The sequence below is a fragment of the Cyrtonyx montezumae genome, unplaced genomic scaffold (assembly GCF_038088225.1).
Source record: "Cyrtonyx montezumae isolate F1298 unplaced genomic scaffold, pur_monq_1.0 scaffold_17, whole genome shotgun sequence".
NCBI classification, from domain to species: domain Eukaryota; kingdom Metazoa; phylum Chordata; class Aves; order Galliformes; family Odontophoridae; genus Cyrtonyx; species Cyrtonyx montezumae.
This window is the reverse complement of record NW_027071903.1, coordinates 30,184,731-30,733,457: the sequence shown is the minus strand read 5'-3', so window position 1 is coordinate 30,733,457 and position 548,727 is coordinate 30,184,731. Positions and strand designations below refer to the sequence as shown.

The 548,727-nt window shown below is 45.6% G+C and overlaps 6 protein-coding genes across 14 annotated transcripts; 2 read left to right on the top strand and 4 right to left on the bottom strand.

Moving 5' to 3' along the window:
* The first annotated feature begins 42,402 nt into the window (after positions 1-42,402).
* RGMA (repulsive guidance molecule BMP co-receptor a) lies at positions 42,403-63,321 on the top strand. Its single transcript, XM_065734018.1, has 4 exons — positions 42,403-42,463; positions 48,462-48,577; positions 58,642-59,153; positions 60,993-63,321. The coding sequence occupies exons 1-4, from the start codon at positions 42,450-42,452 to the stop codon at positions 61,701-61,703; spliced, it is 1,353 nt and encodes a 450-aa protein (XP_065590090.1). The 5' UTR covers positions 42,403-42,449; the 3' UTR covers positions 61,704-63,321.
* A 1,770-nt stretch (positions 63,322-65,091) lies between these two features.
* Positions 65,092-349,280, bottom strand: CHD2 (chromodomain helicase DNA binding protein 2). 7 transcript variants are annotated; one of them, XM_065734009.1, is made up of 40 exons: positions 126,527-127,051; positions 122,638-122,694; positions 113,639-113,772; positions 103,147-103,366; positions 100,608-100,694; positions 95,697-95,758; positions 94,345-94,467; positions 94,093-94,242; positions 93,793-93,926; positions 92,912-93,137; positions 91,972-92,072; positions 91,443-91,487; positions 91,111-91,286; positions 90,420-90,544; positions 90,009-90,225; positions 89,497-89,586; positions 89,204-89,394; positions 88,036-88,224; positions 87,449-87,611; positions 86,941-87,093; positions 85,739-85,810; positions 84,578-84,727; positions 83,832-83,980; positions 83,242-83,338; positions 82,462-82,554; positions 81,823-81,996; positions 80,734-80,909; positions 79,267-79,308; positions 77,111-77,250; positions 76,574-76,715; positions 76,282-76,432; positions 74,861-74,983; positions 73,913-74,041; positions 73,028-73,168; positions 71,752-71,883; positions 70,040-70,218; positions 69,532-69,631; positions 69,099-69,324; positions 68,483-68,732; positions 65,092-68,285 (listed from the first exon to the last, which is right to left on the bottom strand). In XM_065734009.1, the coding sequence occupies exons 3-40, from the start codon at positions 113,698-113,700 to the stop codon at positions 67,952-67,954; spliced, it is 5,514 nt and encodes a 1,837-aa protein (XP_065590081.1). In that variant the 5' UTR covers positions 113,701-113,772; positions 122,638-122,694; positions 126,527-127,051; the 3' UTR covers positions 65,092-67,951. The 7 variants fall into 7 exon arrangements, with proteins under 7 accessions (XP_065590081.1, XP_065590085.1, XP_065590083.1 ...); XM_065734013.1 differs by having other exon boundaries at positions 76,574-76,712; XM_065734011.1 differs by lacking the exons at positions 122,638-122,694; positions 126,527-127,051 and adding an exon at positions 114,110-114,913.
* Positions 169,722-185,542, top strand: FAM174B (family with sequence similarity 174 member B). The gene is made up of 3 exons (XM_065734024.1): positions 169,722-170,033; positions 178,182-178,313; positions 184,956-185,542. The coding sequence occupies exons 1-3, from the start codon at positions 169,750-169,752 to the stop codon at positions 184,957-184,959; spliced, it is 420 nt and encodes a 139-aa protein (XP_065590096.1). The 5' UTR covers positions 169,722-169,749; the 3' UTR covers positions 184,960-185,542.
* On the bottom strand, positions 203,925-229,032 carry ST8SIA2 (ST8 alpha-N-acetyl-neuraminide alpha-2,8-sialyltransferase 2). Its single transcript, XM_065734008.1, has 6 exons — positions 228,880-229,032; positions 217,724-217,786; positions 215,813-215,941; positions 214,908-215,165; positions 212,931-213,224; positions 203,925-206,260 (listed from the first exon to the last, which is right to left on the bottom strand). The coding sequence occupies exons 1-6, from the start codon at positions 228,975-228,977 to the stop codon at positions 205,975-205,977; spliced, it is 1,128 nt and encodes a 375-aa protein (XP_065590080.1). The 5' UTR covers positions 228,978-229,032; the 3' UTR covers positions 203,925-205,974.
* SLCO3A1 (solute carrier organic anion transporter family member 3A1) lies at positions 274,482-386,326 on the bottom strand. Its single transcript, XM_065734017.1, has 10 exons — positions 386,021-386,326; positions 365,068-365,533; positions 301,709-301,807; positions 298,593-298,856; positions 291,424-291,588; positions 289,295-289,493; positions 288,226-288,364; positions 283,979-284,154; positions 281,237-281,301; positions 274,482-276,460 (listed from the first exon to the last, which is right to left on the bottom strand). The coding sequence occupies exons 1-10, from the start codon at positions 386,183-386,185 to the stop codon at positions 276,081-276,083; spliced, it is 2,118 nt and encodes a 705-aa protein (XP_065590089.1). The 5' UTR covers positions 386,186-386,326; the 3' UTR covers positions 274,482-276,080.
* A 114,142-nt stretch (positions 386,327-500,468) lies between these two features.
* Positions 500,469-522,363, bottom strand: SV2B (synaptic vesicle glycoprotein 2B). Of its 3 annotated transcripts, XM_065734324.1 has the most exons (12): positions 521,615-522,363; positions 513,465-513,645; positions 513,111-513,262; positions 511,410-511,543; positions 510,724-510,813; positions 508,856-508,966; positions 507,744-507,832; positions 507,170-507,334; positions 504,743-504,876; positions 504,112-504,312; positions 501,672-501,831; positions 500,469-500,765 (listed from the first exon to the last, which is right to left on the bottom strand). In XM_065734324.1, the coding sequence occupies exons 1-12, from the start codon at positions 522,129-522,131 to the stop codon at positions 500,582-500,584; spliced, it is 2,118 nt and encodes a 705-aa protein (XP_065590396.1). In that variant the 5' UTR covers positions 522,132-522,363; the 3' UTR covers positions 500,469-500,581. The 3 variants fall into 3 exon arrangements, with proteins under 3 accessions (XP_065590396.1, XP_065590397.1, XP_065590398.1); XM_065734325.1 differs by lacking the exon at positions 504,112-504,312; XM_065734326.1 differs by lacking the exons at positions 513,111-513,262; positions 513,465-513,645.
* Between the last annotated feature and the right edge of the window lie 26,364 nt (positions 522,364-548,727).

Below are 548,727 nucleotides of genomic sequence, written 5' to 3'. Positions count from 1 at the left end.
TGTTAATTCCTTGCGGATTATTTTCTGCTTCTAAGCACCACTGTAAAAATAAACTTAAGATTTTTAAAAAACCACACACACACACAACAAGAAACAACTAGAGTTAAAGTATGTATAAATACTCAGAGAAATAACATCCCTACAGTATTTTTTTGAATGGCTCATTATTTACTCATTAAATCAGTAAATGACAAGTCCATTTCTCAGGCTCAGCACATGCATCAGGGCGAGATGAGATCAAATGATTCCTGATCCCAGGTATGTCATTTGCTTCTGAATATTCACCAAGCCTCAATGTAATGAATGGGCTCTGAGCAGAGACCTGGCTAAACATGGGCTGGATGAAGGCATCAGCACTGGGAGAAGAGCATCTCTCCCTGGTACCTCTCTACTGCTCTTCAGTTGACCAAGCCTAAATTCATAACAAAGGGAGAAAGAGCAGAGGGCATCCAGCAACATCGGGAAGGCAAAAATGGGAGAAAGATGGAAGAAAGCAGGAAAATTACCCCAACCTCTATTTCTTTAAGTTTGCTTCTGCTATCTCAACTAGTAGAGTGACAAAAAAAAAAAAAAGACAACAACAACACAAAGATAGAGTTTGAGCGTTTTCGTACCAAGCTGTCACCTACTTTCAGGCACAACTCCTTTGGAGGTAAATATTTTTCTTGCAGAAAGCACATGAAATGTCAGACACTTGCTAACTTTCAACTGCTGAGAGGGTCGAAAACTTCAGCCTGGGACTAAAGCACAGGCAGTGCTCCTGGCTGAACCACCATCCTGCTGTACAATTCTCATGTCAACTGCTTGGGAAAAGCGGGGCTAAGACAAAGGGGAGCTGAAAGCCCGCGGCTTGAATCCCAGCTATAAAAGAAACAAAAGTAGGAGAAACAAAACTCTAAGAGCTCCTTTGGCACCCAAGGAGGAAGCATAAAAAATGCAGCCAGTTTCTCTCTCTGCCTTTTTTTCTTCCCTATCTCCTTCTAAAAAAAAAAAAAAAAAAAAAAAAAAAAGGAAGGAAAAAGGGAAAAAAGAATAAAAAAGACAGCTCTTAGAAACAATCTCTTTCTGTGTAAGCTGTTGCCAGAGCCCGAGAGAATGAGTGTGTTTCTGTGCCAGCCCATTCACATGGCCAGGTGAAAAGAAACTCATTCCTTTACAGCCACACAACATCTGCTGAGAAAGTGGGATGGGAAACACCAAAAAGAGAGAAGAGAAGAGCCGAGGCCTCCAGGTTAGAAGGGCAGCCCGTTCCCACCAGGGAACCCCTCTTTCACTCACAGACAACTGCTGCATTTGACATTTCAATGGGAACTGAGGCAGAGCGGGAGGGAGGGATGCGGAGGGGGTGGGAGAGAGCACATAAAGGGAATAAGGCGAGAAAAGCGAGGGGACAAGTCCACACCTCTTTCATTTCTGCTTGCACATTTTCCCCCATAATGTGACAGTCAGGAGAAAGAGGAGAATTCCTTTTAAAGATCAGGCAGAGGGTTGGCACCATTAAAGCCTTGGTCGGGATGAATCGATTTTATGGGGCTTACAGAACAAAATTCTTTATTTTTTGTCTTCCCAGCCCCCTCCCTCACCCTCCCTTCTTTTTTTCTTTTTTTTTTGTTTGTGTTTTGAATGAGAAGGAAAAAAAGGATTTACATAAAATAAACAAAAAAGAATGAATAGCAGCCAGCCCTGCCACGGGCACCAACAGTGGGTGCTTTTAGAAGGGTTACACGAATATTGTGTCAGCGCTCAGCACCGTGCTCCACACAAACACATTCATCCCGGGCAAGAATTCTGCAGTCCTGGGCGCTTCATATAAGCTCCTGAATGGAAGTTGCACTTTTTTGTTTTAAAACTGCTTTACAAAAATAAAAGAAAAAAAGAGACAAAAAGAAAAACAAAAAAAAAAAAAAACTTTCATCCAAACACAGAGTAGTTTGTAAAGGCTTCAAAGCAGCCCTGGGCCATAAACGGGTATTATCTCCATTCTACAGAACAGGAAACTGAGGCCCAGAGGGAATAAGTCAAGCAGCGTCCAGAAATGAATCACTGGCAGAGCCCGGACTACAACTGGCTCCCTGGAGCATCGTGCTCATCTGCAGTGAATGCTGAAATGGCCTTGACTAAATGAGAGTCTCTCTGCTGGGTTTTATGCCAAGCCCAAACACGAAAACCAAAAATAATGCAAACAAGGCCAAAAGGGAAATAGTGCATCCGTATGTGTCACCGCTACCGATACACAGTCATTGAGGTCTGCACACGGGGAAGGGTGGAGGAGCATTCCAGCATTTGATGGGGAGGGCTCCTCAGAAGGAGGAAATGAAAATTGGGTTCAGCTTCCTCAAATCAAAGTGGGAAATGAGATTTTACAACTGCAGCCACTTCGGGTTTGCTTCTTTCCCCACAATGATTCCCATGAATTCCCCTTGGGGTCAGACAGGGAGGCAAATACACCAGGAGATCATGGGATGAGCTCTGCTGCTCAGCACTCAATGTGCACCAAGCAATGGTCAGAGGTGCCTTGCTATCTGCCTGGGACCAGGGTCACACGTAGGGGAGAAGCTCCAAAAAGCCACAAAGCCCTGAATGTCTGAGCTATAAATTCAGAAGTGAGAATTAAGAGGTTAAAATACTTTGTGTTCAACTGGAATCAGTCTAAGGAGAGTTCAGCATCACTCACCATTTTGTGAGACAAAAATTGTCAATCTTCGATCCTTCCTGACAGCTGTGCGTGAACACAGCTTGCTTTCTGTCCCCATTCCCCTCTACATATGTACACACAAACTGGGAGATCCCCATTAAGGGTCCAGTTTGCACTGGGACAGACCTAAGGGTGATCATAGGAGGCACTGTACCAAGCACCACATTGAGCAAGTGCAAACTTCTGCCTCCACTCCTACCAAACCTAACTGCTGGCTCTACTAATAGCTCTTTAAGCTTTCTCATCTCCATGTCTTTGCACAAACCCTACTTTAAAAAACAATAATTCAAGAGCTTCTGTGCAGGATGTGCTTTTGCATTTATCACATCCCCAGCAAGCCAACAACATGGCATAGAAGAGCCCTGTGCAGTCCTAACACCTCTCTATTGTGACTAGAGGAAATGATAGGTGCTTTCTCACCCCACCTTCTCCCACCACCCCCAGTGAAGCTTAACTTTGCTAAAAGTTCTGCACATTCTACGGGACTGCAAAGAAAGCTCCTAATCTATCTTCTGAAGCTTTCTTTTTTTCCCCTGAAACAACAAGGTAAGAGCAAAATCTTAGGTCCCATCCATCACCAAAAGAGCAAGAGCTTCCAGGAACAGGAACACTGACTGCTTATTCAGACTCACACCCAAAGTTTGAACGCACAGTGAAGCAAACCCAGATGAGTGCAAGGCAAGCTGGTCTGCACCCCACACTGCATCATAGACGTACAGCAATAATTAGTTGGCTTCTCTGTACTGAATAGCTCCTTTTTACATCTGCAGAACAGCACTAAGAATTCCCTCTGCAGCCACTGAAATCCTACATGGAAGACAAAGCTGCAAAATGCCAGTAAGATGTTAAATACCTCCATGGTGCCTCAGAGCCAACTGACAGAAAGAAGGAAGCAACAGGTTGAGAGGAGTTTTTTTTTTTTTTTTCTAACTATGAAGAAGTTCCCTCATTACTGAAGTTTTGACAAGTTAGTAAACTTATCTGCAGCACAGCTTATAGTCTCCCCACTCATAAATCCCCCAGGAGAAGTGGCTAATTGAGTGCCAACAGAGCAGAATCACCAAGGCTCACAGCCTCCGGGGCAGGTGACGAGGACAAGAGCATCACAGCCCACAGGAGGTGAATTCAACCAGTGCTGAAGTGGCTTCACAGCTTTGCCTGCCACTTCTTGTAACACACACTCGGAAAATAGATAGCTATGGGGTAATGGTGAGTAATGCACTGGCTGCTATCTGCCTTGCTGAAAGGCTGATAACAGCAAGACAGTGATAGCCCCACTTCCCAAGTTGGGCAGAGCTAAAAAATCAGCCCTTATGGAAAATAACACCACAGCTCCTCCCCACCAGAACCTTTCCACTCGAGGATAAGCAGCAAATATTGATGTGACTCACACAAGACCACGAGGTTGATATAAGTGTGATTTTTTCCATTAGCAAGCTTGAATGAGCTACAAATTTCTTCCTCATTGCTGGACTACAAGCAGCCAAGAGACAAACTGGTGTTCCTGCAGCAGGATTTCAGTGAAATCTTTCCATTCACTAGAGAGGTACAACTTTTTTTCCCCAGCCAAGCCATGTGGCAACAGTGTGTCTGTCAAAAGCATTCCTCAGGATAAATGAGGCATCTTCTACCTCTGCCCTTGGTTCAAGCCAAGATTCTGAGCTCTGGTTCATTCATATTCCACCAAAAATAACTGCCTCTGAGTCACACAAGTGTTTCAGCTCAAGAGCACTGCCTGAAGATGGGTTTCCAGCTGTTGCACTGTGTATTCATTTCACCCACGGATATGGGCCAGTAACTTCTGGCAGAGCATGCACCTCGATGGGTGACAGCCACACCTGGATCCATCTCCAAGATGGACCAAAGCCAAAGCCTGGAGATATCTGTCCCCTGCACTGGAATCCTTCCCAGTGCTGTGGTGGGGATTCACCCAGCTTTACCAGCCAGGAAAGGAACCTTGGCAGCTCAGGTTGGAAGGCACAGGTAAGGTCACAGTCCCAGTTAATGTTCACAATATTTTCTGCAGGGCCAACTTCATCCACACTGATTTATCTTTTGGTTTTTAAATCTGTGGTTTACGCTGAACATTCTCTGTTTGGTCTCTGCCTCTTGATGTTCAGCTGCATCAGGCTTAAAAATGCCTGAATTGAGTATTGGTACAGAGCGGATTTGTTTGTGCCTGAACAATGACACTGGAAATGCCTCTATGAGAAAACAATACATTGTTAAGAATGTGACACAAATAGCTCAGGAATTGACATTTCACCATATTCTTTCTTTCCTTCATTGGCTTTATCTGCCCTGAAGGAGAAGTAGTGTAGATTTGCATCTCCGAAAACCAGTGAAGGTGAAAGGTCTGGAGCTCAGAGCTAGCTGAAGACCAGGGTGACCACTAGGCTGACATTAAATATCAGTCAAACCTTCCTGAAAATCTTAATCATTAAGGTTGGAAAAGACTTCTGAGACCACCAAGCCCAAGCCCATCCCTACAGAGTACATTCCTCAGTGCCACATCCCCACTGTTCTTGAGCACCTCCAGGGAACTGTGACTCCACCATCTCCCTGGGCAACTTGTGCCAGTGCATCACCACTCTATTGGAGCAGGAATTTTTCCTAATATCCAACCTGAAATGCAGGAGTGTTTTACTCCGCAGTTCTGGCGTTTGCAAGCTCCTGAATGAAGGACAGCTTTTGCACAGCTGCTGGCAGCAACTCGGCACAATTTAATCTTCATTCCATAAACGCAGTGATGGGTTGACAGTTGGACTGAGTGATCTTAGAGATCCTTTCCAACCTTAATGATTCTATGAAAAGAAAGCTCCCACTTGCTGAGTTAACTCTGGACAGAACTACGCCATCCCTTGTACAGCACTGTATCTCAGCTGACCTAAATTAACCTAAGATCCATGAGCAAAATGCATTGAGTTTGGAGCCTCCACCAGCTTAACTCTCCAGTCACATTCTGAAAAACCAGGAAAAAATAATAATAGCCAGAGAACAGGTTTTGAATACAAATGTAATGAAGTCATTCCTAAGACATATGTGGTAACCTACCTGCTCACTCTCACAAATAGCCTTTAAAAAAATAATAATAAATCTGAATTTAAAGCAGATGAAAGCCCCGAAGGCTAAAGTCTGCTACCTTCACCCCCCACCTCTCTCTCCACCAGTTTCACAAATAAATCTTGCGGGTTTGGAAATAGCTGCTTCCCCACCTCTATCCACAGCCTTGACAGTCCCCACCGAGCCTCTCCATCTCATTACTTTCTGGATATTTCATATGCATACAAATACACGTACATATGCGCACACACACCAAAAGCTGCCCACTTACAAAGCTGACAGGTAAAATTATTCCCTCCTTCTGCAGCCCTCCTAATTGCCTCCCATGGGCTCTTGTGAAGTGCAGACGTCACTGGCTAAACATTAAGTTCACACAGTGTCGCTGCTATGCCTTTCATTAAGGCAATATACGCTGAGCTATGAGACAGATATGTTACTTCTAATTTCACTATTTGGACCCACAAGGGCTGTGCAGCTTTCCAAGCTGACTTTACATCATTATGCCAATTTCCCATAGTTAAAGAAAATTTTCTCAAGATCCTTTTGAAAGATGTTGATTCTTTCTTTCCTAAACAGTAAGCTGTAATTTTTCTAGCACATTTTGTCCCACATACATGGATGCTCTTCCGCTTCATGGCTTGCTTCATTCATCCAACATCATTACAAATGGGCTGTAAGAGTTAGTACATGGTTTACATTATTTACCATCATAAATCACCACCACTGGAAGCCTCTCTGCTTCTTTTCATTTCTTTGAATAGAAGTAGGCTTCCAAGTTGACTTTATTTTCTTGCCCATCACAAACGTGCAACCTCCTACACAAGGCACCTTTGCTTACCTCTCTTGCTTCCTCATTTAGGTTTCCAACTCAAAGTAACTGCAACGATTTTAATAGGCTCATAGCAACCATCAAGAGATAAATAAGCAACAAAAATAATTAGCCTTGTGGTTCCTTGTTTGCAAATTGGGGCCTGTAGCACTTGCTCCCAAGTTCAGGATGCGAACTTGTTCTCCCCAAAGACCTTTTGAACTCTGTCCCTAGAGTCAATAGGACCTTCTTAATAACTCAATAGCCAGAGAAAAGAAGCTGTTCAAGAATTGGACTAAAAAGTCCTTCTAAATTATATATATATATATAATGAATCTGACTGTTGCTAGCCGTGGGGTGTTCAGAAAATACCAGTGCCAAAGAAAGTTCTGCTCCATTAATATATAATAAAATCTTATATCCTGATAATTTATAACAGTAAGCTACACAGAATTAACTTAATGACTGGTTTACAACAAAAGAAACTACTCCAAAGAGCTTGGATTAACGAATAGTAACACTCAACATGATAGTGGTGTTCTACTTCTTGCAGGAGAAAGTAGTAAACACCAAATACATAAACCCAGGTCCTGAGTGCAGCTCTGCACATTTGAAGTCCTAAGTCCTAATCTTCAAGACGTTATTAACAGCTCTGAAATTTGGAACACCAGACCGCATCATTGGTATGGAATTTTCTGAAGCACGAGACCTGAAAGGGCACGGCTAGAAATACTGGAAGCTTAGGGCTAAAATATCATGAAGCACCCACTGACTTCCTGATTGATTTCTTTCAGCTGTTGAACCTGCTGGTTACAGATTGAACAGGGAGTCAATAATCTCTATTTCTATTTCTACCTCTGCCAATAAGAATATCTGGAAGCATTTATTTCAGGAAAGATCTTCATATCCTTCCACACAGGATATCAGTTTGTCAGTGCTGGCCAATGGCAGAGGTGCCAGGGCAGGCACCCCCCAGCACCTCCACATGTAGGCAACACACAGCTCCTGTGCTCCAGTTTCCATAGCCCAGGTCTCAACATCCTCTTTCAGGCTGAAAAACGCTTTGATTGCAACAGATCATCCAGGATAAGAGCAAGTTTAACAAGACAGCTGCTATAACTCTAACAGGTAGCTAGGAAGCTAAGTTCCTCCTCTGCATAAAGTGCAAGGCCCTCATCCAGGAGCACAGAAGCATTTTTGCCCCCCCCCCCCCCCCCCCAACAAATACCTAAACCCAATCAAAGGTGCAGGTATGCATATATTTATTCCATCTTTGCAGCCTACCTGCAAATTAAATACCATTTTCTGGGCTTGACAGGAAAAAATGCATGAAAAACAACCAGGCAATGGCTAGCAACTGAACACCGCAGGTGTCTTATTTCCCCCGAGGGCAACTTCTTGCTGCTTGCCCCCCATGCCCCAGATGTTATAAACCGAAAGCAGCGGGATGGCTAACACACTGATTAAAGAAAGCATGCACTGATGAAGCAGAGCACACTGTGGTCAGGTAGGGTTGGCCTCAGCTCCCAGGTAACAAAGATATGATTCACAGATACGTTAGGTTGGAAAGGACCTACAAGGTCATCTAGTCCAACCATCCTCCTATCACCATCCCTACCCACTGAACTACTACATCAAATCCCTTAGCACCTCATCTAAATGCTTCTTGAACAGCACTAGGGATGGTGCCTCAACCACCTCCCTAGGCAGGCCAAGGCCTCAAGTTGCGCCAGGGGAGGCTGAGATTTGATATTCTGAAAGATTCCTGCTCCAAAAGAGCAGTGCTGCACTGGCTCAGGCTGCCCAGAGAGCTGGTGGAGTCACTGTCCTTGGAGGCGTTCAAGGACCATGGGGATGTGGCACTGAGGGATGCGGTCAGTGGGCACAGTGGGGGTGGGTTGATGGTTGGACTGGGTGACCTTAGTGGTCTTTTCCAACTTCAGTGATGCTACAATTCTAACTCCCCAGGGACAATGAATGAAGGCAATATTCAGCATGGTGTCTCTGTAGCAGTCCTAACCTTGTTTCTAGGGACCAATAAATGCCCCATGGAAGAGTCTGCCACAGGCCTCAAATGGTGGCAGGACCCAGTGCAGCATCTCCATCAGCCCATGGACCTGCCAGGACATCCAGCCCCTTTCTGCTCCCAGGCATCCAGAGACATTTGCAAGCACAGCACTACAGGAACAGTGGGAGGCAGATGCAAGAACAGGATTTTCAGCCTCAGGTGTTCAGGCACTTCAGGGGAAAAGAAAACAAACTCCTTGCTGCAAGCACCAGGAGGGTTGGAGAAGCTGAGATCTATACAAAGACAAAGGCAGAGACAGAGCTAGACCCAACGTGTCCCTGCTTGCTCCTATCTTGTAAGTACAAGGAGCATTTTAGTGAGTTGGTCCCATCCCCCAGCACAGGTTATTTTTCCTTACCACCATGGTCACATTGTCCATGCCATCGCACCATACCCAGCCCACTGATCTCCAGCAAGAGGCTCCTTGTGAAAACACATCTGGTTTGTGTCCTCCCAGCTCCTGCAGCCCATATAAAGGACAAGACAAAGCTGTACACTGATTGGGAAAAGCAGAGCCCCCCCAAAAAAACAAGGCAGCTAAACACTTTGGGTTACTAATGTGAAAACAGGAGCCCGGCCAGCTCTTACAAAACACACTTTTGACACTGATCTCCCAAACAGGAACAGACTTGTTTGGACTATACAAGCGTGTACATACACCCACACGTGCAGATGTGAGAGGGAAGCTCAGATCTGCCGGGCTCCAGCCACCAGCCCTAATCCCAGCCTCCATCCTATCACTGTGTGGGGACAAGCTGATCATGCCAATGACTTCAGTGGGACCCATCCTGTAGGCTGCAAATGCTGATAAGGCCTGGAAGAGGAGAGAGGAACAGATCAGAGCATGCATCCATCAAAGGAGGCAGCTAAATGATTTGCCCTTTTCAAGAGCTGCGAGCGCTCTGATTGCAAATCTTTCCCAGTTTGTGACAATAAATCCCACCTCCCATCCTATTAATAAAATATAATAGCAATTCTGAGAATAATGGCCTATTATCTAAAGTCTCAAAATGACAGCGCAATCAAAAGGAAGGTGAAATATAGGGCTGGGAGAAGCAGTTCTGGGGAGTTTGCAACCTCCCTGCGTGTCACGCGAGCAGAGTGGCTTATTCTAAAAACACAAGAATAAAAAAGTACATTTCAGATGCACGTTTTCAAACCGTTCTCACTGCACATATGTCGATTGTTTGCACAGCTCAGAAGCACTGCCCGGATCTGCTGCCTGAGCTGCAGAAGATGCCGGGTTAGAAGGAGCAAACCTCCCACGCTGCAGCTGTCACAGGGCTCACAGCTCCGCCACCAGAGCAACCAGGCAGCAAATGGGACAACAAGGATGGCCGTGTCACTCATAGAGCAGGTGGGGAGAACCATTTTTGTTTTGACATGCTAGAAATGCGTAGAAAAATGCAACTCTGAAAAAGCCTTCATAAGCATTTTGAGACTGGAAGTTGTGCCTGAATTACTTCCCCCACCCTCCAGGCAAAATACGGCCAAACCTACATTTCATTTTGAATTCCCACAGCGGTAGCAAGGAACTGGATGTTTCTGACAATTTTCTTCAGTTTCAACATTTTTACTTTCCCTACTTTTTCTAATTGTACCATCATTCTTCCTTCTTCCCTTATCTCATCTCTCCTTGTCTGTACCCTCATTATCCATGGCTCTAATTCTCCAGAGCACCATCCTATTACATCATACAACCACGAACACTAAAAACACCCTTGATCCCCCCCTTGCATCCAGTCACTAATGTAAAAAGAAGAAAACTGCTTATGACTTAACAGTGTTCCTCCATGCTTCATTAGCTTTTATCAGGATGGAAATCAAGATTCGTTCTGAGTCCTGCAGACCCATCATTAGAGATGGGCAGGGGGCAAATGGGATAACTTTCTGGCTTTCTCAGCATCCCTGGGCTTGTTGCCATCAATTTTGGAGGTGTCAGAAATGTCACCCACGAAGACACCCAGTGATAGGCCGCTGATTCAGATCCAGCCCCAATTAGCAGCTGCCTGATGATTGTTAACATTGGAGAGCTATGAAGTAAATAGAGGCCTTGATCCAATGAACCATAAAAATAAATAATAACCATAAAACTACGTCTGCACTATAAAATCTCACGCAATGATTGCCAGTAATGATTCCTGCTATTTATATATGCTACCTGGCTGGGAGGGCTCTGTGCTTAGACACAACAGAATCTGCCCTAGCCATCTTTATGGGAAGGTGAAGGGTTGAGCAGGCAGCGAGCCTACACCATTATCCTGCCTTGCCCCAAGTAAAAGCTAAATTGAGGCTGCAGTGTTGAGGGTTGATCAATCATTGTACCTCTTCCTGTGGGGTCTTTCAAAAAGGCAGGTTTCAAGCACTTGTACAAAGTCACAGGTCTCAGATTCAACCCCTTCTCAAGCCCCGAGCAACCCATTAAATGTGGTGGCAAGTCCAGGGAACATTCTCAAAGCAAGCTCGAAGACATCTCAAATAAAACATGACTCCACTCAAACATCATCTCAGATTAACCTTTCCCGACACCCCACCTCCAGTATTGCTTCAGCATATATAGGTATATTAAAAAGAACATATCTGGCAAAAGCCATCTTCAAATCAAAACCTATTGATTTGAAATTAACTTTCTCCAGAAAGCATTGTGTGACAACTCACTTGTGAATCAGCCTGGGCTTGCAAAAGCAATCTTTATCTTTGCCAACCCCCAGCTGTGGCCAGTTCCTAATAAGCCACCAGCAAGGACACAGCTTGGTTCTCATTTAAAGACTCCATTACTAAAAAACACAGAAACTGGATCTTCTCTTACCAGCCCTTCTGCCAGTCTGGTACAACTTAATAGGACAAGGCAGCAGAAAGGCCTTTATTTGTTTCAAGGAACATGGTTAGTGGGCATGGTAGGGTTGGTTGATGGCTAGACTAGACGATCTTAGTGGTCTTTTTCAACCTTAATGATTCTGTGATTTAGAGACCAATCCTACATATGGAGTCCTTTGCCTCTGAACTGCAGAAGAAAAGCCCTAAAGCCTTCTTAGTGCTATTCTGTCACATACAAAAGGGAGATTTTAATACTTTGCTACCTATACCAAGCTCAGTATATCAATGTTTGCAAAAAGCTGCAAGATCCCTTCAAGGAAGATGACAGTATGAAGTTATCACTTGCAAACAGCCTATTGATGTGCTCTCCAGAGCAGCCAAATTAATATAATACCAACTCCTTGCCCATGTTCTACGTAATTAATTCAACACTCAGACGACATTTCATTTAATCAAGACATATCATATCTTCTCTTCCAGTTGAAAGAAACACTGAAGTTATAATGAAAACAGGTCAATACACCAACTACTAGCAGTTTTTCCTCTGTATTCCTGCTGGACTCCAAAAGCCAAAGGAAAAGAACTGACTCCTGCCATCCTTGATTTGCTCTCTCCTTGCTCACTAGTCCCAGAGATACCAGAGTCACTCGTAGGCAGCAAACTTCTCAGAATAAGGACTATATTTTCATTACATTTGTTCTCAGTAGAATTGGTAACAATTGTTTTCTTTCCTCCAAACAAAAGCATGTTTTCATTTAAATAAAAAAATATATAATTGTCAAACCAGACTTGACCATCTGGCCCCGCATCCTGACTGCGATGGGGATTGGCTCCAGCTGTTCCAAGGGAGTTTTTTCTCCCCCCCCCCTCCTCTGTAACAAGCCAATTTCATTGTGATACAACAAGGCTTCCATCCCCTCCAAGCTTTTCCATGAGAATTTGCAGCCTCCCAACTTCCACCCCCAAACTGTGCTTTCAGAAAGGTAGGGCAGCAAAGAAGTCAGCCAGTAAAAGATTACAACTTTCTGCAACAAGTCAAACAAGGAAGAGGAGCTCCTCACCACACTGTTTGCCATATTTTGGCCAAGATTTCATGAGATAAGTTCAGCTGCCTTCGTGTTGTGCTCAGAGCACTGCAGCCCCTTTCCCAAGGGACTGCTGGAATTGCCGTTCCAGGTTCCTAATGAGGGAAGGAACAGGAATGCTGTAAACTTACAACTTCGTCTGCTTTGTGTAAATCAAAGCACAGCTGCAAAATTTGGGAACAGAAAAAAGTGAAGAAAAAAAAAACACTCTCCCACCACACACATCCAAAATATAAATACTCCTGGCTAGTAAATGTCACTTGACACTCTCACATCAAACCTGTCATCAGCTCCAGCATTTAAAGGAAAAGCATTGCTGGGGTTGAGTTCACAAATCTGTCCCTCGTTCTAATTTACAAGGAGCCCTTCCATATTAATTACTCCTAAGTATGCTGTAACGACACATTAAATTTGCATGCAAAAGTCTAGTTAAAACCCAAACAAGTGGAGACCTCTGAGAAGGCACCGCACAGAAGAGAGATGTATTGTTTTAAATAACCACCTACTGCTGTGCTGAGGCACAGAACAGATTTGGTAGCAGTAAAACTACTGGAGAGAAGCAAGAATATTTTGACAACAATACATTTGGGTCCTACTAACACAGCAACAAGTGAGCAAACATATTAGGGTCAGCACAGGGCTCCGGGCCCTGTTGTGATTCGCATGGACCTTCCCCACAGTGCACCAGGATGTTTTCAACTCACAAATGATACCATCAATGCTAAGCAAATGGCTTGCATAATTATGCATATTTACACAGTGCTGTCAGTTGCAGCTGATGTCACTTGCTGATTATCTCTCTCCTAATTTTCCAGCCAATGGAAGCTTGTTTTATTTATCTGCAACTCACTTTGTAACACTTCTTGCACACTGTGCCAGCTGTGCTTCTAATACTTGCTTTATTGCCACAGATGTGTTGTTTCAGATGGGGAAGGAGAGGTATCCGGCTGAATTCACCCTTCCCACCCCATGGAAGGCAATTATTAGTTATAGTTCCATTTTAATCACACAATCTTTACAAGGCAGTCAGTCATCCACATACCACAGTCAAAAAGGGATCATGGCATATCATGTCCTGATCAATCAGTGCTCAATGTATTTTAGCTTTCCCATAATCAGCTGGTAACGGTTTTCTCTCAAGCAAGATGCATTTTACTTTAGATTATTAATGATCATCAGGACCCCATAAGAGAACAAATGGAGAGCTACTTACCCCTAGGAAGTGGGATGATCCCAAGGTAGGATGCCTGTCCCTAAATGAGGACAGTCACCATAAGAAGCAGCACTCACAAGATCACAAACACCCATCCAGAAGTAGGGCACAACATACAAGTTCGGCCCCGTGGACACATTATCACAGAGATACTTTCTCAGAGCACAAAATCCCAGGCTGATGTATAGGAGCTAAGCATCAAATAGGTGGGAAAGGTGGGTGTTGTACATTTAGCAAGACACTGTACGAGAGGGGCTGCAGGAGACAGTGAGCTGAGAAGATCCACTATTGGGTAGAGCTTATCCAAGGCATGCAACACTCCAATAGCAATTTGCTAGCAAGTTGAAGGATGAAGGAGCTGGCCTACTGCAAGGTGAATCACTTGTCAGTTCCTGCTTTCTCAACTTTAAGGAAGGAGAATAAGGTGTAAAACGCCAAAATGTGACAGTAGGGTGACACTGAGCTGCATACTTGGCTCCAACAGCAAACAGTATGAAGCCAGGCATCATAGCAGCTGTACCTGAGGTCTGTGCAACAGGCTTTGTTCCCTGGGGATGAAGCAGGGCAGGAAGCCTTTGACCTGCAGGTCATGGGTTCAAAACCCAGACAGATTTTGTGAACACTCGAAAGGAGACCCCACCTGAGGGTTGTTTGCTTAAGTGAAATACCCAGGAAAGCCCCACTGCAGCCCCCAGCCTGACAGCTGCCTGTCAGCACTCAGGAGCAAGAGGGTCAGAGCCCTGTGCCATACAGAGGAGAAGAACCTGCAGTCAGAGGAGACTCAGGGTTACCAAACCCATTATATTGCAACCACAGTCACAAAATCTCCTCAAAGCAGCTTTAGTATCGACAGCAAAAGACCAAAGGAAAGTGTTATAATCCTAAGCACAGAAAAACCCAGGGAAAGATGCCATTCTGGGACCAAGGAAGGAACTATCCCCACACCTTCATCCTTCAGCATTATGGGGCTGGCTCTCATCACCCACTGAAACAGGAAACACAAGGTGTTGTCTACATCTTGAGAACCAGGCCACACCATCACCATCATCAATTTGGAGCTTTTTGCAGTAACCAGCTCAGTCATACTGATACCCAAAGAAAGAAAGGAAAACCCTTCCTGCTGTCCCAGCTTGGCCATCGCTCATCCTTCAAACAAAGGCATAGAGGAGCACCTCTCAGTAAAGCCAGGAAGAAATGGCTCTTTGCTTTGGCAATGCCAGAGTGGGGAGATACTGTTCCACTGCTGGCTCCCCTCTGCTTGTTTACCTAGCAAGCATGCTTAATAAGAAGCCTGCTCAAAAGGCCCTGGTTGTAGTGCACTCTTGCTCTGCTGAACAATTGGGCTGAATCATTCGTTATTAGAGGGAAAAGAAAATAAGGTTTAAATTAAAAGCAAACCCAGATTTCATTAGGTATGTAGAAAAGCAGGCATAAGGACAGACAGCTCTACTCAATAACCATATCTGAGAGAAGGGACCAGGGCTCATTCATGGTACTGCTCTCAGTGGGCAGCTGCCCCTTCCTGCTCCTTGCATGCATCTGAACACCCACTGCACTCAAAAACTAGAGCCAGGGAGGACATGGCACTGCTGTGCAGGTGTAAAGCAGCTGCAGAAGCAAAGGGACACGAGGGCGATGACAAAACAGAAAGCAAAAAGAGGAGCTGGGAAAAGGAGATGTGAAAGAGGCAAGAGGAGTATCTCACTATCCTCCCAGATACAGCCATGCAACCATCTCATGCCCTGGCTAGAAGCGAGTAGCAGTAGAGACAAATTTGAACTGGAATTTAATGAATCCAGCTAATTCATTATTTGAAAGACTCTTATAATGGTTTTCAGTTTTATTTCATCTCGATTTTTTTTTTCTTCCAAGCCAGGAGTACCAGATGGCCAATACCAGTCTCATTGCTAGGTACTAATCAGCCACTTCCATATGATATTTGCCATGAAGAATTAATACAATTAGGTCAGGATGTAAAGACATCATATTATTCATGGCAATAAGCCCAGATTTACTATTTATTCCTCCTGCAACTGCCTGCAGTCTGAATGAGGTCAGCATCCAGGTCCCTCTTCATCGCAGAGAGCTGAGCTGCTCCATCTCTCATAGCACAATAATTCTCTTTGCAGCCCTGATTATTCTTGTTCCCTTTCCAGAAAGAGCACAGTCAAACTGTGCTTCAAAATGAAACACCAAATGCATGCTTAATTATCTAATCATTAATTATTATTAAATCACTGGGGTTTTGTCTTGCTACCTGCAGAGCTCATGTCCAAGGCAGACTCTGCTGTCCCACACCACAGCCAGCATCCCAGCAGGGCTTGCCCACAAGGCAAACCCTCTCCTGCATCCCACATGATGGCTCTGCTCTGCTTCCTCTGTCCACTTGCAATTCAAGACATCTGTGTTTACCCCATGACCCATAACAGAGAGTTGTTTTCCCTGGAAAGGCTCCATAACTGCCTCTCTCCTGGTGCCTACCATGTGTCCACTTATTTAATTTTTTTTTCCCCCAGGAAGATCTGCATGCTGCTATTTTCAGCACCCTCCATGTGCTAGAGGCAATTCATACTTTGGGACACATGGCAAGGACTGCGGAAATATTTCCTGTTATTCCAAGGAAAGGTTTCACTCCCTAACAAAAAAAAAGTCATCAGTGTTTCAAAGACTTGGCTGGATGTCCTCTTGCATGGAAGAAGAAAGTATCCTTTCCTCTGAAACCTTACCAACTAATATAAATTCTCCCTATTTTAATCCCATTATTATCCTGCTGGAGTAAAGTTTGTGTAGAGAATTAAGTACGGTGCAGAACCCACTTGAAATCCAACAGGGGGTGTGGGAACATACAATGCAGTGTACTAGGCAGACAGTGGTCTTCTTGCACCATCCCTGGGTACAGCAGATTACCCAACATACAGTGGACATAGGCCTACCCACCTCAATCCCATTTCCAGACAGCTTTCATAGACATTTCCATCTGCAACTTTAGAACCATAAAGATTGGAAAAGGCCACTAAGATCACCTAGTCCAGCTGCAACCCATGCCCACTGACCACGTCCCTCAGGGCCACATAGCCACATCCCTTGAACATCTCCAGGGATGTTGACTCCACCACCTCTCTGAGCAGCCTATGTCAACGCTTCACCACTTCTGAGAAGAATTTTTTCTTAATATCCAACCCGAATCTCCTCTCACACAACTTGAGGCCATTACCTCTTGTCATACTGTTGTCACGTGGGAAAAGAGGTCAACCCCCCAACCAGTGTAGGAAAGACATAGCCCCTTGTAGGGCTGCCACCCTCACTCCTGAGGCTGAATACCTTCATTGTATTTTTCCCGCATGACAGAAGATTGAGTTGACATCTTGTCACTTCCTCACGGCAAGACACCAAGGGACACTAACTTGTGGACCAGGACCAATATCACCAACAAACATCCTTCACACATGTAAATCCTTCCTCACTCTTCCATTTCACTGTGACCCCTGGGTGTGGATAAAAAAAAGCACAAAGGTTTCATTATCAATAATACTATTATTGTATGGTAGGGTTGATTAAAAGGCACAGGAATGGGTGCTAATGGAGCAACCCAGCTCCATTGCCATCCACACAGCTGGATCCTGACAGCCTGGAGGGGACTGTGTCCTAGCAGGACCCAGTGCCCTTCCCCTCCCTCCATTCCATGCTGACATTCCCTCACCTTCTGAAAGCTGGGAGGTGCTTGGCCAGTGCTCCACTCAGGGCCTGGTCCCAAAAGCAGCACGTGCAGGGAGGAAGGGCTCTGAAGGCAGACAGCCTCAGGTGTGAGTGCTGACTGCAGACATTCCTGCAAAGCAGGGCCAGGAGATTTCTTACCTGGTGAGGGCTGATGCCGAGTGATGTCTTCATCAAGCTGTCCAAGTGGGGGTTATCCCACCCTCAGGCAGCTTCTACCTCACCAGGGCCAGGAGCCCACATGCTCTGTAAGGTTCTCATGATTTCTGCGAGAGAGAAAGGGAAGATCTGGCTGGCTGGGGAAGGGCTGCCTCTCTTGCTCAGTGTTAGATGGGGGGAAAACATGCAAGGCTGTAGCACTCCCCCCAGCACAGAGTCTGCTGCAAGACATCCCCCTCCTACCACATCTGTGTCACTGATCTGGCAGCCAGCTCGACACAGGCAAAGTAGGACACGTGGGGTTTTCAGCATGTCTCTCATTCCCAGACCTGTTTGCAGCAGAGTTGAGAAATAGTGTTTGTGTATGCTGAAGTATGGTTCAAAAGCTCAAAGAAAGACCCATCACACAGGGCAGCCAAGCTCCCAAGTCATGTTCCATCCACTTTCTTGACTGGTTATGCCCATGACCTCTGAGAAGTGAGCAAGCCACTCTGCATGCACTTCAACTCAGCATACCTTTGTTATCTTCGTTACTACTGCATGTCAGAACCAGAGCATGAGGTTTCATGTATTAGCATCCACAAAATCCTTAGCATTTCATGGTGGGAGCTTTCTGCAGCACAAACCTCACTGCCACCTTGTGCTGCCCAAGCACACTGTCAATTCTTGGTGTCCACAAGACCACACCAAGAGACAACACACTTCAGTGCTACCAAGTCAATTTCCCCCAGAATTTAGTTTATTTATCCTTCTCCTTACACGATTCCCACTTCATAAACACCTCAGAGAAGAGGAGGATCACATGGAATGTAGTGTTTTAGCCTGAGACCTCCCTACCATGTAACCACAGCTAAAAAGAAAAATCTGGAACTTCCCAGCTCTCATAGCCAAGGATTCAGCCAAAGACATCCACCTTCACAGCCAGTAGAAGAAAGCCCATACACCAGTGCTGAGAGGTTGCCTCCAATCCCAGAGCAGGTCTGTATACTGGTAGGAGAACAGCCATGCCACCTCACCAAGGTATTGCCACGACCACCTGATGTGGACTCCAGGTGCATAGCTCAGCAGAAATAAGGCAGGAAGACTGATGACCTCTCTTCTTCTCTAGAAGATGTAAGATCAGAAGGGCTTCCTGCATGACACAATCCCTTCTCAGAGCCATGACCAGAGACTCAAGTAATCCAGAGGACCCTCGGCGATCACACAACTTGGCCACTGCCAGACTCACCACAGGCCATACAGAGGGGTTAAGAGGCCCCACATATGGCTCTCATTGCTCCTCCTTTTATCCTGGTCACGGCCAGCAGGCAAAGAAGAGCTGGAGGAGGTGGGAAGAAAGGGAGTGGATGAGGGTTAAACTGGGGGGAGGCAGGGAAATAGTCTGGCTGTGGCTTTTCAAGGAGGCTGCCTTGCCTGCCTGGGGGGACTATTAAGGGGCTATGGTGACTTTCATCTCCAGGTCACCAGTTCAAATCTGGTCCAAGGTAGGGACAACAAAGATATTATGTGAAATTAATTGCTAGTCTCAAGTCCAATTCCTAGTACATGTGTGTCTGTTTTGGACAAACTTGTGCCAGCCCAAACCCACTCAGACACAGGAGCAGCAGTGAGCGATGAAGCTCTCCTGCTTCATCCCCAGATGGAAACCTGCCTTCAGCAAAGGTCAGCGTGATCAAACAGTGCTCGTCCTGTTCTCCCAATTTCCAGAGGTACTGTTCTCACACCACACATGCTTCTGTAGAAATAATTTCAAGATGTATCTCAGATTCACATATCCTGAGACAATAATTCAGAGCAACAAGTAACCTCTGAAGCAAAGCTGGAATCCTTCTTTCCCAAAGAAAAATGAGATAACAGGATGGAGTTAGTCTGGGAGAAGCACAGGGCAGAGGTCATCTTTTTGTTCTGGTTTTGCACAGCCATGAGCACAGCAGCTCTTAGTCCATCAGTGCAGGCAGAAGTGCAGATGGAGGACCCCATTCACTGCTTTAAGGCATAGCAGGGTAGCACTGCTTCAGGTCTTTTGGCTGGAATTAAAACTGGAATGAGAGTGCTAAAGTGAATACAGACATGAGAGAAAATTAAGGGGTTTAAAAACAGCTAAATAAAATAGTTTTAAAGTTGCACTCCTGAAAATTGACTGAGCTGCTCTAACAGAGCAGAGGACACAAAAGAGAGAGTCCACAGCAAATTGACCGCATGCCAGACCAGCAGCCCATACTCCTTGGGCACCTCCATGCCGCATGGGACTAGGGAGAAGCACCAAGAACCCACCTTTTGTTCATGGGGTGCCTTTGAGGCTGTCAGAACAGGGAAGGTGAATTTGGAGCCTTTCCAGGCAGCACAGTGGAACAAGAGCCAAGTAATGACTTCAAGAACTCACAGTAGTTATATTTCACCTTGAAACCAGGCCACTCATGGCTCCACCCCACACCAGGGGCTGCTCTCCAGCCACAAGGATGGACTCATCCTTACCACTCACCTGTGACAAACACCAGCTGCCTCATGCTAACCAGAAGCATTATCCTGCTTAACTCTCTAGTTGAAAATAGCAGATGCTCTCAGCTGGGAAGCATTTCTTGCCTGTGGAATTGCAGTTGCATCTCTCTTCTCCCAATTAGAAGAAAATCTGCCTCCTGTCAGGCAGTGGTTCATCCTGCTCATACAGCCCACCTCATACTGGCCTTCATTTAAAAAAATAAAAGATTGTCTTTCCTGAGCTGCTTATTGCTGCTTGCACTGACAATAATTCCATGGAAATTGGTCGTTGCCACTGATGATGACCATTAGCACACTGACCTGCTCTGACTTCACCATCAGCTTTGAATATCAAATCAGTGATTAATGACCTTCAGTTACAACCCTGCCAGAAGGATCCCAGTGTTTCTCCAAGTAGGGACCCCCTGAACTGGATCGTTACAGGAACTTGTCATTTGTCAGCAACTTAAAAGCTGGTAAGTCAGCAGTGCACACAGCAATGGGACTCCACAGGTCTTGATGTGCCTGCTGCAGTTCTCTTCCTTCATTGGCAGAGACGCACTGAATTCATACAGTTATGGCAGTCTTGTTTGGTTAGCTGCATCTGAGAGAATAGCACAAGGATCGTCCCTTGCTTGCTCCCTCACCTCTTACCCCAAGAGCATCTGCTGTTGTCCATCTAAGGTTGTGATTAAAAGAAGGAAAACAACATTTGTTACCAGTTATAGCTCAAAGTCATGACCGAAAAATGCATCAGAGGCAAGATATCCACCCTAACAAAATACCCACCCATCTCTTGGATGCTTTTACAAGGGCTTTCTAAGGAGCTCTTTTGGAGTTGCATCAAGCAGGTGAGCCGTGCTCAGAAGCTGCCTTCATAGCAGCAAGTGCTTTATGGTTCTGGCAGGAAAATGAGAGAGGAAGAGGGATCCCCAGTAACAAGGCTATTGCCAGTGTCTGGCATTGCAGCAAGGCTATATAATGCCTGCTGCATTCCCTCCTCCTGCAGGTAAGGCAACTATGGGTGGGAAAGACTTAAAGGCCTCCAACTGAGGCACTGAAGGTACAATAGAATTAGGGGCCATGGGTCAATTTGGCCAAAAAAGGAAAACACACAGGATTTCCAGCAACACAGAAGCAAAATAAACAGCAGACTCCACCAGCATATGCATTTGCATCATTCCAGTCTTGAATTTCTGTCAGAGGAAAAGATAAATTTAGGCTTGCTGGACCTCATTTGAGGCATGACCTCTCTGTAACTCAGCTTCCTTTTCACTTGTGCAGGGTTAACTCTGGCAGACTCAAGGACAAACAGAAGATCCCATTTCCCTCAAGCTCATCTATCCCTGATGTGAGCAAGGGCTACAACACACATGCCCCAGGAGGATGGAAGCCATCTCATCTATAAGAGAAAGATTGTCATTCACATCAGCTCTACCAGCATGCTCAGAGCTGTGCTGAAGAAAGCTGCTCTCCTGCTGACCCCATTTCTCTATGCAGCACTGACATAGTGCTCTACACTATTGTTCACGTAGCAGCAACTCAACCTCCCCAAGCTCAAGTAGGCATCCCCATCTTGAAATATTGATGAGGCACACCTCACTGGGAGGCTCCAGAGACTCTTCCTTAAAACACACAGCATTCCTGCAAGCAAGGAGGGGAACGGGGCCACAACAGCACCATCCCCACCTCCCGCAGGCTCCCCAGTTCATTGGTTGCCCAAGCAACACAACAGGAACAGAGCTGCAGCTCTGACTGTGCCTTACCAGTAGCTCCCAGCAAACCCCACCAAGGCTCCTTCTCCTACCTGCACTGGACAACTTCCTCTCATAAGTAAAATGTCTTCTCAAAGCAACTTGGTTTGATCCACTATATTTCCACGCCCAGCTCCATCATATATATTTCCCATAGTCCTTTTACTTGTATTGCAGCAGAAAATCCATCCTTCCTTTTCCAGCCTTCCTTTAGTAAGTTCAGTGAGGAACCAGCACCCTCCCAGGACCCAGCCAGGGCTTCTTATCATTTAGAGCAGATGGCACCCAGCTGAGCTTGCCTCCCAGTTGGGACCCATTAGTACTCAATTAAGACAACCTCATGCATTGCCATCCTCCTTGTTAGAGCTCTGTCTCTCTATTGGTGCATACAGAACCCACTGGAGACAGCATGGAGTTGTCATGTAGTTTTCTATCCCCTGTATGGCTGCAAAGGCATGGATAACTTTATTAAAGAGTGTTATGGGCAGGCTGTGTTCTCAGGGACCTCTGTACGTGGCTGTTTGATGGTGTTCAGGTCATGCCATCAGCCTTGTGGCATGTTCCCTCCTGCTTTCTAAGATTTGGGAAACGTGGGGTGCTGCTGTGCTGATCTCATTTGCTCTTGCTGGCATCAGGCTGGGGGTCAGTCCGTGGCCTTCTGCTACCTGCCAAGTCCCACATCTCACTGACTGGTTAGACCTGAATCTCCTTTTCAAGGGCATTTTTTTGTTAGATGTAGTCATATAGGTCAGAAAGCAAATAACAGTGACCCTACACATGGAAAACAAAAGAGCTTGAAACAGTCATACTCAGGCTATGGGGAGGGAGCTGTGCCTTGCTCTGCTTTGCTTCCTTGCTTTCCTCTGCTATTTATGCTACACATCCCCAAAGAGCATGCCAACTTTTGGTCTAGTTTTAATATATGTGTTAAAATATCCATGTCTGCATTTCCATGTGCATATAAAAGAAAGGGGACAAGGAAAGGGAAATTATTCAGATGACCTAGCAACTCAAAGCCATTACTTTCTCCCATGTTTCTGAAAATAGCCAGTGCACATTTGACTTCAAAGTAATAAACAGTGCAGACGTTTTTCAGCCATATTTGTATCCCAGTAGGAGGACATAGCAGATGATTGGGTTAGTGAACGAGGTTTTCTCTTTGCTGCTTGTGCTCCAGTTGAAGCTGAAGTGATACTTCCAGAAAAATCATTCGTTCTTAGGCACAGTTCACTTTCTCCTTTCTTTTCCAGGTGCTTTAGGGAATTCAGTCTACAGATGTCCGAAGTGCTGGGCTTTCTGGCTCTGCCTGGTGTACAGATGCCATCTGTCTCCAGTGTCTGGCATAATTTATTTCCAATTTTCAAGGTGTTTGAACTGATGATACTAATTTACGTCCAGTGCCTTAAACACCTAGGGATTCTAGCAGAGACTGATGTGATCACTCTGCTCTGCTATTTAAGCCTGAATGTATTCTGTTCATATTTTGAGATCAACCACATTATGCTTGAAGCTTCTAATGAGGCCTTGTACCACTGCCTTTGTGAGCAATCTCCTAATTAACCACTTACTCCGTAGTTCCACGTGCCAGACAATCCACCAGCATGGGCACTGCAACTGCTGAAGCAGAATCTTTGAAAAGCTGTGTCCTAGGAGTCAAGAAGATTGCGATCCAGCCTGGCTGTAGGAAAACACGAACCATCTGTAAGCATTCCTTCCATCTATATAGGTGGAAGAAGGAATAATTCTGCCCTTCTTGGGTGGAAAGTAGAAAATCATTGATGCTCTTTTCATTAAAGATTTCAAAAAGGAAACCTTCACCTGTTACTGAACAGCAACTATTTCTAGGAAGAATCTGCCCAAAGAGACGGATGAAAATGCACTGCACCGCTCCTCCAAAAGGAAGAAACAGGTGAAGGGGCCATCGGTCGGTCACCACGTCAAAGCAGCACTGGACCCTTTGTTGTGTCCATGAATAAGGCCCATTTTGTCCTCCTAAAAGCAGATCCTGGGCGGAGGATGGCTGCATCGATTCCCCACCACTACTTTCAAGGGCTGCAGCAAAACCAATCAACTTGATGTCATCGACGGCTTTTGAGACATTGACTCAAGATCTCTGGAAGGCAAAGAGGACAATGCAACCTGGAAAGCCCTCCTTCCTTTCAGCCTGCCCTCACTTCCCCTCTCCTTGTTCTCCCTCTGCTCTTTATTAAGCTGCTTTTGTGGGCTTTCACCCATTCTCTCCAATAGTGAAAAGTAGGAGCAAGTGAATCTCCTCCTCCTTTTTTTGTCATCCTTTTTCAAAGTGCTGCGTGCAACGGAGCTCAGGGCTTTCAGGGTCCCCAACACACCGCTTTGTTGCTGCCCCAGCATTGTGCTTCTCAGGGCAGTGCAGGTGCAGTGGGGCTTTGTCTGGGTGTTAAACATGGGCTAATTAGCAGGAGGGAGGGGATCGCGCTCTGTGGCTGCTGCATTCCTTGCATAGAGGCACTCAGGTTGCAAACCCATAGTCCAGGGACCTGGGCACAAACCCCCACGGGTTGCTGGCAACAGTGAGAAGACGATGGGAGCTGAGCATCGGGCAGCCCTCACGTTTCCAGAGCCAAAGAGTTTCTCCTTGTTCGCATCTCCTGTTTGTGAGCCCAGCCAGCTCGGAGCAAATCTGTGCTGACTTTGCAGCATTTCACGTTTTCTTTGGACTCACTTTGCACTGGTGTGAATAGCTGCATAAGGAGCAGGGCAGTGAAGATGTGCAAGTGAAGCAAAATCGGCTGTACAAAATCTGCAAAGGAGGAGATCCAGAGAATCAGTCAGGTATTTTTGCATCTACTCTAAGTGTCAGTTTAGGCAAAACATGCTAGATAACGGCAGTTCAGACAATAAATCCCATATTGTGTTTCCAGCATCAAACGAAGGACAATTTTGCAGAGACCATGTTTGTGGGAGTTTTCCTCAAAGGGTTTCAGGCAACATAAAACGTTCCTGGCAGCACCTTCAGCTGTGTGTCCCAGAGACACTTAACTCTGTACTTAATTCAGGTTTAATAGGCTGTGATTATATTAAACAAATACCAGCTGAACTGATTATTTAATACACCCTTGCACCTCTTTAACAGCCACGCAATTGACTGTTACACCTCAATAAATGTATGTTTCTCCTCTATCACCTGGCACTTTATTTCGCATCCCATAATTTGCTTTCACAAATCTCAGACCCCCAAAGGCCTGCTGGGAGGTCAGCCCAGCCACAGTCTGCGATGGCAGTGGGTTGGCACAGAACAACTGCTGGTGGCTCGTGGCAGATAACTGTGTTTCCCTTCCCATCTCTTGTGTGGTTTTAGGGACGCAGGAGGGATTGGTTTTAGGGATGCAGGAGGGATTCCTCACATCCCATTGAAGCACTCTGTGCCGGCAGAGCAGCTGCATCCTTCCACCCCAGCGCTGGCCTCCCCTCAGGAAGTCAGAGATCATTCTGCTCTCAACAGGCTGTAAAGAGTTTAAAGCTTTGAGAGGTTCTAGAAATGGATAATCTGGATTTGATGCTTGAAAATTCAGAGCCCTGCGCCCATCGGTGCTTTTGGTTCACCCAGAGATACTTTTGTTTTCCCCTCTTACAACCCTGCAGCTCCTCTGGAGCATCTTTACGGCAGCGCTATGAGGCAGTGATGATCAGAAAACGTATAAAGAAGTTGCTTCCAAATCCTGCATCCCTGAGTAACAAGCTGTGATTAAAAGCACATTTGTTGCCATCTGACAACTGCACAACAGATCCATGCAGATTGTGCTCTGAGTTGTTTAAGCTAACGAGTCGCTTAACGTCTCGGGAGGCAGCGTCAAAATAAAAATGATACATACCAGCGTTTAATTACTTTCTGGTGTTACTGCAAACAAAGTGGGCTTTTAGGAGATGCATTTCACAGAGGCTTTTTATCCTCAGAAACTGTGAGCAGTGCCATGCCTGTGTGCTAGGGACACCCAAATTCCGGGGTGCACAGTAACTAAGGGGTCTGATTTGCATGTCACTGTAAGGCCAGAGAGCCTGAAAATATAGATGTCATTGAGAAAAATAAGAAGAAAGGAGCAGAAAGGAAGAAAAGGAGCACAAACGGTGCTTTTCTCCCTCTTTAGTGCTACCTACCCTTTCAGAATGAAAGACACACCCCTTCACATTGCTGGCTGTGGGAGCTGCACTTTCCCACTCACTGCAGCCTGCTGAAGCTGGTAGTTATAAATGCTCAAGAGCTAATAAACACTTCTCAGGGTTTAGCACTGTAGAGCCACACAGTAAGGAAGAGATGATTCTATGTTATCCTCGTACATAGCCCCTTCCCTGAAATGCTCTTACACCGTTTCTCAGGCAATAAATCAGCCTTCTTTTGCCAACATGCTAAAGCCCATCTATGTGCAATAAAAGCTATTTTTTCCCACATTCCATATACTCACGATGGCTTTATTTGCAACACGTGCATGCAAAAGGAAAATGCAAATCTTGCATTTCTGAGAAATAGCTATTTCTGTGAGCAAATACTCCTCAGAGCAAGCACAGAAGTCTCACCCTCATCCAGCCAGCACAGTCTTTATTTGCTCTATATTTCCCTGACACTGTCACAGCTCTGCACCATTCCATCATATGGTAGAGGTATTAATTCACTATTTCCTGCATTATACAATCCCCACTTCCTTTCCAGTTTTCTCACTCTAATGATGCTGTAATAAAAAACAGAGGTAATAATGAAATTGGAAAATAGCGTAATTTCTAGCTGGCAAAGGGAATTGCTGGAATGGAGTGCAGCTCTGGAAGCTGCTGTGCTTCTAGCTTATTAGATGAGGGTTTTGAACAGTGTTTGAATGACTACTTGAGAACTGCCTCAACAACCTGCCAAAGCTGCACTACCAGATCCCAAAAATAACAGACGCGGGGCTGATGGTCAAAGCCAGGTAGAGAAAAGGATCCACGAGCCAAAGCTGATTACATTTGATATTTACAGAGAAATCCCCTCAAATAGGGCCTTTACTGAGGTTAAGTGGAAATGGTTTTGTGCTCCAAACCAAAGAGGGCTTCAAGATGCAGGGTGCTGCTTTTCTTCAGAAGAACCACTGCTGATTGCACGTGAATAAACAGGATCTGAATCTGGACACTAAAATGAAGTTTTAACGAACAATCTGTAGATAACATTTCAGCACACCCAGAGACACACCTTCCCCATATGTTCTGCCCCCTCAGCTGGTTTTCAATACTTCATTCATGCACCCAGGACAATTCATTATACAGATGCATTTTCCCAAAAGTAGCCCTCACAATGTGGTTAAAGACACTGATCATCTGGCTGGCTTCAGCTTCCAGAACTCTTAATACCAGGGGAAACAGCATTTCAAAAGCTGTTTGCTCTTGGGAAACATAGCAATATCCTTCTAACTTTTTTTATGGACTGAGTTTGCCAATGGAGAAGTTCTTTTGGCAATCTGAAACGCAGTGGGTTGGTCTGAGCTCTGGGCAAGGGGTATCTGAAAGCTGCAGAGATTGGCACAGCTATCAGAATATCACTGAGAGCACAGACACTACCATTTGAAAGAAAACCTGGGCATTTCTCACCCAACAGAACATGAAGGAGGTGGTAATTTGGATGCTCTTCCCAATCGAGCTGAAGAAATATCCTCCTGCTCCTACCACACGATGTGAATGTAAAAAAGGGAAACCACACACGATGGCTATGGTATGAGTATTCTGACCCTCCCAGCCACCTCACCTTGGCTTTTCCACAGTCTGCAGTGAGGTATGGAGGTGGTTTCCTTTGCTCAGGGTATGTGGGCAGAGATAGGTGCCTGTCAACAGATAGTATCAAGTTGCATAATTAGCTTTCAATTTGTATGTCCTCCCAAAGAGTGTCTAGTAGGGAAATAAAATAGATCTGAAGATAGATCTTTGGCCGTAGGGACACACAGGACATATAGTCCTCTCCTTCATCTCTAGCTCCTTCTACTCTGCAAGAACAGTGGCAGTCTGTATTCATTCTGGCAGGACTGGCCTCTGGAAGCATCATGTGCTGTTTCCTTCCTCTGCACTTACCCTTCACCCTCCCTCTGCACGGGGAAAAGGTTCTGCAGCCTTGTGTGTGTGGCCACCACTTTGCACGGATCCGTGAGCAATATTAAATTCAATCACAGCAGTAAATTATCTCTCTGCCATTGTCCTTTCAGCATCCCCGCCTGCTCACCAGAGCACTGGCTGCAAACAGGAGAAGGATCTGAATCCTTTCCATCCTGACATCCATTTGTTCCATTGCAGGAATGATCAGCTGGGTCTTCATTGGCTCTATAGATGCTTTTTTTTTTTTAACAGCAGTGACCAACACAGAATTTATTATTGAGATTTAAGTAGACTTTGTGCACAAAGCCCACCTGGATTTCCCGCTTTGCCACACCAGGATTTCCTGAATTTGAGATTCAACTTATAACTGGTGAGAACCTTGTGCTGTTTTGGGTGGCAGGAATGCACCCGATCCCCATTTACACACTGGTTTAACTGGTCTAAAGCCCAGTAAAGACAGGGGAGCCATCACAGAGAAAGCCCCATACAGGGCCAATGTTCATCCAGACTGATTTCAATGCAATGCCTGTTCATATTGAGCCTTATTGGGAAAGAAGACACAAAATGGAGATGAGTTCCACAGGAGGACAAACAGCCCTAGGACAACACTTGGATGCAAAGACCAAAACTGGGAATTAACAGGGATAGGCTAGATCATATAACCACAGCCAACTGAAATCCAGAAACTGTGGGAAACCCTTAGAAACTTCTCCCCAGGGTATCTCCACTAGTTACCTAGAAACCCAGACTGGATTTTACGAGCACAAAGTATGTTGTCTGCCTCATCTGCTTTCAAAAAAAAGGAGCTATTCTCTTTTCTGCACACCCAGCCATTTCATTAGCTGAGAACTATTTATGGGCTTTAACCCTCCCTCCTCTCTTCTTTGCAGCCTGGATTTCCAAGCCTCCAGAATATCCCAGCCCCTTTCACTTCCAGCTTTATGGCTTCACACAGAAGTAATCTGCACAAGCTCCTGGTATCTACTGTGCATAAGAAGCCACTTAGGAGCCTAATATCTCTGCAGGCTGTCTTGAGCCCTCTGTGAAGCCTACCTGTGAGCTGGCCTTTCCCTGGGGCTGATTGGCTGTGGGGGTAGGGAAACCCCACCAAACTCCCCGGAATTAAATGGAGACTGTAACTGAAGGCAGGGGGTCTTCCAGTTGATCGTCCTCGCCTCTTGTCTGCGACCCTGCTGGGCTTTCTTTGCAGTGTGTCTGTGAGCAGGGCTTTCACACTGTGTTCATCATTTATGGGTTGCAGGAGTGATTTCTACAAACTCAGCATCTCTTTCCCAGAGTGGAGGAGTTCAGTGGCAACTCCTGGCTCAGAGTGAATCCGATGGGCTCTGAGCAGCACACACAGGGCCTGCTTCCCCATCACACCCAGTCCCAGCAAACCCCAAAGGTACCTGCACAGGGGTCCCACTTCCAGGGGACAGGGACAGGACTCATGGTTTCACATCACCACATCACTTGTGACTCTGCCCAGGCAAGTGGCAATCGAGACAGCTAGGTAGAAGATGAAGGCAGGGTAGATAATGATTCCCCATTTATCTACTTCCACTTGGGTTGAATGGTCTTTCCTCTCCAGCTTAAAATATACTGATTTTTTTTCTCTTTGTCATGTTGCTCCTCTTGGTGACAGATGATGCAGCTAGAACTGCAGGGAAATTAAAAAAGAAGGAAAAAAAAGAAGATAGTTTAACAACACTGCAGAATAGACAGGATCATCACTTTTGTTCAGCAGGGACTCTGCTCTGCATGGAGCTGAGCTGCTGGGGGATTTATTTCTTTAATTACTGGAAGGAAGCACAAAGAATTGATTCTGGAGAGAACCCAGGACCCAAAAATCATCTCAAGCTCTTCAGACTGTTCCTGGAGATAAGGCAGAGCTTGGCACTCAGATATATATATTTTAAAGAGAAGTTTTGACTGTTCTTCCTTATGTTTAACTGTAACTACCAGCTGTGAGTTTCTGTGACAGCCTTTGAGGAAGAGCATCACGGACAAAAACACAGCCTCAAAGTAAAGGCATAGCAGTTTGTGAAAGTTTAGGATGTGCCTGCCAACAGGAGAGCAGAGTTTTTAAATTTATCTGAAAAGTGGTCTACTTAGGGATCTGAAAGAAATGTAAATGGTTTGTGTGTATAAAGCAGAAATGTTCTGGTTTGGTTAGAAGTAGAGATGAGACCCCTAGGAGCTCTCAAAGATGATGTCTCCTTCTAGGGACAGCAGACCCACCAACGCTTCTGAAATTCCATAGACTGGGTTGGGTTGGAAGGGACCTTAAAGCCCACCCAGCTCCAACCCGCTGCCATGGGCTGCTTGCTCCCCAGCAGCTCAGGCTGCCCAGGGCCCCATCCAACCTGGCTTTGAGCACCTCCAGGGATGGGGTACATACAGACAACCCTGAGTCAACCAGCATCACCAGGAGGTCTGTGGTTTGGAGGCTCTCGAACTCACCTACCCTGGCCACGAAGGCTGAACAAGGAGTGAGTTGTCCCTGCAGTGCTCATTGCTGCTGTTTTCTGAGGAGGCAGAGACCACCGTGGCTGTCAAGCAGACAGAATCTACTATTTTCCCTTTAGGTATTTTTTTTCCCCTTCATGGAGTTAAAAAACAAATAGAAGGCCCTTTGCACCTGGTGAGGAACGGCTGTTTGTTTAGACAGCCAAATGAAGTCATCGCTGAGAAACGATGCCCTCACACACCCTTTAATACTCACTTGCCAGAAACCATAATGGAGTGAAATGACCCATTGCCATCCACAGCTGTCTGATACGAGCAGGAATGCTTCTGCCACAGCTCCATCCCTTCTAACCCTACAAAAGAAAACTGTCCTTATCGCTGTCATTTCACACACACATACACACACAAAAAAGAGAAGGTGGAAATTTCTGCCTAATTTCCCTTGCAGTCTGCTCTGAAAACACTGTAGTGAAGGCCATAGTGCCAGGGTGGCACTCATGCCCAATGGAGCTGCCCTAAAGGAGCTCCACGCCGCGATACCATTCTGCCCAAGACAAAGGGAAAACAAAGTGTTTTTAATTTGTGCTTTAAAACAATGGCTTCTAATATCCAGACCATTAACTTGGCTACAAGGCTCTCACAGCAAAACTTGTTACACACTACGTGCTTTGAGTCATTAAAACAAACTAAACACGATTAATTGTGCTGCCTTGCTATTATACCACTTGGAGACTCGCCACAAGCCCACTTCCACCCAACCTGTAATACACTGCAAACCTTAGAGGCATTTGAAACATCTTGTACAAAATTCATGAAGGTGACAAGGAACCTGCCTACATTTCCAACATCTGGAGGGGCCGAGAAACCTGCCCCAAACCCAGCTCGGCCCCACCAGCCAAGCCCCCACTTGAGCTCAGATGATTACCATGCTCTATATGCGCCTTCCTCCTAATGAATATAGGCTTACGGACACCTCATGCATTATTTACCAAGGTGTGCTTATTATGATTGCAATGATTTAAGGCAGTTTGTTACAGGCACAGCTCTGAGTGATTGCGATCGATGGAAGAAACAAGAACAAGCCAATCTGCATGGAACAACAGTGCTGGCCCCTGGGGGCTGTGCTTCCCTGGTTAACCCTTCCCAAACTAGCAGCAAATGAGGAGAGCACTTCTTAGACAGATGCAGATTACAAAACGGAGGTGTCCTCCCCAATTCTCCCTGGAGGTGAGGGATTATGCAGCTTCTGCAGAGGTTTTTGGGGCTAGGATCCTTCCAGCATTCCTTGTGGCATTTAATCTGTACATTGGATGTGCCTAGAGTCTGCTTGTTAGCATGTGTTATACTTCCAGGCACCACAAAGAGAGCTTCTCTCTCTTCTCCCTGAATAGCCTTAGCTGCTCACTATAGAGATCTCAGGTTCAGTAGAAAGACTATGAAGGAAGAATCATAGGATATCCCAAGTTGGAAGGGATCCATAAGGTAGCAGATACGAGGCAGCTGCTGCAGACAAGTAGCAGGACACCGATCCCTGCTCCATTGGAACAAGGAGGAAGGAAGAGGGATGCAGAGCAGCTTGTCACCTCCACCTGCTGCCTCCTAACATACAGAATTACAGCTCAGCATTTGCTCCGCATGCCCTGAGTGCCAGGTCAGATCTCAGAACTACTCAGCACGACATGCTGATGTTGCTGTAATGCCCAACCAGAATAACGTGAGATCTCAAAAGCCAGGAAGTGACAACTCTGACCCTTTGTCCTCGCAGCCCAAGGGGGGGGGGCACTTTGAGAGCAACAGGTGAGCACTGCTCTAGATTGACACCAGAACTCCCCACACAAGGAAGCTGTGGTCCAGAGTGAGTCCAGAGATGCACTGAGGACACAGGTGACCTCAGCTCAGTACCTTTGCATGGGAGCTTTGGACGGGACCCGTTGCACAGGAAACATATTCATTACTTCAAAGGGGAAGCAAACAGGATGTCTGGACAAAGCGCCAAATAAAAGGCTAATGACACAAATGGATATTTAATACAATGACTTCCTCTGATTATCCTATAAGGAAACACTTCAAATGCTGTCCATTTTGTACATCCTGCATCACTGCAATATGCTTCGGAGGCTTGGAGGGACTTTTCTACGCTGTGCACTGGTATGGTGGGCTCTGCCTTTACCTGCAGAGAGGAGAAGGCATGCGGAGCAGCATGCTCTACTAGGCAGCAGGACCCTTCCTCCCAGTCATGGCTTTTTTTGCCTCTTGCCTTGTCTCCAAAGCAGCAGGAGCTGGGAATGGGATCCCAGCATGTGGGTGAAACCCTTAGGCTCGATCTCTCCAGGACTGCCCCACAGGCCGAGCCATCCCCAGGGTGTTCTGTGCTGGGGGGGAGGTCACTGTGCAAAGAGAGATTAGCCAAAATCCCTGTTTAGATTAAGCCAAGACAGAATTTCATTAGCACAGTGCTTGTTCCACATGCTGCTGTTGATCTCTCTGGAGAAAAGACAACTGAAGCCTTTTGCTTTACAGCAAGAAGGGAGGGACGAAAGGAGACAAAAACAAAACGGTTATCAAAACACTAAAAAATTGTTTCCACAGTCACAGTGACCAGATGATTGCTTTGGGTTAAACTAAATCCAATCCAAAATAATTGGCACAGAGGCCGAAGAGAGCAATACGTACAAGAACTAAAGTTTGGTTCTTTACTGCTGGAGAGAGAAGCCTGAAAGCTCTCAGAAAACAACTTATTTCTTTTTAATGCTATAAAAATCAAGTGACAATTGAGAACTACATGGTTACTGAACTGCAAAATCACAATACCATTAGGAACACAAAGCTGAATGATTGAGGAAAGTTCCTTTCTAGTTTAAACTCAGAGGTTTTGCTCACAGATATTTCACTCCAGAGCCTAGCCAGTATTTTGTTTAAAGAAGGTCTTTGTTAATATTTTGATTACGTTAATAAACATTATTAGGCAAACCTGCCTCCACCCTGAAAAGGAAGACCTCCTTGCAAAAATCACAAGGGAAAGTTTGACAGTCCTAGAAATTCTCAGGCAAAGGAACAAGCAGGAGAAAACCAACGCGAATTCTCTCAACCTACGTGGCCTTTAACTATTTCAATGAAATTAAATGCATAAATAAAATGAAGGCGAATTCACAAATTCAATTATAAACTATTTTTAAGACACTATCCTTCCCTTAAAGGAAAGCTAGGGTCTGGGGATGAAGAGAAATATTTTCTAGTGCCTTCAGAATCTGACTTGCAGCAGTGTAAGCACTGCTTGTTGGGATTATTCCAATAAAATTAATATATAAATTAAATCCGCTTCTTCATTTCTTAGCACCATCCCTGGGGCAAAACTTGTTTTCCTAATGAGATAAAGAGAGCTTCGATCAGTAAAGCCATCACTGATATCTATGAAATTTGGGTATCTTCGGACACAGTGTGAATTCTCATTGTTACTGTATCAGAGATGCAGCAGCAGTTTTCTACCCTTCATGAGTTGTGCCTAAGCTCAGGGGAAAGGACTCATTCAATCCCATCATTGCTGTACAGCTGCTTTAGGAAAGAAGCCAGTTAATGTTCCATTCCAGGCCAAGAAAAATCATTTTTAGGGATGAGATAAGACAGAATTAAATCTTATGTTTACAGCTCCCTTTGCAACCAAGGCCAAGCTAACAGACCTGCAGGATAGCCTTGTTGTCTCACAGAGCACAGGTGTCACCAAGAAGACAGCCTGCCCTGGAGTGCTGACGTTCTTCCCCAACACCTTCCCTAGGGCAACGCAAGGGATTAACTGGCCTCATTATTTGATAGCTCAGAGCTCCCTACTGATTCCCACATACTAAGAAATTACAGTTAGTTAGTTGCAATCGGTTTTACAGCGGGACAAAACTGCTGACAGCAAATTTAGCAGCCAGAGGGGAGGTCCGTAGTCCTGTTACCTTTCCAAGCAGATCAACAGTGATAGAAAAACCGAGCAGCAAAACCAAAGACCGCATTCATTAAGATTCAGGGTCATCTTCTCCCACAAAATCTCCAGCTTCTATTGCCTCTTCCAGCCAGAGAAATCAACTCCCCTTCCTTTCCTGACGAGCCATTTCAGTAGGCTGATGCTCATTAGAATCCACCTCCAGCTGCAAACAGCTCAGCAGCAGAGGAGGTTAAGTGTCACTGGAGCTGAACAGCAAGATTGGACCTGCCCTTCTCCAGCTGCATCCGTTGTGCTCTTGGGGCTGGGCCAGGCTCAAGACAGAGGATCTGACGGGGTGGAAAAGGAAATTCTGTGCATTCCTCATCCGTAGCCTACATGCCAAGTGAAATGCAGTGATGAGCAGCCAGACCAGAGCGCTTGCCTGAGCCTTCATTCAAGCCATACAAATTGCACTGGGCTTGAAGCAAAATTATTGAGTTGGGACCACAGAAGCCAGGCCACCAGGGATGCGAAATCCTTTGCCTTCCAGTCCTAGTGCAACAGGTGAAACGTTAGGAGGGGCATAAATCCTGGGTATGCCCTCCCAAGCCTGAAATCTGGCTTAGGAAAAACACCTGCTCCAAAATGTTCTGAGCATGTGAATTTAATTTTCTTTGACCTTTTCATCTCTCCTTAGCCAGGCACAAAAATATTCTCCTCAGAAGAATTCCTGCCTGGAAATGATGGCCCTATTTTTTTTTCCCCAAGGCCTTTGAAAAAGAACAAGTGGCTTGCCTTTCAGCAGTCTGCTGCTGCAAACAAGCAGTGCATTTGCTGGCTGTTCAGGGCTTGTTCCACAGTGGGGAATTCTCCACACTTGCACCAGCTGTATCCTAGCATGACCATAATGAAATCAAAACACAACAGTAGGACAACCCATCAGGAACACAACATGTCTTGGATAAGAAAAATTCAGCTTTAGGTTCCTTGCTCGCTCCTACCACTGCATTATGTACATGGAAGTTTCCCAAAAGCAAAGTCATGGCTGCTAACCTCAGTGTGAGCAGCTTCCTGTCACAGCTGCACCAGTCATCATCATTCCATCCATGGTCGGTGATTTGCATGGGACTTCAGCGCTGGTCCAACACAGCCAGGTTTGGCTACGGGCATCTTCTGACAAATTTACTTCTGATTCAGCAACAACACAGGGAAGAGAGGCCCAGTGTTGGAAAACTCACCAGCCTAGCTCAAATCCTTCAGGAACTGGGAGACCGAAGCATCCCATCTGCTTCAGTATCCATGTGCTTCATATATTCGTGCAGCCCAAGTGGCTTTTGGTGCTTAAAATCACCTGCCCTGATACTTTATTTCAGCTGGGTGCAATTCCCTCAGCATCCTTCAGTGTTAGTGCAGCCTCCTACAATGTTGGCCTCCACTCAGTGCTGATTTCTGCTGTAACATCAAACTCAAAGCCATGTTCTCCAAACATAACTAGCCAACATACACCAACATTTCTGTGTTCCACAGATAGAGTGGAAACTTCCCCAGAGAGAATGCCCACGGGTATGGGACACAGTGCTCCTGGTGCAAGGGCTGGCCTTTTGCTACGGGACAAGGGATCACAAGAGCCACAGCTTTCCTTCCACGTTTCTTCCCAGAAAACACTGGTGATTCAGGAGGAGCCTTTGTAGCACATGTGCTGAGGGTCAACAAACGCACCTAAAACAGTTTTGCAAACAGGACTGCAATAGCGTGGAGCAAACCAAGTGTCCTAAAAAGGTTTATCCAGCCCCGTGTCCTGTGCTCCTGCTCCTCTGGCCTTGCGTTTCTGACACGAGCACATACCACACATTTTTCAAAAAGCAACCAGCAAAATGGGATATTTCACTGCATTTGATCCTCCCTGGGAGAGATGAGAAGAGAAACTCTTAATGCACACTAATCCCATCACCAGGCCACTGATGAAAGATATTAGGGATCACAGCACCTGCAAGGGACAGGGAAACCTATGGAGCCCTCAAGGTTCTCACCCCAGCAGCAGCTGCCTGTCAGAGGCTGGGGAAGCAATTCCCAAATATAATTTTTCCACCATAAATAAGTCCATAGCAAGGCTCACTTGCTGTGACAAAGCAAGAAGCACAGTGGTTCTGCACCACTGCATATCTGTGTCGTGCAGGTCACATCATGCAGGGCAGCAGCCCGGTGCTCTGGGTGATGGTCAGTAGGAGCACACTGCTCTGCACGTGTCAGGTCAGATCCCCTCCTCAGCAGAATCCCTTGTGCCTCAGAAAACAGCCCACAGAAACACAGAAGGAGATGACTTGCTTCCATGAGAGCTTCATCAGCCACTTGTTTGCAGGAGAGTAAACCATAAAATAAATAAATAAACAGAATTAATCTTTTTTTTTTTAGCCCAAATAGGTACAGTCTAGATGAAGGGTGATACTTTAATGGGAGGAAAAGAGTCAGGCAGCAATTTCCATCCCGGGGCTGGGGCAGGTGGCAGCCACAAGGCTATGTGCAGACTTGTCCTCATTTTTGTCCTTTGACCTGCTCCCCTGTTCAGCCCAGCCCTGTTTGCTGGCATCTCCTGTTTCCATTAACCCTCAGAGGAGGTGAAGGGAGATCAGTGTTGGGATTTTTTGCATGGGATATGGGACAAACTGCATGGGGAGAGTGCGGACAGTGTTTATCAATTGGGAAGAACCAAGAAAGCCAGCAAATGTGGGCTTGATACCAAAGCACCTACCACTGCTGAAAGCTTCGTTGCCCATGGACAACTGCATCCCAGAGCTTAAATCGAAGAGTTTAACTCAAATGCAAAGGGAAACTATCCTCCTGCTGTCGATCACTCCATGTGACCTGTGCCATTCCTGCCCAATCAGATCTTGACTGCCCAGCCATGGGCCAAGCCACCACTGAACTAGTAATGTCCAAATAAATCATATAATCATAATATCATAGGATCACAGAATGGCAGCCAACTGTGAGGCATCAGGCCTTGGCTTGGAGAAATCCCACTGCCCATTTTACAAGATAAACGCTGACACTGAACCTCATTACAAGTTGCCACACGGTTGTTTGGGATGGATGGACAGACAGACAGACTGTACCTCCCTCTGGTCCACGTGTGCTTCAGCCCAGCTGCAGTCCATCAGCCTTAGTAGAAGGTATATTTGTCATCAAAGGCACCTTAGCAATAGTGAAGCACACAGATTTATTGTTATTCCCACAAGCCCTGCTCCTGGGAATTACCAAGAGCCACAGAGAACAAATTGAGGATTAAAAGGACCCCACAGCCCCCACAATGTCCTGCTTTGCTGCTGGCCCTGGGGACAGGGCTGTCCCCTTCTCTTTGTCTCTGATCTGGGTTTGGCAGGTGGTGAGCCCCTCCCTGCCTCCCCGCCTGCACCAGGCTGCTTGATGAATATCCATCTAATTGGAATTAGGGATTCTCCAGACCAGCCCTCCAACTGGAGAAATTAGCTAGTTTATTCCAATAAAGATGCTAATATGGGAGGCTTTGTGAAGGGCGAGAAATTCTCATTGTCATTCAGAGGCAATTTGTAGCGGATTTGAAACCTTTGAAAAGGTGATGTGCTGGTGGCTGGGTTTGTATAATACCCGTCCCGAAATTCACAGCTGAGCATTCTTCCCCCTCCATATGCTTCAGCACTGCCCAATTTGTATTCCCACCACACGGAGGCACCGGAGTGGAGCAGTGAGCAGAAGTGGGGGTCCTGGGAAGGGGCACCCCTTGGGCACCCCCAGCTTTCTGGAGCTCCTTTCTCTTTTCCAAAGGTTGGCCTATGGCTTGGCCATTGCAGTATTCAAATTAAACATTATCTCTGCAATTTCTCTTCATCTGAAGCCTTCTGAAATGAATGATGCTTGAGGGACCTCCTGGTCAGACCTGCCTCCAACACACCGGTCTCTTTGGGAAGCCTCATCAGTGTGGTTAGAATGAAACACTTCAGCAAAGTGCAACCTAAATTCACATAAAACCCAAATACCTCCCCAGGCTGCCCTTCACAGATTGCTTTAGGGAACATCATGATAACAAATGTTTCTCTAATCTCACAGCTGCCTGGAAATGGGCGTAGAGCTCTGTGTCACAGTGAGGGACCACTTTTGCTGAGGGAGCATCCTCTTGCCATCGTCCTTACGTCCTTTGCTCTTCCATCTTGAGATGTAATGTTGAGGGATGAGAGCAGAAGCTGTCAGCAGCTGGGGCTGCTCCCAGAAGCCCACCTGGCTCCTGTCCACCTCTTTATCTCCATAGCTTAAGTTCAGTGGGCATGGTGGTTACGAGTTGACGGTTGGATTTGATGATCCTGGTGATCATTTCCAACCTTAATGATTCTATGACTTAACTGTGCACAGCCTGGTACTGAAATTAACAATCCCTTCATTAAGACCGTATAACCAACAAGGGTTGCTCAACCTCTGTCACTCTCAGACAGATATTTCACCATGTGGCTAAATTTGAGTGTGGAGTGGCCACTCTGAACCCACGGGACAATTCCTATGCCTTCCACAAGTACCTTGAGGTCAGATGGTTTGTAGCACAGGCATGGGAGGAGGAACGCTTCTGCTCAGGGTCGTATCCTTGGGTCAAAGCCCCATTGAGGTCAGAGCCCACAGATTGCTGGCAGGGACACAGGCAGACAAACTACGTGCCCACATGCAGCTTTCAGCAGCAGAGGTGGGGCAGAATTACAAATTTTGAGCTGGACCATGGCCTAAATATTTCCCCTAGGAATACCTGGCAACAGCAATGACTCCAGGTGTTTCTCAGTCACCATGCCGTGCGCTCGCTGCTAGGGCTGTCGTTGAACCACTATCATTTTCTTCTGATACTTAAAGCAAATGTCAGATTCAACATAAGAGAAGAGTCTTAATACATGGCTACGAGGGAAAAAAACAAGGATTGGTCCCCAGCCAGGGCAGCTGATGCACCAGGGAGGCTTTGCTTGGCTGTGCACGGTCTCTCGTGTGACCAGGGTGCAGATGAGGATTGTATGGGAGAGCAGCAACAGATGAGCTCAGTGCTATGCTCTGAAACAAGCTAAATTGAACACTTAAAACCCTGAGTAGGGATTGCAGAATCTGGTTGTGGTCACAAAGCGCAACAGAATTGTAACTGTACACTTCTTTTCTTATCTTACTTGTAATGTTGATCTGAATTTTAATGAAAACGGGGAAAAAAATATTTCTCAGATGTTTTGGCCAGCACTGAAGCCATGCTTTGCATTGTCTACACAGAAAGAATAGCTCTATTAGCACAAAGTTGGTTATTTTTTTTAACCTCTCAAAAATTGGAGTAAAAATGCTGTTTTATTTTCCTGTTTCCAGCGGGCTTCATTTCCCACACAGGGCTCAGAACCAGGGAGTTTTCCCTTTCCCCTGGTCCTTCACTAGGCTGGAGCCACAGTACCTTCCTCCCTAATGCTACAGAGCTAAGAGACACCCATTTCCCCCAAATGCCTCAAATAGGCAATCACACGGTGTCATTGTCCCTGCCTCCAGAACCAAACAGGCCTGCAGGTGCTTCCACCCAAGGGACACCAGTTTGCACCAGTTACTTCTCTCCCCTTCTCCTCTCTCCCTCCCTTCCAGGGCCCCCATAGCTTTCCTTTGTGCCTTCTCTACGATGAAAGGAGGCAGTCATTGATTGGATTAATAATTCAGAGCCTAATCTCACGGGCCGGTGTACACAGCCCGTCAGGTGGCAATCTTTCATCTTGAGATCAGGATCAGCCAGATCCTGGAGAGGTCAGGGAGAGAGCTGCAGCACGGAAATAACAGGTTCAGGTGATGTTTGTGGAAATTGGAAAGAAAATGGAATATTTCTGTGTCCTATACTCTCCATTGCCCCCCCAGCTCCATCCGATGGTACCTACAACCCTGTGAAGATGCCTTCCAGAAGCCTCATGCTCCAACATGTCACCATTCCCGGTGTCACCCACACCCCACGGCTCCCAGGACACCACCTGCCTGCTGATCTCGCACTGCCACTCGGTTTCTCCCGGGGCCAGGCTCCTCCTTTAACTGCCGACTCGGTCACGTTGCTTTAATGGTTTGTGGAAGGACAAAGTTTACCGGCACTATTCGCTTGGTTTGGTTTGCAGCCAAGCAGGTCCTTGTGCAGGTAGAAGGATCCATTCACGAGCAGTACAGCACTAAACTGGGGATCCCTGGGACAGGCAGAGGAGGGAAGCCTGAACATCCTGACTTTAATTCTCACCTGGCTGGAATTTACACACCAGGAGCCAATTCATACCAGTGCTGTTGGAGCCTATCAGTGAGCCTGCTTTGGCAGGGGGGTTGGACTAGATGATCTCTAGAGGTCCCTTCCAACCCCCACAATTCTGTGATTCTCCACTGAGTCCTTCTCCCACAGCATCTCCCCACCACACTTAGGGTAGAGCTGCACCCCAGGAACCAGCACCTTTACACCTCCACCTGCTCTCTGCAGCACGCATGTATGGGGCACAGAAAGCAAGGTCAAAGACACGCACCTTGCACTTGGAACTGGAGGTGCCAACTACTGTTGCGATGCCAAAGATTAACGGCACACTGATAAGAGCTGGGGGAAGTGGCTGCGGGGACTTCTGAGAGACCTCTGAGGTTTTGTGCCCGTTCCCAGCCCTGGCAGCAGCAGCTCTGCCTGTGCTACAGCATCCAGACCCCACAGCATTCAGAGCTGCAAAGTAATTTGCAAATAAGTATGACAGAAGGAAACGGTTCTTTCTATAGCTGATAACGTATCTGGTATACATCAGCCTTTCCCCCAGCCTTTTCTCTGTTCTTGCTTTAACAATTCATCCTCAAACACATTGTTCCTTTGTCAGGACCGTACACCCATCATATCCACATTTAAGAAAAAGACCTCCTGGATGGCAGGGTTTCTGCAGCAGGGCTGTTTAGATTTGTTGTGATTAAATCACATCCATTTTCTAATTTGTACCTAACACACATTCAGATCCCTCTTTAAGCTGTGCAGGCACATTTTGTCTTCGTTGCTGACTTAATCAAGCGGCGGAGAGCTGCTGTGTGCTCTCTGCAATTGTTGTCTCTTGCACAGGGTAAAAAAAAAAAAAAGAGAGAGAGAGAGAGAGAAAAGGAAGAAAGAAACGCTTTGCAAAGGGTTGCTATTATCCACGCGCTACGGCGACAGCATATTTAGCACATTTGTGGCTCTGGGGCTGCAGCAATTAATTGTGTGTGTGACACTCCGGCTGGCACAGCCTTACATCCACAGCTTTCCCATCAGAAATGCGGGCACCTGGTGCCCATGTGTGCCACAATTGGCGTCCCCAGGCTGCCGTGGGAGCTGGGGACCCACCCTGCGCTCACCCCAGTGGGTGAGGGGGCAGAAGGGAGAGGCTGAGATAGGAGTTGCACAGAGGTGCTGCCCAGGGTCTTCATCCCTTCCCCTTGCCTGAAAGATCCCTCTAGAGCATCCCCTTCTCCAACAACACCCCCCCCACCCCCCCCGAAACCAGCTCTCCCCGCAGTACCCCACCAACAGGACGAAGCGTCGAGTCACTTCACAGGGCTGCCCCCCAAACCCCCATACCCTCCACAGCTCTTGCTGCAGGTGGACTATCCCCACCCCTCTCGTGCCGGGGTGACCCCGCAGCCCCCACCCTCGTCCTGCTGCCTAAGGAGGGGTGCAGCGCGGACCCCCCGGCTCCCACAGCGGGGACTGCTCCTGCCCCACCTCCTCCGCTGCATGCTAACGGCACTGCTCAGCGTGCGCGGAGCGAAGGAGGGACGAGGGAGGGAGGGAGGAGACCTCCCTATCTGGCTCCATCTCCTCCTCTGCCTCTCACATGCTCCGGGAGGGCGATGCGGCGGATCCCTGCGTCCCGCTGAGCGAGGCCGCGCTGCTCCCCGCCGGGGCTGCCCTGCGCAGGGCAGGGGGGGCCGGCTTCATTCCCCCCCCCTCCCCCTTCCCCCCCTTCCCCGCCACCGCTACTTCTGTTCTTTTTTTTTTTTTAATTTTCCTTTTTAAAAAAAATTCTTTATTCTTCTTATTATTTTCTTATTGAAAAAGAAAAAAAAAAAAAAGGCATTAAAAACAACAAAAGCTCCCATCACCCACCCCCCGCGGAGGGCTGGAGAGGCTGATGCGGCCGCTAAGGTAAGCGGGAGCTGCGCGGGCCCCCCCCGGCCGCATGCTGCCCCCGGCACCCGCATGGCCCCGGGTCCGCCTGCCTGCTCTTCCCCCCCCCACCTCAAACCCCCCCACCCGACCCCTGCCGCTTCCATACTGAACCCCGGCTCTTCCCCTTCCCCTGCGGCCGGCTTGCTGCTAGCGTGCGGTTATTCATTTATCCTCCTCCTGATGGTCGCCGCTAAAGCTGTACCTTCCTGGGCTAAGTCAGCCGAATAATTCCTCGCGGACCACCGATGAGAAAGGAAAATATTCCCTTTTCTCCGAGCAATATTTTCCCCTCCCCGTTGGATAGCTCAGAGCGGGGCCAGTCGGCGTGACCGAGATGGTCCGCAGATGCGCTGCTGGGGTCTCAGGGCGGGGGTTGCAAGTCGGAGGGTGACAGCTGGCCAGATGTGGGACGTGGGCAGGGGTGGGCGATGCCCAACAGCTGGCCAGATGTGCGAGGTGGGCAGAGGAAGCCACTTCTGCTTGCGGGGAGAGGACACGCAGCTGGAGCGTGGCTGGCCTTGCTGCTGGGGAACTGGCTCCCCAAACAGCCCCCAAATCCCAGCCGGGATGCAGAGGTGTAAAGCAGCAGAAGATAGCCCCGAGTCAGGACACCGCAGAGGCACCAGCCCTACAGCCCCTGTCCAGGCTTGCTTCCAGCCTGGGACCTGCACGTTGCTCTTAAATATTATATACGTTGAAGGAAACCGGGCTGTGTTTGCAAGACAGGTGCTTTTTGTTGTGGTGGTGGTTGTGAGGCTGGAGATGAAAGTTTGGTGTTGTTTTGATGTGATTCTTGATTGCTGCCTGTTGGAGTAATTGCATCGCAATTGCTCAGAGGTAGAATCAATTTCCCCAAATTGAGATTTTAATGGGAGCTCGCAAGCTGCTGTTATGTCATGTGGTTTAAGGCGGCGTTGGATTGCATTTATTTTATAAACTGGATCCTTGTGCAGGCGGTGCAGGGCTAACAGCACCACCCAGTGGGGCCCCGGACACCCCCAGCTGCTCCCCCCATGAAAGCTGCCACCCAGCCCAGTTTCATCTCCTGAAATACCCAGAGAAGTGCTGGATGCACAGTCCTTACTTTTTCCCCCATAAAAAAATGACCGTGTCTTCCGCAGATATTCAGGGAAAACTTTTAGATCAGCTATCATCTGGCATCTTGGAACCTCAATAATCACACAGCATCTGTGCTATGGGATTGCTGGATTTCTGGCTCATCACTGTCAGGCATTGACACAAAGGGACCCGAGCTGCGTTTCACAGAGCATTTTCCATAAGGCCCTTCAATGACAGCTTTCTCAACAAGCTGAAGATGCAGATTTGCAAACGCACGGTGTCACGCCCCACCTTTAAACGCACAGACCCAGGAGATGTCCTCAGCTGACCTGCCAGTTTGGGGTGGGATTAGGGAGCTGTGTTTGCACTTTCTCAAGACATCAGTAGTTATTAAAGGCGGCAGAGAACGCCAAGGTTGCCCCCTTGTCCCGTTGCACAGCCTGGTTTCTGTCTCTGCTGATAAACACCCAGCTCTGGGTGTGAATTCTTCTGTGCTGTTTATTTTTTGGCAGTTCAGGTTTACCCATCTTTTCTGCTGAGCTGACATGTGGCCATTTGAACTTCGTCTTGGGTACGTCCCAGCCCACATTTGTTGTTTTTTTTTTATTGAGACGTGCAGAAGATACACCACAGAGGTAGCACTTGGTTCTTACCCCCAAAGAGGAGACCAGAATTAAATACACAGAGAGTGAATGCCAGGTAGCCCTCCAAGCCCTATAGATAGGGCTGCAGTCTGCCCTGTTCAGGACCCTGACCCCACAAGGCTTTGCAATCAAGGGGAAGGGAGAGAAAGGAATGAATGCTGCCAGTAAAAAAAAAAAAATAATCATAGAATCACAGACTGGTTTGGGTTGGAAGGGACCTTGGAGATCACCTAGCTCCAACCCTTCAGCTGTAGGCAGGGATGCGATGAACTGAAATTGATTGGAACTACCCCCACATTTGACTTTCTGTGATGAGTGAGACCAAGTTTTCCAGCAGCCCACCCTCAGCTTGCCTTGTGGAGCACTTGGAGGTGACTTGTGGCTGCAAGTCTGGAGCAGGCGCTTGGAACAGAGAGCCCGAAGCAGAGTAACCCACAGCAACTTCAATTAGGGCTGCTGCTAATGAGCCACGCTCGGCAGATGCAAAGTTGCAGTCGACAGCGCACTATTCCACTTCTACTGACTGGCGCTACGAAGCTATGTGCATTCCACCTTCGCCCCACTGGCCTCTCTTTGCATAGCCGGGTCGGTGAGTCTAACGTTCACAGAGGCAGGTGGATGATCCCAGGCACCAATGCTCTCCTGCACTTTGCCACGCAGCAGCCTTCAGTCCCAGCAAGCCTGCCCCAGCAGGTCCCAGCAGACACTCGGTGCATGTCCCTGGAGGGACATTCTGCTATCAGGGGTGCAAGGTGACAGGTTGGAAGGGAAGAGGCTTCAAGGACTTGAGGCACACAGCTCAGGGAGAGCAGAGGTTTTTTGTGCTGTCAGCTGGGGAAACTGCAAAAGTATTTAATAATAATAATTGGAAAAAGAAATAGTAAAGGAAAGGAAATGAACTGCAGTATTTCCCAGTGTACCACAAACACAAGAGGTGTGACTTGCTGTGGACAGATGAAAAATGTTGGTTTCTTTTTTCTCATTATTTCTCTTCTTGTTCAGAGCTTTTTTCTCTATTAAGAGAATCTTTCAGAGCACAGGTGTTTGCTTTTACTTCCATAAGCATTTTGGAATCGGTTCGCAAACCTCCCCAGATAATAATTTGGGGGTTTCCACTACAAACTTCCCTTCCTCCTTTAGGGGAATGATTAGCGTTTTTCTGCTTAACCCAAGCACGTCTCCTTGCTGAACAGTGTGAGATGAACTTCCTGATCACAGCTCACCCCAGCCAGGACACGAACAGGACGCCTTGTCCCGAGGCACAGAAGGCAAAGGCATGTTGCAGTTGTGCAGGGATCACTGCATGAAAGGAAGTTCACAGCAGAATCAGGAGCAGACCAGGAGTCCTCTAACCACCAGTTACAGCCCTCAGAAATACCCATATTTACTATTTTAGCGATATAATTACAGCTGTTGAATAATTCCATTAGGAAGGCTGTAAGGGGAGGCATCACCTTTAAACCTTAGGGCTCAAATTAGGCACATTCCTTCAGCCCCGTCGAAGCCCACAGATATGCATAGTGTGGCACAGGGCAGAGCGCACTGGGAAATGCTCTGAAAAATAAATTCAGATGAGCAACACTGGCAGAGCATAGGCAGCAGCTGACGGCAGATGGGATTTCTCCCTGCATGTCACCTGGGAGCTGCACTGTGCCTCGGAGGTGTTTGCACATAGCGGTGGGTGGTTTCCCACATATTGTCTGCAAAAAGCACTGGGCTGCCTGAACAGGGAGCCTCGTCCCAGCTTCACGATGGAAGGAGCAGGGGGAACTGCAGGCAGTGCTCTCCAACGCACGTTGCAGAGCCCCATCGGGCAAGGCAGGGATCCCAGCTTCACACTGCCTCGGTCTTGGTGGGTGATTTTAAGTCCAGGTCTTTGATTCAGCTAATTGGAAAGGTGAAGGTGACCTGAAAAGCACAGAGCAGGGAGCAGGGAGCTGAGGCACACCTTATTTGGGGTTTTTTTGTGCTCTGCCGTTTCGGTTTGGACACATCTGTTGTTTTCTCCAGTGAAATCCGCTGCTTTGATCAGTGCCAAGAACAGCAATCCCATTTGCAATGCAACTGATGCAACTGTGTAAAATCAAGGAGAATTTTTTTTCACAAACCAGAGCCAGGGGCACCAGCTCATTGCTTTACAGCTTTCCCTGTACCAAAGGCAGAAGCTCCAACGAGGATCTCATTTTTAAAACATCGCCTCAAACTGGATTTTTAGTGTATCACTTCCATGTGTCAGCTTGCCACAAAACAGCAGCACCAAACGGGGGAGGTTTATAGGTCAAACAATCCAACCAGCCTCACAGCCAGCTATTTGGCAGCTGGATTTTAAATGGTGGTCAATCGGCTGTTTTGCGAGTTGAAAACAAATAGATCACGCTGTCTGTCATCAGTGATAGCAGGAGGGACGTTTTTTATACGGAAGGAAAAGCAAAGGGTAGGGTGAAAGGAAGAGGGCCTGAGAGGAAGAGGAGGGTATTTGCAGCCTATGCACCTGGCCCTGTCTCTCCAGAACGAGGCTCCCCCAGCTCACGGCCTCCAGCTCTGTGTCCCATCAGCACTTCACTCTGGGTGGCAGCAGCAGCTGGAAGGGCCCTATTGCCCCCACCCGACATCCCCCCCAGAGAGGTGCCTGCTCTAAGCCTTCCTCCCCCAGCACCTCAGGCCTGGATGCAGCCTACCAGCTCCCACCTCTGCCCTCAGCAGGCATCACCCAGGGCTTGGAACCGGATGATCTTGGAGGTTCCCTCCAACCCAACCAACAACCCACGCTGCGGGACCCAGACACATCTCCTGCCAAGCAGGCAAGACCCAAGGATCTTCGGATCTCATCTGGGTCCCATCTGGAAAAGCTTTGGCATTTTAATTCTGGCTGCAGCCTGGACAAAGCCCTCCTTCATCTGGAGGCCAAGGGGCTCAAGCCCCCGAGGAGAGCCAGACGGGCACCGTTAGATCCCTCTGCTCTGTGGGTATCTTCTCCATGGATATCTTCTCCATGGATATCTTCTTGTCTCCTCTCCCTTTCGCCTTCTGTGGGGATATTTGTAGGGAGGAAAACATGGACTCTTCATGGAGACTTGGAGGCCAAAAAGCATTTTTGAGGGTGTTGTGAGGCAGAAGAGAAGGGGATTTCCAAGGACAACTGGAAGCAAAGTCAGCGAGCATCCGTGGCTTGTGCTGGGCCATGGCAGGAAGGGCCTGGTGCTGGAGGGCACTCAGAGCTGGAAGGAGGGCAGGAGAACAGCCAGCGTCCCTCTCTTTGTAGAAGATCCCACAGGAGAAAGGAGATGAAGCCTCAGGACGGCGAGGGGGCACTCCATCAAAGGAGGGCTAAAGATCTGAAAAGGAAAAGCTACCACACACTAATTAGAGCATAGTACACCCGTGGGCACCCTCATTCAGGAGTTGTCTTCAGTTCGCTGCAGCTAGAACATCCTCCGAGGGAAATTTCAAGCAGACACAAGTGTGGGCTGCTAAGGGGATGCTTCCCTCCTGGCTTTGCCTTTCCCTGGGTGGAGCGCATCCCTGGGACCTGCAGGTCCGACCTGCTCTCCTCGTCCCGCTGCGCACCCAGGGGTGGGAGGAAGAAGGGTTTTGGAGCCCGGCGGGCAAACCAACGTCTGCTGTGCTCCGAGCTGCTGCTGAGGAGCGGGGAGGAAGGCTGCAGGACTCACTGCGAGACCTCCGGGGCCGCTGTACGGCACAAAGAGTGGGGTTTTCCCCCTGGAAAAAGAGGGGTACGTTGCACATCCAGAGCTCATCCAGCGGAGGCCTTGAGGAAGCACAAGCTACACAACGCGCTGCGCTCGGGGGGGAGGGGGGGAAACCCCAAAAGCCCACGAGGTGGCCCTCCCCGAGGACCACGGGTGCAGCCATCACCCCGCACCCCGCACCCCGCTCCCCCCGCCTCCCATGGCCGCCCGCCCCGCCTCTTTCCCGCCGGCGCGGAGTGGAGGAGGCGCGGGGCGGGTGGCGGCCATTGGCGGGCGGCGGGTGACGGCCGGGGCTGGGCGGGGGGAGAGGAGGAGGAGGAGGAGGAGGAGGAGGAAAGCCGAGTAATCCTCCAGTGCAGAGGGCACCGGAGGAGCTGGGGCCGCCCGTCCCTGCATCGCTCCTCGGAGCCATGTGGGGCTTTTAGATTTTATTTTTTTCTTATTCTTCCTTTCGATTGATTTATTTTTTTTTCTCTCTCTCTTTCCCTCCCTTCCCTATTTTTTTTTCTTCCTTTTTTTTTTTCCACCTCTTTTTTTTTTTTTTTTAAACTCTTCTTCCAGGGAGAGGATAGTGGTTAAAGCTCGAGCTGGATGGATGGGTATGGGGAGAGGGGCAGGATCCACAGCCCTGGGACTTTTCCAAATCCTCCCTGTCTTTCTCTGCATCTTCCCTCCAGGTAAGGACCAACCTCTTGTTTTGAAGACCATCCCCTTCGTGTCTCCGTTCCCCTGCCCGTGAGCCTCCTCTCTTCTCTCCGCATGTTGAAGAAGAGTGGGGGGCTGAGATTTGCTGACCCCCCCCCATCCGTCCCAGCCATCCATCCGAGCGCTGCGGGGTTTGATTTTGCCGTGCGCTCACCTCTTTGTCTCCCCGCTGCCTTATCTCAAAAAAAAAAAAAAAAAAAAGAGACGATCGGAGTTGGGGGGCAGAGGAAAAAAGGAAGAAAATTTATAATAATTAAAAAAGAAAAAAAACAATAGGACAATGCGGGGCGGGGGGGTCGGTTCGCTGTGACAGCGGCCGTCAGACCCCATCCCTTGGGGTGCCCTGCGATAGCGGTGGGGATACCTGAGCGCGCATGATGCCCATTGATGTGGATGGGTGCGAGTGCCGGGGGGGGGTCCTCTCCGATCGCCGCTGCTGTGCTGGCATATGAACAAGCAGGAGGGGCTGCGGTTGGGAATGGGGAACGCGAGGGGGGCTCAACCCTAAGGTACTCACCTGGGGTGCGATGCCCGATCCAGGTGCCCCCCCCCTCCCTTCCTGCCCACCGCGGGGTGCTGCAGCCTTTGCATCGTTGTTTGGGTCGCAAATAGTTTGGGGGGGGGGGGGGGGGGCTCAGCAAATGGCTGCACGGCGACCAAATGGCCCGGCCCCGCACCGGCGCTGCCCCGTAACGCCGCGGCCCCCCCTGCCCCTACCCCCGGTTTGTTTGTATTGTGTCAGAAAAGGAGAGAATTTCAGAATTACAGCTGAAAACGCCATCTGTTTCCAATGAATCCCCCATAGTTTTTCACAGTGTTTTTGGCAGATCTCTGCCTGCAAATTCCTTCAAGCCCTGAGTGCTTGTTTTTGTTGGGGGAGGGGAAACCGAGTCCACAGAGGCGGATTTGTTCCTTCCAAAACTCTCCAGTTTCTTTACCTCCTTTTTTTTTTTTTTCTTCGCTTGCAGAAAGTGGGGGGGGTGGGCAGGAGTTGGGGGGGGGAAGGAGAGAAAGCGGGAGGGAGAGCGAACAGCCCCTGCGCTGCGCTCTCCCAGGTTTGTTTATCTTGTATTTGAGCAGAAGTTTCCCCCTTTTTAAAATGTGATGCCTTTCTTTTGCATAACCGTAGGTGCAGCCGTCTTGCACACACATGCAGCAAATAAATAAAGCGCTGCTCTTCGCCCTCCCTCCCTCCTGTCTTAAATGCACCGAGCCCGTCCGTGCCATGCTCACACCGTGCTGTCCCCCCCCTCCAGCACTGCACGAACCCCTTTTATTTTTGTGGGGGGGGGTTAAGCCATCGCAGCACCCACAATACCCTGTGCCGAGCGGGTTGGGGCTGTGAGATTTACGGTGCAAGAAAGAACTTGATACGCGATCTGCCCGCCTGCTTTGTTTGATTCTCCCTTCAGCAGTCAAATAAGGCGCAAAGAACTGGCAAAACGGGGCGATCCGGAGCCGGCGGGAGCAGGGCGCAGACGGATGGTGCTGCCCGTGCGTGGTGCTGGGGGGGCCCACTGCCAGCTCTGGGGGTGGGAATGGGGTATGTGTGGGGGGAGGATTTCTTCTTCCTTCCTCCCCCCCCTTTTTTTTTTCCCAGTGAAGGATGTTGGCAGCACCCCGAAAGAGGTGGCCCCAGGAAGCCACGTAGCAGCTCAAAACCTGGGGGGATGTGGGGCTTGGTGCCTTGCTGAGTCCTGCCTGACTTTATCTGCTTGCTTAACCCCCCCTTCCACCACCCCCCACACACACACATGCAGCGTGTGCTGGATTTCCACGTGTACTGCTTGCACACCACTGGCTTCAGCCTGGCCTCGACTCCATGGAGGTCCCGGGGAGGATATTGGTGTGCCCAAAGCCGCCACTGGCAGAACCCCTCCTTGGGGGAGCAGGGTGGTGCTCATGCCAAGCCCTCACTGTTGGATATTCATGGATACTGACCCATCACATGTGGGACCGTTGTGTTTGGGGTGCCTCAGCCTCCCAGCTGGGGCTGCAAAGCAAATCCTTTTGAAAATAAGTCTGGATTTTGCTCTCCTACATATCCTCTAGTTCACTTTGTCTTTCCCAGATGGTGGCTGGCTTCAACTGTTGTGCCTGAAATATGCTTCTGCCTCCAAAACATTAAGATTTTCTGCCCTTGATCCACCTGGGCAAGGAGGTGGATTCCCAGGAAGGATCCAGCCTGATGGAAGGCTTGCAGGGTCGGCTGATCAGCAGCATTTGTCACGCTGACAGAGGGGGATGTGATCACAGCATTAAGCCAAAATTCAGTAGGGGGGCTGAACCAACACCACCTGAGCTCCTCGAGCGGTGTGTGAGGCTGAGAAGACACTGTCAGGGCTGGGAAGTGGGGGGTGTTCAGATGTCAAGCTGGATATACTTGGGCTTCCCTGCAGTGCTGCTCATTGGGCTGGCCTTGTACCTGGAGGTGGGGTGGACACTTTTCTTGTTTTTTCCCCCAGGATTTGCCTTCCCAAGACTCTAGGCCCTATCTGACTGGAAATGGGGGGATATCAGGGGTGACTTTGGGTTTATATTGGCAGCAGTTGAGGTTTCCTTTCTTGTGGCCTAGGCGGGTGTGCATGTGAAAGCACTCAGTGCAGCCCAAAGAACTTCCTGACCCCGGGTTCTGGGGCTAAGCACCAACCTGCTGGCCCAAGAGAGCTAGGGCATGGTGACAGTGAGTTCTGCTCTCTCCCTCCAACTCACGCCCTGGGGTGAGCATAGTGGAACAGCAAGAAAAAAAAGCAATGGTGAGGGGGTTTAGTGTGGCTACCTCAGTAAATGTGGAATAAGGGGATCTAAAGAGCAATTGGGGTCCCCAGTGGTTTGAATGGGGCTGGAGTGAGCTTAGGGCTGCTGGAAGCTGAGAGTTTGGGGTGGGGACGTAGGGGTCTGGGTTAGGATGGAGGATGCTCAGAGACGAAGCTATGATGGGGCAAGTGAGGAGCCTTATCCTAGGGCATGGAGCACATTTCTAACAGGAGAGCCCCTAAGTGCCTTTAAAAAGCTCTGCAGCCTGCACTTGGCAACAGCCGGGATTAAAAAGAAGAGCTCCCCATCACTGGGATATTTATTCCCTCTTCATGTCCGTCAGCTCTCAAAATAACAGCGTTCGATTGTAGCTTCGAGATTGCTTTGCACTCAAGTGCAGCCTGGCTGAGTAAATCACTGCTTCACCAGCTGAAATTCCTGCAGCGAGGGGGAGAATTGAATTATGTCCAACTGCAAAACCAGATGCCATCCCCTTGATGAAGTCATAGGGCTCTGACTGCAGAGAACAAGCTGGCTCCTACAACTGAGCAGCTCTGTGCAACGTCCCGGCCGTGGTGTGCGGGGCTGCAGTCCTTGCAGATATGAGGACAGTGCTGAGTCCTGCTGTGCACTGCATGGGCATCCTGGGGAGTTTTCACACTCAGGGATTCTGGCTCTGGGCTTTGCAGCCGTGGGCACAGCAGAGCACGAGGATGGGAGGGCAAAGCTGAGTGGTTTTCTTCACCACGTGGGCACTTTGGTCCCTGTGCATCCCCAGGTGTGACCTCAGCACTGCTTGGGTGCCCACCTAGGTTTTGGGTTGGGTGCCATGCCACCACCCCATGCTCAAATCGACGCCTCTGATGGAGATGCCACAATTCTTTTTTTTTTTTTTTGGCAGGCGTTTAATTGTATAAATTTGCCTCGTCCAGATTTATGTGCTCCGGGCTTTTCTCCATCTCCTCATTTTGTGTCTCATTTACCTCTGCGTTTGAAGGGTTGAAATTTCACAAGAGCACAGCGGGGATGATTATTCCTAGAGGGAATCCACACCTGTAAGCATTGAGTGCTTCCGTGCCAGCCCTGCTATGGCCCGGGTGAGGAGGAGGAGGGCGAAGGACCCACTGCCACACCTGGGGGGCCCGCAGGCACTGGTGGGTGGCAGCTGTGCCTTCAAAGGCACCCTGGGAAAACAGTTCGGGTGCACGGAGCACAGTGGAAATCCACAGCAGCCATCTGTGGGGCTGCCAGGCCTGGAGTGGCTGGAGGAGGTGGCTGAGGGCACCTGTGTCACTGCTTTGGGGGCAAGGTGGTGATGGAGAAGCTGAGGGTGACGTTTTGGGTGGGGGTTGAGGGAGGAAGATCGCCCTGTTCACGACCTGTTCACCTTGGGTGAATCCCTTCCTGTCCCCGTATTCTTATCTGTAAAACGGAGCGCTCGTCCAAGCTGGTTCACACGGATGTTGTTGGTGTTGGGAGAGCAGCCAGGAAAAGCTGTGGTGTGACGTGGCGGGGAGCTGCTTCGTTAGTGCCCTTCTGCAGATGAAGAACCAAAGGAGGTTGCTTCCCTCGCTTGTCATCCTCCATCCACCAACTCTCAATCCTCATCTGTGGAGCAAAACTCAACAACCCTCCAGCAGCACCGCAGCTCCAGGCTGCTGCTTTCACCACTGTAGCAAAGCCACTGCTGAAGTTTGAGTCCCACAGTGAAGCCCAAAAGCAAAACGGGCCAACCTGCGACCCACTGCTCCAGCTGCAATTCCTCATTCCTCCTTCCAGTCTATCTTGAACGTCTCAAGATTTGCCGGGCCTTCTCAAAGCAGCATCTTCAGCAGTGAGCTCCGGAGCACGGGGCTGCTGCCTGTGTGCTGATGCCAGCTCTCCCATTTGGGCACTGGGAGGAGATGCGTTTATCCCTGCTAAGTAAGGTGACCCGGAGCCAGGACGGCTGACTGCGATGGGCTCCTTCCACAGCACCCGATGGTTCGTGGCCGGGTTAGGCACCAACGCTGCTGTTTTCCTGCCTGTGTTTGCCCCGTGTCTGTGATGCTGGGAGAGGAGGGATGGGGGCCGTGAACTCAGTGCTGAGGACAGCGGGAGTTGGCTGTGGCAGGTCCTCCAGATGCTTTAGTGCTTGAGAAGGAAAAACTCCTTCTGTGTTCCTTTTAGCACAGAGAAACCGGATGAAGCTCTTCCAGCATCCTTTTAAGCAACGCAACGGCTGGGCTCGAAAATGCTGCGCTCGCAATTCAATTCTTCACCTGGATTTAATGCATTTGTGCATTTAATGCTTTTAATGCACTTGGCTGCCTTGGCCGCTGGAAGAGAGCACAGAATGCGGGCTCCAGCGCAGAAGGTGCCTCAGCTGAGCCAACCTCCCCATGCACGCCCTTGCAAAATATGAGCTGCAGCGTTTTAAGAGCCAGGTTTATTTTTCTCCTGCAGTTCCCTCCTCCCGGTCCTCCTCCCCCCACTTCAGCGCAACTGAAACCTGATCTAATCCCTTTGCACATGGGTAATTTATTGGTCTATTGGGCTTTTCTTGATGGCAAATTGCATTGTCTTTCTTCCTGGGTTGAGGCTTTGGAGCAGTTTGCTGCATTCCTGCAGCTCTTTTCTCAGGGCTGATCTTTCACACCCCCTCTGAGCACAGTCAAATCAATTTTATTGGGCCTCTTTGTTATGCAAACGAGGCAATAATAAGCAGGCTATTATTCGGCTAGATTGGCTCTGATTAGCAGTTCAAAGGAGGTCGCTGGCGGAGCTCCGGGTCGGAGCTGGGCCGAGGGGGATGCTGCCCATCCGCGTGGGTCCCACTCCGGACCCCAAAACCTTGCAGGTGGAGGTCCCCTCCGTGGGTTTTGGGGGAGCACTCTGCTTGCTGCAGCTCTTTTCCTTCCCATCGTTGTTCTGCGAGTGATGTCCAGGCAGGAGCTGCGTGCTGCCCGAGCTGAGCCGAGTGCAGTGCCTTTCCTATGGAGGTGTCAGCATAAATATGTTTATTTAGATTACTTAAATAAATATGTGTTTAGGAGCCCGAGTCTACGTGCTCAGATGTGAGGCCAAAGGTAATTACGTTTTACTGTGTTCTCCGAAAAGGCCTTTTACTGCGTGTGTGAGGCTTGCACATCTCCACTTCAATCTGTGTGTTTGGAAAGAAGCGGGGTGATGTATTTGCATCACATGTGGGTGATGAAATACTTTCCAGCCCGTTAGTAACCAAGAGGATATTAAACAACATCTCTTAGCAGTGAACGCTTTAAAATTAACAGGTCTGGTTAACATGCACCCAAGAGTCTTAAAACAACTGGCTTTTGCTTACTGAAACTAATTTCCAGTAATTCTCATTGCTGGAGAAATTACAGGAGAAGGGATGAATTGTTGGGTTAGTGCTGGTTTTCTGCAAGAGTGTGATTTGGGTAAATGAATTTCAGGTCACCTGACACCCTCCGAAGGAAAAATAGGGGCTCTGATAATTAGAAGGCTGTTAAAGTTGGGCTGTTAAAGTTGGATGTGTGCGTGGAGGAAGCCCGAACACTTCCATTAGCAGCACTGTGGGACACGGGGCTGTGATGGATGGGGGCACGGTGTGGCTCTGCCTTAGTGGTCTTCTCCAACCTTAATGACCCTCCGTGGGCACTGCAGGGATAGGTTGATGGTTGGACTGGATGACCTTAGTGGTCTTTTCCAATCTTAAGGTTTCTGTGATTCTCTGATGGCAACTCCAGGCTGATTTTGCAGCAGAGAAGTGAGGTTGATGGAGTATGGTGAATTTGTCACGGACAGATACACAGCTGGGTCTGGTGGATGGTTGTGGCTCGTGGATGGCCGTGGCTGGTGGATAAACCGATCATGGTGTGCACAGGTAGAGGCGAGGTGAGCCTTGCAGAAAGCCTCCTGCTGTGGGGAAGGGAGGCAGCAGGCTGATTGCAGGGCTGGGCAAACACCTTCCACTGGGAACTTAAAAGTGCAAACCGTTTAGCTTATCTGGAGGATTGACGAGTGACTTGATTGCCGTGTGTAAATAGCTTTGTGGGAAACACATGCTGGTTACTAACGGACTTTTCTTACTGCTTTGGAAAAACTCGCAGGTTCTTTTTGTGTCCTTACAATGAAAGCAGATAAAATCCACTTAGAAGCAGGACTCACATTTGTAAAGGTGATAAACTCTCACAGCCAGGGCATTGCTTTTGTGGCCTGTGGTCACCTTGGGCTGCAGAAGTCCTTCTGGGAAGTAGACCTGAACAACCACAGGCACAAGGTGGCTGTCGTTGAATGTTGTTTTATAGCTTAAAACTTTCCCAAACTGCCAGCCTTGACACCAAAGCCAATGTTGTCCCTTGTTTGAATGGCACCAAGCTCCTGAAAAGAGGAGTGAGGAGGCCAGGCCACCAGGGACTGAGGCTGGATGTCACTGGCACTGCGTAGTCCTTGGGATGAAGGTCCCTTTGCTGTGGAACACAGTGACAGTGTCACCCAGAGGTGAGGGTGTCACGCAGGTCCTGGAGAGCCTCCTTGGTTTCCTGCTCAGGAGGAGTTTGTCCCTGCGCTCGGTCATCTGCGGTTCGAAAACGGATCCATTGTGTGAGGAGATGGAAAACAGATGATGTGAAATTGAATAGGTTGCATCGCTCCCTGGTCCAGGTACAAATGAGCCTGCACGCCTGTGCCAAAGCTGCTGCCAGGGGACGGGGCATGCTGCAGAGCAGGATGCATTCGCTGCACTCTGTGGTGGCTCTGTGCTGTGTCCCCAGCATGGTGCTGGTGGCAGCCACGTGTCTTGCCCAGGGCTGAGTCACGCAGAGGTGCCTGCGCAATCGCGGCTTTGAGCAGGAGGCGATGCCCGCTGAGCCATGCCTGCAAACCCACGGCCCCCATGGACAGACCTCACCATAGCACACAGAGGAGGTGATGCTCCCCAAGGCTTTGCTGAGCCACCATCCTGCTGGGAGACACGTCCGTGGTTGTGTGCAGCTCTACACTGCACCGCCCCACGCGCTGCCGCTGCGGCACCTGGCTTGGAAATGTGGCCTTATATGGGGCCGTGCACTAAACAGTGAGAAGGGGATGGGTGCCAAACCCAAGCGATAACATCTTAAAGAAGAATGCTCCCCCTTCAGGCCCAGGGAGGGAAGAGATGGGCTTCCTTGCCATTGCGGCTGTTATTACTATTTCATTTTTTTACAACCCAGAACTTTATAAAGTCATGAGTGATCCTCGGTGGCGTGGCAGGGTGGGATGCTGGGACACTGGGATTCCTTTGGCAAGTTGTGGTGGGGCAGTTTTGCTGCAGCAGCTGTCCAGGTGCTGGACTCGATCCTTGAGCAGTGGATTTTAACTTTACTTTCTGTACACACAGCACATCCCGGTGCCTGGAACCAGGGCTGGGGGTCCTGAATGCCCAAGGATGTGTCCTTTTGGCAGCAGCATCTGTCTGTGCGCAGCCTCAGGGCACCCTTGAGCAGAGCATTAGGGATAAGTGCTGGGAGAGCAAACATCCTATTGCCTGGTGCCACAGGCATCTGGGACAGCCAGCAGCAGTGGCACCAGTCACATTTCTGTGCATTTTAATTCATACCTTCCACTGGGAATGCCATCTCCAGCACCGACCTGCCTTTCTCCCTCTGCATTCAGTCACTGTGCAGCTATAGTATGAGCTGTAACAACCACAGCAGAAGTGTCAGCCTGTGTCTCAGGTCCAGGGCTTGTTTTCAGGTCACTTCCAGCCGAGGGCAAGCTACAGCTGGACACGAGGGTTTCCACGGTGCTTATTGCAGGTTTAAATTGGACACTGCCAAGCTGAAACAGCTCCTGGGTTCTTGGAGCTGTTGCTAGCATCTGTGCTTATTAAACATGAATTTTAAAGCTGTGAGGAACCTGTCACCGTTTCCTATTTGCACTTCACTCTTCTTGGAAGGAGCACGCAGCCTGAGAGCCGGACTGCTGAGTGTTTTATAGCTTTGCTCTTTCTTTCTGATTTTCCAGCACTGACTGTGTTTAGGTTTCCAACACTGCCGTGTTTAAAACTAAAACATACTGTTTGCCCTGCAACAATGCTGGGTTTTGTAACTTTCTTTTTAAACAAACGTGAAATGATTTTGGCACAGATGTGTTGCCAGTCTCCTCCTAAACAAGCACCGTGGCACGAATACATGCGCGTGCAAAAGCATCTGGAAATAGTGAGGCTTTTTCTCGTGTTGCTCTGCTGCCTTCTGGGCCTGATCCCATCTCCGAGCACTCTGAAGGGGTTTGATGAAGAGGAGAGGAAGGAAAACACCATGGACGTTGAGTGGTGTGGGCCTGGGCTCACCCAGCAGGGCTCTGGATTGGCACAGGCAGTGTCTGCACGCTGTTCAGCAAAGGCCGCGTGCTTCTGCACAGCTGCATTCAGCTCTGCTCCAGGGAAGCCACACAGCCCTGGGGAATAAGCACTGGGAAGGGGAATTAAAAAAAGAAAAACCAACAACAGAAAGGGCAGGATCCAAATTTCCTTTGCCTTCCTCCAGCTTGCCAAGCCCGGCAGAGGCTCTGCTGCCTTCAGCTTCTCCGCGTGGGCAACAGCAAGCGGGGCTGCTGGCAGCCTGCACCCTGCCACGCCGGTTTTTCTCCTCTGCGTCAGCCTCCTGTTCTCTCTGCATGGGTCATGGTGGGGAACGGGCTCCTCGAGCACCCAGGGGTGCAGCTGCAGCACCAAACCCATCAGCATGGTGCCTGAGCACAGATCCTGCTCTGCCCGGTGCTGGCACCGCTGCACATTTGCATTGTGTGGGGCACAGCGGCTGTGTTGGGGATGGGTGTTCCCATAGGAAGGGAAGTGGTTTTTTGCCATGGTGAGGATGAGGCAGGACATGTAGTACTTTGCACCACACTGTTTTCAATATCAAGCACTGAAGAGGCACAAAAAACTCATTGCATCTCTCCCACTGCATTCATAACCCCGCTGCTTCTCCCACCACGTTAGTGATCCTGCCTTATCCTGCTAATGAATGAGTCCCATTCTTCACCCCGCCTTCCCCCAGGAACATTCATCTGAAGGCTGGGTGCTCTTTCTTGGCTTAAACCAGGGCACATTCTGTTGGCTTCCTTGGCTTTGATGCGTGAGAGCTAGGTCATGTGAGAGGGTCACGTCCGGTGAGCAAGGTCCCATCACGCGGCACAACCAATGTGATGGGGTTGGGCTGTGGGAACCCAGCTGGCGGTTAGAGCCGGGACCCCACAACATGCAAGGTGGGGAACCACGCAAGCACTGACCCATCTGTGTTTTCTCCTTGCCTTGCAGCGACATCTCCATGCAAGATCCTCAAGTGCAACTCTGAGTTCTGGGCGGCCACGTCGGGTTCGCACCACCTGGGAGCAGAGGAAACCCCGGAGTTCTGCACGGCCCTGCGCGCCTACGCGCACTGCACGCGCCGCACCGCCCGCACCTGCAGGGGAGACCTGGCATACCACTCGGCCGTGCATGGCATAGACGATCTCATGGTGCAGCACAACTGCTCCAAGGATGGCCCCACATCCCAGCCCCGCCTCCGGACATTGCCCCCCGGGGACAGCCAGGAGCGCTCCGACAGCCCCGAAATCTGTCACTACGAGAAGAGCTTTCACAAACACTCGGCAGCTCCCAACTATACCCACTGCGGGCTCTTCGGGGACCCCCACCTCAGGACTTTCACAGACACCTTCCAGACCTGCAAGGTGCAAGGGGCTTGGCCGCTCATAGACAATAACTACCTGAACGTCCAGGTCACCAACACGCCGGTGCTGCCTGGCTCCTCTGCCACCGCCACCAGCAAGGTGAGCCTTGGGCACAGCTCATGAGCAGGGTGCTGGTGCTTCCGAATGCCATTTCTTCTCACTAGCTGTCTCTACAACAAGTTGCTCATCTCCTTGGGGAGGGTAAGAGTGGGAGTTCCTCTGACAAGCGGGTGTTTGGCCATAAACATCAGCCACCTATCCAGGCTTTCCTCTTCTGTCTCCGCTGTCAGCAGGCTGGGATAGAATCACTGAGGTTGGAAAAGACCACTGAGATCATGTAGTCAACCACTGACCCATGCTCACTGACCTCATCCCTCAGTGCCACATCCCCATGGCTCCTGAACACCTCCAGGGTCGGTGGCTCCACCACCTCCCTGGGCAGCTGTGCCAATGGCCAATGCTCTTTCTGAGATTGAATTTTTCCTAGTATCCAACCTGTACCTCCCCTGGTGCAATGTAGGGCCATTGCTGCTGTAGCTCAGAGGGCAATACTGATAAAAGAATGGGGATGATAAATTTCAGTCCTCACCTGAGGAGCTCCAGATGTCTGCTCACAGGCAGACTAGGAGAGATGGCAGCACTTCTTAGGGGGACACCTGAAGTCCAGACAAACTTGGGGCTGGCCCCAAAGGGCCACCACTTCTGGATGTGGCTGTTTCAGCCTGAGCTGAAGCTGACATTTAGGTTTTGACACATCCCTAATAAACATCCTTAGAGATAATTACCGATACCTGCAACTCCTTTTTTACCAGAGCATGTTAAAAACTTGCTGAAGCAGTGCAGTTAAGAGTGGCTGGAGGGAGGTGGTCCCTGAGGACACAGGGACCTCGATTCTAGGCTGGATCCCAAGGTCACCATTTTAATCGAGCCTTTTCACCCGTTATCTGCCTCGCGGGCTTGTGGTGGCAAGAGATTAGTCATGAGATCTGCAGCACGAGCTACGGGAAGCATGCCTGGGCCACTGATAGAGGAGCATGTGCTGCTGGAAAGGAAAGCCTCTTCCTCCAAGGGGCTCTTTGTATTTCAGCTTGACAGTCTCTGATTTACCCTTATGCCTTCCAGCCAGAGACAGGGTAGGACCCAGAGGAGGTGGCAGCAGGTCTGTGGGAGGGGAAGTGCTGCAAGGCGGTGCCTCAGGACGTGGCCAAGGTGTGGACAGCAGAGCTGCCACTGTGTTGGGAGCATCTGGGTGCTCAGTGGAAGAGTGGTGGGAGAGAGGGGCAGGGACAGCTGTGGGGTCATGCTGGGAGCAGAGGTGCTGGGAGCCACTCACGTGCACCCTTAGAGTGCCTCCGTTTTCTTCTTTATATCATGCCTGCTTGAAGATACTGAACACACATGGTTGAGATGAAGCACAGCATGTGCCAGGGTCCAAAGGAAAAGCCTCTGCTGGTGTACAAAGCCAGGGAAGGGAGGAGGCTGGGACTGTGGGATGTGAATACCATGGGAGCCAGAGAAGCTCCACCACCTATGGGAGCCAGGCCCTGGGGGCGAGACGGCGCTGCATGCATGGGCATGCCACCACAGGCCTGTGCCTGGTGATCCTACAACCAGCCCCAGCTGCATGGTAGCTCTGTGTGGGGCCTGGAGATAACAGCACAGCTCCAGGTGGTGCGTTCAGTTCAGACTCTGGGTCTTGGCCTTTATTCATGGTGTCTTCACCCCCATGCTGAAGCAGGATGACTGTGCTTGAGGCACCTGCCTTGTCTGGGTGTCTTAAAGTTGGGGCAGCTTTTTAGGAGGAAGTGTCTGTTCTTGAAGTGAAGGCCGTAGTCCCAGCTGGGTTGCACAGGAAGCTCTCCCACCTTGATCCCGGCGGTGGCTGTGTGCTCTTAGGTGGTCAGCTTGTAACCTCGTTCCTTTTCACCCTTCTCACAGCTCACCATCATCTTCAAGAGCTTCCAGGAATGCGTGGAGCAGAAAGTATACCAGGCAGAGATGGACGAGCTCCCCGCTGCCTTTGCCGACGGCTCCAAGAACGGCGGCGACAAGCACGGAGCCAACAGCCTGAAGATCACCGAGAAGGTGTCGGGCCAGCACATCGAGATCCAGGCCAAGTACATCGGCACCACCATCGTGGTGAGGCAGGTGGGCCGCTACCTCACCTTCGCCGTGCGTATGCCGGAGGAGGTGGTCAACGCCGTGGAGGACCGGGACAGTCAGGGCCTCTACCTGTGCCTCCGGGGTTGTCCGCTCAACCAACAGATTGACTTCCAGACCTTCCGCTTGGCTCAGGCCTCCGAGGGCCGGGCTCGCAGGAAGGGGCCCAGCTTGCCGGCCCCCCCTGAGGCCTTCACTTACGAATCAGCCACGGCCAAGTGCAGGGAAAAGCTGCCCGTGGAGGACCTCTACTTCCAGTCCTGTGTCTTTGACCTCCTGACGACGGGGGATGTCAACTTCATGTTGGCTGCTTATTACGCTTTTGAGGACGTGAAGATGCTTCACTCCAACAAAGACAAACTGCACCTCTATGAAAGGACACGGGCCCTAGCCCCGGGCAACGCGGCTCCTTCAGAGCATCCCTGGGCCCTCCCTGCCCTCTGGGTAGCACTGCTGAGTTTGAGTCAGTGTTGGTTGGGTTTGTTATAAAGTTTAGCTCCTTCACACAGTGGGGGAAAGGGGAGCAGGAGGGGACAAGGGACAAGATGACAGCGCTGGACAAGGAGAGATTGGATAAAGAATCCAGTGGGGAGCACGTGGATCATCCTTAGGTCTCAGCCCCTCTTTCCAGCACCCAGTCCTTCCTTTCCCCAGCTGTTGCCCAGAAGGAATGAGATATGTTCCCAGGACAGTTGGGAGCTTTTGTTGGACTGCACCTCAAGTGGTCCTTCCTCACTTTCCCTCGCCCTCATCCTCCTCCTCTCTGTAGTGTGGGTGCTGGGGAGCTCCCACCTCCTTGCACCGCTGCTCCATGGTCCCCAGAATGCTCGTGGTGACTGTAATGTTGGCGTGCGTGAACGTGGCTTCGTGTTAGGGAGCCACAAGCGTGACGTGGCTGGGCTCCACTTTTTGGGGTGTGCTTCTTTCTGCAGCCCCATGGCTGCAGGAGGCGATGCAAAGCAACAGGCAGGGGCCGGAATGGTGGGGCTGACCACAGAGAGGAACAAGGTGTCACGGTGGAAGGAAGCCACAATCCTCAAGCTTTGGCTTGTGTTTTTTGTGGTTCAAAGGGCATCTACTATTTTAGCTGCATCACCTGGCTGATTCACTCCACAGTTTTATTCCTGGCTCCCTTGTCTCTGCCCAGACCCACTGAGGACTCTTGATTGCAACAGGAGAAACCTGGCCAGTATTCAAGCATTTTCTTTAACTTCTGCCCAGTGTAGGATGAGCACCTGGTGCCATGTGCTCCCCTAAAACTGACAGCGGGGAGGCTGCTCAGTGGGAGAACCCAACTACACCCCTTTTGGGCCCCTGCACCCCCTTACCTGCCCGGGGTTCAGCCAGGTCCTGAAGCAGGAGCATCCCTCTCTGTTTGCTGCTAGGTCTCTGCTGCACTCCTTTCCCTCGGTCACGACTCGCAACCCCATTGCAGGCCCGTTGCACCTTAAGCCCATCTGGGCTTGTCTCTGGAATGGGGTGATAGAAATTCAGCCAGGAGACAGGATGCAGCAGAAGACCCCCCCCCCCCCAACCACCCCCAGACGTCTGTTCCCTCCGTCAAAACCATTGGTAGTCTCCTTGCCCCACCACGTAGCGCTTCCCTTCTCCCCGTATTCCTCTGTGGTTCACCTCATTGCTCACTGAACAAACAAGCGAGACCACCTTTGGTCTGTGCCTTGGAGACCTCCTCGTGGATTTTCTCCTTTCCTCAGGGGGAATTTCCCATAAATCAGCCCCGAAACACATGTCACTCTTGGGGGAAGGCCCTGCTCAAGGGAGGTCTCTGGGCATGACAAGCTAGCACCAAAAGAGGTGGGAATGGGCGACCTTTGGCAGCGTGAACTGGTGCCAAGAGGCGGCCTGGTGTAAATACTCAGCGTGACTTTGCATTGTGTCCTAACAGCTTTAGAGCTCCATTTGTAAAGCAGCAGAGAAATGCAAAATTGTGTCAATGGATGTAATTTATATTGTCTCCTTAATATATAGAGCCCTGGCATTGATCTTGTGTGACTGTACAGATGAAGAGATGTAATTGGTTTCTAAATGTTTTAAGGAAAGAAACAAAACGGGGGGAGGGGGAAGGGTGGGGGAAGAAAAAAACAAAGAGATGTGTTTACTACTTTGCTCCTTGCTTTGTTTGCTGGTGCCCCAGGTATCATGTTCAGGCAGATCTTAAAATAAGGATATCGCAGTTTGACGGCACTGAGGAGACCACTGCTGGGCTGTGGTAGAGGGAGAGCCAAACTTCTGTCTCCTGGAAACTCAAAGCCCAACTTGTGAAAGCCAGCATTTCTCACTGAGTAACGAGGAAAGCCCTTCCTCTTGCTGCTGCACGGCAGGTTGTTACCTGTTGCAGTGTGGTCCCACAGCCCGAGCCGTCGTGTGCCAGCAGCTACATCCTTCCCATAAGACTTCTAATTACCCATAGAGGGTAATTTCCAGCCAGGGAAATCCTAAAGGAGCGCATGGCTCTGCCCTGCTGTTGAGGTGAGCAGCCCGGCTGGTGCTCAGCAGTTGCACGCTGATTGGGGTATCCCTATTTTAGAAGCAAACAGTGAAGCACTTTATTTTGGTTATGTTTAACCCAGTTCTGGTTATAGAGGTGAAGTGTGGCCAAGAAAGACCCGATAGTTGGAAACAAAAGCGTGGCGGGAAGGATGGGGGCTGTGAGATGTCCCTGTGCTCACACCCGTGTGTACATACTGTAAATTATTTATTGAGAGAAAACGCAAGTAACGTTCAAGAGGTTTTTTGGTTTTTTTTTTCAACAATAAATTAGTGGGTCTGGTTTTGTTCCCGGTGTGCTTTATGGTGCCACTCGCCGCTAACGCTGCCCCACTTCTGCGTCTCCTGAACAGCCCCATAACCCGAGAAACCCCACAGCCTCTGCAGCTCAGCTCAGCCCTCACAGACAGCGCTTCTCTGTGGTGCGGCGTCCCCTGCAGGGATGGCAGGGCGGGAAGCGCGGTCTGTGTGGTGTGGCGTCCCCTGCAGGGTTGGCAGGGCGGGAGGCGGCGGGAAGCGCGGTCTGTGTGGTGTGGCGTCCCCTGCAGGGATGGCAGGGCGGGAGGCGGCGGGAAGCGTGGTCTGTGGGGGGTGAAGTGCGTGTCCCTTTGGACTCGGGGTGTTGCTCCACTTTGAGGGCACATTTCCACACCCGCTTGCACAGAGGTTTGGGGTTTTGACGTTTGGGAGCCGACATCCCCCAGCCATGCTACTGTGCCCAGCCCTTAGCTGCACTGCTGCCTGCCTGCACCCAGGGCACGACCCCAGTGCAGATCCCACAGCCTCCAGTGCAGATCCCACAGCCCCCAGTGCAGGGTCTTTGCCCCACTGTGCGCAACAGCCCATCATTCTTTCCTTTAGGAAACCCATTTTTCAGGGGCTCATAACTGATGACATTGCGTTCCTGGCTGAAACTTGGCTCTGTGCAGTGGGAGGGAGGCTGGGAAGGGGCTGCAGGTGTGAGAGGCAAAAGCCCTTTTTACAATGGGGAAAGGGGAATTCTAAAGAAGGAACCAAGAAAGAGGATTAAACACTCACAGAGATTCCAAAGAGACGAAGGTTGGATGAACATCACTGGATGGAAACGGGCAAGGAAATGGCGCAGCTTCTCCTGATCAGGTGGAAATTCCCATCCAAAGGGGTTTCCAAGGTCTGGATCACTGCTCTGTCACCGCAGAGAACAAAATAACGTGAAGCAGCTGAGAAGAACACCTTGGACAGTGCTCGTTCCTGCACAGAGAGAACCCCCATCCCAGCACGCAGGGAAGGGCCCCACCATCGCGTGATGGCCCCAATTCCCAGCGCCCATCACCTCGCACCTCGCATGTGGCCTGGCACAGTTCTGAAAACCTCAGCGACACTTTTTAATATACAAGAATCAAAAGTACAGCAGTTTTACAATGTAGGAAAATTTAATACATACTATATAAACAACATATTTACATCAGAAATCACTAGGACAGTGGCATTTTTTCTCTTTTTTTCTCTCACAAATATAAATTAATATTAATTACTGTTCTTTTAGTCAACAGGTTTAAAAGACTTTTACAGTAAAGAGTCCTTCTCTCCCTGGAGGGAGGTGGAGGTCAGGAGGAAATGAGTGAAAGCAGAGGAGCATTCGTGTGTGGGTCACTTAAAACTGTTTACGTTGGGGACCTCAGAGAGCCACCTCGGTTGGGCAGTGCCCGTCTGCTCTGCAGGGCTTCCTTCGGCTGAACTCATGACGTCTCCAAGGGCCCGGGCTGAAAAAAACCTTCTTAATAAGACAGACAAACAGATAGACAAACAAATGAAACAGACAAATGGATGCACAGACCCAGCGCGTTGCTACTTTTTCCCGCACAGAGGATAGAGGAAACCCCACAGCTGGCTCAGAAGAGCTGCACCAGATGCTGACACAGACACCGCAGTGACGTTTATGGCCGTGGATGTGTCCCCTCCTCCAGTCCCATTCACACCCAGTGACTACGTCTGGTCCCTATTTTGAGGGGACAAAATGTGTGCATGCAAACCCGGCGAAGACTTTCCCTACAGCTGCATGAAGTCCAGTGAAGAGCCATCCATTGTGAGCGAGCAGAAACAGGACTGCTCAGAGGCAAAGCCAACGTGACAGTGGGGACCACTCTATGCTGGCTACAGGCAACGCTTCCACTGTTGCACTGGTTTTAAGAAACCACAAACTGCCTCATGCTTGGAGCCTGGGATGAGCAGAACCCCTCTTGCACGGGCTCAGAAGTGCCTCTTGTTGGAGTTCAGTTATCCTGCACCACTAACACTGGTCTAGCCGGCACTGCCTCTGCTACGACTTGTATGGCACAAACTTCCCGTCGTGATAGCACCACCGTGTGAATGTGAATGAAAAGAGCAATTTCTCTTCACCTCTGTGAGGTTTCTTCCATTTTTTAACTTTAAAAGCTAATACCTCTGAAAAGAAAGGACCTCTTTGTTGAATACCACAGCAAGTGCAATCACAGCTTAGTGAGAAAGGCAGCGGTAATGTGTGGCCTCAACACCTCCGGCACCGCGTGGAGGGGAGACAGTGGGGGTTAGTGTCTATTCATATGCGCTTTCCAAAGCACCTGAAGCAGGGAGGCCAGCCCTCAACACCCCTCAGATATCAGGGAAAGGACATCACAGCTTATTAAGGACATATACTGGCATCTTAACAGAGCCCCAACTTCTGCCCCCCACCAAGAAGAGCAGCCTGAACAGCCTGATCTTTAATACTGAACTCTGGGAGACAAAGCAACCCCACACCCCAGGCTCTGGGTAGCCTAGCTGCTGGGAGAGCTTTGTTCTTTGCAGGGATGCAGTAGTACTGACAAAGACCTAAAACCTCAAAAGAAACGGCCACACTGACTTCTGGCCAGCAACCTGTGAGGAACCACTCCCCACACTGCTGGCTGGACACTTGTGTGTCATTTGCCATGACTCTTCACACTTGGAGGAATGTTTGCTTTGAAGCCCGCTGAGCTGGGCTGCAAACCCCTCTTCTCCCTCTGCCACGCTGGGCCTCTAAGACATTTGCACCAGGAACTTTTAAGTACCAAGTCCTGAATTCTTCGTTTTCTCCCACCTCATTTAAGTGCTAAGCCCGCAGGCACATCTCCAACTCAGACTGCTGAACAGTGGCAGAAAGGTGCCAGGTGGGACCACTCCTCACACAGAGATAGCCCACAGCACTGCCATCCAACTCTGTGCTGCCACCCCTTGTGTTTTGGTTGTAGTAAAGCTTTGTGATCACCATTTTGTGAAGCACAGAGAGAAATCACCTGCCCAGCATTAGGTGCTTCGGGGTCCCCGGATGCCAAGAGCCATCTCTTGTCCTGGTAACTCACAGCTCCCAGCCAGCACCTGTGTTAATTCCTGGATATCCAAGCTGCCCGTGTCAGGAGAGAAGAGGGGTCTTGTTATGAATTCCTGCACACTAGGAAATACTGCTGTTACACAAGTTTCTTTCCTACTTGCTCAAAGTAAGCCTTTGCTACAGAAATCTGCCTTTTTTCACATATCCCAGAACCTCCCAGAGTCAAGATCTGCTAGTTCCAGCCCTGGATCCCCCTCTTTCTGCTCTTCTGTGGCAGGGGATGCAATGGCAATCAGAGCAGAGCCAGTTTCTTGAAATGGATAACGACACGAGAAATGATAATGAGTCCTGAAAAGTGATGGATTGTCACCAGCATGGATCCAACTCCTTTGGAGTCACTGTAGGGACACAGAGTCCCTCTTTCAACCAAGCCCTTGTGACAAGAACAGCTTGGATGCGGAGGGACTCTCCCATCCCTCTTGGAATATACCATCCACGGACCTATGCTGGTTACACACAAAGCCCAGCCCAACCAGTTCATCCCCAATCCCAGAGCAGCATCTGTCACGTAACATCAAGGCCGAGCAGGCACACAGCCTTCTGGCACAATCCTAAGCAGCACTGATCCATCTTCTCGGCTTTGGGGAAACACTGCGGCTGAGGAAAATTCTCAAAGTGTCCGTTGGACTGGGGAAAACAAACCAAAGGAAAAGAATGAGGCAAGTCTGCTTCCAACATTCAATGAGAGAAAGGGGAAAGGGGAAGGGAGGGAGCGAAATGGGAACCCAAATCAGAACTGAGTCTTCCTCCACCTGCTCCTCCGAAATCCTCCTTGACCCAGCAAGATGATAGCAGCATGTTCAGAGTTTCTGGTTGTTGCATCCAAGTCTTTCAAGATGTGTTTCCCCCCTCCTCAGTCACTTTACGTTTTCCTAATGTTCCAGTTATAATCTGGATTATTTTTCTGTTCTAGCGACCTATCCAGAGGTGACCTGTGATCGAGAGGTGACTTGGAATCATGAGGAGATTTCTGAGAGGGGGGTGAGCGAGGGTCCGACATTGAGGGGTGAGGTGGAGGAAGAGGCTGTTTGTAGTCTCCTGGTTTGTCTGTGTGGAAGGACCGGTAGTGGTCCGAAGGTCCCTGGCCATGGTATCCCATGGGCGGCCTGTGATCAGACATCCGTCGGAAATCCTGCTGGTGGTAATTCTGAGGCCTGAACTCATCGGACCGTCGGCGCTTGGAGTCGTGGTGGTGCCTGCAGAGAGAAAACGGAGGGGTGGAGGTCAGTTCCCCAAGGGACATGATTTAGCGGGCACCGTGGGTGGGTTGACAGCTCGACTAGATGCTCTCAGAGGTCTTTTCCAACCTTAACGACTCTATGAAAGCTTGTCCACTGTGGCTGGGTGCACTGCTGCAAACCCTGCCAGCCCTCTCGAGTGGAACTGCAATTACCTGTCATAGTAATCCCGGTGGCCTCTGTGGTCTCGGTCACTGCTGTACTGCTCGTACGGCCTCTTGCGGGAGAGGTTATTTGGTCTGTAGTTCCCAGAGCTTCGGTGGGGGTCTCCACGAGATCGCCGGTCCCCGTAGTGGTGGTCCTTGTACCAGTGCTGCTCATACTGGTGATGCCGCTCCCCCCCCCACATCTGGTTGCTGTTGCTACTGTAGCTGAATTTTCGATCTCGCTGCCACTCTCCTCGGTCTGCAACGAGGAAAGCGTTGATAAGTGCACTCCATGCTTTAATTTAAACCTACTACTTATTTGCTCAATTCTCTAAAAGGTTATCAGGTCTTTCTGTTGCTCCCGAAGACGATTTCTTCCCTAAGTTATACGGATCCTATTTTATCCCTTGTACTTCCTATTATCCTAGTAAATCTCATTCTCTCCTGTTTTTATACTTTCCTCACTCCTCTTTCCTGACTCCTCCATCACGTTTTCTAGTCCAGCAGTAAGTACAGCAATGAAGTACATTCTATCCCATCACCATTAAACCCTCGCAGCCATGATCTGTGTCCAAGAGCAAACAACCACTAGGGTTAGCAATGCTTTTGGTTCCCCAGCACTCACCTGTGTTGCTGAAGTGTCTCTTGGGGGGATGGCCGTAGCTTTCACGTGGGTGCCCGTGCATCTGCTGCTGGGCATGGGATGGGGGCATGTGGAGCTTCTGGGAATGAGGATTGTGAGGCACATGAGACTGGGACATGGCAGGATCACGGCTGGAGCCCGAAGGCTCCGGGCGGAACGGCTTCTTCATGCTGGGCATGCTGGCCATGTCTTCTTTCTTTTTCTGCTCCTGCGAGGGGCAAGAGAGAGGGGCTCAGCTGCTCTTCAACCACAAGACTCAGACTATGTGAGCAGTGGCCCAATCTGTCAGGCCCTGGACTGGAGATCCCCCGTTCTGTGGGCCACCTACCTCCTTGAGAAGCATCTGTGCCCGAGCATGGGCAAGTGCAACAAGTGTTAAAGAACACACCCAGAGGAAAGGTGCTTCACATCTCACCTCCTCTTCCTGCGACCTTTTCTTATGAGCCATCTTGTAGAGCTTGTGCAGTTTTCTGGCATCAAATTCTGTGAACTTCGACACAAATATCCATAGGTTCCTGGAAGGACATGAACTTCTGCTGTTAACTGCTACGTGAGCTGTTCAACTGTCATCTGCTTTCAAACAGACACCAAATCAGTTCTGCCCTCTAAGGAAAGCAGTCACATTCCAGCTCAGAACAGGATGTTTCAGGAGAGCTGGAACCAAGCCCTTCAAAGTAAAATAAGGGTTCTGCACTAGTTTCTCTAAGCACTCTCTGAAATCAATTTAAATGAAACCAGCACAACCTGTAGACAGAACCCTCACCAGAGGCTGGTCAAGGACTGAATGGGCTACAGAACATGAGGTTTCTCTTACACTCAGTAAGAAGCAAAGAGTACACTCTTCCACATCTCACACCCAGCAGCCGACGAGTGCCATTTTGAAATAGCACAGATTAGCAACAGAAAACGAAATTATCCCTCACCTTCTCCACAGCTTGATGAGATCCTGGTCAGAGTAGGCTTTAAGGCACTCAGAGATGCGGTCCCCAATTTTTAGGAGGCAGTTGCGTGTGTGCTCCAGCTGCTCTTGAACCGTCAGTCCCTTATCAGGCTTATCAAGTTGTTTCAGTGCTTTTTTCACTGGTCTCATCCTTTCCTTGCACTTGAGAAGGAAACAGAGTAGAAAGCGATTCATTTGGCAAAGGGCTCTGCACTGTTCCCTTGTTAATCAGACAGAGCTGAAAGATGTTCATTAGCATGAGATGTTAGCTTTATCTAACCGTCAGGCAAGGAGAAATCAGCTCTGAAAGCAGCAATTTGTTAGACATGCTGCAGAAGATAACGAGGAGAAGATGAGAATCTCCATCTCCGCCATCCCCTCAGCCTTTTAGAGGTGAACAATTTGCTTTGTGAACAGTAAACACACATGGGCTGATCCCAGGGCAGGCAGGGAAGTAGAACTGAGCATCAACACGCTGAACGAGCAGCCCCAGCTGAATTAGTGCTCTCAATAGCCTCCCTGTCCATCCCAGCCTGTGTTTGCTTTAATCTATTGCTTTTATTAAGACCAGGAGACATGAGATGAAAGCACCACCTTTTTCTACTGGAGGCGTCAGCTCTTTGCACAGACAGTACATCAGACAGGTTTCAACTGCCTGACTGGACCTTTCATGCACCACAGAGGGAAAATAAAAGGGAAAAAAAAAAGCCACAAAGATAACACAGGGCCTATAGGGAATACACAGATTTAAAAATACACAGATTTCAAAGCACAGAACTGTTTTTAAAAACTGATATTTCGGCATTTCATTATGTAAGTCAGGCAACAGAGCATCTGTCACAACAACTTTTAATACAAGGCTATTTTTTATAAGCCTTGCAGGCATGTTTGCTCCCAGAGCATTTACACAGCTAGGGATGTGCTTACACAACTCTGTACCAACTACAGCCATACAAGGTCACTCTTAGAGTCCCCGTGTATTCTGCCACCTAGAACAGCCCCAATGGCTCCTTGGCTCCTGCAGCAGACAAGACTGCCACATCAGGCTGCAGCATGGCCTGTGACCCAGGCTGCCAAGGGAGCAGTGGGAGTTTATCCTTCCAGTTCTTGAAGGAGCATATAAACGGGAGGGGGAGTGACTGCTTACATGGGTTGATCATGATAGGACAAGGGGGAGTGGCTTTAAACTAAGATGGGGGAGGTTTAGGTTAGATATTAGGAGGAAGTTGTTCACTCAGAGGGTGGTGATGTGCTGGAACAGGTTGCCCAGAGAGGTTGCGGATGCCCCACCCCTGGAAGCGTTCAAGGCAAGGCTGGATGTGGCTCTGGGCAGCCTGCTCTAGTGCTTGGTGACCCTGCCCACAGCAGGGGGGTTGAAACTGGATGATCTCTGAGGTCCTTTTCAACCCAGGCCATTCTACGATTCTATGATATGATCAACTGAAAGAGAGAACTCCTCTGAGCTTTGACATTTCATCCTGTTGAGGTGCCATGTACAGCAGGGCTGTTATGCCATGCTTCAGACCAGCTAGAAGAAATTGCTGTGGGACTCTATGAGGAGGATCTCTCCTTGCTGAAGTAGATATATGGATCACCGCTGATACCTAAAACATACCCTCAGATAAAGTACAAGCAAACTCTGGCTTACTAGGGAGCTCTGCCACTACCAACCCATCTCCTGTGGAAAATACTCACTATGCTGAATGTTTCTTGGTCCAGATCATCATCCTCATCTTCTCCAATGGGGACTGGTTCACTCCCTGCTGTAATGTGGACAGGACCTTGCGATCTCTTCCCTTTACTTCCAGATTTGGCTTCACCTTTAGGCTTTACAAGGACAAATTATATCACACAATGAACCAGTCTGCAGAATCCCAAGTGATCCAAGTAATAGCCTGCACACTATTGTTACTGGCAGTTGTTAAACCCTGGGCACAGCTCCTACAACCTTCCTCCCAAGATTTCAAACTGTTTTGCTGTAATGCCTCTGTTTAGCTTTATGTCATCCCTGAGGGAGCAGAGGGAACTCAGAGCCAATGTTGTAGACCTGAATATTATGGTTATACTCATGGAGAGAGAAAACAGTGTTGGAAGAGAGAGGTTAAGCTGAAGAATATATGCCCCTTGCAAAGAGCCTGGAGTAGTCTATGAAGACTTGCAACTTCACACAGCATTCTCAAACTAGTCGCTCTGGAAAGCGACCTCAGATTTAAATTAAGTGTAAATTTTGACTTATATGGCTTATCTGCAGTCAAAACCACACGCAAAATCACAGAAAGCAAACTTTCCCCTACACACACAATAAAGCTCCTTGGTTTGTACTCATGACCTCAGTGTCAAAACACAGTGGGCACACAGTACATACCTGCTCACTGGACAGGTATGTCAGGTAATCATACCAGAACATTTTACCTCTCTTCCAATCTGAATCCAGCCTAAAGGCAGTTGTACACAAAATCTGAGGGACACTGTAGCCTACGACAATACCACTGGTGTTGAAACACTCATTCTGATGAGTCCTGAACAGTCACAAGGTTAATCCACAGTCTTGGCAGAATGGTCTGCTAGGTTATTTGGGGTGAATTTAAATATTAGGAATGTGGACAAGTAGCTGCCAATCCTGGCATAAATCACAGCTGAACTTCGAACTGAATGCTCCACGCTCTACACCCTTTCTTCCTTAACATCAACTACTGAGCCACACTGCTGTCTCAGGGACAGCTGTACTTCACAGGCAGTCCAACAAAATCTTCTCTTCCTTTTAGCTCCTTTTTCACAAGGCGTAGGACATACTGCTTTTTCCACTCTACTGCAGTTCTACACACTAAGAAGTTCGGGAGGGCTGGAAAATGGATAAGGTCTCACTCCAGTGTTTCATTAATGACTCTTCACATAGGGCCTTTAATAGGACTCACAGCTTACCCTTCTGCTCAGACTTCCCTATCCAACTGCTCACAAGAATATTGCATACCTTCTCTTTCTTTTCTTTTGTCTTCTTTTTCTCTTTATCGCTTTCCTTTTCTTTCTTAGTGCTTGTCTGTTTTTCCTTGTTCTCTTTGTTCTCTTTCTTCTTCTGTTTCTTTTTCACTGGGCTCTTGTCCAAGCCATCATCCTAGGAAATCAGTCACGGCACAGTCAAAGCTGGAGTCCTTCACCTCACATACACATTCTTCCATAAAACATGCATCTTTGAAAAGCAAGCATTTGTTGAGATCCATCCAAATTTGCCCTCACACCTCTTTAACCCGACAGCAAGGCTAGTGCTGCAATCCACCCAAACAGCCTTGAACAAGAGGGCATAAAAATTATACAAGCCCCTGGCAGACTTCAGATAAGCACCACTTCCCTATGCCAGCTGTGCTGGAGAACGCTCAGTCTGTAAGGTAGATACTGATCAGAACACGAACAAAAAGCCTTAGACTACAAGCCAAACCACTCAATGACAGAAGGTTTCCTAAGCAACAGTATGACCTTGGTAAACTCCAGCTTCACCACTGGCTGATATACTGAAAAGGAGAGGGAAACAATCCTTCATTCTCTCCTTTATAAGGGCAAAAGACTTTGTCCTGAGAACACCTCTCCTCCAGGTCAGCATGTGGATGTGCGTGGCCCTTCCAGCACTGTCCCCAAAACACCTCAAGTACTGACCTAAAAGGGCAGGTGGGAAAGGTCAGTCTTTCACCTTTCAGTTGTATGTGGGTTTTTTTTCTAAGTTTGCTAGTGTCCTGTGGGAATGCACTCTGCAGCTCCCCTTGACCCCACAGGGCACTTGCCAGGGCTGCTTCTCAAGCTGAGATCCTGTAGTAACAATGCAGTCTGAGGAAACCTGGAAAAGCTGCTACCCGAGCAGACTCACCTTGACTTCACCTTCTTCTGACTGGTTGTCTGAGTGCCGAGGAGGGGAGAGCTCGTTCCCATGCTCATCTTTGACTTTGGGAGCCTTGTTCTCTTTCTTTACTCGTGGTTTCCTCTTCTTTAGCTTGCCCTGGAGAGAAGACAGAACAAGTGAGAGCAAGCAAATACCTACAGCTGCTTCCTCGAGGCATCTCCTGAATGCCTCGCTAACAGCTGCAGGTCCTGCAGGGTGCCAGGATGCCTGAGGAACCACAAGAAAGCTTGGTGGGCCACAGACAAAATCAGACAAACAAACATCAGCCAGAAAGAGGAATTGTTTGAGATATTCCCTTAACCTCTTAAATTTCACCAGCCCCTACAGAGTGGTGCATACGGACCAATGACAGTAAGGTGACTGATTCCCACTGACACTAGGCAATTCATGGATATTTACCAGAGCAAATCATGGTGCAACTTCCAGTAGGAGAAAAGGAAAACAAAATATATTTATAAATGTACATACATTCCAGGACAATTTATGTCCTGTTTGAATAGCCTGAAGTGCCCCTTGCTGAGAATTGAGGGAGTTTTCAGCACCCAGACTTGCTTAATCTTTATTTTTTATTTTTTGTAAGTTGCAGCAGGATCCAGTTCTCAGAAATAGCTTACTAAACAGGGCATGAGGCATCCTGCTCCGCATCAGTGGTGTGCACACTCAACTTGCAGAGTTTTTTCTCTAAGTGAGAGAGGCTGCAAATTTGTCATGGAATTAGAGTCCTTCAGTAAGTGCAGTAATTAATTACTTGTCCCCCACCAATTATCATTTCAGCATCACAATGCAATCAGCAGACACATCAATATTCTTTCATGTAGGAGAAACTCAGGGACACAGCCACAAGGGCTGTCTTGCCTCCTATTACCAACCAACCCCTCGTCCCAAAAAACCTTGAGCCGAGCAGCTGTGTCTCACCTCTTCCCCATCTTTCATGTTCTCTTTCTTCTCCAGATCCTTCTTCAGCAGTTTCAACAGATAATCAACTCGGGTCTGGAGCTGTTTGCCCTGAGGTTTCTTATCTGTCTCAACAGGTAGGATCTTTGATAAAGAAGTAAAAAAAAAAACAAAAAACATTCAAATGTACATATCAAACCTTGGCAAAAGAATTACACACCAGCAGCACACCTTTCAGGTCCAGCAAATGGCTGGAGATGCTGCACCTTTTAGGGGGAACTACAAGGCTCAAGCATTTCCTTCCCCCTGAGGATCTTGGCACAGACTCTCCCTATCTAGCCATAAAAGCAAAGCTCCAAGCAAGAATCTCTCCCTGGGGTATTTTGCAGGTGAAAGGACCCCAGGGCAGCTCTCCAGATTCTCTGCAATCTTCTAAGTGCAAAGAGGAAAAAAACAAAAAAGCCCTGCAAAGTATATTTGGGACCTTGCACTGCAATCCTGAGTCCGTTCCCTTTGATTCACCAGATTTGCTTGTCACAGCCTTGTCACAGCAGCCCTCTGGTGGCCTCAGACATTGGTACAGCAACGTACAAATGCAGAACTTTTATTGGAAAACAAGGCTGCAAGGAACTGCTTTGCGGAAGACGTATTTCAGCTCGCCAGCTAAGGTTACTTCTTTATTTCATTGGAAATTGGATGGTGTGTCTCAGGCAATTGTAAAACTCCCTCCCTGAAGCTTCACGTAGGAAGGCCCTCGGCCACAGTCTGACCTTTGCTGAAGGCTCTAGAGGGGATGTCATGGGAATGAAGCACATTGGCAGCCAAGCTGATGCAGTGCCCCAGCCCAGTGCTGCAGTTCACGGTGCTGACATAAAGGATGGCAGCTTATTTTTAGCCAGGATCATTTCAGTGTGGCCCTTATAAAGAGCTCTTATGGGAATGACTGAGGAGCAGAGGAACTAGGTAGATGCTTTCCAGCTGGCTTCGCTGTCACAGCCAGTCACGGAACTGTACCCTCAAAGCTAACGCAGACCACTCCTGACATAAGCAGTGTAAAATCTGTGAAAAATAACTTCCATACAGCACAGAAATTCAACCTCAGCTCCTTGTGAGACGCTCAAGGAAATATCAAGTCACAATTATGCAGTGCACCCTCTATTTTGTGCATGGAACCACATATGTCAGCGTTACCATTTTCTTCCTGCATCATTTCAGTGTGGTGCATATGGTACTGTTCAGAGAAGATTTACTGCCAATCAAATCAGACAACTCTGCTTTCCATCAAGCAAGCTGCATTCCACAGAGGTTGCTGTTTTCCTTGTTATTATTTATTATTACTTTTGGAGTGCCTACAAACAAACATCTGTTTCTGGGCTAAATCAAGCGTGCTCCTCTATGAAGACTGTAATGGACCCAATATAAGCAACATGCAAAGCACCTACCTTATCAGATAACTTCAATTCCGGATCTGTTTTAATTAGTTCCCAGTTTCCATAACCATGCTCGTAAATCCCCACTAACAAGCGAGAATCCTCCTCCACTCCCCAGTCTACATCGAAATGGGCAGCTTTGACTCGGCACGTCAGGCGGTACCTGAAGGCATTGCAAACATGAGCTACTTTCAATGCTGCAGGGGTAAAGCAAATCCACGTATCTAGGCTAGTCTCTCTTCACTATAAAATCCAAATTCCCCGAGCCTGTTTCTGTGTTGCCCACTCGGCCGTTCAAACTCACTTCTTTCTTTCCTCTGGGTCTGCAGGGATGGATTTATGCAGCATTTCAAACTCCTCTTCGTGCTGGATGATGGATTTCACATTGACTTGGACACCAGAGATCTTGATGGTAGGACCTCTTCTTTTCCCAGGCCCTTTCCCTGCTTAATAACAAAACACAACAACTAGGAATGGATGTTTTTGTGTGGAAAGAAAACCAACAATGCCTAGATGGACACACAGAGATCAACACCTTACTCACCATTTCTTTAAAAAGAAAGCCCCTATATAAATTATCATCATCAATTCACTTTGCAACTCAAGCACCCCTCACCTTAAAAATACACCTAAGTATGCCAGAGTACTGCCTCAGTCAGAAGCAGGCAGAGACCCAGTGGGAAATCCAGCCCTGTGTCTCCACACCCCAGTTTATCTCTGCTGGCAACAGCTGCCTGATGGAGATGGGATGATGGAAGAAGTTGCAGCGTGGCACGGCCGCCCCGTTCAGCAGGAAGGGAATGGCTTCTCATTATTTTATCACCAAAAACATCCTGCTTACCTTCACCTGGGTTTTCTTTCAGCTGCTCCTCGTATTCCTGCATTGCTGACACACAGCTGTTGTGGATGAGTTCCCCTAAACGTTTCAGATCAGCCACAGATTTATCCACCAGCTCAGCATCCCGGGCAATGCACTCCAGCCTGGAGAAGGGGAAAAACAAACGGCAAGTTTTGTATTTGATGCAGCATTTCTTATCCCAGTTGCTCCCTGAGCAAGCATGTCACAGCTTCTGAATGAATGCTGTGTGTGTATGAAGGCATGAAACCTTCATGAGTGGAGCTGGCACAAGAAACAGTTTTAGTCTTCTTTTTTTTAGTTCTGACAACTGCAACGTAGTGTGGATGTAGTAGAGCTGACCCAGTCCTTTGGCTTTTATAGTGTTAAAGCAAAGGTGAGAACTGTCTAGCTCTGGCACAGCCAGAAAACCAACCTGTCCAGTGTGCTTTATGCTTTCCTCCCCGGTGCTGCCTTAGCTCCATTTGGTGGTCAAAAGCTGCCATCTGCTGTCTGTCTTGCCTGGCTGAATTTCATAAATCAAGGCCCATACACAAACCTTGCATTTCACAACCCAAGAGCACAACCAGCTGAAATAACAGTCATTTCTCAGACAACACACGCAGGGATTCCTGCCCTAGCTCCAAGACCTCAGTAAGGGTTTCAGCTCAGCAGACCCACCACATGCACCCGTCTCCTTACTCGTACTGGGGCACAGCACTGGGGCTGCGCAGACCCAGAGTTGAGGGCAATGTCTTTCCCCACTTTCCTTCAAGTGGGAGAAAAGTAAGAGAAAGATGCTCCAAATTCAATCTTGAAGCTACATGGGTTGCTCTGAAAGTAATGCCTCCTATTTATTTCCATGGAAACTACAACAGATACAAAGAGCACAACAACAAATATCCATTTGATAGAGTGAATTCTCAGCTACAACACTGTTCTTCACCATGGTCACTACTGTTAGCTATGCACTTTTGCCAGCAATGAGAAAGAGCTTGCGTGTTATGCTTGTAAAAATCTGCACCAGTGAAGGTGACCCACTGTTTCACAGCTGCTATGAGTGTAACTGTTAGGAGAACGTTACCCACGCAGCCCATCCTTCATCGGCTCAAACAGATGGAAGACAGAAGGCACCAAATCCAGGCTACGCTGTGGGTGTGGAAGGACAGTCTAGCCAAGACTGGCGATGTGCTCCAGTGTCAACAAACTGGACAGGACCTGGGGCTATCACTGTCCTTTTCTCCGGCCTGACTCGGGAATTTTGAGCCTTCAGCTTAGCTAGCACTGCAAAGTAGCGGTGAGAGGTGATGGTTTGTTCGGGTTCCAGGAAATCCAGAAGGATCAGCCCTTTCCTGTCCCAAAAGACAGTGCACATCCCTTCGCCCACTGAGGGCTGTGCCTCTGAAATTTTCCTTTGATGGAGAATTCACATGTCACCAAGCCATGGACTGCCATTTTGGCTTCAGCTGGTAGTGGTGACACCACACCTCGTCACTGGTAACAATGTGATCCAGTAAACCCTCACCTTCAGCCTTGCACTGATTCAATAGATCCTGGCAAACCTGCATGCAGAGTTCTTTCCGTTCCTGTGTGGGCATTCACGGGACCCACCTCGCACAAACTCTGTGATATTCCAACACTGCCACCATCATTTCCAATGCACTGAAGCTGGTACTTAGCTCTGGACACAGTTCCCTCATCATAATCTCCCAATCCATGGGAAGGTTCAACCTCATCTGCCCTTCCACCAAGACCTGCCTCTGACATCACTGGCCAACATCATAAAATAGGAGCATTGCTTCTTCTGCAGCCCTTGTAATATGCGTGGAGAAGCTTGTCAAGTGTTTCGGGTCACATTTGCCATTCAAGCAGCTGCTCCCTCTCCTTTCAAGGCAGGATGGAAATGCCCCAAGGGCCAGATCCTGCCAGCAGCACTAGTGCTCCAGCTGCTCTCTGGGCAGCATTCATCAGTGCCCACCAACTGAGACATGAGAGACCATATGGCAGTGTTTGGGCTACCGAGCACGTGACAGCAGACTTGTTGGGCTCTGAGCTGTCAGGTGAGGCTGTCAGACACCTATAGCAGTGCATGCATGGCAGAGCTCAGAAACACAACGTTTCCCCCATGATAACCTCTGGAGAAAGGCCAGGCTGAGACTTACCGCTCAAGAGGCAGTCCAAACTTCTTGTAAGCCTTGATAAACCTAAGAAAAGAACAACAGCAAAAAAAGGGACTAAAGCAACTGCCATAAAACATGTGTCAAATATCACAAATATGTTTGGATATATTAATTACAGCCTGTCATATTATCAACCTCACATTCCACGCTGATTAGCTAAGCATCACTCAGGACTGGGGAGCTTAATCCATTAAACCCCAAAAAGAGTTCTGCGACCTCTGCTGGAAAAGAACAGAACGCTGTTGTGAATGTCAGATGTTTGACAGATGACAAAAAGAGGAGAGACAACTGTAGTGTAAAAAATATATATATATAAGAAAGCATTAGCTCTCATTAACTTCAACTTCCAAGGAGAAAAGAGGCATTAAATCAAAGTCATTAGTAATTTTAAAGCTCAGGCTGTTAAGTGTAACAACCTCTTGCAGAACAGCCAAATGCGGTGCAATCCATCACAAAAACTGCTGTTTGTGTTTACTTCTTACTTTTTATTATGAAAATTGCCACCACTGCTGATACACACCTTCAAGGCAAGACTCAGACACCGCTGCTGAGATTGAACAGTGCCTTGTGCTGGCAGTAGACTCAATGGCTTCAACTAACAGATTACTTTTAAATGAGCTATTTTTTCCCTTCTTTTTTTCCACCTTTTCCTCTTTCAGCTACAGCTCTTTAACCAAAATAGCTGTTATGGTTCACAATGCAACACCTCTTTCCTCCTTGATGGTTTCAGGGCCATATACGGGGCATCTACCACAGTGCAGAAAGTTCTAACATCTCCTATTTTCAATATACAGTTACCAGAGACAGAAGTGAGGAAAACACACAAACTCTATTCTGTTTTTGGCTGAACCTCTGGGCAGAGCCCTAAGACAAAGGCCTGAGGAAAAGGCTCAAGGAGAGGAAAATGTGAGAAGAAAATAATACTCTGGAATTCAGCCCTCAGCTGATTCCTGTGACACGGTGAAGGAGAGGATACACCATTGCTCTGATTGATTGGACCACTGCTTCTCATGGGGTAATTTTGCCAGACAGAGCCTGTCTTTCACTTGGGCTTAACTCATCAGGGCTACTGCCAGAAAAACGTCAGGAAGGCCAGAGCCCTTGTCTTCTCCAGCACCACCTCATGGCACTTTGAGTCCTGTGTAATACAGAATCCACGTAGCTCAGGTTGGACAGGTGCATCAAGGATTGTTTTTTTGAAGGTACCAGTTTGACTGCAGCCTACTTGAAGATAATCCAGCCCATTTTTCTCAGCTTTGAATATTAAGGCCATCAGTCAGTAGCAAATAGAACTGTACAAACAGGCAGAAGCAGTTCCAAAGAACTAACTTCATATAAACCACCGACGTGCTCACAGCTGAACATCTCCTGGCTCATCTTGGTGTTTTCAACACCCCCATGGGGTTTCTACACTTGTTCACTGAACCAACGCTATCGCTCAGCACTGACCTCCGGATTTCAGCGTCAGTAAATCCTTCCACAGTGTCTTTTCTAACACTCCGAGGACGTCCACGGCGCTTTGGTCTCTTCTCATCATCGGTATCATCAGTCTCACTTTCTGACCCCGATGATCTCTGAAGCCTTCTCTTAGTTTCTGCATCTGATTCACTGTCATTCGTTTGAGCCTGTACACAGCAGAAGGATAGAGGGATGATTTCACTGCTGATCTGTCGATCTTTTCCATCCCTCCCAGGCACTGGCACTATTTTATGTTGAATGAACTCGGCACCAATTCCTGAAGATGCAGAAGGCTGTGTAATCAAACCAGAAATGGCACACACTTGCCATTTCTGGCTAGCTAAGACTCCTGTGGTCACCCTTCCTTTACAGCCTTTAGTTTCCCAATTGCATTTTGATTTACTAAGGTTCAAGACGTTAAAACACATTCATTTTCCATGGTTCTGTGCCACAGTACCCTAGGCTCCTTGGAACCTGGAGCATTTTGAAAACTAGGACACCTGAGAAGTGAGGTACAACTGCCTTAGTGCAATCATCAGATACAAATGATCCTTCTCAGGCTTCCACTTTAAATCTTTTCCTCATCTTGTCCCAGAGAACACTTCACAATCCCTCCAAGTCCCATATCCCAGCAGTTTCCTTGCACAGACTACTTCCTGTTGGATTTGGGTAGATCACATCACCTAGAAACAAACTTAGGAAGATGGTATCTCTTTTGCCCTCAAGAGACAGATTCAGGCAAGAACAGCTATAGAGCCCAAGGGAAAGCAACAGCCTGAAAATGACAAACGTCAGTAAGATGTGCCTTATACATTTAGTTATTCTGCCCTGTGCTCACAACAGGATTTCTTTGTTTTGTCTAAGCCAGCATGAGTTGGACCAAACCCAGTGTGAGCTCCTCCACTGTATGACAAACCATGAGTCTGATGCATGATGCCAACTAGACACCAATGTGCCACCTCTGTGGGTTACCCCTAACCAGCTTTGGAGAAGGGACAGAAGCACAGGAAAGCTTCCCCGTAACCGCAGCCTTCGCCAGCTCTGGCCTCCAGCCCCTCAGCTCTTGGAGATGTGCTGTACCTTTTTAGTTGAGCTCCGGATGCGAGGCAGCATGTAGATTTCCTCCAGTTCTTTCTGCCTTTCCTCCTCCTCCACTTTTTTCCTCTGCTCCTCTGGAATGATATCGTCCCAGTCCTTCTGGGGCCGCTCGTCCAGCTCTGTCTCTTCCTCCTCCATGGTTGCAAAGTTAGCCACCTTTTATAAGCAAAGAAACACTTTCAGAAATCCCCTCCCCTGGCAGGAATACCCCAGAGCTGTCTGCTAAGCCTCAACTTCTTCTCCATCGGAGTTTTGCCAGCGTTTCCATAATTACTGTATAACGGATCCTTATGTCACTACATTCCTGGTTCTCTGCCATGTCTTTGGGCTAACAACTCTCGAGAAAGTACGTGCAGTTTAAAAAGTACTGCTGAGCCTAAGTTATCGTTTTTGTTTCCAAATTTGGTAAATTCAGCATTTTATTCACAGCCTTCAAGACCACTTAAAAGGAAATGAATACCTACACATCTGCCCAGCTACTAAGACCAGGCAGCCCCTCGGAAAGCTGCTTTGTACAGGGCACCTCTCACTGGGCCCGAATTGCTCTGTCTGTTCCTGACCTCACTGCTACGGGAAGACATGGGGAGCCACGTTCCTGTGCCCCACTGCAAGGGTCTGTACCTTGAACTGTGAGAGCAGCTCATCAGTGGCACTGGTGGACACTTCATTCTCCCGTGTTTCAGCCAAACGCAGAATTTCATCAATGTCCATCTCCTATCAGTCAGAAAGAAAAGCATGTTAAGGAGAAGGAAGAAACAGAAGGCTTTGAGAACAGACTTATGGGGTGCAATAGCTAAATGTGCTGATATGAACTACATAAAGTGCTAACATCTGTGGGGTGTCATCAGTGAGGAGCAGGAATGAACTACCTCAAGTGTACAAAAGTCTAAATATGGTAACAGAAGAAAAAGAACATCAAGGATGAGCAGCAGGGAGAATTTTCCAACAGTGAGGTGTATAAACTCTTTCCCTCAGGGGTAGCTCTGCAATTTGAGCCTTTAAGAGAATTGGTCAAAGCACTCAATAATAAACTGCCTAGCACTGCTGTGATGAGAGAGTGACCTACTTGACTTCACGGTGCTGGTTCCAGCACTGCCATGAGAACAACCCAAAAAAGACAAAGCTGGAGGTGCCCAGAGGAGGCAGGGAGCAGAGCTTTCCTCAAGCTGTGCTATAACTAGCTCACAAACCCTAGGGAGTCCAGGGTCTCTCCTGGTCACCATTGTTATTTAACCCTCAACAACAGCACCAGAGCCCTCTTCCTTCAGCTTCTTGGGACTCCCATGCACCCTATTCACCAACTTGCTCTCGTGCACAGAGCAAGTACAAAGGCATAAATATATCCCCAGTGCAGACCTGCAGAGGACTACCAACAGCGATATTATTTCAACTTCAAACTACCTGAGGCTCTGACTCTTCCCCTTCAAGCTCCTTGAAGAGATCCTCAGCTCCGAACTTCAGAATAGCTGTCAGCTCCTCTTTGTTGAAAGGATTTGAACTGCAAACAGAAAAGAGAATGAAGAAGGGTTTAGAGCTGTAAAGTCGGTTTTGTCACAGCACAAAACCACACCAAAGTTTTTCCCAACTAAAACAAGTAGTAAGCTTTCTCCTCAGCACTCATCTCTTTCCTGCTCTGGCTTGGACAGCTACTGTAAGGGGTACAGCCCCCACAGATTGAGAAGAAACGGGGAGAGTCTGAGGTCACTGACAAAATGCTGTTCCATGTTACCACCACCAGCTTCCCTCAGACCAGGATGATCTCTGGTGGGAAGAGGTAAGGAAAAACATGTAATACGATCAGAAATTGAAATGCCTTTATCCTCTGTGTCCAAATTAATGATTGCACAAGGCAAATTAATGGAAGCTGCCATTACTTATTGGTGAAAGCTCTCTTCTGCCTCACACCCTACCAAACTGGAGGTAGCAGAAGGTGAAGCTGGTTATGCCACATGCTCCATCAGATGTGTCTGCTTCCTGACACAACCACCTACTTGGATCGCCCGGAGTTGTTGTCCAGAACAGTCCGTCCAGTGGTGTCCATACGCTGGATCACCAAATGATCCAGCACCATTTTCTTCTTGGCCCTCTCAATGATCTCCTCCTCAACCGTACCCTTTGTGACCAGGCGGTAAATATTCACCTGAAGGGCAAGAGAGGAACAGAGCTGTTTTCCAGGACCTGAACACACTGTGCTGACACAGCGATGCATCCCTGAGCTGTTTCAGAGGAGACTCATCTGCTGGCATGCTCCTTTCATGCACAGCTGTCTTTTCAGAATGAAGACAAGCTTTTCTGTCTCAGGGAGATTGCTTAAAATCAGGCTGTTTGGCACCGATCTTGTAGTGTGCAAAAGGCCAAGTATAAATCCACTGAAAAGAAGATCACTAAATCCAAATGAGCATCAAACTTTTCACATCTGTAATAAGAGTCTAGGAAAAGATGGATGTTCATCTATCAGTTTTTATACGACAAGAAAAAACAGGAGTACGTGAGGCTAAGAAATGTGACATCACTGATGGGGTTCTTCACCTTGAACTATTCCAGGACTAAACATCAACAGAAACACCTAGCAAACTTGTGCTGACCTTTAAATGAGTTTCCCTGGGATGGTGTTATTCACTACAATCAGGACTGGGGGCAAAAAGGCTGTGTTTTCAGAAGTTCTGGTGCTGGGGGTGCCCCCTTAGATGTGCACAATGAAGCCACTGAGAAAATGACACGAGGAAACTCTGCTGACCTGCTTCTTTTGTCCAATGCGGTGAGCCCGAGCCTGAGCCTGGAGATCATTCTGGGGGTTCCAGTCCGAATCAAAGATAACAACAGTATCAGCAGAGGCCAAATTAATTCCCAGCCCTCCAGCTCGCGTTGACAGCAAGAAACAGAAGTCCTGGGGGAAAAATAACAACAACAACAAAAATGAAGTTAGCCAGCCTATCATCACAGATATAAAATAGTAGTGGTGACTAGAAAGACACAAAAGGAAACCAATGGAGGCTGTGGTGCACTCGTACTTCATTTCAAGAGGAGGAAAAGGCTGAAAGCCAAGGCACAAAGTGAGAAAGGTCGGGGAAGGGCACCTTGGAATCACTTCTGGAGTTGGACCGCACTGCACATCAGATCCCCATGAAGGCAGCAGACAGACACGTGCTTTTGTTGTCTGCAGTCTGCTGGGGGTGAGATCACTTCCAAACATGGAGCGTTCGAGTCACTGCCCAAAGGTACAGGGTGCCAGGACAGAATCAGGACATCTGAGATCCCCCAGGAGAAGGGAAAGAGCAGCTTCTACAGGCAGTCCTGTCTCCTTCTCCCCCACCCCAGCACTGCTGCCTTCTCACTTTTATTTATTACCTTCCCCACCACCACGAAGCACCTTCTTTATCTCCTGTGCCAGTCAAGAGCGGCCCCCAGTGCAGGCTCCTGGAGTGAGGACAGACATTTCCCATGACTGGGGACTGGCATGCAATGAGTGCCTGTGAGTCAGCAAGCCCAGATGAGAGGCTCAGCATGCCCTCTCCTATTACACCGGAGACTTTCACCCCCAACACCAGACTTCACTGTCTACCTACGCTTCAAATCTCCCTTTTGCCTCTGTCATTTCACATCCCAAACCAATTTCAGACTGGAGGATTTATTTAGCAAGTGGCTCACTCCTCAGCCCATCAGGAGAGAACTGCTGAATTCTGGCTCTTCTCAGCCTCTTTGGCACTATCTGGAAACGTGCCTTGCAGCCCCACTCCTTGGATGTGGGGGATTAGAAACAAGCGATATGGATGATTGCAAAACGTGTTGTGTCTGTATTAAAGAGGGCCAGGTGTCCTGTAAGAAGGAATGAACTGAACTAATTCCCTCCTGCCACCCACCAGACCCCTCTGGGGGCAGGAAGACCCGTGTGCCATACCTCAGAGCCGTCGGCGTTGAAGTGGTCCAGCGCCTGCTTTCGGATCTCCCCTTTTATTGAGCCATCCAAGCGCTGGGAAAAAAAAACATCAGCAACCACAATTACAAATAAAGAAGGAAAAGAGCCCTGTAGAACTGTTGCAACCAAGTTCTGGGAGCCTGATAGCCCCCTCCCCTGCCTGTAGTGTTTAATCATTAAAAATAGCCACCAATTAAAAATAGCTACACTGTGCTGCGAGGGCAGGAGGTGGTATGCTCAGGCAGCAGTTACACAGCAGTGACGCTCCAGCTCCTGTTACAGGCTCCCAGCCAGGATCCCTACATTCGCTATCCTTTCCTTGGGGTTTATCACAGGATGAAGGCCAGAGCAGGAGCCCGGCAGAGGAGGTGTTTTGCAGAGATGGGGCTTTATTTACTGAGATCTTGCATGCTGGAAACATGCCCCTTGCAGCAACCTTCAAGCAGTGACAGAAGTCCAGAAAAACAACAAGAAAGATGGCAAGCCAGCATCAATTGGAAGGAAACAAGCTGCACAGGATGTGTTAGCCACCTCAGGTAGAAGAAATGCAGATTTCAGCATCTCTAAATAGCTTCAGAGAGACAGAATCAAGCTTCAGTGCTGAGCCCTCTGCACAAAACAGCGTGCTGGTAGATGCAGAGAGATCTGCCCCCAAGGGCTTTTAGCATGAGCACATCAGTTAATCTTGGCTACAGAGATGGATCATGGAGTACAAGTGTCTCTATCAGCCAAGGTCCAAACCACAAGATGGTTTAGTGATCAACACCCACCAGTAAATGCTCAAATCCCTTGTACAGGTTTATGCTCATCATTTTGTCTCTCACTTAATATATCATTACTGAGCTGTTCTAAGAGCAGTCTTCAACTACAGCTCTCAAAGGACGTCAGTATCCTCACTTAGAGACAGCAAAACATCTACAAAGAGAGATGTGCCGTGCCCAGGAGGCAGCATCAGACACAGAGCGAGGCATCCCATGCTCTCAGGTGGCTTCTGCCTCTCCATGCCTTCCTTCCTTTGAGTGCCACACTGAAATGAAGGGACTTTCCAGTTCCATCCAGTCCATTTCAGTAAGAACAATCTGTAATCCAGCCACTGTCCCCTGAGAAACTGAGTGCCTCTCATTACCCAGGCTCCCTCCTTGATTTCTTGAATTTTCAAGTGAAGCCCACGTGCTGTTTCTCACCTGGAACGGATAGTGTTTGATAGTCAGGTACTCTGCCAAGATGTCCAGCATCCTCACCATCTGGGAGAAAATCAGGACTCTGTTGCCTCTGTCCCGCAGCCTGGTCAGCAGCTTGTCCAAGAGAATTAGCTTTCCACTGCTCCTGATCAGAGACTGAAAAAGTAACCGTCATTCCAGCTGATGCTTTCCAACCATGCCCCTGTGTACACTAGAGAACTGTTTTTTCTGCTGCCGTACTTCTCCTGTACTTCTCTCATCAAATCCTCTGGGCTAAGACAGCAGAAGGCACACACACCATAAAAGGTTCCCACGCTGCATTCACCTCCTGCTCAAAATGGCCACAACGTTCTGCCCACAGTGCAAGGCAAGGGCAGAAAATTCAGTGGCTCAGTTGCAATGAGTTTCCCAAGGACATTGGGAAAAAGCCTCAGCAGATTTTATCTCGGTGGGACAATGTCAGGAAGGAGAAAATTAAGGAAAAATAAAGATAACCAATGTCTCTGCCCACCTGCAGGGTCTCAATGCCATTCTCTCTCTCATTTTCCTCGGGAGGCTTGATAAGGTAGCAGTGGTTGCAGCACTTCTTCAACTCCATCACGATGTTCAGGAAACCAGATGTGCTTCCTCTTGTCCCCTTTGAAAGAGCCTTGTAGTTCCTTGTCAAAATCCACCTGCAGACAGGAAAATCAACAGACCAGATCACTTCACAGTGCAGAGCAGGCCTGCTGGAGCCCGAGATACAAAACCTTCAGAGACATCTTAATTCAGCATCAGTCTACATTCTTCCCTAACACCACAATTCTGTGGTGAGCTTTTCTCCCCCAAAATATAGCCCGGGCCCTATAAAGCTGGCCAGCTGAATTAGTATGATGCACACCCTGTAGTTTGGAGCTGGGTAATGTGAGGGGAAAATACCACCCAGCCTTACTTTGCATCACTGGGAAGCCCTTCCTACTACAGTTGCTGGCTGCCACACCGAGGCCTTCTGAAGGACATGGTATGCTCTGTCCTATATATACTGTGCATATTCCCAAGTCACTAAGGAAGATGTGCCCATTTCTGCTGGTGCTCCCAGTAACCTAGTAAATAACTCACTTGTAATACTGCTTCTGCAAAGCAGACATTTCCACCCGGAGGATCTGCTCCACTTTGGCCGGCAAAGATTTCTCCACATCCTTCTTCACTCTGCGCAGGAGAAATGGCTCCAGGACTTTGTGAAGGCTCTGGTAGCCATTCTCTCTGCCTTTCCCATGATCTTCTTCAAAATCCTCCCAGAACTCAAACCTAGCAACAGAGATGAGTAACAGAAAGAGTTAGAATACCTTGTCTTGTGTTACCAAACAGCATCTCTCAAACACACTCACACTACGCAATGAGATAGGAGACAATCCAGTTGATATATGTACAGTGGAGGATAGAAAGTTCACTTTTCTCTGGCTAGTTGAGCAGATGGGCAGCAAAGCTAGAAGCTCTCTGGGTCTAAGTTTATTTTTGAGCTTCACAGTTCCACATCAACTTCCAGGACCCAAAATCCCAGGTTTTCCAACATTTACTCTGATGTCAGCTGCTAGCATTTACCTAGCAGCAGTTTCTGAACTTTCCACAGTGCCCATCCTTAGGCAGGGTTCTGCCAACTAGATTCTGTTTTACACTGCTCAGGTTGGTTTTTTCTGGACTGCTGATTGCTCTAGCAGCTCTTTTGAAATGTGGGTATCTGCTCTGATAGACCTCAGATCTTTCCTTCACTACTTCTATGATCCAACAAGGAATCTGGAGGGCAGCTTTCTGTAGTCAAACATTTTGATGAGTTCAGGGACGTGTTTGACTTAGCAATGCTACCTGCTTTATTTAAAACATCTGTTGTAACGTGATGTGCTAACAATCAGCTAGACAGCCCTGTCATTGAGAAATACTCCCAGGACTGCCATAAAACACGTAGTGAGAACAGCTGAAACACCACATACTAGAAAACTCAGAAATGGCTGAGATGATTACTTAAAACAAGTTCAGCTTTTTTGAGATGGCACTTAAAACAGCAGACAGATTTCAAAGACACGTTTTCGGTTTCCTCGTTCAACTTGCTGCCAGAAATACTCCTCACTTAACCTCTGCTTTTCCTCACAAATGTTTGCTGCCCTTACACAGGTCTAACTCCACTGAGCTTAATTCCAGGGTTTCTGCCATTCTGCTCTCCCTGAAGTTTAAGCGGTGGATAAGAACAAACATGCAGAGGTATTTTATGAAGCACCAAAAGGAGACTTACTTCTCAGGCATGATGAAATGCAGCAGAGACCAGAGCTCTTTGAGTGAGTTCTGAAGCGGGGTGCCAGTGATCAGCAGCCTGTGGTTGGACTTGAAGTCGATCAATGTTTTGTATAGCAGAGAGTCATCATTTTTCAAACGATGAGCTTCATCCACACCTAGGAAGGCCCAGCTAATACTTCCCAAAACAGCCTGGAGGAAAAGAAGGAGAGGTGAAAACCACCAGTCAGAGGCTGGCTTCCCCATGTGCAAGAGGGGATCTAAATAAAACAACGTCTTCAGACCTTTACTCACCTTGTCCTTGAGGAGGATCTCATATGTGGTGATAAGTGCATTGAATTTCAGTCTTTTAGACTGAGAGTGGATCCACTCATATTCACGTATCTACAAAAGATAACAAATGTTAACACGAAGCAGCATTAAGTTAACAACTGTTATTTTACTGTAGCTACAGCTAGGGCCTCCCAACAAGTCCAGGCTCTGTCGTTCAGTGTATCATTTGGTGAGCAAAGGGTCTCCAAGGAGCAGCCTTACTGCACACATGGTTCTTATACAAGTTTACACAAGCAACAAAATTAAGTCAAACAACTTGCTGTTGTGACATTACCCCATCATCTCACTACTGACACCACTAGGCTCACAACAAGTGTTTGCTGCCTTGTCTAAATAATTCAGAGGACTATTAGCAGTCTCCACCAGCTCCCTGGGGAGACAGTACATCACACACATGACATGCTGCACAGAAGCACTACATCGTGCCCAGAGCTCCCATCCAACCCCACAGGCTTTGCTGTCAGATTACACACCATGTTCCTGCTCATGAGGTCACCGATGTAAACCACCACGTTGATCTCAGGTGCCCACACTTCAAACTCTCTCTGCCACGAGGTGAGAGTCGACAGAGGAACCACCACCAGGAAAGGGCCGTACAGCTGGTGCTGGTGGAAGAGGTACGACAGGAATGATATTGTCTGAATGGTCTTCCCCAGGCCCATTTCATCAGCCAGGATCACACTGTTGTTCCTGAGAAGGAAGAGAACAATCCTAAGTCGTGATTTAATGCGTTTGTATCACTTAAAGCTGCAGAAACAGGCCAGGTAAAAATCTCACTTGAGAACAAGAGGGTCAGATCCCATTGGGACAAAGCTAAGGAGATCCAAAATGAACAAAGCTCATTCGCAGTGCTGATCAGAGCATCACTTAGTGTATGTACTTACTTGCACCATGAGTGAGCGAGCCAGTTCAGGCCCTCCAGCTGGTAATCTCGCAGCTCCAAGTTCTCACTGCCTATATAAGAAGGCTGTTTCTTCAAGGCAACAAATCTTGGTCTCTGCTTCAATACCTGAGGAAAAGAATACACCATAAGCTTCCCGAAGAAACAGGCAAGATAAGGTTGAAAATTCAGCAATGAAAACTGCAGATTCAGCAATGAGTGCAGATGGGTTTGTCAGTTACTGCCAGTCCATGTTTCCTTATCTGTTTGTGGCATCTGCAGTTTTGATGCCACTCAGCACTGTTACGTTCTGCCTGCTGACCTCCAGTCCTAACAGTCAGGGCTGAGCCCCCAGGAGTGCAGTAAGCTGCACCTGACACCCATTGGAGGGAACAAACTCTGTTTTCTGTTTTGGCCCCTTCTGATTTTTCTCCTAACAACTCCGCCTCTCCCTCACTGTATCAGCGTCTTGCAGACTTCCTCTTCTCCCTGGTGCACTGTTTTTCTGTCCAAGTGATATTAAAAATCTGCACTGCCACACAGCAGCACCTCTTGAAGAACTTTGCAAGGATTAATTAAACTTCCCAGTCCCCAGGGGGACATAACATGCTCACCACGCCTCGAGTAAATGAAACCAAAAGGGGTTCACATCTCTGCAACATCACAGCAACAGGAGAGAAGAGAAACAAGCAAACCTTGCAGTCCCGGGTAGGAATCGTCTTGGAGTTGTTCCGGTTGTTGAAGCTGTCGATGCAGTGCTGGAATTTCTTGCTTATCAGAGCTTCATCTTCCCAGCTGCACTCTGCATAGGGCAGCCCCATCCACTTGCACAGGTATTCGGGGTCATTCGAGGACGTTTTACGACTGTTTGCTGCAAAATATGCAAGGAAGCCCAAACCTCAGCAGCCACGGTTCTGTGGCTGAACCACAAGTGTGGTTCACACGGGCAGCCTGCCCCACCTCTAAAGCCACAATACAAGTCTTGGCTAAGAGGAAAAGCTTACAGAGGCCAAAAATGCTCCTTTACCTGGGAAGTCAGCATGCCCCGTTGCAGATTTGCTGGTCTTCACAGCTGTGGTTGAAAACACAAAGGAAATAAGGCGTAATGAGAGCCAGCAGGGGGAGCAGCACGAACAGAGCTTCACGTGCTTTGGTGAGAACTGGATGGAAACAGGTTTTACTACCTCTCTCCAGGCCAATTCCCAAAGCAACTGGATGCCAGCGTCTCTGACCGATGTTGCTGTAATATTAGTGAAGTGCAAAGTCCCATTTTTTATTTTGAACAAGTCGTGAAAATGTAACCCCTGAGCTGCCCTGCAGCCTAACCACATCCGTAAGCACAATGTCACAGAAAGCAGTCCGGGCAGCAGCCAGGCCTGTGCTTCTGCAAACACTTTGTGACTGAGGTCAAAGAACTTCAGCAGCAGCAACTTCAACAACCTCTGCGAAGTGAAATACGTTCAGTGCCATTCGACAGAGACACTGAAGGGCAAGGAGGAAGAGGAAGCTCATTCTTTCTTTCTTCATCCCTTTACAGAAGCATTGGATGCACTCACCAATTACTCTCTCCACAATTTGATACTGTTTGTTCAGCTCTGAAGCCAGCTCCTGTTGGCAGTTGAAATACTCCACATCTTCAGGCGATACTTTGGCCAGCCTGGATGCAAAAAACAAAAAAGAATAGACATTATAATGCTTCTGTAGTGTCCAAGTGCTCACTGAGGCCACAAACAGAAATTCTGCTTTCTCTTATGGTTCTGTAGTTAAGTCACTGAAGCAGACTACTGCTTATATGACACATTTCTTAGTATTTCCTATCAAAAAGCATTTCCTATTATAAAGCTTTACTGGGAAGTAAATGCCAGAGATGCTCATTGCTTCCCTGTTAAATGACTCCTTATTCTGCTGCAAGAATTAGTCACAAAAATGAAAATCAAGCAGTCAGAGGAGGCTGCTGCTCCAGCTTTATCGCTGTGCAAACACACAGTAGCTCTCTGTAGAGTCCTTGGGGAGGTCAGACAAAAACTCACACGTAGACAGGCTCGTCATTAACAAGGGTTAACAAGGCTGCCTTGACAAAGTCTGCAAAGCAAATTTCAGCAGCCTGCCCTGCATCGAGCACTCTTTCTCAGCACAGCTGCATGGCTTAGCATGCTGTGTTTCTCTGCTAACTAGGAGCCCCTATATCACCTCCTAGGCCAGGTGCATTTGTGCACCATTTATTTGTTCTCAGCTATCCAACTCCTGAGCCTGAGAACTGGCAGCATTGTGAAGCTCTGCCTCTCCTCTCTCTTTAAATACCATAGACATCACTTCTGTAAGGGGGGCGTTCATCAGCTGGTAGAGAGAGAAAAGTGGTGCAAACTGAAAACATTTTCTTTGGATGGAATATGCTTTGCAAGAAGAAAACTGAATGTTTTCAGTCCTGACTGTGCATACCCATGGCTAAAAAAGATACATCCAAAGCCATAAATCGCTGGTTGAAGCAGAGCATACCATTGCTTGATCTCCTCCTCCTTTTTCTTGAAGTTTTCTAGTTTTTTCAGGCCCTTCACTTTCTGCTGCTGGAGGGACTCCTCACTCTCCCACGTGCTGTGGATGTATGACCAGCCTTTCCATTTGATCAGGTAATGAACTTCTCCCTCATCCTTTTCAGGGTCAAAGTCAGCACTGGGGTTGCCGTTGGCCTCAGTTGCATACACTGTGGTGGAAGCACCAGTGGCTGCAAAAGAAACCAGGCTGCAGTTGGCACCTCTGTTAAAACCCACCAGACAAGAACTGCATTAAAGCAGGAAGTTGTTTTTCTAATGCACCCTCTGTGACAGCACAAAGAATATCCTACAGATCCTTGAGCCCAATGAGAGCACATAAAAGTTTTCCACACAACAGGATCTTTTAAAATCTCTCCACTATAAATGCCTTTTTTTTAATACAATTCATAGGTCTCTTGAAAACATTCAGGACCATTCAGGTTTGTTTTTTTCTGTGTGTGGCTATGAGAATGTAGCATCAGCTTTATTTCTCATGATGGCTTTCTCAATGGAGCTACAAAAACTCACCACTTCTGGAAGAGCTATTTTAGCTTTTAAAGGGGAGAAAAGCGTGGACCCAAAGAACAATGAGTGCACCTTTAAAATATGTACACTCTAAAAGACAGCAGCCAAGCAGATCAATGTGACATTTTAGGCTTTTCAATAATAGATTGTTTAAAAACAAAAACAATTTTAAAAAACCTCCTAGAAGGGAGAAGTAAGAGGTGGGGAGGAGAGGGTGAAGAGCACTGAAATAACCCTGAAGGGCTTCAAAACTGCAAACGCATTGGAGCAGCAGAAGAGAAACTGAGAGTGCATGACTGAAATCAGAAGTAGTCTACACACCTCCTTTTTTTCCAAGCCTGATGTCCAACACTTTTTCAATAGTTTCACTGTTGTCTTCATGCTCGTCAGCTCCTTCCCCAGTCATCTCTATCAGGTCATCAGAATCCGTCTCAAAATCGTCGTCTTCCTTGTAACTGAACGAGATCAAAACCAAAGTGAAAAAGGGCCCTCGACTCTGCCCAGGAACACAAGAATGTCACACTGTGTGCAACACAGCGAGACCTCCAGTATTTATCCTGGGGCTCAGTGCTTGTTTGGCACACGCACTACTTAAGCAAGCCACCTCATGCTTTTTGATACCTGACATTTTTGGCTGCTCTTCGTCGAGTTTGTCTCTTGGGAGTCTCACCGTCTTCATCGTCGTCGTCATCCTCAGATGACACCTGTCTCTTTCTCTTCTTCCCGCGCTGGAGTTTGGGAGGTTTTTTAACGTTGGTTTTGGCCATTGTTCTAAAATAAGCATTAGTAGAAAGTGTTTTACCTGCCTCTCCACCCCAATAAAGGCAGGAAAGACATGCAGAAGAGCTACACACTGAAGCAACCACTCCGTACCTCCTTTGGACCGGTCTTTTTGCTTTAATGCTCTTCGGTTCCGGCTCGCTCTCCGCACTGGTGCCTTGATCTCCTCCATCTTCATCCTCCTCTTCACCAGAAATCTCTCTTTTCCACTTTTTTCTATGGTCAGAAATGCAGCTGATCAAGGGCCATCATCTAACAACATCCAAGCCAGCAGGCCACCATCGTGAGAAAAATCAGCGCTGCACTCTAGCTGCCAAGCTGCTGGCTGAGATGCGTTGGGGGTTTCATACTGCAATTCTCTGCTTCTAGAACCAGGTCTCAGTCTCCTGATTTGAGTTAACACAGCAGCACGAGCAGCTCTCAGCATGTGCTGCAGCAGTGCCCGTGGCAGGGCTGCACCCCATGCAGCTGGGCTTCAGGTTAGTTAGCCTTCCTTTCCACTTACGCACTTCTGAAATGAGGTGGAAAAATCTTTGGGGTGATTTTGCATAAACAGACATTTCTGAGAAGTGCTCGCTTTGGCTTTACGGTTTATGACATGCACTGATACACTTTCTCCTCACAGCTCACGACCCAGAGCAGTGAGCTGCATGCCACCTAACTTCAGGCCATTAAAGTTTCCAGGGTTGAAGCCAAATCCCACTGTGCTGTCAGTGGAAGGAAGCAGGTTCTCCGTGGGTAGTTCAGAGCAAGACTTCAGCCCCGAAATACCCCCTTCTCCCCAAGGGGTACACTGGGACTCCTTGCCCAAAAATCCATGCTACTGCAGCCCTCCCTGGCTTTTATTACCTCCCCTGTTGTACTGCACCACTGCATTCAACTGAAAGGGAAATTAAAAGATAAGAAAGGGGAGAGGGAGCTGAAGCACGTGGCATCCTGCTGCGTTCGAGTTCTCTCCAGCAGGAAGCTCATTGGTGTCATCAGCACACTTCAGTGTTCAGGAAAACTAAAAGGTATGGATGAGCTGGAAGAGGCAATAAAAAACAAACTAAGGGAACTTGGCCAGCCTCGCCCTGAATGCCTCCAGGAGGAGTGTTATTCTCCATTTCCTAAAGATGGGAAAGGAGTCAGGATTAAACTGTTTTAAGTGTCACTGAAGAATAAGCAATATCATGAAGTGAAGGACTGACAACAAAAAGTGCACCTGGCTCGTTCAGACTTCCTGGGACTGGCAAAATGGGAAAACAAACAACGGAGAAGCTGGAAAAACTCATCCATCCCAGACTCACATTTGTACTTGAATTCTAATCACCCGAAGTATTACTGCTGAAAATAGTAAATAATTCATTTCACAAGCTTTTCACAACGCCTGTCGAACAAATATTACTCTGAAAATGAATAAACAAAAAATTCCACTATTCAAAAATCTTTCCCTAGAAACTTACTTTCTTTTCACTTGCTTCTGGCCTCTTCTTTTTGGGCTCTCGTTTTCAGATTCGCTACTTGCCTTTAATTGAAAAGAAAGAAAATAAGGTTGGAGGCTTCACCCCAGATCGTCTCCCCCAGGACACAACTGAGCACATGCGGGTGGGGTGGGCTCAGACGCAGCTGCACGGCTCTCCCTGCAGCCAGGAGGATGCTCTGGTGCCCCAGGGCTGCAGGAGAGCTGCCCACTGCCCCGCACTGCTCCTGCTGCAGCAGCTCAGCTCTTTTACAAGGCTCCAAGTGCAGCAGCACAATGCAGAGCACCCATGCTTGCTACGTCAGTTTGAACCCTGTAATATTTGGGGAAGGATCAGGCTGCATTCCCGTGATTGCAGACCTGCCTTTCACAATCACACAAATGCAAGACAAGCTCTGCTTTCATCACAGAAGCTTCCTAATACAGAAGGAAATTCTCCTAAAAGGACAACGTTCTTGTCACAAGGGTGCTCCCTGCTTTCCTGGATTTTTCTCCCACAGCCAAAGCAGCTGAGGAAGCAGCTGGGCCTGACCTTGCCCTGCTGCCTTCCTTCCCATGAGCATGCCAGCCTCCGCCAGCAGTCCCTCTAGCTAAATATACTGAGAGAGATGCTACGTCCTTGCTGAACTATTTTAAACGTGGGTGTCATCAACTCCCACAGGTTGAGGAAGCTAGAAAAGCTCTGCTGTGCACAACCCTATTTTTGTAAAAGCCACTCAACCACAGAAACAAATCCCCCCACACACACAGCACTCTGAAACAAACAGATGACTTTGCCTTAGACAGTTGCCACAGAAAGCACAGATCAGCAGGGAGAAAGCTGCAGAGGACAACAGAAGATTTTAGAGTATTTAAGTGCTCTGAAAAGCCTCAGGGCTGCTAGCTGTATGTACCCTGCTCCTCTGAAACCCTCTTTTCAGTGCTTCGCTGCAATATCCAAGCACTGTCACAGAGGCCCTGCAGATGAAGCCTGTCCCTTTCTGCACGTCCTGTACCACCACGTTCAGCAAGACCCACACCAAGAGTTGCTCAGAGAACAGCATGAAATGTCACGAGCTGCAATGACAGAAGCCAAGGTGGGGTACAAAGCCACACCCCACGCTTCTGCTGTCTTTCTGCAGCCCTTACTTCCATTTTCCAGCCTCCTTTTCCTCATCAGAAACTTCTGTTTTCCCCAAAACTCTGTGGAGTACAGGATGCCACATCAGTCCGTGGGCACTGATGAACCTCTCTGGGGTTTCGTGTTGGATTTACACATGGCACAGCAGCATCCCCTGCACTGCAGCTCAGTGTGAACGTGCTCCCTGCCTGCCTCACACACCACACACCCAGGAAGCAAGGGGCTGGCTGACAGCACTGCCTCCAGCACAGCTGACTCCAGCTGTGTGGGTGGGATGTATTTCAATAAGCTCTTTTTTTTTGCTGTCTTTAGGCAAACCACGAGCGGAGAGTGGTGAATTTTCCTCCTGCTCTGTGTCAGAGAAGACAAGATCTGAATCACAGAATCATTGAGGTTGGATGAGATCTCTAAGTCCAACCCAGAGCTGCCAAATCTAGTTTGGAGAAGTCTGTGGAAAACCAAACCTGAACCTAATTCTACTTGCTTGCCAAAAAACTACTTTTCAAGATCCTTCTGCCCACTCCCCAGTGCCTCTGCTCTTCTCCTGCTCTGTTGCTGTTTCTCTATAGCTGTTGCTCATCTCAACAACTCGCCTTCTCCTCTTTTCTTCCTGCCTTGAAAAACAAAAAATGTCTAACTTGTGACTCCAGCTCAGCTGCCCCCAGCTGCATTGCTCAAAGCACCATTGACTCTTTTGGGCAGCAAGCCCATCTCTTTCTGCTCTGACACAGCCTGTCCCAGCCTGAGTCACCACTGCCTGTGCTGCCACAGCCACCCCACGCAGCCAGTGACTCAGCCTCTGCTCCACAGTGCCCTCATCCACCCCCCTGCATCCTCACCCACTCCTGGCATCCTGGCCCTGGGCTGCCTGGCTCCAGCTGTGGCTGAAAGCTGCTTAATACTGTTCTACACTTAATAATTACAAAATAATTAAAACCGTTTTTAAAAGACTATGGCAATCTCTTGAATTTCAGGACCCAGCTGCAAAGCTTAGCGCTGACTTGCTCCCAGTGGCCCAAGGGTGCCCACCACCACCTTCAGCAGGAAGGGAAAACTGCATTAAAACTGTGTTTTAATAACGTCACCTCCGCAAGTGGCATGGGCAAAAGGTGACAAAGGGCTTTCTGAGTCCAGCAAGAGATGCCAGGTGTATGCAAACTCAGAGACAGAAACGCACCAGTTCCTATGCCACTCTTCCAACTGGGCTTGCCTCTTACTGTTTGTGCTCCCCACCTCCAGAGGAAAGGTCAGTCCTCCCTTCCCGTGACTCACCCGATCCTCCCATCTAATTTTATAGAATCATCTGAGCTGGAAGGGACCTTTAAAGGCAACTCCCCTGCAGCTAGTGCTCAGAGCCCCATCCATCCTGACCCTGAATGGCTCCAGAGATGGGGGCATCCACCATTCTTTCTTCTCCTCTAGCACTGGCATGGTCCAGGTGCTCCGGAGCTCGTGCTGCCAGCTGGGACGTGGGAAGGCCCAAAACCTCACACTCCACTCAGGGATTTGTTCATTTCAGGCTCAGCGGAGGCCAAGGTCTGCAGAGAAGCTGGAGACTGCCAGCTTGCCAGCTTAGCCTTCTTGTACATGCTGAACTTCTCTCTCATGTTTAAAAACTGAATGTCCAGCAAAGATGTGAGAAAGAGCATTAATCAAAATGCAAATGAGCAGAATTATTATTTTTTTTTTACAATGGTAAAACCAGATGTATTTTGTGAACAGCTGTGGTGCACGACTTGTGGCCTTTCTCACACCAAGAGGCACCATGACATTTATTACTAACGCTAATTACAAACCTTCCTTCTGAGAGCCAATGGATTGTGTGTTTTGGGCATGCTGCCTCCTGACTGCCCTGCTCTGCGTGTTTCAGTTCCCCTTGCTGAAACCCCAAGCTGCTTCATTAGCTGCACCCAAAGCACACAGGTAAATACCTGAGAGCACTGAAAGCTTGGGTATGCTCTCATTCCTCCTGGAGTCAGCCCCACTGCTCTGAGCAGCTCCGATGCAAAACAGCACTTCTGTTTCCTGCCCTGCACAGCCCACAGCTCTGCCTCAACCAGAAGCTGCCGGCCTCTCAGCCTCCACTTCAGAGAGCTCCACTGTGCGTCCAGTGCCCCTCAGGGCACTTCCCAGAAGCGTTTCAGGCACTCACGGGGAAGGAGCTCTGCCCTAACGTGAATCTCAGCAGAAACTGCAGCACTCCAAACCCAAAACACCGCCTCTAACCCCTGAGCAGGGACAGCTGGGAGGTTTGGAACTGCTGAGCCCGGGGGTGTGACACGCTGCCTAGGGAACGCTGAGAGGGGGAGGAAACAACACAACGCTCCGGGTATCCCCGCAGGACTTGCCACGTGCTGCTGTCTGCCAGGCCCCAGCGCTGTGCCTGCCACCGTCACACCCGCCACGGGAGGTGCCCTATGGGAAGCAGTCAGCTCTGCTTCAGGAGGAGGGGTGGGGGAGAGGGGAGGAACGGAGCGGTCCGACGTCGTTAATTTGGGTTTTGTTTCATGAAGGGCTCATTTGGAGGATTTTTGTTTGTTTGTTTTTTTACAATATTTTGTGGTATAGCAAAGTTTGTACGTCTCAGTTTGTTTAAATAAATAAATAAATAAAACTTCATCGTACCTTAAATAGTAGGAAATAAAGCTATCGAGAAAGAAAACAACATTTGCAAAACCACGTAATATTGTAAAACAAAACAAGATGGGACTTACCTGAACCCCTACAGGGCACTGGGGCCGCAGGCGAGGTCTGTGGCGGGTGTGACAGTGCCAGCACAGCGCATAGTGCATGCTGGAGCATCACAGAGAGGCGGCCGGCGAGCCCGGGCTTTGCTGAACTTGAAAAGGAAAACAAAAGTGGAGTCAATGACGTGCCACAGGGCCTTCCCAGCTGCTGCCACGGGGACTTCCAGCACAGCAGGCGGCAGAGACCTGCGCTGCGCCCGCACCTCTTATCCATTTTGGCACCAGAGAGCACGGTCTGACCTCCTGAGAGCACCGCCTGGCTCCTGCCTGCCCAAGACCTGCCTGCTCCTCTTCAGATTCCCAGCTGCTCTCCTACTGAAGCACCTGTGCTGTCACTTCAGCCTAAGCCTCACTGCTTTTTCCCTCCTCTCCTAACTACTCCACCTTCCTGAAGATCCGCAGATGTGCACGAAGTCTGATTGATGCAAATGGAGGCAGCAGCTAATTCCTGCACCTTCAGGGAAAAAGCAAGCCCTGGGATAGGAACGGCAAGTTGTGCTGCCACGCTCTAACTGCTGCCACCTTCAGTCCAAGCACCAAGGACTCCCAGCATCCAACCAAAGCGATGGTTCATAAAGCTGAACACACACACACACAAATGCATTCACGAGCACGATCCATTCCAGGATGGGCAACAACGGCTGCTCTATCGTTGCAAGGTGTTTCTGGGCACTTTCTCTTATTCCTGCTTGGATTTGCCTCGTGGTTTTGTGTTTTGCTTTTAAAACACACACCCGCCCTCTCCAGCAGGTTCCCAGGGCAGGGCAGGGCCCGTGCCACGCTGCTCCAGCAGCCAGAGGAGTGCACGCAGACCTCAGCCCACGCAGCATCCCACTCAGGTCACAGCTTTCGGGCCACGTGGACTCAAGCACAGCATCAGGACCTCAGTTTTGAACTCCACCATCCACAAACCAGGCCAGGACTCGGTGTTTACAAGGCGATGCAGATGAGACCTGCCTTTATTGTTGGGGTTTAGTTGGTTTTTTTTATATGCTCAATAATCCCTCGTCCATTTTTTTTTCCTTACCTCATCTTTTATATTAAATCGCGACGGCTCTTGTCTGCTTCGGTTTGACCTCCTAACCCCATAAACATCAGGATATTCTTCCCACATCTGCAAAATAAACAGACCATCAGCAGGCCTGCTTTGCTCCATGGTTTCTCACGTTCTAGAGAGGTTTGATGGTGAATGTTAAAAAAATAAAATAAAAGAATCAACACAGTACCATCAGGGAATTTTGATCGCAACCACTAGCAGACAGATGCTGAAAAATCTGAAACAGATGACCGCTATTTGGTAATGCTTTAAAGCATACGATTTAGCGTAGCATTATCTTTATACTGGCCATCTTTCCCATAGGGCATAAAGCACCTTCTGACTTAGGCAGCACTGCACAGAGGGACTGAACAGACCTACCAACACACAGTCTCGCACACAGCCCTCGCTACTCCTTCCCATAGAGAAAACCCCATCAGCTGCCTGCTGAGCCCAGTGGCAAGAGGTCACCAGCAGCAACTCCACGTGCAAGGCCCGTGACCCATCCTGGATGGCAAATAAGCCAAACCACCTTATTCTTCTCCTGAGTGCGTTGCTGGAACGTGGTTGGGCCGTGCAGGAGTTGTGGGAGTGCAGAGCTGGCTATTGGAAGTGGCTGTGCTCCACGTGCGGGAAGCAGGCCCCACAGCTATTTCATAACGTGTGCAAAAGCAAGCATTTGTTCTCTCCCTCTGGATGGACACGAGGAGAAGAGGGATTCAAGAACTGATGTACACAGATGTGCCTGTGTTGGTGACACAGAACAGCAAAAGCTCCACAGGGCAGATGCAAACCCCTGACACGCCTCTCCAACGCCTAAAACAATCCCTCTGCCTTGGCCCTCAGCAGTTAGTCACTGTACAGCTTTCTAAACCCATTCAGTATTTATCTGCTTCTCCCTCCCTTCAGTTCTCAAGTATCTCAGCAAGCAGCTGGCAGGAAAAAGAAATCAGAACGCACTGCCAGTCACTGCAGTGACTTGGGACTTCAGGCACGATGAGCACAAGGCTGCAGCCTGGCAGGTTTTTATTTGCTTCTGACAGCGGCCTAACTGCTGAGTGTCTATCTGTCAGGTATAAAAGCAGAGAGAAATTCAGAGGCCGTTTATTATCCCACATGAAAGAACAATTCAAAACACCCTCCCAACTATCTGAAGAATCTGCCTTTTTATCTTTTAAGTGGCACAGCTTTTGGAGGAAGGATTGCCTCCCATTACACATCAGAATAGAACCTCACACAAATGAGCCTCACCTTCATGGGTGTGTCTAGACAGGGATAAAATATAAACAATAATATAATTAATTGACTTAGTTATTCAAGGGAACAGGTATCAGCATGTCTAGGTTAGACCCAGCTAAGGAAAACACCCATTAGCAGCAGAATTAAGGGAGGGAGAAGCTTTCTTATTAGAGGGTGTCTTGACCCTTCCACGTTTTATCCACGCTAATTACCCTCTTGCATATGGATGCGTTCCGTCATGGTGTAATTTTCATGTTTATTGTTGGGAAGGTGCTTCTGGAAGGCCACAGAAGAGACAACTTCCTTCAGTCTCCACTTATCAACAATAAAACAGAAAATTGAATGCTGTTACCACAACTGCCTCACAGATGCATCCTTCCCTGGCAGCCTGAATAAGGGAGATTCACTGCAACCTGAGCAGGCAGCCCAGAGACTGCTGGGAGGAAAAAACCACGGATGCTGTATCTAACACCTCGCTCCTCCCTTGCAGGTACGTGGGGAACACAGGCTGCAAGCACTGTTCTCCTCGTGCTTCACATACGTAGCAATTTTCTTCACAAAACTCCATCTTGTGAACGAGCTGTGCAAAGTACAAGCACACTTATGCAGAAGAGGCGACTCACACACCACGAGGCAGAAACTCACTGACCTAAGCTGACCTTCCTCCCTCTGAAACCCTCACTTCACCAAGTTCCTATCTCCAAATGGGTACTTGGGCTTTTTTCCCCTCACCTCGCACCCAGTGCCACTCAGGTGCCTCCATCTCTTGGATGAAGCAGGGAGCCAGGACACAAAAGCTGCACTAGGGAGGTGCAGCACCACACCACCGGCAGGCCCTCCTCTACCTGCACAGCTACGAGGTGAGGGCAAGCCTGCCTGTGTAGGAAGGACAGGGACTGCTAAGGGAGCTGTGGAAAAAGAACCACAAGCACTCTTTTCTACAAGGGTTTCAACCTTCTAAATAGATATGAGGGAGGAGCTGAGGGATGGAAAGGACGAGCTGACAGTGTCACTTACTGACAGCAGGCTCCCGCTCCTCCTTGGCTACCTGCCTGCGGTCACACCAAACGCACCAGCTCCCGCTCACACAGGTGATGCAGGGCCATGCGTACACAAACCAAATGGCCAGAAAGGGGCTTGGAGACACCAGATGAGGGAGCTTGCTTGGTTGATGTGCAATTCAGGCTGGCCAAGTGGCAGGGAAGTGAAAGACTTGGCTCACGTCCTGTGTTCTGCCCGTTCGTGGTGGGTACAAGTCAACACGGCCCTGCACAGCAGCAGGGGGCAATACCTTTTTAACATCTGCTATCCTTTCCTTCTTAGAGGCTGGTTTCTCTTTGGTTTCAGGAGGGGTCTGCTGGGATTTTGAACCCGTTGATTCACTTTCGGATTCAGACTGACTTTCAGAGGACTCGGAGCTGCTGTTAGACTCGCTGCCCTGCTCGCTGCCCTGCTCGCTCTCAGACTGGCTTGCAGTGTCAGAGCCAGAGGCTTCTTCGGATGCCGAGTGACTAATGGTAGAGAGAGAAGAGATTACATTTTAACTGTACTGTCAACAAGTAAAACTGAGCCGCGTTCAAGCTGCAAAGCTTGGAACAGCCTAAATGCAAACACAGGCACACGGCTCCTGACATACGCTCTGCACTGCTGCATGAAGTGGACGCAGTCCCCTCCCAGGGGACTCTGCATTCACCTCCGTTGAACGCAGAGCTGACAGCACCAGCTCTTATCAATGCTCCTTCACCAGAGCAGCGAGCGGTGGCACACGAGGAGCAGCACCAGCACTGATCCTGCTGCTCTGCTCTCCACTACGCCCTGGTACAACCCAATTTCTGAAAGCAGCAAGCGCTGTACACATTGTATCGTGTATTGGTAAACATCACATTCCTTTCAAAGAGTAAATTCAGCAACAGAGCAGCAGAGGGGAGCTTAATCCAGGAAAAGGAGAGCAGAGCATCACAGAGGTACTTGTTCCCTTCTGCTTTACGTATATATACCAACCATTCACTTGAACGCAGGCTCCCCGACAAAACAAATCCCTTTTTGTCCCATCTCTCCCCACAGCACATATTCTATTTTTCTTTTCAAATCCAATTAAAGAAAACAGAAGCTTTGTTACAACATACAACGCATCTGCTAGTAAGGCAGCATCAGAAATCCCACCGTCACAAGCTAAAAGGCAGTGCTGCAGCCATGAGGGCACAGATTCTTCCAACAAGGAGCATCTCCTTCCAAGTCAGCTCTCATGTGCAGCGAAACGCTCCCGCTGTATTTAAGAGTATGTTGCAAACACAGCGCCGTGAATAAAGAGCCAGAAAAACTTCAGAGAAAGCAGATTTTTTAATTTTTCCTCCTTTCACACGAGATACATACTTCTACAAGAAAGCTCTGCTCAGATCTCACGATTCAAAATATAAACTCGACCCAAGCAAAAGAAACAAAAGCACGTACGTCATTACACAAAGCCACACAGCACTCAGCGCACGCTCCAGGGGCAGCGCAGGCCGCCGCCGCGGGCACGCACATCCTCGTGCGGATGGGACCGCTCACACCGGGGCTCTCTGCTCCGCTCCCGGCCCCACACGCTCAGCAGTGCCGCGGGTCCGGCGCGGCCTCCCACGCTGCGGCTGCCGTCCCTCAGGGAGCGGGCAGAGGGCAGCAGCAGCAGCCGAGGCCCAAATCCCTCCGGCGCGGGGCGTGCGGCCAAGCTCCCGGCCGCCATTTCACACTCATCCCTCCTCCACCATCTTAGGATGTCATTGCTGGGGTGCCCGGTGTTCTGGGTTTGTTTGCAAGGCCTGGAATGGAAGGACTTAGCATTTGTGGGTGAGGGGGTGGGGGGACAGGAACAGAAAACGTCTGTGAGCTAAAACAAAGGTAAGAGACACGGAGGCTTTCCAGCAGAGGGACGAGGATGAATCGCGGCTGCTGATTGCTGGTTTCATCGTCCCGGTTGGTTTGGACAGGGATGAGGATATTGCGGTGCTCCCTCCCACAAGGACAGGAAAATCCAGCTGAACCACCACCGTGTCCTGCACACCAGCACAGCTCCTGCCCACTGCACACTCCCAGCTCCCACACCTGGCCCTGCCCTGCTGGGCCATCAGACACCCCCCCCCCCATGGTCCTCATTGAATTCATCCACAAATCCACTGACATCTGAGTTTTGCAACTCAGCCTGCTTTGAAGAAGCACTGAAACTTCTCTGCTGGAGGTTTTTGGAAGATTCAACGTTTTTTCAAGAAAACCGAGGGGTTTTTATTAGAAACCATTGCCAAAACATCCAATAAAATGATACACCAGCTGTTCTTGGGGACAGCAGGACACGTCCCACAGAGCCAGCCCTGGGGACACGACCTCAGATGGCATCTGGGGGCACCCAAAGCCCCGCTGTCACCGCACCACTGGCAACATCAGGCTGGCACTGCACTAAGTTGGCAGTATTCCATGGGGACACAAAAAAAGCCACTTTTCCTCAGTTGGATTTATTAACAAGAGCTGGAAGAAATCAGAACAACACTGGGGCCAGACAGCATTACAGGACTGTGTGAAGACAGAACAGCAATGGCTGGCCTCCTCCCACACCAGATCCCACTGTTTCTCAAGGCCCTAGGCTTTATTACAAGGACAGAGGACCACAGCCTTCCTAAACACCAAGAGCCATCACTCATACATTACCTACGTTACACGCTCTGTTGTTTTCCTTCTTGATCTGAGTGCTTTCCGAAGACGGGGTGCTCTCTCTAGTGACAGGCACAAATGCTGCACACACCTGAACGTACAGGTCCGCACACACCTGTCCCACTACGGGAAGATTCCTTGTAATAATTTATTTCAACAATTAAACACAGAAAGTTCCAGAGTTGTGTTACTCTGATATCTGTTATACTCAAACTCTTTCAGGTCCTGTAGATTAGACATGGTTATGTCCTTCTGTAGTCCTACTTTCTATTACAGTATAATTGAGGATAAGCTATGAACATCCAACCAGTCCCACATGCTTCCAATTCAGCAGAGAAAATCACCCACAGACATCAAAACCACAGCTGGACCTTTGGTAACTGCATTCAAATCAGAAATGTTCTACAGAAATGGCAATCTGCGATGCTCAGCAAACCACGTTCCTTTGTTTTCTAAGGACAACTTTAGGTTGAATTCTGTTTTAATTAAGAATCTGGCAGATGGAAGGAAAAAATACAAAAATAGAAAAACAACTAAATCATCGCTTACCAAGAATGGAAAAGTTCTCTATAGGATCTATCCTTTGCCTAAAGGAAACAAAAAAGTCCACAAGCAAATGCTGTAGTAAGTGCAATCGTGAGAAGGAGTTGGTGCACAGAGCTCACAGGAGAGCTGAGCGAAGCACCCAACCCGTGACACTGAAGATAAATCCTTTCACAGCTCTTTGGGCTCCACTCTTAAAATGTGCCACGAAGAGTGATAGGTACCTGCCCGCCTCCTGAGGCAAAGGCTTCTTCAGAGACAACAGCTGAGAAAGTTTAGTCAACAAAGACCTCTTCCTAACTTGGGTTAGTCAATATTTCCTGCAGGCAAAAATGCAAATGAGGGAAAGGAGAGGAAGAAACACGCTGCCATTGCTCTGCTATCAGCACTCAAGCACTGCACGCGTTTCCAGCCCCAAACTGGTACACAGCGAATGCACAGAGGCTCTTCAAGCACTTCAGAAACAAAGCCTCAAGCACCTTAGAAGCTGACAATATACGCTGGGCAAATCTGGGTATGCTGTCATGGGGCACAAGAGCCCGAGGGTTAGAGGAGTGTCCCTGCCAGATAACCATCGTGTCCCTCACAACACAGATGAAATTGAGGCAGCTGGAGGTAGAAAAACATTTCCCCAATTTTCTTCCTAAAAAGGCACTTGTGTATTTTCCATGGTAACTCTTTTTCCACACGTGACTGCAAACCTGGCTTGCAGAAAGTGGGTGTTGATTGCATTTACACAGCAGCAGGCACAACAAAACCCGGGGATTATGCACCCAGCAGGCATCCTATCCGAATAACCATCTGAATTGGCTTGTGCCACTTGCCAGCCTGGCTCAAAGGACAGGAAGGGGAGGAGGCAGAGGGAAATCTTCAGACACCATTACTTGCTCCAGCACAGGACTCCCAAATGCCAAAGGCAAAACGATCCTGAGCACACAGTGAGTTAAATATATCCCTCACTGCTCTGCTGCAGCTCAAAGCACACGGGGCTATCTTGAATGACAAGTATTTTCCAGATTTTTTTTTCCCCCCACTACAAAGGCACCACATTATGCTTGCATAATGAAGCAAAACTAGCAGCTCATTCATGAGTGGGAGAGGGGGCTCTCCTGCTCTCTGATCTTTGAGCCAGAGGCCCAAAATGCCTGGGATGTTTAGCAGAGAGAAAAAAGAAGAAAAAAAAAGAACACAGTGACAAAAGGAGTCACAACCTGTCTGCTTGATTTAGGAGTGCCATTGAGAATGTCCAGAGGCAGCATAGCATCCTTCCCTGCCCCAAAAGCAAAGTACAATTAGGGATTTGAAAAGGACAGCTCTCCCAGCCCGTGGGAAGGCAGCAAAGCATCGCAGTGCTCTTCCTCCATCACGGGGTGACTCCAGCCACGCAGTGCCAATGGGCACCTATGGATGCTGATGGCTGAGACCAGGGTGGGGCAACTCACCGTGCTCCTGCTTCGGGGAGCACAACGGGAACACACCACACATATGTAAAGAACACTAACCTGCAGGGCAGGAAGGCTGAGAGCACACTACACACAAGTTAGCCCTAAATTACTGCAGCAAGGAGGTTGTGGGTTTTTTTTTCTCCCTTTAACATTTGCAAGCTTCCATTGAGAAGTTATATACATACATACATACATATATATATATATTTGAGAATTTGTGACTTAGAACCAGCAACAAAAAGTCAGAGGCATGAATTCCTCCCTGGTGCCAGATGCCCGCAGTTCAGAAGAATGTAACTTGACCTAGCCTGAGAATTTCATTCCAAGTGCCTGTTAAAAGCTGTTTCTAACCAACAGATTTCAGGCTCGCATTAAGCCTCCATTGTACAGACAGCACATGGCATGCAAAGCCCGCCAATCGCCAGCCCTGCTGTGCTCAGAGCAGAGGCTCCTCCCCATGAAAGAGACTGAAATGACTCTTGGAGGAAATGTGTGAACAATTACACCAAACCTTCTGCACCCAGCAAGAAAACTCACAAGAAACAGTCTCGAGTTATTTCTTTTTTTACCTAAGGATCTAAGTGTTCTGGAGACAGGGAATCCGTGCCATTGCAACACGACTGTTTGGAGCTGGGGCAGAGGTTTGCAGCAGCACAGCAAGCTGTGGGGCTCTCAGTGCTTCCCAAAAGCACAGCCAAAGGGTGAGGCCGTGCAAGCAGTTACCAGCACCACTCCAGGAGAAGGTCCCAGACAGACTGCAACAGGGCAGAAACAAGAGCATAGGTGATTGCAGAATGCAAGCATAAGTAAATCATATATTGAAAACTTCTAGTTTTGTAGCAGTGCTGCACAAGCAGCAGTGTCACAAATGTTGAGAAGTCTTTCCAAATGTGCAGCAGCATCTTGCTTGTTATAACTAGAAGTTGTTCCCAGCTCCAAAAAGGCACGAGCAGTGTGACGACTTCAAAAAGCTTCATCACAAGCCACTAGACACAACGTTTTCATCTCATCAGTTTTGCTTTCATTCCAGGGATCCCTTGCAGGACAGCTACTGGAGGCAGCTCGTTTGGTGGCTCTTCAGCACACACCTTGTCACAGAATGACACCAGAAATATTTATGTCAGACACTGTGTCAGTAGGACAGTCCATCCTTTGCTAGAAGGCCGCTCAACTAATCACGATAATCCGGGATATCCCATCCTTCAGCACTGTGCTGTTCATATTCATTTTTCTTGAAGGAGAGGGGAAAAAGGTTCTGCTCTGTGTCTTCTCCACCCATTAAGGCCACTCTGAGCCACAGATCAGCCACAGACAACGGGAGACACAGATACCTTTCTCATCTTCAGAACTAAACCAAACAATAAAGCGCAATTCCTACTGGGACCCATGTCTGCAGCACAACAGGTGCTCATACACACCTCCACATCAGAAGCAATTTCAACCCAAGCCCACCCAAAGCAGCATGTCTGCAGTCCAAAAGCAGCAAGGCCATGGCATCAGAAGCCTCCGTTCAGACACTGCTCGCAGAGCCACGTGTGTACTTGAAGCTCACTTCAACTCTGAAAGAAACAGTTGCACTCGATGTTATTTCTCCCTCAGCGTGGGAGTGCTGGGCAGCAGCACTTGGAAATGGGGAAGGTTCAGAGGAGGGTAACTGCTGCCCTCACAGTGCAGCGGGTGAAACATCAACCCAGCAAAGCACAACAGGCACTGTAGTTCCTGTCTCAGCACAGCAGCTTCTCGTGGCAGAAGCACCGAGAAGCACAGGCAGGAGATGTTTGTGGCAGGGTCCGTGTGCCCCAGCTCAGCAGAGCTCTGCCAGGAACACATGCCACGTGCTACAGGAGTGCCTGTGAAGGGTGACTGGGTTACCCAGGTGAGCTCTGGTTTTCCGTTTTTTTCTTCGGCAAAAGTCATGTATTTAAAGAATATATAAAATTTAATTAGCTAGCTTAGGAAGTTTAACTGAAGGACACAATCCAGAAGAGATGAAATCTAGCTAAACGCAGCTCCTTGCAGTCGGTGAGCCTTTATATAGCATCCATTCCTGGCAGCAGTCACAAAACAGGAAACTGAGAAGTTTTAGGGCTCGGAATTGTGCATCTGTAATTTGACATTTCCTTTGAGAGGATAATGTGAAACAGAAGTCACAAAAGAACAATCTCCCTCGTGCCCCACACAGCTTGCATCGTCATCTGTACAAATTCCTCACACATTACTCCTTTGGAGTCCTGCTCCGAGGAAGCATTTTCCTTTCTCCTAAAAAGCCAGCTTCATAAAGGGTTAAAGAAGGAAAGAAAAGAAGAAAAAAAAATCCCATTCAAGAATGCAGCAATGCAAGTGAAACCGAAAGAGCGGCTACGTGGTAACACACCAGCGTGGAGGGAAAGCTAGAGCTCCGGGTTAGCGAGCATGGTTACTGCATCCACTCGGCTAGGATAAAACCAGTCGAAAAGGGTGAGCTGGGAGTAAAAGGAGTTTTAATCATCAGTGACTCAGGGCTCCTGAAAGCTGCAACGCTACGGAAGCCACCCAGATGTTTCAGGAACACTACGTCCCGCAATCACTTCCAAAGTACAAAAAATAAAAATAAAAAAAGCCGCCCCGCTCACTTCCAAACCACCCCCACTCCTTCGCTTCTGGAAACAGCCTTTCGTGTGAGCACAAAGGACCCCCAGGAAGAAGCCCATGGGACGAGAGGGGCTGAGGACGGCGGCGGGCACGCAGCGCCCATGGCGCGGGCTGCGCACGCAGCCAGGCAGGCCCGGCCTCCCCGCAGCAGCGCCGCGCAGCCGGCTGTTACCAGGCGAGCGCGCAGCCAATCCCCGGCCCCGGCGAGCACAAGATGGCCTTTGAACTCCCCAGCAGCAACTTCCTGCTGTTTTTAGAGTACACACAGTGCAATGCAGTATGTCTGTCAGCTATGCGGCACAAAGGAACAGCCATTTTGTGACTCGGACTGGACCCGCGCTGAAATGCCAGGCGGTGCGGCCGTCCCCGAGCTCTCTGCAGGGCACTGCGGCCTTCCCCGCGCTACCCAAGGACACGGAGGTGCCCGGTGCTCCCCTCGCCACACGGGCACGGCCATTTCTGCTCGGCGGTTTCGTCCCCCAACCCCCCCGCACAAAGTCCTCGCTGTCTGGAACTACATCTTCATAAAATGGCTGCCACGGAGCAGCGAGCCGTGCCGGGCCGAGCTCCTGCCCCACAGAGCCGGCTGCCGGTGTTCCCAACGCGCACAGCCTCGGGCCCACCCTGCTTAACTCCTTTTCTTTTTTTCTACTTTTTCCTTTTTCCTTCCGAAATGGTGAGAAGCAGACACCTCAACACAACGGGCTGTTCAGCCCTGCAGCTTTCGTAACCAATTCCCTGCGTGCAGGGATGTAAGAGCCACTGCAACAAAGGCAGGGAGAGAGCCAAGGGAAGCAGAGCACCAAGGTGGCTGCGTGCTACCACTACCCCTGCACCGCTCCAGGGGTCACGGCACCCCCACTTGCTGCAGCTCCCAGCTGGGCTGCACTAGGAACGTGCCCCGTTCAAGCACCCACCTCCCAAAGAAGGCAACACAGAGGATGCTAGGAAGCACCAGGACTGTGTCTGGGTACATGCAGAACGTGCCCTGAACACACAGGTGGTGGTTACTGGAAGCTGGAGCACCCCACCTCACCCACACAGAGGAGGTGGCCCAGAATCAGCAGCAGGGCAGGCCCAGCACCGTGGGCAGAGGGGACACGAGGGCAGGCATGGCTGCTCCCCCAGAGCACTCCCTCAGCTCGCAGACTTTGGGGTCGGCGTCAGTTTGTCCCCAGCAACGATCACCTGTTCCAGGACAATCCTCTGAGCGATTCTGGCTTGTTCACACAGCTTTTCACTTCCTTAGGACTCACTGTGCAGGTATCAACTCCAAATACTCCCCAGGCAGTGCACTAAAGAAGCACAGAGGTACTTTATTTTCTTCTCCTTGAACACCTTTATGCTAGTCCCGTATTTTGGCAGCTGCAGCTCAGGTGGCACTGGTCATAACCACCTCGTCCACCCACTGCCACCATCCACGCCTCTGATCCAGGACTTCACAAATGTACACACTGTCACAACTCGGGGGGGGACACAACAGGCCAGCAGCATGTGAGGTGCAGACATGAGTGCAGTAAAGCAAAGTGGTGGCTTGATTTCCTAGAAATCATTTCCCCTGCAACATCAAGTCAACCTCAGGAAGTAAAGCCCATTTTACGACATTCAGCTGACTCACAGCTCAGCAGCCAGCTCGACAGGGCCTGCTCACACGCAGCCCGTGTTCGGTGGTTGTTCCCACACCTCAGGTGAGGGGACGTTACCCACAGCAAGTTTATTTTGGGAACAACAGTGGAAGGGGCAGGGTAACCTCACAACAGGTGTTGTGTGCAAATCAATCAAGACAAAGCACCTTTCAAAGAAAGCAGCAAAATCACGCATGCGAGACTATGCAAATATAATCACCCTGAGGACAAAAGCACAGAGGTCTTCTTTCTGTGCTAGATGTCTCTGTTTCCACCTCATACCCAGCACAGTATTTCTAGCATCCATACACTACCTTAACTTTGACTTCCTGAGCAACTTACACCTACAGCTGCTTTTGCTGACAATCCACATTTGAAACAAGCAGAAAAACAAAGTGAATACTCAAAGAAAAAAAAAAAAAGGACTTACAGAGCGATATTAGCAGTACTTGTAACAACTTGAACGCTGAGGTTTGAAAATGGGACTTATTTTTCAAAGTGGTATTAATATAAAATCACTGCATAGGTGCTGTATACAGTGTTTCAACATCCCTGAAGGTAGCGTTATTAATCATCATTTTCAACTTACCCACATCCATTTTAGGATTTAAAATCTGACCGCAGTCCCAATACATCCCAAATGCCATTAAATATATTTATATGTATTTCAGAACGTCACAGTGCTTCGATAACATACATATCCCCACAGTATTTCAAAGTGTGCGTGTAAGTAAGGCTCAATAATGGGCATCAAAAATAGCAGTCGAGCACCTGCAAACATCACATACAAGTACGTGTGATACAACAAACTGTTGAGAATTTTTTTTATTAATGTGACTTAAAAATTCCTTAACACCAAAGGAAAAATAACAAACAGGCCAGAATTCAATCAAAACCAACAAAATGCAAAAACTCAACGTATTTACAAACTAGAAGACAAAATGCATATAAATTAATTTCCGATTATTTTTTTTTTAGTCGACCCCTTAAATATAAAAATGAGCAATTGGGTAATTGGTATTTGTGCATTCGGAGCCAAGTGGCATTTTCACTATTCCACACTTTTCCTACGTCAAGGTTCAGTTTATAAAATCCTGTCAAGAATCCGAATTACTTAACAAAATAAATAAAAATACTCCGAGCGATGATACATTAAATAAACACACGATGCGTTTGCAGCCTCTTGTTTGCAGTCCCAGTTTGTATTTTATAACACAAAACGCTATGACCACCGGAGAAAAGTTCAGTATAAATTGCATGAAAATATTCTAAAATACCCAAACAGTATCAAAGTTCCACAAGCTCAAATAAAATTTGAAGTGAGGGGTATCGGACAGAAAGGCACTTTCCACTTTATATTTTAAAATGAGCTTTTTTTCATTCATGCAACTTTTTCTTGTGTCTATTTACTATAATTTACTACTACACCAGGCTTCTGTATGGCCCTCAGTTAAAGTTTAGACTTCTGAGATTCTTCAAAGAAAAATCTGCCTTGTATGTAAAATGGTGCAATGCAGCAATGGCTAAACCGACAAGGTCATTTTTCACAGCACAAAAAACCTAAAAACTGAAATTCAAAAGCAGGAAAAACATCGTCCAGAGAAAAGGGCTCCCCTGAATCAAGGTACAGTACCTTTTGACTATGACATGGGCCCTTAAGTCACAACACAACTTTCAGAAATTGCTACCAAAAAAAATTAGGGTGTGGCATGCTAACAATCTCAAGGTCATTCCTTAAAAAGGAAACAAAATCAGTAAAATGTTTTGTATTAAGCACTGACAGTAACCCAAGGCTGTCAAAGTAAACAGGGTATTCACAGGTTTTACAAAAAAAAAAAAGAAAGTTGATAGATCGTACCTCGATGCATTGCTGTGGACTGAACCCTCCTCTCCTTGGCTTTTGTCCTTATTTCTCATCATCTTTTTATTCTTAAATAATAAGAGGGGGTCAGGGATGTCTGCTTGCTTTGAAGTCCTGTGCCCAGGTATTTACTGTCAAAAGTTGAAAGAAAGGTAAGGTCCCAGCTCGTTTCCCTGGCTTTCATTATCAGGAACAAAGTCCTGAGGCTGCAATGATATTGTTACAACAATACACAAAACCGATCGACACAGCAAAACGGAGATTCAAAACAAATAATCCTTTTTAGAGTAAAAATAAAATACAGGGGAATAAACACAGTAGAGGAGCATCCTGCAAACTTTCCCAAAGTAACACTGGATGCAAATAATCTCTATCTTATTGCGTCATCCGAATACAGCCCAAATCGGTCCAAAATCAAAGTACTCAAAACGGCAGAAATCTAAAAAATGATTGTTATTAATTGCTCACCTACCTGATCCACGCACCGCCGCCAGGACCAAGTCGATATTAGTTTCGGGTCGTGGAAAAACATTAGATCCAAAATATTCTGAGTTCAAATGATAAAATACGAAATTCAGAAAAAGGGAAAAAAAAATATATAGATTCTAATCCCAAAAATATGCTGTCGGTAAAGCAAAAGAAACGATAATTAGTACAAAAATGTCCGGGGGAAAAAGCTCATTAGGAGAGCGCACAAAAATGGAGGTACGCCATGGCTTCTAAGCTGGAAAAACAACGACCTGGGCTCTCTCCACGGCTTCTTCTTTCCAGCAAGGCACGAAAAAGGAGCCCTCAAAAGCTGCTTTTCTGCCCGAAAAAGGTCCGCTCGGCCCCCTGTTAGTGCCTAGGAGAGGCAAGGGGCTGTGGGGGCCCCCTGAGGCTGCCCGAAAGTTAGGGAAAGTTGCGTAAAGTGTTGGGGAAGGCACGGAGCTGAGCGCGCTCTCTCTAAGGCACAGCCGCCATCTAGAGCTCCTTCCCAGCTCTGAGCTCTGCCTTTGATTGACACTCTCTACATTTACCCCACAACTCAGGTGATGTACCATAGACCCACCCCTTCATTTCTACCAAAAAAAGAGATAGCCTCCACCTAAAGGGTGCCTGCTACCCCCCACAGCCCTGGCTTCTTCCAACTACCCCAGCAGAAGGGGCACCTTAACCCCCTGTGGCTCAGCCACCCTTTTGAAACCAGAAAGAAACGTAATTTGTTCCTTTTGTTTTAAAGATTTGCTAAATATTTCAGTGCATGGGCTAAAATTACTTCCTCCCTGGACAGGAAGTGGTGCTGCTACAAGCCATTTTGAAGGAATGGAAGTGGAGCTCACAGCCATGCAGCCAGCAGCTGCCCACCTCGGGGGTCACCCCACCCGAGGGGGGCTTATTTTTAAATCAAGCTGCAGTACCCCCAGACAACAGCTCTTCCTTCTGACATCCAACACTTGCACGCAGTGCCTGGGACAGAAGTGCCACGAGCTCCTGAAAAAGCCCCACAGCGCATCCGACCCCTTCAGCTCAACAGCGCCTCCCTAGTGGTCTGCCCCAGCAACAGAAATCCAACAGCTACCTCATCTCCATCAGCAATGGGAAGGCACTGCTGTGCAATAAGTCTCACGCCATTAGACGAATTATATCTCATCTCCATTAATTCATTAATACTTGTCAAGAGATTTTAAAGAGAGGAATTTAAATCCGCGAAATAGCCAAGATGCATATTCAGAAATCAGGCCACATCTGCAGTCCAACATCGTGGGTAATGAGGAGATGGAGAAGCAAGCATCCCCCAGCCTCTCGCATCCTGACCGCCATTTGTTTCCCCACAAGCAACAGACGACTTCAAGCACGAGGACTTCTTCCATATTTGCAGCCATCGCAACCAGAGATGGAAATCAACCACTGGGAAGCTGGAGGAGGGCAACAGGCAGGCTCCAGCGCCCACAAGGACCACGGGCAGCACAGCACCCCACAGCTGAACCACAACACTTCCTTTCAGCTCTACACACCTGCCATCCATTTCTGCCAACAACCTATCGTATCTCCATACCAAGAGGTATGAGAAGGTATGCTCTGCTGCCAGCATCCCTTTCAATGAATGTCAGTTCACCAACAACATATAGAAGACCCCTTAACACCTGAACCAGGAGAACCAAGGAGTACAACAAAACCACAGACGCTTCTGCTCAACGCTAAGGGAAATCCACTCATCTCCATGTGGAGCTCTCAGTTGGCCCCAATATCCAACGCCACATTACACACGCCAAAAGCAAACCAACAGGCAAGAGTGCATCATCAAAACAGCTGGATCGAACAAGCACGAGCCATTCCTTGTGGTAAAAGCAGATATTTCCAAACAGGCCTACAGGAGCACAGTCACTAAACGCAGCATTTGGGGTTTTTTTTGTTCTTTTAAGAAAAGTCCATTGCTCAAGTTCTCCAAATGAGATCTGTTCTCACACACGAAGACCAAATTGATCCAGAGAACTATGAATTCCAGGTAAAACGAAATATACTTCAACTATTTCATTCACAAAACAAAAATCTGGAAAGAATATTTTTTCTTAATGTAAGAACCACCTTGAAATTCATTTGAAAAAAGTCAACCATCATCTGCAGCAGTAAGAAAAGTAACTCAGTTTTCCTCATCAAATACATGGTACAGAACCAGGAAGCTGTGCCTACATCCAATAGCAGTGAAACACATTAGGTACATGTGCAGAACAATTTTAGGAAAACAGACCATTTAGGAAGTATGTTGTCCAGGAAATCTGCTCACAGTTTCAGTACACACATACACGACTGCATAAGCACATCTAAAAACCTTGCAGAAAGCACTGAAGCACATTTATTAGAACACATTTGCCCAGCCTTCAATACGATACTGACTGCACCTTAAAATTACTTCAGAAAGTTTAGAAGTACCCCGATAACACACCACATTGAGAAAAATGCCCACCATTAAGCACCTGAACGAGCAAACCAGAATAAATATTCATTACAAGTCACAGCAAAGGGAAGATCATCTGTAAATGAAAACTGCATTTTAAATATCAAGAACACAAAAATTTTACCTTGCCTTTAGTGCTTGGCAGCTAAAATATTTCTCACTTTCATAGCAACCAAAAATATAACACACTTAAATATCAACATGACCAAGAAAAGATTCAGCCAGAAAGGACAAACACAAAGCATGAAAGAAACCAAAACCTTTTATTAATTAAGACACTTGAAAAAAATACATTTTGTCCAATGGGATAGTAACAGATTTCTTACCAAATTTATTTCTCTCTTAAGGATATATAACCTGAGAATTAAATTTTACCACCCAATCCTCAAACAGATCCATCACTGGATAACCACTGACAGTCCCCTGATCAATTCAAGTGCAAAGTCCATTTTGATTGGATGATCACAACCCAGATCTTCTCTGGTTTAAAAAACACAGGAGTCCATGTTTTAACGTCCTTCTCTTGGACAGATATATCACTCATGCATTAGTCCACTTCCTCAACCTCCCAATCAAGAGTGGAACTGCCATCTTGGTCTCATTCGTAGACTCCTTTTGACATTCTTCATCTTACTGGATTCTTTATGGAAAATTAAAAGAAAAATGCTGTTGGAATACAGATCATCTTATCTTTAAACTAAGACATTCAACTACTGTACCTTAGAATATGCTTCATCCCATATCATGCACCCAAAAATATCTATTTTTATCATGAACTAAGACGGTCAATTTATCAGTTCAAAAGTAAAAAATAGGAACTTTAACCCAAACTGTAAAGAAACAGAGCAGGAATGATTACAACTTCAAGAACCTTTTCAGGCTCCATAAGCTCCATTCAATTATTTTTTTTCCCCGTAGTGTTAAAACACCAGATAAATCAATAGTGGGAAATATGAGATATTTGCCCTGGGAACCATCTGTATTGGTCTGACCCATCAACAAAAGCTGACACTGCTTAACAAAACAATTACAATTAACCCAAAAATTTTAACTGCTGTCCACTCTCTTCAAACACAGTGGTCCATCAAAACCAACATGAAATTATGAAAACTGGTTTCCTATATGGAGACAGTGACTGGAAACAAGACATTCTTCAAGTTACACCAACATAACCCAGTTTTCCAGCTGATGGAAGACACACGGCTCAACAACAACAACAAAACACGCTTAAAAACAAACAGGATGGCTGATCTAGTGAGCAGTGGGGAGAAACATGTCAGAAGGCAGGTGAATATGGGCACAAGTTAGATTAATTGCTTTAGTAAGGCCACCATACCACTCCTGACCCAAATTCCAACTTCCATTTTCATGTAACAACAATCTAGCTCGCAGGTAAATTACAAAACCCAAACTCCTCAAACAAATTCAAGGGGGATAAGCAAAAACCAAATGTCTCCATCTTTACATTTTCCTCCAAGAAAAAAACAGCTTTGGTACTTCAAGGCAACTACTCCAGCTCCTAACATACAAAAGTTACTTTATGGTAAAAATATCATTTTGAAATGAACAACGACCACAGGGGATGAGACTGAAACAATGAAAAGATTTTACAATGGCTTCATGATTTTGAATATCTGCACTCTTAACGATTTCTTTTTTTGTTTTGAATGTGCAAAGCTTTAACCTCATTTTCGTCTGAGAGCTAACTCCACCTCTATGCTGTTCCTGTCAGAGTCCTGGGCATATCCTCATAAGGGATACAGAAATTACCCACAGTACAGCAAGAATCAGTGGAGCCATCTAGTGGCCCCTCTGTTACCCAAGTCTCTTCATTCTCATCTCAAAATTACCAGTAAAAGCAAAATAAATAGCAATGGAACCAGTGCAGCAAGCCTCCATTTGACTTTCACAACTGCCTATGGGTCTTACGCTCTATATTCCTCTACAGACAAGTTTCCTCCTTGTTGAAACACAATGGAAAAGCAGCACAACGCACAGAAGTGGAATGCAGGATCTGGTCATTCACTTTGCTTGATAAACATCGTGCATCATTTGTGCTACTAATGGTATTTAGTCATGACATCTTTGGCTTCTGCTTTTGAAAATGCAGACATTCGCCTGAGTTCTTTGTTTCAAGCATTCAATTCATCCTCAGTTAGGACAAATTAAATATTTGGAAAGGTTTCTTTTCATTGCTAGACTAAAGAAACCATTTGGGGCTTGGTTGGTTGGTTGGAATTTTTGTTTCAAACTCGTTTAGTCATTTGAAGATTAAGCAATACTTTGGGTATTTTTAACAATAATGTTAAAACATACCAAAACATGAGGATAAAAAGAAAAAAAATCACCAAAGTACATCACTGTTACGGTCAAATATTCAGAAGCACTATCAGGAATGCATTGGAAATCCTACAAATAATATCTTTAAAATGTTTTATTTATTTTAAGAAATAAGTGGATTTGATTGCTGATAATAGCTTTCCTCACCTCTCAAAAATTGTAATTCAGCTGCATATCACTCAACCTTGAATGGCCCTTTTCAGTTGACTTAGCTTTCTGCCTTAGACACTAATGAGATCAGCCAAGAACAATTTGAGGGCAAACTTTTTGACTAGGTTCACCTACATTTGGTTGCACAAAAAGCTTTGCAAGTAACCCTGTCACATTTACTTCACTCTCTTCTTCTGACCTTGCAAAATAATTAGCAGTAAACAGAACTGTGAGCATAATTAAAAAAAATGCTGCTACAGCCATTGGTCTAGAAGTCATTCATACATCAAGAAGATGCCACAGTAATGGCTGAAGTCTTAAGAGCAATTGGTATTCTTCACGTGAAATTTACCTCTTCATTAAAAGATTTCACAATACCTGTTTACTCCTAAGTTTTCTTTGTGAAAAAATTTGCTAAGAGACTTCAGTAGCATTGCTAAAATACACTCCTCCACTAAGACAGTGATCCTATGTTTGCTGTAACCATAGAACAGCTAAATTCCTGCCAGATAACGAGAGCACTTAATTCCTTCTGTAACATCAGTTAAGCAATACCTCCATTTTTCAAATTTCTATCACCTACTCCTTGACGCATTTGTCCCCAGGCCCAGTCCTTTGGGCAAGGTAAAGGCCATAGGCAGTCAATGCGGTACTGTTTCCCTCAGACCGATGGTAACATACTGACAAGTCTGCCAACACTGGAAACATTTTTGAAAAGCTTTGTTTACAAAGCTTTTGCTTCACATCATTACTTACTAGATACTGTTTCTACTCAGAGCCCAAAGCACCAACATACATCCCTTACGGCCAAAACCTCGGTCTCCAGATCTTTTGTCAGCTGAAAGCCTACATTTCTCAAGTACTGAGATTGAAGACCAGGGACAACATCCGAAATAACCATGTCTCAGTGCAGGTGTGTAGGACACCAACACAGTCACAACTTCTTCAGGCTGAAGTCTCTCATATTCCAAAGCTTGTATACAAAGATCACAAATTGCAAGCTGAAGAAATGGACTCCAAAGAGGGAGCTGAACAGACAGAACGAGGTTCTGGCAGACGAAACCTCACGTTCTATTACTTCAAAGTTCACTAAAAATTTTACTTCGAAGATTCATTAAAGATTTTGAAGATACCTCTGGTAGCTTTCATGCTAAAAGGAAAAGCAGATTTGCCCTCTGTTGACATCTGGAGCCTCTAAAGTAAGTAAGCAGGTGCTGCGTGCAGTCCTAAGTTCCCTTTCACATCCCTACATGTTCAGTAAGCACAGCTGGGAAAGCACAACTCCTGGAGGTCAGGTATGTTTCAGCTGAGAAAAACAGTTTTCCAAGTTTTTGAGACTTAAGAGAATAATCTGTGAGCAAGGACTTCATGAACATTTCTGAAGTACTGTTTTTGAAGCCGACAGTAAGTCGCATTAAAAAGTATCCTGAATGAACACGAGCCACACAGATTTTACTGCACATTGCAAAGTACATCAACTTCATTAAAGCTCCTCGTGTTTTCAGGCATTTTCCTCTCCCCTCTAACTAAGGAATTAAAAATTACAAGTATTTTAGAAGTATTTTAAAAACATTTATTTATGTTGGTAACCAGGTAAGGTGCTAAAACACCCTTTCACAACTCATACATTTCTAAGTTCTTTTGCAAATTCATTTTGAATCAACTGATCTTGAAGACAACTATCTCCAATTGTGAGTTTCACATTTACCCCCTCCTGGAGGTAAAGACTACAGAACAAGGATGGAAAAATTACTCTGTGTGTAATTTTAAGCCTAATTCCTCCTCAAGAAACCAAATCTGACACAACTCATTTACATTTCAATGCCAGAAAATGGGAAAATGTACAGAAAAAATGCAAGAAAACAGGTTAAGATTTCATACTGACGTGCAACACATTAATAAATCATGCTTAAAGATTATAGGAGATGATCAGGGAAGAAAGCTAACAGTGGACAGTAGCTCAGCAAGAGTTTCAAGGAACAGCTAGAAAGAATCACATCTGCTTGTAGCATCTGAAGAAAGAAGCTGTTATACACATACTTGCACAATGAAAGATAGCTTAGTACTTGTAAAAGGACATCATAAAATTTCCAGAACACTGGAAGTGGTGAAACACTAAGCAAGGATTATCAGAAACATGCCTGCTCACTGAAATGAATCCCTCGAAGTTAGACATTTCTACTCTTGCTTCATGACCCAACACAGTGATAAAATGCTTCAGAATGAAGCGTAACAAAAAAGCAGCACAAGGCCAAAACGTGTCCTGGAGTGACTCCACCCCCACTCCTTTTTCTTTTCAAAAGAGCTCTACATCAGTCTTCACATCATATGAAGAGAACAGAAGGAAGCAGGTGACTCGGGAGCAGTTGCTTTTCCAGCACGTGAGGCAGCCCTGATGGCATTTCATCCCAGTTAATCTGGTTGCTGGAGGTCGCTGCTAACGTGCCAGTTAAATGTTAACAGATATCATGTATCACTGAAATAGGAATATTTGCATCTTGGAACACTTTTCAAGCTACCTGCAGACCAAGGCAGGCACTACTCAATCAGACACCCTTCCAAATAGAAAGAACTGTCCCCAAGAATGTCTCTTTTGAAGAAACATTCTGAAGCACAGCTTCACATGAATACAAAGCCTCCTACTAAAGTCATGTGATGTACACAAATCCAACGGACGTCCTAACAGAAAATGTAGAACCAAGGGGTCTGAATGTTAAGCAGATAGGAAAACAGAAGGACTTGAGATTCCAGAGACAGCTCCTAAAAGAGTCACAGAAAGTGCCAGAGACAGCAAACGGTTACAAAGACCAAACTGCTTTTAGTAAAGGGAGATGGAGATTAACCCATCCTCCTGTTCAGTGCAGAACTGAATGAATTCTTCCACTCAAGCCTGCCATCCCTACATTTTGACTATACGGGGAATGATTCTTAAATGAAAATGTATCAGCTAGCAATTTAATGCAGCAAGCTGTATCAACATTACAAACAACTTTCTGCAAAGCTCAAACACTCAAAGATGAACAGAAGCAGAATAATCATAGAAGAAAAAAGTCTATGGAGACAACTGCTATCTGCTCAAGCCCCTCACTTGAGGCTGACAGAAGCATAAAGGGACAACATTAAATGCTTGCAAGGCAGATTTATCCTGCTGTGACACTTTCCACTCCATTTGTTACCTAAACTTTAAGTGCATAGTATTCCCTTGTAGTGACAGGCAAGCCCTTCTATACTAGCATATTTATGATTCAATAGTTCTCATAAATATGGAGTTCAGTGACAGAAGCAGCAGACCGAAATACCACAATTACATATGAAAGCTCTTCTTCAGCAAAGTAGCTTTCATTTCTTATAGCTCAGCAAGAATGCTGCTGTGGTCCTCCAACGTAGAAACATACACATGCACAGCAAAACTTGCAAAAACTTCAGGATGTATTCAGCCAAAAACTTCAGCAAGTTCAACATTACAGACATGTGATGGTTCTTGGTTTTTTTTTTTTTGTCCCCACTCCCTCCTTTTTTGGTTATTTTTACAGCTAAATCATAAAGATTATTAGGAATAACAACTTACCAGTGCTTCAACCAAGAGCAGTTATTTTGCTTACAGTAAATCATTTCATCAACACATCTGTAGAGAAAACAGTATGTTAAATGCTTAAATTAATAATAATAAAAAAATAAAAACATACAAGACAAAGACCTAGAAGACCAGAACACTAGCCTGAGCCTACAAGAGAAGTCCTAAAACCATTCCCAAGGAGATCACAGCATGAAGTATGGAAGACACTTCTATGCAGAATTTGAACCTGAGGTATGGCTGGGCAACGTGCTGCCAACAAATGTGTACAACAATCCCCAGAAAACTGCATACAAATCTCCTCAGAAGAAAATAAACAGGCATCAAGTGGAAACACGTTGAAACTGATCTGCCTTCCACATAAAAGTAATTAAAATGCTAATTTCACAAATAGGGGATATCAGTTAGATGCAACAGGATAGTTTAACAGACTCGCATGGAACAAGTTATCTGATCTCTATCTTAAAGAGCTGTTCATTGTGGTCTCGTGGTCAAGTCCCACATATAAAAACACCACTTGGAAAATGCTTATTGCCAATTCCCATCAATAAACATCTATTAAGAATCATTTTATGCAGAGGTAGCAAGATTAAAATAAAACCTGAAACTCCAGAACTCACCAATCCCTCTCCTCACTGAATTTCATCCATGCTAATTAACCTACAATCACGAGACACACAAGTTAGCCTTCTAACATATAGAAGGAAACTGCTTCTCTCATGATCTCTCGAAGTATATTTATACTAGAATACAGCCTCCAACAACCTAAAAATTAATGAATCTGTATGGTGACAGCATAGCATGGCTGATTTTCTACAGTATTGTAAGTTCATCTTCAAAGTGTTAGCCACTCAAATGGCTATAAAGAAAACATGAACAGAACTCATTTATTTGCTGCTACAATTTACTTAAAGCAATTAATATGGTAAAAAAAAACCCTTTAGGAAGGAGAAATAATAAAGATCATGAGTTCTCAAGTGGCATAAGCACAAAGGATATCAAGATGAATACAGAATTTACATGTTTAAAACATGTATTTAAAACGTGATCCAACAGCTGTTAGTAAATGGAAGCACAAAATGAAGGTACTCCTAAAATGGTGGATGAGTGCTCCGTACAACACAACATGGTTGCCAGTTTTGGATCGTTGAAGAGGCATCTATCAGTCATTTACTCAGAACACAAATAAAAAGCTTAAGATATGAACTAGATAAACAGGCTTAATTACTCCCTTAAATTTCCCTCCCTCCTATATATAACACTGCACTCAATTGAACACTTAGAACGTATGATTTAGTATTGTGAAAACCAAGTAAAACTAACTGTATAAACATTTTCAACTTCCAGCACTCAGTCATGTCTAACAACGTCTAACACGGCTGGAAATAAATTATCTACCTTCAGGCTGCTTCCTGTATTCTTTATATCTACAGTCAGCATCCATTTAAGGTAATTTCTCAGAAGCATCAATAAGAATATAAAATACAGCTTCATATCAGTACACAGTAAAAGCTTCCCCTAAGTGAAGTTCAGACTTGACTGGACAGCACTCTTCCTAACTCAGACAAGATTTGGAAAACGTTATCTAGTATTTGTTGTGGTAGCATTGCTAAGAAGCAGTGGAACTTCTCTATGTTGAACACATGGATCAAGCAGTGAGTTTCATAAAACAACACTAAAATAGACTAACGTAGCCAAGCAAGTGATCCTTTTTTTCCACTATTTTCAAACACGCCATAGCAATTTAATTTACAATTGTTAACAACCATTACATGTTCACTCCATAACTATTAAATGCACCACAAAAGCAGAAGGCTTATGCCAAGAGTAACAGACAGGGAAGACAGTAAATACAAGGTTAAGATGATTAACATATCTATTTCCTATTTTGTGTTCTTTCATACATGACAAATTGAACATCTTTTAATCAAACTAGTCACAGTAATTACTGTGGACATCATGGGATTCCATTTTAAAATAAATGTGGACTTATTTGGTAGTCTTACAGCCATGCAAGTTTTGCATCATATGTTCTACTCCTTCAGCAAGAGCACCAGTAGCTCCATGAAGCAAAAAAACACGTCTCCTTTCGTAACACAAGGTGAGACTAGCTGCTCTTAAACCACTGACTTGACATTACATTCTTTATCGTGAGAAACTGAGAAAGTATTTTAGTGAAGATGACCTACGGCCATACCAACAGCTTTCCACAAAGCTGTCCATCCTACAAATGTTATGCCTCATTAATATGCTGCAGTGTGGGCATGAACTTAAATCTTTCCTTCAGTCCCCAGTAACACGCACCCAGCCTGCGAAGTTCTACCTAACCTAAGGAGCAAGCTGACACTATTAGATGAAAAACACATTCATACAGAAAAAAAAAAAGGCTCCATAGAGGTCACAGAATCAGCAAGGAACTTTTAAAACTGTTTGTATTGTAAGTATCTATTCAGCACAAACAGCATCATGACGATACACGAAGTACATAAGAACGGCTCCATTCCATATGCATTCTAAAGCACTCAGGTCAGTCAAGATGACTCAGCTCATAAGCATGTTTTAAAGGCAAGTCAGTTAAAAGTGATATAACTTGGGAAGTTTAAGGATATAGCATTAGGACACAAATCTTGAGTTTGACACGCTCCATTATTTACCACCAGGCTCTGAGCATGCTTGTCTGTGAATCCCAGCCTCGTTGATATCACAGACTGCGTAATACTCCTGGCAATTGTGGCCCCTCAAAAGTGAAGGTTCATGTTGGATTTCAAGTATATCCTGCTGCTCTTCTCAAGGCATCGGATCATTCCTAATACACATTTCTAGTTCTCAAACTTCTCAGGTATTTGCACAGTAGAGGTCCAGAATGCACATAACAACCCTGCTCATTTCCAATCAGTTGTGTTTTGCTGCAGCACACCCACAGTTCATGGTCTGTGCCTATTACCTGAAAACACTAACTGATTTCCTTCTTGCCTTTTGTCTGCAGTGTGTTTCTGCTAAAAGTTTATTACAATACAAACAGTTTTAAAATGCCTAATGAAAATTGGTATGTAACTCCTCTTATATGAGCAGGCTGAAGGTTCATCCAAGCCAAGGAGAACAGCTGCACTCAGGTAAGTTGGTAAGATCAGTATTAAGTTATCAGGACAAAATGTGTATTTGTTTAAAAGCAGGACTTTTTTGAGACTTCTGCTACGTATCTCCAAGCAGATGCCTGTAAGCTCTGAAGTCCAAATTTGCACTGAAGAGCATTAGCATCGGAAGCTGTGAAAAGGAACCAGTTAAGACAGACAAACAAGATTTCCCAACCTTTAATTACACAGTGGTGAGAGCGTGGCACAAACGTAACACGTTACTCTGCCTCTAAATGCAGAGCACCGAAATGTAAAAATTAAAATTCAGACATTAGAAAGCTGATTAACAATTACTGCAAGGACAGCAAGATTTCTTCATTCAGACCAAACGTGGGTTGTTTAAGATTTTAAGAGTAAAATTATGTTGAAAGGAGAATTTTGTTTATTCTGAAAAATTGTACATAAAACCTTGTGAACAGCACTTGTTAACAAATTGATACCTTGAATTTAAATATTTAAGGTTTGACTGAAGTGATTAACAGGGACAGCAGCTCTCACAAGCACTGCCTTACTCTACAGTTATGCTCGTTTCAGATTCTTGAAGAACATCTGAAGAATGACAAAAATCTTACAAAATTTGTGAAGAGATTTTAACGTTATTTAGCACAGAACAGTTCTCAAATGCACTGAGACTCGAAAGAAAATTCAACAAGTTCTTAGCTTAAATACGTAATGTTTATTTGGCTAAAAAAATTGTGCCTAGAATTAAAAAAAAAAGAAAGCAACAAAACAAAAGTGGCGTAACGTACCTGGCACACACAGCACTGAGTTGTGATCAAGGTCTCTCACTTGACCAGCCACATGAATCCTCTGAAGGAGAGTATCCGTTAATAGCCTTTAAAGAAAAAAACAGCAAAAGAAGTTCGTCTGAGAAGAAGGATATGCAGATTTTATCTATGGTCTTAATGCTCTTGAGCAATATAAACTTCTTGGTAACACATAAGGTGTCTTATGATTGATAAAATTGTACCTGCAATACAAAAAGGCAGTATCTGTATTCGCCAAGCATTAACAATCAGGTCTCCCGAAAATGAAGATGACCCCACAGAACGGACTTCTGCACAAGTACTTGAAGTCTGGAGTTATTACTGTCACTTACAGGCGTTACCATGTGCCCAAGCATTAATGCTACGAACTCAGTAAGTAGCAAAAACACACAATTTTTGAAGCTGGATGCATGTTTTCACAGGTGGAATGAGACAAATGCAGTCTTTGGATTTATATGGATGCACTGCCATTTCCCCTCAAATACAAGACATGCGTCTGTTTACACATACACAGTATTTATTTTCATAAATAACCTCAGCACAGCTGAAGTGAAACAGGAGAGGTGGCGTGTACTTCATTAATTTTTGTAAGCCTACCCATGTCTGTAGAAAGATCGCATCTAAAAGTTCCAGACCGTTAATAAAACGCGTCCCTTCCAATTCAAATTTATTTTCTTTTCCTTTTTTTCCACAGAAATAAAAAAGCAAAACTCACAATCATATGATTAGCAGTACGTGTACATACTAACACAAGTTGTAACCACTCTTACCTAAGAAGAGAAGGTACCAACGATTCTTCTGGAAGCCATTCAGGAAATAAAGGTATTGTTCACGGAGCTGTACCTAAAAGAAAAAAAAGAAACAACTATTCAGCATTTTGCCTTGGAAAATTTGGACACAACGCTTGAAAATTAGTGCCATTTAGATAACCATTAAGTTAGGAAAAACTTACAAAAGCAGTAACCGTGTCTTTGTAACTCAGCTCTAAAATACAATTACGGGTGACTGCATATACCTGGCTGAAAAACACTGGAGATGGAAAGTGACTGACACACAACACGCATGATCCGTGTTTCTGCATGAATAGCTGTGATCTGCTCCTCTATCTCCTCTGACTAAAAGATCAAATGCTTAAGCAGTTTAGTTTTTCAGAACGCCTCTCAGCCTCTGCACTTCTCTCACACTGAAGTCCTTACAAGTGTGCAATGCAATTGTTTGCTATCGCTGCAAGTTTTCAAATGGTTTCTGTCATCAGTCTCTCCGAATTGTAAGTCAGGAGTTACTCCATTGCCCCAAATAAGGTTTCTTTTTTGCCCCTTCCAATACAGTCTTAATGCCTTCACAGCTCTGTGACCTTTAATCAGATGCCCAGCTCTGCTCCTCAACACAACCAACACCATATCTGCATTACCTTCAGCCAACTTTCCTCGCTTTTTGGGAAAGGGCTCCATATCTAATTCTGCAGCGCTTACATTTACCACCACTGTTTTACACTAGAACAAGTTTGAAATAATTCTGCTCATACGTAATTGAACATTTGTTTTCATGTTACATTAAGGTTCTAAATTTAAACACTAACATCCTATACATACAAAAATGCGCAATTATTCAACAAAATATGTTAAAAACTGCAAGCAATTTACTGTGAGAGACAGTTGCTATTTTGGCTTCAGCAGCTGAAAGAAACAAATCAAAGCTATTTAAAAATACGTCCCCTCATAGACTAAAAAGGAGGGAAAAAAAAAATCAACAAAAATACAGACAACCACCTAAAGCTGGAACTTTCTTTTCAACAAAGTCTGCATGTCAGAGCCTATTCTACACTGCAGAACTGCTGCTGGAATTATAAAGCCATAATCCAAACCTAAAATAAAGATACGAAGCACTCTGCACGAAGATGATAGAACTCTAATGGCTGCTCAAACTTATACCTCCATCTCTAAAAAAAGCCAACTTTCACTGTTGCAGGGAAGGATTCACATTTGCAGCAGAAAAAAAATGGAAATATGGGTTTACCTCCAACTGCAGCATTTAAAACCTGCTCGGAGTTTTATAATCTTGTACAGTAAATGAATCCAATAAATATGGCTACACACAATATCCAATTAAAACTCAAGTCCTTAATATTTACCTCCTGTTTTACTGCAGTGACTTCTTATACATTTGGAATTGCAGATTTAGCCCTAAACTGGTGACTGCTGAACAGAAGCCAACACAAAACAAACACCAGGCATTCCATTTAAACTTGCATTTTTCAGAAGTCTTGCAATAGGTGTCGGACAACTTCTACATTATTAACAAGCAAAACAACGACAGAAATTCTACATACACAGAAATGTCTGTAAGCTCCCTGAAAAACGCACAAACTGAACACTAGGAATAAATCTGTCACCCAACAAATGCTTTTTAAAAGCTTCTACTGTCACAGAGGAACCCATTCGTCTCCATATCGCATAATTCCTATTTTAAGTAAGCACCTTTTCTTCTCCTACCATCACCCAAATCACAACTGTAGTATTCTGCCAACTTTAAACTACAGACTTGGCACTACCGATCTTTGTTTTCCTCACGCTTGGAAGTTTTCGTATTGCCATTTAAATCGCAAAATCCTATCGTCCGTAATTGTTAAGAGTTTTCTTTAAAGTTCAGCACCCGAACAACTGTTTTCCAAGTGCGGTATATTTCTATATCCACTGTCTCAATAAAGTACCGAGTCGTCTCATCCGCAGCCTGTTTTGGTTTTTTTTTTTTTTTCTTGCTGGTTTAGAAAGAGTTAAAAGCCAACACCCCACCAAAAAAAAAAAACACGAAGAAAAAAAACATTAAGTTTTATTTTTAAGAGAAAAAGACATGGCGTCTTTGTTCTTATCAACAACGAAAACATACCCCCCATCCGAGCAGCAGCGGACAACAAACGCTCTTGGAACAGACAGGAGCTTTGGGGCTGAACACCTAACTGCTGCCGTACCACGGTCCGCTCCCCGCGGGTTCTCGCCGCTGCAGTGGAGTCGGAGGGCGGCTCGGCTCCGCACGGAGGGGCTGAGCCCCGCAGCCCCCGGCTCGCTGCCGCACCGGAGCTGCCGTCCGCCGTCTCCCCCATCCGCGGTTCCCCGGCCCCGGGGCCGCCCCGCACGCGGGGGGCGGGGAGCGCTCCGCAGCCCGAGAGGCGGCGGGGACGGAGCGGAGCGGGGCTCCCTCTGCGGCACCACGGTCCCCTCTCGGCCCGGAGGGGCTCGTGGAGAAGAGCCGGGGTCCCCCGGGCTGTCCTCGGGGAGAAGGGGGGGGAGAGGGGGGAAGGGGAAGGGGGGGGGTCGGCAGGAGCGGCGGCGGCCCCCTCCCCCTCCCGGCTCCAAGGACATTTTGTTTTTCCTCCCAAGGACAAAGGACAATGAGGAACGGGGCGGCTCGGGCACTTACCGGCAACTGCAGCCCGCCGCCAGCCGACGAGGGCCCCGAGGAACGGGGCACCGCTGCCCTCCTCGCGGTGCCAGCGCCCGGGGGACAGCTCCGCGCCCGCTCGCGGAGGGCGAGGCTCGGGCAGGGCTCGGCATCCCGGCGCCATTGCCCTTCGCCCGTCGCAGCCCTTCGCCGGCTCTCCCGGCCGCGCTCCGGAGCCCCCGGAGCCACCGCAGCGCCGGGCCCGACGTGGCCGCTGAGCCCGGCGCCCGGAGCGCCCGTCGGACCGCCCCGTTCCGAGCGGCGGAGAAAGCGCTCGGGAGCCGGGCGGCGGCGGCGGCTGCTTCCCCGGCCATCTTGTGCCGTGTGTGTGAGGGAGTCTCTCCCGTCTCCTCTCAACTCCTTCCTCCCCTCCCCCCCGCACAACATGGCCGCCCGCTCGCTACTCACTGCGGCGAGGAAGGGGCGGGGCCGCGCCCCTGCCCCCTACCTACGGCGCGCAGCGGCCCCCCCCTCCCTCGCCCGGCCGCCTTCGACTGCGCGTGCGCATCGCGCCACTCTCCATTGGCCGCACCGCGCCCTCCCCGCCGGGACCGAGGGCGCGCACCGCTCCTATTGGCCGCGCCGCGCCCTCCTTCGACCTCCCCACTCCGGGCCCGCGCGCACCCGCGCCGCCGCTTCCCATTGGCCGCGCGGTGCGCCACTCCCCGCCTCAAAGGCCGCCGGCCGCTGCCCATTGGCTGCTGCCCGCCTCCGCGTGCCCGCCTCGGGCTCGCGCCCCGTCCGCCCAGGCCTCCCCTAAGGGGGAAGGAGGCGGCGGGAGCCGGCTGTCAGCGCCCACCCCGGCGGCGGCCCCAGCCCCACCTGGCCGGGGCATCCCCGGCTCCACCCAACCCCAGACCCGCTTGAGCTGAGCACCGCCTCTCCCTCAGACAGGGCTTCAGCAAACCTCTCAGGCGCTCTCAAAGCACCTCGGCTCTCTCCGTCCTTGACACAGGGCAGCCTGCACTCGGGCCCACCTCACCACGAGGCACGAAGACGTTTCTCCCTTAACCTGAATGCCACCCATCCACGCAGAGAGCTGCAGGAACCGTGTCAGCTGCAGGCCTGCAGCATCACCCTGTCCACATCATCGCCTTAAAACCCTCCACAGCACCCAAACAGAATGCAGTACCCTGCTTTTTTTAGCCAACACCATAGAAACCAGCTCATATGCCAACCTCGCCAGGACGCTGTCTCCTATTTTGACTACTGCCATGGAAACCAGATACCAAGAGGATGGGGGCATCCCCGTCCAAGCTGTCAGCGAGGATATACACCCAGCTAACGTGACAATGACATAATTAATATTTACACCCTTCAGCAAACACTGTGAGTGATTAGCGTGCCTTTCTCCTTTTGTTTGCACAACTTACTCCACTAAAAGCAGAAAAATGGCCCATTCCTTTTTTTTATGTATTAACGTGAGTAGGTATTGCAACAATTAAGTCAGCAATACCTGAAATGCTTGGGGAAGGTCTGGGGAGCTAGTCTGGCACTGGAAATTGTGCAATGGGACTGCAGCAGCAGTGTCCTGAATTGCAGCCCTGGAAAAGCCAGTATCTGGTCAACTGGAAAGAATCATTCACTAACGTCCCCAAGGATAATGATTTTGAGCTGAGAGATGTATTTCTTTGCAAAGTACAGAGAAATGCAGAGCTCTCTGCTAGGACAGCTGGAGGCAGTTTGTATGGCAGGACTGCACAGATCTGCTGCCTTACACACTACGCTGATGCAGCATAGGCCGACCCCAAAAAGCAGTGCTGGTGGCCCACATGGTGATAAAGGGAGCCTCCAGCCAGGAAGTACTGGAGGGGCAAACACGAAACACTGGATCCTCTCGGGAAGAGTGCAGAAAGGCCTTTTGATTTTTCTCCACCAAAAGAACTGCCATTCTGGTTTGTGGAAAATACAGGGTGCAGGGATCCTGTTCTGCAACTCCACTTCCATTCAGATTCTTGCAAACCAAAAGCTAATGGTCTTGCTCTGCAAAGGCACTGGCATGCACAGAACCCAGGTGCTGCCTGTGTTCCTTGGAAAAACACCAACAAGGAGGAGAAGGGCATGGCAACCACGGCAAGGCACACTCTGGATAAAAGCACGGTACAGCAAAAGCACTGCTACTTACGCAGGCGTTTTCACTCGCAGTGGAAGGTCTGTCTTCACAGCGAGGATCAAGACATGAAGTTCAACATACAACTCGCAACCTTGTTTCTTCCCAGAATACATTTCTAGGAAAGCATATGAAGAATGATCACTCAAAACAGCCACATGAAATAGGAAAAAAAAAAGAGATCAAGTACTCAAGACATAACTGCACCTTGGTAAGAATAGCGTGGTTCTAGCCAGAATGGTTTAAGGTTATAACTGAACAGGATCTGACCTGCACGCTTATCTGATTTTCTCCAACAGCCCAGACTGTCAATAATAGATTACCTGTCTTTAAAAATGTATTTATTCCTGTACCTTTACAGGTAGATATGTTTTTAACAGTGAATTACTGTACTGCTTTTAAGCGTAAACAAAGTTACTGGAAGTCTAAAACCCTCATTAAATTTAGTCAGTGCTGCTCTTTTGCTTCTGGGCCACCAAGGCCAAAAAAGCAGCTCCAAAAAGACTTACACAAGGATCCATTTCTTCTCCTCTTCCTTGGCCCCTAGTGGGCTGTATGTAGGGGAATGTCAGTACAGTCGCTCTCACCAGAGTCACTACACTCATCAGACCAATCTGATGTTCCTGTAGCAGTGACAGCCCATCTGCACTCTGTTTTCCTACCAAAACAGAAGAACAGCACCAGTTTCCTTTCTCTCACTTTCATCTCCCATGGTCAGCTCTGCATAAACACTAAATTCTTGTTCCTACCACCTCCGTGGTTACACCAGTTCTCCCCTCTAAATTTGCAACTGCGATTTCCTCTATATGCTGTCATCTATTTTAGACAGCACTTTCTTTTTCTGACTTTGTGTATCATTAAACCAAATACTTCAGCCATGTTTTATGAACCACTTGTCAGACAATAATGAGGCAACCTAGTGTTTCCATTACTAATTTGGGAAATGTTTTCTGAGACTGCATCTGTGGCTGGAACTCCCAATTTAGGCACGCAACTTCGCCTCTCATACTCACCTAAACGACTTCATTCTACAAGCTTTTAACCTTCCCCCCAGCTCCTGTGAAGGTCATTAACACGATAACTGAAGTCCTTTGATACACAAGCTGCGTTGTGGTTGGCATTTAAATTCCTCCAGTGCGTCCACAGAAATTGCCACTTTGTCCTGAATTATGTCTATTCCTATATTCTGTTACTGTACAGAACACGTTAGTAAATCACACAGTGTTTTCTCTAGGGTTTCTTTCTCAGTTATTTACTACTAAAAACACAGGAATGTCAGGCAGATAAAAATTACCTTCAATCACACTTCTGAAAACCTTCCCTTTTGGAGCAGCGTGCACAAAGTGTGAACAAAGTTGTACCTGCACTGCTCTCATTTGTGGACTTCTCATAGTGACAGATATTGATCTGACTGAACTGTGACACAGCATAATGCCAATAAACAGAAAGGTAAACAGGGACAAAGTTCTTCTAAGCACAAACCAACTCCCCTCTGTACTGCAAAGATTGTGCTATACTGATCCTAGCTAAAGATTTCTGCTACTTTCCCAAGGCAGTGACAGCAGCACCAACAATTCCAGCAGTCAGCTCATGCTGTTCATTCTGCTCTGGGCCTGGAACTGAAATTCAAGCTCAGACCTTCACTCCACCATGTAATGAGTAACTGCAAACACATCTACACACACCAGTTTTGCACGTGCCCTTTTTGCTGCTATGACTTAACACCAAAAACTACGATTACGTTAACATGGCAGTTCAGCTAGCACTTCATGGTGTCCCCATCTAGAACAATGAACCTTTTCAGCAGCAAGAGGAATATTTGTTATCAAGAATAACTTGAAACAAATTTCTATTGCTGTCACAAGCATGTGGTAAATAAGTCTTTCAGTCTGCTATGCCATACTGCAGTGCTTTTTGCAGCTTATTCAAAATGAAGCTGTTTTAACCAGCTCTTTGTATGTTTTCAAAGATAAATAAGTTATTAATATGAAAATAATGTCATAAGGAAAGTAAGAAATTGAACAAGTATCTTTTGTGGCACTCAGTCCCCTATCCTAAGCAAATTTTTAACTTGTTGACCATAAGGCATCAAAGAATTGACATTGTTTCTGTACACAAAACCTTGTGGCCTGAGCTTAGATCTGAGAGCTGCCCAGCTCCTTTCATTCTGCATGAATTCCTGTAGACTGTAAGGCAAGCAAGCAGAAAAAAAAAAAGGTTACTACTGCCTAGTGCTTACTGTGCTTTATACTAACTTCACTACGGAACGCACTCCTATTCTTGAGAAACCTGGATCTCTTGCTCTCCAAGAAGCTTTGAAATTTGAAGTTTGATGTTTCTTATATATTAGGAGCTTATTACCTCAGCTACTTGTAATTTAGGTAACTATTACACTATTCTTCCTGGCTTGGCAAACTTTTATAAGAGGAGTGGGACATGGTAGGAAAAAAAAAACACTCATTAACCCCTTGCAAGCACCTACACTGACACCAGAATTGCTGCAGGTGCTAACAAGACTCCTTACTTGAAGAGGAATGATGCAACTTTGTTTGTAAGTGACATCACCCTTGAATGCAAACACAAAACTAATGTGGACATTCCCAGGAACTTTAACAGCAATAGCTACAGGATGCAAAGTCAGGCTGCACCACTTGAGTTATGTGCTTTAAATTCTCTGTACTGATGCCATTCATGGCTTTGGAAACCTGTAAGACTTGATAAGGGGAAGTCATGCAAAGGTTAGATGTGTTGGTAGGGTTTAAAAGGCACAAGTGCAACCAGTATTCTTTATCTTTCCATTCTGGTTGTAAAGACTGTCTGCAAAGTCATGAAGTGCTGTACTGCACTGGGGAATGGCCATTATTTTATCTTATGTCTGGAAAAAAAAAAGAAAGCATTGGCAAAATTAAGAGCTGTGTCCAACTTCACATTTCCAAGTGAAGATATACTCCTGTGTTCATATACTCCTGTATCCTCCTGTATCCAAGGTAACACACAGTTGATGTGTAAAAGGCTAAAAGAAAGCATTGTATAGTTTTTAAGCAAAATCTTCAGAATATTTGGATTTCAAATACCACTGAAAAAAAAAATAATTTTAGAAGTTCTAGAAAGTTAACATAATAATGTAATTCGTAAACTCAAATTATTTGACATTCTACCACGATTCATTGCCTGTACAGAGTTAAATGTTACTTTCTGAAACATTTATCTATCCTTCCTTCCAATTTGTTTTCTTCAAATGAGAATCAGCATCTCTCTATTGCTGAAGTGTCTGAGAAGTACGATGAGAACAGAGAAACAGTACAAATTTGTGTTTACAGATTGAAAACCAGTGGGAAACACAACCTATAAGCTATATATTTTTATTTTTTACTAAATCTCAGTTTTTATTCTAGTTGAGGGAGACTTAAAGTTTAGATGACAAACATCACAAAAGGTTTTTTTTCCTGATAAATCTCTGGAGTTACAGAGCCATGAGGGCTTCATGCTACCCTTGCAAACGCGATGAATTTCACTCAGATGCAACAAGATCTGCAGCTGCTCTAGAACAAAAACCAACCCGGGCCTCTAAAAATACAACACAGAACTGAGCTTCTCATTTCAAGCAAGTCCAACAACTTAGTAACAGCCTGTTTCCATAACAATCTTTGTTCCTTTCTCTTCTGCACAGGTAGCACCACAGGGCATTTTATTGATTGCTGTACAATAGTTGACAAAACAATGCATTATTCAGCAAATTGCCACATGCTTTTCTCTGAAATTGTACAAGCATATAACTCTTAAGTTTTACTGACAACCAGCGTGACAATGTGGTGTGTATTTAAAAGGGAAGACTTCTTACATTCATAGCTCAAAACAAACTTCTTTGTCAACACTAGTTAGACGAGGAGTAAAATCAATGTCTGATGCAGTGATACTATATAAGGGACGTGCTTGGATTAAAATGTCACCTTCCCACAAATAGCTTCTGTGTCAGACTGATGTTACCCATGAGGTTCTGTATTTTCCTCCTACAGTCCACTTGCTGTACACTGGCTGCTGGCAGGGCCTTACCCAGCCAGGAACTCAAGCAGTTCTGCACATATCCAGCAATGAGAATAAGCAGGTTTCACACTTGAAGGCGATAAACTTGCACGCTCAAACAAACGCTCTCCCTTTCCAACCAAGCCATCAATGGTGATAATCTTGTTTCGGCTTAAAATCATTCACAGTTATTCTTTTTAATATTAGTCAAAGATTGATTCAGAACATCAACACGTAAAAAACTCGAACACGTATAGCCCAAGAAAATACTGTCAGAACAGCACTGCCACAGAATAAGGCCAACAGCTTTTAGCAGTTAGGGCAGCAGAGTGAACACAAGATAGCTCAGGTCAGACATCCAATCACTATCAGACTCCAAGTTTCACTGCAGCTTTGCCCAGTGGAAGATCTACTTCAGGCTCTCAGCTCCAAAACCATCACTTATTTTCTTCAAGTCTGAATACTAGGTTCAACTAAAAGTTGTTAACTTGCTCTACAAATTGTCCCTTAATTGTAAAGCTTAGAAACATTTAATGCATTAACAAAAGCTGTGATTTTGATCTCTTCTTGCTACGCTACCAGATGTATAGGCCTTAACTTACACATCTGTGCCTTTAATTCAGCTCTGAGTGATTACCTTCAGGTCAGTGGAATCACTCCAACTTCTTGGTGTGTCTAAATGGAATGTTGTCCTAGGGATCTGGAATGAACTGCGAGAGTTTTTGAGTAACAGTGAACATGTACGTAAGATAAACAAGATTCCCGAACACTCTGTGGAGGCAAATGTACCGGGAATACAAGTGCGTGTGTGCAGGAAATAAAGTGAAATGCTTGAATAATTCAGAATCATAACGAGCAAAATTGAAACACTGGGATTTTAATAACTGACTTTTTTTTCTTGAATTCCAATTATTAAAATATTGTGCTGCTGGCTAACAAATCAAGGACTGATAATGAAAATTTGGAGACTTCTGCTGCATGAACAAAAACTCTTGTGTTTAAAAGATTAATAAAGGATTACCATTATATACATACACACACACGAAGATGATGAAAACCGGGACAAAAAAAATGAAGTCGAAGATCAATTATTTAAAGGCAGAAAGTCTATTCAAGTGATGCTAAAATGGAATTAAGCTTAGGAGAAAATAAAACCTAATTGAGAGGTTCTGAAAAATTGGTATATGCTGCAAAAGTAAGTTTTATAAATCAGAATTACTATATTCTTTATCCTAATAATCCTCCCCCTGACAATCTCAGCTCACCACCCCGTCCTGGGCACGGCTGGGTGCCACGCATCGCCGAGCAGATGCTGATGGTTTGGGCTGCAAGGAAAGCTGAGAAATGAGCCCTTGCACACATTCTGCTTCTTCAGTGGAAGCACTGATTGGCCTTTATAAGCCACAGCTTGCCCCAAACTTCACTGAGATTTGCTGGAAACACAGCATCGGATCAAAAGCTGGAGGCCTCCAACAGCACGGTTTCACAGGCACGCTTTCACAGGCTCTGCCTCGCTAGGAAGCCAGGATAAAAATACAGCGGCATGAAAAATAAATGAGCAGCTCAGGAAGAGTCTGAAACCAGAAAACAATGACACAAAACCGAAATTCACACGCAGCGATCTCTCTTGTATCCCCAAACGCCAGCATTAACGCACCCTCCGCCAGAGCCTCATTAAACAAACGAGCTGTATAATGTACTTTGAGAAGACTTTTTTTTTCCGCTGCTCGCTTATTTTACACATATATCTTTTATCTTAACTCTTTCTGGCTCGCACTGAACGAGGGCGAGAGAAGCCCGCACCACAACATGGCTCCTCCCGCCGCCCCACGAAATGGCGGCCGCTCGGCCCCGCCACAAAAGATTGCGTTCGCTGTGGGTTTTCTGCCCCTGCCCTCAGCCCCATAGGGCCGGTGCGGGCAGGACCTCCTGCTCAGACCTACGCCGCCGCTCCACCCCCCCCAGCGCTGCGGGGCACTGCGGGCAGCGGTTGTCCCCGCGATGGGGGGAAGGGAGCGGCTCCCTCCGTCCGCAGTCCTCCGCTGGGAAGGGCTGGAGCTCTCGCAGCCAATTAATCGGGGAGTTAACCGCTTCGCTGCGGGGAAAGCCGAGCTTCAGGCACGGGCTCGGGGAGGAGAAGGGCCTTTCAGAGCCGCCCCTGCTCGTTCTCGGCCGCCATTGTCAGTGTTTCCGAGGTGTGAATGACCGCTGATGCTCCCCGAGACAAAACGACCGCATCCTGAGCGAAAGACAGCTCTAATAAAGCTGGATGCATTTCCAGATCTGTGCAGCCTCCCCGGGCAGAACAACACCTCTGTGCTTGTGATGGAGAGCAGTGATGCAACCCATCTCCCTCTAAACATAAGTCTTCATAACCCCCTGTGTGCACCCATCTCGATTTGTTGTTTTTTTACCCACAACTGCATTATAACAAGGCAAACACACACAAAGTTCTATATATCCCAGCCCTTTCCTCTGGGGACATGCCAGGGCACCCAACAGCAGCAGGCTCCCACCTGACCCCGCAGGTCAGCAGACCTATTTTTGTGCTCTCTTTGTATTCCATGACGTACAAGAAAATATCGGATCAGACTGTCAGAGAAGCCAGGAAGACCTGCACAGGGTTTATATGGCACCATGAAATGCCCTAAGCTCCCACCCCCTGCTGGGGTGAGGCCATCCTTGCGCTGCAGGGTTGCTTCCACAACATATCTGACAGACCTATTCCTACAACGCTGGCCTCTCTAATGGAGAAAACAAAGTCATATCTCCCTCCTTGCCCAGGAAAAAGCATAGTGCCTGCAGAAGGAGCTAATAGGGTTGGCACTGTGACATCTCATTTCTAAGCTCCAGGAAGAGCTCTGGCTACCCTGAAGTGCAAATCTACATTCAAATAAAACACTGTGGAAGGGAAGAAATGTATCGCAAAGCAAATAGCAGATTTAGGCTTGCAAGCTCTGAGCCCTGGCAGTACAAGAACTCTCTTGTTCCTGTTGCCTCCCGCAGCTGCATTCACTAAATATATCCTGCACAGAGAACTGCATTTCTCCACCCCTTCTGCAGCCCAATCGCATTTGCACAAACACCACCAGGCTCCCTCGGGATGTGCAGCCAGGCAGCAGCGTGCCCTAGTTACAGGCATCATGAAGAAAGGGAGAGACTAATAACAGCTCCAGCACAATGAGACTGTTACAGCCACAGGTTATTTCAAGGGGGATACGTGTGCAGCTGACTGATACTGAACCATTAAAGACACGGTGCTTTTCTCTCTGTAAAGATACACCTCATTTGCTTGGTGAAATGAGTTACTCTAAGTCGTTCCCATAGGGCTGGCCCATGGAGAGTAATCCCAGTTTTAACTTCCAACTTTGTGGTGTATTGCTTCAAGGTGTAACAGGAGGTATGCAAGCACGAAGGCACACGGTGCAATGCAAACTGACTCCAAGCAAATATCTACAAGCTAGAGGGATTATTCAGTCTGGCACCTTTCAAAGGTATTTATGTGCAACAAATAAAAAATACTTTCAGTTGATGAGCTCAGTGCTACTTTGCTGCATGGATCACAGGGAAACGTGTTGACCAAATGTAAAGAACAGCAAATTGAGGTAGAAAAGTATATTCTGCTGTTGCCTTTCCCCATACAGCTGTGGACTGATACATATCTGCCTCTATGGGAGAAGTCTGTGACTGAATTTTCCATAGGATCAAGCTGCTTTCCCTATCACCCCATTCTGTTCTCCACATTTCCTCAGCTCTCACATCTTAGTTGGAAGGATGTGGATTCTGGCACCATGGAGCCTCAGTCCCAGCCCCAAAAACACTGCTGTGAGCACCATAATTCTACAGTGGATCAAGTTTTGATAGGGAAAAAAAAGAAAAAAAAGAATATTCTTCATGATTTCCTTTACTCTCAAGCTGGTAGCCAGCAGGGATTTTGCCCCTCTCTTTGTCCCTGCTTCTTTCTTTCCCTCACAGTTTCTCATTTCTTCAACACCTCCAGCTTTCTAACAGCAAAGCAAACTTGACAGGATCTGGTCAATTTTTCAAGCCATCTCATTTTAAGAAGTCAGTGGGAGCTGACTGTATCTTGCAATCAAACCTCACAGGAGGGAGAATTAGTAACTCATGCATGACCTTAATCTGTAGGATTTCATAGATAGCTTTTCTTGTAATCTCAATGCTCAGAGCTTATCTTACATTCAGTGTGTATCTGCAGCCCTCAAACATTTTGTAACAAAAGGAACCCAAATTCATTTTGATATAATTATGCAGTCACAGCAAACCATGCTTGCTGTTGAATAAATGTAAATATGGAGTACTTGGGAATAACTGGTAGAATTAAGTCATGAATTGTAAAAAGCAGAACAACAATAAAATTATCTATTACATGAATAAAACACAATCGGGCTTAGATATAAAATACTCATGAAATAAGATGGTGAAAGATATGTTTGAGGAATTTTTTAGTATCATCTTTTTTCATTTTGCAAACATAACAGGAAGAGCCCAAACTCATGCTGAAGCATCCACATAAAAAGCCTTATTTTCAAAGGTAGCAATATCTCCTGAGGTATCCAAACCCTTTGAAATCAGATAAACCATTCACAAAATGGCCACAGGTCCCTAAGCTTCATTAAACTGTTGGAAGCTACAGAAGACCACGCAGCGTTCTGTTGTGTGTTTTTCCTCCAGATTCTAGCCTCTGCTTTTCTCATCTTCCTCAAACAAATAACTGTCAAAGATCATTCTAGTGTCATCTGTGGAAACTGATACGGTTTTAATTAGTCACACTGCTGTGGAAGAACCTTCAGCAGTTCCTGCTGCAGTGGCTGTACAGAGCACGAGCCCTGACTGCTGGGGATAGGAGCTGGCAGGACCAGGCTATCAAGGCTGTGCTTCAGAGAAGGACGGGCAATGCAGGTAGCTGTGCATACTCTGACCTAGATAGTCTGTAGGATCCTACAACTTCTGAGCACGTGCAAAAATGGGTATTCCCTCCTGCACATCTCCACAGATAGAGAAATGAAAAACATAAAAGCTGATGTTAGGACTGAGAGGCAGAGGAGCCCCAGGAGCGCGAGCTGCCTTCAGAACCACCACACTTCTGAAAGCAAACAAAGTTTTAAGAAAACAGGGTCTAAGGTTTCATTCCTCAGACAAGGCAGTGACTCACCCACATTCTTGACTGCTCCAAGAGGCGAGCCCTGCTCCTGGCAGACCTCATCCTCCTCATTCACTGTGCCAAGCAAAGTCCAGCAGCAGCAGCACATGGGAGCCGATGCAAAACGGGGCCAAGGCGGTGTTAGTAAGGGGCCCCCTTTGCAGGCCTGCTGGGTTAGCTAGGAAATTCCTAAGCCCAGACCTCCTGCTTTTCATTCCTGAAAATAAAATGAAAAGGAAAACAGACACTACTAATGATTACTTTTCAAAGGCCAAACTCATACCAAGGCTGGCTAAGATTGCTCAGATACAGCAACTGAAATTTTCACAATCCAAGGAGCGAGACAAGTCAGAAAGCTAAATGAGCAGAGTGGGAGCCAGGCAGCACACAGGTAGGGGGTAAGCTGCTGTTTTTAACCTCCATGTTACTCATGAAGGAAAGTGAGACCTCAGGATGCTCGATCCTGAGCATCTGGGTGCTTGGTCATTCCTAGCACAGGAGGCAGACCTCAATGGTGTAGGAGTCCTTGACAACCAAGCAGCAGGCAGCTAACAGAAACACACAGAGTTGTGCTTTTAATGGAAGGATCCAGCCTTGCACAAATAAACGATCCCTGAGCCACCACGACAATGCCTGTTGCACTTGCTTGGCATCAGCAGGCAGATAAAGCACATAAAGCTAGTCCTCTGTGCTGCTACACATTCTGCCAGCAGCACTGCAAATATTTCAGGCATTTCCCACAGCCCTCCACGGACTGCAGCAGGGACTCACCCAGCAGCACCCCAGGGGCTGCCCAGCAAATCTGTTTAGCAGGCTGCAGAGCAGCTAACATCCATCTCGTTTATGAAATGAGAACAACAGAAGCGGGGGGGATTTAAGAGATTTTGCTAGTATGATTTCTGTGATCTGACACACTGCCTTGCAGAAGCAACCGTTACAATAGCAAACAGACTACAGAGCCTCATTTTATTAGGGCAACTCCTTGCGCAAAGGCAGAGAAATCGTCACAGGCAATAACTCCCGATCTATTATTAACACAATTTGGGTAAGCTCTTGGTGTTTCCAACCCCAGGCTGCTTTGGAAGGGCAGCATTTGTCACCCACCCGCTGCACGAGGACAGAATCCCAATCCCACCCGGGGAGGCGGGTGCCCAGGCAACACAGCAGGATCAGTGCTCGCTGTGCTCCGGCCTCCGCAAACAATTCTTGCCACGTAGGCAAGAGCAAGCAGGGCAATGGAAAATTACTGCGGGCTTTTTCTTAAAGGGCGAGAATCCCCTTTCCCAGGGAAGGTTGGTCTGCAGTGCGTCAGCGGCACGCTGGGCTTTTAATAAAGGCAGAGAGCACTTGCATGGTATTTCAGCAGACTGCGGTGGTAGAAACGGAAAGCAGAGAGCTGAGCAGAGGAGACGTGGTAGAACTCCTTTCAGCACAGCCTCAGAGATGGCAACCCGTGTTTGGTGCAGTTAACAGTGTCTTGAAGCCACGCTGATCCTCTGCCTGCGCAGCTGCAGGGAGCCCTTAAGGAAAGAACAGGCTCACCTCCCAGTCACAAGGCTTTTAGCAGCTGCTCTGAAAAATCACCGCCATCTTTACCTCCAGTTTCAAGTGAAAAAGAGGGCAGTTTCTTAAGGCAGACCTGTGCCTGCCTACCTTAAAGCCAAACTAAAGAGCCACAGAAATAACACTACGTGCCCCATTTAAACTGCATGCTACTGCTAGTTGAAAAATCAAACATTAGAGACTGCAGACTTACCACTGGGACGGGGCTGTATTCCCCTACCAGGGAGGCAGCACTGCCACACAGCCAGGGCTATTTCACATCTCAAAATTAGCTCCTGCATGCAAGTTTCATTTCACCAGCACAAGAAACAGAGCACACTCTCTGCTTGCCGGGGGGGTGGGGGAGGGTGTGTATCTATGGGAAACCAGGTGCAGGGAATTCCCAGTTATCTACAGGGAAATGAGGCAAACCTGCTGTTCTTGCTATGCTCTCACTGCATGCAGCTGTGGTTCATGATGACCGTGGGTTGGTTCAAGGATGCAGCTCTCAATCCTCTCTGTAGTTTAAGGTTTTGTTTGCCAAGCCCGCAGCAACCTGTCTTTTGTCTTCTCATGTTCCTGATTTGCACGTTCAGATTTCTCTCCTATCTGTTTTTCTTGTTTTTTAGTGATTAAAATCTCAACCCCAGTCTCTGCATTTTGTTATAACCGCACGTGAAAAATGAAGCCACTGCACTGGGTTAGGGGACTTCTCGAAACAGAAGCTTTCCCCTACATGGAAACCTTTGCTGTGAAGCTGCTTTCATCACAAACTCCGCAGGCAAAGTCATTACATTTAATAGAGGTTGACCTCATTTTGTAGTTCTTGATATTAATGATTATAAGGAGGGAACATAATTAGAAGCAGTGACTTCTAAACAAGGATAAAGAGCACTTGTTGCTGCCTCCTCACCTCGGGATTCGTTTAATATGCTGCAAAAAGGAACTTGAAACAGCCTCTGGCAGATAAGCAAACTCAAGTCAAATGCAGTGATCTCTGGTTTCTGAGAAACCTTTTACAGCTGTATAGAGAAATGAAATGAAACCTTCCAGCACTGTGTAATGCTGCTACAGAGACCTCCTGGAAGAATCACAAATGTGCACTGTGGGTAAAAGCTCATTTTGGGCTCAGAAGAGACCTTTGTGTCAGCACCTGAGGCAGGAATGAGCTGTGGCCCTGTGCTTCTGTCCCCGTGGAGCTGCTGTGTTAGCTGCTGAGGCTGTGCTGTGAGAGAAAGAAAAAGCAAAAGGGTTTAAGTTCAGTAACCATGCACAAGGAAGCTGAATGCAGACGTGTCACAGCTTTGTTGGCTTTTTTAACTAACTTATAAACTTTTTTTTTTATCTAATGCTATCTGGATTTCCACTCAGTGGATGTTGTTGTCGTAAGTGAAAGACCAAATGCAGACAGTGACTGGATAACCACATTTCCTGCAGCCAGGCTGGGCATTGCCACAGGGGAACGTGCCATAAGGCCTGGGTGAACAGGCATGGTGACCTGTGGACTTCCACCTTAATGCATTCTGAGTTTAAAGCATCCCATGCTCACTCTTCCAACCAGTATAGGAATCCACCTGAATAGTCATTCCCAATTCATTTTCCCAGAGCCCACAGTGCTATGCTTTTTGGCTCTGTTTTGCCCACAGAGACCCCGTAGCAGCCCTTGTGTTTCCGCTCACAACGTCCTGCTTGCTTGGAGGACCTCACACTGTGTGAAAAGAGCAAATTCTTGTAAAAAGCCCCTGGCTCTCTTAAATTCCCCTTTAGTTGTTGTGGTTTGAGCAAACATTTCTGCTTGAGCACGCAAGCCTCAGCGCTTCCCGATTTCTGCAGTTCCCCACACTGCAAACAACCAGTTTTGGCCTGGGTTTCTTTCAAAATCGAGATAACGTTGTTTCCCCCAGCTGAAGACACCCTGTGTTGCTCAGTGTGAGGCCGTTTCCTGCAGTGCCAGCCCTGCTGCATCCCGGCACCGAGCAGAACTGTCGCAGCCTGCACCTGCAGCCGGCTTGCTCGGGGGAGGGCTCACCATGTGGTTTGTGGCACAACGAGCATCTCAGCAAGAGGTGAGGAAAGGGCAGTGCCTTTAGGGAGCACAGCTCCCAGGGACTGATGCAGGAACGGCACAGATTGGCTGTGTTTGGTCTCTGCACTCGGATCTACCCCACCCTTGGCCAAGCAGAGCTGTTCCAGTTCAGCTGGTTTTTCCTCTCCCTTTCATGCACCTGGTATATCAGATAAAGGCATTCCTAAATCAGGCCAGCGATTCCCAGCACACCCTAAGCCATTAACCCCATCCTGTGGCAGCAATGCTTGAGAAGCCCTGGGCAGTGTCCTGGGACTGCAGTGCAGCCAGCAGCAATGCACACCCGCTCGGTGCCAGCAGCTTGCTCTCCTTGGACTTATTTTTAGAGCTGCCAGTTATTTCCCAAGAGCCCTGGGTAGGCTGCCAAAGACAGCTCCATGTATGTCTTCAGCAGCAGTGCCATGGGGGTGAAGCCATGTCAGCACCTCTGCTCTCCCCCCACCATTGTAAATCGGACATAAAAATTCAGTCCTGGCAGAAATACAAAAAACAGCGTGGAAAGTCATCTTGTCTGAACCTGATCCTTGCTCAAATTCGACTGGCTAGGGAGAGAACGTGGGGATTTAAAACATGTTTTGTTCTTCTCAGGCCTAAATCTTGAATTTTAAAATCTAGCTGTGCTGCACTCAAATTACTCACAGGGAATTTCTGCAGTTGCTTTTTTAAGAGCGTATCTGCGGTAAATGGAGAAGTGAACCGTTCCCTCCTCCACCTCTTCCGCAAGCCAAGCGCGTGATTAAAAGTTGTCGTTGTCAATCTTACTAATGAGAGCTGTAGTTAATAGTCATTTTAATTGGGTACAGACCCATGAGAGAGAGCTGGCAGCAGTGCTTGTGTGGCCATGCAGGTTGCCGGGCTGGGGAGCAGCTCTGGGTGACAGTGACACCGAGGGCTTTCGGTCAGGTCAGCTGCCAGCCCCCAGCATGGGGGGAGATGTTTGTCAAGCTGCAGCTTCAGGCCCCTCATAATGAGGTGCAGAGCAGCCCCAGGTGCCTTGGCTCCTGTTGCAGCTTGGGGCCTCTGCTGAGCCTGCAAAAGCAGCAGTGGGGGGAGAAGGAGTGTGGCCACCACAGTGTGCTCGTGTGCTCTGCTTTTCTTTCACGCTGGGGTAAGCTTTGACCACCCAGGGGGGTTGGAAGACACAGAGCAAATACAGGAAGAGGAAATTCAGGAGAGGTGCTTCCAGCTCTTTCACTCACACAACCGCATTTCTGGTTTCTGTATTTATAAATTTCTCAGTTTCTGTGTTAGCCTGGAAAAGGCCAAAATGCAGCAACAGCTGCAGCCTGCAGCCAACAGGAGCACGCTTGCTGTGCTGACGGCTGCAGATGCAGGGAGGATGTTTGGGAGATGCAGAAAGTGGGCATTTTGCAAAATCACATGAGACAGTAACTGGCTCAGCTTGGCTCCGTCCTGCTGTCTTGCTTCCCCATGGAAACGCCGTGCTGCACCATCTGCCAGTGCCTCTCTCAAACACTCTGAGCTCCGACCCCAGCCCCGTTTGAAAGATGCATGAACCCACCAAAAGTATTTGCCTTTCTCCCCCAAATCCCATCCCCTTGAGCTGGGGGTAAGGAGGCTGTGAGTGCACCCATCTGCCATCCTGCTGCTCCCCCCCCCCCCCCGGCCTGCATGCGTGCTTTAGCTGACAATTAGCATGAGCTTAATCACAACACATGCTGCCTGCTTAGTGTGGGTGGGCAGGGAGCTGGGAAGGCTGTGATGGAACCCAGTTATATAGGACACAGATCTGCAGTGAACTGGGCTTTGCTTCCTGCTCGTGGAGAAACACGTCCCAATTGTCTGCTCTGGGGGAGTATGTTAGAATATGCATATTGCTCTCCAACACACACACAATGCCCATCTAGCATCCCTGAGAGCACCTGGGGGGTGATAACTGGTATGTTGCCTGGCCTATGTCCTGTTGGCACAGCTGTGCTAGTAAATGCCAGCAGTGGTGGCATCAGGGCTGCTCACAGCTCAGCACAGCCCTACCACACTGACAAATTACACTGGGTAAACGCAGAACCTTTAAGAAAGAAATGAATGTAAATGTCAAGTGTAGGCTAGAGACTAAAGCAGTGATGTGAGGACAGGGTTCCTGGGGGGCCCTATATCTCCTTGCCATCCCACCATTGTGCGTGAAGACAGATTTTTCACACCCACACCTGCAAACTGGGACTGAAGAGTTTGTACCAACCTCTCCTGGGAGGGGGCTGCCAGAAATCTGTGAATGTGCAGCACTGGTCCCATTTCCTTCTCCATGGTGATGTGGGGCTGCTTTGTTCCATCTCAGCCCAGGGAGGTGTGTGCAGATGGGTTTGCATCTCAGTCCCATGTGAAATGCTGAGGTCCTCTGCATCCTCTTAGAAGTAACTGAAATACACAGAGATGAAATTGGCCCTGAAATGCTATTTCTCTGCTAGGAATTTTGTAGCCAAAGCTTCATCGTGGCTTTTTAGTGACAGGATGTCTTGTTTAAACACGGAAACGTTCTATCATCAATGAGTAGAACTGTTCCAGCAGGCAGTCATACCATGGTTGCTGCAAGAATGAACTGTTTTGATGAGGTGTTAAAACAGTCATTGGGACTGCACGATTTCTTAATGCCTGCAAGCATCTCAACAGGGAAGAAACAAAACAGAAATCATGAAAATAAAAAATGTTCTGGGCGCTTGAGCAGATTACAGCAGACCTAAATCCATCCTGTTTCGAGACAAAGATGAGAAGAGAAAAAATGGTTTGCTTATCTGTCCGTGCTTCTTCTTGTAATTCCTACCACAACTCGTGGAAGACCTCAGTTACATACCTGTGTATACAGAGGCTGAGCTCACAGCTGTAACCCAACCAAAACCAACACAGCGTGCCAAAAGGAAACGCATCTTCACCGTGCACTTTGTCCACTGCAGTAAACTGGAAAGTAATTCTGCCTTACGAGTTAGGACAAAAAGAAAAAAGAAGAAGAAAAAAGAAGTAATCGGGAATTCAAGCGCAAGGGATGCTAATCTGCCAGACTCGCTCAGCGTGTTAACAGCCAGGGGAATTAAACTACATCTGATATTCCAATGGACGGAATGAAATGAAGCGCAAAATTAGCGAGCGAATAAAACTCGACCCCACCGCGTCCGCTCCCGCTGGAAACGAGCGGCTGCCACCTGGCGGCAGCACGGCCCTGAGCCCTGCTGCCAGCCCGAGCAGCCGAGGAAACAACCAGCGCACCGACGAACAAAAGCTGGGACCGCAGTAAAAAATCGCCGAGAAAGAAACGATGCCTTCAGCTTCTGGATTGGTTCACATCGCTGGGGCGTTCGGATGAGCGTGCGCGTGGTTGGATGTATGGTGTTTTGTTGTTGGACAAAAGGGAGTGATGCAAAGCGAAAAGTGAGCAGCAAGAGCGCTGCAAGTGAGAAATAAGGGTGTTCTGGAACAGCCCGAACAAGTTAGGGTGCACAGTGCTGAACAGCTGAGCAAGGGAACTGCCCCAAAGGAGTCCTCGTGAGCAGAAAACAGATTTTGTTTATCTGTAAACACGCAAATCTCAGCAAATGAATCCTACTGCAACTCTTTTTCCCTTTCCCTTCCCTCCCAGTGTTTAAGCCCTTGATATTTTCTTTATTTGAGTTAAAAGTGCAACAGTGCTCCTATCAGATGTGAAACCTTCTGCTGATGGTTTCTAATAAGAAATTCAGATACCATGTGTTAGTGCCTTGCACAGCTTTTAGCAACTCCTGGCGTTACAGGGGAGACGTTCTCCCCTAGGATCCCGAGGGATGTGAGCAGTGCACTGTGCCCTTCCTGTACCAACCTTTTCCTCTCAAGCTGTTGATTTAAGTGGGTACGATGCTTCTTGACCCACACTTTGCACAGACGCTTGTATTACTGCTAGGCTGATCTAGCATTGCTGTATATGTACAAAACAAACCTAAATCACTGCGGTTAGAACTGCCTGTGAAATTCCTGCAAACACAGGAGAAAACACACAAAGGAACAAAATGGTGAGCGTGGCTTTTCCCCCTTCTTCCGCCTGAAGCAAGCGGTGTTTCCCCAGCACTTGGTGCAGAGAGAGCTCCCCCTCCTGTTAAAACTCCCCCTGAGCCCCTCTCCTCCCCTGGGAGACTTCCAGCACTTAAAGGGATTGGTAACGTCAGCTGCCAGACATTTCAAATTAGCAATGGATATAGAAACAGAGCACTGAGTGTTTTTTTAAATCTCCCTTATTATTTGCAGTCGCTTAACCAACCATTCCTGTCAATGGGAACCAGCCAGGATGCAAACGTTCATCTCAGCATCTTGTTGCTCCACTAAAAGAGCCCCCGGAAGCCCCAGGATTACTGTGTTGTCTGTTGCAAGGCATTCTGACAGCCTTCACCTTGTGGAGTCTTGCCCAGCATCTGCACAGTGTGGAAGAGTCTCCTATAAATACAGCAAATGCCCATTGTGGGTAAAGCTGGCCAACTCAGAACGGTCTGAGGAGTTGAGACCGTACTTAACAGATCCATTCTAACACACATCAAGCACAATTGGCTGCACCTGACATTTCCACTGCTCTTTATAGCTTCTGAGGACCTTGCTATTTTCCACTATTTTTTTTGTTTAACCCCATTTGTAAGGACTATTAGGGGTTTTATAAAATGGAAGGTTTTATGGTAAGGAATATTTTTAAAACCTCTACTTCCCAAGCATGAATAATCTCTGTGGCTTGCAGAAATGCAGCAATGTGTGGAAACACTGTGCTTCAATAGAGAGGAGCTGACAGCAACAACTGGGGTCTGTAACTCAAGGCAGGGACTTCAAAAGGAGACGGTGGCTGTATAATGCTGAAAGCAGGAATTCCTGGTGTTTTGTGTGAGCTAGAAACTCAAGAAGAGGATGCGCCAAGGCAGGACTCTGTAGATGCCCTCTGGCTGCAGGCTGGAGCTCAATGGTGTGGCGTGCAACGTACAACAAAAGACAGACTGGGAGCCAGCCTTGGGCACTCACTGGCAGGCCTGGATGCTCGGGGTTTGTAAGCTCTCAGTGTTGCTTTGCTGCATTGCAGACAGAGATGTAATCCTCCAGCTCCCACCAGGGCTTCTGCCCCTGCTCATCAGAACCCCATCCAAAAAGCACAGTGCTCCCAGCTCACACAAAGCCTTTGCATCACACTCCATGACCGTGACCGGTTTCTCTCTGGGTTAATCCATGCCATAGCAAGTATTTTCTAGACATTTTACCCTTGGGTGAACTGAGATGGGGGATGAAGGCAACTGTTTGGGGTGGAGGTAGAAAGGGAGGTTTGTCCTCTCACTCCTCCACCACGACCGTCAGCTCCATCTGTCTGCCCATCGCAGTGCCAGGCTCCAGCATGACTCCTATCAGTCTGCAAAGTGACGCATGTTGATGTTTTGGTTTGATCCTTGGAGAGCTCTACAGAGACATTTAATTAGACAAAATGAATTCCTTTGAGAGCGACCTTCTGGCAGCGCTTTGGAAAGTGCTAGGAAGCTTCGGTTATTCAGATGCTTAAAAAATTGGCATGAGCCACTTTCCAATTTAGTTTTAAAAGGACAACCAAATTGCAGCACCCCCCAAGTCAAAAGATAGCTGTGGCTCACCTGCCAGGCACACTATAGAAGACAGAGTGCCAGACCTCCTCCTTTGAAGCCACTTCCCACAGCTGCAGAGCTGTTCACTCTTTTGCTGACATTGTCCTTTGGCTGCTTCACTCTCTGTCCCTTTTTGCTGCGATGGTGCCACAGTGCTGATTGGACATGACAAGCAAACGTGCAGAACAGCATCAGCTGGTTTGTGGCATATCCAAATGTCAGCAGTCCCTCTGTGTCTCACTCAAACGTGGACGGAAAGGAAGGAGATACACGAGTGGAAGCAGCCAGGCACGGGGAATTGTGAGCGCAGACACTCTGGAGGCCACGGATCACTGCCAGCTTTGCCACCTTCCTAATGATGGAGGACTCTGGTGACAACCAGTGAGGAATGGCAGGGTGGGGAGAATTAATGACCACCTAAGTGCTCAGGCTGCTTGGGTTCAGTTACACCTGGGCTAAGATCACTGGGGCCATGTGAAACCGTGCATCCTCCAGCCGTAATCACTTCTCAGAACAGGATCTAGTCCTATCAGAATCACAGAATGGCTTGGGTTGGAAGGGACCTTAAAGATCACTGAGCTCCAGCCCCCTGCCATGGGCTCGTTGCCACCCACCAGCTCAGGGCCCCATTCAGTGTGACCTCGAGCACCTCCAGGAAAGGGGCATCTTCTTCCTCTTTTTCTCCCCCAGAGTTTTCCATACAAGTTGCATGCAGAGCTCTGCGTTTCCTTCTCAGCACTGGCTTTTTGATGCCTGAGTTGTCACCAGTCCCTGTGCCAAATGAAACGCTCCCTTTGGAGGCAATGGCCAACACTGCTGTCCTTGTCACCGCTCACAGTAGGATGGAGTACTTTCTGTGGGAAGCGAAGGGTGGGACAACACCAAAAGCTGCAGTGCTCAGCCCCCTTCTGGCACAGCCAGAGAATGCAGCAGTGACAAAGGGATGCACGGTGCATGTCTGTTTTATTCAGCCTCCTCAGTTCCTTTAAATTCTCTCTAAAGTAAATGAGGATTTACATGGATCTTAAAAAATTCCGTTCATATCAAGCCGTAAAGGAAGAAGGAATCCATACTTAAGCACTTAGGGAACATCTGCAGAGCTCTCTGCAAATGGGATGGTGCTGGAGCATGCAACGGGGTTAGTGTTAAATATAGCTGGATACACTCCCTCGGCCTCCCAAACTGCTGAAAACCTCCTAGCAGGTGATCACAAGGCTTTCTATAATTGAAATAAACTTAATCCTGACAGAAATGTAGCAGCAGCTGCTATGAGAGCTGTGGCTGCTGTCCAAGTATTTCCCACATTGTTCTGTTCTGGATATTGAAAAGGGGCTGATGGCTGCGTTGCAGGCTCCTGCCACTGCGTGTCTCTGACAAGAAAGCTGCTGTGGTTTAGATTTAAGGCCTTTGTTGTATTTTTTATAGGAACACTTTTCTCTTGTGTGGGGATTGCCATGCAAGGATCTGAGTCGCTCATGTATTAATTACTTATGGTCTGCAACAACACTCTAAAGGAGAAGTAAAATATGGAAATTATATCTCATATATATATATATATATATATATATATATATATATATATATATATATATATATATATATATATATATATATACATATATATACACTGTAGTAACACATGTAGGCAGTGGTGTACATATATATTAATATGGTGAGATATCAAGCTTGATACTGCAAAGATAAAGGCAACAGAGCTTGTAAGTGCTGGGAATGCATCAGTGAGACCTACCAGCTTCCCTGGAGCCTTCAGACTGAGTCTGGGTCTGCACACGGTCTCTTTCACTATCTCCACTGTGCTGCCAGCACTGTGCTCACAGCAGCTCAGAGGAGCTCCTGCTGTGTACCACAGCCCTGCTGCCCTCCTGCTCTGCAGACCTGCACCCGCACCTCCCGTGTCAGCTCTATGGCTCAGGCTCCCAGAGTGGAAAACATTAATTGCATCCTTTTCAAACTCTCTTTTGCCCTGAGCTAGCCAAGACAACACTCACTTTTTGTGTGACATCCAAGGCTGTTCAAAGGGCAGAACAGAAGATGGTGCTGCCGAGCCAACATGTTTTCACAAGAAAACTTCCTTGGAGTCATTTCTTGACAGCTCCTGTTCCAAAATAGCCTTTGTTTAAAGTTGTCAAGGAGATAAGTTTGAGAAGCACAAGAGCTAGAGAGAAACATCCCACAGCCACTTCTGTCGCAGAGTGGAGATGCAGTGAAATATTGATGGACCAGCCTCCCTAATCATTATCTCGTACCGAGGGGCGAGCTTGAAATCCAGAACACTCCTGCTCCCTATATAGCACTGCTGGGATAAAGCTACATGGGCAATTGGTTCGGGGTGTATATGGCTAATGAACAGGTGTCAGCTAGGTAGCGTTGTAGGAGCTAATGAGATGTTCAATACAAAACACATCACTTCCAGGTATCATTGGTGCCTCGCTCCTGGATTTCATCCTCCTCTCTGCAGCTGCCTGTGCAGCCCCTCTTCTCTGTGTAAAACAAGAGGAGCAGAACAAAGAACAAAGGAACTTCTGATCATCGAACCGGGCAAAATGATGTCAAGCTCTCAGACTGTATTTTTCTCTTATTAAGACTTCTGTTATTCAAAACACAGGCATGCAAAAGTAAGGCGAATAATTTCCACCCACAGTGCTGGCAGCTACAAACTCTACAGAGAAATTTTAGCTCAAACTGAGAGCAGTAATAGGAAGCTGCTTTGGTTTTCAAATCCAGGGTGCTCTCCTGCCTCCATAGTTCACCTTCCTTCTGACCAGATTTCAGATTAGGACAAGCAGAACTGCCCAGAGTATCAGTGGGAAGGCTGCTTATTAGGCTCCCCAGTTCCAGGAGGTTTGGTGGTTTGATGGAAAGAAACATCCTAAATTCAGATGCCTCTTCAAAATCCAATTTACTTGGCAGCTGTAAATGAAGTGGCTGTAAAAGAAGAGGCTGTCTCACAGTATTTCATTTTCTAAATCTTGTGGCACCTGTAAATGCAGCTGAGCATAGATGGCTGAGCATCTAAAACAAAGTGGTGCTGGGAGCAGGAATCGCACTCCGCTTGGTCCCTCCTGGCAGCTCCAGACTTGGTGAAGTCCATGTGGATTGCACAGCTAGAAATTAGAATTCATGCTACATCTTGGCATATGAGCACGATGACAAATGAGGTCTCTACTGTTAATTCCTCTAGAAAAGGATGCCACACGTTCATCTGCCTGTGGCAGCACAGACGATGACTGCCATCAAAACTCAGAATTCTTCACTACTTCTGGCCTTAACACAACTTTCCAGGTTAGTTTGATGGAGCAGCTCTATCTCCTTGTTTTCATTTCTCTAGCTACAGAACAAGAATAATATTTATCTATTTTACAGGCCACATTAGAAAGATTAATTTGCTAATGCTTGCTGAGTACTCTGAAGACATAAAGCAACAGATGCATTTTAGGGACTGTGTTTAGTGTGCCTGCAATCAATAGATACTTGGCAAAGATACTAATGAAAGGACCCAAAGCATGTGGGAGCATAGAGCAACCTGGATACCCACTATCTATTCCAGTCCCAACCCAGGGACCATAGCACATGTGTCCACCCTGTGCCAATGTGCTCACTGCTTCCTATGGCAGGGTGAAAAGCTCCTATACTCTTCAGCTACACAGATGATGAATTCAAAAACAGCAGCAGTTCTTGCAGAGGAGGGAAGAGGCTCATCAGCTTGGTTGTGCCCAGAAGCTCTTTGGCCATGAGTATGGCCTTCCATCAGGCTAAGGCTGAGGGATCCAAGCACAGTTCTATTGGTAAGACATCAGCATACTGCTGACTTTCTGAGGACACTGTCGTGGGGAGCAAGGGAGCAGTAGAGTCCTGCAGTTGCTCTGCAGCTTTGGAAGCTCAAAACAAGCTAGCAGACTCAGCCTGAAGCAGCTGCTTTTCAGGAGTGTTGTTCCACACTGGTGAAGTATCACAGATCAAAATTCGGTTCCTGTCTCACATCTCCTCAAGCAGAAATAATAAAGCAAAGACTCAAAGCAGATTCAAAAGGTTACCAGGTTAGAGGTGTAAGGACCAGAAGCAATGAAGTCCTCAATGTCTTCCTTCAAGAAGTGCTTATCTGGGCTTAAATGCTGCATCTTTTAGCAACGAAGAAAGTCTGTCAGTCTGAATACAGAACTGTGTGAAATGCCAGCTCATTGCCTCCACTGCCCAGTCTGTATAGTGAACTCATCACTCATCATACTCACAGGCTTTCATCTTTTATTCTTGTCCCAATATTTATGAAAGGAATGGGAACAGTGAATGTGGATCAAACACAGATGAACCAGCCTGAGAGGAAGGCCCTTGTGCCTGTAATACAAACCCACTTACTCAGAGCCTAAATTTCCTAAATGAGACCATGAGTTATTCCTAGAAAAGCTGCAAGGACAGGAAGAAGCATGCGTGTTCCAAGACCATTACAGCTTTGAAAGGCCCCTCTTCCTAAAGCTCTGTCAGGTCTCTCACCATTTTCTGGCAGCACGTCACTATTAATTACTAATTATCAAAGCAGGCAAGTCAGGTCCATTGCTGACCTACTGTGTGAGAAGGGCAAAAAACCACATCTGTTCCCACTGCACTGACTCAGGATGTAAAGTGATGTAAATGTAAAATATGTGCACTGAAGAGGTTTGATGCTTAATATAGATCTTGTTAAATGTTCATAAAGAATACTGAAGCCCTTAGATTAAGAGGTACACCAGAGGAGAGTGATAGGGTTATAAAATCCGTTTTTGCAAATAACTCATATTTATATAGTACCTTTCAGCCTACGGATCCCAAAGCTTTTTTCCAGCATAACACCTTAATATACAGTGCTCGCTTCACCTACCAGTTCAAGGCAACCTCCCCCAAAGTGAAATGTGGCAGCTATGTAATAGCCCCGAGTAGTAGTAACTTTAATAATAGCAAGGCATTTATATGGTCTTACAAACTTCAGAGAGTTAATTCCCTGCCCCTTCAGGAAGCAGACAAGGTTTATTATTCCCATTTCACAAAGGCAATATAACCAGAGTGGACAAGAGTGGAGAAAATCTGCACTCCCAGAGATTTATAAAGTGAAATTCCATGCATGAGCCTAAAGTGCTTTTAATCCCACATAGAGAAAAACATATCAACATGTCTTATTAAAAAAGAAGTCCTTTACTAAAAATAATGATGTGGAGAGAGCTCTGATCTGGATTCTAACACCTGCCACTTCAGCTGAATAAACTGCCTTCTCAAGCACGTGTTGACATAGAAACATCGTGGTCCACAAACACTTCTGTGCCATGAAACAAATTGGGCGCTCAAAATATACTGCCAAGAATCAGACAATCTGCTTTAAGAGGACCCAAGAGTTAGTAAAAACCTCTTGAAATACAGCAGGAGAGAAAGCTGCAGCAACACCAATCTCCGAGGCAGACTGGCATTGTTCTTGCAGCTCTACAGTTCTTTCCTGCCCACCTGCACTGCATTGCAAGGATGCTTTCAATGAGGAAGAAAACTTAATTTTGTTACCTCAAAGGTTCTGCAAAATGTTCCTGAACTTGGAGTCCCTCTTTTTATCTATAGGAAAAGGAAGGTACCAAATCATCAGGATTTAACTTATTTACTGAGAGATGGAGTTCTGTCCCCGGGTCATACTACTGTTCCTGTATTTTTAACTCAGCAGTGGTGGAGAGGAAAAAAGCAGTGTAAAAGGACTACCCTGCCCCTGGAGGCTCAAACCTTTTTAATGATAGCACTGAAAATCCCCCCAGCTTTCATTCTCCCACTCTTACCTACTAAGGACTTGTCTTTCTTCATTGAGTGATTATTTACAGCTTGAACAGGAAACATTCTCATCCACACATCCCTTTACTCCTTAGGACTTTGCTTATCTAGCCCAGATTGCATGAGGTCGCTGCCATCTCCCTCCAGCCAAAGCAGCTTTTCAGTGGGGCTTTAACCACGGTTTCAGTCAGGGTGTTACAGCTCCCAGTGATCTGTACCACTGCTCGTCCTTCCAGCAGAGCCACCCCCTGCAGATGCCCTGAGTCACTCCCACAGCCTGGGCCATGCCCAGGGCAGGTGGAGGCTGAGCTGTGACATCTGCACCCTGCAGCACCTGGGGATGAGGTTTGGGGAGGCAAGAGAAACGAACTCACCCATGCCAAGCATCATCAACTCTCTGGCAAAGTGATTTCCATCACAGTAGCATATTTGCTGCAGGAATCATTTCCTATTCATCACTGCAGCTATAGGAATGTAACTTTGCCAGCCAGGGCTTGGCCTCTCTTTCCAGCATACCCTCAATGTGCTATATAGCATCTTCACGATGTGCCACATGGATCAGTGCTCCTGCCTGACTCACTGACCTTCTTCACTTCACAGAAGCTGCTTCCTTTCATCTCTAGACTCCATTTCCCCCAGATAAATCTGCACTTCCACAGTCCCACTGCAGCCTCCAGAGGGAAAGGGTGTCTGGGGAAGAAAGGACACCTTTACTGCTCTCCTCTCTACCCTTTAGGCAGGTCTGGTGCACTGCAGCAGAAGAATGCCAATAAAGCAGTGTCATGCATGGGAAGCCACGCAATCAGGGAAGTTTTATGAAGAGCTATTGCAGAGCTACATGGGCCCTGGCAAACACACCGTGGTCTGAACTCATAGCCTGACCTTCATTTAGGCACGTGGACAAGGATACAGGGCCTAGCTTTGGTACTCAGAAATAAAACATGAGGCTTTCTGACATTGTCAAGGCCAAAACCAAGTGCAAAATCATTTCTGGCACTGAGCTCCCAGCAAAGAGCTTTTAACCTTTTCTGCTTCTGGAATAATTTGTTTAACTCTGTAGCATTTCACTACCACACAACTCAAACAAGTCCTGAAGATCAAGGCCCAGGGGAAAATCCTCCCTAGTGTACTTCATGCACTACAAACCAACAGAGATGGTGGTGGAGGAGAGCCTGACTTCACTTCCTTAGCAACCTGGATGCCAGGAAACCAAACACACGGCATTGCAGGCAGCTCCTGGGCACAGGCATGGCTGCTGCAGTCCAGGAGAGGAGCAATCTCAGCTGCACTAGCTGACCCAGCAGCAGCACAGGGCTGTGGGCTCTGTGGATGCCACTTCCTCCGTGCTCTGTGTCTGCCTGCAAAGGGCCCAGCTCTGTGGGTTGCACTGGAGTTAAGTTTTGATCCTGAGTAATCAGTGCAATGAAGTGTATCCTCATAGGTCGGAGCTACCACGTCAGTTGCTTTCTCAGAATGACGAGGAGATTTACAAGCTTAAGAGAGCTTACAGGTCCATATTTATAGCTCTCAGGTTTAAGCCCAGACCTGGACATCCACACATTTGGGCGTAGAGGTATGATGAGCAAGTAAAGAAAGTGTTTATCTATCTCCACCTCCTTTCGATTCCTACCTGTGAGATTACCATCCATCACAGGCACAAGAGTAAGGAGAGAGCTGCCTGACTGTCCTCCACAATGCTCAGCTACCCTGAACAATGCTGAATTACACCACCTGCAAAGCACACTTTTCCATGAAATAAATCTTGCAGCTCTTTCTTTCCCTTCTTTTCCCCCTCCCTCTTTAACTCTGAAAGAATTTCATTTAATACCCAGCGAGCAGAAACCCACCAGGTTTCACCCTGACCTTTGCAAATGGAAATATGATGTAGTGAGAATTGAGACCCTGAGAGTCAACTAGCTTCTTTGGTTTCACTGCTGAAATACCCCAGGTCATTCCATATTTCTATTATGAGCCTCAGATAATAGGGAAGAAAATTAGGTAGTTCCATTTTTGGATTAGTTGGGTTTCTTTTCAGCTGGGAGATGGGATCTGAGGTATGTGGAGAATGACTGGAGGCACGGGATGAACAGCTGATTATAGATGTTGTTTAGGATGCTATTTCTGCATGGCTTGCTCCAGAGAGATTGAAGGAGATTGTGTCTGTTTCCCCTGATATTTATACTTGTTTTCCATCACTGACTTCAAAGTCATTACTCTGCATTTGTCCATATTTGAAAAAGTAGAAAATCCAGGACCACTGTTTACATGTATCACCATACTAAACCTTACCTAAGCTTTTAAATTATCAAAAATGGGTTGTGTATGCAGAGAAGAATATTAAAAAGCAGCAGGGAACCCACAAGCAACAGTAAGATTTGTAGGAAGAGGAGTATCGCCAAAGTTGATGCATCTGTTTATGGGTAGAATTATAAGCTCTAGTTCAGAGCCTGCAAATTGCCATATGAAAGCAGATCTTCCTCTTCACAGAGACTGATTGATTTCTCCAGGTGCGTATGAAAAGAAGAGTTTGCAGAATCAAGAGCAATGTTAGTGAGGAAAAGAAAAAAACAAAACTAAAAGATCACTGCATGAAACATTCGATAAACGTAGCTTGGAACGGTTGGATACTACACAATCTTTAATCTTGAGAAAAAAAGGCACAGAACAACGGCTGGAAGGTAAAGCCTGATTAAATTTAACAGTAAGTTTTTAAAACAAAAAAAGCAATATGCGTGATTAATGAAGCGAAGTATTTGATTTTCTAACTCATGAGGTCTTCAACTCAAGTCATTCAAGACGAGAAGCTTTAGTGATACACATTAGCATGCTCGACCAAGGGTTGGAAAGAGTAGGTTTGATGCTCTCATGTTTTTATTCTGTCTTAAAATTTATCTATGGGCATGTTTGGATTTGGAAAAGCATCTGATACCACATCATAAAATTTAGCTCTTTGGATGATCTGAAAGCAACTTTCCATGGATTGAATCCTAATCCATGCTTTGCCTGCAGACAACGAATGCTAAACAGGCAGTTATTGTGTCACAAAATTATGTTTATTAGGGCATCAGAGAGATCAGGTCCTCGGTCTTTTTTGACATTTTTATTGATGACTCTAAAAAAGGACTGAACAAAAGGATGACAGGCATTCACAAAAGTGATGTGAAGTTGAAAGGGATCACAAATGCTCGGAAAACCATAAAGATAACGCAAAGGAACCTGGATAGTCTGGAAACTCAGAGTGAAAATAGCGCAGTGAATTTCAGAGCAGACAGGTTGGAAGTCTTGGATCGCTTGATGCTTAAAGGTTTTAAAGGTGATGCTCATTAAGATTGTGCCATGGGAAAAAAATACGAAAAGATGAAGTGTGTGGGGACACACTCCAGCTGAAGCTCTACAGATACGTGTTACAGCAAGCCAGGAAGAGAATAACAGAGAAATCTTTTAGTGCCTTTGGCAGGTAAGGCATTTAATAAACATCTCTACCAAGAATCTTCTATAATAAAACTCAAGGTATCATTTCCGTTCACTGAGCTAGTGTCATGTCTGCAAACTACATGAGGCTTTGTCTCCTCAGTGCATTAATTTCCATGCAAATGCCCAGGCAGAGCCTCTATTAGCAACCTCTGTTGACACGAGTAGATTATTCACAGAGGCATAACTAAATCTCTCTTATTTCAGAATCTACACTTGCTCCTCTGGTGGCAGGTGAAAATTCACAAACAAAAATGTCTACTGCCTTCCTTTTAAGTATTTGGGGCTGGATTTAAACCTACAACCTCTATTTAAAGATGGATTCTAGACCACCATCGTGCCGTGGTAGGCTTTAAGACTCAGCATGTGCTGTGGCCTAGACACAGTTTGCACCAGACCCAGCAACCTGGCTGGAAAAGAAGTGGACTAAGACCAGGAGACTCTTAGGGACACTGTCAACAGCAAGTGGATCATGTATCTTTATGCCGTAGGGATACAGGGAACATTTAGCCAGTTTAGAGCCAACTCTTCTGGCTTCCCTGCTGGGCTGTGGCATCCCTTTGAGGGTCCTTGCCAGTAATGAGGGAAGGGTATTCTGCAGGAACAGTAGGACATAGCATTGCAGCTGTGGAGCTGAGACAAGACAGCACAGTGCTACATTGCTCTACAGAACACCCAAAGCTAGAGAATTTGTATATGAGGGAGGAATGATCTTCTCCCATAGCTCCACCCCACCCTGTCTGGCACTAGCTGATGCCCTCCAGCCTGCTTGTCCCAGAAGCAGGGAGCAACTGTCTGCGTGACTTCAGTTCTCTGTGACCTAGAAGTTCTTTCCAATTTACCACTCACATCATTCAACCAAAGCGATACATACGGACCCGCACGCAGAGCGTACAGTGCTGCTGTGCCTTACTCCATCGGCCTCTGCTGCTCCCTAGCATGGCTTTATCTCTCTACAAAATAAAGGTCATTATGGTGTTATTCAGGCAGTGGAAGCTTTGAAGAAACGCTTTCAAGTACACTATAGAAGTAGACGTTATTACCCACTGCCCAGGGGTTTGGAGAAGGTTTGCTCCAATAAAAGGCTTTGCATTGTGCTGGCAGGAAGCGCTACACATTAAGTGGAAAATTTTCCAAGCTGAATTCAGATGAGTTGATTTTTTATCAGATCTCCTTCTAGAGAACGGGCACACCACTTCCTGGACTGTGTGAGGGCTTAATGCTCTAATAATATTCACCCTACCAATACAGATTCACGGGGTAGAGCAACATGAGAAGCTGAAGACTGAAATTTTAAGGGGCTGATGTGAGATAAAATCCAATGTTCACAGGCGTAATGTCAGGCTCAGGACGTGTGCACGCAGGAGTCTTGGTGCTCAGGGTTTAGAGGCACAGCAGATTTAGCAAGGGGCAGGAGGTAGAGCAGAGGCTAGATAGGCAGTCCTCATAGCTAGGACCATGGTGAATTAGCCCCTTTAGGGAAGACTGTAGGTTACGCTTGGCTCCAAACAATGCTCAGCCTCCTGCTTCATAAACACTCCGTCCCTTCTCAGGTATTTGAACTGGCGGAAGAAAATGGAGAGAAACAGGAAAGGCTTATGAGCAGACATCTTTCATCTCGACCGCAGTAAACCTATTAGCACCGCACAGGTGAGGAAGGGTTTGTGGCACTGCGCTGATAACAGCGCTGACAGCAGATGTTCAGCGCCAGGCAAATGCCTTAGAAACAACTTTATTTGAAGTGCTTACTCCCAAAAACTGTCAGCTGTATTTGGGCTGATGCAGAAAATATTTTAAATGGTGTTTCAGACAGCAAAAACAAGAGATGGGTAGAAATTACTGCTCACAAAAGCTAGGCTTAAGTGACAATTTCCGTGGTGAAAAGCTGCATTTATTTAGTTGATGTAAAGCTGCTTCGTAAAGGAAACATTTTACATCGACTCTTCAGGTGTAAAGAAGGCTTAAAAATTAGCTGAAAAAAAAATGTGTTTGTTACTTGAGGTTTATCTAGGCCCTTTCCCTTTCTTCTTTGCTCTTCACATTTTTAAAGGGGAAAAGTAGGTATTAGGGTTGTTTTTTTTTAAGATAAAAGAGTCTTTCAAACATCTAGATTCTCACCCCAAGTATCTTCCCAATATTTTAATTAAAAAGATGATAAGAAGCAACAGCGAGTTTCTAGCAATTTATGAAATAATCTTTCCCTTCCCAACTGCTTATCTTTTATCTTTTGATCTAGCAAGGCCATAATCCTACTGTCTCCACTCATCCTTAGAGACCCCCCAGCCAAACAAAGATAAGACTTCCAGTTTCTTAAGTAAAAACAGAGTAATCCCTTGCTGTCATCTACAGCAATACCTAACAGAAACGGCACCAACGAGTCACAGCACCGAGGTCTTTTTCCTACAAGCAGATGTTGTGGCAGATCCATTTTTTTTTTTAGATCAATAGCTCTTCCACAGCACTCGTATATAGCATGGAAACATACAAAAGAGCATCTAGGTGGTCACTCTGTTTCACAAACAGGGTAAGATTATGAATAGAAGTACATAACATGTCCAAAGGCACCAGTCACAGTGAGATGTGTGTCGTGGGGTTGGCAGGTCACAGAGCAGCTCCATGAGCATCAGGCTCACTGAAGATCAGCCACACACACCACAGGATGTCTCTATGACAGAGTGCAGATGTCCCTGAGTTGTCTTCACAGTGATAATGATCAAGATGACTTATTGCCAAGTCCTACACGGGCTCAGATGGATTCTCTGCTTCTTATACCCATGCAGGGCTTTTGGGATGTCTGTAAGCAGGTACTGAAGCAAAGAAATTCTATTACAGCATACACATGTCCCCCCACAGAAATACCATTTCGACCTCATCTGACTTATCTCCTGCAATGACAAGACAAATGCCATATCAGATGGTGGCAGCAGTTCAGCCAGAACACAAGACAATGAAACCAGGGTTCTTTTTGTCCTTTTTGTTTCACATCTGGGTCACCTGTAGCTCTGTATGGAATCCTGCAGTCACTGTAACACCATCCATAAAACCTCCAACGTTATCTGAGGCTACAAGATTATTAGCTATCACCCCAATGAGTTTATTTAATGCAGCTGAGATAAAGAAGAACACTCTAAGAATGCAGTCTGCAAATTATTTTAAAAAACAGACTTGAATTATGAGTCACTTTCCTTCAGGTTGCACTTCAGCAGGCCATCGGGGACTTACTGCATGAATAGCCAGCCAGCCGGTGGGAGGCAAAGTCATCATCAGCTTTTGTGTTCTTTGATTACTGTTATTCAAACGAAACAAAGATTTGTGGTTTATTGGTGTTCTTCCTTTCCCTTTTCTTTTTTCTTCCCCCCTCCCCCCAGATTAACTGCTACACTCTGACATTGTGTATATTATGGTTATTGTAGAAACTTGTTGAAGAGATAATCTGTGCGCACCAGTTTAATGACTGCACCAGGCTTTATTTAAAAGAAATCTGTTGCTTATCCTAGACTTAAATTGCAAGCCTTTTACAGCAGTAACACTGGCTTTTAAGTGTCTGTAAAAAGCCATAAACCCTTTACAAGGTTACAGAAATAACAGTCTAATATAATGTGCAAACTAGGAGGATGCACAGGAGTCAGACTTGTCCGAGCATAGGTGAAGATACTGCCTGCTCTAGATCACTGTCTTTAATTAGCAACAGGACCTGCAGTAGCCCTCAGATCACTCTTGACAGATGAGGCACTGTGCTTTTACTGCACTGCTGGTTCAGGTTATCTGTCAATAGTCACCCGAAAAAGGATTTAACCTTTAATGTTACATAAACTCTGGTGGCACGTGCCCTCTTTTCTGTCATACAAGCTCAAAGGCTCCTCTGACGATACCTGACCTGGTCACTCCTTGCATTTATACCTCTGCTAGTGGCCTGAGTTTTCAGTTTTGAGGCATGGGAAGAGGCAGGCTCATACAGCATCGCTCCTTTGCACACCACGCTTTATTTCTTCCCTGGTCTTTGCTCAGAAGATGCATCACTTCTGCAGAAAATCCTTGAGAAGAAAGTTTGCTTCATTTTGTATACACTTCATTACTTATACAGAAAGTGCATTCATTCCCACAGATCCCAACTTCCCTAAATCCAACAATTTAGCCAGATTTGTCTCTGCTTATTTATTCTCTGAACCATTTACTGCAATTTCTCACTTATTCTGAGTGCTGAAAATACATCTGGGTGCTGCCTGAAAGTCATCAGAAAGCCCAAAGGAATGGGCGACCTGAGTTTCATGTGCATTTCTAAGCAATGCATAAAGAGCACTCCCCACAAATGGGGATGTTCTTGTACTAGGCATCCATAAATACAGAAATCTGCCATTCCCAGAAGCAGTTACAGACAGAAACACTCTTACTAGCGCTTTTTTAGCCAGAACCAGGCTCTTCTGCCAAAAGTGCTATTGCTAGTGAGAGCTCAAGTCTGTAATGACACTGAACAGGTGTAAACTGGAAGAACAGCTCAGCAGGGGGAAAAGCTAAACCAACTCCCACCCCTGCTGTAAAGCCTTCTCCTCGAGGTTCATGTTTTAACAGTTTAGAAAAGCAAGCTCTCACCGGGAAGGAAACCAAACACCTTCCTGCATTTTCCACTGACTGAATTTCCTCTCTACTCCTCAAAGTCTTGCTCCTCTACCAAAGCCCTTGGGAGCACATGCCTGTGCACTAACCACTGCTAAGGGGGACATGAAAGACAGATAGAGTTTCCTCGTTATCCAGGTGGGACCCTCTGTCCGAATTACATGGAAGATGTGACGTATTATGCAAAATCTAAACCCCACAAATGAGTTCAAATCTCAGCCAGACGACTGTTCCAACAGAATGCCTATTGCAGAAGGGTTGGCAAATTCCCCTTTCCTGTATTTATTACTGCTCTGTTCAGAACAAGCCACATGATGTCATCGAAGAACAGAGTTGCAAAATTCCACATTCCAGACTGGGAATCAGGAATGATTCCCAGTTCAGGCAAATGAGATGAAAAAAATATCAGTAAAGCATCCACAAGGGAAAAAAAATAAAGGCTGAAACAGAAAAAAACCCAACCCTGAAGCCATGTGAAACAAATGATGTTCTCCAAAGCTGACACATAAATGATGCCCTTTACTGAAGTCCTCAGTATCTTCAGAATACAGAGCTAGGATTGCAAAATGAATTTAAAATTCAAGAGGAACATTTACAGATTATTTATGTAGCAACAAGCTGCAAATCTTGCCTGTGGATACTGCCATTTGAAAGAGATTTTGGATGTCCTGTTTCACACTTCACTGGCATTTTAGGGATGGGACTATAAAGAAGCTTGCAAGCTCCCTTTGTTCTAACACCCTATTTGTTTCAAGAATAATCTGAAGAACAAGTATACTGTTATTACAAAAGCTGTGTCTTTTATTAACCTTGCAATAAATTGCTGCCATAAAAACTTGAAGATCCTACTACATTACCTTTGCTAAGATGAGGGCCCTTTTCCTTCTGCATTACAGCTTTGTGATTCCTTTCCAAAATCCATGCCACTGGTTTAGTATTTTCAGTTTGGGGGTAAACTTTCCCTCTTCTGGCTCCAAAGAGAAATAAATCACCAGAGACGTTAAGACACCAGTGACAGCTGGGTCAGTTTAGGCTGTCTAAAATTAGCTGAGTTGCTGCGAAGTCCTCAGAAGATACAATTCCTCCTGGGGCTGTATGCTTTGTTCTCAAGAAAGTCAAGCCATTTTCCATTGGATCAGTAACATCTGAAGAGGAAGTGACTACACTAAATACCTTGTACAGTTCATAAAAAACTGGATCAGGGCTGAGATATTACTTTCCTAAGAATCAGCCACTTGGGATTTCCACTGAACAGATGGGAACAAATCCCAGTCTGTCCTAATTAAAGAACAAAATGAAATTAAAACATAATTGAACAGAACCTCAGCATCACACACAACGTGGTGGAATATAACATTCTATTGCTTTGCAGAATGAAGATTCCAGGGAATAAATGCAGGGCTCATCCAAGTCAGTAGGTCTCATTTAGAGAAAGTCAGATGTGGCCCAAACACTGCTCAAGTATCATCTCAGCACCAGGTTTGTGAAACTTTCTATGTTTGGTCACAGCTGCATCTCTCTGATGCTCCTCGACCTCCTCCAGCAGAAAAGACAAGTGAGACAGGCAAAATTAGTGCAGGAGATACACAAAGTAACTCAGCATTGGACCCCCACTCAGCAGGTCTCATTTCTAAACATGGACACACCTCTCTAGACATTGTTGAGCTGAAATTACCAGGATGCAAGGAGTGCAATAAAATGGACCCAAATCATTAATCACCATCACAGAGTGGCTGGTTAAACCCAATCATGTTCAGAACCAGAATACTAAGGGTAGACACAGCCATAAAGAGGAATCTCAGAAGGCAGGAAACAGAGCAGAGGTACAAATGGAAGTAATTGCACTTCGTATGTGGATAATACCTTTTCTTCCTTCTGCTGCACTGCTTCTCATCTGAGCACCAAAAAAAAATCCAACAACACAAGCTTACCTCTTAGAGGGATCAAAACAAGCCAGAAAAATCCTGAGCTTTATCATTCCTAAACTGTTTGGAATATCTTTGACACTGCACATACTGGTACAATTGCACCTTGTCAAATAGAAGAACTCTGTAGTGACAATAAATATTAATTCTCTGTGCTGGCTTTCAGCATTAATCTTAGTAGACTGAAATATCTGCTGCAGGAGCATCAAGAAATAAATGAAAAAAAAAGCAAAAGTAGCAATAAAAGTCAAACAAAAGTGCCAGATCTAGCATCCACCACTGCCTGGTTTATGCTAGTCAAGTAACAGATGTTTCAGGCTAAGCATTTTAGGGAAAATCAGACTGATGCGCTCATACAACACAGCAAATTCTGTTGCAAACTTGCAGAATCTTTTGGGAAGAAATTTGATTCTGTTAAAAAATGGATGTGAAACAAACTGACACAGGCGACAAAGCTTGCAGCGCCCCTCAGCCAGTCCTACACAAGAGCAGCAATTAAGCAGATTAAAGATGATCACAGGAAAAACGTAGGTCCAGAAATGTTAACTTTTCACACTCAGAAAGGATTTTGTGCTGCCCACCACCCTGAATCACTGCAAAGACAGCAGTACTCAGTTCTGAGCAAGCTCAGAAGGAGTCTTTGTGGTTCATCTGTCCTTGCACAAAGAATGCAAAAGGAAAAAACATGGGACAGCATCTGGTTTTTACCCCTCATTTCTGCATAACAGTTGGGCACTGGAGACAGCAGTTACAGATATTAGTTTTTGAGGGTAAAGAGTGCCTTTGTCTACATACATGACCAGTACATGTCAGTACAAAGCCCACATTACACTTCTATGAGCAATAGCAAATGATAGATGCCTTTTTGGACCCTAAGCTCTGTGACAAGCCAGAATCACTTCTCACTTTGGAAGCCCCTACACCTTTTGATCCACTAGCACTGAGCTACAAGAGCATAGGACAGTGAAATGTAATAGAGGCAAAGCAGCAGCTGGCAAACATCTCACAACAGGCAACATCAGGGTCAGTGTTTACAAATAATAAATCATGTGAGCAGTGCTCACACCAACGTTTGGGAAAGAGTCTGCATCACCAATCTGACCTCCTCCCCAGCTGGATTCTTCTCTTTTGCTGAACAGAAATAAACTGGGGCCCCATGTCGGAAACTGGGAAACTACACAAAACTAAGCAATGAAATAAAGCTGGAACAATGACCAATTCAGACAGTTTAGGTGCCCTTCTGCACACGGTGCATGTCCTAATTTCCTCATACCAAAGAACTTCCTGCAAAACACACAGGATGCCTTTATTATAGAGTGGGTGGCGTTTGATACAGCATCCCAATTGGCCCTGAAAGCCTACGAACCACACATTACTTACTGCTGCCTTTCCAACTGGACACTGCCAGCTGAACTACTTTTTACTTTGTAATCTTTTTCAAAGTTGGTTGACACACGCACACAGATCATACCCTGCCTTGATAAGCTTGAAGTGTAGGCGGAGTTTAATAGGAAGGAAATGAACTCCTTCCCCTACTTTCTCTCCCTTCAGTGGCAACATGCCCCTTCCCCCAGAGACAAGCAATTACTTTGCAGCAGTGAAACTTGTCCTAATCCGCTACAGCACACGGCAAGCAAAACTAAATGTCCTAGCAGTGCCCTAGCATAGGCTGCCCTATTTATTCTCACTGTCTGCCTTAATGGCACTGCTCAAATACTCATCATACCTGGATTAATTTCACAGCCACGACTGTGATTTTCCATGAATCTTAAGAAAAGGACTACTGTCATTTGATAGATGTCAAGTATTGCCACATAAATTAAACTAGACCCGAAGTGGGCAATTAGAGTATTTTGTTGCTGAAGGCAAAAGAAGTAAATCTGTTTTACTAACTCTTGCAGTTTAACAGATACAGAATGCTGAATCAGCAACACAACGAGGTTTACTTCATGTGACTGCCCATGCAAATGCATCGCAGCTTGAACTCTGTGATCACTTCATTTTATATTTGGACAGATGTTGCATGCTGTAATTAAAAACAGTTGTTATTGGCAAGGAAATGTTACTGGAATAAGGAGCAGATGAGTTCTTAAGGAACCCACTGGGCCACGTTCATCCCTGGTGTTACCCCATTGACTTAATAGGCATACAAAAATAAAATTAGTCCAATCTGTTTCTTAGATAGATGTCTCTAGGGGAACACGAGAGCGAGACAAGATAATTGAACCCCTTCCCTAAGAGTCCAGTGCCATGTATAGAAAGCAGGCAAAGTTTCAAACTAAATGCTTCTCAAGTTTACTCTCATTTTTGGGAAGGTTTCCTAAGTGGTGTGAATTATTACACACTTGCAAGAATAAAATCAGTCGTAGGGACAAATCCCACTTGCAACCTTTCTAGACAGCAGTCCCATGCAGAAAGGGGTTTGTGCAATGCCACAGGTTTGAGTCACAGGGAGAAGGCAGGGATGGACTCCTGAAACACCTCAGTGTGCACCAAGGGATGGTGAACATTTAACACCGTATCTGTTTGCTTAAGCCAGCAACGACAGCGTCTGCTAAGGAAACACGAGCACTGTGAGCTCACCAGACAAGTAATGAGATCCAACTCTGTATTTATAGAGCAGTCACAATGGATTAACACACCCTTTAACTGTATAGATCCTCACCAGCTGGCAAGTGCCTCTGGCACCCTTTAAACACAGGAATGGTTGACTTACATAAAGCAGGCCAGCCTGGGCACAACATCTGTCAGTCGCTGCAGTGCTGCTCATGAAACTCAGCCTGTCTGCTAGGCTCCCAGCTGGCAGTGATAGCTTTATCTTTCTCAGTCCTGCCTCACCCTTTCCTCTGTTGCTAGTGGGAACAGGCCGTCAGCCTTTCTTCTCAGCGTCTTTCCTCCTTGCTTCCCACTGCTAAGAGAGAAAGGCCTATATGAGTCACTGAATCAGCAAGGTTGGAAAAGACCACCGAGATCATCTAGTACAACCACCCACTCACCACCAATACTGCCCACTGACCACACCTACACCTTTCCTGAACACCTCCAGGGACGGTGACCGCACCACATCCCTGCGCATCCCCACTTTTGGAGAAGGCATTTTTCCTAATACCCAACCCGAACCTCCCCTGGCACAACTCGACGCCGTTATCTCCCCCTTCCTATCGCCGTTCCCTGGGAAAAGAGGCCAACCCCCACCCTTCCACAGCCTCCCTTCAGGGAGCGCGGAGAACAACGAGCCTCCTCCTCTCCACACTGAACCACGCCGGCTCCCTCAGCTACCACACCTCGGGCCTCACACCGCACCTCGGCCGCGGGCAGAGGGCGGTGCGGGGAGCGGGGCCGGGCTCCTCCGCTCGGGAGGCGGTGCCGCTCGGGAGGCGGACCGGGCAGGGCCGGGCCGGGCCGGGCCGGGGCCGCCGCCGCCTTCCGGGGCTCGGCGCGTTGGCCGGGCAGGATGCGCTGCCCGGACGCGCTGCTGCTGCCGCTGCTCGCGGCCTGCCTGCTGCTCTCGCTGCCGGAAGGCCGCGGCAGCCGTGAGCCGCCTGCGGTGACGCTCAGCCCGGTGAACAACAGCCGCCTGCCCGCCGAGCCGCACGGAGCGGCCGGCAACCACAGCCGGGCCCAGCTGAGCCCCGTGCCCGCGCTGCTGCGAGATCTGTCGGCGTTGAAGGCCGCCGTCATCGGGGCCTGCGCTCTCACGGCCGCGCTCATCGCCTGCCTGCTGCTCCGCGTCTTCAGGTAGGGAGCGGCAGGTGCGGGGAAGGGGCGGTGGGATGGGGTCCGATCAGCTGCTGTCTGCTTTCTCGAGCCCGAGCTTAGGTGAAAGGTGAGGGTTCACAGCGTCTCGTGGATCTTTCAGGTGGCCCCGCAGTCCTCGGAATGAGGTTTTCTTTTCTTCTCTCTTGGCTTTGGAAGAAAAAAACAATCACGGGGTTTCAGGGCGCTTTTTGGTGTTGGTAGGTCCTTGCTCTGTTTCAAGTCCCCGTGGTGGGTGAGATGGATGAGCATCATTACAGGTTACCTGCAGTGAAGGAGATGGATCCAGGCTCTTAGCAGTGCCCACGGGACGAGGTCAGCACGCTCCACCCGAACGTAAGAACCGTTTGCTGTGTTACTGTGAAGGACGTGGCCCAGCGAGGCTATGGCCATGAAGATGTTCACAGCACACGGTGAGCCTGTTTAGGATGGGGGAACCTGATGAGGTGCCTTCTGGCCTCAGTGCTGCATGATGTGAGGCCGTGCAGATGTCCCTGGTGTAGAACTCACACCAGGTACAGAAGACTTCTTTTTTAAGTTAAGTTTAAGCAGGTAAACTTGGTTTGAGAAGGTCCAACTGAAAGTCAGTGGCAGTACATCGTTGGGGATGATGCTCATTGCTCTCTCACCAAACCCGTTGGTTTTCAGTTGCGTAGGTACTGATGGATGCATGCTCCCACACCCATTGCAAAAGGAGAAAAAGCTCCTGATGGCTCACAGAGCTGTGAGAAGGGCTGGTGGAAGCAGGAAGTTTGCATCTGCTCAGTGCTCATCGCTGGTTTGTGTAGTGCTGAAGCAGGCCCACTCACTCATGCTGCTGAAGCAGGTTGGTGCTGGCACATGCTTGAGTTAGGCTGACAGTCCTTCAACCTTATCTAACATCTCCTGCTTGGAGGAACAAGAACAAATTAAACTTTAAAAAGTCGTCCTGTTGGCTTGTTGCTGAAGCAGGAATGAAAAGGAATATTAATCTCCATTTGGCACTGCTAGTGTTAATTATTATTTATCGCACGGTAGTGGTGAGAGTCTCCACGCTGTGCTAAAAGCTGTTCCTGTTTTGCTGATGAGGAAGTTATTGCCTGTTCACTCCTAACTTTGCCATAGAAGATTACAAACCTTCAGTAGTTATCAGTGATCTGACTTCTAGGTAAAGGCTGCAGGAAGGCACCTAGAAAGCAGAGCAGCTCACTTCCACAGGAAGCAGAGATGGGAGGAGGTGTGCACTGCCGCGAAGGTGACAGAAGTGATTGAACAAGCAGAGTTTGCAGATTCTTCCTTGTTTTGTTTTCAGGCAGCTCCTCTGTATTTACATGGTGACCGTGGCTGAATTTGCCCCTTCTTCGGTTTCTGAATTAATTCTGTGTTAGGAACAGCAGTGCTCACAACTGCAGTAGTATTAAATGTGGACTTGGAGACTGAGAGGATCAGAACTGATGTTTTTCTAAAGAAATTGACATTTAACTAAATTCCATTTACGTGTTGCAGTAGCTAGCAAAGACAGTGCAAGGAAATCTGCTCATTAAAGTGAACCAGGTCAGCAGAAGCAAGTAAAATATCAAAAATAATGATTTTAATCAACGTCAATGACTTTTCAGCCTCATACAGTTCTAATGGACAAACATTACAATTAGCAATTAAGCGCAGAATGAAAAACGTAAGTTTCCAGCCCTCATTCTTTCTGACTTTGGAGGGCTTATACTCTCTGCCTCAGTTTCTTCTGGATGTAAAGCAAGACCTTGCATCAAGGAGATCTGGTGTGAGTCTGAACGTTTCCAGCCAAGGTATGCAAACTGATAGCCTATAAAGACCTTTCTCTATACCATAATCAGCAGAAATAGGTCCACATTAAAGTCACACTGGAATGGTAGATGAATTATCCCATGCCAAAGTCATTGTTATGCAACTTGTCAGAGTTAATGTTGCATTTAAAGATGTGTTAAGAAAGAAAAATCCCTCTGAGATCTCTCCTGTGTTTTTAATCGACCCTGCAAGAAAAATGAGAAATGAAGCTTTTGGCTTCAAAAAATGTTTATCAGACAGAGCACTTGTTTATAAATAATTATCCCAGCTGGGAAATGAGACAAAAATACCAACAGGTATGTTTGTACCGTGTCACACTTGTAGCTGACAAAACAGATTGGAGGAGATGCTGTTGCAAAAGAGATAAGGGATTTACCCTCAATAAATGTAAAGCTTCCCTCCACCAGAATAAGAGCTTAAGTCAGAAACACTGCTTTTTGTTTTTTTTTTTCCTGAAGTGTCATGGATTCCTATTAAAGCGATTTTGCTGGAATCCAATCTTTGATTAAACCTTCACTGTGAAATTGCTCTGGATTGCTGGAAGTAAATTATCCTTTTAGATATAAATTGTAGAGATGAAATGAACTATCAAGTGGCCAGATATTTTTGTCACCAGCATTGGATTTTTTTTTTTTTTTTTACAATTTTTAATGCATTCCTCTATATATTTTTTACTCTTTTGTTGTTGTTAAACTAGAGCATGGGTGGATGGATTTGCCCAGCTTTCCAGCCCTGTTGTTAGGACGACATCTCAGGGATTCCTGTTCATTCCTTTGAGGAGTGTTATGCTCTGAATCCATTTGATGGTTGTGTGATTCAGAATGTGAATTACCCAGAGCGATCTGAATTTTCTTTCTGTGGCTGCTAGAGACCAGAAAGGCCAGTGAAGACTTTGCTGTTTGTCTGCATAAACCAAGGCCTAATTGGCTACAGTAATTGCATATTATTATTACTACTTAATTTTGCAAGTCCACTTCTGAACTTTCTTATATCCCTGGGCACTGCATGCCCTCAAACCAAGATCCTTTCCCTAACAGACCAAATTTCATGTCATTTCCAGTCAAATGAGTGAGTTGCATTCCCAAAAAGCAGTTTATTGAAGCAGCTTATATGTAGTCTCTGCAGTTCAGTCAGACTGCTTGATCTTTATTTTGGATTTTGCTTTTCTGCCTTTGTTTATTTGTCTCCTGGCGCAGCTCAGTTCATTTCACTGTAATACAATCCCTGGGATCAGCTCCCAGGAAACCTAATGTTTCAGGTATGGCTGTATGTGCTGGTAGACCCTGTGCCTTGTGGGAAAACTGGATGGAAGTTGCATCTGCTCAGATGTGCCAGCTGAAAGTAACCCAAAGCTGTAGGTGCAGAGCACCATCTGTAATAGTGTTAGCTATGTGTCTTGACATGCCCTTGAATGAACAAAGCCCAGCTTAGAAATGGCTGTTGCTTGCCTATATTTTTAGAGAAAGCTACTTGCAGACATTTGTTACTTGTTGCTTTGTTTCATTACCATTCCTTCCTCAAATACCATCTTAAAAAAACAGTAATTGCCAAACCAATATAAATCACTTAGATTTAGGAGAAAGGTTCAGGCATATGATCATAGGATACAAGACCCATTGTTCTAAAAGCTGGCAGTGGCTCTGGGCTATCTAAGCTTTAACCTCAGAGAGCTGCACTGGTTTAGAACTAATTATATTCTATCCAGTTAGGTCTTTTCTTTGCTGGAGTACCCTCTGTCAGGAACAGGAAAGAAACCCTCACCATTAGAAAGACTTTAAATGGAGGAAGAAAGAACACGCTAAGCATAGACTTGTGACCCCAGATGGAAAGCTTCATTTAAGCTGTGTGCAGTTTAGCATGGGCCACAGAGAGAAGAATGACAAATGGGACACTTGTCCTGGGTCTCAGAGGTCCTGTATCTAGTAAGACTTGATCTGAGCATGACAGCAAATTGGCAGAAGGGAGACTGGGTCCCATATAATGCTGTCTTGGGCTCTTTTCAGCTCCGTGAGCAGTCACAACAGAGAATAAATAGATTGTTTCTTGTTCTGGGATTCAGTGACTTAAAGCGTTTGAGCAGATCACGAACATTTCTATAGCTGTGTCCCATAAAAGAAGGATAGTTCCTGAGCACATCTCAGTCAAACTGTACTGTGATGTTTGAGAGTACACACTAACATCAGGACTGATGTATTTTAATTACTTGCGGGTTTCATGCAACCACAGCAATGCCTCATCTTGATGTTCCTGAAGTTATTTCCATTAGTTATCAGATCCCTCTTACTAGCCATGTAATTAAGCAAGCAGGCACTTCTGCTTTTGTGGCCACATATATTCTGTCTCAAGGACTTCGCTATAATAACATCTTTGGTTTGCGATAGAGCGTATATCCTTAGAGCACATGAGGACTTAACTTCATGGTTTAACTTGAGTATGCACAGCTCCACCCGGAGAGCAGAGATGCTCAGACTGATCAACAGTAATGAAATACCACTGATCTAATTCATCAGCCACTAATAAGCCTGGAGTTTCCCCAGCTTAGCATTTCCATATTTTTTAACTGCTAAGGAAATGTACATACTGGAAATAAACTGGCCCTAATTCTCCCAGTCCAGCATAGCTGCAGTCCTAGGGGAAGGTTGTAGCTGCATTAGTCAGACTCCAAAAACCATTCTGTTAAGGGAAGATAGCTGTGGCTTTTTTTTTCTTTTCCTTTTTTCCCCAGGGCATGGCCTTCTACCTCTGCAGCTGTTGGCAGGAAGTGTAAACGGTAGATTAGAAATACAAAGACCTCTCTCTGTGGGTCAAGAAAAGCATTATCGTTGAGTATCAGGGTTGTTGTCTAAAATAGATGAGAGGCGTAAATAATGTAATGAACCAGTGAGTTGGCTCGGGCATTTACTCCACCACATGATGCCTCAGAACGAAGGATGAAGTTCTGCATGTGACTGGTGCTTGATCTAAATAGCCCCGGGTCAAAATACAGAGGCACAAAGTCAGCATTCTGCTGCAGCCCATCTTTGCGTGTCCTCCCTCCCCTCGCTGTGCGGTGAAGGGTATACATCTGATTTCTTACAGGCCAGACACCAGCGTGGTATGCAGTGCCTCTGGCATTGCAGCCCAAGGGAAATGCAAATGAGCAAGAATGAGGAGGCTGAATAGCTCAGGAACACTTGGAAGCAGGCTTCCACGTCAGGTCTGATCAGTTCTTCTTCATTCTGTCTCAGTTAAGCCTTGCACTCGCTGAATCTGCCTTCTGTTAACACTAGTCGGTTAGGGTGGGAGCAATACCAGGTCTCAAGTGGAAAGCTAATACTTCTGGCTACAGCTAGCTTCCTTTTCCTACCTCGTGCTGGTTGTGTGGTGGTTGCAGAGTTGGGTGTAAAGCCATCAGGAGCCGTTACCATCAGCTGCTGGGATTTGCACTATGCTGACATTCTGCAGTACCTCCCTCCACCACCCCAGGCTCCAGAGATCATAGAATGATAGGGGTTGGAAGGGACCTCAAGAGATAAAGCATCGTGCTGCTCTGCTCCCTTACTCCTAGTTACAGGAGGTGGCTGCAGCCAGACCACGGAAGCCAAACATTTGGCTACGACAGCTTTCAGCATTGAAACGTACACTACCACCACTCCTACCCAAATGAAATCACTGTGAGCATTTCAGTTTGTCACTATGCCTGGGACATACTCTGACCACAGCTTCCAGGGCTCTTCTTGTTTGCTTAAAATAAACAACAAAAAAACCCAACCACCACAAAACAAAAGTGGCTGGAAAACAGTCCTGCGAGGCCTAACATAGCCTCATCCCACCTGAGAGGTCTCAAAAGTTCATGAAACATTCGCACTCTGTAGTTCCTTCCCTGTGCTGCTCTACTGTCTGGTCCCACCCCTGGATCGAGTGCTCTTCCTTTCGCATTGCCGACACCGATTATTAAAGGGATCCTACCGAGGCTGAGCAGTTTTCACGTGCAGCAGTTTCCCAGCAGGCAGGCTTGTGCTGCATGTGCATGCACGGAGAGTCCTGAGGCTTTCCTTCAAAGTAAGCCTGGGTAATTATTCTAGTGTTGATGAAACCTCGGGGAGTTGTCCAAATGAGCCAGCGTGAGAAAACTGACCACCGTCAAACACAGGCTCACGATAATTAGCTAGGTAAAATGGGGTTGAATTCATGGAGAAAGTTGTTTGCCTTTTGGGCAAACAATTGTAGCAGCTCAGCCAAAACCCAGCAAAACCAACTTCTTCCCTTTTCTAAATGAATGCTACGGTTAAGTGAGGGTTACAGAGGATTAAGAGATAACTGTGCAGCGAGTTCTGCTTCAGGTCCCCTTTAAAATGGAGCCCAAATAGACTAATTAATTGCTGGAGGCTAAAGGGTTCTAGCTTGCCATTTCTAAAGATAGCTATATTCTGCAGTAATTGCTTCAGTCGCTCCAGTGTTACTGTGCTAAGATGAACTCTGCAGAATAAGAAGGGAATGAGGGAGGCTGCCTCTCATTAAAGTGGGCCTGATCTGCAGGTAGGCTCCTCAGTGTGGGAACCTATGGAAAGCTGTTGCAATCTGTAGACATAAGGCAAAGTGCTGAGACTGCACTTCGTTGGTTCTGGCAGGTAGACACAGGTTAGCTTTCATGTGTGTTTATGCTTCACAGCGTGAGGAAATGATTCCTGTAAAAGCAACACATTACTTGTAAGTTGAGACCTCCCTGCATCACTTAGCTGTTGGGTCTTGGCTGAGAAACAGAATCATACAGACAAGTGCTTTCAAAAAAAATTTTCAAGTGTTTAGGTTAAGAGCCCTACTGAATTGGATATGAAATGGCTTGTTTCACTAACAGCAGTAATGGCACAACACACCCTGAGCTCTGTGAGGTACAGCAGCACAAATTGCTGTCAGCATTTGGTGACAGAAGTCTGTCTTCATGCCTCTGTTGCAACCAGAGGAAATGCAAACTGTTCCACCCCAAGGGCTGGGACCTCTGTTCAGCCTCTGCCTAACAGCCAAAAGCCACGCTAGGCAGAGGCACTGAGGATGGAGCTCTCACAAATTTAAACTTCCTTTACTTTAAGCTCAGAAGGGACCACTGCAGTCAGCTCCAGTAGAGGCACAGCCAGCTGCAAGCACAGCTCTCGAGTCCCAGGCTCTTGGTAATGACAACGCCTTGGATCTCCCTGCTGTGTAACTCTTTACAAGACATTTGTTCTTGATGCAAAAATGGCAGTGTGGAATCCAGCACACCTCACACAACATGCCAGGGCAAGGCTTCTTGACAATGAAAGCACACTCCTGAAGAGCTCTGAGCAGTAGCTGTGATTACCAGAAATTAGGGGTTTCTTTGCTTCTGCCTGCACCAGCTCATGCTTGATAGTTGCCAGTTCTGTTTTATTAAAGGTTAAAGGGAAAATACTGCAAAAACATTTTCTTTCCTCCCTGAAAGCAAGCTGTACACATCAACACCTTCTTTAATGTATGACTATGAAACTGGATTTGTGGCATAAGCAGTGTGACCTTCCTATAGACGCCGGAGAAGGTGGTAAAGTAAAAAGGACCCACCCAATTCAAACTAGAGGCAGGGAACTAGTTGAAAAGGTGCGTGCCATTAACTGAAACTAAGAATTTGAAAACAGATCTTAGAAAATCCTGAGATGTGCAGGCACTTGAGTATCTCTGTTTCCAAAGAATGATAAGGCTGTTGTGGGAGGAGAGGTGACAGGTACAGTTAGCTACAAATCGCAGCTGATTATTTTTCATAGCACTTGCACAGCACTGAGCACAGAACTTCTCAGACAAGGCTAAGGGCTTTTGCTGGAGGAGCCTTGAGCTAGGCTCAGTAGCAAGAAAGGAAGAGAGCAGTCTGTTTGCACCCAAATATCACCAACCCCTTCGCTCCTTAGAATCCTACCCAGAGTTCCCTCATCTCAGCAGAGTTAACCTGAGCTTTCCCATTTAAACAAACCACTGGTTGCTTCTGCTGATAAAGCCTGTGCCTCACTTACTGAGCATGGCAGCAGCAGGACACAGTGGGCTGCTGCTCACTGCTAGCCCTGGATGCCAAATGATCTCTGGATTGTCAGCAGCTAAAAAAAACTTGACGTTGATCTGTATTGCAGTTGACAAGAAACGGTTCTGTAAACTGACAGACACAAATGGGAGCCCTGGAAAGACAGCAGGAGGACAGGATGCAGACTGGCTCCACGGCCTTTGTGTCTGGGGAGGTCTTAAACAAATCAGTGATTCAGTGTTGGTGGGTTTGTGTCTATAGGAAACAGCTTTATCCTCTAAGGAATACTGTATAAGTGTGAACCTTACCTCCCAAACTCTGTGTTTCAGGTCAGGCAAGAGGATTAAGAAGACCAGAAAGTATGACATAATCACCACTCCAGCTGAGCGGGTAGAAATGGCTCCTCTGAATGAAGAAGACGATGAGGACGAAGACTCAACAGTGTTTGATGTGAAATACAGGTACGGCTTTGAGCCCATCCAGTCAGAATTGCTACTGAGCTCTTATTAGGAAAGGCGGATCTTTCCTCTCTGCTGGGCCTCCTTGACAGAGATGAGGCAATCACCATCTGCCTTTCACTTTGTCTGAGCCTTATCACTCTCCTTTACAGCTCCTGTGCCTAGTTTCTCAGCACACATCTGCTCCGTACTCGCCTCTTATAATAACCACTTCACTACCCCGAGGCTCTCTCTGCCCTCCTCTTTCTTTTGCAGAGCAGCTCAGTAGGATACACGTGCCCCAGATAGCTAACAAGGTTTAACAGACTGAACTTCCCCTCTCCAGCAGTTGTCAGCAATCATTCCTGCACGCATTCTAGTTGGAGGACTGTGTGTCAAGGGCTACTTTTCCAGGCACTGCCGTTGCAGTATATCAGGGAGAGAAACAGTGGCAAATCTGCACTGACCTCTGGATTCAGATGTGCTGTGGTGGTGTTCCGTGACAGAGAAAGGACTGTGGTCACTCCCTGATGTAGCAGTTATCCCTCAGCAACAAACTTTCACTAAATGTGTTTGTCTCTTTTGAGATAGAAGCAATGTGACAACCCCAAACCTTTTGATGCCTATTCTGGGCCTGAGATTTATCGCAGACACTCAGCGTGCAATGATGTTGCACACTGATTTATGGCATGAGGGTATCTGCACCTCTTATTTTTATTTGCATCGAGCAGTATGCAGCACTGGAGTTGCATTCTTAACCAAATATGGCCTACTCTAAAATCTGTCTCTCTTTGGCTGAAATAAGCTTTTCTAATTATAAAAATGCAGATCTTGACAAATACTAACTGGAAAGTTATCAGACTTCACTCACGTTTGCCCATCACTTAACTTTAGAAAGGAGAACAACATATTTGCTCTAAGCATTTGTATGGCAGCATCTGAAACACACATCACCACATGTTCTGCTGATCCTTATCAAAATAACGGCATTATTTCTCTGTAAAAGTCATTCTATAGTGGGAACTTAGAAAACAGTGAACTTGTGCCACTAAACATAAGTAATTAGTTCCTGAATTAGAAGGCTCCTTTAACTCCTTGAGCCTGTTGCCATTCCTTATAGCTGTTCTATGTTTACAGTAAAGATTTCACGTTGTGCTGTTCCTCGGGCAGCTTGTTTGACCCAGGCTTTGTTAAACTTCAAGAAATCTGTCTCACCGTGGCCTCCTTCAACAGCCCTCCTTCTCCTGCCCTGCTTCCTCTTCACTAAGCAGAAATAACTGAGTACTTTCTCTGTGAACTTATGGTAGCAACATCAGAGGGATTTTCCAAAGACAGAGAACAGGTTTTCCATCATGGCAGTGCTTCAGGATAAGATGTCCAATAGTCAGATGTTAGATGAACAAAGAGGGGAGCTTGCTCGGTAGTCTCTGACTCATGAGACTCATGTAATCTGACATTGCTCCCCTGGAGCACATGCTGTACTCATGCTTTCCCAAAAGCTATTTAGTGTTCATGGGTTCCTTTGCAGTACAAATGGCTCTTCACCTCGTGTGATGCTCTGTTCAGAGACAATGGGGGGTTTTGATTTTTAGCCAACCTGTCCTCTCTTCATCTGTGGGAATTCCTCCTTTCCACCACATTACAGCAGCTATTAAAGTCCACATTTTCTGAAGCCTTTGCTGTTTTAGGCATACAGTTTGAGCTCAAACAGAGCTACCTCAGTCTAGAGGTGAATATCATCTTACAGACATCCCCTTAGCAGGACTGAGCATCAGAAAGGTTCTTTGAAGATACATTTGCTTCCTGATCCCTTTGTGCCTCTCAAAGACTGCATCCCCGAGCAGTTCCTGTCTCCTGTCCCCAGTAAAGGCTCTTTGCAACCTTGCATTACCAGTTTTTTTCCACTGACATCCCCACAAAACTAGACAAGTTCTTCAGAGTGCTTGTGTAAAGAAGTGAGCATCTCAGATGTGCCTGATTTGGTGATTTACCAGAAGACCTGGTAGAAGTTAGAATTCCCCACCCCATAAAAGCATAATGGTTACCTTTTGCCACCTGAGGCTTTTAATTTGGTTTTTGTTTTTTCTTTTTTGCAGCTGGAGGCAGATTCCAGCAAGGTCATGTAAGGAGAGGTATCCAATGCCTCTCAGTTGTTAAAAGGAGTTGTAAATATATATGGGCACTCGCATAACTGGAGCAATAGGATTGTTTTAGGCGTTCAGCAAGTGCCTGCAGATTTAAGGGAAAATTTGTTCATTACTGCAGCAGGAAAACTGTCTCCCCTCTCCTTTATGTCAAAAGAAAAAAAAAAGTACAAGCACACTGGGTGAACCTGCAGGGTTATCACCAGGGCTGGTGCATAAGGCATGGCATGATGTTGCTGTCTCAGCTTGTTAGCTAAACTAAAGCAGTGTGTAATGAGCTGCAGCAACCTGGAAGCTGTTGTGAAGGGGACAGAGGAGTAACAGGTGCCTCCTGACAAGTACCCACAGGCCAGGATGTACTATGGTCTCTCTTTTATGTGTTTATTTTTATATTCAAATGAAGGTGCCTCCTTGCCAGCAGTCACTATCAGTTGTTTGGATGTATTCAATCAACCTTCTAGCAGCAGCACTCGCTTGGCCTACAGTACGACAGGCTTCTGGCCCCTGTCTATGCTACCAGTTCTTGGCATGGGGATTTTGGCAAGGTACTGCTTCCCATAAAGCACTTCTGTGAATTTACCATCCCAAGGATTGCTTTCAGAGAACCTGAACCTCATTCAGCCCTGTGCTTTGGGAGGATATGCTGGTGCAGTGCTATGGCTGACCAAGAGGTGTCATTCTGATTTTTTTTTTAGTTCTTTATTTCCTCATGACATGCTGGTAGTGAAAGATAAGCCCATTGGCTGGGCACATCACTCAGTATTGTAGCATATGCACTGCCACATCTGCTGCAGAAACCAACTTTCTGTCACTGAAACCTAGAATTTTCAAAGTCTCCCTGGCTCCAGAACGTCATATGAAATTAGCTGTATTCTTTGGAGCTGTTTATTAGTGATTTAAAGGCTGTAAAAGCACAGGGAAAAGAGTCCATTCTCCAGAAAGTTGTGACTTGTGATAGCCTTTACCCAATGCTTTCCAGCAGGAAAGCACCATAAACATATTAAAAACATAGTGGAGATGGAACGAGTTTTCCAGAAAGCAATACAGGAGGGCCATGATAAACTATGAGCAGCATTCAGCTTAAATGTCACTCATGGGCTCTAGCACAATTATGTGCTTTCAGATTCATAGTGCTGCTACCTGCATAGCAGTAATGGGATGCATGAAGAGCTGACCTTGGAGTCCAGGACTTTAGGTGCCTCCTCTATGTAACACTATAACACTGTGTTACCTCAATATTGACATATTTCTTAAGCTGATAAACAGCTCACAGAGAGTCTCATTCTGAGTTTGTAGCACAAGTCTTTGCTGAGGGTGATGTGGGTAAACTCTGGGCTGGTTTGTTTGGGGTCCCCTCCACATTGTTGAGAAGTGTGCATTGACATGTCTGCATTTGGGGGAGTAATTAAGATTCTGAACCATGTCCCCACACAATGCAAACAGCACTAATTAAAAGGCAGTTGGTATCTAGCAGCAACAGGGGAGAAGCCACATACACCTCTCCAGTTGTTCTTGTGCAGTTAATTTTCTTTCCTTTCATGCTTTGTCCTTGCAAGTATTTGTTTGCAGCCTTACATGAGGCATCAAAGAACAGCAGGCAGTGTAAATTGGGCTGCTGGATGAAGGTTGATTTTTTTTTTGTTTTTGTTTTTGTTTTTGTTTTTTTGAGGAGGGTTTAAGATCTGGGCCACCCAATAGATCCTACCCTCTGCTTCCATCAGGCCAAGGAATAGCTGCCTCCTTCCATAAAGCAGGCTAACGAGACACTCAACCAAATAGTCCTTTCCATGGAGGCAAAAGCCACCCACTGCCTGTCTGACAGACACAGAAGCTCAGGGGTGCTGGATTAGATGCCCCTTTTGCAATCTCATTGCAGTCACAGGAAACTGTTCTGTCAATGGAATGGCTTCTCTAATCCTGAGAGCACAATTTCTGTGTGACAAGAGGCTGAAAGTGTAAATCAGAGATTGTCACAGAGCAAAGATGCCTAATCACTTGGATAGTAGCACCTCTTTGAAAAGCTTCATGGGAATGTTTCTTTAATATGGAGAATGGCTTTTGGTGTATTTGCTCTGGTTTCGAATGAGATAGAAAGTTGAAGAATTATTCTGAAATAATTACAGAGCTACACAAAGAAAGCAAAGTGAACATAGAGAATGCTTATTTCTTGATCACTGATTCAATCTGTGCTGCAGAAAGCCAGAAGTTATCCATGTCCAATTGGTTTTGGACAATATAAACAGTATTGGTCACCATTTTCTATCTGTCAGGTATTTTTTCCACTATGATGGGATTATACTTGCTGCGTATCTTGGAAAATGAGTTAGATGGAAAGCTAAATCCCATCTTCTGAGCGTGCTCACTCATCCTATTACTAGGTCTTGATTTTAAAAAGTTCCTTTCTCATTTCCTATATTAGCTCTTTCCTTCACCTTCTTGAGGAAAGTTACACAGATGTCCTGGTCTTCTACAGTGTAGCACTACATGATACTCGAGAAGAATGAAGTAAGGGAATAGGTGACAAGCAAACAAATAAACTTAATTCATTCCTCATCACAATACAAGCAGAATGCTTTAAGTAATAAGAGAAAGAGAGATTAGAGCAGTTGCAAAAAGAACCAGTTTCTGAAAAGGTAATTAAAATTGTTAGGTTATTAAGCTTATTAACTCTAGCGTCATTCATTGGGGGATTTCTTGTCAGCTTCAATAGAAGAAAGAAAACAAGCACTGAATAAATTCTGTGGTGCCTTTACACAAACGCTTTGAAAGCACTTCAGTAATCTGGGAGATCAGCATCTCCTCTCCCTGCTGAAATGCAGCTGCTTGAGGCAGTGCATTCTGCTCCTGCTGTGCTTGCTGGGCCCAGCTGGGTGAATTTCACAACTGTTCCTTGCAGAGCCTTTGGAGTCCAGGCTGAGATGTGCCACGTGGGAGCCCGCAGTCAAGAAAGAGCTCAGAACTTAAATACCAGAGCTGGAATTTTCCCAACCCAGATGTCAGGCTCCTAAATAAGAACTGAAAGAAAGCCACAAGTTTTTCTCAGGGCAGATTGAAGCCTCTGTCCCTCCTGTCAGCTGAGTGAAATTTCTCAGTTTGTTTTCCACGTGGATTGCCATCCCTCCCTCTAACAGCAGCAGTGCCAGCAAAGAGCAGAAGCATTTTAGGAATGCATCTTCCAAAGCACTTTCGAGAGCAGAAAGATTTATGTGTGAGGAACAGTGGCAGGCAGAGAAGAGGTCAGTAACATTTATGCACTCATCATTGGACTGAAGGGGCTTGGAGAGCTTGTGGGATGTTTCAGAGGAAAGATGCACTGCATCAAAGCGCCGGTGGAGCACATTATTCTGGATTCACCCCTTTTCAGCTGCTGATAGCATTGATCTGTGTGAATACATCTTCATCATGGTTGCAGGGCTCAGCTTTTGATGTGCTCGAGTCTTTTGGGAGTCGCTCTGTAAAATATACGATTGCAATATTGGTGTCTTCTCTTTGAATACTTCTCCAGATCCTAACTGCATGTGCAGCCCTGAACAGAGCGGGGCATTGTCTGCTTGTTAAAGCAACGTGTTCCCTCTCAAGGGAGCAGCTGTAATGGGTTTTTGGCAAGTGAAAGCCTCAGGCCTTTATGGATGATGCTAGGTGAATTGCACTGGGGTTTGTAGCAGCTTAAATTTTTTTTTCTGGCAGCAGTGACAGGTTGTGTATAAATGGAGGTGTATCATTTACCCTCATCTGAAGGGGGTGCAAATCACCAACCCAGTCAGCTGCTTGCCATAAACACAACAAGCTGCCAAAGCTTTGATGCTGCTGTTTATGATTTCCTGTGGATCTGCAGCAGGGGAGGAAATACATAGTCAGAAAGCACTTTTTGTTTGGCTTTTGAAGGGCAGTTTCTCTGCCCTAACACTTGTTACAAAGCATACCACATTCTGCTGGCTAGCTCAGCTGATGGTATGCAGGCAGTGCGGTCCTATGGGAAGGTGTTCACCTCATGCACAACAGTATAACAAGTTCCTATTAAGACTTTTTTTCTCTCTATTTTGTATAATAATCGTTAAACCCTGAAGCAGTTAAAGCAATAGGATATCAACAGGAGAATCCATTACAAGGAGGATAATCCACATGTGCTGGTTAGCAAGGGGCTGCACTGGTATGAAAAAAGCTGTTAGGCCCAAGATGTTATTTCATGTGCAGTGATATAGGAACCTCCTCCTGTGTGCATGCTCCCTGCTCTGGTCTGCACAGTGGCTGACCACAGGATCTGTCAGGATCTAGGGCTTGTCTGATGTGACTGCTCTTCCTCTTGGCTTGGTCTGCCTTCTCCTGGCATAACAGTAACCTCATATCAGTGTCCAGTGTCACCATGGAAATCAGCTGCTGGAGGGGACTGATAGCAATCAGTGAATAACACTGCTTTTGAGGCTTTTTTCCCCCTGTACCTTGCACATAAGCTTTCGTCTCTGTCTGTGAGCTATTTAATTGCAAACCTACAAAAGCACTAATTCCTTCTGCTTCTTTCCAGGTAGAGCAGTTCTGTGGAGCATTGGTGCCCTGCCAGGTGGCATTCTGCTGAGAGACCTGCTGAAGCCATAACTGTGAAATGGGAGGCTTTCATCTCTGCAGCATTACAACCAAACCAAGCCTCATCTCCTCGAGGTGCTGTTTGTCTGGCAGGCTACAGATCTTCTGACCAAAATGTCACCATTCAGTTCCCAGGTTTCCAAACTACTATGTTGGAATGACTGGAGCTCCTCCCTCCTTGCAAACTCAGCTCTCTCTTGCTTTAAGAGGACTACTGTGTCACTAAAGCATGACAAGATTCAGCCCTGTGTACTGACTTGCAGCTCATTACGGTCTAAAGTTTTGCAGAAGAAGGAAGAAGATTCAGTCCAGCTGCCTCAAGGACTTATTTTCCCAGTTCACTACTTCAGTCACTGTTAAACCCTGCTCAGTGTAGAACAATTCATACCTTTAAATATTAAGAAGGGTATTTTCTTTCTGGCCTTACAGAAGTGACTTCTGACTTCAGGTGGTAAAAATGTAAGCCATGCTGAAATGCCGTACTATGTTTAGTATGAGATTTTAAGGGGAAAAAGGTGAGATATTGACCCATGCTTGCTACTGATCTTTTTTTATTTAACCATAACAGTTGCACTAAGCTTTCATAGTGGCGTTTTCATTGTCCCTTGGAGCTCTGATCAGACCAACAATAGATGAGACTACAGGGAAATATGAGGAATCAAACATGCCCTGAACTACACAATCTTGGATTAAAAAAAGATATATTTTTGTAATTTTCTGCCCTTCCACAGGGTGTTAAGGTGTTTTGTACTGCTGTGTGTCCTGTGCTTACTGTAACTTGTCAACCAGTCATCTGCATTACCTTTTTTTTTTCTAAGCAAAGTAAGTCCTCACATGGAACAATTTGATTGCAGAAAGACCACCACTTATATTTCATGGAAGGGATCTTAATCTGTAAAAAACTGGAAGTTTTCCCTTACCACCTGCTCAGCAAATCCCATTACACTCAAGGATGCATTTTGAACTGTTACTCCCTGCTATGCTTCATGCTGCAGAGGTCAGAGCTGTGGGAGGACACTAATAGAATGAGATAGCTGCATCAGGATGAATCAGGCTAAGGAAACCACAAGCCTGTGTACTTTACAGGCAGTCATTAGACAAGGCAAACCTAACTGGTTTTGTTTCTTCACGTGGTTTTCCTTTAGAGTAACCACAGATGCAGCACAGACTTCTCTTTATGTTTACTCTTCATTTGCTGCACGCCCTTGAATACCTTTGTACTTCAGGTTTTGAAGCTGTTTGGAGAACCTTGCTTTTCTTGGGAACCACACATTTTCTGTTTGTCTTAGGGTTGTCCCAGTGTTTGCTTGACTTACTCCTACAGTGACAACCCTTCAAGGAGACCGCAGAGTACCTGGCAAAGAACCATCACCTTGCAGTGAGTTGCCTTTTTTTTTGTGGAATTGAGGATTGCTGAGAACACTAAACTGCTTTATCATGATACCATAACCTAATCTGGTTCTGCACGGTTCCCATGGGCCCTGCAGCCCATAAGAGGAGGAGAAGAGGAATTTCTTCTCCCCCAGCAGCCTTGTGCTTTCATCAGAGTAGGTCCCATAACGTAGCTTGCTTTCCTTAACTGTGACTTAGCAAAGGCTTCGCAAACATCCCACTCAACTGGCATGGAAAAATCCCATGGGAGACTGTTGTGTTACCATTAGTCATCAAGGCAATATAAAAATGCTTTGCTATTTTCATTCATGGAATGAATTTGAGTCGTTCCACAGTACTGTTACTAAGCAATATTTAATGTCAGCTACTAGGTGAGAGCAGAGGACCTGATGGTGGGGCCAAGCAAGTTGTCTCCAGGATGGTATAAAACATAAGTACCCATAGGTTGAAGGGTGCTGCAGGTTGAGATGAAAGCAGGGGAATCTTTCCCCACTTCGGTAAAACAGATTTCAGATTTAGGCTGGATGATTCTGAAGGAAATAGCATGTCTCTTCAGCACTAAAGTACTTTGAAAAGCTGGAACTAAATTTAGATAGAGACCTTCTGAAGTCAAAGAAGTGGCGATGCTGAGAGGAAAGCTAGGTTAAAAGCTCCTTTTGCATTTGCTGGAGGAGGTGATGAAGGGCAGTAGCTGTGCTGCCTGAACAAACACCATGGCAACATGCTCATGTCCACACTTCTGCCAAATTCATTAAGCTGAGCATCAGGCATTCTGGAAGTGGTGGGGACAGAGGGAATAAAGCCTCTTTGCATAAAAGAGGGGCAAGACCAAGTGACAAAGGAGAAAGATGAGAGGTGCATGAAAGCTACTTCTTTCCAAGGGTGAGTCAGTTCTTGAATTATTTCCACCAACTTCAGGTTACTTGCAGAGGCCATCTGCTCCACTTTCTTGTGGCTAAAAACCCCACTGTTTTATAATGTGGACAAATCTCAATGGTGGATGGGGACCAAGCATTTCAGATGTTGAAGATGGAGGTGCTCAGCTTGCTCCCTGGGGAGATCCCAAACCATGGGCCATGAGCTGAGGAGTGCTTGGAGGGAGCAGCAGCTATTTGGTGGAAATAAAAGGCCAGCCTCACCCATTGCTTGTGGTCATGAAAATAACCTGAATTCTTTGTTTGATGTTGCTCAGTTGCTGTTGCAAATGTGAGGCGATGTTTACCTCTATAAATGTTGCTGTATGTGATTTAAATTGTCTAGTTAAATATTCTATAGCTATATTTAGTTAAGATTTTAAGAGCACTCGATGTGACTCATCTAATAGTATATATGAGAATATTTTTTTAATTGTAGGAATCAGTTTAAAACATAGTTTTAATAATTTGGACTGTTTAGTTCAGGTAGATGTAGGAGTTCATCGGAGAAGGAATAAACATTAACCACTACATGAATGTTTTACCTTAGCATTCCTGTTCATCTTACACTGCAGATTTAATCTGATTGTGGTTGTAATGTGTCTTAGTATTTGCTGCTATTTTGTGTTGCGTAGTCAAGCTTGCTTTGTTCAAGAGCATTTTAAAGGCATCTTTCTGTTGCAGAAAATGAAAAGAAACATTATTTCAGATGTCTGCCTGCAGCTTGCTCACTGCTTACAGAATCCACTGACTAGTAGCAGAGTCAAACAGAGCAAGCAAATTAGAGGCTTTCCTCTTTGTGCATGCTGTGCTGCGGAGGAAAACCCTGCACAGAATCACAGCTTCTTTACTCCAACTGCAAAAGTCAGCGTGCCGTGTTTGCCTGCAGAATTAAGGCAGAAATGCACAGGCAGTATTTTTCCATCCCTGGAAGACAGGGAGATGACTGCAAACACTCATTCAGCACAATAACTTGTACACAGGTCAGTGCTTATCCTGAGCTCACAACGACTTGTAGGAGTCTAATGAACACAATTGTTAATGCATTTGAACATTTTGTTCATTACTGTTCCCTCTGAAGCGCTGGACGTGGCATAATCTCTGCAGGGTGGCACACTATGGTTTTCATTAAAGGTTTTTCCTCTTGTTAGATGAGGTTCTGCTGCTGCAGTCCTTGCATGAGGGGTTACCAGGACCATGCATTTTGTTTTGTGCAATCGCTTGAACTTTGTTTAAAAGTGCTTTGAGAGAATTCGTTGTTGTGACCAAATGTTTCTGGTTTTTTTTTATAAGAAAAATTGGTAAGACAAGTTTGAATGGACATCTCTTGTTTCAGTAGAAACTGCCATCATTAAACATGTTCTTGAAACCTCTCCTCGTGCTGTCGTGTTTAGGGTCTGTTGAAGCTCACTGATGTTCAGAGTGCCTTGTTACACAGAGCTGCACAAGTGCCTTTGTCCAGCAAGCCTGAAGCAGAGCGTGACAAGGAGGGAAACTGGTTGTGGCAGCACAGAAGAAAAATACATGTAGCTGCACAGAGTCTCTATCAATAAGCCAGATTGACATCTGGATTCAAAAAGGAAACATCTGCAATAGTGAAGATATGAGTACTGCTGCTTACTACCAAGTTGAGTAGCATCAAGCCCTCAGTCTGCAGCCCTGCTGTCCCAGGCTTTGGGCCAAGTGGAGTGAACCGAGCCGTGTCCCCTCCCTGGGGTGGCCAGAGCACAGGGCAGCAGTGACAGCCACAGGGCAGTCCTCCAGCCAGGCCACGTGCTCCAGTTCCCAGACTCTGAAGCAATTTTGCCTTGTGGCTTTTAGAGCACGTGAGATGCTGAAGAGCTAGAGACAAGCATGAGGACAGTGAGCCATGTGGGGATTTAATGCTCGTTTTGGGACTATGAGCAAGTCCCCTGAAGACTTCTCTTGCTCTATGTTTATATAGAGTGAGGATGGGCTGCTAGTTGTGGGACAGCCTGATCCAGTGCCCCTTGCATGAGTCAGTCCTGCCTCTTTCCCCACATTCCAGAGTTGCTCCTGCCTTGATGTCTTCATACTTCGTTTTAATAGTCAGACTAATTCAGTGTCATATACAGCGTCCAGCCAGTGCCTTTTGAATGACATCCTGCCAAAGGGAAGTTAAATCCAATTCAGTGTACTTAGCAAAATGTAATCAGGCCTCAGCCACGTAGCAGCTGTTGTGCAGCAGAGCTGCTCTCTGTAGGAAGTTTGACCCACCGAGAGGAGCACCAGCCTAACCCAGCCGTGCTGAAATAGGACTAGCTCCCTTATTTAGGGCACACTGCAGAAGGAAAGATGTAATGAAAAACAGCAGCTGCAATCTGCACACACTTGCTTTTCTGATGAGAACTGAAGTGGGAGATAAATGACCAAAAATCTGGTGTAATTTCTTAGCTAAGGGCTGAAAAGCTGGAGTTGGATAAAGACGATTGCAGCTGGGGCTCTGGGCAGAAAGGGGATGCTCATTTTAGCCTCTCTGAATTTTGACATGGGAGAAACTTGAAGCTACAAGACAAGTCCTCATATATGTGCATATTTTAACTGGATCCTCTTAACAGGTTATTTTGATTTCTGGTAGAGTTCTGCACAGACCAATGTATAACACGACCTTCCCTCTGCTGGACATGGTGCTGCCACCTTCACACATGGTACTGCTCTTACTGGCAGCCACTGTCTGTACCCAAACACGAGGTTAACTCAACAGATCTGTCAAATACATATTTATAATGCTGGAAAAGGGAGGGGGTGCCCCTTGCGTGTCTGTCAGTGATCTTTGGATGCCTTGATACTGATAAGTACAAAATTGTCAGCGATGTTTGGCAAGTGCTATCAAAGAGACATTAGCTTAGCACTGAGATAATTTGAATTATGCCTGACAATGAGCTCTGTTAGAGTATGAAGCAGGAACGGCTCTAATTGCTTAAGACCAAGTAGTCTGTAACTAGGCTGCACAAAAACATCATTGAAGACAGTTCATCTCCCTATCAGCTGGCAATTACCAATTTCTAAGAGACCAGAAACTCTCCGAGCCCTGGTTTCCAGCAGACATTTACTCCTCTGAGCTCAGCCAACCAGCTTCCCACTTGGTTTGCTTTCCTAATGACCGTTTGCTCAGGGCATGTTCAATGAGCTGAGTTTAATTCAAAGCAGCACTTCCATCGGATGGAAAAACAACAGTATGAAACAAGTGACCGTTGCTGTTAAAAAGCAAATGGTCTTAAGATTCCAGATGCAGTTCTCCATGTCTTAAGAGGCATCGAGTTCAGAGCAGGGGAGGATGGAAAAGCCTCAAAACTTTCCCCTAAGCCAACAACCTGGTGGGAAGATGGTGGCACGTAGGTGCCCATGGACTTTGATTTAGGATTCCTCCATCCAACCTTGGGGGAGAACCATTGACATCAAGGGACTGCAGCACAAAAGATTGAACAGGGCTGTATTTCTTGCCAGGTAACACGTGTATTTTTGCTGCCCTGAGTCTGTTTGAGGAGATACGAAGCACTCTGGGCTGATGTGGCTGTTCCTCATCAGCTCTGATGCCAGCCCAGAATAAGCACAGTGCTGCTGATAAGCGAAGATGAATAAAATCCTTCAAATCATTTTCAGCTCCTCAAGACATCACTTGTAAAGCCCTCACCCCCAAGCTGTTCCCTCCTGCTGCCATCAGTTTCCAGGCTGCCTCTGCCCTGGTACAAATATATTTAGCTGGAAAGCAGCTCTTCTTTACTGACATTTCTCTTGTCTCCTGCCCTCAATTCGTAAAGGTTTAGCTCGGGTCAAGAACATTTGACATTTCCCCACTTCATTTCTGCCCAGCTGTCAGCAGTGTTGTCTCAGCAGTGCCTTCTGGGCAGTGTCTGCCGTCACCTGGCTCCATCCCATTCCTTGCTTAAGGACTCCTAAAGGCACAGAGCCCAGCAGTGTTACAATATTTCTCAGGTAAACAGGAAGAGGCTTTCAAAGTAATTTTTCTTACTTCCTAAGGAGGTCAGACCAGTTCAACGTGTTGATGGTGAGCAAATGCTGTCAGTGCTGGGAAGTGGATGAGGGGGTCCCTGCCCTTATGCCCTGCTGACCACCAACACCTGCCCACAAAAACCCTGAATTCCTCACTGCCATCCCCAACAGTTGTGGGTTAGCAATGCCCTTGTAGAATAAGTCATAGCAAAGGAGAGATACAGCATGTTCTTTTGGAGCAATGGTCAAACAATTGCTGCAAGCACCAGCTGCCAAGGTCGGGCCTCCACGGAACAGCAGACATGGCCGTTCTTTGCCTTGAGAGCAACCAAATTAAATAGGACTTAACTCAAGCCTCCTGTCTGAGATGTTGCTGAAGTCAGGTCTATTTAAGCAGGATTACCATTTCCAAAACATGCTAAGCTTAAATAAAGCAGTGGTCCCTCTCAGGGTTCCCATGGACTGGGGGAGCCCTGCACTGAAGAGCTCCTATTTAATGAGCTGTTCAAATGAACAGCTTCCTTTGCCCCTCTGTGCACGCGTAACATTTTTAAAATCACATATTTACAGCACATTGTTTGCAGCTGTTCAAGGAAACAAATGATTTGCTTTTAACATAATCACTATCAGAAGTAAATTATTCAGCACTTGCTGCTCGGAAGTTAGAAAGGGAGCCTGGATTTCTTTATAGTTTCTTCCTCTTTTTTATAATAGATATACAAGCTGCAGGGCACACTTTTATGCTCCCGTAGCCAAGATTTTATAGAATTGACTAATAATCTGTTTTGCATATTTATAAACACTTTATCATTTATTAATGGGACATTTCAGGAGTAAATTTATAATCCTGCCATATGATCTCAGCCTCTCACAGAAAAATGGTTGCTCGTGTCAAAGAACTCAAAATGAGAGCTGGCGTAACAAAGAAATGAGTGAAGATATCTCATTAGCAAGAAAGCAAACAGGCAGGAGCATTTTGAGTGAATACCCACACGCACACGAGACGGCTCACAGCACCGTGTTAGATGTCAAATACAGAATGCAGCACTCGAGATATATCAATTCCCTGCTCTGCCTACAATAAAGCCTACAGCAACACAGCACAGGCCTATAGCCACACAAAAGCACTGCTCTAACACACCCTGCACTCACTCCATGAGTTACTATTGCCACACCCAGGCTCACAGCCTCTGGACATTTCATGCTCCAGATACCATTAGCAGCAGACTCAAACCCAAGCCCAAGCACAGATCTCCTGCCTACCCTCACATCCCACAATGCTGATAAGGGAAATCACTGACCACTCAACCACTGCCTGCATCAAATTCGGGTTTCAAGACATCTCACCCCCTAAATAAATGAGAAAAAAAAATCAAAAGTCCTTTCTTACCTGTCTCCGGGGAAATCCTGGAGATCCATGGGCAAGTCCTTCCATCCATCCTCCACTCCCCACAAACTCCCAACAAACAAGCCACCACTGACCCTACACCACTTGCAGTGAGTCCTCTACTCGTGACCTTTATAACTTTCAGGTCCTGAGCAGCATCCCATCAACAACCCAACGCCTTCCAGCTGCCCTCCTTGCTCAGGAGCCCCTCCCACCCAGACCCAGGTGGAGGAAGAAAGCTGTAAATCAAAAACAGAACTGGCAGCCTGCACAGAGGTGTGGGCTGAAAGGTTCTGAGTTGTGCGTGTTGGCTGAGTCTTAGCCCTTTAACTCCAAGGCTGACACTGAGCTCTCCCCATCACGGAGAGCTGCTGTGCAATTTGCCCCTCACTGGAGGCACTGAAGGGCTGCTGCTGTTAGGGGGCGATTTCCCCCAGAAGGTGATAATTTCAGCACATGTTTTATTTTATATTTCTGAGATCTCTGAACATTTGAAGTTTTCTTTGAGTTTCACTGGGAGTGGAGCAGAGCTGCTGTGCTCTGCCTGGTGACAAGGAGCAGGTGGGGAAGAGCAGGAGTAGAGAGGAGGTGAATCACGCTGCAGCCTGGTGGTGTACCCAAGCGTAGCAGCACGTCACTGATGCCATTTAATTGTTCTCTGCAACTCGGATAATGGGGAAGACATTAGTAATAATAGCAGCTTCATTATGTTCCTTTTTGATGCGCCATCTAAAAAGCTGAAATCTGAGCAAGGATATTAGGAACCCAGAGTGTGAGGCTTCCTTTGGCATTTTGTTTTTCTGCAGAACCTGAAAACACTTCAATGAAGCTTATTAAACTTTAATGTAAATGTGGGCAAACAGAAGAAACTTGCATGTGGAATACAAATAACAAGGTGTTAGCTGTGGGGGCTTCACAGCCCTGAGCTTTTGCACTCCAATTCTTTGACCACCTCCAAAAAAAAAGTGCTGTGTGTGCAGCCAGAGAGCCCTCATGTGTGGCTGCCTCTATTCAGCACAGGGCAAAGCAGGTCGCATTGGAAGCCCTGTAGGGATGGAGATTGGAAAGTGCAGAGGGCAGATTTGTTCAACCAGGAGTTGGACTCCGTGATCCTTACGGGTCCCTTCCAGCTCGGGTTATTCTGTGATTTCTGCAGCCTTGGTCAGTGTGAAGGTCAGCTCAAACCCTGCCCCCTGCCATAGAACATGAGCAGTGCTTTAAATCACCTCGCCCTGTGGACCCACCCAGCTCTTTGGCATGTTCTGCTGGCCACCTCTCATCAGTCAGTGTCGGTAAATGTAGTGCTGAGTGCCCAGAGGGGTTCCAGCCTGATATAGTACAGCCTGCATCAGGCTGAGCAATAGTGAAGGGTTCCTGCCCAGAATCCAGCTGCTTTAGCTGAGGTGCTGCTGAAAGATAGAGGGAGGTAGATTTAGCATGCAGCCAGTGCCTGGCTGGCTGATGAGCTCTTGTATTCTCACTGTGTGGACACTTCATTTTGCTTCTTCTCTTTTGCCCCCCCCCCTGCAGCAATACAGGGATTGCACCACCACCACTGTAAACATACACACACTCCACCCACAGCCACAGTGTGGGCTGCAGCCACTGCTGCTATGAGTTTCCCCAGTGCTGCTGGGAGCGCTCCTTGCAAGGAAAGAACTCAAAGCAACAGCAGCACCTCGCAGCCACGGGAGCTGAGGAAACTCTCTGCACATCAGCTGAGATTTCACAGTCTATGCACTGTCCTACATCCATTTGGGACCTCAAAAGGGTGCTCAGTGCAGCCGTGCCGTGTCCCTGATGCCCGTCCTCTGTTTGGCTTGTTGAATTGACTTGCAGTGTTTTAAATGTCCTCCCTATCGTGCAGGCTTGTGAGGGCTTTTCCTTTTTCCCTACAGACAAAATCCAGCTGCTATTATTCATATTCCTCCCGACTAAAGATATTCCATGTACTAAAGTGAGATGATGGATGCAGCAAAGATGAAGTGTGAAGGGATCAGTGGAACTGGCACTTTGGTTAAAAAAGATGGATAAGGCATATGAAACACTCTGCACACTCCTTTCTTCACAAAAAGAACCTGCCAGGGTTTGGGTTTATTTTTGCTGACCCTGTTCTACATATTAGAAAGATAGCTGGGATGATAAAATTCCTTTTGTTATCTTCCTGTAAGGCAAAAATAGACAGTGCTGTGTCCATAGATACCTTTACACTGAGACATGACTCTGGCTAGATCACACTGAAGATCGGTGGCCTACATTTCCCAGGCTTAAAACTGCACAACTGGATATTAGGGTATTATTCAGGTTGGATATTAGGAACAATTTCTTCTCAGAGAGAGGGATGCTGCACTGACATAGGCTGCCCAGGGAGGTGGGGAAGTCAGTGTCCCTGGGGGTGTACAGGAACTGTGGGGATGTGCTCAGTGGGCATGGTGGGGGTGGGTCAGCACTTGGACTGAGTGGATATAATAGGCTTTTCCAAGCTTAATCGTTCTATGATTGGTGAGATCCAGATGTTAGATGCTAGGTTTCGGGCTTTGTGCAGGTTATGAGCCAGGGCACCAGCAGTTCTGTGCCAGCTGTGTGCAGCTAGCAGCCCTCTCCATTTAGAAACACAGGGAGTGCAGTCTTCCTTCTGCACAACCTGTGCCTTCTCAGCATTTAGCACCATCGAAGCTTTAACAAGGGATCAAGTGTGAGAAACCCTCTTCACCTGCCTTGACATTAACTAAAGAAGTTATTAGTACTGTAAACATTTTACCTTGTTGTTTCAAGCCTCGCTGCAGGGCATTTTGTAGAACTTGAGTGCAAATGCAGACCCTGTGGCTTTTGTCAAAGTACTGAATGCTGAGTCCTCTGTTTGCTTGCTTCCTGATGTTGTTAATGATTGCAATCATCCCCCACTGCTCCTAATCCTCTTTGCTGGGCCCAGTCTCCTCTGCTGTGGTGTATCCATCCCTCATGGGAACCACCTAGAGGGACTTTAATTCCATTTGGCCACACTGGGAGGAGGCAATGGGAGATCCCATGGAAAGGGAGCTGTCACAAGCAGGATGCAATCCCCAGAGCAGGGATATCTCAGCACATCATACATTCCTTTTTAACATGTGCACAATCCCTGCCTGCTTGCTGTGTTTTTACCCACCCAAACAAACAGACCCTGCAGGGATCACCCTTCCCTGCTGCCCGGGACAACAGTTCAGTTTGTAAACCTATCCGCTACTGACATGCAACTGTTAAGTCTCAGCTCATTTCACATCTCTCTTTAAAACCACCTCTGAAGTGATGGGTCCCCTCGGACTAATCCTGAAGGAATGATTGCAGCATCTCTGGGACAGCCTCCACGATGGGCACCAATTAATCACGCCTCAGTTACAGAGCAAACCCAACCTCGCAGGGAATGGCGAGGCCCCAAACACTTCTTGCTGTAGCCGTGAGGCTTTAGTTAAAGTTCTCCAGCAATTTCTCTTCAAGAGCTGTAACGAGGTGGGCTGCTGTTGTTCTCCTCCCTTGGAAAATGCAGAACTGCAGCAGAGATGTGAAATTATCCTCAAGTTCACACTAGTTTTACGTCCTATCCGGGAGAACCAGGAAAATTTTCTCGTTAAATCTACTTGGGATGAAATGTTCAGTTCCCATAGCAAAGCCTTCTGCTTCATGGAGGGGTACGAAGGCACAGTACATCCAAACTGCAATTCCAGGGGAGTGTTTCAGCAATGCAGCAAACGTCGGCCAGGCTGAGAGCTTTTCATCTTTCTAAATCCCAGTGTGTGTGCTTCTGTGCAGTTTCTCCTCTGTGAAAACTGTGGCTTTCATCTTCATTCCCGAGGAAAGCAAAGTCTGAGACAACGCTGTTCTCTGAAGGGAGGAGATGTTCTTTCCCTGTCTGGTGAGTAGGATGGGACTGGAACTGCAGAGGCGTGGAACAGCACTTCTTGTCCTGCTCACTGCTCCTCTCCATCCTGCAGCAACGTGGCACTGGGGTACATGCTGAGTGGGCACGGTGGCCATGGGTTCATGGTAGGACTGGGTGGGCTGATGGCTGATTCTCAGTCTGTGCCCTTGGAAGAGAGCGAATTTGTGTCCCACCACCAAGTTTCGATCGGTTTTATGACATCTGTTGAGGTTTCCCAAAGGAATAACTTCTCCCTGTGATCTCCTTGCTGGTCAGGGTGCCTTGGTACTGCCTTTCCCCATCCCTCCTTCCTGCTCTGTTACAGCGAGCCCACGGCAAGGCTTCATTCCTTTTTTATGAAACGTCTTGCAGTCCATTTACCAGCACGCTGTAAAATCAACGCGTTAATAATTAAAGCTACAGCTGTCAAAATAAATGGCCGAGGTCCATTTTGGCAACGCTATGAAATATTATCCCACCGTGCTGAGGAGGGGCTGTTTGCCATCCTGTTGCCATCACGTGCTCGCAGCCAGGAGGCAGGCAGTGCCCTGTCATCAGCAGCGGTGGCATTAGTTCAAATTAGAGCAGCCACGGTGACAAATGGAACGGCGACTGCAGGCTGACCCAGAACGGTTCATTTTGTCCCTGTTTCTGAAAAGAGAGGCACAAAATGATCCCATCACACTGAATGTGGTGTCAGTATGGGAAGGGCTCTGCGGGCGGTTCGTGCCAAACTGCTCACCATCAGCTCCACTCTCTCCTCCCAGCAATAAATCAGCAAAACCACGCTCCTCAAACCTCCCAGCTTTCTCTCTCATTCAGGCTGACCCCAAAAAGGTTTTTCCTCTCCATTCCTGAGCGTGAAGGTCCTGAGCCAGAGGTGCAGCCACAGTGCAGATGACAGTTAAGTTCTGGCTGCTGGGAGCTGTGGGTAAGCACTGAGTGCTGCAGGGATGGGGAGAGCTGCTCTGGAAGTTCACACCACATTTTTGTGCCCAGTCATATGACGTGTTGGGGTTTTGAAGCCACAGCTCTTGGGCTCAAGATGATTTGAGATGCTCCGCTTTTGTGCATACAACAGAGGCTGTGAGCTTCTGGTCCTTGTGGTTACAGGCAAAAGGCTTGGCAAAAATAAAAAGACCCTGAGAAGCGGTGAAAAAATAACAAAATGAAAAAGAGATGGCATACGGGAGGATTCCCACAGGTATTACTTTGAGATAACTTTGTGCTTTGGGGGGAAGGCTGAGCTGCAGGGCTAGCAGCTCAAAGCCTGCCCCTCCTTTGCAGCACAGACACATCCCCACCAGCCCCATCCTCATGGCCTGAGCTGCCCCTGTTGGGCCATGGATTTTCCCCACAGCCCACTGGGCACACAGCAGGCACGTGCCACAGCTGGGAGAGGCAGGAGGTCCCTCTGCCACCACTAATTACCGAGCCCAGATGCTAAGGTCCCACTTAGCAGCCTGACATTGGTGACATTTCCCACATCACCCACTCTGTGCTCACCATTGCTGCTAAACCTCATTGCAGTGAGGCTTTCAGCCCTGTTTAGACTCTGGACCTGCCACTAAATTGTTCCCTGGTCTGTGCAGTGCCATTTACACCATTCTGACCCAGCAATGCCCCAATCGTGGCATTCGAGGGGTTGGCCATGTGGTTTGCAGACACACATGGTACCTGCCGTTGCTGAGCACCAAGCTGTGTTTTCAGGTAGCTGTGGAAATGATGGTAAAACTCACCCACATCTTTTCTTTGTCTGTGGTGTGAGGATAACAGCAGTGGGGTGTTGTCATATATCACACCGAGTCCTTCATATGAGGATGTTCCTTGGAGAACTTTGGGGCACTTGAAAGCGCAAATCCCAGTGAAAATCAGTTTGTAATTGGCCTTAGATGATACTTCAAATGGTTTTCTTCCCACCCCTACTGCTTTCCCTTGGATATAGGCACATTTGCAAAGGATTTCCCAGCTCCTCTCCAAGCAGCACAGGATGCCCAGTGATGGATCCCCGTGGTCTCACGGCTCCCTGTGTCCTTGCAGGAGTGACACCACTGGCCCTGCCTCCTCGGAGCATGGGAGCATGCCACATGAGTGCTGCACTCTGAATTCTCCACCTTCCAGGATGTGTCCAAGCCCTTCGGGTGGCTTTGAGATGCCACCTTGTCCGGAACTTGTTAAAGCACTTCATCAGTGCCCATCTTCCTCTGCGGGGCTGACCTTTAGCTCATCTCTGCTGTTGCTACCTGACTGGGATCACCTCTGAAGAAAGGTTGCCATGGCAATTCCATATTCAGCTCAGCCAAAAAATCCGGCTTCTGTATCTTATTAAATGCTCCTTTTCCAAGACCCTATGTGCAGAGAGCCACGGCCGGGGGCTGCCTGTGCTCATCACCACAAGGAGTTGGTCACCTTACCCCATTGCCGTGCCCAGAAGGGGTTTTGTTGTGGTGGGTAAGAGCTTGGGGTTTGTAAACTATTAGTGTTCCTATGAAAACACTTCTCTGCTAAACGTCAATCAGCCTTTTCAAGGGGATTTTTCACAGCTCTCATCTAAACTCCTCTGTCAAATGTCAGGAGCGGATGTTTAATGAGGATCGGTTGGAAGCCCTAATTGGATGGGTATTCAACAGGCTTTTTTTTTTCTTTCTCTTTCTTTCTTTCTTTTTTCTTTTTAGCAATTGTTTTATCCTTGGGCCTCTGTTTTCACAGAGATTCTCGTTAAGTTTTAGAAGCTAATCTCCTTTTTAAGCCCAGTGCACATGGGTCCTTGGGGGCTACTTGTTGTGGGCTTTCATTGAGTTCACCTGGAGGGCACAGAGAACATTCACCCAGGGTGTGAGTGCCCCAACAACAAGGAGCATTTGGGGGGTATTATCGGTCCATCTCCTGCAAAAGGATGGCTGAGTGTGCAGGAAGATGTCAGGTCTGAAGGCAGCGGACTGGTGGGGTGCTCCCACCCACCACCAATGCTCCCTTCTCTGCGCATACACAACAGCATGAAGGAGGGGTGTTCAGTGTTTGTCTCTAGGTGGATTTTGGTATCATATGGTCTTGGTTTTTGGGTGTTCCTCTGTGGAGCCAGGAGTTGGATGTGATGATCCCTATGGGTCCCTTCTAACTGGCAATATTGTGGTTCTATGAGCTGCAGCGATAGGTGGCAAACTTTTCCATAGACATGTCCTGCCCCAAATTCATCCAAAGCAACCAGAGGTAACGCCTGCATGCCCCACAGCATCCACTCTGGGCCTCATTACCTCCCATCCATCACACAACAGCATTCATTTCCCACCCGTGGTCACAGTGCCTTTGCAACAGGTGCTGCAGAAAGCATTTCGAGCCATCTGTCACCAAACACTCCGTGCTGCATCACTGCAGATATTCCTGCTGAAACCCTGTGAGTGGTGCTGGGACCATCCCATCCCAAACCCAACACTCTGTGCTCCCATCCCTGACATCCCCGTGCCAGATGTGTCCGGTGCCGAGCAGCCGCTCGGCTCAGAGCCCTCTGCACTTATTGCTGCTTCCCAACAGGAAAACCTTTCCAAAACAGTTTGTTTTTCCATCTAAACTCAGAGCTCTGGAACCATTGTTCTTTGATTTTGCTTCCCCCCCTATGAAAAAAAACCCACGAGATTTATAGCAGATGATTATAAAAACATCCCGGTTTCCTATAGCTGTGCTTTTATTGCTTTTTTAATTAAAACCTTGAGAGGACCATAAAAGACCCATCACAGATCTAAGTGTTTCCATCCCCTGTTCCACACTGAACACAAATAACAGAGCACGGCCGCAGCTCTGCCCCATCTCTCCCCGTTTCCATCCCTTTGGCTGGGAAGTGCCCATCATGCACATAACACCTTCTCTCCATCCCTAATTGCATGCCATTTCACACGTGCAGTTACCAGAAAGACTTCTTCCAAAAATAAACCATGGGATGTTCAGAACCGCCTGGATTTCTCCAGCCAAGGAATTGCTGCCTTTCTGCTCTCTCCTGGACACTCTGAGAGCAGGCTGGCGTGCCTGTAAACCTGCCCTTCCCATAAAAGCACCAGAAAAATGCTCTGAAGCCTGTGCTCGAGGCAGGTGAGCCCCACAGGTCACGCACTGTAATGCCTGCCCCATCATTTCAAGGCATTTGTGATGGTGTCTTAAGTCAGCAACCTCAACAACTCCCCTGATCTCCAGCCAGGAATAAAAGCACTGAAGGAAATCAGGCCACAGTAATTTCCCCAAACCACAGAGCTAACATGCATGGTAATTAATTCCTTTAGTGGAGTGAGGTTTTTCTAGCCGCTATGAACTCTCCCAGGGGCTGACACAATAGCATGTCTCCTCAGTGGTCAGACTGCCTGCCCACGGCTTTCATTGTGCGTCCCACAGCATTCCTCAGCAACGTTCAGAAATCCTCCAGCACAGTGCCTGCAGTGGAGCTGCCAATGTCCGGCCTAGGGCACGGGGACGTGCCCTTGGAGGCAGTGGGTGAAGCAGCATTGATGGGCTCTGGGCTTCAGATTCAGCTCCCCAGCACACACTGCCTTCCCAATGCAAGGAACAGCACGGCACGCCAGCACCCGGTGTCTCTGGGGGCACGTAATCCATTTTAATGAAAAAAAAAATCCAAGTCCAGAGTTTGTGGTTAGTATGGACAAGGTACGTCTTCCGACAATTGTCTTAGTTATGGAGGAACTTCAAAGATCCTTTCTCCAGCTTCCTTATGTCTGCCATTGAAAGTTTCCTAAATTGTGCATGCAGATCTCTAAATCTGATCACAGATGGAGCATAAATACCATGTTATGAAGTTGAAGGACACAGCTTCCCTTCTGGAGAATAATATATTGCAGTAATTTGATGATTTTTGTTTTGTTTTCTTTTAACCATGCTTCCTTCAAAGCTTCCATCCACAACACAACATTCTCCCACCCCCGTAACTAACTTGTTATTTTACAGCAAGCAAAACGAAACTGGAGACAAATGGCTGTTGTTTAGTGCCATTAGTTTCAATGGCTTTACACAATATTTGAATCGTTGGCTCGCCTCTTGCTTTGGAGGAAGCCCAAATCTGGATGAATCTACGCGCATTATAAACCATCCATGGGGCCAGGCCAGGCCTGCCTAACAGATGCAGGTCCATATGCTTTGGCTCTGCACCCATATGGAACACTAACGCGCAGTCCAGGAGCAGAGCGTGCCACTGCTCCTCTTTTCTAGCAACCTCTCATCCAAAGTCATTTGCAGTCACGAGCCCAGCTAAGCAAGCTCATCTGGAACCTGTTCAGAAGACACCGCAAGACTGATGATCCAAGCACAATATTTTCCTCGCTCCGTGGTCCCTGCCGAAACCCAAACTGCAACACTGTCTAGAATGCCATTCGTTAGGCTTTCCCAAGCACTCGTTACAAAGCCCATTACAGTCCCATAATGTGCTTTAACCTTTGCTGCACGGGTTGTGTGAGAACATGGAGTGCTTCGTTGGTGCCCGCTGGAAGGATCTCTCCAGGCAACCAAAGCAGCAAACAGCCAGGGCTATGCCACAGCGCCTGGAAGGGCTGGTTCACAAGAGGCACGGGGTTGGTGTCAGATGGCCTGCCACCATTTCAGCATAGCAGGGCTTAATTTGTGCTGCTGGCTGCTCCTCCAGCAGCATTAGGTGGCTTCTTCTGGCCACGTGCGTTGGGGAAGATCTGGATGGTTTTAGGTGTTTGGCAGTGCTGTTTTTTCCCAGTGCCTAATCCTTGCTCAAACTCTATAATTTTTGTCATTGATGCCACGTAACAGGAACTGCTCAGTCCTGCTTGGAGCACAAGAGCAGCGAACTCAGCACCTGTGCAATCTTAGAAGAGCCGGGTTCCCATCCCAAGCTATATAGCAGGTACGTTGTTTATTTTTAGATTTCATTTTATTATTAGTCCCTCCTCTTCTGCCTTGTGCCCCCTTTTAAAGAGCTGTTTAAAGAGAGCTAGGAATGCCTGTGTTGAATGGGAGGAATTTCCGTCCACGGAGCTCAGCTCATGCACCAGGTTGTGAGAGCATCACTGTGGGAAGGGTTTAGTGGGAGCTGACTGTGATTCTCACAGAACTGCTCTTAGATTTGCTTGGAAATGCTGTTAAGCAACTAAATGCCTTTGCCTTCAGCTGGATTATGAGTGCAATTGGCATGTGACAGCTTTGCTCATGCACTGAATGGAGCTGAGCAGGAGTGATTCCCAGCTGGAAAAGGAGCTTACTGCCCAATGCCTTGATGTTGCTAATACTGGGGGAGAAGTTCATCCTTTTGAGAGGATGATGATTTCTTGGTTATCATTCAGAGCCTTTCTCAGTCATTTCTTTACAAAAATAGGCAATGAGTATTTATCTGGGTGGTGAGTCCATTGCTCAGCTGTGGTGGGCTCTCCAGTCTGGAGCTGAAGCTGGGAGTGCCATAATATCCATGGTGAGATGACCCGATGTGTAACTGGGATCTGAGTCATCCCAGGATGTCACACGTGAGATTTGCCTGCTCATGGTATCTGCTCCTCATGCTGGTCTTCACAAACCACTCATGAATGTGAGTAATTCAACAGGGAAAGGAACTGGAACACCAAATGGGCAGAACAGTGTGTGGTTTAACAGCACCACACTGGAGACCACACACCTGGTTTTACCTCTTGATGCTGAAGGGCACTCTGGTGCAAACCACATCCCCAGTGGGAGTTTCAAAGCTTTAAGCTTTAATTTCCATAGTTTCAAGCTTTCCTAGCGTGAAATTGAGTTAATTTTTTTTTTAAAGAAGTGATGCTCAAAAAGACAGCATCTCCCTATCAAGATCTGTACAGATGGTGTAAAGGACCACCAGAACCATACCCCATGCCAGTGCAAGGTAATGAGCAAGACATCCCCCAAGAGAGCCATGTTCAGATCAATGTATGTGAATACATACCTTTGTAGCAGGAATAAAGCACTGTGCTATTGCATCACAGCACGATGAGCCAAGTTAAATCTTCAGGAGGGTCCTTATTCAGCCTGGCCAAGCCCTCCTTCGGGGCCTGTAATGACAGGTTAATTCCTCAAGCTTTGGAAGAACCTTAATGGGGTGTGAAGTTATCGAGCAAGCAGCAGCCCAGACGCCAGACTCTCCTCGCACAAAAGAAGCAGGCTCTAAAGCTGTCCAGGGGCAGTGGCTGGGGTTGGGTCCCAGCTATCTGCTGGAGACAGAAGGCAAAGCACAATCCCAACAGGGATTTGGGTTGGCCACAAGTCCAGCACACGGACAGCCTTGTAACTGCCTTGGGTCCCTTCTCTTTTCTTCCTATTTAACTGAGATGGTTTTATTCTCTTACCCCATCAATACATCACAACTGCACATCCGTTTCATTTCTTGTATTTTTATTCAAAAAGAAGGTTTGCTAACAGCGATCAGTACCACGGCCCCTCGATACAGCAGCTGACTTCAGCAGCCCTGGGCCTTCATCTCCATCCATCCCTCCTCCCTCCATACCAAACCAGGGATTTCACAACCACTCCTGAATCATGGGATGCTCCTCGACACTGCAGATGGCTCCCACCTTGCAATTTCACTCTTTGCCTCCTCCTGTCTCAGGAAACCTCAGCAGCTTAAGCAGAGGTCCACAGCCAGATTTAGCTTTATCCTGTCACTAAACTCAATAAAAAGAAAGTTAAAAAAAAAAACCAACAAAAAAACAACCAAAACAGGTTTAAAAAGCATACATAAAATCAATCATTTTCTGGAGTTGGAAAGAAACGTTCCCAGGTGGCACATTAGCCCACATTTATCCACTATAAAGTTGCTTACACCTTAATCTTCAGCATCTTCATCTGACACTAATTAGCAGGCTGGAGGTTCCTATGGGCATCATACTGTCTACATCCCAAAACATGAAAGAGAGCTCTTCCTTTTACCACTCGAAGCGCTTTGCTTTTAAAGAAACAATATCAAGTATACCATACCCAGGAGGTACACTTCTTAAACTTGAAAACCACAGTGGTATTAGGAGGCACAAAGGTGCAGAAAACTTGCCAGGAAAGTGTTGCAACACACGCCCAGGGATCGGCTGTGCAGCATTATTTGCTCACACACAAATTAAACCCAAACTGCACTCAGTGAACCCTGGGCCTACCTGCACTCTGGCACCCGTTGCTAATTAGGAGGTGAATCGAGGAGGCTACAGAAGCAGAAAATTAAATGGGCTAATCACACCAATGTAGTTGCTTCCCACAAAAAACGAACCCCCAAATTTACAGAAAAGCCAATATGTGATTGTGAGAACTTTTTCATATTTAGGGACTCTCAGAAAAGCACGGGAAAAGATTAATTACTTCTTTGACGTTCATTACTGTGCAAGCATCCCATTGAGATCCATCTGACATCCTATTTAACTGTTCGCAGCAACAACTAATTGGAGCTTGAAAGAAAGGCGAGAGCAGGACTCCAGGAACACGGCACAGTGTGCTAGCTCCTTGCAGGGAAGTGAAAATAAATTATTTAGACTTGACAAAGTCCCTTGAAGTCCTGTGGTCTTTCTGCTTGGCTGGGTCTCAGGCCCATCGCCGATATATCAGCAGTTATTTTTGGAGGGGGAGAGAAGGCAGGCTGCTTAGCAGGTAGCTTTTGGGAATTAAGAGCTCGTCGAACTTTTGGTTTCCACGAGCCCTGGCAGATGTTGAGTGTCTTGGACTAGAGCACAGTAAGACACTTCATACTAATGGTGTTGGTTTGCAGCATCAAACCTCCTTCCTGCCACAGTCCAGCATCTCTGCTCCTTCCTACGTTGTTCTTTTGGAAAGGAAAACCCATTCTAACCATCCACTCAGCTCATCCAGAGAAGGCTGCATCCCCCCAGGGCCATTCGTGTGCCTTCACCACTTGGGATGGGTCTGTGTGCCACCCCACTGGGCACCGGGTCCTGCAGGGCAGGAGATGGGTCCTGCTTGGTGCTTCTGAGCCGCCAACAAACCTTCCCTGCCCACCCCACTCCCTGCCCCTTCCCTCCCCCAGCACGGAGCCAAGAACGTGCCGGCAGTGGCGCTCTTGGCCGAACAAACTAACTACCAACCTCGGACCAGTCACAACAAATGGCTGAACGTCTACCCATCACCTAACATACCCTCAAAAACCAAGGTCACCATCACACGTCATGGACGTACGCCTGGCCCAGCCCAGCAAACCCAAGGTTTCACCCAGGCTGGCCCCTCCAGATGCTCACGCATCTCTCCTACCTGTTCCTTGGTGAAACACCAAACAGTTATAATACTCAGGTCAATATATATAGGTACCACGTATATATATTTGTGCCGCTGCTCTGCGCGTTAACAAAGACACCCAACCCCACTGGGCTTCTTTCTGCCCCCTCCCCATCCTGCCCGGGTTGTGCAGCCTGCAGGATCATGGCCGGGGACCGCCCTACGTGTCCCCATCGCATTCCCCTACAGTCAGCTTCAAGGCTCCCTGCTGGTGCAGAGTCTTTAAGGCTTTGAACTCCAAGGGCATGGTGTGCGGGCTGGCCTGCGAGGTGTAGCCATACTTCAGGCTGTCGTAGTAGTGGTACTTGACTGGCTGCTGGTTCTGGTCCAGGGGGAATGGCCAGAAGCCATAGAGATGAATGCGGTTGCAGAATCGGGTGGCCAAGGTGTACATGAGGAGGCCAGTGGTGGGTCGCTTGATGTGCACCTTGTTGGTCAGCCAGTACCTGCAAGGGAAGAGCGGAGAGACTGTCATCCCCCTGCAGCCAAAGCTTGTGTCTTGCACTTCTTTTCTGTGACTGAGATATATTGGTGATTCAAAGTGAGAGGTTTCTGACTAGCAGAAGAGTTCTCCATGCCAAGAAAGCCTCTCTAGGGGTTGCTTCATGAATAAGCATCTCCTGCTCTCTGTCTGGCGGTTACATCACGCGTGTTGCTATGGCATTGAAGCATCTCACGTCTTGGCAATCCTTTATGAAAAACAAATTGCTTGCAACACTGGCCTTCAGTACTTCAGCCTACAATTATCTTCCAATCAACCCAGGAGATCAATACCACAGAGCAAACCATCCCCACGTCAAGTAGACTCCAGCAGCCCCTTCCTTGAAGCAGACACACACACACACACACACAGCCGACAATTTTCATTGATGAATGAAGATTTACTGACAGTAAACAAAACAGGGCTGCAAAAATGTTTGCCTTTGAATAAAGGGTCAGCGGGCTGAGAGAGCTCAAGCACACTACTGTGCTCCTGTCATAGCCCACCACTGCTCTGTGATCCTGTGTCAAAATACATCACTACACTGCATAATGTCAGTCCATGAAATATGCAATAGGGCATACCACAATATACCACACCTACTGCAATATGCCACGCCTTCCACAATAAACCACACCTACTGTGATATATCACGTGCCATGGAGACCAGATGCAGTCACTGTTGCAAATTGTGCTTGTTTTTATGAGGGATGACCAAAAGACAGGGAGAAGGAGGCATCCTGTAGTGATGCATGAGCAGAAACAGGACCAGCAGTTGTATTTTGGGCTGCAGACAAAAGATACTGCAGTATTGACACCCCTGTAACACAAAGTTTCCAGCACCGGTGTTATATTGCATGGATATTTTGTCCGGTTTGCTCAGCAGGAAAGCACTGTCAGATGAGGAAAAATAGAAAGGAGAAGGTTTGAGGTGTTGGAAGAGGTCCCCAGGCATGCTCCTTCCTCCCAAAATATGTTTGATGCCACCACTGCCTGTCTGAGCCTTCACCACAGGACCTGTCAGCAGATTATTTGTGATGGGTATTTCAAAAGGACCGGGTGCAGGAGATTGAGCACAGAATGCATCTCGCTGCTCATTTGCGCTTCCTGCTGGGCTCCCCAGGGTCTGGGGCTCAGACAGCAGGAACCCACGGGAGAGCAGAGCCATAATCCTGCAAATTAGCTTTTCACAAAAGCCATTAAAATTTAGCAACCAAGGCACAAAATGTACTCGTTTGTTCTCAGCTAGATAAGAGGAAAAATGACTTTTCTGGTGAATCAAATTCCAGAAGCGTGCAAGGGTAGGGGACAGCAGGGTTCATGGGGGTGTAACACCCCAGGGCTGGCCAAGGATGGGTACAGTGTTTTGGGGTGGAGATCCTCCTCACCTGATCTCTCCTCAGTATCCAGCATGAAAGAGAAGAAAGATGCTGGCGAAAACAAATGTAATCCCTTGCTTTTCTGAACTTGCCCAGCCCTAAGGATTGAGCTCTGGGGCAGCAGAGGTTGTCTTAACACACAGGTGGCTGTGAGACAGATTCCTTGATTGCTTTAAGGCCCCTTGATGTGTGCAGAGAAAGGGCCAGTTAGCACTGAATTAGGGTACACCAGGCAGCAGGAAAGCCACCTCGGAAGAGCTGCCCCACCAGTGGGCCTGCTTTGGGGGAAGACACAAACGACCACCCTCACTTCACCATCACCACCTTAAGCATATTAACAATGAAAAAAAACAATGATTGGGATCAACCTCAGAAGAGCCACACTAACAAGCATGCATAACTGGCACCAAAAGCAGTTCTAACACAACAACCCAATCCACACGCAGCAGCTGAGCACTTAAACCTTCCAATAATGTCAGGGTAGAGAACAACTCAGATGCTTAGAATGAACAGAATGGATGTCATACGTAACACATAATGGCCAAACCATACCACAGACCACATCACAGCACTAGCAATTTGTTAAACACTGAAGGTGGGAAACCCTCCAGGGAAGGCTGGGGAATACTTCTTAAAGACCTATTTGTGATGGGGTGTAGGAGTTATGCAAGAAGATCTCCTCTCCCCACCAATGGCCAACGGAGACAGCAGCCACATTCCCAGTACAGGGGAGAACAGCTGGGGATGGAAATAAAACCTAATTAATTTTGTAAATCCAAATGAGGTTGTCTGGGTGCACATGGGATGCTGTGTCAACAGCGCACCTTTAATATGTGAGGTCCAGGATTTTAATTAGGAGGAAAGATAATCTTGAAGCAGGCAGTAATTATTTTTCAAATTGGCTACACCAATCACCATAACTATTAACTGCAACATTTTATGGAAAGAGACAGCAATTAAAAGGGAAGAGCAAAGAGCAATCCTGAAACTCAATACCTCCTTCCTCAGAGTTGTTGCCCAAGTGCTGACCTCCTTCAGAAGCAGTGTAAATAAAGCCCAGGGGTGTGAGCAGCTCTGGAGGTGGTCGGGCACCCGAGTGGGATGCAGCCATGAGCACGAAGCGCAGTGCTGCCAGTCAGAAATTGCCTGAGACAGCTCTTGTTTGGAGGATCATGATAATGACAGATGGGAAATGCCACCACGATCATCGAGGCCATCTTTCGAAAGGAAACAGGCCAGACATGGGCCTGAGCACCTGAACTAATGCCTGATGGCAGCCAAGGATGGAGGCTTCAGAGTCAACAATGTGCCAGTCAGTGAGTGCGTCCCAATGCATCAGAGAAAACCCTCAGGTAATGTGCTCTCTTCAGAAAAGGGTTAAACTGCAGGATAAAAGAACTGAAAATCCATAGCACTGATAAAATGAGTAAAAGAAACCCAGGTCAATGAAGAAATCAAGTTTCAGCAGCCTCAGCTGCATTATTTCTTGATACAAATCAGAATAGCTGAAATAATGCAATTTCAGACTTTTTAAAAACAGCTTATTCGTAGAAGTGTGATACAAACACAAGCTGTTGTGGAGGTGCTAGCCCCTGCCTGTCTGAAGCACATTATCAGTCTGCCACACACATCCTGCTCCCATTAATGCTCGTGAAAAGCTGTCTGAAGGCAACTGGAGTCAGCACCCTGAGGGCACCCTATGCTCCCACTGCTGTATGCTGGGACCCATTGGTACCAGTAGGGAACAGCACAGGATGGAAATGATGCACGAAGCCCTAAGTGGGAGACCGATATCCTCCTGCTGGTCTGTCTGTGTGCTTAGTTTCTGCCATTAATTCCACCAAAATAACCAAGAGCTGCATACAGCTCTGTGCTGGATGGATAGAATGGTGGCTGACCCACCTCAGGTCTTCACCAGGAGTTCAAGTGCTGGATGGAGTAGAGGTGGGCTTCATCTCCAGGTCCTTGCATTTATGATACTCATTTGAGCACACAGGGTGCTCAACACCCACAAGTTAAACCATTTCCACGCAGACAGAACATAAGGAATGCAGCTGAAAAATAATCATTCTGTTTCTTTCCCCCTTCTCTCTTGTGCCCTTCTGCTGCTTTTTAGAAAGAAAAGCCTAAATCTTCTTCCTGATCAACTGGAACAAATCAAGTGTCATGGGGACTACGTGCAAACACACCACAGCTTGGATACAGCGTGCCTTATGTGCTTGTGCAGAAGCAAGAGTAATTGCTCACACAAGTGGTGGTAGCCCTCCATCCTGTGCCAGTGACACACTTATGAGTGGTTATTTCCCCTCCCTGTGCACACTGTGGCTGTCTCTATCCCTCGCTTGAGCACCTCTGCCTAGGCTACCATCGGGATGTGGGCAAGGAGGAACCAGGGGAGAGCTTCCACCATGGCCAACAGATGGGAAAGGCAACCTCAGAGCAGCACCATGCTAAAAAATCAAAGATGTAGATGCTGTCTGGGTGTGGGACCCAGGGAGATACCTGAAGCAAAGATGAATCCACCTTACATCTCACCAAGCTGGGTTTCTGAGGACATGTGGCAGAGCTGTGCTATGGGAGCTATGGACTCCAAGCAGGGCGGTCGCTGCCACGGAGCGCACACGCAAGCTGTCAGGGCTGTTTGGATGGCAAACCTAACGGGATAGCTAGAAGACTTATCGATTTTCTTCTTTCAAGAAGCTCTTAATAAAATCTTATGGGATTAGAACTGGTTACTGCCAAGAGACCCCTGTGATGGACACAGTGAGAAATGCTAGACTACATAATACAAGGCAAACAGAAACGCGTCCACAAATTCTCTGCGAGATGCAATAATCAGAGCTCCAGATACAATTCTTCCCTCTGCCTCCTGCATTTCATGTTATTTCTGTAACAAAAGCTGCCTGACAATAGGGATTACAAGGCTTTTTGGAGACACTAGCAGATGACTCCTAAGGGGCTCACCTGCTTCCTTGCCAGAAGATGAGCACCACATTTGCTGGGTACACTGCTCAGGAGACATTTTAGTGAACTCTTAGAATCGAGTCACGCACCCCAAAATGTGTGGCAGTGACACTAGAAACAGGCTCCTTAGCTAGCAACTCTGCTTCAATGCTTTCATGGCTTGCTTCTGAGCTCCTCCACCAACATGCCGATGGCTTTCCCCATTCCTGGCAGGGAGGGAGCAGAGCTGGTGAGTTTAATGGTGTGAAAAGAGCCCCGCTCCTACAGCACAGTTATCCGGAACCATCAGCACAAGAGCTATCTGCAAACATTTAAGGCACCAGCACAGCTAGCAAGGTGATGTCTCTAATGGTGCTGTTAAAGAAAACGGGAAACAAATGCTTCTTATTTATCTCAGCAATGCACACTCTACAAGTGCCCCAAATGCACTGCAAATTATAGGAAGAAGCGTTCAGCTGCCACTGGAATGCATTCTGGTTTGGAGGAAAGCAGAGCAGGACAGTAAACGCAGTGGTTCAAGGAGGAGTCAAGAACTCACAAATGTATTTCTCTGAAAGTGAAGGAAGAAGAGTAAAGGCAAAGCTTTTGTGGCTGAATTGAAGTTGGCTGAGATAACACTAGTCTTTGTACAAAGTGCTATTTCTATGAGAAATAATAAAATATCTAGCTGAAAGACTTTCCCCATTTCTTTGTGATTTCCAAATCAACTTAGGGTAGATTAAAAATCAAGGGTAGCTTTATCCAGCAAAGGAAAAGGGACAGCTCTGGCACTGCAGCACAGGAGGATCTTCTGGAAGGCGTTACTAACTCTCAGCTGCATGCTATGTGCCACAGAACACAGTTATTTCACCAATCTCAGCTCTGTCAAAGAAAAAGCTTAATGCCATGAACAGGTTATGTTCCTCGGAAAGAACTGGAATAGCATACCCTGTAACAGCCAGGAGTTCATCAAACAAAACATGCAATGATTGTGGAACTGGGCAGTAGCACGAAGGACAAATAAGTGAACTCCTAGTGATGCTAGTCTTACTCCTTCCTCAGCCCAAACTACATCATAGGAATGAGGCCAAATGATCAGGACAACCCTGTGGGTACCTGAGAAACTTCCCACGAGTATCAGCACTCATCCTCAGCTCACCCAGTAATGCCTGAATCACTCTTAAATCCATCCCAGAGCCCAAACCTGAGGACTCTGCACCACAGATAGCATCAGTACTGATACTAGACTTGACAGAGCCCTTCACACCCCAGCCTCGAAGGGGTCCTTCTGCGTGGCCCCTTAGCCAAGCTACAGCTTTGAAGTGCTCCCATCCCTTCTGGCTCGTGAGGGGGCTACAGTATTAATTATAATCATTAACAGAAACATCCTTGCTTTCCTGCTCCTGGACTGAGAGGCAGGAGGGCAGGTCAGGCAGCAGTTCCCTTGGCTTTGAGGACATGATGAGGATTACCACTTCAGAGGCTTCTGTGCCTCTGGTTGAGTTAGCACTGCCCAGCACCAGCTGCACGCTCTGCCCTTGGCTGCTTCCCCCAGTGCAGCACGAGCCACCTTTCCCATTGCCCTACCACAGTCAGGAGCTTTCAGGACCCCAAGCAAGACATCCCTTCCTTCTACATGACCCCAAGGCTTACAAAGTTCCATCCAGTCACCAGCAGAGGTCCAGCTGCCCTGTGGGCACTACATGGGGACAACGTGGTGCCAGCCAGGAGCACAACAGGACAGTGCCAAGAGATGAGCAGCTTTGGGGGTTCCCCTGCCTCCACAGGAAAGCAGCCCCTGCCAGCCCTGCAGGGCTTCCTGCAGGACATTCCTGGCACCAGGAGGGGTTGCCAGCACAGGATTAGCAGCCTGTTGATTTAATGGACTTATTACAGCAGCTTAATTCTATTTTGACAGATGAAATTAAGTCAATTACAGCTAGAAATAGCTCAGAATTTGGGTTGTTTTCCCCCTTTTTCTGTGAAAGCGGTGTTGTTCTCCCTCCCTTTCTTTACCTCAAGGCCAGAATCTTCTGTAAAAGCCTCTGAGGCCCTGAGAAAGCTCAAAGAGAGGCACCTGGGGACAGACCCCACTTTTCTCACCCTTGTGGGATTGAACAGAGCCCTTTGGGTGGCTTGTGCTGGAGACAACCCCAAGAGCACAGTGCAAGGAGCTGCGTGAGATTTCCACACACGCCTCAGGTACGTGGTGACAAACCTTGTCACCAGCTCAGACCAGACACCACTCAGGGAGCACAAGCACACCGAATGCTCTCCTGCTGGGGAGACTGAGCACATCGACCACATTCTCACCCTCGGACGGCGTGCAGCAGGCGCAGCGAGGGGTAGGCAGTCCGGACATTGATGCGGTGTTTCAGGATGAGCTCGTTGACCCACTCCACACGCTCCTTGCCCCCCTTGGCCATGAAGGCAGGGATCCAGAGGATGCTGCCATTGAGGCTGTGCAGGCGCTGCAGCAGCTTCTCCCGCCACGTCTCATTCACCAGGTCCTCGAAGGCTCGCTGGATGACCGACGGGTTCATGGTCACCAGGTCCGTCTTCGTGCCCACATCCTGCGAGTACTCCTGCACGGGGGCCAGGTTGCACCTGCGAGGGGAAACACCCAACAGCCCTTAGTGATGGGTTGTGATGGAGGGCACTGACAAGCGCTGCAATGGGTTGCTGCCAAAAGCCAGAGCAGCCACACACGTGCCTGTTTGCTTTCGGAAGGTGGAGGAGGGAGGATAAGGATTTGTAATGAATCAGGGAAGCTCTTACCCGGTAACACTGAGCCATCCTACCATCGGGTTATTGTTCCTCAATGCACCAGCATGTGCCTCCAGGCAGTGCTAATAACACATGTAGCTGGTAGGTGGGTTACAGGGGTCTGTATCTCTGCTGGTGCCGTTTGAAAATAAAACATAACAACAGACCTCCCTGGTTCACTGCTGCAGCAGGTTGGAGTTGAAATGGCTTTTCCCATGTGGCAGCAGCTTGGGGCCAGGTGGGACACAGAGTGCAGAGCTGACAGTGCCCCAGACATCAGCCAGAGATCAAACCTGCCTGCACACAGGAGTTGGGCTTAGTGCCCGCAGCCTCCTTTCTCTTCAGGAATGGCAACGTGAAACCCATAGCCCTTAACTTGAGCCCTTCTAGGGTAACATTATCCCGTGCCCCTTCTTCCTCTCTCCCAGTGAGCCTCGGCTCAGAGCAGCCTCAGTGGCACCAGCAGTGACAATGACACCGGTGAGAGATGGTGCCAGGACACGGGCTGATGAAGGCTTTGACCTTCAAAACTCAATCACACTCTGTTGTTTTAATTGGTGTCCCTCTGGGGCTATGCAGGCTGGGATGAGGATGGAAGAGCTGTGAGCAACCCTCCTCCCATTATACGGGGGTTTTGTGCAGCATACTGTGCTCTCCAGTGGTGTTTTGCAGTGAAGTTACAGTAGTTAACAAGCAGGAATTGCATCCTAACCATCTGTCTCCATAATCAGCCATTGCTGCTCTTTTCCCCACTTTACAGTTGGGGATACAGTAGAAAGAAAATTGAGCAAGTGGCATGCTGGGCCCAGAGCCCATCCAACCCACTCAGTGCAGGAGTCAAATGGCTGAACATAAACATTGGGTCTGCAGAGCTGTGTGCTGGACAGAGCCCACTGCTGGGCATAGCCCACCAGGCTGTATGGTGAGGGAGGCATCACTCAACATCCCAATCCTACCCTTATACCCAGCACTACTTTTCTCATGCAGTTTTGCTGCCTGACATGAAACCCCCTCCCTGCACTTCACCAAAGCTACAATAAGTGATTTGCTCCTTTGCTCAGGTTATATTTAAGGGTGCAACTGACAAAGCCCCATCCCCTGTGGCCAAAAGGCAGCAGCTGGCTGTGAGTGGGGGCAGAGGGGACATTATCCTCACCCCTACGTCACACGGGGACTGCCTCTGTGAGCCAGTGATGGATTGGGCTGTCCTCATAATAGACTTCCCAGAAAGCAAATGTCTGCACGCCCATAAATCAACCGTGGGCTCTCACAGCTGAGGGATGCGCATGGGTGCTGCGGATGGGAGAGTAGGTGTGCTCCTCCTCGCTGCTTTGGGCATCTTCTGGAGGAGATGGGTGGAGATGGGGACCCACAACCGCGGGCCCGTGGGGCACTGTGTCTGCAAGGACACCAGCACAGGGGCAGAGGTATTGAAGCAGAGTGTTGACATCGGTGAACTTTAAACCTGCTCCCTTCCAAAACCCCAAACCCCCACGCTTAGCAGGCAGCACAATTTGCCCCTACCTGATGACGAAGCTGTGTGTGTCGATCTCAGGGCCACAGCCACTGCCCAGAAGTACCCCCGAGTTGCCTACGATGGCACAGGAGGGGAACTGCTTGCCCTTGAGGGGCGAAATGCGGGGCAGCAGCTCATACAGGTTCTGCGACACGTTCATGGTGCTATCCCGGTCAAAGACGTAGTGGATGACATCCCCAGGCTTCAGTGTCCCCTTTAGCACTGAAATGTCCTTCTCAGCATCCAGGAACTTCAAGATCTGTTTCCTGAGGACAGGGAAGAAATGGCCCCATCAGGTGATGCACAGAGATCATGGAATCACTAAGGCTGGAAAAGATCTCTAAGGTCACCCAGTCCAACCATCAACCCACCCCCACCATTCCCACTGACCATGTCCCTCAGTACCATGTCTCCACAGTTCTTGAACACCTCCAGGGACAGGGACTCCACCAGCTCCCTGGGCAGCCTGTGCCAGTGCCTCTCCACTCTTTCTAAGAATTTTTTCCTAATATCCAGTCTGATAATTTGGGTAATACGAACTCCTCTTGCCTACCACGTGTCCTCCAGGAATAGCATGCAAACAGCTAGCTCCAGCTGGATGCCCTCTTCCACCCCACCCAGCCCCTCCAGTGGGTGTTCCTCCATTGCTGGGGTCTCTGCATCCACCCTCTGTACCCCAGTAGCACCTGGTTGGGAGCTGGGGCTCGAGCTCCATGTTTCATGGCTGCAAGGCCAGCTGGTTTAGCCAGAAACTCATTTCCAAACGATCGCTTACAGATACGAAGTCTAGCTCAGCAGGAGATAAGCTTTTTATTTCTTCCTTGACTTCTTTAGATGATATACAGAGGCAATTTGCCAGCTTGCACTGGAGAGGACCAGATCTGTCTCTTGTCCTATAGGTAATTACCAGTACCTGATCTTCAAAGAGAGTGTCTGGTTGTGTCTCCATTTGGATGAGGCTGGTTTAATGTTGTGCTTAATGCTTTCATTACTTCTGTCAACAACAGCTGGAGACGAAGAGTCATTTATTACTACTTCAGCTCTAGAGAAAAGAGAGACAGGGAGGGAGAGAGACAGGATCTGTTAGCATCCCAATGGCATTTCTAATCACTGTCATAGGCTGTGGCTGCTGGAATTCAAACTTCATCAGAAAAACAAAAATGTAGTTATTACCCAAACAAGAACTGAAAGCCTGTTTGTATTCTGCTACACTCAAGCAGACACAAATCCTTAAATACCTGCTCGCTCACATGAACACAGACTTACAGGTTGACACAAAACACAATCGCAGACATCAAGCTGGAGAAACAGGTGCACATGGCAGCAGGAGCTCTGCTGAGCTCAGGCTGAGACACAGAACCCCAAACTTCACTGAGAGATCGGCTGCACCCCAAAGCAGAGCACACTCAGCTCCAGGTTAAAAACCTAGTGAGAGCAGTGCAGCCTGAAGTTCACCCAAGAGGGAAATGAGTTCAACTGTGAGATTGGGTATGAGGATCACAAAGAGGGGTTGAAAATGAGCAAAAAGATTTCAGCATGCCTGCTCCGTGCCCAGAAACGAGCACAGGGCTGAGAAACAGCCAGATACACTTATGCTGTGGTTTTGAGATGATCACTGGGAGACCCCAGCTTTTAATCCCTGCTCTAAGAGGCAAACGAGCCCCGGCACTTCAGTGCAATTTACATCAAATGGCATAAATTAAGGGAGCCTCTGCATATTTGATTTCAGCCAGCCCTCCAAAGAGAATTCCCAAGCATTTCATCAAGAAGCTGTGCATGTGTCCGCAGCCCCGAAAAAGCCTTCACACTTCAGAGCACTCTGAAAAACACACAGCCAAAAGCACTCGCTACCAGCTGAAGGGAATCTCCCTCTGTAGTGCAAAGGGCTTCTTCCAGCTGGGGAATGGTCTCTAACCACACTGATAAAAGACAGGTGAAGGCCAAGGAGGGAAAAGAAAGGGAGATATGACAGAGTTGGTGACCTGGGCTCGTGGCAGTGTGTAGCTCCTGGGAGCACATCTCCAGCTCTCAGAAGGTGCTCCTGGGGGCACGCTGTGGCTCCAAGTATGCCACACTGCAGAAAGGAAAGGAAATGTGTTCATAAAGGCTGTTTACAAAGGCTGGCTGCCAGAGACAGGACCTTCTCCAGAGGTTGTTCCCCAGTCTTGCATTTTGCCATATCAGCTTGTGCCTTGCAAAAATTACCACAAGGTGTCAAAAATCTTCAAGGAAACAAATAAAGAAATCTTGGGAGTAACAATTAATTTTTTGGGGTCTATTTTCTGTGTTTAGATCATGTCTTGTGACATCATCACAGAACAGCATTGCCCTCTCTTGAGTGGTGGTGTTGAGCTCTGCAACCGCATCACTCGGTAATGCTGGGATGACACAACATCATCGTAACGATAACACAGACACAGAATGAAGCTGTGATGCCACAGAATGACTCTGCAATGGAGCAATGTTACCCAACTGCATTACGATAAAACCGAATGGAGTTCTGATGTCAAAGCAAGCTCTCTCTCCCCTAATAGCACATAGTAAAACTACAAAAATGGCAACTCTATCACTGACTTATTTTCACAATAAGTAACTCTCTCATTCTCTCAATCACCACAACTTGCAGATCCTTGGTTATTTGCAAATGATTATTGCACTGAGCTGGGGGAAGAAGGGGGAGAAACGATTAAGAAAATGCAAAGCAGAAGTGAAAAGAAACAGATACATTTGCTAAATAAGACCAGCACTATCCAGCAAAGAGGAGAAGCAGATTAATAGCTGCCTTACAGCAAAAACAAATGAACACAAAATCTAATTTACAAACCTATTAGATTTGCTATGTAAGCTGTTCACAGCTGATCTGATTGTACCTCTGCCTCCAGAACTCCTGCAAGACAAAGGAAATGCATTATTTATAAATCCAGCTCCTCTTTGCCAAGCATTGTTCAACAGTCAAGAGAACCTGCTCCAAAGGGCTCTGAGCTGAGACAGGACTCACACCCCACCCTGTCGGAGCAGAGACGCCTGATGCCTTCGAAGGGATTTTCACACCCATTGCCACCACAGCCCTGATGTAACTGTAGAAATGCTGTAGCAGAAGAGCTCCTAACCAACCCAATGAATAATACCTGCGCTCTCTAACTAGCCATCAAAGACATCTGCTCTCTGCCATCAAAGCAGCGTGCGGCCTACAGGTTGCATTAGATACAGTTCTTGGTTTTGTTTTCGCAGATGAGGTGGGAATAGTTCCCAGAGCTCTCCTCCACCTTTGGTTTGCCAAGGGATGTCCCCGATCCTCTGGTGAGGACCAACTGACCAACCTGGATGGGATTCCAGGTCTTCCTCCTGGAGAAGGGAAGCCGTTCTCCTTCACTGGAGACCGCCCCACATCTCCGCTGTAACCAAACTGAGCCGATAGTGTTTTGGGAGACCTGCAGAGACCTCATCCTCACTGCACGCCTTCTCCTGGCTTCCAGTGACTCCAGGCAGACCCAGGGCCCCACTCCAGCCCATTCCGATCGCACTGGTGCCTTGAAGCCCCCAGTCCCAAGCAGGCTGGAACTACAAGGCCAGCTCAGCGCAGTCACTCACAAGCTAGGCTTGATACCTCGAGTGCCACTGCCATGGAATGGCACAAGGAGGACACCAAACCTCCCTGAGCAAAAATCTGCCAGTGAAGAGCCCAAATTTCCAACACCAGGCACTGGGCTGATGCTGTAACAAAGGCTGGATGGCACCAAGCCTCTTCCGAAACGCATGTCACTCATCTGACCTGTCAGTCCTCAGTTCAATGAATACAATCTCGTTCTGTGTTCAGCTGGCTGCAGAGCTCCTTCATGCTTCAGCTTGCTGTTTTCTAACAGGTCACAAAGAGCTCTTACCCCGCTTTCAGGTGATGCTCAGTGGCAGACACATCTGAACTGCCACGTACTCACTGCTCTGTTTTATTGTTTCCATTGTACAGATATCCACATGAACATGCTCATAAAGAGAACCAAATTGTTTTCCTGCAGAAATATTATTACCTGGAAATATATATCTTAATGAAAACGTATCTCAGGAGTATGTATTTCTAGTAGAACTGAAAAGATCCCAAATGCATTAGACACAAATGAAATAGTGAGCATGACCATTTGGTAGCATTAAAAAGATTTTCAGGCTTGTGGGATGCGATGTAAACCCTTTAGTTAAGCTGAGTGCAGCCCTCAGCACCGCATAATGTGAAACCTTTGGAAATGCCACAAAGGTTGTCCCTTCCCTCCCTCCTGCAGGGACAATCTGTGGCCAAAGCTATTGAGATTCTCCCTCTGACACTCTCCTTTTCCCTTTGACAAACCTGAGAGCCAGTGAGCTATTTCATTTTTTTGGTGTATCAAGGGAACAGCAGGACTAGCTTATTCCTAGAGCCCACTGGCATTTAACAAGCCTCCGCCTTAATGGGGTTCACCGCAGGGTGTGGGAGCAGGCAGGATTAGCGTGCAAACCACGCAGCCTTTCAGAGACATCTCCTCTGAAGGAGCCTTCCAAATGGGATTCACACTCCTTCACACTTGCTGTAAGAGAGATAGGGACTGGATTAAGGGCTTAGAAAAAGAAATGCTGCTCCCTGAATAAGTTCTGGTTCACCATTTCTGTGAAAGGGGGTGGGGGGGAATAACAGAAATCAGGAAGGGGGGAAGACTTCTTAGCTCCATCCCAGCCCTCCTTTGTCATCATCAGGATCTGAAGCATCACAACACATTATTCAAATGAATTTATCCAATCTAAGCTTCATGTGCCCCAAATGACAGCTCCATGCACATTTTCCTCCCAAAATTCCAGCAGGTTCTGGGGCTGCTGGATGCAAACAGATGAGCTAGGAGCCATGGGATGAGGCATTGCTGTGGGTGTCCTGATACCTGAGAGGGCAGGGAAATTCTGCCTTCCTCCCTGGGTGAGTGTTTATAGGATCTATATCCTATTATGGCATGAAACTGCTGCCCTACATAAAGATGGAGGGGACAGCTCATCGGTACTGGAGTGAGCAGGGCTATGCTAGCCAATACCTGGTCCGGCAGCAGTGGGGATGCCGCTGGCAGATATTTGAATGCTGGCAGCAACACTGCTCTCTGCACCAGGCTTGGCTCCTCTTTCCAAGCCACAGAGAATGCCTAAGGTTGGGATGTGATACTTAGCTGAAGGTCTCCACTTGTCCAGCCAATCCCAAGACTCTCCCATCCAAAACCAACTGCTTTTCTGCCTTTTGTCCCTTTCTGTCCTACACTGCAACTTTGGGACACCTCTACAATCTCCCTTTGCACTGAGCCATGACTGTGACACTATAGGGCAGAGACACACCCAGTTGTCCACGTTGGTCCTCCAATTGCTCAAAATGCCTGCAGTTCAGCCAAACACAATATTTTCCAAGGTCTGCCATAGCCTCCAACAAAGGCAAACAACTTGTACCACCTCACCATCTCACATGGGAAGAGGCAAACAGAAAGAAATGGAAGGCAGTAATTAAAGAGGCACGTGTTCAACCAACCAACAAACAAACCCAAAGCCCATTTTATTACATCTCACTGACCTGGAGTTTCAAATCTCTTGGCATCAAAGGCAAAGACCAACCTTGATTAAAATTGCACAGATAGGCATCGATTTTGAAAAGCTTTCTAAGGCTACACCGTGTTTAGATTGAATTACTTTATTAATCTAGTTGTTATCAGTTTGACTGTATAGCCAGTCCCACAAAATACCAACCTGTTCTCTAATCCTATTATTTACAAAACGCTCTTCTTTTGATTTCTGCTTGGATGCTTTCCAGCGATAAGTCACATCTATATGTGCTAATGCCATATTACTGGCTTATGCCAGCCTGTCTCATTTTTGCCTTGAGATTCTTCAAGCTGAATTTTGACTATCTAAGATATTATATAGGTCAAAAAATTCTGTGCTCAGTTGCAAAGTGACACTGATTCATATATCAAAGGATAAGAAAGAAAAATTATCTTATGATTCAGGTCCAAATCTTCTTGGATGAAGAATTCTCTACAAACCAGGTACGCAAAGACTTTCCTATTTCCTGCCTATGAATGGGCTGTGTAGGGTTTTTGTTGCCTTACTCATCACTGTCCTCTTCTTAAAAGATTCTCTTAATTGTTGCTCAGCACAATTTGGTCATGCTTTGAGCCTTTTTGATACATGAAACTAGAGCTCCTCTGACTGATCAAGTAGGTCACACAGCCTCTTTGGGTGAGTGGGTCTCCAACAGCAGGCTTCACACAACCCTATATGCAGGCATACTAATTTAAAAATGTGTTTTCCATGGATATTTTATAAAGTCCACCTCTGGTTCCTCCTTTTTTCCAGAACAGAATACACGTGGGAAGAGAGCACAACACGCATGAATGGTCCAGTGACACCAGCTGCAAATTCTGAGCACATCATTTGAACTTCTTGTAGAGCTAATGTTCTGCTCTACCATGTTGGGTTGCCTTCCCAACCTTGGGCTCTTGCCACAGAAAACAGAACTAGCTGCAGCTACGTAACGCATTGGGGGACCATCAAACAAAATGCATTCATCCGAATTCCTCAGAAAGAAAGCTCAGAGTGCCCATTTTATCTGAAAAGTGACCACACGGGTCACATCACATGCATGCAAAAAAGGCAGAGCCTACAGCGTGAGAACTGGCTGGCACCTGCGTGTCTCTCACCCTGGAGATCAGCTCTGTACAGGCAACATCACCTGCCCACCCCCACATTCCCCTCACTCCAGCAACACAGTTCTCAGTTCACTTCTCACCCACCTCCCTGCATCACACATCCTAACACCAGGATGTTTGGTATTTGCACATCATTCCTGGTGACATTTCACCAGTTGCTGTTGAGACTTTCCAGCCAAGGTGTGAAGGGGACTGGGACCTGCCAATGTGCACTCTCCTGGTGAGCAAGGTTCCTCTTTAGGGATTAATTTGGAGAACATTTCTAAAGCATTTGTCTGCTAGGATGAAAGATCCCGCAATACATCTTGATGAGACATTTAAAATCTCACTTGGATGTGTTTAAAATCTCACTTGTTCATATTGTCACAGCTTGGCAGAGCGAGTGTCAAAAACTTCCTAAATATCAGGCGCTATTTTTGCAGCTCCAAGTTCCACTCTTTCTATGGAGTCATATGAAGGCATTTCAGAGAGCGTGTCCACGTTGGGGGATTTGGGAAAATCACAGAACCATAGAATGTCTTGGGCTGGAAGGGACCTCCAAGATCACTGAGCTCCAACCCCCTGCCATGGGCTGGTTGCCCCCGACCTGCTCAGGTTGCCCATTCAATGTGACCTTAAGCACCTCCAGGGATGGGGCACCCACAACTTCTCTGGGCAGCTGTGCCAGGGTCTCACCATCCTCTCAGTGAAAAATTTCCTTCTAACACCTAATCTAAATCTCCCCTCTTTTAGTTAAAGCCATTTTCCCTATCACTATCTACCCATGTGGATATCAGCCTCACATGAACCAGCCTCACTAATTTGACTGCTCCCTCCTGTGCCCCAGCCCCACCTGCCCATCCCAGGGCCAGAAGGGATCAGGGTTTGGAGGAGCATGGAAGCAGCCCCGCCTGCCAGCTCCACACCAGCTCCCGCGTAAATCAGAGCAGGGTTTGGCTCTCAGCTCTCTGCCTGGCTGCAAATCACTGTGTGCAATCACTGCCAGCATACGCCGAGGGCACAGGAATTGAGATGCATGAGTTTGCAAAACAGAGACACCTATTGCTTATTAGGGAATAAACCAATTAGGCTGAAATGCTTACGTGACAAAACCAGAGAAGAGGCAGCAGGAAAGGCACAGCTCCAAAGGTGAAAGGACACAAGACAGAGAAAGGGGATCCCTTTGGGGTAACCAGAGCATCAGCAGTAAACCCTGGTCTTGCAGGTCCTTTCCTCAGCAGGCAGGGCAGCCAGGGCCAGCTCTCCTGTCTGCACATGTCCATCATCACACAATGCTCTTGTTTTGTTGCTACTCACCTGCTCATAGGGATGACATGTCACCTACTCTACCTCTCCCCATCTTGCACACTGGCAGTCCTTACTCTTTCATTGAATCACAGAAGCATTAAGGTTGGAAAAGGCCACTAAGATCCTCTAGTCCAACCAACAACTCATCTCACCATGCCCACTATGTCTACCTGTACCACATCCACCTTTTTCTTGAACAGTTTCTCTGGCCATGTTAACGAAATATCCAGCACAGGAAAAGCCACTGAAGCAAACAAAAAGGATTCAAAGAGGCCCTGGGATGTGGGCGTTGTCTGCACATTTTGCTTTTCCCCTCCTGGAGAGGAGAAGAAAAATACCAAGAGTCCTAGAAAAGAGCTGAGAAAGACAAAAGTGTCACTGCTTAAATACCCATGTCTACACTGTGCACTCTTCTTGAGATCATTTTTTAAGCCAGCGGAGCTATTGGAAGGCACAAGCAGTAGAGCATCAGTCTTGCAGCAGATCCTGTCACCCTGAGCATTCATGCCCTAAAAGGCAGAAATCCCAGTGGCATCTTTGAGACAAAGTAAAAGGGAATGGTGCAGTGTGAAAAGAGCACATCAGAAGGGCAGTAGTCCCCAGGCTTGTTGGAATACTCAGGCTCTTGTGTGGTTTCTTCCACTGTCAGCATCAGTGCTGCGGACTTCTCCTGGGCAGCAACATCCTCTTGGTGCTGTTCTGTCCAGGCATCCTCGGTGTGATGTCGGGTACCAGGAGTGCAACTTGGGAGACCAGGATGCACTGCAATGCTCATTGAGTGAGAGAGCACTCCAAAACCACACTGCGACAGTGACAATGCTGTGCTTTTAAAAGCAGCCCAGCCTGTGCTGTGCTGGATGGGCAGGACAGTGTGCTGAGCATGCAGATGGCCAGATTTCTGCTTGGTTTTTTGGGTTTTTTTTTTTGTGCTGCTGGTGATCCTCCCAGTGGATTTCTATATGCAATAACATGGACTCTGTTTGCAGCAGCAACAGGAAAGATGCTGGTCCCTCATTTTGGAAAGAACCACTGACCCAACAGCCAGCTCAATGAAGTGAATGCCATGCAAACAGGAAACCTGTGAGCAGTCGGGAGGAGGATCAGCAAAGTTACTGTGCCCACAGTGCCATGAGCACTGCTGAACATGCTTCTCCCAAGGCCACTGCCATCACCGAGGCTGTTCAGATTTACAGTGGGACACAAAGGAAAAAGACATTATAAGGATGTTCTGCTTCTTTTTTTCCCCCCACTATTAAAATGCAAGGGGCAGAGTTGTTGATACCAGTCTGCTCTGCTGAAGGTCACCTCAAATTCCACTTCCACAGTGAATTTGCTGGCCTAAGGATCTCCCTCCTTGCAAAAAGAAGCCAGGGAAAAAGCAGCCTAGTACTGTGGTTTGAGCTTATTTCTTGCTGCTGAGGGTGACCCAGGCCCAGGGAAAGCAAACTACAGAGGCAATTAGAGGAAGTCTGTTTTCGAAACAACTTGTTTTTATAGCCTGTAGATGTGTTTTAGTAGTTCTGGGCTCAGGGATGAGAAACCAAAACACTTGCAACCAGGAAGCCCAGGGAAAGGTGTGGGAGCTCCTGCTACATGCTTCTCTAGAAGATCAAAAGCACATTTGGCATTCAGGTAGGCAAAGATGAACAGATGTCCGAGCAGAATAACCATGGTTGCTGGAGGCATGTGAGCACAGAGTATAAGAAAAAAAAAAAAAAAAGAGTCTTTTATCAGTGTCCATTTCCTTCCAGATTTTACTCATGAATTTGCAGGGGTAGTGAAAGGAAACAGAAAGCCCACCTGGGCAAGAGGGGAAACTTGCAGCACCTGTTGGAGTGTGTTCTCTCTTCATTACTGTGGTCAGTGTGGTGGTACTGGGCGTGACTTGGAAGCTCCATTGGGATGGGACAAAGGAGCACTGATGGAGCAAGGGGAGCTCTGCAGCCAACCTGGGACTGGCTGCTGCAGTTACCATCAGGAGGGCTGCATCCAAAGCCTGCAATGATATTTTCTTACTCAAATCAGTACTCTGCCACGGGTTTCATTTTCCAGCCTGACACAGTGTGGAGCTTTTGTGAGAGTTCTGTCCTACTCAACACACACAAAGGCCACTCTGCTGACTCCATTTACATCAGCAGTCACTCAGTGTCTGCCCCACAGAGGCACTGCTCCATCAGGCTCACTCCGATCATTGGTGGTTCACACGTGAGCGCTGTGTGAGCGTGCAAAAATCCAGGTTGGCAGAATAGGGAGCTTTTAATCACCAAAACTTTCTGGTGTAGAGGAAGTCTTAGAGTGACAGGTGATCTTAGTGCTCTTTCCCAACCTGTGGCTTGTTACCAGGCGCGGTATATCACAGCCTGCAGGACCTAAGCAGGACGGTTTTTCCTGCCATTCCACTGCCAAGAAGCACTGTATGACTGCAGCGTGCTACAGACACCTGGAGCCAATGCACCAGCGAGGGAGGAAAGCCTCCTCGTGACACTCCCGGACAGACAGGCGTTGGAACATGGCACATGATGAAAAAGCAGCCCTTCGGTGACAAGCTTTGGGGCACGGCAGCAATATGTGATTCTCCAGCTCATCGCTGAGAAGAGCGGAACGCAATTCCTTCTGTAATCAGGACGGGAAGGCATGCGGCTTGGGCTGGCCAAGAAACCGTTGGCTCATTAAGTCCAACCCATTACCAAGTGTCAAGTGCTCCCTAAGATGGCTCACTGCTAATCTGAGAAGTCACCTGGTGGCAGCGGGTCACCAGCTCCCTCTACAGACAATCAGAACACAGCCGGACCCCTGCAGGACCGCGACGGCACACGCATAACAAAGAGTGTCACTAAACTGCCATCAAGGAGCAGAATTTTGCGATAATTATCCCCCTCGACGCCGAGCCCTTTGTCTCTGTGTGCCCCTCTCCCCCATCCCGGCTGGAGGAGGGAGAACCGGCAGCGATCGCTTCGCGTTGCCCAAGAGCATCTCTTTTGTTTCCTTGGGAGAAACAAAGAGGCGGAGAAGAGCAAGGAAACGCAACAGCGGGCTGCAGGGAAAGTTCGGCAGCCGAACCGGACGGTTTTCGAGGACCGAAACGCCAATGCCGCTGGCAACGTCCCGGCTTCACCGCATCCCAGCCAGCATCCCCTGCTCGGCACCGTGATGGGACACGCAGGGCTGGAGAGCAGCCCGACCAAGTGGCCATCCTTTGCCCCGACGCTGTCACCTCACCTCGTTGTCTCAGCATCTCCCGCCGTGCTTGATGGAGGAGCGAGGCGGACTCCAACCCCGCTCCTCAAACAGCTCTGCCCGGCAGAGCCTCGGCTCCCAGCCCCCTTCACCTGAGATGCCGGGAACTTGTCGTCTGGGCAAACAGCACCGTCCTTTTGCCAGTAAGATCACACACTTACTTTGAACCTAATGAACATTTTGTTCTTTCTCTCTGAGATTCCTCAGTATTTGTAGGTGAGAGAAATACATTCCCTCTGCTTCTCCCCGTCCGAGGCATATCCTTCCAAAGACAATCCAACTCGCAGGCAGGGGGCAGGGCATGTGTAAAAGTGGGCAAGCTGTTCGCTCCACTCAGTAATTAGAGAGTGCTTCCATGCCAAAGAAAAGGAAGGTAAGAGTTGCACCTGCCTGCAGCCCCCTGCCCTGCGTGCCAGGGCCAGCTGCCTGCAATGGGGAGTGTGGAGCAGGACAATGAGCCATCACCAAAATAATCTCCACCTGAGGAAGGGCTGAGCAAAACGCCAGTAGCTTGCAAACCTCTCTTGCACACTGAGAGCTCCAAGAAAACTTTGCAGCTCCCTTATGCTGTCATGCACATCTTGTCACACACAGTTGCTGTCACACAGTTCCCTTTGCCTACAAGCCCTGCCTGCAAGCAATGCTGCTATCATGTGACCCCAGAAGCAGGCTTTCCTACATCTAGAACTGCAGAATCATTAAAGTTGTTGGAAAAGACCTCTAAGATCACCTAGTCCAAACACCAACCCACCCTCGCCATGCTCACTGCTCATGTCCTTCAGTGCCACATCTCCACAGCCCTTCAGCACCTCCAGGGACGGTCACTCCACCACATCCCTGCCCAGCTTGCTCTGAAAAACCACTGCTGAAGCCCAAGAATGAACCAGAGACATTAAGATCTCCCCAGCGATGCACCCCAGCACCATGCTGACCACCACGGCACACAGGGATGAGCTGCTTTTGGCACCAGGCTCCTGTGCTTAAAGCTTTGGGGTGTGCAGTGATCAGTGAGCAGCCCCTTGCAGTGCTTGGGGTGAAGGAGCTCAGACATGGAGCACATCCGGGATTTTTGATGTGCAGGGGGGATAGAGATAGGGTGGGAAAAGATAAACAAGGAGAAAGCATCAGTTTGTCTTGCTTTATGATTATTTCTTACTACGGATGGATCTCACCTTTGCTCTGTGTCCCAGCCCATGCTGTAGCTTGTCTACAAAAAAATCACCATGGGACTGATGCCCACATATCAGAGGGCAGCAGATGTGGGGCAGTGTGGGGCTGAGCCAGGGCCATGGGGCTCTGCTCCCCTGCACGTTACCTCCTGCACTGGCAGCAGCACGGTACTGAATGGGCTGCTCTCTATTCCTCTGCAACAACTCTGACCCTGTTGCTGTCACTGCCGCTGAACTGTTTGGCAGCACTTCCTCAGAGAAGTACAGCAACAAACTCAGATGCCAGGGCTGAGAGATAAGCAGCCAGCAAACATCCAATTTCCATACAATGTAGAGAAAAGAGAGGAGGGAAAAAAAATAAAAATAAAAAGCCCACTCACTGGGAATCCCTAATGAACCAGGGGGAAAAGCAGGACAAGCAACTAACAAAACAGAATGGATTTTCAATAAGGGCACGGCAAGTTGTAGCGGACAGATCTAGAAGATAGGAGAGGAGGGAGAAGAAAGAGCTGAAACAGGAAAAGGTGATGGGAGGAAAGCAATGGGATCGGAGCAGCCTATCCGATGGGGAGGATGCTTCATAAGCATTTCATTTCCTTTATTATGATACAGATAGTGCCAGCTGATTGCAGAGCAATAATCCATCCCACCTGGTAACCCACGGGCTGGCACTGGATGTTTCTGGGCACTTCTTGCCCGTGGCACTCACAGCAACAATGAAACAACGAGAAACATCCCTGCCTTTCCTTTCTAATTCCAGCCAAGTGCCAGGTATTTGTTTTGATAGAGAACAACGGAAATGCCACCCACTCCTACGCAGAAAGAAGAACCCTGTGCCATTCCAAGTGCCCCCCACGTTACCACGATTATTCGACTTGTTTTCCCACACCGCTCCAATGAGTTCCTCAGGTTAATGCAAATCCTCCTCTCTGCTCTTGCTCCTCTCGCTCCCTAATTTCCTAACCAGCCTTCAGAGGTGGTACGGGGTGGGCAGGGCACTGCTCTTCTCCTTAGATTCCGGGGTTTCATTCATCTCCACCACGCAGAACACCCACCCGCCGGGCACCGGGAACGGTGATCACCCCCATCCCACATCGTGTCCCTTCATCCCGGGCGGGTCCCGGCATCGCGGTCCTTCCCCCATCGCCCAGGGGCCGGTGCCCGCTCCACCACGCCCATCCGCCCGAGCCCCCGGGCTGCCACTCGCCCCTCCATCAGCCAGTCCACACCTGTGCGCTGCCCGCAAACACAGCCCTCTCTCCTAGCCGCTATCCGCTCCAGCACCTCCGAGCAGGCTGCTACCTGCCCGGCATCCCTACCCGGACCGCTATTCAACGCCTCTAAGAGGAGCGGTGCGGCTCCAGCCGGACCGGCGCCCCATTGTCCCCAGCGGGACCCGGACCGCGCTGCCCCACGCTGCCCGGGCCAACCCCGCTCCCCGCCCGCCGTCTCCGCGCTCCTTCCCACTTCTGCAAGCGAGAAACCGGGAGAGCCGGAGACAAAGAAACTGTCCGGGCGCACCCCCACCGCTCCTCCTCCGCCGCCTCCTCCTCCTCCTCCGGCACCCCTTCCCTCCGCCGATTTACCCGTTCTCCTCCTCGATCTCCGAGATGTCGGCGAAGATGAGGAAGCCGACGAGCAGCGTGAGCAAAGCCAGCGTCCAGCCCCGGCACGGCAGCGGCATGGCTCCCGGGCTGGGCCGCTCCGCGGGGTGCGGAGCGCGGCTCCGCGTCCCGGTTCGGCCCCACCGCCGCCGCCGCCGCCGCCGCCCGGCGGGGCCGCTCCGCCCCTCGGCGCCCGCCGAGCTCCCGTCCCGCCCCGCCCGGCTCGGGGAGGGGAGGGCACGGCGCGGGGATGCGCTGCTTTCCCCCAGCGGACAAAGTTTGCGGCCGCCCCGTTCAGAGGGGACTCCCCCCCCGACCCCGTTTCCCAGCCCCAGCCGTGGGGTTTCGCCGCCCTTCCCCGAGGGGTCGGGGAGGAACAACGCGGGGTCGCGTTTTGGCGTTTTTCTGCCGCTAACGCGCACCTTCTGGGGCGAGAACCGAGCTGTGAATGAAGGTGGTTAAGAACTAATCGCACGTCTCTATCGCTACTGATGCGCGTTTCGGTAACAATTCCTCGCGCTCCATCAGTATTTAGCGCGCCCGGCCTTGCCTTGACTCTGGAAATCCCGGGAGACTTCGGGCAGACAGAAATCACAGCGCTGAAACCGCTGTGAGGCACCAGGGTGCGTCCCTGGCAGCCCCCGCGAGCATCCTCCTGCGGGTGTAACACTGGGTTCTTGGCACTGAGTTCTCCCTCTGGTGCCTTTCCCTTTCTGCTCAGAAAACGTATGGAAGTGGCCACTGGGAGGAAGGAGAGCAGGTCTGGGCTGGGCCGAAGAACGGCCCAAACTGCACCCAAAGGTCCTTTCCCTGCAGCCCTGATGTCTGTTGGTGCAGAGCAGAGGGTCGTGTAAGGGCAGCCTGGCACAGCATCCCCAGAGCCCAGCGCGATGCTTCAGACCAGAAAGTTGCTGAGGACCACGAGTTGTGGTGGTCCACACAGGGCTGAGCTGGAGAGGGGCGCGGCGGTTTTATAATGCAGCAGATAGGAGAAGCACAGATGTGGTTCGAGAGAGAGAGAGAGAGAGAGAGATACTAATTGCTTACATATTTAAAACAGCATCTTTCAGCTGAATGGGAGGCTCCATTAAGCAAAGCAGAGCTATTAACTGGGGCCACTTGGAAAGCTGCCATCGTTCGTGTTGTGCACGGCTTCTTGCATCAACACAAAAGTACACTGCTGAGGGCAGGATGGGCTGCTGCTCCCAACCTGGGATTCCTAGCAGGGATGCCAAGGTGCTCAGCGGTGTCTGATGGGGTCTGTGCACGCAGTCCACGGAGCACTTGTCCCTTTATGTGGATTACATGGTGGATGGAGCCCATTAGAGCCAACGTCCTGTCCTGGGGATTTCTGCAGCTCCTCATGTAGAAAGAGGAGACAACCAAATCGCTGTTATGGTTATAGGTTAAAAAACACAACGCAGGTGAGCGTGGTACAATTACACTGTAGTATATATGGCAAATTTACAGTCTAATATACAGCTTTTGTAATAGAACATATTCAGGCCCCTGGAGAGAAAGTGATTTTAGACAATGTAAGTAGCCCCATAATTTACCTTCTGCATACGTCTGAAGAAACACTTATTTTTCTTCTGCTTTATTCTTTCCAGCCTCCTTTTGCTCACCATATTTGGAGCCTCACACTGTGCTGAGGAGGGGTGACCTTGCAGGTGCCACTGGGGCCTCCTGAGGTACAGTGGGGCAGAGCTGTCCTCTGCAATTCAGGTGCACTGCAGCTGGCTCCCGCTGCTCACAAATCCCCGAGAATGCAGATGGAGATATCTGCTCCTGCATCTCTTTCAGCTCCGTCCCAGGTGGTGGCTTAGCCTCTTTTGTCTGATCTTTCTGTTTCGGTTGCCAATCATGGTGGCGACGTGCAAGAGCAGAAAGCTCGAAGGATGCTGAGCAAAAAGCAGGGATTGTTCACAATGCAATGGGACGGAAACACTCTCAGGGGAAGGGATGCCCAGTTTGCTGAGACGCTGAGGAGTAACTGGTGTTAAAAGACATGCTGGGATTTGACTCTGCTCCTGCATAAGGCAATGGCAGTGCTGCTATCAGCAGCAATGAAAAAGCTCTTTGCAGGGAGAGCCGGGAGCTAAGCTTGATGCCTTTCACTGGGGAGCTCCATTGCTAGGGGCTTGCACAAAGAGCTGGGAAGCCTCTGCTTGGAGTCATCTGTTGCTTTATTCCTATGAAAGATGTAGGTCAGAGAGAAAGGTCATCCTTCAGCTGGTTGGGCTTTAAAGGCAGGGACCGGACCCTGGGCGCACAGCTGGGCTTTGAGCGAGCAGGCTGCCAGCTCCACAGGCGATGCAGGAACAGTAGGGTGTGCTGAATTGTTTTGTAATCAATTAATGAGCCTCTGTAACATCCCCAAGTGCAACTCTGTGGTGAAAACCTGGGGATTCTGTTGCATTGCTGAGGGCTAAATACTGCACCATCAGGACTTGTATGGTAGCAATAACAAGGAATGAGCATAAAGGCAGTGACCACAGGAGCATATTTTACTCTGCGTTTGCTTCAAGTCTGTCTTTTAGAGCCTTCTGTTGAGAGCTGTCACAAGAGCAGACAGTGCGTCCTGGTTTTATGCACTGCTCTTTAAGAACTACAAACTGCTTTGGAGCAATTGCCATAGTTCTTCAAGTATTCACCATTCCACACATTCAATCCACTATGAAAATTCAGATGATTCAACTTAAACAGGTGCATAAATGCTGCAGGGTTGGGTCCATAAGCATCCAGAGCCACAATTTTACGTCTCATTTGTAAGATGGGTTGCAGGAAGATGAGAGCAAAGTGTAGAAAATAGACAGTTGTGGTAGAGTGGTATGTTCTGAAACAGAGTGAAAGGCCATTACATCTTCTCATTTCTAATAATTTGAGGAAATAATTTTGCATCCTGAACACGTGCAGTAAATACAATATAAGGTGTACTGAAAAAGAGTCTTTGCATAACAGCGAAGGTAACTGTGCAAGCACGCTATTGCATTTTGCTGCTTTGAAGGGAGAATAGAAAAGAAATGGCACTTTTACATTTTCTTTTGACCTTTCAGAAATACCAGGAATATGTAACAGCCATATTCGCCAGCAATAGCTGGGAGGATTGAGGGAATAAGAGTTAAACACCTGGGGACATTTACAAACAACTGACAGAGAGGGGATGAATTTAAGATGTGGACATGAAAGGCACAGATATGCAGAGAGCGCAAAAATAATACATATTTAAAATGTTTTTAATCCATGCGAGAAGCGTCACCGAGAAAGGCAGTGGCACCTGAGTGAGCAGAGGAGGACCATGAAGGTCACCCGATGGGTCGGTCCCATGCTGTGACGAATGGTGGGACCTGGAACAGAAAGAGGTGTCTCAAGGGACCATTCTCCTTCAAGTCCGTGAGGCTGTAAAACACACATAACCTTCATCATAGCTGTCAGACAAAGTGAACTAAGTTTACAGCCCATTTTATACGGCTAAACAGTGCTTGGGTGTGATAAACAGACGTGATGGATGGGAGCTGGTGCTAAGCAGGGTCGCAACATTTCATTGCCTCATTATTGGCAACAAGCTGGCCTCTGGGTGTGCTACCCAATGAAACCTCCGTCCCTAAAGGCAGGCAGCACCCAGGAGCATGGTGTGTCTTCTCCTCCCCTGTAGGGCCATTAGCAGGAAGGGGGAGGCTCAACATCCTCCACCTCCCCCTGCTAGTAGAGCACTCTGGTGAAGGATTGGAGGTTGCCATTCTAGCAGAAAGAGCACACAGTCTCTTTTCGTTATTATGGAAAAAAAACACAGCTTCCAGGCTCTGTTTACCCTTCGATGCATGGGAATGTGCATATGGTTCATTTTTAACGCACAGCCCTTGCTGAGAGGTGGCCTGATGTTGGTGGGCAGAAGGATCTAGGACTTATCACAGAACCATAGAATTGTTTGAGTTGGGACATGTCAAGAACATCTAGCCCAACTCCCCTGCAATAAACAGAGACACCTACAGCTCTCAGGTGCTCAGAGCCCTTACAGCCTGACCTGGAGTGTCTCCAGGAATGGGGCACCTACCACATCTCTGGGCAACCTTGCGTTACCAAACCTTGGTGAACTGCATCAAGAAGTATCCCCGCTTCTCATCCTTTACGATGGAAGCAGGAGCCCCGATAATCCTTAGGTGGACATCCAAAACCCTCAGTGATTTTCTCTTCTCAGGGATTTTTGCCATTGGAAGAAGGAATCCAAGCCTGTCACGGTCTTTATAACCAAAGTGGTGCAGCAGCAACAAGAAAGCTTTGGTGGTTTGCAAGAAAGGGTGAGGAAAATTAAACTGTATTAATTTCAAGCTCTATTAGGATTTTAAGAAAGTAAAATCAATAGAAAAGGATGGACTCAATAGGGAACATGACCTTATTTTCCCACTGTCTGAAGGAGAAGTGCACACAATGAAGAGACAAAAATACGCATATCTATAAAATCAGATCAGTTTCTTCAGTGTAAAAGGAGAGAAGTTAAAATGCTTTTGTAAGCTGTCATTTTTGACTGACACTTAGGAGACGTGTCCACAAGAAGAAAAAAAAAAGGCAAATGCAAAAAAAACCCACTCACTCAAACCGAACACCACCAACAAAGAAACCCAACCCCATCCATTAGTCTGTTCTATTTCTTTCTCTTCTGCAGTAAATGGCAAAATGGTGTGATCCATGCAATATTTCATCAAATATGACTTCCCATTGTCAGAGCAAAATGTTTGATATAAAACAAGAACGATCTTTCTTTCTTTTTGGTCAGATAAGCTGGTTTGGATTAATAAAAATGCCACCTCACAATGATATTGATAATTTGCATGTGAAAAGCCTTCCACCTGGTAATGAAAACAATTTTTCAGTTTTACCACCACTAGTCGCAGGAGATAAGGTCTGTCGTCCTCCCCCTCACAATTAACCACACGCACACACAAAAAGATGGGAAAGGTAGAAAATGTGTGACAACTGCAGATCGCCCATTATCTGAACCTGATGCTAAAGGCAGTGAGAGCTCCAAATGGAAGGAGCTGGCATGCTCCTCCTCTCTTGCGACCCATGTGCCAGCCTGAGAGGGAGGATGTGCTCGTGAGAAGTTTCTGTGCCATATCCCACACTTCACCCATGGTCTTCCCACCCCACTGAGAAAAAAGTGATTTCTGCAAGGACATATTTTCAGTGACTCAGAATATGTGACATGCTCAAGTAGATATGAAGCATTCCCATTTCTTGCATACAACTAGCAATTATTTGAATTTAACAATACGTTCTGCTGAGATAATTCCAAATTGATAAGTATTTCTCACTTGTAATGGTAGATGCAACATGCCTGATAAACAGATAGAAGTTTCAGATGCCAAATTCAGACTCCATCTGTTTTTGAGTTTTGTCTTTTATCTCAGTTCAAAGCTGCTAAAATGTGGCTTTTCTTTCTGCAGAGCACCTTCATCGGTGCACTTCTCTCCGAATTCTCTGACCCTTAAAGCATAGGTCAAATCTGAATCTCATTGTGGCCTGCTTTGAGCTGGCAGGTTTGATTAATCTTGTCCTGTATGTGACAGAAGCCCAATTATTCTCCACAACAGCAACATGTGGGTAAACCTACCTGGTTTGGATAAAAAAATCTGAATGGGAGACGAAGAAATAAACTGCATGTAGGCACTGAGCAGCTTTCCCAGGAGGTCTTGTAGGATTAATTTGGGATAACAGGCTCATGTCCAAGTGAAGATGAAGAGTGGAGAAGATGACTCAAAAGCGGGTGAAGAAGGAAGAGGAATTTCTTTTGGGGCCATCCAAACTAAGACAGTCCTGCTGGCCTCTCAGGAGTGCATAATCATGGTGAAGAGCACAGCTGGGAAGAACTACACATGGTTTTCTTGCTCTTCCCCGACCTTCTTGCGGTCCTTGGGAAAATTCCCTTCTTGAGTCTTTGTGAAACAGAAAGGTTTCAACAGCAATTAAAACATGCAGGAAAAGAAAAAAAAAAAAAGAAATCCTATGTGCACACATGGCCCTTTGCAAATGAGAACTTTTCTGCAAGGAACGCATGAGATTCAGCAATATGTTCCACTTAGCAAAATGACAAAATCTTTAGGGGTATGTAAAAAACGTAACCTTTTCTTCTCTTCACTTCTCTTTACCAAGTAAAAATTGCTGTGCAAAAGGCCTTTAATGTGAAACCTCATTTCAGCTCCAGAAAGGCACCTGATTTCTGTCTATAGAGATTGTCATTTAGCTCCCCCCATCAATAATACATGCATTTTTCTCCTCTTTTATACTAATATTTCTTATCCTTCATGTCCTTTGTAGTGTGCGGAGCTGCTGAGTGAATTGCCCAGGCTCCAGAATCAGGAAATTGCTCAAAGAGTGAAGTGGGACAGTGGGGTTTTCCCAAAGATCTCTGTGAGTGAGCACAGCCTTGGGTCAGCCCCACCTGTGGCAGCAAGAACTGAAGTTCTCCACCCAGGACCCACTGGTGACCACAAGCAGGTAAAAATCACCTACATTTGATCCAAAAAAAAAGCTCTCCATGCATTGCAGTCACGCTCCCCTCCTGAATCCTACCTAATGGTTTTTGCATCCCGTGACCTTGGCTGTGCAGCACCACGCGCGTGGAAAGCCACCTCTTTGCAAACCCAACGCACGTTCCTCAGGAAGGGAAAACTTCAGTGCAGCTTGTGTCTAAATGGGATTTTTGCTTTGATCTTAGATGGTTAGTGTCCTCCGTGTGAGGCATATGAGGGATTGATCCACTGCTGGGTTCCACCTAGCGCAGGGAGACACAGTCGGAAGGGAGACTGCACACAACGCTCCTGGCAGGTTTAAGTGCTCTGTACAAATGTAGAAGGAGAGAGAATGAGTGAGAGAGACCAGAGGCATGTAGCAGACTTCCTGACCTAGTGATTTATTTATGGCATTCCTAGAGGGGAGGAAGCCATGCAAAGATCACGAGCCTGCACGCTGCAGTAAGTGGCATGCTGGCATATATTTAGCAGGCAACACAAGGCACTAAATCCACAGAGGATGGGAAAATGCTTCTGTTCCTCTTGAACGACTGAAGCCAGGGAATGAGAGAGCTCTATTTGGAGGAGCAAGAAGGATTTCCCTTGCTTCTTTCAGTAAATAAATTAATGCTTCTGCCAAGATTTGCCTTTCGTGCTTCCTTTAAAGCCAGAGTGTTTCCTCTCCCAGCACTCACCTCCCCATGCTGTCTGTCTGTCCAACCAGGTTGTTTGCAGGGCTCAGCAGGGAGGTTTGGGGAGGGCTGGGAGACAAAAGCCTCTTCTCACACCAAGATCTCTGGGAGATACGTTTTCCTGCGGGCTGCTGTCTCCATAGCAGGTGAACAATGAAAGAAGTGTTACAGAGAACAGGCCTCTGGTACAGCTCAGAAAGATGCAGAATCTGTGTCAGCTGAAACAGCAGCAACGTTCGTCGGCCTGATGAATTCCTGCACTGGCAGATGGGAGCATTTATAAAGAACAGCACTGCATGTAAGGGAACTGCACAGAGGTGAACCAGACTCACCTAAAAGCCTTATACTGTGAGGTGCTGCGTACCTACAGCCCCTGATAAAGAGCCCAATCCTCAGCCATGGCAGAAGTACTGAAGTCACCATAGGCAGATGTCCCCCAGGTGGCTCACTTTTCCTTCAGCACAGGACAGCACGATCAGCAGTGGGACCTGCACCGTGCCATGGGGACAGCGAGGGGGGCACGAGGTTGCAAGTACTTGCTCACATTGTGAGTCATTAAGCACCAAATGAGGACAAAACTCTCATTTTAGAGCTGCATAATTGGACCACATCAGAAACAAGATGCTAAGCAATAGCCTGGTACAACCCATTTTGTTTCCAAATTTAGCTCCAGCTTTTGGGATTTCAGAAGTGGCAGAACCCACATGCCATGTGGGTGACATGGGGCACCAAGTCTCTCAGCTGCCTCTCCAGCTGCTCAAAGCTGAGGGTCTAATGATTTAAAGAAGGCTGAAGTACATTAGCAGTGATCTGACCTGAGGAGCTGGATTTAACAGGATTAATGTTTGGACTTGCATCCTGATCAAACTTGTCTGTTGTTCATAGTGGCGGAAAAAAAATGCCATTTATAGATGGGAATATAATGATCAATCAAGCTTTATCGCTCCTGTTTCCATTCTAGCAGCTTATAACCACATAATAAAAGCACATAATGAAAACATCATAAAAAACCACAGTAAAAATATATTCACCATGCAAGTACTGCCATCTTAACATATCCCAGATTGAAATGCTGAAGAGTTCTTGAGGCTCCTGGTGTGTCCTATTAACCTCTGTAACACTACATCACACCCACCCTTTCCACTCGAGGAGCACAGCAGACTGCAATGACAGTGGTTATGGAAGGTGCATGTAATAGTTCAGATTCGACAAATTTAAAACACAAAAGGCCTCCAGACAAGTTTTGCCTTTGCAAAGCTGGGTGACAACAGCCTCTCCAGCCTCTTTTGTTGTAGTAAAGCTCTTATTGGAAGAGCAGCATGAGATGGGTGCTGTGTCAACACTCTTCTCTGTGGCTTAAGTAAAGGGTCCATCTTCACAGGCATTACTTTGGTTTACCATGAAGGACACAAGCAGCTAGCTCTGCCTTCCTGCCCTGGCTTTATTTCCCCTTTCCCAGCACTTTGTCTTATGCCTCTCTCTGATGGAGCATGGTTTGCTCTCACAGGAGATGAATTAACGCCTGAACCTGCTCTAGCACATGGGCTGAGGGATTCCACACAGTGACAAAAATACTGGTCCATCCTAGCTCTGCTTTCTGCTGTTTTTATTCACTTCAGGTGGCTTTCGTGGTGTTGCACTGAGATATCTTGGAAATGGTAGCCACACTCTTGGATTTACTTTTTCTCCTGCTTCACAATGCCTCCTTCATGTGGGGAAATTGTTTGGATCAAAACCTTGTGTAGCTGGCCACCAAATGTGCCCTCTTGCCTCTTCACACGTTCCTTAAGCTCACACAATCACTAAAGTGAGCAGATAAAACAGAAATCAATCCCTGCACTGACTTTGTCCCTCGCTTCAATAGTGACAAAATAGGCATCTCTCGCTTTAACAAGCTCCTCTTGAATTCTTCTTACTTTCAAAGGTGTTGTGTATTTCTGTTTGTTTTTAAAGCCATCATTGCAGTGACACTCTGAACTTAATGACTCAGCTACAGGTTGACTTTTTTTTTTTAAGCCACAGATGTTAGTAGTAACATCGAGGATGACTGCACCTGGTTATCTTCGAGATTAAAGGCAATATTGTTCCCAATTTTTTTTTTTCCAACTGCTTATTTTGTATCTTTGGAAGCACTTTGTACTCACATGGCTTGCTTTTTTTTTCTTCCATTACTTGTCTCTCCTTTGTTTGCTTGACACTTTCACGCAGAGAAAGGGGAGAAACATAAACTACGCAAATGTGATTTGATCACAGAGCTGGTGGGGGGCAGGCGCAGTCAATCACACTGCCTTGAACTCTTGTGTGCAATCAGCTGGAGCTTGGCTGCACAGAGTCCCCTGAAATTACATAACACAACGATGCTGATCCAAATCCTGCTATCAAGTGATGCCTTCACACGGACATGGGAGCAGGCACAGTGCATAAATAGCCCACCCCAGACATGTGGGGAAAGCTGGAGGTTGTTTACCAAAACCTGTAGGCTGATTCAGCTGCAAAGCAGAACTTTCTGGCTGTTTATCTCCTAAAACATCAAACTTGAACTCCTTTGATTTCCCTTTGTCTTATGAAAATGCAGGTTGCAAAGCATTGTCAGCAAACACATTACAGACCGAGGCAACAAAGCTGACCCCCTTACACCAGCTCTGAATGAGGTCCCTGGGATTTTTAGTGTTCCTTTATCTACTGAAAAGGAATGTTAAAAAGTTTAATTGGCATGTAATGAGATAACTGTAACAAGTTAATTAGTTCTCAATTAAATTGCGTTTACCATACGTTCTGAATGTGTTGTTAGCAATTAACGACACCTAATGAACTTGCAGCAGTGACTGAGTTTACAATGATAAGGAAAATAATAATAGTAAAGCTTGCACGTGGCTTCATAGCACATTAGAAGCAACAAATGATTTAATAACTGCGTGGTTAAATCACCTCGTCTCCTGCAACCGCTAGAAGGAAAACAACCAATAAATTCATTCTGGCATTTCAAACAGAGTCTGGTAGGAAACAATTGGCTTTCACAATAGGCCTTGCTGGGAAAAAGAAATCCCAAAGAGCTGCAGACTTCCTAAGGTAGAGGGGAAGCAAAGTTACACGATAAGGTCAATAATGCAGTTTAGATTTAGGAAAGCAGAGTTCATCTTATGACAAATGCTTGAACCTTATGGGATCAGATGGAGATCCTGAGGTGGAAACCCTGGTAGATGAGAGAAAAGGGTTAAATTCTTTCTCAAGATCCCTTAAGCAATGAGTATATGGAGAGCAATTTGTCTCTGTGCTGTGAGTTAACCTCCTCTTAATGCTTTGCACCATTAGAGTGCCACACTGAATAGGCATTAGACAGGAAAAAAACCCTACAAACTAATTTACATTTTAATGAATTTTTAATTGAACCAAAATCTGTTGTTTCTGTTTAAAGATGCAGTGTTGACTTTGTGGTCTGTGCTGCTGAGAGCCAAGTGGGATCTTAATGTGATAAAAACAATGATAACGCTAAGCTTAATTAGGTCTGAAAGCGTGCCTGGTAAAGTGGCATGGAACGTGGGAATAAAAACATCCTCATCCCACCTCGAACCCAAGCAGCTGGACTGGCTGCAGCAAGACCAAAGCCAAAACCATTACTACTCCCTTGTGACAAAATGTGTCCATATGCCAAAGAAATAACTGGTCCTATGGGCAATAGGATCACCCACAGTCAGCCCTGCAAGTTTAGTTCCATCGTCTCCTGCTATTAGATCCAGCTGTAACGATAGGCAGGGCCTGCTGGGCTTTCTCTAATCACTTTTCTTGTCATAACAGGCTGTATAGAAATGCCAAAGCCTGGGAACTGCTGTTTCCAAGGGACATTGGCTCTCAATCCTTTCTCTACTTACTGTTCAGCAAAACAAATGGATCCTCAGTGTATCTGAGCCTCCCTGGAGCTGGGAGACCAGAGAAAAGCCCTTACTTTGGGATTTCTGACCATCTGCACTTGGATTTAATCAAAAATGCTCCACAGTACCTAGGTGCACTCATTTGCTCTCTCTGCCTCTGGGGTACCTGTAAATCCTGTTCTTATGGCATTTTGTTGTGTTTTTAATGTCTTGTACCAAGTGACTCACCAAGCTGACATGTATATATAACACCTCAATGAAGTAACAACAGAACAGCTATTTTAACACCAGTTTCTTGCAGGTCCTCCATGGTTCCTCTGGCTGCATCTGTCCCTGGGAGGGTTGCTCTGTTCAAAACATGCTAAGGTTTCCATGTAATTAAATGGTATTGTTATTAGCTCTTATTATTTATAGTATTATTTACAGTATTCTGTAGCTATTAGTTTATTAGGTTAGTATTATGAGTATAAGCTGAATACACTCCTCACCTCCACAGAAGGCCTGACATTCTTATGAACCCAAATAAAACCACCATGTTCAAAAACAAGCTATGGCAGCAGGTTTCAAAACCTGTTAAAATCACCACGCGAGCTTCATCTCCAGTGCCCTGCTGCTACCTACCAGGCCCTACATTTTGAAGCAATTTGATTCACTATTGCTCTGTTAGAACACTTGAATTTATATTGTGTATGAGTCACTGGCCCTCAGTGCTCAACTTTGTCCTTTACATTACACATGGCGTTATTTCTGACTTTTAAAAGCAAGGGTGCCCCTGACCAGTTTATTGTATTCACCCAGTGTGGGTGGGCAGTGATTTAGTTCCCTGTTAACATGGACTGGAAACCTCCTCCCTAAAGAGAGCAAGTTTGATCTTAAAAACATCGCTTGGTGTGGAACAGCTGAGGCACAGACCTTCCTGCTCTCTGCAGCTGGACACAGAGAGCCATAGCTCTCCTCACCTCGCTTTGGCTTTGAGTTGTTCCTGCCTGCCCCTGCTTGCTTTGCATGTATACAGTGATCCCCACTGCTGTGCACAGCATCACAGAATTGTAGGGGTTGGAAGGGATCTCTAGAGAGCATCGAGTCCAGACCCCTGCCAAAGCAGCTCCCTAGCCCAGGTTGCACTGTAGGCATCCAGGTGGGTCTTGAATGTCTCCAGAGAAGGAGAGTCCACCACCTCTCTGTGCAGCTCCAGTGCTCCGTCACTGCACTGTGAAGAAGTTCCCATGTGCATTTGTGCAGAACTTCCTATGTTTCCATTTGTGGCCATTTCCCCTCGCCCTATCACCACACACTGCTGAGAAGAGTCCGGCCTCATCCCTTTGCATATATATTTATAGATGTGGATCAGATCCCCTCCGAGTCTTCTCTTCTCAAGGCTGACTAGGCCCAGGTCTCAGCCTTTCCTTGTAAGAGAAATGCTCGAGGCCTTTATCATCTTTGTAGCCCTTCCTGTTTTTTTTTGTACTGGGAAGGCCAGAACTGGACACAGTACTCTAGATGAGGCCTCACCAGGGCAGAGTAGAGGGGGAGGATCACCTCCCTCGACCTGCTGGCCACGGTCTTTTTAATGCACCCCTGCATGCCGCAGACCTCCCCGGCCACCAGAGCACACTTCTAGCTCATGGCCAACCTGTCATCCACCAGGACACTCAGGTCCCTCTCCTCAGAGCTCCTCTTCAGCAGCTCATCCCCCAGCCCATACTGGTACATTCGGTTGTTCCTCCCTAAGCGCAAGACTCTACACTTGCTCTTGTTAAACCTCAACTGGTTCCTTTCTGCCCAACTCTCCAGCCTGCCCAGGTCTCACTGAATGGCAGCACAGCCTTCCGGCATGTCAGCCTTTCCTCCCAGCTTTGTATCATCAGCAAACCTGCTGAGGGTGGACTCTATCTCCTCATCAAGGCCACTGATGAAGATTTTGAACAGGACCAGACCCAGCACCAACCTCTGAAGACTCCCGCTAAGTACAGGCCTCCAACAGGACTCTGCACCGCCAATCACAACCCTGAGCTCAGACATTTAGCCAGATCTAAACCCACCTCACCGTGCAAACTCAGGCCACTGCAGACAAGCACAAAACATGGATAAATGCCACCTCATTATGCCTTTTGCATTCTTCTTCAAAAAGGCCCTTTCAACAAACTGTGCCCTTCTTCACCTGCCCTTCTCTTCTTTCCCCTCTCTCCCCACTGATGGGAGCATTTGAATGTCACATCAGTTGACTGATCTATTTTGCTCTGGCAGTTGCTGAGATCTGTGGGAATCTGGAGGTCCCACGGCCCCAAGGGGTGGACTAGGCTGAAACAGCCCCATCTCCCTGCAAACCAGGTACCACTGCAGAGCCAAGGGAGAAGTGCTGGGTGTGCAGCCACATCTGAGTATTTCTGAGCAGACTTGGGGGCTTATGACCATCAGACACATCTGGAAATGGGAGAAGATGGGATGAGGTGAGTGGGCCTTCCCTCAGCTTTCACGTGGAGTGAGCCCAAGCAGCACTTCCAGCACAGCAAAATCTGGATTTCCATTCCTAAGTTCTGCCATTCACAATTTATTTGCAAAATGCCTATTAGAAAGTCTATCTTTCTGTGATGGGCTAAAGAATTTGGCTAATTGGCATTTTACTTATTTGAATACACAATGCACTACAGAAAAGGCATTTCTGAAGGGAAAGGTCTCTTAAGATTTATTTCCATAGTTCCATGTAAAATCTCTCTAAATCTGCACCAGAGTTGATTCAAACTCACTGATGTTGCACTGCAAGCTTTGCCTCTGCTTTTTCACCTGCTCCTGCCTCTGTTCTGCCCAGTCTGATAATGACTTCAAGCTATGAAAGCTCCATGCCTCCTCATAATGAGTCCTTTTGTATCATGAGAAGTAGGTTTGAATACCTGGATGAAAAACATTGATCAGATCCCATTTGTGAAAACATCTTTAATTCTGAGACAGAGATGGTTCTGTGCTACTATTTGGGATAACAAGAACAGTTTGGGGAATCTAGAGCACCGCTTGCAAGCCAGATCTGTGCAGAAGAGGCTGTGGTGCTAAGCTGAGGGAGGGCAGCTTTGGCTGATAACTAAACAGCTGTAGGATATCCTTTCTTAAAAAATTGAAGCAGGAGTTCATCTGCCAGCATTCTATAACCCAAAGGTCCTATTGAGTACGTGGCTACACACCCATTTCGAAGTCTTGGATCAATCAAGATAATTTTGTTTCCCTGCCCTGCAATGAGGGTAGTCATAGAAAAGCAGTCTAAGTGAATTGATATAAATTGATTCAAACAGAGATCAAAAACTCTTTGGAGATTAGGTCTATGGTCTTCTTTGAATATAGATAGTTCCTACTACAACAGAGCCCTGTCTTTGGTTAGACGTACTGCAAATTAATAAGTGTAATAAATTATATAATGGATGGAAGATCTTAAGCAAAACACTTACTTCTGTCCAAAAAGGCAGAAGTGATTTTTCAACAGCATACTTTTCAGGTTTTCACCAGGTTTCAGCTGCTTTTTGAATAATAAAGTAGATGAACAAATGAAATACATATGCTTAAACCATGATCCTAATTGAAACACATTATGGTCAAACAGGGCATGTTCTACCCCGGCAGAGATTAGTGCGATAAAGGAAGGAACAAGATGGAATAGTGCTTCAGAAGCATTTAAAAGCTCTTTCCATTTGGCAGGAGTGGCTCACATTTGCAAAACATTTATTCAAGTCTTAGTTGAAAATAAATCCTTGAATGTAGCTATGCTATTGAGAGGTTGCAAAGTGGCAGTGGCCTCTTTAATCATTGTCCCATTCAAGCCCTAATCAGCACAACGTATGCAAGGATGAGTGGTAGGAGATGAGAATTCACCTCCTCAGCAGGGTAAGGTTGCATGTGTCTCTTCTATCTAATTAGAAGCTCTATTCAAATGTTAATCAGCAACACCATGATTAAGGAAGATTAAAGAGAACACTTGGACATTACTTCACTGATGTGGCTAAAGAGATTTTTCCTTTTTTCGTGTCAAATAAGAATGTTCTGATGGAAGTAAGTTTGCTTTCTAAGTCTGGTTGAACTTCACCCCTCCTTAGTGACGCTGCAGCGATGGAGGGCAGTTGTTTACTTCCAAGACTTTCTGGCTATTGTAAGCATTCAGAGCCACTGGCCCATCATTACACTGCTGGTCTGCCGAGATAGTGTTGAGCAACTCAGCCACAGCAGTCAAGATGAGCTTGGGAAATACTGAAGGGTGACATTATTTCAGTACTTCAGCTATTCCCTTTTTATCACATCTCTTCTCTACCTATGGGCTCGTGGACTGCCCTGCTCAGAGAAAGGAAGAAAGTTACTGGATGAACGAGAAGAAATTAAAAGAGTCAAAGCTGAAGTCAAGGAAGAAATATTCTTATAACTCGTGGGTACATAGCCTGGCAATCTGAAGGGGTGAAACCACTTTGGGATGACTTCAGGATTGCACTGGGATTGCATTGGGATGACTTCAGGAGAGACAGAACAAAGAAGATCTAGTGGGCACTTTTACATCCATAATTTCTCTTCTCTCTTTTCTCAAAGGGAAAAGTTGCAACTTAACCAGAGACATCCTTCTCCAGTTTTCTCTCCAAGGTGCCTACATCACATGCTAGGTCTTGCTCAGCAATGCCACCTCATTCCCAGTGCCTTCCCATGCCCCACAATTAGAGGGAACAAAAAGCTCTCTTGTCCTTCTCCCGAGAAATGAGCTCAGCTGGCATAAAATGAAACTATTTGTCTAATGGCCTAATATTTGGAAAAAATCCCTTCAAAGAGACTGTACTGGAACTGGCTAGTCCTCCAAATACATGAAATGATTTAATTAAAGGTGACAATTTAAACAAAAATTTTAATGAATTGTGACCTCATTGAGAATTTGTATTTTACCATTACAAAAAGTTAGCAGCAGGTGAGACCATTATACTCCAAATCTCAAATCAAATGCAACTGTATGCTCCACTCCCAAATCAAACACAACCATAACTGAAATCCTAACATACAAATATTCCTCTGTGAACTCTGGTTCCAGGGTGTACTCCCTTCATTTGCACTTTCAAAAAACAAGAATCAAAGCAATCAGTTCATTTCTGATGGAGAATTTGGATGCTACCTCCTGCATCAATACATAATCCTCAGCACAGCATTCATTAAGCTGTAATGATTCATGACTGACTTCTCCAGCTGGGACACAGGATGGGTTCAGCCCTGAGTTGCCCTCGTTATCTAGAGGCATTTAGCTCAGGGGAGGGCACAACACACAGATTGCTGTAGAAAATTTTGAGGCTGACTGTACCCTGTGAAGTTAAGTGTTGACTTCAGCTGAGCTTCTGATGACACAAAATGAGTCCAGACAAGCAGGGATTTGACCCTGCACTGTATTTTATATATTATTGCTCAGTGTAAAAAACTACCAATGTCTTTAATTCTTCTTGGTATTGTACAGACAAAAAAAGTTGTGGCAATAATAGACTGTGTGCTTCCAGAGTGGATTCACTCTTAGAGTCAGCTAAAGGTTAGTGCAGAGTCATCAGGGACTTCTGAAAATTAGGGGTTTTCAAAGTGTACAATTCTCATCTTGAGATGCTGTTAGCAGTCAATAGCCAGGCTGAATCTTCAAATATCAGTTGGGCCTTCAACATACCTTTATGTCACACTAATAGACATTCTCAGCCACCATCACTCAAAACAGTGACTTTTTGAACTGGTGTCCTGTTCTATCTAATGGAGAGAGAATGCAATCTTGGGAGATATATCTGTGCTGGATTTGATGTACCCAGCGTGGATAATAATGATAGCGGAAGTGTGATGGAGTACACAGTTGTATGAGATATAGAAATTCATGGTCTGCCAACCCATGGCAATCATTCCACTGGCATTGCTGCTGGGACCCACACAAAGTAAATTGAGTGTGGCTAGATCAACCTACTTGTGCAGATATACCAGTGTGTATAAGTGTCACACATGAAGCCAGAGGAGAACAGGAGCTGTAACCAAGTCAGAGGAAAGAGACTAGAAACAATTTAATTGCTGTTCTCACATCAGAAGAATAAGAGATCATTGAGTGAAAAATAAAGAATAAAGCACACAAAGATAAACTCTTTAACATATATTTAGCCTGCGGAACATACTGCCACAGGATGACATTCATGGTCAGGAAAAAAACCCATCTCAAAACAACAACAAAAAACAACCTTCAAAAGCTGATCAGAAGAAAGGTGTAAGCACTGGCCCCAAAGTGCACGCGCTGCTAGTGCCTGAAGATGGAAGGACACATCAGGGGAAACATCTCTATATGTTTCCCTGCTCATTTCCCATGTTCCTACACTAAAAGCTTCTGCTACTGGTCACTATTGGAAACAGAATTGGAGCAAAGAGCGTGCTTGGTCTGATCGAGTACAGCAACCCCTACATCCCTATTGGAAGTATTCTGTTCAAGGGGTGTCCTTTCTAAGGAGTTTCAGGATCTCTGATTATCATTTTGACAAATTCTGGAAACTAATCAGATACCCTAGTGTTTTAACTGAAGCTAAACAAAGACTGTCCTGTTAGCTGATTGTCATTAACCCCAAGAGTCCATCTGTAGCCTAACGAATTACCGTGACTCCTGACAGCCATCTCCTACCACCTGAGCAGTCCCTAGGGTGGGCAGTCCCCACATGAGCAATGCTACCTGCTGCAAACATTAAAGATAATGCTTCTCCTTATACTCTTGGTTCCCTCAGAGCACATCAGCAGACTGAGAGGAGCCACTCTGCCTCGCAGCTGCCCAGGTCACCAGCATTTTATTGCTGTCACCACAGCTATGGCCATGTGGTGCAATTCAGGGCTCTGCAGAGCTGCATGAGCAGCTCAGGGCTGGCAGCATTAGAAACCCATACAAAGAGACACTTTGTCTGCAGCATAGATGAGTCACGTCTTGGGGCAGCCTTGATCTCTCCTTCCCACTTACTGGGACACTGGCATTTCAATAACAGCCTCCTGAGGTAAGGGTGAAACACTGTCACTAACAAGCTGGCTCCTCTCCACTGGGCTGAGACCAACAGGTGCCATTCCAGCAGGGACCACTACCCCAGCACTGTCCTCAATGGCTTAGCAGAAAGAGTGAGGAATTCCCTGCCACCCAGACCCCTTCCACATAACTGTGAGCACTGAGCACATTTCTCTGGCAATGAAACTCCCTTGAAGCCTTCAAAATAAAAAAATAAATAAATCAGACAAAAACAAAACACTGAGGTTTTGATCAGAATGCATTACACTTCCCACATACTTAGAAATATACTCAAATCCTACTACTTACCAGTTCCTTTCTGTTAACAGGAGCTCCAGAAGAGTCCTTCCAAGCTCACTTACTTCCTAGCCTGCAAAGAAATAAAGACCTTGATTGATGATCAAAAGCAGATGTGGTGAAAGCATCCCAATCAGAGACACAACACTGAGTAATGGCTTTCCGACCCTGTGGGAGGCAATGCTGAGCTTGCTGTTCTGATGGGCAAAATCCTGCACCATCAGATGCGTGCAAACAGCTGAAAGCACACATTACAAGGCAAGAAGAAAGCAAACCGATAAACTAAAAATCCCCCTCTAGCCTTGTCTGTACTCCTGTTAACATCCTGGAGTGAGCGTTAGCCTGTTGCAGTCATTTGTTTCAAGATTGTGCTTGGCTTGACAAGGAGTCTAGACAGAAGAGTGCTCCATTCATCTGACAAATTCCTATTGCTCTTCTCTGCATTGAGTGAATCTTGGAGGAGTCGGTGCCTCGAAGGCAAAGCTTAGCCCTGCAGGAAGGCCAGACAAGGACTGTAGGGCAACCAAGGAAAGGTCCTGGTTGACTGTGACAGATCTCTGGAATCAGGGAGGAAGGTGCACGTCCCTGCAGAGCAGAGACCTTTCAGTGAGCCATGACCACAAATCCTGTTTCCTAATTGAGAGTAGAAGGACCGGTGGATAAACTGCCAAGGCCAGCGTAAATGAAGAAGGACTGCTTTTTCAGGCAATAGATCAGAAGTTAGGACATTGTTTTATGCAGATCTTTGCCCTTACATGTATCTCAGTGTAAAAGGAGTTGTGCCTGAGTCTGGGCCCCAGTTGGATCCACGCTGGGTCTCTGAGGCTTGTACAAATCAGCAGCAACTGGTAGGAGCTAAATTTTATGAGCATATATTTCAAGATGCTGTAATTCTCACCTCCAGGCTGTTTGTGTGCCATCTAAAGGCACCCTCCTAGCACATCCTCCTTGGCACATGTAGCCCTATAACAGTCACTCTGTGCCTCCTTCCTTGTAATGCCATCAGCTTCAGTAGCACCAGGTAGTTTCTGAGCCAGCACAGACTCTTGTGGGGGTCACCAAGGACTGTGGACCCACATTTGTCATGCACGGTTGAGAAACAGGAGCTACCCACCATGTAGAATGGTCCCACTTTGCTCCCAAGCTCCTAACACTGGCTTAAAGCAGCAGTTATCAGCTATGGAGTCACAGAAGGACAGGCAGGCCAAGCTCATTTTAGATAAGGCAGCTGCGAAGAAATGACAGCGTGATGGACAGCTGCATGAGAATAACTCCCTGTGCTGTAAAGGTCTGACTTACAAAATGAGGCGACTTCCCACCCAGTGCAACTTGGTGGATTGGAGAGCTTCAGCTGTGAGCTTTTCTCAGATGACATCTTCCAGGTGGGCTCCTCCCAGGGAGCTGAGACAGCAGAAGGGGAGTGAAAGTAATGGGTGTGGCTATTTTGGGACAGAGAGAGTTCTAGAAGTAAGGGCAAATGTGCCAGTGGTTTGGGGTTTGCGTTTTGATAAAGCACCCATTCTCTGTCTACCCACCCCAGTTCTTGATGTTAAGCATGCTTGTGCATGCAATTGTCCTCAAAATGCCAAAAATCTGCTTCCAAGAGCCAACATTGCTAGTCCAAGGACTCCTGTTGCAGTCCTGCACCAGGCAGGATGGCTCCTGTTGCTGCAGAAGAGGGGCTGTTCACCCATCCCTTCTCTGTGCGGGGAGATCAAGATTTTTGGCTGCAGCTCTGAATGCTCTCTGCCGATTAAATATTTATTATGACATGTTGCCTAGCAATGACCAGATTGCCCTGAACATGCAGGAGATAAAATATACTACAGGGTGCGAGAAGCAGGGAGAGACAGTGGAAGATGACCAAAAAAAAAAAAATCAGAGGAAAAATAACTCTAAACAGCCACTGATTCCATTGGGTTTTGGAACTTAATCTCTTACTAGCAAGAGATGAAAAACAGATTTCGTTCAGTAAAGTGTTGGATTGGTCCGACTAATTTCACCAGTTAGGTAGAAGGCTTCCAGGGATAAAAGCAGACAGTCGGGAAGCAGTTGGCTGTTATGTAGCAAAAAGGGTTATTTTTGTCACTGCTTGGTGATGTGTGTCCGGACAGCACGGTGCTGTGGTGTTGTCTTCCCGCTTGTTGTCAATGTGCCAGAGCTAATTAAAGCGAGCTGGGCCTATCTGTGGAGTGGGATTTACTGAAACAAACTAATCAGGGAGGCAAAAATAGCCGTGAATTTCTGCCGTTCTGAGGGAATCTGTCGGCTTGGAAAGAGGATGGCGGGGAGAGCCGACATCAGATGTCTGCCCTGGCATCTGATGCTCCTCATTCGCCCTGCTGCATATTCTGAGCACTTTCAGGATTAATTCCTTTTTCTTTGCTGTTTGTCACCCCCCAGGTTTAATCCCGTTCCCAATGAGCTGAACCAACAAGCGAGAGAAGTAGTGTTTGTGAAGAGCACCCGCTTTAGGAAAGCTCTCGGTGCAATTGCCTTCTGATGGAAGTCCGTAAAAAAGTGAGGGAAAAAGGGGAAAGAGAGAATTTCTTTTTTTTCTGTGAAAAGAGATCATCTTGTGACTTCATTTGTGGTGTTTGTTTGCTGGAGCCTTTGCAGAGGCCAGCTGTTAATAGATGGGCTGCATGAGCCTTCTCATTCAATTTATCACCAGGCTTGCACAAAGCGTTTCTGCCGCTTTCGCGGGGGCACAGTCAATCTAACTACCTCGCATGTCTGGAGAAGCCCTGATTGCTTTAGCATCCATTGCCTCTGTCTTATTCTAAGAATAACCCTGTGGGGAAGGGATTGTTGCTTGTTCCGTTTTACAGCTTCGTAGAGCAGTGCTTAAGGCCAGAAGGAACTTTGCATTGTCCAGGTTGGAACATCTCATTGCTACCACTGAAAGCAGCCTTGTTCTTTTTAAGTGGCCACTGTGTCCATGATGTCCCCGTGGTGTCACCAGGACCTGGTCCTGTTGCCATGAGTTGGAGACTTACATGAGCTTACTGCTTATGTTAACCTCTTGGGAAACTGCAAATTAATGCATACCTAATTTCAACTCTGAGCTGGGTGGCTGAGGCATAGAGATCCAAGTTCTCAAAAGTAACAAGGTGCTTCCTTTCACTTCAGGATTCAGTAGGCACCTATCATTTCTGAGGACCCAGATGCTTTGTTCAGGGATCTTAAAGGAATCAAACCAGGGATCCTGAGTCAGAGACTCAGTACTGAGCTTCTCTTTCTCCTTTCAAAGAGGAGTTCCTCAAGGATTTTGTCTCAAAGTTTCTACCTGAGAGGTTCAGTCCATGTAGGGGCCACCACAGCCTCAAGTTTTATTTTTTTGTGCCACTGGAAGTATAAATTCAAAAAGCAGTCCCCAGAGGCTACTACACTAGGCCTTAGGGTATGGCTAAAACCCAGTCCCAGGAAGACATTGGTAAACATGGGAGAGCTCACAGAAGGGCAGTGAAAAATATCCCAGTCTGGAGCTTGTGATTTATGGTGACAGAAGCGGTAGAGCTACCTATGTTGGCTAAGTGATGGCTGAACGGGAAGGTGTCAATGGCAAGTCTGTTTGAAAAAAAGAAATGTATAATACCAAGGACAAAGAGTGGGTGCTTCAAAGAGGGACATGGCAATGAGCTGAGGAATGGTCTGCAGATGAATCAACTGTGTGAGTTAAGTGGAGTTTAAAACAAGAATTTAACTATCAGACTGGGAAAAGCAAATAGACTAAATACGCAAAAAAACCACTAAAATCAAATGGAAAAAAAAATCAGAAGAAAATAACCCCCTCAAGCCCTTAGGTGTATGGAAGGGACGGTCATGGGCAGCTCAGGAGCAGTGCCATGTGATGGGGCCAGTGGTTCCCCCCCCCCTAGGTCTTAGCACACTCCAGCAGGCTGCTTCAAGCGTTTTGTCGACAGCTTGAATTTCTGCACCGCTCTTGCTTTTTCAGCTTCGTCATTTTGACAGGCCAATTCTCTGACATTTTCTCCTCTGCTGGCTTTGCGAGGCAGAGGCAACATGCATTAGCTGAGCTCCCAGCACTGTCCTTTCCTGGGCACCAGCCGTGGCTGTGGCAGTGTTTGCCAACATTGCAGCTTTTTCCACTACATTTTTTTTTTTTTTCAGAGCAGGCGTTTGGAGGGCTCCAGGGGATGTTCAGTCAGCTTCTCGTGTCCTGGAAAGAAATCCATGTTTCTCCAAGGTGGGTGGCTGATGTGGATCTGTGTGAAGCTGTCGTGCTGTCCTCTTGCAGGAGTTTCATGCACAAGGTTACCACATCCCCTCCCAGTTCTCACTGAGAACTGAGAGAGGTCTGCCTTTAATAGATAAACCAAGGGCTGCTTAAACTTTGGTGACTGTGTGGATCTGGGAAATGAATTGACCGATCTTTAACACAAGGAATTGGATGGTCAGAAGAGTCAGGATGCGGTGGAAGATCCGTTCAGCTACTAAAATTGAAGCTAAAGGGTCCAGGATGTGACTCTCAAGAGAGTCCATATAAAGGGCTGCCCATCAGCACACAAGTTCAGGGATGGGGTGATGACATACTTGTGTTGGGAGCTGGACACATCAATTGCCATGAGGAGACCATGGCAGTGGGATGCCTCCCTCCGCACGGAACCAGATGATGCTGAGTCCACGCCCTGGAGCCAACTCCAGCCCATAATGCTGCTGTTATCAGCAGTTGGAAGCGGGAGACGCAGAGAGTGAAGGAAGCACCGCTCCCCTGGGCTCAGTGCCTGGTGTTCCCAGTGATTTGCTGGATGCCCTTGGAAAAGCCAATTAAGGTTTTGTTGCCTCAGATTTCTCAGCTGTACAATCCAGAGCTGTTTGCAGGCGTAATTAACCCATGGTCTGACCACAGTTTCAGGCGTGTAGTTTGTAAGAGGATGGCATGATTATTTCAAAAATCAGGTACTGAAAGTATTAATAGAATTTTAAGGCTCGAAGCAATGACCGTGCTAATTTATTTATACAGCATTTGTTAACAAGATTGCAGAACCTTTTCCAGCAATATCTACACTGCAGGCATGCCTGTAAGTCCTCTCTGTGCCGTAGCATACCATCTAGAAGATGTTAAGTCTTGATTTAAAGATCCCCGGCGACAGAGACTTCATCACATCTGTAGGTCAGCTGCTGAAAGCTTATTTTCCTGCGTTGCTGAAGTATACCATATTGCTAGTCTGGGTGTATCCACGATCAGTTCCCACTGCACAAAGATTAAAGAGCCATAAAAGTGAGCAATCTCTAAGCCAAGTAGGGAGCTGCAGACTGTGACTGAGTGAGCTTTTTGCATACGTGGGGATAAACGGAATAGATTAGAGCTTAAGCCTCTCAGAATAAAGCAGGTTTTCACGATCTTAGATAATTCTTAGAACTCTCATTTGAAGCCTTCCACATTTTTCCAACGTCTTTCATAGATGCCAAAAGCGAAGGAAGTATCAAAAACAATCTCAATGACCTTGTATTTAGGTGTAGCATCTCCATACTCCTTCCTTGCTCATTCATGGCTCACACTTGTGCTCGTAGCAACAATCTGTGTTTGGCAATGCCCTATTTCTACTCCAACACAGTTTCTGTGCCCTCTCAGAGTATCTGTTTACCATCTGATCAATGTTTAGACACAAGTGTAGAGTCAGTAACTGATCTTTTGATTTAAAATAAACCATCAGGTGCCCAGTAGTCTTCTGGTGTCTGAGAGGTGGAGGCAAATTCATAGCTGGAGTTTTTCAGACGAGACATTCAAGCATGCCCTGGATGGAGCCTGCTGGATCATGCCAAACCTGGCAGAAGCTGACAGTGCAAACCTCCAAGGAGCATCCCTCTGCAAATGAGATGTCCATGGGGAGGGAGACAGAAATTAGGTTGAGAAATGCAAGGTAGATGCAGAACAAACAAAACAAAGAATGCTTCCAGGAAAAAGGACTGTGGGACTTGACAGGCAGGAAAAGGACATTTCTCTAAACAGAAGGAGAGCTGTGCCAAGAAGCAAAAAAGCCAGGACCTGTTTTACTAAAAATAGAGAAATAAGATATAAGAGAGCAGTAAGGAAGCAAGGAAACCTAAAAATTGAAAATTCTGTTTGAAATAGTACTAACATTGGCTAATTTCAATTAATTAATTCAAGTTAACTCTATTTCTCTCAACACAGTAATACTGTGCTAAATGAAATGGACAGGAGATGAAAAAAGAGAAGCAATATAGCACACAGTGAGCAGGAGGTGTCAGAGGGATAGATCAGAGGTTATACCAAAGAAATGACAGATTTGTGTGTTCACTGTTGAGAAGAATAAAGGGAAGGTTTAGGGAACGGGGAAGTATACATGAGATGTATGTATCTGTAAGGTGAGAAAACCAGCACTCCTGCATCGTCACAGTCACTGCAGCAACAGCAGCAGGGCTCTTGCAAAATCCATCCTGCACAGCAAAACTCTTGATTCGAGTGGAGACAAACCTCTGTGAGACTCTTAGTGGCAGCAGTTCTCCACTGGGATATGGAGGGGCCACTGAGCATCACTTCTCATTGCCACGGACAAGGGTCTGATGTTCAATTTTACCTCTCCTGTCATCTGCTACTGAATAGGAAGAGAAAGCCTCCCTCCTTCCCTTCTGCATCAATGTAGTGATGGAGAACAAAGCTTCCCCTAAGTGAAAGTGTAAGCTTAGCTGTATGATTGGTTACAGGGCATGTTTGCAGCCTGCAGGGACGCTCGGGAGCACAGCGATTGGCTGTGCTTAATAGCGGCGACAAAAATCCTTACCCTGCCAAAGCTGCATTAAAACCTCCCCAGCACAAAGGGCCGACGGCGAGCGGGGCTGGCAGCTTCTCCCAGGGGCATCCAGATTGTCCTGGGCTGTGTTTACAAGGCAAGCAGGTTTCATGATGTTTTGGGCTCTGTAGGATCTCGCTGATATAATGAAACCTCCTTTTTCCTGGGAAGGGCAAAACGCTGAAGTCAAAAGATTAACACTGATGCGGCACTGAGGCTGCTCATCAGGGCAGAACAACCTTCCTGGAGAACCCGGCTCTGAGTGGGACTGCTGTGGCTTTTATTTACTTATTTCTGTTTTAGAAAACATCTCTATTTTGATATTCCCATACATCAATCAGTGCTGTGGATAGCAAGCAGACTCGGAGAAGGGCTTATTGTGACACCACGCCCATGAGTTATTCATCCCTGCTCAGTCCTCAGCACTACAGAACATCACCCTGAGCTGTTCTTCCCGCGCAAAGGCACCCAATTAGATTTCAGGATGAAAATCTATCCATTAAAGAACTTTCCTATGGGGAAAATTGCTGTCTACATGACATGTCTTTTCAGGGGGAGATGTCCATTAGTGCTAATTGTGCTGATGGCTTTGGTAATGCAGACAGTGGTTGGTTGGGTGTTGGACAGACAGACTAATCCTGTTTCCACTCATTCTACTGAACAGACAGTGGATGTTAAATACTTTAGTTACTAATTTTCCAGACCACGTCGTAACCTATTATCCAGGGGTGAAAAGATTTGTATCCCATTATCACGTTCCTCACATCAACTAATGACTTCAAAAATAAACCGCATGTTTGAAGGCACTGAAATTAACAGTGATTTCTGTATGTTTTTGTGACAACTCTATTTTTGGTATATGCTCTCAAAAGCCTCAGTATTTTACCGCAGAATATGTATGTGGGAAAGCTATTTATTAGACAGATTTGGGATATGAAGAGTGCTTTTTTGGCATTGGTCCATTTTATGTCCACTTGGATTTTAAGGAGAGACTGAGCAACTCTGATGTGAGTAGAAGAGGGCAAGTAAATTGAAGAAAATGTAATCGGAGCAAAGGAACTTTCTGAGACTCAATGTGGGATGTAAGGAGAACTCTGGAAAACCTACTCGTTTCCTCAGTATGACTTATTCCAAAAAGAAGCCCACAGTCACACAGCTGGGGGTGGGCAATCTACCCAAAACTTCAATATCTCAGTGGAAAGCTAAAGATTTAACTACAGAAACCAATTTCTTCTCATAATTTGTGATTTGGGAAATGTTGATATCAAAAAAAAATCAAAGAATGGCTTGGATTGGAAAGGACCTCAACCACTCTCTAGTTCCAACTCTGTGATGTGGGCAGGGTCACCAATGACTAAATGAGGCACAAGATCATGCTCACCATTCCATTCCAATTTCTGTTCCTTCGTGCCCATCTGTCTTAAGTGTAATAGGAAGGTTTTTTGTTTGTTTGTTTTTAATTAAATCTGAATTGATGTACTGAACCTTTGGAATATTTTTGATGATAAGCAGACAGGTGAGAAGGAGAAATCACAGCCATTTGAATAAATGCCTTGTAAAAGACAAGAACTAACCTGAAAGTTCACAGGATTCTGAAGCAGATGGTTTCCTGAGAGGTAATCTGTTTTCTGAATTTGGCATTGCGGCATGTACATAAACATTTCCTAAGGAGAACACTCCTTGTCTTTGGATAAAAGGCACCTGCCTTCCATGCAGCCAGTACCTGAACAAGAGAGAAAAGAGAGGAAAACAACAACAAAAAAATCAGGTTGCATTTTTCAAGTCTTTGTTGGAAAAAGGATGTGGAGAGGGTGAATACTCCTAATTATTATCTGAGAAGCATTCACAGCTACTAGCTTTGGGGAAGCCTGTGGCAGGTTAAGAGAACACATCAGCAAGTGCACACAAATGAAGAGGTACCTGCTCAAAGAAAAACAATGCATAAAACATCGTGCTTATGCAAATGTATGATGATGACATTGCCAGGCGCTGATTAGGAAGTAAATCTGATTTTCACAGGGCTCTTTTTACCAACAATATAATGGTTTTTAAGGCATCCGGTAGCTGTAGCAGTGGCTCATTGCTCCTTATTTAGCTGTCCTCTGGGGCTAGGTCAGAGCTCAGAGATAGGCAGGGCAGCAAGGGCTCCTACTTCAGGCTGTCCTACAGAGGCAGAAGCATTAGAGAATGGCAGGAATGCTCCACTGTTGGCAGTGGATGTGGTTGCTGATCCCAAGGAGCATCACAGTCCTCCTTCGATGGCTTTCATCGCTAGGAAGATTTTTCTGATAAACAGCAACCATTAGCACATGCAAGTGCCTATTGAAAGCCCATCTCATCTTGGCATTCATGACCTGCGGAGATGGGTTCCTAGCTCCACAAACTGGCAACAGATCACATTAGCAGATGGCCTTAAGTACATGCATGCCAGCCCTCATTATGTGCCTCTCTCTCCTTTTTTTCTTCCTTTAAGAGCCATGTGTGGACTCCATCCAAATACGTGGCAGCATCTCCCACGCCTGGGATGGCAGCAGTACACCTTTGTTACTCAAGAAAAGGGCCGTCCCCATTTGCAATGCATTCTGAAGTCCTCACCCTCAGAAGGCACAGGGCATCTGTCTGCTTTGAGGGAGCAGCTGTGCGTTCATTTTGGATAGCTTGGGGTGGGCTACAGGCGGCCTGTACAAAACAAAGCTACCAGGATCTGTCAGTTTCTCAGCAGACTCTCAGTCTTGGAAGGTATTTCCTCAAACACTGCTTGGGATGTGTTGCTCCTGCTGCCTCCTGGGCCAGCTGGGGAAGCTCTTCCAGGTCTTACCTATGGGATGCTGGATTCCTGAGGATCACCGTGGCTCTGCCATCTCCCCACTTGCACCAGCCTCAGTATTCTTCCTAAGATAAATGTAAGTCATGTACCTGTCTGTCAGTCACTTCTTCAGGGATACTGAATCTATGAAAAAGAAAAACTCGATTTTAAATGACATGTCACACTAAACTGTCTCATTACTTCCAAAGTGAGATGAAATGCATTCTCTCTATGTATTATTTTTTACCCCATATCTTGGTAATACTCTCCATTCGTGGGAATGGTTTTCAGACTAGAAGATTATAGACCGGTCAGAACCAAAGAAAGGGAGAGAAAGATTTACTCCAATCATGTCAAAGGGACCTCAGCGAATATTAACCGATAAAGTACACACTGATCACAGCACACCCTCGTCGCTCGCCTGTGCATTCATCCTGCTTGATGAATGGGAGCGGTTTATAGAACAGGCAGAAATTGATACGGAAGAGGGTTCTATCTGGAATGCACTGTATAAATTACTGGATGCTTATCTGTGAGTAATTCTCCTGCATATGCTAACTGTCCAGACACTTACAGCCTATGGCAAAGACATTAGATAACCTTCGATTCGAAAGTACTGCGGGCGATCTTCGTATTAAATAAATAGTTCATCTCTTTTGGACGCAAATTATATATCTGTTTGAAAGCATCACAAGTACTGGTCTAGAAATGGATACTTAACACTACCCTTTTTTTTTTTTTTTTAAGCTGTCTTTCCTTCCTTTGTTCCTGCAATTGGTGGCTGCACTTGATGTGATTTAACAGCCCGCTACTCATGCCTTGCCTGTTTTATCCACTGGCTTTCTGATGTGCCTGTCTGGTAGATGGACACTTAAAGACATGGTTTTTTTTTAATCTTACTTCTTGCTGTATGTGTCCTGCTGAGGGGACAAACTACCCTTGTTCGTGTATTTGCCTGCAGTTAGGCAACTTTGCCCATGGCTCTTTGCTGCTGCACGACTATATGTTGCTCTGTAAAGGAAATATTTTTTCTACTGAGCTCTGCAGGCTCGAGACTGGAATTCACCTGAGACAGAAAAAAGGCCAGGATGAAAATTAAGCGCTCAGGGTGTAAAGAAAAGACCATTTCCCATTGCTCAGACAGGTGAATGACAAATATCACTCTCTTTCTGAAATAACTCCCACTCCCCAGCTTAACGCAGACACTGCATAGTGTTTGTTTGGCACAAGCTGGGTTTATAGCTCTATTTTCTAGAAATAAAATCACTGTCTGCCTGAAAGCCAAAGCAGCTTTTGCTTTCCAAAGGAATTACATTGGCGCTCACAACCCATCTCAGTCTGGTGCCAACTGAGTGCAAATGAAGCAGGACAAAATTGGGCGCACGGAGAGAAAACTTGGGGCTGCCTAAAGGCTCCAGGCAACTTGCAGATCAAAACCAGATGGTCTGGTGGTGCTGCTCCTCCAGCCATCAAGCCCCCAGCCAGAGATGCCTGTCCCGTGGTCACCCAGCTCCTGAGCCAGGGAAATTTCAGGATAACTTGGAGCAAGCCTCCCCACCTTGGAATAAACTGGAAAGTGGTATTCAAACACAGGTGTAAGACAGTGGTCAGCCAACAGTATTTTTGCTGCCTAGCAAGTGGTGCTGGTAAGTGCAAATTCCCTTGGAAGTTATCAGAGAGGCCGGCTCTGTTTGTTCACTGGATACGTATTTCTCAGCTGAAAGAGGTGCTGATCACATGTCTCATTCTTGGCACTGCCAGCATCCCTGGCAGAAAGCTGTGCACAAAGCTGCCCGCTGGGAAATACTCCATTAATCAAGTGCTGACAGACCTCCTTGCTATCTCTTCCCATGATGGTCACACATGTCATTTTTGCTCTGAAAGTCAGTCCTTGCAATGCTGTGTGGCACAGGAGCATCATCACACAGCATCCCCACCATGCCCTCTGCACCATGGGGCATGGGACATCCTCAGTGCCACATCTCCACAGTTCTTGGACACCTCCAGGGACAGTGACTCCACCACCTCCCTGGGCAGCTGTGCCAATGCATCATCATTCTTTTTGAGAAGAAATTTTTCCCAATATCCAGTCCGAATTCATCTGTCAGCAGCCAGCTACTCTGCACTGACTGGGTCTATGCAGTGACATCCCTTTGCACTGCTGCATGACGGATTTGGGTTGGATAAACCCTTGTCTGTGTGCATCCATCACGATTTGCACAGATTTCTTTAGATGCATGGGTCCAGCCAACAAACAGTGAAGAAAGAAACCGGGAGCAAGTTTCCATCTCTGTCTCAGCAACACTTCTGTCTCAAAGGAGAGATCATCCAGATGCTACTTCTGCCTCCTCACAGCTTGTTGAAGCAAGGACTCCCCCACTACCTTTCCCAGAGGACAGCAAAGTTGCCTTCAGCTTTCTAAATTTAGCTTTAATGAGTGCAAAATGAATAAGGTAGCAGGGGAACTTAATCTGGTTAACAGAGCAGCAGCAGAAAGCGCAAGCTGTTTGTGTACTGTGATGGATTCTGATTTCCTGCAAGGAACCCATGGGCGCATCACAAGGCCTCAAACAGAAATCTCAGTGGTTTGGTGTGGATGTGGCAGGGTGTGAACCAGGCAGGTAGTCCTCAGCAATGACAGCAGAGCTGTGTTTGCCCAAGGCAAACACACATGCCTGCTGAGTCTGCTGCTCAGATGCTGTTTATGAAGAGAGAAATAGCACAGCCTAGAATACATAAAGGTCTGTACAAAATCACCCACTTGCCAGGGCTTGCAGATGCACTTCAGTCCTAACACGTACCCTCTGGCTATTCCTGCTATCATCCTGCCCATGGATCTCAGTTTTCCTACAGTCCTGGAGCACCACGGGGCTCTGCTCAATTCATCTGAGTTTGAAGCACTATTATGCACTACACCATCAAAACTCCCCAACCTTGGTCCAGACCTGATTCCCTGAGTCTCAGAGAATGTGAGCCCCAAGTAGCAGTGCTGCCAGGTACTCAGCAAGCCTTGCAAGCCCAAATTCCTTGTCCCACTGCTATGAAGTAGCTTCATAGTCAAAATAAATAAATAAATAAAGAGAAGGATAAGCGCCATGTTACCCAAAGCAGAGTAACACCACGTAAAAGCACAAAGAAGACAATGCAGGATCATAGAATCATTACGTCTGGAAAAGACCTCTAGGACCATCTAGTCCAACTGTCCACCTACCACCTATAGTGCCCACTAAACCACGTCCTTAAGTACCACATCTCCACAGTTCTTTAACACCTCCGGGGGATTTCTTGTTCTCTGGATGAGGCACTCACAAAGGAAGGGCAAACCAAATTTCCAAGCTTCCACTGAAGGTGGTTGAGGAGGCTGCAGTGCTCCAAATCCTTTCTTAATTAGACCAGAAGTCTTACCATCTCCTGGGAGGGTTTGGTATATCCTCTACCTTTTAAAGGAGTTCTGGTTTTAAAAATATATTGAGGAGCTTCTCTGAATACAGAAATAAATGGAAGGACAATAAACTCCTTTTCCTTGCACTTTTGAACAATGTGAGCTAGAGAAATAACGCTTGTAAACAACCTGTGACCCTTTTTGTCCAAAAGGATCTTCCCAGCAAATTAATTCTTTTTTTTTTTTTTTTTTTTTTAAGACATGGAGGGCACGAACAACATGCTCAGCCAGTTTTCTTGCTTGGATTTCAACATTTTCAGGTCTGTGACCACGCATTCATGGAAGAAGAAATAAATAAAATCATCTCTAATTTCTCACTAATTTCTATCAGCTTATTTTTAGGGAATGAAGCAGAAAAAATTATTTTTATAACCACTCATATTACAGAGGATGAATGAAAACAGTGAGTGCTATCAGATTTCAGTGGCAGCTGCTGGGGCAGGAAATCAGCTGTGTATGAGCAAATTGGGTGAGATGCAGGATGAACTGCTCCCCTAGACACAATATTTCAGTAGGGGCATAGAATCACCAAGGTTGGAAAAGACCTCCAAGATCATCCAGTCCAAGCACCCACCTAAAGTTCTCACTAAACCACGTCCCTCAACACAATGTCTAAACATCCCTTGAACGTACTGAAGGCTGGGCTCATGTTTCAACATCCTCATGGCTGTCTCATCAATGCTGTGTGTTAATTTGTCAGAAAGGGGCTGGAAAACTGCAGCTTTCTCCTCTGCATCAGTACCAAAATGCATGGGGATTTGAGCTGCTTGGAGCAACCAGGCAGCCCAGAGGGCACCGAGGAGCTGAACCCCTGCATACCCAGAGCCTGCTGCAGAACTCAGAAAGAGCAAACAGCCGTGAAGTGTTTGTGAAGCTTAAGATGAATGATGCTTGAATGTTTTGCTCAGTGATATTTCTGACCTTTGCCACGAATGCTCATCTATTTGTTTGCAAGAACAATTGTGCAAAGGGAAATTCTCAGAAATGCGCATTAGAGCGAAGCTTCATCACAAAAGGGCTTATGTAGCCATGGAGGGATCTCTCTGCTGCATATAGAAGTTTTTGTCCCTCGGGAAGAGAGCAGGAGTAATATGATCGAGGTAATATGTTTTGCAGAACAGAAAACAGCAACGAAAGGATGGCAGTCAGCCAGGTGAGACTGAAAAGAACTGGAGGACTGAGAAGCATCACGGACTGCACTGAGCAGGGAACATCATCATAACAAACAAGCTTGCTCATTCATGAATAATACAGGACCAACAGACAGGTCTGACTTTGTCATTTAAATTATTTATGGCTAGTACGAAGTGGCCACCTGTCAGGGCTTGTGGCAGTATTTGAACCCAGGGCACTGATGCTGAAAAGCAAAAGACAGCACTGCTTGAGCTGAAGTATACCATCTTTGTTGCGAGCATCTTCAGGGTGTGCTTTCACTTTGTTCCATTGCTGAAATCAGTACTAATTTATCCCATAGGCCACCAAAGGGTGGTGCCAGGGTATCCCAGGCAGTTGCTTTTCCAAAAGATCCCAGTAGCTCTTTAAGAAACACGAGCCACTTCTGAAAGCCACCTGGCATTCCTGCCTAAGTAACCCCTCTTGCTCAGCAAAGGACTTGTTTTTCTCAGGGTTGTCATAGAGAGGAGGATATCGATGAGTCAGTTGTGTGCCAGGGAGTACAGATGAGAAAGAGGCATCGCAGTGAAGTCCTTTGCTCTCTTCCTGAAAGCACACTTTTTTAGCCCGTTTCTTCTATGTGCATCTCTTTGCTCCCTCGTGTCAATTTGGATGCTGGGAAGAGCGTCCTGCAGGAGGACCATCCATCACGTTCAGAAGATGCTGCAAAAACAGACTGTAGCAGGGAAGTCAATAGGTTCTTTACTTATGCCCAGCTTCCAGAAAGACAAAACTCACTTCTACTACCTCCAAAAGAAGGAAAGGTCTCAGGTATCAGTATATTAGATCTTGAGAATGCCCCATCAAAACACAGAATGAACCTTTTAAGAGAAATGCCTAACTGAAATCAGCAAGGTCTTTGCTTTTTCCCTCGTAAGAGAACAGTGAAGAATGGAAGCTGCCAGTCAGTTCTGAGGCTGTTTTCACCAGACCTTACCCAGAGCTTTTCTTCCTGATGTATTCTAGCTTTGTTTGCACTTAACCGGAAAGCCAAAACAGAAGATGAATGATACCAGGCCTGACCAGTTCTGAGTTTAAGGCTCCTTGGAACAAAGTAGCACCAAGAGAAGCCCAAGTCAGTGCCTATCATGTGGCTCAAGAGCTGCCTACACACTCCAGCCCTTCCAGAAGGCACAAACAATGCCAGGGACTTCTCTGGCACTGCTGAAGAACATATCTTTAATCCCAATCCACAGAACAACTTTATCCTTTTAGGCATCTCTAACAATTTCTCCATTCACATAGAAACAGTTTTGACTGTAGCAATATATTAACTAAATTTATTCACTCGATGCACCTTTACCATCTCAAGTTCCCACTGTCCTGCAGCCTGCTGTACTCCAACCATACATCAAACTTCTGTTTTATTCTTCCCCAGCTGCCTAACACCTTTGTGTTCCCATTTGCAGTTTTGCATAAGGATGCCAGTGCAAAAACAAATAAGCATGCATTTTGGAGCCACCTTTTGCTGAACATAATCCCCACAAGGCTGCTGGTTGACTCACTCCTAAAGCGATGATGGTGTGTAAATACCACTATGGAAACACAGGACCAGTAGCTAATCCTAGTGATGTTCAAGTGTCATTTCAGGCTGGAATGTACTCTGACTCTGGCTTCATCCAGAAGCCAAGGTGTTTTTCAAACAGCTCTGCTCCTTTTCAGAGGCATGTAGGAGCTGTGTGGGTGTTACACTGGTTGAGCACTGATTTCAGTGGGGAATTAGTACATGTTCTGAATGGAGAAAACATGCTTTGTAGACCCAAAGTCTTCAAGAAAGAGGCCTCCAGGATTCCAGGCGAATACATTCCTCAGAATAAAATGAAGAGGAAGGGCAACAAAGGGGCTGCCACCACCCCCACACCCATCACTGCATCATCTGCTCAGCAGTCTCTTCTCAGGTGTCCAGAGAGAGAAAGAGAGAAGCTCAACCCCAGGGACCACCTCCATGAGGCCCCACCCACTCTGAGCAGTCCCTGGCCTTTCTGGTGCTGAATTTGCCGAATTCCTGCACTGCGGTCATTTGGTAAATCTCAGAAGGAGACAAAGTCTGCATCCTTTCCTCCTCCACCTCCCAGGATAAGTTTTCCCATGTTGCTGTATAATGAGTCCATTTTTATTCTTTCTGGCCATCCCTCAAATGCAAAGCTGATACCTCTGCTGAGCATCATCACAAAGGCTCAAGGCTTTTAATAAAATCCCTGAATTTCCTTCTATTTGAGGCCAGAAGGTGACTAATGAAATAAGGAGCCCGTGAGGCAGAGGGATGCTCTGCAGCAACCAACGTGCTGAGCTCATGCTGGTGGCAGCCAGCAAGTCCCCACTGCTTACAGAGGGGCCTCCACACAGCAGAGGGTGCAGCAGCAGAGCCCTTTGCAGCCAGGCTGCATTGCTCTGACCCATGCAACATGGCAGCAGGACACGAGCCCAGCTCAAGAACTGCACTGAAGGCTCGTTTCCAGTCCCTGCCTGGAGACTGATGTCTGCAAAAAGACACAAAGCCAATTTCAGATGAATGCTGAATTCAGACTAACGGGAAAATGAACCATTTGCTTTGATTTTTAAGTATATTGGTTCTCTCAGAGCTTAGATCGATGGAGAAGGGCAGCTGAGCCTTTACCTGTTCAAGGATGGGATTCCTTAAAATAAGCAAAAGCTGTGTGCCTTTGCATTTCCCTCACAGGAGATGTGTCCGCTCCCATTCCCCAGGGAGCAGTGGGCTGGGGGTGTGCTAGGGGTGGGTACCAGTGGGTCAGAGCAATGAGAATCCATCTGTGGGACATTCCAGAGATCTGCTTGCAAGGGAATTTTGAAATTCTATGTTTTGTTCCATTTCCAAAATCCCAGTGCAATGTAAAGCAGAAAAGATTGTTTAAAGGCAATCAAAGCATTTCCTTCCGATAGAAAATAGTTAAAGTCTTTGGTCTTCTATCTTGATAGAATCCAAACTGCTGTTTGACAAAGAAAACTCAAAACAATCCAACAACAGACCCCTTGAGCTCATCAAAAGATTATTTGTATGAAATACTCCTCAAGTGGAGACGCTCCAGAGAAGAGTCCTCATCTGGAAGGCAGGGAATATTGCAACCAGCTCTATTTAGCAGGTTGCCTTCACGTGTCACCTGCACAACTGCCAGGTGCTGGTGCAGAAGGACAAGTGGGACACCATTAGTGGGCATGGTGGTGACGTGCCAATGGTTGGACTAGATGATCTCAGCATTAATGATTCTATGACTCTAAGTTTCATGTGGAAACACTCACTGGGGACTTCAACCCTGTTGAAGACTGCATGCCAGATCAACCTGGGTTTCATGAGTCAGTGTCTCTACCAAAATGGGCTGAGATCAGGTGCTTCTCCCTCTCTCCTCATTAGCAGCCTCCATCTGGCTGTCTTTGTGTAGATCACAGGTGCTGCTGTTGCCCATGTTTGCAAAGCCCTTGCCTCAGCTCTGACTCAGGCAGTGCAGGAGCAAGGTATAGCTGCAACACAGCTCATGTAACAGCATCACTGGGAACACATCCAGTGCCCACCTTCTGCCCCGTGCAAAAGCAGCCACGTGCCAGGTGCATCACTGAGATCAAAGTGCACCTGGAAGGTGCGTGGCAAAAGCTGTCCTCTGCCATACAGAGAGCAGCCAGCCCATTTGGGAGCAGTGAACAGAGAGGAATTTGGCTCAATTATGGGAGCAGTGATGGCCAATGATGCAGTAATAACAAAGAGGTAGGTAACACAGTGGCATTCTAGAGGTCTCTAGGTGCTTGCAAAGCACACGTGCCTAAGCCTAAATCTCAGGAACATGATTCAGTGTACAGCTGTTGAGAATGTTGCTTAAATGCAAGATTTCAAAGAGAAACCTTCACGCTCCCACCCTTCTGATTACATTGCCTCATAGCAACCACACGAACCACCCATCCCCTTTGGAATTCATTCCCTTTTGGGAATGCAGACCAGGAGATCCAAAGTAAAAAGCCTGAGACCAGAGACCAGCAGGGACTTGCAGAGAAGCCCCTCACCTCATCAAAAAGACCTCTGTGGACATGTCTAGGACAACATGGCCTAGGAGAGACCCATGCTCCCGCCTGGCATGAGCTTGTGGAAGGGAACCAGAGAGTAGAGGGAAAGACTGGATTTTACACTGCTACAAACATACAGGGAACGCCTGTCCTCCCCGACTGGCTGAGCAGAGCTCTGCAAACAGAGTTGTTGGTACAAATGCTCACAATACCAATTATCTTTTTTTTTTTTTTTTTTTTCCTGCCAGTAATCTCCACTCCCGACCTCCAGATCACTCTTTTCACAGTCCCCGCTCCAATCAGCACACACCCAGGGCATCCCCTCGTAGCAAGAAGAGAGATGTCACAATCCAACCCAAACCAAGCTCTTTCCAGCCCTGACACGACCACTTCTAACAACCACCCCATGTTCTGGAAGCTGAGCCAACGCACCTCAGAACCAGGACTGCACCTTCTAACCCCACATCACCAGACTTGCCCAGGGGCAGCAGGAGAAGCACCACAGAGGGCTGAAGGAGGTGGCAGGACTGCTTTTGCACTGCTGATGTGACCCATGTGTGAGACCTTTCTAATTAAAGCAGGGCTCAGCCACACACAGGGTGCTGCTGCTAATTAGGGAGGGCTGAGTGCTGACACATTAACCTCTCGGTCTGGAAACATTAACTTCACCAGGTGTAATATCTTCTCGGTGACATAAAGGTTAATAATCTGCATCCAAAAGAGAGCCCAGCTCAGTAAATACCCAATTAATCAGGTTGTGGTGGAGGTGGCAGCAGAATGCCAGGTGGAGGGCTTCTGAGGACAGGGCCACATCACAAGGACAGCCACTGGGGCATGAGGGGTGATGCCCTCAGAGGGGACACCACCAGCAGAAGCCAGGCAACAAAATAAAATAAGCGAAAGATTTTCTGCTGTAAACAAAACCTGTTTTCCAACCATCTTCCCTCACCCTCTCCTTCAGAAACTGTTCTGCAAAGTTGTTTGAAAGGGAATTCAGAGCAGCAGCAGTTGCTCTCAGGTCACATGCAGTAATACTGGAGGGTTTTCTAATTTTTAATCTTTGCTTTTTTCACTGTGCCTTCCAGAGGAGCAGTGAGGATCAGACAAGGACAAAGATTGAAACAAACACACAATAAGTGAATATTCAACTCGGATTGAATGTAGATGCCTCATTTAGCATCATTTGGTAGAGACTGAGGAGAAAGTTATTTCCTTTTCCTACAGTTAAAAATAACGGCTTGCATAAATGTCTGCTTTTATTCTGACCACAGCAGCAGACCAAACAAGTGGAAATGGGTATCATCACACTCCCAACAATGTGCCACTCTGCTGGCCTGACCCTGCAGCCCAGGCACTTTGATAGAGATGAAGGCAGGAACCTCTTCAGCTCTTGAAGCAAAAACAGCTGCAGGGGCTCTGGATGCTTCGCAGGGCTCAGCCACCTCACTGAGCTGTTGTTATTTTAACTAAGAGATTTTGTTTTTCCAGCACAGCTGCACTAGTACAGAAAGCATCAGACAACCAGAAGACTTCCAGCACATTTCCAGGCTGCTCAGCTCAGAGCTCCTCCTCACCTTGCTGTCTTCCAGATGTGCAATTCTCCTCTCCAGTTTCTCCCTCTTCTTTTCTAGAGCCACTCATTAAACTTCAGCTGAGAACTGCCCTTCCCAAGAACCTGCCTTGTGCTCTCCATCACAACCACTTCTTATCAGGACTTCTCCCACAGATGGGAAATCATTCCCAGCTATTCCCATCAAACCACACCTCAGTATCAAACCTCCAACCCCAAACCTCAGCTCTGCCTTCACTGAAACAAACCTTCCTGGGAGAAAAAGAGTGCCAGCCCAGCCAGGCAGAGCACCAAGAGATCATCCAGTGAGACAGGAGAAGAATGAAAATAGTGTTTTTAATACAATTTACAGCAAACTTACAGTATGTTATTTCACATCACATTTTTAAACTGCTCATCTGGAAAATATAAGCTGCAAAAATACAGAATGCAGTACTGAAAATATATCGAGCATGTGGTTTCTTTTTCTGTTTAAAAATCAATTGTACACTGAAATATTTCCTTTTTTCCCCAACCAGGTTCTGGTTTATTTTGGAAAGGCTACTAAACACCAGCAGTAAGACCAGCACACTGCAAAGGCTCTCTCTTTGGCACTGCAAAGAGGACTGACCACCATGTGTGGATGAGCTCTAAGCTCCAGGTGTGATATGTGGTGCACATTGGCCGTGGTGCCCCATGATGATGGTGGATGGCACCTGTGCACCAGCCACAAACACACGCCAGAGAAGTCCCCAGCTGCTGAGGAATGGAGGAAACCACCAGCCCAGTGATGGAAAGCATGAGGACTTGGTGGGCATTGAGGAGATGTGCCTCACTGAGGTGTTCTCCATTGTTACACTATGGAGAAACATGAGGATGGAGGGGGAAGTGGGCTAACAGACAAAATAAGTTCCCAATATTCTTATTGGTCAGAAGAAAAAATAGCTTCTTGACATTTGCCAGAGCCCCAGAAGGGCCAGCTGGTTCAGTTAACAGGAGAACTTATTTCACAGTCTGCTTTGGATTTTAAGCCCTCTGGTTTGCTCAGCTGTAGTTGCTGCTGAGGGATCTCATGGGTGAGTAACAGGGCTTCATATGCAAGGCATATATACTCCTGATCGAGCTCTGCATCAGGAAAATGAGCAAAGAGAAATCAGAAACATGGCAAAGAGGCAGCTGGGCAGCACTGCTCCTGCTCACAAAGCACTCCAAGACAAGAGCTGCTCTCCTCACTGCATTTAACCTGGCCCTCTCCCTCCACTCTGGCTTGCTTTCACATGGTGCTTGTGCCTTACCTGTACAGGGCCAAAGGAAATTGAAAATGTCCTTATTGTAAACATATCCCCTCTAATGCCATTTATATGCTGCTGGCTCACGTTATCCCAACCATCCCAATGCCTGGAATGCAATATAAGTACACACAGCAGGGAAAAAAAAAAAAAGAAAAAACCAAAATCTTGCAGACTGCATTTGACTTGTATCAAAATCCTAACGGACACCACATTTATTGTATTTTATTTACACGGTAGTCATGTATAATATAATACAATACAGCGTTCCATTCGCGGTGGTAGGCACTATGGGTTTTAAAGGTCACAGCTCTTCCCCTGCTCCCATCCCACCCCCCTCCCCACTGAAGAGCACCCAGAGCTGCCTTCTGCTTGCAATGCTGCCCTGTCCCAGCACCCGTTCTTTTTGCTTTGAACCCTGCTCTGAGAAGGCTCCTTCCCAAAAATGGATGGCGGGACCTGCTGTTATGTGCTGACATGGGAGACTCCCATACTTTGGGGCTCATAGACCATTAGCAAACCTTAATATCTGTCAATGGCATTAATGCATATCCCTCACAACCATGCTTATAGCTGAAGGTGTCAAGAAGGCAATAGGGGCTGCAGGACAAGCTGCAGACCTCCGAGCACAGCTTGTAGGCCACCTGTGACCAACAGAGCACAGTTCTGGTCCTGCTGTGTGAAAGACTTGAGGAAAATGGCTGTGATGCTTCAGGAGGGACCACCACCTCCCGTCTCACAGGCAAAGAACAGGGGTCACTCACAGAGTCATAATCATTAAGGTTGGGAAAGATCATCTAATCCAACCCATTCCTTCCTTTCAAGATCACACTGCTGTGAGGCACCAAAAACATAGCACTGAGACCCAGTTTACACTGAAGGGTATTTGTGCGATATTAAACTGCAAAAGGAAAGGGTTTTGAAGGGCAAACATATATAGGTGTCAGGGAAAGACACACTTTGTTGTCCTTCCAACTGGCAATTCCGCTGGGAGGATCCAGGATATGCTGGGCCATACACAACTCGTTGATACCTAAGGGACTTCTGCTTCAGATCTGTGATAACATCGCAAATAAAATTTCCACCACCTGCTTCACCTTAACAGCAATTTGTTTTTGTCTGGGTTCATACCCTTCTCGTGTTTGCTTTCAGTAATTACTCAAATGCATTAACCAGTAGGAACACCAGGAGAGGCAGAGAATTTCAAGCATCTGGGAGAGAATATTCCTGGAAAGTAAATGGTGAGCTGAAAGCCAGCACTTTGGCTGCCCTAAAGCTGCGTGTATCCAGCAGCACTCTGCCCACTGGCACCAAACAAGAATCCTCTTACTCAATTCTTAATCACATGCTTATGAACAAAACATTTGTACTGAGGAGAAAATCCCATCCTAGGTAACCAGGGATTAGAAATGCCCCTCCATGACTTCGGTGTCCAGACAGAACAAATTTGTATGAATTATAAGAAAGCTTTTCCAACCCCCAACCCAACCACATTATATGCAGAAATGACCCTGCAAACACACCAGAGGCATTTTCTTGTTTTTCCTCAGCAACTCACAAGGAGGAAATAAAAGGAAAAAATCATTTATGAAGTTGCTATAAATTATTTGCCGAGTTGGACTTGACAAGTTCCTTATTGCTTTTTGCCATGTGCGGACACTGACTTCGTGTAAAGCAAGTCCAGCACTGGAAATTGTCAGGGTACTGCTAATCTTTTCCTTTCTAGGGTGTGAGACTCTGCTCTCCTGCAGTTAATCTTACAACTGGAGAAAACACCACAAACTCATAACACGCCGAAGACCGTATCCCTAGGGCCACTCCATCCATCAAATAAATAGAGATGGAAGCAAGGTTTCGACAACCAAAATGGTATGTGAGCACTACATACATCCCACACCCTGCTCTTGCAGCCATCTAAATGGACTCCATTTTGGCTTTCCCTGAATTCCCTATATCTTCTCAGGACTAAGGGATACCACAGCTCAGCCTGCGTCAGTGGTAACACTGAAAGTAAAGTGGTCCAGGCTCATACTCTGTCAAATAAAAGCCTAGTATTGCTTCTGACTAGAGAGAGGCCCATCTGCTTCACTGGATTCAAGGGATAGACAACAGCCAAAGATAATACTTGGCATCACTAATTAATAAAGAAATGCCTGAAGTCTAAGAACTGCTGAAATACCTTTTTTTTTCAGCAAGGTAATTTCATTAAGACCTGGATTGGCTAGGAATTTAAATGGAATGATGGAAAACATCTCGCAGCCATGAAGTGACAGAAAGTGCATAAAAGCAGAACAAACTATCATACTTGGAGTGTATCTGAGGCCTGCCCATATCCTAGGCAAATTTAAATGCCAGTAGTGACTTGGTAGAACTGAGGTGCTGCCACTGGAGGAATCATGAAATCATGAAGGTTGGGAAAGATCTCTAAGATCATCTAGTTCAATTTCTGACCCATACGCAACCACGTCTCTCAGTGCCACATCTCTGTGACTCTTGGACACCTCCAGGGATGGTGACTCCACCACGTCCCTGGGCAGCCTGTGCCAATGCACCATCACTCATTTGGAGAAATTGTTTTTCATGATATTCAATCTGAAAGGGAGGAAGCACTGTGGCTGGAAGCTGACAGCTGGTTTGGAAGAAACGTCCACAGAGCTTAGGTTTTGAGGAGATAGGGCAGGCAGGTCCACCCAGCAGCACTGGAGGCTGGATCATCATTCCTCTGACTTCTGGAGTCTCTCATCACAGTCCACCTCAATTAACTGCTGCTTATGTTCACAGCAACTAATTATCTCCTGGCTGCCCAGTGGGGTGTGCGGCTAGGTGGTCAGGAGAGCATAGGTTGAAAGGAAAGGAGAGTTTTTGTAGCCTCATGAAGTCACTGCCACAAAAAAGGTGAATCACAGCAGTAGCACATGAGGGTGGGAAAAGGATAAGCGCAGGCTTCAGTTAGAAAAGAAAAAGCTCCTAATGGAAGTGGGATCAGGTGAGTATTATTGCTTATATTCAGGAGTGCTTTACTCAGCACACAAAGTCTGAGAACTTCACAAGAGTTGATCAGATCTAGAGGAAGAACAACAACACAGCTGCTTGTTCCTGCAAAGATTCCTCATGTGAAATTAGGGGAATAGATGAGCATGTCTATGTCCAAAGGCAGAGTGGAAGCAAGTACAGAAACACTTGTGAACAAAGGACCAAAGCTGTTGTCACATCACTCTGGTAAAGTACCTGCATACGTCTTCAATGCTGACAATTCCCCATGTCCCTTGCCAAGAATAAAACAAACATCACAACACCATTTGTCTTGCTCAAATCTTCAGAAAACATGGTGCCCACAGGACATGCAAAGGTAAATCCCAACTACCTTACTTCCAACAGTTCTGACGATCAAAGACCAGCTAAGGATGCTACACTGAACGCTGATGGGGATTGAAAAGACCACACAAAAAAATAAATAAAAACCTCATTCAGACCCTTCATCATTATTATTTTTTAATTTAAGAAAAAAAAAATGACAGTGTATCTCAACTTAATGTTGTAATGTGATGAAAAGTAGAGCAACAATAGAGCAGCAAATGAGGACAAGCCAAATTCAGCAGCCACGGATGAAGAAACAAAGAAAAACTCCTTACCTTTAGGAGACTTTCACCAAGCAGAGCTCTTTAGAGAGATACCCTCACCTCCACTGCCAGCACTTCAATGAGGACTGGGAAGGGATAGATCCTGGCTCCACACCTTCCGGTCACTCAAGTACATTGCATGCACCTGAGCCTCCCTGGGTTGGCCCTGCCTTCCCACCAGGTGCTCAATCACTGGTTCAGGCTGTGACTTAGCATTTCTAATACACTCAGCCTTTTGGAAATAATCCAATCACTTTCCAAATGTCCGCAGCCCATCAGCTCAATTCTGAATCATTTCTGCTGCAGCTAATTGACACTAATTCCCTTCTGCACCTTTCCCTTCTCATCTTTGCAGCAAGGTGAGACCCAGCTGGGATGGATGACAGAAGCACTCAGTAGCTCAGAACATCTCACAGAGGTATGGCAGCGTGAGGCCCTTCTGACTTCTTCTGAAACAAGTCCCTAAGGAAGGTCCCTAAGGTTTGTGTACATAATTCAAGTGCTGATCTTTTTGGTCCCATTATACATCCAAGATGTTCTGGGCAAAGACAGAAGACTGAATGGTTTCAATATGTATTTAGAAAAAGGTTCTGAAAATGCATCCCACTGTTGGATGTGGATGTAAAATCAAAAAGCCTCAACGGGACCAATTCTAGCATCATCTGCACTGATTTTTGACTGGGGTTCCCATCTGATTCCGCTGGGGCAATGCCAAGGTGGCATCCATTCAAGAGAAAGGAAACCCCAACCTGAAGTCATGCAAGGCAACTGGACAACCCCTCACAGACTGCTGACTCTCAAGTGGGTTACAACTCCAGCATCAGCTTCCTTAGAGAACACAGTGCTTGGAGAAGAATATTTCTCCTGGGACCGATGGCTCAACAAAACTCTTAATTTTAATGCCCCCCTGAATATGGGAAAAAAAATTCATGGATGAATCAGGAGTGCACTGCTCAGACCATGGCACCATTGCTGCTCCCAGGAATGGACACTCTTCTAACTCCATCTTTGTTCTCAAGTTTGCCACACAGTTAAGGCAGTTGTGGTATGGAAGCAAAGCGCCCACAGGCAAATGCCCATGCTGCACACTGGGAAGCAGGAGGATGGCTGAGACTCTTCACTCGTCGCCCTAAAACAATGATTGTATTGCAGATGAACCTGGTTTGTGGTTTTGGAATCAGAAAAGCAAAGAGCCTGCTGGGATGGATGAAGATTTTGATCTAAATCTTTAAAATAAAACCTTTGTTTTGAACCTGTACCAAAGCACTGACAGAAAAGCCCTTAATGATGCAGGCATCTCAGAGATCTCTTTAAAAAACAATAAAATAATAAAGAGTGGGATGGGAAGAGAGCTTTGCAAAAATCACATTAACAAAAGACATAAAACAACAATCATGCAGATATTTTACGTTAAGCTTAAAAATAACAGAAGTTACTCCATTCAGTTGTACCTCCCACACAGGCCAAGAGAAGAGATAAAATAAAAAAAAAATAATAATAAATTAAAAAAGGAAAAAAATAAAATTGAAAGCGTTAAGTGCGCTGGAATCCTGTTTCTATAACTCCAGTCAAGGGGGACTTCTGACTACACTGACAAACCACAGCTCTTGAGTGTTGGGAGCTTGCTTTCCATCATGCCAGTGCACCACTTTCCTTCACCTTGGGTCTTCAGAGGAAAAAAATTGGAATCACGAAAGGAGTTACCGAGTTTCAAGCAGTCAGGCTTTGAGAAAGGTTCCATTCTCCAACATTTGTGTTCAAGTCTGAACGTGTGTGTACAGTGAGCTAACATTTGAAAAGACAGCAGTCTAAGTAATAAATTTTCAGAATGAAGAGAACTGTACAGAATGATTTCAAAGGCTTATACTTGACAATTATACATATTTTATGAGACAGTTATGCACCCTGTGCCTTTTATAAATTCACTGTTTTATGGATGCAGTAGCTCTTATTCTAGCAGACAGGATACACTAAACAAATCTAATGGTCTAAAAGCATCATTTACCTCCCCACCTAACAATGGCACTGCATAGATTTGTAGCTTTTTTTTCCTTAAACCCTTTCATTATCCCAGTGATTCTTAGCACGGCTGCAAACCAAGAATGAAAGATCTGCAGATACAACATTTGTTTAGCATTTGGCACAGTGGAGTTTGGTAGACCTATTTCGTTCTTTTTTGCCTTTACTGATGCTGAACTTGTAATGCTGTGCATAAATTACAAACACACTGGTGAAGTAAATCATGTGGAAGCTGTCTGATGCCCCACACACATGTGTAAATGCTTAGATAAGAGCAAGGTCTGCTAAAAGTGAGTAGCAGGTTATCAGCCCCTATAACTGTACCAGCAGCGGGTGAGGGGTGGAAGCAGATCAGCTCAGCATGGAAATGATGTTCAGCATTCAGATCAGCATGTCAGCTTACTTCTCTAAACACCTGCAAGTTCACAACAGCTTCAAAATACAAACAAAACGAAAACAAAAAAAAGAAGGTTTCTGATTATGACACTGACCCCTAAAACCCTTCCGACATTTACTTGGTGGAAATGGGTCTGGTTTCCATGTCTGGACAGGGAAAACTCATCAAACACAATCACTTAGTATTGCTTCCCAACAGGAATGTTTTGTAAAATAAAAATATACATGCAAAATAAGCCTGACCTGATGGCTTCCTGAAATCAGGTGAAAAGCTTTCCCTTGATTTCCATGGCATTGCAAAGGCAAAGCCAAATCTGTTCTGAATGGGTACCTCCTGAGGATGTGAACAAACATTTCAGAGGTACTCAGTGCTTGACCAGCCTCTGCTCCCATAACCCGGTGCACTTTGAACCCTAAGGGCAAAATGCAGCCTCTGGGAGAGGAGATTATTCTAATTTCCTCACATGGCTTCCATGGAAATGAGTGGAGTTTCTCAAGTGAGAAAAATATCTGTTGTGAAGATTAAGGTCAGTATTCCTTTCATCTGCTACATACACACATACGCACACACGTGTACTTTAAAGAAAACATCCACCACACAATTTCTAGATTGCAAATTATATATATATATATATATATCTTTAAAAACAGGAGAGAACATAAACAGTTTCTCCCTTCATATATATGTATTCACTGAGTCACGTAGAATATGAAAAAACTATATTATGTAAATCATCATATTATCTATAATTCTCCAACTGTTTTTATAGAGACACAGTGCGTTCATTCTCTTTTTTAAAAACACATTATGTGTCTTCATTGGCTTGGTAGCATATTAGAATGAAGGCGTATGGATAAAAAATGCAGAGGATTAAACAAACCCCTTGAGTCACGTTATTAAACAGGATCCTCCCCCAAACCAGCGTTAAGTCCTCCCTATGGAAAAGTGTCAGCGACTTAAGGGTTAACACAGATTCGAAAATAACTTCAAAAATTAGAGGATTACACAGACAAACATTTGGAATTCATCCCTCTTTAAAAATGACAGCACATTTGGCAAGTGTGAGCAAACATCTCCAACTTTACTGGGTTTGAAAGATCGGAGCACAGCTATTCACTGACAACCCAAAAGCTGCGAGCTGCAAACACGCCTCGGCTGGAAGGACTCGGATACTGGGACAGCACTGCTCGCTGCCTGGAAGGTTTCCAGCCACTTGCAAGGCCACTTGCAACACCCACTTTTCCAGCCACTTGTTTATCGTGGACTCATGGCTGGTGTCAGCCACCACAGAGCACGTCGGGTTTGAGCAGCACCCCGGTTTGAAAGGCGGACTCTTCAGCCCACGCTGTGGGAACAGATGGCCCCTGGGGCTGCAAATGCCTCTTCCAGCATGGCCATGGTCATCTTGCTTCCTCTGTACCTCACGCCTCAAGGCTCTCTATCGGCCGAGCTCTCCAATGAACCTCTGCAGATGCCCTTCATTTTGGAAGCCCGTACTGTCACCAGAGGGGCTGGCAGCTCCCTGCTTTCTCCATCACCCCGAACGATATCACAAGTGATCCCATTATACGATGTTCTCAAGAATCCCGACTGGGTTTGACTTTGAGAAAAAGACAAAAGTTTCCTGTGTTGCCATTGTTGTTTTGTAATTTTGTATCTTCATTTTCTCGTTATTATGAAAAAGGACCCTTAGATTTATTAATACAGTCCATCCCTCCACAGTCACTATAAAACAGACTCCATATTTTCACACCACTCATGATCTTCAAGGTTATAGATAAATTTTGTCCTATGTGGTTGATTTTGGGGCACTGAGTCCCGCCCCAGATTGTCTAAGGTGAGAGTAGAGGCAAAAAACTCACTAGTGCTGAGACCACCTTCGTGGTTCTTGATGTATCTTTTATAGTTTTTCCTCAAGCACTGCCAGGTGGTTGTATATAGGATGAATGCAAAAGACTTGAGGGCTATAGCAATGCTAACGTACAGGTATCTGTAGACCACGTTGTCGTACAGCGCGCAGGCTCCTTGCTCACCACAGAACGTGCTCCAGAACAGACACGTGGAGTCAATTCCAGCCCCGAAGATCAACGGAGGTGGAATAAAACCTGTCAAAATAAGAGAGACAAATCATGCTTTTATTTTCTTAATGATGAAGAGAGAGGACGTGGTTGTGCTGAATGGAAAGAGGGCACTTAGCGAGGTTAATGGTCCCAGATGGAGCCTGGGATTTGCTAATTTTTTTTTTTTTAGCTCTAAATCAACCTAAACAAAGTGTGCATGAGTTTTTAGCTTGGAGTCAATGTCTATGGAAGAGATTCCTGCTGATATCCCAAATGCAGGTAGGATTTTACTCAAGTTTAAGTGCCTCTCATTAAGCTTCTGGTTAGCCTAATGAGACTACGTGGAGGGGTAAATGAAAAAAGAGGAGATTGCTCTCTGTTTAGATGCTGGTAATGCTGCACTCCGGGGTGTTCACTTGAAGGATGTCACAGGACTCCAGTTCAGTCTGAAATCAGCTGGAACACCGAGATCTGGTTTTGGACCTCTCCCTGACACAGGAGTAGGCTTTCTCCTGATCTAAGGAGAAGCAGAAATGGCTTCTTATGAATTCCAATAATTAAATATGAAAAGAAGGGAAAATTTCAGCGTGACTTTAAGTGAAATATCACAGTAGCATTCTCCTACAGCCACTGCAGCTAAGTGCTGATGAGCATGTCTCGTTCTGCAACAGAGCTGCAATCTAAAAGCAGAGCAATCACTCCAACACCTTTTAACCAATAAATGGGACATTTTTCCTCTCTACTTCTTCCCATCCTATAGGGTTGCTGTAGAGGCTCCCCCATTTCAAAGTGCTTCAACAGTGGTTAGGGCACCCACACCCAGCTGTGCACTCCCCAGTCAGCACCAGGCACTGAGCACAGAATCACAGGTATAAGGGTATATAAGGGTAGGCTGGAAGCAGACAAGCCCTAGGGAAAAAGAAAGAAAACCCAAAAAGCCCTCTGCTGTGTGCTAAGACAGCAAGCAAAGGAGAACACCCCGTCTATATGAACTGAACAGCAGGTGGGCAGTGAGCTCTCCCAGATTGGGCACTGACAGCATCACTCCATCTGTAGGTGCTGTGACTATAAATACACGTGTAGGCACACGGACACGAGGACTGCAGATTTTAGATAGAAAGCGTTTAATCTTGGATTCAATTTCATTACTAACCTGCATTTCATGGCTTAAATATGATGCCTTCCTTCAGCTCGTTGCGAACAAAGTAATGACATTCATGACATATATCCTAAGACTACAAATAAATTGGTTGCATTCACTGTTCCCTGTGGTAACTGAGATCTTTTTATTTTATTTTGTTGATGAATAGAGCTCTGCAGGTTTTGTTTGATCTTCCTTACAAGTTAATAAGAGCAGGAGTAAAGAAAGGCTACACGGGCTTCTGGTACACATCTGAACCATGAATGTAGTAAATAAAAATAGATGATATGAAAACAAGACAATCTGTTTGTTAGAAGCAATAGTTCCAGTCATCACATCTAAAACCCAGTTATGTTCTGGAAACAATGTCAGTGCCAGCTCCCTGTTTGTCACTGCAATGATGGGAAAGTCTAGGCAGAGCTGGATTTGCTTCTAAGTTAAAAGATGCCTGTTTCTGAAACTTGCAGGCAACTGCACACTGAATCCAGCATTCAAAAATGCAGCCAGGCTCATGCCACAAACAGGCAAAGAGACTGTGTTGCTGAGTGCAGTTTGTGTGCCTGGGGCAGTGCTGCCTCTGGATGCCACCTTACCTAAGGGCTAACATCCAGATGTGGCACTGAGCAAGGAAAGCTGCATCTGGACCATAATTTTGAGGTGTGAGTCCATACTTAGTATGCTGAGAGATGCTGATGAAAAGCTTTGGAGATGCACAGACTGAATTTCAGAAATAGCCACCGTTCCCATTTCAGCTTCAGCTGGTTTTGCATGTTTTCAATATCTTAGAATCATAAAGGTTGGAAAAGTCCATTAAGATCACCCAGTCCAACCACTGACCCGACCCCACCATGCCCACATGCCCACTGGCCAGTGCCACATCCCCACGGTTCCTGTTCACCTCCACGGGTGGAGACTCCAACACCTCCCTGGGCAGCCTGTGCCAGTGCCCAACACTCTTTCTGAGAAGAAATTTTTCCCAATATCCAACCCAAAATATATGTATATGTATAATTTGGCCTCAAAACTGCTTCTTATAACACCTGAGGAACAACGTTTTTCATTGAACTCCAGAGGTACATCTACTTGGATGCAAGCAGAGGTGTGGAAACCTTAAAGAACAAAAGAAGAAAGACTTCTTTTTAGCTACCAGTGTTACAGGTCATTCTAATCAGGGAAGAGGAAGAAAGTCCCAGGACTGAGCCAGTACCTCTGAGGCATGGGAGGTGAGGGGCTGCACTGCAGACTGGAAAGCTCTTTCAAGAGCAGTACTGCATTTTTGTCAGGTTGGGAAAGACAAGCAAACCCACTGGGCTTGGAGGAGAAAGAAAAGGCAACTTCTGTTAAATGGGAGTTATGTCACAATGCATTGTGAGCGCCATTCAGAAAGGATGTATCCAGGAACCCTTCTTTTCCATTCTAGGTAGACCTGATCACTGCTGACAATCCTTGGCACAAACAGATGAAATTATCACGGGAGTTTGTCTCGTGCTCTTTGCAAAATTCATTTTTTCATTGCAATGGATTCGAACTGCACATTTCTGATCTAGCCCAGCACTTCCCCAGCTACCAGAAGCACTGAGAGATTTCAGGTTTCTGGTCCTATTTGCTTTATCTTTCTACACACGATATGTAATAGGAAGTTAACTTCCATAGCAGAGCCCCCTGTATAGCAGCTGCTGTTTGAAAACCTTTGGCTCCAACCACACTCTGAGAAACTGCTATTGCACATTTATATGAAGACAGTGTTATGGTGTTCTCTCACAGCAGAATTCCTGTGGAATGAGATAATATGTCCAGGAGGATACTGGGAGAGTTCAGTTGTGTTTCATGTTATTACAGTGAATATTAAAGAGATTCAATCATGCTTTACCTCTTATTGCAAAGTGTTGCAAAAAATTCCTGCTATATATATATTTCATTGCAGAAACTGCAGGGCTGTAGAAAAAAGCTGTCTCTGCCTTACTGAAATCTATTAGCTCCGATTGCACCTCTGGGTCTCATACCACCTATATTTAATATACTCCTTTGGTTCAAGAAGCAGCTATTATCACTCTCTTCTTAAGTCAAAGCTTAAAGGTGAACTGAAAAGCTTTTAAAATATATCAGTAAAGCTAGTCAGATTGTTAAGGGCGAGATTTGGATACCCTGGCTTATCTTGAAAAGCACCTTTCTCTTCATTTTCTATGGGCTCTAGCTACATTGCTGATATTCTACGGGATGTATTCTCTTATTTCAAGGGAATTCCTTGGTGACAGAGCAACACATAAAGATTTGAGTTTGAATTTTTACTATGGCTTCTTTACTGGAAGAAAAAGAAGATCTATTCATCTTCAGTATATGTCTGAGCCCAGTTTTAGTGGAATTGAAGGTGCCGCTATCTCTGAAGATTTCTCTCTTTCAAAAGGAATAAGAAAGAGAGAAAATCTTTCCCCTTAAATATCTTTTCCTTGAGAAACAACAGTCTGCAGATGCCCTCCCTGCAGACTTGCCTGATGACACTCCACATTCAGCCAGCAAGAGCTGCAGACAGGCCAAAACCCAAGAGCAGTGCTGACAGCACAGGAAAATGCTGCCTTTGCCAGGCTTGATCCAGAGCCAATCCAGCCCAGACTCTTCCCTTTGACTTCCCTGAGCTCTTGGTGCATTTGTTTGATGGAGCTTTCTGTATGACTGCAGCTACTTTACCAAGAGCAATGAAAATCTAATTGACTTTAACACAAACTGGTCTGGGACCATCATTTCCCTTTGAGCTTGTGGAGAGTGAGCTGTTACCAAAAATAATAAAATACTTATTCAAGGCAATGAGTGGTACTATGGGATTTTTGGTCCCCTACTTCCTAGTGCTTTACTGCAGCCTAGAAGATGGCATTTAACTCACCCCTTTGTGACTGGGGTCAAGTAGAGAAGGCACTGCCTGTGCTCTGCTGCAGGAGCCCTAGAAACAAGTAAATCCCACTTCCAAGACGTGCAGAAACCATGCACACTCACACAACGATGGGTCATTGAGATAATGAGCTGAAATATAGGGGTTGTAAAACAGGAGCCATCTCTTTAAAAGGGAAAAAAATCCACCTAGAAATAAGGAGCAGGCAAACAAAAGCCCAGTGTGCTCCTTTTAATTCACACATGAGAAACACATACTGGTCCAGAGGAAGGAACAGCCATATGCATTTTAATGGGATATTAACCCACAGGAGAGTACAATGACTTTGCCCGTCTAGTTTTACTGTTTTTCTTTCTGAGACACAAGAAAGAAGGGACAAACACACCATATGTAACATAGGTCCTGTCCCTGAAATGAGGATAAAAATACGTATTCCTCTACTTCAGCCACATGCAATACAAGCAGTAATTGTGCAAGCTGCTGACACGTTAATAGCTATAGGAGAGAACTGGCTGCGTGAGAGCATGGCAGAAATGGTCATTTCTCATGCAAGACCACATTTTTTTCCATTAGCACAATTCAAATGGCAGGAAAAGTGCCTTTGGAAATCTGGATGCCATATCCTTCATAGGGAGGTCTTGGACCCCACTGCATCAGATCCCACCCGTGACAACTGCAATTTCTGATGTCAAGTAAGTACGCATGAAGTAGAATTCAACTCTCATATATTAAAAACAGTGTTTTCTGTGAGAGAGGAAAGGGCTGGGGGAGAAAGACAAGTCATCTTTGTACCTACCTAGCAAACGGAGAAGCAGGAAAAGCACCCCCAAAGCATAAGACTTGAGTTCGGGGCTCACGGTTCTGTAGGGAGAGAGGGAAAGAGTGAAATCGATTCTTATTGTTCTGCTTTCATTAACACACCCCATGGCAATTCTGTGCTGTCAGACAGGATGCCACCACCACCTCTTCAAAAAGTCATTAATGTGGCTTTTCTTCTCCCTTTGCCTGAACCGCCTACAGCCTCAAAAGTAATTGCAGTGGTGGCCATGTGATAGGTGCAGGAATTTAGCAAAGTCATTAGCAACAGCAGCTCGTCTTGCTGTTGGATGGGAAAAAATGAAATTCTCATCCCAGCAAATTGTCTTTTACCCCATCGTGTTTTTAAGGCTCCAAATGTTGAGAATTAGTATCATCTAGAATCACAGAACCATGAAGGTTGGAAAAGATCACTAAGACCACCTAGTCCAATCACCAACCCGCCATGCCCACTGACTACACTCCTCAGATGTTTCTTGAACACCTTCAGGAAGCTCCACTACCTCCATGGGCAGCCTCTGCCAATGACCAACCACTCCTTCCGACAATAAATTTTTCTTCACATCCAACCTGAGGAGAGAAAACTTCTTGCCCTGAGGCTTCTCAGACTATTGAGAATAGGGGAGGAAAGGAAGATGGAGGACCAAAACGTTCAGTAAAACTGTTGGATCAAAACTCCCAGTGGGGATATGCTCAAATAGAATAGCGTTCATGGAATTTGTTTTATACTGGGAAAACAACTAGTGCCCCACCTCTTTCTACGGACAGAACCCAGTTTATTTCATTAGTATCAGCCTTCAAAGGTGCTTTAAAAAGTAATTCATGGCTTTATAATTCGCTTAGCTCAAGGATGCTACCGGCTAAAGTTATCCTCTTGAGGAAGGCTCAGAGAAGCCTTTGGCATTTCTGAAACCATTAATTTGGTTTTAAGTCTTATAATAGCATTTTATGTCCCACAGGATACAAAGGCTTGGAAAGCAGATAATGATCCCCATGTGACTGCATATACATTGGAGGGGAATCCCAAAAATACAGATAAAATAGCCAGAAAGAGCAATTGGTTTTAAATTAAGAAAAGACCAAGTTCTCACGCATTACACAGGTCATGTAACACGATATCACGAGTCTTGCATGAAGCCCAAACCTCTGGCTGTGTTTCAGCAGTTACCCAGGCTCAATATAAAGACTTAATGCCATGCCATGAAGTATTTAATCCTGGAAAAATGTTCAAGTAGTTTATGGCTTGGCTCAAATAGGATCCTACAGTAGATTGGGAAATGAAGGAAAGGGAAAGAGCATCAGAGTTTATTTTATGGAAAAAAAATGATAATCCTTTGAAAAAATCACAGTGGGTTTTTAATCAATAATGGTGTTCATCTGTCCACCCTTCTGCATTAAAGACCAAAGTCCATCTCACCCTTTAGGGTGAAGTAACATTTGCCACCTGGAGACACCGTCCTATCTTTATTGCCTACAACAGTGAACATATGACTTTCCTAGACAAGACATCTAATTAGTAGACACTGAAGCAAATAAATCTCACACCAAATGCTCAGATTCTTCAGGGTATGGACTTGCACTTATTTCTGCCCACGTGGTACCTGCTTCCCCTGCTGGACAAGCAGTAGCAGACACTTCCTTTCTGCAAAGCTTTATCCGAAACTGCAGAGAACGTGAGGTCGTATATGGTGAACAGCTCTTTCTCGTGTATTTTAGTGGCTAAAACACTAAAACTCCGATAGGTGTGTAGTTACTAATTTGCATGGATGAAAATTAATTTCCCAGAAGTGAGAGATGAGTATTTTTCATGTTCCCTTCCCTTCTTTCTTGGCTTGTATTCTCCTTCCTGGCTGCTGACTGGCTTATCTCATTTGAAGTCGACACGAAGACAACTCCATTCAGGATCCTACAGGTGCTGGCAGCTCCCTTGAACAAAGAACCCTTCAAACTTCAAATTGCTTTTGCCACAATATTTATCACAAGAAATTTGATTTCCCTTTAGCTACTGCAGATGCAAAGAGAGAAAAAGAAAAGAACTAGTATGTGGAATATCTCATTTTGTATCCTGCAGGGAGACATGCCCTCACAGAGCTGTTCTGTCCAAGATCCACTGAAGAGTGTGCTTCTAATACAAACCTTATTGATTGGGTTTTATTGGAATTTTCCAGGCTGCAGAATGGATCTTCTATTTATGCCTCTGGTTATTATTCGTAGTAAGTGACAGCCCGGACAGATAAGTAATTCTGGATAAACGTGGGCTTAGGTATAATGCTTATATCATAGGGTGAAGTGTTCCATGTGTCTGGAAATAACACAAGGTCAGATATTTGAATAAGCTACTTCAGCTATTCATATTGGCTCTACTCACAGATGTCCTTCACAATTTCAAGTTCCTTCTGTTCTTGGACTTGGTTCAGGATGAGAGAAGTTAAACACAAGGGGGTACTGACCAACGCTCACCTTTGCAATAGCCTTTCATTTTTCCGTGGTTTCTAGGATCCCCAGGCCATTTCTACAGGTATCTTATTAAGCTCTTACCTGCTGAGAACACAGGGCTGCACTACCACCACTTTGCTGATGCAACTACAAAGCCCACGTTCTGCTGCACATCCGCATTTCTGTGAATATATCCATATTCCCAGTACTGAACACACTGGTGGGGCAACAGCACCCATGGCCCCGTTCCCCCTGGGAGCAGCCCCCAGGTAAGCCGTGGGGTTACCTGATGAGGATGATGACCGACGGCGTCTGCGCCATGGCCCCGATCATGCTGCAGACACACATCACACAGAGGAATGTCAAGAAGGCCTCTTCGCAGCCGGGACTGGGGCATTTTCCAGGAACGACGGTGGCATTTTCAGCAGGGACAGAGCTGAGGCAGGAACAGCCACTGAGGTTCTGTGGAGGAGCATGGGGATTCAGAGTAAGCATGAGCCACGGCCCCACCGCTCGCACTCTGTAATGCCACAGCCACTCTGAGCCCTCCTACAGTTAATAAAATCACTCCTAAGTGCTTATTTGAGGGGAGCTTGGGAAGGATTTCAGGAGCGTGCCAGCTCTGATGCATGCAACCAGCAACCAGCAAGGAAACACCGTCCCTTGGCTTGTTTCTTTCTTCTGCTCCTTTCAAGTCTCTCCCATAAATGTCACTGCGACAAAATTATTACCAAGTAATACTCCTTCGGAGAAGAATAAAGAAACGATTTGTGTCCCCGAGACACAAAAGAACCCCAAATTATGGTTCTAATTACTTTCCACTTTACCTCTGTCTTCTTGGCTCCTGCAATTAAACTGAAGTACATTAACACCGGGTAAGCCTGCTGCCCTGTTCCTGGCTGTGGGTTCAGTGCCTGATTCCAGCATCCTCAATGCTGGGAAGGGGACAGCCACAGGAGGTGCAGCAGACCACCACGAGCTCACTATTTCAGCCTGGGGCCACAGACACCGCTGAACCAGGAGCCCTACGGGGCTGACGAATGACATCTGGTTCAGAGGCATTTTTTGTAGAGCTAAAAGCTGCAGTGGGGCAAGATAAACTATCGATATGTGATCAGGAGGAGGGGCGGAACAACTGCATTTTTCTTTGATGTCTTCAGCAAGTGCAGGATGTGAAAAGAAGCTTTGTTTGCTAGTCGCACATTTAGGTTTTTTTCTTATTTTCCAGCTCACCCTCCTGAATTTCTGAGCGGGGGATGTCAATGCAATTAAGGAGCACAATACTACCAAGAAATCCCTTAATGAATACAGAATGAAACGATCATAAATGATTCATGGCTTGTCTTCCTTGGGCTGCTGGGTTTGCGGGTCACATGTTTGTAAGAGAAGTAATGCCATAAAGTAAAACATGCGGAAAAACAGCTAAATCCCCTCCCCTTCCCCTCCACCACATCAAAGCAGAAGTACCTTTGCTTTTCTGCTGGGGTGCCCTTAGGACTGTACAAAAGTATGCTTTCTGGTTCACTGGCTCTATAGTAAAGGAACCATGGGGACAGTGCTCTAGCCTTCCTGACACCGATCTCTTTCTTCTGTGTAGGAGTCAAATGATTTTCTTCCAAACAAGTGCGTAGCGGTCAAGAGAGACTGCAGTGCAGAACTCCAGGAAAGCAGGAGGAGACATGCAGGTGCCTTTCTGGCTGGCAAACACTCATTAAAATAACAAACCCCTGTGCTGTGAGTTAGAAGCTGCTACCTGAAGGCTTTGAGCTGGTGGCAATTAGGACCACTGCAACGGTGTTCGGGCAGTGGCAGCAGTGCAGCACTGTACCTCCTGGTTCTTACTGCAGTAACCAACCAGCCATGACACAGCCCAGCAGATTAAAACCCATCTAAATGCTCAGCTCTACTGAAATACCCTGGGACTAGATTTCCATCAGAGCAAAGACGAAGAATTGGCTGCTTATTTCCAATAAGCTCTCATGGAGAGAGCAAAAGTACCTTTTTCTGGCAACAGCGGGGCACATTCTCCTCCCACTGATGTGACTTTCTACCTGCTATAACAATCCATGTCACCGGACCCTACCTTTGTACCCTGACTCTTTGTCCCTCCATCCATTTTTTCAATCACTTTGCACCCAAGTGGTGTCCCAAAGCAATGCAAGTAGTTTGTACCAACTACATCCGCTTGCTTTGTGCTGTGCCTCATCCTTACTTGGGAGATCTTTGATCTTTTATTACTGACGTGCTACACAACTCACAGAGATCAAACAAGGCAACATCAAAGATGGGCTTTTACCTTCGCCCTGTGGAGAAGCAACTTTTTTGTTACCCGTGCCAAATTATTACAGATTCTCTTCTCTGCAACCCCCCCCGCCCCCAACCACCATTCAACCATTCAACCACACCACACATTTATCAGACTTCCACGGCCCAGCAGATTTTCTGTGGATATGTGAAGCTGCACAAATGCAGAGTCTGCATCCTACGTCTGGATTAATTACCTACACAAATTTCCCATGTTTTCAATCATCTCATATTTTAAACCCTGGCTCTGATGATAGGAAATAGACAAGCTGCTACTTCACTGTAAAGCCTTGAGATGCCAGTATTGCAAGGCCAGGCTGGAAAGCAAGCACCTCCAGCCTAAAGGGAAGTTAAGAAAAGCACTATCAATACTGTCAAAGGCTTTGCATGCGTGGGTCACTCGTGGGAATGGCCCAGAAGAGATTCTCCTGTGGGCATCAGAGCTCTGGCTGTCAGCACCGACACTCATAAAGCTTTTCGGATAGGTGTGCAACCAGCTCAATAAGAGAGCACAAATGAAAAAGAAACAACTAACTGAGCTACAAACCGCTTTCAGAAATTGTTCACAGAGGAAAATTGGAGAGAAGCAGTCAGAAACGTCCAAGGCAGTAAAGTTAAATAAAGCATTCAGAGAATTTTATGTCTCAGTAAAAAGCAACCCTTGGCTCATCACAAGCATATAACATTCACAAGACCCTCTAGACAGGTCATTACCTGGATTATGGGTTTAAAACCTGGTTTGGAAATTTGGCTTTGCCTCAGGGCCACTGCATAGCCAAACTGGTCCATAACTCTTGGTAATACCCTTTTCAGATGATGCTATTGCTTCACTAATTTGTGTTCAAAACGTTGCTGCAAAGAAATACACAAAGCAAAGCAACAAAAAGAACTCCGAGATGGAGATGAAAGGGCAAAATAAGAAAGAATGAGTGAATAAGAGAGGAGGAAGGGAGAGTGAGGTTCTTGCTCGGAGGTTTGCTCTTAAGAAGCACGAGGTCAGGCAGCTGCATGCTGAACAGGCAGAGCTGAATTTTCATTACCGTGCTCCTTCCAGAGGAGCAGGAGTTTTGCCCTGAGTCACACAGCGAGGTGGTTGTTCCTGCACTCCAGACATGAGTGACACTGGTTGTATTCTTGCTAAGGGCTCAGGGAACTGGTGAGACACTGTTCTGCGTGCCCTGGACAAGCTGGCTTCTTGTTAAAATCATCACGTTACTGCTCCAAGGGTCATGTCTCTTGCTGAGAGGAAGGCAGAAGGTAACGCCTTTACGTGTACCATGGCCGGGGTCACACTCTCACAGAGTCCATGCTGGGGCTGCTGAAAGCACCCTGACTCCACAGTGCTTCCCTGTTGTCAAAGGGATGCCTGCATCTTCAAGACTGGAGTGGGAATTCAGGAGAGAAGAGGTGTGAGCTCCTGGGTCATCCGTACCTAGAGACTGCTCTTGTTAGCAGTGACCTTGTGTCTCTGCTGCCTCCTCGAAAGGAAGGATGCAGCCATGGAGAGACAACTACACGTGGTGTGCACTGCAGCTGCAAGTGGTCACTGTGACCAGGCTCACCTCCCACTCACTCATGGTGTAACTTGGGAGACGTCAGCATTTCAGCAGCACTAAATGGAAAACCAGACTTTTGAGATACTGCTAAAAATTCCACGTCTTCGCACAGAGATGGATTGGTCTGCAGGAGTTTTCTAAAGGAATAAACTCCTGAGAACTGAGAAATGGAGAAGTAGAGGGAAATCTTCAACACGAGTGAATGAAATCAGGATCTGGTCGTGTCTATCTAGGGAATCAGACTTGGGAAAATAGCAAGTGGAAAAAAAGAGTAAAAGAGATGGAGCAAACTTAGTCAGGTGGACGGGAGCAGCAGGAGGAGACAGATGCTTTTCCCACAGCTCGGGCCAGCAGGCTCATGCAGAAGATGTGAGTTCTGCCAAAGGACAAACATGCACATTTCCCCTTGTGTTCCTCTGCTTCAATACTGAGGAGAAAAACTGAAGGAGGAGCAGAAGGATGAAAAGCCATCCTACTTTGAGAGTGACCCTGGCACACTGCTGACAGAGCAGGAGGGCATTTTTTTGCAACAGAGCAAAAAACAGCTAAGGATAATCTGAGTTTTAGGGGATTTAACCACTACTGACTGCAAATGAGCTGCTCTACCAGGTATCTGCTAACTTCTCACAGATTCATTCCTACAAACAAGAGCTACCAAGGAAGGGCTGCTTACTGTGCTGCTGCAGCCAGCAAAGCAGGCAGACAGGTAGGTGACCCCATCTGCCCCACAGACTGGAGTGAAGGAATCTGTTTGGCATTCACAGTTGTTATTGCAGGGGGAATATGGGTCCAGAGATGAGGTTGGAGTTGAGCTGTAAGAGAAAAAGAAAAAGAAATTAAGAGGCAGTGTAATGATGTCAGCTGTCTTTTCTGATCAGTGCCATATAAACAGGGCTTTGAAGGGGGTCAGATAAGGCAAATAAATTACAAAAAGCAGAGTGCAGGCTATATGGGTCCCAGTTGAAGAAATCCAGGCTACAGTCTCTCCTGGGGACAGAAATGCCTTGGCCACCATCTTTCCACAACAGGACATCTCATGTGAGACTTGGGCTACTTTGCCTTTCCAATGAGCAGCCCCAAAGACTTGCCCAGGGAAGTGCTCTGTTTTTCTAGAGCAGTGAGCAGCCGAGAGCCTGAAGGTTTCATCTCCAAAATAGTCATAACTATATGCTGAGGAGCACCAGAAGCACCAGAAAATAAAGTATAGATTAACTCTCTCCACATCCTGTGAGTGCTACAGTGAACTGGGTACATCATTTCACCCATGTAAATGGGTTTGGAGCTATTAATGCTCTCTCCACCATCTCTGAATTTCCCCATCTCTAAATCACGGTTTTGCAAATCCCCCTCAGGCACTTCAAAAAGCAAATGAAGCACTGTGTGCCCCTTGATGTCAGGAGAAACCAGATGGTGCACTGGACCCAACGCTATATAAGTGGCCACAGGTTCACCATCGGGTCTGGCACCTTTAGATTCAGTTTGGCTGATTTCAATAAAACTCATTTGTCAGCTGTGGGCACTCAGCTCTCACAGAGATGTGTGGTATGAAAGCCCTCAGAGTGAGAGCACTGTTTGACATGGCCCTCATTAAGCTGCTTGCTTCATGTGGTTGCTTGTGGGCCAGCACTGCCTGAAGGCTGCTCATGGATGACAATAACACAGCATTTCTGCTGGCAAGGCTGAATGAGATTTGCCTTTTGCTGACTGGTTGGAGGGGAGACCCTGAATCTCTGGGTACTTACTTGTTTCCATAGGGAACAGTAACCCCTGCCACAGGTCCTGTGTCACATCCCAGGAACAGGAACGAAACATAGCAAGCTGTGGACACCAGGTTCACCAGCATGGCCATCCTGATGGCTCCCAGAGCAGAGAGGCTGAGCTTCTTCACCAAAAGGCCGCCCAGGAATATGCCCAGACATGCACACGGGATTGCTGTCATCCCTGCAAGAGGAAAAAATCAGCTAGCAACAAGAGCAGGTAAGGCTCAGTGAACAACACTATTACATGGTGAAATCTTCTAATAATCAACTACTGGAGTAGCACCAAGCTGGAATTTATTCATTATTTGAGTTTCTTCTTGGAAGTAAACAAATCCCAAACCACAGAGGCTGTGATACCTGGCAGTGTTAGAGCCTGTCTGGACTGGCAGACCAACTCACCGACCACTTCTCTCCTGTCCACATCTCAGGCACTGCACAATTAAATCTGTGCTGCTCTCTCCAGTCTCATTTTAGGGTACAAGTGGGGCTGCCTAACAGAGAAGAATGTATGCAAACAGATATTCTGCTTTGTGCAGATAAACCAGGATCTTCTTTCAGTTTTCTCCCATACTGTAGGGGGATAGCAAAATTGCTGAGGTTGGCCCACCCTAACCTGAACAGCAGCATCTCTAACGCTTCCTGTGACAACTGGCAGCCAGAAAAGTCAAGAATATTCTGAGGTGTTGACAGACTTTGGATGAACTCTGCTTGGTATACTTCAAAGTACTGTGATTTTCAGAGATTAGGCAGCAGTTGCACAAGAAAATATTAAACCTCCCTTATAGAATCTTCTTCAACGGTAAGATGCAAAATCACTGCCAGAAGTGACTCACTTTTCGGGCACAGAAAAGCATTATCACACTAAACTTGTCTGGGTTCAATTTAATCCCTTTGCTGCCAGTTACGCTCCAAACCTTACCTACCCAAGCTAAGCACAGAAGTGCATCCAAATCCTGGCATTTATGGACTCCTACAAACACCACCTGGGAAATCTGGCAGCAATGCTGCTTAAATTAAACAAGTTGTTGTGAAGACAGTGGAAGTATCAACGTCTCCCTTCCTCCTGCTGGGTCAGAGGCAGGATGTGCTCTGGCTTGGGGCAATTCCCACCCTGCAGACTGGCCAGCTGTACACATGCTAGTTGGCCAGGCATTCTCCATCAAACACTGCAGTGGTTTTCCTTCTACCAGTGGGTCAATAGAGAAGTTGCCTTCCTTTGCCAAGCCTTTAATTTTCAGGACGGACAGAAATACCCAATGTGTTTGAGACCTCTGTGTCACTGGTGAAGGCAACAGTGACAGCAGGGGACTGTTTCTTTTGGAAAACTGGGCCAAAATGGAAAAATATCAGTGTTCAATGTGAAAATAAGTAACTGTCAGGAGAGCAGCTTGTGAGTTTTTTATTCTGATACTAAGATCCATCCTTTTCATGATGTCCCGGTTTTCAGGAGGTCACTGCCAGATGCCCATCTGGTGAGCTGTGCTTACAGATAACCCAAAACCAACTTGCAGATATTTTAAATGAGTGCTGCTGCGAGAACGGATGTCATAAGCAAATCACCAGACTGCTTGGAAATGAGCAGCAGGAAAAAATAAATGAAGATCCTGCATATGCATCAGTATCCTGACAGAGAACAAATGAATGTAGAGAAACACAGAGAATATGGGAAACAGCAGCAGTACAGCAGACTCAGAGAGAAGGGGAATTTGAAAGACAACCAAGCTGCACAAGCAGCTGATCGCAGCCCTGCCATTTCCAGTACAAGGGGAAAGGAGGGACAAGCAGGAGGCTTTGGCTGCCTTAACCAAATGGACATGGGCTGGAGAAATCTGGGATATGTGGACCAGGAGACAAGTAGTTGGATGGGCGGCCCTGTAGCTTGACAAGCAGTTGTGGTTTTATGTAACCAAATGGCTCAAGAGGGTTGGGATTTCTGCTGTACATCAGAGCCACTGTGTTTCTGGATACTCCAGGGCCATCACCGTTCTGAGTGTTGGGCAAGTTACTTTTTTGGCAGCCTTATCAGACAGCTTGGCTGCAGCCAGCAGCCATGCTGAGCACTTTCCAATGCCACTGGATGCTGGAGCCTCGGCAGTGCCGTGGTTACTCACCCAGCAGTTGGTTGGCAGACGAGGTGGTGAGGTTGAACTGCTGCTCCAGGTACTTCCCCAGGAAGGCAGCAAAGCCTGCCACCACTGCGATCTCCATGCAGGCTGCCAGGATGATGCAGGTGAAGACAGGATTGGAGAGCAAGTGCTTTGTTACTTTGGGGATCACTAGAAGAGACGGAAAAGGGAGACGTGCTATTGTGTAGGCTCTGCTCAAAGCGCTCTCCTGTAGAACAAACACATGGTACTAAAACTAGATTGGCATAATGCAAGCTGACTGAAAAGTGGCAACACCAGAATGAAGTACCATCTAAAGAGCCAGATAATGGAGGTGCAAAAAGAAGTCACCTGTCATTTTCTTAAGTGTTACAGCTTATGTAGAAATTTTGAAGGATCAATGCTTTCCAGCTTGTTTCCTCCACAGGGAGGTCCACCAAAACCCAGTATTGTTTTTATTGAGCAAGCTGATGAGCACCACACATTATTTCAAGCCTTCAGACACAAGTTAATCCGAGCTCACATCCGCCTTGCTTGCCAATAGACATCTTGCAGCACATTTGGGTGCAAGCTGAAACTCTCCTTTTTAGCCTGGAGATGTGGCTGCTCACGGGCATAAGGGACATCAGGCACATTGGCCTGCATGCTCCCATAAGCCTGACCTTGAGCAGATGAACACCTTTGGTGTGGACCCCACCAGCCTCGGTAGCTGGGGACACACTGAGCTCTTTGCTGTGCAATGCACACCTGCTTTAGTTTCATGATCCCTTGCTCCTCCCTCCCGAATCATTAGTGTCCAGAGTCCTCTTCTCCAAGCCCATCTCTATTTCTGATAAGCAAACACAAGTTACCTTACAAAGGGAAATCTGGCTAATGAATCAGATAGCACATTTTCTACTTCAGCGAACATTTTAATTATTGCAGAGATAACACAGCTTGAAGAGGAAAACATCCCAGTACAGGAGAAAGCCTTGCTTTGTCTCAATACCTGATGACTAATTTCTTCCTGAATTAAATGTGAAAATCATTAAGTTTGAAAATTACCCTGCTGAAGTGGAGTGAAGCCTCAATGGGCCCCTATTTGCATTCTGAAAATCCATTTCCCACCCCCCTCTGGCGTACCAGGGTCTAGCAGATGACAGATTTCTCTGGTGTGGCTTCTGTTTTCCCTTAGGGCTTTTTTTTTTTTGGTGCAAAATCTAATTGCGTTGGCCTCAGCAAGCAAATGCATGGCTCTTTGTCAAGACTCCGCTTGGGTCCCCACAGTTCTTTCTTTGGGGGAAAAAAAAGGGTTATAATTAGGTTTGATCTAACCTTTTTGGAAGGGGCTACTCCACAGTTTTTAGTCTCTTTATAGCACAAATGTTTTTTTCGTGCTGTACAAAATTCTTGCTTCCAGAGGATTTGCTGAACATAATGGAGGTGCAGGAGGCATAGGATTTTTTAGTAGAATGGGACTATAAAAATAAAAATAAAAAGAGACAGGGAGGGAGAAGCCACAGTGATTCAGACGTGGATAAATCTCAGAAACCACCTGCTGCCTCCTTCAGTTCTTTGGTGGCCACCTACAGACCTTCCCATTTTGCCAGGAAAATAAGGGGAAAAAACAGCGAAGGTGGACTTGGCAGAGCTGAGATTGGAAAGCCATATTTAAGGCATTACTGCTTTTTGTGCCTCTGGAGCTCAATTTGTACAAGATTAATGGATTCCTTGAGATGCAGCTCTGTGCCAATTCAAATGTAAAGACACAGAGGTCTATTTGTAACTTTATCCACCAAATAATGATGACAGCCTGACTTTTGCAGGAGGGAGTTCAAGATGGTGGATATTTACTGCTGAAGATGGCAATGCTGGTACCAAATCATCACGCGTTACAAAGCCCAAATCCATCCATGTCACTCGTCTGGTCAATATGCACTGCAACAGGGCTCTGTTCCTACTGGAGGGTCTGATACAAAACCCACTGCAAAGAGTGCAAAGGCAAAGTAGGCAATGCCAGGCAGCTTCCACCATCCCTCAGCATGGGCCAGCTCATCCCCTTTTATTTTCTAAGGAAAATGACAAGAGGCTCCCCAAAGAAATGAATATCCTTTCATCTTGCTACTGCCACCCGTTACGATGATTCATTTGACACCTGCTGCTGCCTTATCTGTCTCAGTTCTTGGGGTGAAATACCTCTGGGAACGAGATTAAAAGTCAGCAGTGAAGTTTAAAATTCTCTCAATAGACTGAAGTGACGTGCTTTCAGCTGCCTGGCATATGGTGCCTGGTGTGAAGGGGGAATGGAAAACATCTGAAGGGGGTCAGGAAAGCCCCAGCACAACAGCTTCTTCCCTGGAGCTGATCCCAGCTGAAGTGATGATAAACGTTACCCTGAGCCTTGCTGACTCAATCAGAACTTGGACGTGTGCTCTAGCCCAAAAAGTTAGCTGCCTGCTTTGCAGCTTCAAAACGTTGTTATAAATCTGACGTTGAAGTCCACGCACCAAATGGGAAAAGAAAGGAGGTAAGGGTTTAAAATAATCCCAAGAGGCCTCTAGGAGAATGCACTAGCTGTATCAGACATGGCTCAGAAAGACTCACCCTCCACCACTGGATGTTTGGAAAAGATTATTCTCAGAAAGAGTGGCTGGGCACTGGCACAGCTTCCCAGGGAGGTGGTGGAGTCACTGTCCCTGGAGGTGTTCAAGAGCTGTAGGGATGTGGCACTGAGGGATGTGGTCAGTGGGCATGGGGGGGTGGGGGGGGAGTTGATAGTTGGATCAGATGACCCTGGAGATCTTTTGTAGATTCTGTAGTCAAAAAGACCAGCTCATTTAACATAAGATCCTCATCCCAATGTACTCAACATGCTACAGAAAAGTGATTCCCATTGCCAATGCAAGATACACCGAGAATAAGTAGAATCTCATCATCTTTTCTCCACTGAAGCATTTATGCCCAACACTTCAGACTTTCTGCTTGCAGTGTTTGGCCATAGGATCATTCAGGTTGGAAGGGATCGAGGAAGATGTCCCACAGCTCTCATCCACCCCCGCTAATCTCTCCAGTTCCCATCTTGTAACACCCTAAGCAACACCCAGGCCAAACATTGGCTGCAGAGGCGTCAAGCATCCTCTCCTGCTGAGGGTGACAGACCACGGGCTCCACAAGCAAATGCGCTTATGTACACCAAGTAGCTTTGATTTGTCACTAAACATCGGGGAGTACAGGGAATAATTGGCAACCTCATTACATGAGGTTTAACTACTCTCCAGAAACGACAAACTATAATCATCATGTTGGTGCTTGAAATGAATTGTTTGGAGCATTACAATCACCAAGGCCCCTTTTTCCAGTTGGAGCACCCTACAGAGACATGTTTTCAATTTGCAGTAAAGATGAAGAACGCAGAAAGCGAAGTAATAAATTAGAAGGAAGTTTAGAGCCCAGTCCACCTAGGACAGTATGATGAGGGGAAGGCAAAATTTAGCACTGATCTGAAATACTCCTCTCCAACAGCAATGAAGGCAGCAAGCATCAGATTTGAATAGGAAACAAAAGGCAAGATCTGCACCTCGCTTGAGGAATATGGGATAAAGAAAACAGTGCAGGCAGCAAGAAGAAAATACCTCCTGGAAAAAGGCAGCTCCTATAAAAGGGAAGATGGAACAAGGCAAGAGGCACTAGAGATAACTCAGGTGAGTTTAATCTATCAAAGTCCATGAGGTCTGGGCAAAATTAATATCGCAGATGGCACGAAGGAGAAGGATGACACCCGTGTCAAACAGGCTTCTTCAGAGACAGGACCTGAAACACGTGTGATGTTCTCAGATTCGTTAAAGCTGTGAATTTAGAACTAATTGTGTTAGCTGCTAATCTCATGCAATCCTACGAGCTCACCCTGAGGAATACAGGCATTTCATGACTTGGGACTTCCTGCACAGCTGGGAGCTCCTGGCCCAGCAAAACCAGAGGGCGCTTTTGGGGAAAGAAACCCAGGATGCAGAGCAGCTCTCCCCCTGGGTAGTCAGCAGATTGGTGCACAGAGCAGGAAGGAAGCGAACAGAAGACAAGACAGCTGTCAGCTGTACAACTCAGCCCTCCTACACTCTTGGAAATGAAGCTGGGTGGAAACCAAAATGTTTCCAAATCAAGGGAATTTGTAGTTTCGGAATTCATTTAATTTCACTGTAGGTTTTCTTTTAATTTCTTGTGAATGAAATTCTCCCTCCAAAGCTGAAGGATTCCATACCAATTTCAATCCTTTTACATTTTTTTATTTCTCTAGACAGATGCAATGAATTTCTAACTTAACTAATTTGAAAACAAAAAGCATTCAGAGCGGGATGTTTCAGAAGGGTTAAAGAAAAAGCCAAGGAAGCAGCCTGAAAGCAAATATCAGCAGAATTGACCATTCAAATTCAAAGAGATGGATACTTTCCTGTGAAAAACTGATTCTGACAGTGTATTTTTTCCAAGCACGTCCTGGAGCAGGTGGTGTGTTAGTGCGAGGTGAAGGGCAGATGCTGGGCAGACAGGAGCAGAGGGCACAGGTGCCCTGCCAGAGCTGAGCGTCATCTCCAGACCCAACAGCACAGAGGTCCCCAGGGCAGGACAGAGGAATGAATGGAAAGCTGTGCCCTCAGGGCAGCAGGGCTGCTTGCACAGATGACACTTCAGAGCTCTGGGCTGGAACAACCCTGCCAGGCTGGCATATGAGTAAAGATCAATGGCAGCATTTATCCATCCTCTTCCTGTTATTAATCCTTCACTTCCCTGCGCTCCCAAATGGACTGGTGTTGCTTAACTGGAATAGTAATCACCTAAAATGGTGCAGCACGCATTCTCTCGTTTGGAGGTGGTAAGCTCTTCTCAGTGCTATTTCCAGGCTTTCTGGAAGACAACGTGCTCCTTTCTCGTGGAGAAGGGGAAGATGGTTGCTTTAATATTAGTCACAGCTTTTCTCCATACTAAAGCCAAGAAATCTCAACCAGCCTTGCATCTCACTATCTCTCAAAAGTGGTGTCTCAAGCATCCTCCCTCCAGACATGCCCTGATGTCTGCTGGCAGTCACGACCCAGCTGGGAGCACATCTCCAGGTGACACAACCCTACTTCCCTCCTGCCATGGCCACTCACTTGCAACAGTTACTGTAAGGCTTGAAAAAAACAAACAAAAAAAAATCAGAACCATTTAATAGCCAAAAAGGAGTTCAGCCTTCAAAGATGCACTACTGATACAACACTGTTCACACAAAGCCCAGAGAATAAACTCTCCTTTTCACACAATGCCCAAGAGATGGATGACCACACAAATCCCAGTGAATGCTTCCAGCCACAGCCCCATGTACATCTTCTATTGTTCAGCTTCTCAAACATACAAATTCCAAGCCCATGACAGGCCAAGAGACATATATATGTATATAAACATATATGTATATATATATATTTATTTATCAGCTGCTGGCAAAACAATATACGTTTATACATAGCAAGATTGAAACCTCCACCTTCAGCACTATGCATCAGGGATGGGTGATCCAGAGGTTGGTCCTCCCTTGCCATCCATGTCTGCTCACCTCCAAGAGGGCACGTGGACAAATGTGACTCTTGGCCATGTTCTGACTCTGACAACAGTGCCAAGGGACTTGAAAGAAGATGCCAGCTACCAACACCACATTGGCTGTGACAGCATCAAAGGCGTAACTAAAAAGGTCATTCCCTCTCTTATTTGATGTGATGTAAATTGTACTTCAAAGTCCATCTACATAGAGACTTCTGGAACTCACTGATCCGAATGGGGTTTACCTGCAGTGACAAGACTAACATGGAGGACTGTGGTGCCTCCTGATGTAACCAATACTTTGAAGCATATGGATATGGAATTTTAATTTCAGTACTTCAATGAGCAGTAGCTGCTGTGGCACCTCTCTCTGCGGCCTGTCTGCGTGCAAGTCAGCTTGCTCTGCATCATCCCCAGGCAGAACTGCTGCCCCTCCATGCAGCACCGACACACCACACTCGTTTATTCCACTGTATGAAAACCTGCAAAAATGTCCAGCCCGTGCCAAAATGTAGCAGCCAGAACCAGATGCTCCAATGGGTCCACAAAAAGCCACAGAATCACCCAGATGGATGTACCACGTAAAAAGCCTGTTTCCCAACCCTGAGAAAATCCTTGCCACAAGGACAGGAAGATAAAATCATTCCACTGACACATTTTCAAACAATCTATCTTTTTACCTTTCCTTCCATTTGAATTTTCTCATCAAGCCAACATTTCACATCTCTGACCTTCCCTTAATGAACAACCGCATCAACTATTCAAGGCATTTTTTATATTTGAGAAAATATTTTTTCCCAAAGCCTCTTTTTCTTCCCCACACACACCTCATTCAACTCCCAATTACAGCAGCTGCACAGGGAATAAGTGATTTCGTCCTCAGTCATCAGAATGTGACAGACAATAACAAAACCTGCTCTGCCACAGTGACAGAGAGTGGGACGGAGCCACCAGTACTACAGAGCTGGTAGTGCTTCACCCTCTCAGATGAAGGATTTTCTGTTGCAGTGTATTGAACAAGGATATGTGCCCACACTCCTGCACTATGCGGGATCTTTAGCTGACCTTAATTAGAACCAGCTTCATCGATGTCACCGAAGGATGTGATATAGGGTTTTCTACCCTCACCTGCTACAAGCCATTTTCTGCCCTGCTGCTTTGTTGCTGTTCTGGGCTGATATCTCTCTCTTTCCCATCCCAGTGTAAGGGCTGTGTTGTGTCTGAGGCTGCACTGGCCCTGCTGCCACCCCAGCACTGGGAGTTCCCCATCCCCTCTGTCTGCCTTTGCTAGTTTGCTCTGTTTCAGGAGGCAGAGGAAAGCAGGACTGCTCACAAATGGCTTCGGTGACCGCGTTCCCCTTCATTTTTATCAACTCTACAGGAGTATCATGGATTTCTGAAGATTTGTATTTTAAGAAAAATCTTTCAAGTGGAACAAAGTCTGTCTTTAAAATGAGGACAATACCAGAGATAATTAGAAGCTAGGGACTGACATCTCAGGATACGAGGCTTGTATTTTTTTTCTCGGCAAAGGTAGATAGCCCAAATCAGAGCCCAATTATAAATCCAACCAGCTGTTAGCCTGCTGCTGCTGCCTCTCACAGAAAACGTGAGCAGAGCCAGTGCCTCACCTCGCAGCTGCTGGAAGCAGGTCGTGCTGCTCTCCGCATCCAGCGCGTGCCGCAGGACCCCGTTGCTCGGCTTCGTTCTCTCGTAGTCCCTGTCAGGAAGCATGGCCTGCTCACTCTCCCCAGCGTGCTCCGGCCGTGGGGGTAAGGACTGTGGGAAGCCAAACATGGGCAGGGACGAGAAGAAGAGTAAGGCACCACAGAGCAGGAAGCCTCCCCACCACGCGCCAATCCAGCGAGGGTCATCTGGGGTGATGTCCAGCTTACCTACAAAGGAAAATGTATGTCAGTGGTTTGGTTGGCTGAAGGGAACACAAGGGAGTTAGGAGTCCTACATCCATCCCATGCGAGCTATCAGCACATGCAGATCTCCACCAGCAAGAGGTCTTTAGGACAAGCAGCCCATCCCTTTGTCTGTCTTGGTGGCATCTCCAGTTTCTGCAAGACCCCACAGTCAGAGCTCCTCTGCGGTGTCTTTGGCTCTGCCAGCTCTAGGGTGCTGCTGTGTATCAAGTGCCCCATTTGCTGGCACCGAGGTTTTGGGTCTCACCGGCCCAGTGGGTTAAACAGCTGAAAAACCCTCAGGGGCCTCCCTGAAAGCTGCTGGATGGTTCTGGAGATGGCTGATGGAGGAGTGATGTGCTCTGCAACACAGTGCATATGGGCTCCATGGTGTGAAACCTGTGCTCAACTAAGACCTGTGGCCGCACGAAGACTGGAAAATACCCGAAAGAATAGTAAACACATGCAGCTGGTGTGCAAAGACAGCATGGAATAGAAGCAGCACAGTCAAGGGTGCTCCTTGGAGACATCCTGCTCCTCCAGATCAGCACTTTGCTTTGAATTCACAGGCCTTAGTCCTTTAGGACATTCGAGCAATATGAGCAGCTGTGATGATGTGGAGGGTCCTAAATATTGGGAAATATTTACAAGATGTAAAAAAAAAAACTGGAAGAGACCCATTCACTGTAGCAAATGGGCCTGGATATGTAGAGATAGTATCAGAAAAGAGAAAAAAAAAAGCAGAGTAAAAGGCAAGGGTATCATGTTAGCTGCCACTCAGCAGAGATAAGGAAAAAAGAGAGCACTGGTGTCAATTTATGGGAATAAAAATAAGCAACAGGAGAGCAGATGCTGTATTCCCAACAGCAACCCCACAGCCATGGCCACTAGGCACTGGTGGAAGGTGCCCAGTGCTGGGAGCTGGCTCCCCAGGAGACTGGGCTCCATGTGGCTGCAATAACAAGCTGTTCTGCTCACCATGTCTGTCTGGGCACGGCTACTGACATATCTGTCTCAAGTGAGGCAATCAAGTTGTCTCTCGAGCAGAGACAGAAGGAAACTCTTTTTTCCTTAGGGAAAATAACGTGCAGCACTCAAATATATATAAAGTTTGAAAAATAGTCTTTTGGAGGGATTGAATTTTTTCTGCTGTTATTTCCTTCTGCCTGAAAGCACATCTTTTCAGGCTCCTGGGAACACAGCCACGAAAACAAAGGTCTTCCTCGCATCCCCTTCCTGCAGAGGTGCTGTATGGAGGGCTGTGCCCCAGGTGCCCTGGCACCCCACAACTTTGGTGTGAAATGGGGAGCAGGACAGCCTCACCCTCTGCAGTTCAGTCTTCAGCTGTAATGTGGAATCTCTTTCCCATTCAAAAATAGGCTGAGGCCACACGTGCCCCAAACTCTGCATGACAGCCATGGACCAAAGCCAGTTGGACCTGCAGTTGGAAAGTGCTATCCCCGCTCTACAACTTGCTGAGCACGGCCCCTCCAGGCTTCTTGGCATTAATGCCACAGCACCCTCCTCCAATTCTCTTTCTTTATCTGGGGCTCTTTGAGCTCTAAACATGGAGCAAAGATCTTATATAAAACAGTCAGATTTCATTCTTTTTTCACCTATGTCAGCATCCTGCCTGGGAGGAACCGACTGCAGGTGCCCAGAAAGTGCACAAGGATAAATCCAAAGCGTTCCTGATGTTATTCTTTATACTTCTTGCAATTTGTGTTTTGGGGACTTTATAAACCAGACACAGTGTCTTTTTCATTTCTTCTCCTATAACCTCATCCAGATGTTTCTGAACTGATTTGTAAAGCTTTCATGCCATGCAGTGAGGAGTTACACAGCTTAATCTAATGGAAGAAGGAGCTTCTTCCTCTGCACGTTCATATTTTGAAGTGAATCGTGCTTCATAGTCAAACATGGAGCAAGGTTCAAGCAAGCTCCTCTGTCCTCAGGACCACGCAAGTGTTTTATATATCTTTACAAGGAATGAAAACAGGCCACGAGGTGCTTGATCAACCCACAACTAACAGTACTGGCTACTGAAAAAGAGACTTCTTTCCTGCACGTGTGATATTGCTTAGATTTCTCCAGCTGACACATACAAGCAATACTAAGAAAAGGCCAGCAGCATTTGTTAGATTGGTGCAGCTCTGTTCTGACCCCTGTAAGGATGAACTCCATCCAGCTGCATCCTGAGAAGATGTATTAGCGACATCACAAAACTGGAGCACACCCTCAAAGGTGACAACGTGAAGCATTAGGTTTGCAGTCCGCAGGGCTTGGGGAGCAGCGGAGAAAAGCCTGTTACACATTGCCCTCTAATGGCAAGGAGGCATAGTGCAGGAAGCTGTAACAATTTGTAAACCATTCAATTTAACCGAATACGGAGCCAAGGTGAGCAGTAATTAGCACAAATGTAGGCAGAAAACCTACAATGTTGTGGGATGAACCTGTCCACAGGGTCATGTGCAGGAAGCACTGGGCATGGTACAGGTCAGAGAGCCTGGCTGCTATCCCCAGGTCCTCAGATGGCAGCTCTACAGATTTCATCCCATGCCCTGGACACAGCTGCCCTAGCATTAATACATCTGTACTACCCAATGCTTACAGACAGTGATGTTTCCAGGTGTCCTCTAAGAGGTAAAAACTTATCTCACAGTAGGAAGGAAGAAAGCCACTATGAACCTGTTGTTTATGGGGACAGGGCTGAAAAGTTTGGAATCTTGGTCACAAAAAAAGCAACAAGGAGCTCTCCAGGAGGAATGAGAAGCAGCTCAAACTTGCAAGCATCAATGTTTTTGATATGATTTTCAACAAAATGCAGTTTTCCTTACTTGTGTCGATGAAGACAGCATCCACATAGATTTTGGTACAGAAGGAGCCCAAGATAAATCCGCAGGCTGGTCCAAATACCAGCATCGTAAACAGGATCCCTACAAGGAAAGAGAAAAACAGAAATTAGTACTTGGCTCACTTGTCTTCTGCAAGATGGCATGTTCTTATTGGTACCAAACAGATATGTCTTTGTGTCAAATGCTTCAGACAAAAGGGCACCCAAAATGCTTTTTGCTTTTCCACAGACTTTCAGGATGAAGAATAGATGAAGCTGTGATAATGCTGACGGATTTCTATTGAGCTGGAAAGATCACATGGATTCATACTGCACATTGGTTGGATGTCTTATTGGAAAGCACGAGGTACCTATAGGTAAATCTTTAGCTTTGCCACCTCCAGCTAAATTGTTGTAGATACAGATATTCACAGAATTTAGGACCAGCAAAGCTATGAAATGCTGAGTTGTCAAGACTGCCAGACAAAGTCCCTTTGGAGAGGTAGGAGCATTCATTCAAACTTGAGAAACCCTTCTCCCCATCAGATATCAATATCTGCCACATAGCACATATTCCCCAAGACTCACAGCTCTTCAGAGCTCTCCTGAAGGCCCATTCCTCACACAGAACATGAAACAGCCAGTGTAATGCCAGGCAAAGACCCATTGCAGCCGATTACTTACTAGCTTTGATACGATATTTAGAAGCATTTATTCTCATTCTCATTTTGGCCCTGGAACAGGAAGGCTGCAGGCACACTGCCAGCTCCCAATTATCCAGGGCAGAAAGGCAGGGGGGATGTAAGGATAATCCAGAGAAAGAAGCAGTAGAGATAACACACAACATTTGTAAATTAGACAACAGAAACATATTTAGCACCTTCGCATGAGATAGAAAAACAACACAAAGTCCCTAAGGGGACTTGTAAATGGCTTTCTGAAGAAATCACAGGGAATTCTGAATAGTGTGGAGTGGAGTGAAGCTTGCTCGTTTGCTTTGGGTTGAGCAGTGAGGAGGAGAGTGGTTTCTCAGGGTTCTCAGCCAGGGATGTTCTGTGAAAAAGCCTGTTCACATCATCCTGCTTTAATTCTCCTGCAAGGATATAACTCACATCTCCCCCCAAACCTCCCTGTGAATGCTGCCCAGCATCTTGGTGCATGCATAAGGCACATAACACTGCTAACTCAGCCCTCAAGTTCCTTAACAGGAAACCTTTAATTTAACTGTGTGCAGTTCTCAGAAGCCAAAGAAATGATCAGAGCTACAAAATATTCCCAGGGGATCATCAATCCACCGCAATGAAACCCACATCTGCTGCTGACGGCTCAGCCAAGAAGAATAAACCGGTATGGTCAAGAAATATCTTCATTTTTACAATGCAGAGTGATGCTCCATCCCTGGAGATGTTCAAGGCCAAGTCGAATGAGGCTCTGGACAGCCAGACCTACTGGATGGCAACCCATTTTTTTGGTCACTAGATGGCATTAGTGTCTGTCATTGAACCAAGGGCTGGGTGATGGTACAACTCACCCCAGCTCCCTAGGCCACCCACCCTGTTAGTGGGGCCAAAGAATTTCATTTTAACAGACATTATCTGGCAGAGAAATGGCTGTATCTATTAGTCTGGCAAGCAAAGATTAGGAGTTTCTTTGATAACTGCACATTAATTATGAATTTATGTGTAATTACTGTCAAGCATGCGTGGGCACTTTGGATGAAGTGTGCACTATCCCCCAGAGCTGTGCGTGGGGCAGTGACAAACACACCTCCTGTTTCAGATGAAGAGCTCTTAGATTTCAGCAAGAGTGTGATATTCCTATGCTCTTACTTCCCTGCCCTGAAAAGAAAAAGGAAAAGGAAAAGGAAAGAGAGCTGCTTTTAGGGCACCCAAACCTAGAGAGGGGAGCTCTAGGGCGCTGCAGGGCTGGCCTAAGATGGCAGAGATGGGATCAAGCACACATGACTGGTTCCCCAAAAGCAGCAGATACACGTTTCCTCTTTTTAAAACTTACTGATTGTTGCTAGATGGCTTTCTGTAAGTGTTTAACAGCTCTGGAGACCTGGGAGCACAGTGACATTGCAGTTTGGGGCCGACGCAGGCTCACGGGACTAAGCAGGCAGAAGGAGAGGGACCAGTTCTAATACTTGAGAGAACACCTCTGGAGGTGGTGGTGATAAAAAGAGACAGAAGCATGAGCTGCACTGTATATAAGCAAAAACACAGAAGCAAAGTGTGTTTTATGGAACCAGATAAGATAAAGAACAGAAAAAAAGATATTCCTTCACACCAGTGCTTCATTCGCTATGATTCGTCCTCACTAGAGGGCAATGTGGGATAGAGTATACACTGAACAGGGACATCACTAAGATCTTCCAGTAAGATGATTGTTTCACTTTTTTTTTTTGTCTTAAAATCAGGAAAAAAAGATTTTCCTCACTGTCTTTTTGTTATCCTCTTTCAAGACTTCAACAAAATCCTTTGGTTACAGTAAAATTGTTTTACAATTCATGTCACAAACTGAATAGGTCTTGAAAGAAACCAAGGCATGGACTGTCGTGATAGATAAGGCCTGGAGAGAGCTGGACCGTGCTTCAGGGTCAGCAGAGCACAGCACTGGCATGAGTTGGGCTGCCAGGCAATCTGTGTAAAATCTCTGTACTTAAACATGAAAGTGGAGTTGAGGGCTCAAAAGGAAATCACACAAATTAAAATTTGCTGAAGATATCCTTCCACTTCTGAGAAATGCTGCGTGACCGCTCATCACCACCAGTATTAGGACAGTACTTCCCACACTGCCCACCCAGGCATACAACCACAAAGATGCTGCTTAGTAGAGAAGACCTAGGGAAGTACCTTCTCCCAGTCCAGGATAAAGATGTGCTAAGATTCTGGATGGCTCAGCACCCCTTGCTAGGTTGTTTCCCATTCATTCCAAATGACGGCAGTAATCATTTTCAGTTTTCCTGCTCTATCCCTCTCTCCCCGCTCTGTGCAGGCTGGACTGAGAACTCTGAATTATTTTCCTTCCATCTTCTCAAATGGAACAATTTGCCAAATCCTACTTTGTACTGTCAACTAACAGACATTTTCCAGAGGCTGGGGAAAGAATAGGAACAGAGGGGACTATTTGATCTGACATTTTGTGATAGCATTTTATCACCAATAAGGCCCAGGACTACTAATGCAGTTTTCCATTAAAGTAAAGAGAGAGAACAGCGTGCTAAAGGAAGATTTCACTCCCTGTCCTTCAGACCGGTCCAAACATTAAAGTGCCCAGCCAGGAGACAGTGTCACTTCCAGGTTAAACAGCAGCACAGTCTCCTCTGGCTGATCCATAATATCACCAGTGCCCGGATGTGCACTGTGCTATGGAGCAGCCCACTCCCAGGAAAGCTTTGCCTGCTCCCCCAGGACCAGCTGCTCTGTTATGGAACGGGGTTTTAAGGGAAGCATGTAAATAAAAACTTCAAAGTGTGATATTTGACACTACTCAGCACTTCTTCCCAAACTTTTGCTTCCTTGAAAGAAAAAAACCAAACACTTCCCTCCAAAGGTGGTGTCACCATCGTATCACAGTAACCACATCCCTGTGGGGGAATAGGCAGCGAAATGTGATCTCTGTTGAGGGTGACAGTGACCAGATGGTTCTGTGACAGCCACAAAGTGCACATACGTGGTGCACAGAGGAGGGCAGAACACGCACGTGAGCTGTCATGACCCCACGGGGAATCGCTGGGGACAAGGGAGATGTCATGCTGTGGGTGGTGGCCCCAGCCAGCTGCTGCTGCCTCCTGCCTGCTGCAGGAGCAAGCTCTTTATAAAGCACCAAGGGAATAGTTTTGCAGAGCAGAAGATAATCTCAAAACCCTGCTTGTCCCACATTTCCCACTGCGGGGCAGGCCCCTGAGAAGGGATTACTGGAACACAGCTCGTGTGCTGTGCTTAAAGGGACACCGCAGCCCCTTGTCCAGCTTCCAACACCGTATCCTCCTGAACCCTCGAGGGCTCTGCAGAAAGGCTTTTGCACTGTGGGCAGTGCTTACCGATTCCAGAGGGCGTCCTGTGATTTTTATCAGCTGACGTAACCTCTGAGACACACAGTGTGAGGATGAGAACGGCCACGTCCTACTCATGGTGTCTTCCTGCAGCAAAACTACTGGAGTCAGCACGGCGTGTGGATGCCTGCAGTCCTGCAGAGCCCAGCAACACCATTAGCCCCCAGCCCACCCCTCCCAGGAGACACTTCTCCTCGTTTACCCTGAAAATACATAATTTTCTCACCCACTGTCACCTCTCTCTTCCTTATCTTGCCTGCCCATTTGCATCATTGTGGCTCCAATAGGAAACGTGGCCAGGTGGTGCTGCCCCGTTGTTCTCATTTGTTCTGCTGCCTCCGTGCAGCCACTGAAGCGAAGGGAACGTTGAAACAATCCTGGCAGATGTTTCAGAGTCCCTGCAGCTGTCGATTAATGAGGAGCAACTTCGGATAATTCACTTTAATGTTTAGTCTCTGTTCTGACGGGGATCAAAGCGGTTCCAGATTTGTATTAGTATTAGATAAGAATGGGAGGTGGAGGTTGGGTCACTCTGCAATCTGTACCACAGCTGTTTATTAGTTCTGCCCTCAGCTCAACACCGGCAGCCCCCTCAGATGTGGGCACTACTTCAGAGCTGCCCAGTGAGGCCTGCAATGGGGATGGATGTTTCAGGCATTGCTCAGCCAGTGACGACTGCTGGTGCATCCCAGTGTTTTTCCACCTCTTATCCAAGGCCTTGTTAAGTGTACTGCAAGATGCCCTCGTGTTATGAGGTGCTTTAGTGATCAGAGACACAAAATGTGTCAGAACAAACATTCTGAGCCCTCCTGAAAGCCTTCCTCATGGCCCTCACCCTCACAGCTGCTGTCTGTGAGGTACAACACCTGGAGAAAGAACAGACAGCACTGCTGGGAGATGAGGCATTTCTCACAGTCAGATCTGCAGATGCTTTTTGCCATGAAACAGCTCCAGCGAGCAGCAAGTTGTAGATGCCTGATCTCTGGAGATGCTCAAGGTCAGGTTGGGTGGGCTCTGGGCAGCCTGAGCTGGTGGGGGCAACCAGCCCATGGCAGGGGGGGTTGGAGGTGGGTGGGCTTTAAGGTCCCTTCCAACCCAAGCCATAATCTGATTCTATTAAGCTTCCAATGCAGGAGCGTTGGACTGAAGCTGGCTTCTCCCATCTACATGGGACTGCTAGTGATAGAACCCCAATAGAGGGGTTCAGTTCTGGTTGCCCTGCTTTTACCCATGGAAATGAGTTACTACCTGGTATGAAAATAAGGCAACTTCGATCACCTCTTGTCAAATTCTTCTCCTCCTTTCCTATCAAACCTTTCTTGTTTCCAGCAATTTACCAAATCACTTTCTGGTAAGAAGGCAGCCTGTCAAATCAGCTCCTTCTTTGTGAGGATTTATTTTTCATACAAGTTACACACCCCTTTGTGGAAGTGCTGCAGAGTGACTTCTTTGCCCCTGTATTTAATAAGCATTAATCACAAGCTGGTTGGGAGTTCCCTTTACTTGTCAAGAGGCAAGAACAAATGCACTTGAGTACAAATAAACTTCTGATGTGACGTCCCAGGGCTGCAGAGCTCCTGATGGTGGCCTCCCACACCTGCTCAGCTTCTCAGCACAGCTCTTCGTTCTGGACTGTGTTTAGCATTCAGGTGTTAATCACTAAAGAGGTTGTTAGGTAGGAAGGTACACTAGATGGAAGGTACATCACACAGCAGTTTCTCCCCAGACTACCAGTGTCCCCTTCAAGATTGATTTCCACCAGAAGTCAGGATTTCTCCAAGGAGATGCCTGCTGACTTTGAGATGAAATCCCATTCCTATAAACAGGCCTTTTGCTCTGTGAACTCGCATTTTCAATTATTGCCAAGTGTTAACGTTTGTTTTATCAGGAAATCCCTGTCCCCAGCACTATCAAGGCTATGTTTGAGAGGATCAATGCTCTACCAACTGCTGATGGCCCTGGGGGATCCCGATGCACACACACAACATTTGCAGAGTGGCACAAAGACTGCCTGCACTTTTGCTTTAGGAGCACTAGCTCAGCACCCAGCCCTGAATGCTCCATAATGACTTGCAGCACTTCTGGCAGCTCCAAACACACCCGTTTGCTGGCTTCTGCCCTTCATTCTGATAAGCACAGAAATAACAAAAAGCCAAGCAAGCAAGCAAAAATCCAGCCTAGATCCCTATTTGTCCTGGCCTTTGGGTCACCGGTTTGCCCAGCTGCCAAAATAGGATCACCAACGAGATTGCAGAGGAGCAAATTGCACAGTGACAAAAGCTCCCCAAACCTCAAATTTGCATTTGCTAACACAGTAGAAAGCAAAATAGTCAGTCTGTGAGCTCTGAAAAGAAAACTACGGGGACACTCCCACTACAAAGCCTTAGCATTGCTATGGTCCCTACCAGCTGGCACTGGGAGCTCACCATTCCCCACTTCTGAGCATCCCAGCACCCTCCCAGGCAGTGGAGGGACTGCTTGCTGCATTTCCTTCCTTGCTAATGGGAAGCTAGAGAAGAAATTTGCTTATGCTAATCAATCCCTGGCACGGTGCACAGCAGACACTAATCCACTAGCCATCTCCATCAGTCTCTGCATATTTAACTTAAGCAACGAACACTCATGGAGGATTATGTACACAGTGTTATTGTTGTAGCAGTGTTTTCCGACCTAAGCTGCAATCACTCTGACGCCCTGTCTCCTAATATTGACATACAGAATACATACAAGCAACCTGCAGAATTGCCTGAGTCATGCAAGCATCCTGGACAGAACTGCCTACAAAACTACACGCACCGCATGGGACTGCATAGACATCCCTGCTCCATACAGTGCTGTCTCCATTACCCTCTGTCAAAACGCTTAAGATCACCAAGGTTATTTAGAAATCACCATTTTTGAAGGTATAAACGCTATGCTCATAGGTACGTGCAACACCTGAGGGCTTGAACAAGAGATTTCCACATTTCAAGTGAATTTCTCTGTGCTAATTACTTTGGGAAGCAGCCACTAAATACATCTCCAAAAGAGAAGTCTGCCTAGGTGCCAAGTACACTTCGAAGGGTTTCAGTCACATGCCTTCGAGCTGTGTTCATCTCCTTCCAGCCGTTAAGCACTAACACCTGTTTCACCAAAGCTGCAGTGATACCTCAGCTAAAGAAGAGCAGACTTCCTCGTGTCAGATCACAGGAACCCTGCCAGCAGCAGGTCAGAATGGAAATGCACTTTCAGGGCACACTTCCCCCTCTACAAGGCTGTAATCCTCTGACTTTGACTGTCAATTTCTCATTAACACCAAGTGGGTATGGAGAAGAACAGGAGTACACCAGACAAAACAACAATGGGAGGTGGTGGGGTCACTGTCCCCGGAGGTATTCAGGAGCCGCTGGGATGTGGCACTGAGGGATGTGGTCAGTGGAAATGGTGGGGGTGAGTTGGAGTTAGACTGGGTGATCTCAGTGGCCTTTTGCAACCTAAGTGATTCCCATTGCAAGCTGCCTAACCCATCTCTGAGTATGATGCATTAAATGGGGACATATGCCCCTCCTGTGGCTCTTGGATGTTTTATCTCCATCACTTGAATTCCATGAAAGCCTCTTTACCTCTTTCCACACTGGAAAAAAAACAACAGTAGATCATACAACTGAGAATACAATGAGCTATTCACACACAGAGGGCAAAACCCTGAGCCTGGGAAGTCTGAACTGTGGCATTTGTCATTTTGGAGGTTGGCACAACACCTCCTTACTTCTTTATTTTTTAAATCTGCACACAGAGCTCCACTCAGATATAACACATTGGTTTGAGGAGGAGGCTGCCAGCCCTGCCTCCCTCCCATTTTAACCCTAGCCTTTGGGGTATCCCTTCCCATCCCACATACCTTAAATGAGGAAACAGCACATCGTATCACTACTGACTGTGTCAGTCAAGACAGCTTGCTGCTTTCACAAACAGCCAAGCAGTCAGGAAGAGACATTCAGCTCTGTTCCTTCCCTGTCGGACCCTCTCTGTGCAAACCTCACTGATGAAAAGGCTTTTCCTTGCAACATCCCCCACTACTCCTGCTCAGATATGCTGCATAACCCATAGGCAACTGAGTATGCACAAGCAAGCCCTAAATTCCTGCAGCAAGGAATGGCCTGGGAATCACCTGCAATGCAAAGCAAGTTGCTGGGAATGCAGGGCCGATAACACTTATCAGTACCAACCATTTAAGAAAGGGCCACGCTTTTCAATGCAAAATAGATTTAATCTATTCTAGCAATGGCTGAGCCACCAGGAAGGGAAGGAAATTAAAAACAAAACTTCTGTTGTTTTGCTTCCTTGTATTGCAAACAACAGCAGAAAAAGTATTTGCTCTTGACAATAGTCATTCTTTGCACTGACCCAAACCTAGCTGAAGTTTGTGGGAACACTTCCACTGACCTCAGCAGGCTTTGGGTCACCCATCTCCTCCCCTTGAGGTGACCCATCTGCAGTGTGCAGCGTGTAGTCCTGAGGTGCTTGCTGCACAGCAGGCTTCATGCACCATTCTCAGCAAGAAGGGTTTGCAAAGTCTGAAAGATGTACTATTTACTACCATCAGGTGCATCACTTGGAAGTATAATTTACTATGTCTGAAGCACAAGAAATGCAGCCCAAAGCCCTAAGCCAGGCATGGGCTCATAAGGGCATCTTACAGAAACATAGCAGGAGGAGGAGGCTGGGACAGCAGCGTTCCCACAGAGCACTGCAGAGGGATGCTGTGGTCTGACAAACCCTTTCAGACACTCCCATTCCCCACACAGTGAAGAACAGGGGATGCCAGATGCCAGTCTGTAATGGGGGATGGGGAGCTGGCTGCATGCAGGATAATCCCCCAGTCTAAGATTACTTTCAATATAATTTCTGGCAGTCCCTCTCAGCGTGGTTCCACCACGAGCACAAACCCCAGCACTTGGAGCCAGAGGACTGTGTTGCTGATGGAGTACACCACTCTGCACCTCATCCCCAGAGCTCCACCAGCCACTGCATGTCCATTGCTCTGGTTCTCAAAACTACCAGGCACACAGAAATTTTGCTGAGGTTTCTTACAAAATCAGAAGCCATGAGGAACTGTAAAGCTCTCCTGTGCCTATTTCATAAAAATATTTTCCTTTGTGACACAGAGGACCCGGTCCCTGATGACTGTTTTTCTCCCCAGGGCTCAGAACAGCTGCTGCTATCACTGTGGGCTTGTCTCCTTTAATTAAGCAACCACAACCACAGCACAAAGATGAAAACAAAGCCCTTTTCCAGCTCTCCAGGAGCACTAAGATGAAGGTCCCACACAAGAGGAACAATTCTCTCCTACAGTCAACCTTTTTAACTGGGAGGTGAATTAAAAGCACCTGAAATATCCCATTTAATGCACCAAAATGACTCAGATCAAGGTGTTCAGTGGGACAGAGGCTCAGCCTGGGGAAGTTACTCTGGTGAAGGCTTCATGCTTTCAAGAGGGTGGAGGTGCAGTTTTTCTTTCTTTTTAAATTAACAATAGAATCATAAAGGTTGGAAGAGACCACTAAGGTCATCTGAAGCTCCTTAATTGCCTTTAAAGTGTCTTCGTTGCAACCAGCCCTTCTCCTTGGTAGACAACAAGGGACTGCACCCAACTGAGTCACTGCAAATGTCTCCAAGCAGAATTCCTAGAAGTCATGCCTCCTGCCCAGCTCCAACATGGCTCTGCTTGTGAATTCCTGGGTCTCCTGCTGACTGCTTCCAGCACATAGGTCCTGTAAGAAGTACATCCCTAGAAAGTGCACAGGTAAGCACTCAGATGATTAAACCACTATCAAACCCTTCTGACTGGACCTGAGCTGGTTAAGAAGTTTACAGCTTGCCACCACCTATGTGATGCAAGTCTTGCCAGCAAACTGCCACTGCTGGTACTTGGAAGCCCAGTCCCATAAAGCACTCCAAGAAACCCATACTGTAAATGGAATCCATCCACTGGTGGACTGATGTGCCGTTGGAAAAATGCACCTGATGAAGTCAGGAGGATTCAGGAGATTATGGCTGCTTATCCTTCACTTCACTTTTGGGAAGGGTAAAAATAAAAAAAAAAAAATGAAAAAAGAAAAGACTGGATTTTGAAAACTCTCTTTCTCAGAATTTCAAAATGAAACATTATTTTTGAGCTGGAAGAAAACCTTGTCACTTCTACGGGATAGATTTCGTACTGCGTGAGATACAGCCATACCCCCCCCAAAAAAAATGAAACAGTAACAAAAACACCCATCTCACAGACGTTTTGTTCTCAAAGCATTCTGTTGTGGAAAACTTGAGTTTGCCATTTTCCCTCCAGGAAGAGGAATGAAGGTACATTCCATGAAAACTCAGCCCCTTGCTGCTCTGTGCTGCTGCCACACGTTCCAGCTGCTGTGGCTTTGGATGGTGATCCACTTTTATTATTTTTGGCAGGGTTGGTGGTATTCTTAAGGGCAGTAATTACGTTTTCCAGGGCAGGCTTTCTGCCAGAGCTCAAAATGATGACCAACAGACCCCTTTTAACCACCTGCTTTGATTCCAGCCTTGATTAGTTATTAGAGTCCTGCTGAAACCCACTGTAACGCAACCAGAAAGTGTGAGTCTGCAAGGCTGACTCCAGAGAGAGGTAGGTTTGAAAGGAGAATCGAGAGTTACTTTCAACAACAAAGCAACCAAAAATAAGAGGCTTTCTGTATTGGCATTGCCTTCATGAATATCCAGGCAGCACCAACTTCTTCCCCTCTGCTCCCACATCAAGCAGCATTAAGCACTTCTGGTACTACACGAGCAAACCCAAAGCTAATATAGGCAAATATAAAAAGTGTAAAAAGCTGTAGTCTTGTAACCTGCCAAACATCAGCCCTCCCTTTTCTTTTCAGTGTGCTCGAGCTGACTTTGGGCAATGAGGCCATCTTGAAAGCGCTGGGTTTTTGCACACTGGCTAATACGTTATTGATAGAGAGTAAGGACCTTAAAACACAGAGTCCTAATAGCTCATGACTCTGTGGCCATGGACAGCAGTGGAAGCTCTGTAATTACGTGCAGCAGCAGCTTGGCCACAAGCCCTGCCTGTATTTATAGCTATTACAGATGCTTATTATGTGGTATCATGGAAAGATCTCAAAGCACCGTCAGGAGTTCATCTGTGGGTTGGTAGGACGCAGCAAGCTTTGCCCTGGCAGGAGAACAGGTCTTTTAGTCCAATGGAAACCACTCATTTCCTCCATCTTTGAACTTCTACCCTCTAATTTCTACCATCTCTAGCTCCCAAAAAAGAAATGGCAGTTCGTGGCATAGCAAACACCAGGCGAGAGCCAAGCCTCACACAGAGATGAATCAGTCTCTTGGTCAAGTAAGAGGTTCCTGCTACTGCATATCACACACCTGTCATTTTCTTAATTAAACAAGCTAGAAAGTGGAAAAAAACGAGGAATGAGGCACCCAGGAATGTGACCAAGGATATTCACAAGGTTTTAGGAATGTTTGATCTCAATCCTACATGATTTTCCAGCACTGTTATTAAAAAATGCTCAGTCAATACACACATCTGACTCCTCATTATGTCCTTTACAATCCTGAACAGATACCTTCTCACAGCTCATGCAGTCACTCACTCAACTTTGTCCTTCTCCCTTTAATACTCAGCATATCTTAATTTTATCTTCAGTCATCAAGCACAGCAAAGAGTCTTGGACTTGGCACACACCACGGGCAGAAAGGACACAGCACCTGGCACCTTCACAGAGCAGCATGCCCTATGTACTCACAATTACACTCAACATGAATGCTCAATCTCCACAGCCACTGAATTTTAAAGGAAATATGACCAATAACATTGCTAAGCTGCAGAGCAGCTAATCCCAGTACACATCCTGCTCAAGGACCACTCAGATGGCACATTTCTTTTTGGACACGGTCACCAGGAAGATCTGCCCAGGCTCTGTCCACCTCCCTGCCCTCTCTTGCATTCCTTCAGGATTGCAGGATGGCTCACAGCTTCCCTTGGAGTAGAGCTCTATAAAGTTACCCACAGGATCTTGATCCACATCAATGTGATACTCTGCCATATGTCACGGAGCTCACATCCTGCTGGGGATACAACGTGAAAACCATAGCCTTAGTTTTGTGGTAAAGCATTACCAATGAAATGGCCATCTCAGGGGAACACTCTGCCTTTGCTTTCACTCTTTTCTTCTATCATCTGCCAGAAAGTTTTTGTTATTAAACCAAGCAGTGTGTTTAGAAGGATCCAGAGCAGACAGCGCTCGGTATTTATGGCGTATTTCTGCCTTGCAAAGCAGGCGTACGTCTGGCAGAAACTTCAATTTTGCCTTTCCCACCGTAACCTGAACCACGAGGAGGGGAAGGGAACATGGTTTTCACATTATCCTGTTTACATTCCTTTCCACAATGGAGCTGCAACTCTAAAAGCATTTCCCTCCATATTAATTCCCCTCATTGCTATTTTTCCTTTACAAGGTTCAATGTACGATTTAACCAGGTTTGGAGATAAACACTTGTGAACAGAATCATAGAATCATTAAGGTCGGAAAGACCACCAAGGTCATCAAGTCTGACTGTCAACCCACGCCTGTGATCGCTGGTGGTGGTTCCTGTGTTGCCAGGAAAAGAGCCCTTGGCTTCAGAGAGCTGGGTTTCTCTATGGGAAGTTTGGAAGAACAGCTCGATAAAAATAAAGAGTTTTCCACTCCTGTGGAAATTCTTCCCTTAGTCCTACGTCGAGACAAATCACTGAGCCTTGTGCGTTTTTTGCCAAAAGAAACATTCCCCAAATGCTCCACTGATATTACTGAATCGTTATGCGCTGAGCGAAAAATAGCTATGGAGAGGTTGTTTCATCTCATCCGAGATTAAGAAACTTCTGCTCTCATCCAAATGATATAATGTTGAATATATTCTGTTGAAAAATGCAGACCTGTTTGATGCAAACCTGCAGAGCACCCACTTGAATGAATCTTCCTCTTAGAAAACCGCCACAGTGAGCAAGGTGCAGGAAAGCCCAAGAAGGTTTTCTGATCCAGGAGTGACCTTTATGATCATCCTCAAAGCTGCAGGCTGCAGGAGAGAGCTCGAATCCTTTCATCACTGCGTTTTGACAAGACCGTGCATGAGACTGTAGCAGGGCATGTGGCTGAAGGAAATTACCTGGGACTGAAATCACAGACTGTGAGCATCTGCAGCGCGCTAACTGAAGCCTTCAGGCAAATTATTATACCTTTCCACTTAGGAGAGGGAAAAGTTTTCTCTCCCTGTAAATGACCGTTAACTGCATAATAATAATAGGAGATAGTAACCATTTGGGATGATAACTGAAGTGTGTGCCATGAAGGGTAGTTTGGCAATATTTAATTTTCGGAGAGCAAACGTATTAGCGTCCATACAGTTTGTTCTTACAGGAAAGTAGATAACTGCTCAGCAGCACTACAGCAGAGCTGTGTTAGGTTGTATTGCTTCATCACTACATTCAGTGCAGGACCGATCTTCCCAGCTTTAGCATGGGATATGTACAATATCACTATGCAAAGACGAGCATTTAGGGGAGTAGGGAATTCAGAAACAAGTGAGGAAAAAGAACAATAGGAAACTGTTGATGTTGTATATGAAAACTGCTGTTGCTTTAAACAGCAGGTGCATGCAGAAATGTGAAGCTGGTAAGAAACGTGCTGCGACTGTCCCACTGCAATGGTCAGCAGCAAACAAAGCCCCTGTCCCCAGTCCACTGCTTTGTGCCACCTCCTCTGTGCCACACTGTGAAGAGCAAAGTGCTTGTGGTCCTGTCACAGCGAGAAAAGATGATGTGGAAGAAAATAGGTCACCTCTCAGTGCACAGAGACAGACCTTTCCCCAAACCTTCCCAGCTCTTTCATTAATATGTGCATTTGAAATAATTCTGGGCTTGCACAGAAGCGTCAGAGAGGGAGAGAGAGAGAGAGAGAGAGAGGAAGGCTTGGAAGTGCTTGAAAAGAGCATGATGAGAGACACGCAGCACGCAAAGGATGTAACACCTCCAGATCTCCTCCCCCCCCTCCCCCACCCCCCTTGACTGCACAGTTGGGCAGCACACGGTGACAGTGTGTCCCCTTGTATGGGCAGGCGTGCTTTCATCCAGCTGCTCTCATGACTTTCCTCCTGGGCAATGACAAGACCTAAAAAGCCCTTCAGACCGATCAACTCCACCTCCCCATCTCCTTGATGTTTTCGGCCCAGCACTTTGAGAAAAAAAACTCCCAGTAAGGGCTGTCACCAAGCTCTCAGAGGAAGGTGTTCTGCCAGGAACTAATGGCTCTGGGCAGTTTGTAAGAGGAAAAACAGAAAAAATATACTTTGGGGGCAGCTGCCCTGATTCATCCCCTCAAGGAAGCTGCCACACAAGGTACAAGCCTCACACTACGACATTCTCTCTCCTTACAGAATCACTTGAGTTGGAAGCGACCTCTACACATCACCTAGTCCAACTTCCCAAAATCTCCTTCCATATAGGAATGTGCTGTGGCAGCCTGGCTGGCTGGCCAGCTCCCCAGAGATGCATCACCATTATAACTCAAGGAGCCAACTGAAAGGTTGCAGCAGCAGCAGTCAGAAAAGTGGCATTTGTTGCACACTAAAGACGTACCACTTTCACTAGGAAACGCTTCCCTCACAACCCAGAGTTCTCAGACATATCTACATAAGAGGCTTGAGGGAGCTTAGCTTTCCGAGATGTGTGTCATGCCACAGCCAAATCACAGCGTCGTGATGTCACGGCCAACAGCAGCTCAACTCCAAGACTGGAGGTTTTTTTGCACCAAAATAGCAGTTAAGCCCAAACAGAAAGTTCTGAAATATTCATAACGATAGCATTAGAGGTAACACTTAATCCTCATTACTCACTGCTGGTATTTAGGCAGCGCACTGTCTGGCTTGTGAATAATCCAGAGGGAGAAGCAGGAGAACTAATACACGTGAACAAGGGGCTGTCATCTCAGGGAAGTTACTCTGCACTGCTCATTGGCCCTTCACAATCTTTGTGGGCAGAAAGAATACAAATTGCTCTCTCTGACTGAAATGGTCAGAAGTAGAGGTGGTGTGAATAAAGCAAGGAAGGCAGTGGTGTATACTGTTTCCAGCCTCCTGGAGCTGTACTCCGTGGCTGTGCGTTGAGCAACACAATGAGCAGAGACCTATTTATGCTGCTCACAGCCACTTGGACCTTTTGGTTTAGGGGTGGTCAGATGAGCAGCTCTAGCTGCTGGGATCAGAGTTCAGCATCTCCTCAAGGCCAGCTGGAGGAATGAACACGCAGAGGGCTGGAAAAGGTCACAGTTCCATTAAGTAACGCTCAGATCAGGGACTGCACTTTCCACAGTCCCAGATCTCAAAGCATTTTGCAAAAACAGCCATAGCATTGCCTTCTTTCCTTTGAGAAGGAGCTGAGGTCAGTAGACCTGCCCTGCTTCCTACTGCTGGGGAACAGCAGAGGAGAGCTTCTGCCTGCCAGGCTGCCACCTGCCGAGCAGCAGTGGGGATAGGGCAGGCAGCCTAGAGGTCCCACAGGAAGTTCACAGGCTCTGCAAGTCACTTCCAGCTCTGACAGTGGTAAAGCTGGGGGCACTGACACCATAGGCAGGGCTATGCCAATGCTGGGACAGCAGCACATTTTGCATGCAGCCTGCAAAGGGATACAACACCCACCTCCAAAGCCAAAGAAACAGCAGAAGTGAAGCCTTGCGCTTAGCTTGTGAGATTCTTGCATGAATTGGGCAAGCTGAAAAGCAGCTCTGCTATCTGACACATCACAGAGTAATCTGTCTTAAAATGAGAGGTGTTGCAGGTCAGCACTTAGATATCCCCGATGACTCTTACAGATGTGGCAGAGCAAGGACAACCCTCTGCAAGGTAGCAGAGGCAAAAGAAAAGGAGATGCACTCATCAACACGCCCTTCCCTCCACCGCATCCTGCCCTGTGCAGATGGAGGAAGGCAGGATTCCCACCTCTGACATCCAGAGGTGAGCACAGAGCCTGCTGCTGGCTCACAGCCCCTCCCCAGCACATGGGCAGCAAAGCTGATTGCAGACATCTAACAGTGGTCACCACTGCCACCTTCAAAATTGCAACTGATTAATTAATGCTGCCTGGGTACAGGCTCTAATGGTAATTAAGCTAAGGGGGAATTTCAGAAAGCAATGCTAACGAGTGCTACAAGGCACTGCAGAAGGGGCTGAACATGGCTGTCCTTCCCCTCCAGTAACACTGCAAACAAACAAACAAGTTAAGTATAGACCTGAACAAAATGGGGGCTAGTACATTTTTAAACAGATCTCATTTGGTTAATTTCAAATAAACACTATGCAGTTTAATTTCCAGGGCTATAGGCAAGGATAATACTGCCCCGCTGTGTTGTCTTCATCTGTCTTCTAATAAACTGATTAGAGCCCAACACATTAAAGCCCTATGCACCATTATCTATTATTCAGGTCCCTAAAAGATGTTAATTAACCCGCGTGCTCTGAGAAGCTCCATTGTAACTCACACAATAAGGAACCACATGGCACAGTCGGAGCACGTGTTGCTTACTCGTTTTGACTTAATTACATGGGCACGACGCCAAGGTGGTTCTGGAGGAAAACTGTATTATTGCAGAGACAATGTCCAGATACTCACATCCAGGATCATGTTTCACTAGGGAAAAAAACTCACCTTTCTCTGTTCTGACATGATATAAATTGCTGGCTTACTCCCAACTAGGTAAGGTCAGGGAAACAAAGTATGGTCAGGTTCAAAAAGCAGCACTCAGAGAGCTCATTCTGCCATTTTGCCATGCAGGATGATCTGAAAAACAAATGTTTTTCGGGCTGAGTTGGAAACTACAAGCTGAAGGTGCATCAGTGCAGACCGGAGGGTTTCTGGATGGTCGACAGGCAGCCTCCCAGCACGGGGGCTCTGGTTTAGCCTGTGGGCACCTGCAGCACAGTGCTGAGCATCCTTGTACCACATGGGTTAAACTAAGTGGGATAAGTCACCCGCCGAGCTGAAATGATGATTTATCAACCAGCATGAATTACTTACAGGTGTGAACTCTGATTTGGGGTCAGACCAATCTTTAGCAAGGATAAGCAAATATCACCCTTACCATAGATCTAACAGGATGAAAGGCAGCACTTTGTGCATTATCCAAGCCCTCCTATTTTACAGACCAAGGGGAAAAAAAGAAAAAAGAAACAGAAAAACCCAACTAAGCATGCTTTTTCCTCTAAGACCTTAAGGCTGATGGGGCAGGTGATGCTGCTAGAGGAGCACAGCAGTCCCTGAAAGGATCTGCCACTCCAGCAGAGTTGCAAATGAAGCAGCGGGGCAGGGTGTTGCTGTGAGTGTACCATACTCTTTTTTGAAGGGGTCACAAAGTGCAGCTGACAGCCAGCGAGCTCACATCACACTGCTGCAGCCCAGCACCAGGCTCAGTGCTCACTGCTAAGCTCAAGACTTTGCTCTGGAGCAGGGCCTGCCTCTGTCCCGCAGTGCATTCCTGTTCTGCTCCTCTGCCATACATCAAAGCCAGCTCCATAAACCTGTTAACAAACTTCTGGTGCTGGAGTTACGCACCCACGATGCGTGCAGTGTGTGCTTTGGGGACGGACGACCTTCCTGTTAATCTCCTAGCACCTAAAGCAGCGTAAGAACTCCTAGATCTGCCAAGCACGCATTTCAGCCAGCATGACCAACAGCTTTTTGGGGCACAGAGCTTTGTGGGTTACGCTTTGTGGCCATACAAGACCTTTGTGATGGCTTTCAGATGCCGCTGATGTCAAGATCTGGTACTTGAACACAGCAGGACAAATTGTTCTGTGTTCTCAGACAGAAGAAACTTGGAGACATGACAACATTTTTCTTAGAATTTAACGTTAAATAAGTAATTTGAAAGGGATACTTGACTCAAACTCTTCTTAAGCCCATGTCTACCAGAGGGCACCCAGTAGCAGGGACAAATTATCCCATGCGCATTTATTGGAGCTCTCTCATCTCCTTCATCACAAAGATACTTTGAGGCGCCTTCCCGTTTATCACTTGCTGAATCAGTTTTCTTTACATCTCCACCTCTTTCTTTCCCTGAAAATGAGGCACCATGGGTTCTGATCCACAGTCATATTGGATATTAGGAAAAACTGCCCTCTGAAAGTGTGGCGATGCACTGGCACAGGGAGGTGGGGGAGTCACTGTCCCTGGAGGTGTTCAATAACTGTGGGGATGTGGCACTGAGGGACGTGGTCAGGGGGCACGGTGGGGCTGGGCTGGGGTTGGACTAGAAGATCTTAGTGCTCCTTTCCAACCTTAATCATTCTGCAATTTTACGACCACCTCCGGTGGGTTGATTTATTTCTGAAACAGAAAATAAAAGCCAAGAGTAACTTGGTTGTTACTGAAACATCCACTCAGCAACAAAGAACTCACCCAGGGTAGCTTCTGCAGAACTGCAAATGCTGAGCAGGTCCCCTGGCAGCAAACAAAGCTCCAGCTGGGCACCAGCATCCCTGGGATTTCACTGCACCTCAGGATCAACCCTTCTGCATGCCCACCTAGCAATTCCTACCGCTGACAACAGCAGTATTTTTACACCACCAACATCAACGCAGACGCCATTAATATGTCTGTGTGTATCAGCAGAAGTAATAGTGCAGTGTTAATTGAATGGCTCAGTGTTCATTTCATCACAGGTTAACGCTGCTGAAAGTTACATAATGCAGTTCCCAGGGAATATTTTACCGTATACCATAAAGCATACCCAGAAAAAGAAAAGCAAAGACAAAGCAAATCGGAAGATCAGGAGGCTGAAAGCTCCGAGCAGCTTCTTCCCTTTCAGAGGGCTGTTATTTAATCAGTTTTTATTTCCCTTATTTATCATGTGGAAGCAACTGTGCCGTTTCAGCTGCTGTAGCTTAAAATGTAATAAAATATGTCTGTGACACAACAATACCTGGATCCTCCAGCCAAAGCCTGCATTTCGGTGTCAGGATGAACAAATATTCATCATCTGATGCAGCCACTGCTGCCTCTGTGAACAGAGCATATATTTCAGTGCTCGCTGCCACATCTCCTCTCCTGAAGGCGTGTATTAAGATGAGCCTGTGAGTTACTGAACTGTAAGGCTTGCAAGCCAGAAATTCAACCCCAGATGCAGGTTCAAAATGCTTCTGGAAAATATTTAAGTCAATGAGCAGAGCCTTAAATCACAGGACAAGAACACTCAACACATACCATAATACAACAAATCTTTTTAAGAGGAGGAGGCTGATAGATCTTAGCTCCTGGCATCATTATTTGCGGTGTTTTGTAACCAAGGAGGTCAGGTTCCTACTCACAGATTAGGTCAGCAGACATCAAGAGAAAGCAGCTGGGGCAGAAAAAGCCTTCCTTAAGTTTCATCTTTGGGTGTGAGTATCACAGCACTGTCATTAAGGAGAATATTAGCGAAGCGTGGCTGTGTGCAGCAGCACAGAGGGCCTCATTGTGCGCTGCTGTGGCCGTGCACCCATGCTATCAGGACAGAATCTGCCTCTTGCCTGCCACAGGGCAGCTTCAGCTCCTTTGGTTCCCTGGGTTTTAGACCGAGATCTTCCATTCACCCCAAACTATAAGAAAAGGGGAAGAGCTGCAAAGGATAAGAACACTCCATTTAGCTGCAGTGTCAACCCCTGATCAGATCTGGGTCATTAAAGAACAGCTATTTCAGCCATTATACCTAATTACAAAGAGAAATCAGTCTCTAAAAATAAAGCTCCAAGTGCCTGAAATATATTAAAGGCAGATAATTAACAATCAAATAGATGGTGCCATCTTCCCCAGCACATTAAGCCCAGGTCTCTCATCCTCTGAGCCCACTGCTAACACAGCAGCCCCAGGTAAAGGACAGAAGTCCTGACTGATGACACCCATGTGCAGCAATCTCTTCCTCAGCTCTCTGGGAGAGGAAAACCAACATAGCACTTCTGTGGGTTTCGCTGCTGAAGGAAACTTGTCTGCACTGAGTTCACAGACACAGTCAACTGAGTGAGTTCTCTCTCTCCAGCTCAGACACATCCCATCTATTTAGGCACAAGAGAGGCACCTAGCTCTAGGCACTCCATCCTCTCCAAAGACAGGAGGACAAGACCAGAGGCAATTCAGCCCACCAGACACAAACCATCCTCTGGCAGCGCCTGCCCCTTTCCAGAGGCTACAATCAGCCTTGCACTCCTGAAAAAAGCACGAGATGTTGGCAATATCCCTTCAGGAAGGGTGTCTCAGGCCACCTTCATCCCAGATTTATGGGGACCAAGCTAGGTGAGACCAGGAGCAAAACACCTTTGGAACAAGAAGTTGGGAAACAGGACAGGACTGCACAGGCAGCAACAGGCAGAGCCTCAAGGCTTGTTCTGCATCCCTAAACGTGCCAAAGATCAGACATCTTTGAAGCTCTTGGAACTGCAAAGCTGGAGCAGAGTCTCACAAAAATAATCCTGTTCGCAGTACAGCTTGTTCTTCCTATTTCTGAATGTGATGGGAACACTGCGAGAACAGTGTCTGCCATTGCAGAGCAGCATATTGTATTCCCAGGCCGTGCAGCGATAGAAAAACAGAAGTGAATGGACCAAAAAAAGCCTATCACTTTGGCATTATCAACCTCAAAAAGAGTATGCTCGCAAAAAAAAAAAAAAAAAGAAGAAAGAAAAAAAGAAAGTCCAAATAGCCTAATGCACTGTTTGAAAGCTTTTTGTGCCCAAATTACCATCAGAGCCGTTCTCCGGGAGCGAGTTTCACAGAGGACCCAAGAGATAAATCACACTGGAAAAATTTAGGTGCTTTGGGGTGTGTACTCTCCCCTCTGGCTCTTTAGAACAGCATGAAGCCAACTGATGGACTAACCCCAGAGAAAGGGCAGGGAAGCAGGGAGAGAGAGAGCCAGTAGTGATGGGGGACAGCACCCAGCCACTGCCAGGCAGGATGACCAGGCAGCACAGACACGTATACCTTCAGAGCAAGGAGCCAGGTGTGAATGCAGTGCTCCCAGCCCTCCCTACCCTGCACCACACCACTGGTCAGGCAGTGCAGCAATCAGCTTCAATATGAGCTGTGGTCTGGCTCAATACAAGTTCCTTTATGGGGCTTAAGAGCACTGCATAGAAGCTGTGGGAGCCTTTGTGCTGTTACTCTAGAGCTGTCTTGGTGGAAGGACTCCTTCATGACACACACAGCTTTAGCAGACAGCACTCATCTCCCTGCATATCACATCCCTCCCTGCCCCACATTTACCATGTCTGTTCACTCAGCTCTTCAAACGCCCCTTGCATCCCACCTGCAAAGACTCCTCTTGCCATACCTTCAAGAGCTTACAAGTGGGATTAAATAGCATCTAGCAGACACCGAGCTGCAGGAATCAGCACGTTTTTCCCACAGGGCCATGCAGGGTGATTACTAATCACTTATTCATTGCAAACCTTTTCTGACCCTATTCTCAAAAAGCAACATCTGCTGTGTGGCACTGTGCTATAACTCCCATGTACGTAAAAGGAAGCTACTATGTATGAAAAGGTCCCTGTCCCATTCCCTCAAAAGTGGGCACAGTTGTGATGGGTTGACAGCTGAACTATGAGATCTTAGTGGTGTTTTCTAACCTTAATGATTCCAGGACTCTAAGTCCACAGATTGGATGAGCTTCATCACTTTCTTGCACTACTGTCCTCCCCTTTGCCAATACTTGAGGCGCTCACATCTCTTGGCACTGTACTCACGGTCATACATGTTAATGCTGCCCCATGCTCCTCTGCCTCTCTACAACTCGTTCTTAGAGTATGTGGGATGCCTTATCCAGAACCTAGGAAACTGGAAGGCTTTGTGGGTGGGGAAGAAGCAGGGGAAGGCAACAGAGCTTTCCACCAAGCATTACACAGCTGTCCAGACCTCGTTGAACTGCCTGCTCATCCACATCTGCTCACTGATCACAGCTCAGCTATCTTCTTGAGAGTGGTACTAATGGGTACGGAAAGAAAGAGAAAAAGGAAACTAAAATATAACCACTCTGTCGCTGGTTAACCTGGTGCAATTATCACAGTGCTCATGTTCTATAATGGGCAACAAGCTCTCAGCATAGTGACATGGCACAGAAGCTCCTGGAGATCACAGCTGGGAGCGAGGAAGCACTCCTTGCTAAAAATAGAGCTGTGCATGGAAGAGGTAGGATTTGTAGCTTCTAAATATAGGCTCCCCCAAAAGGATGCTTTTGACCCTGCTCACACGTCACACCTGAGGCCTCTTGGCTCGAACCACCAGCTAACTGAGGTTTTTTTGCCTAACATTCAGAAACATCTAATCCTAAGCGACAAATTAAAAAATATATAAATAAATTAGTATTTAGCACAATGACTCATCCTGAGAAATACGTTCACAAACGCTCCCTTCCCCCCCAGCAGGAGATGTGTTCCAGGACCACGTGAGCAAGAAAACACAGTGACAGGTTCAAAATAACACGGACTCTGCTTATTTAACAACCCTGGCAAGCCTCTGCTTCCTGATTCAGTGTGTTTCAGATCTGCGACAACACAAGTGAGAGATGCAGAGCAAGTTCGCGTGGAGGCTGAAATAAATGTAGGTCGACAAAACTGAATTTCTTACAAAGTGTAGGAGAGCCGTGTTGTCACACCATAATGGTCTCCAGCTGTTACACCACCGAAACACACAGCCGCGTTTACGCGGTGTGTGGGGAGTGCTTAAAAGCATGCACAGAGCTGGCTCAAATCATCTCCAAACTCACACTCCTCTGCTATGCAGTTGTGAAGTCAGACTGGTTTCACCTTAAAGAGGGCAACAAAGTTTCCAAGGACAATAAGGAGCTGGGGACCACCCCAGCATGCAGTGACATGAGTGGATTTCCTCTTGCTGGTGATCACCACCAATCCAGGGTGCTGGCTGGGCTGGCTACCACACTCACAGCAGCTGATGAAAATTAGGCATGGAGTTTCATCCTCTCAGTTTGGGCCTAATGAGAGAATAGCACTGAATGGACCGACCTATTTCAAAGCCAACATAGTAAGAAGCAAAAACGTCTCTGTGTTTTCTTTACTGTTAGCAATAGGCTAAGTTACACTGCTTCTCTGAGTCAAACCATAAATCAGAAAGGAAATTCTTCTGAAGTTTATTTCTTCTCAATTTGCAGCTTGCTTGCTTGCTCCTCTTTTACAATGTGTGCTTTGGAAGCACATTTCCCTGCTAGCAGCAAAGCAGGGCCCAGGAGGTGAGAAATCTCACTCTCAGCACTGCAAGGATTCCTCGATTGCTGCCCACATGTCTTTGGTGCTGGGCTGGTCCTGCCCACCTGTGGGGAACAGGGAGCTCCCACTAACAGAGACTTCCAGTGCCTGTGTTGCACCTCAAAACCTGCAAGCGAGTTGTGCTTCATTAGGAAGGATAAATAAAAACAACAAAAAAAATCCCCATCTTGCTGCCTGCTGTCAATTCATATCCACTCTACAAGAATATGTGCTCCTGAGCATTCCTCCACACAAGCAGAGTCAGCTACAACCACTGTGACCTCCACAGACTGACCATAAAGGAACATCATAACCATGGGGTCACAGCCTAATTATAAGGAATGGAAAGTGCACATTTAATACTCAAGATGCTTACTGAATAACTCCAGTTCCAGGAGGAGGTTCTGCATTTGTCTAACAACTTCCACACAGTGTTGTGAAAGCATATTACAAATTCTAGCATGACTCTAAGCTTGAATTTGTTTCCACTTTTGCCCTTTCCAAGAGATCATGTCACAGCTCTGAGCATATTATAATGGTCCCACTCTATATGGTGCCCTGGCAGTGTTCTGTGGCAGTGGCTGCCATGAAAACATCTACTGTTTTGTGAAGGGATTTTAAATACAACCACATCTCACACAGCCAAATTCAAGTAAATAAAAATATAAAAAACAATGTGACGGACGTGCATCAAATGATCGCGTCTCTCCTGCTGCCGAGCCTCATTTTAAAAGAAAATCTATTAAAATGAGAAGGCCATGACAAAAACCCTTCGGTTGCTCATTCAGACCACTGCCTGCAGCATCAGTTTTGCCCTGCAGGAGTTTAGCTTTCACGCTCATCCTTCAGTGACCAAACACACGTTGGACAGAGCTGTACCAACACCTCCAAGTGCTGTGGGGTCATTCCCAGATCTCACCAGAATGGACAGCTCAGAAATTATGCCTAGTTTGCACATAGGAAACACACATTTATCAGTTTCCTGGCATCCTAGCAACAACTCCATGGCTACAGCCAATATATCTAACCCTAATGACTGGGGAAAAAAAAGAAGTATTTCAAGGTCAAAACCTCATGTTTAATTTTCCCATGAATAATGCAGTAGCAGCAATACGAAATTTTGCCTTCTGCCCCAATCACAGTTTCTCAGTCATCAGAATTCCAGTGGTGTCTTTCCATCTCTCGCCAACTCACATAGGTACATACTTGACAATTCAGTAAACTGAACTGAAATGAAGGCTTAGCAGAGCACAAAATCCGAGGCTAGTTGCAGCCTTTGAACCAGACCATTATGATATCTGGGGTCAGTGAGTAGGAAAACAAGTTGCAATAGAGAAATGTCAAAGTGTAAAACAGTCAGAAAAAAAAAAAGATGTCAGAAACAATAAACTTTTATCCCTCCCTGAAAATGATTCAGCTTATAATACAATACCAAAATCATTTTACACACTAGAGATCCATAAAGTCCTTTCTGATGGAAGGGCCACACATGGTCTCTCACTCTGGGGTATGAACAGTGAGCTTCATCTCTCCATCCCATGCCTCAAGAGTTGGCTTTGACCATGAAATTTTCCTGGTAACATGAAAAAATTTCAATCCAGCTAAGGATATAGCACCAAGAACAGAAGGCACGTTTGTTTTGATCTTTTTATAGAGCTAGAACTAAGAATTTGAGAAAGGTGTAAACCTCAAATCAGAGATCTCATACGTAAGAAGTTACAGTACTACCTTGGCTAAGAAAATCAGTGATATGATGGGAGACAGAACACCTGAAGCCTTGTATGAGTAAATAATTCTTTGTTGAGTTGCAGTCTGAAATAATTTGACTGAAGTTGGTCTAATTAGACTTCCTCATCTCACAGGGAAGGCCAACAGGAACACACTTCATCGATCACAACTACCAAACTGCAGCCCGGGCTTCCCAAGCGTCACCTTAGCACATAAGCCATTTAAAACTAGACTGGATTGGCCATCAGCATATGCACTGGTGGAAATCGGCTTACGTTCAACCCTGAGAGGACAGGGATGTAAATAAATATTCCCAAACTCTCATTTCTTCAGTCCCACTAGATGCACTGTTGTTGAAGAGATAAAAGATGAAAGGCAGAGTTAAAAGCCACAAGCTCAAATCTCCACACGTCAGGGATCCTGGCATGTAAATACAATGCAGGAGAAAGCTATAACTTGATTGTTTTCAAATGTGCCTTTCTTCCTCCAGGAGAATACCCTGAAGTAAGCCATGGTGCCTCCTCACATACAGTGTGCCCAGTTAGCAGAAGGATTCCTTGAGTGAACCTGCTGAATTTAATACAGGACCTAGAAGCCTGTTTTTTTTCTCACGCTTATTCCTTAATCAGATAGTCATTCAGAAGGGGAGAACAGCAAACACATTGTAAACTGTTTTCAGGGTATGAATTTGAAGAGACAGACAATCAATGTCTATGACACAAGCGTATTTTGTTGTTTTATGTTTGCTCAACATTTACTCCATGCATTTTCCATCATGGAGAGGTCTTTGTACAGCCATGGGACCATGACAGCATGAGCAAGAGCTGCTATTCTTGGTGTATGAGCAGTGATGGTGTTCACTGTTACGTTTGTAGATATTGATTGTGCCTGGCACTACAGAACATGAAGGACACTTCCAACATCTTTTGGGAATAAAGACACATTACTAATTCTGCATAAATGTATATGGGAAGAGACACAGATGTACAAATAACTACGTGGTCACAAACCAGAGGCAGCAGAACAGCAATCCAGGTGCCTGCTCAGTGCTCCTCCACCTGCTAGCACAGGCGTACCAGCATGAAGCCTTGGAATGGATTCTGGCTGCAGTTCCTGTGATGAGGAGCTCTTCTCTTTGTCTTTCCCTTCTAATCAAATACTTTACTTTGTTGAGACGAGTTTACCCACCTTGTTTTTTATTTACTCAGAGACTGCTGTGACCCAGCAATCAGCCCCAAGACTCTTCCATCAGGTCTAAAACACTGATGGCTGAATAACACAAGAGAAAATCCTTCTCAGTATTTTAATTGCACCTTTACAAATCCATCAGACTTTTGAACGCAGTACCTGCAGTTGTCTGGCTGCTTTTCACACACCAAGGAACAGCTTGCTTCTGTGTTTGTGATCCAGGCAAAACAGAATTCCTGTAGATGCCCCACAACAGTATACACAGGCTCTAAGTTTTCACTGCCCAGGGGAAGGCATCAAAGTCACTCAACAATAAGGCAGTATCTCTATAAAATAGAGCAGATCTTCCAGGGACAGATAGATCCAAACATCCTTCATGCCAACACTTGCTAGGGATACAGGGACAGCCTTTTTGCTCCAAGTCAGTCCAACTGGGGCCTGACACCACCAGCTAAGTACAGCACAGGGGGCTGAAAACACTTGCCACAAGCTGGACAGAAGTTTCTCAAAACTTGTCTTATACAAGAATTGTTTCTATCAAAAGCTTAAAAAATAAGTTCCATCAAGATTTTTATCAATAACAATTTAAAAGACTGATACACAAAGGTATGGATAGATGCCTCTGTTCCAGCTGCCTGATGGACAAAGAAACCAGGGCAATTAATTAGCATGTACTCAAAGCTTGCAAATACTGACCTTTTCTTCAAAACATATAGAAGAGCCTAAATCTCCACCCCATTATCAAACAGCTGTAGTCGTTGAGGAACTATTTCCAGAGGATGCAAGTCAGATCAGCAATGGCTCAGCATATCTTTTATTAAACTTCTGCAAGAGGAAAAAGTAGAGATAGCCCAGCACTAATTCCTTTTTCTATTAGAAGTCAGTGCAGACCATATGTGCTCCAACTCTCTGGACTCGAGACAGCCACCTGGCACCAAAGCACTGCACCCAATTAGTGTGATGGATTGATTTCTCTAAGAGGCCAAATTAATGCAAAGCATTAGTGTTATCCAGCTTGTATCAGCATCTCACAGTACGCAGGAGCAGGTGAAACCAGCCCGGCACTCCAAAGCTGCAGGGAAACTGTGTGGTGTCCCCTGTGCTGGCCAAGCACATGGCTGGGGTTTGGGGAAGCCTGGCTGCTGGGAAACCCCTGCTCAGGTAGGTAACCATTGCCATGGGTATCTGGAACTTGCTAACACACCTCTTCAGCCACTAGTCTCCTTGCCTAGGAAATCCCATGCCACACACAGCATTTCAGCACCTTGCCTTCTTGTGTATCTTTTAACTTCTCCCATCTACATGCAAACACCACTTCCCTCTCCCTCCCAGCAGCATAACACACAGCCTTGAAGGTCCCATATTTTGTTCACACCGGGACTGCTTTTAGCAAGCAAAGAACTGGCTCAGTTCATCTGCCAAGCCTTCAACAGCAGTAACTTGGATCACAAACCAAGGTCACAAAGTCTTTTTAGAGCACCAGATGAGCCATGCTTTGGAAACCCTCACTATATGGCAAAATAGCACCGGAGACCTCCATAACATACAGATGCAACAACTAGAGCTTCAAAAATGAGTCTGAATTTCAATTTACCTTAAGTGCAAGAGCAGATTTCTTTTTTTTCTCTTTAAAAGCCAAAAGCAGGAGTAAGCCACATGAAAAGGATGTAATGCAGTAAAATGAGGCACTCTTCTCTGCTCAAGTTTGTAGGCATTGCTGCAATATGCTTCACTGTAGCAGAAAAATAGACTCTTCTCACAGCATTTTGGCTGCTGCAACCCCCAGCTGGACTACAAACATGCACCAAAAGCCAGAGAAGCAAAGAATAATGAAAACAAATTATTATTTCTAAAAGGTTGAAAAAAGTCAACAATTTGAATTCAGCAAACGTTCATTTTAATTTCAGACTGCAATGAGCGTACCGGTAAGCTTATTACAATCTCATCACAGGCAAATGGGTTCAGGGCAACCCCAAATGTTTCTGCAGGCAGGTAAACAACACTCAGAATAGGTTTCAGAATAATGCCTTAGGAGCACATCCATATTTGTAATAGGGGAAATATGCTCAATTTCCAAGAACGTTAACAAAAACACATTTGGTTGGGGTTGATGGGTACACCTTCAGCCAGAGCAGTGTGTGCTCTAACCCTGACAGTCTTATCAAAAGGGATGCCACAAGCCTGGGGGCACAGAGATGATTTTGGTGCCACCAGGCTCCCAGGACAGTTGCCTGAGCATCAAAACAAGCAGAATGCAGGAATCAGCTGGATCATTGTGCTTCAGAGGAAATCATGGTTTAGGATCTTATTCCGAAAGTCAATCCAAGGGAAAGGAAGGAAAGAATAAGAGTATCCAAAGCTTGGTTTACTGATGAAGTGGTGATTTTGCCCAGAGAAACTGTGGATGCCCCATCCCTGAAGGTATTCAAGGACAGGATGGATGGGACCCGGGCTAGAGCCTGATTTACTGGTTGACAACTCTACTTGTAAGAGGGGACAAGGTGGTCTTTGAGGTCCCTTGCAACTTAAGCCATTCCATCATTCTACAGTTCATTTTATGGTTCTTTGGTTTATCTTGATGGGGCAAGAAAAGTGAAGAAAGAGGAAAAATTAAATAAGAATTCACAACTTGAACAATTTGCATCTATCTTCCCAGATACCCCATTAACAGAACAGCTAAGCAAGAACAGCTAAGCAGGAACCACCAGAGCAAAGCAAGACAAAACTGCTTGCATGCACTAAGCATGGCAGGGAGGGGAGTAAGCACCACAGCTAGAAAGGGGAGAAGTCTGAATGGTTTCATAACCCAGAATAGCATAAGGAACACCTGGAAATTTATCCTTGGAGAAAAGCAGCCAGGGCTTATAATCTCCGTGTTTTCTCCTCTGTTCTGTCTCCTGAGCTGCTTGCTAAAAGGCATTTACAGTCCCCCTGTGTGGCTTGGCTGTAAGATGATTCCTTCGCTTCCTCCTCTGTAAGCTCCTTCTGACAGGTGTGCCCAGGGGCACGCTGGAGCAGCACCTCAGACATCTGTTGCTCCCTCTCCCTTTTCAAGCCTGCCAAGAGACATCAACGGTATTGCTTTGCAAATACAAATGGGAGGATGCGACCTACGGGTATAGTCTGCTCGGCATCCCTCCTGGAGGTAAAAATAACAAGAGCAAAAATAACTGCAGCCTACGTGCAAGCTGCAGTCCCTGCCCTTCTATAATATCATGTTATGGTATCACCTAGCCACTTCTGCTAATGTCTGCTCTTTAGGGAAATGGAAAACAGGAACTTATCTACAGGGATCATAAACCAGAAAGCTTTGTCTCCTGGAAACAACGTACAGCGAGAATAGCCTTGATGGGAAAGTCACCCAACAACTGTTTGGAGGGCACTGACAGGAAAACAGAAGTTCAACCTTCCCCACAGCATTGTATGCAGAAGCATCTCTCTGCTGCCAACCCTTCAGCTCACAGCTCAGCTTTCTGCTAACTAGGCGCCTGCTCTTGGGGAAATTCTCTCCAGGAGAGGCAGCTCTTTCCCTGTGGGACAGAGGAGACCCACTGTCAACTGCAATGCAATGTTTGTCCTGACTGCTGCAGTGGCCAAAGGCAAGGGAGTGGAGAAGGCATGCTCTCAGCCACTTACAAATAAAACTTGTCTCTTGCAGTTTAGACCCAAATATAAACCATTTGGGAACTTTTCACAGTCATTTTGGTAGTCAGCAGTCTCTGTGAAATGCTGGGTGCCTAGTTCCTATAGATGGGAAGAGCTTTCCTGTGTATGTCAGAGAGCACACGTGAATGGGGTGAGCCAGGCTGCCTAAAATAACTGGCTAAGCTCAGAATGCAAGCAGTTAGAGGCAGATGTCCCTGATAACCTTGATATCGAATGTTCAGAGGTCATGGGAAAACCCTCCTTTGAGTCTCTAGCAACTGTGACCCTTGAAAATGCTTGGGGAAATATTCTACTCTCCAGCCCAACTTAAGCAGCTGTCCATACAGATAAAAGGCTGCCCACATTCCAGGATTTGGGGCACTGCAGTTATCATGGCTTTGTCCCGCCCTTGGAATGGGTGCTAACCCAGCTCTGGGCTGGGCTCCATGTCCTCTGCAATGTGGGAGCTCACCTCCAGCACTCATGAGAACACAACAAGGATTGTAACCCTCTCACCTCGCTGCAGGCACGTGTTGGCTGCCACTTAAGCAAAACCATAGAATCAGCACTCAGCAGTCTACAAGAATGCCCTACACCATGTGAGTAGACCACCCATGGGGAATATACATGACAGCTTCTCATGAACACAGTATATGTGATTCCCATCCTGCAATTCTCCAGCAGAAAAAGCAAGCCAAAGCCTCCCTCCCTCTCTCAGGACAGCAGCACGTTGAAATGTGTTCCCATAGACAGAAACCCCAGGCAAAAATTCCAGCTCCTACCTCCACATTCACACATTAATTGCACCGCAGCCATCTGCCATCCTGGTCGCTATAAAATTACAGCACCAGTAATGATATTAATAGCTGGCGACGGGACAGATGATGACAAAGATGAACCATCAGGGATTTACTGTCCGTCAGGGATTGTATTAGCAGAAGACGCTCCTGAGAAGCGAAGCAGCCAGCAACACCCTGGGTGGCTTTGCCCCTACTAAGAAAACCACAAGTACAAAAATCAAATCCCATCTCTAACAACACATTTATTGGTTTGTACTTTTCAGTACAGGCAAGTATTTGAACACTTAAGGTGACAGGAGGTGAGCTAAGAATTGAGAGAGATGAAATACTTCACTTTGCAATTTGCATGGATTTATCAGTGCCTTAGTAGTGATGTTTCACAGCTTATCTTCCTCAAGAAAAGGGAGAAACAGGCTGACATCCACCACCTTCTCCATCCTATTTGGTATCACCTCCAAATTGGATCTACATGGAGATCAACTCTTCCCTACAGCAAATAAAACTTCTCATAGCATACTGTCTTCCTTCTAAGTCTCCACCAATTTAAACCCGAGCTTGTTCGCCTTACACCAATGTCTTAATGCTAATGGCCTGATACCGAGGCATAAAACTGAATTCCTGATAACACTGATTCGTAACACTGCTCTTATCCTTTGTGAGGTTGTGGCATTAACAAAACCCCTGCTACCAGCTTACTATTTTCACATCAGAAAATGTCATTTCTCTTGGGGCCTGGGGCACAGCCTGAGCAATCTGCTCTCCGCTCCCATTTCTGCCTTTCCCCGTGGAAACTCAGCCAGCAGACAGCACAAACAGAACCTACAGAGCATCATCTCTCTTTTCTTTTTCTCTTTTGTTGTTTAAACTTCTCTGTCAACTACTGGGATCCAGAACTCCCTCTCTATTAAGTAACGTAATTACCCGCTTGGATCTGGAGCACTATCATTAGTCTGCAGCTTAATAACATAAGTTAGAAAACATGCGGCCTATATACAGAACTGCACATGGATTCGAGGCACAGCTTAGCACTGGGCTCTGCTCATACCAAAAAGCACACGAGCTTACTCAGCCCTGCTTGTTGTGCAGAGGTGGACTTATTAAGAATTATTAAGGCTGGAAAAGACCACTAGGATCAAGTCCAGCCATCAACCCATCACCACCATAACCACTAAATCATGCCTCACAGGCAGAACCCTGGCCTACCGAGCAGAGAAAGAGCTGAAGCCTATTACATTTCCTCATTTAAAATTGGTGCAACTTCAGCTTGGCTGAAATTAGTTGAAGCTTCCTCTGTGGTTTCTCCTCCTTTCACCCCATCAGCTCTTGGAGAAGTGAGACTCTTCTTATCTAGGTACCCATTCCTACATGTGGTTTCATTAAGCTGTGGGATGAGGTTTACTTATCCTCTGCAATCCACTGGAGTGGTGAACAGAACTGGCTCATGAATAACGGATGCTCAGAGAGGGGAAAAAGAGAAAACAGACTCACTTATCCTTGCTATTTGGTGTTATTGAAATAGGTTTTCATTAGCAGATAAACACTGACAGTGCAATTACTCCAAAAGAAATCATCCTACAGAACAAATCAGCACATCCACAAAGGATGCCTCCACATCCCAGCCCCCGAGGGATTCCCCACTGATCAATGCAAAGGCAAAGGAGAGCGAATTCTTCCTAGAAGTACTTGGCCTTTCATCAGAGATTTTCAAAGCACAATGCTGAGTGTTAGCAGTGTTAATGTTTACACAGCCCAAGAGAGAGAAGAGCCTCGATACATTGGGAAATTCTGATCCAACCAATTCAGCATCATCCCTGTCCTGAGGACTATGATCTGACTGAACAGGCAAGGGCTATCAGAGAAAACCAAAGCAAAGGACTCTACATATAATTGACCATCAAGATAAGTAGGAAGATAACTGTTTTACTCCTTGCCTCACCACTAATTCACTGGATCAAACTGCAAACGCTGCAGCCAAGCTCTCTGCCCCAGCAGCACAATATTGGCATGCTACAGACAGGAGGAAAAGTTCGAGAGAGGACAAAGAAATCTTGACTCATACGAAGTAGAGAGCAGGAGAGTTTCTGGCCCCCTAAAAAAAGGACTCCCAGATGTCTCCATTGTAAGCTAAGGCTCAGATACCTGCATAGAGAGATCTACCACCCACCCCAGGAAGAGATCTAGGGAAACATGGACATATGAACAACAGTCACTCCTCTCAGTTTCAGTACTTTCTTCCAGATCAATAAGTATTCCATCTTACACAGATCTACAAATAATTTATAATTTAGACACCTGAAAGAAAGATGACAAAGCCTTACAACGATACCTTATGTCTTTGTACACATATTTATGTACAAAAATATGTGCACACACAACACACCACTACTCTGGTGCTGCTTTTTCCAGATAGTTTCTTTCTTCACCCTCTCCTTTTCTTCTTTTCGGGATCACAGTAATGAAGTCAGGTCTGGCAACATTAGCAAAGCATTTATTTAATCCACCCTTTCAAATTCAACTGATATCTGCCCAGATAATATGAAGAGAGCAGCTGAGGCCCCTTTGTCAGCAGCCTTGAAGGAGTCATAAGCAAGGAGATAATAAGAAATCTTATTACCAGCCTAGAGACGAGAGAGAAAGAAAATAGAGATTTGGAGAGACATATAAGTCAAAACGAACCTTAGGCAAATATGTGTGAATAGGGCTTTCAAGCACAGTACATCAGGAGAGCCCTATAATAGTTTTAGATGTGTACAACACAACTAACCAATTAAAAAGGAATTTTATCAGATGTCGGGCAGCTCTGACTCTATCAGGACACAGAAGTAAATACTTACCCTCAGCAAAGAAGATAACTTGCCTTATTCTTTCAAGTGTAGGTCATGAATTTTCTTCCGTTCTCTCCTCTTTCCTTGTGAAGTATCAATGAACAAAATTGGCATTCTTGGTTTACACAGAGGATGCTTTTATGTATTTCCTCAAACACACAGAAACTCTCCACATATCTGGAGATGACACCTAAATCTTAACACACATTCTAGATGACAATTTCAGTAACAAGATGCTTTTGAAAGTCACTATCTTGAAGAATAATAGCACTACATACTTGCTTGAAAAGTAAACGAAGTCACCTATTGCTTGGAATTCCTCATCAGCTAGAGACACAGCACATTTTATATAAATTATCTCCTGTTTCTCACAGTTGGTTTTTTTTTTGGTGGAAGTGATGGGTTTTCTGCCTTTTTTCCCCCTCGAATTTTAATTGATTAGCATTTTTTACACTTGAAGCTGGATAACAATTAAGAAGATATTAACATCTTTGTCCAACAAAGAAGAAATAACCACGTAGTGAAATGACAATAACAGTCTGATCACCAGAATGACCTACAGACACCGCAATGCAAACTACTATGATAGAGTGGTGATTCCTTCACCTCCCTCTTCTTTCCTCAAAACAGGGCTGGCAGTCAGTTACCCATCTCCAAGAAGAACTCCAGAACACCGCTGTTTAAATTTGCACAAGACTGAAGAGGAGATTTTGCTGGCAAAGACATGAGGACCCATCACTACTATGCTTTTAAAAACAGCTACGCTACATTTTAGGAAAATATTTTTTCCACTGTCTCAAAAGATATGAGGACAGATTTTAGTAGTGGAACTTCACCAGGAGAAGCCTGTATCACTTTCCACTTTTGGGGCTTGGAAATCTGAGACACAACAGAAGTGGTTTGCCAAGGGGGCACTTGCAGTGACTCTGCTCCTTCAGATTTATTAATAACACTATACACTGACTCAGCTGGAAAATATGATGGCCCCTAAGCTAGATGATAGCTGGTTTATGGCCCAGAAAAGTAATGCTAGTTGACTAAACTAAAGACAAAGCTAGCAAGTGCTTATAAATTACATCTGCTCTCACCCTGTTGAAGTCTATATACTACATACACTATTGCATGTAGCAGGAAGGCAGCATGTCCCACGGGGGATAGAAATAGTTCTCTATAACAACTGCATATAATGATGGTGTTTTCTAAGTCAAAAGTTGCAATAGCAGCATTCTAAGTTGACCCAAACACTTGGTTTCACGTGGCCCCTTTCTGACTACAATGACCACAGGCCAACGAAGGGCAGCAGAGAGCGAAGCAGCTGTGCAGCAGCACAGACACCATCCATAACATCCAGTGCTTGACCACTGAGAAACTGAAGCGTCTTCATCACCACTGATTTTGGTGCAAAACCACCATTTACAACATTACACTGTTCCCTTACCAAACATACAGTCAGGATGAAGGATATAAACTCACCTGACCTGCTGGCACGAACAGCCTGGATTTGGGGATTCGTGGGAGTGTGGGAGGCACTCACCTGAAGAATCTCAGTCTAGCTCATATTAATTCTCCTTTTGATCAAATCAAACATTGGATCTAACACTGATAAAAGATAAACAGCAGCCTCCTGTCCTAACAAAGGCAAATTATCAGCACTTGTAATGAGCGCAGCTCACCCCTGCACACTGACCTACTTCTGACCTAGGGGAAAATGGCAATGGATCTGCTCTGCATTAGGTTTGGGATTTATGCAACAAATGAATCAAGCTTGCAACAGGACTATGGATTTGGGCTGTAGGCTTATTAGGCAACGCAAATATGTTCCGTGCTATTGCAACAGAGTCCTTATAGGGACTGCTATGCAGCCCCATGCTGCTCCAATCCCATGCCAGCCCAACCCGTGTGGTCATGTCTCTGCCTGGGATGCATCTGGGAGCTGTGCTGAGTTCAGCTCTGTATCTAAACAAAACTTAAAGCCTCTTGCAAAGACTACAGGCTGCCAAGACTTCAAAAGAAAGGTTAGTTAAACACCACAACTACCTGCAGGCACAGAAGAAAGAATTTCTCTCACTGTCATAGCCAATAGTCTGCTGCTACATACAGCTGCGTGCTGCAGCAGGAAACCATGCAAAGTGCTCCTTTATATCTCTGCATTTCACCCATCCCTGAAGTTACTCCTCCTGTTCAGTTATCCTTTCCTACAGCTGCTATGTCAATGAGGCATCTCCTCTAGGATCTGCTTTTCCTCTTCAGTCTCTCTGCAGTTAGGCTGCACAAACGATGCTCAGAGCGACAGTGGATGCCTGCTGCCTTTGCATGTGGCTGCAGCCCTCCCTTTTCCAGGTCCTGCTGGCTTTCATGTACGAGAAGATCCCAAAGGGCTGACAACTCTGAGCACTGCACTAGTTCTTTCAAGACCACCTTATTCCACAGCAGGCTTTGAGAGCTGCTTAACCTGGCACCTCCCATCTTTGGTTCCCATAGAGCTGAATCGAGATGCTCCTGCATATGCCCTAGCTGGAACCCTTCTAACCAGCTTGTCTAACCATCAGCTTATTGTCTGAAATTTATTAGTGTCTATGAGTGGCAGGAAACAGGAGATGCTCTATAAAATTGAGATCCACATGATAAGACCTGATAAAAGCTAAAGAATAAAATGACAGCCAGCACTTCTTGTTAAATAAATAAATAAACAGACAGAGTAAAGTGAGCAAGGAGGGACAGTGTTTTCCATGCAACAGCTGGGAAAGAGGGCTACAAGCTTCTTTTTCAGCCCAACCCTCATTTAACTGAAAAGATTAGACCAGAATCAAGCAGTAAGCCATCCTCAAAGCTACAGAGCAGGAACATGACACGTGCACACAGAAATCAGATGACTGAGCAAGCGGCTGCTTTGGGTTCCTCCTGGAAAGCAGATGGGAAGGTCAGCACCACTTGGCTCAACAAAACTTTGGAGACTATCATCCCACACTTGATGATCGCTCCTTCCCACACCCTCTCTGTAGCAGACTTAATAAAGAACAGCTTTCAGAGCATCATTGTGACGTTACGGGGAAGCAGTACAACAGGAAGGCTGGAATATTCAGGTTATCTCAAACCACAACAGTAAAATAAAGAAATCAGAAAGGTGGAGATGGCAGCTGCTTTCAGCTATCAATGTTAAAGTTGGTATCTTTTTCACTGCCTTCTTACAATTGCAATTGGGAGAAGTCTGGAACAGTGACTGTTCTTTGATTTTCACTGTCTCATAGGTTTATAACCAGAACTACAATATGGGCAGCAAGGCAAAAATAAACTGCTGTGACTGTAGAGTTCAAAGATGCCAGTGGAAAACAGCATTTTTGTTCTGGTTCCTGTATGAACAAAGTGAAAGGTATAGAATGTACCTCTGTGAGAATTCGAGAGCTCCTTGGGCCTTCCCCCACTTGTACAGCCCTCTCAAACCACACCAAGCAGCACATCTCTGATCTCAGTGCCACGTCTCACAGCACTTTAGTAGTTATTCCTTGAATTGAAGTAGAAATGTGGATAAACTGAACGCTAGTGATTACCATCACCATTAAGGCATTTGACAATAACCCAAATTAGAGTGTTACACCACCGCAAGAAAACTCTTCACTGCAAACAGGAAACATACAGCCACAGTCCCCGAGGAACAAACAACAGCTCTATGTGGTCGGGAAGACATTTCTATTCTAGTAGCAGCAACTGCTTTTCCAGCCCTGAAAGCATTACTCAATAAAGACCACAACACCCTGTGAAGTTTTGTAAACGGGAAGCATAATTGAAATCATTCATCCAAATTCTTGGAGGCAACGGTGTCTCAACTGGACTATAACCCAGGCAACCCCTCTCCAACCCTAATTCCCAAACACAAGCTCATACTCACTTGCTGAGGATTCAATAACAACTAATTTTTGCACCACAAAAACCTAGCTGTCTTTGCTGACAGAGCTCCCATTCCACAAACCATATATTGTTGTTATAGGAACACAGAGTAAAATATCTGACAATGAAAAATTAAACAGATTCCACCAAGTGCCTCAGCTCCGTACGGAGAACAGATGTTAAAACCTTCAAGTGGTGTCAAAATATCTCTCTCCAAGGTGGCAGGTTTTGAATGGTTTGGTAATTAAAAAATCTCAAGATTGCTGGCTTTAGTTCAGCACACTTCACGTTCGCAGAAAGGCTTCGTTCTTCCCTGCACAGTGCCAGATATTGATGCGGGGCTGAGATATTTAAAAAGCCAGAAACCAGCGGGCAGACTGTTCACGTGTCATCCTGCAAAGACACATGGAATCACAACTAGAGTTTGTACCCAGCAGATAAGGGGAATGTTTCTGCAACTGCAACACATTGCCTACCTGAGGCTATCACAGTTCAGGTGGATTACGGGCAAGGTGATGGCTTTGGCTTGGAGGTTTTTACCTTGCCTTGAGTAGACAGTCCCACATGGACTGGAGGGTAAAACCATGGAGTCTGGAGCATACAAATCCGCCCAGAAGAAAGAGAAGTCACAGTGGTCCATCTGCCAGAGAACCTCAAGAGGATGCCTATCTGTCCCAGCACTTAGAGAATGGGCACCTCCCCTCTAAACACAAGTGCCAGAGAAGAACGTGGAAGAGGCAGAAGCTTAACCAGGACGTGGAAGAATTAAAACCCAGTCAACTTAGGAGCTTGGTATTTCCCAGAAGGAGCTGTGAATTCAGTGTGCTAACAGGAAGCTCCAGAGCCGTTGTGTGCTGGCCAAACTCCATTGCTATTTCAGGAGCAGATCTGGGGACGTCCCTTCCAGGATATACAGAGCACACTGAAACATGCTAACTCCCCCATAAATACGTTATAGAATATAAATATGCTATAGACCAAGGAGGAAACCAAATCCTCCTCTTAACACTAAGGACAAAATCCATGTTAACAACTACATTTTTTTCCTAAAGTGGTGCACACCAAGGGTTAGTCATATACCTCCCATTAACTCTAATGAGAGCCTTATGGCTAGAACAGCAAACAGCTTTTTCCAGAACATGGTGGGTGGAAGTAATTTCTATTTTAACAGTCCAGGAGTAGCAAAAAAACAGAAAAACTGAGAAAAAATCCTGTTTGTGAAAAAGATATGGCATGTGTGTTCTCTGCCTAATGCCAGGGACTTGAAATGTGTCGTCAGGTTAGCTCTTAAAACTTCAAAATAATAAGAAAAACTAATTCTCAGCATAGATGTCATTTGCTTTACTCGCTTCTTCCTAGAGGGTGAAGAACTTCCACGTGGAAAGGACAAGGCACTGAGATACAGGCATGGAAGTTGATAAAGACAGCATGAGGTCGAGAACGTTGCCCTAAAGAAAATGATAGAAGCTGACAATAATTCAGGGCTGGCATATTTAGATCCCAAAAGAAGAAAAAGAAGGGAAAGAAAGTCTCATCCAAAAAACCGTGACACGTCAAGAATACGGGCGCTCCAAAATGGAAACTCATCTCAGTGCACCTAGACTTTGAAAAACAACCCCAACAAAATACAGTTCAAGAGTTCACCCCAGAATACTGAAAACAAATCATGCATTGAGGATTTTACAAAACACTTCTGAAGCTCCTTAAAATGCCTAAAGCTCATTTGTTTGCAAGCTGAGGATCCTGGCAGCAGACCTAAGAACTGGGTAGTGAAGGGCAATACAGGATCAAGGAGTCTTGCATGATGCCCAGATCTGAGCAAAGAGGTGTGATGCCCTACAAGCCTGGAAGCCCAGCCTGCTGAAAAGCATGGAGATAGTTCAGCTTTTGCTTATTCTATCTGATAATTCTGTTGCTCCAATAGGCCTATTAACGATAACCTTAATATTTGTGCAAGGTTTCAAAACTCTATGCAAACATCAATTAATCCTCTCAATAAATTTGTGCAGTAAGCAAATGAGTACTTAATGGATGAGAAAGCTAAAATACATAGAAGTTAAAGCCAGTATTTTCAAATGAACAGCTGAACGTAACGAACCTGCATTTCTGCTTGAGTGAAAGCTATGCTGGAAATGTATACACGCATAAACATGCTTTTGTGGGCATGCAAGTGCAGCCAGACTGAAGGCACAGCTCATGGGCGCTTCCTTGGGCTCAGCTCCCTTGTGCTCAAGGATGTACAACAAGCAGGATGAACGGGCAGAGAAATCCTGCCTCAAGGTCTGTCCAGTGCTCAAGCCTACGTGGACTTCAACTCAGATTTTTGGTCAAATATAATAGAAGTAGGAGATCAAATACATAAAAGTTCATAGAATTGTTACAGTTGGAAAGACCAATAAGAACATCCAGTCCAGCAACCAACCCATGCCTGTGTCTACCCTAGACAATGTCACTCAATTCAACATCTACCCTCTCCTTAAAACCTAGAGATGGTGACTACCACCTCCCCAGGCAGTCCATGCCTCACCACCCTTTCTGAGAAGGAATTTTTTCTGATATTCAACCCAATCCTCCCATGGTGCAACTTGAGGCCACCACCCCTCGTCCTATGGCTGTTACCTGGAAGCAGAAACCAACTTCCACCCCTCTATAACTTTCTTTCAAGGGTGTGCAGAGGGTGATGAAGTCTCCTGTGAGCTTTCCCTTCTCCATACTGAACCATCCCAGTTCCCTCAGCTGCTTCCCTTAAAATCTGTGCTCCAGATCCCTCACAGCTTTGTTGCTCTCCTTTGCACATACAAGTTCCTACAATTTTTACAGAAACACTCAACTCTCTCTTTACAATAAAGACAGTTTTCAATAGGAATACATATGCTACCAAACACCAAGAAATACACACTGGAAAGAACCTTAAGAATGCAACCCAAGTGGAAATGATTCAACAGGCTGCGTTAACTCTAAACAAAGTCAGCAAATCCCTGTCCTAAATCCAGAGGAATGCAAGCTTCATTAGTTTTTATACTCACAGAAACTCTTGGAGGATTTTTTTAATGTTTTACAGGCAACTACTGAGAGAAGGAAGCATCATGGTTATCTGGCCCATCCCAACATGATGCAAACTTATTCCTCCAAGCCACTACATGACTTGTGAGCCTGGTTAGCCGCTCAGCTTTCTGCAGCAGTAGGTACTGTCACTCTATGCATGCCTGCTTGCAGAGTGTGACGAGGGGTTCTGCTCAATATTACCACTCCTCACCACACCTGATACTCACTTTCATGCATCAGAGGTAAATCCTGCCTGGAGGCTCACAGCCACCCTCAACCATTTGGATCCAGTGGGGGAGAGCAATAAAAAAGCGGTTGCTCACGGAGCGCAGCAAGAGATGAGTCTCAGGATCCTCCTTTATGGAGATACCAAATATTGTTCCAACAGGGATGGGAGCTTTGATTCTCTGCGGGAAGGATCCCAGGGCTGCTCCTCCCCATGCTGGGCAGCTCTCTCAGCTCCTGCTGTACACAGCAGAGGTTGCTGCTGGATTTGTTTTCACGGCTGCTTTGCTTTGAATGTATTTGTCAAGGACACCTCAGTATTTGGGCTGGGCATTTTATCATCTTGCTTTTATAAATCCAACTAAAACAGCACATCTGTTAGAGAAATGGATTAGTTACAAAAAACCACAAACATGAGCAAGCAAAAGTAATTTTTATTTATTTAAGGCCTCAAGGAAAGGACACGGCCAAAAGACATTAACGTCTGGAAGGATAAGAACCTGAAATGAATGGTGCATCAGGAGCAGCACAGGCTAATTTATGTGAGCCAAAAACCTTTTGTACAAAGTATACTGAACTGTGAAACAGGTTTGAGCATGGGCCAAGTCGTGTTTCCTAGGCTGATGCATGATTATCCAGCATGACTTTGCACTATAACACAAGGGCACCGCTGCAATCTACAGTAGGGAGCTGCAGAAAAGTCACAGGTGGGAGACTCAGAAGTTTGTCATTTTCAGCACTGAAAGAAACTCACGTTTTTATTTCAAGTACAAGAAGCTTCAGGTTAAGCTTGAGTTTTTCGTTGTGGGGGTGGAGAGAAGAATAGATTAATTCTTGTTTGATTTATACTATGCAAGAATCCAGTCCCTTATATGCTTATACTGCTGAAGTACAAATAGATGAGCTATGCTCAACTGGCAGTAGTGACATTAACCTTTACAGCCAAGATGAAAAAATAAAATCCAAAAATACCCAAGCAAAACTCAAAACCAAGAAAAAAAAAAAGCTGTCAGAGCACATGGAGTAAGACCCAGATTTTCATAAATCTCAGCCGTTGCTCTGGCAACAGTCAATTTTCAAAGAGCTAACATGCAGCAAGCATGTTCCCAAGGCTGCCCATGTCATCCCTGTGACTCTGTTTACTTGGTGCAAGCAGGGCTGAGAACCTCAGGTGAGAGCAGCACGTGCCCCGTGGTCCTTGACTGAAGTAACCCTTCCAGGGGTCATTATGAAAGCTGACACATCTGAAAATGAAAGCTTTGCAAGAAGGACTTGGATCTGTCCTGTTACCCTGTCTGAGTAGATGCACGCTGTGCAGGGCTGCAAGGAGATGTGGCTACAGATGCCCAAGACCTAGAAAGCAATTAGAATGCATGGGGAGAGTTTGCATTCCCCAACCCCCTGCACTTCTCCCTGTACTGCAGTGTGGCATTTCTGTCCTCTAAACAGATTACCATTTAATTTCCCCTACCTCTACTGCTGGCTGCCCATAGAGAAGCAACTCATTCCCTCCCAGCCTGTTCCTATTCACCTGATCCTATTAGTCCAGCTCACTCTGACTGCCTGCGTGGGAAGGAACACTTAATAAATCAGTATTCAGTGCACTGTTACCACATTTTTCTTTACATTTGCTAGCAAGGTGGTGTATGTTTGTCAGCATGCTTCAGCTTGGGCTGAGTGCTCTGGATATAGCTCAGAGCTGTATGGGATGGAAACCTCATAGCAAAAGCAGATTTTTGTTTCAGTTTGTTGTGCTTTCAGCGCACAGAGCTGAACTACTTTGGGTTGAAACATCATTCCATGATCACACCAAAAGACACCTCTTGCAGTAACCCTTATAGCTCAATGAAATATAAGCAGCCTGCTTCGTTGTACATCCTCTAACAACAAAAGCCCAATTATTTTCTTATTTTTCTCCTCCAGCCAAATAACTCTGGAGGCAGTGATCGGGCATATGTGATTTGAAGGTGCTATTTCTCAGTGGTCTGTACTCAACAGAGAGGACGAGTCTGTAAATGCTGGGACCTCACCTAAGTGCTGCATTTTCAAAAATCGGAACAAAGCTCTGAGTAATACTGAAGGAAGAAGGAAAGGCCACAGAATAACAAGAGAGAGGTTTCAGAAGGGAGGTACAGGTACAAGCGAGCACCTTGCTGCAGGCAGGATCACTGCGGGCACATCAACAGCCTCAAGCAGAAGGAACAGATTCCAATGTGGAGCCAAAGCCCAAATGCCCCCACAAACGTTGCTTTGATTTCCCTGAGCAAATTTGCCAGTTACCTGGAGTGACCCCAGATCAGCCCAGCAGCATGCAGGGAAGGAGTGGAGGCCGCACAGCCACAGAGATGCAGGGCTTTTTGTCAGGTTAAACAAAGAACACCACAGTTCCCCTGCTGCATAGCAGCCTCCCCGCTGACCTCGCAGAGGTAGAAAGGCAGAAAGACACGAGGCTTTAGCTGAAATTAAGTAGACAGAGGATTAGTGCAGGATTTTTCTCTCTGGCCTGGCTCTCTCTTAGGTGGACAGCTTACACTCACACACCTCGGCATAAAGAGAAACCAGTGGATGAATGATGTAATTTTGCTTTGGCACAATTGGAGGAAGGAGGGGAGGAAATTATCCGTGCCTTTCTGTACACAAGGTAAAATTTGTTTCCTGCATTCATAGGAAAGTTTCCCACTCCTCCTTTCTCAAAATAACCAGTGGTACTCAACACAGCCATACCTCATCCTTAACGAAGTTTCTTCCGCTTGTTCAGGAATAAAACAGCTAAACTTTTTTAATAATCAAATTCTCCATGCATACAAAATTTACATTTGAGAACAAATGGAAAAGCTAACAGCAGCAGACAGTGCTGTAAAGCAGGATTCCCTTGGTCCCATCCAGCTCAGAAAACAATCTCAGGGCATCACTGCTTCCCTCCGCTCACAGCATAAGGGCTTCCCTTCCCCATCACTCCTCACAGGCAGAACCACCTCACCCTATGTGCCATTAAGGGAGGCTTATGGGCTGGAGCTGGCTTTTAAGTTAAAGCTTCTCCCCATTCTATCTTTTTTTTTTAAAAAAAAAAAAACTCTTGAAGTAATGGCTTTCTACTCTCAAGGTATTCTTCAAGAAAGCAAAACACCCCCTACAAAGCATCCGGAGGGGCGACAGAGGGAAAACTCTGAAGGGGACAGACTTTAAAGCAGGGTCTGTTATGACAGGACAAGGGGTAATGGTTTCTAATTAAGAGAAGATAATTAAGAGAAGAAGTATCCCAGAATAACAGAACATCATGCACAGTTTCCACAGGGGAGGAAGAAGAGAAGCAGAACTGCACAAGCACTCATCTCCAGGGCTGCCCCTGAAGCAATGGTGTGGGCTGAGCTCATACGAAGCACTGGAGCAGCTGGGCTTTCTGGGGTCAGAGGAGGGAATTTCAGTCCTTTGGCAGTCTTGCTTATATGGCTCAGATGCTCTTTCAATCTATGTACATGTGCATTTTTACATGCATTCCTTACATTTATAGTAACTAGAAGCAGCATGTGCTACCCCTTCTTCCATTCTTTAACATTGACACTACGACTGCATTTAAGCTCTGTGGAAAGGAGAAAGCTCTAACAAAGCAGAGGAAATCAATACATGACAACTATAATTCTCTGCTCACTAATTACAACGAATTTACACTGCTGAGTAGGCTCCCTCCATTGATTTTTACAAAAATATTTACTGCAGCAGAAACACAGGTATAAGGCTAACTTCTGAGGCTCTGCCTTTTTAGGACATTGATTTTAAAATAATAACCGATTTCATATCGCACAGTGCTTTAATACCTTCATTCAGGGACACCTTCACATAGGCAACATGGGCACCTGTGCCTACAGTGTTCTTTTCCTTCATTTTCTATTCCTTTGTTCAAAAACCCAAAGGATCCCCAGTCCAATTGCTCACAAGCCCTGCTCTCAGCTACTTGCTGCACTCTCTCCAAATGAACAGCATTCCGGTTTAGCAATTCTTAAGTACTTAACAAGGTCTCTGTAAGAAGTGAGTAATGTTAAAGAAGTTCCTGGATTCAATAAGAAACAAAAAAAAAACCATCTCAAGAATCAGGTTAACCACCTCCACCCTGCGACACAACTGCAGAGCTGTTGAGATCACTGGACAGTTACACTACTTCAATATCTCAGCACCTAGCTGAGGCAATAGGCACCCAGGCACAACGTGTAAAGGCAACCTGAAAGGGAGAATTTAATTCATTGACCTTGCTGCTGCAAAATGTAAATCGGTCTAAAAATCATGTTAGACAAATCAGGAAAATAAAGGCTCATTCAGCACAGCAATGGTCCAGATGCAACCTCAAACTGCTCGACTGAGTGCTCAGAAGTTGGTGCAGAAGTTCACACCTTGGGTGGCTTCTTCCCCTCTTGGACACTCATGGGAGATGGGACAGGCACGAGGGACCCAGGCTACAACTGTTCCTGTGTTTAATGCAGCACAGAAATCCCTAAGTTATTGCTTGCCAGTGCAAGCAGTCTGAACACGTGTGAAGGGGAGGGTCACTCAGCAGCACAATAGGATGGATGTAAGCTTCTCTCGCTTTAGAAATGATTTTATTTTAATTCATTTTTAAATTGAGACAGAGAAGAGCAAGCCCCTGACCCAAGAGCAGAGACCTCAATCCAAACTAATAAAGCACACTGCTAGGTACAGGTGAAGGGTAGCTCTATATGTTCTCCCACATTTTCTTCCTAATCGCCAGTTTCTGAATTCAGTTTCTTATTTTTTCCATGATGGAAATTAATTTAGCTTAACTCCAGGAAAAACAAAGGCAGAAGGTCAATACCGCATAAGAAGTCTGATTTCTTCTGGTTTGCCCCCATGAGAACGCCAGTGCTGCTTATGTGCCAGGAATTTCATAAATGACTCATTATCTAAGTAACAAAGCGTGATGCTTTTCTCCCTCCCTCCCCCCAAACTCCACCAGGAGCAGGGATTTTGGGGGATGTGATCGGGGCACCTTGCAGGGGGAGCAGGGGCTGCAGCACAGCATCACACAGCGGTTGCATGGTGGAAGTCTCTGCCAGGCACTTGATGCAGCTGTGCAACACAGAGAGGCAGATTAGTGACTGATCTGCTAGAGGAGAGCTTGCTGTAATCACAAGCAAAGTGCAAAGGCAAGGCTGCCAAGAGAAAAGCATTAGAAAGGTTTGGTGAAGTCTTTATGGGGTAGCAATGGGCCCCACCACAAGCCCCTCCAAGCCCTTCTGTAAGTTCACCCTTTGCTGGGGACACAACAAGGCCACAAAAGCTTCCACAGGCGCAATGAAAGAATATTAAGAGGAACAGAAATCTCTACCCCAGGCATAGAATAATAAATATTTATTAGCTTTCCTCTTAACACATTGTAGAAACAGATGCATGAAGAAGTTCGGTGACCTGTGGGAATTGAGCCAAAGTCATCTTTTCTGCAAACAAAGAGCAGCTCCTATTTACCTCCTTGGTGGCACAACACATACTGCTGCCCACCCAGGACAGATCCGGGATACTGTCCTCTTCTCACCCTTCTACAGGCACTGCCTGCCCTACTCCACGTGTACCAGTCCCCCCAGTGCCAAACCCTCCTCCATGCTGGGAACAGCAGATCCCTCACTGCCAGGCAAGACAATACTCCAAGAAGTGGTCCTCTGAAACACTGAGATGTGTGCTGCCTATTCCCCAAGTACTGCCAGCACATAGTAGCTGCTGCTACTTTGCCAAGCTGCTGCCGTTCATTCCGTGCCCAAACACCAGCTCCTTCTCTTCTCACGTGATGAGAACCTGTTTTCATATCTCCACTCAAGCCTTGTCAAGGAAGCCTGCTATATTCCCTCAGACCTCTTTCAACATAACCACGCACTAATGAAACTGTTTGTTCTCTTGTCACGCTGCCAGAAGCATGCAAATGCTACGAAAAGCCGCACAGAAGCAATGCGAGCGTGGTTTGTTTGCTGGCTTTTCTATTTGTTCCCAGATTAAAAGACAAGCCCTACCACTCAGAACAGTTTAGAGGAAAAGAAAAAAAAAAGCAGCTGTAATACATAGGAAAGAGGCTTAAGAACCACAAAATGGAATATGGGACCCCGAATCAAACTTAGTAATCTCTGGGGAGGAACGTGTGGGAGCCTCTGTTTCCATCCCTTCTCAGCAGCCTTCAGTTGCTCTGTGCAGTCCCCTCAGAATGACCTGCTCCATCTCATACCTGCAGTGATGTGTTCCCCTGGCTCACACCCCAGTGTCATACAGAGGCTTTGAGGTTTCTCATCATTTAGCTGACAACACTTCAGGCATGACACCACACTGTAGAACTGTGCTTGGGCCATAAGAACCTATTCTTCAGCAAGGTGGCCCAGCTCACACCCTGAAGGCAGGTATGGGATGGAAAGGGTGAGGAATGAGGCAACAACTTTGGTCTGAGGACCTGAGAAGTGATGCTTTCTCAAAGCAAGATGTTAAGGGTGGGTAGACAAAGAACAAGCTACATAAAAATTGTTCAAGATGCACTTCTTTCCACAAACGAATGGCTGAAGCACATTACACATTGCCAGGGGCCATCAGAAAAGCATGTAATGTGAATCAGACCAAGGAAAAGAGAGAAACCTGGGCTGGGGGCTGGTGACAAGGAACTCAAGCAGAGAGGAGACAGCTGAACGTACGGCAAAGGGACTGAGCTCACAAACATCTCCAGGTACCATTGGGGACAGGCAGTACAAGTGGGTGCAGCTCACAGAAACCTCTGCAAACAGCAGCACCTGCCACGCTGGGCAAAGTGCTGCTCTGTTTCCATGCAAACTCTGCTCGTAGCTTCCTAATGCAGTTTGCTTTCCTCTTCAATGTCTTTAACATCTCCAGTAGATTTAAAAAGCCACTTTCTTTTCGTGGAAACACGAAAGTTCTCCATTATTCAGCACTTATTCCGCATGGATGAAGGTCATCATCCTCCTTAAAGAGCTCTCCCACAGCATGTAACACTAATAGCTGTACCAAGATGAAATTAATTTCATTTTCTGAGATCTCACTTTTGACACCAAACACAGTGGCTGGGAAGGGAGGGGATGGCAGCAGCATCTCCTTATGCAGTACTGGGCAACCACACATGCAGCACCAGGACCAAACCCCACCAAGCATCACTGCCCCTCTCCTCCAGCACGCAACAGGCTCTGGGGTGAAGTGCCATAGAAGTTGGCACCAAATCCCAAACTCCTGCTCCAGCACATCATGTTTAATGCTTCTAAACAATCTAGAGTCACTGATCTTCCAGTAGTGACACTTAAAGGCTACATAAGGTGAACTGCTGTGCAAAAAGGCACTTGAGTCATCAGAAGGAACCCAGAGACTCAAATTGAGTTCTTGATAATGAAATGAACAGGAGAACAAGTAGCAGTAAACGGTGTAAGCACCATCTCATCTCGTGGTAAAGTCACACTTTCCATCTTACTTTCAGTGTCCAGCAGCTACATCTCTGCATGAAAAAATAGGGCCAACCATCACACATCCCACACATAAACCTCACTACAACAGCAACAGTGTTCAGAGGCCTATGTGAGCAGAGCAAAGAACACCAGTGCCTGCTTTGCTGACCTACCCCCGTTTAGTTTGCAGTATCAGATGGTATGAACAGCCACCATCCCAAAGGAGATTTGCCATCATCACGCAGAAGTCACATGCCATTTACAGGCCCCGAAATTAGGTTGACTTTGCAATTCAACAAGCACAGGAGAAAAATAAATGAAAAGTTGGTGGGTTAGAAGTCAGCCTGAGTGCTGGGAATACAGCTTGCTTTTAGCTGTGCTGCACAACTCAAAGACTAGAGCCGGAGATGCGATATTAAGGTTCACACGGCTGAGAAGATATTGGCATTTGGGCAGACGTCAGCAATTCTTTCAAGCGAATTACAGATACCAAGGGCTGGAAAGTCAGAAGCATTTCTCTTGTGTAAAATGTGATATGCCAAGATATTTATTCTGTTGCAAATGATGCTCTACATGAATCTTAAATACCAGGCTTCTTGCAGCTGAAAAAACAGACATCCCATCCTATAAATACACACAGATATTCTCGAGCTATCCTGATGCCCCTGGTCTCTTCTATTCAACCCAATCTGCAGTCCCTCACAAGGCACCCAGGACTTGCAGAGCATCCAAACCCTTAACAATAAGCTGCACCAGGGCAAAAAAAAAAGATAGGAAAATGCCTTCACACTCCCCGTTACAAGGCTTATGAGGACAGACTGGGTGACGAGTGCACATTACCAGCGCCGACTACAAATCAGAGACAGCATATGACTGCCTACTGCCTGTGAACTGATTGAGCTCACATTCCCAGCAAGAGCTTTCATCACTCTGTATCCCCTGGAAGGGGCTTCTCGCTTCCTTGAAGGGCATTGGGAGAACTGGGACAAGGAACACTGCCAGTTCCCAGGCCAGCAATGCTGCACAGACCCAGGCAGGCAGAGCTGCCCAGCTGAGGTTGCTTTTAACCCCACTGAAAATTACAGGGCTTTTTTTTTTTTTTTTTTCTGTCAGCCAAATATTAATTTCATGCTAATTTTCAAGCTTGGACACAAGCATTTGTTTTTCAGAGAACACTGCAGAAAGCCTCTGCCTTCTACACAGATGGACGCAGCCATGATGAGGAAGAATTCCACCACCATGGATGAGGGTTGGTTTTACCCCTTACGAAATGATTCCATTTGTGATTTTATTGAACAGAAAAGGTTTTAATTAAACTTGGAGAGAATGAAAGCAGAAGACTGCTTCTGTCAAAACATGTGGCTTGCACTTATAACCATAGAATAGCTTAGGATGGAAGGGACCTTAAAGATCTAGTTCCAATGCTAAAGGCATTCCACTATTCAGAAATCAGTGCTTAAGATTTAACCTGGTTAAATATGTTTTTTCACTTTTTTTCCCCTCCATTCCTAAACTCTCCCCAGTTTGCATCTGACAGCAGAAAGAAGAGGGATGCAGTGTGTCCTGCTGGGCATTAGATCATGTCCAGCTGCTCAAGAAACACAAGGAAACAGGATTGAGGAGCTCAGCTACTGACTTCAGGCCTGCAGGATGTCACAGGGCTCAAAATCACTTCTTCCCTCCTCACCACAATTCCTGATGTTACAAAGGGCAGAAGATACAGGCACAGCTCAGACTGGATGTGAAAGAACACCATGATTAATTTATCCACTTTACACTGATCTCTACATCACCTCTGAAATGGGCCAGGACCATAAGGTACTGACAGAACTCAACGTGATTAATAACATTCTTTGCTCCCTAGAGAGATTGCGTTAAAACAAAAATCCTGTTTTAATTTCTCTTGAAGTCATCTGGGAAATGCTCATTCTGACTTAACCTCAGGCTTTTTTTTTTTTGTTATCTTTTTTCCCCCCTTCTTCTTTCCCCTTCAAGGGAGCAGCAAACCAGCTGTCTGTAAATGGGGATTTATCCACTCTCCAGTTGTATGTGCGTGGGATTAGATCTTTGCCATCATGTTTGGAGCATCATGGCCTGCACAACCCAAGAGCTGCTCCAGACAAATAACAGGTCGCACATGCAAAAGGGCTTACATTAATTACGTGATTCCAGCAGGGACAGGAGTGTGATTAAACTGTCTCTACTGCCTGGGATTTGGCTGTCATCCAGCAGTAATCCCATACAATCTGCATCTGAAGAGCGTGTGTAAGGCGGATACCCTAACCACTTACCTTCCACAGAAGCCAAAACTCTGGTAGACTGCAGCATCCTTCCATGCAGGAGCAGTTCCTGGAGAGCAGCATCTCCCAGGATGAACTCTGAGCCCTCAGCTCAGCTCCTGCATCTCCATGGACTACAGCAAACCAAAGGGCACTGGGGACCTCAGTTTCATTTGTCAACTGACAGGCTAGGCTGGGCAACAAGTCATTTCTCTGCCTAACCCTAGGATAGAAATCTGGTAGACAATGTAAAGAAACACCCAGAAAGTACCTAGATAAGGTAAAGGGTAGAATGCCACTGCATAGTTTGTTTTGCAGTGAGTTATGTAACAGTAAGTTGGTAAACCCCACTTGTACAAGTAGGGTAGGATGTGTAAGTATAGCCAGCCTCATACCAACTTAACTTGAGTTCATCCATCACTATGTTAAAAGACAAATTTCTGTTTTTGCTGTACCTGTTCCTCCCAGAACCTCAACTCCAACTTTCCAACGAGCTGCTGACAGCAAATTCATTCAAAGTTTGCAATTTGTCTGAAAATGCAAATACTTCCAGAATGAGAAGCGATGATGCTTTCTCTGGGTCAGCAAAGAGGGATAATGCCATCTTCATTTTTCTCCTTAACCCTAGATGGGGGAGGTAAGGCTCACACTCGGAAGCACAAGTACTCCCAGCCACCTGGTTGGGAACAGGCTGTAGCTGTACATCATCTAATTCACAGTTGGAGGTTTTCCAGTCAATAAAACGAACATAAGGGGCATTTTAAAAAATAAAAGCAACCCAAAAACAAAGCACTTCCTTCCTTCACCACCTCCAGCCTGAAAAAATCCCTCCAAAAAAAAAAAAAGAAAATATGCCAGCCAAGAAGTAAAAGAGCAGACAGCGGAAATTCAAGAATGTCTTTTTCTTTTTACCCAGTGCAAATGTAATCAGCACTTCTGATCCATGTGCCATAGGAAGAAGATTAAGGATGGGTTGGAGGCAGTAATTAGCATCTCAGTAAACACCAGGATCTGGTTGGGAACAAGCCCACTGCTTCCCCTCCTGCCACCACCCAACACCCAGCATCAGAACACACTGCTTAGTCACAAAACAAGCTTGCCTTGCAAGAAAACAGGGACCACATGCAACCCGTGGCCCAGGAGGAAGCACGCAACAATGCTCTTGGGAATCACCTAAGGATTGTGCTCCAGAAAGGCAGTGTTTAACCATAGGAATTAGGTGTCTAGAATCTGGGCTATCGATTAAAATTAAAGACAGTGAATTTCAACAGAAATTTCAACAGACTTTTGACGTGCGGATCCAGGCATATGTAGACTTCTTAATCGAAGTGTTATAACCCGTGGGTTCTCCTGTATCAGCTTAGCTCTTGTGTTCATTAACTCTATTTGCTCCAGTACCACCCTCCTCCCACCTAAATGTGCATCTGCTCCTCCCTCCTTTCACATCTTTTCCTTGCCTTTGCTTACGCAGATTTCCCAAATCTTTGCCCCATCCAAAGCCACCTGGAACAGCTCCCCAGTGCCCCATATATTCAATTCCAAATTGCCTTCCTAGACCCTCACAAGCAGTGCAGGTTTCCTCGAGCGTATCCTTACTTTACACTACACCTCATCTGCTGCCTCCTCCCGCTCCTTAGGATTTACGGCCCCTCCAGGACTAATAAAGCCCAAATTTACTGATCTGAAAGCACAGAGCAAGTCTCCTCTGTTTACTCAGACCTGGAATACCAGGGGATAGCAGGACTAATTTATTTGGAAAACTCTGCTCCAGCTGCTATCATCTCCACATTGCAACAGTTTTGGGGTTGAATTGCAAGATGAGTTCAAAGAGCTACACATGGGAGTATTCTAATCAACACAGGAGAGCAGCATTTCATTTTCATTTCATCTGAAATTTTCACTTCCATAGATCTTCTATGCACCAACAAAACCCACTAAGGACAATATCTTTTACCTAATGGGATGGCCTGCCCCAATCTTTGCCACCTGCACCAGCATGTGCCTTATCCATCCTCTGCCTTATCCGTCTTCCACCAGGGCACTTTTTCAGCAGCCCAAGGGATTACCAGAGCACTCCTGCCTCTGCAACCAGGAGGGTTTCGGAGTGGCCAAGTCTACTTCCAACACCTTCACTCCAGGAGAACAGCATCACACCTGTTTCACCTTCATAGCCTCAAAGATGTAAATGAGGGCATCCAGGCAAATAAAGCTCGCATTATGGAAAAGTAACAGACCTGGGAACAGACTACATATATGATTATCTGAAGAAAAGCACGCAGAATAACAAGGAGATGAAAAAAGACCCAGGGAACTGTGGCATTCATTGCTATTCCTGTTGCACAGGACCTAAGCACAAGTTGCATGCAAAGAAAACAACAGGACAAGCCTAGGGCTCGCATCACTTGTGCTGAAGGCTGCTGGAAGCAGGGATGGAGCAGCGCACAGCTCAGCTGTCCTAAACCCACCTCCTCCTCCTCACTGGCCACTCTGCAAAGTCAGCTTAGCCCTTGATCACCCAGCTCTTGGTGACAAAGAAAAGCTTGCAGAAGAGGAGCAGGATGATGTTAACAGACAAGAAGCCAGGCCCCTCTGACACCAAGAAAGACCCTACATGACACTACAGAGGCTGTAATGCATTGCAGGAACACAATGAAACATTTCAGGTGTCAGAACACGAGCAGAGCATTGGAGTCTGAATTCCCGGAGTCCATTCTCACCCTCCTAATCACTTATTTTATAACCCTGAAGACATCACTGAAGGAAGAGTATTTGTTTAACCTATGCTTAGTTTGGGTTTTATGACAGCTTGTAAATCAAGCACTGCCAGGATGCTAAGCACCCAATGAGGTGGTGCATCCAGCTACAGAAGAGCTTCCATTTGATATATAGTTCTCACCAAGGCAGGAAGGGAAGCAAGGTTTGGAGAGACAAAAATTGTATTTCACCAGATCTGGTGACAGCTGGGAAACAAAAAGCAAGCCCTCAAATACGAGCTCTCATCCGGGTCAAAACAAGATCCACTAAGTGGGAATGTGCATTCTCCAGCTGCCTCAGCTGGATCAAGTAGGTGGTGGTGTTCCTCTATAAAAAGTCCCTTATCCCTGAACCTCCGGGACCCTCTTCACTGCATATGCAGGGCTCAGAGAGCGTACATGCAGTGTGCTTATGTACAAGTACCAGAATGCTACGCTGTTACACAGAACAGCAACAAAGACATAGAATCCTGGGATGGATTGGGTTGGAAGGGACCTCAAAGATCCTCTAGTTCCAACTCCCCCCCCCCCCACTGCACACTGCCACAGAAAAGCAGAACATCTTTACACAGTAAAGATGTAACAAATGCAAGGTGGGAATTATTGCCCGAACATCACTTTATGACATTCTCTTGTCATAGAGAGGAACTGCATCTACAGGACAAAGGCATCATGAATATAAAGCTAAGAAGCAACCCCCAGCTGAGGACAGCAGAGCATTAATTGTTGCTTAAGCATTCGCTGATGCCCAAGCCTCGCACACAGATGCCCCACAGCACAGCCAGGCTTGTTTGCAGCTCCTTTCCCACAACTCCACTCCTTCAGTCTCCCAGTGCACAGATACCAGCTACAGAGGGAACGCTCTCTCTAACAAGTATTACTCTTCTGATGATTGAATTAAGACATCCATATGGTGTTAGCTGATGGCTAACAAGATACAGGTGGTCTTTCATCACAAGGGTAATTGGTCTCTGCAGTGATGACTAATACACAAAAGTTGTCCCCGTTGTCATTTTTCCCCCCTTAATATTATTTCTTTTCAACTCTAATAAGAAACATCACTGTCTTTTGCATGCAGTTACAGCAGGAACATTTTGTCCAACATCAAGCAATGTGAGCAAGCAGCAGGGAAAGAGCAAGGTGAGCAGGAGCAGACAGGAAGAACTGGTGCTGAATGCCCATTTCTTCCTGTTCAAGCTCTTGAATTTCCCCAACTGCTTTGATCTGCCTTTGGTGCGGTCCTGCCGCTTGCAATGGTCAGTGTTGTCAAGGTGCAGCCAAGTGCTCGGAAGTATTAGTCAAAGCACAGCATGACCTGCTGCTAACAGACATCTGAGAAAATATTTAAATCCTCACATTTTAATTGGTTAATAAAGGGCCAGATTTGGAAAGACTCCTCCAGACAATAAAAGCCCTACTACTGAAATCAAAAGGAGACTTAGTGAGAGCAGACTTCCTCTAAGGAACAGCCAAATATCTCATTAGCAGCACAATTAATGAAATAGCTGTACCTTGGCAAAAATTAATCTGCAGTTTCCAAGTGCTTTCAAAACAGCAGAATTCAAAGGAGAAACATAGGGACCAAACCCCAGTCTTATAAAGCAAAGCCAATGTGATGTCTCTGAAGCCAAACTAGCCAAACTCCTAGCTGAACAACCCAGATCAGCCAAGCAGTCCCTCCCCTGTGCAACCTGGTCTAGGGAGATGCTTTGGCAGAGGGTTGGACTAGATGATCTCTAGAGGTCCCTTCCAACCCCTACAATTCTGTGATTCTGTAGCCCTGTGACCTCCTGCAGTACCCGTGCCGTACCATGCTCTGTGTGCATTCAGCTCCCATGGCGCTGGCAGTGGGCTGGAGAGGATCTTCCCACAGTGCAGAATGCTCATCCTTTCCCTGAGCCCATAGTTCTGCAGATTTTCTTCCACGCTGCCCACATGAAAAAAAAACACGAGGTCAGAAGGGCCTCAAGCTTATTCCAAAGGTGAACCAAATCTTACACATGAAAGAAGAGAATCTTTTTTTACATCTGCACTGTACCACTGCCAGCCAGAGCTAGCGATCAGTCCCACCTTCCTCAGGAAGGAAGTTGGTTTGGAAGATGTAGCTGTGAAGCAATTTGTTGGTCAGTGGGGAAACACCTTGGCACCAGCAGCAAGGCAGCAGTCCTGCCAGCAGAGCTAACAGGTCCCGAAAGAAGGAGGCAGATCTCCAGTAGGTTCAATCCCAGCTGCCTGGTGACAGTTCTGGATGGGAGGTCTGGGTTTGTCACTGCACACACTGCCTTCTCCCTGAGCCTACACACTGCACTAGGGATGGGCTCCTGCTCAACAAACTCTTCTCACTGGCTTCTAAGAAGCATTCCAAGAATTTTTTATTTTATTTTATTGCATAGTGCTCACTACTTGATTTCACAATCCTTCTTCCAGCTCAGTCCATCCAGGGTGATCAGACACTGTAGTTAACTGGGCCGGGTCTCACAAAACACATCCTGCTGGGCCACTTCACACTTTTGACTCACATCACAGCTATTCCTCTGGTTAATTTTAGTTCGTTTAGTTTTAATCACCCAGGCTCACATACCAAACCTGACACCTTTCCAATGTCTCAAACCAGTGAATGCACACAACTTCATGCCATGCCTTATCTGTCACTCCTTCACACCCCTCTCTGCCCTGGGGAGAAACTCCTTCCTGCCTTCCTCCAACAGCTTCAGCTCACGGAGGATGTTGCCCAGCCAGATAAGCACCATCTGGCACAAAAAGGGTGGGAACAGCAGCCCCAGCCTACCTGCAGCAACCTCTCCCCTTCAGAGAGCAAACCAAAGTGGTTCAGCACATCACCCAATAACAGAGGCAGGTTTCACGCCTGCTGGGAACCAGCAATGCATCCCAAAGGGCACCGCCTACAACTATCACCAAAACAACATGCTGGGTTGTTAATTCTTGACATGGTCAGCTCAGCACCTTCCAATCTACATAATTAATCTTATGAACTCAGAGCTAAAACAAACTGTCCTCTGCATGCCTGCTGTTTAAATGACGAGCAGCTCTCTCCCACAGCACTGCTTCCAAGAGGCTGCCACAGAAATGCTGCACCTCACGAGACTCTCAGCTGATGACCATTTAAAATACATGATGGAGAAACCAAAATGCTCAAAGATGGCATTTCATAAAGACACTGAAATCAGCAAATCCTTACCAAAAATCAGCTGTGAGGTGCACAGAGTAACACAGAAACAGCTCCCACCCTCAATATGCTCTCACAGATTCATCTGTATTGGACCCAAGCTTTACTTGCTCAGCTCATAACAAAAAAGCTATTAGCAGAAGGTTAAGGCAACTGAAGCAATTGCTGGAAAATAATGGAGCTCACAATACTTATGGGCTCGTGCATATATACATTTAATTGAACAAATACATCCAATTCAGCTACTGCCTTTCACAACAGCCTGCCTGCAGTGGGAAGGCTATTTCTCTTAATTGATTATTGTTACTGCTCTAACACTCCCTACACGCTTGTTTATGTCTCCATTTAATTTTCCAGGATATTACAAGAGGACACATGTAACCATGCTGGCCCTGCTGACACAGCAATGAGACCCAGACCTCCACCCAAAGGGGGGGGATAATTTACTCTAACATACTGCAGATTGTCAATGGATCCGTGGGTGAGGCCAACATAGTGAACGTGGTACACCCACATGAAGCCACATAATTTATTCTGATTGGAGCCAGTCCACGGGGAAGTCAATGCATGAGTCTGATGCAAAGACATTTCTCAGTAATGTACAGGCATCACTAATGCTGGCAACAGCACTTTGTTGTGTTATTATCATGTCTTTGTCAACCCTTTGGAGACTGTGACTTTAAGGAAAAGCTGTCATCTGTCAGAGGAAGCATTTAGTGAACAAAATGATTCTGCAATTCCATCACATCTTTAGGCTGAAAATGCTGCACACCTGTAAAGCTGCACGTGCCCACGAGGAGAAAAAAATCCCCAGGAACAAGTGCTCACCTTGCACAAGTGAATGCACCCACATGGAGATGGACAACCTCATGGAGTGAAGATCCACCACGAGGCACAGCAGAAAAGATCAAGGAGAGCACATGGCTGGCTGAGCTCAGGGAAGCATCACCCAGCAAAAACAGCTGTCATGACCAAAGCATTACAAGCTACCTGCAAATGTGTACACCATGAAGGAGCAGTGCCAGGTGGGACAGCCATGAGCAGAGCTGTATAGAGCTCTCCAGCAGATCTTAAAGAATTGCCAATCAATACACATCAACAGAGGGCTTCAAAAGGCTGGGAATATGACATGCATACTAGACACAAGAAATAATTCTAACCTGCATTAGAACCTACGTCTCCAAACTGTAGCACGTTTCAAGAAATTCTGGAAAGAATTGGGAAGTGCAAGCCTGAGCAAGACACACTTATCCCTTGCACAAGAAAGCTGTCAGCAGTCAGGCAAAATCAGCAATTCCACTGCATTGCCAAAACCATCACTCAGCCACTGGAAACTCAGGTGAATTTCTCAGCAGGAAAAAACAGTTCTACAGAACAGGGAAGAGATGGGAACTACGCCCATCTCAATGTGTTTCTGTGGGTACTTGGGGAGCTCACCAGCATTCCATGGTATGCATTATGCAGAAATACAGCTATGGAAAGAACACAACGGGTTCCAGCATGCAAGCCTGATCATCTGCAAAGTCTGCTTTCAGCTCCAACGTATTTGTGCTTCTCAGAATTACACAGCACATCCTCCAGGTAACAGAATTCTGAAGGCTTCAGAATAAATGGGAAACAAACGTCATCAAAGGTGCTGTTACTGACTGCCCATCCTACAGTCCTTCAAATACTGTAGGTTAGGTACTGAATATTAGACCATGATGGGAGCTGCCCTACAGAGGGCTGAGGTTTTCTGCTCTCAGATTTTTTTTATGTCTTTTTCTGTAGTGCCACAGACCAATATTTCCACTTCTGTTTTTTAAAATCAGAAGTCCCATTTCCTCCTTTGCTTTGGAAATATTTATCAGTGCACCCTAACATAATATTTTACACCAAATACACAGAAGATTAATGGTTTCAAGGCTCACAGCAACTGCTTAGCTTGCCAATGTGACTTTCCTAATAGATATTGAATACTATTTCTTTGTACTACCACACACAAAATGTTGACTCAAACTCTGATGATTTCAGCATCTTACCTTGCTATTAGCACATGGCTGTAGATACTAACTCTCAGATTTCATTCTTGACAGTAGAGAAAAAGTTACTGCTTCTCCAAAACACAATGGTTGCTGTCACTTTGTCTGACGTAAACTACCATAAGTGAGTTTTTAGATGAATAAATTTATCCCTGGAGACAGCAAGATTCCAACTAGGGCACATTTGTCTTCCTCTTCAGCAACTCTCAACTTGGTGCTTCAAGCAAGCAAGAAAGGCGCGAAACGTGAGAGCGAGCATTTCTCTGCAATTGCCACAGCAATGCCTCTACTCATCCAATGCAAAATAACTCCACTGCAGAGGTCAGAGTCAGCAGTGACCACCCACAGCCCCATCCCCTTTGCTGGATCTGATTAGTCCCATTTGGGCAGTTGTATGCAGATAACAGAGTTTGGCCCTTACACCAATAACTCAGGAGCACTCATCATTCACACTACTCAGTACCCAACTCAACTTGTCCTTCCTGGGGCTTCCCAGAGGTCTGTGTTCTTGTTAGAGCCATCTCTGGATGTCACTGGGTCTCCAAAACCAGCAAGTCACAGAATCACAGAATGGCTTGTGTCGGAAAGGACCTCAAGCAGCACCAGGTCCCAACCCCCTTGCTGCAGGTAGGTTGCCAATCAGTAAACCAGGCCCTAGCTCAAGCTGCCTAGAGCCCCATCCTTGGACACCTCCAGGAATGGGGCATCCACAGCCTCTCTGAACAGCTTGTGAAAGACAACTCCTGAACACATGGTGAGTGAGTCCGTAAAGTTAAACGCTGAGACGGCTTTGACTTGAAGAGAATCTCTGGCACATTAAAACCAACACAGCATTCTTCTAACGTGCCAAGCAACCCAGCAGTGCTCCCCTGCAACATCAATATCAATTTCCTTCATCAACAGGAGACAGAATAATAGCAACTTCCTCTCTATAATGCAGCCTTTAATTGTCCCAGATCTATTGCTGGCTTCCAGGAGCCATTCATTCTGCTCTGTAGGTAACCATGCTCTAGACAAGATGCAACAACTTCAGCAGTGAATGTTAAATGCTGCAGGAAGCCCAGAAGGTGCATAATGAGACTGTTAATAACATTAATCTGCCACAGCACTATCCTGGCTCTTGCCAAGCCCACAAACCAGTGCTGAGAACAACATGGGTGCTCCAGTGACCAGAAAACACTTCTAAGCTCTTATTCATCCAAGAGGCAGCAAATCCATACAGCTACTGTCAGATCAGATTTTTTCCCCCGTATCAGCTCTGTAACACCTCTGATCCCCCTCTTAATGACAAAGTCTTCATTGATTTCAACAGAACTCAGCAAGATCCAGCAGAAAAGGAACTAAAGAAAAGAGGGAAATGTCAAGTGAGTCATTAGTGGGTAGAAAAAGGAACTGTGTACTACATAGCTCTCAACATACTTTTCCCCCTTTTGAAACAAACGAGATGCCACAAATGGATGGAATGCTTTGACACTAGTGAAACTGCAGTAATAAAGAGCCCTGCACACCCTGCAGGAGCAAGGTGCTCCTCCTGTCAGAGGAGTTATGATGCCAAATGCCAATAAATACAAAGGCAGAATCAGACTGCTTGTTTTGATATCTTGAAAAAGGAGTCGAGATCTTAAACACAGCAGCAGACAGAGAGAGAGAGAAGCAAACCAGCACCAAAGCAAAAGACTTTCCCTTCTTCATATAGCCACAAAATCTCCCATATTTTCTTATCTCTTGGTTGCTATTGCCAGCTTTACAGCCATTTGTGTCAAATATGCTCTCGGTGGAACGGAACATATTTTCCACTGTTAGCAGGAACAGACACGGCTATGGCACTAATGTGCTTTCTTCTGAACATCCTTTGGTGTGTGCTCACGTGCATGAGTTTTTCTGGTTTGATTTGCCCTCAGTTACCACAACACAGCCCTTCTCCTCGGGTTGGTTACTACAGCAACAGGATCTGTTTGAGTTTGGTATCAACACAGTGCAGGCCTCAAAAAAAATGTGAGGTACCTGCTGTCAGCTCAAGGAACTTGAAGCTACATGTCAGCAGCTCATGCCACAGAGATATCTTTCTGTAATCTTTCATCCTGTTTCACGAATTACGAAACTCCATGAATCCCCACCTCCCTGGCAGAGCACGAGCCTGAGCATCCTCTGCCTCCAAAGGAAGCACATCAGAGGTGCACTGCCCATATCCCACAGAGAAACCACCGTGTGCAGAACCTGAGAGACTTCAGGTCCATAAATGCATACTATCCTACGGCTTTCATTATGAGTGAAATTAAAGCTCCATTTTAAAACCCATTCAGTAACACTTCTGCATTCTGCATCCATGCATTTATCCTAATATTAAAATTAAAAAAAAAGAGATGTTATTTTGTTTTGTTTGTAAATTGAGCAGTCTTTCTGCATTGTAACTTAACCACAAGGAGACTGCACAAGGTTGCATCAAGTTCTACCACTGAACTCAGAGGGAAGGACAAAGCTCTCAGTGCATGGGCTTATTTCTAATTCACTGCTTTGGGACAAAAGGGAGATTTCATTGCAGGTGAACAGCAACTAGTATTTAGCTGTCAGGTAAGAGATTGCTTCTTCCCCCCAGCCACAGTACAGCCCATACGTACCTGACAACACACTGAGACAGCATGGACTGGTCAATTGGATCATTTCTTACCAGCAGCCAGCCATGATGGAAAGCTTGGCCAGACTATTACCACTGTCATTAATTAGTTTCTATCCTAAGGGAACAACCCATGCCAGATTTGCTCCTAATTTAAACTGAGGAAGCTTACCCAAAAAACATTTTATCCGGTCACACACAGAGCAGCCCCCACTGAGTGAGCATGCTATTACGAGAAAGCAAACTGATATAAATATAGCACAGTGACAGTATACACTCTGCAGTTATTTCCTCTGTGAAACAAAGGAGAATCACAGAATCACTTGGGTTGGAGAATGAAGTGGGTAAGCTGCTCAGCCAGCTTTCTGCTAAGGCCACTGAAAATTGCATTGATCACATCAACAAAAATAATCAGTGTAATACAAACCCAAGCTAATAATTCCCTAATAACATCCTAAATAAGAACTCTGACCACTTCGAGTATTCCCAAACCTGAGAAGACACACATTTCCAACTGCTTCCTCTCTGTTTACGTTCACTCACAGAAAGATATTTCTCCTGTCCATTTTTTCCTGTTAGCTTGTGTTTTTAATAACCAAATTGAATGCAGTGTCAGAATTAATCCTCCCCTATTCAAAAACCTACTTGTGATGGATAGGTTGGGAAAGGACAGATACTGAACTTCATTGCTGGCATGGCTGATGGAATGGGTGTATATATGCTCTCTTCGGCAACCCACAATTCATATGTACATGCTCATTGTGATTTTCATAAGTAAAGCCAGTAATTTTACTCTTTTTTTTTTTTTTGTCACTTTACCTGTAAAAAGGAACCCTAACTCAGATAGAAGCATATTTTTGAAGGAAAAGTAATGAAGACGAACATAGTAAGCAGAAATCATTTTCTTCTGGCAGCATTTTCCCAGCCACAGCTGATCTGCCAACTTTATTTAAATGAGTTACTTTAGCATACAAGATGAATGTATCTAAGGAACAAGAAGAATCACTCTTCCTAATCTTCCTCTTACACACCCTCCTTAATCCTGTTCTCAGACATGAAGCATTGCTTAAAAATGCCCATGGAACAGACGGAAAGTTGCTGCTTCTTCATATCGCTTTTTTTGTAATAGATAATCTCATGCTCCAAATTCCAACTCATCATTTATGATGCCGGCAAGGCTGCCCCAGTGAATTTAGTCTCATTATTCACCTTGGGCTATACAGTATCTTGTATTTTATATATTGCTTGGTTCTATCCAGTGGATTCCCCCACGAGCCCTTGCAGAACGAAGGGAAGGTTAATAGCAATGCAAGGAGAGAAATACCAGGATTTTATGACAGGAAAACATGGACATGCTTTCAATATGTAGAACTTCTAAGTAGGAACACAACCAGGAATGCCAATGTGTAGTTGTGCTACCCCAAGACACCTAATGCCCTTCAGCTCAGTGGGACTGCTCAGCTTTGGCTGTGCCACAGCCATGTTCAGTTATGGCTGGGAGCTTGGTAAACGTTGTGGCAAGGAGAGAACTGATGGCACTGCCCATTCAGTTGATGGTTGAAAACCAGGAGTGAGATGAAAGCACAAATACATGGGGCTTTAGTTACTAGGAACGATACTAACAACTGCAGAAGATACGCATTTACAGCAGCACACACGTCAACTTCATTGTGATTTATTGAACTGGAGCCATTTACCAGGTGACAAGTACTGCAGAAAGAAGAACGAGCCAAGCCAGAGAAGATTTCCACCCTCCCTCCCTCAAGAGGACGACTTCACCCGCAGCATCCACTTTAAATCTGCTGCAGTACTACTACTGAAACCCATGAGAATGTTACAAGAACCACAGGGACGCTTCACTGGGTAACTCAGCCCAGATTTCATATCTCAGACATCTGGAATACTTCTGTGATGCGATCACCGCAACGAGCTCAACTCTAGGCTCAGCATATCTCAAAGCAGACATCACCAGCTTCTTCATCCCATTTTGTTACATGGGTCACATTACTTGGTGCCCTGCCACAGCACACTGGGTCACAGCACTGACTCTGTAACAGGCCCTTGCTTGCTAAAATGTGATGGTGGAAACAAGTCATGCACCTCCTCAGTCTCCTCAAGCATAAACAACCAATATCAGAATTTGGGCAAACAGCAGCTTCCTAATTAGCCACTAACCATTACCATGGCTGCCAACATTTACTACAGCTATAACAAAAGAAAATATCAGGGTGCTTCCCCGCTGCTTACTATTGCTCAAATGCAGACCAATGCCACCTTACCATCCCAAGCACAGCAGCATACAAGGAAAAAAACTAAAGGCAGCCCTTCCAGCAGCAACAAAGAGGACAAAAGCAACATAGAAAAACTTCAAGTGAGAGGTTAACAGAGCCTTACCTATGTACAGAGAGGAATCTTTCCGCCTCACGTGGTCATCAATGTAGGAAACTCCCAGGGGCTGGACAGGGGTAGCACCAATGCCCAGGAGGACCTGTGCTCCAATGAGCAGCAAATACATCATGTTGGTGGCAGTCCGATTCCTGCAGATAAGGTCTGGGTCTGGTCCCTCATCACTGGTGGACCCATTGGCAGCACACACATCCCTCCCTTCAGCTCCCCAGCGTATTTCCCCCGATTCGTATTCATACTGGTGGGTCAAAAATTCAGGCAGCGCGGAAAGGAGAGCACCCAAGGCCATGACAATCCCTCCACATCCTATCAAGCGTGGTCTGTGTCCTCGGGCTCCAAAGTAGCTCACAAAAAGGATGAGGGCCAGGTTGCCGATCTCAAAGCTGCTGGCAATGACACCCACGTCTGCGCTCTGGAGGTTGAATCGCCGCTCCAAGGTGGTTAAAACACTCACCTGCAACAGAGAAATCCAGAGATAGTTACAGAAAAGGAATGCAAACTGCTTTCTGTCCTCCCTATGTGCCTTGCAAATCCTTGCACACACTTGGCTCGCATGCTAGCACAAGTTCAGAGACAGTGATGCACAAATAGGCAATTTGGCTGGCATAGAGGGCTTCCATTAAAGCATTTAAATAAAACGGCGATCAAGTGGCTTAAACTGTTTGTGGATTAGTTAATGACTGGGATCTTCAATTACAGAATAGCTCTGAGAAGACAAGCAAATTAAGATTTACATAGTAGATTGAAATCTACTACGAAGAAGGAAACACAAACATGTGGTGGCTATTTAACATGAAAAAGAGAGGCACAGGAATAGTTGTCAATCTTAGGACTGATGCAGAAAGGAATGACCTGTTCTTTGTATTCAAAAGGGGCAGGATAAGAAGCGACAAGCTGAAACGACAGCAAAGCTGACTCAGATTAAACACAAGGTTGAGGGGGGGGGGAAGAAGCCTTGTACTGGCAAGGCAAGGCATGCAAATATACTGCCTGGAGTGGCTGCAGAGCTCCTGGAAAAGAACACAGAGCATCTGTTAGGAACACCACAGGTACAACTGATCTTGCCACAGGGCAGGAAGATGGATCAGGTCATCTTGAGGCATCTTCCAGTCTTGATTATGGCAATGAAACGCACTGTGGTCTTTATACACAGTCCAAGCCCTGAGCAGCGTGGGAAGATGAAACATCGGGTACCTTGCTTGCTGTCATCCCTACTCAAGGGAGAAAACTCAGTGCATTCTCCTGTCTGTAGCAGCGTCTGATTTATGAAGAAAATAAAAAAATATATCATCCTGAACGTGTCACAAAAACGCCAAAAGCTTTTACCTTGGATAAAAGACTACCTTGTTTTGCAGAATGCCAAAGAAGATGATGTTTAAGGTCGTCCTAAAACAGGCAAGTTTTGCTGTTAAAAAGAGAGCCACAACATGTTGTAAAGACCTCCCAGCAGAAGGTAGCCTCTGGATAGAGTAAAAATAGCCTCCCACTGGAGGCACTGAAAAATCTTTGCTGATAAACCTCACGAAGCAGGAGCCAGTCTGACCGACCTTAAAGTATTCTGACAGCAGCTCTTCTCTGGGGGCAGCCAGCCTCGGCCAGGGTACACCAGGGCACAGCTTGGACAAAGACAGCCCCATCGGCCACGCAGCGGACAGAAAGCAGGAGGAGTCCCTCTCCTCTGCATAGGCAAAAGCCCTCAGAATTCAGAGAGGGAGGTGTCCAAAGTCAGGTCTGCAAACATCACTTATTTGTGATTTCTGAATATTCAGCCTTCGTCCTGTACAAGCAGTTGTCACGTTACGCCAGTGCTCAGATTCAGGAGCCAAGTACTGAGCAAGAAAGCAAACAGAAAAAGGAAACCACAGTGTAAAAACTCAGCCCTGTAGGCAATGCCACAGCAGTACCAAGTGAAGGTTTGTGTGTGTGTCTGAGAAAGAGGAGACTGCTGTTCCATCTGGAACACAGGGCACAGCTCCTGCTGGGTGAAACAGTGCTGGGATTCACAGGGAGAAATGCTGACCTTGTGCACGAGGGCACAGCACAGCCTGTCCCTGCTGCAGCGAGCTCGGCCGCTCTGCTTGGCAAGCAGTGCCTGAGCACACATCTAAGGGAGACATCACCGTCCCCAGCCCTCTGTCGGACCCAGCTGAGCAGCTGGGGACAGTCATAGCAAGGCAGAGTGATGTGCACAGCATCCTGCTGCCCAACACTGTCCCACCAGGCACTCCATTTATCACCCACAGCACGGACTGGTTTCACTGCAAGACATGAGCTAATAGGGTCAGCGCAGCACATCAGCAGGGCTCCAGCGCTCAGCCCCACACGGCAAACACCAGCAAATGCTGCAAGCAGCACAAAGCCAGGCTCTGGGAGTCCCCTTCATGCAGCTGGACTCCAAACACAACTTCCAGCTGCTTCAATGGAAGGTGATAGAGTCCGGCTGCTGACCTCGAAGGCAAAATCACATCTACATTGCTCATTTCTGAGCCTAGATAGGAAACCACTAGCTACACATTTCAGCTGTGTAAACTGAGGCACAGAGAGCCAAATGTTAGCAAGGCAAGGACAGATGCAATTAATCCATGACGGAATAACTTAGAATGGTTGGTCAGAAGCTAAGAGAAGTGGTTTCCCAAGGTCAGTAGGTATTAACTAGTTTTGGATGTCCCTCCTGCATTTGAACCTGCCTGCCAAATTGTCAGCTCTTACCATGCATACATAAGTACCTAAAAAGCAGGCTGGCAATTAGACACACTTCAGTGCCACGTTAGAGTGCTCACTTTGGATTTTGGAGAGCAGGATTCCAGAGAGCAAACTGCACCTTTTCCACACAAAACTCACAGTGACAGGGACAGTACACCAGTGACAAAACTGGGAAGTAGAAACAGGAGTCCCAGCTGTCATTCTGCTCGTACTTGAGAGGCTTGTCCTTTTCCTTTTGTAATAAAACACAGTAGGGAGTCTCAGCCTGCATTACTCCACAGTGCTGCTTTGCTCTCCACTAACGCCTTCTTGCTTTGCTTTGGCAAAGAGACAAAAAGGAGAGGAGAAAGACCAAACTGCAACCGTCCTGACAGAACAGGCAGGAGTTTATTCCTTTTATTAAGCTGTGTATTCGTGGAGGCACAGCGAAAGAAAACCACCACACATCAGCCTCAAGCACCCAGAAGGAAGCAGCATCCTCGTGCAAAGCACTGACACCAGCACAAGCAGAGTGGGCTCTGAAACACTCACAGTGATGGGGGGGGGGGGGGGGGGAGGAGGGTAGGGGGTGCTACAGAAAACAAAAGCCAAAATAAAAATAGACTGGGAAATCAACTGTCCACATGCAGATTTTTGTACCAGCAACAACTGCATCACACCCAGAGTGGCAGCAGCTGAGAGAGCACAGCCTAAATCCTCACTTGAACATTGTCTTTGACCTTAAATACACATGCTGCCTACAATGCCGACATTAGCATAGCAGAGATGTTACTTGCATTAGTTCAAAGCCAACCTCTGCCTGTGGCTAGAATCACTCTTCCACTTTCTCCTGCACCCCACCTTCTTCTGCATGCAAGCATCCCCCAGCTGTAACCTGACTAATAGCTGCAGTCTGCATGCAGGAAGCTGCTGCTGCCCTTGTAACTGCTGGATCAGAAGACAGCTCTGCGCTGCCCACATTTCCCCAGCAGATCAGCCACAGCAGTTCCCAGACACTAGCTCTATTTACCGAGAGTTATGTAAATGTTGCAAAAGGCACCACAGGTCCCTGTGAAATGTCATGTGAAAGGGCTGTGAGGATTAGAAAGAGTTGCTGTGTGCTGAGAGCAGAGCGTTCAGGAGCACAGCCCATGCAGGTGCTGGTTCAGCAGCAGGGATGCATGGGGCTGGAGCAGCACTGGGGCTTCAGATGGACAACCCCCCACTAAAACACTCAGTGGGATGCAGCCTGCAGCAGGGGCTGTGAGGTTGCTGTTTCCCAGCTGAAAGCAGCTTTGCTTTACCTAGATCAATGCTACTCGTGTGTCCTTCCATCCATCTGCCCTACAGACCAGGCCTGAGCAGCTCACCAGGGCACTGCACCTGCCAAGTGCTTCAGCTGCAGCATGCACACACAGCAGCCTGCCAGCCCCATTCCTGATCACACCACCTCCTGCAGCAAAAACTGCCTTTCCATCCCCAACTGCGTCTTTAGCCTCCACAATTCCTGTTTCACCCACTCAAGACACATCTCCTGCCCAGCACTAATGGCATTAGAGATCAACAGCTGCTGCTGCTCTGCAAGTTCACACTCCTCCATGGTAAGCCTGCATCATATACACCAACTGAACCACTGTAACCTGCATCACCGTTCAGTTCACCATCCTCAAACAGAGAGCCAGGCTAGAGATCTAGAGAAACCATGTAATCCAGCCTTCTGCCTTTGTGAGCACACAATGACTGCAAGTAATTAAAGCTCATAGTATGCTATTTGCAGGCTCCAGACCTCATCTCCCTCCTCTTCTTACAGAGCCAGGGAAGGCTGCACGTGTGTCTGTCTCAGTTGTTTCCAAACATTCCCAGGGATCTGGGCTGAAGGGTCCGCCCAAGTCCACTCCGCAATACTTCTCTATGATTGAAAAAGGAAAATAATCTCACATTGTGCATACAGTGATAAATTCCCTACAGTAAAGGAAAAAATAAATAAATCCATCACCAGCTTAAATTTTTTTCAGCCAAAGAGACTTGTACTGCCATCCCATCCCTGTAACCAAACCCGGGGAAGCTTTTGTGCCTTTCTGGCCTTAGCTCAATAATACTCGCTCACATTCATCATTCTCGTCAGTCCCAAATCTATAGATCTTGGCATTTCTGAATGATGGCAAATTTGTTCTCTCTATAGGCTGTTTATTTTGCATTAATGCTCAGCAAAAATGCAATCTGCAGACCTGCCTCACACTATTGCCCCACTTTATCACTAAGAAATGAATCAAAAGCTGGGGGCACGGTTACTAAGTCACATATACAGTGCATTGAAAATGAATATCATATTGTTCCTATCTCTGATGATCAAGTCATATTCACCCACAGAGTCTACAGATAAGTTCATTGTATTAATAATACGGGGTTATATATAGAAAACACATCGACTTTATGCCTGAAGGGCCTTTTTTAAAGGCTTCTTTTTAATGTAAAATACATTTTTCTCAGTTATGTGGTAAGAGATCGGACTTGAAGAGACATGTCTGCACCGCTGAAGGGTGTAAAATAATTGCCTGGCAACTCTGTTCCCAAAGGAAAACAAACGCCAACCATCTCCCACAGCCTCCATTACAGAGCTGGGAAAGTCAAGACTCCTTGAAGAGCCAAAGGAGCTATCCTGGAACAAGCACACCCAGTTCCACGTGCCTTCAGCCTCCTTTCTTCAGCTGTCCCCTGGGCCTCCCTTCCAGCATCTATGCAGGACAAGGCGAAGGGAACAGCACAGCCCACGCCAGGCTGCCAGTCATTCCTTTCAACACCGTTCCCACCAGTGGAAAAGATGTTCTCACCACAGATGCTGAGACCTGTGCTGGCGTTGGGCATGCAAACATAAGGGAAAGCAAAAAGGGTGGCAATACCAACACACCCAGGCTGGCTCTGCTCGAGGGCTGGAAATAGTCTCTGCATAGAAATTTGCATTCACGTGGCAGGGATAATAGATGCTGCAGCTGAACCTCTGCTGGGAAGCGGGGTGTTATTAGCTCGACTGCTGCTGCATGCGCCTATGCTGTTTCTAGGCCAGCACCAGTAAATCTGCAAGTTGCTCTGCTGGTGCCAGTAGGAGTTTGCAGCTCAGATCCATGCTTCGCTCCACTGCCTGGTGTGGACAGTTTATTCTACATTCTAGGGACCAGCTCTGAGCTTATTGATGAGATCCAAAAATTAAGCACATGCTCAAGGTCAGGATTTTCAGAGGCCTGAGCAGAAGGGATATTACTCCATGCAGCAAAAGAAGCACAGCATTTTTGCTTGAGAAGGATGCACGTCTTTCCTCCTTCTTTGCTGCAGCCACATAGAAAACTTTGTTACCTCTCATACCCCACTGTGCCTCAGTAGCCCATATTTCGGTAGCCACAGCATTCTGTGCCACTTGCCTCCATAGCACAAAGCCTCTGCCTGGTTACACAGCTGTGCTGCTGACGCTCACAGCAATGCTAACTGCACACTGCAAGCCACACAAAGAGTTGACAGCACCCAAAGAAGATACCTTGTTTGGTCAGAAGTTGGTATACCCATACAAACCCGCAGCTCATTTCTGAATAGCTTAAAAAATAAAGTCACGTGCCTCACAAACTTAAATATACTCTCCACTATTCCAGCCAGGGTGGGATCCATACAGTTCAAATGCACAACAAAAATTAACCTCTGTGGTGCAGGTGATCACTGCAAGCAAACACCTCTGAGCTGCTGTACTTCAGCATCAAGAGCACTGCCCTGCTTGAAGAGGTATGAGCACGGGGGCTGTCAAGGGGTGTTAACTGCAACCTTCCCCCTCACATCCATCATGGGATGACACTGAGTCACCAACTGCTCAAAACAGACACAGGTACAGAGTACGAGGCTATACCGTACTTTCTAGAGAAGCCTGAAAGGCTTTTCCTGTTGCTCTGAAAAAATGCATCACTTTTTTTCCTCTCTAAAAAACTCTTTTCAAGTCCCAACCTATGGGAATATGACTGCAGCTGCTGACTCAGTGTCCACACAGCCCTTCTGCTCCCAAGCCTGCTGCTGAAGATTCACCTCACTGTATGAATGCAGGTGATATTTTGATCTCTGACAAAGTTATCTGCACAAATACACCCAGTGCTGGAACCCATTTGTAGCCCACGCTTCTCTCCAGCAGCACACATGCAAGGAAGCTAGCAGGTAGCCAAATCCTTATTTTTAAGCATTGTGTCACTTCCACTGGCAGCAAAATAACGCATCGTAAACACACACAGAGCTCAGGCCTCAACCCCAGCACAGAACAGCACTGCTGGCATCTTTCAGCCTGGGAGGAGAAGGATTGCCACGTGCAATAAGCATACAGCAGCAGGGGTTCACAGAAAGGGGCCGAAGCTCAGCTCTGTGAAAGCAAACAGTGACAGGAATGCATCAGAGCATCTCTCACATATTCAGAGATGGATCTTTTTTTCTTGCATCCACTGAGCAGCTGAACAGAGCAAGACAGAAAGTATCCTACACTGTGCATACCAACTTAAAGGTGGGCTCCTACAGCGTGACAGCTGCCCCTGGCCACAGACAGGGCTGCAGTAAGATCCATGTGTGAACTGTGCAAACAGGGCACCTTCATCCCAGGTTCAGCCTTGACTTGTGCAGAAAGGTCAGTAGAAACACAGAGAAGAGACAGAGCTCATGTCTCTAAGGGGCTCCTACTGCTAAGAAAAGCCTCTTCTGTGGACCACCAAAGCGCCAGAGAAGCAGGATCCTAACCTGCAACATCACAATGCCCTCACTTCACTTTCTTTGCCTCTCCTCTCCCTGCATCAACGCAGGTCTGCAGTGAAGACTTTGCACAATAAGCAGGGCTACTTACCACAACACAAACCACAATGCAAGCCTGACAAGAAAACCTGTCATGCAAAGGACTTCATGTTATCTTAGCTTATGATCGAGAGCTGAATTCAGGGCTAAGGGTTGCACCCAAGTCATGGCACAGAGCAGGTGTGGGGCCTGCAGAGCTGGCTGCAGCAGCTCTCTCAACACCAGACAAGAACCAGGGCAGAAGTGACACGTGCAGGGCACTCTGAAGCAGTGTTAATACAAGCTTTGATAGAAGCTGAATTCATTTTTCACAGTTCACAACAGTGATTATATAAAGGCTATATACTGAGAGAGGAGGGTTTCTGACAAGCCCAACTCCTTTTCCCCATATCTGCTGTGGCTCTGCTGATGTTTTATGCTCCACTCCCCACCACAGATGCATGGCTGCAGCAAAGGGAACTTGGCTTAAAGAGAACTTAGAGCCATTTCTCATAAACTGGTACTTCTGTTTAGTAAGTGATGGGAGGAAGGAAGCCACTTAGAAGGGAACTAACAAAACAGCCACATTACACACCAAGCCGCAGCATTTCATGGTAACTCCTGAAATAAAGGCATAAACATTCACGAGTCTGCAGGTGGAGTTAAGACTCTCTAGCACCCAAGTGCCAACACCCCAAGCCGGTCCCAAAGCCACACGAGCTGCTTCTCCCCACCTCACACTGCAGCCCACACAAGAGCTGTCCGTGTCATCCTGCTCATTTGCTAAGTAACACCCTCCTAAAAAATTGTTTGCAAAGCACTTTGCTTTCCTTCCAAGCCGTCCCTGTGAAGGGCTGAGGGTATGAAGGAGATCAGCTTGCCTGCTGTTGTTGAGCTCCCCGATGTAGATGCTCTAGGGAGAGGGCAGGCTGGGAGGCAAGCACAGAGCTTGGGGTATAAACAGACAAGGAAGCAAGGCGAGAAGATGCTCTGAACTCTAACCCTGCCTGAGAACCTAGTTATTAACTGAGTGCTCCCAGTGTGAAGAAGCGGAATGAAGATGTGAAGGGCAAATGCACATCAAAGTTGGGCAGCTCTGAGCACAGCACAAACCACGTAACTTTATATCCTCCACCATCCTACCATCCCCACATTGCCACTTCGCTCCTGAGCAGCGGGTAATTTACACTTGCCTTTTAAAATAACACACGCACACAAAAAAAAAAACAAAAAACCACCACACAGGCAATAAAAACCATCTCGTAGTTAAAGAACAATTAACTTTGAGATCTAGCATTGCTCACAGACTTATTATAGTCTCACTTGGACTCAACGTGTTCCCTGTAAAACAGACAGGAGCAATGAGATGCCTCACCAGATGACATGAGCCCTGTTCCTTGGGGTTCACTACAAAGCAAGCTATCAAAAAGCAATGAGCAAATGTGTCTGCTGAGGCTGTACACACAGATGGGCAAATTCACCCCACGCCTGCAGTATTAACAACACCCTTCTTAGAGACAGGCACTGAAGAGCAGCTTACGGGGTCCCCTCCCTCACTGTAGAGTCAGCAGATCCTGCAAAATTGAGCGCACACAAGAAAAACAGAAGTCACCACCTCTTCCACTTATCCACCTGAGATGAGCAGAGCACAATACTACAGGGTTGGAATGGCTTTATATTTCTTGTTCAATACTATGCCAAACATAAGACCAAAAAATGAACACAAGCATGTAACCCAGCATAATTAAGCCCCTTCTATGCCAGTAAAGCAATCCAAGCAGTCCCTAAACACGGGTTTCCTATACCAGAGGACAATGTTGGAGACATTTGCTGATGTATCCAGTACAACTTGCATGAAGTAAGCTGGAAAACAGGGGCTGCAGGTTACATCAACTCCAACCATCTGATCAGTGGAGATCATCCTTATGCAATCTTACTAGCTGTTAGGCTAAACACTCTGTCTGCTTTAATGTAAGCCTATTAAAGTTTTCCTTGTAGCTTTGTGCTCATTTTCTTCCCATCAGTACACCCTCTGCACCCATTTCACATGCCACACTTCCATCTCTTTCCACACTTCTTCACTCGTTCTTCACAGCCAGCTTTTACAGGAGTGTCATTCCCTTTACACTCAGCTCCCCCAGTTCCTGCCTCCCAAAGGTACTCATTACAAGGCAGCTTATTAGCCAGGCACATAACATTTAGGTTTTAATTCTAGCCTGCCTTAAATGAAGCTAGGCACCACTGAAGCAATCCACTGCAATCAATAATAGGCAAAGAGATTTTTCAAAAGCACTTAAGTGGCTTTGGAACGAAAGTGCCATTTTCAAAGAGACACTTAGAGTAAGTCACTTCTGTCAATTTGACTGTGGCTCAGAAAGCATCTTTGAAAAATAATACCCTCAGGCTCTTCAATCCATCACTACCACAGAGCAAGTAAAGCAGCCCCAAGTAAGTCTTTTCCTGCACAAGCTCAAAAAAGCAAAGGCTGAGTGTCCACGATCCCAGCCCACGAAGCCTGACCACATCATAACTACCACAGTAGTTGATGGAAAGAGAAAACCCAAAGAATGCCTAAGGAAGTCAAAGCCAGGAGATGAACTCCAGCATCACAAGGCCCCAGTCTGCATCTTCACCAAGAGCTGCAGTGCAGCTGTTGCTTTGCCAACAAGCCTTATTCCACGGCAAAGCTGCCTTCTCCCAGGTCTGCCACGTGTCATGCTGCTCAAATGCAAATGAAAACAGGTTTCCCTGGGCATGGACATTAGTCTTGACTGATGAAGGCAGTGTGGACATAACAGCTCCAGACAGCCAGCTGCAAAGTAAAACCCTGTCTTTAAAACATAACTCCTGCCACACATGGGTTTTCTTCTATCCCTGCTGAGATGCCACCATCAACAGACTCTGCCTAGAGAGAATTGGCTCTGAAGAATCAAGTTGCTGCTTCCCTGTTTGTTTTATCTCCTGGTTTCATCAGCAGCTGGGCCAAAGGAGAGGGCAGGGGTGCTGAAAGCCAAATCCAAGTGCCCAGAATCATTACATTATGTACCACTGGAAACAAATAAATATGACGTTCTGGCCGTGCTCTACATCACAGTAACCAGACACACTGTGCTCGTGCCAAAAGGCACCGATAATTAAACCAGAGGACAGCACTTCACCATAGCCCCTTTGCAAAATATTTTTGTTTGTTTGGATGAACCATCAACCCCATCACACAGCAACATCATCTCAGTGAAAGTGGTTTTGCAGTTGGGTACACGTGAGTATTGGGCTGGGAGAATAGAGAATAACCTAGAAAAGACCATTCAGACACAAGACCTATTGATTTCCAGACCTGCAGTGGCTTCCACAAGAGAGCACTCAATTCACTGAAGCCTTATAAAGTCCCCACAGCTCCACTTGAGGGATGTCCTTCACATGTAGAAAGAGCTCTCCAAGCAGTGAAACTCTGGCTTCATAGCTCCATTCCAGACTTTCCCTCCTTTGACTCAAAATCCCAGCTATACAAAATCTTCAAGTGGTTTCAAGATGTTACGCTGAAAAACTAGAAATAACATTTCCTGGATGCGAACAAGCCAGTTTCTCTTCCATGCAACACTCTTGCTCCAGCAATGCAATGAAAGCAAAGAGAACTCTGCATTCAGATTTACCAGAGTTGCTACCTGGCCAACAAATTGCTCTCTGGACACTCAACCATGAAATACCCAAGACGCAGTGTATCAGTATGGGAACATCTTGAAAAAAACAAACTACAAAGGACCCTGGAAACTGTTCAGAAGAATGCTGTCTTCAAATGCAAATTGCCAAGACCTCATTTTAGAGGCTGCATCCAGACCTTACCCTAGAGGCTGCACCCAAAGTTTCCCAGGAGTCCCAAAATACAAGTACAGTGACTCATTAGGGATCTATTTAAATAAGAAAGTAAAATAAAAATTCTAGTAAGAGATCTGTCCAGCATCGAATAAAGCTGAATTATTCCAATCAATACATTTGTTCTCAGCTTCAAGATGCTAAACCTCAGGCCCCAAGTGTATTCGCAAGAGAAAGCAAGAGGAAATCTGAACCTTCTGCCTCCTCTGCTAGCACTGAGATTAAGAAGAAGACAGCAGCCTCAATGTGTCCCAGTTCACAGCAAACACTGGATTTCTGTATAAGGCCAGCATTTGGGAAAGCCTGTACCATCATGCCAAATGATGCAGCAAACCCACGAAGCTGTGCCCGCAGCACATGATTTGTGAGTATGGCTTAACTTCAACCCATCAAACAACTCCCAAACTGTTTTCAAAACCCATTCATTCACAGAAGCATTTGTTAATGCAGTAGTGGCATCAAGTGAGCAAACAACCTCTTGGAAGCAAGAAGTTTATTTAACTATACAGGATGTTTGAAATAGCTTTTTCTCTTCAGTTCTTTCAAGTTGGTAAGTTTCAATCCAAAAGACTATGGGAAAGTGTTTCATGTCAGCTCCATTCAGACATGTTGTCTTTTTAACATCATTAATTATCACAGTTTGCAGAAAGAGAAGCACAAACCTCAGCGCAGACCAGCACTGCACCCAAGAGCTCAAACAAGCCATGAGGTTTTTGTTACCACCTTTTGATGACAGAAGCACAAACCTGGTGGTAAACCACCTCTCTGCACCAGAGTAGGGAAGACAACACGGCAGGGCTCTGCAGAACAGCTGAGGTCAGAAGGTGATCACAGTGCTGAGCACCTCCAGTGGGACCAACCATGGGATCACCCAAACTGGGGGATAATTCCTATAGAATACCACCACCCTTTGCAAACGTACCCCCAGACAAGGCAGCCCTTCAGCAGGAGCTCCTGCCCCTCAGCCAGCAGCTGCGCTGACTTCAGACATAAGGACCTGCATTATAACTAGCAACAGGCAGCAGGAAACAAAGTGTGCATCTCATGCAGAGGCTGAAAGGCCCATTGTAATTAACTGCTCTCGACCCTGTACGTTGAGCAAGACAAAAACAAAAACACAGTTCTATTTTACTGGTAAGCCCCAACAACTGCTGCCCACTGTTTCTCCTAAAGGACCTTCATGTTTAAGATTCTCTCTTCAGCAGTGCTTGGTGAGGTCGATTCTCACAGTTACCAAATCTTACAGATGCCAGCAGGAGAGAAACAGTATGTTTTAGTGGCACTTTGCACAGGCACAGGCTGAGCCTGGCTGCTGCCCACTGGCTCTCTGTAACAGCCAGCAGGGGTTGAGAGCAACCAAGCACGGAGGAATCCACTTGCCAAACACCAGCCAGTATTTCTGAAGTGTGCCAACACAACACCTCACCAAGCAACGTGGATGCTCTTCCACAGGAAAGGTAAAGCTTTCAAAGCAGTTCAGAAAGAAACGCTTTACTGAACCATGGCAAATACAGCTATTTCTGTAGCCCAGAGAAATTACAAGAAGCAAACCTTTGGAATGGAAAACGAAAATTCCAAATAAGAGTTTTTCCTATTTAAAGTCAAGACCTTGCTACATATTGTGATTTTTCAGTTGATTCCCAGTTAGAGGGAAATAAAGGAACTACCACTGCTTCAGCACCTCGGTAAATCGTGCAGTACTGCCAACTACATCAGGATGAGAAGCAAGCAGATTTCCAGCAGATGGAAGTCATGGCCCAGCATGCAACAGAATACCACCAAGGCATCTCTCCTTCATACTGGCACAGGCTGCACAGGAGATGATGGAGTCACCATCCCTGGAGGTGTTTAAGAAACATGGAGCTGTGGTGCTGAGGGACACAGTCAGCGGGCACGGTGGGGGTGGTTTGGTCTGGGTGATCTTAGAGGTCTTCACCAACCTTAATAACTCCACGATCCTAATGCTCCCCGGCAATTCTCAGTTCTATTGAGAAGGATGTACCTACCGCCATTTGCACAAAGCTGAGGAATGGGAACAGGTAGCAGCTATTTCATATCCTCCTTCTCAGAAATAAGAACCCCCAAAACAACCTTTTTGCAGCTCTTCCTGTTGAAACTCAACAAGCAACATTCATTTTTCAACACAGACTTCAACCTTTAGGAACACGTGCAGTCCTTATATATTGACCCAACAACAACGACAATTTCAATCCAGCCAGAAAATCTAACATTCAGTGGGAAAAGAAAACATACCACTAGAAGTGACATCTACTGAAGTGCTTCCATATTCTTCCACACCCACATCACAGAACCCTTCCTAAACAGCCACGCTTTCAGTTTCTTTGTGGAAAAAAAAATAGAGAAAACGTTGGGATTCAGACACAAACATCAAAGCACCAAAAAACTTGAAAGGAAATCTGACATAGTTGCTTCAGAAACCATAATGCTGATGAGTCACGAAGACCTCAATACAACTGAATTATCCAGGTTCTTTCAAACACTTCACTGTCATTTTATGGATCACCGTAACACTGAATTTTAAGTCCTTCTCCAGCTTCAGTAAACTAAGGCATTGTGAATTACACAGACAAACAGCAAGGTGGTTTAAAAGGACATTTAAATATTAAGAGAACTCCAGCAATCCTCACCCAGAAAACAGACCATTATGGTGCATGCCAAAACAAAACTTCTTTGCCCTCACAACTGCCCTTGCAGCCACACATTTAAAACTCACTGGGTATGCAAGCATGCAGAAATCATCCATGAGGTCACTGCAGACACTGAAAAGATAGAGTTGTGTAGAAATACATGAGATCAACCATCTGCTTGACAGGGAGAAAGGATAGATATTAAGAGAAAGGGACAACAGAAAGGAAAAACAAAAATCAAACCAAAGCAAATTGCTTTTCTCCTTCCTGAACCATGGAAGAATAGAGTAATAAATATTCCAACAAACTCGAAAGACTTTCCTTTTATGCTTGCTGCAAGCAGTCATATAAAATTATGAAGCGCATTCAGGCACAGGCACAGTGCAAGCTCATGTCACTGATCCGAAACCTCAGTACGACAGGCACCATGTAACACAAACAGGGGGACTGTCTCCCTCCATTCAGTAAGGAATATTTAGGTATCAAAGTGCAGAAGTGCACGGCATCCAGAATAAGGCTGGAAGAGAAAGATGCTAACTGGAGAGGTGAAGAGATCTGATTTGAGCTCTGATAGCATCCCTGTACTCACTAAGGGGGAAGGGGCAGTTCCAGTTGTATTAGTGCTGCAGGTCTTCAGCTCTACACGAATACAACTGAGAGCTGCAACAAGGTGACCTGGAGATGGGACTCTTGGGGTTCCAGTCCTGATTTTGCTGCAGATAAAACGAAACCTTGTAAACGAAAATCTGCGGCCGATTTTTCTACGCAGCCGGAAAATACGGTTTCTTCTTGACTTCACGGGAGCACTTATATACAAAGTATCACCGCCCATTTATTTAAACTTCCTTGGATGACACTTCAAATATATCACTTTGCAGAATCATCTGGTGTTAATCAGAAAGCAATGCTAGGCTAATTCATCCAAGCTGCAACCTCACCTAGTAAATAGCGTTATCGGTTGCTACTGTGGAGGAACAGCCCGAGACCAAGGGGCATACTAATAAAGAAACATTTTAAATCATTTTACATAGAGGACAAATTATTCTTGATGAATTGCAGAGTAACACTTGAAGCAATAAATTTATACTGCTGTAGAGGAACAGAAGCTGGTTCTTTAACTTTCACAATAGCCTAAAAGTGAGGGGAAGGAAAGTTCATGCAACTTGAGAAACGCTCTTTTCTGGGGAACAAGGAATATCTGCTTACCCGGCAGAGAAGGAGAGGGACTGCAGCTCAGCTGAGCCCTCTCTGGGGTGGGTGCTGTGCCACAATTTCAAAAGGCAAACTGCATAAAGTTACTACACACCAACAACCCACACCTTCACATCACTGCATTCTCTCACCTAATTCAAGATCCCTTCAAACCTCAGTTGCATTTATGCTGCAGGACATGAAAACCTCACAGACCTGTTCATCACACAGGCACACAGCCACTGCCAAAGAGATCTGGGAGGCCAAGGAGAGCTGAAAGAAATGAGACTTGGTTGCTTTTTTATTTATTTTTACGAGGGAACATAACATTTCTAACAGACTGCTCTTTCTTTCAGGGCTCACAAGTGCTTCTCGGAAAAAAAAAAATGGAAAAGCTGTCAAACTTTTCTGCTAAAAATAATTTAAAAAATTAAACATTAAAACCACTGCACTCTCACTTGTCAAGTGCGTTTTCCTTTTAAACACATTGAATCATGAAGCCATTGGATTTTAAGTTCAGATTTACACTGCAAATGGCACAGAGCATATACTGGAAGAGGGAAACGTGTAGCTATCCCCATTTCCTCTATTAGCAGAAGATAAATTAAAGCTTTAAACCAAAGTGTAAATGTCAGGTGCTTACAAACCCTCCTTGGTACTCACAATCCAACCTAGAGAATGGGCCAGGATTTGTTTCTATTCATTTGTTCCCACATGAATGAGCCAACACTGACCCAAAGCACACAGGAACCCTCAGGCACCAGAACCCACAGCTGGAACAAGTTTCTCCTCCACCCTGCAGTCAGAGACCCCAAAAACACCAGCAGGTTTCCGAGTTGGGTATGAATGCAGTCAGCAGAGCCAGTTCAGAATAACTTACTGTGCAACTCAGCTGCAAAACAGACAATATTCCCTAATGGGAAAGGCACACTAGAAACAACTTTCCAGAAATAACACAGCCAGCAAAGATGTATTAAGGAAAAATGAACTGTAAGCAATAACCAGCCAATGCTTGGCAATCTTTACCCCCGTTAAAACATTTATTTTCTCTCCATGTTTTTTCCCCTCTTAAATGCCCCAGTGACAAATAAATTATGAGCATTACAGCTAATTTATTACTCAGCACTGCTGAGAACGGAAAGGGAAAAAAAAAGTACAGCAATATCTTAAAGCAGATTCTTATTCTAGGAAAATAAATACTTGAATAAAAAACAATAAATCAGTAAATTCAGTGGGGAAAAAAACAGTCTTGCAGTTAAGCCACTGGAGTGAAGCACCCAAAAGTAGAATTCCTTGCTGTGTCAGAGCTGAAGCCACTTGGACTCCGCTGCTCTTATCTGAGCAAAAGTTTTCTCACTATCTTCAGCTACAGAATACAGAATCACCCTCTTAACCCCAGCCTCATCCCCCAAACCCGCAGAATTCCTCCCACCCAGACCGTTCAGCCTGCAGGTACTGAGGGATAAAGGCATTCTCCAGGTATGTTGGTACATGCACAAGAGGGGGCCTTCAAGTACCACAGTGCTGCTGTGATAAACAGGCTTTAATGACATCTCCTTGGGAGCATTGCCATCGACCTCAAGATGAGTTGGAGTGGGTCACCACAGCACCATGACCTAAGAGAAAAACACCCACTGTATCTGCCACATTTAATGTGAGGAGGAGGGGCAGCACCCCAAAACAACCTAAAAACTCCAAATCCAAATTGTGCTCTTAGCCCCTCAGCCCCATCTCACAGGACACTGCGTGTCTGTTCCAGCATGAGCGCCTTGATGATCAACTTCTGTTTTTATCTTTGATACCCCTTCTTCCAAAATCTGCTACTCAGAGTCGTTATTAACAACCCAAACCCCAATAGTCATAAAGAGACAAAAGAAGCAGCATGTCCCTTTGTGGTCTGATTTTTGTGTGGTCCTTTGTGGAGCCAGCAGTCGGCCTTGATGACCCATACAGGTCCCTTCCAACTCAGTATATTCTACGATGCCACACACCACATAAGTACCCACCATCTCACACGGACTTACACAGCACTGCTTTTACTGCAGATGCATTAGGACAGCTTTTGCAAGCTGTAGCCAAGCACTGCAGCACAGGCAAAACTCTTGCCACAAAGTTAAGTGTGGCTCCAAAGTTTTCATTCAGGAAAACAAGATACAATCTGGCATTCATCCCCAAGCAAACACCAATGCAAACTCCTGAGGAAGGACCAGTTGTTTTCCTTTCCATCTCACACTCAGGCCAGTCATCCCCTATCACTTGATAAAACACATGAATAGCTACATTCAGAGCTGCAGCAAACAGAGACATCTCAGTAGAGCTCTGTAAAAACAGCCATACCCAGAGCACACCAAGGGGCTGTTTCCCAACACGCTTCCCATATGCGTGCCCTCCATCTAAAGAACCCTGTGACTTCGGCAGATGTTGGGTGCTCGCAAGTAGGTCAGTTTGAACCAGAGCAATCTGAGGCTAAAGGACAGAGGGAGAGAAAATTAAATTGCTCTCCTTCTCCACAAACTGTGGCTGGGAAACCGACAGCTCTTCGCCTTCTGCGACAGCCGTGATTTCGCCACCAGCCAGGCAAAAGGTTTTGATGGGCAGGGTGACAAAATGCCTCGGTGACAAGCCATCGGGCGCACAGGAAGCATTATTACCAGTTAAAATATTCCAAAACATTAACGTCTGCAGGAATTCGGGGAGCTGCTGCTGAGGTATGCGAGTCAGCATGATGAAAATCCCCACGGCTGAGCACACTGCTGCACTGCCTGAAAGGCACCGGGCTCCGGCTGCACGTTCCCATCTCTCCCTCCCCGTGCCATCTGCACCAGCTAACGCACAGCTCGTCCATCCACAGACCTCAGTTCCCAGGGAGCTGGAAATCATCCAGGCTTTTCAAAGTTGCTGCTAAACCCTGAGTAACTTCTGCAGCAGGAATGCCTGCAGCCTGCAAGCAGCACTTTCCCAGCATCGCTGCAGTCACTGGGAAATTCAAGTTTCCAAAAGGGAGCAGGAGTAACGAGATGAAGCCCAAGAAATGCACGTTCAAAAACCTTACAAGAATATGGAAATAAGAGGGTGTATTCAACAACCCCAGAAATTAAGGCAGCAGCACAGGACTGCATTTGCATAAGCAGGGTACAGCACCAAGTCAGTCTGGAACACGTGCATCGTGCAGGCAGCAAATGCAACATATTCCAGAACACGATCTTGATCAAATATTCCCTAAAACTTCACAGGAAGAACCTCAGAGGCACTCCACTAATTAATCATAGGCCTCCACCATTGGCATCCTGCGGTACTTTCATTGCTGAGTTCTGTGGGAAAAGAATTGGACTTTATAGATTTTTATCAGCATTTATTATTTATAAAGCCCTGTCGGCAAGCACAATGTTTTATGAACAAATAAAAGTGAACGATCTCCGCTTCAAAACCACATAATGAATGTATACTTTGCACATAGACTCGAGCAGGAGCCACTAGTTCATTGTGCAGGGAAAACAAGGAAAAAGAAAGTTTCTACACCTCTAAAAAGATTAAGAAATAACAGCACTCCCTTTTAAACTTACTGACATGAAAGGCAAAACCAAAACTGAGCTCTCCAACCACTCCTAACAAGCCAAACCCTTCATTTCCTTACCAGGCGGAGGTGTTGCCCCCACGGTCTCCCCATGCAGACAGAAGGGAGGAAATCCAGTTGTCACCGTATAAGGCAAAAAGAAAAGAGGAAAAGAAAAAAAAGTTTCTCTTCCTGAGTTGCAAATAACCAGGGAAAGCTGCACATGTGGCCACGCACAGTATGAACGCGGTGCTCGGTCACCGCTGACAAGCTAAAATTAATAGTTTATTCAACTGCCCACAACTACACATAGTGAGTGCCTACCCAGCATCTCCCATTTGTCTTTCTGGTTGCTCTCCCATCACTCTCGCCCACTAATTTATCCCTTGGGGAGCAGCCCTTGTGAATTCATTCCCTCCCAGCTACACCTGGTACCAGCTACACCTCCATAGTGCTCAGCTGTGCTTGCTCCTGAGAGCATCTGCAAGAAGCACCTGGCCCCACAGCTCTGCACAAGCAATTAGGCCCTCCATGCCCTCACTATGCATTGCTCCCACTCCTGCTTCTGCTCCCCCACGACACCTGTAAGCGCTGCACTCACCCCAATTCACCCTCCAAAGATAATTCCACATTTGCATCTGTTCACTGTGCTGAGAACTGCGTGGTATTCGCAGTGACAGATGATGAATTTTACAGGGAAAGGAGGAACACTTGCACAGTGCAGCTGGGCCACTGCTTACACGTGCTGGGGATCGTTTGCAGCTCCGTTTATTAGTTCTCCCACTGACCAGTTGCCTGGCTGCCATCAGGACATGATGTCAGGTCAGTGAGGATGCACATCACTCCCTGAGGACAACAGCACCTGGGCTGAGTTAACCATCAGAGCAAGGAGCCAAGGCTCTGTCAGCATGCTTTCCAAAACGCTCCAGCATGCAGCAAGTGCGCTACTTCAGAGCAAAGCACAGCCCGAGAGATGGGAGAAACAGGGCTGAAAACAGAGCACATTGCAAAGGAGTTTGGGGGAAAACGCTGCATTCAGGACTGATCTGCTGATCCTGCACAGCAGGTGCTCACACACCAGCATGATGTGCCCAGACACAGACCCATGTGTTTCCAGCATCCCAGCGCCCGCTGGGTGACATCACCCCCACGGGTCACTCTTTGGCCATCAGTTGGATGAAGGATTATCCCCGGTTCATTCAGGCTGACAGCTCATTTTGCAGGGAGCTCAGTGGGAACAACGTACGGACATACTAAGGTGCTACTCACATAAGAGAGAATTACTGAATTTATCTCAACACGAAGTAGTTTCCTTTGGAATTACAGCTACATTCCAAACTGAACTGCTGTGCTTTGTAATACAGAGGTGACTGCAAATTTCGTTTATGAATAGCAAATACTAACTACATTCATTTTAGCCACATACCTTGAAAAATTACACATCACAGTGGGTACAAATTTACATAATTAGATGAGCCCGAGAGAAGCAGTGCTAAGTACCAAACACAAGCACAGAATGCAGAGCTCTTATACTTTATAATATATTACGTGTACAGCCTCAAAAAGCCTTAAAGATTACAACACTTCTTTTCCATGGAAACTATAGTTCTCAAATCCAGCAAGCTATTTGGAGAAATTTGATTCAACTCTACACCCGCATCTGCTGGAAGCACAGCTCTTCGCATTCATAGGCTGCGTGTCCTCAGCCTCACCGACACGTTCCCAACTCTTTACTCCGGATCCTACACTGACACCAGACCTCAGTAAGACTCAGCGCAAAGTCTTGTTGCGTTTGCTCACCAAGCAGATGCGTGGGGCTGTATCGCCTGAAGAAGAAGGGGGGTGGGGGGAATTAGTAGCACCAGGAGAAAGGGGGGGGGGGGCAAATCGTCCTCCTCGCAGGTTTTCTGGCTGCTCGCTGAGCACAAGGAGCCGGGCCGCCCCAGAGCCCGCAGCGGGATGCGGCCGCCGCACAGCGCATCCATCCCCGCGCCCGGAGGAGCCCGAGCTGCGGCCGCACACGCGAGAGGGGCGGCGGGCGGGGAACCCCTCGCAGTGCTGAGTCATTTAAGCCGGGAAAAGCCGGGCTGGAGTCAAACACACACACACGTACACACGCAGCCGCGCTTCCCCGGGGCTCTGCCCGCCGAGCTGCCCCGCGCTCTCCGCAACTTCCCCCGGTGCGCGGCTCGGCGGTCAGCGCAGCACTCACCAGGTAGGCTCCCACGGTGCCCTGGGCCAGCATCAGCGCGCACTCGGACACCAGGAAGAGCTGGATGCTGGAGAAGCAGGACACCTTCCTCCGCCGCCTCCGCTGCCGCGCCGCGCCGGCCCCCGGCAGCTCCCCGCCGCCCGCCGAGCCCCGCTTCCCCGGCATCCTCCTCCGGGCACCGCCGCGGGATGGCTGCTCCGCGCCTTCCTCCTCCTCCTCCGGGTGCCGCTCACAGCGGCAGCCCGCGGCTGCAACCTCTCTGCCCGCGGCTTGCTGCCATGGCCAGCTCGCTGCCTCCTCCTCCTCCTCCTCCTCCTCCTCCTCCTCCCGCCGTCTCTCCTCCCCTCGCCGTGCCGCGCTCCCTCGCTCCGCGCAGGCCGGATCCGCGAGCCCGCCGCCGTCAGGGGCGGGGGAAAGCGCGGGGCTGGCGGCGGGAGGCGGGGCGGCCCCGTCCCGGGATACGCGCGGTCGGTTCCTCTGCCCCCGGAGCCGCCCGGGCTGAAGGTGGGCTGCCCGCCCGCCTGCGTCCCTTGGGAAGCGCTGGTTTCGTGCTGATGGACGGGGACTAAAGGGAAGACCTATAAATAACGCGCGTTCAAGAATAATGATGATAAACAGTAAGAGAATCACAGAACATCGCAAACTGGAAGGGACCCACGGGGATCATCGAGTCCAGCTCCTGGCCCCGCACAGAAGCACCCAAAAACCACAGCTTCTGTATGTCCAAACACTCCTGACGTCGGGGAGCTTTGTGCCATACCCACCTCCATGTGGTGCACAACCTCCAGCTCACCTCCCCTGACAGCCCCATGCTTTTCCCTCTGTCACTGTCACCAGAGAGAGGAGATCAGCGCTGCTGCTCTGCTCCTCAGTGAGCTGGCTGTAGGCTGCCGTGAGGGGGACCCAAGGACCTCAGCTGCTCCTCACACACCTTGCCCTGCAGACCCTTCACCATCTTTGTAGCCATAATAGCCATAATAAAGATGGCTAAAAATGGCTTTGTAGCCATAATAGGCTACAAAGTTCTCCTTAGTAGTTTTTACGTTCTTTTCATCTTGTGGCACACAATGCTCGAGGTGAGGCCGCGCTGGCACAGAGCAGGAGATGTCATCTTGAAGCACCACATGGATGAGCTTTTGCTCTCAGGCCCATGCTTCATGCCCCCAGCCACGTGTCTTTCTGATGATGGCCTTTGCTGTCACCCTCACCTTGAGTTCTAATTTCAAGAAGATATCTTCTTTGAAAACCCACTTATCATCACTTCTACTATTACAGATTGCATTCCTTCTTGGCCTACTCGCAAAACCTGATCTGCTTTGCTCTTCAGGTGCACTTTCCCAGTTCATTTCTGGGTAGACTGGGGGCTGCTGCTGCTCATTTTCACGCAGTTTCCCTCTCAGCTAAGCAGTATTGAGCCATTTAGTACTGGGATACCAGTGATCTTTAGAACAGTTTTCTGTGGCAACAGGCCACATTTCTGAAAACATGAGTTGGATCCTAAATTTCATTTTCAAAGATGACTGAGACCTGAACTCCTAAATACTGAGGAAGATGCCTGTGAAAATGGAAGTGAAGGACATCCTAATCCCTCTCAGCAGAAGTTAGTCACCACCAGTCACACTGGAAAATCAAAAGTGCTGACTTAGAGAGGAGCATTTGAGTATCTCCTTCCAAAGTGTTGCCATTGTCTGGGGATTTCCATTTTGCTCTTCTTTTACAGGGGGATTTCTGATAACTACGATGCTGATAATTAATGTTGAAGTACCTCCACCTGAGATGGTGAACCTTTACCCAAGCCCAGAACTGCAAGCCAGTGCTTGATAGACATGCAGGACACCTGGCACACTCAGCTGTTGCCCTTTGCTCATCAGCTGCCAACATCTCCCTCCCATGCTGAACTTTGCCTTGCCACAGCTTCTCAGGCACACCTGGGTCACTGCACAGATCAGTCTGCCTCAGGGCAATGGCTTCCAGCACTGGTGGCCCAAGGCAGTGGCATCAAACAATTAGTAAGGAAGATAATCTGATGGCTGAGTGGTCTCAATGTGAATGAGATGCATATCAGTCTTTCAGTTGAGGTGCAGCTCACATCAAAAGCTCTCTGAGGCCAAAGTGTTTTCGTGAGGTCATGAAAATGTGGCTAATCCTCATACATTTCTGCCAGTTCCATCCAAGAAAACTGGTTCTTCCACCAAAAGAAAAATGACAAGAAGCTGTCCTTGCTGAAATCTCCTAAGATTACAAAGTTGCTCATTTTCTTCCTAACATGGTTACATAGGGAACACTGCTTAAAAACTGATGAAGTCTGGAAAGGTTCCTAGATAAAGAGATTTGGACATTAATTTATGTAGTTAGATTCTATGATTCTGTAAGATGTCTTTTGCGCCAGATGGACTGTATGGCATGATATAAGCTGGACAGGTAACCCAACAGACTTTTAAATAGGTGAAAATAGAGCACTGTCTCTTAAAACACTTGAGGATTTGATATCACATCAGCAGAATTTGTACAATTCCCTGCAAAAACAAAGGTCTGGAATTTGCTGGTCTTGCCAGTCAGCTTTTGGAGACAGAGCCAGCTTGTGCCAGGTCAAATTCTAAAGGCAGCAAAGCTCTGGGAGTACACATGTAACCCACCAAGGGTGTGCCTGGCAACCCAAGTGAGCTTCTGCACATGCTACCATGGTTATCATGACTCAAGCTAGATGTTTTTACGAGTGCCATCGCACATCACGGTCACGTCTTAGACAGACATCCTGTTGGAAGACTTTCCCCATAGGAAAGCGGATACTTTGCTTGTCTGGCAGAAAGAAAACAGCTGCTATAAAGATCTAACTTTAATACTAATTATCTGAAACATCTGGTCGGCTTATTGCAGCAGAGTACAATTATCAGTGAAATTGCTGTCCAGAAGAGACAGAATGCTTGGATTATTTTTTTTCCCTTCTTTATTTTGTACACTTGCACTGATTTCCTTCAGAAAATTTCCTCCTTTGTTGCTCTGCTGGAAGAAAGAATGACAGTCCTGTGTCTTCAGCCAGGTGGGCTCAGCAGACCTGAGACCTCCTGCAGGCCTTTAACACACCACGTTCCTGAGAGATTTCAGTTGGGTGCTTCAGGAATGGATGAGTGAACTATTTGGATTTGATAGTTAATTATTGTCATACCCAAACAGTTTTTCTGGTCTAAATTGACCCAGCTTAACTGCTAATGTGAGGAATGCTAATGTTCATGGATTATCATTAGCATAGAAAGGACTCTAACTAAAATAGTCCCTTTTCCTTAGGGCTCAATAGTTTTGCCAACACGATTCTCAGCTATTTCCCCCACCATCTTTTCCCCCCACTATGAGTTGTATTACATTTCTTGCAGTTACCCTGTCAGATTTTTGTAAACACTTGAACGTTCATAGCTGGGAGGCAACGTGCTGTCAGAGATAAGGTTGGACACCACAATCTTAATCTTGTGTCGGCTCCCCTGAGACGGTCTTATTACATCTTCCTTGCTGCACGTCTCCATGCTGGGTTCTTCTGGGCTTCTGTCAACTTTCACCTTTGGGTAACCTTAGCAGCTGGAGTTTTCTTGACCTGTCTCCATCCTAAAGCACTCTTTTGCTTTAGTTCATTGGGTATTTGTTTGGTTTTTTTTTCTCCTGTTCATAGTTAATGAAGTTTAGCTGTTTAGTCTTGTTTTGATACGAGGCAGGCACGACTTCTGTTATCAGTCTCTAGAACCAGAGCACAGAAGAGCAGAAGGAGAGCTCTGAGGGCTAGAGTGAAACACTTGACTGAAATCCCACACATTGAGGAGCAAAAGTGCAAAATCAAAAATAAAACCTGAACAGGACATCAGTCTGGGGAGCTAATGAGAACCTCATCCAGCTCAGCTGTCCTGGAGCAGCAATGGGCACCCCTTGTATCTATCCTCACTGAGGCAGCAGAGAAAAGGACAGGCACGAGGTCAGCCCTGTGGTTTACACTGAAAAACTCCAACATGAAGCAGTGCTACAACCCTAAATGCCATCTTATTTTGCCAGACCTGCTCACTGTGGTGCTCCGAGCTCTTTCTGCAGGGCAGCTGTGCTTCTCTGCTCTCTTTTGCTCTGCTTTATGCTGATAGCAGTTCCTGGAGTCTGATACTCCCCCACGTGTCAGTGTTGTTCTCCCTTCTCTGTGGCTATGGTTTTATGAGAGGTGTCTACGCAGTGCAGAGTTAGGGCTTCTCTCCTGCCCTGTGGCCCTGGGTGCCAAGGTAGCTGCAAATCACTGTTAACCCAAACTGTGAGAATGACTGAGGAGCACCAACCTGAGAGCCACCTCCAGGTCTGCCTGCTGCAGCCTGCAGCACTTCGATCTGGAGTCGGTGCATGCACCTGGCTGCTAGGATGTCAGAGCCCTGTGTTAGGTGCTGGAAAATAACATTTTGGAGAGATTTGCCTTCTGCTCTATTCAAAATTATGCCAATGGAGTTAAAGTCAGACACAGCTGTCTCAGATATCACCCTCAAATGACACCCATTTGCATTTCTCTCCAGGAATGTGCAGCCATGTTAAGACCAATCTTCATTTGCTTTAAGCCATTTGGATGAAAGAAAAGCTCATGCGCTGCCAAAATGGATTACACGTAGAATAAATCGCGTCTCCTCAGCACCAGATTGGCATTGCTGGTCAGTCCTACTTCGTGCGTTTGTCTGAGGGAAGTCTTGCATGCAGAGGAAGTGAGGAATGACTTCAGATATTGTCAAAGAGCATGGAAGAACACATAAATAAACACAGAACACCAACATGCCAGCAACAATGTACTGAAATGCTATTCTGTAATTCTCCAGTGCAAAATCTTGTGATGCAGGAGGGGGAAGGCAGGAAAGGATTGTAATGGTCTGCGAGGGTAGAATGGGGGCATGAATATGCACATCAGTTAGGAGGGAGGGGTGAGGTTGGTACAGCATCTCATGGGTCAGCAGTCTTCATTTCCAAGACACCACGATGCCAGCAGTTTTAATGCAGTTTCTTTCTATAAACACTTTTGACTTTACTGCCTTGCTATTTTGAGTCCTTCTGGAGACTTGGATTCATTAAAAAGGCATTTCCTTCAGAGAAGCTGCTTAGATAGCTGTTTCTTCCCCTAGATGCTGAAGAGCTGGAGAACACCTTAGTGAGGAGAAAAAGGGCAGAAAATGAAGACACGTTATTTTAACAAGAGGTGCTGGTTCACCTTGAAATCTCCCGCTATTAAAACAGTTAACAAATAGAGGAGGTCTGTGAATGCGAGAGTTGGACGGCTTGTCTGCAATCTACATTGCAAAAACCTGGATCCTAACCTCCAATTACGGTTTTCGTAAATAAATGAGACTCAAATCTGAAGGGGACTGAGTAATCTCTAATGCCATTGACTCCATGGGACCCGAGGGCATGCGGCACTTTTGCAGGGAAGCCAAGCACCCAGCGGGATCGAGGTCTACATGGGAATCAGAATGTCTTTTGAATTAAAGCAGTGTGATTTAGCAAACACAGTGTAATTGTGGAGCACCTGCAAATATTGACATCAGCCTGACGCTGAAAGTTAATTTGCAGAATCAGAAATTGAAAAGCAAACTGGACAATAGACTAGTGCTTGGGTGACTGTTAATCAGCATCTCTTAGGAAGTGACTGTCCAAACTATAAGGTGTCATGTAATAGTAATAATAAAAAAATAAATTGTCCAATTTCTTTTTTTTCTAAGGGTGAGATTTTGAAGCCCCAATTCCGAAGATTTTCATATTTAGTTAATTAAAAAAGTAAGAATGTAAATGAGTTCAGAGCTACCGATGATACGTGCAGCTCTGAGCATCAGTCTTAGTGTGTCAGCCCGAAGTTCACCCCAGCATTTCATTTTGGCTGCTTATTTTTCTTCTTCTGTTGGTTTGCTTTGTGAACTGGGCACAATCTGGTTCTTCCTATGTGCTGGATGTTGTCAAACAACAACTGCTTTCCACCTCGTAAGTAACTTCCTTTAACAGTAAAATGAAGCAGAGCTTTCTATGCAAATAAAGTGCTTTGAACCATGCAGTCTGTAAGTGCTTTGAAGGCAACTGGAGTTCCAAGCAGACACGAACCAGTTGTGATTTTACGCTTCTTGCTAGGTAATAATTTGAAGGATCCAGTACTTGTAAATCACACTGGCTCTCTAATAAAGAAATTATTTATAGAGATACTCAATGCATCTTGAAATCTAGCCATGTGTGCACAGACTGGCTTCCTGTCGAGCCTTTTATTTACTGTCCTTGCTGATATCCTCTGTGGATCTCACACTTTTGTGTGGATGCTTTCAATTTGCTATTCATGCTTCCTTTACTCAACACAGCCATATTTTTTCCCCTGGACATTATGTACAGCATGAACCTGTCTCATGATAATAGTCCCTGAGTTTTTTTTTTCTAAATTACTGTCATATCTCCTTGCAGAACTGATTTTCTTAACATTTCTGACCTGGTAGCATCCTGCCCTAGGGCTTTGCTGGATTAGCCTGGGTATTGCCAGTGGAAAGGACATGCTCATGTGATTTTTGCAGTGAGCTGGAGTGCTAGGGTCTGTGTAACACATGCTGGAGTCACAGATGAAAGGCCTGCTGTGCAGGATGTTCTGCCAAGCTCAGGTAAGGATCTTCATGGGGCAGTTTTAAGCTAGATACTGAGGAGAAGACAATTTTCAAAAATGTACTCTTCTATCAATGAGATAAAACAATTAAGAAACACAAAATATGGACAGTACAGATACAAGAAGGAGGAACTGCTTTGATAGCGCCTGTCTTGACGTTGCATGACAGCTTCTCTAAATGAAAGCAGCTCGTGCAGACCAACCTTTGCACTGCATCTTTGTTTGGACAGAACTGAGTCTTTTCACCCCATCAGCTTCTCCACGATGCCAGGTCAGTTCAACAGCAGCAGCTACCAGTCTTGTTGGGTGTTACCTTATATACTTATGTAATTTCAGTTGAGCTATCTTGATGTAAAAGAACACCCTCTTGTCACCTTAGCTATACCTGAGTGTTCAGGTCCCGTAAGGTCAGTCACCATCTTTTTGACTGGAGTTGAATGGTCATTTTCCGAGTTCACATTAATAAGCAATTAAATGCCTTTAAAACTCCCATCAACGTGAGACTATAATGAATATTTTTGGCAAAATTACATATTTTTCTTCTGTCTCATACTCTACCAAAAGAGCTTGTAGTAATTGGCTTGCAGCATTCTTGACAGCCTTTTATCCTCAGAGGGTTCACACGTGGCCTAAGGGAAGCAAGTGGAAACTCCAGGAGAGGAATTGGGTAATTTTTGTAATTGTACTTATTTTATTCTGGAGAACAGTGATTAGTCCTCACTGTGCTTTGTTGGTTCAGCTCCTAGAGGCACCAGAATCCTTTTATTTCTCCCTGTCTGTGAAACCATGTGAAATGTCTACAACACCCTGTTGTAATCAATAATGTCTGAGTGTACTAAATGGTATTTAAGGCAGCGTTCATCTGATATAAACATGTGAGGGTGAGAAGATCTTTACTGAAGGCACTATGACGGACTGGCTGCAGACTTCTTGTAAAACTGTAGGTATCCAAAAACCATCTTAATCTTACTGCATCTTTTTTGTCTTTAGTGCCTGAGCAAAACTTCCTCTTATGAAAATCCTTACAGCATTTGCTGTGAAGAAGTGTCATCACTCTGAAGCAACGATAAAAATGCAGGACAGAGGAATGTAGAGGACACTGGGGTTGCTGACCTCACTGGAACTCATGTGAGTCTGTGGAATATTAAGAGTACTCACTTGCTCTTGCAATGACCCCCCGATATAAAATGTAGCAACCAAGGAAAGGTCAAAGAATTAAGGCAAGCCAATTGGTGGTGCTTAGTAAAGCAGCCAAGAGTTTCTCTATTTGACCTTGAAATAAGCAAGACAGTCTGGAAAAAAATGCCCAATTCCTTTACTTTCTGTAAAGTTAATGGAGCCCAGGTTTTAGTTGCTGTAACAGAACAGAGGTTCTATGAATCCCCTCACATAAAGGCAGAATGTGGGGGAGAAGGGTATTGTTAAAGGAGATCTGTGAGCATGTTACACTGATACTTCTCAAACAAGGCATCTGAATCTAGTTCTATACTCTGGAGCATTTAACGAGCATTGAGAAAATGGAGTAAAACGAAGAGAGGCAAAAGAGGGAGGAAAAGTCTGACAGGTTATTATCAGTTATATTCCTGCTCCACTTTTTATTGCTATTTTAAAAAGAAAATAATTGGGTTACAGAAAACACCCTGAAAGCTCCAGTATGTGTGTATTTGCTGTTTAGGCAGAGTGACCTGCAGATGAGCAGTTAGTTTGCACTGAAAGAGAGCCACAGTTCCTATCCCCGGCGTTTGCAGAGTGCAAAGAATGGCATTTTGCTAATGCTGAAGGTGCAGCAGGGAAGGTTTGGATGCTGTTGTCTCATGGCAGATAATGGCATGGCTGGTTCATATGAATTAAAAGATAGTATTTAAAATATTATTTCAAATTTCCCATGTCCCATTGCCAGCCCCAACTCCCGCATTGTCCTTCAACCCGAAGCATTTATTTCTTCTGGTCTGCGCAGATTTATGAATAATGACATCCACTTGTAAATATCATCCAGTATCAGCCATCACAGCTGTATCTCAGCTTCCTTTCTGGCTTTCAAAGTCTGCTTTCTGAAAACTATCAATTACCAAGGATATGTTTGATTATGGATGAAGGACAGTTGTTCAGCAGGCAACTTATATATCTATGGTAATTCAACAATCTTCTCGTAACTCAATCATAAATGTCTCTTCAATGATTTATGGCAAATATGCAGAAACTGAGAGATGGCTTTCATGTAGGTTTTGTTATAAATTATTTCCTTCAATTTTTTTGTCCTAAATGCAATCATTTGCTGTTATTAATAATCTGTGTGCATCACATTGAAGCAAAATGTAGTACAGCATCTTAAGACCATAACAACATCATCATCCAGTATTTTTATACAAAACTTTATTGTGTAACTTCCTCCATATGGACGTATATCATTAATCTTTTGACAAGCAGAAGGTCTTGGTTCCTTCCTCTCTTAGCACCAAAATAAAAATCATAGTTCTGAAAGAGGGCAGTGAAGTCAGACTTCTGCTAAGAGGAGGAGACTCAATCTCTTTAAAAAAATACATCTTTGATGATATTCAACTTCATTTTCTTACATAAATTGTGGCAGTGCTGGACTGACCTGTCAGGGACTAAAGTTCGAGTGGTAGCACCCTCCCAAGTACATAGTCTCAGTCTCCTCTTCGTGGATATTCATTTACTCCATGGACAGCATGGTATGATAATGATCATTCAAGAGTGTGATTTGCACTGCACACACGCAGTTACCTCAACACGCTTTTTCTTGATCAAGCTGAATAGACTGTCAATGAACTAATGCTGCAGTTTGCCAGAATAGCTCATTACCAGATCTGATCAAAGTATTTATATCATATTTTCCACACTGTTGTTTTTAGTGACAAATGCTTTCCTTGCTATGAATATGTGTATTTCTGTGAAATTCAGCTTTGTATGCATTTTTTTTTTACCAAAAGCAGTATATTATGTCTACTTGATTTTCTGTCAGAATTCTTTCAGTAAGGAAAAGCAGTGATGATGACTTTCATACCTTTTATCTATCTTTCCGTCAGTGTTTATCTGAGAAATTCAGCGAATAATATAAAAATATGTCCATTTTAAGCTTGAAAATGAAAACTGAGACATCAACAATTTTGTCAAATTGCCTTCCCCATCTCGCCTAATTAGCCAGCTGTAAGGGCAGAAGTATCTTATGGCTCCTTGTGTATTATGAATTAGTCTAATACTGCTGACATCACCCAGGGAAACCATAATGGTTTTCACATCCTACTGAGCTTTTTGTGGTTCTGTTTTTCCTAATAGAAGCATTAGAGGAGCACATTTACATGCTTACCCTGATTTATGAGTACATTTTATTTGTGGGGAGATTAAATTCTGGTAGGTTGGATCTGTTTGGGTTTCCTCAATAGCCTCTGATTAGTTTTAGTAGAGGTAGTCCCCACAGTAAATTAAGTCCCTGAGCTGATCTATCACAGAGTGAAGCTGTGACTCCTACGTAGCCTTTCCTTGTATGATAACTCATTAAACTGAGGAGATTATTTACAGTATTTGCAGCCATCCCAGCTGATGGTCATACCGAGGGCACTCCATATAGAATGTGAAATCTTTGGTATTCATAGATGACTCATTAAAATCTAAACAACTTCAAAATGTGCTCTCCTGAGCACAACTCATCTAGATGATGAATGTGACCATTGTAGAGATCCAAGGGTCACCTGGAAGCACAAAGAATATTCCCTGCCTTTGCCCAAGGTTAATATATGTAAGGTTTTCTCGGAAGCTTCATACCTCTTCAGTTCTTTCACTTTGCACATTGAATGCTGCAAAGTGCGACAAAAAAAAAGCACATCCCTTTGATTGTCAATTATCTCTGTTATTAAGCATCTGCAATATAATTCATTACAGCTCTGTTTCCCTATTGTGTCTTGGTCTTGATGCTAGTTAAGTCTTAGTGCTCAAACACCCTCCTTGAATCCATTTGTAGTTATGCCATTCTTAAAGACTCACAGCTACACCACTGCAACTACACTTCAACAGCCAAACTAAACCAAAAATCCCACTGTGCCCACCAAGGCACTGGCCTGTGTTTCTTGGGCAGCCATGCCAAGAGCTTCCCGGCCCTTCTCTTTGTGGTGTTTGTTGCATTGTCACTTGGGTGCCTTGTCTGTCACTGGGATGGCAAGCAATCTGAGAAAGGGCCTGCGCTCATGTTTTCCATTAAGTGATGAGAACACAGCAGAGGCAGAGAGGGGTATTAAATAATAATGACAATAATCATACATCTGATAGAGTTCAGTTCCGCTTTGGCACTAAATGGAAAGCTGAAAGCCTCCCTATGGATCTTTTCCATCTAGAGCATCAATGATTGTAACAGATGCGTCAGTTTTAAATTAATGCCTTGCATGACAAATAACACTGATACACGTGTTTAGGAAATCTGGGCCTAATCGGGCACGTTTTGATTAGTTGCAAATGACGATGCTGCCATGTCTGTACTGTCGTCTATAAAATGTGGACCACTCCTCTAACTGGAGCAAAACAACACAGAGCTGCTGAAATAGTGCGTGTCCTTTACCTCCAAGTTTATAGGAGCCTTATGAATATGACTCTCTTTTATGATTTTAAAAACACCTGTGAACAGGAACGGATTAGCAAAAAAACAAAGAGGAATGAGGAAACAACTGACGATGAAAAGCACTGATCCATTTAAATACAGATGAAATGATTTGGCAGTGTACTGGAAAGGAATATTAAACAGATACAAGCTATTAATTTTCACTGAGGGTCAGCCTGGGAGCTTGAGTAGCAGGTTAACCCTTCACAGAGTGAAGAGACCTCCCTATAAATCACAGTTCCTACTGAACAGATATGTGCTGCTATTTGGGTCGTTGTGAGGAGCAGTACACATCTGCTAACAGCATTGCACCACTGCATGCCAAGCTCTGCTGGGGGCTGTCGATAGAGACCATGTAATACCTGGGAAATGTTTTGGATGGGTGACAATGTTTGTAGAAAGGGAAGACAGTTTGGAAGATGGAAAAATGTCAAAAATCACCAGGAAAGATAGCAAATGGCAAAATCAGAATGAAGGAATATTGATCCCTTTCCCTTTTTTCTTACAGGGTGTGGGGAGAAGGCTCTGTGATGAGACCAGACTCCATGAAAAACAGAGTTTGTGCAACTAGTGCTCCTCGTGGGAGCAGAGATCTCCCAGCTCATAGGTCCGTATTGTGTGTTGCAAACTCCCTGCAGGCTGGGCTCTCCTGCTGGGTTTTAATGGCTGTGTGCTGCTATTTGAGCATCTCCCACGTTGAGCTTAACAAACATGAAATTTGTGTGAGGCTTCATGATGTCACTGGCTCATCTCTAAGTTGAGATGCTATTTCTCTATTCAGTTCTTTTGTAGGGAAAGGAGAATGCTGGGAAAAACTTTAGTGTGAGGAATTTCAGCCCTGATGCATCTATTCTAAGCTCTCCACCTAAAGCAGAGCACTTACCACCTCTCAGCTACCTACACAGCCAACATTTTTGTCCTCATCCTTTAAAAAAAATCAAAACAACTGTACAACAAATCACTGCATTTGTCCACAGGGGACAATAAATGCCACTCTACTCATACCTTAGTGCTCCTTCAACTATTCCATTGCCTACCACTAAAAATAATGATGTGAATGCCTCTACATCTGTCTTTTCTATTATGATTAAGACTGTGGCAGTCATAAAGGTCACCATAAGACAGCCTACAGACTGTGAGTCCCCACAAGGCAGTGTGACTAACACCTTAAAACGCTGGAGTGCAGCCTGGCCAAGTGACTAGTCTAGTGTGAGAAATGAAAGCAAGCAATGAAAGCAAAGGTGAGAAACGTCAGAAATGAGCATCCACCATCAGCTGCCTTCAGATGGCTGAGAGTCTGGAATGCCCCAGTTTCATGTTCATAACCTAAATTTGCCTTAAAGAATCACCCCTGAAGCTCTGCAGCAGTGGCATCTCTGAGCACTGCTTCCTCGTGCAAACCTGCCCTTTACTTCATCAGCATGTCCCTGCCAGGAGTCTTGCTCTGCCCCGCTGGACTGGGGAAGATTCAGGTTGCTTCTGCTTATGAGAATTCCCCCAACAAAACCACTGTAGCAGGTTGAAGGGGATTGTATTTCAATCCCTCACAAGAGCAATATTCCAGGTATTGCTGGATGCATTTTTAATGACTTGCATGCACATAGTGTGGAACAAAGGCCCTTACACCCCCCACTCTTTCCCCAGCCTTTACCTCTCTCTGTTGTATCTTATTCTCCAAAACAAAAGGTTTATAAGTGAAATAAATTCTGTATAAAAGCTAACAGTAACTGCATTGAATAATGAGATCCCATAAGAACATTTATAACATGTGCTCAGCCTGGAAACAATCTATCAATGGTGCTTTCAATAACCTTTGCCACCATTACACCATGTTAAAGATTGCTGGGTCTGATTTAAACATAGATGTTTACAGAGGACAGTTTGATTATTGTGTCTATATCTTGTTTTCAGTTGTATCATTCTCTGTTTGGTCTTCAAAGACTGCTCAGGTTTTCCCTTCTACGTGTCATACTGGTTTCAAAGTTGTCCCAGTCAAGCAGACATAGGATTTCAGATTGATCTGATTATCTGTTTACAACAGATTGATCCCAAGTTAAGAAGCATCACTGTTTTGAAAAGCATTGAAGTTTTAGCTGTGAATACTGAAGTGTGTTTTATGTACTACTTCTGGTCTCGAAAACAAAGAGTAGTGCTGAAGCATTCAGCAAGTGTGCTTCTTGGATATGTATTTTCCAGGTCAGCCTCAAGGCAGGCTCTTCTTTACAAAAGCAAACTCAATACTGAAACTGAAAGTCCTGACACTTCTTAAAACTATGAAAAATAATTAGTAAGAAGAAATAAAATTATGTTTGTGTAACCTTTCTACAGAAGAAGCCTCTAATTGGTACAGACATCAGCACAAAGAGGAACACTCGGAAGAAGCATTGATTACAATTCACACTGGGGCACTGCTCACTGAAGGGCAATAACTTCTTTTATTAATTGCTTTAAAAACATGACCTAGAGAAAGCTGCTTATGAAAGAAATGCAGGACTCTAATGATTCCTCTTGTAATCTGTGGCAGTGTTTCCACTGACTCCAGTGGGAGAAAGCTGTGCCCTCTCTTTCAGCAGCAACAAACAAAGCCCCAGCTTGGATCAGCCCTTCTGCTTCGTCCAGGTTTGGTTCTAAAACTTGGCTGCCGCAGAGGTGAGTATGGCAAGAAATGCCAAAACCACAGTGCTGGTTACTGGCTGCTGAATTGAAAACACATTCCTTGCAACACCTCGAAAAGTGCAAGAAAAAAAAGTAAGTCTGGATGTGTTTAATCTCTCCAGGCAATTTTTCCTCCTAGGCTACAAGAATCTCTCTTTCCAGTTGTTTAATAAAAAAGTCACAGAGTGTAATTGTTAAAATGAGCAGTGGGAAATGCAACAGCTTGACAAGAAATTACATGTCTTATTTATCTCCACCTAAGCTGCTCCTCCAGGAGTGTGCTGGTGGAATGCATTGCATTCAAAAGTGTGCTTGCCGTGCTTGTCACGGGTACTTCTCCATGGCTCTGCAGCAGCTTCCTCTCCACCACACGTCCTGATGGGAAATGCCATCCCTGGGCTGTCTATTGGTCTTCATACATTCTTGTTCTGCCTGTGCCCTTGCTACTCATGCTGAAGCAGCAATGAAGTGAGTGAGGCAGAGCTGAAGGTCTGTGGGTGGCCTCCTGACTGCAGGCATAATTAAATCAAAGCTCAGGGAGCAGTTATCCCTGGGGAAGAGGGCTGGTGCTTACAAACATTCTCTGCAAATGCTTGAAGAGCTGCTCGAGCACAGTGCATATTACGCAGTCCAAGATCAACGAGCTTTGGTTGGAATATAGATGAGAATAGATAGGACAAGGTGAAAATCATCTTTGGGGCACATTTGTTTTGTGGAAGGGGTAGTATAAAATCAGATCATGGTTAACCAGACTGGAATTCTTCCGTGCAATGATTTAACAGTATGCTTCTGTGCTGATAGCATTTGCACTCTGCTTAGTTAATGCTGGTACACTGAGCTCCAGTCCTACGAAAATACTCTGGTTTTCACAGATAGTTATCTGAGGGCACCGAGGGTCTTCTGGGATGCCTGGCTTCTTCTCAAGAACTTAGAGACTATTTTGATTGAGAAAACCTGGAGAGAATTTCAATTAGATTTACATTATTTGTTCAGTTTTACTGTCCTCGTGCATTTTGCGAGGAACAGGAACAAGCAAATAATGAACAATATAACAATTATACCTTCAGAGCGTTTGGCTTATGTAGGGCAACTGGGCCAGCAGATGGTGAATGCAATTTGATGCACCAAAGTATGAAATAACTGATTTGGACAGACGGATTAAAGTGGGGTGTGTGTATAAATTGAACAAGGATCGTGAGAAGTATATTGGGCTATTATGGGGAATCACTGAAGCCTGAGCACAGATGCTGCAAAAGACAGCAAATCAAACTGCACTGGCACAGTAATAGAAACAAAGACAAAAGGTGAGAGCGCTATTGTTTTAGTCTTTTGTGCACAGTACAAGCTTTGATCTGCTGCAAGGAGAGAGCTGCCTTGGGGCAAGACACCACAGGATCTAGTGGTGAGCAGGAAGTTCACAGCTCTGGGCTCATTTACACTGTAAACTACAGGAAGATGTGGTGATTACAGAAAAACACCTTTAAGGAAAGGCTCCATCAGTACATTGCATCTCTTACTCTAGCCCTCGACAAGACAGAGCTTCTTATTAGTGTTGGCAAAGTGGGCCTGGGTGAGAAAAGAGGCCAGGCTGCCTCGTCTAAACCATAATGCAAGCTCAGAATAAGTAAAACGAGGACATGCACTTGAGAGTACTTAATAGGAAGCACCAAGTTTTTAGTTGGTAATAGCCACTTAATCAAACAGGCCTTATATAAAGTCTTTCTAATCCTAGCTCATCAGCTGCAGCTATGCATCACCAGGGTATTCCCAGGACAGCACAGTTTAGCCGGTAATGAAGTCTAAATGATATCAGGAAATTTGGGCCATACTTCTGGCTGCATTGATCACTCCCTAAGGGAATGCACACACCAGGCAGTGTGCATGGGTGGGGATTGTGAGGACATTCTGGATGAGGGGTTCCCAGAGTGGGCAGGGGCACAGCAGACACCTGTGTGCCCTTGAGCTGCCCAGTTCAACCCAGTGTGTTCAACAAGCTGTGTGTTGAATGTACTGCACCCGAAAGCCATGACCAACCCCTCAGTGCAAGCCCAGAAACACTCCTGGGTTCACTGGTGACCACTGGCACAGGCTGCCCAGGGAAGTGGCAGTGTTCACTGTCCCTAGAGGTGTTCAAGAGTCACGGAGACGTGGCACTGGGTCAGTGGGCATGGTGGGGGTGGGTTGACAGTTGGCCTAGATGATCTTCGAGGTCATTTCTAACCTCAATGATTCTATGATTCTGTGACTGCTCATCTGAACTTCCGTCTTATTGCCTTCCTGCTCAAGAAGGGTAATAACATACGGCTGGCACAGACCAGCAGGACATAGCTGTTTTCCTTATTGCCTAGCAGGCTAAGTTACTTCTCAGTGGACAGTCAGTGGGTGGAGAATCACTTCAGTTCATTTCCTACACATAACCAAGCGAATCAGCTCATTTACGCAGAGCTCCGATTAGCAGAACTGATGTACAGACATGAGGAAGTTCTTATTTGCTTTTCTGCTCACCCACAGTCACACAGCTCAAAATCAAATTAAACCTTCACCCTGGAAATGTGTCCTTTTGTGCCACGCACTTAAATCCCGCAAAGGCCCAAGGAGTGCTGAGGAGTCAGAACAGCACAGCCTGAACAGATGAAATGCACTCAGAATTTGACTTTGGGATTTATTGGCTGAAATAGAAAATAAGAGCACTGGAGAAAATCAGTTTAGGGCAAGTAAAAGTGGATATTTCAAGAAAAAAAAAATAGTTTTCTTCAGCTTTGGATTATTTACCTTTATAAACTTTTCTCCCTTATAATAAACTAGTTCTAGGTCAACTTTTTCAGTAAAAATTCCTTTCTCAGCATGAAGAGACAAATCTTTTCAGCCTGAAAACATGCCCCAGCAACTGGAAAGCCAGAAGTGAGATATGTTGTTTTAAAAATGTGTGCATGGAAGTTTTCTATGCTTTTTTCCCTGCCTTTACTGTTATCCTACAACTCAACTGAACAGTGTTAGTTCATCTGAAACATTGTTTAGGGGGAAATTCTCTTGCTGAAAAATACTTCACCTGGATCCTCTGTTTTGTCTTATTTTTCACTCCTCTCTGCAGAAATTTGGGGGCTGAGAGATCGAATGGAGAAATTTGTTAACTTATCTGACTGTTCCTCCCTTGTTCTCTGCTGCCCATCACCAGTAGGTGATCTCCACCGCCCCAGACCCAAAACCTTCCTACATCCAGAAAGGTGTCAAGATGGATGACAGGCCAGTAATATGTAAACTCAAGTATGGGTAAATTTATGGTAATTAAGGTGGAGTCCTGAAGCTAAAGCAACCCTTTAGGAATAGGTTAGTGTTAGTGAGGTTTAAAATGAGTTACAAGAGTGTGCTCAGACCTTATTAGTGGATATTCCCTGTGTAGAGAATACATAAGACACCTTAAGAGTTAAGCTGAGAAAGAAAAGCTTCAGCAAGGGCTCTTCAGCTCTTATAAAGGACCAAGAAGGATTTAATTTAGATTTAATCTAGCAGGGGTTTTCTGGTTAAGAGGTTTTACCTTCTCTCTTTGAACCTTTGTTCTTAGAGTAGGATTCTCTAAGACACCAGCTACCCAACTGCTGGCAGACAGTACGTAAGCCAGGCAATGGAGTGCAGGGCAGAAATCCCACTGCTAGCACCAGGCTGTCTGCACCAGCAAAGCAAACCCACAGCATGGGTGCCATAAAGGTACAGGAAAGAATTTGAATAGCGTATACATGGTATGTGAAACAAGGAAGCAGGGAGAGGTCTTCACCTCAGCTCACGCTCTTCCAGCACTGCTCTCCTCTAACACACAACCCAGCAGAACCTCTTCCTCTCCCCCTCCCCATCAGTATGGGCATGCTGTCGGCACGTGTTCTGGAAATCATTCAGAACAAATTGCAGTTCTGAAGTGTTTTACATTTTTGCAGTATTTTGCAAATATTGAATGAATGGTAACTCTCCAACCAAGTCAATGCCGTTTGACATAAATTTGTTTGTTCTAATGGAAAAGGTTGAAAGGAAAAGATGTTGGCACAGTGTTCTCACTGGCAAAAAGCCAAATCAAGTGTGGAAGATCCAAATTGGTTATAATTAGAGATATAGATCATCATCTCTCATGCTGGCAGTGCAAGAACTATGCTTAGTATTTAAGGGCATGAGCCACTGTTCCTTATGGTGCATTTCTTAATCTCCATAGATAACGTCTCGCAAAATGTCATGGTTAAACAGATGTAATTAAGAAAATTTCTTTTGATTATTGGTCATTCTTTGTAAACTATGCTATGCACAACACTATTTTTGTGACTATTTGTGCTCTTTGTTGTCACATGAAAAATAACACTTTTTTCCTGTATGCAGCATCGATAAAACAAAGACTATGTAGTCTCACACCCAACCACGCTCCCTGACGTCAACTCAGATGAAGCATCACTTCATCTGGAAGAAACAAATTGCTGTCAGGTCTGTCACCTTTAGGATACATAGCAGCCTTTTTTCTTTCTACTGCCTCACCTCTGAAGTACTTCACATTTGAATGACTCCAGTTCTGATTATTAACCAACCTGTTTTCAGACACCTATAAAATGCCTTTCCCAAACAGGGAATGATCTGGATATTAACTCTGGCAGCACTGAGCTGGCATGCAGACCCATTACTGCTGCTCATGAATCATCTTGGAAGATAGTACCTGCAAGAGTAACTATGCCCAGATTTTCCTCTGGCTTCATAGAAATGTTTACAGCTTCTTCTGTACCTCAAGTGAAATGCAAAATCAGTGCTCACTGATATATTATATATTATATCAGTGAGGGTTTCATCTGATGATAGGATGATGAAGCATAGATCTCACAAGCACTGTCATGATGGCCACAAACTCATCTTTGCCAGGGACAGGGGTACAGCCATTTGTGCATTTCACAGAACCAGGCACTGGTGAAGCTCTTCTTCCTGCAGTTGGATTCTGTAGGTGTTTGGGGAAGTTTTAACTCTGGTTGGATCCATCCACCCATGATGTCTCTCTTTTGAGCACATTGCCTACTGATCTAATAGAGATAAAGAATGCGATTTAGACTTCAGCTGAAAATTTGCTTCAACTGAACGCTGGCAGAATTTGGCCCTAAGTTTTGATAGTTTTGGGGAAGGCTGGAGGCAGACAGGGAGATATAAGGACACATACACAGTATGGTCTCATGATGCTCAACAAGCCCAGCAAAAAACAGTTGTAAAAACAAAACAAAACAAAAGTGAACAAATGCTACATTCAGTGAAATAGTATAAACGATTCAATAGATTTCATCCCAGAGAAATCCTACCCAACTGTGAATGGATGTTCCTGTCCTTCTCCTTTCACCCTGGATGATTTTGCAGCCAGCAGCAGGATTGATCCTCCCCCTGCCCTGGGCTGAATTCAATCTCCCACTATGTCGGCAGCTGACACCTCAGCAGACACGGAGACATTTTGGGCACTGCCAAGACTGCTCTCGGTGCCAGAGGAAGGATTATTATCTGCTGAATCAATGAGACCCGTGTCAAACTCAGTTCTCCTTCCAATACTTTATTGCTGCATGTGTCTGAGGAAATGGAAGTATTCTGTGATAAATACTGGGGTGTGATCTGTATCCCATTGCTGCTGTTGTATGCTCCAGGTTGGAGAAATCCACATGGAAACATGAAATAGATGCAATAGGTATTTATAGTACTTGGGGCATAAATTCTGAACTATTAAAGTACAGGAAAAAATCCTCCCTGTATGGAAATGAGGTAACAAAGGTTAAAAATTCTGGAGTGACCAAGCTTGGCTCTAGTTATAAACGACTGCAGCACCAGAGCTGCGAGTGGAAATTTTTCAAATGACCTCAGCAAAGAAGAGTTTGCATGAGCTCCCTTTCCAGTAATGCTTTACCCAAACACATACTCACATGTATATGACTGCTGGCAGCCGTCTTCCTGAGCAGAGAGAGCTGGACACATGGCAGGCACCAACTGTGTGCAGTACAATTTTGCCCCAGGCTGTTTGAAATCCCAAAGATTTCCAGAGAAGTGCAAATGTTATGCTGTAGGTTGTCCATTTCCACCCTACACAGTAATCTGAGTTCTCCCTCAAACTTCTGCCAGTATTTTTAAACGGGGCTGGGGCAGCCCCTGTCTATAAATAATCCTCTTCCACACCAATATTTGAGATTCCAGCTGATCAAATTCTGTCTGCTTTACTACTCATTTATTAAGTACTAACACTTTACAACACTCATTTCCCTTCTCTCCCCTCTTGTCACTGTTGGGTGACTGTTGCTGGGATGTGCTCAGATTTTGGAGATTTAAAGAAATGTGAGTTTTTCCCAAACCAAGAGTCCTGTAGCTCTCAGCCCGTGGTGTTTCCAGGATGTGAAATAGCACAGTCAGCAGGACAACATGTCAGTCACCAGTAAAGCCAAAAATAGCACGTGTACGGCCAAACTCAAAGGGCTAAAAGGGTGCACTTAGAGCAGATGTTTTAAAGCTTGTGCACAAGCTATTGGCTTATTAGCCAGCCTGAATCAACTGAAAAAGGCCTTTGGGAAGTATTAGAACTCTTGGCTAGGATGCTCCTGTCTCTGTTGGAGGCACTAGAGATTAGTCACACTTAATGGTAAAAATAAAAGCACTAACCTGGGCTGAAGTCTCGCTCAGAGGTTTCTGGACATGGCACCATTCCTGCTTTGTGCCATGTGCTCATTAAATGCACCAAGAGTTTGGTCTCAGGAAGAACTAACCATGGGGAGCTATGGCTCAGGAGAGCACTATCCTGCAGACAATGGAGTACGAGCAACTACTTTAGAAATGGAGAAATTTGGTAATGACAAAAAGACAATGGGAACATTTACAACAGAAAAGAAGCGCAGTATACTAAAAATTGAGGAATGCTGGCACACCCATCCCCTTTTAGCTGCTAGCCTAACTCTTACTTGAAGCACAAAATCTGTGACAAAAAGCAATATTCAAGGTCTTTTTTTTCCCCACCTAGTATTTTATTAATGCTTGCTGATGAGCAAAGCATTCTCTCTCCACCTTTATTGTTTCTGCTGTAATTTTACTTAAACATATCTCCTAGCTATAAGTCTGCCTCCCTGCCATGGCAAGAAGGTGCCCTTATGTGTCATGTATAGTAGGGAACCACAACCCTAATCCTCTGCTTAGCAATTTTACAGCTCAGCGTGTGAAAACATCAGCTAACCAGGATGGAGAAAGCCAGATTTCACCCTGAGGTATGGATATTTGGAGCCAATTTCTTCAGTCACTAAGCTTTTGGCCAACTAACACCTCTTCTTTTTAGTTTTTTTCTACATCACAAGAAAAAAATATTGCTGAAGCTTTTCCTAACTGCCAGATTCTACAAGAAAAAGGCTGGAAGTAATTACTTCATTAGTCTCCATGCCCTCCTCCCCACAACTACCAGGACCAGCACGTTATAAAAGGATGGTTGGACTCAATAGTGAACAGTGAACAACTGTGTAAAGAACAGGAGAGAGAAGAAATAGACTGGAGCAGGGAGTGAAATAGTAAATACTTCGATGCCCTCTTTCTTTTAGAAGAGGTGAGCCACTTTTTATATTTCCTCAGGCCTTGGTGAAAGTTAGCTTGAGGGAAATACCTGAGTAGCGGTGCTTGGTCGTGGTCCTGTGAAGAGCAAAGAGGATTTTTTTCTGATAACAGTAACTACTGCAGTATTAGAGATCTCACCCAAATATGTGTTTGGTCTTTTATTCAGACCTGTCTGGTGTAGTTACACTAAGGGTAGAGACAGAAGTCACTGAAGGCAGCATAATGTAAAGCTATTTTCTTGCAGAATGAGACAAGAACTGAGAAATGAGCAGTGGTTCAGCTGAAAAGCTCAGGTTAAGTGCTAGAGCAAAAGCCTATTGAGGAATTAATTTGTAGGCTTTGCAAAGAGTAAGGGAATGAAATCTTGCTAAATGATTTATTCATATTTTTCCTTAAGAGTAGTAAGCATGAGCTACTGAATGTAGCACAACGGTGCACTGATCTACCTGCAGTGCATTAACTGGCTCATTTATTCTGCACCAAGGTTGTGGGTAACAAGGAGCCTCATTAAAGGCTGATCTCAAAAGAAAATGGCTTTAGTCTGCATTTGCTTTTTTTTCAGGCACTCTTGGGGATACTGAAGGTTGCTTGAGCTGGGAGGGATGTCCTGGTGTTGCTCTGTCTCCTGGTAGTGCAGACTCCTGAAGCTGCCTGTGCATTTTAGTGCTCGCAGCATGTTGGCTCTGGTTCCCTGTCATCAGCTGAGCTACCTACATTGTTCTGATTGGATTTGGCACCTGGAAAAAGCTTTCTTTCAAGAGCGAGGGAGCAGCAGTACTGTGTAGTGCAGCTGGCATCATCCTAGGAGTGAGAAAGAAGGCTGGCAGAAAACAAAAGTTTGACCTATATAGAAAGATCCATCTGTCTGGAGGAATGTTCGTGTATTTCCTAGAGTTATCTAACTTCACTCACTTTACCTGTTGGTATTGTTCTGATAGCTTAACAGAAATGGTCTGGCTTTGTCAGAAATGGTCTTTTTTCCCTTTCTCTCACAGCTGTCTCCTGAAGTACAGTGCCGGGGAAGGCTGAGCCCTCCAGCCCTATTGTCATCGGCAGGTTTTGCAGCATCCCAAAAGTTCCCTTAAGGTTATTCTGCTCAGTCACTGCATTGCCTTCCCAGATGCTTTTATTTTTTTTGCTGTCAGCCGCCTGCAATTCACATGAACTGTTGTATTAATAAATAAACCTTGCCCTACACCAATCAGACAAACATATGGAATGTGGAGCAATAAACGACAAAGCAGCCCCACATCTTTCATACCGTCACTGGCCTTCGTGTCTTGGAGGAGAGAATTTCCTCCAGCTGGTTTCATCGTGGCTGAATGATCCTCAGTATTACATGCAGGGCAAAAGTGAAAGATCACGACACCAGAATCTTCTGCACGTAACATTACAAATGAATCACCTGCAAACGGAATGAAATGTCAGGAGATGATATCGAATAAATGAAGATATCACCACAACTACTCATGTGGAGCATAATGTCGCAGACCTTCTCTCTATTATTTCAAAGGTGCTCACATATCAAAAGAGTGGGTTTTTCTCCTCATAGTAGAGAAAACATGCTGTGGAATTGAAAACACAATTGTGGTGCACACAGTACAAGAAGCAGCCACTTGCTGCCTTGGAAACCTTGAAAAGACTTTGTCTCTGATTCCAGTCTCTCTTTCTCTCACCCTCTAATTATGTAAGCCCCACTCATTTAGATTTGGATTCAGCTTGCTTTCCGTCCTAGTATCCATTACACCATTAGTCTGTTGCAATGTCAGAATGACCTGGTGAGAGAATGAAAAACATCATGGGTTGAGTGAGGAAGCAGGATGTTATTCCTGGATGAGTCTTGCTGTAAGTGGGACACAATGGAAGAGATTCCCTATGTCATTTGTGGTGGCAGTGAGATGGCAGCAGCCATGCTGCCTGTTCAGCCATCACAGTAGCTGAACTGCTAATTTAGATGTAATTGGGCACCATTGATTCTATTTAATGGGGCCCTAGATAAATTGCTCTCCTGCTTAATTGGTGCAGTTACCATAGAAGGGACTGGCCCAGAGTGTGGAGCAGTGCAGGCACCTAACTCCCACTGAAATCAATTATGCTGAAATCAATGAGAGTTAAGCAGCTGAACAGCTTTAAAAATCTGGCCCTGGGTGCACCCCAGAGCTATAATTTATCAAAACACCAAATAAATGGCATGCCTAGTTGATTTCAGTGGGTGTGATTGGTTTATGGGAGTTATTACTGGAAAGCCCCCAGTTTTTAATAGGTATCTCCTGTTATTTTTCCAGGATCTGAATTTGCTGATGCACAAGTACAGTGAAAATGTTTTGGGGTCTTCTGATTTTGGCCATGGTGAAGTTAGGGATACTGGATTAGACCGACCTCCACACTCATCCCATTCGTAGCCAGGGCAATTGACTTGAGGCAAAATTCTGAGGTCCTTGCCCCATCAAAACTCTCTAGATCTCCACTGGGCGCAAAATCAGCAATGACATTGAGGATGTGGCCTTTTCTATACACTGCAGCATGGTAAAACTAACTGCACACCAAAGCAGAAGATTATTATTAATTCTTTAGATTTCCAAAGGAAAAGTTTATCTGGTTAAGGTGAACTGGTGCTCACTGGCATGACCTAGCATTAGAGCTGCTAAGCAGAGTGACTTATCTTTCATAACTGTTGTAAAGTCCTTCAATGCTTGGCCTATTACTCTGTGTCTTGGTGGCACCACATACCAAACCATGCCTCAGTCCCTGAGAAACTGAGTCATATCAGGACTGGTACTGAGTGCAGGGCTTCAGGATTTTAAAGTGCCCTGTGGTCTGTACACACTAATGAATGACTGATTTATGTCCCACTCTAGGAATGACTTTCCATTGCACGTGGGAGATGGTACATTCATGTTGGACTTTCTACCTACTCTTCTGTTTTCTCATGCTTACTGATCCCTTGACTTCAAAGTTGAGAAGAAACTAGAAATTTTGTTTCCAGCACGTTCAGTGTCCTTGGAGGATGGGGAGCCAAACTCTGCTATGCTGCATGTGTTCCTGGGAATCCCAGTACCTCCTGGATCACAGCAGAGCCTTTTTTAGGCTGTGATGGATGCACTGAATTTCTTTGTTTATGAATGTGTTTTCATGATGCCTCATAACCTGTCAAACCAGACGTCAAGTATCAGCCTTTTGGAGAGCATCAAATAGTTTCAATTCTGAGATGACTTCAAGTCGCTAATTAGGTTGCTGATGTGTCACCAAAGACATCAGGTCCTGGCACCCAGACTTGATGACAATATGTAAACTCTTCAGCGATCTACATATTGGCTCAGTGACCGACTTTATTCTTTCCTGCTCAGAATAGCAGTATTTCCTCACCCCTCCAGCGAATGACATGTTTCTCACATTTTTGTGGCACAGCTTGGTCAAAAGGCTGGAAGGTGTGAAAGCAAAGCAGCAACAAAACCTTGCATCACTCTTTCCCAACATAACTCGTGCTGGCACTCTTTATCTTGTCCTTGTTAAACATGCCAGTGTGCACTTGGGATTGTCACGCCGCATGGCAGAATTATAAAGAATTTAGCTGCTATCACAGTATGGATGTGTCTTAAAGTCCCCAGAATCCTGTAATGGACTGAAGGCAGCTAAAAATGCAAGTAGGCTACAGATGGATTTTTGGAAGTATCAGAATACAGTTCCACAGTAGCAGAGATATAAGGCCTTGGGAAAAGCCTTGAGATCCCCTTTGTCCTTCAGCGTCATGGAAACCCTGAGTTCCTGAAACAGGCACATTTGAAATGACAGTTTCATACATTTGGTCTTGCATGCTCTTCTGTCCTTTCTCCACTGTGACTTTCTTAATGCTTACTTGAGGCAGCAGGGTGCTTTTCAACATGATCTGATCTCCTATTCCATGAGCTAATTCAGGTCATGTTGTTCCAGTAACAGCAATGGAAAATTATCCATCAATATCTTGTCTATTAACGACATAACACATCCACAAAATTCCTTCAAGTCCTCCCCATCAGTACTCATAGCAGGCCCGTGTGTTGCTTTCTCTTGCCTTTGTTTCTTTGCTTTTAAATCAGTGCATTTATGTCACTGAGAAACATCTCTGTGAATTTTGGTGTTTTTTAGAATGACCTTGCTGGTATTTTAACCACAGTACACAAGAGAACTGAAGTGTTTTCAGCCTAGTAAGTATGTATGCAATAAATATGTAAATCAATCTATGTATATTTGTAGCCTGGCAGAACTCAAAGGACCAGATTCTAGCCAAAAAGCACTACACTACCAATTGTTTCTCCATTCCCCTCAGTGGCAGTTCACAAGAGTCCCAATCAGGTGCCCACAGTGACTGCCAGGGCACTCTTATTAATAGTGCTGCCACAAAGGCCACTGTGTATTTAGCTGTTATGGAGGGTTCTTGGAGTAGAGGACTGCGCAAAGAAGTAAAACTAAATCAGCTTCACAGAGAGAAAAATAAGAAGTCAAAAAATGAATGTAACACTGAGCTTTCAATCCACATCTATCTACTTTTTGTTTGTGGGTGAAATCTTCTTCATTGCTCATCAGCCGTGCCAGCTATTGACGTTTCTTCTGTCAGGCACTAACAGTATCTGACTGACTGACATTACCTGTCTATTGACTGCCTTTATTCTGAACCTTTTTGGATTTACAGCCCCCTAAGCATTTCCCAGCGGAGGAATTTAAGCCAGCTGACAAGGAGCATTAGCTGTAGTTAGTCTTCATGGGTCTCTCAGAAGTTAAACTTGGAACCTACTAGGAACTATATTGAAAACTTTGATTCTAGAGGATAAATATTTACATAATACACTAACGTCTCAGGCATCATTGATCTCTCACATGGATACAATACCAGCTAATGAGAACTTTGGCAGAATACATAATAGAAGAATTTTCTGAGCATTAGGAGGATAGATCCATAGCTGGATGTTTTTCTGCTCCTCTGGGCTGAGATGGAGTTTCCATCAGAGGGAAATTTCCATTGGTGTCCCTCATTCATGAGGACAGATGTGATCCAAGCTTTATTTATACCCAAGGTGGGTGGCTGTGGAGGAGCTATGGCAGCCTCTGCAAAGGTGAAACATGCTCAAATGTTCATCCATGTTTAGATGGCAAAATGAAGCTTTTTTTTTTAATGGGTCAAAACCCCAAAGTTAAAAACCTGAAGAAGGTCTCTCTAACAGTTAGATATGGTGCTGCACAGTCAAGAAGTTTAAGGGTGTACAGCGTTGTGTTGGTGTCATTTACGTCCTGTTTTTATCTAATTATGGAATCTACAGTGGTTTCCATTTCCCATACTTTATTGAAGATTAAATTACTAGGTAATAGATTGAGGCTGAAATATGGAAAAACAGTTTTACAGTAGAGAGAGTGGCTTCACATGAAAGGGAAGAGCACTCCACCTTACAGCTGGTTTAGTCACACAAGAATAATCTGACCATAGACTAATCCTAGGAAGTCCAAAAGCATTACTTTAAAGATAGCATTTACCAGAGACAAAGGAAGAAATTTGCCCTCCACTCATGTTCTGGAATGTTCTCATGGGGTGTGAATGAAGCATTTCCTCCTTCAACGAGACCACTGGGATTGTAGTTGTCTATATTTTATTTTAATTGTTGTTCGCTTTCCAGGGATCAATACATAGTTACTAGAAAAGATGTAAAAAATTCCAGTAACGTTAGGTAGAGAATTATTATTCACCTTAAGGATTAATATGTAGGTAATGAAATCTACAGTACAGCATGAGCCAATTTAAAATTCTCTACAACATTGATCTTCCTTTTCAAGATGCAGAGGGGAAAAGAATCATGTCATGTAACATAAACTGTCAAGATAGAACAGGGGCCAGGTAGCTTATCACATAAGCACGTTGGACTCAATCAGTCATTTGACAACACAGCTTCAGCAGTGCTTTGGGAAGAGAGATAAAAAAGCCAGCACATGGGGCAGAGGGGCCACCAGTAATCTCAGAAACCAAAGGCAGAGTTTTTGTCACTAACTCTTTCTTGACTCTCTATAGAAGAGACTTTGTGTTTAATGCCAGGAGCAAGAGCTCTGACAGAAGAAAGCATTGGGCAAGACTTGGTTTTCTGCAGTATGACGACCATTTGCCACTGCTTGGGGGCTGGGACTGAGCAAAGACTGCTGCAATGGAGCAGATGAGCACTTTAGAGTGCACTTGTTACATATTTTAAAAATGCTTATGTATTTTCTGTGCTGTGGGAGTGTGGTTTTGTCTGGATATCTTCAAGTACAAGAGACTGTCACTGGAGATTTTCACCCATACCAGGAATGGCAATGGGGTCACATTAGAGTAGCAAATAAAAAGTGCCCAGAGGAAAGCAGTGATATCCACTCATGTCATTGTCCTGTCCCCAGATCTGGTTCATTATTATCATCTGTGAACTGCTGAGTTTCACAGAGAAAATGTCCTCCTTTCTTACCTCAAACCATGTGGAGGAGCACGCGTTCACAGCTGCTGTATAAAGTAGAGTAGAACAGGCTGGCAATATTCAGGTGCATTTCTTTTTTTTCCCATTAAAAATTTTTAAACTCAATGAAGAAGAAGTATCTCAATCTGCTGGAATTGCTGTGCAAATCTACCAGATAGTTGAAGCAACCTTCCTTACCAGCCATGCTTAAACCCCACCTAGTTCTCTTCTGGGCTGGCACCATAGAAGTCTTCCTGGCAGCCCTGGTAATGCTTTGCTTGGCAGCAACTCTATTTCATAACTGTTTTTATTAAAAATTATGGCACATTCCCAAGAATGAGCATTTCATCCTGTAAATCATGGAACTGCACTGGTATGATGGCTACATTTCTACAGCTTCCACTGAGTGAATTTTCCACGTGGTTGACAAAAGTCTTTGTAAAGATTATCCCCAAATGACCAGGAGATTTAGAATCAGACATATGATTTCCCTGTGTCATTTGTTGTAACTATCATAGCTTGATTACAGGTGACAGTATGCTGGGTATTGTTCCATATACAGAAGAGAGAAGCAATTGTAAGGTGTGAAATGAAAGCATAGAAACACAGAATCACAAAGACTGGAAACTATCTCTAAGATCAAATCCAACCATCAGTCCATAACCACCATGACAGTTAAACTATGTTCAATGTACATAACCAGTCTGCTGGCACTTCCCCGGCAGTTAGAAAGCTGTGCTAGCCATGCATATGTATTTGATTCCAACCAACTAACTTTTACCTTCCTCAAAAATGGAAAATAGTGCAGGACAAAAAGAGCCACTCACCACTGAGAGGAAGGGTGAAACTGTACTGAGAGGGCATGGAAATACAGCAAAGAGGCTCCTAAAACTAGAAATAAGCTGAGTTTGGAGACCTGCAAGGAAGATGAACTGCAATATTTCTGGATAACAGATAACAGAGGCATATTTTCTAAAATACACTTGGATGGGGAAGATTCAAAGCTTTGTTCCTGACAGACTGAGCTTGTGACAACCTATCATTTGGGAGGAAGGTCAGAGAGAGCCTCAGTTTTCTCTTGGCCCAAAGCAGGCACTGAACAAAGGCGTGAGTACATGAATGGTGATAGTGAAAGTGCATGGATTTGGTGGAGCCCATAAGTATAGAAAGCAGAAAGGAAGAGGTCAGTAAAATCCCATCCCAGCCTTCTTCCAAGAAGCCAGGAGCCCCACTGCCAGCCAGTGCCCTGCATCAGCCCTGCTCTCCATTGCTTCCAACCAGATGTGTGCTGTTGCTGCTTCTCTACAGCTCTCTATGTGACACAGCATCTCTTGCAGGTCAGGAATGGTTTCTCATCACTGCCTATGCAAATCAGATGATTTGTTCCCCATTGTAATGAAAATCGATCTGATGGTCATCCAAGCCCAGGAGGAGAGCTGGCAGCTCCCCTTGACATTTCCAAAAAATTCACTGTATTTTTCTCTGCTAAATGATGCTATGGACAGAAGCACTAAGACCATACTCCATGTCAGTTCCAGAGGCAGGTAATTCAGGGAGAAGCAATTAACTACTAGTGATTACTTTTTTTCCCCCTACAACTAATTGCAAGGCAATTAAGGTGGGGAAAGGAGGTGGTAGTGACGGAGGGGACTGTCAGTCCCAGTGCCTGGCAGCATCAAAGTGTCGCTGCATCACCTGTGAGGTACAGTTAGCAGAGCACTCTATTTTGATACACAGTAATTATGCTCCCGTCTCTCTTTTTGTCCCTTGTTTGCTGCTGCCACTGAATTTCAGGCACTGAGTGTCACGGTAGGGAAGGACTTGAGAAATCTCTTAAAAGCCTCTGCAAGGAGAACAATTTTTCAGACTAACATTCGAGGGAGAAACTGGGCCCCTCCAATGATTAATCCCAGTAATTATTCAACGAGCCAGGTGGTAGGACAGCAGCATTAAGGGCTGTGATGAGTAAGGTTTTCTCTGGGCCTGAACTTAGAAACTTAATACATCAGCAAACACACAGGCTAGCAGAAGTACAACATTAGTTTTACTCCCTGTGCTATTAAAACCTGTATTCTCACTAGCAGGCTGCACTTACCAAACCATCATAAATCTCTCCATAGAGCCAGTTCCCTAAGCACCGCTGGTTTAGCTTTAATCCTTCGGGCTGCTGTAATCCTTCACACTCAAATCACCCACCTCTCTGCGTGTGGCAGTCATTTGGAGGCATTTTGGTCTTAAGTCAAGCAGGAGGGTAACCAGGCTGTGGTAACATCCAGCTATAAGATTAGGTACTGGTGGAGAACGTTTAATCCTCAGGGTGATATGTGGTACAGAGCTCAGATTGCTTTGGTCACAGTGGAGTTGGTCGGGCTGTGGGTTCCATGAGTTCCCTGCTTTGTGTTTCACAGCAGCACGGTGACCTCCAGGACTCAAACACAAATCCCCCTCCTTGAAATGTCACTTCTTGTCTCTTTCTACTGAATGTAATTTCACACTGCACAGAATGATGCCCCAGATTTCCAGTGCAGAGAGCTCCTTCTCTTAGGTCAGAGCTCTGCATATTTTATCACAGAAGCTGGATAACAGACTTTGATTGGGAGAGTGATCTGTTCTAGGAAGCACTTCCAGTACATGGGGCTTTCCTGTTCACAATATCCTTCCCAGAGCAGGGAGCTGTGGGGAACCAGGCAGCACTAGCACCCAGCCATCCTCTGCTCCCCAGCCAAACTCACCCCGAAGTTACACTTGGATAATTCCATTGAAATCAGTAAGAATTTTTACAGTGTGATCAAGAAAAACACTTTTTTTTTATTTTAAGATATACTTTTTTTTTAAACTGGAAATAGGCATATTGAGAGCATTCTCCTTCCTTCTTGCTCCCTTGTGGGTGTACTCTTTGTGAAAGTTTCCATTGTTGAAAATGACTGTACAGAAAGGCAAAAAGAGAAGTTGAGTGACTTTTTTCTTTTTCTCCTAAAAGCCCTCCTCTGCAGAGGAGCTTGCAAGAAGTGAGAATGTGAGAATTTGATGCTGTCTTTATACACGTGCAAATCTAAAGTGAAGGTATGGATGCCCTTAAAATGTGTCGGCCTAAAAGCGAATAGCATTTCTATCAGAGTACCAAAGGGAATGTTAATTGCTCCCTACTGGTGGAGACCTAAGCTACAGAGAAATGAAACTATATGCCCTTTATCACACATACACAACCACAGAGCATTTTGACCACTTATCTAATTGACCATTAGAAGTCCTCCTTTTGGTTAGTCTGCTGCTCTCTCCCAAGAGCCAACAATATGGATTTCCAACCCGAAGCCTCTGGGGAACCAGTGTGAACCTTGGGTTAAACTTCTTCATTTAGTCTCTCATTGCAAAGAAGCATTTTGACATCATGTTGATGCCAACATCTCACCAACATCCATCCTCATGAATGAGAGAATCCACCAATAGTAACTCCACCTCAACCCAGAGAGACAGACAGCAATCCAGCTATGGACCCAGCTTCCTAACGCTCAGCAAAAGACACCTTATGCAGAGAGACTTCCCACATTACAGCCCAGCATAAACCAACACTCCCAGAGCTTCTCTTTAGTTGATTTAGACATCAGTAATATTACGACAGCAGCAGGAAATTCAGCTAGCTCTCATCATCTAAATTCTCATACATGACTGTGCATGGGTTTGTTGAAGCCTGCAGCGTGGCAACTGCACTGTTATCAGAGCCTTCAATAACTTAGCAAGGTAGAAAGAAAAAGAGTGACTAATAAAACAAAGCAGCAACAGCAGGAGAGTCCTATATCCCACTACGTTCCAATATTTGTTAGATAAGTTCTCTTGTTTTATTGTTAATTTTATTTCAGAGCTTTACAGCTCTCTAAGTGCACAATATTGAACACATAATGGTTCATTTAATTTAGAATAAAATCTATAATGCACTGACATGTAACCAAGTCTCAGAACTATTATCCTACAGCAAAGTCAATCTTCCCTTGCTGTCTCTCCCTAAGAAAACTTGAAGGTTTCCTTTCTTTTCTACATGGTTCTCTGTTCTCCTGTGAAGACAACTCTTTGTAATCCTCATTCTTCTCTCATCAAGTTGTCTCAAGCAAGCAGTAATAAGAGAACACTAGGAAGGTTCTACAGTAGAGCGTTCAATGCATAAAACATACCCTGATCTTAATTTGTCTACATACTAATTTTTAATAAGCAAAAAACATTTTCCCCATAAAGAGCATGACCTGAAGGTGGGTCCTATGAGGAAAAGCATTCAGCAGCTTCACCACAAATAACACCTCTAATCCTGCCTGCAATGAGGGTACCATTGTACTCCAGATAAATGCTGTGGTATCTTTGTGAGGCACTAGATATTAGCTATCAGGACTGTGTAGACATACAACATTATTAGTGTATCAGAGCACATTTCTTGTAACCCTGTATTCAATACTTCACTGCCTCTTCAGGCTGAGATTCAGACTCTACACCACCACAGCAGAGCTAATTGGGAGATGACAAATGCTTGCTGTTGGACCTCTGAAGACGGCTGTGATCCTGGTTCTCAGCTGTCTTCTAGGATGACCGATTCATTTTGGCTGAATCACATAATTAAATGCATGAGTAAAATTCTCCACAGTCAGCCTCTAATCTTTCCTCACATGTGACTGCAGATCTCTGAACTCCCCTGCAATGAACAGGGACATGCTTCCCACAAGCCAGGTATGCACCAAGGATCTTCCCTGGATACTGCTGGGGTCAACTTCAGATAACAAAGATACTTGAGATGACTCTGTAAACAGATTGCAGGAGGAGGGGGAAAAAAAACAAATAAAAAAAAGGGAACTTAGCAATTCAAATAAAATAACCATGTGAGGAAATAAAGTTATTCATAAATTTATTTCAGTCAGAACCTGTATACAAGTTTATGCACTTATTTTGCCTCACAGAATCTTTTCAAGCATAATCAGTTCTCATTTAAAAGGACACATACTTCTACCAGTGCTCAGAATCTCCTGCACCAAAGCCTTCTCAAACCACACCAGTACCTAACCTAGCACTCCCTACCTACATCCAAACACTTCTGCTGACCGTCAACTCTGGACTCTTTTCCATTATCCATAGCATCATAAAATCATCCTAGTTGGAAGGAACCTGGTTGTCTAGTCCAAACTATGTGCTTTTTGCTACCACTGTGTTCAGATTTCTTCTCCAGAGCACACCCATGGTGCTGCTCCAAGCTGAGGACCATCAGATGCTGGAGGTGACTGGCAGTGGGAAGCACTGAGCATCCCAGCATGGCACCTGAAGCAGGCTCAGCTGGAAGGGCCCTGTGGCCACGTACCAACGCGCTGCTTTCCTGGTGACAGCAGAAACTGACAGGAGAAGTGCTCAGGTCCTCCAGCTTCAACCTTCCTTCTGCCTGTGAAAGTCACTGCCTAGTTCTTACCATCAGATGGACTTCAGCATCCTGACATGTCCCTTCTAGCAAAGAAAAATGCTTAATAAACAAAATCCTTACCCCAGTGTTTTGAGAACATTTCCCAATAAAATAAATCAAATAAAAATAAAGGGAAATTTCCAACAGATGAAACTGGCGCAGTCTGTCAGTGCTGCTGCACTGAAACAATCAGTCATACCTAGAAGCTAAGCTCCCTTGAAAGGCAATTGCATCTTCCTGTGGGTAATGCTTTTTGTCATCACAGTATGTCTGTAAGGTACCTTCAGCCCAAGCACAACTAGTTTAACATAATCCCTTCTGATAGCAAATAGAATTTTAGCTGTAGTCAAAAAGGCTTGACAGACTTGCTTTCGCTTTTGTACCATCCGCACTGAGGATATAGGCAGGAAAAAACAACAAGGACCCCACATCAGTAGCTTATATTTCAAAAAATTAAAGTATCTAGGACCGCTTTCTGATCATACCACAGTGAAGCCCAGCTATTTTGGAGCACGACTAGTGCACAAACAACATTTGGGATAACAAAGCAACTCAGCAGTAGCTATTCCTTGAGTGACTTCGAGTCACCCCCGATTATCTGCTGTGCAATCAAGGAAATGAGCAAGGCCAAGTGATTTGTGCTCCAGAGGTACCATACTCCACCAAATCAAGGCCAGCATGGCTACACTGTCTTCAGAACTGACTACAGGGGCTCCACATTAAGGAAGAGTTTGGATTAGCATGCGTCGAGGAGTGAGTTTGTGCCAAAAGGGAACAAAGCAAACAGTGGGAAAGGCATTAGTTGGATTCATTTTGCAATGTGACATTTTTTAGGTTCCCTTGGAAACAGTTTGGAGTTTGACATCTGATGCTTTCTAAATACATTGCTGTGTTTGTACCGTTTTGAGAGAGAACCTGTAATCATTGCAGCCTCTTTAATGCACCACAATGAAATCTGACTGTAGCAATAAATCATAACTCATCCTATTCTGTTCGCATTGATTTTGGTGGAATGAGGACTTAGCCCAAAGGAATAAAACCATGTGAATGGTTTGTTAGTTTCCTATCACCTCTTTCTCTATTCATTACTGCTTTTCTTTCTGCTCTGATGACTGATCATGAAAGGTAATTTAGTAAATAATTCTGGTGAAGGATTCATGTTCTCGTTACAGATGAGAAAACAATTTCTTTTTCACCTGCAAGGAGATTAGGAGGGGTTAAATCTTACCAAACTCAAACAATATGATACTGGGTTTGTCACCGGAGTGGCTGAGAATCATACAAAATTTTGACCTTCAGGAACAGATATTTTCAATGGCGTCAAAACTCACTTGTTAGGAGGCCCTGTGTGTAACAGTGTTCCTGGGACAGAGATCATGAAAGAACAGAGCTTCTCCTCATACTCACTTTCACTTTTCTGGGTTCTCCTCAGTCTCACCCTGCTGTCCGTGTCACAGCCCTCAGGAAGAAGGTGGGAAAATTTCAGGGTGCAAACACATCATTCTCATACAAAAACACTTTTTACAGCAGTGAGGGGCAGGGTTGAGCTGAGCAAGAAGCGACAGCCACCACAGCAAACTAACTTCAATTTCCCAAATCATTTCTTCTTTCAGTTTACCAGACTTAAGATCCTGGCTCAGAAAGATAGATTATTGCAAATCAGGTTCTAGCTATCAAAGAGGATACAGAATGCACTTGATAAGCTTAAGGTGGGGTGGGATATCCTAGGAGAAACTGAGCCCAACTCCTAGGTAGAAGCTGATGCAAGCTTATCAGCTGGAGGGGGTTAGATAACATTTCCCTTAATCTGCTGCTAGCGATACAATGAGACCCCTGAGTTTAAGGGAACAATTGCTACCGCAGGACCACTCCTCTTCTGCTCAATCTGTGGCTCTTGAACCTCTTAGCCAAAGAGTCTGAAAGACTGAGATGCAAGAGAAGAAAAATCCTCTGGATTATTTGTTTCTGATGGCACTTTGCTCTGCTGTCCTTCAGCTGCCAGCAGTGCTCCATTAGAGCAAAATCCATCTCAAGGAGCCTATGGTTCACTAAGGGACTACCAACACAAGCAGTATCCAAAAAACCTCCTATTTAGCTCAGGTGTTAAGCAGCAGGAGAGGTTAAAAGGAACATTTTCAAAGCAGGGTAGATGATTTAGTGGTAGAACTTCCATTGACATTAAATCCCAGACATCAGTTTGAAAATTTACCACGTAAGTGCTACCTTAAATCTATAATGCAGTAATGGTATTAAACAAGGCAGGGACATTAAGCACGGAACTTAAATCTTGGATTGCCATAATGCTATTAAATGAACGATCACAGACCTAGCACTTACTTTTGATTAATTATGTGAGAGGGATGTGCTGGACTGACCAGCACTGTCATAGACAAACTGCTTATTAAAAAGGTTATTCTCTTTTCCTTCCCAAATACCTCTTAAATGCTCTATCAGCTCCACCTGAATGGAAAAAGGGGGGATGACACTGAGGTCACCTGCAGGTGAGTGTTCCCTGAGGTCTACCCACAGCCTCGGCAGCAGAACCAATTGTCCTTATGCCCATGCAGATTGCAAAGCAGAAGGCAATCCTTTCCACCAACTAGTGCTTTATGTTCTTACAGTGCACTATTTTGCACAGTGAGCTGGATTTTTCAGAAGATGAAGGGTGGGAGCTTTGCTGAACACTCCCAATCCTTATATCATGGAAACATTAAAAGTGGGAAAGATCACCAAGACCATCCAATCCAACCGTTGACCTACCCCCACCATGCCCACCAAGCCATTAAAGATTTACCTCCACACAGTTTCTGGCTGCTCTACCCTAAGCCTGTAGCATTGCCTGGGGTTGTTGAAACCAATGTGCAGGGCCTGGCTCTTGGTCTTGTTGAACCTCATCCCACTGGCCTTGACCCACCAATCCATCCTGTCCAGGTCCTTCTGTAGGACCCTCATACCCTCATGCAGATCAACACTTCCTCCCAGCTTGGTGTCATATGCAAACTTTCCAAGGGTGTGCTCAATCTCCCTCACATAGACCACCAATAAAGATATTAAACGGGGCCAGCCCCAACATCAACACCTGGGGAACTGCACTGGTGGTCATCAGCTGTAAGCAACTCTACTCACCAGCACTCTATGAACCAATAAAGCCTGTCTGCAGGGAGAATGCCAACCTTCCTACTCGCTGCCTTCACAAAACAGTGCAGAACTGCTAAAATGTTTCAAGTATTTAGAAAAAGCTATTTTTTTTCCCCTGAGAAATGCAGCTTCTGCTTGAAGCTTCTGAGAAGCTTAATGAACCGCGGCCGTGCCTGTAGCTTTTTCACAATCGAAAACTTTTGTTGCTAATTAACAACATTAATAGTAGTTAGAGGCACATTGGCCAATATTTACTGAGAGCTGATGATACTGCAAAGCACCAGTGAACTCAGTACAAAACGAATGGATTTCCTACAGAAAGCTCCACCAGAGTTGGGCTTGCCTTGGCCAATTTGTTTTTTCTTTGACAAAATACATTAAAAAATAAAACTAAAAAAATCCCCAACAGAAATGAAAGCCTCATTGATGCCGTTATTTAAAAAGCCACAAGGCTGTTAAATGCATCGAAGGACCTTCCTAACCCTGCTGAGTCTATTGATAGCTGTGTTCCTACAAGGAACTCACTGCAGGAGCATACCCTCAGGCTGAGAGCGGCTGCTGCAGAGCAGCCCTGACTGCTCAAACATCTGTTCCCAAAGAGCCCACAGAATGCACTCTCCTTGGTGGCACCAAGTGACGTTGCTGGGAATGCTTTGGATGACTTCAGTCAATCTGGCATAATCTGGGACATACCAGCAGCCAATGGGCAGCCAAGGAGTGCACAGCAAGTGGTGGTTTTTAATGATACCTCCCTACAAAAAACAGCTTTCCTCATCAGCATGGCACCAGTCTCCTCCATCAGCCCCGGGTTTGCAGAGCAGCTCCACGGGCGCAGTCGTCCTGCTGCCCCAGCATGCTGACCTGTGAAACTGCACAACTCTATCATTGCAAGGAAAAGGGCTGGAACCCCTCACCACGACTTTCCCAGATTCCTCCTTTCTCTTCTTGTTTTACCTCTTTCTCAATCCCTCTTATTTGCACTATATCCTTCAGGGGACACTGTTGAGCTATCCACTAGATATTTAATATATATACATCTGAGTTGGTCTGTATATGAAAAATGAGTGAGTCTCTTTGACATACATTTATGGTCAGTCTCTCCAGATTACGGTGTTCTACAAAGAGACTTCTACTGAGCAGGAAAACATTTAAACTACATTCCCCTTTTAATGTCACAAGAGCAACTCAATTGGTCCAAAGATTTTGCATTCTTCTCCACAGCCATTCTGGCTTTTAATCCCCTAGACAAGGTTTTAAGGTGCTCCATCAGCTGCTGGAAAAAATAATTTAGGTCCCTTGGCACCAGAATCTTATCCTGGTTTTTCTGCTGTTATTCTCTATTTTTTTGAGATGAGAATCCAAATCACAGGGACTGCTGAGATGGGTAAAGGAATCTAGAAATAGAGAAAGAGCTTTGTGGCCAATGGCCACAGGAGCAGGAAGGCCTGGGTTGAAAGAGACCTCAAAGACTATCTAGTTCCAGTCCTTTGTCTATATGAACTGGAGAGAGCTGAGGATGGGGGCAGATCCGGATCAGACTCCAAGTTCAATTTTGACCATGCACTGTTCCTGTAAGTCTTAAAATCACCTCACTAAAATCTGTTTCTCCAAGAAAAACAAATCCACTAATTAAAAAAGAAAGAAAGATTGAAGAAAGCCTTATAGGGATGTATATCAGGAAGCAGGGGAATAAGTGACCAAGGGAGGATGCACATCTCCCACACTGGAGACAGGGAACAATGTTGTGCTGGAACGGTTTTGGCAAAGCTCAAGTCCCTCAGCACACTGCTGCTGTCTTTGCAGCTGGGATCATGTTTGTGCCTACGCTGCTTTCCACGCAGACCTCAGATGGAAGGATGGATCTCTGGAGAGCAACAGTCCTCTCAGATTTACTCTGGGAATAAATATCCCTTTTCATTTTTCTTTTTTTTTTTTAATTCTGAAAAAAATGAAAGGGCTTCTGATTACCCCCCCCTCCCCCATCCACTTGTGGGGACCTCACAGGAGGATGTCTAGTACCTTAATTAATAACTTAAAAGCCAAGATTCATGCTGATACTTCCTTAGATGAGAAGTGAAAGATCAGTATTAAATTTGGTTTTAAATAATCAAAGAGGTATATGGAAGGCAGACAGGAACTCAGGAAATGAAAGTGCTTTTATGTAATGGATCAAAACGAGTGAAGAAATGTTCCCATGCAAAGACCAGGAGGAACACTTGAATTGCCATCTCAGGGCCCAGTTCTGCTCCTGCCTTGTTATCAACAGCCGAGCTCCTAAGAAATGACTCTGCAAATATTCTGTACCTAATTTCTCTTTGCATCACTTATCTCAGATAGTCCAGTGCTGCTGCTGACTGCCATGAGCTGTCAAGAGGAAGTGAAAAAGAGATGAGTTGCTGCAATTACAGCAGATAGAAGAGGTTCACTATGTATACCGCAGTACAATACTTTACAGCATCCCAAAATGCTTCCATCACTGGCCAACCTCTGTGGGCTGTAAGCAGGAGTAAGACTTTGGGATGGTTTAACCATCCTTCAAGGACTGTAGAGATTTTGTCCACTTCAGGTCACTAAGCTCTCAGTACCAAATCCTGGTCTCTTGTACAGCTCCACAGAAACCACCAGTTTCAATGGGTGCAGGAGCGGGTCCCTGAAGCACTTTAAGTAATTTAAACCACTCATAATCCCCGAAGCAGCTTAAGTGATAAGCTCTTTGTTCCAGTGTTCACAGCCCACAGACCTCGCTTGTAACATGCTCAGGACATATCCCTGGCTGCAAGCACTCCCATGCACCTGCTTCAAAACTTACCACCTCTACGTGTTTTCTTTTTAAACAAAGCAGGAATTCTTGCTTTTTTTTTTTTTTTTTAAGAGCAGAGTATTCCCAGCAGTAGAGTCACGTTCCCTCAGAAGGAGAAATGGTGCCAGGGGCTCCAGGTCCTTCCTCCATCATGTAGGATGAAAGGGGTATCTGAGCCCTGCAGGGACACCTTGTGGTTCTTGGGGACAGATGAGCCCTGGTTCATGTTTGCTTGGCTGAAAACTCTTGAGTGAAGCTTTTGGCACCAAGTGCATGGTGGAAGGGGTGAGCACCTTGAACTAGTTGCACACATAGGTCAATGAAAAGAAGTGCTGCTACCCCTAAGCCTTGACCCTACATGGGGTCTTCTTGATGGCTCCAGAACGTTCAGAGAATGAGAAAGAGGGCAGCTCATGCTTGCTAGCAACTGTTAGAGACACCCACTGCAAAGCTTTCTGAAAGACGATAAACTTCAGCACTGTCCTCACCTCCACACACTGAAATAAAGAGTCATGCACTGCAGGAACAGAAACAAATTCCAGTCTGCAGCTCCAGTGGCTTTCAGCATCCCAGCAGATTGCAAGCAGCACCTGAGCAGGACTGCTGCAAACAGATAAGTGTCTTAAATGGAAAGGGAGGGAGAGAAGGCAGTCAACATTTCCACTGCTTTCCACTTCTTTTATTTTCATGAGTACCTGTTTCACACTTGCCTTTTCATCTCTTTTTCAGACATCTACACATTAATGCAATTATGACCAGGTCTAGTCAAGGGGATTTTAGGGAACTTTAGTCTTGCTGAAATCAGAAAGGTTTGCTACTCAGAATGCAATTACAGAGATGGAGATATTGTTAGAGGCCTTTGTCAAGCTGTCTCCCTGGAGATGCCTGTCTCACTTTGCTGCAGGAGGTTCAGTGTTGTGCAGTAGTGTGGGAGGCTCTGATGGAGCCCAGCTCACATCGTGGTGAGCTCTGTGAGCAGAGATGGGATACCAGCACCACAGCTCTCTGCTGCCCAGCCTGCTTTGAAATCTTTGCCACGTCTGCTTGGTCATGCCATCACTAAGCATTATCTCAGTATCTGCACTGTATTCTCTTTAGCCTTTAGCCTCATTGTCAGCCCAAGCTCAGTTCTAGGAAATTTCCAGAAATTTCCCTTCCCATTACGTGCACTCTTTCGTCATTTTTTCCCACTTTCCTTCCCACTGAACTCATCAACCTGTGTGTTTCCCTACATGCCATCTTGCTCTATCCTCTTCATTACTTCCTTCTCATCCTGTTGGTTGTCTCTAGACACTCAATTACACCTGCAGACCAGGACTCCAAGGGCTGAATCCTGCCCACATTCAGTCTTCCACAACCCTTCACCTCTCCCTGGTTCTCCCTCCCCATCAACAAGTTGCAAAAGATGGAAGAGGAGCTCTGTGTTTCTTGGATTGGGCATCATATAAATACAGGTATTTACATTAACTTCTGTGAGCAGTTGGACTGGCCACATTCCCAGGCGGAGACCACCACCTGCCCTTGGCTGTCCCTTGCCATTCTTGTGAGAGATTTTACTCCATTTGTTCTCCAGCTCTCCCTTCCCAGGCTGTGGTTTGTTTGACAGCAGAGCATGCAGTATTATCATTAGGAAACAAACAATGCCAGGGAATGATTAAAACTCAGACAAAGCTACTGGTATTGATTTTCCAAACTCTGTAATGGCTTCTGTGGAGTTTAATGGCCACTGCTAGGACAAGCTAGGGCACCCATAGGGAGTCTTCAAAATGCCACTCTGCAAGAATGCAAATAGAAAAGATTTGATTTGCAGAAATTCTTGCAGGGACCCATACTCTGGGCTGCCACTCCCAGCAACACTGACAGGAACAGTGCTTTAGCTTCAGGGTATGTTTTCTACCCTATATCAAGAACAAAACCACTGCCATACTGGGAAAAACAAATGCTGCAGGAACAGGCTGCACAGACACTGATGGATGTTGGTAATATTTGCTGGCCTTCTCCCTAGAGCCTTCTGTGCTGAACAGGCAGAGCCCTTCCTACACTCCTGCCTTGCCTTATTTTCCATTCCTGGCATGACTGTTCTCCATGCAGACCCCCTCTCTCCTTCTTTGCCTTCTCACTCTCCTCCCAAACTCAAGTTAAGCCATCCACATTGGCACCACATTTGCAGCCATCCACTCACTGTCCTACCTTCAATTCTCATTAGTCCTTCAAAACAGAGAACATCTACTTGACCTTCTTTGATAAGTGTACCTACAGCTGTGGAATCTGTGCTGAAGTAATGTAGAGCATCACACCTCCACTAGCTTTACAGTAGGAAACCTTTCATCAGGTGATACCCTCCACCAAAAATCTGCTTGTCAAGAGGGGCTACTTTAACCACCACTACAGTTTCCATAGCAGTTGTCAACTTTTGTCTCTAAAAGACAATTAAAAGCTTTACAAAACTTTGCATTCAGATGTTCTCTACTCAGAAAAAACTATTTTTGTGTGCAGAGTGATAAGGAAACATTGGAGAAAAATGCCTAAGGTATTATATGGGAATTAGATCCCCAGCCCTTATTAAAAGTCAGCAAAATAGTTGCCTGTGAGTGGTTTGTATCTTTTAAAAAGCTCTTTTGATTTTGGTACGAGGCAAGAATGAACAGCTCCTCCTACACAACAATGTCTCAGGGAAGCCAGAAGACATACAGATTTCCATTCACCTTTGTGACTTAGGAACATTTGCCTTGCAGACTCAAACCAAATTCCATTTTACCACTCAACCACACACCTTTGGGTTTAGCCTGGCCAAATGCTCACAGACTTCTCATCCTGCATGGCTGTTTGGAATCAATCACTGGAAAGCAGGGATTCTCAGTGCTGTATGCAGTCTACTGCATGCTCTCCTTTGCTCTGATTAATGGCAGGAAAAAAAAATAAGCTTCTTTACAGAATTAAATATCTGAAAAACAGGTCCAAAACCCTGAGAATTTAAGTTCTGTGCAGAGAAGAATGGGAGCAGGGGAGACAGAAGTGCCTGCCACCACACCAGAGCTCACAGGGAGAGGAGACCCGAGAGACTCACTGGTGCCAGAGATCCATTTCATTGCCAAGGTAATGCACGAAGCAGCTTTTTATGAAGCTGCATTAATTTAATTAATCTGGAAACAATCAAAAAAATAATTCACAGTAGTGTTGCTTTTAAATAATATTAAGTAGCTCCATAGATTTCAACAGGCCAAAATTGAGCTTTCTCTGTAGCCCCATCTGCCTACAGGCATCTATCTTATCTGATCATTTCCATGGCAACAGCTCTGGGATTAGAAAAGGACAAAATGTTTAGGAATAGTTGTTGGAATTTCATGGAAGATGATGAATTGAGGATTACTTCACTACCTCCATGTTACCATGGAAATGCACATTTATGAATTGCATAGGATTTAGAACACCGCTGTTACTAGGATATAATTGTGCTGCTTCTCTGAAGATATCCAGGAAGAGCAGGCTCCTCTTCCATTTCACACACCTCTGCCCCACTGAGCAGACACAATACAGGACCAGAGCAGTGCCAGCTGTGGAAGTGGCAGTGGATGGCATCTCCTGGGCGCTCACCACACTGATCTTCAACAGAATCCAAGCAATGAGAAGGGCTCAAAAATGAGCACACCTCATACACAAAAAAGCCACTAATCAAGCACAGTCTCTCAAAAAAATGTGTATTTTAATGAAACTTAGTGAATGAATGTATTTATGAAATAACACATCTGATCATGACTGGGAGGATTTGAGTCAGATATTAGGAAAAAAAAAGGTTCTCTGACAGAGCAGTGAGGCACAGGGACAGGCTACCCAGGGTAGCAGAGTCATGACCCCAGTAGATGTGTCACTTAGGCTCATGGCTTAGTGGGCAGTATTAACAGGGATGGGTTAACAGTTGGACAAGATGATCCTAGAGATCTTTTCCAACCTTAATATTTCTATGATCACTTTCAATCTTGCAGACTTAAGGACAATTAATGACCATTTTTATTTTGTTACTGAAATCCTTAGTTTTAATTGTGAACTTATCAGCACCTGCAACCCCATCAATGCCATGTCTACATCTGGCTTACATCCTTGCTCCCTAAAACTGAGCAATCGAAGTCCCAGCAAGACTTAAGTGAGGTCAACTTTTTATATAATCCAGCTGTTATTTTACACTTCTATATTCTTTTAATCCTTTATAGATTCTGGGCTTGCTGAAAGCATACTGCTGATGTGCCAATAGGCCACTGGCCATTTCAGCAACCTGGAGATGGGGTGGAAGGCAGAAGAGGTGCATAGGCTCATACCCACATTGCAATTCACCTATTAGAAACCAGCCCAGCATCTTCCCCAAGTCCAAAACAAAGGCATGAGTGGCTCTGAGGACACACTGCCCACTTATCCACCCCAAGATGAGCTGAAGCACTCATCAGTAGCCCTAAAAGACTCACTGACCATATACACTGCTACATGTACAGCACTCACTAAGCGGCATCAGGAACCAGCACTCCTCTCCTGTCACCCATGTGATAAGGCTACTAAATTAACACAGCTCATTAATTAGTCAAATTGCATTACACTTGGTGACATGATTTACAATGGCTTTTTTTTTTAAACCCTCTCACTCTCACATTCCTGCAAGCTTTTTCTTTAAGCCACCTTGATTTCCTTCTTTTCTCTCTTTTTTTTTAAAAGCATAAAATTTCTAGGCTGCATCTCCCTGGGAAAAATGGGGAGCAGATCCCCATGCCCACCTGAACCATCCTGCTGTCCCACTGCAGGCTTTCTCACCAGCCAGTAGGGAACACTCAGGCACCAAAAAGGATGCAAGGTAGGGAGTAAGAAGGGGGGGGAAGGGCAAAGGGCATGGCATTCCCCAACAGCGAGAAAAATCAGAAGTGATTCAGCTGTCTGGAAAACCTCCACCCCTTCCTCTGAGATAAGCCCCACGGCTGGACACAGCCAGGGACAATGAAGGAAAGCAGCTTGCATGGGGTGTGAGGCTTCCGTCCACCACTCTGACCTCTGCGAGCAGCATTTCCAATGCAGCAATAACTCCAGCACACCACAACAGCACATTATCCTGGAGCCCAGATGCTACCTCTTTCTGTGAGGCTTTGGGACCAACCTGAACCTGAAGTCTGCTAAAAATCCTCTAAAATCATAAGCAAATATGACAACTTCTGTGAGTTTCTCTGTGCATAAAGGAGCTGGGATTTTTCCAGAAGGGAAGAAACTCTTCTCACACAGAGAGAAAGCAATCAAAATACCTCCAAGATGTTTTACCTCGGGAAATGAGAGACCCCTCATTGTTGCCTAAATTGTTATCAAAGCAATTGTGTGTTTTAGGAGCTTGCTCTGTTGCAACAATTTTATGCTGTCTGGCATGATAAATGGGATTGCAGATCTTGCCCTCATACACCTTCCCCAAATCTGCTGTACTGGACAGTGACAAGTGCCTCAGCAAGGTGAAAAATGCTCTGGGTAATATATGGGAATGAGCTGGTCCCTGCAGGTTTCTCTGCATGTCCTTAGCAGTCAGCAAATTACAAAGGGGAGAGAAGCTACTCAGCTGAACAGGGAGAACTGGCTTCACTATCCCTGAACAGATGGATCAGAGTACAGCTCTATTTGTTCCTTCAGAGCCCTTAGGACACAGCTGCAATGAGGTTCAGAATATCCTCGCCTTTTCTGAAGGTAGGGAAACAAGAATCTTTCTGTATCATGCAACTCCAGGAATGAATCCTACCAAATATTGCAAAGCTCAGGATAAAGATCATAGAATGGGCTTCGGTTGGAAGGGACCTCCAAGATCACTGGATACCAAGATTGTGGAGGCATCCTGTTCTGGTGACCTCAACCATACAGAAGGCATTCAGGGCCATCAGGGTTATTTTTCAAAGAAGGATAAGGAAGCATTTGTCATGAAAGAGTGACAGCCTTAAGATTTACAACTGCAAGTTTGCCTCTTTTCATAGACCTCATACATCCCACTGCAGGTTTCCTATACTAGTAACACTCCTACAGATCTGGAATTACTACTGCAAAACACTGCAGTACTTTGGGATCCTTAATGTCCATAGATCTTTTACATTAGCTGAGACATTGATACTTTGTCCCTACGTATATGTAGGTGAGTACATGAGATGGAGGATACAGTCTGTGAGCTGCACAGGACTGTCCTATTCACTGAGAGAGTAAAAGAGAGCTTATAACCGTTACATAAATGGAAAGTCCCTGTTCATTTCCCAGGAAAATCAGAAAGAGGATGCAGAGTTCAGCACACCTTCCAGTAAAGCTGAAATATTGCAATTTCCTTCACAGTGCTACGGGCAGACAGAATAACTGAAATAGCGATAAGAGCCTCCACTGAAATGAATGGCAAAGCTCCTGGTGACATTAGCTATGCTGATTTAAAAAATAAATAAATAGGCTTTGCTTCCCACCCCCCACCATCCTTCTGGACAACCAAAATAGCCATAGGAAATAGAAGAAACATGACTCAAAGGCAGACTTTTCCTCTTAAGGCCCAGCTTCCTTCCTTGAGCAGTTGGGAGAAGTTTCAGTTAAACATCTAATATGAGTTAGGAGCTTTCTTTGAAGTCCTGCTATTGTTAGGAAAAACTCCCCCAAACCCCATGGCCTCCACAGCAGACATCCCAGGTCAGGCAGGGCAGTCCTGGAGTACAGGATCTTCCTGCTTCAAAATGGTATTTTCTCCAAGAAAGCAGGATGTGAGGTTATTTCATCATCTTTATTAAATAAATAAAACAGACTCAAGTACTTCAAGGTTCAGTCCTTGCAAGATGTCCTGGCACAAGAGTGAAGTTCAGCCCTATAACCCAGCACATCTTCCACTCATTTGAGCTGGGTCAGCTACACAGTGTGGATTACTTGGCCTGCCACACAGGATAAACCCCCATCATCAAATATCTTGGAACATCATAGCTAAGTAGGTTGTACACGGCCACCCAACAGAGAAACAAGGGTGTGAGAAATGCACAGTGCTGATGTCTGCAGATGAACCTCAGCATCCTCCAAAGGTGCACAGCAGATTCAGAGAGATCCACAGGAGGAAATCCAGGAATGGGATTTTGCTACTGAATTTGAAATTTCAAAGCTTCACCAATTCAAATGTTCGTAATGCTTCTACTTATTGATAGAGCTTACTTGGGGGAAAGCCTGTTTTAGTTATTTCTGAATGATTACTGAATATCTCCTGTTGCTAAAGATGGCATTTTCTACTAGAAATTCAGATTCTGTTGAACAAAGAATTGAGGGAGAGTAATTGAAAGCCTTAAATGTGTGGCTCCATAGAGCTCAGATGAAGACAGATCATGTTTCAGCATGCATACAGGATTTCAGCAGCAATTACAAGGGTCTCCATTCCTCTTTCCAGACAACTAACTCCTTTTGCTATTTATTACACTGCTGCCAATCCATCCCCAGCTGGGCCAGAAGGCGCAGCACAGGGAGCCCAAGATGCTTGGGCAGGCTGCAGGGGCTGACTGCATCTCTGCTTTGGGAACTGTAAAATCAGGAATGCCTCATATTACTAAAATCATAATTCAAGAGACTGGAGCCACGGCTATGTGCTGCTCAAGATCACAGCCAGAGATGCTGCAAGCAAAATATCAAGTTATTTAAGCTTAAAAAGCCTCTTGAAGCCATTGCAAGCCAACACTTATCATGGTAAACCTGAGGAAAGCTGGACCATAACACGTGCCCAAAGTGCAGTCTGAGGTTCAGTGAAACACACCAGAAGAAACTCCAAGTCTTGTTTTCCTAAAGCTGAGGAGTCCCTGGAAGGCAAGAACCCTAAAAACCTTGCTTAATTCTTCAGTGTCAAAAGAAGGGCAACAAAGCCGTGAAGGGCACAATCTCATGAAGTGCAACTGAGAGAACTGGAATTGCTCAATCTGACAAGGAGGTTCAGGGAAGACCTTATTACCCTCTACAATGTCCTGAAAGAAGGTTGCATTGAGGTGGGAGTCAGCATCTGCTCCCAGGTAACAGCAGTAGGATGGGAGGTGATGGCCTTAAGGTGATGACCTGAACCAGGGGCAGTTCAGGTTGAATATTCAGGTTAGTCCCCTCCAAGTCAGAGTGGCAGCCCTCAAGTTTGTTACCAAGAACTGATTTGGCTTTAGTTTTTTTATAACATTTACGGAACTGTGCCCGGAGCTTTGAAAGATAACCACTTGAGAAATCATTTATGCTCAATTTTTCTATTCAAAGCAGTATTTTGCCACCTGGAACAACCCCTCCTGAGCTTTGCTGTTGTCCTAAGGCAGTATGGACAGTGATGGCAAAGAATTGCTGTCTGAGCTTCCTGTGCCTGGGCAAAGCTAATGTTTGCCTGAGTATTTTGTAATCAAAGAGCAGTTCACTTGCATGAGATTGATGTATATAATATCTTCTTGTAACACTGGAGAGAGGGCTAATAATGCTCCTCCTCTGGGTGGATAGAGAAACTGAGTCATGTGAAATAATTACCATTTAATTCTGTGTTCAGCAGCCGCTTAATGAGATGCTCAGGCCATTCACTGTCTCATAAAGCATTTAAGCATGTCCTATTATGGGATGAACCATCAATTTGTCAGTTGAAGAATGTATTTTTCAAATCACTAAGCACTCAGTAGCTCTAGCAGAAATAAATCATGGTTTTTTTACTTCTATCCTAGAGAATGGTTAAGTGTATGATAAGCTTAATGGATTTTCCTATTCCAAAGTTTAGGGGCAGAGAAGAATACCACACCTTCAGGCCAACAAAATCTAAAAATCAAACTCCTTAAGGCTGGAAAACACCACTGAGATCACCCAGTTCAACCATCAACCCACCCCACCATGCCCACTGACCACATCTCTCAGTGCCACATTTCTTGAACACCTCCAGGGAAAGTGACACCCCACCTCCCTGGGCAGCCTGTGCCAGTGCCCAACACACTGAGAAGATACTTCTGATATCCAGCCTGAATCTCTCCTGGCACAACTTGAAGCCACAAAGCTGTACAAAGTGTGCTGCCTTTGAGAGCATTAAGGGCTTCCTGATCTGAAGGTCACTGTGAATGGGAAGATAAACAGGGAAGAAAAAAATTCAATTTATAAGGCTTTAAAGATTCACTTCAGCCATCCCTCTTTATTGTACAAGGAAGTCTAATATGGGCAATTTCCAGAAAGTACATCTTTCAGCAACTTACTGTTCCCTTAATGAACACAGCACCAGGTGATGAACCTTTATAGAGTAATGATACTTTCCAAAAGATGATGCTTCTCCATCTATGTCCTCATCCCTCTTAAACACCACCAGGTGAGTAAAAATACTCCCAGCTTACATTTGTCACTACCAAACAAGGAAGTATTTACATGCTTAAGAAGAAAACAAAGACAATTAGCTTCTCATATTGTTGAGGAGGATGTTCTACGTCAGATTGTTTTTATCTTCATTGCTCTCAGTTGCAAAATTATGTAAACACCAATTTAGAGAACCCAAAGGACGCTGAAGACTCAGTTTAATGATTTGTAATAGTTTAATTGGACTGTAAACCAGCCCCTGCGGGGAGCTGAGCTCAGGTACAAGCATATACTTCATGTCCCTACCAAAAATTGCTAATTGTTTTTGGCATGAGCAACAGTTTCTAACCACCCCCAGCAGCACAGCACTTCCACATTAAACAGCATTAAGTTCTGCATAGGGAGCGCCTATAGCTGGGAGTGGACACAGGTGCTCGGGAAAAGCAGAACCCAACTGCAGTGCCTTCACAAGGAGCAGGCCAGAGGGACAGCACACGTGGGGGAAATGCCATTAGTGATGAAGAAAAAGTTGCAGCTCAATTTCTCCACAAGATCCCCCATTAAAAAAAAAAAAGTCATTTAGCAAAGTGCAAGGTACATGAGCACATTACATCTTCTCGTTCCTGGTGATTTACCCAACACTTTGGGGATGACGAATCCACCTCAAGATATGCACATCTGTTGAGCCACCACTTCTGCACACCTGTAAGCCTCCAGGCTGCAGGGGTCTCAAGCTTCACTCAGACAGGACAGGGCTTGTCCTGAGCAGAGTTCCAGCCACACACCCACAGCTCCACTTGCCCTCCCAGGGAGAAATGCAGGGCAAGGAGACAAATCCCTGCAAAAAGGACAGCAGGTGTCTGGAGGGAAAAGGACAGAAAACCTGAGATTACTTCTGCAGCAAAACTAACTAGCTTGACAAATGAAACATAATAGAAAGTGCAGACTTTGCTCCAGTCTCCATCCACCACTTCTCTGGTCATTTCATTTACCCTTCCTCCTCTCAGAAAATAAAATGAAATGCATATTTTACTGTAAGCTTCTTTACAGTGAAGGCTGTGGGAGGCTGGAGGGCTTCCCCTGGGGAAACAAGCTAACCAGCAGTTGCTTCATCCTTTAATTCCACAAGCCAGGGGCTTTCATTTTCAATTTCCTCTTACCCAGGGTTTTTCATTACGCTCAGGTCTCTTCTCCACACCCTTTTACTGAGTGGCAAGTGTGTGCTGGGAGGTGGCAGACAGACACCACATCTGGTGCATGAAACATCTCCACAGCTGCTCCATGCACGTTTAGGAAAAGGCCTTTGCAAACAAAGATCACAATGAGCTGTGGATTGTTTTGGTACTGAGCCACACAGCTGGGCACCTCACTACCAGGGGGGATTAGAAACATCAGCCTAAAGCACTGAGGCTACCAAGAGATCACATACCTGATTATTGCTAGTCAGCACTGTGACCAGGTTTTACTGAGCAGAAAACACAATTGGAAGTTTTCTGTCTGCTGGCTTTTATGGGGCTGTATTATGAACTGCTTTCATCAGTTGGTTAGAGGCAGAGTAAAGCATGTTTGGAAATACAGGTTTGGGTCCTTAGGTACCAATCTGCAAAGGCTTTTTCACTCCATCTCTGCAAAATATACATTGTCACAACGTGTGTATTTGCTACCACCCATTAAAGAGGGGCTTGAATGCCTTCAGGACCCTCACAACAATCAGTTACGCCACACCCTTCCCAGGAAAGGCTTCCTTCCTTATGTAGTAACTTTACAGCTTACATTTTTTCAAAAAGGAAAAAGCACCATAAGGGTTCAATACCATCCAGTATCTCTATCCTTGATCCATTCATTCACAACCAGACACACCTGATCTGGTAATTGCATGGTCAACCCCAAAATAAATGAGAAAGTCTCACTCCATAAACTCCTGTGACAGATTGCTGACTGAGCTGAAGTGCTGACAGAGGACTATAATCCATCGCAATGCCAGGAGACGTCACACCTTCCTCTGTCACTGCTGGCTGACAACAGGAGTGCCTATATCAAGTGATATTCAACTTTTGATATCAAGTGGGTTAACGACCAGTTAACCACATACTTAGAGATCTTCCTCAATATCAGACCTTCATCACTTATTTCTCTTAAGAAAAGGATCTGCAAGCAAGTTTTCAAGTGGCAGAACAGTATTAGAAACTCTCATTTGTGAGATGATGCTCTGCTGAGCCACTTATCTAACAAGTATGACTCCTAGGGAAGGATCCACCAGTGTGATCCTACAAAGCAATATGTTGTATATATAAACCTTTGTACTAACACACCTGCATTACACATTGTTTTCTGTGTTATCACTGCATTTCTCCATAGGTTTGAGTTAACCAGAGGTCAGCATCAAGTCTTGTTTCTATGAACTCTTGAACATTGTACAGGGATGAAGAGGGCAATTCTTCATCCTCTACTGTCCTCAAAATATTACACTGCACAATGACCATGCAAATATTCGAGGAAAAAAAAGGAAGACGCAATCACTTTACATTTCCATGAACTGAAGATATATTACATCTATTATTTTACATTTAAACAATAATTGAATATGCAAAGAGCTAATTATTGTGATATATTGGAAGCATCTATAACCCCAGACCCACAACTATTTTTTTTTTTAAACTAATTCAGAGAAAGACTTTCCCCACAAGTGTTTAATTCCTTTTGTTTCCCACTTGAACTGTAGAATGGCTTAGGTTGGAAGGGACCTTAAAGATGGTCAAGCTCCAATCCCCTACCTTGGCTTGTCCAAATGATACTCTAGATTTACACAGCACAGGATCTGCTCTACACTGCAGTGAGCCCAGATCATCCCCAAAGCCCCCATCCCCTGTACTGATCTCTGCCTGCTGAGCCCTATGGAGAGGCATTTTAAATAAAATTACACTGTCTTACACTGAGGTGGGAGGACCAAACCTATGTGCAGTACAGCAACACCTGTATGAACTTTTAATTTCCCGTTACAATCTGTTACTGAGTTCTGACCCAGCAAAAAACAAGCTGCAGAGAGGTACTGCCCTAGAAGCATTGGTGTTAAGCACAACAGGGACTGCAGCTACTTTGATCTTCACTTAACACAAAGCACTGAAGTGTAGCTGCTAATTCCTCAAGGTTTGGTGGTTGCACATTTGCCCTGATTTCTTCTAATAGAGGTCAACATGCCCACATTTCAGGAAGCAATTGACTGAGATTGAATGAGGGATAGCTCATTTTTCCATATCAGATCAAATCCTTGATCATTCTCACTTAAGAGCAGAGCTGCTCACTGATGCAGACCCCTGATTTTTTGTCCAGCTCCCACAATGCACCATTTTACAGCATTTACACTGAGGCAGGCCAGCATGGCAAGGCAGTTCCCTGAAGCATAAGATTTGATTAACCTTGTTAGCTTGCCTTGCAGAGTTGCAAATGTTGTTAGACATCATGAAATTATCCAGCCCTATTTAAAATCCAACCGGAGTATTTGGCCTGCTGACCTCCCCCAGCAACACATCCCACAAGCAGAACTAGAGCAGCTCCTAGCCCCAATCCCAGCCAGCAGCAACTCTTCACACCTCTCCTTGGAGAGTTCAGAGCTTTTCCTCTTTACCCTTCCTCCATTCAATCCAAAGTGATCTCCATCTCAGACCTCAAAAACCCAAGATATCCCAGGTCAGCTTTAAAAATAGAGAAGCTAGCTACAAATTCCTTGCACTTTAAAGCAGGAAACTGAAGAACTAAGGGTATTCTTGTGAGCACAGAGTGCCTTAGGTTGAAAAAGACCTTAAAGATCACCCAGCTCCAATCACCTGGCATGTGCTAGATGCTCCTACCAGCTCAGGCTGCCCAGGGCCCCATCCAACCCAGTCTCAAATGGCTCCAAGGATGGGGCACCCACAGCTGCTGTGAACAAAAAAATCTCCCAGACTTGCACAGCATTTTTACTGATGATGCCCAGCAAGCATAAGATTTTATTTGCATGAACATCCAGGGAAATGCATTATTATATACCACTGAAATCAAAGTATATGACATGTTCATCACCCAGTGTCCTGACTTCTGCTTGTATTCAGTACTGACAGTCTCCTGGTCTACTAGATCAAGACCCAAGCAGGTGCTTCAGGAAGCAAGGCAGCAGACCTTGTCTGATAGCTGAAAAGTTTATAGCCTAAAGACTACAAGTAGAGAAAGCATTATGGCTGCAGGGGCAGACAACATGCACAGTGGGATGGCTCCAAATGATGTGGAGGCGTTTCCTTCCCATCCTGCTGATTTTTGCTCCATAAACCTTCCTGCTGGTTTGCAATGGATGCTCCTTTGGGCCCCTTGGGAGCCTGCCTGTTGCTTTCCCTGACTCACAACAACAATAAGCATTCAAAGTCCTTCTGTTGGAAGCACACACCAAATCAATTACAGCAACATCATCCTTCTTAATCAAGGTTAATTTCTGTGGGTAATGTTTTTCTCTGTTGGAATACTGTTGGATGTTTTTAGATCTCCAATTTTATATAAATTTAGCCTCTGAATTCTCAAGGAGAGAGTTGCTAAGGTAACCAGAGCCAGCCATATTGCTGTATGTTCTCCCCATGGAGCATCATCAGGGCTAATCAGTCATTTCCAGGGTAATAGAATATGTCACTTTCAGAGATAAAGATATATCTTTCTATGGTGACAGAACACTTATTGAGTCTGTTAACTCCTCACCTTCTTAAAAATCACTGACCCTCTCCTTAGAGCAGTGAGAAGTGAGGTTTAAGATGACCCACAATGGGACAAAGGCCAGACCAGAGAAGTCCACAGACTTGGAGCACGTTGGCTTGTAACAGCAAAGCAGGGTGGTTATGGTTGAGGATCCCTTCTGCTGATAAGGGAACCAAATCAACACTCAGATGCAAAGCCTGCGTTCAAAAGTCTGACCTGCACCAACTGGAGGTTTACAGTATTGGTGGCCACTTTGGAATACTGTACAGAACATGCCACTGATATCAGTCCAATTCCTAGAGACTCTATTCTCTTCCCTAGAGCTTAGAATCCTCCTTCATTTCAGATTGCTGGAAAAGTCTGCTGAAAAATGTACTGACTTTGGTCAAAAGGAAGTTTATTCCCATCTCCTTCTAACCAATAGTATCAAGAGCAACTGAGAGCAAGACCTGACTTTACCTTACATAAAGAACTGACAAACAGCATTAATTCAACAGATTTGCTGCAGATGCTGTGAGAAGCTTTTGCACAGCTCCTTGTGCATCTGTCTAAATATCCATCAGGGCTCTGAGGCTCTGACCTCCACCTAAAAGCTGTGGTCATGAGGCACCAGAAACCCAGAGGAAAAGCTTTCCCCCGTCCTCCTCCATTCATCTTTGGAGGTTCCTCTGATGCAGAACAATGTAGTTACACCTCATTGCTCCAGCTCTCATGAACATCATGTCTATCTTACTAAATAATGGATATAAAACTGTAGCCAGGAAGGACGGCATCTGTCAGCCGATACCATATTTATTGTTTTCCCTTGAAAGAGCTTTATTGTAATCCTGCAGCAGGTTCACTTACAGATGAACAGAAGTTTTAAATAAAGAGGCAGCATCTTTTGTGCTGAAGAAGCAAAGGCAGTTGGGGACTTATGTATGTTTTGTCAAGATATCTTGCTGTTAGCTTTTCTTATCCCATTAGTAAATGTATAATTACGTGAACTTGAATAAGATTTATGACATTATAATGGCAATATGGTTTTAAAAGTGCACTGAGAAAGCAACATTTGCAGCATAGAGATATTGTAATAACTCAGCTTCTTTCAGCATAAATTCATATTACATGCAAGCACATGCAAAAATTCATTGCAGTCACTACACATTTACATCGAGCTTGAAGTTTGTTTTGTAAAATAGGTATGTAGGGCATGAATGTTCATTTGAATGAGCAGAACAGAGTGCTGATTGACATCTGAACGAAAAGCAAAGTGGGCAAGGTGTTTAGTTTTGGTAGTTCTGGGGATATAACACTAAGGTTTTCTTCCCTCTCACAACGTTGTTTCTTTTGCCTCCTAAAAATGGAATCTCCTAGAGTTGCTTTGAGATCTAGGTATGTTGTCTCACAGAAGAAAGAAAACAAAAAACACTGAGAAACAACACTGCACTGCTCAGGATCCAGATTCCATTTGAAGGACTTCTTGCCCCCCTCCTGGCACGACAACCACACTACTCACAGCTGTGGTTGTTTCTGGGCAGGGCACCCGGTTGTGATGATTAATTTGAGCAAGCATCCTTCCTCACTAAGTAGAGAGAAGGCACTGGCAGCTTTCCCCTCACTGTGGCTTAGGAAAAATGCACTACTCCCTCAAATTACACAACTGTAAGCCTTTTATTTGCTGCCACCTGCCCCAGATTGTGAGGTTAGGCTGGCAAGCTGTGGGCACAAGCTCAGTAACATCCCTTTCTTCCAGTTTCCCAGAAGAGAAAACCATCAAAGAAAGCTGGAAGCATCTTCATCATCATTACCCATACTAACTTAGCATTCAGAGCTTGGCTGGTGTTGCAGCTGAAGTAGCACAGCTCAGCTCAAGCAGAAAGGGCCCAGCAAGCTCACAGGGAGAAGCTCAGAGCCCAGGCTCCAGGGGAGTACCTCTCCATTAGCAATCATTAAGCACTGAGTGAGGAAATTAGAAACAGAACCTGTTCTGCTTTAGTCATCTTCATCAAATTCCCTGGTGCACTACAATGGCTGCCCAGGTTTTCTTCAGCTCCTTTTCATCAGTTCTGCACTAATCTCCAGACAGGCATGAAGCCCTGCAGACATGGAAATCCTGGCACACTGCTCGTAAAGCCATGGGGAACAGCTTCAAGGCCTCCACTCTCCAGCAATGTTCCCCTTCCAGAGCATGCAATGATTTCTCTGCTTCACAAGTCAAAACACCTTTCCAACAAAGGAAGCAGTAAAGCAATACAAAGGAAAATTAAGCCCCTGCAGAAACTGTCTTTCTGGGCCTGAACATCTGCCTTAGTGCTTCGTGAAGCAGGGAGTTACTGTGAACACCATTAGGCTCAAAATCATTGTGGGGGGAAGCTGCTTGATTTGGGAGCACCAGGCAGAGCCTGTGATCAGAGCTAACATTTAAACTGCCACCCTTTGGCACAAAAATCTTTCTTCATACTCACCAATGCTTCTTTTCCCCTTCTTGCCTACGGCTGATTTCCAGAAGCCACTCAACATCCATGTTCTCCCCAGGATCTCCCTCCTAAGCCACCCTTGGACACCTCACACCTTGGCTGCCTGCTGGGAGCCTTTGAAGCAAGGATTTCCAGGCACCCAGCTTCCCTCCCCTGCTAACATCTCATCTCCACTTAGCTACAGGCTGCCTGCTGCTAAGCAGCTTTTTCATCAGCCATAATGATAGCTGCTTTTCACAAGAAAGAATATGGAAAGACATGCACTAGAGGTATAAGTTCAATACTAAATACAACCCCTCCTCATTTCTACTCCCAGACCAATGCTTAACAAAGGCACTTGCAACAATAGAACGTTCTTAATAGCACAATGCTGTGGAACATGCAAAGCCCGATATAAAGATGAAGCTGACAGCTATTATCTTCACACCTATCAAAAGTTTCCTGCAGTTGATTCAATGGAAAAAAAAAAGTTCAATTGTTATGCTCATATAAACTACAAGGTATGGGGAAAAAACCTGATGCTTATGCAGCCCAAAAGTTAGGATAACAGCCAAATAAGCAAATAAAAGCAAAAGAAAATGGCTGGGGGAATTTGCTTTCCCTTCAGTGGAAAGAACTAGCTTATTCACTTTTCAGATATGGAAGTAGAAAAGCACTGGACTTTCTGCAGCTCTACAGATCACAAATAAAACTTCTTAGGCACTGTTGCTCAGCTGGAGACTATGAACAATTCACTGCTCTGGCTTCTGAACATCCTTCATTCCTGCTGGAGTTAACATCATGCTGATAAGCACCCAGTAGTATGAAAGCTTATGCAAAACTTGTCCAAATAAACCATCTGAAATCCTTGATCTGTGAGCCACAGCAGGAAAACAACATCCAAATCAGCCTCAGAGATTTTCCAGCACTTGCACTTCTGGCTGGAATTAGGAAACGTAGCCACAAAAAAACAAGATAGATCTTTCAGAAAAAGGTTCTTTATTCTGAAGCTGGAGAAAGTGCCACCTTAGGCCACCCTCTTGTGGCCTGGGATCATTCTGCAGTCACTCTGTCCTGCTGCCCCTTCTCCCTCACATTCCAGAAGCCTGAAAGCTTCTGCTCCCCTATATGGGGAGTTATCCAACACGTGATTTTGAACCCACATAGATTTTTTTTTTTAACCCTATGTGTTTTTATTTCTTTGCTGCTAGGAATTTGTGCTGCAGGGTGAATCTTGAGAAAAAGCACAAATGCTGGAAAATAAAGTCACATACAAACCTACACAATGCTTGGGGCATCTCAGTCATAGGGTGAAAAAAAGTCAAACAGTAAAGAGCAAAGGATATGTGCCTCCCTCCAAGCACATGCTATGCCCTGCACCCAGCTTCACTGTACCAGTTGCACTGAGTTGAGAGAAGCTGACCTGCTCCCTGCCTGGGCTGGTGCCTGCTGATGAGCAGCCTTCTCAGCAACCTGCCACCTCACAGAGCAGCAGCAGCAGCCTGGGGAAAGGCTGAGCTATCTGCATTGTCAGAGCTCTTCAGCATTGTAGGGCACTGCTGAGCGCGGATGAGTCAGTTCAGTGACCTGATCTGACAGGATGGGGGGAGAAAAAAAAGAAAAAAGAAAGCAATTTTCCAGTAGATCAGTGTCTCAATCTAATTTGCCCTGAGAGGGTGAAAGGGAAACAGGGACAGTGTAGCTGGGAGCTGGTAGGGGAAGGTGATGGGCAGAGCACAGTCCTTGCTGGATGCAGCACCAAGTCATACCCTAAGCCTCTCTCCATGTTTTTTTGTCTAGATGTCAGAGCTCACACTATGCCAACATTCCCTCCTCCTTCCCCCCCTCCCCTCCATTACAACAGTGCCTTAAGGCAAAGGCCATTGTAAATTGGAGTTTAGGATAAGCTGCCTTTTATTTTTTATTTTTTGGTACTTTTTATACACTTTTGCTAGTGAGTGCACTTTTACTAGCAACAGTCCCCTGCACCATAGTGCAATGAAAGGGAGAAAACAAGGCACTAGCAGAAAGCATTTTACAGGTCTAACTCTCCTTTTGCATCATCCATATTTATATAGGACGAAATCTGATTTTTTTTTGCCAAGCACTGCTGATCTATACACTGCAAACATTCAACAGACCCTTGCTCAGCTGGGTTTCTCACTCTCGCTGGAGTACTTCTATTTCATCTTTCTGCGCCTTTGGAGGGAGAAAACATCACAGCTCAGACTGGTGGACACCTCTTAAAGGAAGAAAAAAACTGAAACATGCAATCTAGGAAAGATGTAGACAAACCTAAGGAATAAAAACAATGGTTCAATTTAGATGCTAAGGACCAGATAGCAACTATTGGAATAAAGAGGAATGGACATCTGGGTCCCTTTGAAAAAACCTTGAACTCTTACCCAAAGTAAATGAAAGATAAAACAAGCTGATTTGTGATGAATCATGTATTTCCCCTACAGAACAACAGCCCCCTAGTTACTCTTCACCCTGTGCATCCCTTCATACTCAGCATGCACACTGCTCTCAACTAAACACACTACTCTCACACTACTCTTAGACTAAACCTGAGTGACCAGGAAAGCAAAGCCTGTTGCATGGTCATGGGTGGAGTGCACGATCCCAGAACAGTCCCCGCCTCACTCCTTTTGCTGCCTGTGTGATTTCAGTTCCCTCACACAACACAAACTTTGCTGCCTGGTTCTTCATAGACAGATCTGCCCATACAAGACACAGAGTTGCTCAGTTAAAATTTTTTGTCAGTACTTTGTCAGACTCATCTTGAACATACAATTAGATGCTATCTTACTGCTCCTTCCTTTTCATAATATTTTGTTGTTAAGTACATGTCACTCTGTGCTTAAAGCTTAAGAAACACAAGTTTGCACTACTTGAACCTTCAGGAGAAGGAAGGGCTAAGTCAGCAGAGGAACCTATGCCCTACACTTCCTTCACTGTGCCCCTGGTACAGTTGAGAGCCTGCACAGGTGAAGCAGAACTCAGTTCACACAGCCAGGATCTCAGCGACCCCCCAGGTGACAACTGCTGAGGGCAGCATCTCTGAAGAGCAGCAGATCCAGGATTCCCCTGTTCTAGGGGAGGCAGGGCCACTGCATGGCAGCCTCCCGGGTTGCTCTGCAGAGCAGGAGCAGGTGTTATTTATTGCTCTGGATTCATTAGAAGTTATTTGCAGAGCTGTGCAGATTATAATGAAATGTCCAGCTGACTGATTGCAGCCAGCATGTTTATAACAGCTGGTGGGATGAGGCAGAAGCTGTCCAGAGAGGAGCTATTGGGATAACACCATCCAATTCTAAGCACCCTTCCAACCTGCTCCAGAGGCAGTAGCAACAGAGAGGCTTCCTGGCACTGGTTACAGGTGTCTGAAGTTTGGACCAGTTTTAACTTAAGTTAAAAAGTTAAGCCAGCTTGTCAGTCCAAGCCCTCAAACGTCCCCTGAAGTCCCCTACTAACAATCAGGATCTACATCATATTTAAGCTGGTCAAGCCCAGATTTGACGTAACACATGCTTTCTGCCCTCTCCATTGCATGTGGAATGCCCAGAGCTCCTGGGAAAGCAGGCAACACATTACTGACTGCCCAGTCCCAGGAGGATCACCTCTTCCTGCCTCTATCCTCAGGGAAGTGCAGCCTCTTAACAGGAAAGAAATAATGATGTTCAAGAGCTACAGCATATAAATAACTTCAGCAAAGGTCTTTGTTTCCCTCTCAAATTAGGTGCTTTCCATTGCACTGATTTATCTCTTTGGCAAGACTCATTCTCATTTTTCTTAGTTATTCCTGACACACTATGAGAGTTATCAAGGTTCTCATCTTAAAAGCTATTTCCCTCTGAAGAAAACAGTGGAACCTCAGCAGGCTTTGGTTCTAGGTGGGGAAAACAAAAAGGACTGAAAGAGAGGCTTCTCTGTGCCTCATAGCCCTGGGTACCCAATGCAAACATAAGGTTTGACCCTCAGGCTTTTACAGCACAATAGCACAGAGCAAGCTTAGGAGAAGCATGGCTTTGGTACAACATCCTGGCTCACCACAACTAGCAGAAAGAACAAGCACAGTGGCAGTCCAAATGTTTAACAAGGCACATGCCCTGATGGCATAACAGGCAGGAGAATGCAGAACCACTTCACCCATCTTAGCCTCTAGTGCTCCAGACCAAAAATATCCATTCTCAGCTGCCACTTTGGTCTGATATTGCAACAGGTAAGCTGCAGGCAGCAGGGCAAGCACACCACCACGTGCTTGTGCTTGTTAATGTTTGCAAGCAGTGATCTCAGATCAATAGCCCCTTCCAAAGGCTGATGCTTAACAGCAGGTCATCATCTGATCTGCTAATGCAACTTCTATGGTGTCTTACTAGCGACAACAGAAGTAGAGAGAAACATGAGCTTCACCCTAGCTGTGACCAACGGGTTACTAAAAAAGAATAGCCAGAAAGAGTGAATGAGTAATTTCATTAGGGCACACACTGAACATTGATTATGGTCTCTGTGGGGAGAAGGATACTTTCCAAGGAAAACGTCAGAACACAGCAAAATAATTTTAAGGAATAAATAAGCCTGAAAACATGGATAAAGCTTCCAGGTGGACAGCTTTAAAACACTCTCTAGCATTCATCCTACCCACAGCCCACTCCTCCAGCATCTCTGAAGAAATAAGCTGCTCAAATCCTTACATTAATACTTCAGTAGGTACTCCTAGGCATACTAGTTACCATGCTGATGCTGCTACACCTGTATCTTCATTAAACTGTAACCATAAACATACATTTCTCACTCTTAATAATACTCAGAACCTTTCTTCAGGCTTAATCCACCTCCTGGAACACACCTAATACACTGGGCCCAAACCCACAGAGAAGCTCAGTATTAAATATGAAGTTTTAAACCCATTTAAATCCCAAACAAATAGGAACAACTCACCACAGCTTCTGCCATAACCTTCTCCACTTCTGCTAAAGCTCCTCAAATCAAGGCTCTCAGGAAGCTCCAGGTCCTCTTACCACTCCTTAAAAACCCTGACATGGGAACTGCTTTCCTCCCACCTTAATTGAAGAAAGATGGGGGACTGCACCCGAGATCCATTTGTAGCTACTTGTCAGAACAGATGGTTACACTGACCCTAATCAATACAATTAGGAGCATATAGTGTCCAGAGGGGATGTGGGTGATATTTATCAGGAGGGAGATTTCAACAGGAAGTGTGGGAAAGGGATTATTTATGGTAACGCAATCTCTCAAAAGCCTGTAGAAATTCAGTTTCTGGTTGGAACTGCTGTGTTGGAGACAAAGAGTTGAAATCTGTCCACTATTTATCTAAAGTATGTGAGAATCTCCAGTATCTATGTGCCTCGGTAAATCTTGGGGACTTGCTGCAGTGCCCCAGCTGGATTCTGTGTGCATTTGGGAAATCTTGGATGCTACGTAACTAAGGGAAGAGCTGGAGAAGTTTTGGTCCAGTGGTGCCCAAACCAAATGATTTCTATGTTTTGTCTTATGCTTTCCTTAGAAGACATGAATGAAATATAAATAATATTAAGAAATGTCATTTCTTCAGTGTTTGCTCTAAGTTTCATGACACTGCTTTCACTTATCAAGGTTTCTTGCCTACTTTTGTTAAGTCTTACCTCATGTATGACTCTCACAAAGCCCATCAGTCAGTACACCAGAATCACCCATTGCATTGTCACATGTGCCCTCATGCAGATGCAAGGGGACAATGTCAATGGGAATGCAGATATCCCAGTGCCAATCCTAACAGGTGGGGAGCATTTACACAAGATGCTGAAGGCCTAGAAAAACAATGCATCCAACTGATGAATTCATTTCAGTGACTGTAGAGGAGGCTGTCAATCAGAAGAGCTTTAAAACACTGTACACAGCTATATGCTAGAGACGATGACAGAAAATAGATCAGTGTAAATCTAACTGTCTCTAAATCTTCATTCTTTACCTAGATTGTTAGACAACTACTTTTTTAGTTGAAGAAATTTCACAACCGTGCTTGGATAAGAAAGATTTTGGGCAGACAGTATTTGGACAAATAGTTCACCCTGGGAGAGATGCTGGCTGATTTTCCCTGCATTCACTCTGCTGATAAGAAACAAGCTTTCATGGGCTTGTTCACCACCTTAAAACCATATCCAGTCCTACAGTGCTGGTGAGGAGTTGCGGACCCAGGTGCAGACCAGGGTTAATGAGAAAGCAGTCTGTAAAAGCAGTTCCAGCCCCTGCTTATCCTATCTGCTGAGCTGCAAGTCTGCTCCCAAGCTTTCCTGGATCAGCTCATTGCTGTATGTGCCCTTATATTAAGGCAGAGCTCTTTATCTTCCACCTCAAAATTTGTAGAACCATTGTTAATAGTGATGCTCCAAGCTGCTCTGTTGAGATAAAGGCCTGGGGCTGGGCTTCTTGGAAGTGTCATCTGAGTGCTTCACCACCTTGAGCATGCACAGAGTGCCCCTAACCTGTGTGCCAAGGGAAGACATCAAGTAAAGACCCTCCAGGAGGAATGGTACCCAAGGTCAGGCTGGATGAGGCTCTGAGCACCAGATCAGCTGTAGGTGTCCCTATTCAGTGCAGGGCAGTTGGACCAGATGTGCTTTAAAGGTCCCTTCCAAATCAGAAGATTCTATGGCTCTATGAAGTGGCTTATCTTCGGTGAGATCCACACCATTCTGTACATACAAGGGATCTGTATGCTCAAAACATTTTTTCCCTATCTTACCCCCGTACTTTCTGATATGTTCCTGGTCATGACTGGAAATGGTGGCTTCTCCCAAATAAGTATTCCACTTAATCTAACAAGACTTGGGTTGTGTTTAATTGTTTATCAGAACTGAAGCTGTAAACTGTTGAAATGACTCATCCATTAATATTAAAGGTGAGTGCTGCTTTCACGCGTTACCCTGTGCTGAAAAACAAGGGATGTGTATGTTAATTAAATGAATCAATAACAGCGCTCATAAAATGCTTTAAAGGTATAAAGTGGCGCAACACTATTTACCAAGCCATTATTTTTGGCTGTTTCATTAATCCAGTGATGAGCACCAGGATTTACACGTGGAAGGAAGTTGCTGCTCTGCAGTTTGGCTTTGCTGCCCTACACAGGCAGCTGTTAGAATAGGAAGGAGGGCAGTACTCGGCACTGACACACAGACCTGCTCCCAAGGAGCATTTTGCCAACCCAACTTGCAAATAATGTCATTGCGGCCCAACAGATTCTACAAAAAGCCCAATTATGGTTCAGCACAGCACGGGGTATCTGGGCAGCTGAGCATCCCCTTTCCTTGCCCTGCTCATTTGGTGCTGGGGCCCCTCTGTGTCTTGAACAATTCCTTGTGTGAAAAAGGCCACAGAGTAATTGCTGGGAACATGTGGATTGAATGACTAAAGCCCCATTGAACTGACGGGAATTTTGCCTTTCATTTCAGTGCATCCAGGGTTTAACCACAAGAAAAGAAGTGAAAGTTGCTAAGATTTCATTCAGTTTGGACAAGTACCAACAGTTTGTTTGGTTATCCTAGAGCCTTTTGTCTGCAGTAAATACCCACAGAAAAGGCCTTTGAGCAGACAGATTGAGAGGGCGTTAAATAAGTTGTTACCCTTCTGCTTATTCTGAGCGCAAGTAGCCAGTGTTCATTGATGGAGGCTTTACGGAGCTCCCTGCATTAGATCAAGAGGGAGTAAATTGTATCTGAGACTTTAATGGTGGAAATTTAACATGCTGCTTATGGCTATTCCTGGACAAGGCAGCAGATCAATGCACGAGGGTCATGCATTGTTTCAGCTGAAGAACTGCTGACAAGCGGCGCTGTTGGGGTTGGATCCAGGAGACTGTACCTACCTGCATAGCTACAGGCAAGGAATGTTTTTCCTTTGTCAGAAGTTGCAAGAAATCTGACTCTTAGGATCCTCTGCTGTAGCAAAACGTCACCTCCTTACTTCTCACCTTCAAAAGTCTCTGTTTTTCACCCACTCACGTGCAATGCAAACAGCGGTCTGGTTTCAGTGTAATTCTTCTCGGCGCTCCTACCAGAGAGGTTTAGTAGCAGCCATGAGACTGAATCAATATTTGCAACAATTACATGGAACTTTACCTTCGAGCTTTCTGAGTTCAGCTGTCTTTTCTATTTGGCAGGAATAATTCTCCAGTTTCCTTGCTGTTTTCAGCAGCAAACCTGAACAAACAGCCCTGGCATGTGGGCAGATGATCCTGTCCCAGTACCTCTGCAAATCTGACTCGGGATTTGCATGGAGCCATGTCAAGAAAGTAGCAACAGAATTCTGAGCAGCTGAAACGCAAGCATCGTTTATGTCCTGTACTCTAAACAGCAATAATGCAGCCCCCATGCTGCTATTTTGTTCTTAAAAATACAAAAACAAAAAGACCTTATTGTTCACAAGTGCTTAAAGAGCCTCCTGTATGGCAGTTCCTCCTCCATCTGACAGGTTATTGATCCAGCAGCTCTGCCAGTTCCTGTACGGGTATAGTTACTACCACAATTACTGTTAGAGCAGTAAAACTTCTTGAATGGACCTTTGAGCCATGCAGGGTGGAAACAAAGAGCTGTGACTGCTCACTCCAGCAAACACATCATCAGTCTTTTAAGAGGCAAAGGGCTTTGAACGTTTATGGAGCTGCAGACTGGCTTTTCAAAATTGGATGCTAAGAACAACAACAAAAAAGGAAAGATAAAGTGGGAAATGAACTCATTTTTTCAGTCTCACACCTGAAGCCCTCCAAGGTACAGAAGTAGCATTCTGCTCCTGCCTCCTGCAGAACTAGTTGTGAGCTCTGCAGGTTTCTTCTCCCTCTCTTCTTCCTTTCCTTCTGCTCCTGGTGAGTACCCTCCAAGGCAGCTGTAGAAGCCCATTTGTATGCAGAGACATTTGGGTGAAGGTCCCACTTTACATCCCAGCACATCGTGATGCCATCACCCACCTTGCCACAAAGTGCTGCTGTCACAGACACAGGTTGGGGAAGGGAGTATGAGGGGCTGCAGCTGTTGTGCCATTAGTTTTCCATTAACTGACACACAGAATGTGATGCATTTCCTATACCCCTCTACCTATCGTAAGTATTAAAATGTTTGGTGCCATCTGATTGGGAATGTGCAAGGCAGTGGTGGAAAGACAAGCTACATTGAGCAGCCAGGAAACGAAGGGGCCAGCTGGCCTCTTATGGGGGTGTTTTTGTAAAGCACCACTGAGACTAAATGAGCACAAGGGAGGCTATGACCCTGAGCACTGATATATTTCTTTTAAAGCAGTTGAGTAATTCTGCTAAATGTGTTGTTGACAAGGTTTTTTGACCAACTCTTCTCTGTGTCTAATATTCCCTGGGTAAAAAAAAAAAAAAAACAAAACAGAAGTGATATCATCAGCTTGCCAGTTGTTGTTTGCCAGCTTACAGCTTAAATGTTTGCTGAGTGCTTTGAGATAGGAACCTAGGAAACAGGTCCAAAGAGGACTCCAAGGTTACCAAACCTCACAGGCACATCCACTGCTTAATATCTTTAATAAACTTAGCCAGCTTCATCCTGAAACCTGTTAAATTTCTCACCCGAATTCTTTTGGCTGGCAAACTATTCCCAAATGTTACCTTCCTGAGGATTAGGAGCAGAGCTCTTGGTATGGGCAGCTGATGAAAGAAGAAAAACTAATTAAAAAAAGATTATCGGTTACATTATGAGCCAGAAGGAGCAAGTGTACTCTGAACAGTCCATTTGCTTCCTTCCTGGCACTGGGCACAGTTCTCCCATCCTCTGTCACCTTTATGTTGCTGCTTTCCCTCCCTTGCTATTCCCAGGAGTTATCTCCCCATTGCCCCTTTCTGCTCTCTCCAAGCACTGCTGATCCTCATCTCCTTCCTAACAGTTTTAAGACTCTCCTCTCCCCTCCCTGTTCCCACCTGGTTTGAGCATCAGAAATCAGTCTCCTCATGCATGGACAGGGATGGGGGCTGAGCCAGCACCAGGAACCAAAAGCAGAAAGGAGCTAATACTGCAGTAACAAAACACATTTTTTTTCCTCCTCTTTTCAATCATTATTTCCTAGGATGAGAAATCGCTTTTGTTAAGCATTTCGAAATTGAAGCTACTTCCTGCGCAGCGGTTCCAATCTGCTGTCACCCTCCTCTGATGGAGGGAGAAGACCTGGGTTTGGACATCATCCATCAACGACAGATTCACACCACCACATGACGAAGGGCAAGGCGGGGAGGAAGGAGGGGGGGCTGAGAGGTGCAGAGGGCTGTAAGCAGTGCACAGAAATTTCATTTTCAGTTGCCTGCTCAAAAACAACCACAGCTTGCCATGGCCCAAAGCCATTTCCTGTTGAGCGAGATGGCTTTGGTTGCTGCTCTGCACTTATGAGAGAAGTGATCAAAAAAACAACAGCAAAAAGCAGCCTTTGAAAATGAGGCACACGTTTGCTAACAGCAGCTATCCATCTTAGTCTGCATTTCCCTGTGAAAACAGCTCCCAGTAATTAGCAGGACTCACGCATCTCTCATAGAAGTAAATAAAAAAAGAGTTAAATAAACCCCACTCTTCCTTCCATCTCTGGGAACATCATCAGAAGAAGTGGAACCTGCATGATGCATTGGTAGCTAAATCACCACAAAAAGCCATTTTGCACCTTGGAAAAATGTCACGAGCATCCCAGTGGGGAGGAGAGCATGGTGAGCCCAGAGCTGCCACCCCACAGCTGTGCCCTTCCATCCTGTCCCTGCACATCTGCTGTCCTGCACACAATGTCTTTACTCTTGTCTGCACCTGATGAGCTGCAAGCTGGCAGCCAAGAGCGACACTGATGGTGGCATGGATCATTTTCTAGTCAAGCAGCTGTGCTTGCAGTGCCGATTAATGTTTCAGGATAACTAACTTCCTCCTCAACTGTGATTCCTCTGCACCTCTTAGCCTGCTCATGTGGAAATGGCTTAGCGCAGGATTTCAGCGAAATCCTTTGTAGAGTGTTTGTTCCTATTATGGCATGTGTCCACATAAAAGAAAAAGCATGTTTAGGGTAATGGAGCAGAAGGACAGAGGGTCATCATTACTTTTTAAGCTGCTTTGGGAATTCCAAAGACACTTGCAAGTGTCAGTTCTGCAGGGATGTTGTATGGGCTGCCTCTCAGAGGAAAGCCTGCCAGGAGAGAGGCCCAGCTGCGCCATTCCATCCTTCACATCACCTCCACCCAAACTACAGTGCTTCAAGAGAGCTTCCAGCCTGGGAAACATCCTACAAAACCCATGAAACCCATGGCATTTTCAATGTGGAGATGATATAATGGGTGGCCTTTCTCCATCAGCTTCTCCACAGTGAGCGCAGAAGCTGTTGCTGCTACCAACTAGCCCACATCAGCCCTTAAAGCCCTCCTAGCTAAAGAAATGAGAACAACATGCTGGGGATCTCCAGGAGATGTTTTCTCCACTAAGGAGCAGCCAGTTGTCTATCAGGAAAGCACAGCCTACCATGGGATGAGAATCTGGTTTCAGCTTTGACCTCCTTCATCCCAATAGAGCCCAGTTTTAGTTAATGTCCAAAGGAAGGACAAAATCACACAGCTTGATGTTGTCCAGCTCACATCAGTGGGATGCTTTTTGCTGTCTTGAATTGTGTGAATTCAAACTCTCAGACAACTCACAAGCAATCCATGTGAATCCCAACAAATTCCTTTCCCTTCCTTTTATAAATTGAAATACCTTGGAATAGTGAAGAAAAACCCATCTTGTGGAGGAAATAGGTGGATTTCTTTTTTCCTTCACTCCCAAACAGAGTGAAGATCTCTGATTCTCACAGTAGCTCATGTTTTTCTTAGCACTGAGGCTCCTGCAGATGTATGATTAGATAGAAATCTCAGCTGCTGGTAGAAAGAGGGAGCATGTTTTCAGCCTTCAGGATTACACAGAAAAGCTTGAATTGGATGTTAGGGCTTAGGAAGCAGACAGCATTAAAAATAAGATGAAATATCATGCTTTCTTGGAATCTGACTCATGCTTTAGAGACTGCAAATTCTGGAAATGGTTAATTAGTAAAAACATAGGAGACATTCTCAGCTAGAGCATCTTCTGTGCCAGGATCACAGAGGGCTTGGATTTAATACATGTGTACAACAGCAATGGGAATTACACACCCTGCTGTATTTTAATATCCAGCAAGGATTACTTTGGCATGTTTAGATACCTCCACAGGTCGGCATGTAAACACCACAGTAGAGTTCACTTTTCTTTAAACCCAGCTCATCAGTACCTTCAGACAGCACAAGAGGCTTCAGTACATTTTGTTATTATATTATATCTGAGGGTTGGACTAGATGATCTTCAAAGGTCCCTTCCAACACAAGTCATTCTATGATCCTATGATATATTGTCTCCTGCACCAGAATGATTTCTTCAGCAGAGAACTGTCCATCTTGTAATGAAATGTGATAGTTAAAGATGCAAAGATGTAAACAAGAGCTTATATTTATTTTCTTATAGGAGGTCACATATTCTGTGTCAATAAATAAGGATCTGTTAATCCAAGAGTCTCAGACAAGAAGCTGAGTAACTACCAAAGTTTTAGATCAATCCCAGTTCTAACTAAACCAATAAGAAGAGGTAACAGATATCTACTCCTCACTATATAATTATCAGTTTGAACTCGACTGTATCAGAAGAAATGGGGAACACCATTCTTGACAGTTCATTTCAGAGCTACCCTTACAGAACATGCATCCTGTCATCTATTTGCTTTGTCCTTGATAAATACACACAAAGGGAAGATTTTACAGCAGAACATATCAGTAATATCTCGAGGGAGACAGGCAAAATTGTTTTATCTATTTACAAATCAATACATAAAATCCTCCATAAACCTGGTACTTATTTGACTTTGATACCTGAGCATTACTGTGGGGTGAGGAGTTGCTCTGCATAATGTGTAACTGCTCAGAGCAATGAAGCTTGTGTCCTGCATCAGCTTTCTGCTTTTCTCTCCATGTGCCCGTGTCAGTATTCTCCCACACTACTTTACTTCAGCAGTGACTCAGAGACCTCCTGAGATCTCCCTCCCTGCCCGAGTGCTGCTGGTATTTAGTGCCCCTGTCCTTGCAGACCTATTGATTGGTTTTCTTTCAGTAACTCTCAGAGGAGAGGAATTTGCCTCTGTGCATTTTCATTGCCATGTATGAGGGAGTAATTAGACACAGAGCCCCTCGTCAGAGCCTAAGGATTAAGTCCCCTCATGGGCCCTCCATGGGTAAAGCATCTTTCCTACCCTCTGATCTTTGCTTTGAATGAAACAGAAAGCTTTGTCTCTCCCAGCACCAACTTTCCCTGGAATATCAGCATTTTTTTGGCTTGATGTTGCTTTCTCAACTACTGCGTGGATCCAGCATATATTCCCTGGGTCTGCAAGATGGGGGATTGGGAATAAGAGGAAAAGGCTCTGCACATTCACCTGAGACGTGTGAGGTGATCTCATGACTTTTCCATCGAAACCCAGGGAAGATATTTTCTGTAAACTTCCTCTGGGGATGGCTGAGATCTGTCTATGGGGAAAGGGGTGGTTTCATATCTCAGCAAGACCAGATGATCTTAGTGGTCTTTCCAACCTTAATGATTCCATGATTCTATGATTAAAAAACTTTAACTGGGGAAAAGCAGAACCTAGAAAGCTGAAGGACATCCATTGTGTAATTGTCAGGAACCTGAAATGAGGCCCAGGAAAGGAGAGGGGCAAGATGCAGGAGGATGAATGATAACTTTCATCACATTAGCCAAGGAGACCGGTTGCAGTACAAGAGGGACAGAGAAAAGACAGCCAGCTCCCAGCACATGAGCCTTCTGCAAGTCTGAGATGAGGATGACAAACCCCAAAACCATAGCCACTGCCTTCACCTGAAGCAAAGCTCACAGTCATCAGATGAATGCTACAGTTATAAAAAATTTGCCCTTGGCAATTTGCAAACAGCACTGGTAGGAAGAGGAATGAAGCTTAAGAAGTCAGCAAGAGAAAAACTGATTGGGTAGAAATTGCATAAAATGATGGTCATCACCTTTTCTATTTTCTCTATTACGATTTAAAAAGAAATAAAGTCTGGAATATAAAGGCCAACAGCAAGAAGGAAGGCTTTATTTTGTCAGCCAGCAGTAAACAACAGACATCTTTCAGAAAATGAGACGTGTCCCAAGGAATTTGAGATGGATCATTGCCTTTTATGAAACATTAGATGTGTCTGGATGTTAACACTGAAAATTAGAATGCAGAGAATAGACAGACCACAGAAAAACATCATTATGTGCAACGTACTGAGTTTCCTTTCATAGTGGCAAAAACAGCATTATTGTTTAGGCAATTAAATGGGAATTCAAATGGGAGACCAAATCCACCTTGCATTTTGTTTTTTGAACAAGATGAAATCTGCTGCAGTGTCCTGTATTACTGCATTATGCATTCCTGTCTGGAGAAAAGTTTCTCCCCAAAGAAGTGGATGGAAATATTTTGAGAGAGATCACAAAGGAGCTTAGAGCAATGAGCAAACACCAAATGGGCAGTGTGAACATGATTAATTTGTCTCTGCCTGCTCCCCCATTCAGTGAGGGATGAGCTGAGAGAAACACTATCTGCAGAAGAAGCAGGTTCCTATCATGACAGGAACAGGGAGAAAACTGCTTTGAGTTCTCTCTATGCTTTTTGTGCAACAAATTCTCCAACACAAAGGCTTAAAGCTGCATGCTAATTGCTACCACATTACTATTTCTAGCAACAGCACTCTGTGTTTAGATGTTATTTTCTCCATACCTCCTTTCCACGCTTCACGTACTATTTATTTACAGTCCTCTCCCTCTTGTTAACACACGACTATGTTACATGAAAGAGAAGACTAGCTCTCTGGGAAAGGACTTGTGCTGAGCAGAGCTGATCCATGTGGTTTGTGCTAGGAGATACCTCCTAAATCATTTGCACCACCACATTTGCACCCCTAAGACAGCCCATGTGAATCCTGTCATTGCTGCCATGTCCACGTTGGTGGCTGAAGATCAATGTCACTGTCCTAGTGGTATGATCTGCAGGTAACTGGCAATGGGAAATCAGGAGCTGACAGCCATGCCACAACTTTCAACTACTTCTTCTGCTGAACTGCACACACCCATCACTGTGCCCCATATTCAGGAGTGAGAGCATGGAAATTTCAGGTCACCCACTTTCCAAGGCTTCCCACCTCTGTTCTCATGGCCTTGCAGAAAAGAATCTGTTGTATCAAAGCTGGACACCTCCATACAATCCAGTCATCCCAGAGCCATCTGAACCTGGCCCTCGGTGTCCCGTTCTTCCGACATCCCTCCAGCATCCACCTCTCTCTGCCCTCTTCCAGAGACCAAACCCCAGCACATGTCCTTCCCACAGCCATCTGTCCCTATCTCTCCCTGTCTCTTTTAGGGCCTTTTTACTCTTTTTTTTTTTTTGTCCCTGAGAATAGGTCCTGTCTGTGTCAGTGTCCAGCAAGGGCAACTCCCAGATTAGTGGAAAAATATGCAAACAAGAAACATTTGGGGGAAGGCAAGTGATTCCTTTCAAGGTTTGTGGGTTCTACTTCAGAAAGACCAAAGTCTAGTAAAAAGTTCAATTTAAGCTAAAGTTGATGTCTGTAACATGAGACAAAAAGAGACTGAATGCACCAGCCAAAAGACTCCAGGGTTGATTGGGTTTTTCCTTTGAAATCACCATTTTGACACTGTGAATCTTCAGTGTAAACGTGTTTGTGTCTGAGTGTGGTCCATTAAGGGGAACCCCAGTTTCAAACTGCTGCCGAAGGCACCCTACAAGTATTACAAGCCTTAGAGAAGGCAGAAAATCCGAAAAAAAAAAACAAAACCAAACAGCTTTCTGGGGACAAAGTGCACTGTGTACGGCTCAGCTGTGGTTTGGAGGTTTGCTCCCATACATTTGCTATGTTCTGCCTTCCTCCTTGGTAGTTAGCAATAAACTAACACCTTTGAGATGAAGTGAGTGATTGAAAAACCACTGAGGCCTTTGCTGGAAAGCTGTGACTTGCCACCAGCAAAATGCTTTCCACTGCAATTGAATATCAACTTGCATTTAGATGTTTGATGGAATCTGGTTGGATTTGAATGAAACTGGAGCTGGGAGAGGCATAATGCTAAGGCAATCTGTAGTAATGATCCCAAGTAGTGCTATTTGCAGAACGATGCTGTTACTCACTGTGTATTGCTGCTGCATTGTTAATGAGACCTCTGAACACTCCGAGCCTATTACTGTTGGGGAAAAGCCTGCAGGGTGCTGAGCAGAGGCCCTCGATGCACAGCAGTGTGCCAGCTGCAGGCATCTCCACACCATCCCCAGCCCCAGGGGCTGCCACCCCCTCACAGCTCTCCTACATTACTCGTGGGATCCTCCCTGTAGTGCTGCATTGGGCAGGGACCAGGACTGCAAACAGCCTGATGCTCCAGCACGTGGGGCTGCTCTGAGTTCACTAGGAATGGGCCAGCAAGTGCTCACAAATCCTGTCTCACACCAGGGCTCTGCTCCAGCTGCATGGCTGCAGCTTCTGAAAGATGTTTTCCTCCTGTTCCATCATGAACATGTATCTGCCAAACAAAAAGGAAGGTCATTTTTCAGACTTTTCTCCCCAAAATCAAACAAAACCTCTCCTGGCTCAGTGGAAGATGCTAAGACTAAACCTGGAGCTAAAGCTGACCCGAAGACCATTCCTTTGAAAAGGAGCACGGTGCATTTATAAGCTGGGTAAGGTGCTACAGAGGTTGCTGAGCCAAAAGAAAGCACAAGAGGTGCAATGGGTCGTGCTACCAGAAAGCTTCTTGAAGTGAAGAGAAGCAGGAGGGCGATCACATTTCTCAAGCAGCTGGCTTCATGCCCAGTGGAAAAGCAGTGCTGGGCTGTCACCACGTTCTCCAGCACAGCTGGAGGGGTATTGGCAGGGAGAAGAAAGCAGCCACCTCCCAGAAGCTCACCTTGATCTCCTAATTGCATCCCCATTGTGGTGCTTCCTGCTGTTCCCCATCCCACAGGTGTTTGGTATCTGAGCATCAATCCCACCTCGGTGGAATTCCATTTTAGGTGACTGAATAAAACAGAAGGAGAGAAATCAGACAGATTGTCATCCTGTGCAGATCCAGTGGGTGTAAAGCTGCTTGTCACGGGACATGGACAAGCCCTTGGCTCTGTGGGGACAGAAGGAAGCACATCTGTGGAGCAAGTCACTGCTGGATCTAACATACACTGGGCTTTCCTGATTCTTCTGCTGGACTATCTGGCTCTGCCCTTGCTTAGGACAGTGTCCAAGACCCATAGAATGACATTTCTGCCAGCAGTGACCATTTAAACCTAAAATTTGTGCTTATAGTTTCTATTAAGTTAAAGAAGAAATTGTTCTTGGACCAGATTCTGAGGAATAACACTCACTCTGGACTTGTACCATACAATGCAGCCTTATACTGCCCTATGGGGCATTTATTCAAGCTTGGCCATCAAAATGGGTCACCAAGCCCCTCTTCCAAGGTATTTCTATTTGCTTTCAATTACAAATGAACATTGTAAAAGGACTTAATCTCCAGTTTGCCTTGAAGAAATTGATTTATCACTTAATAACACCCTCACTGTGTGATGGGGCAAGAGGAGGCAGAGCCCGAGCATAATTCCATTGTGCTGTCAGTATAAATTAGAGTTCAAAACATTACTCTTTAACCACAAGCTCTGGGGTTTGCAGGGCTGGGTTTTTTTGTTGTTGTTGTTGTTGTTTTTTTGGGGGGGGGTTGTTTTTTTTTTTTGCAAGTGCAATTTTCAGCTGACAAAAGGCATTTTGCACAACAGATTCTTTCCTGTTTAGGGTTTCATCCCACAGAGTTTTCTCAGCCTTGCTGCCCTCTGAGTCTCCTGCAGGCAGCAGCCTGCAGGAGGAAAGGGGATCAAACTACAGGAAAGAGAGAATCTGCTTTCTGCTCTGAAAATTGCCACATACAGCTATCAGTGATAATTATAGGGAAAAGGCTCATTGATTTACACTCAGCTTTCTGAAAAAAACACCAAACTGAGGCTTCAATAGAGCCAGGAGGAAAAAAAATCTGCTCTACTTTATCTGTTATTGGAGAAAAGAGAGCTGACTTCAGGTGTTTGTGAGAGTCACTCAAAGCTCCAAGACTCAGTCAAGACTGAAGAAGGAGTTTTACTTCTAAAGTACACACTGTCTTATTTCTACTAGGATCCCACCCCAGTCTGGGTGGATGAAACCTGACTTGAGAGTGAATCAAATCTGGAGAGAGGAAAAGTCTTCTGGTAGAGAGGTTTCTGACTTCTTCAGGGATGCTTCATGCAGAAGAAGCTGACTGCACCTTTTGGTACAATCTGGTCTTCCAAGGGTACAAGGAGTGCCACACTGTCAGACTGCTGCTCTCACACAGAGGAGCTGAATGAATAGAAGTAGTAGGCTACAAATACAGGAGGTCAAACCCAGCTCAGGGATTTTCCACAGCTGGAGACTCCTGCCCTTTTTTATCTTGCAGGTTGTCGTCAGCTTCAGTTGTCTCTTTCACATTCAGCTTCTGAGAACCTCACATGAATTTAAGAGTTCCCTGAGTTCACCCAGCCCAAGACTGAAAGGTAGCATCAAACAATTTCTTTGGGCTGAACAGGAAAAGAAGAACTCAAACTCTACAGAGTAATACGACCCAGTGCTTGTGGTGTTAAATTACTATGGCATAAAGAATCATAGAAGGGATAAAGATTTATTTATAAGTTAGCATTTTTATACACACACGCAAAAACTCATTAAATTGCTGGAATGTATATCAGGAACATTTAATGCATTCTTGAACAGTAAATTTTTGTTTAGCTCATGAATTCATCACCAATGAGAGATAATGAGCCTTTTACCGTAGGCTGCAGCTCCTGGTGAAGAGAAAACAAAAATCCACACTCTTCTTGATATTAAGGCAAGACTGAGAATGAGTAAATGGAGTTAACCCTTGTTATTTTTGCTACCTATACCTATAAGAACCAGCACTGAACTGATTTTACAAAGGTAAAGGCATTTTAACTAGAAACCAAAGCACAGAACTGATGTACTCCATTACCACTAAAGAATTAGGGCAAAGAAAATGTTTTGCAACTTTTTGTTCAAACCTTTTTTTCGTAGTTTCTCTGATCTGGCAATCAGTTGGGGTGCCTTTCAAAACATGGTTAGGTGGGCCTGGTGGTGATGGGTTGATGGCTGGGCTAGATGATCTTAGTGCTCTTTTCCAGCATTAATGATTCTATGATTCTACACATCTATGATTCTATTTAATTTACATATCCCCTCACCACAGCTGCACGGTATTTGGGGGATTATTCTAATAATTAATAGAAAATAATTGATTTCTATTAGCACTTTATTTTTTTTATTTAACTTACTAAAGTTTGTCAATGGGATAATTTTAATAAAAGATGTGTGCCTAGATCTTGTGTGTGTATGTGCATGAACACATGCCCAGGCTTTTTTCTTGTTCTGACTGTTGAAGGCATCTGCCTCTTCACAGCACCCTTCAAGTCAGCAGAACAATCTTAGCCAAGGAGCTAGAGGCCACTTTACAGCTGACATCCAACATGTGCCTCTTACCCTCCAACATTTTGCAAAAGTATTCTAAAACCCTCCAGACTGGCAACACTTTTTTCCCACTTTTCAGCACAGGAGGCCTCCCTTTTCTCCTTTTTTCTCCAAATTAACACATCTTTGGGGACAGGGCTGTGAGCGCTAGCTGAAGACACTTGACTGGGCAGGACTTGCAAGCAGAAGCCCTGGAAGGCATGTGTGGGCAGCAAGGCGAGCGTCACTGCAACCACACGTCATGTTGGTAGCCAGCCCACACACTGGTGGCATCTGTTCATCTCTTCATCTGAGCTTGTCTCTCCCTGCAGTCCCTAGGAGAGTGATGCTTTAATGCAAGTAAACCCAGAAAATCAATATAAAGTGTGCCCCTTTCTATTTTATTTATTCCTTTGCTTTTATCTTTTTTAAGGGGAGAGAAAATAATCTCTCTTGCTTGTTCATCCCTTGTGAGGGATTTTAAGGTAATCTTTCATCAGCTTTCCTTACAGCCATAAGAAAAAAAATCTTTCCCTCTCTCATTCTTGCTTCAGACAACTGAAGCATGAAATGGGAAATCTCATCCACAGTGGAGATCAAATGTGTCACCTTATTTATTAATTTCATGATCAGCTGAAATCTTTGATTCATTGGGCAACCTCAGCCAGAGTGGTTTGGATAAAAGCTAAGAATGAGCACTAGTTCTGGACAGGTTGCTGAGCATCTCCTTTGGATTATTTACAGAGATGCAATAGCTTGGGTTTACGTGACCCTCAGTTCAGTTTAGCTAAGCTGGTGTCATGGAATGGCGGTCTGAGACCCTGACGTCCTGTCTTCAAGGTGCCACTGAAATAAAATCAGCAGAATGTAAATATTTGCCAAGTGCTCTCAAAGCACTTTGAGATCCCAGGAACTATAGAAACCCCTGGTATTGTCTTTGTAAAAGGGGTCTACCTGAGTTTGAAAAGGAGAAGTCACCAGAAACAGGGAATGGACCAGAAAAGAACTTTTGTGTCAAACCTTAATACCTCTGAAAGGAGTCTTAGTATTCTTCATACAAAAGTCTTCATTCTCTGCCTAAAAGATGGGTGTAAAACAGCATGGCCAAATTTTCCCAGGATCAGCAGTGGATTATCCAGCAATGGGTATGTTTTAATTAAGAGCGGATATGTTTTCCAAACCTCAGATCTTCATGCAGATGTTAATTCACAGAAGTTTTCTGTCCTGTTTGTACAGAGGAACAGGCAAAGATGCTCTCAACTGTCCCCCTGGTACAATAATCCACAGGCCTTATCAATAATTTACACCACGGCTCCAGACTTCTCTATGGAGTCACAGGGGGAAAGGATGTGATGAAGAGGAACGAATCTAGCCCTGATCTTTGTTGAATACTGCCCTTTTAAGTGGAATTGCACGGTTCATTCATGCAGCCCCCCTCCTCGAGCTATCATTTTATCACCTAGAGGGAAAACACAAGCTGACATTAGAGATGTGCACGCACACAAACCAACCTGTTTTATGACCATGAGGCAATTAGGCTCATAGGTACAAAACAATTGTGCTTTTAAGTTTGCTTCTTTCCTCAGAGAAGCCTACGGCATTTAAAAATGCAAGTTTATAATCGGAATGCCTTTGGTTTTTTGTGATGTTTAATGGATGTGAGGCCAGGGGGTTAACTGAGCTGCTAGATGGATTTTCAGTAGGCATCAAAAAGAGCATGAATGAGTCCCAGTTTGACAGCTTGTAGATAAGCTGTAGATGGGAGACATAATTTATATGTATTTTAAAGATTTTAAAAACAACAGCAAATAATTCAGGGGACTCTAGCCAGCTGGTCTTCCTTCTAAAACTGGATATGGAAAGGAGGGAGTCTTTGCACAGTGATGATGACATGCCTCCTATATAAATTTACACATTTATCAAGCCTTTGTGGAATAATAAGCTACAATCTAGCCAGCCTGGGGCAGCCTGCTGTAATTGTTATGATTTGTTTTCCAGATACAGTACAAATTCCTTGGTAATCTTTCCTGAATTTTAATGAGGGGAAGGGAAGACTTAATTAAAGAGTCCTTTGTGTTGTTCTATAGCGACTGCCATCTGCAAGTGCTTCAGTTCTGTGTCTTATCTCCATCGTGCAGCCCACAGTTTTGCCTTTGTAGACAGTGGCAGTAACTTAAGCTCAAGGAGTGAAATAACTGAGCAGACTGCTTTTGGGGAGTGAGCACCACTCTGCCATCTTCAGTGGCTGCCTGGAGAGGTGAGGACAGAGCCTTTTGATCAGCTCTGCTGCATTACAGCCTGCTTAATAGCATTTATTCCAAGATAAATTAGGGAATAGCCTGTTTACATATGATAGAGGCATGAACCTTTCTTTTTTTCAAGGGGCACGTACAACATAATTGACTTCTATTAAGCATAGGCTCTAGCATCAACAGGGCCTTTTGTACAATGAGCTAATTGGGCTTTTATTTTTACAACAGTGAAATAAGCCAATGTATCTTTCCAGGAACTCGTTGGTGCATCCAAGAAGCCAGGAAGGAAGACATGAGTTCCCCAGCTACAGCTCTATACAGAAAAAGTTTAGGAGTTATTTGGAAAGAGATCCCCTTCTCCTGTATTTCTGGGAATGAGCAACTTTTACAAATGAAGCATGAAATTAGGAGTGGCTTCTGAAGTTTACAAGACCCTGAAAATCCAGCTCAGATGACAGATTTGCTCACAAATGTGACCTGGAAGCTGGCTTGGGTTTCAGAGCAGATTATATCTGACAGCTGGCAACGGGAACTCCAGAAACTCTCTCACTGGCTTGCTGCAGTAAGAGCAAGCTCCAGGGACAGTTTATTGAGCCCTTGCCCCCTCCTTTTCCCCTACTGAAGTTTTCTGAGCTCATGCAGGTATCAGGCATTGAGATGTAATGGTGCAGATACCTAATGGTGCGTGTATATCACAGACACAGCTTCTGTTGCAGTAGGGGAATAGGTTAAGCAGCTTTGTTAATATTTATAGTGAGCCCTATAGCCAAGTGTTTTAGAGCTCTGCCTAGGGAAATTGAGATCGCATCTTGATTTTGTCCAGGAGTGCAAGAGCTGCCTGTCCTCCACTGCTCACCAGCTCTGGTTTTTAAAACAACCTTTGCCAAAGGGCGTCCTTCGGCTTCTGATGTATTTCCCCTTAATAAACAAGTCTGATATTTCAGGTCTGTCCCTTCCCATTGTCACCAGCTGGTAAAAGACAAAACCATCATTTTTCCGCCTACACTTACATCCAGGATACTTCACATTTCAATGAATTCAAATCAGTCTTTTGAAGTACAGATGAGGTTGAGTGAATAGCTGCAAATAACTCCAGGGCAGGACCAGTTGGTGAAGATTGCGTCTCCATTTTAGTGAGATGCAGGACAGATTTTAAATTTTATGAGAAAAAGAACTGCACAAAGCTCAGTCAGAGGATTCTGCTGATTTCAGCAGCCTAGCAAGAAAGGGCATGCATCAGCTTATGGCCAAAACAGAAGCCAGGCAGGATTTTACAGTTAAAAATAAACAGCTGAAACTCCACCTAGTGACACATGAAAAACTGAAGTGGCTTGCTTTGATCAGCAACCTTGATGTGTATTACAGAAGGTATTAATGTGTTTCCTCAAAATAATTTTACTGAGAAGAATGAAAGGGTATATAATACACATATTTTGCTATAAGGAATTAAAAGCTTGGCCATATCTCTTCTTCTCTGTTCTGTTTAAGAATGTTTAGGGCAGCTTGGAAAGCTTTGCCATTCCACCCCTGATATCTGTTGTACACCTCTCCCCCATACATACCCTACATTGCTGGTGGGCTGAGGAGCTGCTATTGTCCAGCCCTACTGTCCATGTAAGAATCCCCAGGAGCAGAGCCAGGACACTAATTATTAATCAGTTAATATGATGACTGGAGATCTGAAAATATAATCTCTAGATAACATCTGCCACATTTAAACCTGTTTGTAATATACACGTGTGCTGAAGAAGTGTCTTGTGACATTCTGCCTTCTGCAGCACCTTGATACCAAAGCCCAGGGTTCCCCTGGGTGTAGAGAGCAGCAGCACCAGGCTGGCAGTGGAGGTTTCCTCCTTTGCTTTTTGTACATGACAACACTACTTTAGCTGATGGATGGCTGAAAGCATGAACTGTGGACAGAGGGATTAATGTGTTTAAGCAAATTAAAAAAGGGGGAAAAAAAAAAAGGATAACCTTGGCTTCTTTCTCTTTTTTTTTCTACATTTTTGTTTGCATCAAAACCCGTTCAAGCAAATAACATTTTTCTGCACCTGAATTCATTCAGTTTGTATTGTGCTGTAGCACTTTTGTGTCCTTCCAGCACTGCTAAGATAGATCAAAACAATATAGGGGCTTATGTTCCTGTCAGAATTAATGTGGTGACCTTCTTAAATCCCCCCAAAGCCTTTTCAGATGTAGAGCTCCATTTAAGTAAGCAATAACCATCGCATACTTCTTCCAATGCAAACACAAATTGTTTGCAATTGAAATACACTTCCAGCTCTTTTGAAGTTCCCTTTCCAAACCAAGGATCTGATATCAGGCGGTACCTGTCAAAACATCAGAAGGCACTGGGGGGTCTCCAAGTGTCAGGAAGAATCTCCTGTTCCTTGTGCAGGTCAAAGACCAGGCAAATTCAGCTGCACGTATCTATCTGTACATGGTAACCACTGAACTAAAACCTTCCTCTGAAAAATCCTTTAAAACGCAGCATCTCAGCTAAAAGGGCACAGTCATCCTGCACAAAGAGGAGAAGGATGTTTAATTAAACCAAAGACACTCTGAAATGGCAGAAAAGAAGGTGTGCTTGAGGAGGGAAACAACTTGTGGATGAAGCTGAAGCTCAAGAGTTTTTGTGAAGAGATGGGAGATTCAGCTGTCACACTGCAGACAGGACTGTCCCTACACACCTGAGCCCTGACAGAGCAGGGAAATACTTCCCACCAGAGCTGGGGGTGAACTATGTCTTTCTGCTGGAGAATTACAGCACAATGGCTTCTCATGCTGTAAATCATCTTCTCTGTGCAGTGGATCACCTGTTCCCAACTCGACAGAAGGCTCTGGAGCCCGCATACAGCAAGCTACATAATTACATAGAGAAAAATCAGAGGATTAGCACAGGGCTTGTTGTGTTGGTTTTTTGAAGGAGGACATATAACTCATCACTTACGGGCAATCATGAGAGGGATATTTAAATTACTCTGAGAGCACGGAGCATATAAATAATAATGAACAGAATAAAATGCAAATGGCCTGGAAGGAATCAATAGACATGAATGAAATCAGCCCTCAGATCCTAATTGAAATGAAAATGAGATGCATATTCAATATGTACTTAATAGAATATACATCCCAAACTAACAAGCAAGACCTTTCCATCACACAGATACACACAAGCAGGCATCCCTCCTAGGGAGACCATACCAATAGCTACACCCAAAACTGTACATATAGCTATGTATACATACACTTCCATGCAGTATAATGGAAAGAATGAACTTTTAACTGGTGCTAGATGACAACTGCAAGCCTTCATGAAAAGACCAGCTGTTGTTTTTTGAGTATCTGTGAAGCTGTGGCAGGTATTTTTTTGCCCATTGCTGCAATATGAATTGGAAGCTATTGTTAATGTCAGAAACATGAGGTCCAGGGCTTTATTCTGCTGTGTGTTTTAGGCCATTTTGCAGTAATTGATTGCTGTGCTCATGTGCTAATTGGTCTGGCTGGTTCTTTGGTTGCCCTTTATTGGAGCTCACTGACCTATGAGGAGGAGTGGGAGCTGTTGCCCTTTAAATCTAATTACAGGGAATCGAATTAGTTCCTGACACATGCTGGAGCTGGGGATGTACAGATATGCACTGTTGCAGGACTATCTTGTCCCAGTACACTGCCAAACCCTCTTGGAATAAGAAACTTGCTCTGTCATCACCCAACAAAGCAGAATTAGACATCAGAGAATGCTAATTGCAATGCTTCCATTGTTCATTTTCAAGGCATCTCTCCCAACCTCCACCTCAGCTTCCTCATCTCCACCCCACATCTCTGCTAAGTGCTGACTGTTTAACACTGGTGGGGTTTTGAAAATGTTCTGTGCTCAATCCTGTCTTAGAGTGCCTAATAGTTAAACAGATTAAGCCCCGTTTATTGCTTTGCAAAGCAAATATCATCTGTATTGAATTTCTTTTCTCATGTGCTAATAAAATGCTCCTCTAATTTTTTTTCCCATTTCTGTGGAGGCAGTGATGTTGGAGGGAGAGCCAAACACAATAAATTCAGGGCTAAATTTCTTTTTTTGCTTTGATATCCAACAGTAACACTACTGCCTTGACAGTGCTGAGCCAGGGTCCAACCTGTATATCAGATTGAGACCCATTACTCAGACCCATTACTAGAAGGAGACACATTCTTTGGCATCCACATTATGCCTGAATGGAGGTTCTCACTGAAGAGGAGAAAGAAATCCATTATCTCTAATGTTCTGTGTATAACGTGTAAGGGAAAGGCGAAGGATAAACATCCCTACCTCAACACAGCACAACAGCCCTCCTGCCATAGCTGAAGATTCTGCTAAGGGTCACTCAGAATTAAGCCTTCCAGAAATTGCAATGGACAGCCCTTGTGGGAGAAATGCATCAACATCACCACTGGTGTAAACTACTGCGCTATTTGCTGCAGGCTTCAGAATCAGCATAGCCAGGACTCTTCCAAATCAGTATGTACTGTTGCCCTTTGCTGGCTGTTGAGCTAGGAATGACTGCAGTGGTCTTGGCTGTGTTGCCTGGAGGACTGCTCCTGCCCTCCATGTTCCTTTGCTCTTCCCATTTTCAGCTGAAGCACCTCCATTCTCAGAAGTGAACACGGACATCTGGGAGGCCCTATGGCCAAAAGCAGCACGCAGCAGCACAGCAGTACTCAGTAAGCAATACTTACATTTAAGTAATCTTTCCAGCAATCTTTTCTTCCAGCAGATGGTTGTCCATAGCTGTTTGCTTGTTAGTTTTATAATTCATTTCTCATTTACTGACTCCAGACAGTGAGAAACCAAGAAAATGGGAACAGCCAACATGATGAACCAATCCTTGCCACATCGCCCTGTTTCTCTCACCCTGCTTGCCCAGAACTAGAGAGTTGGGTTCTAGCCCTTCCTCCCAGAAATCCTACAGCCTCAGCATCTTCAGGAAGGTGGATGTGAGCCATACAAAACAAGCTCATAAGAACTTGGAGCTATTATAAGCCATTGCTTCCAGATGCTATCCACGAGATTTTACTTTCCCAGAAATACCTCTGATTTGTAAAACGTTTGGGATTGTGGACCTTTATTTTGTCCATTCCTCTCCCTGCAGTGAGTAGGCTTGGAAATGAGTCTAAGTGATGGTAGAGCAAGTCATCTTCTCTAATAATCCAGCCAGAGCAGTATTTCCTAACCGGTGTGCCTCTGATCCTGAGGAGTCTTCCAGGCATCAGGACATTTTCCATATGAGAAAAAGAAAGCAAAAAAATTAAAAAAGGTTTTAAAATATATGCATGAATTCCCATGGATGCAGAACAAAACAAATTGGAGAATGAATTCAATTAAGGATTCATTGGAGTTCAGCTTTATTTCAGGCTTTTATAAATGAAAATTTATGTAGCCACGCTGAATCAGTGTGTCCTTGGAATTTGTTTATTTATATTTCTCTTTCTGAATTATACAGTCCTTCAGTTGAAAAGGTCAAGAAAATTCGGACTAGGAGCTGAGAAGAAATTCCTTTTGCTGTTCTCCCCCAAGAGCAGCACTCCAGGGCAGTCACTTGTCACTGAGCAGCTGCGATGGCTCTTGGCACAGACATTAGTACTGGTACAAGGCAGCGGAGGATTACAAGAATCAGTCTGGAGCACATGTTCTTGCTGCTGGCCCTGGCAGGAGCAGGTGATGTGCAGGCACCTGCTGAACTCAGCGCTGGGAATTCATAGCATCACAGCTTGCAGGGAGGATATGTTCCTGACATGGTGGGGATGTGGTGATGAAGCCAAGATAAACTTGAAAATCTGCACCCACACCTCATATACCAAATCAACACCACTGCTAATGCTATCAAGAGTGAACCAAGGATGATTGTAGAATGCCTTCACAGAAAACAGGTCGATTATTTAGCTGTACTCTCCCTCCTGACATTCATATGTGATAAATACACCATTGATATACATATATTTCTAAATCTATGCATTATACTTAGCATATGGACTGCAGTCACTCACGTTGGAATGCAGACTGGTGGAAGGGGAATATCAAAAGTTGGAGAAAATGCTCCAACAATTCAAAATGATCTGGAGAAATAAAATATTCAAGACACATCTCACTCTCTTCCCCACCAAGATATCCTCACTTTCTACTGCTGGACTTCAAGAATTATCATCTTCCCTCTTCCCTACACCGCTCAAGACTGATCCTACCCATTCTCTACCAAGTTGTCCTCATCCTGTACTGCTACATTTTTTGCCTGCACTACTGTCATCCTCATCCTTTGGAAGACTTTACTTCACTGGCAGTATCCATATCAGTTTAGTACCTGCAATGTTGGTTTCAGACTTCTTTTCTAAGAAGAATGGATTTTAAAAGAGAAATTACCAGATGGGAAGCAAATTTAATATGCTGATAGTATCTCTTCATTTTAGTTAGAAGATGGCATATAAAACTGTCTGCTCAAACACAATTGAAATATTACAAAATTGCAAGATCTGAATATTTTTTTTCCCAAGGAGCAACTTGAGAGTACTTTAATTTCTTTAAGAATGCACTGGAGAAGATAATATTTGATCTACAAGGGCATACTTTGAAGAAGACTGACTCAGGCACTCAGATATGTGGAAAATGAGACATAGAAAGAACTGACTTGGTAATACAGTGAGGACCACCAAATGAAAGAAGCATAAAACATGCAAGGAAACAGACCAGTTTTGCTGCCTAAATCTTTGTTACTTTTTTCATAAGCCATGGGCAGAATGCTTCTGTGATTCACAACACAGAGCTTATTTTAATATTCTGCTCCCTCTCCACATATATTCCACGGATGGGAGGACTGGGCTTTATATGGTCAAAGCATTTCCATCATAAAAACAGTGTACAGAAACCAGACTGACTGAAAGTAAATATGGAGTTCATGGAGCGAAGAAATGAAGATCCACAGATGTGTGATAAAGATTAAAATGTATCTGCAAGAGAGAAGGTTATGTAGACCCCCCAAACATTAGAGAATATTCTGCTTTTATATTCACCTACTTCCTAATTCTGTTTCCACCAGAGGAAATAATAACTTATTTTTAAAATTCCATTTTCATCTGTGGAGCAGTTTCAGAGACGTTAATAGACAGGAAATGTTGGCTGATAGTAATGTGGTTAAGAAGCACATTACTTTATAATCATTCTACTTAGGTTCTGATTAAGACGTTAAGTTCCAGAAGAAATGATTTCTCATTCTTTTTTGTTTGTTTGTTTGTTTCTCTGTTTTGTCAGAATCAAACCTTAGGGTTTATCCATTCTCTTTTATGTGACTAGTTAAATCGCTGCATGCAGTAATGTCACCCGTATCTGTCAACACTTCAGCACTATCACTTTGGCTGGGAAAAAAAAATCTTGCAGAAGAAAATGATCCTGGGAATAATTGCAGACCTGGGACCAAAAAGTCTGGTTGTCCTCCTTTTAAGTAACACAGAAGTATATTGACAGACCTCAACAATTATGCTGTAAGATAAATGTCCATCCACTCATGGTTAAATTTCAAATGAACATGATCTAACTAATCAATTGTTGTTTATTTAGCATGCTCTAACTACTCGAGTAAATCTAAATTAATGGCATGAGTAATTGGATTCATTTAAGACCTTGTTTTTCCTCTCCTTGTGCTCTGCTGTTTATTGCTGCTTAAATGGAAGCAGCCAAACAATTTTTTTTCTGTGGGCCACACAGATGATTCTCTGATCGACAGAATCTGCCTCTCCATTGCCCTTTTCAGCATTATTTTTCCACAAGCATAACATCTCCTGTGTGACATACCCTGTGACGAAACCTGCCAGATGACTGCGAGCTCCAGGACAATTCAGTGCTGAGATTTCTCTCCAGCAAGTCTCCTTCCTGCTCCCAACATATGGTCTTTCATCTTTGTCCTGTCCCATGAACCCACATGATGGGTCTATGCAGGCACAGTGCCTACTAAGTTGATCGAATGGAATACAAATTCTCCACTCTTTTCTGGGGATGTTCTCCAGTATTCTTGGCAAGATTGCATGCCTATGTAGCTCCTGTCTCTGCCATGCAGCAGGGAACGTGTACTGCTCCTTGTCTCAGGGAAGTTTTCCACTTCAGTTTGGTAATGGCTGTTTTCAATAAAGAATCAAAGCTCCTTTGCTTACAGGTCAGCCCTTGATGTCAGTGCTTGTCTGCTACACTCATAGATAAGATTTTAAGACCCTTCTTCCACCAGTGGACTCCATTTTGTGGTTCTCCACCCTCCTACCAACTGATAGCTTCTCAAAACAACAACAATCTCCACAATCTGCCTTCTGCAGCCTCTCTAAGCCAAAAGCAGCCAGGCCGCAGGCATTCTGCTCAACTCCAGTCCACAGAAATGGGGAACACACCCCTTTACTCTTCAGCCAGCTGCTGCTCTAACCCAGTTCAGCACAGGACTGGGCCAGCCTCAGTGGCAGTTCTGGTCTCGCATAAGATAGGAGAAGCTGATGTTACCAACAGGAAAATTTTAAGTATTACTGTTGCTGTTAAAATGTAGTATTTAAAGTTTCAATTGTCCATAAAAAAATGCAGTCACCCATAGGAAAACTGCTTGTTGCACTGACCGAGGCCCAGCTCACAGCTGGAGTGCAGATGCTAGAAATTAGGCTCCTTTCTATTCTCCTGGAAGTGAGGACAGACATGAGGAGACCTTCACAGCAGATGCCTTGGCATCATTTCACCCAGCTCTGGAGTTTCTGATGAGACAGTAATGCAGTTATTCAATTAGCAATCAAGAATCACTGAGCTCTTCATCCATTCTACTGCAAGGAAGACTGGTACCTCCTGTTGCAGCTGTGTTTGTAGCTCCCCTAGAAGGGAGTATATATAAGAAGGAGTATAAGAAAGTTGTTGTTTGGGACTGCTGCATGGAGAAGTGTAAATATTTATGTAGGGTCTGTGGAGGTTTTGACACTGCCACATCACATTCACAACACTTCTGAGAGTACCTAGGGAGACCTAGGTAGTTTTCTCCCACCCAGATTTTTGAAAGAATAAGCCTTTTGATATAACTTTCACCTAAAATCCTGAAGTTTTTTTAAGCAAAGCTGGATCCAAAATGGAGGACAAACATTACTGCTACTAAAACATTTCTGGGAGAGAACAACTGCCTTTTGGATGCTCTTTCAATGGAGCTGTACTCTTCAGGTTTTAGCTGAAATTGCTCCTGTGATATTACAGGTTTCCTGAGTCCCTGAACCTCTTGGTCCAGCTGGATGGCTGAGGAGGTAATGTGTGTGGATAGACAAGCAGGAAAGCAGAACAAGGTATTTTGGGCCAAGAACAAGCTCTACTATTAGAGCAGCTGATTTTTTAACTCTGTCCATAAAATCGCTGTCTCTGTTTCAGATTATTTTTTCTTACTTTCTATGGGCTATAAATAAACTCACAAAAACTCACTGCCAGGCAAAGCTAATGCATTTAATGGTGCTTAGGGCTTTCTTCTCATGCAAGATGAAATCACTTGGTTGCTGGCTGTAACTTAAGCATATCTTAAATCTGGGCTTTGCTTCAACCAACTCCTGGTACTCCTTAATTAGCTTGATCAATGATCCCAGGGTGGATCTGCCACAAGCTGAAGGAATTAGGTACCTGCTGTGACTTATTTTGGCCACTTGGCTGCATAAGTTGACCTTGAAAATGCAAATCTTGGAAAAAGTACACCCAGTTTTCAACACAAAACCTATTGAACAGTGCTCTAAACTAGTGGAATAGTTTTTCCTTGGGTTCTTACTTGAAACCTTACTTTGCCTTCTGATCCATACAGCAAGCAAGAACAGCTAGTGCTGGGAATACCTGAAAACCAATTTTAAAGACAGCAGCTGTTGAGAGTCTGTTTCTTTATTGCCCTTTCCTGAAAAGGTTCACCAAACACTATTTACTTTCCCTGAGCTGCTTAGAAAAAAGAAGCTAGACAAATTATGGTTCTGTGAAGAGGTTTGTGCCTGCCCTAACCTCCCACATCCATGTGATATCTGGAAATCTATTGACAAATTATTTCCTATCTGTCTGTCACAGTTGCTAGATTCACAAGTTGAGGGAGTCTTTATTTCATTTCTAATCGACTAGATTAGAAAACGTTACTTTCTGACAGATTCCTCCCTTTTGGTGTCCAACAGAACACTATATCGAGGTGCACTGAGAAAATATGTATACATTTCAAACCAGAGATATGATTTTTCTATTAACCCTCTAACCTCAAACTTCTTCAGAGACATTTTTTTCCTGTATCTTTCTACAGAGTTCTTCCATCAGAGTGAAAGATTCTGAAGAAGTTTGCAGAAAAAAGCTGTTCTTGACAGTATTTCCTAACGCTTGTAAAACTGTTCATTGCTTTGAAAAAAAAAAGATTATTTTTAAACATACAGTCAAGTTGGAGGTTGGACCTTTGGAGGCTCAGTGGGCTTTATTGCAGAGCCATTCATCAGGATGCTCTGGTTAAACTCCAGCCCTGTGCATCACTGGTATGAACTTTCAGGAAAAAAAAAAAAGCTTTCCACCAGCTGGTATTGCACACAGTCCTCAGAGGAAAGCTATTGTTTAACAAGAGCTGGAATGGCAAATTAAACTGTACATTATGGATTGGACATTCACTGACCCGTGCAGAATAAGTCTGCTGCACTTCCCAGCCGCATTGGCCAGCAGAAAAACCTGTCAGTAAAACAGTCACTAGTAAGGGCAGGGGCACGGAGACAGGCACTGGTAATCAAGCTTTCTGAAACATGAAAACAAATCTATTTCATTTGTAGCAGGCGTTGAAGAAAGCCCAGAGGAGGAATATACCTCCGTAGTCCAAAGGGAGACTTCGCACATTTTGATTGCCTTGAAAGAACAATACACAGAGCATTGCCATCAGAACTGTGCCTGCCATTGGAAGTCAAACAGCCTAATGCAACTCTGCTCCTTGTTTTGTTTTTTCTTATACGTGATATTTTCTCTCTCTTATCTTCCTCAGTTTACACTGTCCTTTCAGGCATTAATTTCATCACTTCTGAATATGATTTCCTACTGACTGAGATGGAATGGCAGTCAGGCCAGGATTTACACTTCCAGTTTAATAAAACCAGCGAGAATGATATGTTAAATCAATGCAAGAAAATGCAGGCAGGGAATTTCAAGGATCCCTGGGTGCAGGGCCATGATTGCATGGGATGAAAGTAATAACTTCCACTTGCTTTGATATGAGCAGTTTTCTCATGATTTTCACACAACAGTGTCCTATAGCACTGCATTATAATGCCTTTCTAACATCAGCACCTTTCACTACCAGCAGGAACATATCTTACCAAGTCTATCCTTCCTTCTCTACTGCTGCAAGGTAACAGGAATTTCTTGGTCTAAAGCATGATTTTACCAAACTAGATATATTTGACCTCACTCTTCCTTCTTCCTGGTGCATTGTTATTACTGGCACTCTGTTGCACTCATTCTTCAGGGCAAAAGGATTCACAAAAGAAAACAGTTTTCTTTCCTATCCACATACCATTGTGTTATAACAGTTATTTTTCTCTGAATTTCATCCATAGTTTGCCTAGTGCACATGGGCTGTGGAGATAGGCACAGAAAAAAGGATGTTCCAAAGACTTTTCAGTCTTCCTTAGTTATAGGAAAGAGCTGCTCTGCATGCTAGGACTGGTGGGAGATGTGTAAAAGGAATAATGATTTGGCAGATATAAGAAAACCCAACAGGACATCTATCTATGCTTTATTTAACACAGTCTATTTAAGTATATGCCCCACCCAATTCCATGGCAACTCAGCGTGTACATACATACACACACAGGCTGTTACCATCAGCAACACGTACACACTCAGTCACTATGGTGACAGCAAGTGTTAGGTGGCTTTTTAAATGTGTATATATGCACACATATGTATTTGTGTATGCACATCTCTTCTGGCTTTATGCCTAAATTCAACAAGGCAGTTGCATGCTTGTTTAGGTTACAGTAACTTAAGACAATGGAGCTTAAACTAAATGCGGTGAAAGCTGAGCACATGCTTAAGCACACTTTCTGGTGGGAACCCCTTATTACCCACATAAGTCATGGGGTTTTCCTCTGCCATCTGAGTTATACACAACAGAAAGGGTAAATGCTTTGCCCACAGTGCAAAAAGTTCATTGAATTATGCTTTCATCCAAAAAGATACAAATACTGCCCCTCATCATCTATAATCTCAATTCTTTTTTCTTCCAAATAACTGAGACTGTTTGCTGTCAGCAGCCATCATAGTTGCCTACACATGACTAAGATTGTACAAGGTTATTGAATGATCACACAAAATACCTTTCATTACCAAAGGGGTTACCAGCTTTCCATTTATTTCCCACCTCAGCTCCAGGTCGCTGGCCTTACCAGATTCCTGTGCAAGGTTAGCCTCATGCTGAGCCCATAGCAAGAGCCTTACATGGAGAATGCCTGTTGCCTCTGACCCCACAGAGATATAATGAGGACTGCAATAAACAGTGCAGCAATTACCCATGCAAGTGCCAGAAGTACTGTCCAAAGATTTATTTACTCTCTCCGCTTTTAATTTTGTCCTTGTTCTGCATCCCATAAAGGTCTCTGTCATGCTGCCAAGCCTTTGGCGACTGTTCTTTATTTTATTTACAGTTGAGAGATGCAAAGATGTGTAAATCCATAAATTGCTAATGCAAGAAATATTGCTTCTGAGACTTTCCACCTCTTGCATCAAATGAATAGCTAAATGGACCAGGCAGCTCCATCCAAGTCCCCCAGGACCCAGTGACATTTAAATAAAACTTAGCTTCCAGAGTTAGGGGATAAGAAGGGAGGGGAAACTGAATGAATTATGAAAATATAAATTAATCTACACTACAATTGATCTACAGCATCCCAAGTCACTTTAGACAGCTGATGTGTCTGTTGTGAGACCCCACCTTGTTACTTTTACATTTATGTAAACTTATCTCAGTCAAAAGGAGACCAAGAGAAGAAAAATCAATTGAAACAGAGGCAGAGATTTAATTTAGCTGGGGGGAAATCTGATCAAGGAAGGAAAATGATGGAGATAAAAGTAACGCCTGTCCCAGTGCAGAGAGAGAAGAGCTGTCTGTCTGATGTTCATTAGAATTAATTAACAGTGTTCTGCTCCTCTGAGGCCCAGGGGTGAGGAGGGTGGGATTTGCTGCTGTTCTGGGAAGGAATTGGAAACACAGAACAAAGGAAAGAGGAAACAGATTCATTCTCTTTTTTTTTTTTTTAATAAAAGAAAATAAAAAAGACAATGGGTTGAAAGAACTGAATGCAGAGCAGTAGAAGTGCAATGGTTCAGTCCCAGCACTTTCCTGCTGTTGTGGAATCAGGCAGAGATTGGTAAGGTTGTAATTTCCTGCTACAATAATGGAAGATGTCCCCAAATGCAATGGGTGTGACACAGCCTTAACTAAAAAGACTCACTCCAAAGTGAGTCAGCTGCCAAACAGAGGATGGTGGCTTTGGCTAGTTTATCTGAGAAAACAGCATTCGTGTAACCCACTGCACACGTGCACCTGCCTGTCTCTATGCTTATGGTCCCTAAAAATTAAAAAGAAGTCCACTGACTGATTTAAACCATATATGTGAATACATATATGGTTTAAATAAACCATATAAACCTAAAAGATTAAGTTCCCAGAAGGAAGTAGTTCAAGTAGAAAAAAAGTCTGTATTTTTGTTTGGGCTGACAGTGGGGCTAAACCCATGTTCCTCATTAGATACCAGAGAATCAATGCAAGTCAGAGCTATTATAAGTGCTCCAGCCATAGGAAAAGTTGTGATCCACACCATTAAACCTCAGATAATCCAAACACCAGATACAAAATGGCAGGAAAGATTTCATAAATTCAGCTAGTCATAAATCAACATGTGTTTCTAGTGTTTTTTTTCCCCATGTTTCACAAAGAAGTCCTGCCAGAAAGACTCTCAGTTCCAGCCCTAAATAATTCTGAGCTGGATGAGGCAAGGAAGCAAATCTGAGAGAGCAAGTTAACCTACAAGCCTTCTTCCAAAAACACAGTAGATAACTGAGTGCAGAAACTATATTTGTTTGCTTTGGATTGAAAAGGGAGATTCATTTGAAACTTCAAGGTTTTTCAGGGATGAAAGAAATTTAACTTTTACTAAAAGTGGGCAAAAAGTGGATTTCCAAAACATGGAGAGGTTCAGTTCTTGAACAAACAAGCAAAAATCAAAATTAAACCATGCAAATGTACCTAACAGATGCCCTGTTCAGAAAGTGGTGCTCGAGAACAAATAGTTCTTTGGCTGTTGAAATATTACAGGATATTAGCAGCCTGAAGAAATGAAAACAGCTCCTCAAAGAAAAGCATTCTGTGTAGCCTGCAGCCCCGTGGTCAGGATGTGGGAGCACTATCAAGATGGTGATGGCTGAATGATTTACAAAGGCTCTTTTTCAAAGGAAACCTTGATAGGTGAAGTTGTTCCTAGCCAGCTGTGGCATAAATCATTGACAACTCATCCTTATATAAAAGCAGAGTGTGGGTCATTCACTGCTTCCCATCAGCTCATTGGGGTCAAATGTGATTGAGAGGTGCGCCATTCAATCTGGTGCTCAACAAAAAGCAGGTGAAGCAAGGGAAAGGGAACAAAGTAAAACACTTTAATGCTTCTGTCCTTCTCTAGAGCCATTTCTCCAACCCTGCAGCTGCCTCAAAACTTCCTTGTTTGGGAAGGATACGTTGTTGGGATAAAAAAGCTTGTTAGTAGGAGCAGTTATCCAGTGAAACAGTACACAATAAAAAGTCCAGCTTGACTCAGGCTAGGAAAGGAGAAGTAGCAGGAAGCCTCTTGAACTGCACTCTGACAGTCTGAAAATTGGCCAGGAATTTCAGCTACCAAACTAACTCACAACACATAAGCAGAATGATATGACATAGAGTGATAGCAGAATTAGATAGGTCAAATCTCTCTTCAGCGATTCTATCACACTGAATTCAATCTTTAGTTCTGAGAGGAGGCACAGAGCTGAAAATTGAAGCTCAGCTATAGAAATTGAGTCTCAGGAAGGCAAGGAAGCAGCCAGGCACAGAGGAAAGAAAATAACGTAAATATCTCCCCCTCTGATTTCTCCAGCTGAAGTCAGTATTTGCCAAGAGATAATCCATGCAAGGCTTTCACTCCTGTGCTTAGGAAAGAAAGTAAGCAGTTGTCCTGCTCCCACAGAAAGCCTAGCCAAGTTGTAGAGCTCTACAGAGGACATTAATTTCTGTGATTGCAGCCCACCTTGGAGCTGCCATGGTTCTCCAGTAGCTGAATCCATAACTCTGCATGGACATTTCGAGCCAGTTCAGGTCTTGGTGTAAGGAGCTCAGCTTTGCCTTATCCAGACATAAAGGTTCAGTCACAGATTTTCCTGCACCAAAAAAAATATTCCAAGAGAAATTCTGACTTCCTGCAGGAGAATTCCTATTACCTTGCTTCCCACCTAGGGAAATCTCTTGCAGGCATGGCAGAGATTATCAGTTGTAGTTATAAGAGTAACTATGCATTACGGCTTCACACATCTTGCTTTAAGCATTCTGCAAAGAACTGATAGGCAATAACAAACAACAATTTAGAAATGATCATTAAAGTGGAAAATCAACATAGATAAAAATTAAAAAGCCAAAGGGCATCATTAAAATGAAGGGTAGTCTTCTCTTTAGAATGCATCCATGGTGCAGAAAATGCCTATTCATAGGCTTTTACCTGCTCCCTTTCCCCTTAGAGAAAGACGTGCATTAGAATCGAATGCTACAATTCATATGTGTTAGAATTCAAAACAGAAACACAGCCTTGAGCTTCTAGTTGTTTTGAGAACCCATTTGCCTTAGCTCTCTCCTCACAGATTTATAAATATTTGACAGGTAGCAAAGGGAAACATATCTTGTCCGCACTGGGGTTCAAAAACATTGTCTGCTCTTCTCAAGTGAAAAAAATCAAGATCGCCATGGACCAATAGTTAAATTAATTTAGCCACGATTTTACTGGATATGACTGCAAAGCCCAATGACAGCAACACATGGGGAGAGGCAGGGTAACTTTAAACTATTAAACATGATTAACCACATTTCTGAAGTTACTGTGACTGTACAGGTTCTTGCAGCAATCAAAGGTTTTCATTAAAAAAAAATACTAAGAGAACTTTCATTTTCCAGGAGAAATATCTACAGTTTCCTGACAAAAAACTGCACAAAATCTTTAGTTTACCTTGCTGGTTTAGTCCTTTCATGCTCCTCCAGGTTATAATTACCAGGTAACTGGTACAAGCTATGCTGCTTTTTCTCCTCTATTATGTGAATATTTAATACTATCTTTTCCCTGGCCACCCCAGAGCACCTCTTTCCAATGCTCTTAGAATACCTTACCCTACAAATTTACCTCCTGTGGTCAGGAGCTGAAACCCTCCATGCAGCAGTCCTTGCAAAACCCTGGAGGCCAATACTCTGCCATTCTCTTTGCAGAGCAATCCTCCCATCTCTGCTGAAGGCTTTCTATGTCACTTATTGCACCCGTTTCAATGTGAAAAGGATCCTACACAACGCTATTCACATCAGTCAAGGACAGAAGAAACCATAAGACGCTTTCATGGAACTTCTGATGTCAGACAACTCCAAACTTCATCCAGTCAAGCTGAAATGAGCTAACACATAACACCTGAAATGGCATCCAGGCTTATTTTAAAAACACCAGGGAAGATGAGACATCTGTGACTCTAGATTATTCTGCTGGTAAATTACTACTCCCATTCAAAAGTTTCCCTCGAGTTCTAACTGAATTTCTTCACGTTCTATTTTTTTCCTCTTAAGATTTTCTCCAGAAACATACAGGCAAATCTGCACTGCTGAATGTCCTTTTGGACCTAATGTTTTTAAAAATTCCCCAAAAAAGTTCTGTCAGCTGTGGGGTTTCTCTGCTCTTGTTTCATTCTCACATCTCAATGTGATGGTTGCCCAACCACTCCATTTTCCACATGTAACACACTGTGTGCAAATATGCTTAATAGAAATATATATGCTAGGTTTATATATATGTGTGTATATAAGTATGCATTACTTTCAGTTGCTAGCAACTGGAGCAGGATTCTAGTCAAAACAAGATGTCTTTAGCCCAGGCTATTGAGTTGAGGCTGTGGCCTAATTTATTGAAGTCAGATGGAACTAAATATAGGGTTTGTAGCCCCTAAAATTGAGGGCTATTTCCATCTACTGCACCATGTTTGATTCCCAGAAGTATCAAATTGCAGAAAATCTCAAAGCTATCGTCAAAATCTCTTCTGAAAGTAACCAGGATTAGTTCTTCACGAGCCAGCAAAGGCACTCCTGAAGGCAGCAAGGATGTTCTCTGCTCCCATCACCCCAGTAGCTGAGCATGTTTCTGCTTTTAGTGGCTCATTCTGGCAAGCAGACAGAGCCAGACCCATCACATAGTGATGGAGAAGGCTGACCAACAAGCCACAGGTCCCCAGTGCTACATTGTCAGAAGCAATGTTCTCATTTAGTCACTCGCACTCAGTGTCTTTCAAGCCTCATTAACCTCCAACAGGATTAAGGCAGTCTTTGCAATGGAAGCTATCTTCATCTCCTGGACAGAGATTCTTAGAGGATGTCATCGCCATCACTCTGGCCTTGAATAATGCTGAAATAACTGCTGTCAGTCCCATAATGAAAGCAGGACAGAAGATTGGTGCTCACAACAGGCAGCCATCAACACTTCCAAAACTCTCTGAAATAAGGCCACTGGGTTATCCCTAAAATCTAGTGTGGGGTGCGTGTCTTTCTGTGCTCTGGTGCTCGGGTCTGTCCAAAGCAGCAAGCATTGTGGCAGCCAGCAGGACCCCAGCCATGGGTGACAACTGTACAGGCATCATTACTTCCCACCTCCCACTGCTCCACACGAGCTGCTGCTCCTAGCTACAACCTGCTTTTTTTTCTTTCAGTTTAGTTTATACATGACATAACTCCCCCATAAAGGAGGGCTGATTGTAAATCCAGATGGAAATGGAACGGCTTGCGTGAAATGCACTTTAATTAATTAGCTAAATGTTTGCAAAGTGCTTTGAAGATGTAGAACAGCATACGAGTGTTAAACGGCAATAATAATAAAATAACAATAATTAATTTCCCCAGGAAGCACGCGTACAGCACGTGCCCAGAATATTCCTATCCAAGAGCAAAAAAGAAAAAAATCCCACTTTACCTCTGACATTTTACTGAGGGATTAGTACAGCAGTAAAATAAATTCATTTATTCATCCACAGAGACAAGAGTTCGGATCTAGTTTAAAAGGAAAATAATGGCCACGTTGCCCATTAGTCAGTGTGACAGAGCAGAAGTATAATTTAGAGCAGTTAAGCAAGACAGAGCTGTTCAACTATGAAGCATCTGATAAGGGGACCTAATGACTGCCTGATCACCATTTTCTTTTCCCATTAAACCAGTATAGCTGAGCAACACATGGCCTGCAGGAGCTCAGAAGCTGGGTGCTGTTCTGTGTCCTCCTATGGAAGAGGAAGGAGAAAATGAAGGCTGAGATTTTTTCTCAGTGATTTAGAGATCTCAGAGATTTTTTCTCAGTCATTTTTTCACAGTGTTCCTGGCTGCAGTCAGCAGGGATAGTCCCCTCCCTTGGAAGAAGTGTTTGTTTTGATGGCTGCATTTGCTTGGGTTTGCTTGCTACAAACATTTAGACAGGTTTCTACACAAGAAGTTAGCAAAAAGAAAAAGCCATCACAAAGGCTAACGCAAATATATGTTTGCCAGAGGATTTGCTCTGGAAGTACTTGAAGGTTGCCCTGAAGGTTTTGTGTATCATCGGAGTAGATGTTCAGCTCAAGAGCCTGACTTCTGCTGTATCACCAGAACTGCATTTGCTAAAGGAAACTGGGCTAGATCATCCTCACTTCGAAGGAGGGAGCTGACAGCACAGCATTTCCTCAGCCTTGTGACAAACTTTCACTTGAAATCTCCCAGATATGTGAACTCACCCACAACATCCCACTAAGTACATCTGCTTTTGCAGGTCACTGCAGAGACAGAAGGGTAGGATAGGGAAAATCTGTAGATGGTTTGATTTTTGTCTCTCATTATTCATGCTTTATACAAGTGTACAGATGAATGGTAAAAGTTCACATCGTTAATCAACGGGTTATACCCAGTTCATTAGGGATTTTAAAGCCTAGGAGATAACGTGACAAATGAAAAGAATAACAAGTATTAATGGGAAACCGACTTTTCCCCTTTATTTTCTTCACTTTTATGGCAAGGGCACACTTTAAGAGGTGCAATCAAATTCATTAAGAGACTTTGGTGGATATGGAGAGAGAAGAAAACACCATTTATCACTATGAAAAACCCCTTTACAGTAGCATAACTGCAGGAGATTTCATCTGCCATGGAGCCCATGAGATGGCTCTCCCTTCTTAGTCTGGGAGGATGTGCAGATTACAAGCAAAGCATTAAGCTTCTCTCCAGAGCCAGGGACCAGGAATTTACTTCTAATTTTATTTTAAAAATAAAGAAACTCAAGAAGTAGGACTTTCTGTGGGGCTCTGGCACCCAGTTCAACCACAAAAAGCATCACTGAGTGTCACAAATCTAGCAGAATTTTATGATTAATTTTTGGGACAGTTAGAAGGATTTTCATATTTCTGAATCCAGACAGTACGCCCCAAAAACAAACCTCAGCTCTGCCCTCAAACTGGAATAGTATCTGGCAATCATCAGTGAGAATTTTTGTGAAGAGAACACGTGGAATATGAATAGAAGCCTGAAGATTCTGAACAAGCAAAAATAACTTTAGCCTAATCCTGAATTTGTCTCAATTTTACAGATAGGCAACAGGGGATTTGAAGTCCCCACACAACTCCAACTGCACTGAAAGAATAGAAAGATTGAGATGGACCTGCTGAATTTGACCATTATTTTAATGAAAGATTCCCACCCAAAGACTAAAGGATTTGGCCCTTGGAAGTACAACTTGTACTTGCAGAGCTGTTTACTGACCTTTCCTGTAAGCCAATGTAGTCACAAGCAGTGAGATCAAAGGCCTGATGAACGTCTGATGTGAAGTGAAAAGAAAAGGCTTCAGGCTCTTTCCCTTAGAGAAAGATGAACACTCATTTCCAGTTAATTTAATAGGATATATGCTGAAAAAAGGACTCTGCTATACACTGTGCTGAATGCAATTTCTTGTATTTTCTCTGCCTAAGTGGCCAGTCTGTTCTAGTGAGTCTCTGCTTTAGCTGATACCAAATATTGTTTGTCAGATGAACGTACCTCTTCAGGGGCTCAGCTTGCAAGGCACTGAATGTGCTGCACACACAGTGTACTGCAGATTTGGGATAGGTATAGAAACTCAGCATTTAGTTTGTAAGAAATGGATGGGAAGACCCAAACATCCAGTGGGACAGACCAGCAAAGCTTCACTGATTTGGATGGAACAGCAATGACTGCAGCTCCTCGTGGTCTGAGTGCTGGTTTACATCAGTGGGCTGTAAAACAATTAAGCAATAGCATGAAGGAGGATCATACTTGAAGGTATCAGTGTCAGACTTAAAGCTGACAGGTGATACTGAACAGTGCATTTCCTGACCAGTGAGCATTTTACTTCTGAGGCACTGCTAAGAGCTGTTATTCTGGCATAGAATCCCAGCTATACACCTTGAAAGAGCAAAGGTGAACCCAGAGGGAAGCAGCCCAGCTGCCCATAGTACCACCATTCAGTGGGAGCAGCTCTCCATATGCACCTCCCAGCACCAACTCCTGAACATTTCATTGGAAGAGAGGTACACACAAAACATGTCTCTCCCAAGTCCATTGAACCAGTCAGGGCTGCAAAGGAGTGACATGAAGTTTTGCTTATCTACAGCAATCTAGCTGGGGTGATTAGGGCTGTAAAACAGTTCAGTGCTTCTCTGCACCTTTAAAACCTTCCACAGGTGACAGAGTAATGCTAGAAAACCTGTGCCTTTACCTCAGCAGAGGATCTAAAAGGAGACATGCTCCTAAAAGAGGATTTTACCTGGAGAAGTTGCAGCAGCTATATCCACGCAAGCAAAGTACACCACTCATTAAAAGTCAGCCTAGGACTCAAGCCCTCTTTTCCTCAAGACTTAGCATCCCCATTTGCATATATCAAAGCAAGAAGCTACCAGGCACTCTCTCTGAATAGTGGAACTGCTCCAAGGAAACCATCAACTGTTTCTGTTGTAACAGATCCTAATTGCACAAGGATGAACTGAAAAGTTTGCCATGATAAAAAAAATTGGCCACTCTGCAAATCAGGACTGCAGAGACCACTGTGAACATCCCTGCCTGTCACATTCACCATTTGCTTTCTTATCCTCCATGCTGTTTTCTCCTGGTTTAATCATCAGCCTAAAACATGTGCCTTACAGAAACAGTTCACTTAACCAACTGATAAAAACCTTGGGTCTTATCCAGGAAAAGTGGATACAGCAGCAAGAAAATGAACCAATTCAGGAGCTTCAGCTCTTCCTGTGCCTAAATCCAACTGATAGTCCCAATGGAAATAAATTAGAGCTTAAAACACTTTAACTTTTCATCATCCATTAGAATAAACATCCGCTGCTCATTTAGTTTCCTTTTGCAGGATCATTGCCTTCACAAGTCTGAATGAATTGATTTCTTCAGATTGGGTTGGGTATCATGAGAGCTAAATATTCCCAACAGATCAGAGCACAAACTGAGCAGTGCATGTGTGTGAAATTCCCATCCAAACAAGGAGGAAGCGACAGATCAATGCAGAGCCACCATTACAAGTCCTGGAGCAGCAGAACAGGAGATGCAGAAAGCACACATACATGCAACGTGGGGTGTACTGGGCTAGAAGAAAAGTCTTCCCATTTTAATAAGTAAAATGGAATTCCAGGCAAGAAGTCAAATTATTTGAGAGAGATTCAAGAACAGACAAAACACAAAATCCTTAAGAAAACCCAAGAATTCTGGATGATACCTCCGCTCTCTCCATTCATAACCATGCTGACATCTGCATTTGGGAAAAAAACACCAAAATCTAGAATAAAACAACCGTATGTGAAATTCAGACTGGCAGCAGCAGCTTTAGTTTTACATTTCTGAAACGAATAAAGAGGCAAAAATAAGACAAGTTCACCTTCCAACAAAGTTTCATTACTGTCTGACAGCAACAGGTTTTGCAGATACAGACACGTGTGTGTACATGTGCATATGTGAACATTTCTCCATAATATCAGGTTTTTTGGCTTGATCTCAAAGCTGGCATCAGAAAGAAGACCAGAAGCTTCTCCTCTACTGGTTTATGGACTATGAATGAGATTGCACTTATCCTGATGAACCTGACTTTATAACCATAATACAGACTGCCCCTCGCAAAGAAAGAACAATTCACACAAGGGAATCCATTGAAAGAGGTTGTTGCTTGAGTCATAGGTATGTTCAATGATGCATCATCTATTCATCTCTTTATTCTTTAATTTAATCTCAGTATTGTTTACTTCCCCCCTCCCCCAATTCCTTCTCACCTGCTCACAGCAACAGGAAGGCAGAAATACCAGCTGCTCTCCAATTCTCTCCATTTATCTCTTAGGTAAATATGTAAATGCTTAACAAGAAGCACCTGCTTGAATCTGTCCTAATTCAGTGGGACATTCAAAACCCATTCTAATCCCAAATGATACCAAGCAGAGTTAAACATAGTTTATGTCATACTTGAAATTCACCCCAAACAAGTAGTGCTTTATCAAATCTTTATAGGGCACTGGATACCCTAGCAATACAGGCTTAAACAACCTTCAAAAAGCGGCTTACTCCAGCTTTTCACAGCAGTTAAGGACAAATATCTCAGCAGATAGTTAAGCAGATATACCTGACTCTAGATCCTCGCTACTCACAAACAAAAGCTCAAGCAAACTAAGAGTAGGAAGTGCCACTGACTCAAAAACAAAAACAAAACCAGCCACAACAATTCTGTAATACTATGATGTGATAGAAAATGCAGCAACAATGGCAGGGTATAAAAGTCCTAGACTACAAATGAGGATAAGCTCAAACACAACAGCAGTGGATGCAGAAAAATAAAGAAAACTTGCTTACCTTCAGAAGACCTCAGATAGGTAGAGATCTCCAGAGAGATACCCCCTCCACCACTGCCAACTGTTAAATGAGGGCTGAGAAGGGATGTATCCTGGCTCTATGCCTTCCAGTCACTCAGGTGTATAACATTGCATGCAGCTGAGCTCCCCTGGTTTGGCCCTGCCTTCCCACCAGGTGCTCAATCACAGGTTCAGGCCATGACTTAACATTTCTGCTACAAGCTCTGAGAAATGAATGCACAGATAAGAGTTTTTCTTTTAATTCTCAGGATAACAATTGCCCTGCTGCCCTAATACCCAGATGACTTCTATGTTTCATTTTGTCTGCCTAAAATAGAAGTTTACACATCACATAGTGTGCTGGTAACATAGGGGTGCTGTTTTGTAGCTGCTTATCTATCACTTCCAACACCTTAAAATTATGATCTAACAATGAGACCACTCCAATGAAAACCATTCAGTATCACTGACTCATCATAACCAAAAGAAGTCATCACTGATATAAACTGTTCACTTCCCTATCAGCAATGACAGAAATAGCCTCCTGGAGGATGTATGGCATGTACTGGCTATAATTACACATGAAGGGAGGACTCCAAAATTGCCCTGTGTTCTAGATTGGCTTAGGTTGGAGAGGACCTTAAAGATCACCTAGTTCTAACCCCCTGCCATTGGCAGGGTTGCCAGCCACTTGATCAGGCTGTCCACAATCCCAGACAACCTCAAGAACATAAAGAGAACAACTTCTGGACCAAAGAAAATTTGTCAGTGGTATTTGTAAAAGCCATCTGTTTGCCAGAAGTTCATTGTCTACTGCATAAATGGTGTGACAGTGCCTAATGGGAAGTGCCTATTGGCAGGTGAAAGGAGCAAGCTGAGCAGCTCAGTCTGTAAGCATTAAAAACTGGCTCTGTTTGAGCTGCCTGGCTGAACCACCAATGACTCCCCTGTTAGAGGTCTCAGGACACTTACTTAAATATTCATTCAGGGCTCATTATAAATTTTCAGTACTTTCCAGTTCTTTCTAACTCTCTATTAAAACTCTGTCTGATCTTGCATCTGACTTTAGCTTCGCTTGAACTGAAGCTAATGCTCCCAGAGTGGAAGATGTGAAAAAGCTATGGAAAAGCAATACATTTCATGAGGGCAAGAGTATAAGTGTATGCTTTGCATTGTCTCTCATGCAGCCACAAAAACCACACCACTGGGAGCAACAGAAAGTCCTTTCAAAGTGTCGAGAGCCTCTCAGGTACTCACCCAAAGCCTGTTAAATTCCACTAGTCACTCTTTTACTTGCACCCAACATAACTGCTCACATATGCAAAGGTGATTAATGATTACATGAAACAGACACACATGAGCTAAAACTAAATCAAGTTCTGCTCCTTCTAGCTGGAAAAGTACAGTTGGAATGTTTGTTGCTTACCAATTTTTCCACCCATAACTAGGCAAAAAAATGGACCTGTAACACTGGACAGGACAGTAAAAGAAAGGTAAGAAAAAAGTGCCTGAAACCAATTCAGTCCCTTTCCAGCTGCTATCTCACTCCAGTGCCTGCTGAAGCTGTGGATTCCTCCCTTGGTCTCAGCAGTGATTTTCTTTCCTTAATTAATCAATTACACATGTAACCGTGGTCCATTAGCAAGGCAGATGACTGTCTTCAGCCTCTCATTACTGGTTTTGGAAGGGCCCAGAAATATTTTAGCTAGGATGAATAGATTTCCTCTATGAGGTTTTAAGCTTGAAAAAAAACAACAAGAACTAATATGGGCATAATAAGCCAACTCCACCTGCACTGTGCACTTGGGAAAAACAACAGGCCCCAGTTTAAGACCTTGTCTGCACTTAATTGTACTTGGAAGAGTGCATAATGGAAGGCTAATGGTGCCTATGAGTTCAGTTCACTTAGCAGCACAGAGGGGGTGATTTCCATGCAGTATAGTGCTTTGGTTGGCTGCTTTATAAGATAATGATCAGGACAAATACATTAGTAATAGACTGTCAGGACCAGAGTGTCCTGGGTTATAAACTCCAGCTGCTCATGATCATAGTTATTAATAATAACAGTAATCTGCATTCTAAATCACAACCGACCACAACAACTACCAGAGTCTGTTTGTACAATATACGTATGACAGTAAGTCTAATTTTGTCTGTGTATAAATACATGGGCATTTCCCAGTTTGCAAGCACTTTTTCAAAGAGGCAAAAGCTCGATTCCTAGCAGAACTCCATACACCATGCTGCACACAAATACCCAGCCAGGATTTCAGAACTTAATTTTCTGACATCTTCCCTTAATACACATAGTGTGCATATACACTATGCGTTTATATTAATCTGTTACTGGTAAGAAGAAGTCACCATTTTGATTTTCAATCTCATCTGGAAGCCTGAGAGCCTTGATTCTCAAGCTGGTGCTGGCCCCTGGGTCACTGCCACTATTAATAGTAGATCTGTATTTACATACTTTGTTTTGCACTGTATTTGCTGCCTTCTGTCTGTTTTGCTTCCTGACTAAGGCTGAAAAAAAAAACAATCAACGTGGGATATCAGCAACTGTTCAAAACTGTCCCCACTCCCTTCACCTTCTTCTCATCTTTCTGGATGTTTTACTGATTATTGTTCAAACAGAGAGGCTGAAAGCCAAGAAATTCCTGAAAGAATAGCTCTGAACCCAAGTACTAAAAATACCCAGTTCATAAAATGCTGAAAAGAATACAAAGTGTTCCCCTACCTACATTTGCCAAAGCATCACTGAGGTCTGTAGGCTGAATAACCCAAAGGAATAGTATCCATAGAAGAAAACGAGGTGGATGGTATATTTTGTGTGACTTATCTGGGTGGTATAAGGACCATCAGTAAATAGAGTAAAGGCTCACCAGTCACAGATGGCCAAGGCTTACCCAAAACTCCACAGGGTAGGGATATCCAGCAAGAGAGCCTTCCTCAGCTTTGGTCAGCCCTTAAATGGGGGCTGGGAGAGGTGGAGCCAGACTCCCCCCCCTTCCAGTCACACAGTGCATTGCCTTCACCTGTGCTCCTGTGGCTGACTCAGTGCTCGCCTCAGGTGATCAACCAACGGTTCAGGCCATGATTCAACAGTTCCCATACAAGGTCCAAATAAATAAAACTTCTCATTCAGGCAGCATTGCCAAGTGGATGGGTACAGCCATCTTGCTCTCCAGCAGAGAGTATTGGATGACAAGTGCATCCACCATATTGTAGAGCATAGTTTGATCATCATTCTACCAGTAGTAGAAGCACGAGGACTTTGAAATTCTTGCTGGAGCAGAGTGCCCTCCATTCCTGCTAGAACATCTCCAGAGCTCCTGGTGTCTCTCCAAGCTAATGAAGTCAACTGGGCTCTCACTCCTGTCTTCTAAGAATATTCAGACACTGTGGAGGAGTGAGTTGTCAGGAGTAGAAGGATAAATGGCCCAAAAGCCAGGGTGAAGGCAGCTCACTAAGAAGCAATTTGCATTGTAAAGAAGTCTCATAAATATGCAGCCTATTAATAACTGCCTTCATTTGTGACAAATGTCACTGAGCTGATTTGAGTTGCTTTGGAGGCAGAATGGATGACAATTATGTGTCACCCCAGAAGATGCTCAACACATGGTTCATGTTTGAGAGAGCTTTCTTCTTTTGCTGTTTTCCTTAGTGGCATTTTCACTACTGAAGTCCTGGTTTTCAAGGGTTTCAGATTTAGGATCACCTCTGCAGGCCATTTGAATCTCCCTGACCCATCCATGCTATTGCACTTTGTGCTGCACAAACATGAAAAGGCAAATCTGAGGAGGATCAGAAAGTAACAGAAGTGGTTAAGTCTTTAGGTGATGTACCTTCAGTGCTATGATAGCAAGGAAAAGCTCCTCGTAGAAGATCTGCTGACCCTCCCTGCAGTTAGGCAGTTTCAAGCCGTTTGCCATAGCAGTGCTCTTACAGGACCCAAGACATTCAGAGGAGGAAACAAACTCAGAGGTAGAAAAAAATTCACCTTTGCTCTATCCCTCAGTGAAGGACCGCAGGAGCAGAAACCCCAGATGTGGCTACTGATGGGAACTGTCAGTCCTTCAGACCCACAAATCCCCACCCAAACAGGCCCTGACTGCAGGCTTAGGCTGGCTGAGTTGTTTTATTTCCCATTATCAAGGTTCCAGCTCTCTGCTGCCATCCAGTCCTTGCTACATTATCACAGGCAGTTTAAGAGACAGTAATGGCAAAGTTATCAACACCTTCACATTTTCTGTTTTGTTACCTCCAGTACAAATATCAATTACACAGTCTGACAAGGAGAAAATGAAATTGCAAAGTATTAGGCTGCAGGTATTTAGTTTAATGATTAGGGCTGTCTTTAAAACACTATAATGACATCATCCCAGCCAGATAACAGAGAGATGGGATATTATGGGCATTCCTACACTTTGAATTTAAATTAAAATTTGCTGTGATTTAAGATGTTATCTCCTTTGAAGGTCTGTACTTTCCTTGGAGAAAATAATTATTCTCAGCTAATAATGTGAGTTGCTAGGGTGGCGATTAGAGTTCTCGCAACAGTGTAAATTTGCTTCCTATTGTCAGAGACTCGTGTGCATTATTTACTGCATGATTATCTCAACCTGGAATGAGTCTTTGACCTGAAAGGACACCTATTTTTAAAGCTCATCATCACCTTGCCCTGCTGTTGCTTATGCCTCAGATTGGAAGATGTGTTGTTCTTTGTGACTTGCAGAAGTCATTGCCAAATGCTAGAAAGTCCAACAGCCGGGTTACCTTGATTATCTCTTTTATGAATGGTGATAACAGCAATGACAATAAATAAAGCCAAATTATGTCCAGGGAGAAGCAAGGTAATCACTTGTGAGGTATAATTGCAGCAAGAGTAAGGAAGATGCCAGCTAGTATGTAAGTACAGGCAGCAACATCCCTCATGTCTCATTTTGAAACTGAATAAAACAGGTCTCCATCCAAGGACTTCACTCTAAGGTTTAATGTCAGGCGGTAGGTTCTTGTTAGAGATGGAAAGGGGAACAAGGGAAGATCGAATATCCTAGGATTACAAGCATAGAGCAGCTCAGGACAAAAAAAATCACGATGTTTCATTCTGCTGAAGGGCAGACACGCAACTAGGTTAGGATTCCTGTATGGCAAACGTGTAGATAGAGACTTTTCTTTGAGCTGTCTTTATTGCTTTGTGCAATTATACGCACAGGTGTATCTTAGAGTGATCTGAGGAGGTGCCTACTAAACAACAGCAGAGTGGAGGCCATTTCCCGATATAACACAGCTGCCATACAGTGCACAGTGCCCTTAAGATGAGCCTCTCACAGCAAAGCTTATAGATATCAGCTGTCTGGTTCTTCCCTAGCAGAGAGCACTTCAGGATTTGGAGAATCCTGGAGAACAGATGCACGGGAACTAATAGCTTCCCACTTCTGAAACAAACAGGGCTGTTAGAAAGTAACCCAAGTCAAAGCAATGTGTACTTGTTCTTACCATACATGTGCACAGCCTGATAAAGAGCAGAAAAAAAGTTCAGAACGTCTTTCCTCTTGAAGTGACAAAGAGTTTTAAGTTGCAGCAGCTGCAGCTCCAGCCTGATCCAGAGCCTGCTGCACTTCAGGCTGGGCCTGAGTACATGGCAGGCACTCAGGGCACGGACTTGGCCTGTTGGAAAGGTCCATCATAACTCCTCATCCCGTACAGACCGAAGTCAGAAAAAGATTTGAGTGCAAACTTCTTTTTTTTTTTAATTTCATTAAGGTAATTTTGAGTTCTGAGAGGACACTGAAAGGTCGTGATAATGATGCAGGAGTACCCGTAACTTCAGCCTTGCATTGCTCAAAAGTGGGTCTAGCATTCACCAAGATTACTTCTCTTTTCTCCTTAATCATCATTCCTTCCTCTCAATTTTTCTACTGAACCCTTCAACACAAAGATGACACCTCTGCCAGATGAGATGTGGAGGGGACCACGCAACCCAACACAGCCTACATCCAGGCCAAGCCAGGGCTGTGGGCTCCCCGTGGTCACAGAATCACAGAATGGCCAGGCTTGGAAGAGACCTGTGATCCTCTGGGTTAAGGTCAAACAAGGGCTGCAAACAGGTTTGCTGCTCAGCGGCCTACGAGAAGGAACAGGGCTGCTGGAAGTCCTCACGAGCTCTTCCACCCTCAGAGTGAATGAAGATGGAGGAAAGCTGCATTTATCACTCAAAGATATGTTTCAGGAGGCCACCTACTATATTCTCCTGGTGGTATGAAGCAGATCTCAAGGCTCAGAAAGGATTCCCTCTGGAAAAACATTATCAGCTCCTTCTGAAGCTCCGCAGCCCTCACAGAGCCTGCTGCAGCTGCTGTCCTGCCGGAGGCACTTCTGCACTCACTTAACCAGATCACAAGTCTCAGAAGGTGTTTTCTACGAGCTGCAAGACAGGCAGCTGCAGCGGCTGTTGATGTTATTGGCTTAATTTTCAGGAGGCTTACTCCTCTGATCAGAATCACGTCCCAGCCATAAAGGAGAGGCAGTGAGGTTTTGTGGCTGCAGGTTGCTTGAGACAGTAAACAAAGAACCGACAAATACTCATGGCAGAGGGAGGCAGAAGCAGGTCACGAAAATGCTCTGGGAGGAAACCTCATCACACATTGCTCAGATCTTACCTCAAGGCCATTCTGCTTGTGCTGGAGGTTGGAGAATGAGGTACTGGTGGGACAGTGCTAACACCTCACTGTGGTTAGTGGAGCTGGAGGCCTCGTGCTGACCGGTTCCTAGGTCCGGCACTGGTCAGCCCAGAGCTTTTCTCAACTACCTTGAGTCTCGCCACATTTTGACAAGAGGTTTGCCTTGCAAAACTCTTAGGAGCTGCAGAGCAAGAAAGCAGAAGTGGTGAGGTGCTGGAACGGGTTGCCCAGACAGGTTGTGGTTGCCCTATCCCTGGGGTGTTCATGGCCAGGTTGGATAGGGCCCTGGGCAACCTGACCTGGCACTTGATCTAGCAGTTGGCAACCCTGTCTGTGGCAGGGGGTTGGATATTGATGATCCTTGGGGTCTCTTCCAACCCAAGCCACTCTACAAAAGTTTGAAAACCAATGCACTAAACTACTGAAGCAGAAACTCTTATTTTCTCCCCCTTAATTACATTTTCTTTGCTTCAGGTTTGCACAACTCCCACTTTAAAAGTTTTAGCACTAGGCAGAGCTCTGTCTTTTCAAGGCTTTCTAACCATTGGTCCCTTTAGCCCCGTTTCCCTTAGCACCCTGCGGATCAGAGCCCTGTGCTCAGCCCCTGATGGCAGCAGCAGCAGCACTGCCAACCTCAGGGTATGAGCTGTGCAGCTGCTGCCATCTTGTGGTCTTACCCGTGCTCATTTCGGGCCTGGAAAAGACCCCATCGGGTTACGCACAAAGTTTTGCATATGAATCCTTACATGTTTACTGTTTACATCTATAGGTATAGGCACACAAATGTTTGTACATGTGAAACAGCTGATGACAAATAAAGTAATTTCTAGCTTGTAATTTTTCCAGACGTTGCCTTTGAGGATTAGTTGAGTGATAATCTACATCACACTCAAAAGATAAGTAACTACATACAAGCCACAGGAGTTTCCATTATCATGTGCCAAGAATGCAGCATGATCCTCAGTTCTCATTGAAAACAGTCAAAACAATCTGCTGCAACCTCTTTGGTTAGGGTTTTTGTGTGTGTGTGTGTGTGTGTTTTATCATCTTACAACGAGCTGTTCTTAGATCAGCCACAAAGCCATAGTGCTGTTTATACATCAACAGAGTGCTCAGCCTTCAGAAGTTTCAGCCACGAGCTGCAAAAACAGGGCTTCATCTCCCAGCACTGAGTGCCTGGCCAAGTTATTGACTTTTGAATGAAGTCAAATTGCAGAATGGGATTGAAAAATGGGACTTGAAATGTCCCCAAACAGTGGAATTCTGAGATATGAGCACTGGCAAATTGATGAGACTGTTTACCATAATCCAACGCAAATCATATTCCTACCATCACAATTCACAAATCAAAAGCATCACTCAGACCTATTGCTGGACTTAGTGGCTGCTGGAAATGCAGTCATTTCCAGCTTTCTTCCTCCCCAGGATAACCTTCTCTGACAGCTTGGCTAACTGTGCACATCCAGGGAATCTGGGTCATTTCTTGGTAGCTATGGGACTCCTGAAATCCCACATAATGAGAAACATGAAATTGTCAAGATAAAATCAGTAGTATGGAAAAACAGGGGCAGGGATTTGCGAATGTTTTCTTCTCACCCAGTCTATCCCATGCTGTCTCAGGTAGCTGTTCTGCATAAACATTTTCTTAAAGGAGAGGGCACTACTTTAAAATCAGTAAAGGTTTCTATCAGAAACTTTGCACGTTCAAAAGTGGGATTTTTCTTCTTACTGAGGCTTCAGCCTTACACAGAATGCCAACCAGCCTGAAGCAGGGACAACTCAAAAGCGCCTTCGAGTTTAAAACTCTGGCCTTTATTTAAAAACCCATTTCTAAGCAAATGATTTTTGATGGTATTTGCTAATACACATCCTCCACTGGAAAGGCAGAATGTGCACAAGGTTCTTGTGAGCTGTAGACACTCTAGCTCTGTACCCTGCAGCCACAGTTGATTGGTATTGCAGAATTCACAGCTGGCAGCTCCTGCCTGAGAGCAGTCCTCACCACATGGCTGAGCCTGCTACTGCCTTTGGTCCACCTGGTAGGACCCCAGCCCTCATGGCTCCTGTGGGGCCTGGTTGAACCTAATCTGAGGAATACTGCCTGATATAGTGTCCTGATGACTTGGGGTATCGTGATTTCTTTACTATGTTCCTCACCAAATGTGTCAAGAAATACGCAGTGTGGTAAAGAAGTAGTAGGAGGGAGTCTTAATTGTAGTGGGATCATGTGCAAGGACATACACATACCAGAGGCAGACCCTACAGTTTCAGAGAACAAGGTCAGCCACAACAGCACTAGCGAAAAGACTCAAGGTTCGCATTAAACACGAACATGACAGGAGTCATTCTTTTTCTTCCAGCTTTTTAATGTGACAAGGGGAACAAAAACAAAGTCCATTGGAACGGCTGCAATTTCCAGTGATAACCAGACACAAATCAAATTAAAAAACAAACAAAACAAAAAAAAGAGAAAAGAGGCAGGGAGAGTTAAATGAAAAGGGGAAAAGGAATTGGAACTGGCTATTTCTCACACACAGCAGACAGAACATCTAAATGAAGTCTTTTGTGACACGCACGACACGAGGCGTTATTTTCAGTGGAACTTGCAGTGTGTGGATGTTTATACAGCACTAGCATTACATACAGCAAAGAAATTTCATTCATTTTCCTTCCTTCACAGTTCTCAGGCTTGATTCTTCCTAAAAGCAGCGTTTGCTAACACAAGGGTGAGAAAACAAAGGAAGAAACCTCATGGAAATATGATGCATTGGTCTTAGATCTACACAGACCTAAAAACATATTCTTGAGATGTATGTGTCCTTTAGAGAGTCAAAGGACATAAGCAGGAGACACAAATGGACCTGAGACTTCCTTACCAATATCTGAGCATACTCTGTTGCAGGAAGTCTCAAAGCAGGACCCAGAAGAGACTTTCAGGGCTGTAGAAAGCTCAGCTCCACGCAGCTTAGCTCTGTGCCCATGCATGAACCCGACCCAGGAGCTGGACTGCTCCCAGGCTCAGGGGATATCACTTATTGCACATCTCCAGTGTCACCTAAGGACATCAGCTGCCTGACCTCTCCTCGGAGTGCAAAACAACTCTGGGCTTGTATTTTCCAAGAGAGACCCTTTTCTTTGTCCAAAAGATCCATCCACAGCTGTTTATGAGTCATTTGAAGGGGACTGAGGATCATATGGGCAAGCAGGGGGTCACCCATCCAGTCCCAGATGTGGCACCATGAAAGGTGAGAGCAGAAGCAGTGCTGCAGAACCAAAGTAAAAGGAGTACAACACTCACTTTAATCCATGGAATACAAGGAGGCAGAACTCTTACTGTAATACTGCTGGTCTTCAACAAACAGTAACAGCGGGGCTTCGTGTTCCTCTAAATATCTGTTTCTGCGTGCTTGGAAACCCAGTAATGAACTGCTCCTGTGGATCCTGATACTCTGCACATGAAGACACAGTAGACCAGGTCGTGTCCCTGCACCTTTTCCATGTCACAGCTCCTGGCTGAGCAGCTGGACTGGTGTGCCACGTACGCATGAAGAAGTCCAGCTGTCCTCTAGAAGAGGTCTTTGGGGTTTTAAGGCAAGTCCCCTGTCTCGGTCCTCGGTGCCCTTGTTGCTGAAAAGTTCATGAATCTGAGGAAATAGAGCTCAGCACTGGGCTTGTGATCAGCCAGAATTTTTGTCTTCTCAGTGGGAAGTCCAGAATCTCAAAACTCCAAGACAAGGAGACTGTTTGTTGTGGCAAGTGTAGGCAAAGAGAACTGCTGGAGGGCATGCTGGCCCTTGCACTGCAGTATAAAGCTGATTTTACAATAGGAACAAAGCCGAGCTCAGAGGAGGTGACAGATCTCAACTTCCCGTGCATGGTGCTTGGTGCCCTGTGGATTGAACTTGGCCTGGTCAGCAACACACAGCTTGAAATTCAGACCCACATCAAAACACAGACAGTGCTGAGGGGGCTGTACCCGACAACTGCTTTTCTCCTGAGAGCAACAGTGAGAAGGCTACTCTCATTGGATCGTGACAAGGACAATAAAGAAACGTTGGAGTGCCACTGTGTCTTATCCTCACTGAAGTTGGCTGGGAGGTGTCAGAACAGGACGACCTTACCTCCTAGACACGGTGTCTAAGAGGGATCACACGAGTTCACTATTTCTTACAAATGGGAGTGATGGGAACCCTGGGTGATTAATTCACGTTCAGACAGCTAAGTTGTAGGTGCCTAAGGATAGCTTACAGAATTTCCCCCTAGACTCTTTCTTTGTTCACTGTTCTCCTTCTCCAGGCCCTGCTGTACTAGCTGCAATGTATGTTTGCCTTTCGTTTCTGGTCATGAACTCCTTGGTCAAATGTCGGGGATGGGAGCATCAGGACCCACAAGCAACATCCCCTAGCTCTGAAGCGACTGCCCATGTGTTTTAGGGGCACAGTCACATGGGTAGCTAGGGTGACACTGACTGCAGCAACGTATTACTCATTACCTTGTCCCAGATAACCTCTGGAATATGAGGTTTATCAGGCAGATTGTGTGTAAGAGCTATTCTGTAAAGAAGAAAGGTTTCTAAGATTGGATGATCTTTCCTACTATTACCTTACCATTTCTATCTCCTGAAGAACTCAATTTCTTCCTTCTCAGGAAACCAACAAGGAAACTTTGCAAAATAAGCCATGCCATTAGAGTCACTGAGCAATGTCAGTGGAGAAACAAATTGTCAGGTTTGCTGCCATTGCCCTTGATATGTAAATATCTAAGTGTGCTTCATAAAATAATTACAAAGATGTTCTGGCTCCACAGAGCAGCACAATAGAATAACCCTGACCATTAAATAAACTTCCCCCCACCCTGAACTCAGTGTGGTCATTGGCATGCAGAGCCAAACAGAAAGGATGGAACATAAAGGCCGTGGTGATCTTTTGTGTTGAAATACATATCTGACTGCTTCTCACCGTGCAAAAGTACCAGGCATCCTTAGAGGAAAAACACATTCTGGGCTGTGGTTCTCCACAGAATCTGTGATCTGCTGCCAAAGGACATAATTACATTCCGTCCTACCTTACAGAAAGAACCTTGCTGTTTTGAAGACAATCAAAATGGCCCTAAGCTACCCATAACATGAAGAAATGAGGCGTAACAAGCCCAGCTATTACAGCAGTTTGTGATTTTATCAATTTCCTAAATCTCAGAATAAATCTATAGAAATCCCAAACAGCCCATTGGAAACTAGCTGCTCTTTAAGTGCGTATCCCCAATTGACACAAGGATGAAAGCTATGCTCTTTAGATGTTTTTGTCTCACTAGCAAGGATTTGCTCCTCATGATCTCACCACATTTTCTGTCCTTCACCTGTCCTGTGCAGCAGTGCCCACACTCGAAGCCACAGCTGCGAGGGGTAGACCTGATGTGTGTCTGTTACTGCTGTGAAGGCAGAGGTGTTACACTTCAATCTTGCTGGATCTCAGCATAGCACTGCTTGTTTTCCTTAAAAATAAAAAAGGAAACAAAGGAGGGATCGAAAGAAAGGTAAAAAGAAGGTCACGAGCAACAGTACAAAAGGACTTTTTGTGTCAGAAAACGTCCTGGTGAGATAAATACCCTGCATTATGTGACCGTTTCTGATCGATTCTGGACTATCACTGAGCTTGCTGAAAGGATCTAACTAACACTATCTTGGTATTTATGAGCATCAATGTGTTATTTATCAGTATGTGTTTAAGTCCTGCTCCTCCCAAAAATATATCCAAAAATACACAGCTCACTTTACTTCCAGGTGCAACAGAATGTAAGTCATATAATAAAAGGGGCATATTCAGAACTGTCTTTACAGGGTATCAAATGGAACTGTCCCTCCTGATGGAGAATATAATTTCCTGTACAGTGCAAGCTTGCTGTGTGCATTGCCCGTGTAACAAGTTAAATGGCTATAAGTAACTGTGCTTACAGCATTTCAAGGAGATCCAAGTACATAAGAAAATGAAGCATCATATTCTTTAACTACTATGGCTAAAATGCTGGTAAATTCTCAATTACCATACTCTAGACATTAGAGAAAAATTCTCCTATTTACATTGGATAATATGTACACATTTGGTTTGTGGAATGCTCCAGCATCACATCAATTTCTCCTCCATGAAAGTTTGTAGGAAAAAAAGAATCTTTGTCATAGAAATATATAGTCCCAGCCATCAGCACAATTAAATATTTGGTGTCTGGATATAAAGAATGATGTGTCACCAAGTTGCTCATAACTCCAGATCATTTTGAATTAGTGGGATTAGATTTGAGTGCCTCTCTTAAGATAATTTAGTAGTGCAGACATTTAAAATCATAAATTTCAGTAGCTGATCACTGCTATGTGTGCACGTACGTTTGCAAGTATGTGAAAGTACATATATGTATATAATGATGCATATGCTTCTCTCCCAGATCAAGAAGGTGCCTAGTAATCTCTATGCTCAAATGAAGATAACAAGAGGCTTTGAAACCCTGATTCTTCTGAGAGAGCTGAGCACCAGCTCAGATCCTTCAGAACTCTCTCACTCTTCAGGGTGATGACTCCGAAATCAAGACAGATAAGGTCACTAGTCACATCTGCAGCTCTGGTCCCTGCTGCTGGGTGTGATCTAGAGCAGGTTTGTTACCTGCCTCCAGTTCAGTCGCCTTTCACAGTTGAGCACAGTGGATCTGAGTTGCCAGGGAGTGGCAAGGCAGGCAGGGTCTCACAGCTCGGCAAAGGCAGGCAGGATCAAGGTTTGCTCTCCTGTTGGACACGCTCACACCCGTGCAGGCACATGCATGCAGAAAGCCACTGTTCCTGTCCTGTGTCACCACACTGGGATGGAGTGGGAAAGGACGGGATCCCAGTGGAGGCAAAGTTAATACCCAAACAGAAAAGCTCTGCAGGGCATGTGTAGTAGCTGCATGCACCAATTTGGCTGTAAAAGGGTCAGATACTAAAGGGCTTCGTTTTTATCCCTTTGGGCTCTTCTTTCCCCCTCTGTCTCCTCTCTTTGAGGTATCAACAAAACAGTATAGAAGAGGGCATTTTGATTTTTCCAAACATGGCTCTTTTTAGCTCTTCTTCCACGTTCACCCCTGACCCCCCCCCAGCCTCAGTTGCTCACATCAGGACCTGGTCTCGAGTCTCTGGGAGGCGCAAAGCGAGCAGGCCACCTCCAACCAGAGCAGAGGAAGCCAGAAGGATGGGAACCACCTTGGTTATCCCTACAAAGGAGGCAAAGATTGAGTTCCCCAGGATGGCACCAAACTTGCAAAGCCCATTGAGGATGCCAAAAGCCGTTGCCCTGTGGAGAAGAGAAGCAGAAAGCAATGGTTAGGAGGGATGTTGTTGGCATAATTACAGAAAGTCTGGGTGAATTGTTCTGTGAATTATAGAATGGTTTGGGTTGAAAGGGACATCAAAGATCATCTAGTTCCAGCCTGCAATGCTCTACTTTGCTTAGGCTACTCTCCTGACAAGTGAAAAAGGATAAATAGTAAATAGATATAACTGTTCTGCATGTCTGTGTGATTGAAGAAAATGTATGTGGGGACTCATTTCTCCTCTTATCTCAACTTCTTCCCAGTTACTGAGTTGCCCCCTATGGCAGTCTTTGCCCTTCTCAAGGAAAGCAGGACACAGCCTGCCTGTGGGCTGTCATCAGAGAAACAAACGGGGCTCTCCTCCAAACCCTGTTTCACCCAGCAGCTGAAAGCATTGTATGTTCAAAGTACAGTTCTCCACTTCTGGCTCTTTCCAACAGCTTGAAAAGAAGTAAGGAGAGTCTTATTTCTGGCATGAAAGCATCATCTGCAGTATATCCTTCCAAAGTTTTCTGCTCTTCCTCATCTCCCAGATCATTCTGTGCACATGGTTATCTCCTTGTGGAGGTGGAGACTGTCATGGCAATGAGCTGAGATGGGAGGATGCAGCCTGAAGGCCAGACCTCCATGCACACACATAAAAATGGCAGATTCTCCATATTCTATCTGCCCCAAATCTCTATACACCCACACAGCTCCTGCATGCAGGTCACCATGCATGCAGCATTACGCTTACAAATGTCTACGTTGATCCAGTCAAGCCACAGGACTGAGCCCTTAAGGTCTCAATAAAATGAAATAAAACACAGCTCGCCTCCTCCTTCCATCAGAAACCAAGAGGCCAAAGTCAAAGTGTCAAGAGTGAACACGAGAAAAGCTCAGAGCACCTTTTATCCGTGGGGTAGAGCTCTACGGTGATGACGTCCAGGGCGTTCCAGGCGGCGATGCTGGCCCCGCAGAAGAGGCACTGCCAGCCGATCATGGCCGACTCGCTGTTGCCAAAGAAGAGAAAGAAGCAGCACACCGCAGAGATGAGCATTGAGCCGCCTGCGGGGGAACCAAGAGAAAGTGGTTGGCACTGGTTTCTCTCCTTCATAGCCAAGCAACCATGCTGCTGATAAAGATGGCTTTCAAGTGACAGTGCCTCACCCCAAAATGAATGAAATCCGTACAAATCCAGAAGTACCTTGATGCTGCCACTGTGTCCCTGTCTGCTGCTGGAAATCTGCCTGAAAATGTTCTCAATCACCATCTGATCTTGCTGATATTCCTGCTCTATGGAGGCTCTGAAGTCAGGCTTTTCCAGGCAGGTTTCCAGCATCTCAGACTTCCAGATGGACCCAGGAAGAGTAGGGGGAAGTAAACAAGTCAGAAAGGAGAAAGAATCATCGTGAAGGTTTTTCAACTTGAGTTCTGAGCGAAGAGCTGGAGCAATTCACATCAAATTGAAATCACTTGACACATTTCTAGACTCAATTAGGATAATTTACAGTCGATTGTAAGAAACACTTGAGGTCTCTTTTAATTATAAGAACATCATTAGATTTCAGGGCACATTTGCACAGGAGCCATAATTTTATGAACATCACTGAGGGAGAAAGTGAGAGCATTCATGCTCAGTTAGCCACAGTTTAGATTCAGGAATATTAATAGCTACATCACTGCTTTCTTCCCCAGTTGGGAATTTTCACCTGAAAGAAGCAATTTTTGCAAAATCAGAAATATCATTCACTCAACAGTTCTTTTCCTGCTGAAACATCTCCACTTACTACCAGAAAACGAAATAACTTTTTGCTGGTTTGAGTTTCTAAAATGATTTTGACACCAACCAAAATCATTTGGATGCTGAACTGGAACTAAAAGGTTTCATTTTGGACATTATGTTGTATCTTGCCAATGCAGTGCTCTGCCTATGGAAAGCATGCAGGGCCCCTTGCCCACTTTGGTGGTACCTTCCCAAACTGTATTCCTCACTGCACAATTTGGTTACTTCCTCTGCTGAAGAGGTACAGGGCAGCGTTAGGGTCACCATGTGTGCCCCAGATCTGACATGTGGCATAGGAGAGAGTTTAGTGGAACACGATAAAGCTGAACTGAAGTCCCAGTGAGGCACATAACGCAGAAGAGAAATTCAGTTTTCATGTTAAGCTGACCAGAAATAATATGTTCAACAGAGTGCTACGGGTGGGATGCCAGAAGGCTGTTTCAATTGAAAATTCCATAGTGAAACGTTTCAGCGTGTCGTTCCCAATTTTTGTCCCGTACTTTTCATTCTGCAGTAGAAATAAGCATTTAGGTTTCCAGCTGTCATTTCAATTCCAGATGAAAATACTGAAATGCTGACATGTTTGCAGGGTGGGCAATTTGATTCTCATTCAATTTAATTTACTTACTGCAAACCCTCTGGTTTGTTTGGGCCTTTTCCAAATTCACTACATGAAAGCTCATTTTGCCCTCCCAGTGTGATGGGGTCATCTTCCATACCTTTAACTGTCTGAGCTTGAGGCTAAACTAACTGAACTTCCCACTGTAATCAGAATAGGGACAGGTGAACTCGAAAGAGCGAGTCATCCTTTACCCCTAAGTCACAACCCTGATTTTACTAAATTCATCTGCCTATCCCCTGAGGCATGATTCCATAGTACCTGGCAGAGCAAGATCTGAGCCTTGGAGCAAGCAGCACCAGAAATTCCCAAAGTAATCATAAAGTTTGATAAGGTGATAACTTAGTCCCATATGGCTAAAGAGTGACGCTTGCTTGGCTGTGACACGGTCAGTTAATCTACCATATGTTTCCTGAAGCTCTTTGTAAATCATTTGAAAATCAGAAATCCAAAAGAGGGAAGTCCTGGGCTGTCAAACAGCTACAGCAGATAATTTTTGTGAATATTCATTGCTACAAGCAAAGTGTCTTATTTATTTATACATAATGCTGTGGACATGAGCATCAACTCAGCAGCACCAGATGGCCCTGCTTCAGCTCAGACCCTGTGGTGCTGAGCACTGGATAAACACACGGTCTTCGACATAAAAGTCAAAAAGGCAGATGTCACCAAAACACAGAAAAGCGAGGTGGGAAAGTGAGGAGCAGGTAACTTCCCCACTGCCACAGAGTAGATCACTTGCAGAAACAGAAATAGAACTGAGTTGCTGCGAGTCACTGTCTGGTGCCTCAGCCTCCAACCTTTTTACTCTTCTACTCCATTTGATGTGGGAATGATTCATCTCCACCTGAGCCAGCTCAGCTTGCCTCTGTGTGCAGAAGCACAAGGTCCTGGTTCTTTGCAGAGCTACCTGACCCACACCACATCCACAGTCTCCACTCACCAATCATCTTTATCCTCCCTATTTTGTCCATAAGCAGTGCAGAGATGATGTTTCCCGGCAGCACGGACAGGCTGCCCAGGAAGCTGACCAAGTAGATCAAGAAATCGTTGTCTTCCTCAAAGTCCAGGTGGCAGCCTTCCTTCTCCTTCATGAACGTGGTGTTTATGAGCCTGCAGTTGATGAATTTGTGTTCATAGAGATCTGCAAGAGAAATGGCCAAGGAGTTTATCTTTTAGTGGCACATTCCTTCCAGATGCCTCAGTGCAAGTACAGAGTTGAGCAAAGGGAACCCAATGTGCTAGTGGGAGCATGCTCAGCCTCCAGGGCATTGCTAGTGGTGGCACATTTTAGTGACAGGCTTATGCCTATGTGGAAAGCTAACTCAGTTTCTGAGAAAATAAAAATGTCTAGTTCAACTGTAAGGGAAAATTCTTTTTTTTCCACTAGGAATGAGCCAACCATAGGGATCACAGCAGCTCGTCCCTTAGCCTGTCCTCACCCTGTTTTTTCCATCATCACCCTCATTACACGGTGCATGCACAGGCACACAGATCCCTATCATCCCTTCACCTAGAATCTGATAGAATAGTTCCTAATTACAGAGATTAGATCACATCAGGAATCCCATTACCAGTGTTATAAAAGACAGTAGAGATGATGGTGCAGTTTTCAAAGAAGGTTTCGCTGGATGTCACGTCCTCGAAGTAGCATTCTTCAAACAGTGAGTCCTCAAATCTCACTTCCTTGAATTTCATGCCAATAAATCTGTGGGGTAGAAGGCAGAACTTCATTCAGTGCTTGGAGATACTTCTTAGGTTGGACAGCATGTCATCCTGGTTAAATAGACAGAGCACTAATGACAGTTTTTAGGGTCACTTACAGGAAAGATCTTGCTTGAATGCGCAGCTGCCCTTCCAACAGAATGCTTCTGCATTTTGTATTTTATTAGGAAAGAGGGCTTTGAGGACTTTGAGAGACGGATCTCTTGGAATTTCTGGTTGTTTTTCTGTCTCTCAAAGTAGTCACAAATAAGAAAATGTGTTTCCAAGGCTGAGTGGACACAAATTCTCTCACTTTCAGCACTACTTCAGGTAGATAATTACATAATTTCATTATGTTCCCTTCAGGAACATAATTTCAAATGTGTGGCATTTTCATTGTTAGCTGACCTTGCTGCCTTCCTTATTTTGCCCCTTCCTTGGGCAGAAATAAAACCAGACATTATCAGGAGTCTGTTTGGCCACTTGATGAAAGGCTTCTGACAGCTGTTTAAACTCACAGTGCTTTTTAAAGGAAAAAGGCAGTATGATTTCCAGGGGGAGGTGTACGGCCTGTAGCCATCTCTGTTCAAGGACCATTGCATATCATGTAAGGAAAACAGATTACACCAAAAATAATCAGCAGTGTCAGGTGATTGATTTCTCCTCCGATGGGAAGCTTGACACATCTGACCTGCGTGCCTGAAGGATGACACCATATTGATTTACCTGGGAGCTTTTGCAGGGACACTGGGAAGATGTGTCAGATAATGCACAGGCATGTTGGAAGACATAAAGAGCTAGTAAGTGCAAGCATTATTGCTCTAGCTAAGGAGGCCACAACTGTCACCAAATAAAAAGGCTTCTAACATATACCGAGAAGCTTAATTGAATTGAGCACTTACAAGACAGTCTAGCTTGATGGCTATTTACACTATTAGGAGAACACTGCAGGGCTTATTAACTGAGGCTAACAGATATTATTAATGCTCAGAATGTAAGAGGAAGACTACTCAAGTCTTTCGCTCTGTGCAGAAGGTCTCACAGGTTACAGCAACACTTAAGCTGTTCTGCATTTGCTCAGTAATAGCCTGTGATGTATTTACTCACAAAGGCCCTTAGAAGTCCTTTGCCTCAGGATTGCTTTCAATTTGTGTTGTGCAGCAATGGCCTGGTGTTCAATGGAGTTTTAGCTCACAGGCAAGGGCTAGAGGGAAAACTGTGCTACAAATCATAATCAGATATGCTCAGAACATTGCTGGAATGCAGTTTGATCAGGTTTGGGGTTATTAAATTGGAGAGGATAAAGGCAAAGGATAAAATAAAAGTCCCCAAATCCTAAGTTTGGCTACCATCCATATCTCACCAGACTTTGGCTGCTGCGTAGGCAGGGGCATAGGAATGATGGGGCTAAGTTTGCACCATCAAGCACAGATCCTTACTGCAAGAAAGCTCACTGGGAGGGTTTCAAAATTCCATAACTAGCACTCTGTGTCTAGTTGATGTCTCTTCCTCAACAGCAAACAACTTGACAATGTTTTTATGATTCAGTTTCTTCAATACTTCAAATTGCTGCATCTGACCATCACAGGATGAAGGAAAATTATACTGTTAAATACTTTGACAGCATACAAATCCCCAGTTTTTTTATGTTGCAGAGACAGGATGAGGTCCTCCACCAAAGTCCATCATTTATACACATTATACAGGAAAACTGAGGCAAACAACTCCTGAGGGGCAGGAAGCAACCTGGATGGGCAGTGAGGTGTGGCTTCAGTTACAAAGGGTAGAATAAGAAATATTTTGTGCAAGAGCGTGACCTCTCACACGAACACACGCTGATGGGCTGTGAGGTGGAAGCTGTGGAGAAGTCATTTCAAGGACTTCAGAGCAGCTTGTAGTCTGCCAAAATGCGGCAGAACATTGGTTTCTTTTCAAGGCGGATGGCTGTGTTGCCCAAGACCAGTAGATGTCAGTGTGTGCTAAGGAAAGAGAAGTCACCACTGCACCCGCAGCTGTCCAGCACAGCAGGATGCCCCCTCGGGTTGGAGATGTGAGTGGAAAGTGAAACCAAAGGATATTTGATCTCTGGAAAACTGCCCGCGGGGTTTGAGAGAGATGGGTTGTGTATCCAGAGGAAAAACCGAGAATTCAAGTTTGTGGGAAATACAAAAAACGAGCTTTCTAGAAACAAGGTTTACTTCTCCAAATGCTATGTGTAATTTGGTGGATCTCATGACCAGTTCCTCTTGTGCCCTCTTCCACGGCAGCATCAGTCACACCGATTTCTGTTTACTTACTTATCATTTCTGTATTCCCCGTTTCTATGGATCTGGTTCTCCAGGGTGAAATTAAAGGTGAAGTGTGACACTTCCTCCTCATCAAAGACCTTCACTCGGGACTCATAGGCCTCTTCTTGGAGATACCGGATCATGTCAGGGAACCACACAATAAGGCCATAGTAGCTACAGCAGAGAGGGAGATGTACATTAGGAACCCTAGCACTGAAAATACCACAGTGCTTTTCCAAAAATCCACTTCATAATTTGTAAACCTGCTAAATTCTAAAGCAAATGCCTGTTGCAAACCCTTGCTTAGCTCTGACAGGACCAAGACAAAGTCTCTCTCCTGTAACATGTTGCTCTCAGATGCAATTGGGTTCATTTTTGTTCACCTAAAGCAAGGGACTTCATCTAAATTTTAGTGACAGTGAGCTGGAAAATACAGCAGTGTGCTTTCCTTGGTGCCCAAGAGACCAGCAGAGCCATGAGAAACTTGGAAGCTTCCCCTAGAAGGCAGATTTCTGCCAGTGTGAGGCTGTAGTATTCAGACTCATGCCTCTCATTTCCCAGAAATGTTAAAGAAGGACCTTACCTTAAGGCCATAGTAAACCAAACCACAGCCAGCATCAGTGTGTTCATCCTGTACTGGGCTGTTAAACAATATAGCACGTTGTCCCAGACCTACAAATGCACAAGAAAGAATCATCTGCAACAAAACCCTATCAGAGACTTAGAAGATTCTTTTTTGAGTGCATCATAGATTTAATGCTTTCAGTAAAAGGGCTCACTGGGGGAAGGTCAGATGCATGGCTTATATTCAGGGTTAGTTCAAAATTATGTTTGTCAAGAGAAATGGTGTACAGAAAATCACATGTTCAGCTGTGTGCAAGAGTCCTTAGTCTGTATAATGAGCTGGAGTGTGCGATGAGGTTCTCAGACCCCCTGACAATTTTGTCTTTTCACCTATAGGTATGGCCTCAGGGGTGCTTTCAAACCAAGCTCTGAAGCTCATCGAAAAGCAAAACTCCAAACACAGATGGTGCTTTAGGAGAGATAGTATGAACTCAACCAAGAAGAGCAGGACAGAGAGCAAAGTCTTAACCTAGAGCAGGAAATGCTGCCAGGAACATGCAGGTCAATAATTCCTCATGCTCTTTAGTTGCCATGAGTATAACAACAACATAGCACCTTGCATTGCTATTAGTTCAGATGGACTCTCCTTTATTCGAGGCTCACCCTCCTAGCAGGAATGATCTAGCAAGTTTGTCCACAAAGTTTTGCCTGGGTGCAGGTAAGCATCGCAAGTGTGAAGGGTTAAATTAGCTGAAGACATAATGTGAGGTTATTAGAAACTCAGTCCCAGCAGGAACAAGGAGCAAGCACTCTTCTGAATACACTGCAGGTGGTAAATTCACTTCAGCTTGGAGGAGAGAATCGATCTCTCTCTGCTCTGAAGGAGAGTCAAGTAGTTGGGGCCAGAGCTGGAAGCTCTGCCATTAGCACAGCTTGACTGCTGTGCTGCTCACAGGGGCATTTCAGGGTTCTGTGGCATTTGCACATGCTCACATCTGTATGGAAAGTGCAATCAGCCTGCAAACAGAGCAGACTTACTGAGCAAGAGTCGGGGTTTTGAGGTGCAATGACCTGAAACAATGAGACACTGAACCCCAAGCCCAAAAGCCCCTGTGGTTTTCATCTCTTTACCTGTTTGAAGGTGGTTGTGATTCTGACCAGCCACCGCTGGTACCAAGTCCCTGTCGAGCTCTGAATTTCAATGAATTCATCTACTTGCTTTGGAGTTTTGATATAAGAAACCTAAAATGAAAAAAGAGATTGAGAGAGAAAAAGAACATTAGCCCAAAGTTTCCATAATCGATATTGGGTGTCCACAGCCTTCTGGGCAGTGTTTCAACCTGATACCCCTTACTGTGTTTTTCTTGAATGTTATCACTAGACATTAGTTAATTGATTTATTTACAACATGAGATTTTATTCTAGAAAGAAGCCTTCCTGCCTGCCCTCCATCCATCCTGCCTTCCTTCTCACCTTCCTGCCTTCCTTCCCTACATCCTTCCATCCTTTCTCTCTCTGTCTCACTCCTTCCCTTAAGTAGTTTAAGTGCATCACATCCACTTCAGTCTTTCATATATTAGTTGATGTGACTGTGCACTATACTATTTCTGAATCCTTTAGATTCTCACTTGAAACAAGGACTGAACAACTACAGTAAAAACAATTTAAAGATCAGACATTTGTGTCTGCATCAGATTGTGCCCCCAGGATCTCCTTCTCAAATCACAATTGGTATTTCTCATTCAATACTTTTTCAGTTCCTCTGGCAGAACATCTGCAGCAACTGAAGGTGTGGACGGGGACCTTTGCATCTGAAAATGCATCCAGTCGTGATTTGAGCCTACACCATGCAATCATTTCACTCCACCAGAATAGTCTGAATTTTCAACATTGAATGTTGATTAGAAACCTTAAAAACGAGTCCTGGAAAAGACTTGCTCAGTAACTTTAAATGGAGGATTTGCTCAAGGAAACCACGATCTGTTTGTAAATTCGAGGAGGTGAAAATTCACTGAATAAATTTCTGAGTGTGAACAAGTGCCTTGGCTCAGCTGCAGAGTCTCTGTGTTCCTCTCGTTGGCACCACTTAAATGCCATCTCTGGGAACTGTCCTGGTGACAACTGACTCACCACAAGCTGCAACTTCTGGCCTATAAGAAAACCACAAAATCTGACAGTTTGCACCACACCAGCCCAACGGACTGTCTGCTTGTGCCAGCAGATGCCATTCAACTTCAACAGCCTCTACTGCACTACAGGCTCAGCTCAGCCTGCAGCACCGTGACACCATTGGATGGAGCAATGAGCATGTTTTATGTACAAGCACATCTCATTTTCCTCTTACTATCCATCCTTTAAGAGCATGTGTCTTCTTAAATTCAAAAGCATAAATCAAGATCTATTCCCCAGCTGTCTCACCAGGAGTTTACAGCTGAATTATAGAAATCTGCAGCTAACCCCAGCACACACCTTTTACCTGATTTTGCTTATAAATCAAGACCCCTGGTGGGAACTTTTTCACAACAAGCAGCAGACTAATGAGTAGTAACCACTCACTTTGCTTTCCCTGGGAAAGATTAAAGATCGGGTATGAGGCAGATGGAAGCTCATTAGAAGGTACATGAAGTTTAATCAGAGTTTGATTAGAAGACGGAATGAAGAAAGGAGTGAGTCAGATCTCCCACATGGCAAATATCTCTCTTACTTGGTTCTGCTCTCTTAGGGCAGACCGATTAAGTGCACATGTAATTGGAAAATCATTGGACTGAATGTGATACTGAAACACCAGGGATGAAGAGTATTCACAGCAATTCACAGCATTGACTAACGCTTGAAAAATTGGGCTGGCATTCAACTTGAAATGCATTAAGTGTCTCTCAGGGTGCTATCAGTGGGAGTGGTCACAGTGAATGGGAGACTCCCAAGAAGGAATTAGTGGGTGCTGTGCTTCACCAGGAGAGTTATGCCCAACTTTTCTCTTATGGTTTTGTAAAACTCACCGTAAACACTCTTTCTGGCTCGCCCTTGGCCCGCATGTTGGTGTCATGAACTTGTTTGAGGATCATCCAAGCTTCATCATGTTTACCCATCTGCAAGCACCAAGGGAAAGGAAAATAAATGTAGAGGGGAATCAGTTCTACAGATCAAATACACTGGAGAAGACCCCTCAAGTATGGCTGTATGAAGGGCGAAGAGCTGGATGGTTTCTGTGCACAGTGCAGCACGTCTGTGCTGAGGAAAGGAGTTACCCAAAAACTGGCTTGGGCAAGAGAGGAGTTAGGAACAGATCAGAGAAGAGGAGATGTGTGAGAAGACCTGGGCTCCATTTCCATCTCCTCTGAAGACTTGCAGAGGCGTCCTCTGCACTTCTATCATGGTTCACCCATGCCCAGATTCAGAGATGTTTCCAAAATGCCTTTGTTGGATATAAAATTTCTGGAACTTCGTGCCTTCTTCCTGTGCCACATTCAGAGGTAATCACTCACCACTCCTGACTAATGTCATAGTTTGCAGCCTCTGGGGTTGCAGCAATCTCTACAGATACTTTATTTGTATAGGAATTCTTTTGCCTCTGAGCTTGTACTGAGTGTTTGACAGGACAAAGAAAGAGAGATGGTGACACACTAGGGACCAGCCATCTTCTGCTAATGAAAAGCTGAAGTGTTCACATGAATCATCATCTTACCTCCAGCAAAAACCGCGGGCTTTCAGGCATGAACTTCAGTGCCACCAAGGAGGCGATGCAGGGCAGGGAGCAGACCAGAACAAAGACTCTCCAGCTGTGGAAGTGGTACTTGGTTCCCATACTGAACCCCCAGCCTGGAAACAGCAAGAGCCAACAAGTGAAAATTCCAAGCAGGCAGACTGATTTTTCTCTCGTAAAGCAGCTCTGAACTTTACAGCTATGTGTGACACGGCGACAGGTTGAAAGTTTGCTATTCTTAGTAATGATGGCTTTTAGAGGCTCAATACCATGTTCAGCAGATAATAGCAAGTGAGTTCATGTTCATTACAGAAAATGGAACAGCCTTGCTCAGGCTCTGCCTTTTAAAAAGCTCCTTTTATCTCTGAGTATAGAAATCACCTAGCAATAAGAATAGCTCCGTGCAGCTGTAGGCAAGTCGGAGTGGGAAGGAGCAAAGGAATCAGGGCCATAATTTATTACTTCTCAGAGATGTCACCAAAAGTTTACAGAGGTTAAGTTTCCTCTGATCTGAAAGGCACATTAGAAGCAGCTCCTTTCCATCTCATACCTCACACAGACATTTCACCATTTGTAACAGCAAGCTGGGAAGGCAAGACTATTTTTTCCAAACTGCAAAATCTGAGCTGAGACTCAAACTGAGAAGAATCAGAACTCCCACCCAGCATTTGGGATTCCCCCTCTCCTGCCTTTTCCTGATATCTGAGCAAGTGTAGCATCGTTATATGTTGTTCCTGTAACAATATATACCAACATAGATACTTAAAGCAAAAGACAATTACAGAAAAGAGAAAACTTGAATAAAAACCTTTCTTTTTTTCCCCTCAATTTCCTTTCCCTAGACTCAAATCTGAAGGAACAACAGCAAAATTATATCCAGAAAATAAATGTAATGTAAATAAAGACTTCTTTAAAAAAAGAAATGTATTTATAGGTAATAATAATAATTAAAAAATCAACTCTATGCAGTAACTTTGTGTATTTGTCCCATAGTCTCTGTCATATTAATCAGATACAAGAGCTTTATATTGACTGTGTTTTGAACATAAAAACTAATTGATAGTTAGACAAATGTTTTCTCCTTCCTGGCCTTTGTGGCCTGTCCCACTTTCATCAATAGGATTTTTTAGACCACTGCTGTCACTGAATGCTGTGAATTAATCTTTTCCAGGAGTTATCTCCTTCTGATGTTATCCAAGTGTACACACATGAGCTAGGAGGAGGATATGCAGACTTTTGCTCCCTGGAGCACAATACAGAGTCCACCCATGTACAGCTCTGCACAGGGAACCATTCCACACCTGAGCTCAATTAGGTGGGGTCACATGTGATATCAGTCCATAGCATGATGGAGAAATGCCACCAGATACACAGCCCCAACAATGGGGGCACTTGCCTAACGCAAGGAACGTGTGCTGTCCTCTCTGCTAGCATTCATAACACCCAGTAATATCCCCATTAAATTTCATTACTTTTGATAATCATTTCTTTTGCATTTTACTACTACTTAGGTCAATCAGTTCCTTTATTAGACCTTCTGTGCACACTTTGGGCATCTACTATTTTCAATATTGTTCATGCTTTGATGCATAAGATCTGACCAATGTTACTTGTGTGGGTTTTTGGAGTAGTGCACTGGTGCAGGAAAGTGGTGTCAAAAGCCAAGAGCACATAAACCATTACCGTAATGTGGGATGATGCTCCAAGCCATCGCTGAAGCAAAAATACCACCGATCATCCAGAACATGCAAAGCCAGCTCAGGTGCTCGCCCCTCTTCTCACGAGACAGGAATTCAGAGAAATAGGCAAACACGATGGGGAGGGATCCCCCGATACTGAGAAGGAAAAACAGCACATGGGAGAGACAAGAGATTTCTTCAATGTCATGTGGATAGTACTGACCATGTTAAAAGGGAAGGTCGCACCTACAGATGTGGGTCTGCTGTGGCAGGGAAATGGTTTCAAACTAGAAGGGGAGGGATTAAGAATGGATATTAAAATAAAATGTTTGATAAAGATGATTCATCAGTTACACACCCGAGGCCTGAGATAAGGCGGCAGAAGAGGAAGAATCCGTATCCCTGGACAAAAGAGGACAGGAAGGCGAAGGCAGCATTGATTGCAAGTGATATGATGAGGCATTTCTTTCTTCCCAGTTTATCAGCAAGGCCACCCAGCATGACAGCCCCCACCATCATTCCCAGGTAGACTATCAGGCCTAGAAGAGAGGAAGAAAAGCGCTGAGTTTGGTAACACCATCCTCCTGTTTGCCACGTTGAAATGGTTTGCTGCCCCATACACAGATAACATCAGCTGCTCTTCCCCCACATTACTGCCAGCTACCACTTGAGAGGGAAATAAAGATGGAAATACCAATGAGGGCCTCACAAATAACCTAGTTATTTCAATGACAGGCCAGTTTTGTCAGGAATCAGCATTCACAACACAGAGTGAGGTGTTTCACCTGGGCTCTGCTTGCCTCTTACGACTTCTTACTTTCCAACACACTCTGAAAACAAAGCCCTTCAAAAGCAGTGCATGCATGTAAAGACAGCTACATACCCCCATTCTTACCAAATGGGCCATCTCGGATACTAGAAGCTCTATCCAGTGGTGGAATCTAATTCACCCATTTACTGCTCACGAGCTTTCACCACTCCCTGCAGCATCACATCATGCAGTAAAGACGTACCTACATTTGATCAGACCCACATCTTTTTTTCCCAACCTCTCTGCTCACATATCTTCTGCACGTAAGCAATGGCCAGGCATAAGCAGCTTAGCATGCACGTGTCCCAGCTGTGTGCCACCAACGATACAACAGAAGTCTGATGCCTTAACTCCTCTCACCCCCTGAGTGTAGAGGGACTGAGTTTATATACAGAAACTGTAAGAGGAGAGAGGGTGCTAGGGCATGGATAAATCTCTTTGTGTGTTACCTATCCTGCTCATGCTTCCTCTGAAGCACATCATCTCTTTCTCTCTCTGCTTTTCCTAGCAGTATTTGGAAGGATCAATCTATTGCCAGTCTGACCTGTGCAGTGCAGATGCTTCCTCCGTTACTGAGCCAACATTTTATGTCTAACTAAAGGAAAACTTGCAGAAAAGAATAGTCTTGATCTGAGTGTTTCAGGAGAAGGAAGAAGCTATGGTTTGCCTTGATAGTTTGCTCTATAACCACTCTGAAGTTGCTAAGGGAAATGAATTCTTTTTAACTTGACTTCATTAGATCATCTACAAGGAGGTCCTTAAAAGACAGACAATTTCAGTGAGCATGTTTAGTGGAGACTGAGTAAGAAGGAATAGGCTCTCTGTATCCAGTTCACTATATGCTTGCAACTCTGGCCTGGAAAAACAAGCACTTGTCTTTAGCTTTTCTACTGAGATTTCTACCAGAAGGACCACCTATTACATTGCCTTTTACTTTATGTACTTTACTTTAGCAGTGCAATTAATGCTAATTACTTATGTTCACAGGTCTTTTTTTCACTTATTTTTATCTGCTTTCTAGATTTAGAGAACTACACTTGGCAGGAATATGCCCAGGAAGAACCACAAACTGTGGTCCTTTCGCTGGCAAAATTCCTGTTGAAGCCTGCAGGAGTTACAGTGGGAAAGGACAGCAGGATCAGATACACAGCTCAGTCCACGTGGCTGGACTCTGATGAAGAATAAAAAAATATCATATATATCTATGTGTGCGTATATACATGTACATACATATATATGGAGAAAATCCCTGGACGGCAGATGTTCATCCAAAGCCTCTTAACAGAAAATGTCCCAGATTAGAACGAGGTGGAGGAGGTTGTTACTGTGATTTATTACGGCCAAATACCCTCCCTGGCTTGTGCAAGGCAGGTAGTTCTGGCCAGGGACTGCCTCAGCTCAGAGGGAAGAGTGGATGCTTCTTGCAGCTGTGAGGTGGGTTTGGCTCCCTGCTGCCTTTACCCTGCATTTCTCAGTGGTTTCAAGAGGCCGATGCTTGGCCACAACTGTATAACCATCAGACTAGAAAAATCTGGCTATTCTTCACTATGGCAGTATGGACTGCACAATGGGCTTCATTAATTTTGGGGAAAAAACAAGGTGATAAAGTGATTTTTCACTCAGAGCCAGGTCGTGCATTGCCCGCACTAACAGGATCACTAATCATTGATTCACACAGCACTGAAACCAGTAGGATGCTAAGTGGTTCAATACGGTGGTCAGGACCCAGGGAGGAGAGGAGTAGTTACTCATGCAGTGCTTTTTGGAGCATCATTAGGAGAATGTGGTGATGGCTGTTGCCTCTTGATGAAGAGATTCAACTTCAGAGTTAAGGGCAACTCTGAATAAACTATTATTTGCAGACTATTCCACGAGTAATGGAGAATAATGAACGCCTATGGGAAAGTCTGCAACAGCCTCCCATAAAATCTGTGGAAAACCAAAGAGCTGAAATTCTAGGAAGAAATTTTGGGTTATGAGTCATGCAATGCTGAAGTTATAAGGAAAATATGTGACCACTGACTGGGCTTGTTCCCACTGGAAAAGAGGTAGCATATACAGAACTTTCACATTAAGAAAATTATCAGCCTTTATTGAAGCTATGTGCTCCACGTTGAGACAGGAATCTTGGACCTAGTCTGAAGTTCTAGGAATGAAGATGGGTGGAAGCAAGAAATGGCTGTGTGTGTGCTAAGCTGTCTTTTTAACATTTCAGTGTAATTAGAAGCAAGCTCATAAGGGCTTTGGAAAAGTAGGGAAAATTCAAGATTTACCTAAATGTCTGTCACAAGTATGAATTACTTTTGTTGATCCTTTAATGGAATTAAAGTTCTTAAAAGTAAGTCACATCCAAAAAGTATCACTATCAAGATATGACAAGGACTCAAGGGATAAATGGAAAATTCAAGCAGAAAACGTGATGAGTTAGTCCCGAATCCCTTCAGGCTGCCATGAAAGTGAGGAAGCTGATGGATCCCCATGCAGCAATGCCTCTTCTCACAGCCCTGCACAGAGCCAGTGGCCATATGAATGTGGGAGTTTCTACCTGCTTTCTACACAGAAACCATTGCCAGTACAGTAACAAGAAGGTTTTTGAAAGCATTTTGACAACCCTAAAGGATTAGGATCTTCTACATCTTGCAATTCAAACTGTGATAAAAACAAAACCCAAACACTTAACAGCAGAGCATCTGTTATACAAGGATGTATTTTATGGACACTGCAATTTTGTGATTCAGTTCTGAGCTATATGGGAGATGGATGAGGCAAGGCACAGGACTCAGTTGTGCTTGAGTGATTTGAAGAGGAAGAAACCCAGAAGTTGTGCTTGGTTTGTGCTCCAACAACAGACAACATTTCCTGAAGGGTTGACTCTGGGCTGTATGACTTTTTTCCCCTTCCTGAATTTTCTTGCCTGCTCTTGCTTGTAAGATTATTACTGCTTTACCCTTGAATCCTATTGATGTCCTAAATGGGAATCACATAGAAGTATAGTCCCATTGCACATGTTTTGTTGATTCAGCACCAAAAAAGAGATTCCTATCCACAATAATGGCTCTTCTGCCTCTGAGAAATGGATCATGCATGTTAAAGGCTTTCCATTTGTTGAGCTCTGGGGGTAGATACAGAGTGGATCTGGCTGCTGGTACTGGAAGAATTCTGCAAGGTAAAGCCAAAGTTGGATGTGTGAATCTACACACATTTGTCATGGAACTGGAAAGGCAACGCATGCCAAGCAACTCGGCCCCACCATGGGACGTGTCCATCACATTGATATCTGTAGGGCCCTCTGGTCCCCCCCTCCCAGCCAAACAAGGTGGGAAACAGCACAGGAGCCATGGTTGGGCTCCTAGTCTGCATTCATACAGAAAAAGAAAAACCACTGATCTCTGCCAAAGGGATTAGGATTTACTGTCATATCAGGTGAATTCAGGTCGGTAAGAAGATGAAGCCAGTTTTATCTGGACTGATAATGAAGCATCCTCTTCGGTCAACTAAAAGGAAGGATAGTGTTACACATCTGGTTTAACGTGACTCACACAGACAGGCTTTAATATCTACATAAATCTGTGATTACAAATAGGATCTCTTTTTCTGTTTTTTTTTTTTAATCTAACTTTGCAAGGCTAAGAGACTGGAAGATGGTGGTATCCTAAAATTATTATTATTATACTGTAATAAGAAAGGGGAAATGTGAGCCTGAAAGATAGACTTTACTCTCAGCATTTACGTGGATGTTTTGCAGTCATGGGATAAGGGCTCACATTTTTCTTGTCTCAGTTTACTGAACTATGAAATGATGATAACTGCAGCCCTGGAGTCTGAGAAATCTGATGATACAACTGTTCCTACAGTTTTTCCTAGGCAGGATGTGAAAAAGTTGAAAACATTACTATGACACCATCTTTTCTACTGGCTGTGTACTTACTGCTCTGTGCTTGAAAATGTAAGATTCTGTCCTCTATGGGGTGATTAATAGCACTTGAAGCTGTACATTTATATGATATCTCTCCAAAGAATGATGCTGTGTGCCCTTTCATACATCAGCAAATAGAAAATGTATAACTCTTTTTATGGTTGTCCGTAGCAAATAAAATAACACTCTGTTTCCAACAGGATATATTATACTGAAAAGGAATACAATAAATTTAATAAATGCATTGTTATTATGACTGTTGCCAGAGGAAGCTCAGCAAAAGTAGCTCTGCAATATGAAAATAATGTTGTGAAAAGTTAGCAAGCTTATACTCAGTGGCTAGTTTTAAAAGGATAAAATCAAACACCTAAAGCATAGAGAGCTGTTGATGACTTTTTTCTTACTTTTCCTTTTTATTTTTAAATACTCCTGTAATCCTCAAAATAACAATTCACATCACAGAGAAACTGAAAATACGTTTTGTCCCACGAGGGATAGTTAGGGCTAAAATAGCTGTTAATTTGCATCTGATGTAGATATGTTTATTTTCAGAACAAAATGTAAACGTTTTCTAAGATGTGTCATATTCGTTTCACACTTTTCATGAAACACCGTGGGCATCTGTTTATTTGTAATTTTTGTATAATTTGGCCATAATTTGCTGGATATTTTTCCACTCTTGCTTTCTAAGGGAGGAAAAATATGCAATGCATGGAGTATTTAATATAAAATATCCTTTTAGCAAAAGCTGACCTTTGCTCAATTAGTCTTCAGGGAGCAGCTACTCCAGCTCCCATTTGTTCCCTCCTCTTTCTGTAAGTTCAATTAACCTACCTGATTTATTTCCAGTATTTTCCTTTCTGGCCTCACTTGTTATGGCTAGGGCCTTGTGGGTGTATAACTGTGTACAGCTGCCTGGAAGCAACCCTCAATCCACTTGGGATAGTCTGATGACTTCTCCTTAGCTAAAATGTGTTGAGATGAGCAGTCACCTGGGAGCAATCAGAAGTGCACTGTAGACATCTATGGCTGATGGTGATAAGGTAAGGGGCAGTAGTGTCTCCGTGGATTATGCTACTATGTCCCTAAAACCCAATGGCAATGAAAGGAAGACTCGCACCCTCTCCAGTTTCTGTTCAGGTGCACTCCTGTCAGACCATCAGTACACAGCAGGCAGAAATTGACAAGAAGAGCTCTTTGATTGCCACCATTACTGTAACAAGTCAGCCTTGAAGGACCATAGATGCCTGGGCATTAGCAAGATTGATTTGTGATAGCGTGACACATAGACAGATAAGGGAATGGAAACCAGGAGGGAAATGAGCATATGTTGAAGGCTCTGAGCTTTGTGGGCAGATATCTTTTTCTTGTCACTGGTGGATGGGTGCTGAAGCTAATCCAGGAAAGGCTTTGAGGAGGATTGTTCTCGTTTCCAATAGCACTTCCCCATCCTGCCCACCTGCTGCCGTGTACCCACTCTGCTCTCCTTACCTCCTCACTTCTCCGTGCCCTTGAGTATTCATTACTCGTGTCAGTGAACCACTCTGCAGTCTAATGCTTTCTGAGCTCTGTTTAATCCCTTTTCACAAGGGATCATTTGGCAAACCTCAGATCCAAGAGGAAACCTGCAGCAGAGAAACATCCAGTGGCTGAAGGAACGTGTTTAAAAAAACCACTGGATCAGAGTCTTTCCTTCTGTGCAACACCGATCAGTAACAACTGAGTGCTATTGTAAATATCTGCTTTCTGCTCTTTTTAATCTTTCTCAAACCGAGATGAATCAGTTCATTTTGTTCTTTCCTTTTGTTCATATTTAATTAAAAAATATACTGTGAATACAAGCTTTGACAGTAAAGCCTTCAAAACAAACAAGATAAGGAAAGAAAAAATAGTTCTGCAAAAGCAGGTTCTCAAAAGCAGTTTGTAAAAGCAGGCAGGAGAGGCACATGAGGAGTGCTGTTAGGAATCCCAGACCAGCTGAGTCAACGAGCAGTGAGCTGGAGCTCGAGGTGGATATGGACCTAGATATCTCCTTGCTTATCCAAAGCTCATCAGAACACCCTGAACTTTCAGCTGTGCAAATGCAGAGCTAGAAAAAGCATAGAAAAGAAAGAGTTCTCTTGGGAGATCTCTTGTTCTTTCTTATCTGTTGTTGGGCCAGAAATACTTCAAAGATAGATTTTTTCTTGTGACATTTGAAGTTTTCTGTCTCTGATGTCAACTACAGAGATGGATATTTATGGGGCTGGAGTTTCAAAAGATCTCAGCTTTCATATAGTCACAGACCTGCTTTTCAAATAAGGTCTTGTCACTGAAAAGGCACCCACAGGGAGCCTGGTGTTCCATAGGGCGCTGGTGAATTCAAAAGTCCCTTTGAAATCAGGATTCAATTGTGAGCAATTTGCTTTTATATAGCTGACCTGAGATATTTTGAGCTGGAAGTATGGTTTGTGAAACAAAACAGTATTACTGAACTCTTGCAGGCACAAAAACAGGTACAAAACTGGCTTGATATGGAAATAAGCAACCCGAGCCTCGAGTTCAGAGAAGAAAAAAGACAATACAAGAAGGAAAACAAAATAAAGAAAAAAATCTCTAGGACACCAAGCTGTGGAGTCTATGTAAGGGTAGTTGTCTGTTGCCTTTGTTACATGAAAATAATGCAAATAGAATGGAGTCAAGGTCTAATCCAAAGTCTTTGTCTCCCTTGTATCAGGTAGAGCTTCTGGCACAAATGTACACTTAGCAGGCCGTGATGGTTTCCCTCTGACCATGGTGTACATTCATCCAGACACACCATCCCCTCCTAAAGCACTTCTTCCAAAAGCTACTTTATTTTCCTTCCAGATGTGCTGTACTATTGCACAGCTGGCTCTCACTGCAGGACATGCTGGATGCTTTCCTGGTTCTTAGAGATCTGGGAGACTTCTGTGCCTCCTATGGCTTATTATGTGTAAAGGGAAAAAAATGCTCATCTAACCTTTTCCACCCGTACTCCCAATAACTATGTCTTTGTATTTTGACCGCAGGGAGGTGTCAATAGTGATGTTGCCAGTAGCCTGACCCTTTAATCTACATTCAGCACATTAATCTCATTCCACAGACCTAAGAAGAGACCTTCACAGGCTACTTCTGACCCATTACACATTAGCAGAGTGCTCTGGCCAAGAAGTCAGCATGCAGGACTAGCTGCTCTGATCTGCCAGCTGGGACTTTTGGCTAAAGGAAAGGGGAACCTGGATGCAGTGAAAACCTGGAGAGCAGGGAAGCATCAAGAGACACAGTGTAACAGCAGACTGATTCAGACCAAGTGAATCCCTGTCTGTTACATCCATCACATTCAGCTGGTACAGCTTTGCAGACTTCTGATTACCATTTAATTTCTAAAAGCACTGAAAATTGCAGCATTACATGCTTAAGCAGGAAAAGTTGCACTTAACCTTTTGTGTACTTGACCGCGAACGTCCCTAGGAGTTTTGCTGTGTGGAACTGCACACTGTGAGCTGCATGGTTCAAATCCAGCCTGTGGTGACCAGCCCTGGGGCACAGCACATCCATAACATGGGTTGAGATGTGGTGTGATTCTGCTGCTGCTTTATAGCAGCTGCCTTCACAGCAGCTTGCAATCTCCTTTGGAATCAGATCCATCCAATCATGACTATGCATGAGATAAAACATTTAAAAAAGGGCACCTGGAAGGTCCTGAGACCAGTTTGTCATGAGAAAAGTGTATTCTAGGTACTGTCTATTAGATTAGAAGAGCTGCTCAAATGGCACTTACCTAGCATGCCTTTGTTTGAACTGGATAAGCACATATCCTTCTCAGCACTGGGCAGAACAAATCCAACCACAAACAGCTCCACCCCATCTGCCATCAGTGCCAAACCTAAAACAAAGAAGAGGGTCCATTGGAAGCGTCCATGGCCACACTCCTCAATGATGTTTTCGTACTGGTGGGCAAGCTGCTCCTCATCCTCCATCCTCTCTGCCATAAGGTCAGCACGGTCTCTGTACTCATCATCCATGGCAGGAGCTCGCTTCTTCTGCTTGGCTTTAATGTCATCCGGGTGTGGGATTCCTTGGTACTCCCCTTCATAGACCTCATCATCTTCATCATGGCCTTCTGTAACATCACTCTGGGCATCTTCTTCATGAGTGGGCTCATCCCCACCACGGTAGTAGCCGTCATTGGGTGCATACCCCTCGTAGTTGCCATCCTGGTACCTGTAATCATCTGAGACTTGGTTTGTCTCCCTGCCCCCTTGATAGAGGTTTGTGTTTCTGTATCCATCATCCATTGTGAATGCAGATTTCTAAATGCCGCAGATCTCTGGGTGTAGTTATTCAAATATATGTATTGATTTGTGCAATTTCTGGTCTCGGTTATTTGAGCATTTCTTCTCTCTTTTCCTTGTAACTAATGTGATGCACGGCTTCCCAGGCTCAGAAGAAGAATTACTATATAAAGTTTCTCTCTGACAGTCTCACACAGCTTTTGATAATGCTTCACTTTTCAGCTGTCATGTGTGGTTTGCTGGCTTCTTCCCTGCTTTGGGTGGGAAGAGCTGGGGCTGCTGTCTGGTGAACAGCAAGGGAACAGCAAATGGCACAGCCAGGGAGCTAGGAGCACTCGACAGCTTTTTCCTGATACATCATGGAGGTGAAGGTCATGTCCTGAGAAAGGAAACAATACCAATAAGACAAAAGATAAGCTTAGAAGAACACATGCATTGAATTTAACAGCCAACATTCTGAGTGCACATTTTCCATTATGAAAAAATGGCAACAGAAAGTTTGGGGAATGCTTTTGCATCTGCAAAGCCCAAAGCTTCGGGAAAAAAAGGAAAAAAAAAGGCATTAAAATTGCCAAACTATGTGGAAACCTAGTGTAGAATGTAAAGAAACCTAAAGAAGATTGCAAAGTCCAAAATTCTACCATTCCCAGAAATCCTGCCTCCCACACACTGTGCTGGTTTCTACAGCAAACAGAATGGTACCAAGCTTGGTTGCTTAAACAGAGCTCTCTGCTTGCTACATGTGCTCCCACCCAGAGCATGCTCCTCCCGAGTACCTACGATGGCTAACGTCTTAATGACATAAAATATGACCTTGCTTTTCTTTCTCATCCAGATCCCAAAATTAATTTTATCTGATGACTTCCTTGTTTTTCTCTGGTGCCTCCCCATCTGTGTGACAGATGTACAACTAATAGACTGTCTGCCAAAATAAAGTCACCTCAAGTCATATTGAGCTCTGTTCTTTCGTATCAAACATATCAATGGGGAATGAATTTCATAGAGAGCAAAAGACAAAGTTAATATGGAATCACTGCTCTCTGCAGGGAAAACCAAGGGAAGCCAAGTCACATCTAAACACATTCTCATTTTAGACATCTGATTTCCATTATTTTTCGAGCAGTTTTGAGCCAGCTGGCTCTCCAGTGTTCTCCTGTATTTGTTGCTGTGTACAGCTGTAGACAGGAGGATTGGAAGGAGGTGCATGTGCAAATCACAGCACAGTCACGCTACAGGAGCCAGCACAGTGTAGGCATGCACAGAATGTGGACTTCACTTTAAACTTTGAGCTTAAAGAGTAAATTAGCTAATAAATGACATGGCTATATATACTTGTTGGTACATATCAAAGAATTACAGAATTGTTTATGGATTGTTATGTTTGATGGAAATCAAGGTCAAGTCCAACCAACGAGCCTGTCCTACTTTCTCATCACTAAACCATGATCCTCAGTGCCCCCTGTGTGGGTGTTGTAACCTAAAAAGCTATCCTATATCAGAACAGAGTTGACAGCCATCAGAAACACCTGAATAGGTTTCAGAGCTCTTATTTCAATGCTGGAGTGTCACCACCAATAGTTAAAAAAAATCCAAGAGCACTTTTGGGACTCAGAGCCTCCCAGACTTGAAGTAACTTTCCTAATTACACAGATTTGTGTCATGACTGAACAGCATGTTCTCCATGGTAGTAAAAATGTAGCTCCACGGAGACTTTTTTTTTTTTTTTTTAAAGTAGGGGAAAGAGTGTTTGAAAAAGAAAACTAAAAGAAAAAAGAAGGAAGAAAGAAAGAACAATATCTGCTAAGGATCATTAGACCTTGGTTAGGAAGTCTTTAAGCATCATTTACTGGCAAGCTGTTTCAAAGTTCCCTCAGAGCAAAAAGTTCAGTGACCTCACTGCTCCTGTCTCCTGGTTGCTACAGAAGTGGAGTGAAAACTAGGCTTAGGACATGAATATTGGATTACTTTAATTATACTTAACAGCGACGCATGAGAGTTCAAGACAAATGTACACATCACATCGAGCCTCTTACAACCTTGAGCCCTTTTACACTGACAGCTACTGGTCTGAGTTTAAACACACAGCACACCTGCTAAACTCAGTGCTGGACACAAAAACCTGAAGTACCTGGAAATACAGTTCCCTCACTAGCTTGTAATTCTCCGTAGCATCCTACTTAGCATTCAGAACATCACCTTGCTTTTAGGATCCAGTTAGCTGGGTCCTAAAAGCACCAGTCTTTCACTTACCCCTGCACCTTGCACATTCTAATTTAATTGGCAGCCACTCTTCAATATGTACTGTTCACCTTAGATTTTTCTCCTTAGCTCTTTTTTCCCCTTAGCTCTTTAGTCGAATCAAGACACTGTGTACTGGACCAGGAACTCAGTCATTTGAGCTCTGCAACTTAAAATATTAAAGTCTCAGATGTATAGAGAATAATAGAAACCTTACCTATTGTAAGGACTTTTAAGAAGAGCTACCTAATGCTGTTTTCTACTCTGTAATAGAGCATAAAATGGAGATGCCTGGCACGGGCTGGGGCTGAAGGGCAGCAGAGGTGGAAGGGGATGTGGAACACGGTGAGTACCTTGCAAGGGAAGGATCCTCTAAGCAGCCCTGGGACTGTCATTTGGCTGCTTGGTGATCTCATGTCGCCAGCACCAAATGGGAATGGCAAAGCATTCCTCTGCTGTGAGCTGCAGGTTGGATGCTCAAACTACTTGCATCTGTATCTGCAAGAATAGGAGGGGGAATTGTCCATGGAAAGACTAAATAAACTGAAGTGGGGAGAAAAGGGTTCCCTGTTTTGTGGATGAGGTCCAGGAAAAGTAAGCCACTTGCCTGGAGACCTTATCAGGTGTTTGCTGACTTCTGCAGTCCAGTCTTATATTTTAACTGTTTAAAACTGCTATTTTCCCCCAGGGGCTTTTAACACTTTCCTCTTTTCAACTGGAAAGAAAAACCCCCAAAAATTAGTCTGCAACTCCGCAGTCCACAGCAACAATACTTTTGGATCACTTGCATATAAAATATTTCATCCTACCTACCACAAAAGGTGCCTTTCCATAAGCATTAAGAGAAAGCAAGCACAGAGAGTTGTTTCAAACTGAAAAACAAACATTTAATTTAGGAAATGTCATATTTGATCCCCTTTTTATTACAAACATTTGTTGAAACTGTACTTTTTTTTCCCCTGAAAAATACAGGTTTGAAAAACTGGCATTTTCTTGTCAACAATAATGGCATCAGAAACTCTTCAGTTTATTCTTATGGATATAGTGTTCCCTAAGGAGTATTGTTAAGAAGAGAATATAGAGAAATTCAATATAGGAAAAATAAGCATATGACTAAAAGTATGGGATCTCTGGTGTGAGGAAGAAAATGGCTCTTTCCCACAAGACTCAGATTATTCAGTTTTGGGTGGGGTTTTTTTTTGTTTGTTTATTTGTTTTGTTGTTATTTTGTGGGGGATTTTTTTTTTTGGCTAACCTTAACATTGCTGCTCCAGCTATGATTCAACATCCAGAACAGAGCTTAGCAGTATCATCATTTTCCCGGACAGATGGCAAGGCTGAGTCCTTGGCAAGGATCCTGCAGAGGGAAAAGTGGCAAGAGCTGGAGAGAATATGTATGTGAGTGCTATTAGAAAAAAGGAATGAGGGGGGTTGGTTACAGAGAGGTAGAAAGCAAGTGAAATCCAAAGTCAGGGATTGAGTGTACGGATTAACAGTCCAAATTGCATTCAGAGTAGGTGGGAGATGGCCAGGGGAGGATGGAAGGCCTGGCACGTTGTTGATGCTCCAATGGTGGAAGAAATAGCACCTATTGTTTGGTAATCCCAGCAGCTCTCACTTCATAGCGAAGGATTATAAGCCCATCTCTGTTAGGGCTCAGCTGTAATCCTTTCTAATTCTTGCTTGACTTTTTGCAACTGTGTTTTGCTGCCAAAATAATAACCAGACAGAGAGAAAAGTCTTGGAGGATGTGGTTGTGAAACTCTTTTCAACTTGGATGATTATAGGAACATCGATCAGGAAAAACATCCACTGACCTCTCGCAGTGGGGTTTGTATCAACACCGGCATGACTTGCAGCTTTTCAGCAGCCATTTCTCTTTCCATCAAATATCCTAATCCCAAAGTGCTGAAGATTTCCCAATGGGACATCTGAAAATCTGATCCCCAGTTACTGAACACTAGTTGGTAAATCAGGATGGTTTGATTTGGTCTCTTTAGAAATATAGACCAGCCTTCAGAATATACGTTTATATACAATTACAAGCAGATGAACAAGGGCTGTATACATCTATAAAGAAAAAATTGCCTCTTAGTCCTCCCATCACAAAAAATGGAAGCAATGTTTGTCCTCGAAATTCAAGTCCTAAGGAAACTGTGGTCATCAAGTATTCTTGAGAGGACCAGGGCACAGCTCAAGGTCAGAAACCCCTTTGATCTGCAGGAATGTCAGCAGCTGTTTTCCTCTCCATTTCAGGAAATCACGGCAGTGAGTTTTCTAACTAGTAACGTGGTAGTTGAGAGCAAAACTGAGCTACTTCGCCATGGACTACGTAGTGTTTGTATGTGAGCATGCCAATATAGGGTTACATAGGATTTCCAGGTGTAAAGCTGTATTTATTGCTACAGCAATCAGCTGTACCTGCAAATATATACAACAGGGGCTGGACAACAGGAGATGTAAATGCAAAGCTTCCCCATATGTCTGTAACAGGTGCCTTAAACAGAGCTTGCTTTGAGCACTGGGTAAAGAGCTCTCTTTCGTTGTGGCTTCACACGACACCACTGCATTAAGTGAAAACTAAGAAGAAAAACCATTTTCTTCTAAGACCTCTTTACTGACAATTTATTTGATAGGCCTGTAGAACAGGTTCAAAAACTCTCTGTGGAGCTTATTAATCAAGCTGTCTGCAATGTGTTTTGTATGAGTAGCTGTGGGTTAAGTGGAAGGTATTTGAGTCACTGACTTGAAATCACCCAGTTCACAGAACTGGCTTTCAGCAGTGCAGGTGGCTCCTGCTGGTTGCTCCCCTGCAGCACGGGTAGGACACATGGGGTAAACATTCTGTAGTCAGTGTGAAGTCATCGAAGTGCTCTGAGATGCTGCTGGGATCTCTGGGACAGCACTCATTTATTCAGTTTGCTCATGCTGTAGATGGGAAGATGATTGAGGCTGATACAGCCCTGGTATATTGAGGAAGCTCAAGCAATTTAGTGTGCTACCAGCAGATCAGTATTTAACAGAAAAAGCAGTTCAGTTCAACATTCTCTGCTGCAGAATCTATCAAACTTGAAGTCCTTTTTCAGTTCTGGATAATCTCTATTGATCTGTGGTGGTTTATATAGATTCTAGTGTGGATCTATACCATGGATATGTTATTCTGACATGTCAAAGCACCAATTGTAATGTGACCCTGGTGTCCTGCACTGCCTCACTACAGTGGTTTCTGTGAAGTTACATTTGAAGCTCATGCGTTTATAATAGCTTGTGAATTTGGGGCAGAGCTGGATGTGGTATGGATCCAAATTCAGCTGTTTTTCATTGAATTCTTATATTTACATTAAGTAAGACTCAGCCTGTACTGCTGTAATGTCATTACACTTCTTACAGTCCCATCCAGAGTGTGCTAAGAGAAGTGCCTGGTTTCCAGCACATCAGGCACTGAAATCCCATTGCTTTGTGTGGTGGTGACTTTTACAACAGAGTGACTGAGGGCTGAACTTGGAATCCACCATGTTACATTATGAATGGAGGGACAGAAAGTCTCCCAGATTGTTATGGGGAGATTATATTTTCAAGCCTGATATCTTTTTGTGCAGATGCTTTAAAGGTCATATCTAAGACAGTATGTGTTGCAGCAAGCTGGCACAGTGAATATTGAGCAGATGAAACAAGGAACAAGCATCAGTCAAGCAGAATAAACAACTTTTCTGAATTTAAGGACTTAGAATAGTAAATTGGGTGGTCATGAGATAGAGGAACACTAACAGTAGGAGTTGGAAAATAATGGTGTAGCAGCACAAAGCTATATAAGGAGGGCCAGACTACACATTAGGGTGCCAGAGAAAGGCCATAAAAGGTCATTTTGACAAGCTGAATATGGATAATGAGTTGAGACAGATGGTGTAAGAGTATGGCATCTAATAAATAATGAACAGGCTTGCTTCAAGGAGCAAAAGGAGGGAGAAATCTCAGCTGAAGTCTTACTCAGAGGGAGGAGGTGAAGGGGAAAAGAATAAACCTAGGGATGATGGGAGAGAATCACAGCAGGAGGACTGGTGGGAGGAGTGTATGGTCTCAAGCACCAGAATTTTGTGGAGATGGTAATTCACGAAGAAAACTTAGCAATGCATATGCCTGAACTGGAATTCAGACATCTTGTTGACACTAACATCTTTTTGAAGAGGAAATAATGGCCTCTAAACCTCTCCTAGCTATCTAGCAGCTTCCAGTGCTTGTACCTACTCCATAAGTCAGGGAAGAGTTCTTAGGTTAGTTTTTACATAATAACCTGAGGCAAAGAGACCAAAGCTGCACGGGGACATTAATGTGCGCTGCCCTGTGTCTCATAGCCATGGGGCCCCTCCAGACCAGCAGGCTGAGATCTCCTCCTAACCTTCACATCCATCTTTGACATAATGACCAAGGTGGGCACTGACGCCCCCACAACTCTTTTCCTACTCTGAAGCTGAGGCATCGAACAATGCTTCCAGATATCCCAGTACAGGTGTAAACCAAGAAACTGACCCAAGGTCATGTAGGGAAGCCACATCAGTGTCAAACACTGAATCCAAGTTTCTGTTATGTTGTTGTCTTTTTCAATAACTTACAGAGCTAGAGTGTCTTAGACTACTGCTTACTAATAACCAATTTGTCCATCAGCAATGCACCTGGCAGTATAGAACTACAGGTAATTTGGGGTTGATTCAGAAATAACATCGCTCTGTGCCCTCTAATGAGTTTGAGCACTTCCATGTGTACTTGCCCTTGAACAGCTAACAAGGTCTAACCTTCCTGGGCCTGGACTTCCTGACAAGGTCACAGAGATGACTTAAGAACCTTGGATATAAACTGCCCACAATTCAGCAAATTCTGCTTGTTTCAGACAGCAAGCATGCCTGATTAACTATGAATTGCTTAGCTCATTGGCAAAGATGTGACTCTAGCTACAAAGGGGATTTCTATTTCATCACACTTGCAATCTGTGTTATTAAATAATGATCCACTTAATTAACTCATTCATTAATACATGACTGTGATGAATAGATTTGCTCCAGTGGCAGAATTGTGAAAGCAGTCAACTGTAAATGCTCCTTTCTTGCAGAAATTTGATTTGAGCAAGTATCTTTACTAAATACCTCATTCACTGTACTGCTTCCAGCTAACACAGCAGTGTCAAGATCTGCTGTGTCTGTGCCCCTCCAGCACATCCTGCTCTTTTCCTTCTCATCTTTCTGCCTTGCCAAAACCTAAAGATCCCCTTCTTTTTGGCTCTATTCACTTACTCTTCAGATCAGTTGTGCCACAAAATCATTCTTTGCCCAGATCCTCTCAGTACTTAAAGTGTACCTACTGAAAGATGAAAAGCATAGTGATCGGACAAGGGGTAACAGCTTTAAACAAAAACAGTAGATTTAGATTAGACATTAGGAATAAATTATTTTCTCAGAAGGTGACGAGGCACTGGCACACAGCTCAGAGAGGTTGTGGGTGCTGCACGTCCCCAGCGGTGCTCAAGGCCAGGTTGGATGTGACCATGTGAGGCCTGAGCTGGTGGGATGTGTCTCTGTGTATTAGATTGGTATTTGTCTTTAAGGTCCCTTCCAGCCCAAAGCCTTCTACAGCCATTTCCTATCTCACAAAGAAAATGAGTGTATTGCTTCAGATACTGAAAAACATCAGCAGCTATTTCCTGGGATCACATTTCCATTGCTGTAGGATTGACCAACCCCTCCACAAACCAGAGACAGAAGGACAAATCATTGAATGTATCCCAAACAAAAGCACTTGCAAGGTTTTTCCTCTCATTTTCTAGGAGGATGTAATAGAAGGGCTCTAGCAGAGAATTCCACCAGCTGAGAGCTTTCCCTGCAGGGAACTCCTTTTATTTGGAATAGCTCTCCCAGCCCAGGGTGCTCAGGCATCAGTCTCTAGAGGCAGTTGCTTGCCAGCTCCAGTGAAGTGGACAAAGTCACTGTCCATATCAGTATATAGACTTATTCCAAGAAATCCCCTGTGCTGCAGACTGTCACAGCCAACCTAATGCTTCCACTGCACTCCTTAATAGGTTTGTTACTTGTTCGTTCTTCTGGGGCTACAAGAAAATAGTCTCAGGAAATGCCATTGCTACAAAACTAAGATTTAGATCAAATAAGAGGGGTGATCCTCCAGCTAAATCCAGCATCTCTCTCTATCTTTGCAGGAGCCCTCCAACACAATTGTTCTGGGGCTACAGGAGCTTTTAAAACTGCAGATGCGCTGCTCATTATGCACCTTACCTGTGGAGAAACAGAAGCACAAGCAGCAGCAGATTTTAAAGAGATGTTCACTCTGAGACTTCTTTCAAGGTTACTTAGCAGAGAAAGTACGGGAGCATTTGGCTTTGTGTCATCTATTTTCAAAGCATTTTGACTGCTTTGACCATTTTTGGCTACGAAATGCTACCAAGGAGACCTGAAATTTGTAGCATCCGGGATCATTCAACAGATATCATGGTGTGGTTACTGTATTCACTATATGCGCTCTGTGAATGATGTTTTCTTCTGCAAGAAAGCAACTTGCAAAGCTTGTCTTGGCTGTGAACTGCACGTTGAATATCTCGGATGCCCAGATCTGTGAAGAACATGGTTTTGAAACAGGAATCTCACAGAAGATCACAAAAATAGATCTTATTTTCACTCACTAGCTGTGCAAACTCAAGTTGTCATAGGGTCTGGAATATATTGGCACTGATTTAACACTAATACAAGACCTCATATATAGCAACACTACATTTATACTTGTGTTTTATACCCATATGGAGACTTTCAACTCAGAAGAGTCTCCAGCAGCTTCTGAGGGGTATGAGATCTAGCAAGGGAGGTAGAATGAGGCAGGGTGAAGGACAGAAAGGAAGGGAGAGGAGATGTACTGCTATCTGGAATACCCAGTCTTGGAAACTGACATTACCTTGAGGCAGAGAAGGCTGCTAGGAAGGTTTGCCTTCCAAATAGCTTAATGAATCCTGTGTTCAGGATGGACATTAATGGTGAAAAATATTCATCTCCAAAAATTAATAGGTTCATCAGAATATATCGTACCATAGCTCATCTGTACACAAGAGAGAAAGTGCTCACAACCACCTGTTGAAGCAGGGGAAGGATTTAGCTATTATTTATTGCTTAGTGTGACTCATGCCTGTGGGTAGGGACGCGACAGTGCAGATGGGAGTTAAAGTCAAACTGCCGTCAGTACAATATATGCCAGGAGAGTTGAATTCAGGCTACTTCTGCTCCTGTTTTACGTGTGATTCTTCTATAAAATATGGAAAGGGTAAGAAAGCAGCTTGAAAAATGCATGCCTGGGCAGCCATTTGTTGGAGCTCAGGCTCTGTTAGAGGCAAGATGGCTCCAGGTCTTGGGCAGCATCGAGAGCTGCGTGGCAAGAGGGAAGCATTGCCTCCAGACCTCTGCAGCAAGGGGTTTCCCTGCAGCCTGGCATCATGCAGAGAGCTCCCTTGGCTCATGGACAATTGATTTCTCCTGATAGAGTAATCCTGGCTGCCAAGCAAAGGCAAAACTGCTGATCCTTCTATACAGCACCCACAGATCAGACCTTTCTCAGTGTAGTTTTGACACCAACCCGACAAATCGCCAGCTGCTCCACTACAGATGGTTGGGGTGCTGCTGACACTCTCTGCTGGAAGGTGCCAAGGCTTTCCTGCCCTTCCTGGCTCCTTTCTTACTCAGACATTCTGTCTGATTTTTTTCTTAGTGCACTTGATATAATTTGTAGGAACTTTCCATCCCCATCGGCTCATGCTGTCAATTTGTCCCTGAGCTCTGAGATGCTGACGAGCACTATCTGATAGGATAGTGAAGGATGAGATTTCTCAAAGGGTGAGAAAAACATCCATGCTTTACTTCCAGCATGAGACTGTATGAAGTGGGGGATGGAGAATCCACAGCAGCCCCTGAGCTGATCGATGCAGAGAAGGGGAAGATCAGAGGATATTTAATTAGATTCCTAATTATGGAGCTTATTAACAGTCATAAAATCGCCAGGGTTTGGATTGTGTAGCAATGGGAATGGCAGATCTCAGAGATATACACGTCACATAGATAAATACAATTGCTCCTTTGGCTTGATCTCAACTGGAAGAATAGCACACTGCATTATCAGCGACTGAAGATGTACTCCTGATGTGTAATTTGTTCTTTCTACAATAAAGGCAAGAGAAAGAAATCACACAGGCACCAGGGTATTTGAATCCTAAAGTGAATTCAGTATGAGAAAAAAGGGGAGCACCGTAGGAAAGCCCAAACCCTACTGAAAGAAATACAACCTTATCCTTATTTTCTGCATCCCTCCTAAGAACACCACTCTGCAGACACTTCATTCTTCCACGTGATTCTGAGGACACCCAGCAAACAAAGAGTCTGCTGGGAACCAGTGGAATCAACCTGACCATCACAAAATCAGTCTGGAGTATTTTGTCCTCCTTGCTTGCCTGTTTCTTTTATTCAGACAGATAAATCTGTGAGAAAGGTCTAGAAGATTGTCCAGTGTTCTATGGGAATAAAAAAAAACCTCTTTTTTTCTTCATATGGGTTAATATTTTCTTCAAAATGTATCAGATTTTCCCCAGAGGTTCAGAACATAAAGGACAGTTGCTTCTCAAACATATCCAATTTGTCCAAAATTTTTTTTTTTTTTTTGTTAATAAAATTTTTGGATGAAAATTGAGTGGGGAGAGGAAACGTTCTCCAGGTGTGAGGAGCTTCTCTTTTACATGAATGTATTGGCAACATTGGATGGTGCAAATGATCTTTCCTATTCTGCTGGACCCAGCTGCACTGCAAGCAGGGGGAGAGAAAATGAAGAAAAAATGCTACTTCATCCATTGTGAGCTCAAGGACAAGGAGAGAGTGAAGCCGTCAGGGAATAAGGAACTGGGAATAAGAAGAAAGTTTCAAAACAATCAGTGAGTCAAAAAACCCCACATCAGCTTCTCAAGAAGAGCAAACCAGGAGACTGAGATGCAGTGCTGTGCTCCTGCTGATCTGTCCCCATTTGCACCAAATGAGAAGTCAACTTGGCCGTGTTTTGGGACATTAGTAGCAGATGTGAAAGCCTGAAATTCAGCCTGAGGCTGGAGTTGAGACAAAGCCTCCTGACTGCAATATTTGTGGGGTTGAAGGGCAGGATGCACAGGGCATGGGGAGCAGCTTGCTTTCTCCATCAGCCCAATCGCAGGCCGGGTCTAGCAGGCTCTGAAAGAGTATTGAAATGCCACCCAGCATTAAAAGGGATAAGGCCAGGCTGCCAAGGGAGGTAAATCCAGTGTGTTTCATCTGTTTGTGCATTTTGCTTGAGTCATTGTTGCTTTTGCAGCACAGGAGCCCTTCACTGCAGGCAGAGCAGAGTGCGGCAAGCCTCGGGGAAAGCTGAGGCTCATGAAATATAGATACAAGCCAGGCAGGCTCCTAGAACTAGGTAAATGCATGCACGATAATTGGCTCTATCTTTGAGCAAGAAACGTTTTGCATAAAATGATGCAGAAAAGCCTTGTTCAGTAAACTTTGGTATGCATGTTTGACTCGGTAACTGCTGGAGGAAAAAAAAGAAAGAAAAGCCTTCCTCCGTGCTCTGTAACTGAACAAGCAACTCTGTTTTCCCCTTTCTATCCCTTTTCACACCCTCTTTTCCCTTCATCCGCTCAGCAGACTGTTATATCCAACATCCTTTAGTAACAGCATGTGATGAAAGCAGACAGTGATACCCTGATCCAACCTCTTTACAGCCTTCAGAACACCACCAAAGAAAACATCTGTTTACCTGGAACAGGCAGGGAACAAATGGTGCCCATGCACGATCCTGGCGTGGAGACAAGTCCATGGCTAAACGGTCACTATTGCTCTAAACATTTGTGTACGGCTCTTTTCCAGCTGCAGGGACACACACACTCACTGGGATGTTCCAAATTGGTTCATGCCTGAGTGGTCTCTCCTGAGAGAGTGCTGAAGGCTTTGTGGGATCTTTGCACTTGAGATCCTGAGAGATCTCTGCCTTTATGTGCCTTCACCACGCATGGGTGGTCTGAGTGAGCCTCTACTTTTGCAGTGATATTGTTTATTTCCACCCCTCAGAAGCCTTACTCTGATCACTCTTGATTGGAGTGAGCAAGGTCCCCCTCCTTGGTGAGTCTCACAGTGGAAGTGGATGTGGCCTCTCCCCCTCAAACACACAATTTTGAAATAGATTATGAAACTGATGTTCATTAAGGACGGGGGCAAAATTCATCCCGAGCATTCCCAGCTCCAAGCAGCTTCATGCTCAAATTAGTAATGTCTTTTTTCCCAGCATCCTAGATTGGGCCACTAATTAACTCAGCAGCCAGAGGCAAGCAGGGAAGCTGCTCCATTATGCTCCGTGCCCATGGGTAGGTACCCACCAGCTGGCAGGGAGAGAAGCTCCTCTTTCTGCTGCTGCTGACCTGGTGCAATTGGAGAGAGTCTTTTGGTGAGAGCACCAAAAGGGGAACTGCTCTGGTCCCAAGCAAGGCAGACACGCAGGGGATCAAGGCCCCCATGAAACACCTGTCAAGAGCTGAACTGTCACCTGGGGAGCTTTCCTGTGGCTTTTTGGGGTTGATGCAGCTTGTATTACTTCTCACTTGAGGGAAAACCTGTGTAGTACAGTTGTAGGAGGCAGTGTTTTCTTCCCTGTGTGTCACACAGTCTTCTGCTTAGCTGTGTGGTCTCAAGTGCTGTCAGGCTGCCAAAATCATAGGATTGTTTCATAGCAGGTATGAGGAAAATAAAATAGCAATTAAATAATTTCCTTAGAAATGGAGAAATTACTATCAGCTGCTGCATTTTACAGCACAATGTTTCGAAATGGAAAATCTGGATGGTTTTTAATTGAATGGTTTATCTCAGTCTTGTAGGAATAAAAATCTGTTTCAAGAATTTGATTTTTAAATGTCATAGGAAATATTTCGTTTTGGAAGTCTTCCAGCTGGAATATTTCCAAGCACAAAGACTTTTTTTTTTTAATTACAATTAGGAAAAAAATAATTGAAACTGAACAGCTACACTAGACACTCAGAAAGAACAGAAAAGATGCCAAAATTGTATTAAATACCATGAACACACATCCCATCCTAATAACACCAATCTGCATTTTTAATTTGGTTTCAGATATATTATGGATCAGAACCTCAGGGCTGTGCAAGAATCCAGATGTGATCTGCTGAGAATTCATCCATCAGCCCTGTTGTATGTTCTTCTAATCAAGTACAATTACCAATGAGCACGTAACACCATTAAAAACCACTTAGGGCCAGCACAAGCTGAACTCTTTAATGTAATTTTTGAAATCAAGATTCAGAATTACTTTCAATTAGTTCTAAAGAATAATGGCAATGTGTCATGAACAGCAAATTCTGCTGCAGACACACCACCTTAGTCTGAACAGGAAAGATAAAGGTGATTGATCTCTTTTCCTTTACCACTTAAGAAATTAGCCACTATGTTGTTTGCTGGATTTTTCAAACCTTCAAGCAAATACTGGTCAGCGTCACTTAGGCTGCAAGTAAGCAAAGCTCAGCTTGTATGACTTCTCACAGGCATTTTTGCTGAGCTCCTTATCGTAGGATGCTATAACCAAATTATAGTAGCATTTAGTTGAGTTGGGGCAGACTTGACTGAACTTTCAGGTGCAGAAAATAAGAAACCAAACCTCAGAGACCAGGAGGCTCCTGGCCATGGCAGCTGAAAGCCAGAAAATGCCCATGGCAACCCCTCTGCCCTGAGCTCTCCCACAGCTCAGAGTAGAAAGAGGGTAACCCAAAGCCACGTTTTAATAACACCTTTATGCTAAAACCCACGAAGCTATTTTTGGCCTGCGTACAGTCAGCCCTACTTAAGCACAGACTAATTCCACCAGCACTAACTTGTCCTCATGTTAACTTCATTTCCATCCAGACAGAAGCTTTCAAGCAACAAGAAAACCCTTTCAATATTTAATCAGCAGCATGGCCTGAAACAGCGGGTAGCAGCCCTGGCTGCCTCCCTCCTCCTTTGCAAGAAAGCCAAACAGAGACCCCTGCCTCAGTGTCACTTTGGGGAACCTAATTTTTCATTCCTCTCTTTCAGCTTCTCTGCTGCCTTCCAGGTGTATATCTTGCCTTATTTCCTGCTAATGGCTTGGAAATTGCTGTGCTCAGCAGCCTGGACTCATGAGTCAGCAGGGCTTGAGCTATCTCCCACTTCTCTCTGTAAATCTTGGCTACAGACAAGACTTTGCAGAACTTGCAGTATGCAGAGGGGCAAAGGCAGCATGTTCCTAATCCATCAGTATTTCCTATGAGACCACCAGTATTTCCTATGAGACCACCAGGGTCTTGCACCCTCCCCAAGCTGCTCTGACCCTTCCAGTCATCCATCCCACAAGTCCTTATTGTCACAGTGCAGGGCTGGGGATGCCCGTGCTGCCTGGCACCTGCTGGCACTGCAGCACAAAATAATCCAGGAGTAGATGCCATGCTTTTCCCATGCCCCCACCAAAGTTAGTAATTTGGGGCTATTGCAAACGAAGAGGCTCCTCAGCTCCTCTCAATTGCCATAAACCATGGCTAGCAGCTAATATCAGCCGTTTCAGGAGAAGAAACCACAGGGGTTTCTCAATCTGGGTCTGCTATAAATCATTTAATAGCTCAGCCACAAGTACTCCTAACCAAAGCACGCTAGCTCCCTGTTAAGAGACAGCCTTGTTAAAACAGTGAATTTGGACTGTGAATGCATGTGGTGTGGGGGTGCAGAAGGACACATGAACCCACTACAAGAAGGGGCTGGTACCCACTCTGAGCTTCAGTGGGAGAAAAGAAGAATTAAGATGAAATTTCCACACTCGTGGGAGCTGAAAGCATTTGGACAGCAGCCCTTGGTTGTTGCAGGTCTTTGCCATGCCTGCAGTGTACCCAAGATCTTCACACAAAGCACCCACAGCCCTGGGGCTAAAATCAGGATCCCTCTGCCCAGAGATAGCTTGTAAATCTGGAGGAGCTTTTGCCCACTGGTGTTAGCGACTGCTGCAATAGTTTGTCTGGTGCAGTAGTTCCTCTGGACCAAGTACAGGTGGAGGAGGCTTTTTTGTGAACCTCCATTCTTTTCCCATAAACCTCACCAATCTCTCAGTCATCATCATGAAGACATCCAATTAAATCTGTCTCTAAATTCGTATTCTGGGTGTGCAATGTGCCTCTGAGGAAGAGGACAGACACCAGAAGCAGTTGCCACCAGGCTTGTTTGAGGCCTGCCACTGCTTTGTCAGACTGCCTCATAAATGTGGTTCCTCAGAGAAGTCTCTGAAACCTGCCCTATGGGTGTTTCCTATGGCTGCCACAAAACCAGGAGCATCATGCATGCCCGAGGAGATTGAGAACCTGTAAGCTGCAACAATTAGAGCAGTTAAAGCTGGCAAATCTGCAGCAGCCTGACCAGCTGCCATAAGGGACAAGAGACACATCCCAGGTAGGAGGCAGGCTCTTCCCAGCTGCCTGGAGATGGCTCCCATTGTACTTTTCCCAAGCTCAAAATTTCCTGCAGAGATTCTGCTCACCCTCTCACTGTTTACAGATCCACAGGGATCATCTTCATGCTATGACTGGGAATTTTGCAGGGGTGTTGAGTGGTAATGCTGGAACTGCCTTGTCCTGAGAGCATCTGCTCTTCTTGCTCAATCAGCTCAGGAGGACATGAAGCCAAGGAGGCAGCAGCTCCATTGGCATCACAGAGGGAACCAGAGCCTGAACACATACATTATCCAGTTGAGAGTGGATAAGCTTCAGCTTCCTCCAAACACACCTCTCACACAAGCTGCTGTGAATCACAGCAAAACATCGTCTAACTGAAACACTGAATCACAGAACCAGCTGTCACACAGCCCTGCAGCATCTTCTGCAGGAGCTCGTCCAGCATCAGGCCTGCTCTCCAGGTCTCTCTCTTCTTCAGGACATACACATCCTCAAAGCAAGGGAAGGAGGAAGGCATTTCTCAAATGGATGGATTTAAGCAGTGGCCACAGGGCAGTTCTGGACTGGAAGCCGTGTCGGCCATAAGAGTTCTAGTTATTTAGAGATTGTAATTTAGGTTATGTGACAAGATTGCCTCATCTTTCAGAGGGCAGGCAGGAGCATCTTGGACCTGTATCCAGCTTCCATTGGCTTGATCTGATGTCCTCTGGGTATTGGATGAGAAGAGACAGTATGCAGCTCTACTCAGCGTGTCCATGTCTCTCACAGCTCATCCCTCCATATCTACAGCCTTATCCCCAGATGTGTAACACCAAGGAGAGCAGAAAACAACTCTGAAAGCCAGTAACCCCCATGCTTCTCTGAGGCAAATCCAAATACTCTAAAGCACTTTCACATTTCATCCACCTCCAAAGAAGAAAAGCCTTCCTTGATTTCTTCTTTCTCTGGGATTAAGGCATTCCAGAACAAGCACAGGAGACCTGTGTCACCTTAGACCCAGGGAGTCTCTGAAGTCTATTCATAAGCATCTCCTAGGACAGTTGTAGGAAAAAAGCAATTAGTCCTTCAAGCAGCCTGAACTTCGAGGCTCCTTCACCCTGGCTTACGTCTCTTTTATAATGGTTCTACACCACCTTTTGACCCAATCCTTCTTTCCAATTCATCCCAGACAAAGGAATCCACAAGGCCACCTCGCTCCCCAGCTTCCTTCTACCACCAAACACCCGCATGCATCTATTGACATAAATGTGATTACAAAGTCGTGACTGCACAGGAAGAACAAACAGGCTGAGCAGATGGGTTGTGCGGGAGGAAGCCCTCATTTAAAACACAAATAACTGGCAATAACTTAGCAGATGTGGTAAGAAAAATCTGGAAAGACAAGCACGAGGTGACTGGATTCCAATTTCAATCAAGTAATGTGGAATTTTCCCAGGCAAAGAAATGTTTCATTTTCTCCTTGATTACCTTGTCCGGAAGAGATAATTACATTGATGTTAAGTGTCTTCACAAGAATGATACACAGTATTCTTCATGTAGGATCTCACATGGCTCCCTGCCCTTACAAGGTGGATTTTTCACTAGAGAAACCTAGCCCAAACATCCATGAGAAAAGACTAAAATTCAAGCAGAAGTCCTCAGCCAAAGACTTCAATGTCTGCCCTTCTCTTCCCCAACATCAAATCAGCATCTCTCAGGAAATATTTTTGAGATGCTAAAAAATCTATACATCTAGCATATTGCAATATTAATTTGTCCCTGGAATCTCATCTTGGCAGATCTACCAACAATACGACAGATGAGTATGAGGATTTTCTCCTTATAAATGTTACAGAGCCATTAATCACACAGGGGAAATTAACCCTGCCAGGCAGCACTGCAGCAGAGATCAGGAAAGCACAGTCACTGCTGGCCAACAGCTCAGGCTGAACGTGGGAGAAATGTCAGGTGCACAGACACACAACAGATAGCAAAGATACTCCGTAATCCTCATTCAGAAGAAACAAAACCTGTCTTATCCAAGATTTCCCTACATATGTGATCATCATGCTCCCCAAAGGCAACACGTTTTGCAGTTCCTGCACTCCCCCTTACAGAAGGCGGGGATTCAGTCATGCAAAACTCACTCCTCATTCCTGTATTCACTTCACCCACTGTTCACAAGACACAGATTTTGCACAGAAGATTGTCACCCTGAAGCCCACGAGAAACAAAAATCAAAGCCCAAACTTGCTGCTTGGAAGAGGAAGAGCTTTAGGCATAATGTGACTGGTCCTTGAAACTCCAAGGCTGCTCTCGAGTGAGCACAAGAAGCAAAGCCCTCACCCCAAGTGTCACAGTGCCTGCCACCAGGGAGTACAACACGCATGAGTTTATTGCAGGTGGAGGTTTCTGTATGAACATTTCAGGAAATGAGCATGTTTATAAACAAATCACCCCTGCATTTTCTCCAGGAGTGCTCATAAACATCATAAATGCATAAATCAAGGATTTGTATTGCTATCATGAAGCCAAAGGATTTCAAAAACCTCCTCTCACTAAGTAACTTTAGGAGCTGATGGATCAAAGCACCAGCATTTGGGTGGAACACAGGTCTGCCCAGAAGGTCATAGCTGTGTACTGTCAGCAGAACTGCCAAGGCTTTGCCACTCTATTAATTTTCCTTTTTTTTTTTTTTTCTCAGCAGAGGAACATTATGTACAGAGCTCTGTGGATTCAATTCCACCAGGTTGCTAAGGCTGCTCTTAGGTTTTTATTTCCTGATCCTCTTTAGGCGAGGTCCCTAAATTCATCCCTGGTGTCAGAGATCTGCTATCAAGTGCAGGAAGCTCATTTTGGGAGTCATGGGAGTTAAAGTAACTCAAAGACCTCTCCTTCAGGATATCAGATAGCAGCAAGGAGTCCAGCCAGATCCTTCCTTCCAAGCATCTTCATCTGTGCCCCCTATATATCAGCTGTTCTCAGTATCTAAGGGGCTGGTTTCAAGGAAAAACACAGACCTTGCAATGGAGAAAGTTTATCAGCTAGAATATTTGACAGGTTTTATGCATCAACTTATGAGCAAGAATTCCTGAATGACCTTCCAAAACTCCTGCAAAGGACAGAAAAGTGGCATTTGGGCAGCAGCTCGTCCAGGATTATTACCCCACAGAGAGCACTGCTGGTGTCAGCCCATCAGCTCACAGTGTGCCCCTGACCAAGCTGGAAATAGCACGGAAATGAAGATTCCAAGTGGGCAATGAAACGCTATGTGAGCTAAAGCTGCCCCAACTGCCCAGGCACACGCATTGTCTGATCTGCCCAGCTCCCAGCCTCTCACTAATAGTCATTAAATTGCTTTGATGGGCACTGACCCCTGGAAAAGCTTCAGTACAAACAAACCTGATTTCACTGTTGTTTTCTTTTTTTTTTTTTTAATTTTCCGTTGCTTTTACAGATCCCCTCCCTTTGATTTTTACCCCATCAAATCTTACTACTTTTAAATCCTGGCTGATAGTCCAGAAAGGGACCAAAGAGAAAAGCATCTCTTACCAGAACTGCGAAATATTTCACTGCAGCCATTCACCAGCCATTTCCCCTCTTTCCAGCCCGCAGAGCTGCTCTTGGAAGGGTCTCCCCTTTCTGACGGAGATTAGAAGTAAATGCTTTGCAAGCCAAGCCGATCATCCCACTGCGCTCACATCCAGGTACCGGAGCACAGGCAGTGGAAAAGTCCATCAGGCAACAGCAAACACAGGCGCATGCACGCACACCCCAGGCACAAAGCAATAGGAGCAGGGGGAGGCTGGAGGCAGAGCAGATGGGAGGGGGTGGCTCAGGGGAACCATGCAGCGGGAGATGCTAACGTGACAGATGTGTTGACTTTAAGTTAAACAGGAAATTGAGGATGCTTGACGCAGGGAGGAAAGGCACTAGCTCACATTAAAGGCAGAGGTTTCCCATGGTCTTCCCCCTTTTGCTCTCTCTCTACTATCCAGGCTTTTCCTGGTGATTTCTAGTTCTTACCTCATGCACAGTCAAAGGTATTTCCCTTATGAAATGGGAGGTGGGAGCACAGTCATTTATCCCCTGTTCAAATCATGCTGCTCTGAAGTTATTTAAATGACAGCCTCCAGATGCTGGGAATGCTGAATTGAGGTGAGGTTTCCCATTTGCTTCAGTTCTGGGAAGAGGAAAATACAATGGGGACTAATCCCTGATTTGGGTCATGTAGGACGGGCCACAGGGAATGGAGTAAACATTTAAATGCAGGAAAGGAACGCAGACCATACCAATATTGAATAGATTCCAGCTTCCAGAGTCTGAGGAAAAGCAATGGCCCCGTGACAAGTCCAGACTCAGATCATCACTTGTTTCCACCTACCTCGTCCTCCCAGACCAGGAGAAACAGCAGCAGATCCCTGTTTTGTTTTTTGGTGCCTTTCAGACTGCAGCCCTCCTCGCATGCTATTCCTGCTCTGTACTGTCCCTGAACTGTGTTTTTGGCCCCCCTTCAACATTTTAATGGGGTACTGACAGTGATTCATTTGCACTCCAAACAGATGAACCTGAACTTGTCCCCAGAACATTTCCAGAGCCAGCAAGGGAAGGTAGGTTGGGAGCATCTCAGATGTGTTGGCTGCAATCCAAAAAGCATACATTTTTCTGATTAACAAAGACACAGCTTGGAAAAGTCTGGTGAGGCTCTGTCACTTCAGGAAAGTGCAGCCTTGGATCTCCTGTCCTTCCTCCTACCTTCTGCCACACTTCCTCATCTCTGCAATTATTTATAAAGCTCTGTATTCTTTCCTAATCGGAACACCACCATGTTCCCTTTCTTGCCACGCGTCACTCGTGTGTCACTCTGTGTCTGGGCCCCCAGTGACCTCCAGGAGAGCTGGGCAAGGCTGCCAGCAGCTGTGAGTCATCAGCAACCTGCCCGCACCCCCAGCCCTGTCCCCTTCCACCAAGGGAGGCCCAGGAGGTTTAATGCAGTCTAATCCCCAGGATGGATAATTCGTGGAAAGAGGATTAGCCCTTCTGTGCAGATCCCACACACAAATATAGAGCAGCCCTCACTTTGCCTTGCAGCTCTGTGCTCTACCCCATCCCAAGGGGTTGGTTGTTGGGTCCCAGCTATGCTGTTTTACCATACATTTGGGGACCTGTGTAACGGTCCAAAACTACACAGTATGTGACATCAGTCCCTCAGGAGGAAAGAAAGGTAGTGCTAGTCATAGATAATCCCACAGCAGGATGTTGCAACCCGCAGAGTTGCCCCAGGGATGGATATTTGCCAGAGAGATGCAGAGAAGGAAAAGCACTGGGTATTGTGGTGTCTTCCATATTGCCCCCAAAGAAAGAGGGATAAAGTGGGGAAGATTCATCCATCCTCCTCCTCCCTCCTGACACAGACACAGAGTGAGGTTGGTCACAGCCTCCAGTGTCTTTATTTGACTGTAAAAGCCCTAATGGGACTTTCTGTTGCCGTAATGCTAATTCATTGATTAGCATGGGAGTAATTCCATAATCTTCTCAGACAAGAACAATTTCATGAGTTTCAGCTCATGATCTGAAAAATTAATTTGCTAGGCTGACACTGCAGAAAGAAAACCTTGGAAGCTGGCTCTGGCTTCCCCAGCAAGACCATTCCTCCCCCCAGGATTTGGTCACCAGGGCAGGAGTGAGATAAGCTGAGGCTTGCACCAAGAGTGGGTGAGGATGGAGCCTGAATTACACTGCACCAAGGATGGGCTTCTCTAAACCCAGACCTGCATCACTGCAGCCTCCAGTACTGATCAGCACGGGGTCTCCTCTGTTTTTTGCACTTTTGCATTTCTCGCTTTGGTACATTTTGTTGTGTCAAAGACAATGCTCTGACTCAAAAGTTTTTATCATAGAATCATAGAAAAATTAAGGTTGGAAGAGACCACTAAGATCACCCAGTCTGACCACTGACCCATCCCCACCATGCCCACTAATCATGTTCCTTATCTCCATGTTTCCTGGACAGGGACCATGGCTCCACCCCCCTGGGCAGCCTGTTCCAAGAGTGAGATAGAGCCGCTTCCTCACCATCCTGTATTTTTCCCTACAGGGACTGACTAGATCAATCCCAGTTTTGACACTGAACTCATGCAGCCCCTGTACCAAATAACACAGCATGTGTTTTTAAGCTCAGAGATTTTCACTGAGTGATGTCCCAGAATACAAGTGGGTGCAAATCACATTGGTACTTCATGGGATAGCATGAGTGGGGAAGCTGTCTATTGGTGGACGCTTTGATGCTCTTGTAGTTTCCCCAGTGCTCCCCAAACACTTTTGCAAAACCATGTCAGGAAAACTGAAGGTGACTCTATTTGATACAAGTGGGCATGCATCTCCAGCAGGGCCCTGCAGAGAGGAGACATGGGGAGCCCACCCGGACCTCATGGATGTCCCCCCCTTTCTATTTCAGGGTCAGACCTCTGGCTCAGCACTGCACCCTGAGATGACACAGGGCCTTTACTGTGCATTCAGCATCTGGCTACATAAACAAAGCATTAACCCTTTTACTTTCTCTTCTCCCAAAGGGTAATGCTGGGAAACCAGAGCAGACATGAGCCAGCAGTTTTCAGGATACGCCAGGCTCGCTGTAATTTTTGCCCATGGCAGGAAAGCCCTTTAAGCTCTGGTGCTGTGCTTAAAAGTGTCTGATCTCAACACAGCACAGGTTTCCCTGAGCACTGCAATCCTCCCCCACCTATACAGTACTATCATTGGGTTGTTACTCTTTTTCTTTTTTCTCTTTTTTCCTGACAAAAGGTGATCTATGACAACTAAACTACTTATGAATCAGTTCCTACCCAGGATTTTTAATGGGACCTCAGTGGGTTTGGTTATATTATTGCAGCTAGGTACATGAGTAAAATTTCCCTTCAACAAAAGTTGTTCTATCAGAGATAAAAACAGCAGTCCCTACAGCTCTGTACATCTGGGTGTGCCATAGGGAGAGGACAGGTGCATGCATACATGCACAGAAACTTCCCACTGGAGAACCCACATCCCACGACAATCCAGCTCAGAGTGCAAGCCTTGCCAGCTCCCCAGGTGCCATTTGTATCTTCATTTCATCCTTCCTAACAGAGCTGACAACTGCAGGTTTCAGTTTTAGCTGTGTCTAAGATCTCCCAAAGTCAGTGAAAGATGACATCGGGGGATGACCCGTAGGTGCAGTGGCAGTTGGGTGGGCAGTGGGCTGTGTGGGGTCAGTGTATGCAGGGTGCTGCACGCCTGCACCCAGCCCAAGGTGCAACACTCACACAGGCACACAGATGGACACGGCAGCCCACCCCGACCTGGACATGCACTGTGAGCAGTTCTTTAAAAATCGCCTCAGCCCAAGTTAAGAAGATAAAAGGCAGCAGCTCACAGAGAGCACAGGGAGCTGGGCAGCGTGACGGGGCGAGTTGGAATTGCTGCTTCCCCCTCGATCTCACTGCACTAACAGAGCCCCCCAACGATTCCCATGGATTCATCGCAGCTCAGACACCAACTGCCTCCTCGAGCATCCTCGTTTTCAGCATCACCTTTTGTATTACCTTTAGTGAGAGCTTTCCCCTTCCCCTTGCGCTGCCTCCCCAGCACTCAGCACTAAGCCCCCAGGGGCTGTTGGCTTTCTGGCAGCCTCTTCTCACTCCTTTTTCCCCACGAGCACTGAGAGGGAACACCTTGCTCTTACCTTGGGAACCCCAAGTTGCAGCCGATCCTGTTTGCTGCACGGCGCAGCGGGAGGCTCCGTGCCAGCATCTCCTCTAGCAGTGATGCAGCCCTGCCGGGAACTGCATGTCAGTGATGCAGCACAGTGGGGGGATCCCACGATCCGGGGACCCCAGGGCACAGAGGGAAGCAGGAAGGCTGCCCACTCTGCCCACCCCACCTCGCTGCACTGCCTTCCCCAGCTCCACTGCAGAGCTGAAAGAGAGGGAGCAGAGGGATGGGAAGAGAGCGAGATGCTGCTTGGCAGGCACGGAGGGAGAGAGGAGAAGCTTGTGTAATTTCATCACGTTAATCAAATCCAGCCCCTTGCCTTATGTTACAGCTCTCCAGCAGAGTTCTGCATTACACGGATTTATTTTTTTTAAATTATTTATTATTGTTGTTATTGTTGTCATGCAGGCATGCTTCTAGCTGGAAGTAGAAGGGAATCCCAGCATGACAGAGTATCATTCTGGCACCCTCCCTCCCTCTCTCCACTTTTATTCAATCCATTGCTGCGTGCAAGTCCCTGTCCCTGGAGTGAGCAGGGTGTGAAGCTATGGAAGGGGATGCTCTGTGTGCCACATTTAAGGGACAGCCCTGCTGTGGGATAAATCTGTTCTGCTTACAGTCCCCTCATGTTTGTAAGTCGAGATCCCATTGCCAGAACACCAAGAGCAGAAAAAATCCCAGTGCCTGTGTAATTTTGTGCTTACAAGACACCGTGCGTGGAACTTATTCTGCTGCATAGATCCATCACAGACTACTTTCTATTATTAAAAGAGATAACCAGGCAGTGTTTTACTGAGGAATGAAGAGCATCGGGCTTGGCTGCACTGCAGGGCTCATCTCCAGGTAGACAACTGGGCACTAGCTCCAGCTACCCAGGCTCCAATCCTAGCAGTCAGAGCTCAGGCAGAGCTGATGCCCCAGAATTTCCCCACTAATTCTGCACCACTTGCTCACTCCAATGCAGTTATAATCCCAGCTTGCTTAGGTCAGGATGGGGACTGCTCAACAGCCTGCTCACAGGCACCAGACCGTGGTGTGGCATATTCTGCATGTGTCCATCAAATTAAAGATACTACGAAAGTATTGCCAGTATCGCTGGGGATGGGGACACATCCTGCAGCATCTCTGTGTGCAGAGGTGCCCAAATTAGTCCAGATTATGGAGAATAGTATTAAAGACTTCCACTGGTAGATTTTGATTTCAAGTCCAGCCACTCTTCCCAGCTCTGTCAGCAGGTGTCAGTCATAAATCCATAGCTTTATCTGTGCCTCAGTTTCTCCACCTGTAAGACACTAGGAGTCATCATTTGGCTGCTCCCAAGGTCCCTTTGTCCTGTATTTTGCAGCCTGTTCACCCACCTCAGTTCACCTGATGTGAATCTCCAACTCAGATGTGTTTACAGTTGTTAACAGCACTGTAACCTGGGCCTGAAAATCCTCTCTTCATCCCATTGTTTGCTGGTGCAACTCCTGTGACTGTGCTGCTGGCATCACTTCACTATGAAAACTTCAGTAGATGATTAATGTGGTTATTTTCACACCCACTCATTTAAAAAATTGAACTAAATTCTGAGGCTCAGCTTTATTCTCCCTAGTGCGACACATTAGTTTAATTGCATTTTGCATTTGGTACAGTGCACTGATTGCTTTGATGTGGGAGCACTTCAGAAGTCAAATTATTATCATTTCTCCTGAATGCTACAGGCCAAATATCAAGGCTATGGCAAAACTAAAAAGCAAGCCAATCTATCGCAGTGCACTGAGAAACAGTTTGCGTACATGTCACTCTTCCTATCAGCCCCCAAGCTCAATAATTCTTCAAATTTTTCAAATCACAGCAATTCTGTTTTGTGTCAGACCCACTGCACTTCATGTGAGTCATGCTCCTTCCATGATTACGTTTCCCCAGAGGGAACTTGAGGCAGCCACAGAGGTGTTCTCTGAAGCCCATTGCAGCTGCAAAGGAGGAAGGCTGCTCTGCCTCATGCTGCTTTGCAATTGCAGGTGACATCACAGAACAGGGAGGAACGCAGTAGGATGGCCAAACCAGCACCCTGCTGGCTCTGCTGGGCTGTTTTTAGCTCCTAGCAGAGCTCCTACATCCACATCTGCCATTACTTACATCTGCATTGCTTTCTGATTTCTATGCAAGATTGATCTACCTTGAGTAAAATTGTATTAAATGCCATCGCAGGACCAATAGGGAAGGGGATGATAAACCTGAGAGATGATTCTTATCACTGTGACCATCAGTGCTTATAATTACCTCTGCACCTCTGTGTCTCCCTCTGTTAACCATAGCTGTGCTGTAGAGCCATGCAAAATCAGAGTGACAGTCTTCAGCAGCTTCTCAAATGCCACTGGGAGGGCATACAGGAGAAACTAAAGCAAAGAAAGAAGGCCATGTACTTGCTGGATGGGGCATAGAGCTGGTCAGACACAGAATAACACTCATGACACCTTAAGCATGAGTCTTGCGGCCTCATGTTGCCGATCTGCTGATATTACTGTTGTAAATAGAGACTACTGGCTGGGAATGGGGAAAAGTGAAAAATGAAAAAAGTGAAAATATGAGCTGGGGAGGCTGAGCCACAATACAAAAAAATAAAAAAAGATAAATGAGCATAATAGTGAGAGCTTAACAGAAAACTACTTGTAATTTGGTTTTCTGATCAAATCGTGCCCCTGCCATGCACTGTGACAGGCTAGCAGGATGCAGTGCCAGAAGGCCCTCACCTGCAGCATTGCTGGCTGCAAATGGCTGAGCCTGGAGGAGTGAGGGAGCTTGCAGAGCTCTGATCCAGCAGAAACCTCTCTGTAAGACAGGCCTGAGTGGAAAACACGGGTGCAGTGGCATGTGTTGGTGCAAAGCCCGAGCTAATGAGCGCAGTTGGACCTGTGCTGACAGTGTCAGACCCACTCAAGTGTAGTGCTGTCACTGTCACATGTGAGACTCTGCAGCATCCTTATTGGGATCACCTTAAACATTACCTCCTTTTTCTTATTTTGGCTAATGGTTCTGTTAGTCGAGATTTAACACCCCGAGTAAAACTGCAATGAACCATTGAAAAGTGGTTCAAACTGCTTTTTCTTCCTTTGTTTTTATATCTTTCGAGGA

Excerpts from the sequence above, each read along its gene's own strand:
- RGMA (XM_065734018.1), top strand. Across the intron at positions 48,578-58,641 it reads TCTCTGCATCTTCCCTCCAG|CGACATCTCCATGCAAGATC; the intron begins GTAAGGACCAAC and ends CTTGCCTTGCAG. Across the intron at positions 59,154-60,992 it reads CTGCCACCGCCACCAGCAAG|CTCACCATCATCTTCAAGAG; the intron begins GTGAGCCTTGGG and ends CCCTTCTCACAG.
- CHD2 (XM_065734009.1), bottom strand. The coding sequence starts at position 113,700 with ATGATGAGAAATAAGGACAAAAGCCAAGGAGAGGAGGGTTCAGTCCAC. Across the intron at positions 103,367-113,638 it reads GTCCACAGCAATGCATCGAG|TCACTCGGCATCCGAAGAAG; the intron begins GTACGATCTATC and ends CTCTACCATTAG. Across the intron at positions 93,927-94,092 it reads AGAGCAGCCAAAAATGTCAG|TTACAAGGAAGACGACGATT; the intron begins GTATCAAAAAGC and ends GATCTCGTTCAG.
- FAM174B (XM_065734024.1), top strand. The coding sequence starts at position 169,750 with ATGCGCTGCCCGGACGCGCTGCTGCTGCCGCTGCTCGCGGCCTGCCTG. Across the intron at positions 170,034-178,181 it reads CTGCTGCTCCGCGTCTTCAG|GTCAGGCAAGAGGATTAAGA; the intron begins GTAGGGAGCGGC and ends TCTGTGTTTCAG.
- ST8SIA2 (XM_065734008.1), bottom strand. The coding sequence starts at position 228,977 with ATGCCGCTGCCGTGCCGGGGCTGGACGCTGGCTTTGCTCACGCTGCTC. Across the intron at positions 215,942-217,723 it reads TTACATAGCAAATCTAATAG|AGCTGAAGTAGTAATAAATG; the intron begins GTTTGTAAATTA and ends TCTTTTCTCTAG. Across the intron at positions 213,225-214,907 it reads ACACACAGCTTCGTCATCAG|GTGCAACCTGGCCCCCGTGC; the intron begins GTAGGGGCAAAT and ends TTCCCCTCGCAG.
- SLCO3A1 (XM_065734017.1), bottom strand. The coding sequence starts at position 386,185 with ATGCCGGGGAAGCGGGGCTCGGCGGGCGGCGGGGAGCTGCCGGGGGCC. Across the intron at positions 289,494-291,423 it reads GTCTGCCAACCAACTGCTGG|GGATGACAGCAATCCCGTGT; the intron begins GTGAGTAACCAC and ends TTCCTCTTGCAG. Across the intron at positions 276,461-281,236 it reads CCTGCTTCTCCGTTTGCTAG|GTTTTATTCCACCTCCGTTG; the intron begins GTAGGTACAAAG and ends TTATTTTGACAG.
- SV2B (XM_065734324.1), bottom strand. The coding sequence starts at position 522,131 with ATGGATGATGGATACAGAAACACAAACCTCTATCAAGGGGGCAGGGAG. Across the intron at positions 513,646-521,614 it reads TTCAAACAAAGGCATGCTAG|GCCTGATAGTCTACCTGGGA; the intron begins GTAAGTGCCATT and ends CCTCTCTTCTAG. Across the intron at positions 513,263-513,464 it reads CGCCTTATCTCAGGCCTCGG|TATCGGGGGATCCCTCCCCA; the intron begins GTGTGTAACTGA and ends TTTCCTTCTCAG.